Source organism: Saccopteryx bilineata, chromosome 3 (assembly GCF_036850765.1).
Source record: "Saccopteryx bilineata isolate mSacBil1 chromosome 3, mSacBil1_pri_phased_curated, whole genome shotgun sequence".
Taxonomy (NCBI): Eukaryota; Metazoa; Chordata; class Mammalia; order Chiroptera; family Emballonuridae; genus Saccopteryx; species Saccopteryx bilineata.
The window spans coordinates 164,357,977-164,891,106 of NC_089492.1; the positions used below are offsets into that span (position 1 = coordinate 164,357,977).

At 42.2% G+C, this 533,130-nt stretch overlaps 3 protein-coding genes and 2 pseudogenes across 23 annotated transcripts; 4 read left to right on the top strand and 1 right to left on the bottom strand.

Annotated features, from left to right (window-relative positions):
• Positions 1–6,027: 6,027 nt before the first annotated feature.
• PDE4DIP (phosphodiesterase 4D interacting protein) lies at positions 6,028–207,253 on the top strand. Of its 15 annotated transcripts, none has more exons than XM_066268147.1 (48): positions 6,028–6,325; positions 25,414–25,469; positions 27,446–27,597; positions 47,560–47,670; positions 88,816–88,892; positions 92,483–92,606; positions 92,784–92,959; positions 97,885–98,002; positions 121,236–121,367; positions 123,148–123,267; positions 123,506–123,616; positions 123,722–123,934; positions 133,293–133,451; positions 134,853–134,966; positions 135,151–135,288; positions 135,959–136,138; positions 137,352–137,546; positions 140,884–141,051; positions 141,164–141,245; positions 143,540–143,631; positions 147,894–148,010; positions 148,298–148,435; positions 150,375–150,487; positions 151,587–151,714; positions 161,948–162,036; positions 168,154–168,386; positions 172,688–173,123; positions 173,933–174,125; positions 174,984–175,100; positions 175,724–176,252; positions 177,730–177,965; positions 179,920–179,971; positions 181,818–182,041; positions 182,647–182,799; positions 184,709–184,894; positions 188,555–188,809; positions 190,012–190,143; positions 190,782–190,907; positions 192,496–192,685; positions 193,177–193,301; positions 196,279–196,518; positions 199,905–200,018; positions 200,584–200,813; positions 202,202–202,345; positions 203,687–203,825; positions 204,060–204,106; positions 205,405–205,456; positions 206,288–207,253. In XM_066268147.1, the coding sequence occupies exons 1-48, from the start codon at positions 6,306–6,308 to the stop codon at positions 206,482–206,484; spliced, it is 7,473 nt and encodes a 2,490-aa protein (XP_066124244.1). In that variant the 5' UTR covers positions 6,028–6,305; the 3' UTR covers positions 206,485–207,253. The 15 variants fall into 15 exon arrangements, 14 of the variants coding, with proteins under 14 accessions (XP_066124244.1, XP_066124245.1, XP_066124246.1 ...); XM_066268148.1 differs by having other exon boundaries at positions 123,506–123,598; XM_066268149.1 differs by lacking the exon at positions 184,709–184,894 and having other exon boundaries at positions 123,506–123,598.
• Positions 207,254–209,071: 1,818 nt separating this feature from the next.
• On the bottom strand, positions 209,072–241,838 carry WDR3 (WD repeat domain 3). Of its 6 annotated transcripts, none has more exons than XM_066268159.1 (27): positions 241,787–241,838; positions 237,304–237,591; positions 236,176–236,385; positions 232,278–232,396; positions 230,534–230,612; positions 229,880–229,975; positions 228,911–229,024; positions 228,632–228,733; positions 228,108–228,205; positions 226,975–227,082; positions 226,201–226,431; positions 225,141–225,234; positions 222,976–223,077; positions 220,293–220,378; positions 220,021–220,156; positions 218,716–218,772; positions 217,218–217,318; positions 216,894–217,005; positions 216,621–216,755; positions 216,126–216,173; positions 215,632–215,697; positions 215,091–215,183; positions 214,568–214,615; positions 213,535–213,578; positions 212,554–212,682; positions 210,449–210,542; positions 209,072–210,166 (listed from the first exon to the last, which is right to left on the bottom strand). In XM_066268159.1, exons 2-27 carry the CDS (start codon positions 237,472–237,474, stop codon positions 210,011–210,013), a joined length of 2,829 nt encoding a protein of 942 aa, XP_066124256.1. In that variant the 5' UTR covers positions 237,475–237,591; positions 241,787–241,838; the 3' UTR covers positions 209,072–210,010. The 6 variants fall into 6 exon arrangements, with proteins under 6 accessions (XP_066124256.1, XP_066124255.1, XP_066124253.1 ...); XM_066268158.1 differs by lacking the exon at positions 220,293–220,378 and adding an exon at positions 240,500–240,612 and having other exon boundaries at positions 220,021–220,245; positions 237,304–237,505; positions 241,787–241,811; XM_066268156.1 differs by lacking the exon at positions 220,293–220,378 and adding an exon at positions 240,500–240,612 and having other exon boundaries at positions 220,021–220,245; positions 241,787–241,803.
• Positions 241,839–241,938: 100 nt separating this feature from the next.
• GDAP2 (ganglioside induced differentiation associated protein 2) lies at positions 241,939–332,890 on the top strand. 2 transcript variants are annotated; one of them, XR_010730381.1, is made up of 14 exons: positions 241,939–242,106; positions 254,290–254,523; positions 256,099–256,238; positions 267,033–267,186; positions 267,583–267,671; positions 270,303–270,379; positions 279,783–279,942; positions 281,986–282,139; positions 308,702–308,778; positions 309,491–309,567; positions 312,274–312,413; positions 313,517–313,571; positions 324,584–324,690; positions 332,426–332,531. XR_010730381.1 is itself a non-coding variant. In XM_066268161.1 (14 exons), the coding sequence occupies exons 2-14, from the start codon at positions 254,357–254,359 to the stop codon at positions 332,471–332,473; spliced, it is 1,482 nt and encodes a 493-aa protein (XP_066124258.1). In that variant the 5' UTR covers positions 241,939–242,106; positions 254,290–254,356; the 3' UTR covers positions 332,474–332,890. The 2 variants fall into 2 exon arrangements, 1 of the variants encoding a protein (XP_066124258.1); XM_066268161.1 differs by having other exon boundaries at positions 324,547–324,690; positions 332,426–332,890.
• LOC136330794 (glyceraldehyde-3-phosphate dehydrogenase-like) lies at positions 251,562–252,706 on the top strand (annotated as a pseudogene).
• A 155,921-nt stretch (positions 332,891–488,811) lies between the features above and the next one.
• Positions 488,812–489,189, top strand: LOC136329925 (guanine nucleotide-binding protein G(I)/G(S)/G(O) subunit gamma-5 pseudogene; annotated as a pseudogene).
• The last annotated feature ends 43,941 nt before the right edge of the window (positions 489,190–533,130 follow it).

Below are 533,130 nucleotides of genomic sequence, written 5' to 3' on the forward strand. Positions count from 1 at the left end.
TGTTTCTCACAGAGGTGGGGGAGGGGGAATCTAAGTCTCCCCAGCACAAAATCTCTTTACAACACAATGTTCTTGTCTATCCTGAGTTGGTGCAAATCACACACAAGTATAAAATCATATTCACAAAATCTCTCTGTATGCTTAGCCCAAATTATAAAATGGCCTTTAAGCTTCCTGGTAAAAAGGGTTTCCTACACAGTATGTCTCTGCAAGCCAAAAAACTCCCACATTCCTTTACTTTCACTCCCTACAGAAAGAAAAGGACAAGAAACCTGACTTTAAAACATCAATATTAATTTTTCAATTCTTTGGTACCTTACCACAGTTTGGGGGATCAGTAATTCTAGCATGACTCAGCAGAGCAAATTCACTCCATATAGCCACAGCTGGGGTTGCTTGATTATGTCCCGCTGTTGGCTGAACTGATCTGGAAAGTCCAAGACTGCTTCACTCATGCACCTGGCACCTTGATGGGAACTGCTAGGCGGTGCTCAGTTAGGCCCCTTCCTCTCTCCTTGTAGTCTCAGGACCTCTCCACATGGATTCTCTAGCAGAGGGGTTATTATCTGGCAGCAGGGCTTCAAAAGCGAGTCTCACAAGAGTCTTGCATGGAAGTTACAAGCCTTCATTTTGTATTGGCTTTGGCAGTCCCAGAGAGAATGTCTCTTACACTGCATTCTACAGTCAAGTGAGTCCCTAAAACCAACCCAGATTAAAGGGAAGAGAATTAGATTTTGTCCTTCCATAGGAGAAGAGGAAAGAATTTGTGGTCATCTTTAACCTATCACAGAAACTATCTTTGATTGCAGAATGATTCCTCTCTGCCTGGAGAGGACATGTTTTTTGAGGTTTTGGGTGTTTATTTTGTATTTTTCTGGAGTGAAAATCAGGGAGGCAGAGAGACAGACTCCTGCATGTGCCGACCAGGATGCACCCGGCATGCTCACCGAGGGGGATGATTTGCCCATCTGGGGCGCTACTCCATTGCAACTGGAGCCATTCTAGCGCCTGAGGTGGAGGCCATAAAGCCATCCTCAGTGCCTGAGCCAACTTAGCTCCAATAGAGCCTTGGCTGCGGGGAGGGAAGAGAAATAGCGAGAAAGGAGAGGGGGAAGGGTGGAGAAGCAGATGGGTGCTTCTTCTGTGTGCCCTGGCCAGTAATAGAATCCAGGACTTCCATATGCCGGGCTGACGCTCTACTACTGAGCAAATCGGCCAGGGCCTGGAGAGGACATATTTTAAACCCAAGGTTAGAGAGAATGACATGGAGCTTTGAAAGACAAAGGAGACATCTGCTGACTAACCAAGTTAGCTGAACCAACATCTGCTGACTAACCAAGTTAGCTGAACCAATTGCAGAATTGCAGTGATCAGTGAAGGGACAGATGTTGCAGAGATAGTTTCCCCTCTGTAAGTCTCAGTGAATGTAAGGGGTCAAAATCAGAAAAGCAGTATACAGTGCATAGTGAGTGGTTAGGCATGATGTTCTGGAGCTGAAGTGATTTCAGATCTCAGCTTTGTGAATGTAGGCAATATAATTTACCTCCTGCCTGTGCTCTACATGAGTCATTTACAGAACAGAGATAACTAGAGTCCATGTCATTACATTATTTTGAGGATGGAAGGAATCAGTACATACAACACTTTTAAATCTTTTTTTAAATTAATTAATTAATTTATTTATTATTCACTCATTCATTTTTAGGGAGAGATGAAAAAGAGGGAATGAGAAAGGGAGAGAGAGAAGTGGGGGAGGAGCAGTAAGCATCAACTCCCATACGTGTCTTGACCAGGCAAGCCCAGGGTTTCAAACCAGTGACCTCAGCATTCCAGGTTGATGCTTTATCCACTGCACCACCACAGGTCAGGCAGGTGTGATTATTTTTGTTATTGCTTTATAACAAAAGTTCACAGAGTAATCCACATCCAGATCAATAGTCCTTTCTATCCAGAATCAAGCGGGGGAGGAGAAAGGAAAAAAAGGAATAGAAAATCTTAATGGATGGTTAAAGTACAATTGGAATATTTGCAGCCAACTCTAAGATAGATGCCTTCTTATTTTTTGTCCTTTGTCATTAATTCAAACATTTCCTGAAGCACAATCAGTTGACAGGTTCAAGAGTAGTATATTCAGGAAAGATTAACGTAACTGGTTTAATTTATCAACATTAACTACCCAGATTCTGTGAATTCTAATCCAGAAAACTGTGACAGAACATATTTGACCTTCTACATAATGAGCACTGGGACCTACAGTCTCTCTCTGCCTTAGTCTCGAAATGAATTAAAAAATAAAATAATACGTCGAGATAGCCAGGTTATGCTTCAGCAATAAAGAATTCCCTGATTTCAGTGACTTAACAAAACAAAAATGTATTTCTTACATATTGCTTATGCTCAATTGGGTCAGTAGGAATGCTGGTCATTAGAGTCATCCAGAGACCCAGGTTGATTAAACTTTCATCTTGACACATACTGATCTTCAAGGATCAATACAACAGTGGAAATTGACAGTTGCCTATTGTATACTGGCTCTTAAAATTTTCTACATTCTACCTAGAAATGGCTAGATGGTGACTTTCTCTCATTTCAATGGCCAAAAGAAGTTATATTTCATTGGCCAAAAGCCACACCTAATTTTAAATGGTGTAGGGAAGGAAAAATTACCATGTATCCGCAAGGAGAAAAGCTTAACAAAAAGAAGGAAATAGAGTAACTGGTAGATTGTATTATTGTTCCACAAATACTCACCTCTCCTGCACTCCTGTGTTCTACTTTGAGAACAATATTTCTCAGGTAGCTGCTACTGCTTCTTCAGTGTGGATCCTGGAATGAGAGATACATGGAGTAGATTTGACCCATGCATGACCAATTCAATCCTGAAACACAGATATTTGAGTGGAAATGGATATTTGTTGTACAATACTGAGATTTGGGAGTTCTTTGTTAAGCAGCATTGTTTCAGCAAAAAGGTGACTAATATGGTCTAATACAATGGTAGTCAACCTGGTCCCTACTGCCCACTAGTAGGCATTCCAACTTTCATGGTGGGCGGTAGTGGAGCAACCAAAGTATAAATAAAAAGATAGATTTAACTATAGTAAGTTGTTTTATAAAAATTTATTCTGCCAAACTTAGCAAAAATCCAACATAAAGTACTTGGTGAGTAATTATTATTATATGCTTTAACTTGCTGTAACTCTGCTTTATAAATTTTGTAAAGTGAAGTGACTCCCCTACTTTATAAATCACCATTACTGTGGAGCCAGTGAGCGGTTAGAAAATTTTACTACTAACAGAGATACAAAAGTGGGCAGAAGGTATAAAAAGGTTGACTACCCCTGCTCTAATATATATAATATACAGTGATTCAACACAACAGAATTCATGATGATTGGCTACTACAGATAATAGTTTGTATATCAGTATATGGAAAAGAACTTATTAGTTAGTATTCTGAGAAATAGAAAGTAAAATGCAGTGATGTTAAATATATATATATATCTAAAATATCCATGCCCTGGCTGGAGAGCTTGGTTGGTTAGAGCTTTGTCCTGAAGCACAGAGTTTGTCAATTTGATTCCCAGTTAGGGCACATACAGAAACAAATCAATGATTCTGTCTGTCTGTCTCTCCCTCCTTACTATCTCCCTAAAATCAATAAATAAAAATAAAATATCCTAACTATCAAATTATTTCTTATCTACTAAGTAACAAGAAAAAATAAAATGATGAATCCTAGTGCTGTTGAGGCTATGTAAGATGATAAAATTAGTCCTTTTACCATAAAATTCTTATACCTTCAAAACACTAAAATAATGAATGCATGAAACTTCATTAACATATTGTTTATAAGTCTAATACTAGAAATAGAATAAGTGTGCAGTAATAGAACATTATTAAATAAACTATGGTTATGTTGATATTATATAATATACAATCATTAGAATATGAATATGAACACTCACTAATAACATGGTCAAATATTTAACAAGTGAAAAAAGGAGGTTATAAATTTATGTCTAAGTTGTAGTTGTAACTCTATGAATGGATATGTAATATATATGGATAATGACTAGAGGAATATGGAAAAATTTCAACAGTTGTGCTGGAGGGTGAATGGGTTGTTTTCAAAATATAACAAAAAGTTTCTTTTTTGATAATAAATGTAATATCTAAAACAACACATTTCTCAATATACGTGTGTGTGTGTGTTTGTGTAAGAGTCATTGGTTTAGAAAATACATTTTTAAAAGATTGGAAATAAATTAAATGAATTTTAATATTGATTATCTCTGGGGAGTGCGGGTAATTTACTTTCTACATACTTTTCTGTGTTTTTCAAATATTTTACATTGACTATATGATGAACTTTGTAAAAAAGTAATTTTAAGAACAAATGAGCATATTTTCTAGCCTCACTTCTGAGATCTCACACTTTATATAGTTAATATATCATTTCTTGAATGTAGTGCATGTCTGGCTATAGACAAGAGTTCCTCTCCAAACTCACTAGCCCATAATTTGATTTGACACAAAACTAAATATAGTGACAACTTTGAGATGGAGGGCAGAAACCTGATTTTCCCTGCCCTCTCCCTTTTAATTCCTTCAGAGGCAGCAGTAGAATCTTTTCAAGACCGGTGGCCTGTGAGCCTTGTCTCATTAAATGTTTTAAAATGTTTGCTGAAAATATTCTAAGTTCTGCAGCACTATGGCCTTAGGTAGAAGTTAAGTGTTAAGGTTTGGGGGTCTTTTAGACAGTTCCTCTAAACTCTCAAAAGTTTTAGTGTTATCGTACCTGCCCAGCTTCTATTCTATACTGATAAGTATGAGAACTAATCCAAGAGATGGGAAGCAGGGTGACAGTTTGCCCCAGGATACAAGTTCCCAAAATCTCAGTCATGGGAGGGTCCTTCCTGAGTTTAACTGCTAGGATACCACTTTATTCTAGAGAAGCCTTGTTGATCTGATCTTCAGAGAGCATGTCTCTAGGGCCATACTTTGTAGAAAACATCCTTAACAGAGACTTTCAGCCTTTTAGGGCCTCAAATTTATCCTCCGAGAAATAACTATAAATCAGTACTGCCACATGTGGGCACTATAAAATTTTCTACAAATTAAAAAGTCAGTGGTAATGCTAATAATAACAATGATTATGTCACTCAATAAAAAGGTTTTATTTTAGAGCTAAAAAGGAACTTCAGGGCTCTAACCACTTTAATTATAGCATGTCTGACTTGTTTAAATCTTGTTACATAAATAGATAGCCCAGGGTCTCAGGCAGTGCTATTTCCAAAGGGCCTTTTCCATGATTTTAGAACTGTTGTAAGGGAGAGATTCTAGGTCCTGATGGCCAGTGTCTTGAAGCTTTTCTAGTGTTCTGGGAAGTTCCAGAGCCCTTTGTCCTCTTGCAGCTAGTGGTAGATCCCAGTTGCTTCTGTGCTTGGGGAACTGAAACCCAGAAAGATAGAATACCATAAAACCAGAGATATCTGAAATGGAGATAGCTGAGAAGGCTGCAGGGTTTTGTTAGGATACTTCCCTTCCTGAGAAAGGTTCCTGCCTCCAAATTAATGATAAGACTGACATGTCAGATCTCTAGGAAAGTAACAACACGTTTATGACCATTTATGTAGTATGTGCATTTATCTGCATTCAGCCAGGAGTGCGTCTAAAACCTTTCTCCACTCCAGCTCTGCCTCGGGATTCCCTGTGGGTGGGGCGGTGCAGGCACACAGAGGACCTCCTCTCTAAATTCTCCCAACAGTTGGTTGTTTTTTTCCAAAGCCCCTCGGTGGAGTAGGCGAGGTGACAGAGGTTTGGTGCGAAGTAAGCCCTCTATCCTTCTGCCATCATCCTCAAGGCAGGGAAAGCTGGAGGGTGTGGACCAGCGGCAAGTAACCTGGGCCGGCTCAGCCCCTGCGCTGGGGCCGTTGGAGCCCCGCCTCCCCTCGCGGTTGACAGCTCAGCTGGTGCCGAGCCACTCGTGCCAGCCAGTCGTGTCTCAGCCTGCGCTGTCTGCCCAGCTCCCAAAACAGCTCCGGGCGTCCGGCTTCCTCCTGAGAACAGTCCCTCCCTTGTGCCCGTCGCACCGTTAGCTGGAGGTTCGGCCACGTCAAATCGGGTTTTCTAAAAACAACCAGGAGCAGAGCTCTCTCTTGGCGGACTCAGAAGGAGCGAGCTGGGGAGGAAAAGGCTGCTGCTCTTTGAACTGGAGACTCGTGGGCGAGCCTTCTCTTTTTCCCAGGCTGCTTCCCCTCCCGGCTGACGAGCGCCCCGAGAGTGAGGACAGCGCCTGGAAAATGGAGCAGACGTGGACAAGGTGGGTGATGGCTACTTCCTCGCCACTCCCGGATTTTGTTTTCCTCCCTTCAGCCCCCAGCCCCAGCCCCAGCCCCGCGCCTTTACCGAGAGGTCGCCGCTCGCCACTAGGGGCCTTGGACAGCTTCTCCTTATGTCGCCTCGCCCTCCCTGGCTCCCAGCCCTTTGCTCTCGGTCCTCCTGCACACGTTCGATTCTCGGACGGGTCCTTGCCCCACGAATCTCCCCTCCACCGAGTCTTGATATTAAAAATACCCGTGAGGCTGCCTGGGAGTTTTTGTAAAAATGTTTCTCTGTCTTTTCCTTGTTCCATAGATGAGCGATTCCCGCAGATCTTTCTTTAGAAATACCTTTGATTTCAGATACCTTGAAAAATAGAAAAATATCACACTTCCTCCTCTCCCTGCCACGTTTTCCTTTCCTAACGTCGCCCTCCACGAGTCATACAAAGGCAGAGGGCTGAGTGAGCAGAGCCCAGCCATGCTCATCTCTGAAGCCTCCAGTTGGAGCTGACTGTGGGAGAGGAAAGGAGAAAGAGAGACCCGGGTCCCCTTCATTGCTCAGGCAGGCATTGTGGAAGCCAGGGCTACAGCCAGCTTTTAGGTCATGGTTTGGAGCTGCCTGGTGGAATTCTGTTTTATCTGTCTCCCACTCCTTCCCCCAAATATACTTTACCATGGAGCTCACTCAAATATAAGAGATGATGTGTTGAGACCGAAACTTCGTTTTTGTTTTCAGTGGGAAGGCAGGTGGAGAGACTATTCAGAGGCATTTCCGTAAGCGAGATTCCTCCATCTCCAAGACTTGGCTTTAGAGAATTGGAGTGGGTTCAAAGGGTGTTCCGAGTCCTAAGGGAGCTCCCAGGCTGGACAAACACAGACAGTAAATGTGGACTTAACCATACTTGTGAAAAAGACCTGAGGAGTTCTAGCCAACTGCTCGACAGGAGAGAACTGTATAATGTGAATGTTAAAGAAAGGGCAAATTGAAGCTTAGGGTGTGCTGGTAAGAAGTACACCATCTAGATTTACAAGTGATGATTCCACTCTTCACTCTTTTCTGGTCTTCTCAGGCCTTTCCTAGGGGACTGTGCTCTGTTCTGGGCATCACGAGGTAAAAGGAAGGCAATCGAGAGATAAGAGGGACTAAAAACTGTACCGTGAGGGGTGTATGCAGGACCTGGAGCTCTTTAGTCTGGAGAAGTGAAGACTTGTGGAGCAGGTTATATGGTAGCTCCTTGCAACTATTTGAAGAGCAGCTGGTGGTAGAGGGAATAGGTCTGTTTGGAATCTGTTAGGACAGAACACCTGACGGGAGCAAGTTGTGGGGAGGCAAGTTACGGCTGAGAGTAAGTGGAAGGCTTTCTGGCATGTGACTTACAGGGGCAGTAAATAGATTCCTGACCCTGGAGGTACTCAACAAAGGCTTGATGACCACTTGATGGTAATGAGAGGGAGTGTCTCAGGGATTCTTGCTCTGCATGTGTTTTTCACATTTAAAAAAATAGTATTATTAACTTTTGAACTTTATTTTTAGACAAAACAATTTTGAATTCTGAAATAATTTAGAAAAATTACAAAATATATGTTTATAGTCCAGCTAATTTCAAAAACTGAGTATACCCATGTAATGGGTACTCAGACCAAGAAAGAGAACATTGCCCACACCCCTGAAGCCCTCGTGACCTTAAGGATAACCATTATTCTCATTTTTAACACCAAAATTAGTTTTGCCTGGTTTTGAACTTTATGTAACTGAAGCTATCCACTGTGTACTCTTTGTGTCTGGCTCCAGTCACTCCATTGTGTGCTTGCGGGATTCTTTGACATTGTTGCGCATAGTTGTAGTTCATTCAGTTTTGCTTCTATGTGGGATTGTATTGTGTGTAAATATGTCAAATTTATTTATCCATTCTATTGTTAATGAGCATTTGGGTAATTTCTAGTTTGGGGCTATTATGAGTGGTGTCACTCAGAATATTTCTGTACATGTTTTTGGGGGAACATATTTCTGTTGTGTAAAGACATAGAAATAGAATTTCTGGGTAATAGGAAATGCATGTTTAACTCTAGCAGATACTGCCAAATAGTTTTTTAAAGCACTTATAAAGAGGATTTCAAGAGGACAGTGACACAGTGAGATGCTCCACATCACTAATAATCAGGGAAATGTGAATGAGAACCACAGTGCTGTATCATATATACCTATCAGACTGTCTGAAATGAAAAAAGACAGAAAATACCAAATGTTGGTGAGCTGAATCAGTCAGAATGCTCACACTTTTTTTTAACCCCTAGCCACAATAAGAAATGTGTTAACATTGCCACCAAGTACACTCCCATATGCAACTGAAACAAGTTTTATGTAACAATACTTAACCTTACTATGTGTTTTGTACTCTGATCTTTTCTACCGTATTGCTTTTCTTTAAAAAATAAATGCTGGTGTGACTTGCTAAATTTATTTCACCACCTAATGGGTCACACATGGAAAAATCCTTTAATCATATATTGTAACTGATGTCTCAGATACTTTCTAACTCACAGCTAAGATCAGTTCATTATTTAAAATATGAGAGCCCAGTACAGATCAGGCACTGTGCTAAATGCTAAGGTAAAACTGAGACTGGTTTCTGCCTTGGAGGGTTGACTTTCTCAGGCTCTGTAATTGTGCTAGAGAGAGGCTAAGGCAGATGTGGGTGTTGGCGGCTCTGGGAGCGCAGGGAAGCAGCACAGCCTGGAGCATTCAAAGAATAAAAAATTAACTACAAAGCTATCATTTATTAAGCTTGCATTCATTAGCTTGTGTGTTGTTAATTCCTTTTCATAATTTATTTTACCTAAGCCTCACAATCCTATGAGGTATAAGGTAAATGTTATTATACTCCTCTTAAGGATAAGAAAATTGAACTTAAGAGATATTAAATAATATTTTCAGGTAATGTGCACAGATGAGGGAGACATACAGCCTGTAACTATCTGATTCCAAAGGCTGTGTTCTTTTTTTTTTTTTTTTTTTTTTTTTACAGAGGCAGATATAGACAGGGACAGACAGACAGGAACGGAGAGAGATGAGAAGCATCAATCATCAGTTTCTCGTTGCGCGTTGCGACTTCTTAGTTGTTCATTGATTGCTTTCTCACATGTGCCTTGACCGTGGGCCTTCAGCAGACCGAGTAACCCCCTGCTGGAGCCAGCGACCTTGGGTCTAAGCTGGTGAGCTCTTTGCCAGATGAGCCCACACTCAAGCTGGTGACCTCGGGGTCTCGAACCTGGGTCCTTCCGCATCCCAGTCCGACGCTCTATCCACTGCGCCACCACCTGGTCAGGCCAAAGGCTGTGTTCTTAATAGCTTTATTTAAATGGAAACTCATGGGTGACTCAGTTTCTGAAATGGTTCTGAAGCTGGCTACTTAACTTGACTACTCTTAAGCTTATGAGTAAGTTTAAGACTGAGTCTGTTTCCAAGTTTTATTCTTGGCAGCTCTGGTTCTTCCAATGAGCCCACATACTCTTTATCTTGTTTAGTCTTCCAAAAAAGGATGAGTATTTGAGTTCTCAAAGTTAAATATCCCCTACTCCCAGCTATACACATCTTCCCTGCTATACAGATTAGTGGGAGTATTTGTTCACAGGAGTCTTGCCTGACTATTGCCAGACTCTTTGATTACCGTATTTTCCCATGTATAAGTCGCTCCCATGTATATATAAGTCTCGCTTTAATTATGGGGCCCGAAATTTGAAAAAAGATGTATTACATAAAGTTATTGAACTCAAGTTTTTGTTTGTTTGTTTTTGTTTTGTTTGTTTTTTTTACAGAGACAGAGAGGGAGTCAGAGAGAGGGATAGATAGGAACAGACAGACAGGAACAGAGAGAGATGAGAAGCATCAATCATCAGTTTTTCATTGTGACATTTTAGCTGTTCATTGATTGCTTTCTCATATGTGCCTTGACCGCAGGCCTTCAGCAAACCGAGTAACCCCTTGCTCGAGCCAGCGACCTTGGGTCCAAGCTGGTGAGCTTTTGCTCAAACCAGATGAGCCTGTGCTCAAGCTGGTGACCTCAGGGTCTTGAACCTGGATCTTCCACATCCTAGTCCGACGCTCTATCCACTGTGCCATCTGTGTCTGATGGCAAATCACTGTCTTCAACAATGAGTGCAAAAACAAGCGCAAAAAAGTGGGAAAAAGCAAGTAAAATAATTACAACCACTGTATAAGATGCCCCCAGTTTTTAGACCCCAAAATTTTCAAAAAAGGGTGCATCTTATATGTGGGAAAATACGGTAAACATTTGGAGAGAGAATGAATGACAAATTTTACATGAATACATAAGCCTGATATTTTTATTTTATCTTTTATTTATTTTAATATATATTGTTTTTAAAATTATTATTATTATTTTTAAGTGAGAGGAGTGGAGATAAGAGAGACAGACTCCTGCGTGCACCCCACTGGGATCCAGCTGGCACCCCTGTCTAGGGACGATGCTCTGCTCATCTCACAACCAAGCTACTCTTAGTGCCCAAGGGGAAGGATCCACAGAGCCATCCTCAGCACCCACCCAGGCTAGGGCTGATGTACTTGAATCAATTAAGCCAGGCTGCGGGAGGGGAAGAGAGAGAGCGAGAGAAGGGGGAAGGGGGAATAAGCAGCTGGTTGCTTCTCCTGTGTGCCCTGACTGAAAATCGAACCTGGCATTTCCACATGCCAGGTTGATGCTCTACCACTGAGCCAACTGGCCAGAGCCCATAAGCCTTATAAAAAGCTGGTTTGATCACTAATCAAACTGATATCCATTAATAGGGTAGGGGATGTCAAAGGAATAAGCTGAAGGAGATGACGGGGAACCTGGTGATGAGGACAGTTTTGCTGACCTTGTAAATCCAATTAGACAAATAGCTTCTGCTGCTCTTAATTTTTAGAGTTCATCTATCTGAACTAACAATTTCCTAGAACCGTGTGGATGTTTCAGAGTCCGTTTGTAGTAGTTTCTTTTGATGCTGTCAGAATGACCATGAGCTTCATGACTTAAACACATGAACTTATTATTTGCAGTTCTGAAGGTCAGAAGTCTGAAAATTGGTCTTCTAGGCTAAAATTAAGGTGTCAGCAGGACGGTGTTCCATCCCTTGCCTTTTCCAGCTTCTGGAGGCTTCCCACACTCCCTGGTTCATGGTCCCTTTCCAGAAATAGCATCACTCTAACCTCTGTTCATCTCATCTCCTCTTATTCTTACTCTCCTGTTTATCTCTTACAAGGTCCCTTGTGGTCTTGTGGGGCCTAACTGAATAATTCAGGATAATTTCTCTATCTCAAAACTTGTAATCCCATCAGAAAGTTTCTTTTGCTGCATAAAGCAGCATATTCACAGATACTAGAAACGTCGACTTCTTCGTAGGGCCGCTGTTCAGCCTACCACACTGCTGAATGCTGGAAAAGTAATTACTAATTCTCTTCCCTTTTTAGGTGGAAATGTTCTGGTTCCTAGCATATGGAAAAGCTGAATAAAAGTCAGCTGAATTATATGTGAACCTTATAGGATTTCCCTGAACAAGTAACTCAAGAAAAAGTGAACTTGAAATGTTTAAGGGCTACCTATAAGACTGAAGTGTAGAAAAGGAAAACAAATTAATTAACCTGTTCTGTTTTGTTTTATATTAACCCATAATTTGATTTGATAAAATGCAAGCATTAATTGTATTTGCCTGCTGTGGCTGTGAAAATCTGAGGAAGGGAAGAAACATCCAAGAAAAATAGTGGCTTGGTCTCACAACTGAAGAATTTTTTCTTCTTTCCCACATAGCTAAAGTGTACCATTCGAGTAAGAGAAGATGCAGTTGAATTGCACTTAAATAATTCCCATTGATATAGATTATTTGCTTTTTTCCTGCTCAATCAATACTCTTAAGCTAGAGGAAGCTGGGACCTTTATTTCTCTTTGAATTCATAGTAAATTAGCAGAGTCCCATTTACTAATGCATAGCGGCAACCAGAGATGTAGTTTCCCCTATTTATAGATGTGGCAGCTGAACTAGGAAGGTTAAGTAAACGTTGCAGCATGAAGATCTGGTTGATTTTGATACCTTTGCTTACCTTGGTGCTGCTGCCTTGCATGTTAGGGAAAAGCTCCTTTTCATAATTCTATTTTCTAGACATCTTTGGATGTTGGATTTCCTGTTTAACATTCAGCACTTCTAGCAATTAATTTTCTGCATTTGGTGAAGGAATCTCTCTGCTTTCACAGCTCGGATAAACTCTGATCTGATTTAAGTGAGCCCATACCTGGATCTTGGCTTGAGAACTTTATTTTAGTTTCTGCTTTCCCCACTACGTATTTCCCACACACTAGATCAGACAAGGTCCTGCCACATTCTCTCCACTTACATGAATTTAAAGAACCAGAAGGCCAAAGATAAGTTGTGTTTGTCTCAGAAAGGATAAGTTGGTTGACTCCTCTCCATCACAGTGCCTTCTCCATTCTGTGGGACTCAGGGGTCATTTATTCATGGCTGTGTGGAGCACCCATTCATTCAGTGGGTGCCCTGTAACACTTACTACTCCTATTAAAATTTACCGTATTATATAAATAAAATTCCAAAGTTGGCTCAGAACATTCCACAAGTTGTCTCTGGCAAAATTCAAATAGCATTTAAAGTTGGAAGAAAGTCCAGAATAAAAGAGATGTCATGATGACCCAAAGTGGTTCTATCTGATTCTAGTTTTAAATATTTAAATGAACTGAAGACTTGTTTTTCTCTGTCTCAGAACACCTGAGTTCTGTGGTCAGCAAGATGAGAATGACCTGAATTTTATTTTTTTTCCCTCATGGCTGAAGCACTTCATTAGTCATAGCCTATTTATTATAATAACAATAATAATAATAACTTATGTTTTCATAGCCCTGTAATCGTTTCTAATATATTTCCCCTTAATCTGTCTCTGTTTCCAGTCCTTTTCTACTTGTTGCTTTTGCAGAAACTTCTTTCTTGCTTGGCTTTTGCAAGGCCAGTTAGGGAAGAGGTGTCCTCTCATCATGGCCAAAGTGGAAGGTGTGTAAAGAAACAGTAACTTCTGAGATATAGAAAACATTGATTGGCTAAGAGAATTGAAAAGATTCTAGAATTTCATAAAATTGAAGAATATATTTACCATTCTATAATGTGGAATATTACTATTCTAAATGTAGAATAACAAGTCAGATGGAATAATACTTGACTCAGTCATGCCTCTATCCTAAGCCCTTGAGGTTTCCAATTCTTAACTGTTGTATGCACTTGATAAACATCTAGGTGCATAAAGCATCTTCTTTCCTAGGATTGTTTTTGCATGATAAATGTCTAGAAGGGGAATAACTATGTCAAACACTTCTAATTCTTGAAAATACATTGCAGTCTGCTTAGGGTTTAGAATCATATAACTCATAATAACATAGAGGGTATTGCATTCAACTTAAATATCATTTTCAAGACCTGACTCCCTATATGGCAGAGGGGAAATGGAGGCGCACACACTGCCATAAAGGGGCATCTGTTAGGATAGCCTAGGGGAATCAGGAGCAATATTCCCAGCTTTCACTTCTCTCTGGGTTAAAGTGCCTCACTGTTGCTATTATCTCTGTTACCATCTTGAAGTGTTTCCTGAAATAAACAGAAAATTTTAATATAAGAAATAACAATGGATATAATTTACCTAAAAATGCGTACATATTAAGATGTCTATTGCAAGGAGAGAAAAAAATGAATGCTGTATTTGGTTATAGGATTATGGACACCACCTTTTGTATGCTGCTTTGAAACTAGGTCAGTCTATGTCTTTAAATCAGGTTACATTTATGTTAACCGAGTGACAACATGAACAGTTTGGAACTGAGATGGTTTTGGAAAGCTTCTTCTGTGATTTCCTTTACTTTGCAATTTCCAGATGATTGGCACCACAAGAGCAGCATTATTGCAGGCAGAAATAGGCAGCTAGCTATGGAGTATTATTTTATTCACCCTGAGCTAAAATGATTATGAGTGGGCTTCAATATACCAGTTGTCCCACCTACACACCTAGCCTTGGCTTTGCTAGGATAACTTTGTTTATCCTTCAGAGGTTAGTTACAGCATTACCTCCTTTTGGAATTACTTTTGGAACCTAGTTCTGGATGGTTTCTGCAGCGAAGCACGCTCTGCCTTCTTTGTTGTAGCATGCAGCTAGTTATTTTCCTTGGTATTTTCCATACTCTAAGGTTATTGGAAGAAAGGATTGTCTTTTGTTTTTAAATCTTCAGTATCTTACATTGCTTATAGCACTCATCAGATCTTCAATTTAGAAGTTTCTGGAGAATATTCCCTACAAGGCTCATGTGACTATCTGTTTGGTAGATATCTCATGATGGAACGGGTATACCAGGTTATCAGAGCTTGGTGCCATTATACATTCAAATTGTCTTTATTTGTTTAAGAAATATGCATCAGGCCCTGGCTGGTGGTGCAGTGGATAGAGCATTGGCCTAGCCTATGGAAGTCCTGGGTTCAATTTCTGGTCAGGATACACAGGAGAAATGACTATCTGCTTCTCCTCGCCTTCCTGTCCCCCTTCTCTCCCTCTTCCCCTCCTACAACGAGTGACTTGATTGGTTCAAGCATGGTCTTGGGCACTGAAGATAGCTCCATCTGAGCACATCAGCCTCAGGTGCTAAAAATAGCTTGGTACTTGAGAATTAGTCCCAGATGGAGTTGCTGGGTGGATCCCGGTTGGGGTGCATGTGGGAGTCTGCCTCATTATCTTCCCTTCTCTCACCTAAAAAGAGTAAAGAAAAAAGAAAAAAAATGTGCATCAAATTCCTGTTAAGATCTAGACTTCTTAGCCCTGGCCGGTTGGCTCAGCGGTAGAGCGTCGGCCTAGCGTGCGGAGGACCCGGGTTCGATTCCCGGCCAGGGCACATAGGAGAAGCGCCCATTTGCTTCTCCACCCCTCCGCCGCGCTTTCCTCACTGTCTCTCTCTTCCCCTCCCGCAGCCAAGGCTCCATTGGAGCAAAGATGGCCCGGGCGCTGGGCATGGCTCTGTGGCCTCTGCCTCAGGCGCTAGAGTGGCTCTGGTCGCAATATGGCGACGCCCAGGATGGGCAGAGCATCGCCCCCTGGGGGGCAGAGCACCGCCCCTGGGGGGCGTGCCGGGTGGATCCCGGTCGGGCGCATGCGGGAGTCTGTCTGACTGTCTCTCCCTGTTTCCAGCTTCAGAAAAAAAAAAAAAAAAAAAAAAAAAAAAAAAAAAAAAAAGATCTAGACTTCTTAAATGGTAGGTAGATAATAGTGAATGATATAAAAATCCTGCCTTCAAGGTGCTGTCATTTGAGAGGCATCACCGGGCATGAATATATAATCCTATTGCAGCCTGACCTCACAGTCCCTCAATTCTAATTCACTTCAGTACACTGTAAGCATAGCCACCCTTTCCAGCTCATCTTCACTCCAAACTCCTCATCCCTATGATCCTTAACTCTAAAATTATATTCCCTGACCACAAGGTCAAGTCCTCATGTCTTCATTCTTTCTGAATATTCCATCTGCCTATCACTTATTCCAGTTGCTCCACTTCTCAGTATCTCCCAGGCCTTCTGCTCTCCATTCATTTCCTCACTGAGCACTGGCCTCAGAGTCAGCTGTTTAAGTGGTTCCCAGCACTTGCCACTTCAAAAGTCTCCACTTTTGGTAACCCTCAGTCAATTTATTATCCTCTAGCATGCTGCAAGCTCTGGTTTAGTATATTATAAAACCATACTGAGAAGGGAGATTCTAGACTCATTCTTTCTAATCTCTGTCAGGTCTGTAATGTTAATACTTCCTCCTCCTTCATTCACCTGACTCCTCCGGAAAACACATTCATCAAAACCTTTGATTTCTGTAATAAAAGATCAAGAAACACAATGGTTTGTTCACTGTTATTTTTATTTTGTAGAATTCACACAGGCATGTGAACTGAAGAGGAACTGGAAGTAAATACATAAGCTCTGGCTGGGTAGCTCTGTTGGTTAGAATGTCAACCCAATAACGCCAAAGTTGTGGGTTCGATCTCTGGTTAGGGCAATACAAGAATCAACCAATGAATACATGAATAAGCGGAACAACAGATCAGTTTCTCTCTCACTCTCCCTTCTTCTCTCTCTAAACCCATCAATCAATTAAAACGTTTTTAAGTAAATACATGAAAACCTTTATCAATATTGCCTTTAGATAGTGGTCTTTTTAAAATTATTTTTATATTTTTCTATACACTTTTCTCCTGTCCAAAATTTTCAGAAGAAGCACATAATCTTTTCAAATTGTTAGAAGTAGACATTCCTAAGAAAGGAAACAGTAAAAGATAATGGGAATAAAAAATTAAAAGTGGGGGGGGGGGGTGAATCACCTATCTCTTGATGCTTGGTCTTGGGCTCTGAGAAGACTGAGCCAATTGCCCTGGCATACCCCAGTGCTTCCTGAATAGTGGTTGTTAATGGAAACTGAGGAGTACAGAATGCATTGCCAGGACCAAAAAGGATTAAGCCAAGAAAAAAAAAACAACTTGTAGACACAGACAATAGTGTGGGGATCGCAGGAGGGAAACAGGGTGGGGGGTGATTGAAGAGGGAAGAGAGAGGACGGATGGTGATGGAAGGAGACTTATTTTGGGGTGGTGAACACAAAATGCAATATATACACGATGTATTATAGAATTGTGCACCAGAAATCTGTATAGTTTTATTACCAATGTCACTCCAATAAATTCAATAAAGGATGTTTTAGAAGTGGGTAGAGAGCCCTTGTGTCATTCCTGGGTGATGTGGCTGAATTCCAAGCAAATTAGTTTCACGTCTTTTATAAAAGAGTGATATCAGTGTCCTGGCTGATTTAAGGGACAGAGAAGACAGTCTATTACATATTTAGATGTCTGATAACCTCATAGGTCAAAGTGAGGAGTATAATTTCTGAACTGCCTTTATCTTTTTATAGTAGTATATGATTTTTCTGAACCTTGATGGGTAGCAAGAAGAAAAAGAATGTTACTTTCCTTTAGGATGAAGACTTAATGCTGGAGCAAAATAAGTCATGAAATTTGAAGTTGATGCAGTTGCTTAACGGTGCTTGTAGCTCCCTGTAGTCATTGAGGACTTAGCACTCCAGAAAAACTGTCTCCCAGTGTTTGATTGGCTGTGGTCAGTCTCAGTGAATAGATTCTGTTGAGTGCAGGGTGTAAATTGCAGCATGTGTTGGAGAAAACTGGATGTTACTGTAGCGTGCCAAGTCAGCCCACACTTAGCTAGTGTCAGAGGGAGCCCCTCACGAGTGATACTCTGTCTTGTCATAGGGGCTTTGCCAGTTAAGCATACTAGCTTGCAGTTTTATAATGATAGGTCTCATGGTAAGAAAAAATTATATATAATAGTCTTGTTCTCCGTATCTGTGACTTCTACCCTATTTGCATTTGAATGTATGTTGTTGTAATTATGGTGCCAAATGGGGGGTGGTAGCTGGCAATATTTGGAACATAGAAGATATATACTCAGTGTCTCTCTTGGCAAAAGGAGAAAAGATCTGAGAAGTCTCACAGCTTACTCACTAATGGCTTCTCCAATTTTGATTGTATCTATTTGCATCACCACTCTCTCTCCTGCCTTTCAGTCCCTTTGTCTGTTAGGGACAATGCCAAGTATTACCACAGAAGGGTTCAGGGAAGGCATGAATATTTGAAGAAATTTGGATAGAGATAGGGAAGTACAAAATAATGGATGACTCACTTTTTAGGATAGGTCCTCTATAAAAAGTCATACTTGCCACTTCCCTTTTAGGATTTTAATCATTTGTCACATGGCATCAGTTTTTACCGGTACTCACACACTCAAGGGTGAGCTGCGCCCATTGGAAATGAGTCGATGTCCTAAGAAACAAATTTGTGTCAGGATCTGAATCTAAATCCTATCTTGCCTGACCTGTAGTGACATAATGAATAACCTGGAATGCCGAGGTCAGCAGTTCAAGACCCCGGCCTTGCCAGGTCAAGGCACACATGAGAAACAACTACTGTGAGTTGATGCTTCCAGTTTCTCCTCCAAAACCCCATCTCCAAATCAATAAATAAAATCTTTAGAAAAAAGTCTGATCTTCCTCCCACAGCACCACTGCCCACCCTTCCTCTCACCTGACTTTCTAGGCATCATCTCCCCGGAGTCAAGGCAGGTACAAAGGAGGTTTATCTACCCAGTAAATAAATACATGGGTGCCAATAGTGTGGCTAGAGCAGAGTAAAGGTTTGGAGTCAGAATTAGTTTTTGAACGAACTAGCCAAATAGCTCTTTGATCTTGGGCAAGTTACTTTATCCTTCTAGGCCCCTTGTTTCCCCATGTATAAAACTAGGGTAACAGTGCCTGTTTTACAGGATTTTGTGAGGATTGAATGAGATAATGTCTAGAAAATATTGGGCACTCAAATTATGGTGGTAGCATTTGTGGTGGGTGGTGGTGGTTGTCTCAATAATAATGATGGTCATTTAATTCAAGATTAGTGCTGAAGAAAATTCCAGCATAAGAAAATATGTTGAACTGTAAAGTTGTGTGCAGGCAGTCCAGGGATTGTTGGGTCTTTGTTTTTAAGTTGGCACTATTTGTGAAACCCTACCATTTATAAATTCTCAGAGCCAAAGCATCACATATTAAAGAAAGTAGGCCACAGCTCTCCTTCTCTTTCAGGCCCATTTATATCTGCAAGGGTTGAGTGTGGATATAAAAAAAAATATGAACGATAGGTCTTTGAACATTAGAAAGATATCATTTGAACCTAATCTAGAAGCTCGTGCCAAGTGAGGTGTAAGAATATGGGAATTAAGAGAGAATGTGTTTGGTTCAGTGCCTAATACTGGAGGGCTCCAACACAGCCAACTTTGCAATCTTCCCATCATATCACATGTGCCTCCTGTTTGAGAAGGCCACACTGAGCCTTATCCCTTCCATATTTCATCTTTTATCAAGGGCACTCATTAGAAAAGCAATGTAAATTAAATCAAAAGATGGTTCCTCATTTTTAAAAAAATAAGAATTATACCAACCTAACCCCCCCCACCACCACCTTTTCACTTCTCGGGAGTTTCTGCTAGTCTGTACCTGCAGGCATTTTTACCAGAGGGCCGATCAGCCCTGATACTTTCTTGGAGACATTATATGAAATCATCTTTGGGGGTTCTAAGAAGTTAGATAAAGCTATAGTGTCTGAGGAGGGATGTGAAAATGAAGAAATGGCTTCCCCCGACTCCCGTCAATGCTCCTACCTGACAGTTAGCGTCTGGCTGAATAAGGTTTGAGGAGGGGAAGGTAAACAGGAAGTCAGAAGTGGTCTTTAGGGGTAGCCCATGCTTACTCAGGGGCAGGAACAAAATGAAATCCCTGAACACACCCTTCGTTCTCCTATTTTGGGGCATTGTCATGTTTTCTTATGTATCCGTACCTATCCTTCGAGGCCTGAATTTAATGTTCTCTCTTATCTGTAGATTTCCTAGCCCGCCTCGTACCCAGTTAGGATAAAATTAATTGTTATTTCATGTATATTCTGAAATCTATTTTAAATCTCATTATTCTAATAATCACCTTTTTGAATCGTGTCTTCCTCCCCCAATAGACTCTGAACACCTTGATGCCAAGGTATATTTCTTTTTCACTTTTATATCACCAGTGCTCACCATACAAGCAACTTCTCAATCATTGTTTATGAAATGGAATGCAAATCCTAAAAGTAGCAACCAGAGCCTGTTTTGGTTTTTCTTGCTCTAGGTACTGCTGTAGTGGGTTTTTTTCTCCTTCTGAATTTATATTTATAATAAGAAAATCATATAAAAAGAAGTTTAAAGACAAAAAATGTCTCTGAGAGATGACCTTTGTCCCAGGCTTAGAGATGTGAAGTAGGGTGGTGGTGGGTGATGAACAAGGGGACCAGACAACCTCAGTGAGTGTGATTGGCCTGGGAGTTTGGACATTCATATGGGAAGCAATAGCCTTATATTAATGATCTTAATAGGTAAGACTAAGAAGGAAAAGGTAATGAGACCTAGACAGACAACAGCTCTTAGAAATATATAGTTCAGGGTGAGTTTGGTCTGGAGATACTAATATTTCATACCTTTCAAAGACTTGTTGGATGACCTGCTTTGTGAGGGTGAAGTAGTACAATTGCCATCTTGCCATTGCTCATGAATGATATGGTCCATTGTCACAATCCTCTTCTCAGCCCATAAATTAAACAAGCCAAAGCAAGGCAATTACATCAAATGCAATTTGCAAAGGACAGTCTATGACTGCATTAGAGAAAATATCTCCACGCAAACTCCATTGTGGTGTCACGCTTTGCTAACATAGAAAAACTGAAGTGTTTTGAGAGGCTAGACCAGTGTTATGAGAGGCTAGACCAGTGGGACTAAAGTTGCTCAAATTTTGGAAAGGAGCTATATTAGTGGCCATTTTTAGTATATGTACTGCCAAACCAAGCACAGCAGTGGCCATTTTTAAGAAAAGCAAAACGGAGTGCCATGGATATTCCCGACATAAGTGAAACTACCATACCTAGAAAGTTGTTGGAAGAAATGATCAGAGCACAGTTTGACAGTATCAGAGTATCAGAGTGGAGCAGATGGCTTTGAGAGGGGCAATTGTTTTTTGATCATTCTCAACCTAGTCATCTTGGAAAACTGTAGAAAAAGCTAGTAATATGGGATAGTGAATGTTGCTGTATCATTTGAACCCAATGTCTTCATAACTACTTAAGAGCAAATCATGAAAATGTGGGTAATATACCATGCAGAAATTAAGTAGGTGAACAGTTGGTGGATGAGTTGCACTTGGAAAATGCTTGGCTCATCAAATTAAGCAGAAGACTGTCTTGGTAAAAATTAATGAGTGAAATTTTAGATTAATTGGTGTCAGTATTGACAAATGGATGCAGTAGGGAGAAAAGGAAAATGCTCATTGAAGGAAAGTATAGTTCATTTATACAGGAAAAGCACCATTTAAGGTAACAGCATCTTGAGGGAAAGATAGATATGTACATCTATGCAGGAGAGCTCTCAATTCCCTGGTGATCCACATAGAAGCTGAGCATGAGTCATTCATGCACTTGTGTTTAAAAAAGAAATCTAGAAAACACTTGAATTTGAGGAACTAGGACAAAGGATTTTCAAGTTTTTTTCCAGACTTGGGTAATGCAGAATAATTTACCGTCATATATTACTGTTTTGTATGTGTTGTTTTGTGTGCAGAGGGGGGGGGCAAGCTTGGAGTCTGTCACTAGCATACTCTAATTCTCTTTGCACTTTGGTTTATCAGATGTCACAAATTGCAGTCCCCTAGACATCTACCCTGTGTTTCTTCACTATGAGCCTTTTCCCTGGAGGAGCATCAGATTTCTTACCAACCTTTCAGAGCAGCTGACTGAGCCCTCCTCTCTGGCAATAAGAGGGAACTTGAGCTGTTAATAGAGTTAAAGTGATTTTTGAAAAATTTCCTGAGATCGCAATAAGCCCATTCAAGTGACCTCTCTATCCTTTCAGTTATTGATTCATCCTGGACAGCAGCTAGCTCAGAGTGGGTGTGGGCGGACTAGGGAAGGTGAGGGACCTCATGGGGCCCATATGCATGGCCTTGCTGTAACCTGCTCCTGATCCAGAATGTGGAATCTTCAGAGCAAGGAAGATTGAATGAGATCATGTCTGGAAAGTTCCCCAGATCCTTGGAAAGTATTAAAATGGGTTTTATGCTTAAGCATCTAATATAATACAATTGCATTATTACTGCAAGGAACCCTGTAAATTCATGCACTCTTTTTTACAAATATTTGAGGAAACTGAAGCCTGCAAGAGGTAAGTGACTTAAAAGCCAGTTAGTAGCTTATAATCACAAATTAATGAATCGCGCACTAAAGTCAATAGATTACTCGAAACTGTTTTACAGCACAAATGAAATTCTGTTTGTAGTTCATCTGTATTGAGATAACAGTCTCTAAGACCTGTAAGGAGCCTGACAAGTATCACAAATGAGTTCACAAGTTATGACTACAAAGACAGGGAGAGAGAGGGACTATGACAAACTGGAGAACACGTCTGTTCTTTTTAAAGGCCACAGCTTATCCCATTGTGGCCCGTTCATTTTCCTAGAGAAGTTAGAAATGAGTCAACTTTGTGTTAACCAAATAAGACACATTGGGTGGGCTGATTGTGGGATTTGCGTTGAGGAATGACCCTTCTCCTGATGTCTACCTCAGTCTGTGGGCTGAGCATAAGGGAATTCATCTAATACATGGATAGAAGCAGCTCAGTATAAGTTTTATTCCCTACAAATTTTTCAAGATATTGTTCTAGCTCAGTGGTAGTCAACCTGGTCCCTACTGCCCACTAGTGGGCATTCCAGCTTTCATGGTGGGCGGTAGCGAAGCAACCAAAGTATAAATAAAAAGATAGATTTAACTATAGTAAGTTGTTTTATAAAGATTTATTCTGCCAAACTTAGCAAAAATCCAACATAAAGTACTTGGTAAGTAATTATTATTATATGCTTTAACTTGCTGTAACTCTGCTTTATAAATTTTATAAAGTAAAGTGACTCCCCTACTTTATAAATCACCATTACTGTGGAACCAGTGGGCGATTAGAAAATTTTACTACTAACAGAGATACAAAAGTGGGTGGTAGGTATAAAAAGGTTGACTACCCCTGCTCTAGATGATAGTTTCAACATCCAAGTAGTACATTCATCTCTTTCATTGTTCACTTTTCAAGGAAAGTTTTTATGAGAAGTGGAAAGGGAAAGAGACGGAGACCTGGGAGGAGCCACCGACTGGTGATCTGCTTTTGAATTGTCGAGAATCAGGAGGTTGTGTGTGTAGACCACTGTGTCCTTCCTGGTTCTTTCATTTCCATCTGGAACTTTTTTTTCCTTTTTTTTTTTAGAGAGAGAGTGCAACTCATAGTTGCTTCACTTTAGTTGTTCATTGACAACTTCTCATATGTACTTTGACCAGGGCACTCAAGCAGAACCAGTGACCACTTGATCAAGCCAGTGACCTTTGGGATCCTGCCAGCAAGCTTGGTATCATATCAATGATCCCGTGCTCAAGCCAGTGACCCCACATTCAAGCTGTCAAGCCCACACTCAAGCCAGAGAACTTGGGGTTTTGAACTGGGGACCTCAGCGTTCCAGATTGACACTCTGTCCATTGCACCACTACTGGTCAGGTTCCATCTGAAACTTAAAAAGTGAAAATTTGTGCCAAAATCCAGACCTGAGGCAGAGAAGGATGAACATCAGCAATTTCTAGACAAATGCCAGGCTCTCTTCTGCCTCCCCGTGAATGTCTTCTGGCTTTAGTTATTATTTATTTTTAAAGATTTTATTTATAGATTTTAAACAGAGAGAGAGTAAGGTGGGGAAGAGGGGGAGACAACAACTCATAGCAGTTGCTTCCCATATGAGCCTTGACCAGGCAGGCCCAGGGTTTTGAACTAATGACCTCAGTGTTTCAGGTTGCTGTCTTATTATCCACTATACCACCATAGGCTAGGCTGTCTTCTGGCTTTTAAAAAGGGAAGCCCTCTAAATCTCTGTCTACAGAATTATTTTTGGAGCAACCAACTGGGAGTTCTCAAGGTTTAAGGAATAAGCTAAATGTTGAAAGCATCTCATTGTATTGCAATCCCCTGTTTCTGCCTTCCCCACTCAGCCGGTCTATTGTCAAAACAGTAGCCAGCCCTTTTAGAACATTCATCACTCAATTCACCTCTCTTTTTGACTCACAAGTTTCCAGTGGCTAAATACTTCTCAGTGTTCCAAAAGGCTTTATATAATCTGCTCCCGCTCAGCCTCCCCATTACTCCCCTGACCTCACCTCCTACTACTCACCTTGTACTCACTTTGCCCAGCCACACTGGACTCCTTACTGTTTGTTCCAAAATTGCTCTGGTGTGCTCCCTCCTAAGAGCCTTAGCGTTTGATTTTCTCTGCTTAGAAGACTCCTTCCCCAAATACCCCATGGCTACCCGTAGTGCTTTTCAGAGAAACCTTACTGAAAATTGCCATTTCCCTACCCCATTACTTCTGGCACTCCAGATCTTCATTCCTACTTTAATTTTTAAAGTACTTGTCCCAGTTGCTAACTATACATTTTCCTTTTTTGTTCCCCACTCCTCTAAGTTCCATGAGTGCAGGCATTGTGTCTGTTTTATTCACTGCTACATTTGTAAAGCTTAGAACAGTGCCTAAAAACATAGCAGGTACTTGACAAGCATTGTTCATATATTTTGAGATGTTTTTTCCCCTTCTGTACTAGGGATGGTGGTCTTCACTGTGCCGGGTAGATACTCCTCTTGCTACTGAATTTTGGGTTGTTTGTTTGTTTGTTTTACAGGGATAAAGACTCAGAGAGAGGGACAGATAGAGAAAGACAGACAGGGAGAGAAGATGAGAAGCATCAATTCTTTGTTGCAGCTCCTTAGTTGTTCATTGATTGCTTTTTCATATGTGCCTTGACTGGGGGGCTACAGCAGAGCAAGTGACCCCTTTCTCAAGCCAGTGACCTTGGGCTCAATCCAGCAATCTTGGGCTTCAAGCCAGGAGCCATGGGGTCATGTCTCTGATCCCATGCTCAAGCCAGTGAGTCCATGCTCAAGCCAGAGGCCTTGAGGTTTCAAACCTGGGCCCTCCGGGTCCCAGTCCAATGATATATCTACTGTGTCACCGCCCAGTCAGGCTTTATCTCAGTTTTAATGTCCTTTTTTCTGAGTTTGTCTGAGTTTCTCTACTAGTTAACTTGCTCTGCATTTTCCTTCATTACATTTGCCACATGATAATTCAGCATTTATGGGATTGTTTATTCAATGGCTGCCACTAGGTGTACTTATTTAGGTTGAGAATCCTCATATTGGGTTTATCTTTGTATCTCTGGCATTGAACACTGTCCTGACACATAGTAAGAGTTTACAGAATACATGTGGAGAAGTAAATGAAAACAGAACATAGGTGTCTGGCCACCCCAGGGAGTTGGGACTGTGTGGAGAGGTTACCTCATTAACTATTTGCTTTTCTCTACAGAGATTATTTTGCAGAGGATGATGGGGAGCTTGTACCCAGAACAAGTCATACAACAGGTAAGGAAAGTATGGGCCTCAGACTTTTTCTGAATTTCCAAACATAGCACTGCAGCATATAATTCCTGACCTTCCCAGAACAGTGCAGTGAATCATAACCAAAATACTTATGTGAACTCTTTGGACTTTTAATGATTCTGTACTGCAAGATTAAAGTCATTTGTAAAATTATTATATTTTAATCTGTCCCTCTCTCTGAGTCTTTATCTCTGTAAAACAAACAAACAAAAAACCCAAAATTCAGTAGCAAGAGGAGTATCTATCCGGCACAGTGAAGACCACCATCCCTAGTAGAGAAGGGAAAAAACATCTCAAAATATATGAACAATGCTTGTCAAGTACCTGCTATGTTTTTAGGCACTGTTCTAAGCTTGTACTCACTTTGCCCAGCCACACTAGACTCCTTACTGTGGCAGAATTTATTTAATTCTGCCACTAAGATGAAATCTTTGCTGTAATATACCATTTAAATGAGTATTAGTATTATATATCATAGATAACAGTGTCAACCTCGTAAATGAGATTAAGTGGGAAGAGCTCTTTGTACAGAACTCATGAAGGAATAAGCACCCAGTCAATACAATTATTAAAGTATTCATAATAATATCACCTCATTACTGCCCTAACATTATCCAGAGAGCTACCTAAATTACAAAACCAATGTGAAGATAGCTCATTTTTGGGACAGTTTTTCACAAAAACTTAATTGTCTAAGGGTTTTACTTTGCTGAGTGTTTTGCCTATTTTATACCAGCCCTGAAACACAGATGATTCAGATGCACAGTGTGGAAAATGCTTTGTAATTTAAATGTGTTAAGGACTTCAGAGTCACTTAAAATTAGCATTTGTAACCTGACTCGTGGTGACACACTGGATAGAGTGTCAATGTGGGACGCTGAGGTTTCAGGTTTGAAACCCGGAGGTCACCATCTTGAGCATGGGCTTACCAGCTTGAGTGCAGGGTTGCTGGCTTGAGTGTGGAATTATAGTCATGATCCCATGGTGGCTGGCTTGAGCGCAAAGATCACTGGCTTGAGCAGGGGGTCACTGACTCAGGTGGAGTCCCCCAGCCAAGGCACGTATGAGAAGGCAATCAGTGAACAATTAAGGTGCTGCTACAACAAGTTGATGTTTCTCATCTCTCTCCCTTCTTGTCTCCCTCTCTCTTTCTCTCTCTGGCAAAAAAAAAAAAAAGTTTTATAGCAACATCATTCATTTACACATTATCTGTGCCTGTTTTGAGTGACAGAGGCAGAGCTCATGGTTGTGACAGAGAAGGTATGGCCCATGGGCCTAAAATATTTACTATCTGGCCTTTTAAGAAATGTTTGCCAGTCCAGGGCTTAAAACAATGATTTATTCTTTCTCATAGTCCTGTATCTTGGCAAACTGGGCATTTCTTCTGCTGGCCTCATTTGGGGTCACTCAGATACTGCAATCTCCTTGACAGCTTGGCTGGGGCCGAAGGTCCAAGATGGCTTTACTCAAGTGTCTGGCAGCTGGTGCCCAGCTGTCAGTTAGGACATCTGCATTGCCCCTGTACTTGGCCTCTCCCTCTCCAGGAAGGGGGACGGGTCTACTTCATAGCTTAGTGGTCCTGGGGTCCTAAAAAGGACCTCAGAAATGCAAGGTTTCTCTAGGCTTTGTCTCTGGAATTCACACAGTGGTATTCTTTTCATATTCTATGGTTCAAAGCAAATTAGTTGGCTAATTCAGATTCAAGAGGTTGAGAAATAAGCAACACTTTTTGATGGAGAAGCAGGATCATCAAGTTACTAAGGGGCATGGACATAACTAGTGTGTTTTACTGCGTGGGGACCCTTATGAGTATGATCTACCACAGGATACTTTTTGTGAATTCTTCTCATGTGCCTCAGAATTGGTTTGTATTTTGCAAGAACCAAATTCTGTAGGATTATGCAGGTTGAAATGATCACGCCACCATTATATAACATGTTTTTCCATTTCACTGGCAGCTTTTCTTAGTGACAGTAAAGATCGAGGCCCCCCAGTGCAGTCACAGACCCGGAGAAGTTGTGAGAAGGTCCCCTTCGGGCAGACACATTACCTGAGGGCATTTGAAAAAGCCCCTCCGGTCCAGCCTCAGGCTCTTCGAGACTTTGAGAAGGTAAGTCACATGGGTGGGTGTCGGTTATCCCAGCAGAAGGAGTACCAGGGGGCAGTGATGTCTTATAAAAATATGGTCCATGGTTTACTCTGGATGGTGGGCCTTCTTACCATAATAGTGTCTCTTTTAAGAGCATATGTCCCATGGAAAGAGACTTTGCTTGGGGCGATGGGCACACAATGCAGTATGCGGATGTTGTTTTGTTGAGTTGTACACTTGAAACCTGCATGGTTCTGTGAACCAATGTCACCCCCAATAAATTCAATTAAAAATAAAAGAGCATATGTTCCAATGAGCATCCGCAGCATTAGCTATGTGCTGAATGCTGTGGTTCGTGGGCAGTTCTCTCTATTGGTGATTCTCAAGCTTACCATTTTTATCCCTGATTTATTCTCAGATCAATTCAGGAAATTTAAATGGCATGTGAGCCCAGGGCACCCAGTCCAGTGGCTGGCATTGTATTCTCTGTAGCTGTCTTGGACAACTCTGCATATCTGGATACTGTCTGTAGTCTGAGGTGGCTCAGCCACGCCATTTGTTTTTCAACAAGAATCTGTCATTGTGGCTCAAAACTGATGAAACTCTTGAAGTGCTTTGCAGCTTGATATGTTTATCCTTAGATTTGGCCAAGCCAAATTACTGATAATGTAATACAGGTCCCCAGCTCCCTGGACCCTGGATTGATCCCAGGAAGGCTGTACAATGGAACCCATCTACCGGTATTTATATAGCTTGTAAAAAGCACCCAGGATTTCTTACACCCTGTGTGCTAAAAATAGAAACAGCTCTTTGGTGCCCCCTGGAGGTTACCCAGGCATCTGGCCACAAAGGAGTACTGTATAAAATATACCTTGAGATACAGTGTGTTTCTTTTGTTCTTGAATTGACAGCTTTTGACATAAAATAATAAAATCCATTTTCAAAACAAGGTTAATAAAGCAGTGTTGACTTTGGTTTGCTCCGTCTTCCCTCGATTTGTAACTAGAAATGTTTCCCAAGGACCTAATGTACATCACACCAGACATTCCTGTGGACAAAGAAGATGCTCCAGGTCACATGTGTCTGAGAATTAATCAGCCTATTTTTGGTTTGGTTTTGTTTTCACCCGAGGTTGTCATGGATACTGTCCGTTTTTTTTTTTTGTTTTTTTTTAAAGAAGAGTTTGTAGGAATATTACGTGGCTTTTGAAGACTAAACCTCTGAGCAGCTGTGGTGCTGGTGGTGGGCGTAGGGCGGGTAACACCCTAGTCCCTTCCTCGTTTTTCACCTTTTGATTCTGTTTCAACACAAAGGGGTGAGCAGGCTGCAGTGCCCCCACAGCTGGGTGGGGCGCCCTCTGAGAGCCGGTCTGCCTGCATGCTCCTTTTGGTTCCGAGGTGACTTGGAACATTAAAGTGAGGATTATCACCTCCATGAGAGAATGAATGGCTGGATGCTGAGTTGGGTGACAAACAGAAATCATCTGGCTTTCAGGTGTGGGGTTATAAATCCTCTCCTCTTACCATCCAGCTGTAATATCCCTGATTAGTCCTTCTCAATGCCACGAACCACTGACAGAAACCAAGCTAGGACACAGAGAAAGGTCCAAGAGGAGATATTTTAAATCTCTCTCCTATGTGTCAAGTAATAAATAAATAACAACAAGGCTATGACACACTTTTTTTTTTCGTCAGAAAGGTCATTGCTAGGACTCAGAAAGGGTAATAGAATTTTTATATCGTGATCATAAATTTTGCCAGGTCAGAGAGATTATTACATAAAACTGTTGAGAAAAGCTCCTTCTTACACACTGATTACAGTACCCACACCACCACAGCATGTCTGGGATGAGTGAGACGAGAGCAGCACATACATAATACTAGCTACCTATATCTTGATCACTTTCTATGTGATGAGTACTGTTTTAAGTATGTGCAGTATGATCTCATTTAACACTCATGACAACCCTATAAAGAAAGCAGCCCCTCCCCTTTTCTCTCTCTCTCAGATCAATAAATAAAATCTTTAAAAAAATAAAATAAATGAGAAATAAAGGCACAAAAAAGAACTTACCTAATGTCTCATAATGTGAGACTGAAAATACTCATCATTTTTGTGACCTAAAATGGTGAGTGCTTCCTAGGTTAGGGAGCTCAGCCAATGAAAATTTGGTGGTAATGAGACTGGAACCATTAGCTCCTCCTGTTTAGATAGGTACAGAGTGCAATTCTGTGTTTTCTAGGTAAACTGGAAGTCTGCCTTTATGTCCTAATATTCTCTATCACATGCTTTTTATTGCATTAATTCTGAACTGCTTGCAATTCCAAGCTGTGTGACATTTCCCAGTTTCTGTTCTGCCTGGAATACATTTTCCCTCCTAGTCTCTAGTTAAAACCTACTCATTCTTCAAGATTCAGCTCAGGTGCCATTTTCTGTGTTTTTAGGATGCCTTCCTGGACTTTCCAATCTCAGAATATATACCCTGACTCTATGGTTTTCAAGGGTAGAAAACACATCCTGCTCATCCTTTTCTAGTCTCTAGAACCTAACATAATGCCAGTGTATATAGTACGTGCTCAGTAAATGCACACCAAGTAAACTAAACTTGTTAGATTTGCATTTCCTGTGGCCTCTACTCAGGACTCACAGAATGTATTCACAGCAAGTTGGATGGTTCTAAGGAGGATATTGGTGTATTAATTGAATAATTAGGATAGGAAACTAACAAGTCAAGAAAAGTACACTTGTTTTTACAATGAGTTTAAAGGAAGACCATTTCCCACCTAAACTGAGATGATAAAATTACATACCAAGTAAGTGAAAGAAGCAAGGACCTTTTGAAATATTTGACAGGACTTAATAAGATCATTAATAGTAACTAATCATTATTAAATAACCAAATATTAAATAATATTTATTGAATTTTTATTATATGCTAGGTACTTTTCTAGATACTTAATGTATTTTATTTCAACCATTTTTAGTTAATTTGCCTACTTATCAGATAGGTACTGTTACATCCATTAAACCAGTGAAGAGACCAAGACTCAAATCACTTACCTAGAACTATACAGGTTTAAAGTGACAGAACAAGATAACCCCAGTGATGTCCAAGGTTCCTAGGGAAATGAGAGGACCATTCAGAGATAGAGTTATGTTGGTGAAATGAGTGTAGTGTGGTTTTATATAGAGAATCAAATGGCAAATGCTATAGAAAAGCTATGGAGAGGTGGGGGTCTGTAGCTGTAAGGTTTAAAGGGGGCCTCCACTGCCCTCCGCTGCTTACACGTTTTTAATGATGTTGTCTTTAATATGAAGATGCCAGCGAAACCAGCTGCAGTGTTTGCCTAATTATAGTCCGAAGCCAGCTTTCCCTGGTAATTGGAATCCAACCACAGAGTCAGCCTGGTGAGGCTCCACCCATCCTGGAAAATTTTTTTCCTTGACTCTTGAAATCTGGGGTGGGGGGTGGCGAAGACAGGGCCTGAAAGGGGCTTTTCTGTCTTTCTGGGGATATGAATTCTCACAGTCTGGGTTTCCTGTTCTGCTTTCAGTGAATCTGGACCACGTCACTGTTGTTCGTAGGTACAGCTGATTCCGTGTTTCTTGGGTGTTTCTCTCTAATTACAGCCTTGGGAAATGAATGCTACCAGTGAAGTGTGTTTTTATTTTTTTTTAAAACCCCCAGCATTTATGCTCCCAAAACATACTGATTTTGTTTTCACTTGTGTTTGAACCATTCATAGTTGTTAGATGAGAAGGCAAGGAGAGAAATCCTAAACTCCCAGCAATCATAAATACCACATTTTCTTCTTTTCAACATAACTCTTCAGAGGGATTCCACAGTCATTCCAAGGAACTTCAGAAATGTTTTCATTTCTAAGCAACATTGTTAGATATGTATGAACACAACCATTTTTTCTTAAGAACTATGAATAAAAGAAATGATTCTGAGCATTGTAGAGGATACAGAGATGCATACTGTTACATTCTCAAAAAACCTGATTTGGTATATGAAATTTAAGTTATATAAGATTTATTTAAATAATAGCTTAGGCAACTGTGAAAGACATAACACAAGTTTAGAGTGTTTGCCAAATAAATTTCTGTCTTTAAAACTTAAATATGAAAAAACATTTTAAATTTTGTATTCATATATACATATATAAATGTCTCTTCTTTACTGTATGAAGAAAGCTCTATCTTTTTTCCTATGGACCTTGAGGAATTTTCATTTCAGTAATAATTTGCACTCCAAAAATGTTTTTTAAAATAGCAACTAAAATAAGATACCAATTAATATTTATTGAGTGCTTACAGTGTGCAAAGCTCTATGAATGCACTTGGCTTGCATTATCTTAGTCAGTTTTAATGACTGTTTACTGGTTGGTACAACCATTATCTTGGATTGTACAGAGAGGGACAGTGAAGCCAGAAGAAGTCTAGTGATTGCTAGAAAGGACTAGAGCTGGGTTTGAAGAGAAATGTACTTATTTCAAAACTTGATATTGATTTTAGAGAGAGAGACAGAAACATCAGTTTGTTGTTCCACTTATTTATGCACTTATTGGTTGATTCTTGTATGTGCCTAGACCAGGGGTCAAACTCACAACCTTAATGTTAAGAGTTCAAGCTTTGAAACAAGTACATTTCTCTTCAAACCTTAACCACACTTTTATTATGTGTCTCTATGGATAGCTGGTGCCCTTACTTATTGCACTATTTGTCCCCTTGTCCCCTCAGTGGACGGGTGTGTTCTGTGTGCCAGGCCCAGTTCTAGCTATTAAATGCAGAGTGATCAAATATGAATGTATTTTTTAAAATGTGTGTTCAAGAAGGAGTGTTTGTTTCCATATTTTTATACTAATAAAATATTAGAAATACTGTCATTATCAAAGTGAGGGTTGAGTATTTCAGGCATGGTATATACATAAATAGAACATCATAGAGCAATGTACTGTACTGGCCAGGCAGATACTAACAAATTTAAGATTAAACAATAAAACAGCAACAATTTGTCTTAATATTACATAAAATAATATCTCAATTTTGAGGGAGAAAAATTAGAAATATCTGGAAGGATATAAATCAAAATATTAATAGTAATTATATCTGGGCAATAGGATTAGTTATGATTTTTTTCTTCTTTATAACTTTCTATATTATCTGAATTTTTAATAACATGTATTTTATTTATCTATTCATTAAACAAATATTTCTAATGTTCCTACAATGTAAATATCTTAAGTACAGCAAATACAATAATGAATATGCAAACATGGTCCCTGCTTTCATAGAGCTTCCATATTAGCTAATTACAATAGAGTATAATCAGAATGTTGGAGGTAAAGAATGTTATACGATCTATAGCTGAAGCTCCTAACTTCGTCCAAAGGGAAAATTTCCTAGAGGAAGCTACATCTTACTGGGGACCTAAAAAAAGAAGAAGTATTAGCTGATATGATGGACTGGGAGTGGGACAATGAAGAATGTTTCTTGCAAAGGAAACAGCATGATCCAGGTGAGAAAAAGAATTTAGTAAGTTAATTTATCGTAGATTATGCACGCTAGAAATGTTAAGAGTTGACTGGAGAAAAAAAGGGCAAGAGAAGCCAGTATACAGGGCCTTGCAAGTTATGTAAAGGGTTTTAAATATTATTGGAGCTTTATGGGGAACCATTGAAAGCTTTTAAACAGAGAGGTGACATGATCAGATTTTCCTTTAGAAATGTCCCTTTAGCTTCTGTGGTGGCTCTGGATTGGAAGAGCCGATCTAAGGCAGAGGGAGTAGCTAGCTAGGAGGCTGCAGCACTACAAAGGTTGGAGTGATGACAGTATAGAAGTGAGAGAAATGGACAGATGAGAGAGAGAGAAGCAGAAGTGACAAGACTAAGTGATTGATTGGATGTATGACCAGTGATGGAGAAGCCCAAGCATGACCTACCACTAACTCATCTCTCCATTCCCATTGCAGGCTAGCTTGTCACCTTTTGTAAACTACCAGAGTGCCTTGCACTTTTCCTTTAATAACATGATTTATTTCTTCAAAGTCTCTCTTTTCTGTTAGGATCTGAGCTCCATGAGAGCAGAGACAGAGTCTGTCTCATTCATTCCTAGCTATAGTGATTAACATAATGCCCAGTTATAGTAGGCATGCCTTTTCTTTCTGGTGTGTTTTGGATGAATGAATGATATCAAGCTTTCTTGCTAGGGCAACTTTGAGGTGATGCCATCCTCTGAGAAAGGGAACAGCTGGAACAGGCACATGTAGTTCTTTTATATCATTAAAACAAAAGCAACCAGTAGAAGGATTCTCAATTTTGGAGCAAAATTGAGGAGATCCTTCTGTTCTTAAGGAACTCTAAATCTAATCGACAAGAAAAATAGATAATCCGAAATAGCAATGGTAGAAAGCACTCAGGAGGGACCCTAACATGAGCTTTAGGGTCAGACAGGTTTCCTTTAATAGGTGGCTGTCTACGTCAACTCCTTAAGGATGAATTGGAGATAGTTTGGTCAGAGCTGAGTGGGTAGTGAAGAATGGTTTCCAGGCCAACACTGATACCCATGACAAGTCCTGGAGACAGCAGAGTGCATAGTGAATTCAGAAATAGAAGACTTTCTGTCATAGCTGGACTACTGGGGTGTTGACTGAGGTTCAAGTTGGCAGTGTCTCCCCCTCCCCACCCTCTACTCTTGGCCTTATTGTTGCAGCCATGATCATTGATGGTATACTGTGGATTCTTAGCTCTATGTCTAGAGAAAGTCCTAGTTGTGTTGAAAATCTAGAAAAACAGGTGAGGCAGTAAGTTGATATGTTTCCCCTTGAAGACTAGAAGCTCAGCAAATAATCTTACTGGAAAAAAAAAAAAGAAAAACAAATCTTCCTGGGTTGAACCAGTTGTGCACAACAACACCATGTCCTGCTGCTGTTGATGGAGCCACACTGATGGGGAATCTAGTTTGGAGCCTAAGACTGTGCAGCTCACAGGCGCTTCTGCCATGGAGCCCCTTCAACTGCCTCTGACAGCATTGTTTCTGGCCAGGCGGTGTATTTTTGGTAGTCAGGGAAGTGACTTGTTTTGTTTTGGTTTTATATAGTTCACAGTGCTCTAATGTGATGATGACAACAGCACCTTGTTATTCCAGGATTGGGGGTGGTGCGGGTATGTAGCTATGGTGGGGGAAGACAGCAGGAACATCATCTGACCCCCTATCCTTCATCCACATGATGCTGCTGCCTGCGACAGGATTATTTATCGACCTGATGTCATAGCTGTTGTTAGCTCTCCTGTCACCAGGCCAGTTTTTTCAAGAAAAGGCTGTGTACAGGATGGGTATCAGTTTGCTTCTGAGTTTTAGGGGAGAAAATGGAATGATATGATTAATAATGTAGCATTTAAAAGACACTGGAACTAGAGGAATTATGTTGACATTTTAGAAACAATTTTAGAAGAAAGATTTGTTTATTATGCAACCTAAAAGAAATAAAGGTCTTTGTAGAGTTTGTAGACTGCTCTCTGAAGCAGATGCCAACAGTTGGCTTATGGAATACAGGGGGCAGGAGTCCTGAGTGGAAGTGGAATTATTGATGAGTGGAAGATCAAGTTCACTGACTTCAGTTGACACTTTTCCTTGTTGAAATGGTCTGCAAAAGTTATGCATATTCTTCAGGGCAGCCTAATGAGTACGCTTTTCCTGTGTCATAACAGAGTGAATCACGTGTTTTCTTTCTGAGGACTGTAACAAAACCTTAACTTGATAAAACATAGTAACCCATGAGGTTTCCATATTGAGGACTAATTTCAGGGTATTTCATCTAGCTTCTATGTTAGGGCCCCTTCATCTAAGCAGGGCCAATATACAGAACATTTTGAAATGATCAGTTCTAAACCACTTTGGTTTTAGCTAAATTGAATGGAATTTAACCTTAACTGAAATCTAACCATTAAAAAAAAAAATCTTTTGTAAAGGGCAAAGGACTGGGCGAGTTTCTTCTCTCTGCTTAGGTTTCTTTCTTTTTAAAAAAATAACAACTATATTGAAATATAATTTACATACCATAAAATTCTTCAAGCATACAAGTCTATGGTTTTAGTATATTCACTTAGTTGTGCAACAATTACCACTATCTAGTTACAGAATGTTTTTCCTCTCCAAAAAAACCTCACACCCATTGGCAGTCATTTTCTATTCCCCCTCTACCCAGCCCTTGACAACCACCCACCTAGTTTTCCTCTCTATGAATTTGCTTTTTCTGAACATTTTGTATAAATGGAATGATTCAATGTGTGACTTTTTGTGCCTGGCTTTTTTCACATTAGTGGCAGTACTTTGTCAGTCACAAGGTAGTTCTGGGTTCACAGGGCTCATCTAGTGTCATGATTAAGGCCCTGATTAATATGTAATATGTTAGAGTAGACTGTTGGATTGTCTGTACCCCTATACTTTTTAGAGAAGCAAGTCAGCTAACTTCTTGATGTCTCACTTTCTTTGACAGTGTGGGCATAATAAAACCTAATCTGTTTACTTCACAAGATAAAATGAAATAACATACATGGAAGTGCTTTATACATTGTCAGATTCTATGTTATTGTGAGAAAATGTAATTATATCCATTTAATTTTGTAAGACAAGTCCAAGTCATTCGAAACAGCCAGGAATTAAAATTTTGCATTGCTGCAACTTAGATTTGATCAGAAAAGCATAGGGACTCCCAGACACATAGATGTATTATAAATAAAATATCTGTATTTCAGACATACTATCCTCCTTCTCCCTGCCTCATTTCTTCCTGTCTACCCCTGTCTTCCAATTCAAAACAAGTTGGGCTCCTGGAGTTGATTCCACTGGATGCTAAGGAGCAAGAAATACTCTCCATTTGTGTACTTTTTCTTTTTCTTTTCTTTTTCCTTCTTTTTCAAGTGAAAAGAGAGGAGACAGACAAAAGCGCACATGTGCCCAGACCGAGATCCACCTGGAAACCCCTGTCTAGGGCAAATGCTTTGCCCATCAGGGGCCATGCTCACAAATGAACTGTTTTTAGCACCTGAGGCAGAGGCTCCATGGAGCCATCCTCAGTGCCAGGACTGATGCTCTGGAACCAATGGAGCCATGGCTGTGGGGGGAGGAGGGAATGAAGAAAGAAAGAGAGAGAGAGCAAAAAAGTGGGGGAGGGTTGGAGAAACAGATGGTCACTTCTATTGTGTGCCCTGACTGGAAATCACACCCAGGACATCCACACATCAGGCCGAAGTTCTACCACTGAGCCAGTCGGCCAGGGCCAAGAGTATTTTTATTTTCATGAAATGTAAACATATAAATGGTCGAAGACAGTGGTAGTCAACCTGGTCCCTACCACTCACTAGTGGGTGTTCCAGCTTTCATTGTGGGTGGTAGTGGAGCAACCAAAGTATAAATAAATAAAAAGATGGATTTAACTATAGTAAGTTTTATAAAGATTTATTCTGCCAAACTTAGCAAAAATCTGACATAAAGTACTTGGTAAGTAATTATTATTATATGCTTTAACTTGCTATAACTCTGCTTTATAAATTTTATGAAGTAAAGTTACTTCTCTACCTTATAAATCACCATTACTGTGAAACCAGTGGGCGGTTAGAAAATTTTACTACTAACAGAGATACAAAAGTGGGCGGTAGGTATAAAAAGGTTGACTACTCCTGGTCGAAGATATCAAATTAGTAGAGTTTAAGTTGCAGAAGTATTATTATATTTGAAAAGAATGTGTCAATTAAGACAGTTAATCATTTTTAGTGTAGTGGAACTTTAAATTTTAGGAGAGAATGATAAGAGATTAATATGTTTTCAAGCGTTTCCATTTATAAGAGCTATTCTGGGGGGTCTGAATATGATTAGGCAAATGTGAAACTGAGTCTTTTTTAAAGACTGGCTTGACAGATGTTTGTGTTAATGGGGCATGACATGTGACAGCTGGGTTGTAATCCTCTTACTATTGTTGACATTGATTGAGTGTTAGTAAAGTCTTATTTCCAGTTTGAGCTAATGCATTAAGAAGCAGTGAGAAGAAGAACTTAAGGGAAGAGTAGAGGAGAGCCATTAATGTTTGGAAAAAATATTTTGAGGGAAGGGCAAAGATTTTTGATGTACTGTGTGAAAAAAGGAAGAACAAAGACAGATGCACTAAACCTTGTTCAAGAACCTGCATTGGCCCTGGCTGGTTGGCTCAGCGGTAGAGCGTCGGCCTAGCGTGCGGAGAACCCGGGTTCGATTCCCGGCCAGGGCACACAGGAGAAGCGCCCATTTGCTTCTCCACCCCTCCGCCGCGCCTTCCTCTCTGTCTCTCTCTTCCCCTCCCGCAGCCGAGGCTCCATTGGAGCAAAGATGGCCCGGGCGCTGGGGATGGCTCTGTGGCCTCTGCCTCAGGCGCTAGAGTGGCTCTGGTCGCAACATGGCGACGCCCAGGATGGGCAGAGCATCGCCCCCTGGTGGGCAGAGCGTCGCCCCTGGTGGGCGTGCCGGGTGGATCCCGGTCGGGCGCATGCGGGAGTCTGTCTGACTGTCTCTCCGTTTCCAGCTTCAGAAAAAAAAAAAAAAAAAAAAAAAAAAAAGAACCTGCATTGTTTCTTTCCTCAGTAATTCAGAGCTCACCAAAACATAGAGGCCTGGGACCTGCCCACCAGAGGCCCTGATTTAGTATGTCTTGTGTGCATCTCAGATAGGTGCATATTCGTTTGTTAAGCTACAAAAAAATCAAACAAAACAATCTTCCTAGTAATCAGTTCCTGGCCCTCCCCCACTGCCTTTCTCTTCAGCTGTGTCCTAATTGAGAGCCAGGATGTGCCTGGAGGACAGGCTCAGACTCCTGCTTCTGACTCTCATGATCTCCTGAAAATGGTTCTTCACTTCCCATGCTGTTTCCCCATCACAGCACAGTATGTGCCATTTGTTTCAGTCCAGTCAGCTCTCTGTACCTTTGCTGAAGTTCTACCTGCCTAGATTGCCTTGTGTTCTAACCCCAAGAGGAGCCAAACTTGACTCATCCTTTAAGTAGAGCTGAGGTGCTCATTCTCTGGGGAGCCTCTGACAGCTTTCTTTCCTAAGTTTTACAGTTTTTACTATTTGTACAGTTCATATGTCTTTAAACAATTAAATTATGCCCCATTTGCTCAGATATCATACAAAGTTCAGATTCTGCATTGTGTATTAAAATTACTCTGTTAGAATAGTTTATTTTGCCCTGGCTGGTTAGTTCAGTTGGTTAGAGCTTCATCCTAAAATGCAGAGGTTGCTGGTTTAATCCCCCATCAAGGCACATACAGGAATAGATTGATGTTCCTGTCTCTCTCTTTCTCCCTTCCCCTCTAAATCAATTTAATAAAAACAACAACAAAAAATCTTATCTTAAAAAAGAGAATAGTTTATTTTACTTATAAGATAGCCTTTTTATAAAGAAGAATACCTTAGATATGCTCTTCATCCTAAAGCATCTTTATAATATTGTATACAGATTGAGTTCTCCTAGGATTAAATCTGGTGAAGTCAGTCAATAGGTTAACTCTTCATTCATTCTTTAAAAAATTTTTTTCATTGATTTGGAGAGACAGAGAGACATAGAAGGAGAGAGAGAGAAGGTGGGGAAGGGAGAGAGAGAAAGAGAGAGAGAGAAACAGCAACTTGTTCCACTTAGTTGTTCCATTTAGTTGTGTGTTCATATACACTCTGACTGGGGATGGAATCTGCGACCAGGTGTGCTGAAATGATGCTTTATCCACTGAGCTACCCGGCCAGGCCTTCTTCTTCCATTCTTTTATCTAACACTCTTGGTACTGGTGAGATAGCAGTGAACAAAACAGGCAAAAATCTTGGAGTTTACATGCTAGTGGAAAGAGACAAACAAGAAACAAAATAAATAAGTAACTATATTCTAGATCGGTGTTTCCCAACTTGGGGCCCATGCCCCACAGGGGGGCAATTCGATAGTTAAGGGGGGCAATTTGAAAATGAACTCGACACGACTTTAACTCTTTCGCCCCAGGCCATTTAAATACAATGCTAGATATCGGTGCCAAATTTAACAAAAAATGCAATTCTTAAATAATTGCGGTAAATAATTATTAAGTATAATTTCGTTTGACGAGACCAAAATATCAACTGGGTGATTGGCGTCGTCAAGTAAACTTCGTCCTGGGTTCACCGCGGAGCGTGCCGCCTGCCGCGGGGAACCCCGGACGTTTTAAAAACTCGCTAAACAACGCAGTTATTCTCACCTAATTGGCCCATCGCAACTTCTGTAGTGTTTCACATCATTCAGTTGGTGTTAATTTGAAATAAGTGTCAGTCAAAACTGTTGTAAAAGCTTGTTGATTTAATAAATATACATATAGATATAATTGGTAAGTATTTGATTTTATTTTTATCAATATTAAACTCTTTATTAAGTACTTCTTGCATTGGGGCTAGAAAGCACTAATATTTTATAAATATTATTGGGGCTATAATAGTGCATGCATGACAATTTTAATTTTAGAAACATAACTTTCCAGAAAATTTTGTCAAGTGGAAAAAATATAGATACCTTTTGATTTGCGGTGATAGTGTAGTAAATGTGTTATATACATTTAAATAAATATGAATTTTTAGTATACGTTTACTCTATGTCACATTGAATATATTTTAACACATTTTAATATTAGTTTTTAATTGATCTTATTTTTATTATAGCCCATATCAAAATAAGTGGTGCAAGCAAGAAAAAAACTCGTCAATATTTGGAGGAATATTTAAAATTTGGGTTCATACCTGCTGTTCACGATGAGCGGATTCCTTTTTGTCTTTTATGCTAGCAATGCTTGACCAACGAATCAATGAAACGAGGTCGTCTTGAGGCACATTTGAAGGCGAAACATAGTGCTCATATTAATTCAGATTTGAGTTACTTTAAAACTTTAAAGAAAAATTTTGAAAAAAGAACAACATTAAAGTCTCTATTTACTGCTCATACTTCAACTAATAATCGTGTTCTTGAGGCTAGTTATCAAATTTCTTTATTCATCACTAAAACTGGAGAAAATCACACTATAGGAGAGAATTTAATGAAACCATCAATATCAGCATTTCTTAAAACGGTTCTTGAAAAAGATGACAAAGATGTAAAAGCTATGCCATTCAGTAACAATTCTGTTAGCAGAAGAATAGACAAAATGAGTGAGGATATTGAAAAACAACTTATTGAAAAGCTGAAAACAAGAAAATTCTCCTTGCAAATGGATGAATCAACTTTGAGAGACAGTGAGGCAGTATTGATAACTTACGTAAGATATATTGATAAAGGACATTTTGCTGAAGAAATGTTCTGTAAAAGATTAGAAAGCACCACTACCTCCAAAGATATATATAATAAGCTAAAAAACTACTTAGATGTCAATGATATACCAATGCAAAATATAACATCTTGTGCTGCAGATGGTGCTCCCAAAATGATGGGTAAGAAAAATGGCTGCTTAAAATTGATGAAAGATGCGAATCCAGAAATGATTCTTGTGCATTGTGTTATTCATAGGGAAAACTTGGTAGCTAAAAACATCTCGCCTGTTCTGAATGAAGTATTACATACAGTAATAAAGTGTGTTAATGCTATTAAAGCTAGTGCCAAATGTGAGTGTCTTTTCAAGCTATTTTGTGAAGAACAAAATGATGACCATGTGAGACTTTTACTTCATACTGAAGTAAGATGGCTATCTAAAGGAAACTGTTTGAAAAGATTTATGGAACTGTTTGATACTCTTAGTGATTTTTTAAGCGACAAACCTGAAATGAAGTATCTGTTAACAATAGATGGTAAAGCATTTGTGAGTTATTTAGCCGATATCTTTGAAAAACTAAATATATTAAATAAGCAACTTCAAGGAACAAATAAAACTCTTGTCGATGCAAAAGCAAAGATCTTTGGTTTCATTACCAATATTGAGTTATGTCAGAAACATATTAACAACAAAAATTTAAACAGTTTCATTGGCTCCAAAAATGTGAAGTAACTGATACCGCTTTACTTGTTATTGTCAATCATTTGAATATTCTATAGGCTGATTTAAAAGAAAGATTTCTGATTTAAAACAAATTGATTTCCCAACATGGATGATGCAGCCAATGTTAGTGGATTTGTCTGATATATCAAATATGCAGTATCAAAAAGAACTCGCAGAATTGCAAAATGATGAGTCAGTTAAAGCTTTATTTAATATCAAAGGAGCGATGGCATGGCTTTGTGAGGAAACAGAAATGAAATACCCAAATTCAACCAAATGTGCAAGAAAACTATTGCTACCGTTTCCATCTTCATTTTTAGCTGAATGTGGATTTAGTGCTGTAAATGATTTACTGGTAAAAAAAAGAAATCGGCTGGCTATAACACAACGTGGAGACTTGAGACTAAAGCTAACCAAATTGGAACCTAATATAAAATCTCTTTGCAGCAAGCATCAAGCGCAAGGATCACACTAAATTAAAATAATAAATTAATATAGAAAAATCTGTATTAAAATTATTTGGAATGTAAATTTCTGTTTTTCATTATATGTTTTGAAATTTTACTTACTGTGTTTTGTTGACAATTTCATAGTGATTTCTTCCTAGAACCTATCATTTATGTTTATTAAGTGAACAAATTAATTTTTTAATGTTAAAAATTATGTATGTAGGCCCTGGCCGGTTGGCTCAGCGGTAGAGCATCGGCCTGGTGTGCGGGGGACCCGGGTTCAATTCCTGGCCAGGGCACATAGGAGAAGCGCCCATTTGCTTCTCCACCCCCCCCCTTCCTCTCTGTCTCTCTCTTCCCCTCCCGCAGCCAAGGCTCCATTGGAGCAAAGATGGCCTGAGCGCTGGGGATGGCTTCTTGGTCTCTGCCCCAGGCGCTAGAGTGGCTCTGGTCGTGGCAGAGCGAAGTCCCGGAGGGGCAGAGCATCGCCCCCTGGTGGGCACAGCATCGCCCCTGGTGGGCGTGCCGAGTGGACCCCGGTCGGGCGCATGCGGGAGTCTGTCTGACTGTCTCTCCCCGTTTCCAGCTTAAGAAAAATACAAAAAAAAAAAATTATGTATATTACATGGGGGGGACATAAAAATTTTAGAAAGGTTAAGGTGGGGTATGGCACAAAAAAGGTTGGGAAACACTGTTCTAGATGATGATTATGCTGGGGCAGGAAGTAAACAAGGAGAGATGGAGTGCTGGGGTAGAGCATAGGTGAGGTACAGTTTTAAATATCTAGAGAAAGAGTGTACCATATGGAGGACCTAGAAGCTCAAACGGTCTGAGGATGGAGGGTGTCTGCTGTTTCTGATAAACAGCACAGCAGGTGTAGGGAGAGAGGAGTAGGAAGAGAGGAGAAGAGCAGAGAGAGAGGCTCCTGATTCCATAGCGCCCTGGAGCCTCGTGGGCTAATGAAGCGATTCAACGTTTCACTCTAAGTTACGTGGGACGCCAGCGGGCTTTTCCAGCAGAGGGGTAATCTGATATATTTTAAAAGGGTCACTGTGACTGCTATGCTAGGAATAGATTATAGGGGTGCAAGGGTAGCAGCAGGGAGACCAGGAAGGGGGCTGTTCAAATAATTTAGGGGAGAAACCCTAGTGTCTTGGGCCAGAGTCGTAGAGGGGCCTGTAAGCACAGGTAGATAGAGACACATTGAGAGCCATAGAGGGGCCCATAATCACAGGTAGATAGAGATGGAGTGAGAGTCAGAAGAATGAGATTTACAGACAGCTGAGATGGTGTGTGTGACAAAGAAGAGACAAGAACTCAAAGGTTTTGTCCCAAACAACTGCAGGTATTGAGTTGTTACAAACTGAAGTGAGGGCCCAGTGAGGAAGGAGTGTGTGCCCTGGGGAAGAGCAGAAGTGCAGAGTTAGATACCACAGACATGAGATGTCTGCATTCAAGCGGAAGTTTCTACTCGGAAGTTATATGTGGACTGGGGATAAGGAAAAAGGTCAAGATGGGCATAAACTTAGAAATTTAAGAGAACAAAACATCATTTTTCAACAGTAATTATTCTAGCAAAGGTAGTTTCTTTGGAACTCTTGGAATAAACCTTTCTATATTATTGCAAAGTTGTGAGACCAATATAAAACGAGATAGCCTGTATTTAACAAATATAATTAGCAAAATTTGAAATATATTGAACACTTATCTATTCATCAATTCAACAAATACTTAGGGAGTGCTTCCTAAATACTATGCAGTGAGAATACGAAGGCACAAAAATGTCCTTAAAACACCCTGGCCTGGTTGAGGTGATTGTTAAGAGACTGTACAGTGGCACGCATGGTACTGGACAGGCCTTCTCGGTTGTGGTGGGAGTGAAATGAATGCAGAAAGACATGTAAGTTCTTGACCCTTTCCCTGGGCAGTTTACAGACTAGTTGGAGAAACAGAAACACACAAGGTAAATAGCTCTAGAAAGTGTAAATAACCATTCAAGACAATAGAACAGCAATATCATGAAGCAGCATGTGAACACTTACCAAAAGCAAATTTTGGTTTGCCTTAGGAGCTCAACAGAGGACAAAATCTTCCCAGGTTGGGGTAGCAGGAAACACTTTGGGTGGGATGTGAATTAGGAATGTGAAAAAAGAGGCAGCATATCTTGAGGGAATGTGATTGGGTTTTTCTTTAATTCTAAGAGGGATGAGATGCCTGCTAAAAGCTTTAAGTAAGAAAGATGGCAGGTAAGAGCTGAGTTTTGAAGGCTTTGCTTTAGCTATAAGATGGAGAGCCGATGACTGGATTCTGGCACACATGGTTGGAGACTTGCAGATGTTTTTGCTATGAGGTTTGTTGTGAGAAGGAGACATTCAACTTGAGCTGTCTAGCAAAGAATGTGTTATGGAAGGCTACATCTTGAACAAGAGAGAGGACTTGGCTGGAGATTTGGGTGTTGTTTGGGAGGCAAAAGTGATAGTCTTAGATTAGAAGTGGATAAAATCTCAAAGGGAGAAAGTATGAAGAGAAAAAAAGCAGGAGACTAAGGACTAACCATTATCTAAGTACTCACCACTTTAAGGAGCAGCAAAAACCATAAAAGGGGCCAGAGAGATAGAAGAACAGGGGTTACAGGGCATAAAATGAAATAGACATTAATATGCAGAAAGAAGTATCTAGGTTCGATAAGAATACCCTACATTCACGCAATTTTACTTTTCATAAAACTTTTGTTAGATTATTTCACTGAATAAAAGAATCCAAATAGACATAAAAAACGTTTTCAAACACTAATCATAAATCTGGCACCTGGTTCCCCTGTCCAAAGTGGAGGTGATAATAACTAGGTTATTTCTCTAGGAGCTTAGACTAAGAAAATGCCTTAAAAATCACCTAGTTTTCAACCACTTTGCTTTATAAATGAGAACATGAGGCCTCTGGAGAAGTGCCCTTCTAAGGTCACACAACTATTCAGTGATAGAACTGGGACCAGAAAACGACCTTCTTGAGTTTTAATTTAGACTTTTCTTTTCCTCACTCTAAGTCTAAATGACATTCATTTATTCTAAGAGCACAGATTTGACAAAAATAGCTAAATCAATTTTAAATGTCTGCATTTTTTTAAAATGAGGAATATTTTGTCTTAAGTTGCCAACAGTCTATGGTAAGAAATATGTTGACTGCTTATAATTCAAATCTATTCTAGAGAATGCTCAGTTCTAATTAGGCCCTCCTGAGGCCACTTGAGTCATTCAAACTTTTTCTATCTTTCGAAGTGAAGGGTAAATGCAACTCTGAATGAGGTTTATGACATCATCCCAGTAAGAATCCCTTTGTCTTCCAGGTTGCCATAGATCCAGTTGTTGGTCAAATAAGTTTGTAAATATGATGTATATGTTTGCTCGCTTTGGGTGTGGGAGACCAGCTATAAGCTGGCAAAGTCATTATGGCCTAAGGCTTAGTTTTAAGACTAAGCCTTTCCCTCCCTTCTAATACTAAGATCTTCTCAAAACTAAGCTTTTCCCCACACCCTTGACTGTTGCACGATGTGGGGTGGTGCACTCTTCTGAGGAATCCCATTTATGCCTCAGATAAGTGGCTTTGTATCAGAGACTTCCTTATTGGTATATTGGCTTAAAAGCTTTAATTTTCAACACTATAAATGGGACAGACCAGGGGCTTTCTCTCTCGGTTCCTGCCATCAGCATTGCAGAGACCTCCCTGATCCCTTGCCCTCTATGGGAAGGAAAAGTGGGTTTTCTGCTTTTCCCCTGGCTTTTCTTGTGGCTTGCCTGTCTTGGTGAGACACCTATAAACAGAATGGCCCACCATCCTCCGACTCTGCCATTTCTTTACTGTCTGCCCGAATTCAATGAGAACCTGCATGTGAATGGCCATGATGGCGACCCCTGGCCATACACCAGTGTTTTTCAAACTTTAGGTGGAAATGTCAGTGTGTCATGACATCAATTCAGTGGGTCACTCCAGAAAGAGAAAGAGAATAAATAACATCAGCGTGCATCACACGTTGTGAGGGCAACATTACTTTATGAAACTTTCACATCATGTATGTGTGTGTGCTGGATTGCAGTATAAAATGTAAAAAGTGTGACTAACACAGGTTTGGAGGATTACAGTGTAAAACACATAGCTCCTACTATACAACTTATCTTAGTATCCCTCATGCCCAACATACCACCTGGTGAGGACTCAGTGTTGCTTGGAGCTATTATGAAGAGTTAAGAAAGAACTAGAAGAATGAAGAGCAGGTAGGTTGGGGAGGACGTGAACACTTAAATTAAGTATACACTTTTTAGTCTCTTTTACTTTGAATGTTAATGTTAATTTTTTTCCAACCTAGTATTTACTGCAGCCAAGAGCCTGTGTTTGGTATGTGTGTCTCCCAGTCACCTTCAATGTCCTGTGTGATGTGGTATAAATAACACTTCCTGCTAATGTTGCAGCTGTCATTCAAGGATCTTAAATTGCTTTAGGAGCAGGATCTGGTGATGTGTGCCTGGCTCCACTTGGCAGGTGCCTGAGTTAAGAACCAGTGACTGGCTGAACTCTCTGGGCTCCAGGCTGACGCCTCCCTCCCTCCCCTCCCTTCCCATCCTCTCTTTCCCTCATCCCTCCTGGGGAGGAGCCTTTGACCCAGCCTTTCTATGAGCTTGTGTAACTGGTAAACAGTTTGCAAAGATAACAGTTAACTAGAAGGTTCGCTCTTTCTTTTTGGGCTGGCTCTGGTGTATATGCGGGGAGGCCCATGGTAATAAAGGCTATTGATTTAGGCACTTCTGGGATGGAAAAGTCAGGGGAGAAAACTGGGAAGGAACTGATAAGAGGTGAATGTCTGGATGGTCAAAGGAAATTAGGAACCCCTCTAGCAGTAGCTCTCTAAGATTTGCACCTGACAGAAAGGGGCTATTTGACATGTGATCACTGTTTTGTGTACACATGTTCTTTATTTCTTGCTGTGGCCGCACTCCGTTGGCTTTTATTATGCAAATCAGCCACCAGGAGGTTAAATACCACCCCTCCCCACCCACTCTTCATTTCTTCCTCTTTTCTGTAGCCCCACCATCATCCTGAATTACTCCCATTTCCCATTTCCTGGAAGCTTCTAGGGGTCACCCCCCCTCTCTTTTCTGAGAAGCTCTTAACTGGCCGCAGTTAGGCCTGGGAGAGTGACAGCTTGGAGTCCCGGCTTGGAGTCAGGTTACACCACTTGTGTCTGAGTTCACGCAGCATGTTCCTCTGTCAGGAATTCCGCAAATACCTCCCGGAGGTAAAAAAGGAAAGTGCTCTGCGCTGCAGCACCCAGAGCAGTGAGCCCCGTCCCGAGTCCCTGAGAGAGCGCCAGCCATCAGGGCCATGTCGCGGTCGCAGTAGCCCCAGCAGCGTCCCGGCCGCTCGTTTCATGCCGCAGTGCAGCCGCACCACGTTCCTGGGGTGAAGGGGTGACTGGGCATGCTCCTCCCCATGGGTTGCCCACCATGTCTAATGGATATCGCACTCTGTCCCAGCACCTCAATGACCTGAAGAAGGAGAACTTCAGCCTCAAGCTGCGCATCTACTTCCTGGAGGAGCGTATGCAACAGAAGTATGAGGCCAGCCGGGAGGACATCTACAGGCGGGTGAGTGCGGGGTTCGGGCAGGGTCAGCGGCGCAGCGATATTCCAGGCTCTTCCAAGGTAGTGCTGTGCAGGTGAGCGAGGGAGGTGGCTTTCAGGCCTGGGCTGCTCACCTCAACTCCGTGTGACCTTGGACAAGCCCATTTCGCCTCCTTTGTGCCTGTTTTCTACTTTCTTTCTCTGTAAAGAGAGGGAGCCGGATTAAATCATAGGCTCTAACACTCCGGGTGTGGAACTGTGCAGAACAGTCGCCCTGGGAGCTGGTTTAAAATGTTGCGGGATCAATCCCTGGTCCCGGTACATACAAGAGCCAACCAATGAATGCATAAATAAGTGGAACATCAAAGCAATGTTTCTCTCTCTCTTCCTTCCTTTCTCTCTAAAGTGAATTAAAAAAAATTTTTTTAAATGTATATTATGTACCTCACACCCAGGGATTCTAATTTAGTAACAGGGAGGCAGAGTTTGGAAATTTGCATTTTAAAACCATCCCCAGCAGTCACTGAAGCAGGTAGCTTCCCGTCCCATGCTCGCTCAGGTAGAGAAGGGCCCCTCTGGCTCTCCGTGGAGTCATGGAACGATGATTTGGAGAAAAGGGCAGCGACCAGGGCATTTCTGGCCCTTGAGAAATTTGTGTTTGTTTTTGCAGATTATTTGCAGATAAGCTTTTAAGACAGAATCTTGGCTATTTTCAGCCTTAGGAATAGATAACCTCAGAATGAAGAAAAAGGTGCTTCTGATGGAGTAGCAGTCTGTCTGAGGAGGGGCGGAGGGGATATGGTGGCTTCCCTGAGGGAGGGCCGTCTTGATTGACAGCTGCGCGATGGGGTGGAAAAGAAGGATGAAGGGGATTAGCCAAGCTGGGGGTGAGATGAGACAGCACCTTGGTAAGAGGACATCAGGCTATGGGTTACAAGGATTAAACATCCTCACTGGTTTCCACAATATTGGTTTCCACAGTCCTCTTAGTGTCTGGGCAAGCACTGAAGTGACCCCAGCTGGTCGCCTCTGATTTGATCAGAGGTTCTGAATCTCCAGCTGTTTACACCAGAGAGCTATACAAATGTGAGCACTGTGCTGTTCCAGGAACCATTACCGGCTGCTAGATAGTGTCTTGATCAGCACTGGTGTCTATGACGTCCAAATGATCATTTGGTAAATCAACTAATGTGGACATCTAAATTGGGGGATTTAGTCCTGCTTTCTGTCTTTTCTGGATTTCCATGTTTTAAACTGAATTTTCCTGAAACTGGTCTAGATTCACCTTTCATCTGTAATATGGCTAAATCGTCATGTGCCTCAGTGGAGCTGCCAGGGTCTGGATGATGGAGAAAGCGGAGGAAGGTGGCAGAATTTGCCTCAGGGTAGAAATAGTGAATGAATTCGTTCGCTTTGTAGAGGGAAGAACATTTTCCCATCAACTGTCCCCAAAACAAGGCAGAAGGAAGAAATTATATAATTTCTTAGGTAATTTGAGGGAAAGGGTTTTTTAAAGTTTGAATGAACTGACTGCTTGAATCATTTGGTCTCACCCTCTGCTCTGCACTGGCTGAAGAGCTGTCTCCAGTGAACATGGGCAGGGTGTGCACAGGCACCATCCCTGTCCTGGTGAAGCCTGAATAAGATTATAGAAGTTGTTGAGGGGTGGAGGTGGGGAGGGAGGGGTCACAGGACATTATCAAATGCACAGATGACAACCATTTTGTTAGACCAGTAATGCCACTAGTCCCATTTAGGAAGAAGATATGGTCCTGTCTCTGTTACTCTGTACTCTGTTAATTACAGTGTAGCCAGGCAGCTACTGGCACCATATGATTTGAGGAATCTGTGTTCCCTTATTTCCCTTCTCACCAAACTTTGTTCATTCCACCTGTCACATTACTCATCCCATTTGTGACTTGTGAAACACTAAAGGCTTAAGTTAAAATGCTTTTATTTGAGAAACAGAACACATAAAACCATTATTAATCATAACATCATAATTGAAATTAGTTTCTCGCACTACATAGTGATGACAGATTAATAGGAACCAGGGCAGTTTTGTATTGATGGAAGGACAAAGGATTAGAAAACCACCACATTAGGGGCCCTGGACAACCAGGGGACCTAGTCAAGGAGTTGAACCTCCCTGGGCTTGTTCCAGCCCCTGTAGAACTGGCATTAAGAACAATGCAGAGCACTGTAGGCACTGAAAGTTTTTTGTTGAGGGTATGTATGAATTAATAGCAACCATAAAGATTAGAAAAGAAGACATAGCAAACCACTTTGTTAAACTTCAAAGGAGTACCAGTTATATTTGTACTAGTAGTGATAGTTATTTTGATATTTAAAAACAAGCAAAGGTTTGGTCCTTTTAATCTCACCCTCATATTCCCATGAACATGTTGTTCAGGAAGGGGAGACCCCCACTCCACTTCTTTAGCTCTTATGACTGGTCTAATAATAAAATAATAAAATTGATACAAAACTATATTAACAGGAAAAAAACCAATTTAATACATGTATATCAGAGATTCACTAGATAATGCTCAGATCATAAAATGAAGCTCAAAGAAATGATCAAGCCAGGAACCTGTTCATACTATTTAAACAAAGAAACCACTGTGAGGAAATTATAGGTCAAAGGAAGTTGGTGCTCATTACAAAGCAATCTAAACAAGGTTTGGGTATTCATTACTGAGGAAATGAAGCAAAGAAGTATATACATTAGAAAAGAGGCAACAAGATTTCTTACAAAGGGATTCTTACTGGGATGATGTCATAAACCTCATTCAGAGTTGCATTTACCCTTCACTTCGAAAGATAGAAAAAGTTTGAATGACTCAAGTGGCCTCAGGAGGGCCTAATTAGAACTGAGCATTCTCTAGAATAGATTTGATTTCAGCTGAGTTGTTTAACTCTCATGATAGAGAGGTGTCTTCCAGTCCCTGGAGGACACCTGTCACATGGGAGATTTATTTTCTGCATTCAGAGAGACAAGGGTGCCCTTCTGGTACCAGCTGTTTGTCAGGTAACTTTAATTCAAAGTAATCAACATGTCATTGTGAAGTGACCTGTCTTGGGCCCTAATAGTATCTTATGTTCATCCTTGTTAATTATATCATGATACTGTAAGATTAGGTTGATTAAGTAACAGCCATGTTGGTGAAGAGACATCAAGAATGACATGCATGGCATCACATGGTAACTCAGGTGACTCAGGTGGGAATTTAGAGCCTTGTTTTGTGACCAAACTTCGCTTGATTTTTTTTTTTTTTTTTTTGCTGTTGGAAGGTCACTTCTTTAAATCATACCCAACTGAGTTAGAATCTGCAATAATTTGGATGCTGTATGCATGATTCTCTTAAATAAAACCAGTGTTTGTGGAACATGTAATGTGAGTCTGTTGTGAATAGTAATTATCTGATCACTTTACATATTTCTGTTACTTCAGATTTTGTTGAGATATTTATATTTAGGAGTGAAAAATTACTGTGTTATGAAGAGACAAGCTTTTTACCATGATGACAGCAAGGAAGGGAAATAAATACAGGAAATGTTAGGAGAAGAGGACTGGAGAGAGGGTTCTGTCCTTCTAAGTAGCAAATTGTCCTTTATGTAGTTGATTAAGGGAGATATTAAAATAGATATAATTCATAAGGATTTTAATTAATTGTAAGAGAAGTGGTAGGAGTTAGAGTTATATAAAAACTTAGAAGTATCAAGTTCAAAGCAAGTAAATAAAAAAGGAGTTGAGTTAAAGGTCTTTCTCCTTCAAGTTGTTCAGAGAATTCAAAAATAACCTTAACACTCATGCTAATCATAGATAATAATAAAATAGTATTAAATTATGCATAAAAATTGGTTCTGTAAGACTGGCTACTTTTCTGCTGAGTGTTTAAACTATGCTTTAAGCTTAATTTTTAAAAACAATTAAATATACAGGGCCCTGGTCAGATGGCCTTGTATTGGTCCTGATTCACAAGGTTGTGGGTTCTGTCCCCGGTCAGGGCACAAACATAGGAATGGATTGATGTTTCTCTCTTTCTAAAATCAATCAATCAATAAAAAAAAAACAGAAAGAAGCTGCTTATTCTCAGCACAGAAAAACTGAGGCATACTACCCCCTCTTGGTAGCAGATAGTAATTGTAGGTTCAGTTTTTTTGGGGAAGACAATTTAGAATGAATACAGCAAGGAAAGGAGAAACTATTGCAGTATAGTTAGCTCCTGATTCTGGAGCAAAGTAAAGTGAGAACATGCTGTGATGATCCACAGCTGAGTATGGCCCACTCCTATAGAGAGTGGCTTGTTGGCATTGCTGGACTGCAGCTGCTCTGGTAAACAATTCCTAGGTGGCAACTTGGTTGATTTCTTCATTGTTGTTGATTATCTAATCTGGCATCTTCCCATTATAGCTGAGTGTATCGCCACTAGAAATATGTTCAGCCTCGGAATTTATGAAATCCACCGCCGTGTGGTAAACTCTAAATCCCCAAACAGCACACAAAAACATCATCCACTATGTTTTGCCTTAAGATGACTACTTGCATGCTAAACTTCTGTGAATTTATTATTAAAGTACTTTAAAAAAGATTTAAGAATAGAATTTAAAATCTGATGGGGCCAGATCCAATAACAAAAATATCAGGAGAAACTGAAGGTTGTCATCCTGGACCAGATAGAGTCAGTGTTTAAATATAACATAGTTGTCCCTGGCCAAGTGGCTCAGTGGATAAACCATTGTCCCAGTGCACCCAGGTCATGAGTTTGGTCAGGGCATGTAGGAGAAGCAATCAATAAGTGTACAACTAAGTGGAAAAAAGAGTCGATGCTCCTTTCTCTCTTTCTTTCTCTCTTTCTCTTTATTCTCCCTCTCCCTTTTCCTCTTTCTCTCAAATGAATGGAAAAATTAAAAAACAAACAAACCATAATTGACTTCAGAAGGTTAAAGTGGATCTGGCCTTCAGATGGGAGTTGTAAGAGTTGTGTTCTATTATTCTTTGGCCCTTCAACTGCCCAACTTCTCTGAGTTATGGTTTCTCATCTTTGAAATCGAATGATATTTTTCCTGAGCTAACTTTGAAGTTTATATATAGCATATTAATGCAGCTAGGTTTTTAAAATTGTGATAAACAGACTACTGGCTTTACTTGCCTATCAGATTTTCAACATTTCTGATCCAGCTATCATTGGGCTTAATAGTTAAGAATTTTGAACCAGATGGACCTGAGATGGCATCTTGGTTTTACCCTTTGCTACCATTAACTTGGATGAATACTATCATTTCTCTGAGCTGAAGTGGATGTTGTAATAGCATCTACCTTATAGGATTTGGACAAGGGTTAAATGAACCAATTAGTTGGAATCAATATAACATCTCTCATATAGTAAGTCCCCCCCCCCAAATATTTGCCTTTATTGTGACAAATTAAGAGATAACAAAATTATCCAGATAAGTCCAATGACTGGACACATTCACTCTGAACCATTTTTTATTCCAAATTAGTTTCTTTTTCCTCAGTAGTGGATTTGAGACCATTTGTCCTATTTGTCATAATCTCCATTTTAGTTTGCCCATGTATCAATAACATAATAGAATGTAAATCCCCTTATTGTAGCAAATTTACTGTTACTCTCAAATACAAATTGTTCCTTCAAAGAGAATAAGTAAGAAAGGCTGTAAATGAGTAAAAAAATATTTTATTAATAATGATACAAAGTCCTTTGCTTTTATTAAAATTATTATGGCTGTGATTGGTTATAATTCAAAATGATTTATCATCATGGTTTAATACTTTCTGATGTTATTTGCTCTGGTTCTAAATTCAGCTTAAAAATTTTTTTTGGCATCTCTTTTTAAAATTGAGATAGATTGGCCTGACCAGGCGGTGGCGCAGTGGATAGAGCGTCGGACTGGGATGCAGAGGACCCGGGTTCGAGACCCCGAGGTCGCCAGCTTGAGTGCAGGCTCATCTGGTTTGAGGAAAGCCCACCAGCTTGAACCCAAGGTCGCTGGCTCCAGCAAGGGGTTACTCGGTCTGCTGAAGGCCCGCGGTCAAGGCACATATGAGAAAGCAATCAATGAACAACTAAGGTGTTGCAACGCACAACAAAAAACTAATGATTGATGCTTCTCATCTCTCTCCGTTCCTGTCTGTCTGTCCCTGTCTATCCCTCTCTCTGACTCACTCTCTGTCTCTGTAAAAAATAAAAAATAAAAAAAATAAAAAATTGAGATAGATTGACATATAACATTATATTAGTTTCCGGTATACAACATAATGATTCAATATATGTGTATATCGTGAAATGATGACCACAATAAATCTAGTTAATATCTATCACACACAGTCACAAAAGTTGTTTTTCTTGTGATGAAAACTTTTAAGATATACTCTGTTAAATTTCTTTTTGGCTCATTGACTGATTTCCTTTAGTCCTAACATGATTTTCTGTAGCCTTTGACCAATATGATGAGTGACAGCATGATGCAGCCGTACTGTGCTCAGTATCCAGAGGTCCAAAAAGTGCCAAACCACTCCATCATGCTCTGTGACTTGGGAACCCTGACTTGAACATGGAAGGCTATTACAGAAAGATAGTATCTTTGAGGGATATCAAAATGTAGGGACACAAGTTTTGCACTCAATCAGAAAACCTGCATTCCGAATCCACCTTTTCCTAGCTACATGCCCTTGGCCTTGTCCATCACTTCTTTGAGACTTAGCTTCCTAAAACAGAGGCATACATTCCTGCCCTGCCCTCCTCCCTGTATGTGCATGTGCTTCAGTTAGATGCTAAATAAATATAAAGGATATTAAGTGTCCTGCATACCTGGAGAGTTTGCTCTTCTCAGATTATTCTCTCAAGTGCTATTGCAGAGTGAAAAGTGTTCTTATACTTAACAGAGTTGACTCTTTTCCTTTTTCTGTTGCATTTTGAATTATAACCAATCATGGTCATAATAATTTTTATAAAAGCCAAGAACTTTGTTTAATTAGCTGCTAATTAAACAAAGGTTTTTCTCCCTTGTTTTATTTACATGCACTTTAAGAATTGTGTGTATTAGGGAGGGGGAAATATAACTAAAGAGAGAAAAATAAGAACTACTTTGGCCAAACTGTTTTTAAACAGCTCTCTGGAAGCCTGGTAAGGACATAGTCTGGGTGCCAGTGTCTGTGCACCTGTGCATGCTGATGCCTTCTTCTCAGCTTTCTGAGGTCATCGCAGGCGTGCTTGTCCCTGTCCTCTTCTTGGGAGTGGAAGTAGGAAGAAAGTAGGGAGACTCGCCCTGGCCAGTGGCACAGGGGATAGAGTGTCCTCCCAGGGCATGTGAGGTTGCCTGTTAGAGCCCCGGTCAGGGCACATATGAGAAGCAATCAATGGGTGCCCAACTAAGTGGAACAAATTGTTGCTGCTTCTCTCTCTCTCTCTCTTTCTCTCACTCATTCTTTCTCTCTCTCCCTCCCTCCTTCCTCCTTCTTTCCCCTCCCTTCCTCTATTCTCAAAAGAAAAAAAAAAGAAAGGGAGAGAGAGAAAAGAGGGAGGGAGGGGAGAAAGGAAGAAGGGAGACTCAATTGTTGTAACTAATATTTGTGTTCTTTGTTAAAAAAGTTTAAACTTCACACATACTACAATGGCTCTTATAAAAACAAAACAAGCCGTGGCCGGTTGGCTCAGTGGTAGAGCGTCGGCCTGGTGTGCAGGAGTCCCAGGTTTGATTCCCGGCCAGGGCACACAGGAGAAGCGCCCATCTGCTTCTCCACCCCTCCCCCTCTCCTTTCTCTCTGTCTCTCTCTTCCCCTCCTGCAGCCAAGGCTCCATTGGAGCAAAGATGGCCCGGGTGCTGGGGTGGCTCCATGGCCTCTGCCTCAGGCGCTAGAAGGGCCCTGGTTGCAACAGAGCAACACCCCAGATGGGCAGATTATCACCCTCTGGTGGGCATGCCAGTTGGATCCCGGTCGGGCACATGTGGGAGTCTGTCTGACTGCCTCCCCGTTTCCAACTTCAGAAAAATACAAAAAAAACCCCCCACAAAAAACAAATATACAAACAAACAAAAATAGTATGTGTCGGCCAGGATGTAGAGAAATAGTAAACCTTGTGCATAACTGGTTGGGAATGTAAAATGGTATAGCCACTATGAAAATGGCATGGTGATTCCCAAAAAATTAAACATAAAATTAGCATATGACCCAATAATTCTTCTTAGTTTATACCCAACATAATTGAAAGCAGGAACCAAACAGATATTTGTGCACCCATGTTCATAGCAGCATTGTTCACAATAGCCAAAAGGTAGAAGCAGTCTAGGGGTACATTAACAAAGGAATCAATAAAATATGGTAGGCACTGATAACAGAATATTGTTCAACCTTAAAAAAGGAGGAAATTCTGACATATATTGCAACATAGATGGACTTTGAGGACATTATGCAAAGTAAAATAAACCAGCCACAAACAGACAAATATTGTATGGGTCCAATTATATGAGATACCCAGAACAGTCAAATTCGTAGAGACAAAGATTAGAGTGGTTGTTGCCAGGGCTGTGGAGTGGCGATGGTTGGGGCTGGGGGTGGAAGTGGGAAGTTATTTAATGGATATAGTCAGTTGGAGAAAAACTTCTGGAGATGAATAGTTGCACAGTTATTTGAATGTAATGCCACTGAACTGTATACTTAAGAATGGTTAAAATGGTAAACTTTATGTTACATATATTTCACCACTATAAAAGAACTTTAAAGCAACTGTCAGTTATTTAACAAAATGTAGAAACCTTGACCAAAACCCTTTGTTCTCTGTTTTTTACTTAATATAACTTTTCTCATTTTAAAGATCTTTTAATTAGAAGTCCTAACACTTGCCTTTTGGAAGAAGTACTTTTTTCCTTTGACTACTTGAGACCTTTTTTCCTAATCGCTAGGAAACAAATCTAAAACTAACATCTGGAGGCTGACTTAATTCTAGTTCACTTTCAGTTATCCTCTTAACTACCGTATTTACTCATGTATAAAATGCACTGCTTTTCGAAAAATTTGGAGTCTAAAAACTGGATGCGTCTTATACAGTGGTTGTGGCATTTCAAATGCCATAGATGGAACTGAGGATGAGACAATATATGAAGACAGTGATTCGTCATCAGACACAGATGAAGACAAGCTAATGGATGGGAGTTTTGACAGTGATGAGGAGTTGTATGAATTTTATGATGAGTAGAACTTGAGTCCAATAAATTTATGTAATACTTTTTTTTCCTCCAAAATTTGGGCCCAAAAATTAAGGTGCGTCTTATACATGGGAGCATCTTATATATGGGGAAATACGGTATGTCTGCCTAATTTATGCTCTCACATGAGCTTACCACCAAACCACTCCTTCCTCTTAGTTTGCACATCCAGGTTTACGCACTCCTGGAAGTAGCCTGATATAGTTGAAAGGGGGCATTCTAAAATCCTGTCTCCGATGTTTCCCTTGTTGGCATTATCACCTTGACCATTTGTTAGCTCAGGTTTGCACACATGCATGCATTCATCCAAACAGCTATTGATTATCCACCACATGCCAGCTACTGTGCTCGATGGGGAAAGACATTACAAATAAATAATAATGATTTAATAAGGGCTTCCATAGAGGTATGTACAGATTGATCTCTAGTACTAAAGAGAACAATAAAATCCACCAGGAAAGGCTTTGCCAAGTGTGTGAAATTTGGATTGAATCTTGAAAGGTCATTAACACAAAGAATGGGGAAAAGTGTTTCAGACAGAGGAAGGAGCAGGAGCATATATGATGACGTAGAGATATGGAAAAGCTTGGTGTGCTGGGCACACTTCCTGTCATGCAGCATGGCTAGAACGTGTGGTAAGGCTTGTGGAGGTGAGATGAAGACACTGGAAAGGGAAGCAGGGGACAGATCATGGAGAGTTGAATTTATCCACTCATTCCTTAATAAACCCTAATTGGGTACCTATATTCCAAGTACTATGGTAGAATTGGGGGTTCAAAGATTAGTAAAACACAAGTAAGCAAGAGTGGTAGAAAGCTGCGATCAACATGGTGCAAAGTTAGTCCATGGTTGGTGGGGTGGAAAGAAAGGGCTTTTGGCAGAAACAAAGGCCTGGAGGCAAGAAACCACAGGGTTCATGTGAAGAACGAAAGTGATTCTGTGTTGATAAATTTAAGTAGTAGACATAATATAAGGCTTTAGCAGGGGTAGTCAACCTTTTTATACCTACCACCCACTTTTGTATCTCTGTTACTAGTAAAATTTTCTAACTGCCCACCGGTTTCACAGTAATGGTGATTTATAAAGTAGGGAAGTAACTTTATAAAATTTATAAAGCAGTTACAGCAAGTTAAAGCATATAATAATAATTACTTACTAAGTACTTTATGTCAGATTTTCGCTAAGTTTGGCAGAATAAATCTTTATAAAACAACTTACTATAGTTAAATCTATTTTTTTATTTATACTTTGGTTGCTCCACTACTGCCCACTATGAAAGCTGGAACGCCCACTAGTGGGCAGTAGGGACCAGGTTCACTACCACTGCTTTAAAGCCTGCAGGATGTAATCCTTTGTGCCATTTTAAAGAATGTAGACTTTATCCTGAGGATGATAAAGAGCCATGATGAGCTTTAAACATCAGGGAATGCCTAGATTCTGCTGTTGGGTAGGAAAGAGTAATTCGAGGAAGAAAGGCAGGAAAGCAGAAGACAGACAAGCCAAACAAACTATGGAGACAGTAAAAAGATCTGTAGTTGCCAGGAGATTGGGGTGGAAGGGTAGGGATGAACAGGCAGAGCATAGAAGACTTTTAGGTTAATAAAACTATTTTGTAAAAAATTATAGTGGTGGCCTGACCAGGCGGTGGTGCTGTGGATAGAGCGTGGAACTGGGATGCGGAGGACCCAGGTTCGAGACTCCGAGGTCACCAGCTTGAGCGCGGGCTCATCTGGTTTGAGCAAAGCTCACCAGCTTGGACCCAAGGTCGTTGGCTTGAGCAGGGGAATACTCAGTCTGCTGAAGGCCCGCGGACAAGGCACATATGAGAAAGCAATCAATGAACAACTAAGGTGTCGCAATGAAAAAACTGATGATTGATGCTTCTCATCTCTCTCTGTTCTTGTCTGTCTGTCCCTATCTATCCCTCTCTCTGACTTTGTCTCTGTAAATAAATAAATAAATAAATAAATCCATAAATAAATAAATAAAAAGTTAACAAGCACCAATTTAAATCATTAAGCAGGGGTCCCCAAAGTTAAAAAAAAAATTATAGTGGTGAATACATGTCATTATACATTTGTCCCAACCTGTAGAACATAAAACACCAAGGGTGAGCGCTAATGCACACTATGAATGCTGGGTGATAATTGTGTGTCAATGTAGGTTGTTTGCCACTCTGTGCCACTGTGGTGGGGGATGTTGGTATGGGTGAGGCTGTGTAGGTGAGAACTTTACATGCTGCCCAATTTTCTCTGAACCTAAAACTGCTCTAGAAAAATAAAGACTTTTTAAAAGTGAAAAAGAAAAAGAAAAAATTTTAAAAGAGATTTATGTAGGCTTAAACTAGGGCTCATGGTGATAGAAACAGAAGGGAAGGAACTGATCTGTGAAATATTTAGGAGGTAAAATATCTGGGATGGGAGGAGTGAGGGAAAAGAATCAAGAAGACTGTCAGGTTCCAGGCTAAGATGAGTCGCTCTTTCTCAGCCTCCGGTTGTTCATGTATAGAATGAGTGGGCTGGACCCCAATCACACCAGTGTTCCTCCCAGTTCAGTTCTGTGATGCTGAACAGGCTCTTTTGGATACTCTCACCCTGCCTTTAGGTAGTTACCTCCCTTCTCCCAGCCTCTCGGCTCATCTGATGCCCTCTCAGATGGGAGGTGCCAGTGGAGCTGAAATGGCTTTAAAACTGCCAGCCAATGTCAGGAAAATCTGGTACTGTTACCGGGTAGCAGGAGTTATAATTAGCCCAGTTGCTAGGGGAAAACTGAGATTCTGAAGGCATGTGCTGCCAGAAACAGCTTTCCCTACTTGATGAATTGACTTGTTTGTAGGAACAAAGTGGATATGGATGGAATATTTTTAATGTGGTTTTAGGGAATTCTGTTTTTACCTAGGGTCTAGGGTATGCTAAAAGCAGAAAATGGCTTTGTGCTAGGGCTAATCAAGATCTTTTGTGTGGTAGAAGGAGTGGGCAGAATTCTGCTTTAATATACATTTGGATAGCTGGAAAGAGACTTGCTTTCACCTGAAGGGAGAGAAATAAGAACTTAGCATCAGAGTTCAGAGCTAGAGAGGATCTTGGAAATAATCTATATATAACCCTTTCACTTTTGCAAGAAAGCCTTTTATTTAAAAATAATTTTAGACTTACAGAAAAGTTGCAAAAATAATATAGTTTTTATATATCATTCATTCAGCTTTCCCCAATGAATAAACCCCTTATTTTAAAGATAAGGAAATTGAGGCCCAAAATACACTGCTCACAAAAATTAGGGGATATCCTATAGCTTCATATTCATTTTGAAATATCCCCTAATTTTTGTGAGCAGTATAGTAAAATAACTTGCCTAAGGGCACACAGCAAATTAATGGTCAGGTTGGGACTAGAATCCAGGAGGCACTTGCAATGACTTCCTTGGTCTTTAGCCAAGTCTCAAGGTTGTCATGATTGTCAAAGATTTAAACTTTCTTCCCTTTTTTACTAGTAGGGTTAAAATAGAAATATATATAGCAGAAGCTAGAATAATTGATAGGTGAATGGCTCTTGACTCCTGTGCCTGCTGCCAGGGCAAGCAATTATTTAGTTCTTTGGCCTACATACGCCTTCCCTTGGAGTTTCATTTATGTTTCCAAAAGCCACTGTGAACAATTTTTTTTATCTCTGCTTCCTGCTTTGCCATCCCATCTAAGCAAGTTCGAATTCACAAACTTCACAGCAAAAGAAGGCTTTGCTATACAGGGAGAGGCCCAGAGTGGGAACTGGTGCAAGCTGGGAAGCAGTCCACCCTATCATGTTAAAGAACAGCAAAGCCACCCACACACCAAAGGATTTGGTACATGCTGTTTTGTGTGGAGCAGAGTAGCAGTCCAGGTGGCTTCTTGCCAAGCAATTTCAGAACAGACTTTGGGCCACACTGGGCAGTTACCAGCTTCACTAGAAAGGGTTGGGAGTAAATGAAAGGCACTGGGTGCCCTGTAATGCCAGCTCTTCATTCTCTCAGCCTCACACAAGGCCCCGCTGTCATGAAGGGCACACAGCGCCCTACAAAGCCAAATGGAGGCGTGCAGAAGAAGCCTACTTTGAGGCTGGTGGGTAAGTGAAAGGAGGCTGCTAGCATGAAGGTCATGACCTGGAGCTGCAAAAGCAGAGTCTCAGCCAGAAGTAAGCAAGTCCTTCTAGGCCACTTGCTCTTGGTAGGTGTCCAAGCTTCCTTGGAGGCTACATAGGTGGCTGCCCTCTCAGAGATACTCCATCAGACCTCCCTATCCTCATCCTGTCTAGTCAAACCAAGTCTGTGCTCAATACTAAACAGAAACCTGGTCCTGTCCACCTGGCACAGCTCAGTTGAGGCCCAATGTGTGTTGTCATCACTCTGCTCAAAGTCAGGAGCTCCCAAGTACAGACCTGGATTCCAGGTCTTCCTGGCACAGAAGTCACATGACGGTAGTGGAGCTCTGGGGCCCGGGTGAGCAGGTCACTTACAGATGGGGAGCACTCTCTGTTCTAAGTCGTCTTTCTCTCTGACCCTTTCTAGGCTTTAGATTGTGGAGGAGCCCAGCTTTCTTCCAGACCGTCTGGTGGAGCCTCAGAGGAATCCAAGTCAGAATAGTAGCGACTGGCCCCTGGAAGCCTCTACAAAGTTAGGAGTAACAGCAAAGGGGCTCCTTCAGCTGTGGGAAGCTTGGTTGTATAGGAGCCACATAAGGGGGCTTGCCTGGATGGCGACAGGTGGAGGGAGGTGCTGTCCGTTAGAACTGGAACTCTACCTTGGGCTTTCTCTACCCTTAGCCCACGACTGCCAGCTTGCAAATTCCTCTTTCTCTTTTCCCCGTTTCCCCTGCTTCTTCAGGGTGTGTCAGGGTATGGCACCAGTGTTGCAAGTGAAAGCAAGTCTTCAGATATGATGGAAGAAAAAATGCTCAGGAGAAAAACTCATATCTTTTCTAGGCTACTTCTCCCCAGAAATTTCTAGAGCCAGGTCTTGTCTCACCTCCTGGTATTAGTGTTCTGGCCACTTTTAGACTCTTTCTGTCCTTCTTTGTCTCATATCCTTTCTCCTTCCCCAATTTCACACGTAAGTGCTAAATGTTTCCTACTTAAACCTAAACCCTCTGGAAAAGGAAATCCACTGAGTGTCACTGTGGGCCAGGCTCTGTGCTTTGCTTTTACACATATTTAATCTCAACCACAAACTAACCCTGTGAAGTTGGTGTCCTCATTCTCACAGGGCCAGATCTGCCACCAGTGGCCCCAAGGAGTATACATAGTATCCTAGAGGCTACATGGCCTGATTCTTCAGTTAATAATCATTCTTTAGAATTAAAAGTTAATCTTGCTTTTAAATGTAAATTATGTTTTTGGTGACTAATTCAACATTGTACTGTATTAAAGCCTGACTAAAGAGAGAAGAAAGAGTTCTAGTAAACTGATATCTCTTTTCATAGGCTTTCACCAAGACTATGACAGGAAGGGGTGGCGTTATCTCTGCTGTATCTGCAGTAAAAGGTAGCATTGATCTCATTTTTACTTACGGAACAGGTGCAGATTGCCATGTGGAATGTAACAGAACCCACACTATTTTTATCCCCCGGTACACTGCTCTGAGTCTGTCATGGAACTCCAGGAATATAAAGAAAACTAGGGAATATTCAAACCAAAGTAAAAATCAGAAAATGAGAAAAGGGCAGTGGAATTAGGATTTGTAATTTGGGGAAGAACAAACTTAGAGGTGACCAAATAGTAGCTTTTAGGTACCTGAAGTCTCAGTATGTGACAGATGGTGATTAGTTATGCTCTGTCTCAAATAAGAGTGAGTTGATCCTAATTTACACAGAAAAATTAGGCATTGTTCATTTAAAAAATATATTTGAACACCTACTATATCCCAGGTTCTATTGGAAGTGTTTGGAATATATCAATGAACAAAACACATAAGCATTGCCACCTTATAGAATTTATATTTTAGTTCAAGAAGACAGACAATGAACAATAAATATATAGAATACTGGAAAATGGTAAGTCCTCTTGGGAATAAAAAGAAATACATAAAGCAGGGTAAGGAGGTAAAAAAGTTTAAGAACAGAGGGCAGGCCTGACCTGTGGTGGTGCAGTGGGTAAAGCATCGATCTAGAACGCTGAGGTCACCAGTTCAAAACCTTGGGCTTGCTTCATCAAGGCACATACGAGAAGGAACTACTATGAGTTGATGCTTCCTGCTTCCCTTTCTCTCACTCTCTCCCCTATCTCTCAATCAATCATAATTTAAGTAAATCAATCAATCAATCAATTTTTTAAGTAAAATCTTAAAAAAAATAAAAAGGACTAGAAAGCAGGTTGCAGTGTTAATGAGTAGTCAGGGGATGCCACATTTAGAAAATAATTTTATTTTTTATTTATTTTTAATTATTATTTTTTTAAGTGAGAGGCGAGGAGGCAGAGAGATGGACATTTTCATGTCCAAACCATTCAAGCTGTGGCTGTGGGAGAAGAGAGAGATAGAGAGAAGGGAGAGGGGGAGGGGTGGAGAAGCAGATGGTCGCTTCTCCTGTGTGTCCTGACTGGGAAATGAACCTGGGACTTCCACACACCAGGCCAACGTCTACCACTGAGCCAACTGGCCAGGGCCTAGAAAGTAATTTTAAAAACATACATACATATTTATTATTTTGTACTGTATGTGAGCTAGCACCCCAGGCACAGTTTAGCTGAGTTCCCCGCTTAGGATTTCCCTAGGCTACAGTAAAGGTATTGGTGGGCTGAGTCCTCATCTGGAGACATGATTGGGGGAGAATCTGCTTCTGAGCTCACTGGGGTTGTAGGCAAAATTTATTTCCCAAATTTCCACATGGCAACTTATTTCATCAAATCAGCAAGGAGAAGCTCTACAGCAAGACGCTAGCAAGACAGTCTTAAAACTTAACATAGTCATAAGGAGTGACATTCCCCACCTTTGTTATATTTATGGGTAGAAGCAAGTTACTGTATTCCCCATGTATAAGACGCACCTTTTCCTGAAAAATTTAGGGTCTAAAAACTGGGTGCATCTTATACAGTAATTATGGCATTTCAAATGCCATAGAGGGAACTGAGGACAAGGCAATATACGAAGACAGTGATTCGTCATCAGACACAGATGAGGACAAGATAATATCAATAGATGGGAGTTTTGACCGTGATGAGGAGTTGTATGAATTTTATGATGAATAAAACTTGAGTTCAGTAACTTTATGTAATACTTTTTTTTCCTTCAAATTTTGGGCCCTAAAATTAAGGTGTGTCTTATACATGGGAGTGTCTTATACATAGGGAACATGGTACACATGCTGCCCATAGTCAAGGGGAGGGAATTATACAAAACACATGAACACCAGAAGGCAGATATCATGGGAGTCCACCATGCAATTGTCCCACCTTTTTTTTTTCAGAGATGGGATGGAAAGAGAAGTAGACACTGGAGTGACAAGTAGAGGAAGATATTTCCCTCAGTATTACCTTCACAGCATTTATAGCCATCAGACATTCCGTACTGGTGGTCTCCATGCCAAACGCCCTACTCACCTTTTGTGCTTGGCTATTTACATTGACCCTTCCTTTAGCATGTCTTCCTTCTCATATTTTTGTTTAAACCAACTTTAAGTGTACAGTTTGGTGAATTTGAACAAATATACACATCTATGTAACAACCGCCACACATTTGAGATGTGAAATATTTCTGCGACCCAAAAAAGTTACTGTATGTCCCATTGGTACCAATTCTTTCACATCACTGACTGCAAGAAACCATTGCTCTGATTTCTGTTTATAGCTTATTTTTTTAAATCTATTCTAGAATTTCATATAAACAGAATCATATAGTAAAGATTCTGGTGTTTGGCTGCTTTTATTTAGCATAATGATTTTGAGGGTCATTCATGATATTTGTGTCAGTAGTTCATTCCTTTTCATTGCTGAGTAACATTCTGTCATATGAATAAGACACAATTTGTTTATCCATTCACCTGTGGGTAAACATATGGGTTGTGTCCAGTGATTGGCTATTATGAATGAAACTGCTCTAAATATTCATATATAAGTCTTTGTTTTATTTCTTGTGGGTAGATACAGTAGTGGAATTGTTAGGTCATATAATAAGCATAGTTTTAATTTATAAGATAATGGGTAAACTATTTTCCAAAGAGGCTATGCCAAAGCAAATGTTTTTAAGCAACACCTTGAAGGAAGTGAGGAAGCTAGCCAAATATAATGGGGAGTAGGACAATTTGGGAAAGCCACGGAGTCTGAAGCAGAAAGTGCAAGGATGCTGAGAGATGAGGCCCTAGAGCTAATGGAGCTGATATCCATCAGATAGGCCCTTGTAGATCATTTTAGACTTTGGCTTTTATTTTTATTGACAAGGGAGGCCATTGAAAAGTTTTGGATAGAGCAGTGACCTAACAAATGACAGTCCTATCTGACTTTTGAAAAGATCACTGAGGACTGATGGTTGACAGTGGGGGGAGAAAAGATGGGGGGCTGGGTGAAAAAGGTGAAAGGTAAGAAGTACGTATTGGTATTTATAGAATAGTCACAGAGATGTAAATGACAGCATAGGGAATATAGTCCATAATATCAAATAAGTATGTATGGTTCTAGGTGGGTACTTGAATTATCTGGGGGAGCACTCTATAAAGTACATGATTGTCTATCCACTATGCTGTATGTACATCTGAAACTAACACAGAATAATATTGAGTATAAACAGTAACTGAAAAATTTTTTTAATTTAAAGAAGATCACTGTGGTTATGGTATTGAGAATTTCTGGAGAAGGGCAAGGGTAGTAGCTGGAAGGGCTGTTAGGAAGCTATTACAGGAATCCACAGAGGAGGTGCTGATGATCAGACTAAGGATGTGGGAGAAGTGGTGGAGATGGCACCAACAGGATTCACTGAAGGATGGATGTAGAATGTGAGAGAAAGAAAGGAATCAAGGAAGACTCCAGGGTCAAAACCTAAGCAACTGGGAGGATGGAGTTGCCATGGTTAAAACTGGGAAGGCTATATGTAGAGCAGGTTTAAGGACGGAGAATGGGATTTCAGTTTTGAACATTTTGTGTTTGAGAGATTTGTTGGACATTCTCAGTGGCAATATCAAATGAGCAGTTGAATACATAAGTTTGGAGTTCTGGATAATGGGGTGAGCTAGAGATATAAATTTGGGACTTCTCAGCCTATAAATGGTATTTAAAACCATGAGACAGTATCGGCTCATCAGGGAGTTAGAACTACCAAGGGGAAAGAGAGAAAGACCAAAGACATAACTGTGGGTCACCCAAACATAAATGGTTTGAGGAAAGGAGGAAGAACCAACAAATTAGGTAGAAAAGATGCAACTGGTGAAGTGGGAAGAAAACCAAGAGTCTGGAATCTTGGGAACCAAGTAAGGAAAGGATGTAATAGAAGGGGGTGGGGTCAGCCTTTTACAATGCTGCTAATAGCTCAAGTAGCATGATAACTGAGAATTGACCTTTGGATTGAACAACAGCAAGGTCCTTAGTGATTTTTTGTTTTAATGCGTGCTAGAGAGAGAGAGAGAGAGAGAGAGAGAGAGAAAGAGAAGAATAGATAGGGACAGACAGCCTGGAAGGAAGAGAGATGAGAAGTATCAATTCTTTGTTGCGACATCTTAGTTGTTCTTTGATTACTTTCTCATATGTGTCTTGACTGGGGGGCTCCAACAGAGCACGTGACCCCTTGCTCAAGCCAGTGACCTTGTGCTTCAAGCCAGCAAACTTTGGGCTCAAGCCAGAGACTATGGGCTCATGTCTATGATCCCACGCTCAAGCCAGCAACCCTGCACTCAAACTGGTAAGGCCGTGCTCAAGCCGGTTGAGCCTGTGCTCAAGCCCGAGATCTTGGGGCTCAAACCTGGGTCCTCTGCATCTCAGTTCGACGCTCTATTCACTGCACCACCTAGTGATCTTGATTAGAGTAGTTTTGGTGGACTGGTGGAGGCAAAGCCTGGTATTGCAGTAGGTTTCACAGAAAATGAGAGGAAAAGAATTGAAGTCAATGAGTATGACAGATTATGTTGATTTTTGTGGCCAAGGAGAGCAAAGAAGTTGGACAGTAACTAGTAAGGATTTTGTAGAAGTCTTTTTAAAAAGATAAATGAATAATAGCATGTTTGTATACCAACAAAATTTTCCAGTAGAAAGTGAAATATTGGTGAAAGAGAGAAAGGGAGACTTTCTGGATGTTACTTTTGAGAGGTAGAGAAAATGTGATCTAATGCATAAATGGAATGTTTGGCTTTAGATGGGAGCGTGGGTAGTTGATCTATGGTCACGAGTAGAGAGACAGAGTGTGAGTGAGCTCAGATGCTGGTGGATGAATAGATATGGTGGTAGAAGAATGTCAGTTTTCTTCTAGCTGTTTTCAATATTCTGAATGAGGTAAAAAAGTAAGCTTAATCTCCCACTATGTATTTTCAAACATGTTCCTAGAATGAATCAGTCTCCCTCATGTGTGCTAATTCCTGCTGGTATATCCTTGTTCACACCTGAAATTCCTGTATCCTTTTTCTCCACTTGTCCAAACTTTTCTTAAGTTGCAGAGTCCAACGCATATTCTACCTGCTCAATAGGCCTTCCTGGCAATTACAGTTTAGATACATTATTTGGCAAATGTTATTTAATTCCTGGATGGCAACTGTCTTTCCGTGTATACACTTATTGTCCCTCCTTTTAGATTATGAACACTTTGTGGGGTGGATGGATTTTAAACTTCCTCTTGTAACCTTCAACATCAATTCAACATTGTTGAGCCTGTAATAAGAAACTCAGAAAGTTTGTGTTGACTGATTGTGAATATCATAGGAGTTGCAAGTGAGGCTTATCTGTACGGACAAGGAGGAAGAGGAGAACATCTTTTCATCCTTTGCCTCTCTTCTGCCTGAGAGGCCCAGAAGTGTTCATCTGAGCACTCCAGGTGAAGCCCAGCTCTTTCCAGAACTGAGCAGTCTCTCCAAGAGAAGGGCTGGCAATGGTAGAAGATAAACAAAATGAGAAAAGAAACAGGTAAGAGGAAGAAACTCTTGACAGTGAGAATTTGTTGCAGTAATATAATGTTGTAGTAATTAAATATATAGAAATATAGAAAAATATGGAAGATATAGAAATAATTAGGATATAATATTAAAAGAAATTAAGGAAATTAATAAAGTTATGGTGTCTGGATAAGAATTAATATAGTGTGTACATATATGATAAACAGACTGCCTTTCACACAGGTCTCAGTTAATGTGTGTTTGAAGTTATATATAGATAAAAAGTGGGTTGATGTCATAGTTCTGTGGGTTGACGTAGACAGGAGGCTTCCCTAGGTACATCTTAAAAGTGGCTTGATGTAACACTTCAGTAGATTAATATAAAAAAGGCTCCCTGTGCCTGACCAGGTGGTGGCGCAGTGGATAGAGTGTCAGACTGGAATGCGGAAGACCCAGGTTTGAGACCCCGAGGTTGCCAGCTTGAGTGTGGGTTCATCTGGTTTGAGCAAGAGCTCACCAGCTTGGACCCAAGTTCGCTGACTTGAGCAAGGGGTACTCAGTCTGCTGAAGGCCCATGGTCAAGGCACATATGAGAAAGCAATCAATGGACAACTAAGGTGTTGCAATGAAAAACTGATGATTGATGCTTCTCATCTCTCTCCATTCCCGTCTGTCTGTCCCTATCTATCGCTCTCTTTGACTCTCTCTCTCTCTCTCTCTATTTTTTTTTAAAAGGCTCCCTGTGAGGAACTCCCAAAAAGGTGGTTTAAGGTGATAATCCTATAGATTGACACCTGTTAGAAGGCATTGGCCAGAAAAGGTACTAAAGCTGAGGGGCATCCCCTGCTGCGGTAGTCACCCAGACTCCAACGTGAACGTGGACTGTCTCCACGCTGCTCCACGCTGCTCTGACCAAAGACAGCCAAGAGGAGCACACTGCTGGGGTCCCTTTAAGCTGTACTCAGGCACACCATAGGATTTGTGAGTAATAAACTGCCTGTGTGATTGTTGCAGCTAACTTGTGTGTCGGTCCTGTCTTTCCTCCCGTGGTGGTTGATCTCTCCACTGATAAGTAGCGTCCTCATAGCCACCTCAAGAGTAGTCTCGAAGAGGCTGCCAGCCCTGCTGATAAGCAGGAGTGTCCACTGTGTGGGGAAGTCGAATCATGAATCAGGGATGCCTGATCGACATAGAGCTTGGGCTCTACTGGGACAGAATTGTTTAAGAGTGGGCTGTGTTTTGTTTTGAACACCAGTCATATGATAAACAATGGGGATAAAAAAGTGGTGAGAATAAAAAAGAAAAATAAAATAAATAGAAAAAAAATGCTGGTAAAATATAGGGGGTCCCTGTCCTCTTGACACTCACAGTTTAGTGTCAGAACACAGTTTGAGCTGGCTTTTGTTCAGTGTCATGCTTGTTATCACTCCTCTCATTTTGCTTCACTTATAATGAGCTGGAGTTATGTCCGTATTTTGTTTGATGAATTCCATAACCCCATAAAACGGGTCAGAAACCTATGGCTCGTGAGCCAGATGTGGCTCTTTTGATGGCTGCATCTGGCTCGCAGACAAATCTTTAATAATAAAAATAATAATCTTAAAAATATAAAACATTCTCACATATTACAATTCATTCATTTCCTACCACTCATGTTCATGGTTGCAGGTGGCTGGAGCCAATCACAGCTGTCCTCCGGGACAACACCAAATTTTTATTGGATAATGCATAGTGTACATGGGTTGTTGTGAAGTCAGGAAGTAAACTTCCCTCCTTTTAATCAAGTAGTCAGCTAGCTAATTGCAGAAACTCTTTTGAAGAAGAAGATGGCTAAAAGAAAAAAAGATGAGGAGTATTGTACTTTTCAGCAGAAACGGACAGAGGAATTCACCTTTGAGTAGAGAGCAGGTTCTGCAGTGTCTAGTGGCAATGATAAAATTGCATTGATGAAACGGTCAAATATAAAGCAGCACTTTGACACACACCATACTACATTTGCATAAAAATATCCAGCTGGGGACAGCAGGAAGAAAGCATGTCAAGAGCTATTGTGCAGAGTGCAAGCTAGTCAGCAGCAACTCCATGGTTGGACCCAACAAGGTGACTGGAATTTGGCTAGCTTTGCTGGTGCTTTAGCAATTGTGAGAAACAAAAAGCCATTCACAGATGGGGAGTATTCCAAAACATTCATGCTTGATGTTGCCAATGAACTTTTTGATGACTTTTTGGATAAAAACAAGATAATCAAACAAATAAAAGACATGCCTCTGTCAGCAAGAACTGTTCACGATTGTACCATCATGATGGCAAATCAAATTGATGCAACACAAATGAAGGACATAAATGCAGCACCATTCTTTTCTCTCGCTTTGGATGAGTCAACAGATGTAAACCATTTATCCCAGTTCAGCGTGATTGCAAGGTATGCTGTCGGTGACACGCTACATGAGGAAAGTCTTGCTGTTTTGACTACGAAAGAGACAACAAGAGGGGAGGATTTATTCAAGTCTTTCACTGAGTTCGCTAAAGAAAAAATCTACTGATGGATAAACTTACTTCGTGTACTGATGGTGCTCCGTGCATGGTGGGGAGAAACAGGATTCGTAGCACTTCTTCGTGAACATGAAAAGAGACCCATCCTAAGTTTTCACTGCATCCTACATCAAGAGGTGCTTTGTGCTCAGATGTGTGGTGAGCAGCTTGGTGAGGTAATGTCACTGGTCATTCAGGTGGTCAACTTTATTGTTGACCAAGCTTTAAATGATTGCCAGTTTAAAACACTGCTGGATGAAGTTGGGAATAATTATCCTGGTCTGCTTCTGCACAGCAATGTGTGTTGGTTGTCAAGAGGGAAGGTGCTCAGCCGTCTCACGGCTTGTCTGAGCAAAATCCAGACTTTTCTTGAAAAGAAAAGCGTCGAGCATCCTGAGTTAGCTAATACTGAGTGGCTCCTGAAGTTCTACTGTCTCATGGACATAATTGAACATCTGAACCAGCTCAATGTGAAAATGCAAGGTGTTGGAAATACAGTCTTATCCCTTCAACAAGCAGTGTTTGCATTTGAAAACAAGCTGGAACTCTTCATCGCCGACATTGAAACAGGTCGTTTACTACACTTTGAAAAACTGAGAGAGTTTAAAGATGCATGCACAGCAAGTGACCCTGCTCAACATCTTGATCTCCAGCAGCTGGTGGGCTTCACATCTAATCTCCTGCAGTCATTGAAAGCGCGCTTTGGAGAATTTCGGGAGCACACTCGTCTTTTTAAGTTTATCACCCATCCACACAAGTGTGCAGTGTACAGCACTGACCTGAGTTACATCCCTGGTGTTTCCATCAGAGATTTTGAGCTACAAGCTGCTGACCTTAAGGCCTCAGACATGTGGGTGAATAAGTTCAAGTCACTGAATGAAGTTTTGGAAAGACTTGCACGACAGCAAGCAGAATTGGCGAGCAAACACAAGTGGGGAGAAATGAAAAAACTTCAACCCGCGGACCAGCTGATTGTCAAAACTTGGAACGTGCTTCCCGTCACATACCACACACTGCAGCGTGTGAGTATTGCTGTACTGACAATGTTTGGCTCTACATATGCATGTGAGCAGTCTTTCTCACATCTAAAGAACGTTAAGACCAACCTACAATCACATTTAACTGTTGGAAGTCTCAATGCCTGCATGAAGCTTAACCTCACCACGCATCAACCAGACTACAAAGCCATCAGCAAAACCATGCAGCACCAGAAGTCACATTAATGGTAAGAAGTACTTTATTCATCATTGTTAGCAACAGCATAACAACTTTATTAAAAAGAATTCAGAGACTTATTGTACTTTAAAAGTGTTGGTCTTACATAAAATGCACACATTTACTTGTATTTAGTGTTAAACATATTGTATGGCTCTCATGGAGTTACATTTTAAAATATGTGGTGTTCATAGCTCTCTCAGCCAAAAAGGTTCCCGACCCCTGGCATAAAACATGCGCAGATTCTCCTGTACCACAGGATTAAGTGTGATGCAGGTCAGAGCCTGTTTCTGTGTGACGTACTTAAAGCTGGTATGTCTTTCTCTTAACATCGTATGGAGCCATGCTGTCAAACAGAAATATAATGAGAGCCACAGGGGAAATTCAAAAACTTCTAGCCACATTGAAAGAAAAGTAAAAAGAAATATGTGAAATTATGTTAATAATATACTTGAAATGAATATTTAAAAATTGAGATTTTATATCCTTTTTTTCTTTTTTTTTTTTTTTTTTTGTATTTTTCTGAAGCTGGAAACAGGGAGAGACAGTCAGACAGACTCCCGCATGCGCCCGACCGGGATCCACCCGGCACGCCCACCAGGGGGGATGCTCTGCCCATCCTGGGTGTCGCCATGTTGCGACCAGAGCCACTCTAGCGCCTGAGGCAGAGGCCACAGAGCCATCCCCAGCGCCCGGGCCATCTTTGCTCCAATGGAGCCTTGGCTGCGGGAGGGGAAGAGAGAGACAGAGAGGAAGGCGCGGCGGAGGGGTGGAGAAGCAAATGGGCGCTTCTCCTGTGTGCCCTGGCCGGAATCGAACCCTGGTCCTCCGCACGCTAGGCCAACGCTCTACCGCTGAGCCAATCGGCCAGGGCCTCCTTTTTTTCTTTTTTTATGGTTAGCTTTTGTAATCTCAGTTTGGACTAGTCACATCTCAAGGGTTCCATAGTGACATGTGGCTTGTGGCTGCCATCCTTGATGGTGGAGCTGTAGAGTGTATAGTTTAAGTTCTCTGGTCCCAAACAGAAGTACAACCTCAGAAGAGTTGCCTGATCCTAAGGCCTGGCTTCAGGACACAGCTAGGCTTTCAAGGGAGGAGTGACTTAGATTCCAGTTTGGAGCATAAGCTTCAGTGTTAGAAAAACTGTCCTGGACTTTGCAGGACACCAATCAGTGGCTTTATCCTTTTTGAAAAATAAAAGCAAGTGAACAGCCTGACCTGTGGTGGCACAGTGGATAGAGCATCAACCTGGAATGCTGAGGTCCCATGGTTGAAAACCCAAGGTTGACGGCTTGAGCACAGGCTTGTTGGCTTGAGAATGAGATCAGAGATCATTGACATGATCCTAGGGTTGCTGGCTTAAGCCCAAGGTCACTGGCTTGAGCAAGGGTCACCGGCTCAGCTGGAGCCCCCCAGTCAAGGCACATATGAGAAATAATCAATGAACTAAAGTGAAACAACTGAGTTGATAGTTCTCATTGCTCTCCTCCCCTCTCTTCCTTCTTGTCTTTCTCTCTCTCTCTCTCTCTCTCTCTCGAAAATAAAAAAACAAAACAAAACAAGTGAGCTGAATTTGGGGATATGTGTCAAATCATGTTAGACGACACAGATAATTTAAAAATAGTAGGCCATCCATTTCCTGTGCACCAATTTATCTATAGAAAAATCAATATAGTTTTTATACTTTTTAACTCCATAGTGAAATTTTACTTTGTTCCCAGTTCTATACCTGCTGCCCAAAGAGAAGCCAGGAAAAGCACAGGCTGCTTCTCTGAGTTCCTCTTCCTGAGTAGTGAGAGAAACAGGTCACTCTGAGCATCACTGTCAGCCCCTTGAGTGGGGCTGGGCTCCTGTCTCTGGACAAGGTGTCCTGGGAATTGCAGGGGCTCCGGCGTTACTGCAACTTTTACAGGAGGACTGCACGTTGCTAAATTAAGCCCAGCCAGGCCTATTTGTGGACCCAGAGGCTCCAGCCAAGTGAGAGAGATTCATCCAGCTAAGGAATGTTCTGGGAGGGGAGAGCAGCACTGAAGTCATTGGTATTTATGTGTATGGCTTCTCACTTGCCAGACCACGTGGGCTAGATCAACAGAGGTTTCTGGGCCTTCTGAGTTCATTGTCTAACTACAACAAGCCCAAGACACCCCATATTCCCCTCTATATTTTGTAGTGGACTTTATTTTTAGAGCAGTTTTAGGTCCACAGCAAATGAGCTCAAGGTACAGAGATCTCCCCTATACCTCCTGCTCCCCACACATGCATGGCTTCCCCACCATCCAAATCCAAAGACATCTCATTTTAATCTGTTTTTTTTGAGGGGGTTCTTAAATTTATTCTTGACCAGAAATAGCTCTCTTTTCTTCTTAAGACCCCTGCATTTGGAAAACTAATTTATTGAACACCTACTCTATGTCAGATATTTTCACTGTATCTTTTCATTTAATTATTACAATATTCCTTGGTTAAGTGATTTACCACCAGAATACAGAGGTTAACTATATGGAACCATGTGAACCATGTGTAACTGTGAAAAATGATTGAGTATCTATACTTTTTCCTATTATTCAACCTAATAGAATATTAGAGCTAATCTTTTAGTTCTAAAGTCCACACTTTTTGCATTGTACCCTACACTGACTTAAGTATTGGATTCTGTTTTCCCTTGGCAGTGTTGTAGATGCAGATTTATACCCTCTCTAAAGGCTAGAACTAGGGAGCAGAGAGGAAGGGCAGCCCAAGGTATGACATAGCACGAGTTGTGTCTAGAAGTGTTTCTCTGGAGGCTGAAGTTGGAATTATATGATAGACCTGTATTGATTTGTGTATCTGCTATTTACAGTCGCCACCGGTGTGCTTGTCCATACACTATTTGATTCTGGGTACCTTCTATTTATCATACTGTACTGTAACCATCTGTGTAATTGCCCCTGGAGGCTGTATATTCCCCGAAGACTCAGATTATGTGTCTGCCTTGCCATTTGTAGTACCTCTTAGAGTATCTTGCACATCCAGATTACATGCTTCATAAATATTTGATCAAAAAGAAACAAATGCTACATCTCACAAGTCACCCTGTCTTCTGCCCATTGAGCTCTCTCTTTCTCTCTTCTGTGTTTTTCCATACTCCTGACCTCCTTACCTCTTTACACATTCACAGCCTCAGTGCTTACTCAGATGTGACTGTCTGTGTTTGTCTGCTCAGGCCAGGGAAGAGAATGGTATTGTTGTCAGGCCCCTACTAAGGACTGACATGGGTTGGGCTTGTAGGAGTGACCTGAATAGGGGAGCTATGCCATTTGGATGTGGATCCTTGTATTATGTATTGTATAAACAGAAATTTTCCACTTGGTTTTTTTCCATCTCTTTGAAGACTGGACATAAAAGCAGGCTCTGACAGGAAAGTGCCCTGGCCTTGTAGAGTCTTCTGGTTACAGAAGCTGTGGACACTTCCCTGCTGTTCTTTCCCTGGCAATGAAGGACACTTGTCACATGTTAGGGCAACTTATGTGTCTAATTTGCTGCTTACCTTCCTTAGTAGAGGACAGTGAACCTGGAATCTGAAGAAAGGCAGAAATTACACCTCTGACTAAAGTCTTTCCTTTATCTTATGGTCTATGGACTGTTAAAAACCAAAATTCAACTGAACAAATTTGAAGATCTCATTTGCTTTATTAAGCAATTCATGAATCAGGCAGCATCCTGAAAGATGATCCCAGAGGTTATACAAAACGGAAGGTTTTTACAGGAAGAAGGCTGAGGAAAGGGAGCTAATAACAAAAGGAAAGGATTGTTTTTAGATGCCTGGCATCTTCTTTTGGGGGGAGGGAAGCAGCATTGTTTTTATCATGCGGATTGCCTCTTCTTTCTGTGGGGGATGGAGAGGGCCTATGTGACAGATCACCTCATTGGTGTTAACCAGAAAATTCCAGACTGGTTGGTTAAGACCATGTTTCTGGGAGAGTTTGAATCAGCAATTGGGTCAGATATTAAATCTAGGTTGGGTATCATGGGCTTTAGCACAAAGTGATGCCATTTTGGGCCTGTGGTTTTCTCTTTAAAAGGACTTAATGTTTTGCATTTGAACACCTTCTGGCTTCAGTGTCTCACTCACGTCTACCCAGAAGATGAGCAGTGAGGATGGTATAATAATTCTTAGCTCTGATTCAATTTAATTGTATAAAAACATAAAGCTTTGGAGGGGCACATAGTTCGTTAATGACAGAGCCAAATATTTAGACCTACTTGGTTCTATTTTTGTTTTAAAACTGGGTGAATGGTAAGAAATTGTATTTACAAAAGAACTCTCTTAGAAGCTACTACAATGTACTTTTAGGAACTGTGCAGGACCCAGCTCCTTGTCCTTTGGTCAGGACAAATAGAATTCTTATGAAAATACTCAGTGTAAGGTTGGTAGATAATGGGGAAAGCTCAGGGCTGGGAACTTTGGCTAGGACTGCCCACAACCAAGCACACCAAAAGAAACTTCCCAGGAACCCTTTGGAAAACAGCGGCCATCTGCCAGCCAGTGAGATTTCACCACATCATATTAGCTCGACCACCCTAGGGACCCTTTAAATATCTCCCACATGGGTCACCACTTGCAACTTCCTTGGCCTCCATCTTTCCTCAGGGCTAGGGAACCTCGTCGGGCGGGATGCATGCTGTACTCAATAAAGCCTTTTGTTATTCTACACTTCGTGGCTCTGACCCCTTCCTTCCTTCTGGGCGGGGAAAAATACCTTACATTTTGGTGTCCAAACCCGGGAGGAATTGAAGTCCACAAGGACCACTTCTATTCCCTTTCCTTCCGAGAAAGAACCAGGATCTCCGACCTTCCACCCACTTCGGCACACGGTGCGGTAAGTCCCCTGCTTCCAGCCTCCCTTGAGTTCTTTCTTCCAAGACTCCCTGTCCAGAAACCGTAGCTACGTCAGGGAAGTCTTTCTGTTCCAAGTGTGTGTGCTTGTGGAGATGTCCTGAGCTCATCCACTTTACCTTACCCGTCTGTGGCCAGAGCTTGAGTTTTGGGATGCTGGTGCTCAAATCTAACCACTCTGAGGACTGAGTGCGGCCGTGGGGGCACAGGAATCTCCCTCCCTAAAGAAGAAGAAACAGTTCTTCTTCTCCACTGTGGCCAGGCCACAGAACCCACTGAATTAGCCTCCTGGAGGGACTTTCGGTTTTAACACCACCAATTTAACTATCGCCAAAAAAAGCTGGGAGCTGATTGGAGATCTCTTACAATCACGGCTTCTAGTTATTTGCACACCCATCCTTAATCTCTGTGCCGCCTGATCCACCATGCAGGCTCGTTTTCTGGCCAGAGAAACCTCACCTAAAACCTCCGATCCTGATCTTTCCTTCTCTGCGGACTCCCAACTCTCTTTCTCTCCTGCCTGACCCCCGGGGGCGCCCCTCTCTTAGGACTTCTCTCTGGTCCCTCTGTGGACCTCTTTTGCTCAGGTCTCTTCCCTCCAAAAGCCCCCTCCCTTTGCAAAATCCTGTTTCTTATTCACCACTAACATTCTGTATTTCTTCTCCCCTGCTGGCAAGGGGCCCCTCCCTTCTCCACTGTGTTCTTAAGTCCCTCCTCCGTCAGGCTATTCTCTACTTACTTTTGGCTCTTACACCAGTTTACAGGACCCCAAGGCCCAACCCCAGTTTTCTTGCAGGAAGTTCTGGCCCAGTCCTGCCTTTGGCTCCAGCGTTTCCTGCTGGATCTGGGTGCTGGGCTCCCCAAGAGCCCCAATCCTCTTATTCTCAACCCCCAAGCCCCTATCCGGAACCTGTGAACATGGCATTTAAAGTTTTTAATGGTCCCAACTAGTAGAAACAGGCCAAGGCTGTTTGCCAGGCCTGCATGCAGCAGAAGGTAACACTCCAAACCCAGGCTCTTGTGGCAACCCTGAGGCCTGCAGAGCAACAGAGGCAAGACACAGGAGATGCCCCAACTCAAGTCCAAGCCACAAAGATAAATCCCAACAGCAGCTTGCTTTAAGTGTGGCAAGCAGGGTCACTGGTCCCGACAGGGCCCCTGCCTGTGGCTGCCCACTGAGCCCTGCCCTGACTGCAAACAGCCCAGTCACTGGTGGAGTGATTGCCCCTTTGGACAACAAGCTTTTCCTCAGCGCCTCTACATGGAGGACAAGCCATCCGAATGGTAGGCCAATCCAGCCAGGTGGGCGCATCGCTCAAACTCCTAGGACACAGCCTGGACTTGGAGAACCCAGGGTATGCTGCAACTAGTGAGTAAGTCCATCTCATTTCTTGTGGACACGGGGGCTACCTTCTCTTTTTGTCATCACACTCTGGACCTCTAATTCCCTCACAGGTCTTGGTTATAGGAATGGATGGGACACCCCTTCCTTTCCCCTTTTTATGCCACTCCTGACATGCAGTTTTGCCTCAAGCTTGCCTCCTTATAGGACCACTGGCAGTCAGAACCACTGGACTCCATCTATTTCTGGCTCACTAAAAGGCTGGACCCTACAAATCCCTCATTACTCCTCTTTTTTTTTTCATCTTTATAGGACTGCATCCGTGAAGTTTCTCAACTCACAGCAAAACAGATGTTCCTCCTGACACTCCTCAAAACTACCACCTTCTGATCTCCCCCTCCCCACGATGCCCCAAATCAGAAGGAAGTAGCCAGATGAATAAACGGTGCCCCTATTCTATTTAACACAAAAGGTCAGAATGTAAGGTCAGTGGATAATGTGGAAAGCTCAGGCCCAGGAATTTTGGCTAGGACCGCCCACAACCAAGTGCGCCAAAAGAAACTTCCCAGGAACCCTTTGGAAAACAGCGGCCGTCTGCCTGCCAGTGAGATTTCACCACGTCATATTAGCTTGACCACCCTAGGGACCCATTAAATATCTCCCACATGGGTCACCACTTGCTACTTCCCTGGCCTCCATCTTTCCTTGGGGCCAGGGAACCTCACTGGGTGGGATGCACGCTGTACTCAATAAAGCCTTTTACTATTCCACACTTTGTGGCTCCGGCCCCTTCCTTCCTTCTCGGTGGGGGAAAAATACCTTACATCAGTACTTTACCCTGTTTTGTAGAGCTATGGCTTTGCTTCACTGGTATCAGAGAGGTCCTGAGAAGATATTCATTCTGCATACAAAAAATATTTATGAAGTATACTTTTCCTAAAAGAGATAAAACTCTAAATAGAAAAGATTTTAAAGTAAAACCAACTACTGTAAGGTATTTTCCCCGCTGAGGAAGAAAGAAGGGCATAGTGTGGAACAGCAAAAGCTTTATTTAGTAGAGTGCTTCTGGAAGGAGGTTCTCTGGTCCACAAGACGGGGGCCAGAGAAGTCGCACCACCTCCCCTATTTGGGGGTAATTTATAATGTTGTTAGGGTGGTCAGGTTGATATGATGTGGCAAAATTTCATTGGCTGACAGACAGTTGTTCTTTTTTCAAAGGGCTCTGGGCGTTTCTTTTTGGCGGGCATGGGTGTAGGCGGTTCCAGCCAAAGTTCCCAGGCCTGGTTCCTCACATGACCTTCCCCCATTGCCAACCAACCTCACAACTACAAAGATTTACTTTTCACTTTGGGTGAATCATCAGAAATTACACAAATTCTGCTCGCAAGATTTTGAGTCTCTTCTTCCTCCTACACTATGTCTTTTTTAATTCCTTCAGTTTATAGAACTGATTTAGGGTGGGATTTGGCCCTATTTCTTTTAGTCCCAAATAAAGACCCTTTTAGAGACCGTGTGTTCCTCTCTGGTGTGTTTCCTATGGTCTTAGGAGAGGCAATGTTCATTTCCTTCCATCGCTCACCCCAGTCCACCTCTTATTACACTGAGAGCGTCTTTGAGGTCCAGGACTCTGATGCTAAGGAAAACACTTTGGTTTTGGGAACCTTTAGTCTCCAATACATACTTGCTAATTTTATCAATGAATGTGTGCTGATATGCTATCAAGTTGTTTTTCTCTTTCTCCCTTTCTTCTCTTCCTATTTCTCTCCTTCCTTCCTTCCCTCCCTCCCTTCCTTCCTTCCATTCTTTTCTTTCTTTTCTCCCTCCTTTCTTTCTTTCTTTCTTTCTTTCTTTCTTTCTTTCTTTCTTTCTTTCTTTCTCTCTCTCTCTTTCTTTCTTTCTTTCTTTATTTCTCTTTCTCTCTTTCTTTCTTTCTTTCTTTCTTTCTTTCTTTCTTTCTTTCTTTCTTTCTTTCTTTCTTTCTTTCTTTCTTCTCGAGGGCCTACTCATCCCAGCAGCAAACTATGAAGGCTAGTAAGTAACATAAGACACATTTCTTGTTCTCAAGGTGCTTGAAGATTAGTTGAAATAAAACATATAAACAAAAATGTGAACTTAAATACTAAAACAAAAATGTCAGTTAGCAATTCAAAACAGTTGGTAAAGCATTTATTCCATAAACATACCCAGAGAGCTGTGGAAGGAAAAGTACTTTTGCAGACATTAAAACCTAGAGGGAGGAGTCAGACATTAAAAGAAAAAAATTAAGGCAGAATGAGGTGAGTGCTGTATGGAACATCAGCATCGATGACCATGAGCTCTGGTTTACTCAGAACGGTCCCGATTTTTGCCTGTTGTCCTGGTAAAAGAGTCTCAGAAGAGTCTCAGGATGGATGTTAACTTACAGTCCTCTTAGGTATAATCAAAGAGCAAAAGTGCAGTGGGAGCGAAGAGAAAGGAATTAGTTTTGACTAGGGGGTGGGAAAGTTTCCCGGAGGAGGGGATGCCTGAGCTGAGCTGTAATGAACAGGCTTAGAAAGAGGAGAGAAAGCATCAGAGCTGACAGCAGCTCAGACAAAGGCTGGAGGCATCCAAGGGCACTTACGTGATTGATTTCTCAATTAGTAGAAGCCCTGGGTTGAGAGGAGTAAAGAGTGACTCCAAAGGCTGGAGGAGTCATGGAAACTATGTTGCCACAAACTACCATCACTCAGAACTCTGGTTATCAGAAACAATGGCCACTGGATCGTGGTCCTGTGTCAGATCAGAAGGGTACCTACTGTCCAGGTTGTGTAGGGTCGGAAGGGGGCAGAGGAAGAGAGTGAGGCAGTGTGAGAGTTGGAAAGGCTGGGAGATGGTAAGAGAGAGAGTGAAACAACTGTGCCTTTACTAGTTCTGTCTACACAGTAAAGACTCTTCTCAAACAGAAACTTGTTTGGAATTTATTCCTGCCTTCCTTCTTTCTTCCCTTTGACTCAGACACAGTGGTATTCTGAGATCCCCAAGTTTAAGAGGTTCTTAGAGGCACATTTATGTTTTTAATCCCTCAGTATTGGGAAATGGACTGAGCAGACTGTTTTGTGGCAGTCTGGTGGGTAAAGAAGCTATCCTAGGAGCTGTACATTTGCTGCTGGCTGACCTAATGTCAGTCATTCCGAATGTGAGCGTGAAGAATAAAAACGAATGTGGACACTTACCTTGTGATGAAAAAGTCCCTTTAAACCAGTGGTTCTCAACCTTTCTAATACCGTGACCCCGCAATACAGTTCCTCATGTTGCGGTGACCCCAAACCAAAAAATAATTTTGGTGGCTACTTCATAACTGTAATTTTGCTACAGTTATGATTCGGAATGTAAATACCTGATATGCATTATGTATTCTCATTGCTACAAATCAAACATAATTTAAACATAGTGATTAATCACAAAAACAATATTTAATTATATATTGAGAAATATTTATTACTAATGGACCTCCTTACCTAGTGTATTGGGGCTACCATTCCGTAAATAGCTGCTTAACTAATGGATCTGTTTTTTCCAGATTAGTGGCAAGTTTTCTATATATTAATAGAACAGTGTGAACTACGTCATAGGATACACTGCAGTTTCTGCACAGGATGGTATCTTTCAGGGCTCTTTCACACTATAAAGCAGCGGTTTCTGTGGTGGAATCCACATTTCATTTACCTCAATGAGAGACCCGTGGATTCCGCTGAAGAGAGATCCCCTGTACGGCAGAAATGCAGTTCTGACACATTCTTCCTCTCCTATTCAAGTCAATGGGAGGCCGCAGCAGATTCCTCTCAAATATAGAGCATGTTGCTTAATTTTTTCCACGCTAGAACTTTTCCTAGAGCAGAAAAATTCCAAAGGAGGAATCCGCCACCCCCAATAGACTTCTATAGGAGGCAGATCTTTTACACTGCAGAATCTGCACAGCAGATTCCTCAGTGTGAGGCCTCTTTCAGTCTATTGGGAATCCGCCACCCCCAATAGACTTCTATAGGAAGCAGATCTTTTACAATGCAGAATCCGCACAGCAGATTCCTCAGTGTGAGGCCTCTTTCAGTCTATTGGGGGTGGCGGATTCCACCTTTGGAGTTTTTCTGCTCTAGGAAAAGTTCTAGCGTGGAAAAAGTTAAGCAACATGCTCTATATTTGAGCGGAATCTGCTGCGGCCTCCCATTGACTTGAATAGGAGAGGAAGAAATGTGTCGGAAACTATCATTTCTCTGCCTCTTATTGAAATCAACAGGAGGCTGCGGTGGATTGTGTGGTAACCCGAGATTCTCGGGAGCTCTCTTCCACAAAATCCGCCGCACTCCCAATGAAATCAATAGGAGGCGGATTCAATGCCAGAAACCGCTTATTTCAGCAGTTTCCTCATTCAGAATATGGGAAAATAGTGGGAGATATGGGAGATAATTATACATTGGGGAACAGTGTGAACTACATCTTATAGTGGTCTCTTATAGTATAAGACCGATGTAGTTCACACTGTGTAAATGTATGGTGCTTTGTGTAAGTGTAAGCTGCTTTGTGTACTGTGTAATGATTACACACAAGCACCTTACACTTACACAGTATTGTGTGTATGGTGTGTGTACTGTTTTTACATTATTAACCTTTTTTACACCAGCAGGCTCTCTTGGCTCTCTGCCTCTTGCCTCTCTGCCTCCTAAGCTTCTATCCTCCAGCGCTTGCTGCACCCGCCCACTGATGTCAGCAAGCGCTGGACACACGTAATGCGCTGCTATGGATAGCTTGTGGGGCGTGCCCCCCCCCCGCTTCCCCCGCCCCTTAGGCCCCCAACGGATGCCATCACATCTGCGCATGATCGCAGGCATTCAGTTTGGAACACTTGTCCATAACGGCGTGTGTTCAAGCTGAATAGCGCTGCTGCAGACGGTAGCGGGGCTTCTCAGCGGCTAAAGCCATCGGGAAATATGTATTTTCCGATGGCTTTAGGCGACCCCTGTGTTTTGGTCGTTCGACCCCCGCCGGAGTCACGACCCACAAGTTGAGAACCGCTGCTTTAAACTTTACATTATGAAAATTTTTCAAATATACACGGGAGAAAGGAAATAGTATCTCCCATGTAACTGTGCTATGGATTGGTGACCCTTGTCCCTGTCACCCAACTTTAATAGTTAGCAACATTGTGCTGTCTCTGCCTTCCCCTTCTTCTTAGATCATAGAGCTGTGTCTGGGAAGACATCAGAATGTACCTCTAACACATAAAGAGCTTTTTGAAACATAAGCATGTACTGCTATTTTACCCAAAAGGCTTTAAAATACTTCCTTAATACCAGCCACTACTTGGTCCATTTTCCCTCTAAAATGTCCACTTTAAGGTCTGGAGATCTGAATTAGTATCTCGATGTAGGCCCAGGAGTGGAATGTTGGACTGTTTGGCAGGGAGCAGGAGAGGCAGAGGGGGCTGGAATCCTAAGTTATATTCAGAATTCTAGTGACTTGGCAACTCTTTCTTTTTTATATACCTCAGTTTTCACAGCCTTGTATCTCAATGGGTTAATAATATACTTCCTAGAGAATATTCTGTTTAAACCAGAGAAAGTCTTAAAAGCTCCCGATGGAGAGTTTTTTGCACAATCACAGCATTTCCTATCCCTTTTTACTCAGTAAACATTGTCATTCCACTTCTGCCTCCTCCTGTTCATCTGTTCCGGATGCAAAGCACTGCGAGGCCTCAGGTTAGTCACAGCTGCTAGCTATTTGAATGAGTTACTATGCTGGGTACTTTACATGGGTTATTCCATTTACTCCTCACTACAATCCTCAAGTAATTTTTATAACCCCTTTTTATAGATGAGAAAATTAGGTTCTAAGAATTTAAGTAATGTACCCAGAAAAGATCACCCAGCTAGTAAATAAATGGCAGGAAGGCATTTTTTGCCTCTCTGGGTCTACCTGTCCTGAAACCCCTGTCCCAGCATCCCAAAGTTGAAAGGCAAAGCGAAGACTAGCACATCTGGATAGTGCCACCTTTTCTCTGTCCCTCAGGAGCCTATATTTTTTAAAAGGGTAAATAAGAATTGTGTAGAAATACAAAGAGTTATGTGGTGTGTCGTAGGTGTGTTTCTATGGATGCACAAGAGAAATGATACTATGAAAAATCAGAGGCGTAAGGAATGACTTTTTGTTCAGTGGACAGAGCGTCTGCCTGGCTTACGGAGGTCCCAGGTTAATTCCCGTCAGGGTACACATGAGAAGCAACCATCTGCTTCTCTTCCCCTCCCTCTCCCCCTTCTCTACCTTTTCTTCCCATAGCCAGTGGCTTGATTAATCCAAATATCGGCTCCAGGCACTGAGGACAGCCTAGTTGATTCAGCATTGGCCCCAGACAGGAGTTGCTGGGTGGATCCCAGTTGGGATGCATGCAGGGGTCTATCTCCCTTCCTCTCACTTAAAAAAAAAAAGGAAAGGCCCTGGCCGATTGGCTCAGCGGTAGAGCATCGGCCTGGCGTGCAGGGGACCCGGGTTCGATTCCTGGCCAGGGCACATAGGAGAAGCACCCATTTGCTTCTCCACCCCCCCCTCCTTCCTCTCTGTCTCTCTCTTCCCCTCCCGCAGCCAAGGCTCCATTGGAGCAAAGATGGCCCGGGAGCTGGGGATGGCTCCTTGGCCTCTGCCCCAGGCGCTAGAGTGGCTCTGGTCTCGGCAGAGCAACGCCCCGGAGGGGCAGAGCATCGCCCTCTGGTGGGCAGAGCGTGGCCCCTGGTGGGTGTGCCGGGTGGATCCCGGTCGGCGCATGCGAGAGTCTGTCTGACTGTCTCTCCCCATTTCCAGCTTCAAAAAAATATAAAAAAAAAAAAAAAAAAAAAAAAAGGAAAAAAGAAATGATTTTTAATGGGGGAAGGAGACATAAAGAAAGGCTTCATTAGGGACATGCATTTAATGATGAAACTGCAGGGAACAGGGACGTGGCCCTGAGGAAGCACCAGATGTATGTTGGAAAGTGTCAGGCTGGTGGAGTGTGATGAGAGATAAAGCGGGATATAGGGTGAGGTTAAATTTAAAGAAATTGTTATTACCAGATTGCTGTGCAGTTAAAAACCATTACAGTTTTTTGACTAAAGGGAGTAAACTGATCAGAGCTAAGTGGTGAAAAAACTGTGGTTGGGGAGGCTGATTAAGAGACTGTTTGTTCCAACCATAGTGAGAAGGAAGGAGTATTTAACAAAGTCCTGAACACAGAGGCTGCCGAGGAGGGCAGGATTGGAAAGAGATTTTGAAATATCCAGTGCTAATCTCTGTTAGAGAAGCTTGAATTATCACTGAATTTTAACTATTTTAACTTTCTAGGGCTTTTGGAAACACTTCTTTTTTTTTTTTTTTGGACAGAGAGAGCGTCAGAGAGAGGGACAGATAGGAACAGACAGAGAGGAAAGAACAGACAGACAGGAAGAAACAGAAAGACAGGAAGGGAGGAAGATGAGAAGCATCAATTCTTCATTGCAGCTCCTTAGTTGTTCATTGATTGATTTCTCATATGTGCCTTGATCAGGAGGCTACAGCAGGGCGAGTGACCCCTTGCTCAAGCCAGTGATCTTGGACTCAAGCTGGTGAGCCGGTGCTCAGGCCATCGACCTTCTCTCTCCATATGCTCAGGCCGGCGACCTCCTCCATATCCCAGTCTGATGCTCTATTCACTGCATTACTGCCTGGTCAGAACTGAAAACATTTTTTATAACAATTTGAGATAAAATTCACATACCGTTATTATTCACCCTTTGAGAGTATACAATTCAATGTATATGTCAATGTGTTTTGTATATTCAGAGTTGTGCAAATATCCCAGTTTTTATCATTCTAAAAGGAAACCCCAATTTATTCAGCATCACTTCTAATTCCCTTATCCCTCTTCATCCTTTAGTCAACTACCAGTCTACTTTTTCTTTCTTTTTTTTTTTTTTTTTTTGAGAACCCAGATGTATTTTACTGTGACAGACATTACAGAAGTTGCCAAAATTACCACTTTATTTCTCTGTGGATTTACCTATTCTGGATATTTCATATCAATAGAATCATATACTCTGTGGTGGTTTATGACTGACTTCATTCATTTAGCATAATCTGTTCAAGATTCACCTATGTATATATCATTTCTTTATTTTTATTTTTTAAAAATTTTCATTGATTTGAGAGAGAGGATAAGGGAAGGGGGAGGAGGTAGGTGGGAGTGAGAAAGAAAGAAGCATCAACTTGTTTCACTCAGTTGCTTGACCCAGCTGTGTATTCAATGATTGCTTCTTGTGCTGCCAACACAAGGACAGTCTGATTAAACACTGTGTAACTAGGCAGTGGGTTTTCTGCAGAAAGAGGTTATAGACTTTAAATTGGTATGTACTTGCATTTCCATGTGGTAAGATTTTGTAGCACCTATGAAATTACTTTGATCCACTGGACTTACTGATCAGATTTCAGATCTAATCTTGTGGAGATGAAGCCATTTTAGCAGTTCTATGTGAGGCTCACAAAATCATTGTCTATTTGATTGAATAGACATACTACTAAAGCCTAGAGGAATAATTCCATTTTTTATCTTTTCTTATTTTTAAAAAATGTTATGCTTTTCCTCCTTTTCATTTCTCTTCTCTGCTTATCTCAGAAGGATAAAACTTATGTGAAGATGTTCCAATTGGATGTGTATTTGTGTATAGGGTCCTGGTATAGCCCACTGTCAGTGTAATAAATTTATTTTTCTTTCTATGACATAATACTAGTTGAATATGTGGTTATGACTGAGAACTTTAACTGTCCTAGTTAGACAGGGTAAATTGTTGTTTTATAGTTAATAATAGTTACTAGTTTTTGAATGCTTACTGCATGCCAGGCACCGTGCAATGTAATTTTTGTGCGTTATTTCATTTGGTCTGTTAACACCCTTAAAAGAGAGGTGCCATTATGATCCCCCTCGACAGGGGAGGAGGTTATGCTCTTGACCACTGCTCCGCATCTTTCGAGAGTACACTTCATGTAGCATATTTTATAGCTTACCACATTCCACTAAATCAGGCAGAAATTGGCAGTGTTTCTTGACTGGTCTGTGGCTGAAATGGTCAGGTGGAATGCTGGACTCCATTACTGCTTGTATTCTAGGAGCCCTTCTGGGTTTCAATTTCCTTATTTTTAAAATGAGGGACCCAGAACAGATAAATGCTAAGATTTTTTAAAATGTTAATCTTTCATCAAATTAATTCAAGTATTCACTTCAAGAATGGAGAGAGATGAGAGGCATCAATTCTTTGTTGAAGCTCCTTAGTTCATTGATTGCTTTCTCATATGCGCCTTGACTGGGGGGGGGCGCTACAGCAGAGCAAGTGACCCCTTGTTTAAGTCAGTGACCTTAGGCTCAAGCCAGCGACCTCAGGGTTTCAAACCTGGGTCCTCTACATCTCAGTCTGACCCTCTATCCATTGCACCACCGCTTGATCAAGCTCCCTTCATTTTCTTATCTAGGATTTAGAACAGATAGAGCCCACATAATTGCATCCTCCATTTTCCACCCTTTAGATTTAAATATTTTTCTTGGGAGGAGCTGAGGTGGCACTAGTTGGCCTGGGAATGAAGGTTGTTGAGCAGCCATGTGCAAGGCAGTGTTCTAGGAGTCAGGTGTATTATGTGCATTATCTCATTTAATCCACACAAAGTCCCCTGTGGGATACGCATTATTGTCTTTATTGAAAAAGAGAGCAACCACACTACCCCTGTGAGAAAACTGAGGCTCTTGTGATCAAGCCCATGACATAGTATTAATAAAATTCTTCCTGTTTAATTTGCGTTATGGATTCCATCAGGGGAGGAACTGACTCATCTCTGTGCACTTGGCTCAGAGCCTGAATCAGGTAAATCCCCCACCTAATATACATAGACTCCTCCTTACCTTCCCCCACAAACCTGCTCTTCCTTTTCTCTTCCCTAGTTTAGTTAAAAATATGCATTACCACCCACTTGCTAGAAACCTCAGCCTTGGCTTTAGGCTCCTCCCTGTGGTCTAACTGGAACCTCTCACAAATCAGCGAGCCCTGTGGATTCTGCCTCTGAAAGTCGTGTGTCTTCCTCCCTGTGCTTCGTTGGCCCCAGACAGTCCCCATCCTATTCTGGCCTCTTGACTCATCCATCTTCTTCACATCTGCCCTATATTCCTTCCTCAGTGTGACCCAGTCGTGACAGTATTTTGCCTGCAGCTCCCTAGTAAGTTCTTGTTCTCTACTGATTACTCCTCAGTCTTCTCAGCATGACTTTCACAAACTGGTTGTGCACTGTTCTCTGTACCGATTTCCCACTCCTCACCACACACCAGGCAATGTCACCGGCCCTGGACACTCATGTCCACCCTCTCACCAAATCTTTGTTCATACTTGTCTTCACTTGGGATGTTTTTATTTATTTTTTCTCTTTGTCAATCTGACTTGTTGCTACTTCAGCTCAATAAAAATTAATTGTTGCCATCAGACTCTTGTCTCAACTGAACAAGCGCAATTTATGAAAGTTTAATTTTATGATAAAAGCAGTATATTATTTTCAAAAATGTTTACAACATAACTTCTTTAAATAATTCAACCCCTAGGTATATTTAAAATATCCTATATATAGCACTTTGGTTTTCAGGAACAGACCTATGTTGGCAAGAAAAAAATATTTTAGTGTATACTCTGTCCTCCAGTGCTTTAGAGAGTGGACAGGCTGGGCAGCATTCATCACCAGGGCTGTGATGAACCAATTAGGAGAATGGGTCAGTAGCTCCTAGGAAATCCTATAGCTGCAGCTCAGTCATCACTGGCTGGGTCACTATGTCAAGGGCCCTAATGAGGGCTGAGTTGAGATGACAAGCTGTGAGCCCAAGGCAACGTCAAGTTGGAGCCTGGTTCCAGGGTAGAGATCTGTGGCAGTTAATGACAATGCCTGTGTGCTTTTCAGAACATCGAGCTGAAGGTCGAAGTGGAGAGCCTGAAACAAGAACTCCAAGACAAGACACAGCATTTGGATAAAACTTGGTGAGTTGTAGTCACCCTATTTGAGCTCTGGTCACTTCCAGAGTCTGGATCACTAATCTGAGAATAGTCGATGTGGAACCAACTTCCTTAACCTGAATATGGCATTTGGATGTCATGTCTAGTTCAGGAATTGAAATCACGTGCTTTCTTTCCCTTGGGCTCTGTGTCTGTTACTAAGTCTGACAGACATTGTCTTAGATTACTAAACTCACCAGACCTAAGCTTATAAATTCCCTATTCAATAATCTAACACCAAGGGCTTGCATAGAGTTTGGGGGAAATGGACACTCTCATGATGCTGTTGAGAGTGTAAATTGTGGTAGTATTTTTGGTATGTGGCACTCCCTATCAAAGAAAAAAAGCATTTCCTTTGATTAAATAATCCTTTCCTTATAAATGAAAACATGAGTATGAAAGGATAAATGTATAAGGATGATTACTGAATCATTATTTGTAATGGCAAAAACCTAGAATCAACTATGCCTCAGTATAGCTGTCATTAAAGGCATTTTGATATAACCATATTGTGGAATATTATGCAGTCATTAAAAAGAATGAGTTAGCTCTATGTTATTATCCTGGTGGGAAGTCCCTGACAGACTAAATAATGGGGAAAAGTGCTAAGTGTTGTTTATACTATCAGCCCCTTTGAGTAAAGACAAGCAGTCCTCTCTTGTATGTACATGTGTTTGCTTAATAATGCCTAGAAAAAAACTGGAGGGTTATGTATCAAATCCTTTACATTGCTTCTAGCAAGGGAGTGAGAATGGAGTTTGTGATGGGGAGAAGACTTGATTTTTTCTTACATACTTTCCTGTTGTTAAAATGGTTACTTTTGTAATTTATAGTTTTTATAATTAAAAAGCTAAGTTTTAGCCCTGGCCGGTTGGCTCAGTGGTAGAGCGTCGGCCTGGTCCCGGGTTGGATTCCCGGCCGGGGCACACAGGAGAAGCGCCCATCTGCTTCTCCACCCCTCCCCCTCTCCTTCCTCTCTGTCTCTCTCTTCCCCTCCCTCAGAGAGGCTCCAATGGAGCAAAAGATGGCCTGGGCGCTGGGGATGGCTCCTTGGCCTCTGCCCTGGGCGCTAGAGTGGCTCTGGTCGCAACAGAGCGACGCCCCGGAGGGGCAGAGCATCGCCCCCTGGTGGGCAGAGTGTTGCCCCTTGGTGGGCGTGCCGGGTGGATCCCGGTCGGGCACATGCGGGAGTCTGTCTGACTGTCTCTTCCCGTTTCCAGCTTCAGAAAAATACAAAAAAACAACAACAACTAAGTTTTAAGTGATAAGTATTATTAAAATTATTAAAAATAATTTTCAGATTATATCCTGAGTTCAGAATACATTCAATCTGTAGTGGTATTCTTACTATCGCTATAGCATCTCTTGGTACTTAGGATGACAAGTCCAGCAAGATCAGAATACCCAAAACCAGACTCAATAATACACAATGTACTAGTATTATTATACACTAAAGCAGGAAGTGAGCTGATAGATTTTAGGAAAACATGTAAAATAACAACTGATTAATAGATTTTGAGATTTGTGTAATGCTTTAAAATTTTTTTATGTCATTTCAGTTCTAAAATAGGTAGCATCATTCTATTTTTACAAATGAGAAATTTAAGGTGCAGAGTGCTAAGACTTCTCAAATGAGTGGCAGAATCCACATCTTCTGGCATCAGTTCAAGGCACTGCTGACTTTAGAACAGCTGAAGCCTGTTAACTCAGGGTTCCCGACTAACTGAGCTGCTCAGAAAATGTTTAACTTCCATTCTCAAGATACTATAGTTAGCTTTCATTTAGTGCATTTATCAAGGAATACGGAGTCAAAGTAAAAGTTGATTCTTTTTTTTTTATTTTTATTTTTTTTAACATAGAGAGAGAGTCAGAGAGAGGGATTGATAGGGACAGACAGACAGGAACGGAGAGAGATGAGAAGCATTAATCATTAGTTTTTCGTTGCGACACCTTAGTTGTTCATTGATTGCCTTCTCATATGTGCCTTGACCTTGGGGCTACAGCAGACCGAGTAACCCCTTGCTCAAGCCAGGGACCTTGGGTCCAAGCTGGTGAGCTTTGCTCAAACCAGATGAGCCCGCGCTCAAGCTGGCAACCTCCGGGTCTCGAACCTGGGTCCTCTGCATCCCAGTCTGATGCTCTATCCACTGCGCCACCGCCTGGTCAGGCTAAAAGTTGATTCTTGAGGTCTGACTATTTAAGGCTTTCTATTTAGGGTTATTCTTTTTTATTTTAAAAGAAGTATTAATATTATATTTTAAAATTGACTCTGAACACTTGAGTTTCTATTACCTAATGAAACCTCATAATTTCTTATAAGGCTATTCTTTTGACTTGTGTTCCTCAATACCATCAAGAGCCTTTTATCCCCGAAAGGCTGTATAATGACATGGGAGCTCAGGTTAAATGTAGCCTGTGGGATGGTACTGAGTAGTGTCCACCAGTAACAAAGCAATTCTCTGATCTTTAGGGAAGCTCCATTTGATCTCCATGGACACAACCCTCTAGGTCAAATATTAAAGAGCCACTGAGCTTGGGTAGAGTGACTTTGATTTATCACAAGTCTGTGGAGGTACAGTATTGTTCTCTGCCTGAACACAAGAAGGTGGTCTGTGGTTCTCAATAACTGGCTTAAAATAAGAACCGGAATTAAGATCATTCAGCACCTGATACAGCTCCCAAATTTCTAATCCTCAGACATCCAAGGGCAGCTGTTGTTAGCTAAAAATAAGCCTGTGACACCTTACTCACTTTGAGCTAGTGCCTGGACATTCATTTCTAAGGACTTCAGAGGAGCAAAGCTAGTCCTAAACCCTGGGCTTCCATAGTTTCAGTGTCCGCTTTCTGCATGGGACCATGGGAAAACTGGGTCAAACTCTGGACAGGTAGCTCAGATTCAGGATGAATATTTATGGGTTACGGGCTATAAAGGAGGAATGCATTTCTGTGGCTGTCCAAACGGATATTCTGTCCCAGCAACCTATATGGAAGGAACACTTTAAATTCCAATAATAAGGCCCTGGCAGGATGGCTTGGTTGGTTAGAGCATCATCCAGAATCTCAAAGGTTGCTGGTTTGATGCCCATTCAGGGCACACACAGGAATAGATAGATGTTCCTGTCTCTCTCCTGCTCTCCCCTTTTCTCTCTCTATCATCAATAAAATAAACATTTAAAAAAAAGAAAAGAAAGATAAATTTCAATAGCAGGAAAGGCAGGGAACTAGCAAAGCACTCTGGGAGGACAGTCTGAATGGAAGACTCCAGGGATAGATGACAGTGAATGTGGATACTGAGTTCTGAACCATTTGGTGACTACCCACCTTCCCAATGAAAGATTCCCCTCATTAAGCTGAAGCAATAATGAGGCCTCTAGGGAGTGGTGTATTCTGATTGACAAGCAATAAAAATGTAGAGTTCCCAAAGACTGCCTGTAAAAGGTGGAAAGAGCATCCCACAAGTAATTGCAGAGGAGAAAAGGCTGCATTTTTCTCCTCATGAGTATGAAACAGCCTTACTGGGTTCACGGGCTAAATTCCATGACTGGCTCTGACTGGCTCGTGCTCCGTGGTTTCAGTGCCGATGTAGAGAATCTCAACAGCCACAATGAAGCTGAGCTCCGGCGCCAGTTTGAGGAGAGACAGCAGGAGACAGAGCATGTCTATGAGCTCCTGGAGAATAAAATCCAGCTTCTGCAGGAGGTGAGCAGCCTTCCAGAGGTCCGGGCTCCTCTTTCCCCTCCTTCCCCATGGCTCTGCCCCCTGCGTGTGCCTTCCCCTCCCTACTTGGCTTCCCAAACTCATCCAGTGCCCCTGTGTTCCAGGGCTACTCACCTGCGTGGGGACTTTGCAGCCTCTCAGGTGTTGTTGTTCTTGCAGGAATCCAGGCTAGCCAAGGATGAAGCCGCGCGAATGGCAGCTCTGATGGAAGCAGAGAAAGAGTGTAACCTGGAGCTCTCGGAGAAGCTGAAGGGGGTCACCAAGGACAGGGAAGATGTGCCAGGAGACTGGGTCAAGCCAGACCGATACACTGAGGCCCTGGCCCAGAGGGACAAGTAGGTGCCTTTCATTGGTGCTGTATTTGTCACTTGTCTTTTGCCTGTTCTCAAGCCTATGAGCATATAGAGTAACTGCCCTGTTCCCTTTTAAGGACTGACAGTGTCCATTTATAAGGCTCCGAGGCTCCCAGAACCAGAGACTTTCTTTTTAGGGTTGTCTTCAATGGTATTCATTAATGAAACTCATTTGTTGGCAATTGGGAGCCTTGGGCAGATGTAAATAGAAGAGCAGTCAAAGGGTAGCAAGCAGGAGACGTGCATTCATTTATTCTACAGACATTTTTTGAGCACTTGCTACTTTGCAGACACTGGGTCAGGCACTGAAGTTACAGAGATGAAAGGCCCACTTCTCTCATCAAGAAACATGTTGCTATAAATGATCCGATGTCATCATTTCTTATGGCTGAGTAGTATTCCATAGTATATATGTACCAAAGCTTTTTAATCCACTCGTCCACTGACGGACACTTGGGCTGTTTTATATATTTACAACAACATGGATGGCCCTTGATAACATTATACTGAGTGAAATAAGTAAATCAGAAAAAACTAAGAACTATATGATTTCATACATAGGTGGGACATAAAAATGAGACTCAGAGACATGGACAAGAGGGTGGTAGTTCCGGGGGTTAGGGGGGAGGGAGGGGAGGGGAAAAAAGAAAACCAGATAGAAGGTGACGGAAGACAATTTGACTTTGGGTAATGGGTATGCAACATAATCAAATGTCAAGATAACCTGGAGATGTTTTCTCTGAACATATGTACCCTGATTTATCAATGTCACCCCATTAAAATTAAAAAAAAGAAACATGTTGCGCAGTCCTAGTAAGTTCTCTGATAGAGGGACATGGGATGCTCTGGAGACATGTAGGGTTGCCATCTATTCTAGACTAAAAGTTTCTTAGAGCAGCTGAAATCTGAGAGTTGAAGAATGCATAGAAGTTAGAAGAAAGCATAGGTAGTGGGTGAGGAAGAGAAACATTCTGTGCAGAAGGAGACACTGTGGAGGGGACACAGGGAAGGGCATGTTTCAAGACGTGCTGCTAGTCCCGTGTAACTAGAGCAAAGGGTCTGGGCAGAGTAAGAGAGGTAAACTGTACTGACCACAGGGGTATGATTGTGCCAGCTCTGTGTGCCATAGTGAGGAACTTGAATTTGTTCCTAAAAATAATCGGGCAGTTGGTAAGGCCACCACTGTCTGAGTTATGGCAGCAACTTCTAACTATTCTCTTCACTTCCATGCCAGCCCCTCTACAGTCCATTCCATCCAACAGTTCAGAGCAGTTTTGAAGTGGAGACTTCAACATTATCAAATTGACAAATAATTGAGCCTCTTAGATGCCAGATAGGATAGTGGCATAAAAAAACCCTTAAGTGGGCCTTTAAGTGCAGTGGACCTTAAATGCAGTGGATAGAGCATCAGACTGGGACATGGAGGACCCAGGTTTGAGACCCCGAGGTCGCCAGCTTGAGCACAGGCTCATCTGGTTTGAGCAAAGCTCACCAGCTTGGATCCAAGGTCGCTGGCTCGAGCAAGGGGTCACTCGGTCTGCTGAAGGCCTGCGGTCAAGGCACATATGAGAAAGCAGTCAATGAACAACTAAGGTGCCACAATGAAGAATTGATGCTTCTCATCTCTATCCCCTCCTGTCTGTCTGTCCCTATCTGTCCGTCTCTCTCTGTCTCTGACACACACACACACACACACACACAAAACCTTAGGTAGTTTTTAACTGAATACATAAAAATGTACATGGCCAGTGTGATCTTTTTAGGAAATAAATCTGATCTCATTTAAAAAGCTCTCCAATGCCTTCAGGAGATAAGATCCATTTTCCTTAGTGTGACCATCAAAGCCTTTTATGATCCAACTCCTGATTTCTCCCAGAATCATTCCCCACTCTGACCCCTCACACTTCACTGATGCCAGACTAGTAATAATGATGATAAGACTTGTTGCGCTGAGTACTTTACATCCTTGTTTAATTCTCCTCACAATGACAGAGATAAGGAGCATTATGCTTTATAAACGAAGAAGCTGACAACGCAGCCTGGTTTCAGGCAGAGCTGGAATCCATACCCGGAAGCCACACTGCCTCCATGTAAAGCAGTAACACTATGTCAGGGCTCCAGAATGTTGCTCATGCTCTTTCTTCATCTATCTTTTTACCACCAGGCGAACTCCTATTCATTCTTTAAATATATATATAATTTATTGGGGTGACATTAATTAATAAAATTATGTAGGTTTCAGGTGTACCATTCTATAATACATCATCTGTATATTGTATTGTTAATTTTTGTTTTTTTTTGTATTTTTTGGAAGCTGGAAATGGGGAGAGACAATCAGACAGACTCCCGCATGCGCCCGACCGGGATCCACCCGGCACGCCCCCCAGGGAGTGATGCTCTGCCCACCAGGGGGCGATGCTCTGCCCTCCGGGGTGCCGCTCTGTTGCGACCAGAGCCACTCTAGCGCCCGGGGCAGAGGCCAAGGAGCCATCCCCAGCGCCCAGGCCATCTTTTGCTCCATTGGAGCCTCTCTGAGGGAGGGGAAGAGAGAGACAGAGAGGAAGGAGAGGGGGAGGGGTGGAGAAGCAGATGGGCGCTTCTCCTGTGTTCCCTGGCCAGGAATCGAACCTGGGACTTCTGCACGCCAGGCCGATGCTCTACCACTGAGCCAAACAGTCAGGGCCCTGTATATTGTATTGTATATTCACCATCCCAGTCAAGTCTTCTTCCATCACCATTTATTTATCTCCCTTGATTCTCTTCTACCCCCTCTGGCCCCTGTCCCTTTTGTAATCCCCATACTGTTGTCTGTGTGAGATTTTTTTCCTTTGCTTAATCCCTTCACCTCTTTCATCCAGTCCTCTAACTGCCATCTCCTCTGACAAGTGTCAGTCTGTTCTCTGTATCTGTGAGTCTATTTCCTATTCATCCTTAAAAACTAAGACTTCTGTTACTTCTGTGAAGGTTTTTGTAAGGGCAGTATTAAGTTTGTATAGTTGCTTTTTTATATATACACATCTTTCACTGTACAATTCTCAGTGTGGTCTTGTATTCTTTCAGATCTTCCCTGCTAGACTCCGAGACTTGTTAAACTAAAATAAACACTTGTTAAATTAAAATAAAAAAGAAAGAAAGAAAGAAAACATATTTACACCTGACAGATGACTTGAGGGAGTTCAATCAGATGGTCTTGACCAGCTTTGTAAAGTGGGAGAAATAGATCATCTGTAGGAACGGAAGGTCAGAGCAATGTGTGAACTGGGAGACAAGGAAAGTAGAGATGTCCCAGCACTGATACTGTGCGTACTTTGATACGGAGTCCATATTCAGCATCAGAATGATCGTTACAGTGTGCATTTGTATAGTGCTCCTAAGTTCTTAGCCCCAATCTTAGCTGGTCATCATACCCTAAATGAATTTGTAATTCGTCTCTGAGATTCCTATTTGACTTTCTGGTACCCCCTCACTTTTTTGCCAAACGATTCTCCTCTCAAGGTGCTATCACTGTCTTACACTTACACAGGTGTAATCCAAACAATTGGAAACATTTCATCTAATACAGCACATTTCCAAGGAAAGATGTGTCTAGTACTCAAAGATTTACAAACAGGGAAACTGCAAGATATGCCCTGCATGCTGTAGATGAAGAATAACTGTTGATTTGAACCTGTGGTTTGTACATTTCAGTACATCATGTAGTCATTCCACTTAATCCTCATCTGAGAGTCCAGCCTCTTCTCCAACTATTGTCTCTTTCCCCCCCAGCCTTTGCTCCTTTCCTCTACAGTGACTCTTGCCCAAATACACCTTGTATCTTCATGCCTCCGTTCCTCTGTTCATGCTCTTCCCTCTTAGTCTGGAACATAACCCAATCTTCAAAATCTTTTCTCCTGAGCTTCCCCCTGACTCTTTCCTGTCAAACGAATCACTTTTTTTTAGCTGTCTTCTTATGGCTCCGTGGCAGCACCCAGTCTACCACATGGTCTACACCTCCAGTGTGATAGCGCTTCATTGCGCTCTGTTACTGTTATTTGTTTCTACTGCTGTGTCTCCCCACGCCCCGCACCTTTGGCGCACATATTGAAAGAATGTGAGGTTCTACAGAGCAGAGATTGTGTCTTTTCCAACTTTGTATTCCCAGGACTTGGTAGAGTGTGTTGAGTATACATAAAGGTTATCTAAGAATGGTTTCTTGAGTGAAACAACAGTAATTACCACCTCCAAACCACAACATCTGGGCACTTATTTCAAGATTTACATACCTATGGTCTATAGATTCATAGGGTGACTTCAGGAAGTCCAAAAACCTGGTGACAGTGTAAGCAAAAAGTCACTTGGGGCCCTGGCCGGTTGGCTCAGTGGTAGAGCCTCGGCCTGGCGTGCAGGAGTCCCGGGTTCGATTCCCGGCCAGGGCACACAGGAGTGCCCATCTGCTTCTCCACCCCTCCCCCTCTCCTTCCTCTCTGTCTCTCTCTTCCCCTCCCGCAGCCAAGGCTCCACTGAAGAAAAGTTTCCCTGGGCACTGAGGATGGCTCTATGGCCTCTGCCTCAGGCGCTAGAGTGGCTCTGATTGCAGCAGAGCGATGCCCCAAGATGGGCAGAGCATCGCCCCCTGGTGGGCATGCCGAGTGGATCCCGGTAGGGCGCATGCAGGAGTCTGTCTGACTGCCTCCCTGTTTCCAGCTTCGGAAAAATACAAAAAACCCCACAAAAAAACAAAAAAAAAGTCACTTGGGTGAATATTTAGGGGCTGGAGCAGAACACATGGCTTTCAGAAGGAAAGAAATAGTTTAGTGGCCGTAAAAGACAAAAAACCCTACTGTTTTGAACCATGCTCTTTTGGGAGTGGACTGAAAGTAATAATAGTATATCATGACCTAATTGTTGTTACTTTTTCTTTGGTCCAGACAAATTGAAGAACTGAATCAGAGCCTGGCTGCCCAGGAGAAGCTTGTAGAACAGCTCTCTCAAGAGAAACAACAGCTGCTACATCTGCTGGAGGAGCCAACCGGCATGGAACTGCAGGTGAGGCCTAGGCTGTGCTTCCCGAGGCATGCGCTTCATGCTCTCAGGGGCCCTGCTTTTTTTTTTTTTTTGTATTTTTTCTGAAGCTGGAAATGGGGATAGACAGTCAGACAGACTCCTGCATGCGCCCGACCGGGATCCACCCAGCACGCCCACCAGGGGGCGATGCTCTGCCCCTCTGGGGCGTTGCTCTGTCGCAACCAGAGCCACTCTAGCACCTGGGGCAGAGGCCAAGGAGCCATCCCCAGCACCCGGGCCATCTTTGCTCCAATGGAGCCTCCGCTGCAGGAGGGGAAGAGAGAGACAGAGAGGAAGGAGAGGGGGAGGGATGAAGAAGCAGATGGGTGCTTCTCCTGTGTGCCCTGGCCGGGAATCGAACCCGGGACTTCTGCACGCCAGGCCGACGCTCTACCACTGAGCCAACCGGCCAGGGCCTGCTTTTTAATATCTAAATGTATTAGCTATCTGTTGCTGTGTAACAAATTACTACATATTTAGTGGTTTAAAACCATATACATTTAAGGCCTGGCAGGGAAGCAAAGTTGGATAGAGTATCATCCTGATACACTAGGTTGTGAGTTTGACCCCTGGTCTAGGCACATACAAGAATCAACCAATAAGTGCATAAATAAGTGGAACAACAAACTGATGTTTCTTTCTGTCTCTCTCTCTCTCTCTAAAATAAATTTTAAAAAATAGTCATTTGTTATCCCACATTTTCAGTAGGTCAGAAGTCCAGGAATGGTTTAGTTGGTTCTTCTGCTCAGGGTCTCACAAGTATGAAATCAAGGCTTCAGGGAGCTGCTTTCTCTTCTGCAGGCTCACTTAAGAAAGAACTTACTACTAAGCTTCATCAGCTTATTGGAGGAATTTATTTCTGTGTGGCTGCAGAAGTCATGGCAGCTTGCTTCTTCATAGCCAGCAGTGGAGGGAGGGAAAGAGAGAGAAAGAGAAGGGTGGAAGGAGAAAGAGAGAGACTTGCTTTCTCACTTCTAAACACTCTTTAAGGGGCTCACCTGATTAATCAGGCCCGCCAGAATGCCATCCTTTTTGGTTCACTTAAAGTCAACTGAGTAGAGACCTTAATTACATCTGTAGCATCCCATTACCTTTGCCATATAACATAATATAACTTTGTAGTAATAATCCATTACCTTTGCCTTATTCTGTTGGTTGGAAGCAAGTTATATTTATTGTAGGTCCTGCCCACACTCAATGGATGGGGATTATACAAAGGTGTGGAGAGCTGGGAATGAGAATAATGGGGACTGTTAAAATTTTGTCTGCCTCACTGAGTGATATAGAATATGTAATGTGGTTTTAATATTGAAGATAGAACCCTGACTGGGGTGAAAATAACTGCATTGATCTAGATTGTTGTTCTCGGAAGTTATCTCAGAGGAACTCCTGTCCTCCATTGGACTTTAACTTACTAAAAACATACTTTCTAAAGGAACCCTAGAATATAAATGTGTCCAGACCATATAAGCAATTACCAGGTACTGTATTCTTAGAGATCTTAGACCAATAATAAAGCAAAATATATGTAGTTTAATTTATTGGTTCACAGATATAGAGGTTGGAACCAGGATAAAAAAAGAAGTGATATAAATTTGTTTAAAGTAGTTTCCCTCCCTTTCCAGTGTTGTGGCACAGGTGACAAATGATCCTATCTGTAAGGTGTAGTGGTAAATGGATGGAGCTTCTCAAATGGAGGTGTCCAGCTTAGGTGCTTAGGCCACAATGAGGGCAGACGAAATCACTCTCTTTGCCACGCTTGTAAACCTCTCAGACTGTGGCTTCATTTCGGTTAGAAAGTTCTGGTTACACTTAGAAAATGATGTGTGTGCATATAATTTGACATGATGAGTAAAATTCAAGCTCATAGACTTTTTGCAAGATACATATTGAAATATGTGTAAATCTGATGGGACTCCTGAAAAGATTTCATAACACTTATTTAATTAGAAAGAACCTGACTGGTAATTTGGAGAATTTGATTTCTATACTAATTCTTTCTCTATTAACTGTATGATCATGGGTACATTCCTTTCTTAGCTTCTATATGTGTAAAATGGGAAAATTAGCCCAAATTATCTCCAAAGTCTTCTATAATTCTGACATTTTATCATAATGAATTCAGTATCATCAGAAATGTATCATCCTCAAAGTATACACTTTGAAAAACTTAATACTCATGTGAATTCTGAAATAAAATCACTCTCACTGCTTTAGTTTTATACTTACAGACAACATAAATATGGTTGTATTTGTGTACACGTGCTTATTTTCATCAGTATCTTTGGTAAGCACCAAAATGGGGATATGTACCTTGTTATTTGCAGTTACTGGGAGGACTTTATTTGGTACCAGTTTTCAGAATAAACTTGAAGAACAGAAAGATGGAAAAGACAGGACTGTGGTGGGCCGCTCAGAGGCACACTGGCCGGAACACCCAGGCTGGGAAGCTCTGCTACTGCAGCCTCTGACAATAGGACCTCTCAGCAGGGACAGAAAGTCTCCCACAGCTCATGTTCCATGTTTTCCCTTTGGGTTTGTGCCTTGTGGGAATAACGAAGCACCAAGTACTGGCCAATCTATATAGAATTATTTGGTCATCATTATTCCATATTAACAGCCCAAAGTGGCCTAGCCAGAGAACGCAGCCTTCTGGTGAGTGTCTAACAGTCCTCTGAAAGCTTCCTTCTCCCAGTGTATTCAGATGCCAAAGACAAGGAAACAGTAAAATGGCAGGAAAGCATGAGCTCAGGTTTTGGAATTTGGATCCGAGTAGCAACACTTTATGGTTGGCCTTGGGCAAGTTACATAACCCTTCTAAGTAGTTTCCTTCTCTGTATAATAAGCATAAAACCACCTAATGTTCAGCTATTTGTAAGGATTAGAAATAACATATATGAGCCCTGGGCAGGTAGCTTGGTTGGTTAAAGCACTGACCTGAAGAGCAAAGGTTGCCAGGTTTAATTCCTGGTTAGGGTGCATACAGGAATGGGTCAGTGTTCCTGTCTCTGTCTCTGTCACTTCCTCTATCACTAAAATCAATTAAAAAATTTTAAACCACAAATATAAAAAAAGAAATAATATATATGAGGTGTCTAACATATTACTTAAAACATGGTAACTACTAGCATCATTATGTATATTAACAACCTAAAAGAGAGTAAAGGTGTTCTTAAAACGAGTAGCAGCTATAAAGAAAATGAGTCAGATATTGCAAGCCTCACTCATATTGCAACTATCTTTGTTTTACAACAAAGACAAAATTAAATGTCAGTTATTAGTGAGATCAATGGTTGTATTTCTCCCTCTGGACTTGTTAGCCTTGAACAAAGAAAAACTATTATATAGGGAAAAACTGAACTCGTAGTTGTTAATGAGAGTTATTGCTCCTCAGGAGGACCATAACAGAATATGCATGGTTCAGGGTAAATTGGTCACAATGATAATTATATCTCACTTAAATCTCCTAGACAAAAAGAAATACTGAAGCACTTTCTGTAACATCTTGGGAACATTTAGTCACACTCAAATGATTCAGGTTACTATATAAAACCTAAAAGTGAATTTATAGGATTTCTTAAATACATATTCCAAGTGTAATTTAAAACATTTATCAGTGAATATTCAACAACTTTTCTGTAATAATGAAATCAGCACATATTGTAGCATTTTTTATGTGCCAGGTGCTGTTCTTATATATAAAGTCAAATTAGCTCTGGGTAGCTCAGTTAGTTAGAGCATCATATTGAGGTTCAGAGATTGCTGATTAGAACCCCAGTCAGGGCACATACAGGAATAGATCTATGTTCCTGTCTCTTTCTCCTTCTCCCTTCCTCTCTTGGTGAAATAAATAAATTAAAAAAAAATTTTAATAAAAAAATAAACTCAAATTAATTTAAGTCTTAAAACAACCCTGTGAAGTATTTATTTATGTATGAGACATAAAAAGAGAGTAATTTATAATAAAATAATGTTTATTTTAATATGTAAATTCTTGAGCACAACTATATTAAAAAACATAAAGAAATAGGTGCTTATACCTGTAATAAAAATTACTGTGACTATCACAGCTTCAAATGTGTTCTGATGTTATAAATGGAATTATAACATGCAGATAGCTTACACTGGAACTTCAGAAATGGAAAATGGCAATGCTGTTGTAATGAGCTAGTGGTCATGCCAGGTGATAATGAGCTAGTGGTGATGCCAAAGTGAGAAACTCTTGGTCAGTTTCCAGATGAAACAAAAACAGCCCTCTTTTAACTTACATAGCAGTTCAATTCGTGGAAAATTTAGTGTTTAGTAACGTGTTCATATATACAGTAGAATTAAGTCCTAGGTTCAGATGACTATAAAAACAGTTTTATTACCCCCACCAGTGCCCTATGGGATATTTGGAAGTCATTCAAATGCCATGCTTTGTCCATTGCAAATTATGTAGCACCCTTTGCCCCACTCATCATTGTGACAATAAAAACGAGAAGCACCCCATGCATTTGCAGAATGTACTACAGGAGATTGTATAATTGCTTAGCAGAACCTTCAAAGGGTTTATAGTCCAATAAAAGGTTGGCATGTAAAGAACTAAAATACAGGATGATAAATAGAGACATAGAAATATATGTGTGGTGCTTAAGGGCCCCACAGATAACAGGGAGCAAGGAAGTCAAAGAAGGCCTCCCCTGGAAGTCACCTTTGACCTGGGCCTTAAAGACTGAGTGCACCAGGCAGAAAACAGGAGAAGTGCATTCTAGGCAGGGGAACAGTATATGCAGTGGTGCGGAACATAGTTAAGGCAATGGGAGGATTGGTATTACCAAGTATACAGTAAGAGCTGGAGAAAGAACTGCATAGCTGGCAAGGCCTGTAAACATCAAGCTAAGGACTTCATGTTGTAAGCAACAGAGAATTAAAAACAAATTAAACAAGGGGAATAAAAGCATATGGTTGCTTTTTAGAGAGACAATAATCCTGGTGGTTATTTAGACTAGTGTTTTTCAACTGTCAGTCCACTGACTGGTGCTGGTCCACCAGAAGTTTTCTGCCGGTCCACGAAAGAGTTAACCACCTTGATATTGTATGAAGATCATAGACTTGGTTGAAAAACACTGGTTTAGAGAGAGGATTGAGCAGATAATTGATGCCGCCCCTTGAGGTAGTAACCATGGTGTGACATTGCTGTTAACTGCTTCATCTAATCCATTCTGTGAATTAGACAGGGGCAGAGAGAATGTAAAGCCCATTTAAAAGCACTTTGTCTCCCCCTCTGTACACAAGAATGTGTGGCACCTCCTGCTGTTTGGGACACCTGAAGCCTTTGCTCTGGGTGTTATCCTTACTGCTAATATACAGTATCTGTTTTAGTTCCTTCAAACAAGACACACAGTTTTGATACAGATTATTTGACTTAATTGATTTTATTATCCCTCTGTTTTTCTTTTCCAGTCTAGCAAAACATTATACAGCATCCATTTTAGCTGGAGTATACTTGCACAATACTTCTGAGCTTCTGTTGTATAATTAACTTCATACAACAACAAAATGCCATAAGCTTGACATGCCACCAATGGACAGCACTCTGTGTTGTGACCCGTCTGTATATCCATTCAGATTGATAGCATGTTGTGATCAGAGTGCTCAGGAGCTGTTTGATGTGGCTGTCATCTTTTTCACTAGGGACTCAAAAAGCTGAATAAAGCAAAATTCTCAGAGCATTTCTCTCTTCCTTCATGAATGCATCCTCAGCATTTCCGGGGGAAGCCAGCAGTTGAGGGGGATCCAGTTATTGATATTATTCCCTTTAGCAGAATGTCGGAAGCTTCATCTCAAAGAGACGTTCAAATGAAACCAGTTCTGGGGGAGTGCAGGCAGGGGAAATGATGTGCTTGCAAAAGAAAGTCTAGAGGAATTGTCCTTCTGTTTCTTTCCCTTTTTCTCTCTCCATTTTTCCCAATTATAAGATAAACAGTATTTTTTAACATGTAATTTCACAAGAAGACAACAGAATTAGGAAGAGGCACACATTAAACAATAAGGCACACACACAAAGCAGCAGATACTCAAGCCATTGCATTTATGGCTTGTTTGGAACCTAATGCAAATAGCACTGGGTTTAGTGAGGCATATTTCCTAAAATGGCAAACATTCCAGCATTACCATGGAGATATCTGAAGTGGAGGTTAAGGCAGTACTGTACTCTAAGTGCTCAAGGCATAGATTGAGAAACTTGCATGGATTAGTAGCTTGGGCGGCCACAGCCAATTTCATATTAAATTTTTTAGAGCAGCTTTTCTGCATCCCCTTCTTAAGCAAATGAATGTTGAAGCTGGAGACTCACTGACAAATCTTCATCCAACATCACTGGCTTCCAGACATAACTCTCATTGGTAACATATATCAGAAACAGGTCTTATCAGCTAAGACAGTCATAGTTCCGACCCTTTAGAGCAGCAAAGGAGGTGGAAAATAAGAGACTACTTTGCAGCTTCACTGAAAATATTTACTGAGATTTACAGTGCACATACCATATATTCCCATGTATAAGATGCTCCTTTTTTAAAAAAAAATTGGGGGTCGGGTCTAAAACTGGATGTGTCTTATACAGTGGTTTTAGATATTTTGCATTTCCCAGTTTTTCACGCTTGTTTTTGCACTCATTGTTGAAGACTGTGACTCATCATCAGACACAGATGAGGACAAGCTAATGAACGGGAATTTTGACAGTGATGAGGAGTTGTATGAATTTTATGATGAATAAAACTTCAGTTCAATAACTTTATGTAATTTTTTTTTTCAAATTTTGGGCCCCAAAATTAAGGTGTGTCTTATACATTAGAGCATCTTTTACATGGGGAAATATGGTAGTTCTGTTACGTGAAGGAAGAGGAACACAGAGATGTGTAAGTCTTCATCTCTGACTTCTAGAAATTTTAATCTAATTGGAAGGTAAAAAGGTCACTGATAGAGACAAAACAAGGCAGTAGAGAAAATAATCATCCTGGATGGGGTGAGCAGCGAAGACTCCAGTGTGTGAAATATGAGTAGGAGTTTAATAAGAGATGAAAAGGAAAAGCATCCATTCATTCATTTATTGATTCATTCAATGATTATATACTTAGATCAAGGAACATACTGTTCTAAGTACCTCAGAAGATAACAAGATGAGTAGGGTGTATGGTTCTTCTTCTTAAGGAGCTTACCAGCTAATGGGGAAAAGGCAATATGGAGAAATGACACACATATTACTACAGGTAAAAAATATTTTAGAAATTCAAAGATGGGAAAGATGTCTTTTGAAGGGATTAAGAGAAGCAGCTTAAAAGGAATATTAGAACGTTAAATAGGATTTTGACAGGTGGAGGTGGTAGTGATTGGAAAGAACATACCAAGCAGATGAGATGGGGAGGTAGGGAAGTTCTGGTACTGAAGCAGCAGTCGGAATAGAGTATATGCAGGGAGGCAGTGAGTGTAGGCTAGAGAAACGGGGAAGCTAGTGTCAGGGGGCCTTAAATAGAAGGTTAAGGAGTTTATGATCAACTGAGAAGTTATTAGGTCTCCAGGTTACTATGCAGGAAAGTGATATATCTGAGCTCTGTTTTAGAAAGATTAATCCAGAAAGAGGAGAAATAGAAGGGGAAAAAGTTTAGGGGACTAATTATTATATAACTCTATTACTTAAGATATGATGTCACCAGAGGGTAGCCAAGAATAGAAGCTTCTGACAAGGCAAGAGAGTGAAACATTTTAAGAAATAAAGAACAACTTGTTTGTTCATTCATTTCATTCCTTCATTCATTCATTCACTCATTCATTCATATATAACAGTCAGTGACTATTTATTGAGTATCTACCATGGCCAAACTCTGGTGCTGCTAGGTGTTGGCGAAAGAGTAAGAATAAGAAAGGCAGATCTCTTCCCCTTAAGGAGATTACATTCCAATAAAGGAGGGAGATAAATTACCAGGTAATCAAACAAATAAATAATTGCAAATTGTGGTAAGTACACAAAGAAAACAAAGAGCAGGGACTAGCAAACTTTTTCTGTAAAAGGCTAGAGAGTAGATAATTTAAATTTAGACTTTAGCCACATACAATACATAAAGAAATTGGCATGGCTGGGTTCCAATAAAACTTAATTTACACAAACAGGTGGGGGTTGGACTTAGCCCACAGTCCGTAGTTTGCTGACCCCTAATAGAGAATTAGGAGGAAGGGGGGCATTATATGTAAGGGGAAAATAGCAATCAAGTCTTTCCTGTGGTAATTTTGAAATGTCGCTGACACATCATGCAGACACAAATAGGTAGTTATTTGAGAATTGAACTCAGAGGAGAATTCTGGGATAAAGATATAAAAGGGAAGTTACTGGTATAAAGGTGGGAAAGGATGGGATGATATGGAAAGAGAATAAAAAAAGAGAGGTTTCAGGTGCCCAAACAGCAGGAGGTGCCACACATTCTTGTGTACAGAGGGGGAGACAAAGTGCTTTTAAATGGGCTTTACATTTTCTCTGCCCCTGTCTAATTCACAAAATGGATTAGATGAAGCAGTTAACAGCAGTGTCACACCATGGTTACTACCTCAGAACTCACTGAACACCTACAAAAGGTTCATTGTGGGTATGACTCTTAGTTTACAAATTCATTTATGCAGGAAATATCACATTGTTTCTTTAAACCAATTTAATGTCATCCTGAGTCCCTATCCTAATCAGGCTGGTAGGGAACTCAGGTTTATCCATTTGATACTTCCTCCTCCCCACTCTCAGTTATGTGAAGGTGAAGGTTCCTAGGAGATTACTCTGATCATTGGCCCACCACTGAAGCAGCCCTGCCCCAGCAAGCACAGTTCTGCCAACCCTAACAGCTTGCTGTATTAGAATCTTTGATGGAGCCAGAACCCACGGACCTGGAGTCCAGCCTCTCCAAGTCACCCACTGCCTTCTCCCCTCAGGCCCTGCTGCTTCCCCAGGGCATTGAAATGGAATGGAGGTGGGTCCTTATTACTCTTTGACACCCCCTACAAACTTCCCCCATGGATGAAATTTCACCTTCTCCTCACTTGTTGATCTCAAAGGCATTTCTCTCTCTTTTTCTCCATTGGGACACTTGGTTTAATCTTCTAGGTAGGTTTAGAGTTTTATAAAATTCAGGGAACTGCCTGAGCAGTTGTGGTGCAGTGGATAAAGCGTCGACCCAGAACACTGAAGTTACCAGGTCAAAACCTGAGATTGCTGACTCTGAGCACAGGCTCATCAGCACAGGGTCACTGGCTTGAGCTGGGGAATGTCCATATTATCCCAAAGCTCACCAACTTTAGCCCAAAGGTTGCTGGCATGAAAAGCCCAAGGTCGCTGGCTTGAGTAAGGGGATACTGACTTGCCCCTGTCAAGACACATACAAGAAGTAATCAACGTACAACAAAAGTGAAAGCAAATGTGAGTTGGTGCTTCTTGCTCTCCTCCCTTGAAACAATCAATGCACAATGAGAGTGAAAGTGACTACAAATTGATGCTTCTCTCTCTCTCCCTTCCTGACTCTCTCTCATACTCTCTCTCAAAAAAAAAATTACATATAATTTCTTTTTAAAGTCGGGGAATGTATGTATTTGATTTCAGCCTCTGCTTTTCACTCTTTAAAAACTCCTGAGTCAAGATGATGCTGTGGGCATTATCTGACTATCAGATTAGAAAAGAGGGAGGCAGGGGCATACAGGTAACAAAACATGTTTATATCCAAAACTTCACCTTGTCACCATTTGGTTAAGGAAGAAGTATGAGATGAAACCAAAAAGTAGATTAGGATCTCTTTGTAGAGCTATTGAAATGCCAGGCTAAGGCTTTTGGACTTCTTCCTGTAGGTAGTAGACAATGATGGATCTTTACTAGAAATGTTCTGGAAATAGTACGCAGAATGCTTAGAGGAATAAGCTTCTAAGGCTGTGTGATGGTTCAGGTTTTAGGTTTCAAGAACCTGAAATAGAAAGTTTAGTGAAAATGTGAAGCAACATTTCTGAACAAACTAGAGATGCTCAGGAAAAGGATCGAAAATAATTTAGTGTTTGGTATAATAGGGAAGGATTGGGAGCAGTTCAAGGTAACAACTCTGAAGTTTACAAGTGACACAAAATGATGAGACTAACCTTATCTCTCCTGCTGATCTCTCTAGCTTTTAATAATGTTTGCCATTGCTCTCATTCATGAAACCGTCTCCCTCTCACCTGTGCTTTGATTGCAGAAGAGTTTTCTCAAGTCACCTAAACTCAACAAGGCCCTGAATCAAATTTCTCATCTTTTTGCAAATGGACTCCTCAACTTCACATTCCTGTTTATTCAGGCCATTTTTATCTAACACTCTTCCAGACTAAAAACTTTACCTCCATTTTTAATTTGTTCTTTTCCTTCATCCATTCTGCATATATGTTATCAAGTCCTGCTGTTCATTCCTTCATACCACTTTCTTTCTATTTCCACACCAGACCTTTATTATCCCACATATGAATAACTGCAATAGCTTTTTAGTGGGTCTTCCTGTGACCATCCCAAAATCTTTCTCCAAAACTCCAATCTCTGACCTCTGACTGAGATTTTGACTGTTGTCTGGCTAATCTTTCTAAAATAAAATTTTCATTATGCCATTCTCTGCTCAAGTTTATAACATTAAGTCCCAATTCTAGTTGCCAAGGCCTTCTGGAGTACCACAGTATAGTGTCTGGCTTATAGTTGGCCCTTCATACATGTTCTTTAAATGAACAATCATAGAAGATAAGATATATAGAGTAGGATGAACCTGGCTATTCAAATGTTCCACAAAGTCTCTAATATCTCCCTTTACCTACAGGCTAGCACTATATTTAACCCAAGTTCCAAGACTTCTGATGCTATTTTCTTTTTCTTCAGGTACTTCCTTTATTTCCTCCATTCTAAACCCATCTCAAATGCCACTCTTGTCTCCCACAACTACATTAACCCATGCAAATCTCAACTTTTTCTGCACTCACATTGAATTTAAGTCAGTACCATTTAGTTTACCAATCAGTTGTTCTAATTGTAGCATCCACTTTTTTTCTGCTTTACCTATACTGAAAGCTCCCTGAAGGCACAGAGAGAAGAAACTGAGGCTGCATAAATTCTTGCTCAGTGAATGATTGATTTAACAGTACTTTAAAATCCAATTAAATAGCCATGGGTATTTATCTAATTTGAAAGACTGATGTTTACTATTTTAATGGATTCTGCTGATACACCTATTACTACAATCTGTAGTTGAACTGGAAATCTCCTGGTTTTAAAACAAGTATTGTGGGTCTTGGCTGGGTGGTTCAGTGCATAAAGTATCGACCTGGCACACCAAGAGCACGAGTTAGATCCCCAGTCAGGGCACGTACAAGAGGCAATCAATGAGTGCACAACTAAACAGAACTAAGTGGAACAGCAAGTTGATGCCTCTCTCTCTCTCTCCCCCCCTCCCCCTTCCCCTCTTTTATTCTCCCCCCTCCAATCAATGGAAATTTTTTAAAAAAAACCCAATTGTTTTTGAAATGCTGTATTAATAATTCATGCAGAACACGATTGTGTCTTACGTTTTAAAGATTTCTAGGCAGCACAGTAAAATCATGCTTGTGGTATTACCATAAAGGCTAACTGGCTTGATTCGGATATTCTTGCATTTCCTCATCTGCCAGAATCACTTTTTTTGGCATAGTTTTTAGTAATTAGAACAGCTATTTCCAATGTCATAACTAGGGCAAGGAAACCTAATACAACTGGTTTGAGACATGGGGATTTTTCACATCTGATTATCTTGGAAACTCTCTCCAAACCCAGAATTAGATTACCAAATAATCATGTTAGAACAGTTTCTAGTACTTTAGTTTACTGTCCACTTTGAAATACAGATTTTAAATATTTTCTTGAGGAGTGAACAGAGTGCCATCTTCAGATTTTCTTTGATTGTTGAATAATTTATGCCCATCTGTTGATGGAAGCTTAGGTATGTATAGTCTCTTTCAGTATATTGATCTTTACTTATAGCAAACATATTCTTCAATGGTAATTTTTCTTTTCTCCATTTATACTGACTTGCACTTCTCCACGGGGCCATCTAATATAATCATTAAAGTTTAGAGACTATCAGTCAGATGCAAAATCTTATTAAGGAATAGAGAATAATACAAAGTATTAGTTTCCTCCTGAAAAGTACTTTATTAATTACTTTTTCATTGGTATTTTCCCCAATAGAAAGATGTGGCTTGCATTGACAGTCAAAGAAGAGGCTTGATTAATGTCTTATTTTGCACTTTTATGTACCTTTGAATCCTTGTTGTTCTTTGGGACAATACTTAAAACTGGGTAGTGCCCTGGCAGGCAGTCTGTCAGTAGAGTGAATCCAGAAACTACTTGCCTCTTTATAGAGCATTATAAATACCAAAGATCATTTAATTTCTTCTGACTTTGAAGGTCATAAGTAGAGGCAGGGAGAAATGCAGCTGTAATGCATTTTACCTGAAACTATTTTACATTCTTGGTTTTAGGGCCAGACCAATCACATATGCAAAGTTCTGTAGCCTGTGAGGTCCCCAGCTCTAAGAACTGTCCTCTCTCCCTATGGAGCTACTAAGATTTTGCTTTGATGATTAAATAAGAGAACAATATCATCATATATGTGCACAACTCCATAAAGTTTAAAAATTACTTTAAAACATTCCCTTTTATTATACATGTATTAAAATAACAACATTAGCCATCATTTAATGAGCTAAGCACTGTTAAAGTACTTGCCCCCAAATCATCTCATTTCATCTTCCATAAGAAGTCTGGGGGCTTATGAGCTTTCACTGAAGGCATGTCTCCCAAGTTTGGGAGTAGGGGCTTAGATATACTGAAAACTGTTGCTGGCCTTGACCTCTCACAAGGTCAAGTCAGTGAAACTCAGAATTTTCACTGGCAAATGTCCTGAGGGGGGTGGGGGTGGAAGGGACTGGACTCCAGGTAACTTCCTGGGCTGTTTTCCTTCCTGCTTTGTGTTTGTATGCCTCTCATGCCAAGAAAATTCTTTATTATGAATGATTTGACACTTGAATTCCTCCAAGTCAGAGCTGCAGCTTCCCTCCAGTCTCTGTGCTTCTCAAGTTCTCTACCAAAAGGTGGGGTGACTTACAACTGTAGTGTTTTAAGTAAGACAGGGTACTTACTGAAGTCTGAGAAATCCCAGCCCGATTTCTGCTGAAAGCAGCACTCCTGACACTCGGGACTCTTGCTCACTGAAGCTAGCTAGGTCTTTTGTTCTAGTGTTTGTCTACTCTCCCCACGCCCAAAGGACTTCCGTCTACCTGAACCTGAAAGAGAATTCGGTGATAGTGATCTACTCTCAGGTGTCAACATTGTTGAAAAAGCCCACTTTCTCTTCTATTATCTTTAAAATCTTGGTTAACCAGCTGCATTCACGTGGTATTTGCTAGACTCTCAGGTGACTGTTTTGTGCCTCTCTTGATTTCTATTCTAAAACAAAACAAAACAAAACGGCAAATCATCCGGGAGTTCTAAACCTCCCACCTTCTACCACATCGAGGGAAGAAACACTTGTCCCCTTTTTCCAGTACTCCCAAAAGCCGAGGGCGAAGCTGATCTGAGCCTCTGAAATGCGCCCTACCCGCCCCCTCTGGTTTAGCCACCCGTTCTCTACATCCGCCTTTGCAGCCCCAGGGCCTTTGAATCCAGGCCCCGGGTAAGGGGTAAGGAGTGGGGTGGGGCTGCAGGCGGGAGGGAGGCAGCACGCATCGGTCCCTAGTGGCGCTGTCTGGCTGCTCCATTCTGGATACGTGGCGCTACCCGTGGAGAGAGGGGGAGGGGACTCGGCCTTCCCCTCCTGGCGCAGAGCCTCGGGACACGCCGCAGGGGCCTCGGGACACGCTTCAGGGGCGGGAGAGAGGACCCCTGCGGGGACAGTGAACTTTTTTGGTGAAATCTTAGCAGATGAAAGTGGCCTGATAGGGGTAAAAATCCGTCTTGCTTCCCACTGGGAACGCACTGTGAGCTAGATCTATGTTGCACCGAGAGGGGAGATGACCCGATTTGGGGGAAGGGACACACTCGCCACGTCGCATGCGCAAAGCCGGCGCGGCCCCTCCGGACTACAGTTCCCAGAGGCACGTGCCGGGGGCGCGGGCGCTTAGCGGCTGACGCCATCTTGAAATCTGACCCTCAGTCTCTGAGCCTTTGCGTCAGCTACCGGCGGCGGCTGGTGCGCGGCGATCCTAGAAGCTAGAAGGGAGGACGCGGAGGCTAGCGGGAGAGACGGCCCGGGGAGACGGGGAGGTTCCGAGCGCGGTCTAGGCTGCTGTCACTCAGCACCGTCCCGAGGCGTTTCCTCCCTCGCGCCCTCCCGCGGGGCGGGGCTGACACTCCGGTACCCAGAGCTCGCGAGCGCGCGGAGCAGAGGTGATCCCGCGCACCGTGGGGACCCCGCCGGACTGTGCCATGCCGGCCCGCGGCCACCGAGGCGGGAGGCGGAGCGCAGCCCGGCGCGGGTGAGCGATCCCCGAGCAGCCGCCGCCGCCGCGGGGAAAGAGAGAGGGAAGATGAAGGAGATTTGCAGGATCTGTGCCCGGGAATTGTGCGGGAACCAGCGGCGCTGGATCTTCCACACGGCGTCCAAGCTCAACCTCCAGATTCTGCTCTCGCATGTCCTGGGGAAGGATGTCTCCCGCGATGGCAAAGCCGAGTTTGCTTGCAGCAAGTGTGCTTTCATGCTGGATCGGATCTATAGATTCGACACCGTTATTGCCCGCATCGAAGCCCTTTCCATCGAGCGCTTGCAGAAGCTGCTGTTGGAGAAGGACCGTCTCAAGTTCTGCATCGCCAGCATGTATCGCAAGAATAACGAGGACTCCGGCGTGGAGACCAAGGCAGGGAACGGGACGGTTGATATTTCCGGCTTACCTGATGTAAGATACTCTGCGCTGCTCCAGGAAGACTTTGCCTATTCAGGGTTTGAGTGTTGGGTGGAAAATGAGGACCAGATTCAGGAGCTACACAGCTGCCATGCTTCGGAAGGCCCTGGAAACCGACCCAGGAGGTGCCGTGGTTGTGCAGCTTTGCGGGTGGCTGATTCTGACTATGAAGCCATTTGTAAAGTGCCTCGAAAGGTGGCCAGAAGTATCTCGTGTGGCCCTTCATCCAGGTGGTCCACCAGCATTTGCACTGAAGAACCAGCATTGTCTGAGGTTGGGCCTCCGGACTTACCAAGCACAAAGGTAGCCCCAGATGGGGAAAGCATGGAGGAAGGGACACCCGGATCCTCTGTGGAATCTTTGGATGCAAGTGTCCAGGCTAGTCCTTCACAACAAAAGGATGAGGAAACCGATAGAGGTGCAAAGGAACTTGTAAAGTGTGACTGCTGTTCAGATGATCTGGCTCCACAGCATGTGTGTATGCACAAGCTGGAGCTAGCACTTAACATGATGAAAGGTCTTGATTATAAACCCATCCAGAGCCCCCGAGGGAGCAGGCTTCCTATTCCGGTGAAATCCAACCCGCCTGGAGTCAGGCCTGGCGATATCCTGACGGATGGAGTTAGTTCCTGTTTCCTTAGCAGGTCTTTGAAACCCTTTTACAAGACACCTGTCAGTTACTCCTTGGAGATTTCGAACCTGCAGGAGCTGTGGGATGATCTCTGTGAAGAATATTTACCACTCCGCTTCCAGGTATACAGAATGGCTACATAGCGCCTTCTTGATTATAATAATTATCCAGCCTTAACCTTCACGTGGTTTTTTGTCTGGATAAAGATTAATAAAATTCTCAACTTGAGACAATCATTGAGCCCATTTTTGCTACACCTCATGCTTGTGTCCCATTTAGTACATGTAATTCATAATCAAATAATTTGCTTTTCACAATCCTCTTTCTAGCAACATCTTTTAGCCTTTCTATTAATTACCAAAATTGCAGACCTTTTAAGACAAAAAAAGTAAAGATTCCTAATTCACTTTGACCCCATGAAAACATATATCTTATTTCTCTTTCTTTTTTTTTTTTTTGTATTTTTCTGAAGCTGGAAACGGGGAGAGACAGTCAGACAGACTCCCGCAAGCGCCCGACCGGGATCCACCCGGCACGCCCCCCAGGGGGTGACACTCTGCCCACCAGGGGGCGATGCTCTGCCCCTTCGGGGAGTCGCTCTGCCTCGACCAGAGCCACTCTAGCGCCTGGGGCAGAGGCCAAGGAGCCATCCCCAGCACCCGGGCCATCTTTGCTCCAATGGAGCCTTGGCTGCGGGAGGGGAAGAGAGAGACAGAGAGGAAGGAGGGGGGGAGTGGCCCCCCGCACGCCAGGCCGACGCTCTACCGCTGAGCCAACCGGCCAGGGCCAACATGTATCTTATTTCTGGCACTAGAACTCTTCCCTCCTCCCCTCTTCTTTTTTTGTTTTGTTTTTATTTTTGATTTGTAGGTGTTTTCTTTCATTCAGTAAGGGTGTTTGTTCTCTCTGGAGTTTTATCCAAGGTATGCCTCAAACTTATTAGAGCAGAGGATAAAGGTTTGGGGAAACCTATTAATTCACCGAAATACTGTAACATCCAGGCAATAGTTATACTAAATTAATAGGTCATTTGAGGACTAATGGTGACTTGCTCATAAAAGAGATTTGGGAATTCAAGTGTTGTCATTTAAAATCTTAAGACAACTTTTCACAGCCAGTTTGTCTATTGAGCTCCTTTAGAAGATGTTTGATGCTAAGAAAGGAATCATCCATTATCAAGTGAATTTCTAAATGACTAGAAGATGGCAGTTGATTTTTTTTTTTTTTTTTTTAACAGAGACAGAGAGAGAGTCAGAGAGAGGGATAGACAGAGACAGACAGACAGGAACAGAGAGATGAGAAACATCAATCATCAGTTTTTCATTGTGACACCTTAGTTGTTCATTGATTGCTTTCTCATATGTGCCTTGACTGTGGGCCTTCAGCAGACCGAGTAACCCCTTGCTGGAACCAGCGACCTTGGGTCCAAGCTGGTAAGCTTTTACTCAAACCAGATGAGCCCGCGCTCAAGCTGGCAACCTCGGGGTCTCCAACCTGAGTCCTCGGCATCCCAGTCCGACGCTCTATCCACTGCGCCACCGCCTGGTCAGGCACAGTTGATCTTAATTTAAGTTGTTTATGTCTGGCCAGTTGATTTTCATGACAGCTTTTAAATTCAGCTTCCTACAAGGACCTGACAGATGCTACTATATTTTGTTTCTGCAGCAACAGTGAATGCTAGGTTATTTACTTTGTGGAACATGTGGCAGGTTCTACTTGATACAGATTCTTTACTGATACTATTGTGAAGGTGGATATTCTAGAAGGTGTTTTTGGAAAGCCTGCCATAGCCAACATCATCCTACAAACTTACAGCTAGATAACAAAGGAAACTATAGATTGTCACTTGAAATTTTTTGAAAAGTCATGTTATTATATAGGAAATTTGCATCACAGTGACAAAATTGGTAGAAACAGTATGTATGTTTCAACAGTTATGAAAAGGTTTTAAATGTTTTCGTTTGTGTAAAGTATCGAGTATTAGTTAGTATGCCTAATGCTTGGGCTGCTTTTCTGTTGCTTCCTTTGTTTAGAGTGCAGCCTCACAGCTAAATTTGGACATTCCAGGATTTGTGTGACCAGACATAGATGTCACAAATTAAACATGGTGTTTTCATGTTAGGATTTTTAAAAGTAGTCTAGGCAGGGTGGGTAGAAAAAAACTGTTTTTACCCCCTCATAGATGGTCTATATTATAGAAAAGTAGAGACTTAGAAAATTGCAGAACACAAGAGTAATTTTTAAATACACATTTAATTGAAAATACTGTCCTTTGGTGCCTGCACTCATTAAATTTTGGTGTTGGAAAGGATGTTAAAGATCATCTCATGCAGGTCCTCAGTTTAGAGATATGGGAAGCTTATGTTTTAAATAACAGCCCAGGCAGAGCCAAAGATCCCTAACCATTCTCAGCCAAGACCTTTTTTCATTTCTGTATATTACATTGCCTGCTATACATTGAATTAAATTTTAAACAAAGCCCTTTTCTATTGTATAACCTGAGGGTTCCAGGAGGATTCTTGAGGGATTCTGTGAAGAAAATTGAGCACACTTAAGTAATGTTGACTGTATCTTTAGGTCAAGTCCCTTTACTTCACTAAATCTGGACATTAAAAAAATAATCGTTTAAAACAATAGTTTATGACCTTTCTGCTGTCACCTGGCTTACATTCTTTGCTGTTGAATGATAAAACATCTAGAAGAGGGAGAACATAATATTCAGCTCGAATTAAGGCATTTAATTATTATGCCATTTTCTCCATGTGGGGAAAAATACAAAGATAAACGGCTCAACGTGTAAATAAAATGTATATTTTGGACCCCTGGTCTGTTCTTTAGATGGAGTTGACTTTTAATTTTAAGCTCCCTATGTCTGTTGTGCTTTATGGCAAAGCCAGAGCAAAGTGGAACAAAAGGCAAACTGGGTTTTTTCTATTTCTCTGAGAAAATGGGGAAAGAATAGAAATAAATGTAAATTATTTTTCATAGTTGTCTTTTTAGTTTGTAGAAAGAAAAAAAACCATGAAAGAAAAAAGATTTCCTTTAGTTATATTCTACTATAAATATGAAGAAAACCTTTTATCCTGAGAGCAAGATTGTTCTGTAAGGTCATTTTGAGTCCTTTGTTTAATCCTCTGCTTATCCCATTGTGTGCACTATTAAAATGTCACCATCACAATGCCTCCTGATTGCTCTTCTTCTCTCTCTTTTTTTTTCTTCTTTATATTAAAGACACAGCAACAGTGTCATTCTCCTGCTTACACGTTTTCCAGTATTATATAAGTTGACTTACTTGCCTTCTAAAAAATTTATGCCTTCTACAGAATTATACCCAAGGTTGCTTAAATATCTAAAGAAAGGTTTGAAGCCTTATTCTAGCTCAGCGGTAGTCAACCTGGTCCCTACCGCCCACTAGTGGGCGTTCCAGCTTTCATGGTGGGCGGTAGCGGAGCAACCAAAGTATAAATAAAAAGATAGATTTAACTATAGTAAGTTGTTTTATAAAGATTTATTCTGCCAAATTTAGCGAAAATCCGACATAAAGTACTTGGTAAGTAATTATTATCAATATTATATGCTTTAACTTGCTGTAACTCTGCTTTATAAATTTTATAAAGTAAAGTTACTTCCCTACTTTAAAAATCACCATTACTGTGGAACTGGTGGGCGGTTAGAAAATTTTATTACTAACAGAGTAAACAGATACAAAAGTGGGCGGTAGGTATAAAAAATTGATTGCCCCTGTTCTAGCTGGTAATTATTCCTTCTTTATTGTCTGGCCCAGCACTAGGAAAGCTATGATAGGAAGAGTGTGGTTCCTTAGTAAACACCAACTCAAGTCTGGCCCATGTGCAATTTCCTTTTCTGTCTACATTCAAAGAGCACACATCTTTGTTTCAAGCTTTGCAATGCTAGGGTCTGCTCCTGTCTGACCGTAAGTCAATTATTACCCTCAGAGTTTAGGTACGTAACATAAATCAGGCCCTTTGGAGTGCAGGTCCTTTGGAAGGTGTGTTAGATGCTGGTCAAAGATTAGACCTTTATATTTATGCTAGCTGATGCTTCTTATGTATCTCCTCCTATTGAAAACAGGATAGAAAATTACAGCAGCTTGAGAACTATGACTTGCTATTGTGATGACTAGAAAAGTGCCAAGAGAAATGCTATTAACCCAGAAGATCTAAATGACTGCCTTTCAGCCTAAAGGACTTACAATATGCGTTAGCCCTGGAAGCAATTCTTTTTTTTTTTCTTCTGTTACTGGATTAGTCCTAACTGAATCAAAAGCAGCTTAATTAAAATTATTACCACATGATTTTACTAACTGATAGTCTAGAGACTAACACTGACCAGCCAAATTAAATAGCACTGCTTTCAAGCTCTAAAATTTTCATAGGTGCAATTGGTTTATGTACTTGAGAATTCACAAGAATTCACTATGAGCTGTTGATCAAGAGAGACAGTGCTTTTCTGGCATTCTGTGATCTGAAAGGACATTTTCTGAGATGTAAAATAATAGAGTATTATGAATAAACAAGAACCAAACATCTTCCAGCTTTTAGGTCAGTACATGATTGAATTGGGAGTTTCTTATAACAGTTTATGCCAAGGTGGGTTCAGATGAGATCCTGATTCATATGTACTTATCTATGATATTCTTTGGCTTTCATGCTGCTTTTGGAATATCTGCATTCAATATCTATCTATCTATCTATCTATCCATCCGTCCATCCATCTATCTATATCTATCTATCTGGTCTTATTTCTAAGAGAGCCACTGAAGGATTAGAACATTTGCCTGAGAATTAGGAGACAGGCCTATTTTTTGTTTGCTTTTTATTGTTTTTTATTTACTAAACAAAATCTTTTGGTCTCTATAATATTTCAGGTATTACAGTAGGGAGTGGGTGGTTTTATAGAGGTGAAGGTACAGTACCAAGTTTCAGTTTAATTGGAACCTTTTCCTGATTTCCTGTGTAGCTTTGGACAACTTACGTCTCTTAAGTCACAATTTCTTCAAATGTAAGATGGGATTGGACCAGATGATTGGTGTTAAAAGTTTTCTTCACAGCGCTAAGATTCTTGAAAGTGGCATAGATATGACCACCTTTCCTGCTTTATTAAACTTGAGACTGTTTTCTCTAATTCTGTTTGTTATAGTTTAAATTTGAAAAATATCTTATAATAGACATTATTGATAAGTTGTTTTACTGGAGGAAGTAAGCCAAGTTTTGTAGACAGTGTTTTACCATTAAACTAAATGATAAAATTATTTGTCTTTTCAAATTGTTGTACCTAGCTATTAAGTAGTTTACCTCTCCCATGTGTGACATAATCCACATTGCTTCAGGGCAAGGCTCCCTGTTCTATCATAACAAATATCTCAATTTTTTTAGGAGTCATTTTCCTTGCTTCTTTTCTCTTTTTCTCTCTTCCACCATCCAGTCCTGTTGACTGTCCTTTCAGACTGTATTTACCCATTTCCCTTCCCATCTGTTACTACCACTATAATCCAGGTTGTCTTTCACTATATTACTGCAACTGCATCCCACCTAGTCTCTCTGTTTCTACTACTGTCCCCCACAATCCACTCATCACAGAGCAGCTTGAGCAACCTCCTAAAAAATCAAATGTGATTGGATTACTTTTCTGTTAAAACACTGCCATGAGAGTGAAATTCAATCTCATTGACCCTGGTGTAGAAAAGTTTTGTATGACTTAACCCCTGCCGCCTTATCCACCTCACCGTATATGACTATCCCCTTTGCCCATTATGCTCTGTCCCTGTGCTGTCCAGCAAGGTAGCCATGAGCCTATTGTGGCTATTGAGCACTTGAAATATGGCTAATCTGAATCAAGATGTACTGAGTGTAAAAAGTATACCCCTAATTTCTAAGACTTAGTATGAAAAAAATGTAAAGTATCTTGTTAATAATTTTTATATTGAATGCATGTGTATGATAGTATTTTGGATATGATGTATTGAGTTAAATAAGATATTTTATAAAAATTGCATTCACCTATTTATTCTTACTTTAGCCAGTGAAGATACTAGAAAATTAAAAATTACATGTATGGCTCATTATATTTCTATTGGAAAGCAAAATTCTAGTCACTTAGGCCTTTCTCTTTCCCAGGCTCATATCATTTCCATTAGCTGTTCTATTTACCTAGCTTGTCCTATAGACAGATCTTTGCAAGATGGGCGCCATGTCATTTACATGTCCACTTAAATGTTGCCATATAGAGACTTTCTACTGATCACCCAATTTGTAGTAAATTAGTCACTTAACCATGCTTTCTATTTTACTGCATAAGGCTTGTTACTATCTGATATTTTATGCATTTCCTTGTTCCTTTATTTACATAGCTCCTCATTCTGACTTCCACAGTGCTTTATGTACTGTGGCATCTACCAGATGTGATAGATAGTATAGGGCGGGAGTGCACTGAGCCGAGGAGATAGTAATACATGGTGAAGTAGAAGAATTGATAGAGCCCTGGAGGAGTAGAAAAGATTTTTCCTCTGAAATCTTTATGTTCCCAGTCAGTTTCTGGCAGAGAGGGATTCAAGGTAAGCTGTAGTTCCACTGCCTGCAAGGTGGTAGTCAGAGCTTGAAAGAGTGAAGGAAAGAAAACATGCATAGCAGTTGCCTTTTTTCTCCTCATGGTTATATTTTTTCTAATTGGAGTAGGGGTGGGGCGGGGAGGGAGGAGATGAAAGTAATGCCCAAGAGTTCCTAAAGCTTTATTTTAGTAAGTACTAGTAGCTCATAATGAATATGTTCATCTTAGTCTGATTAATCATCCCATGTATAAATAATATAATTTGTTTTTTTTTCGAATGAATTGTTTTGGTAAGTTGCTATAAGATATACCTCCTTCTCAGACCACTATGGATTGTAAAGTTAATTTCTAAATATTTTTACTTTTTATTTTGAAATAATTAAAATTTAGAGAAGTCATAAGGGAGATACAGAGGACGTCCATATTCACCAGTTGCCTAATGTCTTATTACATTGGCTCCCACTGTCTATATAGACACATTTTTATTTTTTCAATTTCTGAACCATTTGGGATTTAGATGCAGATATTATGCATCTTTACACTAAATACTTCAGCATTTAAAGACAAAGATGACTCTTATAAAATGACAGTTATTTAGCATTGATAAAATGCTATTATTTAATGTATAGTCCATATTCAAAATTTGCCAGTGTTTCCAATCATGGGGATAGGCACGTCATAGAAAGATAGTTGGAATAAAACTTTTCCTCTCTGAGGGATGGCATAAGTTGGATCAGTGTGCCTTTTGAATTTCCTGATTGAAAACAGGATAAAGTGAATATTCAATATCATAAGCATTTTCTGCTTTGAATTCTCCCCTCTCTTTAAACTCTGAATTAATTGCTTTAACTGAGTAGTAGTGTTTGAGTTTGTAGGGAGATTAGGAAGGGAAGCTAGGGGGTATAGTAAGAATGGAATTGAATCAGTACTGTCTTCAGGAATTCATACTCATAATTTATGCAACAACTCCAGTTTTCTCATTCTCAGGCAAAAGATGCTATAAACATTGGAAGATAAAATTTATTGTTGGCTACCTTTAACTCAACTTCTCTTGCTGCTTCTTCCTAGCCCATGACTGAAGAGTTACTCAAACAACAAAAGGTGAATTCAGATGAGACCATTATAATTCAACAGCCTGTATCTGATTCCCACTTTGCAGAACTTCAGGAAAAAATCCAGCAAACAGAGGCCACCAACAAGGTATGATCACCACCAGGCCCTCAGAGATCACAGTCTTTCCTGAGAATGTGACTGGCTCTAGCTGAGTCTGTTAAATTCTCTGACTAGGACTTGGAAGATGGATACTGTGTATTTCTGGTAATATTTGACTTAAAAGTATAGTTTTCGGCCCTGGCCGGTTGGCTCAGTGGTAGAGCGTCGGCCTGGCGTGCGGGGGACCCGGGTTCGATTCCCGGCCAGGGCACATAGGAGAAGCGCCCATTTGCTTCACCACCCCCCACCCCCTCCTTCCTCTCTGTCTCTCTCTTCCCCTCCCACAGCCAAGGCTCCATTGGAGCAAAAATGGCCCGGGCGCTGGGGATGGCTCCTTGGCCTCTGCCCCAGGCGCTAGAGTGGCTCTGGTCACGGCAGAGCGATGCCCCGGAGGGGCAGAGCGTCGCCCCTGGTGGGGGTGCGGGGTGAATCCTGGTCGGGCGCATGCGGGAGTCTGTCTGACTGTCTCTCCCCGTTCCCAGCTTCAGAAAAATACAAAAAAAAAAAGTATAGTTTTCTATTTCTCATCAGGATTTTAACCTGGTGCCTTCTAGGTCTGTGATTAAAACTTGAACATAGCCTGACCAGGCGGTGGCACAGTAGATAGAACGTTGGACTGGGATGCAGAGGACCCAGGTTCGAGACCCCGAGGTCACCAGCTTGAGTGCGGGCTCATCTGGCTTGAGCAAAAAGCTCACCAGCTTGGACCCAAGGTCACTGGTTACTCGGTCTGCTGAAGGCCCGCGGTCAAGGCACATATAAGAAAGCAATCAATGAACAACTAAGGTGTCAAAACGAAAAACTGATGATTGATACTTCTCATCTCTCTCCGTTCCTGTCTGTCTGTTCTTCTCTCTGACTCTCTCTCTGTCCCTGTAAAAACAACAACAACAACAAAAAAAAACCTTGAACATAATTTTTAACTGTATTCGGTGTCAACGCAGTAGGTTTGTGCTTTTGAATTTAGCTTAACTTTTGACCTCTACTGATGTTAAAAGCCTGTGGATTTTAACATCTGCTTAGAAAAAGAGTCCCATAATTTGGGATGCTGAGCTTCTGGCCTGTTGTAGTCCTGCCCTAGATTAGATAGCAGAAGCTCCTTGGTTTTTGTGTGAGGGAACCACAGTGGATCACGTGGACCAGTGCCCGGTATGGCTGCCATCATGGAGAAAGCACAGTGCGTGAGAATTGAAGCAATTAGATCAGGGGTAGTCAACCTTTTTATACCTACTGCCCACTTTTGTGTCTCTGTTATTAGTAAAATTTTCTAACCACCCACTGGTTCCACAGTAATGGTGATTTATAAAGTAGGGAAGTAACTTTACTTTATAAAATTTATAAAGCAGAATCACAGCAAGTTAAAGCATATAATAATAATTACTTACCAAGTACTTTATGTTGGATTTTTGCTAAGTTTGGCAGAATAAATCTTTATAAAACAACTTACTATAGTTAAATCTATCTTTTTATTTATACTTTGGTTGCTCTGCTACTGCCCACCATGAAAGCTGGAACGCCTACTAGTGGGCGGTAGGGACCAGGTTGACTACGACTAAATCAGAGTGTGGAAGGAAGTATGTCATGTTTCCTTCTACTTTCTTCTGCTGATTGGCTTAGGATGTTAATGGTCACTGTATGTGGGGAAATTAACAAGAAATATTCCCCCAAGAAATCCTTTAAACCTAAATGTGAGGGACGATTTTATGGCTGCATTTGAGGTTAAAAGAAATCACTGACCTGACAAACCACTGTACTTTTCTGAATTCAGATTCTTCAAGAGAAACTGAATGAAATAAGCTGTGAACTTAAATCTGCTCAAGAGTCATCTCAGAAGCAAGATGGTATCATTCAGAACCTGAGAGAAACTCTGAAAAGCAGGGAAAGTGAGGTAAAGTATTTGTCAATCAAGGACCTGCGAGGAAGTGATTTGTCACATCCAAATCACCATATATTCTATATTTTTGTACAAATGGATATTGGCAGACTAACATCTTACCCCAGGGAAATTGTAGCTTAACCTAAATTGTTGTTTCAGAATAGTCCTATTACCAAAATTAGTACAGGCAAGAAAATGGAATTCATATTTAGTGTACTAACATGGTTTGTATTCCCACTCTCCTTTTCAGATTGAGGAGTTGTACCAGGTGATTGAAGGTCAAAACGACACAATGGCCAAGCTTCGAGAAATGCTGCACCAGAGCCAGCTTGGACAGCTTCATGTATGTGGGTTCACACAGGCAAGACTCCCGTGGAGGGTGTGCCATTCTCTGTCAGTCTTATTTTGTTGGTCTCAGCCACCCAGTGCCCACTACCCTTGTGATCATGATTCTTACTCTTTGCAGAGTGCAGAGGGAACTGCTCCCGCTCAGCAGCAGGTGGCTCTACTTGACCTTCAGAGCACTTTATTCTGCAGCCAGCTGGAAATCCAGAAGCTCCAGAGGGCCGTGCGGCACAGAGAACGCCAGCTGGCTGAGGCCAAGCGCAGTATGCAGTTTGTAGAGGCTGCAGCCCACGAGCAGGAACAGCAGAAGGAGGCTTCTCAGAAACATAACCAGGTAAGCCATTAATCATTCTGTGGCCCTGCCTGCCGACTTTGCTCTGATGATAAAATTTTATCAGGACAGTCAATGTTGAAACCTTTAGTCACTTGCTTAATCTGAGTAATTCAGTTCAACATTTGTTGCCCTCATACTGTGTGCTGAATATTGGGCTGTGTTCCAGAAAATCAAGAGTGAATATCACAGGCAATTTTCTCATAAGTTACTTGTAATTTTTTAAAAAAATACTTTATTTATTGATTTTTAGAGAGAGGGGGGAGAGAGAAAGAGAGAAGGGGGAGGAGCAGGAAGCATCAACTCCCATATGTGCCTTGACCAGGTAAGCCCAGGGTTTCGAACCGGCGATCTCAGTGTTCCAGGTCGACGCTTTATCCCACTGCGCCACCACAGGTCAGGCCTACTTGTAATTTAGTATAATACAGTCACGTAGAATTTCAGTGTGGTAAGTGCTGTAGGCAGGATGAGTCTGGGGCCCTCTACAAAATAGAGGAGGCAGAGGAAGGGAGTCTCGGAAAGCTTTATGAAGGAGACAATATATGAAGTTATTCTTTTTTTGTGTGTGTAACAGACAGAGACAGACAGGAAGAGAGAGAGAAGCACCAATTCTTCATTGCGGCACTTTAGTCATTCATCGATTACTTTCTTATTTGTGCCTTGACTGGGGGTTAGAGCAGAGCGAATGACCCCTTGCTCAAGCCAGTGACCTTGGGCTTCAAGCTAGTGACCTTTGGGCTCAAATTGGTGAGCCCGCGCTTAAGCCAGCAACTCAGGGTTTCGAACCTGTGTCCTCTGCCTCCCCATCCAACACTCTATTCGCTGAGCCACCGCCTGGTCAGACTGCAGTTATTCTTAAAGGATGGGTATAAGTCATTGAGAAAGAAATGGGGGAAGAACAACCAAGGTCAAAGGAATGGCATGCACCATTAACTGTGTATATTTTTAAATAAAACACATAATTTTTAATGGTTTCTTCATCTTGTTAGATTAGAGCATATACTATCATTTTTTTTTTTTAGATTTAAAAGGATGGTAGAAATATCCTATCCTTGAGCTTATTATAAAGGATCCAGGTTAACTCTGAGGCAGTTGCGGTGCTGTCTCTGCAGTCTCAATTAGTCCTGTCTGCTCCAACCCAACAGGTACTCAGCTTGTTGGTGGAGAGTCTTAGAAAATGAGAATAATAAAGATAAGTGGACTTTGAGATTCCAAGATGGCAGCGGAGTAGGCAGACAAACAGACTACCACCTCCCATGACCAAACAAATTAATTTAAGAACAACCATCGTTTAAAACCAACTTTGGATTAAAAGATCAGGACTCGAAAACCAAGGAGCACAGAAGAATCCACAGCAGTCCTGGTAGGGAGTGCGGGGACATGGTGGGGGCTCTCTCATTCCCAGGAGCAAGGCGAGGCTGAGGCTGAGGGTCCAGAAGGGCTCTCGTTGCAAGGAGAGGTGGGGGTCCTCAGTCTCAGGACCAGAGCCTCAGGCTAGAAACACAGGAACTGGAGGAGACAGCCTGACAGCATTGAGTGGGGAGAAGAGCGAGAGTTCTGTCTGTGGGAAGTGGCTGGCAAAAGAAAGTGCACAGAAAATATGCTCACAGCCACTTGCTTGGGACTCCGGGGGCATGGAGGGCTGAGAGGACTGGTCTTGCATGAGGAGAGTGGGGAGAGTGAGACACGGGGAACAAACAGTGATGGGGAGAAGAAAATTTGAGCTGAGCTAACTCATTCTCCAGTGCCCAGGCAGCCATAGCTGGGAAAGGGGTTGCTCCCTCCACCCTGTACAAGTCTAGTGTGGAACCAGTTGACCCACCTCCAAAAAGCTTTCCAGCTCCAATAAGCAGGAAAGGTTGTTCAGAAAGGAGGAAGTAAAGGGGAGGGGCAGTGACTCAGTTTTCCAGGGAGATCTGAGCTACACCTCCCCCTTCATACTAAGAACACACACCACCCCCAGAGAGGCACTGGTCAGAACACACTTTCAGTTTTTTAGAGGCCACACCCACCACATTCCTGGACATAGTTTCAGCTGGGGCTAAAAGCAAAAACAACAACAACAACAAAAAACCCCAAGATATGCCCACTTCTCCCCTCCTAAACAGAGAAGCCCCCTGCTGGGATCAGCAAACATAGATGCTTCCTGCTGGACTTGGCAAACAGCAGGGAAATTAAGACTTTTAAGCGGCTCTACTAGTTAAGGAGAATTAAAATCCAAGCAACCAGCAGAGACTGAGGAATAAAGTCCTGGAGAAGAAACCACATTCCATAAACCAACCTCAGACCCACAACTCTTAACAAGCTTGCAAACCACACACAGAAAGAATGGGAAGACAGAGGAATGTAAACTATATGAATCAAGAAAAAAAACCAGAAAAATAACTGAATGAGATGGAAGTAATCAAATTACCAGATGCAGAGTTTAAAATAATGATTGTTAGGATGTTTAAGGATCCTAAGCTAGAATGGATGGACCTAATGAGCAACTAAATAAAGAAATTGCAAGCATCAAAAAGGACACTGAAATCAAAAAAGAATCAATCAGAAATAACAATTACAATATCAGAAATAAAAACTACACTAGAAGGAATCAACAGTAGGCTGGATGAAGCAGAGGATCGAATCAATGAATTAGAGGACAAGATAAACAAAAACACAGAAACAGCAGCAAAAAGAAAAGAGGTTCAAAAAGGCTGAGGAAACTATAAGACAACTCTGTGACAATATGAAGAGAAATAGCATCCGCATCATAGGGGTTCGTGAAGGAGAAGAGAAAGAACAAGGGATAGAGAAACGTTTGAAGAAATCATAGCTGAAAACTTTCCTAAATTGATGAAGGAAAAAAGTCACACAAGTTCAAGAAGCACAGAGAGTCCCAATAAAAAGAAACCCAGTGAGGCCTACATCAAGACACATCATAATTAAAATACTAAAGTTAAGAGATAAAGAAAAAATACTATTAGCAGCAAGAGAAATGAAGTCAATTACCTATAGAGGAGCCCCCATAACGATGACATCCGACTTTTTAACAGAAACACTTGAGGCCAGAAGGGAATGGCAACAAATATTTAAAATAATGCAGAACAAGGTCATACAACCAAGACTTCTTTATCCAGCAAGATTATTGTTTAAAATTGAAAGAGAAATAAAAAGCTTCTCAGACAAAATAAAAACTCAAGGAATTCATTACAACCAAACCAGTACTGCAGAAAATGTTAAGGGGCCTGCTGTAGAAAGAGCAAAGGAAAAAAAATCGAGAAAAAGGATTATAGATCTAAAGAATAAAATGACAACAAACAACTACATATCAATAATAACCTTAAATGTAAATAGATTAAATGCTACAATCAAAAGACATAGGGTAGCTGCATGGATAAGAAAACAGGACCAGTACATATGCTGTCTAAAAGAGACACACCTCAAAACAAAAGCTAAACATAGACTGAGTAAAGGGATGGAAATAAATATTTCATGCAAACGGAAAGGAAATAAAAGCTGGGGTAGCAATACTTATATCTGACAAAATAAACTTAAAAAAAAAGGATATAGTAAGAGAAAAAAAGGTCACTACATAATGATAAAAGGAGCATTACAACAGGAAGATATAACTATTATGAATATATATGCCCCTAATATAGGAGCACCTAAATATAAAACAGATTTTGATGGACAAAAAAGGCAAGATTAACAGCAATACTATAATAGTAGGGGATTTTAATACCCCACTAATATCATTGGATAGAATCTCCAGACAGAAAATTAACAAAGAAACAGTTGCCTTAAATGACACACTAGATCAACTGGATTTAATAGATATCTTCAGAACCTTTAACCCCAAAGCAGCAGAATATATATTCCTTTCAAATGCTCATAGTACATTCTCTAGGACAGACCACACGTTAGGACACAAAACAAGTCTTAATAAATTTAAGAAGATTGAAATCGTATCAAGCACCTTCTCTGACCACAACGGCATGAAACTAGAAATCAACTACAATAGAAAAACTGAAAAACATTCAAACACTTGGAGACTGAATAGCATGCTATTAAATAATGAATGGGTTAACAATGAGATCAAGGAAGAAATAAAAAAATTTCTTGAAACAAATGAAAATGAACATACAACAACTCAAAATTTGTGGGACACAGTAAAAGCAGCCCTGAGAGGGAAGTTCATAGCATTACAGGCATAGCTTAAGAAGCAAGCAAAAGCTCAAATTAACAACTTCATCTTGCACCTAAAAAAACTAGAAAAAAACCCAGCAAGTAAAGTTAAGAGGATGTAGAAGGAAAGAAATAAAGATCAGAGTGGAAATAAATGACATAGAGGCAAAAAAAATCCCAACAAACCAAAACAAAACACCAATACAGATCAATGAAACCAAGAGCTGGTTCTTTGAAAAGGTAAACAAAATTGATGAACCTTTATCCAGATTTTCCAAGAAAAAAAGAGGGCTCAAATAAATAAAATTAGAAATGAGTGAGACGTAACAACTGACACAGCAGAAATTCAAAGGATTGTAAGACAATACTGTGAAGAACTGTATGCCCCAAAATGGGACAACCTTGATGAAATGGATAAATTCCTTGAAAAATATAAGCATTCAAAAATCAGTATGGAAGAATCAGAAAACCTAAACAGACAGATTACACCAAAAGAGATTGAAACAGTTATCAAAAAACTCCCAACAGGGGCCTGACCTGTGGTGGTGCAGTGGATAAAGCGTCGACCTGGAAATGCTGAGGTTGCCAGTTCGAAACCCTGGGCTTGCCTGGTCAAGGCACATATGGGAGTTGATGCTTCCAGCTCCCCACTCCCCCGTCTCTCTCTCCCTCTCCCTCTCTCTCCTCTCTAAAATGAATAAATAAAATAAAAATTTATTTAAAAAAACCCAAAAACTCCCAACAAACAAAAGCCCTGGGCCTGATGGCTTCACAGGCGAATTTTACCAAATATTCAAAGAAGAACTAACTCCTATCGTTCTCAAGCTATTTCAGAAAATTCAAGAGGAGGGAAAACTTCCAAACTCCTTTTATGAAGCGAACATAATCCTTATTCCAAAACTAGGTAAAGACACTACAAAGAAAGAAAACTATAGGCCAATATCCCTGATGAACTTAGATGCTAAAATTCTCAACAAAATATTAGCAAATTAGATCCAGGAATACATGAAAAATAATCATACATCATGATCAAGTGGGATTTCTTCTAGGGAGGCAAGGCTGGTACAATATTCACAAATCAATGTGATTCATCACATAAACAAAAGAATGGATAAAAACCACATGATAATAACAATAGATGCAGGAAAAGCATTTGATAATAATCCAGCACCCATTTATGATCAAAACTCTCAGCAAAGTGGGAATACAGGGAACATACCTCAACATGATAAAGGCCATTTATGACAAACCCACAGCCAACATCATACTCCATAGGCAAAAATGAAAAGCAATCCCCTTAAGATCAGGAACAAGGCAGGGGTACCCCCTTTCACCACTCTTATTCAACATAGTCCTGGAAGTCCTAGTCACAGCAATCAGACAAGAAGAAGAAATAAAAGGCATCCAAATTGGAAAAGAAGTAAAACTATCATTATTTGCTTATGACTTGATACTGTACATAGAAAACCCCTAAAATCTCAGTCAGAAAACTACTGGAACTGATAATGAATTCAGCAAGGTGGCAGGTTATAAAGTCAATATTCAGAAATCAGTGACATTTATATACACCAACAATGAAATGTCAGAAAGAAATATTAAGGAAACAATCCCCTTCACTATTACACCAAAAAAAAATAAAGTAACTAGGAGTAAATTTAACCAAGGAGGTTAAAGACCTGTTCTCGGAAAATTATAAAACATTGATAAAAGAAATCAAGGAAGATACAAATAAGTGAAAGCACATACTGTGTTCATGATTAGGAAGAATAAATAATCATTAAAATGTCTATACTGGCCTGACCTGCGGTGGTGCAGTGGATAAAGCGTCGACCCGAAACAATGAAGTTGCCAGTTCAAAACCCCGAGCTTGCCCAGTCAAGGCACATATGGGAGTTGATGCTTGCTACTCCTTCCCCCTTCTCTCTCTGTCTCTGTCTCTCTCTCTCTGTCTCCTCTAAAATGAATAAATAAATTAAAAAAAATAATTTAAAAAATGTCTATACTACCCAAAGCAATATACAAATTCAATGTAATTCCTATTAAATTACCAATGTCATACTTCAAAGATATAGAACAAATATTCCAAAAATTTATATGGAACCAAAAAAAGAACACGAATAGCCTCAGCAATATTGAAAAGGAAGAATAAAGTGGGAGGTATCACACTTCCTGATAATCAAGTTATACTACAGGCCATTGTACTTAAAACAGCCTGGTACTGGCATAAGAAGAGGCATATAGATCAATGAAACAGAACAGAGAACCCAGAAATAAACTCACATTTTTATTGTCAACTGATATTTGACAAAGGAAGTAAAAGCATACAGTGGAGTAAAGACAGTCTCTTGGCCTGACCTGTGGTGGCGCAGTGGATAAAGTGTCAACCTGGAATTGCTGAGGTCACTGGTTCGAAGCCCTGGGCTCACCCGGTCTAGGAACATATGGGAGTTGATGCTTCCTGCTCCTCCTCCCTTCTCTCTCTCTCTCTCTCTCTCTCTCTCTCTCTTCTTCCTCTCAAATGAATAAATAAAATCTTAAAAAAAAAAAGACAGTCTCTTTAACATGGTGCTGGAAAAATTGGACAAATACATGCAAAAAAATGAAACTAGGGCCCTGACCAGTTGGCTCAGTGGTAGAGCGTCGGCCTGGCGTGCAGAAGTCCCGGGTTTGATTCCCGGCCAGGGCACACAGGAGAAGCGCCCATCTGCTTCTCCACCCCTCCCCCTCTCCTTCCTCTCTGTCTCTCTCTTCCCCTCCCGCAGCCAAGGCTCCATTGGAGCAAAGGTGCCCCAGGCGCTAGAGTGGCTCTGGTCACGACAGAGCAACGCCCCGGAGGGGCAGAGCATCGCCCCCTGGTGGGCGTGCCGGGTGGATCCCAGTCGGGCGCATGCGGGAGTCTGTCTGACTGTCTCTCCCCGTTTCCAGCTTCAGAAAAATGCAAAAAAAAAAAAAAAAATGAAACTAGATCACAGTTTACACCATTCACAAAAATAAACTCAAAATGGATAAAAGACTTGAATGTAAGTTGTGAAACCATGATCATCTTGGAAGAAAACATAGGCAGTAAGCTATCCAACATATCTCGCAGCAATATATTTGCTGATTTAACTCCACAGGCAAGTGAAATAAAGGGCAGGATGAACAAATGGGACTATATCAAACTAAAAAGCTTTTGCACAGCTAAAGACAATATGAATAGAATAAAAAGACAACCCACACAATGGAAAAACGTATTCACCAACACATCCGATAAGGGGTTAATAACCAAAATCTATAAGAACTTGTAAAACTCAATACCAGGAAAGTAAAGAATCCAAAAATTGAGCAAAAGAACTGAAAAGACACTTCTCTAAAGAGGACATACAGAAGTCCAATGGGCATATGAAAAAATGTTCATCACTAATCATTAAAGAAATGCAAATTAAAAACACAATGAGATACCACCTCACAGCAGTCAGAATGGTGCTCATTAACAAAGTAACACATAACAAGTGCTGGTGAGGATGTGGAGAAAAGGGAACCCTCCTGCACTGCTGGTGGCAATGCAGACTGTTGCAGCCACTGTGGAAAACAATATGGAGATTCCTCAAAAAACTAAAAATAGAACTGCCTTTTGACCTAGCTATCCCACTTCTAGGAATATATTCTAAGAATGACAAATCACTGATTCAAAAGAAGAAATGCACCCCCATGTTTATTGGAGCATTGTTTACAATAGTCAAGATCTGGGAACAGCCAAGTGGCTGTCAGTGGACGGGTGGATTAAAAAGCAATGGTACATATACACCAATGGAATACTACATGGCCACGAAAAAGAAGGAAATCTTACACTTTGTGGCAACATGGATGGACCTGGAGTCTATTATGCTAAATGAAATAAGCCAGGCAGAGAAAGAAAAATATCATATGACCTCACTCAAATGAGGAATCTAATGAACAATGAGAACTGAGGAACAGAATAGAGGCAGAGAAAGCGTTAAAGAGTCCAGAGGGAAAGGGGAAGAGAGGAGGGGATCAAATAAAGGAAAGACATTAGTGAAAGTATATAAACATAGCACAGAGAGCTAGAGAGCAGGATAGTAAATCATGGAGAAAAGGGTGGAAAGTGGTAGGGGAGGGGGGCAAAAAGGGGTATCAAGGAGAACAAGGGGGGAGTGAGATATATTTGGGCGTACACATGTAACTATGTAAACACAATAAATTAAAACCAATAATAATAAAATAAAACAAAAAAAGGATCCACGTTTACAGTGGAATGGAGTCCTCCTTAGTAGTTTTAGAGGTCTATCATTTTTAAGCCAGAAAATCAGTATTGAACTATATATAATACCAAATCTTAATCCCATCCACACTTCCCACAATGTTCTACAATTTTCTATAATTTCCACAATTTCCAACAATTTCCCATATTCTATTTGATTCATGTACAATATTTCTGAATAATTTTAAGAATGGCACTTTTAGTGTGACCTGTGGTGGCACAGAGAATAAAGTGTTGACCAGGAACACTGAGGTCGCTGGTTTGAAACCCTGGGCTTGCCTGGTCAAGGCACATATGGGAGTTGATGCTTCCTGCTCCTTTCCCCTTCTCTCTCTCTCTGTCTCTCCTCTCTAAAATGAATAAATTTTAAAAAAAAAGGCACATTTAGCCCTGTCAAGGTGCTCAGTGGATAAAGTGTTGCCCAGCACACCAAGGCTATGGGTTCGATCTCCAGTCAGGGCATGTATGAGAAGGAATCAGTGAGTGCACAACTTAAAGAAAGAAAGAAAGAACAACTAAGTGGAACAAGGAGCACTTTCTGTTACTTTATATTTCATTTTACATGTCTGGAATTTTTCTTTTTTCTTTTCTTTTTTTTTGAGAGAGAGGGGACAGGGTATGGAAAGAGAGAGAGAAAGCATTAACTCTTAGTTCCACTTAGTTGTGCCTTGATTGCTTCTCATATGTGCCCTGACTGGGGCTCAGTCCTGTGACCCCAGGGATAGAAGATGCTGTATCCACTGCACTGCTGGCCAGGGCTGTCTGTAAAGTTTTAAGGCCTCCGTAGCTAATGATCATGTGAAAACTTTAGATTGTGTAAAAAAAGAACTTGAGGGTGCATTTGATACCTTGCTTATGTCGTCAGCTTGGCACAAATAAACTTAAAAAATTCAGATAATAATATAACTAACAAAGGGAATCTGTTTAATTCAGGAATTGCAGAAAGCCTTGCAGCAGCTACAGGGAGAACTGCAGAATAAGAGCCAACAGCTTCGTTCCTCAAAGGCTGAAAAGTATAGTGAGATTCGAACCCAGGAGCAACACATTCAGCACCTGAACCAGAGTCTGAGTCACAGAGAGCAGCTGCTTGAGGTGAGTCACATAGTGATTACAGCTGAGACTGGGCACATAGAGCTCTGAAGTTCCTGTTCACATCATCTCAAGATAGCGGTCCACCTGTGCACTAGTGGGAGTAGAGTCGGGTGGGTTTAAAATAATAGAAGGTATAATCTGTGAACCAAGATGCTGACAGGAAGTGTAGGAAAAAAGAAATATAAGCTATAGGCAATAAATAGTCAGCAAATAGCTATTAAGCACCTCTGTGAGACAGAAAGTATGCTAAGTGCTAGGAAGACGAGACATGGCCACTGCTTTCAGTCTAGTAGAAGACATCTGTATAGAAGTTTCCCCAGATGGTAAAAGGAAAGTTTTAGGGGGAAATGAAACAGTAAAAAAAAAAGCAGTGCTCATTTCTACCAGCTACTGTAAGCTGCAGTCATGTTGAATCCCTTACATTTCTCTGTGCATACAGTAGTTTTATAGTATGCATATATTGTGCGTATATTTTTACTCTGTTAGAAGTACCTTCGCCGCCTCTTTACTTGAGCAACTGCTAGTCATTTCAAGATGGAGCAAAAGTAATCTTTTGTGAGATCTTTAGTGACACCTTTAGGCAGAGTTAGACAATACATCCTGTGTTCCCCTAGTACAGGGGTCAGGAACCTTTTTGGCTGAGAGAGCCATGAATGCCACATATTTTAAAATGTAATTCCGTGATAGCCATACAGCGACCTGTGTACTTTACGCACTATCCAATAAAAATTTGGTGATGTCCCGGAGGACAGCTGTGATTGGCTGCAGCCACCTGCAACCATGAACATGAGCAGTAGGAAATGAATGGATTGTAATAAGTGAGAATGTTTTATATTTTTAATGTTATTTTTTTATTAAAGATTTGTCTGCGAGCTAGATGCAGCCATCAAAAGAGCCACATCTGGCTTGTAGGCCATAGGTTCCTGACCCCTGCCCTAGTAGCTAGCTAGCTGTGTGTGTGTGTGTGTGTGTATGTATACTATGTGTTATATTGTGGCTTTGTCATTAATATTATATATCTGTCTGTGTATGGCCACAATCAGACCACTTTTTTATTTTATTAATATTTACCATTGGCTATTTTTGAATATTTCTTTTCGAGCATATATATTTAACTGTCTGCCACGTCTTAAAGAAGTTCTTTACTTCCTGAATACTATAGCCTAATTCCTCCAAAATACTTCATTTATTATGTATCTATACACATACATATATGTGATGCAAAATAGTTAAAAATTTATGTTTTGTATCTCTGCCAAACTGTGGGAAATCACTTTCCCCCTGGAAAGTGATCACATTTTGTTCTTTATCCTGAATAACTAATAAATTGCTTGGCAGAGGATGGGAATTCAGTTAATATTGGATAAGTGAATAAAGGAAAATATTTTGTGGTCTCACTAGGAATTTCGGGAGCTCCTGCAATATCGAGATAATTCAGAGAAATCCCTTGAAGCAAATGAAATGTTGCTTGAGAAACTGCGGCAGCGAATACAAGATAGAGATGTTGCTCTAGAGGTATGTCCCATAATTTTGCTCATGGTGCTATGTATTTGCCCACATAAGTCCTATAGAAATCTGTGTCTACTGATTTGATGCTTTCAGAGTCAATTCTCCATTCCTTTCTATTTGGATTCTTATGAAAAAGGGTGATCAGAATAGTAGCTATTAAGGAGCCTTAGGATTCTTGCTTTCCTTGCAGCGGGCTATAGATGAAAAGTTCTCCACTCTAGAAGAAAAAGAGAAAGAGCTGCGGCAACTTCATCTAGCCATGAGAGAGCGCGATCACGACTTAGAGAGACTGCGTGGAATCCTCTCCTCCAATGAAGCTACCATGCAGGTAAAAGGCACAATCTGCTGTGACTTGGCATCCCTCTCCTTAGATTCCTGAAGCATCATTGTTCTGAAAACCAGCGTATTTGCTTTATAAGAAAAACAATACAAAACCAAAAATTAACAGTTATTAGTTTCATCTTTATAATAAGAAGTGAGAAGTTTTAGCACTTTCATGAAATTTGTAGGGGGAGGCAGTGGATATTCCATACGTGGTCCCAATTAATTTCTAATACTTGTCAATATCTGTATACTTTTACATAACCATCACTAGGGTGCAACTATTGTAGCTTTGTTAATAATGTCACATACATGTCCATGTATAGCCACAACCAGAGAACACTTATTGACTTTATTAATACTTACTGTGGGCTATTTTTGAATATTTTAGAGCTTATGTATCTGACCATTTGCCACTTTAAAGTTCTTCACTTCCTGTATAGTATAGCTTACTTCCTTGAAAATACTTTATTATGTATTTCTCTACAAGCTAGATGAGAGTTTCTAAAAACAAGAAATAGATTACCATGGCATTTTTAGATGAGATACTAAATTTTCTCCTTTTGTAAAATAGTTCATAATATAGGAGATAGTTTAAAAGTAGATTGTGTTTCTAGTATAACCTGACATGTGTGGGGTGGGCCTTTGAGTTATGGTTGCTTTCTTTGTGATTGTAGAGTATGGAAAATCTCCTGAGGGCCAAAGGCCTGGAAGTGGAACAGTTATCTGCTACCTGTCAAAACCTCCAGTGGCTGAAGGAAGAAATGGAAACCAAATTTAGCCATTGGCAGAAGGAACAAGAAAGTATCATTCAGCAGTTACAGACATCTCTGCATGATAGGAACAAAGAAGTGGAGGCAAGACTTTAGTTAACTTGAAGGCAGTTGGTTTAGTGCTTATGTAATTTCAGTCTTAGCTTAGGACTCATGAGGTCTGGGAAGCAGTGATTCAAGTCTTTCATTCCATTCTGTGCCTGGGCAAGTCACTGGCTTTCCTGGGACTTTCATCCCTTCTGTAAACTCAAGGAAACAATTATCTTTCTCAAAGAAATTGTGTGAGGATTAGTGAGATCTAAAAATATACCTACAGAAGGGATTAAGAAGTACTAATTGGTAGTTACAAAATAGTCTCATGGTTGTACAGTACAATACAGGGAATATAGTCAGCAACATTCTAATAACTCTATATGGTCCAGGTAGGTGCTGGAAATATCGAGGGTCACTGTATACAGTACCATATATGACTGTCTGACCACTATAATGTACACCTGAAACTAATACAAAATAGTGTTGAATGTGAACTGGAATTGAAAAATAAAATAAGAATTTGAAATGCACCTACAATATAATGACTAACCTTTATTAGTCATGGTGCTCATGCTATGTCATGTGCCATTTTAAGAGCTTAATAGATATTAACTAGTGAATCCGCACAAGTCTTAATAGATATTAACTAGTGAATCCTCACAAGTCTATGAGGTGCATCCCTCTTTTACAGGTAGAGAAACAGACTTCTGAAGTGAAGTAGCTTGTCCCCACCCATTAACATAGCCCATGAGGAGAGAGCCAGTATGCGGCCCAGGCGGGTGGCTCCACAGCTTCCGCCACCATGACTGCCTCTCAGTGCAGAAGCAGGGACTGCATCTCCCAGCTAATGGATGTAGTGCTCACTGTTCTTTTTCAGCTTATTGTTTTGTGTTCCCCCTATAAAGTTACATTGGGGAGAAAACAAATGAAATAAGTGAACTGCTTGTGTATTTATCCTCAGCTAATATGAATTATTATGTGCCCTTTTGGGAAAAGCAAATTGGGAAAGGTCTTACTTCTGAAAACAGTATGTCAGTTGCCATTACAAGTACTTTCCTGTATTGTTCGTGTTCTTTCACTGAGCGCATGTTTACGGCCTTCTCTGCCAGGCTGTTCTGGATTGGGGAGACAGAAGCAAACGGAACATAGTTACTTGTTCTTCAGAATCTCACAGCTCTTTCTTCTATGATAGACTCCTGTAAGTCCTTTGATATGAGGTAGAGGGCATTCTTTCCTCCAAAACTTAGAGTTTCTTCTGTCTTAGGATGTTAGTGCAAAGCTGCTCTGCAAACTGGGACCAGGGCAGAGTGAGGTGGCCGAGGAGCTGTGCCAGCGTCTGCAGCAGAAGGAAAGGATGCTGCAGGACCTCCTGAGTGACCGCAACACGCTGGTGCTGGAACATGAACTGGAGATTCAGGGCCTGCTCCAGTCTCTGAGTACCCGGGAGCAGCAGAGCCGTGTAAGCACTGCCGCCCAGACCAGGGAGGTGGCACTCAGTGCACTTACTTTCTGTGAAAAGAAAGCGTTTGAACCTTGTAATGTATGTATTTATGTCATTTTACAGTTCACTCTGTTAGGGTTTTTTCCCCTTTAGCCTATTAACTAGATAACAGTTTTACATCAATCATCAAAGTATAAAATATTTTTAGAACACTTTGCATTTGGAAAGGTGCCTAAACAATGCATGTCTCACCCTGGTCCGGGAGCTCAAGTGGATAGAGACAAACTTACATATAGTTCATCTTAATTCTTGTAAGATCTGAGTTAAGAGGAAAAGAAATATTTGCATTTTTTTAAAGCCATGATGAGAATAAATAATCTCATAATAGGGGATAAATTAATCTCAAAATAAGGGTACACAAGTATTTCAAAAGTAAATTTGTAATTTATCCTTGTTTCCATGTACCTTTCTCCTCAAGGCACATTTGACTTGTGCCTGGATTTTAGGGACCAGCTGCTCAGACTCTCCCTAGTCAGTTTTCTGAGGGAACTAGAGTCTTAACCATCTGCTGTGTTGTTTGACGACAGGGTTCTCTGACACTTCTTGTGCTTTGGGAGTAGTGATCCTCCACTCTCGAACTCGCAGGCCCACTGACATCAGTCTATTTTGTTAGAAGCCTGCTGCCATGTGCTTCAGAGTTGCTTCTAGAGTAGAGCCTAGCACAATCATTTTGAATTATTTAAGTCTTTGGAAACAGGCTAATAAGTCTTTATTTGAGTTTTCTTTTTAACTCATTTATAATTTGAAAGAATTAGTCTTTTTTTTTTCAATTATTATTTATTTATTTATTTATTTTTAGATTTTTTTAAATTTATTTATTCATGTTAGAGAGAGGAGACAGAGAGCGAGAGAAGGGAGGGAGGAGCAGAAAGCATCAACTCCCATATGTGCCTTGACCAGGGAAGCCTGGGGTTTCGAACCGGTGACCTCAGTGTTCCAGGTCAATGCCTTTACCCACTGCGCCACCGCAGGTCAGGCAGAATTAGTCTTCTTATACCTCAGAAAGAAATATTATACATTGCGGTGGTAAAATAATGGGACCAGGTCCTGGCCGGTTGGCTCAGCGGTAGAGCGTCGGCCTGGCGTGCGGGGAACCCGGGTTCGATTCCCGGCCAGGGCACATAGGAGAAGTGCCCATTTGCTTCTCCATCCCCCCCTCCTTCCTCTCTGTCTCTCTCTTCCCCTCCCGCAGCCAAGGCTCCATTGGAGCAAAGATGGCCCGGTTGCTGGGGATGGCTCCTTGGCCTCTGCCCCAGGTGCTAGAGTGGCTCTGGTCGCGGCAGAGCGACGCCCCAGAGGGGCAGAGCATCGCCCCCTGGTGGGCAGAGCGTGGCCCCTGGTGGGCGTGCCGGGTGGATCCCGGTCGGGCACATGTGGGAGTCTGTCTGTCTCTCCCCGTTTCCAGCTTCAAAAAAATACAAAAAAAAATAATAATAATGGGACCTAGGAGATGACTGAAATTACAAAAGTTTTTCAACTCAAGAAGAGTAATGATTTTATTCTTTTAGTTCTGCTTCTCAGACTTTACATGCATAACAATTTCCTCAATAACTTTTAAAAACAGAGATTCTCAAGCTCACCCCCAGAGTTAGAAATTAGGAGGTATGGGAGGGGATCAAGAATTTGCATTTTTTCCCCATCATAAAATCTCTTCACAGAGATTTTTAATAAGGCAAGTTAATAATGTATTGATGTCTCTGTGATGGTTATCATCCGAGTCCAAATCTTACTTACTAAAAATTGAAGGTTATTCTTTTATTTCCCTTAGAAATGATGACAGGAGCTCATGTTCTCATGTAAAACTGACCAGATAGCTCAGTTGGTTGGATTATTGTCCCAATATGCCAAGGTTGTGAGTTCGATCCCTGGCTGGAGCACATACAAGAATCAACCAATGAGGCCCCGGCCAGGGCACACAGGAGAAGCCCCCATCTGCTTCTCCACCCCTCCCCCTCTCCTTCCTCTCTGTCTCTCTCTTCCCCTCCCGCAGCCAAGGCTCCATTGGAGCAAAGTTGGCCCCGGGCGCTGAGGATGGCTCTGTGGCCTCTGCCTCAGGCGCTAGAATGGCTCTGGATGCAACAGAGTGACACCCCAGAGGCACAGAGCATTGCCCCCTGGTGGGCATGCTGGGTGGATCCCGGTCGGGTGCATGCGGGAGTCTGACTGCCTCCCCATTTCCAACTTAAGAAAAATACAAAAAATAAAAGAATCAACCAATGAGTGCGCAAATAAGTGGAGCAACAAATCAGTTTTTCTCTCTCCCTTCCTTCCTCTCTCTAAAAAAAAAAATAATCAAATTAAAAATTATAAAAAAAGAAATGGTGATAATTTTCCCCATGGATAGCTTGTGCTATGATATAGATAATGGTTTTAATTCATCATCTTTTACCCCTCCAGTAATTTTAGTCTTAGTTTATTATTTCCAGATGTTCTGATGAAATGCAGACTTTCTGTGTGAGAATGGTCACAAATCATGTTCTAGATCTCTTCCTTGCAATGCCATCAGCTGTTTTAGAAAACAGATTTGTAGTGAATCAGCTGAGTTTGATAGTTTTGAAATTCAGATTCTCCTGCTCATGTAGTGTGATACAAATGTTTCTGTGTAATTGATTCATTCAGTAAATATGTATTGAGTGCCTGCTATGTGCTAAACCCTACCATGGCCATTTGGGATTCAGCACTGAACAAAACATTATAGTACCTTCCCTTAGGAAACTTACATCCACTTGGGGGGTGGGGGGAGAGAGAGAGAGACAGAGAGACAGAGAGACAGTAAGCAGATATATCAGATAATGGTAAGCGCATAATTTTTAAAAATGTAGCATGAGGAAGGGAATTGGGAATAGAAAGAAGATTGCTGTTTTTGATAAACTATGCTGCAAAGGCCAATCTGATAAGGTAGCATTTGGCAAAGACCTAAAGGGAGCAAGTCAAATTAATGTTTTGGTGAAGAACATCTAGGTCAAAAGCACAGTACCCCAGAGTAAAGAAAGACTCTGTTATCCCAACTTAAACCAGAATTGTAACACCTTAGTCTCATAGAGATCTAGCAAAACCAATTTCAGATCATTTTCTCTTTAATAACATTTGTTATATTCAGTTTTTTCCCCAGTATTCTACCCACAGGAGACTCTCCACTCATCAGCTGTTTTTCCCTATAAATTGAAAGCAAGGAAACGATTTTCTAGAGTCGCACTAGCTTCATAAATGGTTGGATTTTAACAAATAACATCAAAATACAAATTTTGTTTTCATTTGACTATTTTTTTAATGTTATGTGTGATTTCCTTACTAGGCTGCCTCAGAGAAGATGGTGCAAGCCCTAATGGAAAGGAATTCAGAATTACAGGCCCTGTGCCAATATTTAGGAGGAAAAGACTTCATGTTGTCCCAAAAAGTCTTCTCTAGCCAGCCAGCAGAAGTGACCTCCGTCAGCCCCCATCTTGGAGAGCAGACAGATCAAGTAAGAACTATAGGCTTGCCTAGATATTCTGAGGCCTAAGTTTGATAATTACCTGAACTGTGTGAGAACATTCCTGCACCTTCCTAAATCCTCTAACTCTTCTGATTTTAAGGGTGCAATGCATACGCCCTCCAGAGGTGAAAGCACTTCGTTGACTACCACAGAGGATACCAGCATACCCAGGTATTCATTAGGTAAGTATCATATCTCATTTCCTTAAGGAAACTCTGTTTTTCCTTTTTATAATTCTCTGTTAATAGGCTTGGCCAAGACTCTTTCCTGTCCTACCTTAATGGAAAAACTAAATTTGGATTCTCCTGAAAGGATAAAGACATGTCTATTCTAGGAAAGACTGCCTTTTCCTTAAGTTGAATTGAGGTGATTGCTCTGGGTACACAATTTAGCCCACGGAAATTGCATCCTCCTTTTCAGATAGCTTTGCTGGGATTCAGAAATGCAGGAGGTAGTGTTTCCAAAGCTGCACAGCAAGACTGTGGGCTGATACCTTCTGGGTATCTTTCAAGAAGACTGAGGACACTCACTGTAACTTAACATCATCTACATTATAGTTTTGGGAGGGCCAGGTGTACATTGAGTCACTTTCCAGGCTTACCTCCGTCCAAGGGATGGTTGTAGGCTTTGAACTCCCTAAAAACAATCTGATTTTGTGGATGGTAGCAGCAAAGTTCAAATGGATCCCTGGGATTAGAGTCTCTGACTTTCTCAGAGCAAAAGGTTGGGCTAACTCCATTCCCTAGTGAGTCCCAGAAGTAAGGACTCACCATGATTACTGAAGTGGTGATTATAGTCCTATGATAAGAAAGGTTTACAACTTTTAATGATATTAAGAATGTAAAAATTTAGTATGTATGTTACAGTGTAGGACAGTGGTTCTCAAAGTGTGCGCCCTAGAAGATTTCCAGGTGTGTCCTATGGTATTCCAGAGAAATATGTGCCTGTTGGGGACCCAAAAACCAACAGGGTTTTTGGAGTTTAGATTTTGGGGGGACAGAGAGGTGTGGGGAATCGGCTGTAAGCTGACAGTCTGCCCAACCTCCCACCTCGCTTGCCTGATTAGTTTGCAAAAGGCTGTTAAGCTGTGGTGCTGGATTGTTTACATTACCTCCCATGTTCCCCAGAAAAACTGTAGGCAAGTTTCTTCTATCCTTTGTTTGGTGTAAAGTTAAGATGATATGTTTGGTGGGGGTTTTGGATTGATAATTAAACATAAGGAATTGTCTCTTAAAGCCTTTTGGATTTCTATAAAAAGAAGAATATGTGGCAATATCTAAAAGAACTTTGAACATTTTACTATAATTTTCAACATCCTATTTATGTGAATTAGGATTTTCTACCCTCAACACAATTAAGAGTAAAAAGAGAGGAATTCTTCAATGTATTGATGAGTAAATGAGAGTTTGCCTTTCAAATATATGCCCAAACATTGAAGAAATCACTAGGACACCTCAGGCTCATGTTTCTCATAAACACAAGAATGAAAACACTTAACACATTTGCGCAGGGACCTGCCGAATTTACTAAATCTTACTAAGAATTTATCTATATATAAAAAGATGACTTTTTTATTTTTTAACCCCTCTTTTTTATAAATTCTAAAAAGCATAACTCAAAAAATGTAACATAAAAATGTTTTTTTTTAATGTCAGAATAAATTTAATTTTGTTGTATTTATTTCATTTAATTACCATAAAAGCACACTTGGACTTTATATTTTTTTCTTTAATATTTGACTTAATTATTACAACATATTTCTTAGAAATTTGTATATAGTGCGCCCACAATTATTTGTAGGATTTTAAATGTGCCCTGACTTCAAAAAGTTTGAGAACCACTGGTGTAGGGCATTATGGAATTCCATAGATAAGTCATACAAGTAGTCATTTTTTAGTAGGAAAACTTTATACTAGTTAAAAAGTAAAGAATGGTGGATTTGTTTAATTTACTCTTTATATACCTTTTCTTTAAAAGTGCCTTTCCCCAACTTAATATTTTGCAAATTTCAAACCTACAGAAAGTAGCAAAAGTAGTATATTGAATACCCCTATACATTTTTATTAAAACTCACCAATTAACATTTTGCCACATTTGCATTATTTCTTTGCATGTACACACACATAGATATGTTTTTTCCGAGCTATTTGAAAATTACTTGTAGACATTATGACACTTCATTTCTAAATACTTCATTATGTATTTCCAAAGAACAAGGGTAGTTATCTATATAACCATAATTACCCAAAACTATAATATAATTGTGTGGATAAACTATAGTTTATTTAATCTTCTTTTTATAGGCATGTAGGTTGTTTGTAGTGTTCTGCTTTTATAAATAACGCTGCAAAGAAAACCTGTGCATATATGTTGTTTTTATTGTTGGAGTGTGTCTTCAAAGTAAATCCCTGAGAAATAAGGCAGCAGAGATCACATGTTAACAGTGATTAAAACTAACACTATTTTTCAATTTAAGGAGACTTGGACATAGTTGTGGTGCTGGAAAAAGAACTGAGTAATGCCAAAGAGGAACTTGAGCTCATGGCTAAAAAAGAAAGAGAAAGTCGGGTGAGTTTTCTAGTGAAGCCTAATTTCTAAATTCTGGTTTTTCTTTCAAAGTAGTTTATATTTAAAAGAATATAGTTCTCAGGTATAATATCTGGGTCCAAATACAATGTATGCCTTTTTTTTCTTTATGGAGAAAAATATCTATTATTTCATATACACCTGACCTCTCCAAGGTGCTTTTGTTTTTATAAATTGGGACTGTTAAAACTTTTTAAGTGCCAAAATAACACAGTTTTCTCTGCCCATTGCTAATTGGAATAAAATACTCGTAAAGTACCTTGGAATAAATGACATTCTGCTCTAAACCTTTAGAGTTATTACTTTAGATCCATGAAATTATGGAAACATGAAACGAGAAATTGAGAATGATCAGTAATGTTTGCCGATTACTTGTTATGTGCAATGCGCTGTATTGAGTACTTAAATTAGCACTAATGCTTACAATTGTATGCAACATAAGTGTTATCAACCCTAGTTTATAGACGAAGAAAGCTGAAACATGGATTTTTTTAAAATATGGAGCTGGGGAATAGTCCTATAATTACAAAATGCCAAAACTAAGATTTAAACTCAGTCTTTTGTGACTTAAAATGCTTTTAAAGTAGTCAGTTCCTGGAACAAATGGTTTTTCCCACCCTTATGCTCTATTTCTAGTTTTAAAGTATTCATCAATTTTCTTAGAAGAGACCTCTCAGCCTTACAGAATTTTTTCCCCTTCTGCCTCCCTATGTAGTTAGTTGTATGTCCAGCTGTGATGCAGAAAAAATATTGGGGTCACACTAGAGTTCCAGACTAAAATTAAAACACCTTATGTTACCATGGCAACTGTGTTAGCCATCGGTCAATGTCATGGTTTCTAAGTGAAGTGCAGCTGGCTAATCTGCATCACTGCTCATTTTTGTTCCAAGTCTTTGGGTTAGTTAGAGCTATCATATAAAGCCTGTGTTGATTTTTGTGATGAAGTTATCGTATTATACCTCATATTTTATCTTTTTACACCATTTATATCCTTATAAACATACTCACATTATATGACTAAAGTTTTGAGGATATGAAATATTGTGGCATTTTTAAAATACCGGTTTTAAAAATCGCGTAGTTTCCCCACCCCCCTTTTTGACTCTACCTTAGCGGTTATAAGCTTATTCATGTCAGATACTTAGTTTCCATATGCTGTTCCTGTTTTTCTCATATATATTCGGTTCAGAGCAGGGCTGCTTTTTGGTTTGGTTCTGTTTTCAGGATTATAAAATTATGACTAAATGGATATTTTGAGTGAATGCTGTTTAACTACATTACTTACCATCCTAGGTCCTTAATCAGCTTCTAACTTCTCAGTTCAATGCCTTGTATTCATTATCGCTTTCCCTCTAATACTAGGTGTCTTCTAAAAGCCATGTAGGTTTTCTCAAATTTCTAAGCATTCTGTCTGCTATCTCGGAATAATAGCAGTACTGGTAACAGTAGTTCTCACTCACTGAGTGCCTGCTCTGCGCCAGGCACTGTGGGTACATCTCCTCTGTCCTCACACAGCCCTGAAAAGTAGTCATTACCCCATTTACAGTCGGGGAAACTGAAGCTTGGTTTAAATGCCTTGTCAGGGGGTTATGCCATGATTTATATAAAACTAACCTGTGTCTGACCACAGGCCTTTGTTATAATACAATCGCGTTTCTTCCTCATTTTTTCATTTTTCTTCTGTGGAGCAGATATCTGGATACTTAATGATAGAGATCTCTGAAGAGGGCCTCATGAATAGCACCCCTTTTTTATAACCCAAACCCAAATAAGCTGAGAAATAAAACAGCAATGGCAGGTAGTGTGACACTTTATCAGCTGTATTAGTGATAAAGGCTAGGTCGAGAGCTTACTGTAAGAGCCCAGTGGACCTGCTAGCTGGTCCTTAGAATTAAGTGGACTCTCTACCCAGTCACAGGCAGCTCTGGGCTCCGGCAGACCTCCAGTCTGCATGGTAGGGAAGAGCCAGCCCTTGGAGAAGCTGTGGCCAAACAGGCTCTGCAGGCAGCTCCCCCAAGGTCGGGACAGGCGGGACTGTCAAGCACACTGGCTCATTCTTCCCTGTGTGCCGTGAAACCGAGTCCTTCTGCCTCCTGGGGCTGAGTGAGGGAAGGGGTGCAGAGGGGTCAGGGGCTGTACTACCTGGACCCCTTCGGCGTGCAAAGAAATGTGAGGAGGACCATTTTTTTCTGATGGGCCACGGAAGCCCAGAGCCATCAGATAAGTTTGTGTAGTTATAGGTCATCAGGAGCCTGCACAGTGATACTGTATGCATTGATGGAGTTAGAGGATAGGCAAGTAAAATTTTTATTGCTTATAATTTACATTTTAAATATTTAAAGAAAAAGGCTTTGCTTCTTTTAGGAAGCGTGGTTACACCTTAAACTAGCTGTGTGCTATCCGTCTTTACTTATGACTTATTTTTTTTAATTATCTCAAAATATTTCCTTAAAATGTTTACTTAAATTTACCTTAAAGAGTATGGTGGTGCGGTATCTACAGAGAGGGCGTTCTAGCTTAGTGATTCTGAGTCTGCTTTCTTGAGTTCATGTTCTGCATCTGTCACTCACTGGCTATGTGATTTTTGAACCAGTTCCTAAATGTCTTTTAGCCTCAGTCATCTCATCCAGAAACTGAGGAGTATAAGAGTAGTTACCCTACAGGGTTGTTGAGGATTTCCTCATTCATTCATCAACTATGGGCACCTTCTGGAAGCCAGAGCTAGTACTGGGAATGAAGTTGTGAACAAAGTCGACAAAGTCCCTGACCCAATGTAATTAATTTCTCCTGGAGAGATGTAGACAGTGTACAAATAAACAATATAGTTACAGATTATAATAAGTAATCTGAGGAAAATAACAGAAAGTAACATGGATGGGGACTAATTTAAAGTGGCCAAAGACAACTCCTCTGAGTAGATGACATGTGATCTGGGGCCCGAGGACAAGAAGGTGGCAACTCTACAGAAGATATTTCAGGCAGAAGGAAGAGTAGGTGCAAAGCCCTGAGTTAGGAGAAAGTCTGATATTCCTAGCACAGAAAGAGTCCAGTGTGCCTAAGAAATCATAAATGAGGATTAAAATGGCAGGTATTGAAGTTGAAGAAGTAGGTAAGAGCCAGGTCACTAAGTTTGTTAAAGGGATTAAATATATCCAAAGCTTTTTTTTTTTTTTTTTTTTTTGCATTTCTCTGAAGCTGGAAACAGGGAGAGACAGTCAGACAGACTCCCGCATGCGCCCGACCGGGATCCACCCGGCACGCCCACCATGGGGCGAAGCTCTGCCCACCAGGGGGCGATGCTCTGCCCATCCTGGGCGTCGCCATGTTGCGACCAGAGCCACTCTAGCACCTGAGGCAGAGGCCACAGAGCCATCCCCAGCGCCCGGGCCATCTTTGCTCCAATGGAGCCTTGGCTGTGGGAGGGGAAGAGAGAGACAGAGAGGAAGGCACGATGGAGGGGTGGAGAAGCAAATGGGTGCTTCTCCTGTGTGCCCTGGCCGGGAATCGAACCCGGGTCCTCCGCACGCTAGGCCGACGCTCTACCGCTGAGCCAACCAGCCAGGGCCTATCCAAAGCTTTTATAGTGCCTGGGACATAGTAAGCACTTAGTAAATATGAATGCTATTGGTTATCATCATGCTTACTAGTGAACTTTGTTGTAACAGATACTGCCATTTTCTGGTTGATACAAGCCTGAAAGTATAGAGCGTCCAGTGCTGACTTTTGGTAGGATTTCAGAGCTGGGGGCATGATCTTCCATCAGGAGGCATGTAAGGTTTGGTGATTTCTTGTGATGTTAGCAGCTATTGATGATAGATGCCTGTATCCATTTGCTCATTAAGGGTTGCAAAATACAGATACTCTATCATTGTTTCTTTCATTAGTTGAAATACGTACTTATTTAAAGAAAAACATCTATTTTTGCATCTGCTAATGATACAGTGGCGACCAACTTTTTAAGTATCATAAAAAATCACTAATTCAAAAAATTTGGTGTGTTATAGTGTTAAATAAATCAGAGGACATCATTAAAATCACTGTTACAGCTTCCCATAGTGTCCTTTGGGCCCCACCATGTGGTTTATCAGTCTGATCCAGAAGAAGGTCGTTCATGTTCTAGTTTCTGCTTGACTTACTGGTTTCTAGGGATGTGATAGGAAAAACATTTGCCTCAGTGTTGAAATATCAATGTGATCAATACCATTTTCTCAGCCCACTGACTTGAAGATTTCTTCTCTGCGCAGATGGAGCTTTCCGCTCTGCAGTCCGTGATGGCCACACAGGAGGAAGAGCTGCAGGTGCAGGCGGCTGACATGGAGTCCCTGACCAGGAACATACAGATTAAGGAAGACCTCATTAAGGTCTCTCAAAGCTTTTAAAAGGCCATTGGAAGTCATTACAGCTCAGTACCTGTAGGGCATCTGCAAACAGCATTTGGGTGTATTGAGTCCTGTGGCCAGTGCTGCTTTCTTTGATACTGCTGTATTCTCTTTGACTTATCATAGTTGTTAAGACTTCATAAGGAATATATTATTACCATCATATGGCTTATCAGCAGCCCACTTAAAAGTATAGCCGACTATTTTAGGAGAACTTGCTCCTTGGCTGAATAGTATTTTTATTACTATTGTTGTTTTTTGACTTCTAGGACCTGCAAATGCAACTGGTTGATCCTGAAGATATACCAGCTATGGATCGCCTGACCCAAGAAGTCTTACTTCTTCGGGAGAAAGCTGCTTTGGTAGAATCACAGGGTCAAGAAGCTTCAGGAAACCGAAGACAACAAGTCAGTAATTACAATACAAACCGTACTTTTTACTGTGAAATAAACACTGGAAAGGCTGTCAATCTCAGTTAGTTATGGAGGGATCCACTGGTGGAACTTCATAGAGAATCTGCTCTGAAGTTTCCTGCCTTGGTCAGTGGCACCAAGGACCCTACTTTCTTGGATTTGTCATTCTGAAAGGAGAAGCAGTTCTTTTCGGTCACATGCTGTCCCATAACTTTCACTGTGATCCGTAAGTCACCTCTCTAGCCGAATCCTTCTCACCTTCCTGCATTTAACCATTTTTTTAACTTATTCATTATAGAGATTGGGGGGGGGGAGAGAGAGAGAGAGAGAGAGGGAGAGAGAGAGAGAAAGAAAAGGGGGGAGGAGCAGGAAGCATCAACTCCCCATATTTGCCTTGACCAGGAAAGCCCAGGGTTTTGAACTGGCAACCTCAGCGTTTCCAGGTCGATGCTTTATCCACTGCACCACCACAGGTCAGTCCATTTAACCACTTTTTAAAAGTGGTTAAATCTTGCCTGACCAGGCAGTGGCAGTGTGGATGGAGTGTCGGCCTGGGACACTGAGGACCTAGGTTTGAAACCCCGAGGTTGCCAGCTTGAGTGTGGGCTCATCCGGCTTAAGCACAGGCTCACCAGCTTGAGCCAGGGGGTCAGCAACTTGAGTGTGGGATCATAGACATGACCCCATGGTCACTGGCTTGAAGCCTAAAGGTCACTGGCTTGAAGCCCAAGGTCACTGGCTTGAGCAAGGGGTCACTGGCTCAGCTGGAGCCCCCCAGTCAGGGCACATATGAGAAAGTAATCAATCAACAGCTAAGGTGCTGCAACTATGAGTTGATGCTTCTCATCTCTTTCCCTTCCTGTCTGTCCTGTCCTTCTCTCTCTATTTATCTATCTCAAAAAAATAAAAAAATAAGTGATTAAATGTTAAAATTTTTAAAGTTTTTTAAAAAAAACAAAAAGAAAAAGAACTGTGCTTCTGTCCCAGATTCTTTTGTAACTGCTACCCCATGCCTAACCTTTTTTGAACCGAGAGAGAGACAACATAGAGAGGGACAGATAGGGACAGATACACAGGAAGAGAGAGAGATGAGAAGCATCAATTCTTCATTGTAGCTCCTTAGTTGTTCATTATTGCTTTCTCATATGTGCCTTGACCAGGGGGTTACAGCACAGTGAGCAACCCCTTGCTCAAGCTAGCAACCTGGGCTTCACACCAGCATCCTTGGGCTTCAATCCAGGACCTTAAGTCTCAAGCCAGCGACCTCAGGGTTTTGAACCTGGGTCCTCTGTATCCTAGGCCGACGCTCTATCCACTGTGCCACCACTTGGTCAGGCCCTAACCATTTTTCAATGGTGAAGTTTTCAAAATACCATACTGTGCTCCCTGTCTCCACTATCATCTCTTTTACTACTGATCTCACTCCAATTTGGCTCTTAGCTCTACGTGTTCACTTAAACAGGTCTTTGCTGGTTGTACACGATCATAGCTTGCAGTGACAAATGTGATTGATGAGTGTCTCCCCCTTCCCCGACTAGATAGTAAGCTTATCCCTAAATAGAGCCTGGCGCATGAGAAGGGCCTCAATAGATATTTATTGAATGAATAGGGAATACTAGTAGTCCTCTGTTTCTCTTGCCCTTCTCCTTTTTCTTTCCCTTCTTTCTCTCAGCTTCTTCCCAGTCTTCAGGCTCCTCTCTTCCTTCTACTTGCTTCCATGTTTAAATTCTGCCTTACTGTGTGTTAAAGATTAAAAAAGGTAACACATGTGACATTGATTTGAAAACTAAAATACTCTGGAAAGCGTAAGTAATAATAGAGTGAGCTTTTTTCAGTCATAGTACATGCTAATGCATTCTCTTGGTCTCTTTCTCTGGATTAACTGGCTTCATGTCTCATGTCTCCATTTGTGTATTCTCTTCTTTTTCCTCAGTTGCTGCTCATGCTGGAAGGACTGGTGGATGAGCGGAGTCGGCTCAATGAGGCCTTGCAAACAGAGAGAGAGCTCTACAACAGCCTGGTGAAGTTCCATGCGCATCCCGACAGGTAAGAGGGACTGCATGCACCTCCCTTTCTGTTATTCTTGTTAAGTGCAGGTGCTTATGGCATTGAAGAAGGAAGGGAAGAAAGCAGAGATAGCTACCAGGACTACCCAATTTGCCATATGTTGTGTGAATTGTTCTGAGCCCAAGTGTCTGAATCTTAAGTCAGTCATGTAGCTACTGTAGATTTCAAGTGAGAAGGCTTAGCAGGTGTCTGAAATAATGCCTTGCGTTTAGTCAGCACTCACTGTATAGCTCTTTTTTTTCTCTGCTCCATGCCCTGTGAAAGGCTGTTATAAGAGTAAGGCTGTAAGGGCACTGACAGCCACTGGTTATCACCAAGAAAAATTATTTTTTGTGATGGCAAATGTCAACCCAGGATCACCAGTAGCCGTCATGTTTGGGTCATTATATGTATTATATTGTTCTGGCTCACTTTGTGCCCCCTTCTCTTTCCATTTTGTCTTCCCTTCTAGCCCCCTTTTCTCTTTTCTGATTTTTATTCTTTTACTGTTCAGTTTTTCTAGTTTATTGTTGGGTTTAAATTTTTTTTCTTTCTACTTCAAGCAAATGAATGAAGAGGAAAGGTAGAATAGAACCCCTTGATTGTGTTACTTTTTTACAGAACATCTGGATCTTTAGTCTCTGAACTGGGTTCCTTTCAGAGCACTGTCAGGTTTGGTTAACAAACCAGAGAACAAACATCTTCATTAACAGTCCTACTTGGCTCAGTATTGCTTCAGTGTGCGTTAGATTTTCCCTGGGTTTTGGTTTTTCAGAAATTAACACGCTTAGTCAAATAATGAAATTTCTCTTACGTGTGCTGTAGGGGTGTGAGATAAATCTCAGGAACTAGATGTTTATGTGAGGCCGGCCCAGAACCTAGGTATCCTATATAGGAACAAGCTTTAAAGAGAGGAGCAGGCCTTGTTAGCCTCCCAGCACTGCACACAGACGCATGGCACAGACGCCTTCGTGTGCCGTGTCCTGGACGACAGTTACTTTAGAAGGTCTCATGGCACTGGTGGCTCTTTGGAAGCACAGGGGGATTCATTATCATTGATGGTTAATCCGTTTTCCTTCCATGTGGCATGTTTAATCAGCTCTGAGAGAGACCGAACTCTGCAGGTGGAACTGGAAGGGGCCCAGGCATTACGCAGTCGGCTCGAAGAAGTCCTTGGAAGAAGCCTGGAGTGCTTAAGCAGGCTGGAGACGCTGGCCGCCAATGGAGGTGGGGAACTGGAGAGTGTGCGAGCTCGTCACAAGCATGCCTTCTGAGCCTGGTGGGTCAGGCTGCACCAGGACGGAAACCTATCTGTACTAACCAGAGAGCCGTGTCTGACTTGGGCAGAATTCAGTGGTGACTTGCTAATGATAAAACTGGTACGAGTAGCATCAACTACAAAGTGAAACTCACTTTAATCTATCTGCCTTTCACAGTACATACCCCACCTCGAAGTTGAATGGTAGAGGTTACAAAGGATATTTGCACATTTTAAATCATTCCATTTTAGTTTTTCCACCCGTACTCGTTCTTTCCTCCAGTCCTTTCTTCTGATTCCCTCATCCCTTTTGTGGGCCAATAAAGTTTATTCCTCCCCCACTTTCACAGTCCATTTGATGTTCCCTGCCGTGTCGTGAATGCATGTGTGTGTATTGTTTTTGCCATTCAGTCAACTCCTGTTCCTTAAGGGAGAGCAGTTCTTAAATCAGAAGTTTCAAGATGAGAGAGATGGAAAGTCTAAGAATGACTTTGCAAAGACGATTTAATTCTTATCAGATGATAACTGAAAGCAAATCTTGCTGAGTGGACGATGTTATTGGGAAGGCCAAGTCCAAGAGCAGAGGCAAAAACTATTTAAGTATTTACAGTAAACCTTTACTGCTAATATTGTGTCAGAGTCGATTATTGAAGGACAGTGGAATTAGATTAGGAGCAGGTTAAATTCTATTAATTTATTGTTCTCTAAATGAAGGGTATGTTATTTAGTCAGAACCTAAGAAAATGCCCAGGGCTTACAAAGTCAGAATCCTTCATGTAAAAAGATAATTTCAAATGAACGTCCCCCTTTAAGCCCTTTCAGTGGTGAGTTTTTTTCATGCTTGCTGGATGGTCAGGAGGCACGAGGATGTACAAGAATGTTTGTATTACTCAAAGGGTTAAATTTAGCATTTCCCTAAATAAGTCATTATAGCCTGAAGACTATTGCTTGTGTATTTCCAGTTGGTAGTGGCCCCGGATGGAATCCTGTATTTTTTACTTTTAGTGCTTCTGCTTTCCCCATATTAAAATAAGTAATATGCTTCAGGCTTTGAGGTGTTTGAATAGTTTAGAAAGAAATGTCACAGATCTGAGTTCATAGGTTCTGGTCATTGTCTCAGTGCTTTCTTTGGGCAGTGTGACAGGTATGAGGAAAGGGGCACTGGAGATTGTGTTTGTGGGGTCGTCAGTGTCGAGAGTATAAAAAGTAACCAGGATAATTTTAGAGCTTTGTGAGTTCAACACTATGAAATTTCTTATTCTGTCGGATAGAAGTTTCTTAGATTAGAACTGAGATATTCTAGAACTTTAAACAATAAACAGTGGCTCTGCCACCAGGAACAAAGGGCCTATGAGATTTTAGTATTTAAACATGAAATTAGATGAACAGCACCTTGAGTGAGACTGCATACTCTATCATTCAGGTGGAGCACAATGTTTTCTGTTTGCCCTCCATATTTTTTTTTCACATTCATGTGTTGACCTGGCTTGCCTGACATTCTAAATTCCATCCAAGAGAAGCACTCTTGTATTGTCTTATTAAGTATTTTGCAAAGATTGATAGCCAAAAGCCTTTCTCTTAATGGGAATGTGTGCCAGGTTCAATGGCTTTTGGAGAAAAAGGAGTCATTTAAGGAAGGAGGTAGGTAGCATAAGCAAAACCATCTACTTTTCTTAGTCTTCTAATCTAAAGAGAGCCTGTCCTGCAGAGATTTCTGTGACTTTCTAGAAGTAAGGATGGGGGTAATCAAAATTTAAAACAGTAAACTAACCAAATCATTTAGGAAATGGCTTTCCTTAATTTTATTAATAGACCAGAGAAGCTTTCTAAGTTTCCTAAGAATGAATCATCCTTGGGTGATTCTTGGGTTCTAATGATTTACAGTGATTACAGAAACTCATGTTAATTACCACTGCTGCTGCCGTCAACCTCCAATAAGAGGAGGTATCTTGAACTGTTGTTTAAGTATTAGAAATATTAGAAAGAAGAAGGAAGGGAGGGAGGAAAGGAAGGGAGGAAGAAAAGGGAAAGGAAAGGAGGGAGGGAAGAAGGAAGGAAGGAAGAATGGAAGAATGGAAGGAAGGAAGGAGCGAGCGTAGTGGTCTGGGACACAGAGGACCCAGATTCAAAACCCTAAGGTCACTGGTCACTGACTTGATTGTGGGTGGAATCATAGATATGACCCCATGGTTGCTGGCTTGAGCCTAAAGGTTGCTGGCTTGAGTAAGGGGTTACTTACTCTGCTGTAGCCCCCTGGTCAAGGCACATATGAGAAAGCAATCAATGAACAACTTAAGGTGCCGCAATGAAGAATTGATGCTTCTCATCTCTCTCCCTGTCTGTCCCTATCTGTCCCTCTCTCTCTCTGTCTCTGTCTCTCTCACTTAAAAAAAAAAAAGAGAGAAATAAGGTAGTTGGATGAATAATGAGAAATCCAACTTCTATTGAAGTTATCAAAATAGATTAGCAAAAAAATGTAAGTGAATTTCTGGTTGGTCCTGATTTGGATTCTGAAAAAACAAGCTTGTTACTTGCCTTTGATACTAGTCTTTGGAAAACATTTTAGAAAATTAAGTGCTTTAGCCACAAAGGATAAATGAAGAGTTTGATCTTGATACCATAGGTGTGACTAAAATCCAGTACTAACTTTCTGGTCATGACAGCTGGAATGAGGCTCGCAAACACTGCCACCTGGAGAGAGCTTGTTGGACTAACTTTTGTGTGATTGCTTGACATCTTGTTAGGCAACACAATTCTGATGAAGTTTGTTCTGTAACCCATGTATAAGTGATGCTGTGATTGACCACATATATAATCATATTCAGTATTCCATTCTGTCTTTGGAAGCACAGACCCTTTTTCTTACTGGATTATTCCGTGTGAGGCATTTTTCAACATTACCATAATTTTAGATAAAATATTTTATGTTTTGCTTATAGAACTTTGTGACTGAATTAAAAAATCTCAGAAGAAAATAAATGAATTAAATTCTCCTTCAGGTCATGCTAAATCAGAAGTGTGGAACTTAAATTGAGAAAAGTCCATATTGATAGATTTGGTTTTTCTCATGTTTCCTTTTTGAATAATGGCAAATGTGCAAAGTAATGGTTGTAAGAGGTCAGAATAGATTCAGTCTCTAGTTCTTAGAAATAAGAGTTGAAAAGGGCCTCCAAGAGGGTTTTTTAATGAGTGAACTGGGAGACAGAATTTCCCCTAACTCTTCTCTATTGAAGGTTTAAATTATGTTATTGAAATCTGATGATTGTTGTGCCTAGTATTGATCAACATTTTCCTGGTGTTCTCTTTTTTTAGCTATTTAGCCAAGTTATAGCTGTTGAAAGGACATGATTGGGCTATTCTAATTCTATATTGCCAGTTTTAGTTTGATAGGGTGTACTCTTATCCTTACCCCCCCCCACCACCACCACCACTGCTCTTCATTCAGTTGTGGATGGCAGCAATATTTTTGGTACCTCTACTTCCTTATTTATGACTTTAAAAGGTTTGTCACTGCTGTTATATATAGTGAGAGCTCTATTAAAGATCAAGCAAACCTTGCCCTGTAGAGGATATTAGATTCTAGCTGCAGGACATTTTTTAAGAAGATTTTTTATGTTCCTAATTCCATATTTAGTCTTGAGAAGTTTGGCTTTTATCTTTAGAATGGTTCAAGAAATTGATTTCAGTTTTCTGTCTTCCAGATGGATGTAGAATACTGTGATTAGGGAAGGGGAGGGACAGATCGGATTATACCAAAAATTGTCTTTGAGGAATAAAGGTTGATTGACCTACTTAAAGTCACTTCTCTTTGGACTGGAAGCCTTGGAGGGAATAGTACTTGAATATGTTGGTTTTCCTTGAGCTAGTATTGGAAAACTCTAGTTCCTGTCATTAGGATAAAGTCATTTTCTGGTTTCCTGGTGCTTTTAAATGAAAAAGTCACAAAATCTTCACATTTGATGTCCCTAAAAAATTCAAGTTGCCTCATCAACTAGGACCTCTCTAATAATGATACAGGTCTGCAGCCAGTGCCCTGCAGGGAAAGGTGAGCTTGGGAAGAAGTATCAGCAATCCACAGACAGTCCATTTTTCATCTTGTCTGACAAAAGTTGTAGTAAGGGGAGACTACATGAAATTAGCTTTATTTTTCAGATACTAACATACTTGAGATGAAGCCTTAGAGCATTTTCTCTCATTTCTCTTTGGGTTCAGGCTCAGAGCTTTTCCTCTTCTTTGGTGATCTAGACCCATTGGTGCTGGTAATATGGAGCTCGTGAGACAACCAGTAATAAAAAGCAAGGAATGAGTCGACAGGATAGGTACATCAGAGTGATTTCTGTGGGTAATAATTTCTGGTTCTTAACGCATTTTGGAATATGATTTAAGCCACCCTCTCACTCGACATTTGGAGCAATAACTTTGTCAAGCTATTTTTATTATGATTACAAGACAAGCATGTTGCTGTTTAGTACTTTGAGTGTTGATAGAAGGTAAGTCCTCAACTTCTTCCTATATAATCACAGGAGCCAGGATGAGTTTCCCAAGTGAAAAATTAGCATTGTAATTAGCTCCCAACAAAGGCTGGGAAGTAGAAGGAAACAAAACTAGAGCTGAACAATACTAATTTTACCAGATTTCAAACAAGAATAATTAAACTTAGTGATGTACTAATTCTTTTTTCATTACTTTCCCTTTTGGTTGTTTAAAGTCAAATTGCAAAAATAAACATCTTTATCATACTGTTTTCCTCTTGCTGAAGCTGGAAGGAAAAAATAGAAAGTTCAGCAACACCAGAAACTGTTTGATCTAAAATAATCTGATGAGTCCGGTGTTAAGCACATGAACCAAATCAGCCTCCTTGTTCCCTTTAAGGAACTCATAAATGTCTAGCAGATGCATATAGGTTTGCTTTTAGTCTGTAACCTGAGTAAGCTGTGCTGCTTTTTTTTTTGTATTTTTCTGAAGCTGGAAACGGGGAGAGACAGTCAGACAGACTCCCGCATGCGCCCGACCGGGATCCACCCGGCACGCCCACCAGGGGGCGACGCTCTGCCCACCGGGGGGCGATGCTCTGCCCCTCTGGGGCATTGCTCTGCTGAGACTGGAGCCACTCTAGCGCCTGGGGCAGAGGCCAAGGAGCCATCCCCAGCGCCCGGGCCATCTTTGCTCCAATGGAGCCTTGGCTGTGGGAGGGGAAGAGAGAGACAGAGAGAAAGGAGGGGGAAAGGGGTGGAGAAGCAAATGGGCGCTTCTCCTATGTGCCCTGGCCGGGAATTGAACCCGGGTCCCCCGCACGCCAGGCCGTCGCTCTACTGCTGAGCCAACTGGCCAGGGCCAGCTGTGCTGCTTTTTGCAGTTAGCAAGGTCATTGCTCTAAAACACCAACCTCTCTCAAGCTGCACCTGTATGTACAAGTATGTTTTATAAGTCATGAATTTGTTTCCATGAAGTAGTAGAAGTTTGATAATAAAAACAGCTTTACTTTTACCACTTAAAAGTTTGCTCTTAGGCTGTTGAGAAAAATTAAAATGATTCATACAATTTAAATGAAGGAGGAAGTGACTTGTTCGATCCAGTATCTTATTCGTTACTGCATTAGATTATTTTCAGGACTATTTCCCCATCACAATAAGCTGTGTATCTTCCTCTGGAAGTTCATTTCTTCTTGGCACTGTGCTGTGCTAAACTGTTAACATTTGTGCTGAGTATATAAGTGTTAGAATTTCAGCTACTTTAGTTGAGACACACAAAAAATTGTTACTGATCAATCAATAAACTAAACAGTAACTAAACAGTAACTATCGGTTTCATCATTAAAAAATTAATGAGAAAAAAATAATAAAAGGAGAGAAAGCTCCTAACTTTTTCCCCCCTTATAGGAGAATCAGTCTGTTGATCATTGTACTAAAATTCCAAGTCAAAGTAAGACTGTGGAATGAGTGAGTGCCTTTGTATCCATTTAAAGGAAAGAAGAGGAAGAAACCTGCATTTTTCTGCTTGCGAAGAAGTGAGACTAAAGAAACAGCCTTATATTTCCTGCAGAAAATTACCTAAAACCCTTTCCTTGCTCTTCTTGTAAAGTAGAAAGCCAGGTGGGGATGGGAGGAGCCAGTTGTTATGGTGGGTGGTGCTATCCCCTTAAATGTTCCTGGAAAGGCTTTGTCCTGAGTCTCTTGAGGGGATAAAGACCATGAGCAGGAAGAATTTCTTCACATAGAATTTCAATCACTGAAAACAGTTGCTTTCTGAGTAAAGCTGGAAGGCTACTTAAGAGATGTTGCAATTTAAAGACAAAGCTGCACTGTGAAAGGGCTTGTCCACAGACAACAGTTTTCTGGCTACTTCTCTAAAATCAAAATCTGTCTAGTTAAAGAATTTTATTTCTTGCCAGAAGTTTGTGAAGACTATATTAAATCTTAACATTTTCTATGGTCCAGAAGGGAGTTGATGCAGGTGAAATTGCAGAGTTTGATTGGAGAACGTGTTTCTTTGATTCTCTCATATTGCATCATAATATCTGAGCCAGCAATAGCTGGTCCATGATGTGGGCATGGGAGAGTTCTCGTAAGGAGCCCATGGCAGACTGCCTGGAAGTGCAAGTGGGATGGGCACCGAGGACCTGGCAGGTGAGCCAGGCACCTGGGGGAGGAACAGCTGGGAACTTGGCACAGTGAACTTGTTCATGCTGTAAAGTTTTTAGCTCTTTGAATCTTCTTTCAAAATAGATGCAACTCCTAATATAGTCTGAGTAACTATATGGGAGAATATTATTCCTTTTCTCTTGGTCACATAACAATGTCTTAAAGGGGAAACAGTAATGATGTAGATAGTGTGGGGAAAATTGTCTTGTCACAACCCAGTTTGGGCTCCTTACTGAAGAATTGAAGTAACACCTCATGGCTTTCCCTCTAAGGCTTATTCATGCCTGATAGAGTTTTAAGGCAGTTATAATTTAATGATGATGAGCCCTGTGTGTGAAGCACCTATTATTCAAAAGAGTTCATTCTACTTACTTTCAACTATGTTTTTTCAATGATCCTGTGAAACGGGAGAGCAAAGTATTATTTCCAGCCTCCTACTGGGGAGAAACACTCAGGAGTGAAGTGCAGATAGACTCAATCAAGGTCATCCAGTTAATAACACTGGGTACAAAGTTTCCCTCTGCTGGTCATTTTTAGGTCCCACAACCTGCTTTTTCAACCCTCAACTTTTCCGCCTTGTCAGTTTACCAACAATACTAATAGAACAATAATATTATTTAAGGGCAATATTTATTGTCACATGCTTTATGCCAAGCACTGTTCTGAGCACTTCAAAAGCAGCAAACCCTTGGCCTGACCTGTGGTGGCACAGGGGATAAAGCATCAACCTGGAACACTGAGGTTGCCGGTTCGAAACCCTGCACTTGCCTGGTCAAGGCACATATAGGAGTTGATGCTTCCTGCTCCTCCCCCCTTTCTCTCTCTCTCTCTCTCTCTCTCCTCTCTAAAGTGAATAAATAAATTAAAAAATTTTAAAAAAGCAGCAAACCCTTTAAAGTTCACAACTGAAAGGGGTGGATATTACTATTCACCCTAATTAACAACTGAGGGAATTGAGTTAGGAAAAGGTTGTGACTTGCCTTGAGTCACGTAACTGATGACAGAAGCAGAAATCTAACCTAGACATTCTGGCTCCAGAACCCATGTTCTTAATAATTACAGCCATCCTCAACTTACAAAGCTTCACAAACGTGTGAATTTTTGCCCTAATGAATATATTTGCATAGTGTTTCCATTTTCACCCAAGGATTTTACAGTATTTTGGAGGTTTGTTTTATTTCTGTGTACTTTATAATCAGATAGCTGGTAGAACAGAACTTTCTAAATCTGAAAAAGGAAGGTCTGGTGCCCCCTATTCTGTGTGGTTCAGAACCCGGAGACCGGCAATAACCACAACTTGAGAACTACCATTGAATCATCAAATAAAAGTTTTTAATGAAATTTCTATAACATAAAACTGAACCCTGGGGATAAAACCTGGAGAAACAAATTAAATTTGAATGGACAGATTCTTAGCTTTCAGAGATGCTAAAGGTGACCATTTTATTTCACATTTATGAAAAATAAGTAGGAGGTTCATTAATACAAAATATAGCACCTTTAAATTAGAAATTTAAAATATTCCAAGTCAGATTTGAAGATAGTGTTTTGTAGCCTTGTAAAAGCTTAGAAAGGGGTATTTTGCACACACAAAAAAAGGTTTTTATTATTGTCATTTATTTTAAAAGTGAGAGCAGGAGGGATATCTAATGTAAAACATATAAGACCTTGTGTGTGATAATACTCATTCTAATATTTTCTGTAAATTAAAAAAAAAATTTATTCCACCGTACTCAAACACAAAAAAGCTTTTCGCTTTCTAATTCAAGTTGGTAAAAGGCTGAGCAGCCCTTAAGCTGTTCCAAAGGAAGTATAGCAGACTATAAACTAACTAAAAAAGTAACTAAGTAAAGTAAAACCCATGTGCAGGGGAGTGTTGGGTAAAATGGGCATTCTTGCCTGGTCTCCATTTAACTCTTGATGACTCATCAAAACCATGGTACCCTGACCCTGAGAAAATTAGAGACAGCATTGCCTAGAAACACAGGTGTGGCACGAGAAAGGTGGCGGAGGTGAGTGGAGTGCAGAAAGTTAGACAAAAGCCCTCAGGACCAGAGACAAATCAGCCATTCTATCCCCCACTAACCCTGCTCCTGGAACCTAGTGCAGGAATCACCTTGGGATGTGGGCCCAGCATGGTTACACAACCCACCTCACCAAGAATGGTGTGGGATGAGGATCCTGATCTCAGCTGTGCGCTCTTCAGCGCAGCATCATTCCTCAACCAGTGGTTTCAACCTTTTTCATCTCATGGCACACATCAGCTAATTACTAAAATTCTGCAGCACGCACACAGACACACATACATACACACACAAAATGCATTTTTTTACAATCTGACCAAAAACAAGTATAATTTTGATTGATTCACACCAGACAGCTATTGTGTTGGCTGTTGGCATTTTTTTATTTGACAGTCTAAGGGAAAAGAGGTCAGTGTCCCTGACTAAATGACTGAATGTTTTAAAAATTCTTGCAGCACACCAGTTGAAAAAGGCAGTGCTTTTGGGGGGGTGTGGCAGGAAAAATTATGATTTTGGAAGTAAGCATAGTAGACAGATGTGGAGAGGAAGACATATCCTAGTTTGTGTTGTCCAATGTGGTAGCCACTAGTCACATGTGGCTGTTTGAATTTTAATTTAAATTAAATAAAAATTTTAGTTCCTCAGGTACACTAGCCATATTCCAAGTGCTCAGTGGCCATGTGTGATTACTGCCTATAGTATTGGGGAGCAGACACAGAATTGCAGAAAGTCCATTAGTTAGCACAGTTCTCGACTTTGCCCAGCCCACTAGGGGCAGTTTCTTGTCCCCTAATGCAGGGTATAGATGTTTGTACGCTAGAGTGACTGTATCCATCTTTGGGGGATAAAAGAATGGATTAAATCCCATTTGGAAAAAGCAGTACAAGAACCCTTCAGGCCATGGGTGTTGGCATTGAACAAGAGTCAGAGAGCTGGGGAGGGAGGAGGTTAAGGAAGGAATTAAGAAACTCCTTTGCTTTGACTCTTAACTATACCTGAGCTTCTGTAGGACACAGGACCCCTAGAGGAGGGTTCCCTGGAGAGATTGTCACCCATGCACAACTGGCCCTAACAATGGAAAAGTATGAGAGGAGCAGGGCTGCCCTAATCCCCCCAAAATCAGGAACCCCCTCAGCACTCAGTGGTAGAAAAAGGTTAGTCATGCTGGGCCCGCATTCTAGAAGAGAAGGTTGTTACACAGCCAGTTAGTGGCAGGAGGGAGAATAATTCAGGCTTTCTGGAAATAGGTGAGGGGTAACCACTGGCAGTTGGCTCCTTAGGTACAGGTCTGTGCAATCCAAGTCAGTTTATATTTTGAAGCTTAAACTTGAAGGTTAGAAAATATTTCATACAGCAAGAAGGCTCTTCTACAGATTTGGCACACTGGTTTTGCCTTCCCTGTCGGCCCTGCTGGCTAGGGGGCCATGCATATGGGGAAGGGAAGGAATTAGAGGCGGATGGCAAGGGTGTAATTTTAGCTGCTGACTGGAAGCCATCTGTGAAGGGAGTCACCTTTCTGTTCTGGACTTATTTCCAGGTGCAGCTGCAGGGGATGACACCGAAGATGCCAGCACTGAGTTCACCGACAGCATCGAGGAGGAGGCTGCACACAACAGCCACCTGCAAGTAAGTCTGAGGCAGGTTCTGGGTCCCAGGATGGGAGGCTCATAGCCCTTTGGGGTCTAGCGGTCTCCTGTAGCCCTTGCAGACCTAGAGTGAGAAGCTATCTTTTTTATATAAACCACTTCCCGGTCTTCTTCCTGCCCTTCCTGAGCTTCCCAGCAACCTTGCCAGCCTCTATCCTTATTCCATTTTTCTCTCCAATCCCCCTTTTAGTTTTTACTCCTTCTCTTGCTCCTGCTTTCTACCCCTCATGCACCTGTGCCCCTATGTCTGTATATAGCTGTAGCTCCAGAATTTTTATTTACAGCGAGACACAGACACTACCCCTCTTGGGCTTTTGTAACTGAAATACACCATAGGGACAGTCGTTGAAGGGCTATTTGGGGAGGTGGCGGGACCTAGGACTTGCCCCAGAGGAATGTTCTCTGAGAAACTCTGAAGAGGCTAGGAATCATTCCCAGTGAAATCATATACAAAAGAGAACTTTGTTGGGCAACCTGACAAACCACCCAAGTCATGACACATCAGTGATCAGGAGAAGACACTTCAAGAGTCAGCCCCTGTCAAACCTCAGAACTTGGAACCCAAGGCTGAAACACTGTTCTCACCATGCTGAAGGTATAACCAGCATGTTCTCAAGAATTGGATGGCCTGGACCTCAGAGATGAAGTCAGCATTAGTGATCCCAAAGAACTCACTTGTACTCCTGTGTGTTTCCCCCTTGCCCAGTGACATTTAGTAATCTCATCTAGATGGACGTCTGTCACTCTGAGTTATTAAAAAGAGAGCAGATTATTGGAACCTGCCATTCTGCAAGGGCTGTTAGGAAAACTGTAGGGAAATGAGGCTTTCTGCACAAGAAAAAGAGGAGACAGCTAATAAACCAACCAGAAGAGCACAAATGAGCAGTCCCTAAATCTCACAGGATTTGGCACAGTCTTTGGCTCTTGAAGACTAATTCTTGACCTTCTATCAAGATCCTTTCTTTATTGCTATAGACATACCTGACCCTTTCTTTTCCCTTAGTTTTTGCATGAGCTCTATTTATTCTTTTGCTTGAACAGCTTCTTCTGAGTCCTCCTTCCTGATGCTTGTAACTTTGATTATGTACACGCAGCCCCTCTGGACAGGTCTCTGCCTCCCACTTCCTGATTTCATAGAGGATTCTGGGTGAGTGAGAGGAATCTTCAGGATACTAAATGCCCCTCATAAGACAGAGCTAGATTGGGATGTCAGCAGGTCTCTGATGCTTATTGCTGCTGTGGGTCAGGATTAACTTTGACATAAATAGACTGGAGACACAGATATGAAGAGAGCCAGATTCTGATTGACACATCCTCCACTCTAATTCTCAGTTGGAGGCAAACTGGTTAGTAAAGTGACTTCTTCCTTAATCTTCTTTCCAATAGCCTCATGCAGAGAAAATCACCAGAGCACATTTTGAGGTCAGTTCAATCCTGAAGCCAACCTTTCCATTGGGGCATTTGTATTTCCCTTGCAGTGTCTTCCCTATTAGTAGGCATGGGAGATAATAAATTATGGGTTAGAAAAATCTTTGGATTGGGGCTTGACTCATGATAGACAAGGTATATACCTATTGGATGAAGAATATCTTGGGTAAACACCATTTTGCTTTTCATCACCTTGTCTTGAAACTCTGATCTTCCATTTTGGGTAAGAGGCGTGTGTAACCATTTTAAATTTACTTCAGCTTTTCTGGAGCTTGAGGGTGTGACTCTTCTGCTACCAGTTAAATAAAGCTTGTTTTGCCATAACTTGTTTTGTGTCCAGATTCTCAACAATGTGTTGCTTGCTTCCAGGGAAATGGCCCCTTAAGATTAGTCTCTGAGCTTCTTCTAGTTGTGTCTTTAGAAGGTTGACTTTATTCTTGACACAAAGCTCCCTTCCTACCTCAAACATACACACAACTGCCCTAACAAACACATCCCACTTTTGGCCAAGAACCACCTTTTGGCCAAAGCAAGTTGCTTTATCCTTATATTTGAACTCACCTGCCTCAGGAAGTCTCAGGTTTGACCATGATGGTGATTTCCATTCTCAATCAAATGTAAGCTCTGTAATAAATACCTAGACCTAGGAAATTCCTGTGAAAGAAACCAGAGTAATCAATTATTGTGGGGGTTTTTTTTACTTGTACTTTTGCAATGGAGAAAAGTTAATCAAGAATCAAGATTCAAATCAAAGGAGAGAAACATCAGTAGACTGGTGTGATGAACTTGAGAAGAGAGTATTGTTTATGCCCTCAGGGCTGTCTGAGAACTGATTTACAGTGTGAGAGATGTGAAGCAACAGGGTAAAAACAAAACAAGAGATCTAGTCATACAAGAGATCAGAGCTACATGTAAACCTCTATGGGGCAAGTGGAAACCCAGCACACAGAACAGCTGAATTATACCATGGAAGCTGTAGAACAGATGAATTAGGGAATGTGAAAAAAAGGGAAAAAAAACTATACCATATATAATTAACAACAAATCTAAAGGATTTATACTACATACTAGCACACATACTTGAGGTTATATTTGAAAGGGAAAAAGAAATACTAGCTTTCATGCATTTGCATTTTTTTTCAAGTGAGAGGAGGGGAGATAGTAAGATAGACTCCTGCAAGTGCCCCTACTGGGATCCACCTGGCAAACCCTGTCTGGGGCCAATGCTCAAACCAACTGAGCTATTTTTAGCACCTGAGGCTGATGTGCTCAGACTAACCAAGCTATTCTAAGTGCTCAGGGCCTATGCTCAAATCTATCAAGCCACTGGCTGTGGGAGGGAAAGAGGGAAAGAAGGGAGAGAGAGAGGGGAAAAGAAGCAGATGGTTGCTGGTCACTTCTCTTGTGTGCCTTGACCAGGAATCAAACCCAGGATGTCCATATGCCAGGCTGATGCTCTTTCCACTGTGCAAACCAGCCACGGCCCTCATGCATTTGTATTTAAAATGTAAAGACAAGTTAGGAAAATTAAGTTCTCTTTGCCATGGAAATATAAAAACCAAATTAGCCTGGGGACAAATCAGTTCAGTTTTTTCATATTTTAAAATAGGAAATTAGACCACATTGACCTTATGGTCCCTTTTTAGTGTTAACATTCCATGGGTCTTAATTTTTTATTTAAAGAAAGTAGATATATTTAAATCAATAGAAAAAGGTATGCATACAAAAGACACATTAAAAATATGTGGGGCCTGACCAGGCAATGGGGCAGTGGATAGAGCATTGAACTGGGATGCGGAGAACCCAGGTTTGAAACCCATAGGTTGCTGGCTTGAGCACAGGCTCATCCTGCTTGAGTGTGGGCTCACCAGCTTGAGTGCAGGGTCGCTGGCTTGAGCGTAGGATTGTAGACGTGATCCCACGGTCGCTGGCTTGATTGAGCCCAAAGGTTGCTGGCTTGAGCCCAAGGTTGCTGGCTTGAGCAAGGGGTCACTCTCTCTGCTGTAGCCCCCGGTCAAGGCACATATGATAAAGCAATCAACGAACAACTAAGGAGACTAAGGAGCCACAATGAAGAATTGATGTTTCTCATCTCTCTTCCTTCCTGTATGTATGTATGTATGTATGTATTTATCTATCTCTTTGTCTCTCTCTCTGTCTCTGTCACACACACACAAAAAAAAATAAAGAAATAAAAATAGGTGGGTATTGTTAGATATTTTTAAGCAGAAGGAACCCTTAAGGTTTAGAAAAGAACAAATGTTGTGCCCATATTCAAAGCTAATGGCAATGTTAGTTGCAAAGAGATTACATAGAAAGATATCATATAGTTTAAATGAGGACTGAGGTCATAAACTTTCAAAAGTGGTTATATCCAGTCCCTCTTCCTTTATTTTGTCTCAGATGCTTTGTGGCAGATGCAAGGGTGGCCACCAGTCTAAGCCAGCTTGATCGCCGAGGCATGGAGACAGATCTCAGGTTCACAGTCCCAGGTGGGGTTGGATACCTAGGAAATTCAGTTGTGTTCACTCATCTCTTTCATCTTTGACATGAATAAGCATCTCTTTACAACCCCAACTTCTATGTTACTAACTGCCATTGCACATGTATGCCATGATCATCAGCACTACTACATACATGCCTGTAGCCTAAATCTTACATGCTCTGTTAAAAAGTCACAAAGATCAATAGCTTTGTGCCAAGCCAAGCAGCTCTATCAATAATTGACCCATTTACCTTCCTCTGGTCACTGTTCTATTCAACATATTGTGACTTTAATAAAGGAATAAAGCACTTAATTATTTCTACAACATGTACCTAATCAAGTGGCCACTACGTGACTTACGGAGATGCACATAAATAGCTTGATGACTTTGATAATTGGGAAATGATTTTGTATAATCAGAATGAATGTATAAGTGACAAGTACAAGACATAGTACACTGTTTATGAAAATTAGGGGATATTTCAAAATGAATATGAAGCGATAAAAAACATTTGAAAAAAACATTACAGGGAACAAAATAAAAAAAATCATTTGATTTTTAAAAAATTAACATCAGAAAAGCAAATGACAAGTCAAAGAAAGTTGTTCAATTATGCAAATGAGATGCAAAACCAACTTTGATTTCATTGGTGAAAATGCACTATACAAAAGGCTGGAAGTATTGGAGTGTCTGCACATTCCCCGATCCCCTAATTTTTGTAAGCAGTATATTTCTAGAGATAAAAGATGACAAACAGCGTGACCCAGAAATAGCTGTGGGGAGAGGTGGGGAAGTGGGAGGTCAAGGTTGACCTGATGTTAGGTAAAACCCCTCAAAATGTTGCTACTGAGAGGAAAAAAGTCATATGACATTGACATAAAGATTAATATTGGACAGATGGGCAAATTCTTTTGCTAAAATAATTAGTCATGCACTAAGTTGATTATATAACTTGGGTTTGGGTTTCTACACTTTTTAAAGCTTGGGAAAAACTGGAGAGGAGCGCAAGGTACATAAGAAAGTCTAAAAGTGAAGAATTCTCATTTGAGGGAAACACCATACGATCTGCTTTAGTTGAAACACTGATCAGTAACATCAAGAATATCCTTGCCTGACCAGCGGTGACGCAGTGGATAGAGCATTGGACTGGGACGCAGAGAACCCAGGATCAAAACCCTGAGGTCGCCAGCTTGAGTGTGAGCTCATCTGGTCTGAGCAAGGCTCACCAGCTTGAGCCCATCGTTGGCTTGAGCAAAGGGTCACTTGATCTGCTGTAGCCCCCTCCCCCTCCGGTAAAGGCACATATGAGAAATCAATCAATGAACAACTAAGGTACGGCAATGAAGAATTGACGCTTCTCATCTCTCTCTCTCTCTCCCTTCCTGTCTGTCTGTCCCTATCTGTTCCTTTCTCTCTGTCTCTGGCAAAAAAAAAAAAAAAAAAGAGTATCCTTGTTGGGAAGTTCTTTCTGCCTTGTTCTATTCTCACACTTAGATGTATAGAGGAAGTTTGGCTGGCAGATTATCCAGCAAGTGAAGTTGTCCACGGGCAAGTGGCCCCACTTGAGCATCTCAGCAATTGTGGGGTGTGATTCTCCTGCTGCCTGCTGGGAGATAGAGCTTGCTTGTCTTAATTGGGGCTTCGCCTGCATTCTGATTCTGAGATGTGACCCTGACTGCTGAGTGCCCTGAGTCCTCCCTCTTCACCATCCTTTTTTGAGTGTGAGTGAAAGATGCAGCCTTAGGGTTTGAACTCTGGCATCTGCAGCCCTGATTTTTGCAGTCAAAGGACTCAGGTGCCAGGGCTGACAGAGCTTCCTGACTTGTGAGAAGACTCAGGGACGTCTGTCCCCATGGGAAGAGAAGAATCCCAGCCCCCACACGCTCCAGTCCTGTTTAAACCTCATCTGTTTGCATTTGTTTTAAATTCATTATATGCTTGTGACTTTTGCTCACCCACCTCTGGAATCTCCTCTTCCTGCCCATGGCCACAGTTCTCCCTGTTCCCAGGGTGTGTCCTCCCCACCCAAACCAGCCTCCAGGGCCCTGGGTCCAGGAAGCCTGACGGGAGCTTGTTTTAGGTCTGCCTGTTTTTGTTCCCATTTAAGGCTGCCTTCACAATCTGATGTTTCTCTTGGATCCTCTGTAACGACCTGACTTCTTTAAACCATGATTTTCTTTCAGTGCATCAAGGTGGCCTGGGAGAAAAGTCTGGCAGCTATGGAGACCCCAAAGATGTCTCTTCCCCCTCCATCCCCAACAGCAGGGGAAAGTGACAGGGGTATTCAGGAGGAAATGCTCCACCTGAGAGCTGAGATCCACCAGTATTTAGAGGAGAAGAGGAGAGCTGAGGGGGAACTAAAAGAGCTAAAGGCTCAAATTGAGGAAGCAGGATTCTCCTCTGTGGCCAGCATCAGGTAGGACATCCCCCTGGAGACAGGGAGTCTGCTAATTACAGGCTACCATCACGGAAGGACTGCGATGGACTGCAATGGGCAGCCGCGGGGCTTCTTAATGCACGTGCCCACTCCATGCATCTATGGTCTACAAATTCTTTAGAGGAAAGTGAATAATAGTGGATAATGGTGATTATCAACACTTACCATTCAAATAAATCTGATCATAATTCAAAATGATAATGCTTATTATTAGCCAACCATATGACAGTTGTGAGTGGAAATCTAGTTTTGAATCGACTGTAACATATAAAGAACCAGAACAGTCCATGAAGAGAATACACAGAGGAACTCTCATCTCCACTCAGCTCTCTCTTAGAAGTGTGAGTCCTTGAATTATGGAACAGCAATTTTATTAACTAAGCAGTTAAGCAATTTTATTTATTAAATTAATTAATTCAATAATTTAATTAAGAATTGTTAATTATAAATATTTAATTATTAATAACTAATTAATAATTTATTTATTTAATCAATTGATTTTTTTTTTTGTATTTTTCTGAAGTTGGAAACAGGGAGGCAGTCAGACAGACTCCTGCATGCTCCCGACCGGGATCCACCCAACATGCCCACCAGGGGGCGATGCTCTGCCCATCTGGGGCGTTGCTCTGTTGCAACCAGAGCTATTCTAGTGCCTGAGGCAGAGGCCATGGAGCCATCCTCAGCACCCGGGCCAACTTTGCTCCAATGGAGCCTTGGCTGCAGGAGGGGAAGAGAGAGACAGAGAGGAAGGAAGGGTGAGGGGTGGAGAAGCAGATGGGCACCTCTCCTGTGTGCCCTGGCCAGGAATCGAACCCGGGACTCCTGCACGCCAGGCCGATGCTCTACCACTGAGCCAACCGGCCAGGGTCCAATTGATTTATTAATTAAGCAATTTTATCTTACTAACTTTACAAAAGTGGCAAAGAGCTGATTAATTAGTAGATTGGCCACTCTGTCTTTAATGACTTTTTTTTTTTTCCAAAAGATGCTTGGGGAACATGTTGATAATAGGGTTAATTCATGTATTCATTCATCCCTGATTACCCATAATCATTGTCTAGAGCTGTCCAGTTGTACAACTTCTCATTCCTGCTCTATTATTTCCCAGCTGATTATATGCCACTTAAACATCTCTGCATCACAGAATAATATTAGCACCAAACACGACCCTGGCCTCTAGCCTAATGTTCTTGTTTCATAGTCAAGGAAAATTAGGCCTAAAAAGTTTTAGTAACTTGCTTAAGGTTGCCTGAAGTCTATGGCTAGACCCCCTAGCTCCCAACATTTGAAATCTATGCCTTTTCTTCTATACTATACTTTGTTATACAATTTTCGAAATATTCTTATGATCATAGTTCTTTTTTGCTTGTTCTTTTACTCTGAATTATCATATTTCTTTCTGTAAATTCTCCTTAAGTTGAAGTATACATTTTACTTAAACTGTTATTCGTACACTTAGTTGAGCTGCTATAGGTTAGAACAGGGTATCTCTTTTTTTTTTTTTTTTTTTTTACAGTGACAGAGAGAGACAGACAGGAACAGAGAGAGATGAGAAGCATCAATCATCAGTTTCTTGTTGCAACACCTTAGTTGTTCATTGATTGCTCTCTCATATGTGCCTTGACTGTGGGCCTTCAGCAGACCGAGTAACCCCTTGCTTGAGGTGAGCCTTGCTCAAACCAGATGAGCCCGCGCTCAAGCTGGCGACCTCGGGTCTCGAACCTGGGTCCACTGCATCCCATTCCGACACTCTATCCACTGCACCACCACCTGGTCAGGCAGGGGTATCTCTTTTGATCCTACAGTTGAACCTACAATCAAACCATATGTACATATTTTCGAGGATATTATCTTTTTTTCCCCAGAGTTACTGACCTGGAACTGATTTGTTTAACTCTCCATCCAACCCTAAGATTCACTGAAATTATAGAAAATAGAATTTATGCAATGCATAGCCTGTCTCTTGAGAAGATTTTGTTGAGCTTTGCTTTCATTAGTTTGTATTGTGAACATAATAGGGATTTTCCCAAAACATAAAGTTTTATTATTAGATATTCTCTTCTGTACTACACATGTGCCTCTTTCTCTCCTTCTGACATCGCAGTTTTGGTAAAATACCAGCCCCCTTTTTCTCTATTGAAAAAACTGTTTCGGCCCTAGCCAGTTGGCTCAGTGGTAGAGCGTCGGCCTGGCGTACAGAAGTCCCGGGTTCTATTCCTGGCCAGGGCACACAGGAGAAGCGCCCATCTGCTTCTCCACCCCTCCCCCTCTTCTTCCTCTCTGTCTCTCTCTTTCCCTCCCGCAGCTGAGGCTCCATTGGAGCAAAGATAGCCCGGGCGCTGGGGATGGCTCCTTGGCCTCTGCCCCAGGCGCTAGAGTGGCTCTGGTCGCAACAGAGTGGCGCCCCGGAGGGGCAGAGCATCGCCCCCTGGTGGGCGTGCCGGGTGGATCCCAGTCAGGCGCATGCGGGAGTCTGTCTGTCTCTCCCTGTTTCCAGCTTCAAAAAAATACAAAAAAAAAAAAAAAAAAAGAAACTGTTTCATAGATGGTCCAAAGTAGTTTCTTCCTTAATTCATATTAGACAAGCTCTGCTCTTGATTCCAAGACTTCAAGATTCTGAGAAATTCAATGTGGGTGCACTGCCAGCTGCCAATGCTTCAAGTTGTGAAGTACTCACTTCCTTTGACTGTTCTAGTCAGCAGTTCTCATGCTTAAGCCCGACCATGGTGGCACAGTGGACAGAGCATCAGCCTAGGATGCTGTGCTTGCTCCCAGGTTTGAAACCCTGAGGTCTCCAGCTTGAGTGCAGGCTCACCAGCTTGAGCGCAGAGTTGCCAACTTGAGTATGGGATCATCAACATGATCCCATGGTTGGCTTGAAGCCCAAGGTCGCAGGCTTGAGCAAGGGGTCACTGGCTCAGCTGGAGCCCCCAGTCAAGGCACATATGAGAAAGCAATCAATGAATAACTAAAGTGCCACTACTACAATGCCTCTCATCATTCTCCCTTTCTGTCTCTGTCTCTCTTACCTTAAAAAACAACAGCAACAAAAAACAGCACCTGTGGAACTTAAGTAACAATGTAGATTCACAGGCCTTATAGATTCTGAAGTTAGAGTTCCTCAGGTCTGCAGCTCGTACAGTAAAAGTCAGTGGCTTCTCCATTGCTGACCTGAGCTAACCACACACATGTGATTTCATTTAAGCATCCAATAACTCCACTAGGTAAACATTGTAATCTTTATTTCGTGTAAAAGGGGACTGAGACTCAGAGAGGTTAGGTGAGTTGCCAATTTAAGTGAATTGCCTTGTTAAAGGCATGATTTCTTTTTATTACTTCCACCAGTCCCACTAAAGGGTTTGGTGGGAGGAAAAGGGGGGTCTAGATGTCTTGGTGAAAATTATTTGTTGAGTCCATTTTATTTTTTCAACAAATATGAATGTTTAATGTGGAAGCCCTGGGGGTATGGGCTGAGCAGAACGGACAGTCCTTACTCTTAGGAAAGTGATCTCTTATTATAGGAGGACATAAAGCAAATACTTATATAAGTTTGCTTTTTTTTTTTTTTTTTTAATGTTTCCATTGATTGAGAGAAACAGGAAGGGAAAGAGAGAAAGAGAGAAAGAAAGAAGCATCAACTCATTGTTCTATTTAGTTCCATTTAGTTGTGCACTCATTAGTGGCTTCTTGTATGTGCTCTGACTGGGGAGATAAACCACAACCTTGGTACACCAGGATTGATGCTTGATCCACTGAGCATTCTGGCCAGGGCGTACGTAAGTATGTTTGATTGAAATTCTGATTGTATTATTTATTTCTTCTGTGTTCCTAGGTGCCAATTTCTTATCCAATAGTTGAAAACTGACTGATGATAATTAATAGAACTGTGGAATCCATGATAGTCAGTTTGTCATGGATAATAAGGCAGGTCTTAATTTTTTTCTCAACAGTGTAAGTATCCTTGTTTATTACAGGGGCCACTGAAAGTTAGAGCATGAAGCTATGTGGCCCAAGTAAAGACAACAAAACCGGTGCCTTAAGTCCAAGATTTGTAGTGATGGTGCTGCCACCAAATATCTGTGGGAGTGTGGGCAAGTTTCTTACTCTCCTTGGGCCCTAGTTTTCTTGTCTATAAGACAAGAGCATAATTGCAGGTCTCTGAGGTTGCTTCCTGCTCTGGGGTGTCTCTGAGTCTGTGATGGACCTGACATGTAGGAAAGGGGGTTTAGGAACTGAGGCCAAGGCCAGACCTGGCCCCTGATGATGTATGTTTCCTGCAGGAACACCATGCTGAGCCTTTACCTTGAGAATGCAGAGCTGAAAGAGCAGATGGGAGAAGCCATGTCTGATGGATGGGAGATGGAGGAGGACAAGGAGAAGGGCGAGGCAATGGGGGAAACTGTGGTGGCCAAAGGGGATCTGAGTGAGAAGAGCCTTCAGGCTGAGTTCAGAAAGCTCCAGGGAAAACTGAAGAATGCCCACAACATCATCAACCTCCTCAAAGAGCAGCTGGTGCTGAGCAGCAAGGAAGGGAATAGTAAGCTTAGTCCAGAGCTCCCTGTGCACCTGGCCAGGGAGATCGACAGGATGAACACAGAGCTGGACCGTTCTCCTGGGGAGCACCACGGCCAAGAAGAAGAGCTAGTGAGCATTAGGCCTCACCCCAGACCCCAGAGCCTTGACCTTGGGGCTGCCCTCACAGTGGATGCACACCGAGTAAGTGTGGGAATGAAAGTTCTTTCGACAAGGGTGGAGAGGTCAGTTTCTACTTTGAGCAGTCTGCCTTGTGGGTCAGGAGGTACTGAGGGGAGGACTCCTTGGCACCACAAACAGTGGTCACACTATTCCTCACATATTCAGCCTTTAGAATGGCTTTTACTACATTTCAGAAATAGTTCTCAAGCAGTTCATGTTCTGTAAATACATCTTGAGTGCTTACTTTTCTAGTAACACACTAGGTAGGCAACAAGAAGACCCAGCCTGTGTCCTCAGGCAGCCAGTGTAGAGGGAGTTGGCACCATGCCAGGTCACTTCAGCAGCATGCCCTGTAGGGACGCGGGGGTTCTCAGGCAGCCAACAGTGGTGTGTAATGATATCTGTTCCTTATCACTGCCATTGTCATCAAGCTCATCACAGGCGCCTGTTCCTGGGTCTCAGAGGGGTTATCAGGGTCCTTTTTAAGGGGAGGGTTAGAGAGGACAGTGGGGCAGGGATGTGGAGAGAGATGAGTGGAGATTCCTATCCCTTCTCTTCCCAAACGTTGAGCAAACATTCCCTGAGAGCCCTCCGCAGACTCGATTGGCACTGTGCTGTGTGCCATCGATACAGAGATGAATGAAACACCATCCAGCGCTCCAGGTGCTATACCTGGAAAGCAAGTCACTGCCAAATGACATGAGCAGTGCTGTGACAGACACGTGCGTCAAGTCCACAGGGCTTAGAAGGGGAAGTGGCCGTCACTGCCTGGGGGATGGCCTCAGACTGTCTTGGTCCCTTCACTTCCCTGTGCCGGCCCCCTTCCACAGCTGGACAGCCAACCCCAGGCCTGCAGCCCTGGGATTCAGTCAGAATTCAGCCTCCCGGGACCCATCAAGCAGCTGCGCTCCCAGCTGGCACAATGCAAGCAGCGCTATCAAGATCTCCAGGAGAAGCTGCTGATCTCAGAAGCCACTGTGTTTTCCCAGGCCAACCAGCTGGAGAAGTACAGAGTCATGTTCAGTAAGTCTGTCTCCTCCCTGGGAAGCTACATGCTTTGCAGAAAAGCTTCACTTTTCTTCCTGGCCTCAAAATGCACTTGATCCTGGATCCAGCATGGTGCTGGATGGGGGAAAGGGATATTTCTCTTTGACTTGTGAACAACAGAGAGGAACGGAGGGATGAAGGAGTGTGCAGTGAGTGTATGGGGGGGAAGTGGCTTATGCCTGGGGTTTGTAATGTCTGCTGTCTTCAGTAAATTGCCTTACCTCACTCACCACGTATTAATTGTCTCTTTCTTGCTCCTGTTTGCACCACATCAGATTCTGCAAAACTATGTCAATCATTGTTGGTCTAGAATCGGTGCTTCCCAATAGAACTAACTCTCTGAGGTGATGGAAGTGTTCTGTCTCTATCACATGGGGTTATTGAAGTGTGGCTAGTTTAAATCGGGAATTTTAAGTTTTATTTAACTGTAATTAATTTAATATAAAATCGTCACAAGTGGTTAGGAGCTACCTTATTGGACAGTGCAGATCTGGATGACTTGGGATTCTAAATTACGTAGTTGAGCTCCATGATACGGGACTTGCTAGCTTCACTGGAGCTTCTAGAGATGAGGGGAGGCAATGCATGACTAAAGAAGCCTGGTCCCAACTAAGTTTAGGTTATCTGTAGGTGAGATCATCAGCGGCAAACACAGGCTCACCCTGGCAGAGGAAGTCCTGCTGCCTGGAGAGGGCGGGCACTCTACCACATGAGTCCAAAGAAGCATCTTTGTCCCACCCTGGATCTGACATCCTGTCCCCAAGGGCCAGTGGATGTGCCAGAGTCTATGAGAAGCTCAGACACTCTACAGCACCCTCTGTCTCTCCCGAGCAGGTGAACCCCTGGTGAAGCAGGACAGCAAGCAGGTCCAGGTGGGCCTCCAGGACCTGGGCTACGAGACCTGTGGTCGCAGTGAGAATGAGGCTGAGCGGGAGGAGAACACCAGCCCTGGTATGATTACACGTGCAGGCTGTCTTCCCTCCCCACATTCAGCTTTAACGTCTGGGTGCTACTCGCCCATCCCACACCTAATGAGGCGGAGGGGTGAAGGACTGTTGTAGACTGAAGGGGACACAGGACCAGAGAGGGACAGGAAATTCAGAGGAAAACTTGCCCAAGATGAGGATGAGTGTGAGTTTGAATTTCTATAGCATTCTGTTATTAAAGCAAACACTATTCTATCCAACTGATTTTTATAGAAAAAAAATTACCAAGGCTTACTTATTAATTAAAAGAGCAAATAAGCTTTTGGGAATATACAAACCATAAGTTAACAAATTGTTTCTTTATTATAAAAGAACTTTGACTGTAAGGATGCCCACCAAATTGAAATTAAGAAGAGGGTAAAAATGCTCAGTGACACAGAGGGTGGCCACACCTGATTTGCAGGGCAGTTATGAGGATAAGGAAGCCTGTATTTGAGCGCTATTCCAGTGCCAGGGCTGAAGAAAGTCTTGCTTTAAGTGTTTCTCTTGTAATTACTGTCCTTATTACCAAACCTGCCTCTGCTGGAAGGCAGAGGCTATGGCAGCATGCCCAGCTTTATTTAGGAAGATGTCTTTGTCTTTTCTCAGAGTGCGAGGAGCACAGCAGCCCCAGGGGGACAGTTTTCATGGAGGGGTTGTGCTCTCAGCAGGAGTGCCTGGACTCGACAGGCGCTAGCCCCCCTGGGAAGAAGCCCTTGGAAAGCCAGCTGGGGAAGCAGGAGGTGTTCCAGGCATATGGAAAATCAGAAGACATCTCTGTCCTCCATAAGAACATCAAAGACCTAAAGGCCCAGCTGCAGACTGCCAACAAGATCATTCAAAACCTCAAGAGCCGGGTCCGGTCTCTCTCGGTCACAAGTGATTACTCGTCTAGTTTGGAGAGGCCCCGCAAGCTAAAGGCTGTTAACACCCTCGAGGGGTCATCACCTCATAGTGTCACTGACGAGGATGAGGGGTGGCTGTCTGATGGCACTGGAGCTTTCTATCCCCCAGGGCTTCAGGCTAAAAAGGATCTGGAAAGTCTGATCCAAAGAGTGTCCCAGCTGGAGGCCCAGCTCCCAAAAACTGGACTGGAAGGGAAGCTGACTGAAGAGCTGAGGTCCGCCTCATGGCCTGGGTAAGACGTGCATTCTTTGGACCCTTAATAGACTGATGGTGTTTGAGTTTGTGCTTGAAGCAGGGTAGCAAGGCAGCTGAAAGTGAAAACCCATTGGGGCATTTATTTCGGTGGTCGACCTAGGTTTGCAGAAAGGGCAGGGGGCAGCCAGCAGGGCATTGGATGGGTGGCCCCATCTGGGAGAGGCAGGTCTCTGGGATTGCCTCCTAGAAATATAGTAGGAAAGTAACAGTAGCCACAGTAGTTAGACTGTCTGGGTTTGAGTCCTGGCTCTGGCACTCAAAAGCTGCATAACTTATTTAGTCTTTCTGAGCCTATTTTTTACATATTAAGTGAGGGTAATAAAAGAACTTATCTCAAAGAGTGGCTATTAGGTTTAAATGAGTTAATACAAGTACTTATAATAATGCCTAGCACACATTAAGCTCTCAATACCCTTTGCCATTGTCATCATTGTTCTTTATATTTTATGTTTAGAAACACTGGGTAGACATCCATCTCAGTGTCCATCCCAGTTATCTGTGCTGAGTAACAAATCACCCCGAACATAAACAGTGATTTGTGTGGTCTGACTGGGCTCAGCTGGCTCTCGCGTGTGGGGGTGTCTCTCACGTGGCTGGAGTCATCTAGAAGGTCTGGCTGGCTGGACACAGCGTCCTCATTGATGTGCCTGGTGACTGTGCTCCTTCGCTTCTCTTTTTCTCCATGTGGCTTTTTTTCCAGGGCCTCTCCTGGCTTGGGCTTCTCATAGGATCATGGTCTCAGGGTGGTTTCATTCCTGTGTGGCAGCTGACTTCCAAGAGACAGAAAGTGGGATTTGCCAGGCCAGTTAAGGGCTTCTCTGCACTTGGCACAGTGTCACTTCCGCTCTATTATTTTGGTCAAAGTGGTCACAGAGCCCAGTCAGATTCAAGGGGATGGAGAGTAGCCTCTACCTGCTGATGGAAGATCAGCCAGGCCTCACTGCACAAGAGCAAAGGAACGGGAGCTTGTGTGATGGCCACCTTTGCAATGCAGTGGACATTATATGGATGGTCTTAGAAACAGAAGATATGAAAGGTCCTGTGCAGACTTAGGATTAAGTGATTCTACTCAATTTGTTTTTAGTATTTATTCAGTATATACTCTATAAATACATAGTAAATATATACCTAGTATTTATTATCACTGTGAGTCTATTATCCTGGTGCTGTAAGGGGTGTAAAATATTATGGCTGTCTTTCGCCCACAGAAATTAGGATTCATATTTGGACACGTGGGTAACATATGTGAAGTGATGGAAGAACGGGCATAAGTTGTTTGATGCAGTCATTTCTCAGAGCAGGATTTACTGCTAAATACCTCCTGTGGTTTATGTGCCAGAATTCCACTTGGGGGAGATCCTAGAGATGTTCTTACAGAAATCTCCATGGAAGCCCCAATAACTTATCATTCACTCTTTTCCATTCTCACTCTTTCCTCTTCTTCCCTGATCTAGGAAATATGACTCCCTGATCCAGGATCAGGCCCGAGAACTATCCTACTTACGCCAGACAATACGAGAAGGGAGAGGTATCTGTTATCTTCTCACCCAGCACGCAAAAGATACAGTAAAATTTTTTGAGGACCTCCTAAGGAGCAATGACATAGACTACTACCTGGGGCAGAGCTTCCGGGAGCAGCTTGCCCAGGGAAGCCAGCTGACAGACAGGCTCATCAGCAAACTCAGTACCAGTAAGTTGGCCACAGGGCTTTGGAATAGGCTCAGTTGCTCTCACACACTCTCAGGCCCAGATGGTTGGCACATCTTCATAGCAGCCTTTTAACCCAGCATCTGGCTTCCACTTCATTCCTGGGGCCATTGCAGAGTCAGGCCTGTAAGAGTAAGTAGCGGGTTAAGTACCCAAGAGGAACACACAGGGTTAGAGTGGCCCCATGATTAGCATGGTAGAAGCATCATCATTCATGTGACCTGTAGGGAAGGAGGCTCATCCATCCAGTGCTAAGGAGAGGGAGGGAGGTGAGATCAGAGGACCTTGCTGTAGTAAAAAGAGCTCTGAACTTAGAACTGCAAGACCCATGCTCTAGCCTGGATGTTGCTATGAACTTGCTCTGGGCAAATGACTTACCTTTTTTTAAAAAAAAATTTTATTTATTTATTTCAGAGACAGAGCGAGAGTCAGAGAGAGGGATGGACAGGGACAGGCAGACAGGAATGGAAAGAGATGAGAAGCATCAATCATTAGTTTTTCGTTGTGACACCTTAGTTGTTCATTGATTGCTTTCTCATATGTGCCTTGACTGTGGGCCTTCAGCAGACCGAGTAACCCCTTGCTCGAGTCAGCGACCTTGGGTCCAAGCTGGTGAACTTTGCTCAAACCAGATGAGCCCACGCTCAAGCTGGCGACCTCGGGGGTCTCGAACCTGGGTCCTTCCTCATCCCAGTCCGAAGCTCTATCCACTGCACCACTGCCTGGTCAGGCCAAATGACTTACCTTTTTGGTGTCTGTTTTGTCATTGATTGCATGGAATCATACATGAATGTAATTAAAATATAGTAAAGCATCATGCTCTTTTGGACATATTTGAGGCATGGTTTATCATAGTATCAGCCTAGCAATGTTGGTTATTATTTTATAAATGTTTATTTATTGATTTTAGAGAGAGAAGAAGGGAGGTAGGGAGGAAGGGAGGGAAGAGGGACCGAGAAAGAGAAACATTGATTTGTTGTTCCACTTATTTATGCATTGACTGGTTGATTCTTGTATGTGCCCTAACTGGTGATTGAACCTGCAACCTTAGTATATCAGGATGATGCTCTAAAGCCAACTGAGCTAGCCAGCCTGGGCAGGAATGTTGGTTATTAGTGGAGCTCTTTGCTTAGAGAGAATTTCCTGAGTGCTGCAGGATCAGTCTTTGAGCCGACCACGCCACATCTGGTCGCAGGTGCCGAGGTGGGACAGGGTCTAGCCATCTCAGAGCAAGTCTAGGTTCTGCATGAAAGCCATGAAGGGACACACAGCTGTACACTGGGAGTCAGTGTATGGCATGCTCGGAGGCTGAATTATTCTAGAGGGAAGCTGGGCAAGTGCCCTTTAAACGTTTCCACTTTGATTTAGGGCAGAGGAAGTCATAGTGATCACCAGGCCAACCTGTGGGTCTCTTCTCTAAAGACACAATCTGAGGCCTCCTAGAATAGCTCTTCCATATAGCCTGGGCACACATAAAGTAATCATTATTCTGCATGCAAATAGGCTCCTGTGTTTACAATGTGTGAAGTAGGACCTGTTTAATTTTTTTGTTTGGTTTTTTTTTTGCATTTTTCTGAAGCTGGAAACAGGGAGAGACAGTCAGACAGACTCCCGCATGCGCCCGACCGGGATCCACCCGGCACGCCCACCATGGGGCGAAGCTCTGCCCACCAGGGGGCGATGCTCTGCCTATCCTGGGCGTCGCCATGTTTCGACCAGAGCCACTCTAGCGCCTGGGGCAGAGGCCACAGAGCCATCCCCAGCGCCCGGGCCATCTTTGCTCCAATGGAGCCCTGGCTGTGGGAGGGGAAGAGAGAGACAGAGAGGCGGAGCGGAGGGGTGGAGAAGCAAATGGGCGCTTCTCCTATGTGCCCTGGCCGGGAATCGAACCTGGGTCCTCTGTAATTTTTTGACTGTTTCTTTTCTTTGGCTTGCAGAGGATCATAAAATTGAGAAAGATCAAGCTGAACTCGAGCCCCTGGCCCTCAGGTAATTCAAGTAGGATCTGGTGGAGGGGTCAGGAGCCAGGCCCAAGGGATTAAGCATGGCTGTGGCTTCATGAATGGGGGAATGGGGTGCAAATTGCTGATTTTAATCAATTTATTCATGGAACAATTTACTGTTGTTGCATTTATTTATTTATTTATTTATTTATTTATTTACAGGGACAGAGAGAGAGTCAGAGAGAGGGATAGACAGGGACAGACAGGCAGGAATGGAGAGAGATGAGAAGCATCAATCATCAGTTTTTCATTGCGACACTTTAGTTGTTCATTGATTGCTTTCTCACATGTGCCTTGACCTCAGGCCTTCAGCAGACCAACTAACCCCTTGCTTGAGCCAGCGACCTTGGGTCCAAGCTGGTGAGCTTTTTTGCTCAAGACAGATGAGCCCACACTCAAGCTGGCAACCTCAGGGTCTCAAACCTGGGTCTTCCACATCCCAGTCCGATGCTCTATCCACTGCACCACCGCCTGGTCTGGCTTTACTGTTGTTTTTAACCTAATTCTTTACTCTCTTTTGATATAATTCTGTTGATTTCTATTTGCATATTTATTCTCCAAGCTTGGTAACATGGAGTCAGTCTGTTTAAAAGTGAACTAAGCAAGGGTCCTCTCTGCTTCCCTTCTGTGTGTTTCTCTTTTTAAAATTGAATTTATTGGGGTGACATTGGTTCACAAAATCATACAAGTTTCAAGTGTGCAACTCAATAGAACATCACCTGCACACCGTATCATGTTGGCAACATCTCTTTCCCCTGTGTGTTTAAAGACCAGGGTATACTTTTTGCCCAGTTGGCTTACATCGGTTGAGTTGGCAGTTAGTTTATAGCCACCCAATTCCTTTGGGGAAAAAAATGAATTAAGTTACAGTTCCTGGTGAAAATGACCTGACATTGCAGTCCCCTAAGAAACTACAGTGACTTAGAAACCAGTTTTTGAAGAGTCACTGCATGTAGCCTTATAGTGTACAATAGAATATTGTTGTAGCCACTAGTTCGAGCTACTTTGTGTCACAAGTGTGCTTTAGACCAGTGGTCCCTAACCCCAGGCCACGGACCAGTACCAGTCCGTGGGCCATTTGGTACCGGTCTATAGAGAAAGAATAAATAACTTACATTATTTCCGTTTTATTTATACTTAAGTCTGAACGATGTTTTATTTTTTAAAAAAATGACCAGATTCCTTCTGTTACATCCATCTAAGACTCACTCTTGATGCTTGTCTCAGTCACGTGATACATTTATCTGTCCCACCCTAAAGGCCGGTCTGTGAAAATATTTTCTGACATTAAACCAGTCCATGGCCCAAAAAAGATTGGGGACCACTGCTTTAGAGCACATAGTGATTCTCAAAATATCCGTGGTGAAAGACATAATGTTTTCATTTTTGCTTTTGTTTTCATTTCTGATCCATCGCAGACAGGCATGGCCCATACCTCAGTCATCCAAGTGATCTTCCTTACTGTGCTCTTGGATGTTGATGCAATGTTGCATTGCTCTGTGTTTCCCAAAGCTTATCTTCCACTTCCATACTGACCTGTTGGGAGATGGGTTACCGGAAGTTTCAGGCTGCAGCTGTCGTGGGGACCTTACTTTAGACAGCAGTGCCTTGGAGGGCTCTTAGAGTCCCTGCTGGTCCCCAGCATATCATGTGCCCAGGCGCTGGGCAGCTATTGCTTCCCTCCCTCTGCACCACACCTGCTCCCACCCCTAATCAGAGATGGGTTATTTTGATTACTCTCTGCAGGAAGGGCCCCCTTGACTTCTGTGTATTGCTCAAGTGCCTCAGCCAGGGACCTTGATTTCACCTGTTGTCCCCCCGCACCCCTCTAGGCTCAGCAGGGAGCTGCAGGAGAAGGAGAAAGTGATCGAAGTCCTGCAGGCCAAGCTGGATGCCCGGTCCCTCACGCCGTCCAGTAGCCACGCCTTGTCTGACTCCCAGCGCTCCCCCAGCAGCTCCTCCTTCCTGTCTGATGAGCTGGAAGCCTGCTCCGACATGGACATGGCCAGCGAGTACACACCCTATGAAGAGAAGAAGGCTTCGCCTTGCCACCCAGGTAATCTCCCCTTTCCGAGTGGTACTAGCTTTATCTAGGCTGAGAGGAGACCTCCATCACCAGGACTTCTAGACCTACCCTGGTGTGGATGACACTGAACATGGCTCTGGGACCAAGTGCCAAGCATAGGCCCCAGCAGGTCAAGGTCTTTGCTCTGCTTCTGACTCTTCCAGTTACCCTGTCCCCAGGTCTCCACCAGCATCATGTACATGCTGTTAGACCCAAGGGGAGAATGGGAAGATAATGTGGACTTTCGTCCCCACTGCCTCATGACCATAGAATCTATCTGCTGACCTCCTTTGTGATAGGTCATCTGATGCTCTGGTTAGCTGCACCCCCGAGCATGGCATCCCACTGGTGCTGCCAGTTGTGCCAGATATGACCGGAGGTGCCATATTCATGGTCTCAGGGTGCTGGGCCCAGTGTCACCTCTAAGGTGGCTTGCCTTACTGTATGAAAGAAAAGGATCCCTCCTTGCCCACAGTGCTTGTGCTTGGTGCTGTCTTGAAAGCAGGGCTTTGCCCTGGTGCCCTGTTTAAATGGAAGGCCAGGTCCCAATTCTCTGTGGAACATCAAACATTTTCTATTATTCATGGGTTTTGTAGACTCCATCCATCACCCCTGTCATCCTGCTGTACTGTCTTCTAAACCATCATCCACCACTGCACCTCAGGCGGTTAAGGCCGAACCCAGCAGCAGCCCTGCCAGCTCGCCTGCCTCCCGGCACCTCCCCCAGGAGGCTGGCCAGGCCCATCCAGGTATGCGACCATCAGCGGACAGGAGCCTTATCGCTCTTCCCCAGCTGCCTGTTTGACTTTTCTTCAGGGACAGATGTTTTCACTGTTAGGAGCTTATTTGCATCAAACCTGAGACAAAAAGAAGAAACCATTCCTAATTCATTAATTGTGTTGTCTCTTCTTTGTTTTAAATATTTTAGAAAAATAAGTAATCCACAACAGACTTGGAGCTGCATACAAATTTTGACAAGTAGTTGGCCTAATCATTTTTAAATAAACATTTTCATTTCTTTCTCTCATTTCACCCTGGGGAGCAAAGTGGCAAAATCCTTTCCCAGGATCAAAGTAGTCAAAGAACAACAACAAAAAATTCACAACTGCTCCCCAGTACACATCACCCATTCATTATATTTGCTCCGCAGCCTCTGCAGCAGGTGGGGCTACTTGCATTCCGGCTGAGGTGGCCCCAGGACCATCAGACAAGGTTCCCTTCCTATTGCGCTATTGTTCAGGATTTATGAATGGGTGGGCAGTCCTTGATCCATACATGTGTGTATCCTGGGGCCAGCCAGAGGGGTACATTTCACTTACCTGCTTCAGGGTAGTCGCCAAGGGTGCACTGTTTAATCACAAGTCTGCACCAGCCGTGACAGGAAGAGGGCAAAGCTTGTCTTGGCTCCCTAACCCCCAACTTTCCCTGGCCACTGTCTTCAGTGTGGTCTGTGAGGAGGTCAGATTGTGTAGAGTTGCCCCCAGAAAGCACAGCACTTCCTTCTGTTGCTTCCTGATGACCAGTCAGCTAAGATCTTAAGGAGAAAAATGTGGTCAAGTTACTGAGCCTCACACAGTGAGCAGCAGCTGCACCAGGAACTCATGGAGAGCTGCTCATCTGCGTAAGTGCTCTGGGCTCAAGCAGAGTAGAAGGCCAAGGGTTTTACAATCAGAATGCTTCCCTGAAGGGTGCCTGGGCCTGGCAAAGTGTACTCATTTAAATACTATCTTCTTGCCTTGGCCAGATAGCTCAGTTGGTTAGAGCATCTCCCAATAGGCAAAGGTGGCCAGTTCGATCCCTGGTCAGGGCACATACAGAAACAGATCAGTGTTCTCTCTCTTTCTTTCTCTCTCGCCTTCCCTCTTTTTCTACCTCGCTCTCCCTCTCTCCCTTCCTCTCTCTCTCAAATGAATAAATAAGGTGTTTTTCTGTTTGTTTGTTTTGTTTTAATGAAGGCATTCTTAAAAAAAAAAAGAAAAATAATTTTTCCCACGTGATACAAATACCCAGACATGTTTGTAAACTATACTGTCCAAGTCACTTTGAGGACACCTCTGTTTTTCATCTGGTGAATGAACGTTTTGATTTCAGATTCTAAAATCTGTTTACATCAGTCTTGAATTACATGTATTAATAACACAAGTTTTCCCATAGCCTTAGTGTACTCTTGCCCTCCTCAGGGTGAGCCCTAATGCTTTCAGGGAAAGGGGTTCTCAGTGTAGGAACAGTCTTGTCAATAAGAAGAACTGGCACATGCTAGGAGCAGCACCCAGGGGCTCCAGGAAGCATTCAGACACAGCTCTCCTGACCTGCCCGTGGCCAGGATGGCTGGGACAGGCTGCAGCAGCCTGGCTATGGTAATGCCATTTGCCTTCTGTAGCCACTTGTTTTCAAGCTGAGCACGGACTGTGTGCAGGATGGCCCTGGCAGGGGATGGGGGAAGGGGGTGGCCAGGCCAGCCTCTTGGGGGTAGTGCTCCCCCTAGGCCATGGCAGTGATCACTCCTAGCCATCCCAGGCAGCGCCACTTTGAATGATGGCCACTCCCCAAGGAGACAGGTGGTTGAGGAATAGTTTTATCTCCTCTGTCTTACCCATTCCTTTTTCTTCCTTTCTCTCTAATGATGTGTCTACTTTCTCCCTAACTTTCTGTTTCTAGGCCTTCACTTTTCCTCTGTACCCACGCTGGTTAGCCTCCCCCAGGCACCATTGCCCTCAGCTCCACCCAGCTTCCTGCCTTTTGGCTCCACTGGCCCTTCCCTCCTTGGCTGCTGCGAGGCCCCAGTGGTCTCCTTGGCCGAGGCTCAGCAGGAGCTGCAGATGCTGCAGAAGCAGTTAGGAGAAAGTGAGCACTTCCGCTGCATTTGTGTGCTTGCTAGCAATCCCCCAGCCCCCACTCCCTGTGTTGTTCTGCATGGCTGTGGCTTGATGGCAGAGTTTGGGGGGAACAATAGGGATACACGTCACCTGTAGATGGATGATGGCAGGACAGCTCTGCTTGCTTTTCTTTTTTTTTTAAATGTATCGACTGTTAACTTTCTGGTGTGTGTCTCATTGGTTACAGGCATATGCATTCACCAGGTGCTGTCCAACAGCTGACAGTGTGTAATACACCCGGTGTGCCGAAAGCCTGACAGCCTGGTGACATGCTGGAGGGCAGGGCGTGGGAGGGAGCTTTGGGTGAAGTGGCCATGGCAAAGATGGCCGTGTTCAGTGGGATTCTTCCCATGTCTATTTCCTGCTATGAAATGCTTTTAATCAAGGTCAGATCCTAACCTCCTCAGGTGAGGGCCATAAAGGGTGGTGACATAGGGATTCAGAAGGGGGTGACAGCCCTTCTTCCTATTGCACAGGTTCATTTCTGCCCCGGACAGGTGGCAGATGGGCAGTTAGAAACAGATACATAGGCTGTGATGTCTGCTCATGAGTTCTATCCTTGAACTCACAGAGGAAGTTGATGTGATGTAGTCACAGAATTCACGGACTGTTTACTGTCATCTTTTAGAAAAGAGTTTGATGTCTATATGGGTTACATGCCTCATTATAAATTTTTTTTTCGTGGGTGATCACTTATAGCTCAGAAAACAATAAGAAAAGAACCTTACATGATAAATTTGCTTTTTAGTAGTGCTTTAAAAACCAGCTGGAAAGCAGTTTGCCATCACTTAGAGCCATACTTTGTGCCTGCAGAGGGGCTCAGGTGAGCCAGATTGGTGGTGAGGACCACCACACAAGGGGCGTCCAGTGACCTAAGACTACAGAAAGGAATTTGTACACCTGAAGCCTCATATGTCATTTAGACCAGTTTGTTTTCTTTGTCAACCCCGAAAATGGATTCACTGCCCCATTTTTTATTTGATTTCCAGAACCAGGTAGACTAAGACTATTTTTTAGGAGAGTTTGTGCATCTTCCTTTCCACCAGTAGTGAAGTCTGAGAGGCTACCTGCTCATCGCTCACACAGATACAGCAATCTAGGCTCACTTGGCAACATGGACCTGTTCTCTCCTGAGCCTCATGCACCTTGCGTGACAGGGGAGCCAGAGAGCGGAGCTAAGGCTCAGGGAAGGAGAGGTACCTGTTCAAAGGCACTAGGAAGAGGGAGAGGTGGGCCCTCTGCCCCCAGTTCCGTGTTTCCAGTATACCTTCTCAGCTTAGGATGGCTTTGTTACCATCCTGCTCAGATCGTGAGCTAAGCTCAGCTGAATGAATTCTGAGGCCTTTGCAATAGTCCTCTCTCTCTCTCCCTGCAGAGACCAGTGGAGAGTGCTGGTGTGTCTGACCTGGAACTTGCTGCTCTAGCAGCTCTGGAGCCAGCAGCTGACGGGTGACAAATATGTCCCATGCCAACGTAGCAAGAATGTTTTCTAACTTACTTTCCCCCCTTTACGTTTCCATAGTTGTCAGTTTACCTCTGTCCAAGGGGACATAAAAGGAGAGCCCTGCATAGAAAGGGGTCTGGTGGTATGGACTGGAGTCGTATCTAGTCTGCGGCATTGACTAGAGTTGGGGTGGTCCCCGCATTGGTGAGGAAGACTGCAGCCCTTTCTTTGCCCTCCTGATGTGTGGTCCTCTCCAAGGGACCATTGCTTACCAGTGTTTCTTTTTTCTTTGAACCAAGCTTCCTTGTGGTGCATGGTGGCTTCTTAGGTTGCTTTGGGGCTAAAATCTGGTGCAAGTCTGTGGTGTCTTTGCATGGTTAAGGGCATGTTTTCTGTCTTGTGTGGCCAGGGAGGCTGGAGAATGAGTATACTGATCACAGTGCTGACAGACTTGGAACCTCCTATGACCTTGGTTAAAAAGTAAGCTGTCAACAACCATGATTTCCCCCTTTGCCTTGTGAGGGGGTGCATTGAAGAGGGTAGGGAACAACATCTTTGTTGAAGCTTAAATAAAATTTAGAGGCTTATGTTGTTCATCTTCTTCTTTAACTCCCAGTGATCCTAATGAATGTCTATATTTTGCAAATTGGGGAAGGAAAGACCCATCACAGTATTTCTCAAACTTTACTGCCTATTAGAATTACCTGGGATGATTTAGAAACATCCAGGGCTGTTGCGGTCCAGCCACGACAAGTATATACCGGGGTCCCGAACGGGAAAAGGTATGGAATTGAAATAAATGATAGGGACTTAAAGATATATATACATACAGATGGGTTCAGGAGAACGCCACAGCAAACAGTCTCTACTGTTCCTTAGCTGTAACGTCCGTGCTCCCAGAAACACATCCACTTTTATTCATAGAAAAAATGTGGTCCATCAGCAATTCAATTAAGTTTCCAAGGCAACTCGAAGACAACCCTCCATCATACCATCCAAATCTACTTTACACTAATAAGAAACTAGCTTCCAGCCTCCTCCGGAGAACATGGGTGAGACAAATGAGAATCAGGTGTAGCTCTTTGTTAACTAGGCAGGTGAGGGGGGGTTTGGGCCCAGCACCTCTGTCCAGATTGCAAAAATACCCTGTTTATTTATTCAGTCCCCAACACAGGGCCCAAGCTGTACCCCATACCAATTAGGCAACATCTCTGGGGGGCCTGGTAAAAACATGTATTTTTTACATTGTCCCAAGTGTTTCCAGTATGTAGCCAAATTTGAGAACTAGTTACAAAGAGCGTTAAAAATTGGCAAGTGCCAATTGCATTAACTTAACTACTCAGAGGAATCTGGCTTTGCAGGAGGAAATGTGACCTCACTTCTGTTTATTTAGGTGAACATGCCTGTTTACCCTGCTACTCATGTGCATGCTACCTGAAAGAAAGCAGCCACGAGTATCAATATCCTAAACTATAGTCCTGCCCACCTCTCTCCCCCTCGCCCCAAGCTGGGCTCTTGTTACATAGACGCAGACATGAGGGAGCTCAAGGGAAGGCCCATGACGTCATGAGATCAGTGAGAGCATCAGCCTATGAAATGAAAGGGCCTCCCTGCCTCTGCACAAGTCTTCAGTGATTCTTTAGACAGCAGTGGTGGATCAGTGTTGGGTGAGGTTTGCCTTCCGTAGAGCCTCCCCTAGCCTCAGCAAAGAGTTCCTCAGTCTGGAGGAATGGGAACAGCAATCTCTAGCTGCATTTCAGGTCCCCTTTCTCCTCTGACAGCCCCAAAGGAAAAGCTCCCTGGTTACCTGCTGGGGAAGGCAAGTAGTGCTGGCCAACCAAATAGTCCCGTTCACAGGTGTGCTCAATGCTACATCCCATCACATCTTTGACCCCTGACTTTGGGAGTGAGTTCTACTCCTGGAACTCCCCTGGACTCTGTCGCAAGGAATTCTAGCAGGAGCCAGGGGGAGTACTGGACTTCCCCTTTGTGTACACCGGTGACTTTCATATACTTTATCTGTCCCCTACCTTGTTGTGTCTCATGAAAGCAAATACATGGCTTCTAGGTTATGTCTTGATCTAATTGATATTTGGCAGTGGGCTGGGATCCTGACATCCCATGTTGCCTTCGCGGACACTTCACCTCTGACGCTGTTTCCCACTCGTGTTTCTTCCCGCCCAGGTGTCAGCACCGCCTCCACTGCCTCCCCAGGCACACTGCAGAGCAGCCACTTGGAAGCTGGCCTTGCCCACTATCTCAACCCTGCCCAGCTCCATTCTTCTCCCAGGGGCACCCTAGAACTGGGTGGAATTCTGAAGCCTACTAGGTACCTGGGAAGCGGTGGCCAGTGGGATATGATGAGACCTCAGAAAGGGAGCGTGTCTGGAGACCTGTCCTCGGGCTCCTCCGTGTGCCAGTTTAACTCCAAACCCACAGGTAAAGCAAAATGAAATCCTACTTAGAGCCCACACTTGTCCTCCCCGGGCAGGGCCTTTCCTTTCTCTCTGGCCCCTGGTGCATAGAGCAGGGGTGAAATGAAGGAGCCATATAGTGCTTCAAGCATCCTGAATCCTCCCTGCCCACGGCCTCGGTGCTGTGCGGGGCGTGGGACAGCCAGGGATCCCCCGCTGTGCACATAGTCACGTCCCCTCTCCCTGCACCCTGAGCCCGGACAGCCCATGCTAGGACCTTTCCGGAATGCCAGGCCCCAGCACTCACAGGACATTCTTCCATCAGTCAGGAATTGTAACAGAAAGGATGCTGTCTCCACACAGCTCCCTGCCCCACAGATAGATTCTGTGAACAAAACCCAGTTCAAACTTTTCCTCTCCGAGCTCTCCTGGTCAGGGCTGTGAGACATCGCACACATGGACAAGTTAGCTGTATAGTGAACATGGGGTGTGGCTCAGTTCCAACAGTGAGATGGTTGCCCTTTTCAGAAACAGACTGAGGCACAACGGTGTAGGTGACGTAGTCTGTTATTAGCACCCCTCCCACTTCTCTGTTCTGCATCTTTCATCCCCTTGTGGGGCTACTTCTTTCTCCTGTCTCACCAGCCCCCAGATCAGAGCCAGCTCCCCTTCCTTCCTCCATATGAGAGGGGTGAGAGGGCAGCATTGCAGACCATTAACCCCACGGGATGAGTTTATATTCATAAAATCTGACCCAAGGCCTTCTGTCGGAGGGCAGAGAAAAAGCTTTGTCTTGTGCCAAAGACTATTTAATCGAGTAGCAGTAAGAAGAGGTATTAGGGTGTGTGAGGCCTTCTCTGCCACAGCCAAAGTGACACTCAGGAGGTGGCCACACCGTTCCAGATGCCCTGTCCACAGCCCACAGCCTTCAGCTAGTTTTCTAAACTGTGTGGCACTGCCTTACCCTCACTAGTTACACCAGTAACTGCACACTTACACTAATAGTTCCCTTGCACTTAGCCCTTTATGGGAGGAGGTCCATGGGGCTTGCCTCGCACTGAGCTGTCCTGTATTTCTGGTGCCCATATGAAAGGATGCAGTTGGCAGAAGGATGGTGATGTTTAGGGGTCATGCTGAGAGGCCAGTGGCCAAATCCCTGCCCCACGTGGACCCCACCTGTGACCAGGATTCTCCATCTCCACCTCTTTCCTGTCTGGCGCGCTGCAGGAGCCGACCTGCTGGAGGAACACCTGGGTGAAATCCACAACCTGCGCCAGCACCTGGAGGAGTCCATCTGCGTTAACGACCACCTGCGGGAGCAGCTGGAGCACCGGCTCAGCTCCACTGCCCCTGGGAGGGGTAGGCCGGCCCAGGGGGCCTCCTTGGGTCACACTTAGGGAGCTTCGGGAGGGAGGCCCTCTGTGCGGTACTCAGGCGCAGTGGTCTGCTTCACTGCAGTGGCTCCCTGCACACAGTCCAGCAAGGTAGCTGGGTCAGTACTGTCACCTTTACTTGGTAGATGTCGGGGAGCTCAGAGGGTAACTTCCCTCACTGCAGAACCAACAAGGTCTGTCCCTAGAGCCGTGTGACTTCTCATTCCATCATTAATCTGCTCAAGGGTGCTGTCTCCTCTGCACCCTTGTATGTGGCTGGCAGGTGATCCAGCCAGGTCTTGGGCCTCCCCCAGCCACTTATCCCCCTCCCCCATTTTCCCCCAGGCTGCTGTCACTGGGAGGCCATCCTTTCCACACACCTTGTTCTGCCCACAGCGCAGCAGCCACAGCAATTTAGGGAATGAGCCCCCCCAACCGGTAGCAGCAAGGACACGTGATAATGCAGCGAGGACCCTGAGAGGAGGCACAGGGAGCCGAGCCTCCAGCCCACCAGGCTTTCGGCCAGGATTGAGTCCTCAGGGTTTTCTGCTGGACTGGGACAGTATCTTTGGGGACATAGGAGGGACAAATGTGTAACTTGCCTGCTTGCACTTTTCGGAACAGAATCCACCTCTAACTTCTACAGTCAGGGCCTGGAGTCCACGCCTCAGCTGTACAACGACAACGAGTACAGGTTCCTTAGGGAAGAAAACCGAAGCCTGCAGGCTCAGCTGAGTCATGTTTCCAGAGGTGGGTGATCAAAAACCACAGACTGTGGTCTCTCTCAATCCCTTTCTTCCCTGGCCATACCAGTCACCAACTGGAGAAGCAGAGAGAGGAGGTAAAATACCAGCTCCCCAGGTCTACCAACCCCAAATTCCCATAGCTGTTCTCAGTCTGGGAAAGGGTGCTCCAGAGAGGGGCCAACTGTGGACCTCTGACCCATAGGTTCCAGGGACAAATAACTCCCGGAAATCTACCGCTCTGAGCCAACAGCCTGCAGATATGCAGAATCATCAGCTAGCAAAGTGGATACCTCTTGGGTATCTGTTCTACCTCCCCTCAACTCACAGTTGGTTGGGAACCAGAAAAGGAAGGAATGTGAGTGCCTATAAACCCTCTCAAGTTTCTCCAGACTTGACTGCCGCTCTGTGTGTCTGAGCTGCCATCCCTGTGTGTCCTCCCCACGTCCCCTCACTCATCGGTAAGGCTTCTCTCTGGTCAGTAATCCTCAAGACTGTGTCTAGAGGTGCTAGCAAAATGTCTATCATTGCCCAGATTCCCATCTCTGTGCAATGGGCATTCATGGATGGGCATCATTTCCTGTGTGGCCTGGGGCACAGCTGACCATAGTGTTAATTGACTTACTCAAATCACTGTATTATCAACAACTGATTTTTATTTACAAATATTTATTGAATAGCCATAAAAGACTGGGAATAGTTCTAAAAGACTGGGAAGATATGAGAGGATAGCTCACTGCTTGGGGAAGTTAATAGAACTTAATAGATAACAGAGAAGGCACAACTACTAAACTATCATTGCATGTCTGGAAAGACTAGAACAGACTTTACAGGTGAGAAGATTGTACTTAAATGAGTACAATTTGCCAGGCCAGCTAAATTCCTGCCCAGAGGACTGACAGTACCTACAGTCTTATTCTTAGAGTTACTGTCAAGAATCTTTAAGAAATCACGAAGATCAGAAAGATGACACAAGCCCAGAACAGATGTCCCTATCAAAATGATGACAATGCCTGACCTGTGGTGGCGCAGGGATAAAGCGTTGACCTGGAAATGCTGAGGTCGCCGGTTCAAAACCCTGGGCTTGCCTGGTCAAGGCACATATGGGAGTTGATGCTTCCAGTTCCTCCCTCCTTCTCTCTCTCTGTCTCTCTCTCCTCTCTCTCCCTTTCTGTCTCTCTCTCTCTCTCCTCTCTAAAAATGAATAAATAAAATAAAAATAAAATTTAAAAAATGATGACAATAACATATACTAAAAATGGTAGACAGGAAATCTTGATGTTGATCTTTGGCAAAATTCAAGAATGGATTATTGTGCAGAAGGTGGTGGGTACTTAGAAATAGTGAACGTTAGAAACCAGAATGTTTTTTCTAATAGCAAGGTAGGGCTTATTAAGTCAGAGGATCAAGTGCATTGCAAAGTCAGTTCCCCAGAGTGTGTGGGTATGGTGAGCGAACACTTTGTCTCCTGGCTGACTGCAGCAGAAGCTGGCCTTCCTTTTACCTTAGTTCTGTCTGTCAGGATGGATGTGCTTGGGCTCATCTCCTTGCTGACCTTGGCCCACAATCTAAATGCTCCTGTTTCTGCCCTCCAGAGTACTCCCAGGAAACAGAGTGCCTGAGGGAGGCCCTGCTGACCTCGAGATCCCGACTTCAAGAGCTGGAAGTGGATCTGGAGCACCAAAAGGTGGGCCGGCAGCAACTTTTGGAAGACTTGAAGGAGAAGCAGCAGGAGATCTTGCATTTCCAGGAGGAACGACTGTCCCTGCAGGAGAAAGACTCCAGGTCAGGGGGAGCCCACTGATAAGGAAGGTGGCCCCAATTTCACATTTAGAAGAAGGAATATTGGCAAGACAGTTAATAGTCCCTTTTGGAAGCCTCAGTTTCCCCTTTGCTATTCCTGATTTATGGGTACTGAGCAGAAGGAAGGACTTCTCTGGGATGCCTGTTTTCCTCCAGAGCTGAGCAAGTAATCCTCTGAAGCCAGCTGTGATGCTCGTCCCCAGCATAAAGTCTATAACTGCTTGGCAGTGTGCAAAGAGCACTTCCAGGCAGTAAGAATATTGTGCCAGTGTGTCCTAGCTATTGTGGCTAATGATGGGACTCTAAGTAAAGTTATTGCACCTCTCTGGGCCTCTGTATTCGTGAACATGGTCTTCACGAATCCTGAGTTAACAGCTAGAGCTGAAACTCTGTGCTGCAGAGGTTGGCACATGTTGCCCAAGCGTGACTGAGGGCCCCCAGCTCAGCGGTCTGTCTCCCCGTCTCCCCTGCAGGCTGCAGCATAAGCTAGCCCTCCTGCAGCAGCAGTGTGAGGAGAAACAGCAGCTTTTCCAGACCCTGCAGTCAGAGCTGCAGATCTACGAGGCCCTTTATGGTGATTCCAAGACGGGGCTGAAAGGTACAAGTTCCCCTCCTCCTCCACCCCACCAGTTTCCTACCCTTGCTAGAATCCCAGTGGGATCTTCTTTACCTTGGGAGTTTGCAGATTTGGAGAAGCCACAGAGATTTTGGGAAGTCTCAGAAAAGCCACCTGCCAGGCCTGTGGCTCCCAGACCTTATACACAAAGCCCAGAGGTTGGTCACAGGAGCGAGATCAAGCCCAGCTAGACATCTTTAAAAATAGGCCACATGGGCCTGACCAGGCGGTGGCGCAGGAGAGTCAGACTGGGATGCGGAGGACGAGACCCGGAGGTCGCCAGCTTGAGTGTGGGCTCATCTGCTTTGAGCAAAGCTCACCAGCTTGAACCCAAGGTCGCTGGCTTGAGCAAGGGGTTATTCGGTCTGCTGAAGGCCCACGGTCAGGGCACATATGAGAAAGCAATCAATGAACAACTAAGGTGTCACAACGAAAAATTGATGATTGATGCTTCTCATCTCTCTCCATTCCTGTCTATCTGTCCCTATCTATCCCTCTCTCTGACTCTATAAAAAATAAAAATATATAAATAAATAAAAATAGGCCACCTGGGTCAAACTTCACCCACCATCTAGGCCAGAAACAAGTTTATTAAAGTCCAGATATGCAGTGATATTGTTTAAATACAAAGAATTGTCCTGGTAGTGTCATCATTTGAAAAAGGTTTTGAATATTATAAATAATACATACTGACTACCTGTGCAGCCCATTTAGCAGGCAGCCTGATCCCATTCTGACTCCTTCTCCAGTGAAAAAATTAACAGATACAATTTTTTTAATGGGAATATCACTAATAAGACCTAAATGTCAAGGCTCGATTTAAATTTTACTCTTATTGAAGATGTTTGCCACCTGTTGAAATAACTTAAAAAAGTCCTGAGCTTGATTAAAAATATCAGTGGTAGGCCCTGCCAGTTAGCTCAGTGAGAGCGTTGTCCTGAAGCTACCAAAATAATAATAATAAAATTTAAAAACAAAACCAAAACAAACAATAAACAAAAGAAAATACCAAGGTTGCGGGTTCCATCGCTAGTCAGGGCACATATGGGAAGTGACCAATGAATACACAACTAAGTGGAACAACAGATGAAGCTTCTCCCTCTTCTCCTCTTCTCCTCCTTCCTCTCTTGTCTCTCTAAAACCAATCAATAAATTGAAACAAACAAACAAACAAACAAACAAACCAGTGGTAGAAATACAGGATGAGGCAGCTTGGGTCTGCAGCTATTCCTGGGTTTGAGGATGGGGGAGTTAGGTAGGAACACATTTCCACAAGGAGGTGTAGGTCAGGGTTGCTAGAAGAGCCAACTCAGCCTGAGACCACAGCAGTGTGAGCAAGGTGTCCCTATGGTGAGACTACATCAGAAATATTGTTAGATGGTGGGCACCATCTTGTAAAAGGGACATTGACAAACTAAGGAACATAATGAAGACACAGACCACAAGGTCAAGAGACCAGAAATCTCCAACTGGTTGAAGAAACTTAAGTATTTTTAGGCTTGAAAAAGATCCTAAGAGGATGAGAACTGGCTTTGAATATCTGAAGAATAGTCAGGTGACCAAGAGCTAATGTGCCTGCAGAGGGCTGAGCAAAGGGCAGAGGGTGAGGGGTGATGGAGTTTGGATTTACATAAGTCATGTTTTCCTTAGCGCTAGAGCCTTCTGGTGATGCAACAGCTGGTTTGTGAGGAATGAGCAACTGTCCCAGCCCTGTCTAAACAGAAAGCGGTGCTTTGTCAAGGACGACATAGAGGCAGTTCTTGCTTTGGATGGAAGGTTGACTCCCTGAGTCTTTCAACTCTAGTTTTTTTTATTATATATTTAGAAATTCCATAAGCAATATGGTTTATTATATTAAGAATTTTCACTATTCAGCCCAATTTGAATTGTCATAAAACCTTCTTGAGTGTCCTAATTTTGCTGATGAGATGAACATGAGCTTGAAGAAACATTAGAGGGCACCGCAGGCTGAGAGCGGCTCATGTACAAAGTCACGGGACCTCTGCGGGGAGGCCAACCCGCCTGTGGAGAGCTTTGTATCCGTTGGTGTGAGGGTCGTGCTGGTCGGAAGGAGAGTTGCCAGTATATGGAAGACCTCTCTCTGAAATCAATAAAGGGCAAAATTTAACATTCTGTGAAGTCGGCAATGGAAAATGAGTTTGATTTTTCTGAGCAAAATAGGTACGTGATGAAAATGGAATTTTAAGATGATAAGACTGATGGGACATATTGGAGTTGGCAGTCCTCTGAATGGGTATAGTGATATTCTGTATATTAAGTGATGAGAGTATAATCTAACGTGCTAGTGGGAAGAAAAAGGGGAATGGATAAATGAAAAACATTTTTTAATAAGCAAAATGTGAGAATTTGGATTTAGAGAAAGAAAGAGAGGGAGGAGCATCATGGAACTTTGCAGTTAGTATCCTGAATCACCTCACCTTCTCTGCCTTTATCCATTTCCACAGGTATCTTAGGATTCATTTCAAAGCTACTCCTACTAAAGCCCAATAATCACTTATCCTTGATTCTATTATTCAGTATAAGCTCTGAATTGAAATCTTTTTCATATACTCATTTGATGACAAAACCTAACTGAACCAGCTTGAAAACTGAACCTACTGAAAACACCAGTGTTTTCATAATCTTCATTTATCCCACTTAGTGAGAATATTCATGTAACTCATTGCAGAAATAGTGAGCGTGCAAGTCCTGTGGCCCAGACGCAGTAAGTGGTGTATGTGGCACATGCATCCTGTCAAGTCCCTTCCCCCAGCCCCTGCCCTCGTTAGAGCGTGCTGACCTCCTGTCTTGGAAGACACTGCTCACTAGCCAGGAGGACTAAAGTTAATACAGACATGAAATAACAGACTTGACCCCATCTGTCAATCAATTTCTGTTCTGACAAATGCTTAGAAATACTTGGATCAGTGCTACCAACCCCTTCTCCCTCTTCTTTCAGCTTACACCTGGGATGCCTGTCACCCGGTACCTTTGAGCAGTGACTTGAGCCACCTGGTGGCAGAGATCCAAGCATTGAGAGGGCAGCTGGAGCAGAGCATTCAGGTGAACAACAATCTGCGACTGCAGCTGGAGCAGCAGTTGCACGATGGGGCCGGCAAAGCCAGCCTGGGACCCTCCTCCGCCAGCCCAGACTTGGCAGCCCACATTGACCCTGGAAGCAAGCAGCCGCCCTTCCAAGGTAGGAAGGAAAGGGAGTCGGGAAGCCGTCAGCCAGCAGGGAGGCCACCAGGATGCCTGTGGTGGAGGGGACAGTCTTACCTCCTCTTAGCTCCTTAAAGTCAGGGTGAAGCTGGATATGCTCCAGTGTATGTGTGGGAAGGCATGGATTCAGGGTCAGACCCACCTCCAGTTCTGAGTCTGAGTCTGAGTCTACCACTTGCTGGTGTTTGCCTTGAGTCAGGGGTTTGACCTCCTCAGGGGTTTAAGCCTTAGTTTCCTCATTTTTTAGATGTAGATAATAGCCCTGGCCAAAGAAAAAGCTCAGTTGGTTAGAGCATTGTCCTGAAGCACAGAGGTTGCCAGTTCAATCCCTGGTCAGGGTACAGACAGGAATGGATTGATGTTCCTGTCTCTCTCTCTTGTCTTTTCTCTCTCTCTGAAATCAATAAAATAAATAAACAAAAAAGATGCAGATAATAATAATATCTAGTTTGTGTGGTTATTTGGAACATTAAGTGAAACAATTTACAAGTGTTTGATAAAATAAGAATTGCTCAGTAATTTGATAGCTCTGTAGCTTAACGATTCCTTGTATTTATGGAGTGTTAAAATTTACCACAAAATTTCAAGCAATATTTCAAACAACTTCACCTGAGGTAGGGCAGGTTTTATTCTGTTCACATGGGAAAACTCGGGCACTGAAACAGTCTAGGGCTGACAGGAGCTGAGAGACTGACCCCAGATTCGAACCATAGGTTTTGGTTTCCAGTCTGTGTTCCTTCCGCCTCATCTGCTCTGTCTCCGTATTGCTGGCCTTTCCAGACTTGCAGGCCTGGCTTCCCTTTGCCTAACATGTGGGGAACTCAGCCATGTGGGAAACATTTCTGTCCCCAAGGAAATCTGGCTGTTGGAAAGTGGTGGAAAGCAACTATATTTATTCCAGGTGGCTGTCAACCAGTTCTGTCCTCACACCTTGCCACCTTTGTCCACCTTTGCAGATGGAAATGTGTAACTGCTTTCTCCCTCTCATCTCAATATCCTTCATCACTCTCACTTCCCCTAGTTTTAACATGAATGTTAATACTGTCCCCACACTGCAGTCTCTTGACACATTTATTTCTACTTCCTCTTTCCTTTCCTGTTGGTCCACCATTAATTCATATCCCCTCACCTCCATGGCTGTATCCTCAATTTTATTATAGTCAAAAACTAATTCTGCTCAGGATCACCTAGAGCTCAGCTTTCAAACTTTCTTGCCTGCTTTTCCTGAGCATGTTAATCTTTTAATTTTCATTTTTCTGGTTCTGCTAGATTTTCACTTATCAGACAATGACCTCATCTGTCAAATGAAGGTGATACTCCCCTGATCATGTTGTTGTGGCTGTTATTTATTTATTTATTTACTTTGTTTTTTTTTTTTTTCTGAAGCTGGAAATGGGGAGAGACAGTCAGACAGACTCCTGCATGTGCCTTACCAGGATCAACCTGGCACGCCCACCAGGGGTGACGCTCTGCCCACCAGGGGGCGATGCTCTGCCCCTCCAGGGCATCGCTCTGTCGTGACCAGAGCCACTCCAGTGCCTGGGGCAGAGGCCAAGGAGCCATCCCCAGCGCCTGGGCCATCTTTGCTCCAATGGAGCCTCGCTGCGGGAGGGGAAGAGAGAGACAGAGAGGAAGGAGAGGGGGAGGGGTGGAGAAGCAGATGGGCGCTTCTCCTGTGTGCCCTGGCCGGGAATCGAACCCGGGACTTCTGCATGCCAGGCTGACGCTCTACCACTGAGCCAACCGGCCAGGGCTGTGGCTGTTAAATGAGAAAGCGGGCCCTGGCTGGATGTTCAGTGATTAGATCATCATCCCAAAACACCAAGGTTGTCAGTTTGATCCCTGGTAAGGGCACATATGGGAAGCAACCGATGAATGCAAAACTAAGTGGAACAACAAATAAATGCTTCTCTCTCTCTCTTTCTCTCTCCCTCCCTTCCTTTCTCTGTCTCTCTAAAATCAATCAAAATAAAAGAGAAAGAGAAGAAAGCATATATGGACTGGCACACAGAAACTGCTCAGCCTACACTAGTGGATGCCTTGCCCTATTCAGGCCAACATGATGGTTGTAGTGTTCAGTTGCGTCTCGACCACTCTCTAACCAGGCTTTCCCCCACAGTCTCCAGCAACAGCCAGGACTCAGGCCCCCGGCTCAGTCACTGCTGCTCCTGTCCCACCAGAGGCCGAGCTGGGAAGCAGCTCTCAGCCACGGATGCTGAGCAAGATTGTTTCTGTCTTTGTAATATTTTCCAAGCCCTCCGCTCTAGGCTAGCCTCCTGGTCTCCCACACACGTCTCTGACCCACTGAGGCTTCTGTCTCCTGTTCTCATACTACTACATTTTTTTCCAATACTAACTCCTTATCAGAATGGTGATTAAAATGCTGATTTTAGGCCTTGGCTGGTTGGCTCAGCGGTAGAGCATCGGCCTGGTGTGTGGAAGTCCTGGATTTGATTCCCGGTCAGGGCACACAGGAGAAACAACTGCTTCTATACCCCTCTCTCTTCTCTCTCTCTCTCTCCCCTTTCCCGCAGCCATGGCTTGGAGTGAGTTGGCCTTGGGTACTAAGGATGGCTCTGGGGCCTCCATCTCAGGTGCTAAAAAAATTGACTTGGTTGCTGAGCAACAGAGCAACGCTCCAGATGGGCAGAACATCCCTCCTAGTGTGCTTGCTGGGTGGATCCCGGTCAGGACGCATGCGGAGTCTGTCTCTCTGCCTCCCCTCTTCATAACAAAAATTGGAAAAAAAAGAAAAAAATGTTTAGTCACTTATACATCTGTTCATTCCTTGATTCCATATTTTTAACATTTGTACTTAGTTACAAAGCATAGTATTGGGCACTACATACAACATTACATTCAAAACCAGGGTTAGAAAATTATAACTAATAATTTTTAAACTACAATTCACTTTTGCCTGACCTGTGGTGGTGCAGTGGATAAAAGCATTGACCAGGAATGCTAGGGTTGCCAGTTTGAAACCCTGGGTTTGCCTGGTCAAGGCAAATATGAGAGTTGATGCTTCCTGCTCCCCCCCCCTAAAAATGAATAAATAAAAATCGTAAAAAAAAATAAACCTATAAAAAAATAAACTACAACTCACTTTCTCATGGAATATCCTTCAATTAAAAGAACATCTTGTTCCAAACTAGTGATTGGGTAGAGGGTGTTATTTGGAGTGAGACACTTGAAACCATGTCAACACAATCAATTAAAAAACAAAAACAGGAACTTGCGATTGGTTCGCTCTTGTTTTCCCTTGTGATGATGGATGTGTAAGAGGTGAGTCGTGCCGCCTGAGCTCTCATAGAGACCAGGGGCCCTGCGTGTGTGTGATGAGCTCACTCTTGTCTCCACCCCTAGGTTCAGCTGCCTCCCCTCCAGTTCGGGATGTTGGCATGGACCCAGTGCCCAGCTTCTCCAGCTCTCCCTCCGCGGCTCCTGGTGCGGACAAAGCTGTCTTCATTAGGACAGATGGTAAATATGGCAGCTACAGGGCTCAGGAACTGATGATGGAAAATTATTAATGCAAGTAACTTTTGCTTTTCTATAACTGCATTATCTGAACTTAGAAAGTTCTCTCTGCGTGTCCTGAGGCCTCTAGCCCTACTCACTGTGACCTCGGTGGCCGTCTTTCCTGCCGTGCATGTCCGCCTGCAGTTGTCCTATTGCTCTGTCATTGCCTCGTTGCAATGACATTGCTACCTGCGCCCTGCATCACCAGCTTCTCTCCTGGCCTGTGTCTTCTCCTCAGAAAGTTTAAATTTTTAATTTATAGTATTTGTTCTGAATTTTTCACTTGTAACAAGCACAGCATTTGACTCGTGGCAGTTTTGTCATTATGAGATGATGTAAGAAAGATGATAAAAACCCAGAGCCCAGGATATCTGTGGACGTCACGCCCACTCATGCTTTTCCGTGACTGCCTCCCATTCCTGCATCTCCACTATTTGATGTGCCTTTTGGATTGAAGTGAACTGAAGACACGATGATAAATAACAGTGGGCTTCTTTGCTGTGTGTGTGTTGTTGTTTTTTTCCAGAGCAGCAGGGCTGTGATTCTTCTCCAGTAATGAAGAACCCTCCCAAGCTGGAGGGTGATGTGGCTGATGGCTCCTTTGCCAATAAGCATGGCCACCACATCATTGGCCACATTGATGACTACAGTGCCCTGAGACAGCAGATCGGAGAGGGCACACTGCTGGTCAGGAGGATAGCGTCCCTCGCGCGGTCCGCCTGCAGCTGCCCGGGCCGTGAAACTCGGGACGCCGAGGTAACCCATCACAGCTGCAAGTGCCCTTCTCCGGCCCTTTCCTTCTGATTTTACCTCCTCCTACTGTTGTTTTCACACTCTGCATCACCCAACAGCTGAGGATCCATCTTACCCAGCCAGGCCATTCTTCTCCGTCTTCTGTTTTCACTGTGAGCTCTGCTCTGTCCAGATGGAGCTGATTTGGTGTTTCCCCTCAGGACCCCAGAAAAGCCTGTGCAGCACCCCCGTGTTCATCAGCAGAGTGTCTGTTAGTGTGACATCCACGTGGTGCTGTGCCGAGCTCCCTTGGGTCGCTTAGTGTCTGTTACAGTTCTGTTGGCACATGGCCATCCGTGGCGAGAATAGTCACTTAATCAGATGGCTGGAAATTGCATATTCACATCCACACGGGCCACACGTGTGGATGGGTGGGAAGCCTGGTGGCCATGGGTTTCCCCGCTCCCACCGAGCAGGGGAGGGAAGCTGGCAGCAAGGCCCCTCAGAGCGCTCCCCCACAGAGAGACAGGCACCAGTGATTGTGCTGTCTGAGCCACTGGAGACATACAGACACATGGGGACCCCGTCTCAGGAATGCCCACCTCAGAGAGAAAGCCACACATCCAAGTAAATGAGCACAAGGGGCTCCAGGCACAGTGGACACAGAGTGGCCATTAGCCCAGGCGAGCACAGTGATAGCGCAGGGGGACATGTGGGCTCTCTGGGTGGAGCGGGCATTCCAGACAGAGAGGGCGCCACCTCTGTCCCCGTCCTCATCTCCATCCCCATCCCCATCCCCGAGCTACAGGTGGGTCAGCCTGGTTCAGCCTGGCCTAAGGTGTGGTTCAGGGCAGGGCAAGGCGTGCCAGTGCAGACATCAGGGCATGGGCAGGAGCTCCCCCTTCCTCCCCTCTAGGTTCTCTGGCTAGCCTAGCCTAATAGTTACCTTGACATAAACCAGTTGCTCCCAGTTTAATGGGAGCAACACAAATTTAATTTCACATGGGAGCCCCAAATACATGAGTCTTGAAGAAGTGATCAAAGCAGGCAGCTTTTATACTTTCTTACACCAGCTCTTCCTTAAGTAACTTGAATTCAAATGAGTTCATATGTGAAAATGGTATGGTTTGCTCCCCTTCAGGACTTTAGACTCAAGACTATGGAGCAGGACTAAAAGCTCAGAGGCTGGGCAAAGCTCGAGTCACATGAATTCTTGCAAGTGGATGGTCACTGCTGAGGTCAGAGTCTGGGCTTCTAGGTTAGGGCTTCACAGGAGCAAGCAGGCCCGTGTCTGTGCCTCATTCACAAAGGAAGCTTAATATCATTGAGAACTTATAGGACCCACTGTGCCTGGGGGGGAGGGAGTGACTTCCCAGTCCCACGATGCCCCTGGTGTCCTCCCCCTTTCCCAGGCACTGGGCAGTGGAGGTGCCCATGAGCTTCGGAGCCACGCCAGTGCCTTGCACCACGTGTTGGAGGAGTCGGCCTCCCTCCTCACCATGTTCTGGCGAGCGGCCTTGCCAAGCCCCCACGGCCCTACGCTGCCTGGCCAAGTGGTAAGATGCCAGTGTTCTTGACTGGTACTACCCCCAGTTACCATGTTGCTCACTCAGTCCCTCAGATCCTGAAGGAGGAGCCCAACGGTGAACTGACACAGAGGGGACCTTAGAGGAGTGTTCCTAGGGGAGACCCCTCATCTGTGATGGCTGCTTCCAGTGTAGTTCTGACCACATCTCTTCTGCTCCCAGCCCCCACTTCCCAGGATGAGAAATCAAAGAGGGAAGGAAAGGATACGGAGAAGGCAGAGACAGGAGAATCCCGGTAACCTAAGCTGTAAATGTGCAATGTCTTGAACTCTGAGGTTGGGCAAAGCTGCAGTTCAGGGACAGGTTAAAGCGTCAATACTCTTATCCACCCACCTTCCACAGAGCAGGATCGCAGAATGTCACCGCGAGATGGCCAGACTCTTGTAACCACCCTCGGGAATCCCAACACATACTTAAAGTCTGCATTTCTGGGTCTGGCCCTGGGGGGAGCCAGCCACCCCCAGGTGCCTGCTCTCTGGTTGGCTAGGCAGGTTTCAGAATCCTCTCCGAGGGCTTCTAATCCAGATTAATACCACTGACACCTTACAGGACTCAACTATGCTAATTCTAAGGGAGGAGACTTTTGCCATTTTGAAGTTGGCACAGATATCTACAAAACTAGACTGTCTTAAGCCAGCCCAATCTCCCCAGGCTTAATGTTCCTAACTGCCAAGGCTCACCTGTGCTGCCGAGTGAGGTCAGTGATGACGCAAGAACTTGCGCTCTGGTTCCCAGCTGGGAATCTCACTACCAGCCTGGAGTAGGGCTCTCAGCTGCAGGAGTGCAGCTGCTTCCCGCATGGGGGCCCCAGGTTCTCAGGCTCCTCCTCCTGAGCTGCCTGCAACTGCAGGGTTTGAGACACTGTCATGGAGTTTAGTCTAGAAATAGGAATATTGTAGATTTTTTTTTTTCTTACAGAGACAGAGAGTCAGAGAGAGGGATAGATAGGGACAGATAGGAATAGAGAAAGATGAGAAGCATCAATCATCAGTTTTTCGTTGTGACACCTTAGTTGTTCATTGATTGCTTTCTCATATGTGCCTTGACCACAGGCCTTCAGCAGACCGAGTATCCCCTTGCTCAAGCCAGCGACCTTGGGTCCAAGCTGGTGAGCTTTGCTCAAACCAGATGAGCCTGCGCTCAAGCTGGCTACCTCAGGGTCTTGAACCTGGGTCCTCCACATCCCAGTCCGACACTCTATCCACTGTACCACTGCCTGGTCAGGTTGGAATCTTATTTTGGATTGTAAAGAGCCACACAGGGTGCTTTAGGCCTCTGACCATTGACAGACGGCCTGTCTCTCTTCCCCAGGGAGAGTCCATGAAAAGGGAACTTCTGGAACTGAGAACCAAACTGTCCAAACAGGAGAGCCTTTTTCAGAGCACCGCTGAGCGCCTGCGGATGGCCAGCCAGCAGAAGGAGAGCATGGAACAGTTCATTTTCAGCCACTGTGGGTGCCCCAGGCCAGGGAGCGGGAGAGGAAATGGGCTGGGGGTGGGGAGGCACTGATGTGACGTCCTGAACATCCGGTGCCCTGGGTCATCATCATGCAGAGGGACAGTGGAACGGGCTCAACAGGATCCCCCAACCTGAGTGGCCAGAGAGACACACTTGAGAACACACACCGAAGGCAAGCCTGGGCCCAGCTGCTAACTTGTCTTGTTGGGCTCTTCTGTTGTTTCAGTAACCAGGACACATGATGTTTTGAAGAAGGCAAGGACTAATTTGGAGGTAAGAAACCCACTGCCCCAGTCAAAGCCCGAGAGCTTGCCCCAAGACCTCCCCTGTGTCTCGTCAGTCTGCAGGAGACTCTCGACCTCCTCTGACCACGTAGGTTGATTGGTCCGCGTGTAGGAGCTCAGGTAGTCAACAGGCATCCTCTAGTTCCTGCTCCTCCAGCCTTTCATTGGGGCTCTCTCCCTGAGGGCCTGATGCTGCAGTTTGCTCTCACACGGCCATCATCTTCTCTCTGCTCCGGTTATCCTTTTGTGCCATGCCAGGACCCCGGAGAAGGCCATATAGCTGATACTGGAGATCAGGAACTGGCCTCTGATTTATTTTCAGTAAAGGGCTTCTGAGGTCAGTTCAGTGTTGGCGTTTTCTATGCAACTTGTGAAAAAAGTAAAAAATAAAAGCAAGATGTATCCTAACAAACTGATTTCACTGCACACTATTGGGCTGAAAACAGCAGTTTGACTTCAATACATCCTTTTCTTTTCTTTTTTTCCCTGAAGTTGGAAACGGGGAGGCAGTCAGACAGACTCCCGCATGCGCCCGACTGGGATCCACCTGGCATGCCCACCAGGGGGCGATGCTCTGCCCATTTGGGGTGTTGCTCTTTTGCAACCAGAGCCACTCTAGCGCCTGGGGCAGAGGCCACGGAGCCATCCTCAGCGCACGGGCCATCTTTGCTCCAATGGAGCCTTGGCTGCAGGAGGGGAAGAGAGAGACAGAGAGGAAGGAGAGGGGGAGGGGTGGAGAAGCAGATGGGTGCTTCTCCTGTGTGCCCTGGCTGGGAATCGAACCCGGGACTCTTGCACGTCAGGCTGATGCTCTACCACTGAGCCAACTGGCCAGGGCCCATCTTTTTCTTTTTTAATTTAAACAGTATCACAAAAGAAAACTGTTGGGTCTTATTGACCTAAAAGAGAGTTTGGTAATAAATAACGGCTGAAACTTAAAGGGAAAGATCTGGTGTATAAGTAGACCATCTCCAGTTACTTAAAACACTAACACATTCCTTGGCAGGTGCTCCAAAGAAAAACTTGAGAAGTTTATAAAAACAAAACAAAACAAAACAAAAAAACAAAAACTTGAGATGTTAGAAATGGCTGAAAAACCAGAAACCAAGTCTTAACTTAGACTGTAATTTACCATAAGCAACAAGCGCCTCCCTAACTGGTCCCTGAAGGAATGCTGCCCCCCACAGTGTGCAATGGGTTGGGCCTGGATTGAATTCTGCCCCCCCTTTTGTTTTCCTAATTCCCTTCTGTTTTTCTCTGATTCCTTTCTTTCCTGAGCCTTTTTAGAAGAACACTTCCAAGATTGCCTCTGTAAAGCCTTATTCCTGTCACAGCAAAGGTAACCCAATGGCTTCAGTACCACCAGCTTCCTCAGACTGAGAAGTTTCCTCTTTACTTCCGCTAGACCAGTGGTTGGCAAACTCATTAGTCAACAGAGCCAAATATCAACAGTGCAATGATTGAAATTTCTTTTGAGAGCCAAATTTTTTAAACTTAAACTATATAGGTGGTACATTCCTTATCGAGGTAGCGCCCGCATGTGGTGTTTTGTGGAAGAGCCACACTCAAGGGGCCAAAGAGTTGCATGTGGCTCGCGAGCTGCAGTTTGCCGACGGGGCGCTAGGCCATTGCACAGGGCCTGAGGCCTGGGTTCTAACCTGGGCTTGTCACAACTAACTGGTTGTGTGGCTTTGGCCGGCCCCTTAGTCTCCGAGCCTGCTGCCACTCCTCTGTAAGAGGTGGCACTAGACCTAAATGACCTCTTGAGGTCCCTGCTGACTAGGCCCCTTTCTCTCCTAGTTAAATAAATGGGACATAATGGGACACTTGGTGCAGCCCTTTCTTTCCTCTGAGCTGTCTGTGTGTGTGCATGTGTCATACTAAGCACTTCTTTTCCTGGGAGGTCACAGAAGCCATCATTTGGCTCCAAAGTGAATTGGACAGTGAGCTGGCCTCTGAAGAGGGGGTGCTAGGATCCGGCCACCCTGAGTGCAGTGGCTTTGAGCAGGATGTCACCATACAAGGAGATGGGGAGCTTTCCTCTAACCTGGTGGCACAGAGCATCTCCTCAGCTCATCCTCTTAACAGGGTCTCTGTGCTCGCACTTCTGTCCAGCCTCAGCGCCCCGCAGGGCCTAGTAACAGACTCACTTTATTCTGTTTGTCTCCAGGTGAAATCCCTAAGGGCTCTGCCGTGTGCTCCAGTCTCGTGACCCCTGCCTTCAGGAAGGATAGATCTGCCCCCCTCTGGTGCAGCTCCCTGTCTGCGGGAGAGATGTTGGCCCTACTCCTCCACTCCTGCTGGGGGTCTAGAAGGAACCAGTCGTGGCGTGGGGCAGGGCGGAAGGCGGAGCCCTCCCTGCACTGACTGCCTACACCGGCCCCCCGCTGCTCAGCACTAAGCAAACACGTAGTTTGTAGAGGACTGTGTGGCTTTGCTTCTGAATGCCCGGCTCAATGGGAACCAGCAACAGCACAGTCTCGCCTCAGCAACTATCCTCAGATGGTCAACTCAGGGGAAACAGGGCACTGCTGCCCACGGATGGAGCACGTGGTCCCAACACTGGAGCTCCTCGGCAGCTCTGAAAGCACCCGTCGGAGCAGGGTGCCCTGCGGGACTGTGGGGCTCACCGGCACCACTCACAGACCCATATACCTGCCGGGGCAGCTCAGCTGGGCACCCAATACAGCAGCACCATGTTCCTGAATCCACCTGGTGGAAGGGGGGACTCCAGGATACCATCTCATGCTCAGCCCAGCACCTCTTATTTCTATTTATGATCTCCAAAGTGTACTGACCTCACTCTAGATATGCTGTCCTATTTTATCACCCTACCTTCTCCAGGGTATTGGGGACTGATGGCCAGACCAAACCACTGAGTCTTGTCTAAAGCAAACCAGTGACCATATTTAGGTGGCATGTGAGACCCCAGTTGTGCTAAAGCCTAGTTTGTCTCCACAGTTCTCTGGAATGTGTGTGTGTATAAATGTATGATATATATTTATATATGTTGCTATAGCGATATGTTGAAGGCCGACATAACTGGTGGACAGGGTCTGGAGAGGAAGTGAAACCTTATTTTCCTGGTGGCTATTAGAGCAAAATGTGCATAAAGAAATAAAAAGGTTTTCTTCGCCTGCACTGTGTGCAGTGTCTGCTCTGTCTCAGCTGAGAGTGTAGAAACAGGAAGGACACCCTGCCCTGGAGAAGCGGTCTTATGCTTGAAGTCTAAGTTTAGAAGACAGAGGTTTTCTTTTTGTCATTTTGTAAGAATCTTGTCTAAAATATATATACAAGCAGTCCTCCTCAACTCTGGTGTCTCAGGATCAGCCGTGGGGACTAGAGAAGCTACTTGCTGGGCCCCAGCCTGACAGCTTCAGCTGGCATGAGCCCTGGGATCTGCATATGCACAAAAGCTCCCCAGAGGCCTGTTGCAGGTGGGCTACAGACCACGTTTGAGAGATACTTTCATAACACTGACTCAAAGCCAGAACTAATCTTAGCTTAATTCATAACCTCAAATCACAAAGTATATTTTATCCCATAAATGTTGACATAGATCTTAAAAATATTCCTTGGGGAATGTCCTTTGTTCTGCCACTTGCTTTCCAGAACTGTGGCTTTCCATGCCAGTTATTTCTTAGAAACAGTTAGAAATGTAAACAACAGACTCCAGCTGAACTCCAGCCATACCTTCCTTTCAGTCGCTGGTGTGACCGCCAGGTGTTCACACACAGCTGTTTCAGGATGTCCATGAGTGTCTTCAGCGCTCAGTACAGAGTAACTTGCTGGAAGATTCAGCAAAATGGGTGAAAAGTTGGCAAAACTATTCATGAGTCTTTTCTTTATGGCATTACAGGTTTCTACTGGTAACATTACATTATTTCCAAGAAATATTTCTCATTAAATGGCTTCTGTACTAAGGGTGACACATAGCCAATGACTGCCACTAAACGCTGACTTAATGACTAGAAATCTACTTGGCTTACAATTTACGTTGTAACCCAGTGGTCAGCGTCAAACCTTTAGGGTTAAGGAGGGTCAAGGCCTTTAAGCAGCAGTCACAGCTGAGGGGCTTACTGTGCACACCACTCCATCAGCAGGGGCACACCAGACAGAAACCCCCTGATGCCCCCTGGGAGCACCAACCCGAAACGGTACAAAGCTGGGGGGGAGGTGGCACTTTGAAACATATATGTACAGAGTGCCCTCCTGGTGCTTACTGTGGTTTTGGAAACCATCAAAAACGTTAATGAAAAATGCTGCAATTTCTTTATGATCTGATGGACAATCCCAAGAAGCAGAAACACAACGTGGATTCAGCCTCTGTTCATTTAAGAGTGAACTCCTCTGCCTGGAGCAGGAACAGCTGTCTAAAGCTTTCAGACAGAAAGCTTCCAGACGCCACCACGCCCCGTCGTCTTGTCTGCTCACCGTTCAGCTTTAGGAACTCGATGCCAACTTCTCTTTACCCTTATTCTGTCTCACAAATAAACCACTGCATCTCTCACCTCGCTGCGGTGGCTGCTGCGCTTAGGAGCCTCATAGACTTGTGGTTTGGGACAGAATGCAAGCAACAAGGACGCAACTCTGAGACTGGCCAGAAAATGGTAGCATTTTTTTCACCAGCGGCTTGGGTGCAATGGACAGATTCACAGAGAGACACAAACTACTGACACTGACTCAAGAAGATGCAGAAAACCCAAACAGAACTGTAACAAGGAGGTTCAAGGAGGAATTTTAAAACTTCCCATAAAGAAAGGCCCAGGCCCAAAGTATTGTATAAGTCCATTTCTTTTCCTAAAACATTCCCAACTCCCCATGGCCCTCCCATGTACACACTCTATGTATACAGTGCATCAGTCACCCAGACGCCCAGCAGGGAGTCTCAGCTCAACTTCACTTTATTTAGAAACAACTTTTCTATTGAGAGAAGTATAAACAGCAGGGAGTCTCAGCTCAACTTCACTTTATTTAGAAACAACTTTTCTATTGAGAGAAGTAGAAACAATCAGCAAGTAGGATATTTTTATATATAAATATAAAAACTTGCAAGAGGTTAGGTATAAGGAGGCTGCTCTAGATAATTCTATGGTCCTGGTCAGCTCTCCAAGTCCACGACTGCATTTATGGAAGGAGGACATTCTACAGTGTGTCTGAGTTCTCAGGAGGAGAGCACAGACCAACAAATCAACCAGCAAATCAGCCACAGAAAAATCAGATCAACTTTTGAAATATTCCTTTCAAGTCTAGTGAAATGAAGACCTAGTTAAAAAAAAAATCTTCGCTCCCTGCTACAATATAACAGGAATAATTCCTAAAAGGCTCAGCCTTCCAGGGCACAGAAAAGATTTTAAACTAATTCTGGGTCAAATCCAAGAAATGGAGCCCACAGGCCCATGTTGGAACTGCCTCAGGCAAAGCTGGGACCACATCCTGAGATGTTTGGCAGCACAGGAAATTGTTATTTGGTTACTTTTAAGTTGATATGGGCTCTACTGCTGCTTAGTTTAGAAGTCCCTTAAAAGAAAAAGTAGAGGCCTGACCAGGCGGTGGTGCAGTGGATAGAGCGTCGGACTGGAATGCGGAAGACCCAGGTTCGAGACCCCAAGGTCGCCAGCTTGAACGCGGGCTCATCTGGTTTGAGCAAAAGCTCACCAGCTTGGACCCAAGGTCACTGGCTTGAGCAAGGGGTCACTCGGTCTGCTGTAGACCCTCGGTCAAGTCACATATGAGAAAGCAATCAATGAACAACTAAGGTGTTGCAACAAAAAATGATGATTGATGCTTTTCATGTCTGTCCCTGTCTATCCGTCTCTCTGACTCTCTCTCTCTGTAAAAAAAAAAAAAAAAAAAAAAAAGAAAAAGTAGAAAAAGGCACCACATTTCAGTTCTAAGTCAGTGTTAAAATCAACTTCTCTCTCTTTCTCCTCTTCCTTTTCTTCTCTTCCAGATGGCTGGTAGCATCAGCAAAAAACATAACTTCACTCTTTGCCTCACATTCCCTCTTGAGAAACTCAAGACCTGCCATATTGAAGCCAATAACATCCTGGGAGGAATATAAGAAAGAAAGATTAAACAAACTTGCTCTCACCTCTGATATCGCAGCATCTGTGAGTCAGGACCATCACTGCAGGTGCTGTTACTCACCCCCCACCCCAGCCTCAGGTCTTGTTTCCCTATTCCTACCAGCTCCAAGGACAACCTGATCTCAAATGCAGATGACGTCTAGTCCACGCCACCCAAGAAGGCACAGCACACTATGCCACTTCTAAGTCACACACACACTAGGATTTTCCCCTCGCTGTTCTATCTATACAAACATACTCACCCGGACTTGTCTGACTTTTGAAATGGTTGTTTCCTTTAATTTTTCAATCAATGGCACAAGCATTTGGTTGCTAGTGATCTGCCCAAAGTGAATCCTAATAGAAAAACAAAACACCCACGTTATGAAGAGGGGTAGGGGTTGGTTCTATAAATAGCAAATAGACAGTATCAAAGCAAAAAAAAATTTATGATATCATGGGAGTATGGACATGCTTCTAACAAAAAAAGCTAAAGAAATTTCTTCCCTGCTATTCAATTTTATCTGATTATAACTTAAAAAATATCCTAGACCTTATCAACATGTTCAAACTCTGACACAGAGCAGCAAGATGCCCTTGACGGCCTCAGGCTCCTTTACTTCTATGCCCACCATCTCTCAACTGTGCCCTGCCCTACCTGCCCGTGAGGTAGAGCCATCCACGCCCTCTGATAGGCCAGAAGGATTCATGGTGTTTCTGTTAGAAGTAACCCTGATTCAACAGCATATTTGCCATACCAGTAAAAATTAATAGTACTACTGTTGAATAGGAATTTATGTTCTCACAACTTGCCCCAAATTCTAAATATGGCAATAGAATAATATATTGTTCTTCTTCTAATATCCAGGTAGACTAAAAGAAGTGGAGGGTTAAGAATCATTAAAACAGTTCAATTCACCAACTTCACTAAACATACTTGTTTGTTTTAACTAATTGGTATAAAATAACTGACTAGTTTTTATTTTGTCCTCATAACAGCATTTTAAGTAATGTTCAATTTGTCCCTATTTCTGTTTTCTGTTATAACAGCTTCTAACTGAGGGGCAGAGAGTGGGAGGCAAGAATCTATTCTTAAGCCTTGGTCAATACTGCTCACAAAACTAGGGGATATTTTACAGCTTCAAATTCATTTTGAAATATCTCCAAAATTTTGTGGGCAGTATATATTCTCAATTACATATGAACATGAATTTTCTTTTTTTTTTTTTTTTTTTTCAGACTATTGCACAATCCGTCTTTTTTTTTTTAAATTTTTTTTTTTTTTTACTTTATTTATTCATTTTTAGAGAGGAGAGAGAGACAGAGAGGGAGAGAGAGAAGGGGAGAGGAGCTGGAAGCATCAACTCCCATATGTGCCTTGACCAGGCAAGCCCAGGGTTTCGAACCGGCGACCTCAGCATTTCCAAGTCGACGCTTTATCCACTGCGCCACCACAGGCCAGGCTGAACATGAATTTTCATGCCTAAAAATAGAATCTAATGAACATTCCAATCTAGTTCTTTCTGTCTGTCCTTTTGTATTCATACCTATAGAAAACTGGAAAAGAAATCCACTGTTCTTGAAAAAGCTGGTAGGGGGACAAAACAAAAACATTAACTTAAACTAAACCATTAAGAAGGAAAAAACAGGCCCTAGCCGGTTGGCTTAGTGGTAGAGCGTCAGCCAGCGTGTAGATGCACTGGGCTCAATTCCTGACCAGGGCACACAGGAGAAGCACCCATCTGCTTCTCCACCCCTCCCCCTCTCCTTCCTCTCTGTCTCTCTCTTCCTCTCCCGCAGCTGAGGCTCCATTGGAGCAAAAGATGGCCCGGGCCCTGGGGATGGCTCCATGGCCTCTGCCTCAGGTGCTAGAATGGCTCTGATTACAGCAGAGCAATGCCCCAAATGGGCAGAGCATTGCCCCCTGGTGGGCATGCCGGGTGGATTCCGATTGGGTGCATGCGGGAGTCTGTCTGTCTCCCTGCTTCTCATTTCAGAAAAATAAAAAAATAAAGGAAAAAAAACAAAGGAGGCAAAGTGGCCACTCAGTACTGGAGCTTTTGGCAAACTGACTAGAACCAGAGCTCCCCTGCCCAACCACAGCCAGAGACCTGTGCTTGCTAAAGCCTGGTGCCTCGGGCAACACGTGGCTGCTTATTAAAGGGCTGGGCCAGCGCTACTCTTGCTTTAAGGGCAAGGCCAATTCCGAAGGATAAGCTATAATTTATGTCAGGCTGCAGTGAAACTCTTTTAACAGTCCCTGAAACCAAAACATCAGATTTTTCTCCCAAAGTCCTGACAGCTTCAGTGAAGGTTCTAAGCAGCAGTCCTGCTGAGCAGACACGGCTGCTGGGGAAAAGGACGTTACCTGAGGAGAAAGAAGAGGCCCCTACACAGCAGTTCAACATCCGAGCCCAGCTGGATGAACTCCTCCAGGAGGCTGAGGACGTCTGGCACAAAGGAGAATGGCAGCACGAGCAGAGACTCCTCCAGCTCGCTGAAGAGGAAACACGGACACGCAGACGTCACACCTGAACCGTCAGCATGGGACCCTTCCTCTGCTGTTCCCTCCTACTGCTTTTCCTCTTCAACAGATCTTCAGAGTTAAAGTCAATAGTCATCCCTTTTCAGATGGTTCTCGCCTGTCAACGCTTTGTTTTTGTATTGAACATTTTAATCTATTGCATGCACTGGCGCATGACATGGTAGAAGAATCTAACTTTGTTTTCCTGATAATTTCTCCAAAGCCTTTTGTTGAACATTCCATCTTTATATGATGCTTCTCTTACCATTTATTGAACCCTTGTACAGTATATGATAGAGTCAGTTTCAGGGCTGCTGTGTCTGTGTAGATGATCAACTGATTCTGACAACAAACCTGTACAGTACTATATATTTTAATTTTGCTAATGTATAGGGGGTTTGTTTGTTTAAATATAGAATAGCTGCTCTGGTTTTGGCTTGTTTTACTTTCCTTGAACTAGCTCTATTATCATTTCATCAACTCCAAGAAGATTTAATTGGGATCACAAACCTGTAAATTAGTTTAAGAAAAACTAAATCCTTAAAACACACAATCTTCCCATCTAGGAACGCACTGCACCTCTGTGAATCTAAATGTCATTTTACACTTCTCTAGTGAAGTCTCATCATTATTCAGATAGGTCCTGTTTATTACGTGTAGCTCTACTTCAAAAAGAACATTATAATGAATTATTTTCCATAAAAATTTTGACCTAGTTAAACCTATAGGGATGATAACCATCACTTATAATTTCTATTTATCGCATGTTTAGATATGTACTCAATAAATGTTAGCTGACAAATGGTAATAACTACTGAGACTAACCTTGACTTGATCCCTTTAAAAATCTCGAACACATAAGCGGAAGGCTATAGAGGAAGGACACAGTGTTACTGACTGTCCTGACGGGTCTCTCCTGAACTCCCTAATCCCATCTCCTAAACACCAGACCCCCCCCTCATGACAGTGTTCTAACAGAAAACAGCAGGATATGCATGAACCTGGCGTCACTCAGCTCTGGGCTCACACTCCAGCTCAGCCCCTGACCAGCTACGTCACCCTCTACCTGTAAGGGAGGCCTGCTTCCTGTCTGTCAGATGAAGACAGCTGACTCACGTGGTTACTGTGACAAGGGAGACATGCAAGCAAAGCACTAAGGAACTGGAGACTGCTGACGGCACCCACTGCCCACTGCCCTCTCTCGTTCCTTGATCTGACTGATTCCTCTCAACTCTCAACTCTTCCCCCCAAACCTTCAACTTTCATCTAGAGCAGGGGTAGTCAACCTTTTTACACCTACTGCCCACTTTTGTTTGTCAGTAGTAAAATTTTCTAACCACCCACCGGTTCCACAGTAATGGTGATTTATAAAGTAGGGGAGTCACTTTACTTTATAAAGTTTATAAAGCAGAGTTACAGCAAGTTAAAGCATATAATAATAATTACTTACCAAGTACTTTATGTCGGATTTTCGCTAAGTTTGGCGGGATAAATCTTTATAAAACAACTTACTATAGTTAAATCTATCTTTTTATTTATACTTTGGTTGCTCTGCTACCGCCCACCATGAAAGCTGGAGCGCCCCCTAGTGGGCGGTAGGGACCAGGTTGACTAAGACTGATTTAGATGAACAGAATCTTCAGAGGGATCGGGACACTAATCAGGGATAAGCACCAGGAAGAAAGCCAGTCCAGTGCAAGAAAACGATGACTTGGAAGTTACACTAAAATGGTCCTTTTCAAATTCAAAGTACTCGAGGATGCCACCCTTCACGAAGGACTTTAAACGACAAAGTACTACCTCCTCTCTCAGCCCTGAGGTAACCTGACTGACCAAGGGGAAACTGTGGTCTACTCACAGAGATATTGCCGTAAGCCATCAGGATGGGGTTGGTGGGAAGAGGAACCTATGAAGAAATGATTAAATCCAGTCAATAAGAAATGAGACTGATAGTGTTTGTCACAGGGAGGGTGATGATAGTATTTACATTTTTGAAAGAGGAAACTGACCCCAAACCAAAAGAATGTAAATAGCAATCAGGCCTTTAGTTTCAATAGTACTTCCGAGTAAGCCTGAGCAGCAGGTTCCCTCTAGAAATCTGACCTGGCTCCCTGGCCTCCCGAACCCCAGTGGGGGCACAAGAATCTGCTCAGGACAGTAACCACCTCCATCTACACTGTCCTTCCTCCGTTTTCATTGGACCAAGCTTCCTTCTCCCACACTTCCTCCATTCCTTCTTCCTAATGACTGAATGAGAAAGTTCTGCCACATTGCTCTCATTTCCTGATCTGAGCCAGTTATGTCTTGAAATGCTGGTTTTCTCCTCTGGGACCATCTCTATTTGACCCTGTCTCCCAGAGCATAACTTAGTGGCTGTCAACCTCTTTCCCTGCAGCTTTACAAATGGCTTTGTGTTCTTTCATTCTTGCAGTTTCTTCTCGGTATAGCTCCACAGCCTCCATGATCCTCTCAGCCTGCAGAGATGACGAAGGACAGAGGTCATCACAACACACTCCTTCATCCCTGATCACCGTACCTGGAAGGTGATGGGAAATCACCAAACAGCTTCACCCAGTTTAATAAAGATACACCAACAGTGCCGAAGTGCATTACAACACCTTGGGTTTTCCATCTTTCTTCCCTACTATGCAGGGAGGAGAGGCAGTGTTCCGCAGTGAGGGGACAGTGAGTGAGACCCCTGAGAGAGCAGCAGCTCCGGGAATGTCTGAGAGGTGCTCCTTCCAGGAGAGGGAGCTTTCCTTTCTAGAAACCACAGCCGAACCAAACAGGTTCCGCACCACCCTGTCCTTGCTTAGAAAGAAGGGAAACAGCTTTTGATCTCCATCTATAAATTCAATCAGCATTTTGCCACAAAAGGACTCCCGGATTGATAAAGGTCCTATGAAAAAGAAATCAACTTACCGCCTTGACTGTTTCAATAGTTTTCTTTCCAGTAAAGTAATTTTCACTTTGAGTCTCCCCTGGAACCTGCCAGAAACAAGGGATCCTTGGATAATGTTGTTGACAAGCATTAAAGAGCTAATACACTTTTATATTCATAGAAGGACAGGCATTATCCTTCTATCATTAACTGAGAACTTAGTAAGGGTCAGACATTATGTTAAGTATTTTACATCTATTATCGTAAACATATCCTCCTTTAAAAATGTTTAAAAATCATGCCCAATTTCTCATTTTTTCCTGATTTTTATTTTAGTTCTGCAGTAATTCCCTGAAGTCGCCTTAAAAAGAAAAAAAGCCAGAGTACAGTAGAATACAAAGGACTACTCAGATTCTTCCCTCTATCAGCTGCTGATGACTTTGGCATCGAGCCCAATTCTAATTCCATCAGAAATTCTTAAAATTAGTAAATTCCAGTAAAATAATTACAGGGGAACCCCAAGCACTTTACTTACTGCTGGCTGGCCTTTGGCCACACTCTCCTCATATTCTGCTTCCCGTTGCTGCCAAAAGACAGAAATGGATTTGAAAGAAAAAACAGTCTCTATGTGAAGCGAAGTGAGAATGAGACAGAGAGAAGTGGCTTCTTTCAAAATACAATCCCCTGTGGCATCTGTCTCTGCCTGGCTGCTGAGAGTGACAGCAGGCTTGGAAACATCGCACGCAGGTCCTTGACTTGCACCAACTAGGTGTGACTGCAGCATACAGAAAACTTTGGGTGGGACAGCGTGCTAGGCACGCACTGTGTACTTGTAAAGATGTGTTACTTTATTTTATTTTTTTAAGAGAGAGGAGAGAGAGTCAGTTTGTAGTATGCAGTTACTTCTCATGTGTCTTGACAAGACAAGGGCTGGGTTTCAAACCAGCGACCTCAGCGTTCCAGGTTGACACTCTATCTACTACACCACCACAGGTCAGGCAGTATTTGTTACCAGACCTAGAGTCCTTACCATCTCCCTCTCCTCCTCGAGAATAAGAGGCTCCCTTGTTCTCTCCCAAAGTCTCAGAGATTTGTCATGGGATGATGACACGACATAGTCTCCACTGGGGCTTACTGCCAAGCACCAGATTTCCTGGTGGTGCCCCTGGAGAGAGAGGAAAGAAACCCAAACCCTGAGTAAGAGTGTTACTCATACACTGCCCCTGCTTACATGAGAGGATACCAACACTTAATCTTTGAAGTAGTTCTCCAGCACGGAGCACACAAAGTGGGCAGAAGTTACCTCCAGCGTCTGTACGTGCTCAAACCTGTCTGCGTCCCACTGCTTAATCTTACAGTCCTTCCCAGAAGTGAAGAAGAGGTGAGTCTTGGGGACAAACTGCAGGTACATCACACTGAAAAGCGAGAAAAGTACTCAAACATCATCCTATTCTACATTATGTAAAAGTCTTATACACAGAAGTAGCTTTTGACTAGCTGGTTCTAGAATGCCCTATTTGTATTTTAGAATTTTAAACATATGGCCAAGAACACTAAATGACGGTCACATCTCCGGGGAGACAGCACAGGTGACTGAAAGGGAAGTCTTTGAAAAGACTGCACCCACCTGTCATCATGTGCAAAGAGAGACTTGTGGCAGTCCCCAAAGTCCAGACCCCAGATCTTCACGTTCCTGTCGGCAGAGCCAGTTGCTATCAGGGCTCCATCCTATGAGGAACAGGTAACACGTCACTTTCCTGGATTATACAAAACCCTAAAATTAGACAAAGAAAAGCTAACCAGGACATTTAACCCATTTCTGTTCAAAACATTAAAATCAGTGCCCAAAAAGTAAATGCGTTTCTCTACCAAGAGCACCTACTTCTTTGCTTTTATCTACAGATCTACTTGAAAGCTTATTAAGTGAAACCAAGACGTGTAGGGCTGCAATGTTTCTGCACAGATCCAGGCCAGGGCTATGCCCTGATGGAAGTTATTTACTTTGTTAATTAGGAAAAGAATCTCCAATCTGTCATAGGATTTGGAGGGAGAGGAGAGGAAGAGGGAAAAAGGGCAGAGCGAGGCTGGGAAAGAATCTACCAGAATGTTGGCTCTAGCCTCTTATCTGATGTTCCCTATCACTACTTCTCTTCTCATCCCTGTTTCAATGTCTAGTTCAAGTGCTTGTGAATACAAGAAAATTGGAAATACTTTTAACAACTTGTTCTGTGAATGCACTGACCACACACAGACAGAACACAGGGCCAGTGTCTTTTGTACACACTAGACGTCGTTTCTGAGTATATACTGCCCTCATCATAACCAGACACGGCAGAGATGTGATTCTGGTTAAGACACTAAAAGATACATTGTGCAAAATAGAGTAGATATCCAAATACAAAGCTTAGGTCCACCTTCCTCACCCCCCATCAAAGCAAAAGAGGGTTACCTTTTTAAAGTTGTTTATGTTTTAGGGTGCTCTATTTTATAGCATTTTAGACAAAATACTGTTTGAGGAATCTATAACAGGAAGCTAGTTATGAGGATTTATTCAGATATTTTGAAAATATTCTGAAAGCATTAAAGCAACATATACATGAAAAGTAGGATGGTAATGTATTATTTTGATTTTGAGGGAGAAAGATGTACAATAGAATTAAAAAATACTCTAAAATGAAGACACAAAGTCAAGAACTAAAAAAAAAATGCTTCTATGTGGAATCTAATGACCAAAATGAACTAACAAGCAAAACAGAGACAGACTCACAGACAGAGCAGGCTGACAGCTGTTGGGGGGAGGGGTGAAAGAGATGGAGGGGTTGAGCAAAAAAAGAATAATCTTGTGGACATGGACAGTAGTGTGGTGACTGCCAGGGGAGAGGTGTTGGGAAAAGGAGGAGGGCATGGGGGATAAATGGGGCGATGTGACGTGGGGGGATGGTGGACACACAATACAGTGTACTAGCACATCAGTACACAGAAGATGTGTTGTGGAACTGTGCACCTGAAACCTCTATAATTCTCTTAACCAGTCATACCAATAATTTAATAAAAAGGAAAACAAAAAAATGAAAATCCTTTAGAAAAATAACTTGTTACTGAGTTACTATTTAAATTTTACTTACGTAAGAGATGTCCATGCATATAACAGGCAGTTTGTGTCCATACAGTGAGAGAAAAAACTATACATTAAACAAAAGAATATAAATAACCCGTGTTTGTCTATAAAATGCAGGCACAATTTATCACATATGAATCTAAACCCTAAGTTAAAGGACAATGCTGACACTGTTCTGTGTGGGTTTGTCTTTATTTTCAAAGACGACAAAGCACTGAGGACAGCGGTGTTCACGCCCGGCACACAGACCCTGCCCGCCCTGGCCAAGGACCCGGCAGCAGAGCAGAGTTAGGGACACTGCAGGGCCCATGCCTTGGCCCCGACACAGCAGAGACGGTCTCTGATCTCGCAGCTGAAAGGCCCCCAACCACTGACTTTCCACTACTCTCAGGTCCAATCCAGTCCCATCAACCCTTTGGGGGGTGTGGCCTAGTAATCTATATTTTTAAAGCAACCCAATGTCCCTGGTGTATAGCCAAATGTGGAATCGTGACACCTAGCGATGCTCTTAAAACTACTGGCTACAACAGACTTTTCCATCTACAGGTTCTCTGAACATATGATATATAACTTGCTCTAATCAAAAGTTATAAACAAGGCGGCCCTGGCCGGTTGGCTCAGTGGTAGAGCGTCGGCCTGGCGTGTAGAGGTCTCAGGTTCGATTCCCGGCCAGGGCACACAGGAGAAGTGCCCATCTGCTTCTCCAACCCTCCCCCTCTCCTTCCTCTCGGTCTCTCTCTTCCCCTCCCACAGCCAAGGCTCCACTGGAGCAAAGATGGCCCAGGCGCTGGGGATGGCTCCTTGGCCTCTGCCCCAGGCGCTAGAGTAGCTCTGGTCGTGGCAGAGCGATGCCCCTGAGGGGCAGAGCATTGCCCCCTGGTGGGCGTGCCGGGTGGATCCCGGTTGGGCGCATGCGGGAGTCTGTCTGTCTCTCCCCGTTTCTAGCTTCAGAAAAATACAAAAAAAACCCCAAACTTATAAACAAGGCTGACCTGTGGTGGCACAGTGGACAGAGTGCTGACCTGGAATGCTGAGGTTGCTGGTTCCAAACCCCGGGCTTGCCTGGTCAAGGCATACTCAAGCAACAAATTGATTCTTCCCTCTCCCCACCCCTCTCCTCTTTCTGAAATTAATAAAATCTTAAAAAAAGTTATAAATCTGAGGATTCTGCTAAAACTCCAGCTTTCCTAGAGCACCTACAAAGTTTTGATTCACATACAACTTTTTAGAAATGCACTCCTGCCAGGCAGGCAGGGCCCAGCCCAGGGTCAGTCGGAAAGGAAGAAAAGTTTCCCAGGCACAACCATCATACCTTTAAGGTGTCGACATAGAAAATTTTCACTGTGCAGTCCAGCAAAGACACAGCCACCAGCTTCTGATCGGGAGAGTACCTGACACAAAGAACGTCCTCCTCCAGCTGCAGGGCTCGGGTCTGCGTCACGGACAGTCTGCACCACAGAGCACCCAGGACATGTGAGTGTCTGCAGGGCCGACAGACCCCAGACACTCTGAAGCTCAGCAGTCTGCACAGGGGCTCCTGTTTTCACCCCAGGAAACAGACACAAATAAAAAACATCTACTCGCCTCTTCTGGGGACTATTTTCATCTTTCACCAACTCAAAATCCCAGAACTTGACAGCTTTATCTGCACCGCCAGTCACAAAACCACGCTGAAAACCAAACGGCATTTCACTTAAAAGTACTTATTACAGAAACTTGGTTAAGACACACAAAGATAGTATAAAAGACCATTTGCATTTCCTGGCAGGGGGTAAAATGAAAGAAGACATGGACTCTCTGACCCTCTCATTCTCTCTTGGGGCCACTGCTCAGACCCCATTTGAGAACTCCTAGGGGACACTGATGCAGACAGATGACAAGTGGGAAGTTTTACTCACACTTTTGTTCAGCGTCAGGAAGAAAGACTCAGTGAACACAGGGGCGGGGGAGGTTTGCTCCACCTAAGAAGGCAGCAGTCTAACAATTTGCTAAGTAGTAAAGTAGTCTGACAAATACAGAGACTGGATAATCTAAGTTTGTTCAACTATTTACCTCAGAAGAGTATAAACTTTTCCCTACTTAAAATATGTTCAAAACTGTTTTCTAACATCAAGAAAATTAGTCTCGCCTGACCAGGTGGTGGCGCAGTGGATAGAGGGTCAGACTGGGATGCAGAGGACCCAGGTTCGAGACCCTGAGGTTGCCAGCTTGAGCGCGGGCTCATCTGGTTTGAGCAAAAGCCCACCAGCTTGAACCCAAGGTCTCTGGCTCCAACAAGGGGTTACTTGGTCTGCTAAAGGCCCGTGGTCAAGGCACATATGGGAAAGCAATCAATGAACAACTAAGGTGTCACAACGCACAACAAAAAACTAATGATTGATGCTTCTCATCTCTCTCCGTTCCTGTCTGTCTGTCCCTGTCTATCCCTCTCTCTGACTCACTGGCTCTGTAAAAAATAAATAAATAAAATTTAACAAAAAAAAAAGAAAATTAGTCTCATCACATTGTGGTGTTAGTGTAAAGCAGGGGTCTCAAACTCAACTCAGCATGTGGGCCGCAGAGCAAGATCACAGGCGTTTGGCGGGCCGCACTAGGTCTACAAAAGGCAACTGTTACGTAATACTTTTCTCACTGCAGTTGAAAACAAAAAAAAAATCAGTACAACAAGCACAATCGTACATGCAGTTTACTCAGTGTCACAAAACGACCAGAAACTGTAGTTCGCATCACAACTGCTGTTAACTAAGCTAATATCTAGCTAGGATGCTAGAGAAATGAAAAATACAAGTAGGCCCCAGGTTTACTTAATTTTATCCAAAATATTTTGAACTTCGTGGATTAGTCTGCGGGCTGCACAAAATTGTTCAGCGGGCCGCGAGTTTGAGACCCCTGGTGTAAAGTGTCTAGAAGAGCGATTTTCAACCGATGTGCTGTGGAATTTTAGTCATCAGTTTGTGTGCCGTGAGATGAAAGAGGCTGAAGCCACTGAGCTAGAACACAGGGGCGGAAACTAAACCTCAGGCGCCTGGTCTGCCATTCGGAGATTTGTTTATACACAGGAAACAACTGGACACTGATCCTCACTGCGGCTGTAGGGATAAAGACTACCTGGTTTACAAAGTCACTGCAAAAGGAACAATAAGGCCTTGGCTGGTGGCTCAGGGGATAGAGCATCTCTCTGACGTGCAGAAGTCCCAGGTTCTGTTCCATTTCTGGTCAAGGCACAGAGGAAAAGTGACCATCAGTTTTTCCTCCTCCCTTCTCTCTCTCTTTTTCTCTCTCCCTATTCCACAGTCATGGCTCAACTGATTCAAGTGCACTGGCCCTGGCACTGAGGGTGGCTCTGTTGAGCCTCAGCCTCAGCCTCAGGTGCAAAAAACAGGTTGGTTCGAGCACAGGCCCCAGATGGGCAGAGCATCGGCCCTAGACAGGGGTCACTGGGTGGATTCTGGTCAGGGTACATGCAGGAGTCTGTCTCTCTACCTCCCCTCCTCTCACTTAAAAACAAACAAAAATAACCCCCACAAACAAAAAACAATAAAAGATGTAATGGATGTGAAAATCTTATAAAAGAGAGACCACTGTACAAATGGTAAGATGATATTACTATTTAAATTTTAAATGCTGTTCTGTTCTGACCCCAATGGCATTACCCACTCTAAATTCCAGAGCTCATTTTTCCCCCCAAATCACGTCCACTTCAATGAATGAAGGTTTGTCACCATTGACAATATTCAAATGTACAGATCACAATCTCAAGGGATTTTCACATAAAAATCTCAAAATGTCCTGAGCCACTGCACTGTCACTGGAGGGAGTGGACAGTCTCCAGTGACTCGTCTGAAGGGCAGCACACTGTGAATGACACATTCTCTAAAATCACTAGACATACAGAGTCACAGGTGAGTGGACTAAAGGGGAGCCAAGAGTCCAATCTGTCCTCGGCACTGTGCGGCCCAAGGACATAGTTCCTTTTAAGGAGTGTCACCAACCACTGGCAGAAATCAGGAAGGTAAGGAGTCGGTCATGTAGCTGACAATCAGAAGCAGCTGAACAAGGACTCATCTCACAATGAGAGCTGGTCACATTATGTAGCACGTGATACAATCTCATATAAAAAATCTGAAGATTAGACAAAATGCAGCTTTCTGTAAAGAGGCCGATCTGAGATAAAACTGTGAGGCAGCAGTAACACCGACAGAAGACATGGGAGATGCAGCCAGAGCCCAGAGTCCTGGAGTCTATACCTAAAATCTGGCTTAGTTACCTGATCTGGAGAGAGGGACACGGACCACACAGCTCCGTCGTGAGCATCCACCATCTCCAGCAGCGTTCCCGAGGCCAAGTCACACAGCTGCAGCTTCCCCGTCTGCGGAGACACAGAGTGAGCATGGCCCCAGGGGCCCCCCGTGCCCCCTGGTCGTGTCCACACACCTGAGAAATTCACAACCAGCAGCAGCCATGCGGCCAACTGCTCAGGAAACAGATTCCACAGTCCATGCTCTGAACTGCACATCTGAATGAACGCTGAGAACCCCCTCCTGATAAGCCAAGTGGACCCCGCCAAAGCTGCTATGCTGTCAACTATGGAATCGTACAGCCCTGGAGTACTGGACTCCGGGCATTTTCACTGGTTCCCCAACGTCAAAAGGGAATAGCATGCCCCCAGGAAAACAGGACAAACATAACAGCAAATGGCAAACCTAGAAAGCTCCCAAGGTCAATCGGTCCTTTAAGGGTACTCTCCTCCACGGTAATGAGCTTAACCAATCACTCTCCATCTAGATCTGGTTTCCTCCTCTACCATCACTGACCATGAGAAAGGGCAACTTGCCTCAGTGCTAGGGAGGGCCACGCAGCAGCTTAGAAAGCAATCGGCCACAATGCTGTTCAGAACTCAGTGCAGGCCACGGTCACGGTGCCGGCACAGAGCACACAGCGGATGGCCTACCTGTAAAAACCAACCTTTCTACAGCGTTGTGGGGATTAAACGAGATGGTGTATGTACATTAACTACACGGCTCAGAGGCTAGGCTAGGGATTGTATTTCGGTCTTCAACGCAATTTGCAAAATAGTCTCCCAACAGCAAATAGGAGATTAACAATTGTTGGGGAAGAATGAATAAAAAATGAGGAAAAAAAAAAAAAAGAGGAAAACGGCCCTGGCCAATTGGCTCAGTGGTAGAGCGTCGGCCTGGCGTGCAGGAGTCCCGGGTTTGATTCCTGGCCAGGGCACACAGGAGAAGCGCTCATCTGCTTCTCCACCCTTCTCCCTCTCCTTCCTCTCTGTCTCTCTCTTCCCCTCCCGCAGCCAAGGCTCCATTGGAGCAAAGTTGGCCCGGGCGCTGAAGATGGCTCTGTGGCCTCTGCCTCAGGCACTAGAATGGCCCTGGTTGCAAAAGAGCAAAGCCCCAGATGGGCAGATTATCACCCTCTGGTGGGCGTGCTGGGTGGATCCCGGTCGGGCACATGCGGGAGTCTGTCTGACTGCCTCCCTGTTCCCAACTTCAGAAAAATACAAAAAAAAAAAAAAAAAAAAAAGGAAAACTTTTAATTGAAATTTAATGCTCTTTTCCTGACAATAATACTAGGGCCTCTCTAGCTTATTTTACACTTGGTGTTGGGAAAAAGATAGCTAATGTAATATAGAGGTTTTCTAATAAAATAATTGTGCACATATAGGCATTGGTTTGCGGAGATAAAAATGACAAATACTTGTAAAGCACTTTTCAAAACATCCAACAGACCTTGCTCCATTTTAGTCTCCCTCCTATGCATCGCTGCTACTCTACCAGCTCTCATTAGCAACTTGCTATTAGCCAGTCTCTGTGCCAAGTGCTCTGTGTGCTGGAAGGTAGATTACTTGTATCATTTCACATGAGAAAACGAGGCTTACTGGGTTAGGTAACTTGCCCCAGGTTCACACAGCCAGTGAGTGGAAGAGCTAGGATTCAATCGTAGGCACAGTGGGTGTGAAAGCATGTCAAAAGCAAGTGTCACTGTCCCATTATACAGATTAGGAGACACACTAAGAGAAGTTATGTGACTTGCACCAAATGACCCATTTTGTGAGGAAGATTCTGCCTCCAAATCCATGCCTGCTCATTCCCACATGGTTAACTCCCTGACGGGCAACTGTGTGGGGATGGTTCAGCTCAGCTAACAAGTGCTTCTGTCTGCCTAGCGCTAAGTGGGGTCTCACTGTATTTCATCACTAGTCTTCTCAGAGCACAGCTACACATGTGCTCAGAGATGCACAAAAGGCTGATCACCAACATGCTGATGACAGGGATCTCAGGGTCATGACTTTATCTTCCTCATAATTGGACATAAGGTTTGATTTCTTAAAAACAAATAAAACAAACCCGATTTCTCAAACATCTTTAAGAATACTGAGTAGAAAAGATGCCAAAATCCAAGAAGTCTGTTTACCTTCGTTCCTATGACCACCTGCCTGTCACCAGGCACGAAGAACGAGCATAGCGCATAGTCACAGGACACGGTGCGGATACACTGCAGTGTAGACCTGGGGCAGAGGGAGTGACACAGACATGCTGAGAGAAGCTGCCTTAGAGGTCAATGTGTTTGGTTCACACCCAGCCACATACTGTGATCAGAAGGAGAGAGGACAAAGCCTGACTCTCTCCTGGCTGAGACCCAATTACAGTCAAGGGAGAAGATGCTGAATGACATCAAGCCTCGCTTTGCCTGCGGGGCTCCTGCTCCTGAGGAACAGGGATCACACAGCACAAGCAGGAGAGCACCCACTGGGTTCCTAAGACCCAACCTGCTGCCGCACGGACGGACATGAGGGGGCCCACAGGACTGCAGGTCAGTTAGCTTCTTAGTGCGTATCCCTGGAAGTTCATCCCATTGGACCATAAACATCCAGCCGCCCAACAAATATGTATCAAATGCCTACTTCATTCATCAAACATTTACTGAGCACCGAATCTCGAATCTCGTACAGCCCAACACTCTTTAGGAACGAGGCAAATAAATTAGAGCTCAGCTTACAGCAGGAGCTCTGGAGAAACAAGGCTGGGGGGGGGGGGGGGGGCAGTGCGATCATGGGGGAGGGAGCAGAAGGGCCACCTGACAAGAAGCTGGAGAAGACTGCAGTTGACTGAGGGAGTACAAAGCCAGGTCCCAGGCACACTCCTGTTGTGTTTGGGAATAATAAAAAGGCCAGTGTGGCTCTCGTGGAGCTGAAGGGGACAGCATAAGGGAGAAGGTCTGGAAGGACTTTGGCTTTTAGTTGGAGTGAGATGAAGCTATTGGAAGTGACATAACTTTCACCCTAAAGACTGCTGGCTACTGTGTTAAGAAGAGATACTACAGAAGACAGGACAGAAGCATGGGGCCGGTCAGGAAGCTATCACAACAATCCAGACGAGAGACAACATTCTGGGAGTCAGGTGCTGGCAGTGCAGGTGATGAGACGTGGCTGACTACCGCTGCACAAAGCTGTAGAAAGTGTCATCTCACAAACCTGTTCCAAATCTTAATGGAATCAGCTGCTGCAGAAAGAATAGCGATGTTGTCCGAGCTGAAGGACAGGGTCCGCACGTCGCTGCGATGACCCGCGAGGGTGACCCTGCTTGTCCTCACAGGCTGAGGAGCTGGTGTTGATGGACTCAATGAATACAGTTCCACCAGGTTGTTCTGCAGCAGGAAGACGGCCTTTAACTCACCTTGAGGCAAGTGAATCAGGTCAAAGGATCTGCATGAGAAAATATTCAAAGATCTTTCAGCTGCCAACTGAGTCCACAAAGTGAACTTTTTCTAGGACAAAGGCTTTGCAATGTCCTCAATGTGTATGAAGTTTGAACAAGTACAAAGAATGTTACACGTAAGAGTACTCTAAATATTGGAGAGTAGTCAAGTATAGGCTTTTAAAAGAAATCTGGGCTTAGATACTGTATGACAGGTTTGTTTTTGTGTTATCTTTTGTAAGTTCCTTTAAACCCTTTCAGAATAGATGTACATTTTTCTTTTCAATTGGCAGCAGGACAGAACAGTAAACCAACAGGTAAAAGACTATTATAAAATAAAACAAATATGAGATGATGAGTAGTGAGCCCACAGTGAGGGCAGTAGGAGCTGAGTATGACACAGGCATCTCATGATCGCTGTCTCCAAATATATAATTCGCAAAGACTGCTTACAAATAGCATGACAAAGCCAATATAACTTTGTAGCTTACTATTTCTATACTATTCCAGAAACTTCTCTCAGGCACTTCACATGCTACATTTTTACTCACTTGATTTTGGCAGAAGTCTTGATATTGATCACCCGTTGGATTTCATCCTGCAGAGTCATTTCAACCTTGACTTCAAGGTCTTCATCCTCCCCTTTGCCAGAATTTAATCTAGAGGGAAAAAAAGACTGCCATGCTATCACTTTTCTAGAAGCATTGCTATTATTTGAGTCAAGTTTTGGCTCTGAGACCAAGAACCTGTGTGATCTTGGGAGAGTTAACTTAACCAGACAGGATTACCACAAGAATTAAAAATGCAATGTATGTAGAAATGCTTTGTGAACCACAGTGTCAGAAATAAAGAGTGGGACAAAAGCAGGTTTCCCATTGTGACTACATGAAACAAAATTTATTCTTATATTATTATTTGTTAATTACTGTATTATTTTTCACACTCACAACAGTAAACCTATTTCTGCCCCATCCTGAATAAAGTGTCACTCCATTTAGGGGTACTCTCAAAAAGTGGATTCTGAATGCAACAGCCCATACCATTTTCTGGGACAAGTCCTTGTCATTTGAACTATTCTATTGAAATGTATCTATCTGGTAAATTTTTCTAACTTCAAGAATTTTCAGAAAACCCATGAATTTGCCCTTATTAATCCAATCATGTCAAATGAATGAGAGATCTCAAAAGAGTTGCCTAGGCAGATAACTTCTTATTTCTTTGAAACTTGATGAGTTTCAACCATTGAGAAGCCAATTTCTCTGGTTATAATGATCTATTTCAGGACTATGTCGTCTCCCAACATCAATCACATAATTGTCCAACCAGGCTTTCTTCTCACAGTTGCCAAAATTAGTTAGCATCATGCAACCCAGGTTCCTTCTGTGTGGGCTGCTGTCACTGACACACAGCTAGCCTCTGAGAAGTAAATCATTTAGAAACTCGTTTTAAAAATCTGCTTTCTTTCTAGTTCTGTGTGGCTCTGAGTTCAAGATTCAGGAATGCACTAGTTACAAAGCTGTACTGCACAGGAGAAATGTAAAATTCGCACTACTGCAAAATCTCCTCTAGCCTTTACTAGTAATTGGTAACAGTAAATGTTTCTTTAAGAACTCCTGTTTTTCTATAAGTACTATGTGGGCCCACCCAAGATACTTTCTTAGTAGTAAATATCACAGAAATACACCTGGCTTTCTTTCTAGCTTTCTTCATCTTCTTCTCCATTTTCTTCTGCATCTCCTCTTTGGAAAGAATACAGAACAGTTCCAGCACAGAATCATTTCCCTAGAAAGACAAGAGGCGGGGAGTCCAGGACAATGTGTAACTTAGCTTTTCTCAGAAAGAACTAAACCATGTTTCTTTTTCTTCCCTCAGTAGTTATATCTCCTTGGACAACTTAATCTCTCTGGGTTGACTGTCTCATCTTGTAAAGTGGGGGTGCCACCTCCCACTCACAGCCTTGCTCTGAAGACTAAGAGTTAGTGCTCTTAAACTGCACAGAAAAGCAAGCATTTAATAAATGGTTGCTAATAAGAATAATAGCAATTATTACTGTTGTGCTGATAGAAGCTAGGGGGTATATGTCCACCTAATACCATCACGATCTTTTAACACAACCCAAGAAAGTCTCATTTCTATACTGAATATGAAAGAACAGTCTCGGAAAGGAGTGGCATAGTCCTTGTTCCTTTCTGTAAGGGCAGAACTCACATGGCACGCCAGAATCCTGCCCGTCTTGTCAGCTGCGAGGTTCACGACCCTGTCCCTTCCTTCCCGCATGAGGGAGCCAACTTTTGTGCACGTGAGGATGCGCTACAGAGAAGCAAGAGAAGGTGAAGGTTAATGAGAATCTCTGAAGAGATGAGATTCCCAGAAATGCAGATGACAAAGACACTCCCCACAAGGATGACAAGAATTGAGAATTGAGTTGCAGTTTTCAGCTTTCCCACCCCTCAGCTCAATTAAAAATAAGAAACAGAAATGAATCACATCCTCGGGAGCTTCATCCCCCTTGAGGCTGCCACCCTCAGCTTCACGCGTGTCCTGCTTCCCAGTGGAGGACCCCTTGATCTTCTTGGGCTCTGGTTCTTCGAGGTCGTCAATCTGTTTTATCAAAATAAGAAACCTGAAATAATGTATGCCAGGAAGTGACGCTTCACCCTGAGGATGGAGAAGCCTGTCCTGACGGCACAAATGACTTCTGCTTAATGATCTCTCTGATCAGACCTCTTCAGTGGTGGGCTGTTTGTCAAAATGTATTAGAACCTGACTAAAACAGGTGCAAACAAAACACTGTTCACCACACTACCTCCAGTAACTTTCCCAAGTATAAAGACTACTTTTTAGTAACAAGGTGACAAAGTGACGATCGACTCTTCATTAACTTTAAAACCTTCTTAGGTGAAGGTCTACTGTATTCTAGAATTGAAGATTCAAGCTGGCATTAAGAATTGCAAAGGCATTGAAAGAAAGGTTCACTTTCTCCTTAAATTAAGGAAAGATAAGCCCTAGCTGACTAATGTAGAACCTATCCAAATAGCTACTGGACACACCACACTCCTACCTCCGCTAAATTGAAGGTCTATAACCTTTTCCCTCACAAAGTCTCTGAGGATCTGAAAAAAAGTTATAGACCAGAATATACATATTTATTATCACAAATTTTTTGTAGAATTTTGTTGAGGGGAAAGGGTCACAGATATTCTGAAGTCCAACCATGATCACACATCAACATCACTGGAAGCCATACGTCTAAAGCTATCCTTCTGAGCCCAAATCAGTGAGGGCAGTGAGGCACAGAAGGGGCTGGCTATCGGTGTGATAGCATTCCTTTAGTACCACAGGAAGCCAAGTGCAGGACTGAATACCTGCATCTGACTCCAAATCTGATGAGCCTCTACAATGGCTTCAACATGACAGGTATTGGGCCCGTGGCACATGATCAGAAAAGGTAATCACCTCTTGCAGGTAGGCTATGTCCCACGCCCTCAGCTCACTGTCAGATGCCCCTGTGATGAGTCGCTTTTCCTCTGACACCAGAACCAAGCCCCACACCTGCAGAGTATAAAAAGATTCAAATAATACAACTTTTAAGACTCCAGGCTGTTTGTATGAAGTGTATGTATGTATGTATGTTTGTATGAAGTGACATTCCAAGTTTCAGTATACTGTACTGAAATCTTTTTGGCATTTGCTAAGTCTAACAGGAAGGCAACCCTTTCAACATATACTAAGAAATCCCACTGTTAGAAGAAATGGCCTGTGGTAGAACTGTTGTCTATGTGATAACAAACATTTCTCTGCAATTTTCTAGCCTGAATTTTAGAGAATGACTGTTCAGCATAAATTTTAACTAGAATCCACTCAAATGAAGATTTTAAGTGATACTTCTTGCCTCGCACATAAAAGGAGCTCTGTTCATGTCTAGTGCATGACATTCAGCCTCAAATATCCAAGAACTAAACAATAACAACAGCAGTACTGTTACAAATCAATAGTCAGTCAGTCTGTCAACTGCCAGCTGTGGACGCGAAGAGCCATGGAAGGACCAGGGGGACACCATTTTTGCTTCTGTCTCTCCCTTCTTTCCCTGGCCCGAGAGCCCACACGTACCTCAGTTCGGTGGCCAACCATGGTTTTGAAACAGTGCTGAGTATCAAGGTCCCACCATTTCACCACGGCATCTTTCCCACTAAAAGAAATAGAAGGAAATCTTATTAGAAAAAGTCACTAAACTAACAGGGTAATAATCTAGGTCTCTTTTGTAGCCTTAAAATGGTAACATACAGCAATACTATCTGTGTTAGTATTCTACCCGAACTTTCTTTTAAAATGTACAGGCTCTGAACTCTTATGTGGATATTTTTAGGTAGAAAATAACATGTTTCACCTGTAAGCACAGAAACATTCTCTCGCACTAACCCAGAAACTTCTTAGGCCTCTCCTGCTCCTTTGTCTCCCACGATGCTAGTCCCCAAGTCCTGAAAATGCCGCCTCTGTGACCTCATTGGGGCTTGAGCCCTTCCAGTCCCTTTCTGTACATGACTGAATTCAAGTCCTACTGCCTGAGTTATTTTAACAGCTGGCCTCTCTGCCCACTCCTGTCCCCTCGTCACATCCAGTACACTTGTCAGATCATCTCAGTCCTCTAGGGCCGTGGTCGGCACACTCCTTAGTCAGCAGAGCCAAATGTCAACAGGACAACAATTGACATTTCTCCTGAGAGCCAAATTTTTTAACTTGAACTATAAAGGTAGGTACATTGTTATTAACTTAATTAGGGTACTCCTCAGCTGGCCTTTGCTAAACACTCAAGGGGCCAAAGAGCTGCATGTGGCTCGCGAGCTGCTTTGCTGACCAAGGCTCTAAGGTTACAGTAGCTCGTTTCTTTAGACTCAAAATCGGGCTCTTCAGCACCATTCTGAACCTGCCATTAATTGGCTCTTAATTTCGCTACTAATGGACTCTGCCCCTCCCTGCTTCTTCACCAACACAAATCTAATAAAATCCTCCTTCATGACCAGAGTGGAAAAAACCCAAAACAATACAACCTGATTTACAAAGTATTTCCTACATAATCCCACCTCTTAATGTTATTTCCTTCCCTTTATGGTCGCCAAACTACAACGCCTACATTCCAGTTGAGTGCAGTCATGCATCCTCGCACAGAAGCTGTCGTTTGAACAGGACACTGGGTCCCGCGTCCCCCCAAGACCAGCCCCCACTGGCACAGCACTCGGTCCTCTTGCACTTGCGTCCTCACTGTGGCCTTTCTCATTCCTGCCTGGCCCACCTCAGGATCCCACACTGTCCTGGGGGCCATTCCTAAGGAGTGGTAATTATTATATTAGGTTGAAGTCTATGAAATCGCTGATATCTGACCTACCATTTTTGACCGGCAGAAATGGAAATTTCAAAGGGTTTGACCTAACATGTCGGAGGTCTAACCATGGAGCACGTCTCTTCTCAAAAGACAGGCCAGGTCAAGGGGTATTCACGTCCACCCCTGCTCACACTGGGCTTTCCCGACAGCTCATTCTACAGAGTGGACAGCTCATTCTACAGAGTGGACAGCTCGGTCTATAGAAGGGGTGTTGAGAGGTTAAGGAACATGAAAAGCTTGAGTAGAGGGAAATAAGGACAAGGCAGAAAACAAATTTAAAAATGCTGTAAGTAACTCTGGAGAGCTTCTCTGATACTAACTGGGGGGGCGTGGGCAGACAGAGGGCAGAGGGACCAGCACAGGGGCCTGACTGGAGTGCGAGATGAGTGAGGAATGAAGCAAACTCCCTCTCTAGAACCCTCTCCGATGAGTTTACCTAGAAAAGAACTGGAAAAAAACCCGTTACTCCCTTACCTACTAACTAGCAGATTCTTTTCTCGTAGAAACAAGGCTTGTGTGATGGCGTCCTTGTGTCCCTTTAGACGGTAGAGGCCGCTTTCATTGATCACGTCCCACACAATGATATCTGTGTCCTAAAGGGATCAAATCATACAGAAGATTTTCTTTACCATATACGGCCTAACAACGGAATGTAATATTTTTATTATGAAAGAGATATATATAGCCCTTGCAGAATATCTGGAAAGCATACAGCAAAGCACAGAGGAAATAAATACCAGTTAAACCTGCCACCGAGATACAATCACCACAGATGCTTTGTTTTATATTGTTCCAGTCCTTATGTATACATAGACCCAGGTGATATTTTCCTATTAGAATACTGATACCATGCTGCTCATATCATTTAAAACCCTCATCCTTTCTTTCATTTAATGTATTTCTATTTTTCCATGTCCTTCCAGACTGCTCTCAATTTTTTTTTTTTTTTTTATTATTACCGGGATCCACCCGGCATGCCCACCAGGGAGCGATGCTCTGCCCATCTGGGGGCGTTGCTGTGTTGTGACCAGAGCCATTCTAGCGCCTGAAGCAGAGGCCATAGAGCCATCCTCAGCACCCGGGCCAACTTTGCTCCAGTGGAGCCTTGGCTGTGGGAGGGGAAGAGAAAGACAGAGAGGAAGAAGAGAGGGAGGGGTGGAGAAGCAGATGGGCGCCTCTCCTGTGTGCCCCGGCCGGGAATTGAACCCGGGACTCCTGCATGCCAGGTTGACGCTCTACCACTGAGCCAACTGGCCAGGGCCTGCTCTCAATTCTTAATAGTCACATAATAATCTAAAAAATATACCATAATTTTACTTAAATTTTTTTCTATTTTAGCCATTTAGGCAGTTTCCAATATTCTATGATTATATACATGTGGAAATGAACATTAACATTCTTGTACATAAATCTTTATATATATCTCTGGTCAGAATAAACACTATAAAGGGAAATTCTTGGGTGAAAAGGTATTTCTATTTTTCAGATTTGCAATTCACACCATCAAGGTACTCTCCAGAGGTGAACCAATTCATAAGCCCCCCAGGGATCTGTGTGACATGGCGTGCTTTCCCATCACCTCGGCTCTGGGCATTATCAGTTTCTCAAAAACCACTGCCAATTTCACAAGTTAAAAGTGGTGCCTCAGTATTTGACTTGCATTTCCAAATATCAATAAGAAATTCTGTACACTATCTATGGTGATTACTGGCCATCTGTACCTCTTTAGAACTCCTATGTCATGTCTTTTTGTTTACCTTTGTATCTTATTTTTACTTGATTGTAAATTATTACTAATGATATTAGCCCCGGCCGGTTGGCTCAGTGGTAGAGCATAGGTCCAGCGTGTGGAAGTCCCAAGTTCGATTTTCAGTCAGGGCACACAGGAGAAGCGCCCATCTGCTTCTCCACCCTTCCCCCTCTCCTTCCTCTCCAGGTGCTAGTATGGTTCCCACTGCAAAAGAGCAACACCCCAGATGAGCAGAGCATCGCCCCCTGGTGGGCATGCTCGGTGGATCCTGGTCAGGGGCATGCGGGAGTCTGCCTGCCTGCCTCCTGGCTTCTACCTTCAGAAAAATACAAAAAAAAAAAAAAATACAAAAAAAAAAAAAAGAATGATATTAATCCTTCCTTTTGATATTGAAAATATTATATACTTTTCCTTTTTCACTGTCCTTTAACTTTCCCTCCCCCAGTTTTATTGAGAATTGATATATGTCACTGTGTAAGTTTTAGGTGTATAGCAAGATAGTTTGATGTAAACATATTGTGAAATGATTACCACAGTAGGTACAACTGACTTCTACTTTCTCGGATAGATACAATAAGAAAAAAAAAAGAAAAAGCCTGACCTGTGGTGGCGCAGTGGATAAAGCCTCGACCTGGAAATGCTGAGGTCGCCAGTTCGAAACCCTGGGCTTGCCTGGTCAAGGCACATATGGGAGTTGATGCTTCCAGCTCCTCCCCCCATCTCTCTCTCCTCTCTCTCTCTCCCCCTTTCTCTCCTCTCTAAAATGAATAAAAAAAAATAAAAAAAATAAAATAAAAAAAAAAAAAAGAAAAAAAGAAAAAACCAAAAACTATTTTCTCTCTTAGGATTTACTCTTAACAATTTTCCTATATATTTTTAAGTGTACAGATGTTTTAAAGTTAAGTATTCAAATCTATCACTCTTTTTCCTTTATGGTTTACCTCTTTGCTGATATGCTTGAAGTCCTTTTCCATCTTGGTATCAGGTAAATACTTACCTATGTATCTTCTAATACTTAAAATATCTATCACTCTTTAATATTTGTCTTTAATCTGTGGCTCATTTGAGTACACGGCAGTAGGTAAAGCTTTAACTTCAATTTCTTCCCACCAGGTTAGCCAATTGTCTAAGTACCATCTTATGTAAGTGATCTATCACTTCTCTACTTACCAGAAATATCATCTCTAAAGTATACTATTCAGCAAGAATAAAGTAGGTTAGTTTCAGGGACTCTTATTAGGTTGCAATAACTTATTTTATATTGATACAGGATTAATGGTTTTTAGATTATGATTTCACAATGCATTGTAATATCTGAAACCTCCCATAACAATCTAACCCTGAAAAAAGACTAAATCTGAAACCCTCTATTAGTCTTCTTTCTCAGAATTTTGGTGTCTTTGATTCATTTTCCAATATATGCTTTTAAATCATTTGAGCATGTTCTAAAAACGACAATAATAATAACACTCATTGGGATATTTATTTAAATTGCTTTTACTATACACACTAGTTAGAAAGCACTAGCATCTTTCAGTGCCTTGTCTTCCCACTCAAGTGCATGCAGTATGTCTCTACTCATGTCTTGCTTCATTCTTCAGCAATGTCATGGTATTTTTCTGAATGTTACTTAATATACTATACTGCTCACAAAAATTAGGGGATATTTCAAAATGCACTTTCAAAATCAGGAAATATGCAGATACTCCAGTACTTCCACTCTTTTGTATAGTGCTATTTCACCAATGAAAGAAAAGTTGGTTTTGCATCTCATTTGCATAACCGAACGTTTTTTGACTTGCTTTTCTGTTCTTGTTTAATAAAAAAAATCAAATGCTTCTTTTTTTTATCGCTTCATATTCATTTTGAAATATACCTTAATTTTTGTGAGCAGTATATATGTTTTTTTGTGTGTGACAGAGACAAAAAGAGTCAGAGAGAGACAGACAGGAACAGACAGACAGGAAGGGAGAGAGATGAGAAGCATTAATTCTTTGTTGTGGCACCTTAGTTGTTAGTTGACTGCTTTCTCATATGTGCCTTGACCGGGGGCTACAGCAGATTGAGCAACCTCTTGCTCGAGTCTGTGACCTTGGACTCAAGGTGGCAAGCCTTGCTCAAACCAGATGAACTCGTGCACAAGCTGGCGACCCTGGGTCCTCAGCGTTACAGTCTGATGCTCTATCCACTGTGCCACCGCCTGGTCAGGCTGTGAGCAGTATATTTTAAGTGGAATCTTTTACATTATATTTACTAACTTTAAGATACAGGAAATGTATCAATTTTACCAAACTCAATGGTAAAGAATTATCATTTTGTCTCTCCTTTTCCAATCTGGTTTTTCCCCTGGGTACTGTTTTGGGTGGCTCTTCCACAATGATGTTATATCCAGTGACCACAGGCATCCTTACCTTGTTCTTGTAGTTAGTAGGCTCTAAATAGCGACTATGACAGGAAACAAATGAACCTCCCAATTCGGACCCATCCCTCTCACTGTTTCTACCGTTTTGTACACCATATGCCCACTGTTTCACCCAACAATTTTTGTGAAAATCCAGATTAAGCATAGACCTTATACCTCTGTACTAGACCAAAGCATGGGTACTTGATTCAAGTTCTCACCTTGGACCCAGATGCTAGCCTGCCTCCTAGTTGATCATACTTCAGGGAAGTGATGGCTGCTCTGTGTCCATTGAAAGTCACATTCCCTTCCCCACTCAGGAGACTGAAGATCCGAACAGACCCGTCCTCATAACCAACAGCTAGGTGCAGGCCATCTGGGGAGGGGCACAAGCACGTGACTTCTTCTTTAAGGCCCCGAAGAATGAGAATCTGAAATCACAAGAATTAAAAAAAGTAGAGGGGTTAATATGCATGGTATCAAGGGACAAACATGGGGAGAATCAGGTATTGTCAAAATAAAAGCACCAGCAATTCCGAATTAGTCTTACAAATATGAAACTGCAATCCATCTCAAGTTCTTTAGAAATTATTATTTGTACTGAGCAATGAAACAGTCAAGAAAAGGTAAAATTATTTTTTTTCCAAAGTCCTACATTAGCATAGTATGTGCAAAATTTTTTCAGGCAATGGAATAAATTACTAAGTCCTTATCGTATTTCAATACAAAATGATTTACTCCTTGCGCTGAGCTCCACCTTGTAAGAACCCAACCTATATGGCATCAGAGTGCTATGTGGTTTATGTTGTGGTTGATACAGCAACAAGTATCAATGTATTAACCTCCTGGGAATCACACAGTGAGTGGACAAGATCAAAATGCCTGTATTTGCTTTGTCAGAAGAGGTAGGCTTCTGGAATTTAGAATTACAAATTTATCAAAGCCTAGTTAAAACAACCCTGGACCTCATCTGTCTAAGAAAAAGACTCAGTCAACATAGCAGAGTACTATTCTTTTACAATGCCTGAATTTTAAAACTAGTTGTGAAAGCAAGTAGAAGAACCTGAAATATATAGAAGTAGTCAAGTAGAGAAAACAAAATGTGGGGAATAATGATTACTAATAAGTGTAAATATCACCCCAAATAGATTCCTAAGAGGTAAGTTCCTCTCTGATTGTGGCTTTCAGAATTTCACGTAAAAGAACACAGTAGAACCTAAAACCTGGCTATCTTGCCCAAAGGAAAAAGACTTCCCCTCTAGGAGCACACACATAAAAAAAGCTCACTCTCTTCTGCCTCTCCCTCAAATACCCACACATCAACATCGACCCAGCTGATTTTGGCTTACCTTCTCTCCTTTTCTTAAGTCCCATATGAAAACATGTTCACAGGCCGGTACTGCCACATAGCGTCCTTTTTCACCACGCAGTGTCACAAAGACAATATTGCCTTTTTGGCTGCCAATAAGGCCAAAGACTGCACTGGCAACATAGCGTAAGTACTGCTTGGTGAGCCCCATGGTAGAAGGTCTGAAACCACAGGGGTGGCAGCTGTGTAGGCAAATGAAGAAAACTCAGTTCTGCAGGTACTTTGGTTCTACTGGGCTAGCGAACACCCCGTTTATCATGTGGTTAACCTATATAATAAATCATGGCATAAGATACTTGGACATCTTAATTTTTTATTCATTGGTGGTTCAACATGTAATTCCTCATTCATCAAGCTGCAATCTGGTCACACTGTGACATCCCCCCACAAATATCTGACATGAGGCCACACTGTCGCTAAACAATTAGCTTCTGCCCATTCTATCACCATCTAAATTTTTATAGAGATTGAAAGCCTGAGACTGAAAATATTTATCAACGAACATTTATTGTAAACTTACTAATTAATTAGACAAGAGCTGTTGTAGATGCTAGAGAAACAGGAAAGCAAATGCCCTGACCCCAGGGCACTCACCTTCCGGCACAGTGATTCTCAGACCCTAGCAAGAGCCCAGAGCATCCGGGGGCTTACAGAAAAAGATTTCAGGGTACCACCGCCACCTCCCCCTCCCCAGTGCCCATTTCTGATTCAGAAGGTCTGCAGTGGAGCCCAGGACTTTCCATTTCTAACACGTTCCCAAGTGCTGCTGCTGTGATACCTCGCTTTGAGATCTACTGTTCTAGAACAGCCCTTGATTTCCAAGCCAGGGCAGCCATGCCCCATAGCACAGAAAATGGAATGGTAACCTGGCACACTATCTTTGAAGGATGTCATAGTTCCTCCACTAAACCACATTCACTGAAAACACTGGTTATGGATAAAAGAGACAAGGCATGAAGGAGATAACAAGCCAAGCCCATGTGCTCTTGATATGGAAAAGTGAAAGTATGCCCCCAAACACCCATACAACTTAAAAAACATGATAATCACTTACTGGCCTCTTTTTTCTTACCATAGGAACTAACATAAGTCAGTTAAAAATCAAGGAAAGATACCATTAACATGGCGGCAATGCTCTTAGCCTATGCCATTTGATCAATATTTTCCAGTTCATCTTGTTCCTAAACTGTCATTGTTCCTTATGGTAATCTTTGACCATCTGCTCACTCTTTCCACAGTATTTCTCTTAGAGACTGCCTTGGCCCAGGTACTACCACATCTCTATTTCCAGTCTTGTCCACATCTGTGAATACTAATTAGACATCCCATTTGAATAACTTGCAGCATAATGTTTAACATGTCTAAAAACAAACCTACTTTGATTCCTTAACCCTTCTTATTTTTTTCTGATTCTATGATATACAAACCTCCTAGTCATTCAGGCTCAAAACCTTATAGTAACCTTTGGTTGATCAATAAAAAATATTGTTGTCTGATCAGTGGGGATGTAGTAGATAGTCGACCTGGGATGCTGAGGTCACAAGTTCAAAACCCTGAGGTCACCAGCCTGAGCGTGGGGTCCTTGGTTAGAGTGTGGAATCATCAACATGATCCCATGGTTATTGGCTTGAGCCCAAAGGTCACTGGCTTGAGCAAGGGGTCAATGGGTGGGCTAAAGTACTCCCCCCTGCCCCGTCAAGGCATGCAAATAATCAATGAATAACTAACGTGATGCAACTACAAGTTTATGCTTTATGCTTCTCATCTCTCTCTTCCTGTCTCTCTCACTAAAAATAAAGTTAGATAAAACAAACAAATGAATAAAAAATATTGTTATAGCAGCCAAGACTTAAAGAGTGTTTATTCATGACTCATGATGGGGGAACATCTGGATAAACCCATTATAAGTTGAAAATATTGTGTCGAAAAATGCATTTAATGCATCCAACCTATGGAACATCACAACTCAGCCTAGTCTCCCTAAAATTTGCTCTGAACGTTTGCATTAGTCTATAGTTGGGCCCAATCATTTAAGATAGCCAATCCACTGTAGTGTATCAGTTGTTTACCCTCATGATTGTGTGGCTGACTGGAAGCTACAGCTCACTGCCACTGCCTTGCTCATGAGTATCATGCAGCACAGAGTTAGCCCGGGAAAAGATCAGAGTTCTAAATTTGAAGTAAGGTTTGTAGAGAATGCATATCACTTTCCCATCATGGTAAAGTAGAAAAATCCTAAGTTGGGACTGTCTCACTGTCTGTATATGTTACCTAAAACATGCACAAAACTGAGTAAACATATACCGTTGTTTAGTTACTACATATAGCAATTGAGTTAATTAAATGCATTCATATACATAAAGCATTTAGAAGGGCATCTAGCATTGTGTAAATATAAGTATGAAAAATTCTAGCCTGAACTATGGTGGCACAGTGGATAAAGTGTTGACCTGAAATGCTGAAGTCGCAGGTTTGAAGCCACAGGCTTGCCTGGTCAAGGCATATCTGGGAGTTGAGGCTTCCTGCTCAACTGGGGGGAACATCCCCATTATAAGTTGAAAATATCCTCCTTCTTTCTCTCTTTCTTCTCTCCCTCTAAAAATGAATAAATAAAAAAATCTAAAAAAACCTCACCATAATCTTACAAGGCAGGTACTGCCCTTATCCCCATTTCACAGACCAGTAAACTAGGCAGAGATGTGAAACTGCAAGCCCAATAACATTTAGTGAGTTTTAAGTGCCAAAACCAGATTCCAATCCCGTCTAACTCCAACATTTCTTCTTTTAACCACTAGGCTACACTGCTTCTCTTTGCCTGTTTTCTTTAGTCAGAAACATCCATTGAGCTGATTGTTTCTCCTTTCTCTCTTCCATTTTCTGTTCCAGTTCTTTTTTTTTTTTTTTTTTTTACAGAGACAGAGAGTGAGTCAAAGACAGAGATAGACAGGGACAGACAGACAGGAATGGAGAGAGATGAGAAGCATCAATCATTAGTTTTTCATTGCGTGTTGCAACAGCTTAGTTGTTCATTGATTGCTTTATATGTGCCTTGACCGCGGGCCTTCAGCAGACGGAGTAGCCCCTTGTTGGAGCCAGCGATCTTGGGTTCAAGCTGGTGGGCTTTTACTCAAACCAGATGAGCCCGTGCTCAAGCTGGCAACCTCGAGGTCTCGAACCTGGGTCCTCTGCATCCCAGTCCGACGCTCTATCCACTGCGCCACCGCCTGGTCAGGCTGTTCCAGTTTCTTTATCAGAGCTCCTGCACTGGTTTTCCATGTAGCTTCTCCACCTGCATGGTTTACCAGGGGTAGTCAACCTTTTTATACCTACCGTCCACTTTTGTATCTCTGTTAGTAGTAAAAATTTTCTAACCGCCCACCGGTTCCACAGTAATGGTGATTTATAAAGTAGGGAAGTAACTTTATAAAATTTATAAAGCAGTTACAGCAAGTTAAAGCATATAATAATTACTTACCAAGTACTTTATGTCGGGTTTTCGCTAAGTTTGGCAGAATAAATCTTTAGAAAACTTACTATAGTTAAATCTATCTTTTTATTTATACTTTGGTTGCTCCGCTACCGCCCACCATGATAGCTGGAACACCCACTAGTGGGCGGTAGGGACCAGGTTGACTACCACTGGTTTATACTATTTTCATTTAAAAGCCATAACGCTACCACGTTAACCTTTTCAGACGCACTGTCTCTACCCCAAAGCCCTTGAGAAAGCTAAAGTGTTTGCATTTTCTAAGAGCTCAATTCTATCTATCCGTGTTTATTTCTTGCACAATCTCTTGTCAGGCCAGCTGGTTTCCATCCTTGGCCTGCAACCTACCCTTCTGAGTGTTCCTGCCACCACAACAAACATTCTCTCCTCTACTTATTTTAATCAGCATTGTCCTCTGAGGCCCAATCCTTCAGGGCTAGTACAATCCTTGCAGCCTCTTCCATTGCCTCAACACTTAACTTGTCTTCCATACAATCTGGCATCGACCAGTTGTCTCACGGGCACAGACAGAGAGAGATCACGGCCTCTCTTCGGCTCCCCTACCATCTCTGTTTTCTAACCCAGTCCTCAAATATGTTGCTTCGAGGGTGGATGCACTGAAGGGCTGCGACGTGGTAATAGACCTATCAGACGTCCCAAAACCGAGTTTTCAGTCAGGCGAGGGTCAGAGGGACTCCGCACGCCGACCACACTGCCGGAGAATCCTCGGGTGAACCCGTGCACCTGCGGGTCAGGCGGCACTAAGCGGCACACACCAACCCCGGACGTACGCGGGCGATCTCCTGGTACTCGGAGGGGCGCGTGATCGCCCCAGTTTCCCTCCACCCCAGCGACTATCCCCATGTACCCCTCGCCTGGTCTGCTGCTGGCACCACGAAGGCATCAGCCAGGACCAGCCAAACCCGAGTCGAGGGGAAAAGCCTTCGGCTACCTAGAATTTAAGGCTCTCACTCACCTCGGCCTCCACGAGGTTTCTGGCCGCTGGAACCCGCCCACCAGACCCACCCCTTCCGGGTCGGCTCCAGGATCCTTTTCCTTCCGACGTTCCCAGAGCCTCCGAGGCGGAAATGACGTAAACCAGGCTCTGATTGGTGAACGCCGGCCGCGAACGGAAGTCGATGTTTCGCAGCTCAGAGCTCTTGCAGCTGATCGCACCGGCTTCCTGGGACTTTGACTTGCTTTATCCCGGGGGCTGTCGGAGGATGCCGCTTCGCCGCTTTCTACGAGGAGCTTAACCGGGCCCGCCTACCGCGCGGATGGGACCGCAGGAGCGCTGTGAGAGACTGGCCGAAGGCCAGGAGGGATGGAGGCGGAGCGGACCGGGGGCGCGGCGGGAGGCGCCCGGGACTCGGTCCCGGCGGGGTGTGCGGGCCGAGGGTCGGTTCTGTCGGGTCTCTGCGAGAATGAGTCTGCCGCGTCTTCCCCAGCTGGCGGTCGGGTTCCTGTCGCCCGAGACGCTGTCGGGGACGGCATATTCTGGGGAAGAGACAGAGAGGGTGGGCAGACCCGGCACAGCGGCCGTGGTGCTGGGGGTTGGGGGAACGGGCCTTGGGGTGCAGGTGAACTAGGGCGGCGAGAGCCCTGCCGGTTGTAGTCCCAGAGCGGAGTCTGTTGCCGCGGGATGGATCGGGCGTCCCACGAACCGAGAGCAGTTCGAGTCGGGTGGGTCGGCGCTGAGCCCAGGATGCCGAGTTGTGTGGATCCCCGTGGTCCCTGGAGTGACACTGGTCTGGCTCTGTGTTTCCGCCGCCTGGCCGCTTGAGTGGCAAGTGACCAGAGCTGACTCCTCCTTGCTCGGTAATTGACGCGGTGGTCTGTCACCAGGTGGAGATGAGCTTTTCTCTCTTGCAGTTCTGTCCGCTTTTATTCTTGGGCTGCACAAAAGTGTTCAGAAATGAGCCCTGGTGTCTGTAACTGTGGAAAATTAAAGCTAATTTATAAGCTATACAAAAGAAATAAGCCTCAGCTTTTTGTTACTGAACAAGATACCTGTGGTCAGTCTAGAAATTAGACTTTTACCTTATCTGATTTTCTTCAGACGTTTCTTGAATTTTTAATACATGTTCAGCTAGTCTTTTATGTTCAAGAAAATTACAATAGTAGAGAATGAATATGCAGCAGCATAAATGTTTTAAAACGATTACTGTGGGTTGAATGAATGTGAAGAAAGGAAATTGTGGCAACAGACTATTTCAAAAATTTGGGGGGGAGGGGCGGGCTGACCAGGCGGTGGCGCAGTGGATAGAACTTTGGACTGGGACGCAGCCGGACCCAGGTTCAAAACACCGAGGTTGCTGGTTGAGCACGGGCTCATCTGGCTTGAGCCCAAAGGTCGCTGGCTTGAGCCCAAGGCCGCTGACTTGAGCAAGGGGTCATTTGCTCTGCTGTAGTTCCTTGATCCAGGCACGTATGAGAAAGCCATCAATGAACAACTAAATTGCTGCAACAAAGACATGATGCTTTTCATCTCTCTCCCTTCCTGTCTGTCCCTATCTGTTCCTCTCTCTGTCTCTGTCGCAAAAGTTTGGGGGAAGGGGAAGGGAGCATTTCGGTGTGAGTAGTTAATATCTCTTATAAGGTGATTATATAAGGTGAGGTGATTATATTATTGTAATGAGAAAATGTCTGCCTGAGTAGAAAACCTAATAGTCTAGATCAGGGGTCCCCAAACTACGGCTTCCATGCGGCCCCTGAAGCCATTTATCCGGCTCCCGCCGCACTTCCGGAAGGGGCACCTTTTTCATTGGTGGGGAGTGAGAGGAGCATAGTTCCCATTGAAATACTAGTCAGTTTGTTGATTTAAATTTACTTGTTCTTTATTTTAAATATTGTATTTGTTCCCATTTTGTTTTTTTACTTTAAAATAAGATATGTGCAATGTGCATAGGGATTTGTTCAGTTTTTTTTATAGTACTGCTCTCCAACGGTCTGAGGGACAGTGAACTGGCTCTCTGTGTAAAAAGTTTGGGGACCCCTGGTCTAGATACTATCCAGAATGACACCCCTTGGATTATCTGATTCTAAGAGCTATTTTACAAGTGTAAATAACTAATAAAAAGCTGTTAACTAATGTCAGTTAGAATCTGACTCTAATTGCACTGAGTCAATTAGAGGCTCAGTGGGAGTTTTACCACCTTGTGGTAACAATTCATATTGTTATTCTTGATCTATTAAATGCACTCAATTTTGGGATTCCCTTTATCTCCCATCTGTCTGGTTCTTTTGTGAGTTAAATAAAATAAACACATTCATTTTTATGTTGGAATGAGTCATCATTTTACCTTTAAAAAAATTCTCTTAACCTATTAGTACAATATTATGGGACAGGACAACCCCAGGTGGAAAAAAGAATTTAATAAAAGTTGGTGTGAAGACAACTGTGATTGAATGCTAAGATTAGGCATTTTATAAAACTCCCAATACATACACTTTACAAGAATGTCACCCTAATTTCTTATTTAAGTTTCAAATTGCTCACTGTATTAATACCTAGAATTGAAAATAGTAAAGTTCTTTTATTATGAATGTGGTAGTACTAACTCGCAGTTACAGCATATTCTTTGGAGGCTCTTGAATTATGGTGTTAAATTTGACCTGGGTGATTGACATGGCTTAGAAATGTTTTCGTTATTCTGTATTTCTTGTTGACATATTTGACCACTTGTCTTTCCAGATAAGTAACTTTAAAAAAAGTAATTCTTTGTTTGCATAGAATGTCTTAAATATATTTGATGTTGGGAGACGTGAATTGTGCACAAATATTTAATGTACCTTGAACTTTTAAATATTGAAATACAAAGACATAAAGAATAGTAAACCCGTAGTTTGTGCAAAGACCGAGAAATTCATCTGGTCACAAATGGAGGTCACAAGCAAGGACCAGCTTTCTTTGTAGTTTTTTGCAGGCCTGTCTAATCAATGTAAACATTTTGAAAAACAGATTTAAAGTTCTTGTTTTCCAGGAAAATGATACCATTTTCTTTTTATCCAGACCACAATCAGGTTGTTTTGAGACTGTGCTCCAAGGTGTTCTGCCTGATTCTGTTCAGTCTTGCCCAATACAAATCTAATCTCTCTAGCCAGTCTAGTTATTCTTATAAAGCACTATTTAGAAGGACTCCTTGAATTAAAAGACAACAAGATTTTTTTAAAATGAGTACTTAAACAAAAAGATGGCAAGATTGAGATAAAAGACAACCAACAGTGTAATTAGAACTGTTCATATTCATTGTGAATTTGAATTATGAAGTATATAGAGTGGATTCTCTTTCGTCTTTAGGTTCTCATCCACAGACATACTGAAGATAACCTTTAAGATAGTTTGGCTAAGGGAATAGATACGAGTCATTCTGGAATCGTCTGTTTGTTCCATGTAGTCTTTTTGATCCTGGGACTAAAATGTCTTGGTTCTGGAGCTTTTTTTTAAACTAAGTTTTAGTGTTTGCTTATGAACTAATTTAAGGTACAGAACTGGCTTGACCTCTGGTGGCGCAGTGGATAAAGTGTCGACCTGGGAACACTGAGGTTGCCGGTTCAAAACCCTGTACTTGTCTGGTCAAGGCATATATGGGAGTTGATGCTTCCAGCTCCTCCCCCCTTTCTCTCCCTCCCTCCCTCCCTCCCTCCCTCCCTCCCTCCCTCCCTCCCTCCCTCCCTCCCTCCTCTCTAAAATGAATAAATTAAAAAAAAATACAGAACTGGTCAGTTGATTTTCAGTGGAAAGTCTTGCTCCTTTTTAATGTTCTTCAAAATTCTGGCTATAGCTCTAGCTTATTTTAGTCTTCCCCTCCTCTATCCTACCCCCTTACCTGAGTCCTCTGTTTGCATTCTTTCCATCACTGGGATTCTTAGTCTGAGTCTGGGAACACTCTCACATTTATTTGTAAACCTGTGCTTGTATGAGCTCATAGACTCACATTTTGGGTGGTGAAAGGGTATTTATTGCTCATGTGATTTTCAGAGGGGTCTATGACTCTAAGAATATTAAACATTACTGTTCTTTAAGGATTATGAATCAGATTTTTCTGCCTAGTTTGGCTTTGGTTCTCCATTTGCTTTATTGCTGAGGTGTGCGTATTGGGGGGTGAAAGATTTAAATTTCTTTTTGATGAGAAAAATAAATTTCTGTTTAAAGATAGAGTTGAAAAAGAATTCACCTTTTGTTAAATGCCGTGGCACTGCCCATATAATGCCATTAAACTCTGCCCCACGATAAGTGCTCTGACCATTACTTATTACTCGTTTAACACCCAGTGTCATGTAAGGTCACAACAATTTTTAAGATCTAGGGAGAAGATCCTACAAACTATAGTGACAAGATGAGATTGGAGATAAAGGAGAACTCCTAATATGTACTGTCAAAGATGATAATAGTTACAGAAAGGGATGAATCAACAGTAAATGCAGATAAAACTTGGTTAGTTCTTGGATGGGACATTTAGGGAGTTGCTGACTTTGCAAGGGCAGTTTTAGCATTGCTGTAGAGGTGGAAGCAAAACTGTGGTAGGTTGAATAAATGAAAGAAAAGAAAGTAGAGCTGCAAAACAGATTGCTCTTAAGAAGTTACATTTCTGAAGAAGAAGTGTAGGAAAAAGTTTTGATAATAGGCCAACTCAAGGGAAGGAGAGATTAGATGTTGTGAATGAGAATTGACCAGACTGCATTCTCTTAGAGAACTAGTAAAGTGAACAGTGAGTATAGTCTTCTATTGTTCTCTGTTCAGCTTGTGTAGTTCAAACCTAGATATATTTAGTGTGTGTGTGTGTGTGTGTGTGTGTGTGACGGAGACAGAGATAGGGACAGATACGTACAGACAGACAAGAACGGAGAAAGATGAGAAGCATCAATTTTTTGTTGTGGCACCTTAGTTGTTCATTGATTGCTTTCTCATATGTACCTTGACTGGGGGGCTATAGCAGACCAAGTGACCTCTTGCTCAAGCCAGCGACCTTGGGCTCAAGCTGGTGAACCTTGCTCAAACCAGATGAGCCTGCGCTCAAGCTGGTGACCTCGGGGTTTTGAACCTGGGTCCTCCGTGTCCCAGTTTGACGCTCTAACCACTGTTACACCACTTGGTTAGGCCAAGTCTGGATATTTGTGAATAAGTCAACAGAACTTGTGGTGCCTCCAGTTTCAAAGACTGATTGGATATACTAAATATCAACTTCTGGATAAGTTTCTCTATTTCAAAATAATTTCAAAGGAGTTCTTAGTATCAAATAAAGATAATCTTCTCATGCAATTTTATCATGGTATTGATAGAGTAGGCAGCTAGATATGAGCAAAGCAGGTATGGAATGTCACCAAGGGCAAAAAGTCCTAGTGGACAAGACTAGAGAAGACAACTATTATAAGCTAGGACTTTCCTCCCAGGGTGTCCTTTCTTCCCTGTGCATATAGTTGGTTATATAGTTTAGACACTCCTAAGAGGAGAAACAAGGGGCCCAGAGAATAAATAGCCTTATAGGACTCCCATACAAGCCCTTGTAAGACCACTCAGTTAAGCACCAGGGCCTCAGGACAATGAGGTCCTGATCAGTATCAATAATCTTAGGAACAAAGCCTCAGATCTGTTGAGCACAGAGACAGAGTTTTAGTCAAACTAGAGATAACATGTAGGCCTCAGTTGTATTTCAGCTCCAGGCTGATCAATCAGTAGAGACCATGACCCTTAAAGGACACACCTGGAAAGCTGATGAATATTCTGTTGAGCTCTGGCAGTGTAGCTCTCATGAAGCACAAACGCTGGTTCAGTCCCCAGGCTGGGCATGTATAGGAACAGATTGGTGTTCCTGTCTTTCTCTCTCTTCCTCTCTCTAAAATCAATAAAATAACCATTTAAAAAAATTAAAAAATGTATTGTGTTGAGATCCTTCCCCTACCCTAAAATTCCTGCCTTTATAAAACATAAAAATCCTCAAGGCAAAAGAGACTCTCAATGTGCTCCCCCTCCCCTCCCCTCTCCTCCCCCCATCCCCATCCTCCTCCCCCTCTTCTCCCCTCCCCTCCCCTCCCCTCTTGTTCTTTTCTTACTCATGTATGTTTTGCTTTCTCCTAAGCTTCAAGGGCCCTTTTTCTTTTTCCTCTATTAACTTATTTTCTGAGTCCTTGCAGCCAAGCTAGCTCCCTCCTGTTGCCTCTGTGAATTTCTGTCTTAAAACGGCTAGATAAACCTCTTCCCCTAGAATTCTTGGTTCTGAATTCTTTCTTAGCTGAATTCAAGGACCGAGGTCCAACTCTGCTGTTAACAATATAATCTATAAGGTCTTTCTGAAATGGTTATATAAATTACCACATTTCCTACTACACAGAGCTCATATAGGAATTAGCATATGTGTCAGATATGGTTTATTCCATTTGGTGTGCCATGTCATGAGCAAGAAACACCAAGGCATTAGGCACAGAAAGGCGGTTTTTTTTTTTTCAGAGACAGTCAGAGAGAGGGATAGACAGGAACAGACAGACAGGAACAGAGAGATGAGAAGCATCAATCATTAGTTTTTCGTTTCGTGTTGCAACACCTTAGTTCATTGATTGCTTTCCCATATGTGCCTTGACTGTGGGCCTTCAGCAGACCAAGTAACCCCTTGCTCGAGCCAGCGACCTGGAGTCCAAGCTGGTGAGTTTTTTGCTCTAACCAGATGAGCCTGCTCTCAAGCTGGCGACCTCGGGGGTCTTGAACCTGGGTCCTCCGCATCCCAGTCCAATGCTCTATTCACTGCGCCACCGTCTGTCAGACCATTTTTCTTGACTTAACAACAAACATTAGAATCGTACAGAAAAATTTCTCAAGAAGTTCACATGCTAACTTTTATTCCCTGATCATCTTTGTATATTCAGTGTTCTGAGCAACCTCCAATTTACAAAACCCACTAATAAGTTCTTAGATCTATTACTCAACCTTTCAATAGCATTTAACCCTAGCCAATCCTTCCTGTCATTTCTGGAATTACTTTCTTCATTTGGCTTTTAGGCTCCCATACTTTCCTGGTGTCTCTTCCATTCTCACCTGTTCTTCTATATCTCATTTTTTGACTTGTCCTCTTTCCAACCTATAAATTCTGCCTTAGGACTCAATTGTTGGTTCTCTTATCTCTGTTTGCATTTTCTCTCGGTGATCTTACCCAGTTCCCATAGCTTTAAATACTATCTATATCAGGGGTCCCCAAACTTTTTACACAGGGGGCCAGTTCACTGTCCCTCAGACCGTTGGAGGGCCAGACTATAAAAAAACTATGAACAAATCCCTATGCACACTGCACATATCTTATTTTAAAGTAAAAAAACCAAAATAGTACAAAGACAATATTTAAAATAAAGAACAAGTAAATTTAAATCAACAAACTGACCAGTATTTCAGTGGGAACTATGCTCCTCTCACTGCCCACCAATGAAAGAGGTGCCCCTTCTGGAACTGTGGCGGGGGCCGGATAAATGGCCTCAGGGGGCCGCATGCGACCCGCGGGCCGTAGTTTGGGGACCCCTGATCTATATGCTGAGAGTCCCAAATTTATCTTTAGCTGGACTTCTTTGAGCTCTTGCCTCATATAATCAGTTGCATGTTTGACATAAATACTTGACCATATAATAGTCATCTCTTAACACTTAACACATGCAAAAAACATACAGGAGTATCTCTTTTCCCCATAACCTTCTGCAGTCTTCCCCTTATCTGTAAATATCATCATCTACTTAGTTGCTCATGCAAGAAATCTAGGAGTTATATTTGATTCTGTTCATTTCCCTCACGTTTCATATTCATTTAGCAAATCTTGTTGAGTCTATCCTTAGAATCTATTCCAAATCATACTATTTCTCACCACCTACCTCACCATCTCACCTAGATTACTGCAATTGTTTTCTACTAGTTTCTGATTTCAATCTTGGGCCCCACTCAATTTCACAGAGGCTAGGTACTCTTTCAGTGTAATTTATAAAGTCATTCTCTGTATTGGCATGCAATTGGTATCTGGCCTTTCGCTCTTTCACCAATCTTCTCACCTACTCATGTAGCTCATTCTCCTCTAGCCAAACAAAGCTCTTTGCTTAATAGATCAAGCTCCTTCCTGCCCTTTTAGCCCTTGCACTTGCTGTTTCCTCTTCCTGAAACACCCTCCAGAGCTTCACATGGTTTGCTGTCTTGTTTAATTTAGGTCTCTACTCAGATTATCACTTTTTCTCTCCTGATACTCATTTTCTCCAGTCATTCTGTGAGATACCTGCTTGCTTGTTTACTGTTTGTCATCTCTTCTCCAGGAAGTATAAGCTCTGTAAGGACAGGTATGTACCTGCTCTGCCTACTCACTAGTGCAGTGGTTCTCAAACTTTCTGAAGTCGGGGCACATTTAAAATCCTACAAATAATTGTAGGCGCACTATATACAAATTTCTGAGAAATATGTTATAATAATTAAGTCAAATATTAAAGAAAAAATATAAGGTCCAAGCGTGCTTTTATGGTAATTAAATGAAATAAATACAACAAAATTAAATTTATTCTGACATTAAAAAACATTTTTATGTTATATTTTTTGAGTTATGCTTTTTAGAATTTGTAAAAAAGAGGGGTTAAGGCTCTCTGCTCCTCCAGTTTGGTAGATAGCCGCGTCTTCCTGCGCAGTGCCAGCCACAATTCTAAGACACGATGGTGAAGGTCGGAGTGAACGGATTTGGCCGTATTGGGCGCCTGGTCACCAGGGCTGCTTTTTTTTTTTTTTAATAATTTTATTTTTTTTAATGGGGTGACATCAATAAATCAGGATACATATATTCAAAGATAACAAGTCCAGGTTATCTTGTCGTTCAATTATGTTGCATACCCACCACCCAAAGTCAGATTGTCCTCTGTCACCTTCTATCTTGTTTTCTTTGTGCCTCTCCCATTCCCCCCTCCCCCCTGTAACCACCACACTCTTATCAATGTCTCTTAGTTTCACTATTATGTCCCACCTACGTATGGAATAATACAGTTCCTGTTTTTTTTCTGATTTACTTATTTCGCTTCGTATCAAGATCCCACCATTTTGCTGTAAATGTTCCGATGTCATCATTTCTTATGGCTGAGTAGTATTCCATAGTGTATATGTGCCACATCTTCTTTATCCAGTCATCTATTGATGGGCTTTTTGGTTGTTTCCATGTCCTGGCCACTGTGAACAATGCTGCAATAAACATGGGGCTGCATGTGTCTTTACGTATCAATGTTTCTGAGTTTTGGGGATATATACCCAGTAGAGGGATTGCTGGGTCATAAGGTAAGTTCTATTTTCAGTTTTTTGAGGAACCACCATACTTTCTTCCATAATGGTTGTACTACTTTACATTCCCACCAACAGTGTATGAGGGTTCCTTTTTCTCCACAGCCTCTCCAACATTTGCTATTACCTGTCTTGTTAATAATAGCTAATCGAACAGGTGTGAGGTGGTATCTCATTGCCGTTTTGATTTGCATTTCTCTAATAGCTTAAGAAGATGAGCATCTTTTCATATATCTGTTGGCCATTTGTATTTCTTCCTGGGAGAAGTGTCTATTCGTATCCTCTTCCCATTTTTTTATTGGATTGTTTGTTTGTTTGTTGTTGAGTTTTATGAGTTCTTTGTATATTTTGGATATTAGGCCCTTATCTGAGCTGTTGTTTGAAAAAATCATTTCCCATTTAGTTGGCTTTCTGTTTATTTTGTTATCAGTTTCTCTTGCTGAGCAAAAACTTCTTAGTCTGATGTAGTCAGGGCTGCTTTTAACTCTGGCAAAGTGGATATTGTTGCCATCAATGACCCCTTCATTGACCTCAACTACATGGTCTACATGTTCCAGTATGATTCTACTCATAGCAAGTTCAAAGGTATAGTCAAGGCTGAGAACGGGAAGCTTGTCATCAACGGAAAGTCCATCTCCATCTTCCAGGAGTGAGATCCTGCCAACATCAAATGGGGTGATGCTGGTGCTGAATATGTTGTGGAGTCCACTGGTGTCTTCACTCCCTTGGAGAAGGCTGGGGCTCACTTGAAGGGTGGAGCCAAGAGGGTCATCATCTCTGCTCCCTCTGCGGATGCCCCCATGTTTGTGATGGGTGTGAACCAAGACAAGTATGACAATTCCCTCAAGATTGTCAGCAACGCCTCCTGCACCACTAACTGCTTGGCCCCCCTGGCCAAGGTCATCCATGACAACTTTGGCATTGTGGAGGGACTCATGACCACATCCACGCCATCACTGCCACCCAGAAGACTGTGGATGGCCCCTCTGGGAAGCTGTGGCGTGATGGCCGAGGGGCTGCCCAGATCATCATCCCTGCTTCTACTGGCGCTGCCAAGGCTGTGGGCAAGGTCATCCCTGAGCTGAATGGGAAACTCACTGGCATGGCCTTCCGTGTCCCCACCCCCAATGTGTCAGTTGTGGATCTGACCTGCCGCCTGGAGAAGGCTGCCAAGTATGATGACATCAAGAAGGTAGTGAAGCAGGCATCAGAGGGCCCTCTTAAGGGTATCTTGGGCTACACTGAGGACCACGTCGTCTCTTGCGACTTTAACAGTGACACCCACTTCTCCACCTTTGATGCTGGGGCTGGCATTGCCCTCAATGACCACTTTGTCAAGCTCATCTCCTGGTATGACAATGAATTTGGCTACAGCAACAGGGTGGTGGACCTTATGGTCCACATGGCCTCCAAGGAGTAAGAGCCTCCTGGACCACCAGCCCCAGCAAGAGGAAGAAAGAGAAGCCCTCAGCTGCTGGGAAGTCCTTGCCCCAGATCCATCCCCCAACATACTGAGAACCTGACCTGCACAGTTTCCATCCCAGACCCCCTGAAGAGGGGAGGGGCTTAGAAAGCCCTGCTTTGTCGTGTAACATCAATAAAGTTCACTATACCCAACCAGTTCTTTGCTTTATCTTATTGCAGGGTTTAGGGTGAAGGGGAGAGAAGCTGGGCTGGTGCTAGGATGAAACCACTCTCACACCAACCAGACATGCTTCAGTGATGGATTTAGAGCTGGCATAACTGAACACATCCCTTACAGCAGTGATCCCCAACCTTTTTTGGGCCACGGACCGGTTTAATGTCGAATCAGGGATGCCTGATTGACGAGGAGCTTGGGCTCTACTGGGACACATTGAAGAATTCCTCTCTTTTTACTCTTAATTTTATTGAGGGTAGAAAATCCTAATTCACATAAATAGGATGTTGAAAATTGTAGTAAAATGTTTAAAGTTTTTTTAGATATTGCCACATATTCTTCCATTATAGAAATCCAAAAGGCTTCAAGAGACAATTCCTTATGTTTAATCATCAATCCAAAACCCCCATCATGCATATCATCTTAACTTTACACCAAACAAAGGATAGAAAAAACTTGCCTCCAGTCTTTCTGGGGAATATGAGGGGTAGTGTAAACAATTCAGCACCACAGCTTAACAGCCTTTTGCAACCTAATCAGGCAAGTGAGGTAGGGGGTTGGGCAGACTGTCAGCTTACATCCAATTCCCCACACCTCTGTCCCCCAAAAATCTAAACTCCAAAAACCCTGTTGGTTTTTTGTTCCCCAACAGGCACATATTTCTCTGGAATACCAAAGGGTGCACCTGCAAATCTTCTAGGGCTCACCAGTGCGCCCTGGCACACACTTTGAGAACCACTGCACTAGTGTATCCCCAGTGCCTAGAACAATACCTGACACATAAAAGATGCTTATTTACAAAGATTTATTGAATGAATTTATCTGCCATTTTACTGAAACAGTTCTCTGACTTATTGGCAAATTAAGTATCCTTTTCTCGTGTTAAATTTCCCATGACCTCTCTGTAGTGTTGACACTGTGTGTCTTCCTATCACTAGTCTCTTCTGATTTCTATGTTTCTGTACAATTAACCCACTACCACATCAGTGTCTTATATACCATATCCTATAAATTGTCAAATCCTGTTCATTCTTTCTTTGTATATTGCCTCTTGGATCCATGCTGTCTCCATCCTCTCTACTTAGTTCAAAGCTTTATTATCTCTTGCTACTTGATTGAAGTAACCTCTTTGCTTCTCATTTTGTCTTAGTATATCCTCCATGTTATCATTAGACTGAACTCCTTAAGTTGTACATATTGTTTATCTTTATATCTCTTGCAGAACCTAGCACTTTCCCCCTTAATAGCACACACTCAGTGAGTGTTGAGTGACTAGTCCTATGTTTCTGGAAAGGAGAACTGGTGGCCCTTGTGATTATTTTAATGTCTGCAATTCTCTGAAAAGAATTTGTGCTTAAATAATCCCTCTTTCTTCCTCTTTTAGAAAAGCTGGAAAAAATTAGAAAGGAAAATTTAGTAATTCTTTGTTGTATATTGATTTTTTTGGATTATTTAAGTAACAATGTACTTTTAGAGCACTTAACAGAGTTTTGTTGTTTGCTGTAATAGAAGTAGAGTAGTATCAGTGCTTCTCAGTTAAAACAGTTGTTTCTTTTCTCTTCAGCTAACGTCTTCAGTGAATATTGAATTGCTGAGGGATTTGGGAAAAGACAAGCGGAAGTTTCTGTCACATGGATCCCTTGGGTGCACCTTCCCAGTTTGTGGACGTGGATACACTGCCAAGCTGGAGCGACTCCTGTGAAGATGAATTAAATGCTTCTGATTCTGCAGCTGAAACAGACACCATTAGATCACCTTTTCTTTATAACAAGAAGATCAATGGAAAAGTGATTCTTTGGTAATTCTTTGATTAAATCATATTATTATATGATAGTACATTCTCAGAACTTCTTCCTAATTTCTTTTTCTCAGAATTTCTTCTAAACTTTTTTTTGTAAGCCCTAACATTGTTGAATATTGCTTTGCATAGACATTTGTGGCTCTATTGAGTTATAACTGACGTACAATAAACTGTACATATTTAAAGTATACAATTTGGTAAATTGTGACATGTGTATATACCCATGAACTCATCATCTCAGTCAAGATAGTGAATATATTTATCACCACCAAAATATTTTTGTGTTTCACCTGACCAGGCGGTGGCGCAATGGATAGAGCGTTGGACTGGGATGTGTTGGACCCAGGTTCGAGACCCTGAGGTCACCAGCCTGAGCGCGGGCTCATTTGGTTTGAGCAAAGCTCACCAGCTTGCGCCCAAGGTCACTGGTTCGAGCAAGGGGTCACTCGGTCTGCTGTAGCCCCCTCCCCCTCCAGTCAAGGCACATATGAGAAAGCAATCGATGAACAACTAAGGAGCCACAACAAAGAATTGATGTTTCTCATCTCCCTTCCTTCCTGTCTGTCTATCTGTCCCTCTCTCTGACTCTCTCTGTCTCTGCCACAAAAAAAAAAAAAAAAAAAAATGTGTGTGTGTGTGTCACCCTTGGTAATTCCTCCCTCCTATCCTTCCCTGCCTCTATATCCTCAAACAACCATTGATTCTTCAGTCACTATAGATTAGTTTGCATTTTCTAGAGTTTAAATAAAAGAGAATCATGAACTCTTTTTTCAGTCTGACCCCAGCTTAATTATTTGAAAGTTCAACTTTGTTGTTGAATGTATTAGTATTAATACTTTAGTTTTTATAAAAAGCTTTATTGGGATACAATTCACCAATTATATTGTATAAATTAGTATATCACAAAGTTGTGTAGCCATCACCACAGTCGTTTTTAGAGCATAGTCATCAACTCAAAGTTCTGTACACATTAGCAGTCACTACCCATCTCCCTCACCCCCTTGTACATGCATAATCTCTCAACTCTAGCCAACCACTAAGCTGCTTTCTTGCTATGCAGATTTATCTGTTCTGGACATTTAATATAAATTTAATCCATCATGACTTAGTGTAATGTTTTTAAGATTCATCCATATTGTAATATGAATCAGTACTTCATTCCTCTTCATGGCCAAATAATATTCCATTGTATGGATATACCACATTTAGTTTGTCAGTTCTTTAGTTGATGGACATTTGCGTTGTGTACACTTTTTGGCTATCATGAGTAATGCTGTTGTGTCTAAACTCTTCAGACCAACCACTGCTGGCATTATGAGCATATGAAGGAAGCAAAAGAGTAACATGGTTTTGTTAGTTTCAGGGTCATAGTAATTGTATTAAAGATCTATCTGGGATGCCAGATTAATCTTTCTGAGTTAGGAACTACTTTTCTGCTATTGCTTAAGCTTGTCAGCTAGCAAAACCAATATCATAAAGGGATTGAGGGTAGAATGTTTTGAAAGAAGGAGAAACTAGCTTTCTTATCTCTCTGGTCTTCCCACACTTGTTCTCTATTTATCATTTCCTTAGGAAGGGCGATGTGGCGTTATTGAACTGCACAGCCATTGTGAATACCAGCAATGAAAATCTCACAGACAAGAACCCTGTGTCAGAAAGTATCTTCATGCTTGCAGGGCCAGATTTGAAGGAGGAACTCCAAAAACTTAAAGGTGAATTGCCGGGGTCCAGCCCCGGGGGGGATCCAGGGGTCCCACAGGAGGAGACGACGTTGGAGAAAATCGAGTGAGAGAGCCGAATTCTTTTCTTTCTCTTTATTCTCTAGTTCGCATTTACTGCCAGGCATCTCTACCAAATGCTAGTACAGCTCCTTTTTTATACACACACACCAAGTTACAATTACATGGTATTAATCATTGCTTCTGTTTCACTATGTTCACATGTTTCCAGATAACAGTTAATTTATATCTATAAACTACAAATCAGGTGGCAAATCATTCAAAGTACAATTAAAAAATAACTTGAATAGCGATAACATCGGTGAAAGCTTTTAAAGGATTAGTACTAACTAATAACTCAACTTTACTGTTGTGAGTCAAGGGGCAGAGAGAGATTAACAGACAAAATCATTAGGGAGTAGCAAAGGACCACCGCTTGCTCAGGCAAATGGCCTTGAGTTTATGCCGTGTCCTGACTTTTCTCACAAGATAACAAAAGGCTTGCCCATTAAGAAATTGACATATCATTAAGAGTAACTTTTACTTAAAGATATATAGAATGCACTCGCAAGATAGCTTAGTAGCAACATAATTTCAGAAGACATTAATTGCTATTGCTTCTATGGAAGCCCCCTCATACCTCTCATTAACTGAAGAAAGAATTTTTGGGAAAATATATAAATTTCATGAGAGTGTCTCACTGAGAAAGCCCAGCAACTGCCTTTAGTCATAAAACAAGTCTCTTAACAAAACATTCTTACTAGCCAGCTGCACTCCTATCCAAGGCCACGCAACAGGCCACTCCACTACACTTTACCTAAGATTCTAATGTCTAGTTAAACTTTATTTATTTACTATATTCATATACTAGCTAAGTTTTAACTATATTCTTTCTAACATGATTAATAAGAAGAAATTCTCCTACAAACTTAACCCTTTATGAGGGATATCATAGCCAGCCTCTTATGTTTATGAGCCCAGATCAAGGGGCTTACAGGCTTTTCTGTGGAACTTACACCTTCTGTCTCATTTCCAAAGAAATTACTACAAATCTACAGGGAAAGCACGGTACTATTATCCCTGTGCCACAAATAATAGCACACACCCAGAAAAAGGGGGGATATAAGGCCAGATTAATTCAAAAGATTAAAAGGGGAGGTATCGTTGTGCCTTTCCTTGCGGTGACTTTGTCAACCCACAGCTGTTGGTCTTTACTGCGGTGACTCTATCTTCTTTTGCTGTGACTTTGTCAACCAGCAGTTGTGGATCTTCTTCTGCTGTGACCTAGTTAGCCAGCATTAGTGGATCGGCTCCCGACAGTGAATGAATTTTCTTAGGTGTTTATTGCTCAGGAAACATTTGTTTTGATAGTTGAAGAACTTATTTTTCATTTTATGTGAGAAAATTATGTAGATGTTTTGCTGCTATTGTTAAAACTAAATAAAAACAACTTTTTTTTTTTAAAACAGCTTTTGAAAGCTCCACAGTGTGTTAGAAGCTGAACATTGAGACTTTACTCTCAGTAAAACTTCTCTGCCATGTTCTTGAATTTTGAATTTTTAAAAATGATTTTAGAGAGAGGAAGGGAGGGGGAATGGAGGGAGAGAGAGAGAGAGAGAGAGAGAGAGAAGCATCAATTTGTTGTTCCACTTACAAATGCATTCATTGATTGATTCTTGTTATGTGCCCAACTGGGGATTGACCCTGAAACCTGGATATATCAGGATGATGTGCTAAACAAGTGAGCTCTCTGGCGAGGGCATGAAGATAGATTGTTAATGATGCACTGATGGGCTGGATTGTTCATCCTGTCCCTTTTTTCATCTTTAATACCAATTTTATATATGATTACAAAGTATGATTTACCAAACTTGTAGATGATAGAAAGTTCAGAGGAATAACAGGAAACATTGAGTGGTAGACTAAAAGTTTTTAAATCCCGAATCGTTTGAAAGTATGAGCCAAAAAATGATAAAATTGACAGGGATGAATAAAAAAACCTTCATTAAGTTTAAAACATTACCCAAATCAGGATAGAGCAGTCCAGTTTGCCAGCCTTTCTTATATAAGAAAGTATTTGCTATCTCAGTAAAATGGCTTCCACTCCCTCTTTCATCCAAACAACCTTTGGGTTAACACTGCTCTCTCCTTACTCCCTCATAAAGTCTGTCGTCAGGCTCTAAATATGTCTGAGTCTCTGCACTACCACTTCCTCCAGCCTCGCTTGTGCTGCCATTGTCCCCTGCCTGGACCACAGCCATCGCCTCCCTCCCTGCTGGTCTCCCTGTGTCCATTCTTCTTTTCTTATCTGTTTTCCACACAAGTAAGCATTTGCCTTTTAAATCATAAATCCTTTTTTATTGCTCCCCTGTTTTAATCATGTAGTGGCTCCATTACATTTAAAATAAAATCCAAACTTCTTAGACTGGTCTCCAAGGACTTGTAAGATCTCATTCCCTTTCCTCCAGGCTCATCCCATGTCTCTGTGTCCCCTCTCACCATACTTGAACCAGACTGATCTCTCGTTGCCTTGTCATCCAAGCTACTTATCCGTTTTTCCTGTGCTATTTCCCTTTCTGTCAGTTTTCAACTCTTAAGTCTTTGCTTTCATCTCTTCCTCACAGCATTGCTTCCTTCTTTCTAGACTTGATCAGTCTCCCAGTGGGATGTGCTCCCACCTGTATTGCTTTACTTTTGTCCTCTCATTACAATTGTAATGGTAAATTCTTTACGTAATGACTATGTCTCTATTAAAAGTTGAACTCCATGAGGGCAGGCATGTTTAAGTAGCTGAGGAATAAATGGAAATTCCCTAGACTTTTAACTGAGTATACTCAGAGGTGATAGTACTTTAGTTCTACTGGAAATGCTAATAATGTGAGACTACATTGTTAGAAATACAGTATCAAAATTGAAGGGAACTTGTTATCTTAAAATACACTGTTATATTTATAAGATGTTGTATATGAGCTTTATGGTAACCACAAAGAAATAAAACCGATAGTAGATACACAAAAGATAAAAAGACAGGAATTAAAGCATTAATTAGCTTTTAAAAAATTGCAAAGTAAGACAGCAAGAGAGAAACAAAGGAACTAATAAAAAACCACTCAGAAAACAATGAACAAAATTGCAACAGAAGTCCTTACTTATCAGTAATTACTTTAAATGTAAAAAGATTAAACAAAAAGCAGAGTAGCTAAAAGATAAAAAAATAAGATCCAACAATGTATAACTCACTTTAGCTTTACTGCCACATAGACTGAAAGTGAAGGGATGGAAAAAGATATCCTATGCAAATGAAACCAAAAGAGAGCAGGAGTGGCTGTGCTTATAGCAGATAAAATAGACTTTAGTCAAAATTGGTCACAAGGCACAGAGAAGGTCACTCTGTGGTGAAAAGGGTTTCAATTCATCAGCAGGATTTAACAACTGTAAATATGTTTGCACTCAACATGGAAGCACCTGAATATTTAAGGCAGATACTAAAAGAACCGAATGGAGAAATAGACAGACTACAATAATATTCTGATACCTCATTTTCAATATTGGCTAGATCATCCAGTCAGAAAATTAATAAGGAAACAACAGGCCTGAATAACCCTATAGACCAGTGGTCCCCAACCTTTTTTGGGCCACAGACTGGTTTAATGTCAGAAAATATTTTCATGGACTGGCCTTTATGGTGGGACGGATAAATGTATCACATGATCGAGACAAGCATCAAGAGTGAGTCTTAGGCCCTGGCCGGTTGGCTCAGTGGTAGAGCGTCGGCCTGGTGTGCAGAAGTCCCGGGTTCGATTCCCTGCCAGGGCACACAGGAGAAGCGCCCATCTGCTTCTCCACCCTTCCCCCTCTCCTTCCTCTCTGTCTCTCTCTTCCCCTCCTGCAGCGAGGCTCCATTGGAGCAAAGATGGCCCGGGCGCTGGGGATGGCTCCTTGGCCTCTGCCCCAGGCGCTAGAGTGGCTCTGGTCGCGACAAAGCGACGCCCCGGAGGGGCAGAGCATCGCCCCCTGGTGGGCAGAGCGTCACCCCCTGGTGGGCGTGCCAGGTGGATCCCGGTTGGGCGCATGCAGGAGTCTGTCTGACTGTCTCTCCCCGTTTCCAGCTTCAGAAAAAATACAAAAAAAAAAAAAAAAAAAAAAGAGTGAGTCTTAGATGGATGCAACAGAGAGAATCTGGTCATTTTTAAAAAATAAAATAACATTCAGACTTAAATATAAATAAAATGGAAATAATGTAAGTTATTTATTCTTTCTCTGCAAACTGGTACCAAATGGCCCACAGACCGGTACCAGTCCGCGGCCCGGGGTTTGGGGACCACTGCTATAGACCACATAGACATCCAATAGCACCAGAATACACATTCTTTTCAAGTACACATGGAACATTCTTCAGGATAGATCACATATTGGGCCACAAACTAAGCCTTATTAAATTTATGTCTTTTTAGACCACAGTGGTGTGAAGATAGAAATCAATGACAGGAGGAAAATGAAAAAAATTTACAAATACATGGTAATTAGGCAACATACTTCTAAACAATCAGTGGGTCAAAGAAGAAAGCAAAAGGAAAATCAGAAAGGCTTGAGACAATTGCAAATGAAAATACAATGCACCAAAACTGGGATGCAACAAAAGCCATGCTAGGAGAGAAAGAGCAGTAAGTGCCTACATTGAAAGAAAAGAACAATCTCAAACAGCCTAACTTTAAACCTCTAGGAATTAGAAAAAGAACAGTCTGTGCCCAAACTTAGCAGAGGGGAGAAAATAATAAAGAATAATTAATAATAATTACTTCAGAATAGATTTAACCAAGGAAGTGTAAGATCTGAACACTGAAAACTATGAAACATGGATGAAAGAAATTGATGAAGACATAAATAAGTGGGAAGACATCCTATTTTTATTAATTGGAAGAATTGATATTGTTATAATGTCCATATTACCCAAAATCATCGGTAGATTCAGTCAATTGCAATCAAAATTTCAGTGGCACTTTTCACAAAAATAGAAAAAAAAAAATCACAAAATTTGTATGGAGTCACAGAAGACCCTGAGTGGCCAAAGCAGTCTTCAGAAAGAATAGTGAAGCTGGAGACATCACACTTTCTTGTTTCAAACTATTCTGCAAAGCCATAGTAATTCAAACAGTACAATACTGACATAAAACAGACGCATAGACCAATAGAATAGAATCAAGAGCCCAGAAATAAACCCCTGCATATGCAGTCAACTAATTTTTGACAAGGGAGCCAAGAATAATCAACAGGAAAGAATAGTCTTTTCCATAAATGGTGTTGGGAAAACTGGATAACAACATGTATGTGTGTAAGCACGTATGTGTATACCCATTATATATTGTAAAATACACATGCAATATTATTCAGCCATAAAAATAGGAAAATCAGCCCTGGCCGGTTGGCTCAGTGGTAGAGCGTTGGCCTAGCGTGCGGAGGACCCGGGTTCGATTCCCGGCCAGGGCACACAGGAGAAGCGCCCATTTGCTTCTCCACCCCTCCGCCGCGCTTTCCTCTCTGTCTCTCTCTTCCCCTCCCGCAGCCAAGGCTCCATTGGAGCAAAGATGGCCCGGGCGCTGGGGATGGCTCTGTGGCCTCTGCCTCAGGCGCTAGAGTGGCTCTGGTCGCAACATGGCGACGCCCAGGATGGGCAGATTATCACCCCCTGGTGGGCAGAGCGTCATCCCATGGTGGGCGTGCCGGGTGGATCCTGGTCGGGCGCATGCGGGAGTCTGTCTGACTGTCTCCCCGTTTCCAGCTTCAGAAAAATGGAAAAAAAATAAATAAAAAAAAAATAGGAAAATCCTGCCATTTGCAACAACATGTCTGGACCTTGATGGTATTATGCTAAGTGAAATAAGTCTGACAGAGAAAGACAAATATATTATGATCTCATGTATATGGGGAATATATAAACTGAATTCATAGAAACAGTAAAATGGTGGTTGTTGGGAGATGGGGGTGGAAAATGAGATGTTGCTCAAGTGAACAAACGTCCAGCTATAACATGACTAAGTTCTGAGTATGTAACGTACAGTATGGTGACTATAATTAACAGTTATAAATGTTATATACTTGGAAGCTACTAGGAAAGTAGATCTTAAATGTTCTTACTATTAAGTAAAAATAGTTACTTGAGGTGATAGATATGTTAAATAATCTTACTGCAATTATTTCACATTGTGTGCATATATCAAATCATCATATTGTAGACCTTAAACTTAGGCAATGTTTATATGTCAATTATCCTTAATAAGGCTGGGAGGGAAAAAGAAGTACAGCATCACAGTCAAGAGAGGCTGTTTTATTCTGTCCTGGTAGGACCTTATGGTGTGACTATTCATCTTATTTTATTAGCACTTTTTAAGAGTGATAAACTGAGGTACACCTGAAAGAAAATGCTTCACATGGTAGACATTGTGCAAAACATATTATTTGAAGAAATAGTTTAAAGAGCTAGAGTTAGCATAGAGAAGAGAAGATTTGAGAGCAATATGATAGTTTTTCTCAAATAGTTGGGAAAGTTTTATATTGAGAAAAAAAGGAGGTAATTTTGTTGTGATTCTAGAATTCTTGGTAGGGATATACATGACAATTCAGTCAGAGAAACTTTTCTAAGAAATACACTGCTCACAAAAATTACGGGGTATTTTAAACTTGAATATGAAGTGATAAAAAAGGCTTTTTTTATTAAACAACATCAGAAAAGCAAATGACAAATCAAAGAAAGTTGTTTGATTATGCAAATGAGATCCAAAACCAGCTTTTATTGCATTGGTGAAAATGCACTATACAAAAGGCTGAAAGTACTGAAGTATCTGCATGTTTCCTGATCTTGAAAGTGCACATCCTACAATTTCCCAGCCCTTGCAATGCCCTTGCAACACGATTTGCTTGAAAGCGAAGACTGGAGAGCCATGGGATGTCTTGAAGCTGGCCAAGCACAGAGGACAGTGACAACAGCACCTGGAACATCCCAAAGCGTGATTAGCAGACTGTGGAATCACTTTCAAGAGACTAGCACAGTACGAAGAAGATGAGGGCAGAGTGGGGACAGTTTCTTGCTGCCACTAGACGACGGATATGCACCCAGACCATATGAAATCAGTTCCATCATGTTGGACTGCATGCCTGGCAATCAGTGGTATGCATTTCATTAATCAGTTGAACACCATAGAACCCATAGAGGGTGAGCTGATGAGCATTGTCATTGGACCAGTGATGAATGTTCAACTGTCTTCTCTGATGAGTCACGGTTCAGTCTGCAGTCTGACAATCACCAAGTCTTGTTCTGGTATGAATGAGGAACACGGGAGAATCCACATTTCATGCGAGAAAGGGACTCCTTTGGTGGTGGTGGAATCATGGTGCGGGCTGCCATCAGCGTTGGTGGTTGTACCAACTTCCATGTCATCAGAAACGGATCTCTGACTACTGTCAGATATTGAGATGAGGTCCTGCACCCTATAGTGGAACCCTAGGCTGGAGCAGTTGGAAACAACTTCCTTTTCATGGACAATAATGCAAGTCCCCACCGTGTGCATCTCATTAACAACATGCTTCAGAGGCAGTAATCAAACGCATGAACTGGTCTTCACGTTCTCCTACCTGAATCCCATTGAACATGCTTGGGATGCACTGGGAAGACGTCTGGCAAACCATCCAATGCCTCCCACCACACTTCTCGAGCTGGAGGTTGCCATGGAGCAAGAGTGGCAGTGGATCCCACAAGAATTGCTGGACAGTCTGATCCTGTCCTGCCCCATCACTGTCAGTGTGTTTTGGCAGTCTTGGGTGACCATACATCCCACTGAACAGTCAATGTGTGGCACTCTTGTCCAGTTTGACATGCTTCTGTTCATCCCCACCAGTGTCACTAGCTTACTCAATCATGATAATTGAGTTTGCATCTCTTTGCATAATAGAACAACTTTCTTGGACTTGTTTGCTTTTCTGATATTCTTGTTTAATAAAAAAGTCAAATCCTTTTTTTTAATCACTTCATAGTCATTTTGAAATATCTTCTAATTTTTTGTGAACAGTATAGATCTGTCTAAAAACTGAATGGACAGATTTGTTTATTGTATACAAAGTTTTTTTTGTGTCTGTGACAGAGACAGGGACAGATAGGGAGAGACAGACAAGAAGGGAGAGAGATGAGAAGTATCAGTTCTTCGTTGCAGCACCTTAGTTGTTCATTGATTGATTTCTCATATGTGCCTTGGCTGGGAGGTTACAGCAGACTGAGTGACCCCTTGCTCAAGCCAGTGACCTTGGGCTCAAGTTGGTGAGCCTTGCTCAAACCAGATGAGCCAGTGCTCAAGCCTGCGACCTTGTGGTTTCGAAGGTGGGTCCTCTGTGTTCCAGTCCAACGTTCTATCCACTGCGCCACTGCCTGGTCAGGCCACAAAGGTTTTTTTTTGAGAAAATCAATCTCACATTTGCTCTTTGAATTTAGGAATTTTGTGAAACTGGAGCTCTGTGGGGTTTGTTATTTTGGTAAATAAACAAGGCATAGTAAGAGACAGCTAGATTGACATAATGGTCGGCTTGAAAAAAATCCAGCATTCTCCTTTTTATGACACTGACTTGTTGAATGAACTAAGCCAAGGTGTTTTCTAAGATGTCCCATTTTCTGGATTTCTCTGATTCACCAGGAGTGCCATTTAGTTTTGCTGCTCTATCTCTGCTGTATTTCCTATGAACTGAAAGTTATATATAATGGAATCAAGTGTGGATAAATATTTCATAGGTGACCTTGTGCTGTCTACTTTCTATTGTATCATATTAGAAGATAATGTAAAATCTGAGTGACCCACTAATGGACCATTGCTGACCCTAAGTTGTCTCTGCAGTAGAGTGAAGAGAGTTTGACCTTTTCCTTTGTGCAGTTGTGTTTTATCTTTTGTGACTGAAAAGTAATCGATAGGGTGTTATTTAGGCTCAATGTATGTCCATTTCCTCATCAGATAGTCACACAGTGTTTTTAGCAGCAATTTATAGTCTTTGTCTGAATCAGTAATTTCACTAGATTATGAAGTTATGTTTTCTGAAATCTGTCCTTTGCCCATGCTTACTAGCTGGAGTTCTGCAAAATAAGGCCTTTCCTCAGAAAGGGACACATTATGTGGCTTCCTCTGAATTAAGTTCTGTTAAGGGGCAGAAGAAATGCTTGATGATTTTAATGTATTTTTTTCCAAATAAAGAATTGGTTTATTAGCCTCAAATGGTCCCTTTCTCTTTTTGAGTGTCATTTTATGCTTGTAGCTTTGCATTGAGTAATGTGTGTAATTTACAAGTCAAAGAATTTTGTATCCAAATGTCTGATGGAAAGCAATAGTCCTTACCTTTCCTTCCCAGCTTTCATTCCTGTTCTCCAGGAGTGAATACTTTCAGATCTTTAGGCTCCTTACCTTACTTACCTTCTATTTCCAAATAATATGCTAAGACTAATAGTGGGATTTTTTTCATGTTTTTCAATATCTGTTGACTTATTGTAGAAATTAAAGATTAAATTCGCTTTCATTCTTTCCCCTTTTATATATATATATATACACCTCTCACACATTTTCTTCTCCCTTCACCACCTCCCCAAATTGGTTTATCAACTTTTTATGAAATGAATATTCAGTATTTAACATTGTGACTATTTAAATGTCACTCATGGCTGATTAGAACACAGATTGTTACCAGAACAAGCCAGGATTCCTGTTGCCCATCATCTTTTTTTAGCCAATTTCATGACAGATTGAGTAGGGATAAGAGCATCTTTAAGTCAAACTGCTGCAACTTGCGAAGACAGTGGACTCAGGTCTGGAAAACTGTCTTTAACAGTCTCAGCTGACTGGCCAATTTATCTTTTTTGGAAAATTAGTAGTTCATTACTGAGCATGCAGTCAGTTAATTAACAGGCTGAAGGAGGTGGGGGAATTGGGAGTGCAAGGATGTCCTCCAGGGGGTGCAGGGTGTTTGATTGACTTCAGCTATGGCATAGAGGTCTTCAAGGTGCTGCATCCTTTGTTCCTGGGAACTCATCTGGAAAGTAATTCCTTGCATTCCTGAGAGGAACATAAAACAGAGATCACACACATTGTTCATTAGTCAAGCTATTTGCTTTTTCTTAAGATAACTTACTGAATGTAAAACAGATTTTCTTTGTATAACTACAGGTATACATAGACTAGTCTAGCGACTTTTACATAATCTATTGATTAAAACTAAAAGCTACTATTACTGAAGTCAAATTTCTAACTTTTGGGCTCCCCTATCAAGATTAGTATTTGTTTTGCAGTTATTTTTCCTGTAGATTATTGGTTGACTTATTTAATTATGTTGGCTCTTGAAGTAGCAGGAGCCTTTTTTTTTGTGGAGGGAGAGGGGACCTCGTGGTTCTCAGCATCTGTAGTTCCTTTGGTTTGGGCCTCTTTGTTTTCTGAAAGGACTCTCCCAGGGGTATAAGCCTGAGTGTATATATTTTGGAAGCCAGTTTGGAGCAGAGTATTCTCTGTGTTGCTGAATCAGTTACTTTTAGTTTTCTGACTTTGTGCCTCTTGTGGTTTTGATGATGCTTATCTGCTTCATGTTCTCTTCCATTCTTTTTGTCTCTTTTTTCATACCTAATGTATTGGTTTCACTGTCATCTTGGGAGCAGATGTTTGTGTTCAACCCATATTTTTAACTGAAATTTTTCAATGTTCTTAAAATTTCCTCTGTTCTGTTGTGTTTTTCTAACACCACCATGACTTACATATCCTCCGTTGTTCCCAGGTTGCCGGACAGGTGAAGCCAAATTGACAAAAGGATTCCATCTAGCTGCTCGGTTCATCATTCACACTGTGGGCCCTAAGTACAAGAGCCGCTATCGCACAGCCGCTGAGAGCTCCCTGCACAGCTGCTACAGGAACGTCCTTCAGCTGGCAAAGTATGCGTCCTCCTGGGACACCATGCCAGGCATGGTTAAAACCCTGCCGTTAAACTGACACCTAGCTATGGAAGTCACATTTTGAGGGATTTAGACAGTTTTAGAAGATCTTGAAGATAGAGTTGTTTCCTCAAACTTAGCTGAGTAAAAGCAATGGCTGTGGGTGACTTGAGAATTTAACTTGTTTCCATTTTACTGTGGCCTTTATTTGGAATATATTTCCCTCAAATGATGCAATTAAATTATATATCAATGTCATTAAATACTGTCGTTGAGGTAACTATTATAGTAAATTTGTCGAAGGGACAGGGAAAGAGATGTTAAGCTGCATTTTTAAATTAGTTGTGTGTTACGAGTGTTTTCTGTATAATTTTTGTGTTTTCCGTTTGATCATAGAGAGCTGTCAATGTCTTCTGTTGGCTTCTGTGTCATCAATTCTGCAAAACGAGGTTATCCTTTAGAGGACGCAACACACATTGCGCTTCGTAAGTGGTAACTGGAGTTACTGTGCAGAAACTGGTGTAGTGCTTCGTACATGGCCTTAGGGGTGCTGTGCATAAATTGAGTCTTAAAAAATGTTTTATTACTAGGGAAATAGTTACAACCAAGGAAGATTTGCTGCCGGATCATGGCACCTGGAGGGAAGCTAGTCCTGACAAAGTGCAGAGATCTGAATTTGCTTTCTTGTGTTGACATTTTTACCCATTTGAATAAAGGCTGGGAATATATGCCTATTAAATTTGAAAATGGTACCAAGCTATGAAATATAACCAATGCATTGGGTATTTGAATCCTAATTCAGAATAACCATAACAGCTGCAACAGTGAAATCAAACCGGATTGTATAATATCAGATTCACACAGCGCTTTGCTGTTTCAAACACGGCAGCATTTGCATGTGCTTTTTTAATGTATAAAACCCTGTAGTTAGCTTTCAAAAAAATTGGCTCAGTCATTGTGAGCTATTAATATAACATACATTCATGTATTTTATGTATAATGCAAAGTAGCCTTCAAAAAACTCATAGTCTAGCTATAAAATGCTGTGAGAAGTTTGCCAGTGGAGGCCTTCTCAGAATGCAGAGGAGGAGCAGAAGGTGGAGTTCTACACAAAGGAGATGGCTTTGACTGGGTCTAGAAAACTGAGTAGGTATTCATTCACAGCGTCATGGTGGTGAATAGTATTCTAGTGAAAGGTAACCATGCATGCACAAGTAGGGTGGCATAAAAGTGACATGTTCTGAGTACAGCAGAATGATTTGGCTGAAGCATAGGTATGTGGGGGGAAATAGGACTAAAGGGCAGGGGTAGAGGGGTGATTAATTGAGGTCTCAGTGTGAAGAGCCATGCTAGCAACTTTGGCTCTAACCTATAAGCAGTCAGAGCCATCACAGTGTTTAGTAATAAGAACAGCATCAGATGATAACTCAGGCAAGAGGGGTTACCGTATTTCCCCATGTATAAGACACACACTTTTCCAAAAAATTTGGGGTCTAAAAACTGGGTGCATCTTTATACAGTGGTTGTAGATTTTTTTTTTTACTTGCATTTCCTGCTTTTTCATGCTTGTTGTCTTTGTGCTCGTTGTTTAATGATGAATAAAACTTGAGTTCAATAACTTTATGTAATACAATTTTTTTCAAATTTTGGGCCCCAAAATTAAGATGCATCTTATACATGGGAGCGTCTTATACATGGGCAATACGATAAGTAGACTTGGAAAAGAGAGAAACAAGCGAACAGTTAGAGCTTATTGCCCAAGTCTTTGTGAGCACTGAGAGCCTGAGAGCAGCCGGAAGAGAAGAGTGAATGTCAGCAGTGCCAGCAATGGGATTTAAAGGACATGAAGCCCATTGAAAATGCCAGGTGAAGGAAGGGGCAAAGGAAGTGCCAAAAACGTCAGGCTTCTACCTTGGGTGAGGGGTGAATGTTGGTGTGTAACTGGAGCTGGAATACAGATGAAGGAGCAGGTTTGGGGGTGGGGAAAATGGAGATCAGGTTTGGACATGTCGAGTTTGAGGTCTTTTAGTAATGTGGGCAGATATGCCCAGTAGGTGGGAGGGAATTCAGGTTTTCTGCTCAGAAAACAGACTATAAAGATTTGAGAGCTATCAGCATTTGTGGTAGTACCTAACCAACAAATTAGCTAAAGGAAATATATATGTCAAGAAAATAAAAAATGTGAGGATAGAACCTTGGAGGACAACATTTTTAAGGTGGCGCGTGTGCATTTAGAAACCAAGCTAGAGAAATCTCTAGTAAGTTAAGAATTAAGAGAAGGCCATCAGATCTCATTGTTAGGAAGTTGAAAGAGAAGAATCTGGATAACAGAAGTTAAGAAAAATGTAATTCAGCTTTGGACAGGTGGGATTTTGACCGGGATGAAGGGCTGAGTAGGACATCTAATAATTCAGATTTTCAAATGTTGTGTTACAAGAATTTTTAAAACACGCAATGCTTATTTAGTCAGAGGCACTGACCTCTTTTCTTTTAGGTTGTCCAAAGAAATGACAACAGCCAACATAATAATAGCCATCTGGTGCGAATGAATCAATATTATACCTATTTTTTTTTTTGTCAGATCAGGAAAAAGTATATAGTTTTTAGTATGCTACAGAATTTTAGTAATTAGTTTATGTGTGCCATTAGATGTAAAAGGTTGAAAATCACTGATAGAACTGAATGAATGGAAAGACGGTTGTGCTAGATCATTCTGGTCAGGGAGAACTGCTGCAGACTAGACTAGGGAGACTGGCTCAGAGTTAGCAGCTCCTGTGGCCGGTGCTGGTCCAGGCATGGGCAATGAGGCTGTAGAGAAAAGGAAGAGAGCTCTACTTGCGGGGAGCTCTCATTCTAGTGGATGGCAGGGGGCAGTGAGGATCAACATTAAACAGGAAACTCCACAAAAGGTCTATGGCAGTTGCTCTGAAGAAAAAGAAATCAGGAAAGGCTTTTTAAATAGGAAAGTCTGGCTTGGCTTCGCTGGTAAGGTGTCATTGAGCAGAGTCCTGAATGAAATGAGGAGTCATCCATTATAAAAATAAAACTTAGAAGAATTAGATTTTTCTCATCTATCAGTAACGTTTTTTTAATTGAATAATCTAATCTTTTTTTAGGCACTGTAAGGAGATTCCTAGAGATTCATGGGGAGCCCATTGAAAAAGTAGTATTTGCTGTCTCTGAACTTGAAGAGGTATTTAGCTTCATTATATATGGCATTGTTTAAATTTTATAGATAAGTATTTGTTATGAATAGAGGTGCAAAAGTCTTTAACAGAGTATTAGTAAACTGAATCTAGCAACATACAAAAGGGTTATATACCATCACCAACTGGGATTTGTCTCAGGAATGTAAGGTTGGTTCAATGTACAAAAATCAGTCAAGGTAATGCAGTAGTAGAATAATAATAAAATAAGAATAATAATATAATAAAATATAAAACAATATGATCGTCTCAGTAGATGCAGAAAAATAATTGGATAAAATTTATCACTCTTTCATGATAAAAACACTCAGTAAACTAGGAGTAGAAGGGAACTTTCTTAACCTGATAAACGGCATCAGTGAAAGACCCTAGCTACCATTATACTTAATAGTGAAGTAACAAAAGTTCTCTGCTAAGATCAGGAGCAAGACAAGGATGTCCACTGTCAGCAATTCTGTTCAGTACTGTACTGCTTCCAGTCAGGGTATTTAGACAATGAGAGGAAATACCAGCACCTGGATTGGAAAGAAAAAAAATAGAACTATCTTGATTTGCATATGATATGATCTTATATATAAAAATTCTAATTAAGCCTACAAAAATACTGTTAGAACTAACAGAGTTCAGCAGGGTTACAGGACATGAGGAATATAAAAAATAAATTGTATTTTCTGTACAACCAATGAATAATCTGAAAATAAAATAGTTCCATTTATAATAACATCAAAAAATAAAATATTTAACAAAATATGTAAGACATGTACAATGAAGCTATAAAATACCTTTGAAAGAAAACACCTAAATAAATAGATACCCCTATTCATGAATTTAAAGACTTAATGTTGTTAAGAAGGCAGCATTCCCCAAATTTTTCTACAGAGTCAGCAGAATCCCTATCACAATCTCAACTGTCTTTTTGGTAGAAATTAATATATTGATCCTAAATTTATTATGGATATGCAAGGGATCCAGAAGAGTAAAAACAAAAAAACAGAAAAAACATACCTTTGGAAAAAAAGAACAAAGTTAAAGGACTTACACATAACCTATTTTGAAATGTACTTAAAGTACTGTAATGAGGACTGTGTGGCTCTGGTGTGTAAATAAACGTGGATTGATGGGATGGAATGTTTGACAAAGCTGCCAAGACAGTTACCCAGAAACAATCTTCTTATCAACAAATGGTATTGGAGCAGTTGGATTTCCACATGTAAAACAAAGAAGTTAGACCAGTACCTCACATCACATACAAAAATTAAAAATGGGGCCCTGGCCGGTTGGCTCAGCAGTAGAGTGTCAGCCCAGCGTGTGGAAGTCCCAGGTTTGATTTCTGGCCAGTGCTCACAGGAGAAGCGCCCATCTGCTTCTCCACCCCTCCCCCTCTCCTTCCTCTCTGTCTTTTCCCTCCCGCAGCCAAGGCTCCATTGGAGCAAAGTTGGCCTGGGCGCTGAGGATGGCTCCATGGCCTCTGCCTCAGGCACTAGAATGGCTCTGATTGTGGCAGAGCAACACCCTAGAGGGGCCGAGCATCGCCCCCTGGTGGGTGTGCTGGGTGGGTCCTGGTCAGATGCATACGAGAGTCTGTCTATCTACCTCCCCTCTGCATCACACTTCAGAAAAATACCCCCCCCCCAAAAAAAATGGATATAGGACCTAAGTGTAAAGCTAAAATGTTAAAACTGCTTGAAGAAAACAGAGGTATATATATCTTTATGACCTTGGATTAGGCCATGGTTTCTTTAATATGATATCAAAAGCACAAGCAGCCAAAATAAATATAGATCAGTTGGTCACTTATAATTCAATAATAAAAAGATAACCCAATTTAAAAATGAGCAAAAATTAGTACTTACCCAAAGGAGTTGAAAATTTATGTCCTCACAAAAACTTGCAGAAGATGTTTATAGCAGCTGTACTCTATTTGCCAAAGTTTGGAAGAAAGCAAGATTTTCTTCAGTGAGTGAATAAATAAACTGGTATTTCCAAATAGTGGAATTTAGTTCAGTGCTAAGAAAAAATGAGCTATTAAGCCATAAAAAGAAATGGAGGTAACTAAATATATATTACTGAGGCTCTGGCTGGTTGGCTCAGTGGTAGAATGTTGGTCCAGTATATGGATGTCCTGGATTCGATTTCCAGTCGGGACACACAGGAATAGCCACCATCTACTTATCCACGCCTCCTCATCTCCCTTCTTTTTCTGTATCTCTCACTTCCCCTCCCTTTTTCTGTATCTCTCACTTCCCCTCTCACAACCGAGCCATGGCTCGGTTGGCCCCAGGTACTGAGGATGGCTCCATGGCCTTGCCTCAAGCGCTAAAATAGCTTGGTTGCTGAGCAATGGAGCAACAGCCCCAGATGCGGTAGAGCATGGCCCGATAGGATGCTTGCCGGGTGGATCCCAGTCAGGGTGCATGTGGGAGCCTGTCTCTCTGCCTTCCCGTTCTCACTTAAGAAAAAAAATGTGTATTTCAGTGGTACCTTGAGATATGAGCAGACCAACATATGAATTTTTTAAGATACGAGCTGCGACTCAGTTCGTATTTTTGTTTGAGATCTGAGCAAAATTCTGAGATATGAGTTGTCATTCGGGAAGCTCCTGTTAATTGGTGCGTTGGCACACGGGTCCAGTATCAGCAGCACACCACCAGCGTCTTGTTTTTTCTCACGTGTTACAGAATCAAGTCGAATCTCATGCACTGTACTCGTTCTTGCATCATTTTTGCATTTTTTACTAACTGTTTTTGTGTGCTTCATGGGGCTGAAGTGGTGAGAAGAAGAAGAGAATGATGTCGATAGAAGTAAAGCAAGAAATAATAGAAAAACATGAGCGTGGTGTACGAGTGATTGAACTGGCAAGGCTGTACGACCGCAATACATCTACAATTTGTACCATCCCTTTTTTTTTTTTTTTATAAATTTTTTATTTTAATGGGGTGACATCAATAAATCAGGGTACATATATTCAAAGAAAACATTTCCAGGTTATCTTGTCATTTAGTTCTGTTGCATACCCATCACCCAAAGAGAGATCGTCCTCCGCCACCCTCCATCCAGTTTTCTTTGTACCCCTCCCCCTCCCCTTCCCCCTTTCCCCCCTTCCCTCCCCCCACCCCCCCCCATAATCACCACACTCCTGTCCATGTCTCTTAGTCTCGCCTTTATGTCCCACCAATGTATGGACTCCTGCACTTCTTGTTTTTTTCTGATTCGCTTATTTCATTTCGCATAATGTTATCAAGTTTCCACCATTCTGCTGTAAGTGATCCGATGTCATCATTTCTTCTAGCTGAATACTATACCATGGTGTATATGTGCCCCATCTTCTTTATCCAGTCTTCTATTTTTTTTACAGTGATTAAAAACCTTTAAGCAAACTCTTGGCCAATACAGCAAGAATACATAAAAGAGTAGTGTCCTTAACATGTTCACCAAGTCCAAGTTGGCCCCATCACCATGCCAAATCCCTGAAAAATGCAACCCAACCACAGTTCAGTCTGTTAGGAGCTGTCACAGGGAGCAGGAGTCCAGGAAAAGTCCACATCCAGGAAAAGTCCGCATGGCACTGGAATTGTTGTCACCATTCTATACTTTGCAGCTCATGTCCAAGTTCCAATGACCGCTGCTTCTAGCTGGTAATGATTCAGGTAGACTGGAAAAGCCATTTGCAGCATGCGTGGATATGGAGCTTCTGTTCTTCTCTGCCTGGAGAGATGAGACCAGGTTGCTTTTCCCTGGAGCTCTGCGATTGTGGCATGGTAAAGAGAACCTTGGGATACACTAAGTTTCCGCCACGCGAGTCTCCCTGCTGCCGTTCGCTCTGAGGAGCTGGGCAGCCCTCTCCCTGTTTCCGCTTTTCCTACCAGTCTCTGTGTGGCTTCTTCAGCGTTCCTTGGTTGAAGAGTCCTCTTAGTTTAGTCCAAAGTTGGTTTTTCCAGATGATAGCTCATAAAATTAGTTTGTAATCCACTTTGGTTCTGGGAGGTAGATGTTGGTACGTCCGCCTACTCCAGCGCCATCTTGTCTCTCCCCCAATGTACCATCCTTAAACAAAAGGATGCCATCAAAAGTGCAAATCCAGCGAAAGGAACTACAATTCTGTCCCAGTTAAGGACAAAGGATCCATGAAGAAATGGAGAAGCTTCTGCTGGTGTGGGTGAAAGAGAAAAGAGCTGGCAGGAGACACAGTGATGGAAAATGTAATATGCAAAAGGGCACGTATTATTTACGGTGACTTGAAGAGGAAAGAACCATCAACCTCAAAAGAGGCAGCAGAAGATATGTTTAAGGCAAGTCATGGCTGGTTTAAAAATTTCAAGAAGAGATCTGGCATCCACTCGGTGGTGAGGCATGGTGAAGCTGCGAGTGCTGACGTTAAGGCAGCTGAGGAGTACATTGCATGTTTTGCTGCGCTTATTTCAAAGGAAGGCTGCATCCCCCAACATGTGTTCAACTGTGAGGAAACAGGATTGTTTTGGAAAAAAAATGCCCCAGAAGACTTTTATCACCACAGAGGAGAAGAAGCTGCCGGTCCATAAACCCATGAAGGACCATCTGACCCTTGCGTTGTGTGCAAATGCTAGCGGTGACTATAAAGTAAAGCCACTGCTAGTGTATCATTCCGAAAATCCTTGAGCTTTTAAGACTCACAGATTCTTAAAGAAAAACTGCAGGTTTTGTGGCGTGCCAATGCTAGGGCATGGGTTACGTGGCAGGTTTTTATTTATTTTAATTTAATTTTTTTTTTTTTTACAGAGTCAGAGTGAGGGATAGACAGGGACAGAATGACAGGAACAGAGAGATGAGAAGCATCAATCATTAGTTTTTCGTTGCTCATTGCGACACCTTAGTTGTTCATTGATTGCCTTCTCATATGTGCCTTGATCGCGGGCCTTCAGCAGACCGAGTAACCCCTTGCTTGAGCAAGTGACCTTGGGTCTAAGCTGGTGAGCTTTTGCTCAAATCAGATGAGTCCACGCTCAAGCTGGTGACCTCGGGGTCTCGAACCTGGGTCGGGTCCTCCGCATCCCAGTCTGATGCTCTATCCACTGCGCCATCGCCTGGTCAGGCACGTGGCAATTTTTTATTGAATGGGTAAATATCATCTTTGGACCTGCAGTGAAGAAATATCTTCAAGAAAATAAACTCCCGATGATAGCATTGCTAATCCTTGAAAATGCTCTAGCCCACCCACCTGGTCTTGAAGATGACATTCTTGATGAGCTTAAATTTGTGAAAGTCCTCTACCTTCCACCTAACATGACTTCAGTCTTGCAACCTATGAATCAACAGGTCATTTCCAACTTTAAAAAGCTTTACACAAAGCATTTGTTCCACCACTGCTTTGAGGTGACTGAGAATACAAATCTAATAACCCTTTGAGAGTTTGGAAAGATCACTACAACATTGTGATATGTTTATGCATTATTGACTTGGCATGGCAAGAGCTTACAAGAAGAACCTTGAACTCAGCATGGAAGAAGTTATGGCCTGTTGCTGTTGCAGATAGGGACTTCGAAGGATTCGAACCTGAGTCCGAGGTAGAAGCGTTGGAGGAGATTGTGTCCCTCGGAAAGTCTGGAGATAGATGAGGGTGACATAAATGAGCTTGTTGAGGAACATGAAGAGAAACTCTCAACTGAGGAGTTGGAGCTACAGATGTTGCAACATACGGACCAAGAGATTAGTAGTGAGGAGGAGGTAGAGTCAGAGGAAGTGATTTCTACAAGTGAAATTAAAGACATGATGGCAATGTGGAAGAAGCTTTCAAGTTTCATTGAAAAGAAACACCCAGAAAAAGTTTCAACTGGCCCTTTCAGCACTTTTTAATGACATTAGTTTTCACATTTCCATAACACTTTTAAAGGCAGGCAAAAGCAAACCTCTTTGGATAGATTTTTTTTTTTTAATTTTATTTTTCCGAAGCTGGAAACGGGGAGAGACAGTCAGACAGACTCCCGCGTGTGCCCGACCGGGATCCACCCGGCACGCCCACCAGGGGCAATGCTCTGCCCACCAGGGGGCGATGCTCTGCCCCTCCAGGGCATCGCCCTGCCGCAACCAGAGCCACTCTAGTGCCTGGGGCAGAGGCCAAGGAGCCATCCCCAGCGCCCGGGCCATCTTTGCTGCAATGGAGCCTTGGCTGCGGGAGGGGAAGAGAGAGACAGAGAGGAAGGAGGGGGGGGGGGTGGAGAAGCAAATGGGCGCTTCTCCCATGGGCCCTGACCGGGAATCAAACCCAGGTCCCCCGCATGCCAGGCTGACGCTCTACCGCTGAGCCAACTGGCCAGGGCCGTGGATAGATTTTTATTCAAAAGTCCTGCAAGTGAAAGTGCTGAAAGTGCAGCCAAAAAGGCAAGACCAGGTGATGATTAAATGGAAAATACATAATGTTAAGCTTAGGTTAAGTTTAAAGTTAAGAAAGTGCATTTTTTTACAATTATGTTTTTGTGGTTTCATTTTAAGTAAAAGTACAGTTTTAGTTTTGTTAAAGTAAAGAAAATGCAGTTTTAGTTTACGACGTGTCTACAGTGCCTGCATCCCTTCTTCCCTCCCTTGTCCTCTGCCATTCACGTCTGTTAGCCGCACTTGTCTGCCTCCAAGGTAAGAATACAGTACTAAATAATACTTTTTTTAAATTTCATATATTTTGTTAAGCATTGGTAAACTATATATGTGTGTTTCTTTTTCTTACAGAGACAGAGTCAGAGAGAGGGATAGATAGGGACAGACAGACAGGAACGGAGAGAGATGAGAAGCATCATCAGTTTTTAGTTGTGACACCTTAGTTGTTCATTGATTGCTTTCTCTTATGTGCCTTGACCATGGGCCTTCAGCAGACCGAGTAACCCCTTGCTCGAGACAGCAACCGTGGGTCCAAGCTGGTGAGCTTGGGTCTTCCGCATCCCAGTCTGACGCTCTATCCACTGTGCCACCGCCTGGTCAGGCACGTGTGTTTCTTAATTAAAAATATGACTTTTTTTAATAATTTAGGATGGTTTGGGGATGTTTCACAGGGCTGGAACGGATTAAATCTATTTCAGTTATTTTAAATGTGAGAAATTTGATATACAAGTTGACTGACTTATGAGCTCAGTTACAGAACGAATTAAACTTGTATCTCAAGGTACCACTGTTCTGAGTGAAAGAAGCCAATCTGAAAGACTACATACTATGATTCCAACTATATGACAGACAGTAAAAAGACCCGGGGTTGAGGGTAAGAGAGAAATGACTGGGCAGAGCACAGGATTTTGGGGACAGTGAAACTATATGGTACTAGAACGGTGGTTACGTGTCATACATTTTTGCAAACCTGTAGAATGCAGCACCAAGACTGAACCCTAATTTAGTGAGAAAGAGAAATACAGGAAGGGAGAGAGATTAGAAGCATCAACTTGTTGCAGTATTCTAGTTGTTCATTTATTTCTTCTGATACATGCCTTGACCAGGGTGGGGATTCCAGCTGAACCCCTTGCTCAGGCCGGCAACCTGGTGTCATGTCTATGATCTCATGCTCAAGCTGGTAACCTCGAGGTTTCGAACCTGGGACCTCAGCATCCCAGGTCATTCTCTATTCATTGCGCCACCACTGGTCAGGGAAGACTGAGGTCCAATTTAAACTGAGTGATTAAATGTGACGTTGTAAATTCATCAATTGTGACAGATATACCACTCCAGTGGCTGTGCATGTGTTGGGACAGGGAGATGGGAAATCTGTACCTTCTCAGTTATTTTAAAATACTGAACTGCTCTATAAAAAGTCTTTTTTAAAAAATGGGCAGAAGTTTAAAATAGACATTACTCTAAAAAGATATACAGATGACCAAGAAGCACATGCAGCGATGCTTCACAACATTAATATTAGGAAAATACAAATGAAAAACATTCCACATCTGTAATTCCATAGATAATATGTAGTTACGTATATATAAATGTGTGTGTATGTAAATATGTATGGCTATAATTACATAGCTAATAGCAAGTGTTGGTGAAGATGTGGAGAAATCAGAAACTTCACATGTGTCCAGTGAGAATATAAAATTGTGCAGCTTCTTTGAAAACAGTCTGGCAGTTCCTCAAAAGGTTGTACGGCAATTCCACTCTTAGGTACATATAGCAGAGAATCCAAAACACATGTCCACACAGACTCTTGTACACGAGATATTTATGTCAGCATTATTTGTAATAACCAAAAGTCAATGAAATATTACTGAGCTATTAGAGCGAATGACATACTTCTACATCCCAAAACATGGGTAAACCTTGAAATCATTGTGCTACATGAAAGAAGCCAGACACAAAAGCCCACAACCTATATTCCATTCATATGAACTGTCCAGAATACCAAATCTATGTAGACAGAGAGTAGATTAGTGGTTGCCAGTGTTGAGGAAAGTCAAATGGGGAATGACCTAATAAATTTAGATTTTCTTTTTGGGATGATGAAAATGTTCTGGAATTAGATTATAGTGATGATGCCACAACTTTATGAATATTCTAAAACCCACTGAATTATAATACTTTAAAAGGGTGAATTTTATGGTATGTGAATTCTATCAGTTTTTTTAAAAAGGCTTTAAAGATGATGTCTTCAGTCTTATATATTCATCTTATGTATTTCTACATGAAATGTAGAATGTTACAGGTGACACAGTAACTGACAGATCATGATTTCTTGAATAATTTCTTTGTTTTTCTAAGCAATTCCATCATTCTTTGGTTTCTTACTTTAGTCTTTTTTAGTATAGTTGGGAATAATTGATGGCTAAATATTAAAGTAATTCCTAGGATGAAGAAAGATACAGGAAAAATAAGAGCACTAAATGCTTATAATGTGTCATGGATTTATAAATGAGTCCTGTGAGGCAACCCATGGAAATTATAAGATAGAATGAGTTTCATTCTAATTTGTTTTTGAAAAAGAAAAATTTACCTTTGTTCTTCAGGAAACCTCTAAAGAAGAATAAAAGGCTTGAAATAGCAGTTCTTCACAGAGTTAGAAGCATTAAAAAAAAAAAAAAATCTCAAAAACTAAACCTGTCAGTAGACCCTGATGGCACATGGAGGATTGAGGAGATGGCATCCGAGCCGAATCCTAAAAGACAAATGTTGTTAGGAAGGTGAAGGAGAGGGAAGGGACAGGAGTGGTGGGACTCGGTCCAGGCTCGGTCACCTGAACTGCTGGTACAGGAATCATGTTTAACTAGCAGTGATGTCCTGACTTTAACACAGACCTGACTGTGGGCCCCAGACAGCATCTAGTCTGAGCTTAGAGGAGGTAAGGTCTTGATGGAGGTAGTCTTCACAATGTTTGAACCACTGGGCACTGCAGGTGCCAGCTTCATTACTTCATGAATTGTCGCAGAACATCTTGCTTTTTTGACACAGGCTACTTACCAAAAGCTGCTACCTCTGTACTTCCCAAGATCATTAAAGGAGGAAAGTCGATCGTTGCTGTATCTACCTGCAGATATTGGAAATGCAGAGGGGGAGCCTGTGGTACCTGAACGGCAGATTCGAATAAGTGAGAAACCTGGTGCCCCAGATGGTGAGTTCGACCTTTGAGAAGCTATTAGTGTACCACTAAGATCAAGGCCAACTTAGATGTTTTTAGAGTCTTACTCTTGTTAAGATTTACTTTATAAATGAAAAAAAAATGCACCCACACATATAAATGTCAAGTCTGTGTTAGGCAATAGAAATTGAGAGGTAAATATAACAACATTCTTACCCTTACGAAGTTTATAGTTTCAACAGGACACTGTTGAGACAGTAGTCATGTACATTACCATCTAAAAACATTTTTTTTCATTTTAGCAAGAGAGAGACAGAGAGAGATTGAGAGAGATAGAGAGGAAGAGAGAGGTGAGAAGCATCAATTCGTAGTTGCTTCACTTTAGTTGTTCATTGATTGCTTCTCATATGTGCCTTGAGGGGGGTGGTCCAGCTAGGCCAGCAACCATGTGTTTATGTGGATAATCCCACATTCAAGCCAGCAACCCCGCCGTTCTCAAGCCAGTAACCTCAGGGTTCCAAGTCAATGCTCTGTTTACTGCGCCACTACTGGTCAGGCACCATCTAAAATTTTCAACAATGTCCTCTAAAGCCATACCTAAAATTAAATTCTAAGGCAAGAATACTAGAACTGTTCATTTTGTTTTTTTAGGTTCCATACTCATATAGATTGAAACATTGTAGAGCACAGTAGGATGAGAGGTCCCCGAATCTGTTCTGTATGACAACCAGTACTGACCTTCATGAGTATATGCTTAAGGTTGTAAGTCACTTCTACAGAGGCAGCTTCAGTGCTGGAGATTGCAGCTTAGGAATTACTGTGCGATTCTTGCTGCAAACAATTTTAAATCAGCATCAACTTAAAATCTCTGGGAGACTGCTCTTCTCTTTTTACTCACCAGCACACAGACGTAAATCAGGTAGAGGGAACTGTAAATGATCAAGAAATATCTCTGGACCAAGCTTTGCTGGAGGAATACCCATGTAATCTCAAGAGCCCCCAATAGAACACATGCTTGGACTATGCCCAGAGTCGTGTGGAAGTTCTCATAATTGTGATCACCATTATAGAATATATTTTTTCTAAATGCATAAAGTGTATTTTATATAACAAGGAGTAATGAATAGCATAATCAAGGTTAGATGGTATTGCTGGGCAGTTGGTGAGACTAACTCATCAGCCAAAAGTCCCCATCTACCCACTATTCTCAGAGAGTATTTGCATCTGTATCTCCGGGAATACTGTTACTTCATAGATGTATGCCCTGCTGTTCATAAATATTTTCAATTAGAATGTTAAATCTGCTAAAAGAAATGTAAAATCAGCTTTTCTTGAGGGATTAAAAAATGATTCCTGAATATTTTTTTAAATAGAAGCAGACCTTCTGAGCTGTGGGCCTGTTGCAGCCTGGAGCAGTGACATAGATATAAAGAAGGCCCGAGTCCCAGCGGGGTGAACCGCCAGGCTGAGCTTCAGGTGGCAGCATTGCCTTCGCAAGCCCCCCATAGTCCAGGGGATTTTGTTTTCATTAAAAATATTTTTTTTGCAGATCTGGTAAGGCAGTAGGGAACACACTGGGGACATCCTCCAGTCCCCAGTGATGTGCTTCTACTAGCCAAACATAAAATGATAATTTGGATAAATCAGAAAGTGAACTTAGTAATTTGTAGTGAGAACTGTAACTCTTATGGACCAGAATGTAGGCAGGATCCGTGTAGAAGACCAGGATGCTAAATTAGAATCGAACACACCATAGCGTATGTGGGTTACACCCTGCGGTCCGGCTCCATCCATCTTCCTTCGTTGGTTACCTGACCCGAGGACTGAAATTCATGTGCCCACCAATCAGGTTCTCCCTTCTTAAACAGTTCTGGATAAATGACCCCCCAAACATTTGCTGGTTTTCTTAATTACTTCAGTTCTTCAAATGCTTAAATTTGATTTCACTTTTATTCTCTAAACAGCCTTAATCTCATTTTTAAAATTAGCTCAGTCATCCCTATTGTGTGTTCACAATCTGTAGCATTTACTGTCAAGTTTGTTCCAAGCTCTCTGTTGACAATATTTTTGTTACAGACGATCAAGAAGAGGATGAAGGCTTGGGAGTTGATCTCTCTTTCATTGGCTCCCATGCTTTTGCTCGAATGGAAGGAGATATTGATAAGCAGAGAAGACTGATCCTTCAGGGACAGTTATCTGAGGCAGCCCTGCAGAAGCAGCATCAGAGAAAGTAAGGAAACGTCTCTGGCCTGTGGAACGCTTAAGGACCTGAGAAAGAAGAAAGGGCCTTCCATCTGCTAAATGCTCTACATAGAATGTGTTCTCATTTATTCCTCATGACATCCAGCGAGGATGGTATTGTCCTCGTTATGCAGATGCAGAAATTTAGAGCTAATTTATCAGTAGGCACAGTTAATGTGTGGAAGTCAGTGTTCAGGTCATGTCTGTTTCAGAGCTGCTCTTTTGCTGTAATTGTGGTGCCTCTGGGTGAGGTTCTATTGTAAAAGCAGAAGCTAGGGAAAGGCAGACTTAGAGTTTTTAACTACTTTTACTGTTTATAACTAAACCATAATCTACAGTTTTATTAAATTTAGAAGGCATTTTATTCTTCTCATTTTATCTTTAGGCCCTTACAAAGCCGTTCCATTTTTTCAGGTGCTTTCTAAAGCAATTCTGAATAAATCCCTTTGAAACATAAAGAAAAGCAGCTTTTGTACTTCTGGGTAAGCTCTTCCGAGGGTCAACAGTTCTTAGAAGGCTAGCTGCTTTTCAGTTTAAAGGAAAGAAAAAATTATAAGCTAAAAATGGTTAATATCATCCATTACCTTCTAGGGTTGGTTGAGGGGATGACATCTCATTCAATTCTGAATGTTAAATAAAATAATGTCAAGAGCTTAGTTAGCACAGCTTTTAAAATTGGTCACTGCTGTTTTCTTCAGTATTGAGCAAATCATGGTCTGTTTTATCTTTGAGCTTTGCTACTCAGCATCCCTTTGGACTAGAATACTCTGGTCCTTCAATTCCTGTCCATTCTCCAGGTTTCAGCTTAGAAGGGATGGCTTCTGGAAACTTACCTGTCAGAGATAAATCGGAATAGAGAACTAGAGGTCTGGAGTAGATGCCTCCTCCTATGTGATTTTTCAACTGTATTTGAAGCATAGCACAGCATTCATCCACTATATTTAATGAGGTGTAGTTGTCAGTCTCTATCTCTAAAGTGAGAATTGGACTAGGTGACCTCCAGAGTCCCTTAGAGTTAGAATTCCATGGCTCCTAGTTTCTGGTCTTCACTTTATTCTGATTTAATTTTTATAAACAAAAGCAAAGTGGCCACTAGGGGGCACCAGTAAATAGCTTTTCCAGAGGCAGTTATACACTCAAATGATAGTTTCAGTGATTTTTTTTTTTAATTGATTTTGGGAGAGGGGGGAGATAGGGAGGGAGGAGAGAGTGAGAAACATCAGCTCATAGTTGCTTCAGTTTAGTTACTTATTGATTGCTTCTCATGTGTACCTTGACTGGGGTCTCTAGCCAAGCCAGTGACCCCTTGCTCAAGCCAGAGACCTTGGAATCATGTTGATGATCCTGTGCTCAAGCTGTCAAGCCTGCACTCAATCTGGCCACCTCAAGGTTTCAAACCTGAGACCTCAGTATTACAGGTTGCTATTCTATTCACTGCGCCACCACCAGTCAGGCTAGTTGCAGTGATTTCTAAACTTGACCCTGTGTAAGAATTATCTGGCAAACATTTTCTTTAAATGCAGTGACTGGCTGTCCCTCCTGTGACTGGTACTATGACAGCTATATATATATTTTAAAGCTTTTTCACCATGATTCATGGTCTGCCTGGTTTGGGTACCTCTTTTGGTCTAGGGCAGTAGTTTTCAAATTGTTTGGTCTCAGGTCCCCTTTGTATTCTTAAAAATTGCTAAGGACTCTAGAGAGTTTTTGTTTACCTAAGTTATACCTACCAATACTTATCATATGAGAAATTATTCACTGAGAGGTGGCAAGATGGCAGTGGAGTAGGCGGGCGTACCAACTTCCACCTCCCAGAACCAAAGTGGATTACAACTTAATTTTAAGAACAATCATCTGGAAAAACCAACTTTGGACTAAATTAAGAGGACTCTTTAACCAAGGAACACTGAGGAAGGCACACTGAGGCTGGTAGGAAAAGTGGGAATGCAGAGAGGGCTGCCCAGCTCCCCAGAGCAAACGGCAGCCGGGAGAGACTCGCGTGGCGGGAAGTGAGTTTAGCAGAGAGGGGAGGGTCCTGAGTCCCAGGAACAAAGCCCCAGCCTGCAGCCCCAGAGCCTAGAAGAGGCGTATGGACAGTATTTAGCTGCAAAACAAGCCAGGATACTGTTTGCGAGAAAGAGACAGATTTCTCAGACCCAGGATTCATCTTAAAGGGTCCACACAGAAAACCTCTTTCACAATCACTCACCTGCAGCTCCAGGGATGGGGAGAGAGGAGAGGACTGGAGTAGCAGGGATAGAGTGTAATCTGGGAGGCACAGGAAGAAACACTTTGAGGGACAGCCATCCTAACCCCTGGGCTGAGTCACTCTCCAAATCTAAAGTGAATATTTTTTCTGGAACCAGCAATACCAGCAAAGAGAAGCAGGACACCAGACAAACAGAAGCTATCCTGCTGCAGTCAGAGCAAAGAATAGCTTAGAAGCAGAGAGCCATCAGAGATACAGTATTGAGTGCTAAGGTCTGAGCTGCATTGCCCCCCCCCCAACAATGCTGAGGGCTCGCCAGAGTGGGGTGGTGGTGAGATGCTGGAGCACGGTCCCATGGACAAGGGCAGAAGCTGGGGGCTGGTTGTGGCTGTGGCCTGGGCATGAGTGCAGTCCTGCTCACAGAGGCAGAAGCTGAGCCTGCCGAGACTGAGGCCTGGTGCTAGCACAGTCCTGCCTGGTGGGGTGGTGGAAGAAGGGGCGCATGAAAGTGGTCCGAAACGTGGCTGTGGGCTAGGCACGCGGGAGCAGTCATGCCTTTAGTCCCGCCTGCAGGGGCAAGGCGAAAGCCAGTTCCCAGCTGAGACTTGCCGCTGGGCGCAGGAGTACAGCCCGGCCCTCGGGGCCGAGGCTTGCAGTCCCAGCATGCAAGCGCTGTCCCGCCCACAGGGCAAAGGCTGGGGCTGGCAAAGGCTTGCAGCCCAGAAGCAGGAGCACCGTCCCACCTGTGGGGGCGGGTGAAGGCTGGGGGGCGGCCAGGGCTTGCAGCCCAGGCACACAAATACAATCTGGCCCAAGGAGGCGAGGTGGAAGCCACAACGACCGCTGTTGTGGGCCTGCACTGCCAACGCCTGTTCCTGAATACCCGAGGTGGCAGCAGAGGGGGTAGTGGGCCTGCAGACAGACTACAGCTAGGGAACACAGAGGTCACACCCATCAGACTCCTGTTGTCACACCCTTCTTATACACAGATGAAATGGGAAGGCAGAGAAATGCAGCCTAAATGAATCAACAAGAGAAATCCCCCAAAAAAGATTTGAATGAGACGGATATAACCAAATTACCGGATGCAGAGTTTAAAATAATGATTGTTAGGTATCTTAGAGCAACAATGGATGGATATAACGAGCACCTAAATAAAGAGATAGCAGGTATAAAAAAGAACATTGAAATAATAAAAAATAATTAGTCAAAAATAACATATACAATATCAGAAATGAAGACCATACTGGAAGGAATTAAAAGCAGGATGGAAGCTGAGGATTGAATCAGCAAGTTAGAAGACAAGATAAACAAAAGCATGGAAGCAGAGCAGCAAAAAGAAAGAGGCTCAAAAAGTCTGAGGAAACTCTAAGAGAGCTCTGTGACAACATGAAGAAAAATAACATCTGCATCATATGGGTTCCTGAAGGAGAAGAAAAAGAACAAGGGATAGAGAATCTGATTGAAGAAATCGTAGCTTAAAACTTCCCTAAACTGATGAAGTAAAAAGTCACACAAGGTTAGAAAGCAGAGAGTTCCATTAAGGATGAACCCAAGAAGGCCAACACCAAGACACATCATAATTAAAATACAAAAATTAAGGGATAAAGAATATTAAAAGCTGTAAGAGAAAAGCAGTCTATTACTACAGAGGAGCCCCCATAAGGATGACGTCTGACTTCTCAACAGAAACATTAGAGGTGAGAAGGGAATGGCAAGAAATATTCAAAGTAATGCTAAACAAGAGCCTACAATCAAGACTTCGCTATTCGGCAAGGCTATCATTTAAAAATTGAAGGAGAAATATAAAGTTTCCCAGACAAAAAAAAAAAACAACACAAAAAAACCCCCAAGGAATTCATTACAACCAAACCAATGCTACAAGAAATGTCAAGGGGCCTGCTGTAAACAAAACAAAGGGGGGAATATAAATCTAGTAAAAGAGGAATGTAGATTTAAAGAATAAAATGACAATAAACAACTACATATCAATAATAACCTTAAATGAAATTGATTAAATGCTCCAATCAAAAGACATAGAGTAGCTGCGTGGATAAGAAGACAGGACCCATACATATGTTGTCTACAAGAGACACACCTCAAAACAAAAGATACATATAGATTGAAAATAAAGAGATGGAAAAAATATTTCATGTAGATAGAAATGAAAGAAAAGCTGGGGTAGCAGTACTTATGTCAGACAAAATAGACTTTAAAACAAAGGGATAAAGAAGGTCACTACATAATTATAAAGGGAGTAATCCAACAGGAAGATATAACCATTATAAATATCTATGCACCAAATATAGAAGGACCTAAATATATAAAGCAGACTTTAATGGACATAAAGGGCAAGATCAACAGCAATACTATAATAGTAGGAGATTTTAATACCCCACTAACATCACTAGATAGATCCTCAAGAAAGAAAACAAACAACAGACTAAAGGACACACTAGATCAACTGAATTTAATAGATATCTTCAGAACCTTTCATCGTAAAGCAACAGAATATACATTCTTTTCAAGTGCTTATGGTATATTCTCTAGGATAGACACAAAATGAGTCTCAATAAATTTACGAAGATTGAAATCATATCAAGCATCTTCTCAGATCACAATGACATGAAACTAGAAATCAACTACAATAGAAAACCTGAAAAACACTCAAACATTTGGAAACTAAATAGTATGTTATTAAATAACAAATGGGTTAACAATGAGATCAAGGAAGAAATGAAAACTTTTCTTGAAACAAATGAAAATGAACATACAACTCAAAATTTATGGGACACAGCAAAAGCAGTCCTGAGAGGGAAGTTCATAGCACTACAGGCATACCTTAAGAAGCTAGGAAAAGCTCAAATAAACAATTTAACCCTGCATCTAAAAGAACTAGAAAAAGAACAGCAAGTAAAGCCCAGATGAAGTAGAAGGAAGGAAATAATAAAGATCAGAGTGGAAATAAATGACATAGAGGCTAAAAAAACAATACAGAGGATCAATGAAACCAAGAGCTTGTTCTTTAAAAAGGTAAACAAGATAGATGAACCTTTAACCAGACTCATGATGAAAAAGAGAGAGGACTCAAATAAAATTCGAAATGAGAGGAGAAATAACAATTGACACAGCAGATACACAAAGGATTATAAGAAAATACTAATGAAGAACTGTATGCCTTAAAATTAGACAACCTAGGCAAAATAGACAAATTCTTAGAAACATATAATCTTTCAAAAATCAATATAGCCTGACTGGGCGGTGGCGCAGTGGATTGAGTGTTGGACTGGGATGCCGAGGACTGAGGTTTGAGACCCCGAGGTCACCAGCTTCAGTGTGGGCTCATCTGGTTTGAGCAATAAGCTCACCAGCTTGGACCCAGGGTCGCTGGCTCAAGCAAGGGGTTACTTGGTCTGCTGAAGGCCCATGCTCAAGGCACATATGAGAAAGCAATCAATGAACAACTAAGGTGTCGCAATACGCAACGAAAAACTAATGATTGATGCTTCTCATCTCTCCATTCCTGTATGTCTGTCCCTCTCTCTGACTCTCTGTCTCTGTCAAAAAAAAAATCAGTATAGAAGAATCAGAAAACCTTAACAGACCAATTTCATCAAATGAGATTGAAACAGTTATCAAAAGCTCCCAAAAAACAAAAGTCCTGGACCAGAAGTCTTTACAGGCAAATTCTACCAAATATTTAAAGAAGAACTATGTTTCTCAAGCTATTTCAAAAAATTCAGGAGGACGGAGACTTCCAAACTCCTTTTTGAGGAGGAGATAATACTGATTTCAAAACCAGGTAAAGACACTACAAAGAAAGAAAACTATAGACCAATATCCCTGATGAACTTAGATGCTAAAATTCTAACACAATATTAATAAACTGGATCCAGCAATACATGAAAAAAAATCATACATCATAATCAGGTGGGATTTATCCTAGGGAGACAAGGCTGGTACAATATCTGCAAATCAATCAATGTGATTCAACACATAAACAAAAGAAAGGATAAAAATCACATGATAATATCAATAGATACAGAAAAAGCATTTGATGAAACCCAGCATTCATTTATGATCAAAACTCTCAGCAAAGTGGGGATACAGGGATCATACCTCAACATGATAAAGGCCATCTATGACAAACCCAAAGCCAACATCATAGTCAATGGGCAAAAATTAAAAGAAATCCCCTTAAAATCAGGAACAACGCAGGGGTGCCCCCTTTCACCACTCTTATTCAACATAGTTCTGGAAGTCCTAGCCACAGCAATCAGACAAGAAGAAATAAAATGCAAACAAATTGGAAAAGAAATAAAACTCATTATTTGCTGATGACATGATACTGTACACAGAAAATCCTTAAGTCTCAGTCAAAAAACTACTGGACCGCATAAATGAATTCAGCAAGGTGGCAGGATATAAAATCAATATTCAGAAATCAGAGGCATTTTTATACACCAACAAAGAACTGTCTGAAAGGGAAATTAAGAAAAAGATTCCCTTCGCTATTGCTACAAAAAAAATGAAGTACTTAGGAGTAAATTTAACCAAGGAGGTTAAAGACTTTTACTCGGAAAATTATAAAACATTGATACAGGAAACCAAGGGAGATACAAACAAGTAGAAGCTTATACCGTATTCATGAATAGGAACAATAAACATCATTAAAATGTCTATATTACCCAAAGCAATCTATAAATTCAATGCAGTTTCTGTTAAAATACCAATGACACACTTCAAAGATATAGAACACATATTCCAAAAATTTATATGGAATCAAAAAAGAACATGAATAGCCTCAGCAATTCTGAAAAAGAAGAATAAAGCGGGGGGTACCACACTTCCTGATATCAAGTTATACTACAAGGCCATTGTACTCAAAACAGCTTGGTACTGGCATAAGAACAGGCTTATAGATCAATGCAACAGAACAGAGAACCCAGAAATAAACCCACACCTTTCTGGATAATTGATACATGACAAAGAAGGTAAGAGCATACAATGGGGTAAAGACAGTCTCTTTAACAACTGGTGTTTGGAAAATTTGACAGGTACTTGCAAAAAGTTGAAACCAGATCAACAACCTACAACATTTCACAAAAGTAAACTCAAAATGGATAAAAGACTTAAATGTAAGTCGTGAAACCATAAACATCTTAGAAGAAAACATAGGCAGTAAACTCTTCGATATCTCTCGTAGCAATATTTTTGCTGATTTATCTCCACGGGCAAGTGAAATAAAGGACAGGATGAACAAATGCTACTATATCAAACTAAAAAGCTTTCGCACAGCAAAATACACCATTAACAAAATAAAACGACAGAGTGACCTCACGGAAATGGCGCCGTGAGCAGCGCGTCCGACAGATCTCCCCAAAATCACAACAAATTTATCAACTAGAAACAGAAAAATTTATCCTCGGAGCATTCCGGAGTTCCACACAAACTGAAAGCGAAAGGACTGTTATCACTTGAATATGAGAGACGAGGGTGTGGAGGAAGCTAACTACCGCAGGGACGTTCATTCAAGCCGCGAAGGGAGTGCACCTGTGTGCTATCAACAAGACCACCCTCAGATGCCAATAAGAAAGAGGAAATCAAATATTATGGATACAAAAGAAAGAGAGGTAACACAAATAGATGTGGAAAATCTATGGAGAAAAGACTTAACATATTGGAAGCCTTGGAGCTAAATGACAGAGAATTTAAAATAGAAATCTTAAAAATACTCAGAGATATACAAGAAAACACAGAAAGGCAATTTAGGGAGATCAGAAAACAACTCAATGAACACAAAGAATATATTACCAAGGAAATTGAAACTATAAAAACAAATCAAACAGAAATGAAAAACTCAATTCACGAGCTGAAAAACGAGGTAACAAGCTTAGCTAACAGAACAGCCCAGACAGAAGATAGGATTAGTAAAATAGAAGACAAACAACTTGAGGCACAACAGAGAGAAGAAGAAAGAGACTCAAAAATAATAAAAAACGAGAAAGCCCTACAGGAATTGTCTGACTCCATCAGAAAGAATAACATAAGAATAATAGGTATATCAGAGGGAGAAGAGAAAGAAAATGGAATGGACAACATACTCAAACAAATAATAGACGAGAACTTCCCAAGCCTGTGGAAAGAACTAAAGCCTCAAATTCAAGAAGCAAACAGAACACCGAGTTTTCTTAACCCCAACAAACCCACTCTAAGGCACATCATAATAAAGATAACACAAACCAATGACAAAGAAAAAATTCTCAAGGCAGCCAGGGAAAAGAAGAGTACAACATATAAAGGAAGGCCTATTAGATTATCATCAGATTTCTCAGCAGAAACTCTACAAGCTAGAAGAGAGTGGACCCCAATATTTAAAGCCCTGAAAGAGAGTAACTTTCAGCCACGAATACTATACCCATCAAAGCTATCCTTCAAGTACGAAGGAGATATAAAAACATTCACAAATACAGAAAAGATGAGACAATTTATCAGCAGAAAGCCCCCACTCCAGGAAATACTAAAGGGGGTTTTCCAACCAGATTCAAAGAACAAAAGAAAACAACACCACAAGTAACAGCTCCACCAAGAACACAATAAAACCAAACTTAAACTGTGACAACAAAGGAAAAAAAGGAGGGAGAGGATGGAGATTAACAGTAGCAAAGGACGATGAAGTGCAGAAATACTCATAAGATAGGGTACTACAATGAATATGGTAGGTACCCTTTTCATTACTTAATGGTAACCACCCTTGAAAAAACCACCACAAAAACACTTGACTTAAAAAAGGTAGCAACAGAGGAAAGAAGTATGGAACACAAACAAACAAAAACAAATGATAGAAAAACAGAAGAATCAAACAAGATACAAAACTAACAGAAAGCAATGTATAAAATGGCAGTAGGGAACCCACAAGTGTCAATAATTACACTAAATGTAAATGGATTAAACTTACCAATAAAAAGACAGAGTAGCAGAATGGATTAAAAAAGAAAATCCAACTATATGCTGCCTACAAGAAACACATCTAAGCAAAAAGGATAAAAACAAATTCAAAGTGAAAGGCTGGAAAACAATACTCCAAGCAAACAACACCCAAAAAAAAGCAGGCGTAGCAATACTCATATCTAATAATGCTGACTACAAGACAGAAAAAGTACTCAGAGACAAAAATGGTCATTTCATAATGATTAAGGGGAAGTTGAATCAAGAAGACATAACAATCCTTAATATATATGCACCAAACCAAGGAGCACCAAAATATATAAGACAGCTACTTATTGACCTTAAGACAAAAACTAACAAAAATACAATCATACTTGGAGACCTCAATACACCGCTGACGGCTCTAGATCGGTCATCCAAACAGAGAATCAATAAAGATATAGTGGCCTTAAACGAAATACTAGAACACCTGAATATGATAGACATCTACAGGACACTTCATCCCAAAGCGACAGAGTATACATTTTTCTCTAGTGTACATGGAACATTCTCAAGAATTGACCATATGTTGGGCCACAAAGACAATATCAGCAAATTTAGAAAAATTGAAATTGTACCCAGCATATTTTCTGATCATAAATCCTTGAAACTAGAATTCAACTGCAAAAAAAGAGGGGGAAAACCCACAAAAATGTGGAAACTAAACAACATACTTCTAAAAAATGAATGGGTCAAAGAAGAAATAAGCGCAGAGATCAAAAGATATATACAGACAAATGAAAATGAAAATACGACATATCAGAATCTCTGGGATGAAGCAAAAGCAGTAATAAGAGGAAAGTTCATATCACTTCAGGCCTATATGAACAAACAAGAGAGAGCCGAAGTAAACCACTTAACTTCACACCTTAAGGAACTAGAAAAAGAAGAACAAAGACAACCCAAAACCAGCCGAAGAAAGGAGATAATAAAAATCAGAGCAGAAATAAATGAAATAGAGAACAGAAAAACTATAGAAAAAATCAATAAAACAAGGAGCTGGTTCTTTGAAAAGATCAACAAAATTGACAAACCCTTGGCAATACTCACCAAGGAAAAAAGACACAGGACTCAAATAAATAAAATCCAAAATGAAAGAGGAGAGATCACCACAGACATCATAGATATACAAAGAATTATTGTAGAATACTATGAAAAATTATATGCCACCAAATACAACAATCTAGAAGAAATGGATAAATTCCTAGAACAATACAACCTTCCTAGACTGAGTCATGAAGAAGCAGAAAGGCTAAACAGACCAATCAGCAGGGAGGAAATAGAAAAAACTATTAAAAACCTCCCAAAAATAAAAGTCCAGGCCCAGACGGTTATCCTAGTGAATTCTATCAAACATTCAAAGAAGACTTGGTTCCTATTCTACTCAAAGTCTTCCAAAAAATTGAAGAAGAAGCAATACTTCCAAACACATTTTATGAGGCCAACATAACCCTCATACCAAAACCTGGCAAGGATGGCACAAAGAAAGAAAACTACAGACCAATATCTCTAATGAATACAGATGCTAAAATACTAAACAAAATACTGCAAACCGAATACAGCAACATATTAAAAAAATAATACATCATGATCAAGTGGGATTCATCCCAGAATCTCAAGGATGGTTCAAAATACGTAAAACGGTTAACGTAATACACTATATCAACAAAACAAAGAACAAAAACCACATGATCTTATCAATAGATGCAGAAAAGGCTTTTGATAAAAAACACAATTTTATGTTTAAGACTCTCAACAAAATGGGTATAGAAGGAAAATATCTCAACATGATAAAGGCCATATATGATAAACCATCAGCCAACATCATATTAAACGGCATAAAACTGAGGACTTTCTACCTTAAATCAGGAACAAGACAGGGTTGTCCACTCTCTCCACTCTTATTTAACGTGGTGCTAGAAGTTCTGGCCAGAGCAATTAGACAAGACAAAGAAATAAAAGGCATCCATATCGGAAAAGAAGAAGTAAAGGTATCACTTTTTGCTGATGATATAATCCTATACATCGAAAACCCAAAGGACTCCACAAAAAGATTATTAGAAACAATAAACCAATACAGTAAGGTCGCAGGATACAAAATTAACATACAAAAGTCCATAGCCTTTCTATATGCCAACAATGAAATATTAGAAAACGAACTCATAAAAATAATCCCCTTCACGATTGCAACAAAAAAAATAAAATACCTAGGAATAAACATAACAAAGAATGTAAAGGACCTATATAACGAAAACTACAAGGCATTATTAAGAGAAATAGAAAAAGACACAATGAGATGGAAAAATATTCCTTGTTCTTGGATAGGAAGAATAAATATAATTAAAATGGCCATATTACCCAAAGCAATATACAAATTTAATGCAATTCCCATCAAAATTCCTATGAGATTTTTTAAAGAAATGGAACAAAAAATCATCAGATTTATATGGAACTATAAAAACCCTGAATAGCCAAAACTATCCTAAGGAAAAAGAATGAAGCTGGGAGCATTACAATACCTGACTTTAAACTATATTATAGGGCCACGATAATCAAAACAGCATGGTATTGGCAGAAAAATAGACACTCAGACCTATGGAACAGAATAGAAAGCCCAGAAATAAAACCACATATATATGGTCAAATAATTGATAAAGGGGCCAACAACACACAATGGAGAAAAGAAAGCCTCTTCAACAAATGGTGTTGGGAAAACTGGAAAGCCACATGCAAAAGAATGAAACTCGACTACAGCCTGTCCCCGTGTACTAAAATTAATTCAAAATGGATCAAAGACCTAAATATAAGACCTGAAACAATAAAGTACATAGAAGAAGACATAGGTACTAAAATCATGGACCTGGGTTTTAAAGAACATTTTATGAACTTGACTCCAATGGCAAGAGAAGTGAAGGCAAAGATAAATGAATGGGACTACATCAGAATAAAAAGTTTTTGCTCAGCAAGAGAAACTGATATAAAAATAAACAGACAGCCAGCTAAATGGGAACTGATATTTTCAAACAACAGCTCAGATAAGGGCCTAATATCCAAAATTTACAAAGAACTCATAAAACTCAACAACAAACAAACAAACAATCCCATAAAAAAATGGGAAGAGGACATGAACAGACACTTCTCCCAGGAAGAGATACAAATGGCCAACAGATATATGAAAAGATGCTCATCTTCATTAGTTATTAGAGAAATGCAAATCAAAACTACAATGAGATACCACCTCACCCTTGTTAGATTAGCTATTATCAACAAGACGGATAATAGCAAATGTTGGAGAGGCTGCGGAGAAAAGGGAACTCTCATCCACTGTTGGTGGGACTGTAAAGTAGTACAACCATTATGGAGGAAAGTATGGTGGTTCCTCAAAAAACTGAAAATAGAACTACCTTATGACCCAGCAATCCCTCTACTGGGTATATACCCCCAAAACTCAGAAACATTGATACGTAAAGACGCATGTAGCCCCATGTTCATTGCAGCACTGTTCACAGTGGCCAAGACATGGAAACAACCAAAAAGCCCTTCTATAGAAGACTGGATAAAGAAGATGTGGCACATATACTCTATGGAATACTACTCAGCCATAAGAAATGATGACATCAGATCATTTACAGCAAAATTGTGGGATCTTGATAACATTATACAGAGTGAAATAAGTAAATTAGAAAAAAACAAGAACTACATGATTCCATACATTGGTGGAACATAAAAATGAGACTAAGAGACATGGACAAGAGTGTGGTGGTTACCGGGGGTGGGGGGAGGGAGGACATGGGAGGGAGGGAGGGAGAGAGTTAGGGGGAGGGGGAGGGGCACAGAGAACTAGATAGAGGGTGGCGGAGGACAATCTGACTTTGGGCGAGGGGTATGCAACATAATTTAATGACAAAATAACCTAGACATGTTTTCTTTGAATATATGTACCCTGATTTATTAATGTCATCCCATTACCATTAATAAAAATTTATTAAAAAAAAAACAAACAAAAAACAGGAGAACCCGCACAATGGGAGAACATATTCGCCAATACGTCTGATAAGGAGTTAATAACCTAAATTTATAAAGAATTTGTAAAACTCAACACCAGGAAGATAAACAATCCAATAAAAAAATGGGCAAACTATCATGCTAAGTGAAATAAGCCAGGCAGAGAAAGAAAAATACCATATGACCTCACTCATTTGAGGAATCCATTGAACAATGTGAACTGAGCAAAGGAGCAGAGGAGAGGCGGAATCAAAGGGACTAGAGGGAAAGAAGAGAAGATGGGATCAGAGGAGGGAAAGAGATTAGTGAAATTATATATCCATAACAGCGTTATAGAGAACAGAAGTGCAAATCCTGGAGGGAAGGGGCGAAGGCATTTGTTGGAGGGGGAAAGGGGCGGGCCCGAGGGTAATAAGAGGGTGGGGAGATATATTCAGTGGGATACTTGAATCTATGTAAACATAATTTAAAATCATAAGAAAAGAAAGTGTTCACTGAAAATAATTTTATGAAAAATTACTTTTTTAAAATTAGAGGAGTGGCACAGTTTTACATTTTTGCAAATCTTGTAATTTTTGTCTTAGTAAAGGACAGCTGGATTCTCATATCAATATTCAAACTACAAGTTGTTTTGGATGAAGTATATGAAGAAAATTAGACCTTAGATATAAAATTGGAAAAGGGAGGAGTATTTCAATAGCCTTTTCTAATAATTGGGGATATTCTTGATATTACATCATAGCTCAATAAATAGTAGTTTAAGTCTTAAAGTTTAGTTGTAATGTATAATCGCAAACTATATTCATGAATTTTTGTATTCTGTTATATTAGAACTTAGAATTTTTTTAGTTCTAAGCAAGAGAGAGGGGGACAGAAAGGCACAGACATACAGGAAAGGGGAGAGATGAGAAGCATCAGTCCTTCGTTGTAGCTCCTTAGTTGTTCATTGATTGCTTTCCCATATGTGCCTTGACCGGGGGTGGGGTGGAGGGATGGCTACAGTAGAGCGAGTGACCCCTTGCTAAAGCCAGAGACCTTTGGCTCAAGTCAGTGACCATGGGCTTCAAGCCATGACCTTTGGGCTCAGGCTAGTGACCATGGGATCATTCTATAATCCCACACTCAAGCCAGTGACCCCACGCTCAAGCTGGATGCACCTGCATTCAAGCCAAGGACCTCAGGGTTTCGAACCTGGTCCTCATTATCCCAGATTGGTGCTCTATCCACTGTGCACTGCCTGGTCAGGCTGAATGGATTTTATAATAGGAATTTAGAGCATGAATATGTAGCATGATGCATTGGTCTTTTGAAAACTATGCACTGAATTATTCAGATCTTTCACATTGACATTTTTTTGCTACACAATATCAAAGATTATATTTGTTAATTTCATCACTGATATAATCAGAAAAGTCTAAGTATTAGGCAGTGTAAAATTCTAGTGGTGGAGAAAAATTTTCCAAAATTTAGCCTGACCAGGCGATGGCGCAGTGGATAGAATGTCAGACTGGGATGCGGAGGACCCAGGTTCGAGACCCCCAAGGTCGCCAGCTTGAGCGCAGGCTCATCTGGTTTGAACAAAGCTCACAAGCTTGAGCCCAAGGTCTCTGGCTTGAGCAAGGGGTCATCAGTGTGCTGTAGCCCCCAGGTCAAGGCACATATGAGAAAGCAGTCAATGAACAACTAAGGTGCTACAGCGAAGAATTGATGCTTCTCATCTCTCTCCCTTCCTGTCTGTCTGTCCCTCTCTCTAACTCTCTCTGTCTCTGTCAAAATAAAAAAGAATATTATTATTGAAATTTTTTCCCCAAAATTTACATATATTTTTAGAGATCACGTTTTATCATTGGCAGTCAATACTGTTGGTTGTTTCATTTGAAGTATCAGGGTCACTTTATTCTTTTTTTTTATAGAGACAGAGAGAGAGAGAGGGATAGATAGGGACAGACAGACAGGAACGGAGAGATGAGAAGCATCAATCATTAGCTTTTCGTTGCGTATTGCGACACCTTAGTTGTTCATTGATTGCTTTCTCATATGTGCCTTGACCATGGGCCTTCAGCAGACCAAGTAACCCCTTGCTCGAGCCAGCGACCTTGGGTCCAAGCTGGTGAGCTCTTGCTCAAACCAGGTGAGCTCATGGTCAAGCTGGCGACCTCAGGGTCTCGAACTGAGTTGTCAGCATCCCATTCGGACACTATCCACTGTGCCACCGCCTGGTCAGGCTACTTTATTCATTTTTAAAAAATGATCTGCTGTCTACTAATGAGAATAGCCATGCTTTGCCTGTCAGTCATTATTTGAAGAAAAACAGTGATCCATGGAAAAACACAGCTTGCAAGTCAAACACATAGCGCTTGTCTTCCCAACAGTGTCATGCTGCAGTGTGCAGGCTGCTTGCTGTGTTTCCCCACTTGTGACACAGTGATATTAAGCAGATGTGTTCCCAAGGGTTGATTTAATACAATTATTAATTTTTACCTTCTCATCAAAGACATTCTTGAATGAAACTGGCTTTTATTTTCCTGTGAGTGTTTTGGCAAAGAAGACAATGCCTGCTTGCCCAGTCAGTGCCTCTGTGTTGAGCTCTGTGCCTGGAGTTCTGCGGAGGCCCCAGCACTTTTACATAGCTGTTGCTTTTACACCATCAGTGCAAATGTTAGCACAGTGGGCAAGGCAAATGATCTTTCAATATTATTATGAAAATAGTTTTCGCTTTGCAAAGCCCCAGAGAAAAAATCTCAGAACTGCGGGCCCACTTTTGGTACCACTGGTGTGTGGTCTGTCCCCAGTACTTTAGAGCTGAAAGGGATTTTGGTAATCATTTGATACAGGTCTCCACAGTGGAGCACACTATCTGTGAGCATTAGGGTCATCAGGGTGCTTGCTAAAAATTTGTAGGTCCCGCACCAAACTTCCTAAATCAGAACCTCTGGCCAAGTGGCTTGGAATCGATCTTGTAAAGTTTCTTAGATGACTCTTATGCCCTAAATCACTCATCTACCCTGAGTTTTTTACTTAACTGGGTAAAGTGAACCCCAAGAGTTGGGGACCAATTGATCCCTAGAGTTAGAGCCCACTGAAGAAGAACCTTCACAGTGGTCACTGCATTGTATGTCACTTCTGTCCCTCATCCTTGGCTCACTGCCATAGACCGCTGTGGAGTTGTGGGGAAAGGGCTAGAGATAACTGAATTATCTCCTTTCTGAAATCAGTCTCTTCTCCCCCTCCCCTCTCCCCTCTCCCCTCTCTCCTCTTCCCTCTCCCCTCTCCCTTTCTCCTCTCCCTTCTCCCCTCTCCCCTCTCCCCTCTCCTCTCCCCTTTCCCCTCTCTCCTCTTCCCTCTCCCCTCTCCCTTCTCCCCTCTCCCCTCTCTCCATCCCCTCTCTCCCTCTCCTCTCCCCTCTCCTCTCTCTCCTCTCCTCTCCCCTCTCCTCTCTCCCTCTCCTCTCCCCTCTCCCCTCTCCCCTCCCCTCTTTCCTCTCCCCTCTTTCTTCCCCCTTTCCCCTCTCCCCTCTCCCCTCTCTCCTCTCCCCTCTCTTCCCCCTTTCCCCTCTCCCCTCTCCCCTCTCTCCTCTCCCCTCTCCCTTCTCCCTTTCCCCTCTCCTCTCTCTCCTCTTCCCTCTCCCCTCTCCATTTCCCCTCTCCCTTCTCCCCTCTCCCCTCTCTCCCTCTCCTCTCCCCTCTCCTCTCTCCCCTCTCCCTTCTCTCCTCTTCCCTCTCCCCTCTCCCCTCTCCCCTCTCCCCTCTCCCTTTCCCCTCTCCCCTCTCCCCTCTCCCCTCTCTCTTCCCTCTCCCCTCTCCCCTCTCCCCTCTCTCCTCTTCCCTCTCCCTTCTCCCCTCTCCCCTCTCTCTCTCTCCTCTCCCCTCTCCCCTCTCCCCTCCCCTCTCCCCTCTCCCCTCTCCCCTCTCTCTTACCCCTTTCTGCTCTCCCCTCTCTCCCTCTCCTCCTCTCCCCTTTCCCCTCTCTCCTCTTCCCTCTCCCCTCTCCCTTTCCCCTCTCCCTTCTCCCTTTCCCCTCTCCCTTCTCCCCTCTCCCCTCTCCCCTCTCCTCTCCCCTCTCCTCTCTCCCCTCTCTCCCTCTCCTCTCCCCTCTCCCCTCTCTCCTTTCCCCTCTCTCTTCCCCCTTTCCCCTCTCCCCTTTCCCCTCTCCCCTCTCTCCTCTCCTCTCCCCTCCCCTCTCCCTTTCCCCTCTCCCTTCTCCCTTCTCTCCCCTCTCCCTTTCCCTTCTCCCTTCTCCTCTCTCCCCTCTCTCCCTCTCCTCTCCCCTCTCCCCTCTCTCCTCTCCCCTCTCTCTTCCCCCTTTCCCCTCTCCCCTCTCCCCTCACCCCTCTCCTCTCTCCCCTCTCTCCTCTTCCCTCTCCCTTTCCCCTCTCCCTTCTCCCCTCTCCCCTCTCTCCCTCTCCTCTCTCTCCCTCTCCTCTCTCCTCTCCCCTCTCCCCTCTCCCCTCTCTCCTCTTCCCTCTCCCCTCTCCCTTTCCCCTCTCCCTTCTCCCCTCTCTCCCTTTCCTCTCCCCTCTTCCCTCCCCTCTCCCCTCTCTCCTCTCCCCTCTCTCCTCTTCCCTCTCCCCTCTTCCTTTCCCCCCTCCCCTCCCCTCTCCCCTCTCTCCTCTCCCCTCTCCCCTCCCCTCTCCCCTCTCCCCTCTCCCTTTCCCCTCTCCCGTCTCCATTTCCCCTCTCCCCTCTCCCCTCTCTTTCCCCTTTCCCCTCTCCTCTCCCCTCTCCCCTCCCCTCTCCCCTCTCTCTTTTTCCTCTCCCCTCTCTTTCCCCTTTCCCCTTTCCCTTCTCCCCTCTCTTTCCCCTTTCCCCTTTCCCCTCTCCTGTCTCTCCTCTCCCCTCTCCCCTCCCCTCTCTCCTCTCCCCTCTCCCCTCTCTCCTCTTCTCTCTCCCCTCTCCCCTCCCTTCTCCCCCTCTCCCCTCCCCTCTCCCTTCTCTCCTCTCCCCTCTCTCCTCTCCCCTCCTCTCCCCTCTCCCCTCTCCCCTCTTCATTCTCCCTCTCTCCTCTCCCCTCTCTCTTTCTCCTTTCCCTCTTCACTCTCCCCTCTCCCCTCTCCCTTCTCCCCTCTCCCCTCTCCCTTCTCCCCTCTCCCCTCTCCCTTCTCCCCTCTCCCCTCTCCCCTTTCCCCTCTCTCCTCTCCCCTCTCCCTTCTCCTCTCCCCCTTCTCATAAACACACACGTATACACACCCCACATAACTTTATTTCTCCATGAGTCGTACAGGACTTGTATTTGGACTGGATACTTTTCTGTCTGTGTCTCTGTTTATAATGAAGAGATTTATTTCACTTAATAATTACAAGTTCAAGCCAGTATTAAAATGAATCTGTATTCATTGAGTATGTGGTTTCTGGACAGGAGTCCTCAGCAAAGGAGTCAGTTCTAGGAAGGAACATAAAGGTAGCATCTACAGTGTTCTCCTTGGTAGAGAGACTTGATCTTGAGATTCAAGTGGGTCACAGTTGACAGCTTCCATTCATTTCAGGATGGAATGCAGACTTACTTTGTATAAGGTAATATTCTAGATACTGAACTGTACAGAGATAAAGTAGTCCCTCTCTTCTGGAAATTCATGACTCCACCATACCATCTTCAGATGTCAGGCATGTTCTGACAGTGCTCAGGTGGCTGTGTGCCTCTAGGCACATGTATTTGTAGACTTGAAGGAGGGCATGGCCCATGGCTCCGCCCCCCGAAAAAGCCTGAACCAAGAAAAAAGGCTTGGTGCCCCTGCCACGCAGGTCACTTGAGTGACAAGTGACTTCTGAATGGAAAGATTTTCAAATATCCCATTATGTGCCCAGTGCCTATGATGATTGAAGTCTTATATCTATGTCACAGACTACTTCAGAGTAATAACAGCAGCACAGAAATGTGATCCAAGGGAATCTGAGACCCTCTCAGGAAGCCTGTGAAACCAAAACTATTTTTTTGATCAAAGTTACTAAGATTTATTTGCCCTTTTAATTCTCATTCTCACAGTGTTTAATGAGTTTTCCGGAGGCTGCCTAGCATGTGCTATTGCAGTAGATTGAATACAGAAGCAGGTGTGAGAATCCAGTGGAAATTAAAGAGATTTGCAAAAGTGTAAAAGAGTAACTCTTCTCCCTAAATATAGTTTTTTTAAAATAAAAACTTATATTTATATAATTAGTTTTTATTTTAAAATTAATCATTTTTTAAATTTCTATTTAATTCCTAATATGGTAAAATATTGGTGGATATAGCTGACATAAACATAAAAGGGTCCAGAGACCAAAAAGGTTTAGACCAGCGGTTCTCAACCTGTGGGTCTCGACCCTGGCAGGGGTTGAATGACCAAAACACAGGGGTCGCCTAAAGCCATCGGAAAATACATATTTCCGATGGCTTTAGCCGCTGAGAAGCCATGCTACCTCCTGCAGCAGCGCTATTCATCTTGAACACACGCCATTATGGACGTGTGTTCCAAATTGAATGCCTGCGGTCATTGCATCATCCGTCCGGGGCCTAAGGGGCGGGGGAAGCGGGGGAATGCTCCACAGTCCATAGCAGCGCATTATGTGTGTCCGGCGCTTGCTGACGTCATCAGTGGGCGGGTGCAGCAAGCGCCGGAGGATAGAAGCCTAGGAGGTGGAGAGGCAAGAGGCAGAGAGCCAAGAGAGCCTGCTGGTGTAAAAAAGGTTAATAATGTAAAAACAGTACACACACCATACACACAATACTGTGTAAGTGTAAGGTGCTTTGTGTGTAATCATTACACAGTACACAAAGCAGCTTACACTTACACAAAGCACCATACATTTACACAGTGTGAACTACATCGGTCTTATACTATAAGAGACCACTATAAGATGTAGTTCACACTGTTCCCCAATGTATAATTATCTCCCATATCTCCCACTATTTTCCCATATACTGAATGAGGAAACTGCTGAAATAAGCGGTTTCCGGCATTGAATCCGCCTCCTATTGATTTCATTGGGAGTGCAGCGGATTTTGTGGAAGAGAGCTCCCGAGAATCTCGGGTTACCACACAATCCGCCGCAGCCTCCTTTTGATTTCAATAAGAGGCGGAGAAATGACAGTTTCCGACACATTTCTTCCTCCTATTCACAAGGCTGGGACTGTATCTGTCTTGCATGTTACCTTATAACATTTCTGGCACAACTGGCACATTAGTAAGAGCTCAATAAATATTTAATAATAAATGAGATGAAGTTTTTACTGTGAGAAATGACGTAAGAGTTGCAGGCAACTGGACCTTAAGCCAACCAAGGACACTTGAAAAAGAAAAAAGGTACTGTAAAATAGAGTTTTAAGAGCTGCATCTTTAGACTTTATATAGGACTTTAGACTTCTATAGGAGGCAGATCTTTTACACTGCAGAATCCGCACAGCAGATTCCTCAGTGTGAGGCCTCTTTCAGTCTATTGGGGGTGGCGGATTCCACCTTTGGAATTTTTCTGCTCTTGGAAAAGTTCTAGCGTGGAAAAAATTAAGCAACATGCTCTATATTTGAGCGGAATCTGCTGCGGCCTCCCATTGACTTGAATAGGAGGAAGAAATGTGTCGGAACTGCATTTCTGCCGTACAGGGGATCTCTCTTCTGCGGAATCCATGGGTCTCCCATTGAAGTAAGTGAGATGTGGATTCCACCACAGAAACCGCTGCTTTATAGTGTGAAAGAGCCCTGAAAGATACCATGCCGTGCAGAAACTGCAGTGTATCCTATGACGTAGTTCACACTGTTCTATATAGAAAACTTGCCACTAATCTGGAAAAAACATCCATTAGTTAAGCAGCTATTTATGGAATGGTAGCCCCAATACACTAGGTAAAGAGATCCATTAGTAATAAATATTTCTCAATATATAATTAAATATTGTTTTTGTGATTAATCACTATGTTTAAATTATGTTTGATTTGTAGTAATGAGAATACATAATGCATATCAGGTATTTACTTTCCAAATCATAACTGTAGCAAGATTACAGTTATGAAGTAGCCACCAAAATTATTTTTTGGTTTGGGTTCACTGCAACATGAGGAACTGTATTGCGGGATCACGGCATTAGAAAGGTTGAGAACCACTGGTTTAGACTAACAGTTTAGGAGTTTATGATGTAACTGAGCTGTAACCCATCTGTGTTCATACTCTGCCATGTGCTGCATGTTTAAGATCACAGATTGTAGTGTTTAAATTTTATTTTCTCTTACTCTTTTTCAATCAGGCTATTATTTACAGAAAACAGTCTGATTTCTGTTGGTCATGTTAGTTGATCAGGTTGAGCTACTGATGAATTTTTCTGAGGAAGTAAGTAGGTCTTCAGTCAGCGATATCTTTTTGGAAGCCTTTCCTTCTTCCATGAATAATAGAACGAAAGTTCACATGGATTGGCTAAGTTTGATCATTCCTTACATAGCATTGTTTTGCAACATCAGTATCTCTGTGAAATAATTCTCTTTAACATATGAAAAAAACCACCACGTATTATTTAATTCTTGATTAATATTTCCAAGTCTTCAGTAGAGACACTAATTTGGATGTATCATAGGATGGAAGTTGGCTTACTTACAAAAATTAGGAAGCAATCTATTTTTTCAAAAAGATGCAGCTCTTAAAACTCTATTTTATAGTACCTTTTTTCTTTTTCAAGTGTCCTTGGTTGGCTTAAGGTCCAGTTGCCTGCAACTCTTACGTCATTTCTCACAGTAAAAACTTCATCTCATTTATTATTAAATATTTATTGAGCTCTTACTAATGTGCCAGTTGTGCCAGAAATGTTATAAGGTAACATGCAAGACAGATACAGTCCCAGCCTTGTGCGGCCTAGGGTCTTGCAGAGGGAGAATTGTTAGACTGATTCTTATGTGATTTATTTAGATTATAGGGCATAATAAGAGTGTATAACAAGGGTCTTAACCAGGTCCAGTGTGAGGAGGTTGTATGAGATCAGGAAAAGCTGATTAATTCCAAAATTTTCCTTGGCTGTTGGTTGTACACAGATGGGTTAGGTATTGCTCTTTTAAGAGTAGTTTAGCTTAAGTGTTCTTTATCAATCATCTGTTGGTTGTGCAGTTAGGTGGTAACTGATTAACTGGAGTAAATTGCCTTTTATTAGCTTTGTAAGGACAGCATCCAACATTAGTTGATTAAAGCTTACTGAGACACTACTCAGTATTTATGCCTTTAGAGTACTTGTAGTGGCGACTTTTGCTGCTTCATATTTTGTGCGACTGTTTACCCATGATTAAGGTATTTTACTGTCAAGTAATAGAATTTACTTGGAGTAAGCTATAGGAAAACAAACAACTTTGAATTGATATTTTCCTTTTTTAGCTTTAGTTTTGATTGTTGAATTGGAATCAAAGATTGAATGTTTTTACTGAAATAAACTACAGGAAATGTGAGGTACAGTTCATGAGAGATAAAATGGAAACTTGTAAATATTTTTGAGTAGATCAAGAAAACACGGAAAACATTACTTTTTTATTAGATAAGGAGGCAAAACTAATATTTTTTTGCTTTTGTTTCCTCTTCCCAAATACTAATTTAAAAATAAGATAATCAAGTCAAAGTTACACAATCTATATTGGGAATGGAGGACATTAAATTAGGATAAAGAAGAGAGCAGGTGAGATTCCTTTCATGTGTTATTGAGTTGGAATTCATCTCATGGTCCTTAGAAACTGAAGCAGCAGCACCGTCCCAACAGTGATTGAGAACTTTTTTGAATCTTAAAGCCTTTAAGATTCTGATATAAACCTTTTCCCCATAAACATGTTCATGTGGATTTTACCAACCAGAAACTATTCTGGATTCAGCCTCAAATTGTTAATTACAAATCAAGATTAAAAACATTTTAGAGTTTATATTATTTCAGAGTTCACATGGACTGAAATCCGTTTTAGATGGATTAAAAAAATTAAAACCCATTGAAGAAATTACAGGTTAGTATCTTTCATATTTTAGAGGAAATAGTTTTCTTAAGCTATAAAAAGCACTGACTAAAAAGAAAAAAATAGTTTTGACTATATTCACTTTAGAAAGTGGAGCAATGGAGATTAAAGAAAGTGAAAAGCAAGTTACAGACTGGGAGTAATTCACAACATACAAAACTGGGAAATGATTAGTGTCATGCATATAAAAAGAACACTTACGAGTAAGTGAGAAAAGAACAAACAACCTAATGCAAAAATGGACAAATGACGCGAACAGATCTCGCAGAAGAGGAAAGCAGTCAGCAAGCATGACAGGATCTCCGCATCGTTAGTGACTAAAAGGCGATAGACCATTGCAGACTTAATTGACTGACCAACATCTGCTAACACTAAGTGTTGAAGAGGACACAGACTCACAGGATCTTCTACTCATTGTTTGTAGAAGTGTAAATTGGTAGTACACTTTGGGAAGAGATTTGGCCTTACCTCCTAAAAGTAAACAAACCATATAACCTCGCATTTCCACTACTACCTTGACTACCCAAGAGAAGTCATGCATGTGCATGCCAGGAGACACGTGAAAGTAGCAGAAACCTGGGTACACCCCAAGTGCCCTTCAGTAGGAGAGTGGATGAAAAAAAGCTGTGGTTTCCAGATAGTATAAATACAATACATTATATATAGTAGTCAAAACGAATGAACAATATTGACACCCAACAAAATACGTGAATCTTAGTAATATGCTAAGTCAAAAAATAAGACCCAAAGATTACATAAAGTATGATCAGCCTTTTTTCTTTTTTGAAATAACCAAAAAACTTTTTGGGAATACATATAGATGAATTAAAACTATAAAAAATAAAGCAAGAAACTGATGAGGTTATTGCAAGGGTACTAACTTTTGTTTTGGGTACTAGGTTTTGGAGTGCTTATTCATTAAAAGTAATTAATGATATAACCAGTTTTCTTTAAAGGGAACTATGCATGTACTAGTGATAGAATGTTTTGAACCAATGGTGATTAACTCTATTTTATGCACCTAAATTCCAGTTTACAAACAATTGTTTTCAGAGTTTATTGAACACATGGTTACCAAGTGTCAGGAACTGCCCTAGAGATTTGCTGGAGAGAGAGACAAGGCACATTCTTTATCTTGTGGTCTAACACAGCAGAAGCAGACAGTGCAATAAAGGGTTAAAGCCTTATGCTAATCTTTGTGATACAAGATGGGAGCAGTCCTACTAACATGTGTGGACCTTGCCCCCCTCCCCCCTCCTGACTCAACTCCCCCACCTCTCCTCCTGCCTGTTCCCCTTTCAGCAGATATACTTTATAGAGTATTTAGGTGTCTGGTGGATTGCTTGTCTCATTCTCTCTTATTACAACATTAAATTGTCTATGTAATATGTTTATCCTATATATTCAACCTGAAACTCTTCGAAGCTAGGGGTCTTATTATTCTCAGGCCTCCAAAATACCTTGAATAATTCTCATGCCTATTATTTTATTCCACAAAGATTTGAGTTTCTGCTATGATTTAGGCGTTGCATTTATACAGTAAATCTTTGAAAAATGAGCTAATGAATACATAGAGTGTAAAAATTAATAGGTATTTACCAAATTCCTGTTACATGTTCTGTGCTAGGACTTGTGGTGCTTATAAGACATTTATGAAATATTATTGTGTTTAGTATTGTGAGGTTATCTAATTATAAACAATTAAAAAACAGTATAATTGAGGATTCAGTAGAAATAACCATATGGAAATGTAGAGTAGTACTTATGCATAGGAAGAGCCACAGTGCACATGTTCTTTTCTTGACTTGCACGTTATAGCTTAAACCAAAATTAAAAGCTATTGTCTTTGACTTTTCAGTTCACATAGGTGAACAAGCTTCTGCATTTAAAAAGGCAATCTAGAACTATGCCATACCAGGTGTGTTTTTCACAAGCAGTCACAATCTCTGTGAAATTTGTTGATTACAATCTGTGTGTAATAGACTTCCTATTACATAGTCTTAGTTGTGTGATTGTACTGTCTGTTCTACATAAACACCATTTTGCAGGTAACTGAAGTCCACAGAGATGAAATGATTTCAGAAAATGATAGGATTAGAACCCAAGTCTCCTCTCTCCTGGTTTAGTTCTTTTATGTTAGCAGATGTCACCATATGTGACCTAGATGCTTCAAGGTTGCTTTTCACACATTTAGGTGCTTTTTTTTTTTTTTTTTTTTTTAATATTTCTGAAGTTGGAAAAGGGGAGGCAGTCAGACAGACTCCCGCATGTGCCCAACCGGGATCCACAAGGCATGCCCACCAGGGGGCGATGCTCTGCCCATCTGGGGCGTTGCTCTGTTGCAACCAGAGCCATTCCAGTGCCTGAGGCAGAGGCCATGGAGCCACCCCTAGCACCCGGGCCATCTTTGCTCCAGTGGAGCCTTGGCTGTGGGAGGGGAAGAGAGAGACAGAGAGGAAGGAGAGGGGGAGCGGTGGAGAAGCAGATGGGCGCTTCTCCTGTGTGCCCTGGCTGGGAATTGAACCTGGGACTCCTGCACTCCAAGCCGACGCTCTACCACTGAGCCAACTGGCCAGCGCCTAGGTGCTTTTTATAGTCAAATAAATGGCACTTTGAACTTTAAGAAAGCAGCATGAAATAGAAATAGTGATAAACTTTCCAGAAATCTGGAGACCTGAATGCTACTTCAAATTCAGCTTTCCCTTTGACTGGTTGGTAACTGTAAGATTAACTGGGCCTTTTCCAAGTCACTTCCCCTGTTTGAGATCTTTAAAGTCCTTTTTCCAGCTTTAATATGCTTTCAGCCAAAGCCAGACTGCAGTCCCCATGGTCTGGTATGGGTGGTATAAGTGCAACTAACTAGTTTGACTAATCAGAAAAGAAGCCGGACTTCACATAAAATTACCTGGTTCCTTTGGTCCCACATGATGTATATGACACTTACCTGTTTTTCTTCTGAAAAGTAAACTCTTTGAAGGGCACTGACCATGTCTTTTACTATGGTATTCTCAATACCTATCGTATAGTAAATAAATCATTGTTGAATGAGTGAACAGCAATTTTGTAAAACTGTTGCTTTAGGCCTTCTCTGTGCATTCTTTTAGCAAAGGAAAGTAATAGTATTTAAAGAGTGTTAATTTGATAACTTGGTATCTGAGCCATTCGCATGAGTAGTCTTCATTGGATCATGAAGGGTTTCTTAAATATGTATGAACACCTTCCTTTCTCAGTAAGTGGGTCTGTTTTATTTTATCAATAATACATAGTAGAGATTCTGCATAGTATAGCAGCCTCCTTGCCTCTTTCCTCGTTATGATAAAACATTCTTTAGGAACAGGAGAAGATTAAAAACAGGTCCCGTAAAATTTAATTTACAAAGACTTATAATAATTAAATCTTTTGTTTCTCTAGTTATAATCGCTGGTTATGTCAAGCAAGATCTGAGGATCTATCTGATATTGCTTCTCTAAAAGCCTTATACCAAACAGGTGAGCTTGAGGATATGGTAACTTAATTCTTTTATTAATTAAGGACCCTACCTGTCAGGCCTTTAGAGACTTCATTTTTCTTTGATTTTGTCCATTTTATCTATGAATAAAGTGTTTTTGTACTAATAAAGATAGAACCTATAAAAATTTCAACTAGTATTTCTACATTGGTCAACTTGATTTCTTCATAATATCTGTTTTTTACCTTTAAATTTTTTTCCTGCTTTTAGAAGTACCATATACTTGCTATATGAAATTCAAACCTTATATAAATATATAATGGAGACAATGAAAGTTCCCAGGCTTCCATACTTTCTACATGGTATTTTCAGACAATACTTTATTAATTTTCATATCTGAGTTCAATTTAGTTTTTCCGGATCACTAATGTTATTAAAAGTTATAATAAATTCAAACAAAAAGCTATTTATAGAAAGATCTTTGTCCTGTAACCTTACCTTTGAATGTACCTGATTTAAAACTCAAAAGAGGACTTCTCTTAAAAGTAAGGGCAGTTGTCGAAACCTCATAAACTAAAAAAGTGGTGTTTTCTACATAGTAAAAGAGATCTGAAGATGAAATGTGAAAAACATACGTCCCTGGTTCCCAGTATTTTACATTTATGTAAAATATTTTTAAAAGGTTAGTGCCCAGGAAAAATAATACTTTTGGAATAAAGTTTCTGGGTACTGATTACATTTCCTGTTTATAGGTGTTGATAACTGTGGTCGCACAGTGATGGTGGTAGTTGGAAGAAACATTCCTGTCACATTAATAGATATGGACAAGGTAAGCCACAACAAGGCTTTGTTTTACAAATAATGTTGATTGAAAATTAAGTAGGATATGAATTTGGAATTGGTGCTGAGGATGTGAGATGATTGTATATTTGTGGTGGAGGAGGAGCCCTCCGTGGGGGACTACAGGTCTGCATGTGTCATTTTAGTTAAGTTGGGGCTTTGGCTTTGCTCTGTGGGAGAAACAGAATTACTGGAATGCCATAATGTAATCTTCAGAAACACATCAGCTTTGCTCTGGATATCATGTAACTGGCAAATTTTCGGTTGGAATCATTCTGTATTGTCATTATCAGTGTACTAACAACCAAAGTCTGCCTTTCTTCAACAAAAAAAAAGAAAAAAAAAAAGGAAAGAAAAAAATTTGAGTATCTATCTGAAGAAACCAGAGATGTAGTTTAACCCAAGATGTCATAATTCCATAATCCCTTCAGTTGGAGGCACAGCAGGAAAAAAAGACGATTCTTAGAAGAAGAAATGATACTGCTGGTAAATGAAAAGTTAAAGTTTCATCCCGCTGTATAATCCAAAAAAAAAGCTGAATTAAAATGAGGTATCTTTTTTCACCCTCAAAATTAGCCAGAACTTTTAAATTACTGTAATCAAAGATAAATTGATTTTAGAGAGAAGAGAGGCAAAGGAGGTGGTAAGAGCGGGAAGCATCAGCCTGCAGTAGTTGCTTCTTGTATGTGCGTTGACCGGGCAAGCCTGGGGTTTCAAACCAGCCACCTCAGCATTCCAGGCCAACACTTTATCCACTGCACCACCACAGGTCAGGCTCAGAGATAAAGTGAAATTAAAAGTGATCACAGTAATTGACCCAGTAATTCTATTCCCAAAACCTTGTACTAAGGAAATAATCCAATGTATGAAAGTAGCCATAAGCCCTGAAACTACCCAAGTTGGAATATGCAGGCAAAAGACAGTTGAATTCACAGGATAATGTAAAAATTGCACAAAATTTTAAGATAAAACATAATTGTGCAAAAGCAGATAATTACTTCTGGCTAAGCCCATAGAATCCTGGTCACTAGTGTTGGGTTAACAAAGAAGATTGTGAAAGGAATGGATCTGGCATGTTACCCACAGGCTCATGGTAGCACAACATTGTAACTTAAATTCCTAACAGGAAAGCCACACATGGAATGTTCTGTGACCCTTAAAAATTATGGTTATAGAGGTAATTACTGTAGAGAAATATTTACATTGTAATATCAACAGGAGAAAAAGTGATACATTAAATTGTATCTACACTGACTTTTTAAGGCATTAAGATAAAAACGAAGAAATTATCTGAAAGTGGATTTCATGGTTTGGGGGAAATTTCTTTTCTACATTTTTCTGTTACTTGGCTGTATTTATTTATAATGAAAATATTGAAGTTAAAGATGGGGGATTTGTAGCTAAAAATAGGTATGTTAATTGCCCTGGGACAGGGTGGAGAGTAGATAGAAAGGACCAGAGCAATCTTGTCAGAACAGAAATGATAAAATTATATAGTAATAAAAATACATACACACAAAGGAAAAACTCACCTGAGTTTTATAACATATACACACACACACACACATATACATATATGTGTGTGATGCACATACATAATGCAAATTATATCAGTAAGTTTCTGCTTGTGGTTATTTATTTTGTGTTACTAATAATCAGTATAACGGTCATTCTTATTGATAATGTGATTGGTTACAATAAAAACATATCCCCCCTTCATGTGATGTCATTGTGCACTTCCGTGGTGTTCCCACTATTTGTGATGTATCATTTCACATAAAATAATGAGATACATTGTGAGGTCAAACCATGTGACAGCCATGTTTTCTTGGTGTCCTCAGTTCTGGTAGCAGCTGCATCCTGATCCATGCTAACCCAGTGAGTTGGGAAACAGCCTGTTTGATAATAATCATTTAGTTGTTACCTCTTAGCTTCCTCCTTACTGTAGTTTATAGCTATACTACTGCATCATGCTGGCCCTGTCCATAAGTCTGTCTGCTTTAGGTTTGTTTCTCTTAATGTTATCTTCTCTTGAATTAGTATCTTTCTCTCACCAATCTGAGTCACACTAAGTTGAGTCTCTCGGACCTCTAGAAATGCTGCCCTGCCCATTGCCTTCTCCTGGCTCAACCTGTTCTCACTTTCATCATTCAGCTCAACAGTAAAGGTGCTAAGAAAATTAGCCCTCAGAATGAGCCATCTGAGGTGTCATTATAAAATTTATGGTAATTTTTAGCTACAAGAGAGCCATGAGCCTCTGTCTCAGTAGAGACTGCAAAGATTTTCATTGACTTCAAGCAAAAACATCAAGTATGATTAAAAGTCTAGAAATTCTACTTCTAATGATTTTGATATCATTATCCTAGAGCAGGGAAACCTAGTAGTTGACCAGAGAACTCTTCGAGTATTTGAAGAGTTATTTGAGAGGGTAGGGACTGATTATTCTCTGTCATCACTTAGAATAGGACAAAAAGGGATCATACCGTAGTATTCATGAGAATTATTAAGCAGTGGCATGCTTCACTCGCTGAAGATCTTTTTAAAGAGAACTGGCACTCATCAGAGTGCAATTTCCATTCATCTGCAATGCCTGGGGCATAGATCAGGTTAATCTTTGGGATTTTTCCCCTCTTGGCCTCTGGGAAATAGACTTGTGTGCAAAATGACCTTTACCTTTATTCCTCTTGTCTTCCAGGCTCTCTTATATTTTATCCACGTGATGGATCACATTGCTGTGAAGGAATATGTATTAGTATATTTCCACACACTGACCAGCGAATACAATCACCTGGACTCGGACTTCCTGAAGAAACTCTACGATGTTGTTGATGTCAAGTTAGTTATTTTTGCAAATTATGAAGGGGAAAGTAGCTTTTTTCTTGTCTAACTGAAGCAGTACCGAACATTGCTATGTATTCTGTGAAAGCATATTTCATGTAACAAAGATTTTTATCATTCATAGTTTAGATTTTTAAAATAATATTGGGCTCTCCTTAATTTCAGCTTTGAAAAACCTATATTACAATTAGTGTACAAAGAAGGCAAATTACCATAATTTTTAACTCTCTTACTTAAATCTCCCCTTAAATCTCATCTTAATTAGCCACAGGAAAAGTTTCCATTTCTTCATAGATACCTTTTTAGCTTGCTCTGAATGTGGGTTTCATCAGGAAACTTCACTTCACTGTAATTTTCTCTGTACCACTAACTGTTCTTTAACTTTGAACAGGCCTCACCTATGAAATGAAGAGTTTGTACTATTTCTCTGACATCCTCTCCAGTTCACCTTACGTGAACCAATTGTGATCATAAGCCATTGAAATGATTCTAGGCACACCTGGAGAGGCTAGATAGAGTAGGGATGAGATTACGATGCTGGAACCATTCAGCCAGGATTCAGTTTCTGGCTCTACTAGTTGACGGCTGGGTGACTTTTGAAAGGTTAAAATTGAGACAGTGTTAGTACTCAGTTCATAGAATTGTTATGAGAATTAGGTATAAAATCTTTGTACAACTTCTGAGACATAGTAAACTCCCTATATTTATTGTTGTAATATGATCATTTAAATGTTTAGTTTCTAATGTTTTAATATTAAGTGGCTTTATTGTTGTTTAATTTATAACTTGATCCCAGAGATTTTAGGTTCATATAAAAAAATGACATATAATAAATGTTCATTAAATATAAATTTTCTTTGTCCTACCTATAGAAGGCTCTTTTACAGCCAAGAAAAGCAGTATTTTTGATAAAACGCACTTAAATAATGACATGTTCTCTGAACTGTTTTTGTTATTTCACCTAAAATGCAATATGTAAAATAGAGCTATTAAAATTTTTTTTCTCCGTGAATATATATACTCAAGCAGAGTGAATTGTCCATAATGGTAACTGATTTTAGGCATGACTTATACTGACCCTTTTTTAAATTTTAAATCAGGTACAAGAGGAATTTGAAGGCTGTTTATTTTGTTCATCCAACATTTCGTTCAAAGGTACAGTATTTTTGTTTTTAGCTAAATCCTGAATTTAAGAGCACTGCATGCCTGCATATTAAGGTATATTTCAGCATCTTAATTCTTGCTGTCACCAGTGTAACTGCTAATTTCTTTCTTTATTCTTCCTTGTTAAGTGGGCTTGAGCTGTGGTCCTAATGTCAGTATCATGGGATTCTGTATCCTTGTAGACAAGCTGCACAAGCTGTTGGCTTCTCAGTCTTTGCTCTCCCTGCTCTTTGTTCATCCGGGCTTTGCTTATGTTGGTGCAGAATTTACTTTCCTTCCTCTGCTCATGGCTGATTTACTGGTCCTCCAGATCTCAGCTCAACAGTTCCTTTCCATAGAAAACCTTCCCTGAAAATCCTGCAGCTAGTAGGGGCTCCTGATTTTACCTCCATAAGATTTGATCGTGTTCCATCATCGTTCTTGTTTGAATTCAAATGACTTGTTTAGCTTTCTGTATTATATGTAAGCCTACAAGATCTGGGAGAGCTAGAATATAGCCATCTGGCTCACAGCTCCATCCCTAATATCCAATCCTACATCTTTACTACATCAAGACATGTAGTCCTATGGTCCTTTACTTTTGCTGAAAATGTCATCTCTTTTTTGTCCTGATTTTTTCCCCTCTTCAGCCTAAAACCCATGTTCCATCACCTCAGCCACTCTTGTAAATTACTAAAGAGCCTGGGACTTCTCACCCTTTGGTCATACTAGCCCAGAGGTCTTAATCTTGAGATACCCCATCGTTCTGCTTTCTTTATTCCTGTATCTGGGCTCTTGAGCACTGGTGGAGAAATCCTAGAGCCACGGGATTTGGGACTGATGGGCAGACTCATGGGGCTTGCACTGCTACGGGCCTTTGATACTTGATGGTCAGTGCCCAGTGTGGCTCTCTGCTCTTGTAAGCCCTGACCTACCAGCTGCTGCTCTCTCCCAGCAGATGGCTGGCCTTGGGCTTAACAAGAGCATAGGAAACCTCAGTAAGGAGCTTCCTCTTGTCTCCCTCCCACCCCATACTTACCAGCTACCTCTTCTTATCATTACCTTCTTTTGCTCTGTCACAAAAATATTTCTCCTTAATAAAGGGAAGTCCCCTCCCCATGCTCTGTATCCCATAGTAATAACAACAGTTAATGTTTTCTAAGCACCTGCTATACTCCAGTTCTTCCCATGAATCATTTTGTTGGAGCATTATAACATGTCTGTAAAGTAGATAGTTATCCATTTCCACTTTACAGACAAGGAAATGGATGCTTAGAGAGACTAAATCAGCCCTGTCGGTTGGCTCAGTGGTAGAGCGTCGGCCTGGTGTGTTGAAGTCCTGGGTTCAATTCCCGGTTAGAGCACACAGGAAAAGCGCCCAACTGCTTCTCCGCCCTTCCCCCTCTCCTTTCTCTCTGTCTCTCTCTTCCCCTCCCACAGCCAAGGCTCCTTTGGAGCAAAGTTGGCTGGGACACCGAGGAAGGCTCCTTGGCCTCCGCCTCAGGCGCTAGAATGTCTCTGGTTGCAAAGCCATTCAGAGCAAAGCCCCAGATGGGCAGAGCATCGGCCTCTGGTGGGCACATGCGGGAGTCTTGTCTCTCTGCCTCCCCGCTTCTCACTTCAGGAACACACACACACACACACACACAGACACACACACACACACAAAGAGAGACTAAATCACTTGTCCACGGTAAGCAACTATTAAATAGCAAAAGCAGGATTTTAATCTGGGCATTTTAATTAGAAAGCCGACACTCATAACTACACAAGTACATTTCTGTTTCCTCAGGAACCTCTTCTCCTTGCTATCTTACACTGGCTGGAAAGTTCAGTCCAATACTGAATGGAAGTGGGGAGAACAGACATTATTGCAAAGACATACTACAGATCAAGCTAACCCTTCTGTTCGTCTTATACAGAGAAAAAATTCTTAGATGCTAAATGAACAAAAATATAAATGAATGATGAGATTTTGGGAAATAGTCAAGCATTACTTCCTCAAGTATTACATAAAAAAATAACCATCTGCTGCACATAACAAAATTGTGGGAAAGTTAATAATATACGTTAGCTGATAAGACCAGGCAATCAAAACATAACTGAAGAGAAAGAAAAGTCCTTCATTTAACTGACTTCACAAACTGTACTTGTTCCCCCCTTTTATTGGCCTGGCCAAGCAATGCTCCCATAAGCATTTAGTTAGAACTTATTGTGCTGTTCTAACACTGACGGACCAAAAGGAGATTTGCAATTTTAAAAATAATCACTTAAACGCTTTATGCAAATTTTAAAGATGATATTTGAGTGAGAAACTCAACAACAATTCTGTAAACCATGAGAAATCCCAAAGTGGAAAACATTCTCTCACCGAAGTCTTAACTCATCTCTTCATCATGACATATAAGACTTGTCACCATTTATCTTACTTAATTTCTCCACAGTGCTCTAAAATAATGACTGTCTCTCCTGTCTTTGATGCTTTTCCCATCTGCCGGCTCCATAGCATTAGTCAAATCTGGGTTTTCCTCTTGGTTTTTAGATGACTTAACTTCCCAGTCTCCTTCCTTTGTGCCAAGGCTCTGTCTTCACTTGTCCTCTTTACTGAGTCTCTGATTTTATTCATTAGCACACATTTAAAGAGCTGAAGCTCAGTTTACTTGATATTTTCAATCTGTGATTCCTACATCTGATGCCACCTGGGAGTCATGGATGACCCAGTCCTTTCTCTCACTCCCAGTCATCCAGTAAACCACTAAATCCTGGGTTTTTATGTTCAAATGAGTTATTTTTTTTCTTTAAACCCCACTGATGTACTTAGGTTCTTTTTTTTTATTTTTATTTTTTGCCTGAGACCATATTTTGGCAAACTTTTGCAAAGGACCCTATAGTAAATACTTCTGGACAACAGTAACTTTATTAAAAAATTTCATTAGTCAGGTCTGAAGACAGAAGTGATGGAGTCTGCTGAGAGGTGAGGTAGGGTAAGTTCTGAAGGCGGCCTCCCTGATCTTTGGTTTAGCCCTTGACTAGAGAGTGGTCCCATTTACTTAGATAGGGAATATAAAAAGTAGATTGGGACTTAGGGAGGGGTTAGGAAGGACATGCTGAACTTCAGGGGCCTGTAGCACATCTAAGTGAAGATATCTAGTTAGTATTTCAACATGCAGCTCTAAGTATAGGAATGATGTTGACAGCCAACAATTACTGAGTGTTCAGTCTGTGTAAGCCAATGTTTTTAGCATTTTAATGTATTAATTCTATTCTTTCAACAACCCTAACAGGGTAGGTACTATTATCATTCCCATTTTATAGATGGAATTAAAGCATATTGAGGGGTTGGTTATATAACTTACCTGAGATGAGAAGCTGGTAATCAGTAGAATTGGGATTAGAACCTACATTATCTTAATCTCAGATGCAGAATGGTGGCATATCTCAAGATTAAGCTTTTAAACATTAGACTTGCTAGCTCCCCAGACATATATTTGTGGGTTGCATGTATTCTGAAGGGTTGCTGAAGCCACAGGAAAAAAAAAAAGTACAGAATGAAAAAACAGGGTAGAGGACTTGGGAAGAGCAGAGAAAGAGGTAACAGCAAAGGGGATAGAAGGAGCAGCTAGAAGCAGGAGATAAGCTGGGCAAGTGAGGTTTCAAAGAAGAATGGACAGAGTGTGTGGAGGGAAAGGTGATCATGGTGTTTGAGGTCAGAGGGAAAAAGGGTAGACAGACAGAACAGCGTCCACAGGGCTTAGTAACAGAAACTACCAGTGATTTGGCTGTGAGCAGCTTCAGCTGCCATAGTAGGATTCGAACCAAACTGGAATAATTTAAGGGGTCTGAAAAATGGAGATGGTGAGCAAAGAACATAGATGACACTCAAATATTTTGGTTGTAAAGGCAAAGAGCGGTAAGTGGAGACTTTAGCATGTTTAAGAGTTGATGAGTTAGATCCAGAAAAGAACACTAGAGGCCAGCACTGCCTGCTTTCAAAGCTCATTCTAAAGTTACAGTATCCAAACATTGAGGTCTTGCATAAAGATAGACAGACCAGTGGAGCCATGGTAGAGAATCCAGAAATATTTTTTGACAAAAGTGCAAAGTTAGATCAGTGGACAAAAGATAGTCTATTCAGCAAACACTAGTGGAACAATTGAATATCCATATGCAAAAAAAAGAACTATGTTTTACATCTTGCATCATATATAACAATGAAATGAAAATAAATTAAAGACCGAAGTGTAAAATTTACAACTGTTAACCTTTTAGAAGAAAATATAGGCAAGAAAGCTTTGTGACCTTGAGTGAAGCAAAGATATCCTAGATACAATACCAAAGTTCTCCAGATTAAAAAGTATAATCCATAAAAGATATTAGACTTTATCAAAATTAAAAACATTGTCCTTTTATTTTAAAATTTTTTTATTTATTGATTTTAGAGAGAGAGAAAGAGAAACATCAATTTATTCTACTTATTTACACATTCATTGATTGATTCATGTATGTGCCATGACCAGGGATCAAACCTATAACCTTGCCATATAGGGATGACACTCTCACTAGTTGAGCTACCCACCCAGGGAATAATGTCCCTTTAAAGATAGTCATGAGAATGAAAAGAAAAACCACAGCCTGACAGAAAAATCTTTTTTTTTTTTCCTTTTTTTTAGGTGAGAGAAGGGGAGATAGGCAGACTCCCGCATGTTCCCCAACTGGGATCTACCCGGTAGCCCCATCAGAGCGATGCCCGAGTACCAAGCTATTGGTGACTGAGGCTTATGTGCTCCAATGGAGTTATCCTTAGCGCCTGGGGCCACTCTCAAACCAATCAAGCCACTGGATGTGGGAGGGGTGGAGAAGCAGATGGTTGCTTCTCCTGTGTGCCCTGACTGGGAATTGAACCCAGGGTGTCCATACCCCGGGTCGATATGCTCTGTGCACTGAGCCACTGGCCAGGGCCAAGAGAAGAATCTGAAAGCATTTATTTGATAAGAGACTTACCTTTAGAATATGTAAAGAAATCTCAAACGTTTAAAAATGGGCAATAGATTTGCATAGACACTTTAATAAAATACACAGATGGCAAGTAAGCACATGAAAAAAATGTTCAAGAGAATTAGTCATTAGGAAAGTACAACTTAAACCAAACTGAGATATTCTCTTCCTATTAGAGTGGCTAAACTTTAAAAGACTGTACCAAATGTGGCTGAGAGTGTGGAAGAGTTGAATACAGTGCTGATCAGAATATAAAACATTAGAGAAACTTTGGAACACAATTTAGAGTTAACCATATATCTACTATGTGATCCAGCCATTCTACTCCTAGATATTTACCCAAGACTAATGAAACATGTCTGCACAAATGCTTATAGCAGCTTTAGTTGTGATAGCTAAAAATCAGAAACAACCTATATGCCAGTCACTGGGAGAACTGGTAATAAAATTGTGGTATAACCACATAATGGAATACTACTCAGCAATGAAAAAGAACAAATGATACATTCAGCAACATGAGTGAATCTCAATTATGCTGAGTAGAAGAAGCAAGAAAAAAATTGTATATACTTTATTGTACCATTTGTATACAATTCTAGGGAATATAAAGTAATGTATAATTACAGAAAGCAGAGCAGTGGTTACCTATGGATAGAGAGTAGGGGCAGGAGTTACAAAGGACCTGAGAACCTCTAGGGAGGGATGGGCATGTTCAGTTTCTTGATTATGATGATGGTTTCATGGGTATATACATATGTCAGAACTTAACAGATTGTATACTTCCAGTATGTGCAGTTTATTATATGTCAGTTATATCTTAACTGTTTGAAAAATATACTGCAGTAAGATACCACTAGATTGGCTAAAATTTAAAAGACCAACAACACCAAAATTGGCAATGATATGGAACAACTGGAATTCTACAACTGGAAATGTGAAATTGTGTAACTATTTTGAAAAAAGTTTTGACAGTTTCTCATAAACTAAATATATACCTAAGTGTGTGATCTAGCAGTTTCATTGTTGGGTATTTATTCAAGTGAAATGAAAATATATTACCTAAAAAGACCTCTGTAATAATATTCACAGTAGTTTTAGTTCCATCAGCCCAGGTGTCCATAAGGTTATAAATAATTAAACTCTTGTATATTCTTGTAATGGAATATTTCTTGGCAGTAAAAGAGAACATACTGCTGATACACACAACAGCATGAAATAATCCTAAACATTATGCTGAGTGAAAGAAGCCTTACATAAAAAAGTCACACAGTGTGATTCCATTTATGAGATTCTAGAACAGGCAAAACTAATCCATGGTAGAAAAAAATTACAACCGTGTTTGCTTGGGGACAGGGGCACAAGGGAACTTTCTGGGATGATGGAAATATTTGTATCTTCATAGGAGTTTTGCTTTTACAGTGTGTGCATTTGTCTAAAGAGCAAAAGTACACTTAAAATCTGCATTTCATTGAATAAATTTTATGGCAAAGAAATGGAACAAATACTGAACTGTAGTTAAAAATATGAATGCTGTATTTGGGAAAAGTTTGCTGATACCTGCAGTTTTACTTTGAAATGCAGCAAAAAGATGGGGTGGTGAATTAACTTAGAGGAATGGATAGATACATTTTAAAGAAAAAGTTAACGGTTGTCTGGCTATCCTGGTGTCCACTGTAAAATTCTTTAGTGAATGAACACTTTCATAATGTGTTTAATGGAAAGAAAAAAACTTACTCAAGTCACAATTCAGAAGAATGTTCCTTTATATCAAACTTATGAAAATATGTAGCCACTGTTGGCTAAGATCTTACTTTAACCCCTCTGCCCCATACTAGAGTCATTAACTGTCTATCCTTCACATGACATTAATTGATAGATGCTACCAGAAATTTCAGTGTTAAGAGTCCCTGGCCTTGGTTGTTAGGCTGTTGGAGTTGCCTCAGATAGGAGTGAATGAATGCCGGTCGGGCAGAGGCTAAAGACCACGTCTGTAAACTGAAAGCCATCCTGTTACCTCTCCATAATATTTTGGGATTGGGAAAAGGAGGGAGGATTGAGAGAATAAAACCCCTGTGTAATGAAGTCCACTATCATTTTATGTTAAGTCAAAAACTATAAATGGAGTGTTTCTAATTATAATATAATGAGATGAAAGCAAGGGATACTAAAACATTCCAGTCACACTGTCCAGTCACACTGTTCTGATTTCCATACTCCTCAGATCTTTTCCAGGCCACTCCACCCAAAGCAATAATTGACTGCTCTATAAATCACTACTCTCGCTCTTCTTTGAAACTTACTAACAGGGTGCAAATAGGATTTAAACCCATTGTTGACGCTGATTTTAGTGGATTACTGAGTTCACCATTACTTGTGCGAACCATCTTTTCCTAGTTTATGTTGTTTGTGACCTTGTGTTCTTGGCTTAATGACTGTAAATAACTGGATGAAAGAATCTCTAGCATTTACAGACTGTCACAGCAATTCTTTTCAAGTTAATTTTCTTCAGTCTTTTTAAATGGTAGATACCAAGGAATGCAATTTACCTAACTAAATATATATTTATAACATAAATAATGGTGAATTAAAAGCCAGGTTATATAGAACTAAAGTGGAAAAAGTGAAGAGAGTGTTCTTGGGTCTCCCTGAACAGAATACAGCTAAATGGATTTCTGAATCTGTCTACTTTGGGTAGTTTTCTCTTGGTAATACCTGAAGGATGTGAAGGAGGTAATGGGAGAAAATGGCACAGAAATGGGAGAAAATCTCTTTCAAAGATTGTATGCCTGAGATCACTGCCTACTCTTCCCAGACCCTTTTGTCTTTGAAATTTGTACCCTTCCATGTCTGCATGATACAACATATTCAAGAGTCCTTCCATAGATTTGCAGAATTAAGAATCACTGAAAATCATTTAAATCTAACTTGCTCATTTTATGAAGAAACTGAATCTCAGAGTGAAGTACAATTATTGTAGAATGAAAGAATATTAGACCATTTCTAAACAGTAAGTCCAGAAACTCTTATTCTTTTATTTATTAACACAATAACAAATTCCTTTTTATGTTGGACATAATTAGTCCTTATGAATGTGTTATGGAATCAGACCATCACACATCAGGGAGTTTACAGTCTATTTAGAGAATCAGATAATATAGTACAGAATGTTAATTATGCAGTAGTATGAGTAAACACAGTACTGTTGGAACACTTCGAGGAAGTTCCTTTTCCTTCTTTGGGTTGAGGATGGCCAGGAGAGCTTCTTCACTGAGGTGACCTGATCTGAGCTCTGAAGGACAGCTACCTAGACAAAGAATTGAGGAGGAGGAGTCAGAGCTGAGAGAGCAGCCTGTGAAAGGCCTGAGGTAAGTAAGAGACTGTGGCACAGAAATTCCCTGCGTAGTCTCTTCTAGCTCTGTAACCTTACACTTTTTCCCAGATACACAGTTCATAGTCATGTTTTTCTTTGGGCCATTCACTGCATTTAGTACATTTTGCCTTAGGTGGTTATTCTTACGTTATAATCTAGGTCCTCTACTAGGTCAAACCCCTCTTAGAGAAATGGCCTCATTGCTACTACTCATGAACTCTACAGCCATGCCCAGTGCTTAGAACACAGTGGATAACCTGTGGGTGTTAACTCCTTGCTCACATGTACCTCCACACAGCCGTAATGTTCTCACTCTACAGTCTTATTTTTAAAGGTTTTTCTAGAATCTCTAAAATTTCCATAGCTTATTCGTAGCTCTTACTGGTTTATCAGCTGTCTCTGTGGCTGGTTGGAGAGCTCCTAACATGGATTTTTCACAAATCTGGTTTACAAAAGTTTGTTTCAATTGGTATATAACAGCATGTATTTTTTTAAAAAAACTTATGTTAAGCCTGACCTGTGGTGGCGCAGTGGATAAAGCGTTGACCTGGAATGCTGAGGTCGCTGGTTCAGGGCTCTGGACTTGCCCAGTCAAGGCACATAAGGGAGTTAATGCTTCTTGCTCCTCCCCCCTTTTTCTCTCTCTAAAATGAATAAAGTCTTTAAAAAAACAAAACTGATGTTAAAAACTGATTTTGGTTGTAATTAAGGGACTTTAATCTGATTTGAATTAACTCACCTGGTTATAGGAAGGCCAAGGCCTCCCCTGGTCTCCTGCCTCCCTCCAAATAAACTTGGTAAGAAGGGAGGGAGAGGGTAATGTCAATATTTCAGGCCTTATACCAGTCATTGTATGTAGTGTAACCAAAATAGAATAGTGACCCAAGCCATAAAAATCATTATAAAATAGGCCTTATCTTTATTCTTTCTTTATCATATACTTGAGAGTGCATGGTTCTGTCTGTACTTTATAAAACTTGATTGTTCTTTGATTGTCTACTAGGAAAGTTACAGAAATGAATGTAAGTAACTGAAACACCAGGGAGTAGGAGTAAGTGCCATGAATGCGATGTAAACTCAGGCTGTACGAAGTCATAGAGGGAGTAGATGTGTTTGGAAATGGGAAGGGAAACAATGGTGTGATGAGTCTCTACCAAATTTGGCAGTTTGGATAGGATTCTGATAGAGATGAGTTGGTTCCGTGTTGTCTCTGTTGAGTCTATGTATTTTCTCATAAGTAGGCATGAAAAAAAGTGTGTTATATTAGAAGGGTTTGAAATATGTGAAAGGTTTGGAACAACCACTAAAGAATGTGATAGAGTGTCAGAGAAATTAAAAATGGTAGGTATCAGTGGTAGTGCCTAAAGTGGCATGGATTCATTATGTAAGCAGTTATACATTTGGAGTATACTATACCAGTCCACTGAGAATATATATACATGTTACCTTAATTATAGAAATATATACCATGCACTAGATTACCTTCTTCTGTATTCCACATGTTGATAAAAATAAAATAGGGTCCTGAGTATCGTCACAAAGCACAAAGGTTGCTGGCTCGATCCCTGTTCAGGGCACATATGGGATCAGATCGATGTTCCTGTGTGTGTGTCTCTATCTCCCTTCCTTTCTTGCTAAAATCAATAAATTTAAAATAAAATAGGGATAGCAACAATATCATACCCACCTCATAGAGCTGTTGTGTAGGCTGTTGGTAAACATAATCCAGTTATGATCACCAGTTTAGATAGATGAATAATAATGTTAGTTCTAGCTATTACCTAGTTTATGTCAGTACTGTTTGCTATTGAGAGTTCTTATTTTGGAACCAGCAAAGGTTGCGACTAGCTTTTACAGAGGGGTCACGTGTGATAATGTCAAGGGAACCAAGGTGGCACCACGTCCACAGAAGATGCACTGGAGAAAGACTAAATGTCTGAAATGTTTGCAGAAATTTCTTTTTAAGTTTCATTTGAAAAGAAAGTGAGGCCCTGGCCGGGTTGCTCAGTGGATAAAGCATCATCCTGGCATGCCTAGGTCACAGGTCGATCCCTGATCAGGGCATGTATAAGAAGCAGTCAATGAGTACACAACTAAATATATGGAACAGTGGTCCATGTTAGTGGAACAATGAGTCGGTGCCTCTCTGTCTCTATCCCTCTCGCCATCTCGGTCTCTCCCTCACTCAGATCATTGGGGAAAAACGAGAAGAGTTTGTGAGACATGGAGATTTGACCATTTTCAGAGTACCTGTGGACCAGTTAGTTATTCCACCAGCTGTGCTGCGGATTGACAGTACTCACAGACAGTGTGTTGTGTCAGAGTGCACGACATGCAGGGGCACAGGGACACAATGGAAACACGGGTTCAGGAAACAAAGCTCCTCTGTACATTCCCTAGTGATTGTCACTCCAGTGCGTTTCTTTCTTTTTTTTTAATGCACATCATAACTAAATTGCACAATGTACTGATGGCCAACACCCTGCACTTTGAAAAACTGTGCTTATTATAAGATGTTTCTAACATCAATTTCAGTTTTGAAATACAGTTTATATGTATTATAAATTCTCAAACTCTGTATTTTTAACTGACCACTGTCTTAAATTCTTTTCTATTAATCAGGTATCAACATGGTTTTTTACCACCTTTTCTGTCTCAGGACTGAAGAACAAAATCCACCATGTGGACAGCCTCCACCAGCTGTTTTCTGCCATCTCCCCAGAACAGATTGACTTTCCTCCTTTTGTCCTTGAATATGATGCCAGGGTGAGTACCAGGAGTTCTACCTGCCCTGGTGTCGTGTCTGTCTGCAGAGCAGTGCTTATTAGTACAACATCCTTTCATTGTAAGATAACATTAATGCAATTAGTGCATTTTCGTATACTTGATTGTATTATTCAACATTCTTTTTCTATAATAACATTAGGAAAATGCTTTATCCTAAAAGAGGTCCTTTTCACCAGGAAACTTTTCAATGACAAAGTTTTGTGCTATAATTTTTGAAGCTAGTCCTTGGTTGTATTGTAAATTTTCTTTTTTTTAAATGTTTGTTTTATTGATTTTCATCTACATAAATAGAACCAGAGAATCTACTAGTGTCCATTTTAGTACTAATGGTAAACCAGATAGCCTGTCTTAGTAGTCTTTACTAAAAGTTTCATTTTGCTGAAAGTTTATATAATGTTATTACGAATATCAACCAATACTATTAGTATTATTACTTATAGGTGCTTTTCTGACTCTGTTTTTTAAACTAGTGAAGGGTCACTCCTGAATTCCATCATAGCTCTATTCCATTGTATTTATTCACACTATCGCTTTAATTGTTAAAACAAAACAAAACAAAGGTGAGTAATATGCTCCATTCAAAGATCGTCAGCCTCCTTATTCAGTTGTTGCTGATTAAGGTATCTTTATGCAGGTCAGGGAATATAAATATTTGACAGTTGTACTAAGTTTGAAATGAATTCTTCTTCCCTAATTATTGTACAACCTATGTACTATAAAATAAATATCCTACAACACATTTTCTCTCTAACTTCTCTGACTTCAGCTAGGATTCTGTGCTCTTATATGTGAAGAGCAGAGTATTTCATGTGTTGTGATGGCTAATAAGATCTCACATTTGGCTTTTGTACATGAGGACTTGTAACTAGAGCACCTGGGTCATAGATACAAGGACTGTTGAGTCTGTGGGAGGGAAGGACATCAGTTTGTATTTATTGCAGACTGCTGGAGCAGAAAGTGGCCTTACTGTTATTCTTTTCAACTATATACATTACTCTTAATACTATTTCAAAAAATGGATAGGAGGAAATGTGAAAGGCTCTAAAAGACATATGATACCAAAATTTGACATGATAATTCAGAGCTAGTATCTGGATTTATAATTTCTTTTCTGGGGTAAAAATGTACAAGTTGGATTGTATTAGTTAGAAAACCCAAAGGACTGTTTTTTAAGCCAACACATTTTCTATATACTTGCCATCTTAGAAAACAGGATTTCATTAAATATTAACATCACACTCAAGCTTGGATTTTTTTGTTTGTTCGTTTGTGTGTTTGTTTTAGAATTTTGTTACATTTTGTGTCAAATACAGGCCTAATTAATATGACTAATCAAAATTAAATAAACTATAACCTATCACTTGGGCCGTTGGACCACCTCTCCACACCTGTACTACCGTTTTCTAAAATTGAGATGCTAGAGACCCTCTCTGTGTAAAAGCCAAAGAAAGGACTAAAAGGTGGGAAGAAACTATAAAAGGAGTCAGAGATGATGGGGGAGGCAGGAACAGGTAGGGCACTAGGTGTTAGAACCTTACTTATTTTGCTGCGGTATAGTTGGCCCTTGAACAATGTGGAGGTTAGGGGCACCAGCGCCCTGAGCTGCTGAGAATCACGTGCAACTTTAGACTCCCCCAAAACTTAACTACTAAGAGCCTACTGTTTACTGAAAGCCATACTGTTAACATAAACCGTCAGTAAACACATATTTTGTATGTTTTATGTACTACAGTGTGTCCGTAAAGTCATGGTGCACTTTTGACCAATCAAAGGAAAGCAACAAAAGACGATAGAAATGTGAAATCTGCACCAAATAAAAGGAAAACCCTCCCAGTTTCTGTAGGATGATGTGGCAGCATGTGCGCATGCGCAGATGATGACGTAACACCGTGTATACAGTGGAGCAGCCCACGGCCATGCCAGTCGAGATGTGGATGGTACTGAGGAAAGTTCAGTGTGTTCTGTGGCTCGCTAAATTCGAATCCGTGACCAAAGTGCAATGTGAATATCGGCGCGTTTATAACGAAGCGTCACCACATAGGAATAACATTACTCGGTGGGATAAGCAGTTGAAGGAAACAGGCAGTTTGGTGGAGAAACCCCGTTCTGGTAGGCCATCAGTCAGTGACGAGTCTGTAGAGGCTATACGGGATAGCTACCTAAGGAGCCCCAAAATATCTGTGCATGAGCCCACATCGAACTGCACTGAATAGGTATGAAACTGGGAGAGTTTTCCTTTTATTTGGTGCAGATTTCACATTTCTATCGTCTTTTGTTGCTTTCCTGTGACCAGTCAAAAGTGCACCATGACTTTACGGACACACTGTATATACTGTATTCTTATAATAAAGTAGGCTAAAGAATAGCAGATGTTATTAAGATCATCATAAGAAAGAGAAAATACACTTATAGTACAGTACAGTAACATTTTACATTTTCTGTTTACAAGGTAAATCATCTGTCAGCACCTACACCAATATTGTCTTAAAGGGTATAAAACACTGTAGATGTTACAGGTATTACTAGCACTAGACATCAAAAATGAAAAGCTAATGTGAAAAACCCACATTTCTTTACAGGTATAACAATTTGTGCACTGATGACGAAGCAGCAGCACAATGATTGCTTTCTGGTAGCTTAGTGTAAATTGATACTTTCTTTACAGCAGCCTCGCCTGTACACTAATAAATGAATCATAAACTTTTCATGACATTCATGATTATTTCACTCATACTTACAGTGCATATTGGAAACATTACATTTTTTTAAAATCTATGCTGTAGGCTGATACAGTGTTTCCAATTAAGAGAGAGTGTGGGCCTGACCTGTGGTGGCGCAGTGGATAATGCGTCGACCTGGAAATGCTGAGGTCGCCGGTTCGAAACCCTGGGCTTGCCTGGTCAAGGCACATATGGGAGTTGATGCTTCCAGCTCCTCCCCCCTTCTCTCTCTCTGTCTCTCTCTCTCTCTCTCCCTCTCTCTCTCCTCTCTAAAAAAAAATGAATAAAGAAAAAAAAAAAGAGTGTGGCATACTGTATAATTCCTTAGAAGTTATAAAACAGTAAGAAAACTAACAATTAATGCCTATGTAAGGATAGACTATCCACTTCCATACAAATCATGCACATAATGTTCTACATGATGAATATTTAGGTGATGGTGATGATGATGCTAAAGACACAAAAACATCTCATACAGTTCTCACCATACAATTAATAGATTTTTGCATGAAGAGACCCATACACAACAGATGAGTTTATTAACTGTACAGCATGATGATTATTTACTATTCATTAAGCGGAACTGGATCGCGATACAGGTCTTCTTTCTCATCTTCATGCTGAGTGGGCTGAGGAGGAGGGAGGAGGGTTGGTCTGGTTGTCTGTCTGTGGTGGCAGAGGCGTAACAGCAGGGGGGGGGAAGGGAGGCAGGAGAAGCAGGCACACTCTGTGACTTTACGGAAAGACATCATACTTTCTGCTTGACTTTTTTGCTTTTCATTTCTCTAAAAATGGTTCTATGTGGTACCAGTACTTCTGCTGTTTGCTGTAGTTTCAGTGCCTGTATCCTAGAATTTTCCATGTTGTGAGAGATCAAAAACAGCTTGACTAATCAGAATCCTTCTTCCAGATGGGCTAATGTCAGTTTCTTGTCTGACATTGCTTCCTCTACATCTTCTTCCTCATCATCTGTCTCTGGTCCCGAAGCACCCATCTCCATCACATTGTTTTCTGTAATTTCCTGTGGTATGATGTCTGTTAACTCTTGAATTTCTCAAAGATCCATATCATGAAGCCTTTACATGTCCCCTGACCCCCCAAACACCTTGATTAGCTGTGTCAGAAATCCTGTGAAGTCACGCACAGTGTCTGGACACCGTTTTCTCTAGCAGAAATTTATTATTTTGGGCTTGATGGCTTTCCCGGCTTTTTCTATAACAATGATGGCATCTTTGATGGCTTAATCCTTTCATATTTTCATGATGTTCTCTCTGCTGGGGTTTTTTTTCAGACTGTTGACAACTCCTTCCATAGAGTACTATGTGTAATGACCTTTAAAGATCCTTATGACCCTCTGATCTAGAGCCTGAATTAGAGACATGGTGATTAGAAGTAAGTAGACCACTTTGATGCCTTCAGTGTTGAACTCATGGGGTTCTGGGTCACTGAGGCATTGTCCAATATCAAAAGAACTTTAAAAACCAGTTCCTTACTAGGGAGGTACTTTCTGACTTCAGGGACAAAGCAGCAGTGGAACCAGTCCAGAAAGGGGTCTCGTAGTCCAGGCTTTGTCTTGTACAGCCCAGACTGGCAGCGGCTGTCTTTCTTTTCCATTCAGGGCTTGAGGCTTAGCAGACTTATAGATAGGGCCAGTCCTGATCATAAACCCGACTGCTTTGGCATATGACAGTAGAGTTGCCTATCCTCCCTCCTTGTATCCTGGTGCTCAATTTTCTTCCCCACTAATAAATGTTCTTTGTGGCATTTCTTTTTCTCCAGAATAGGGCACTTGTGTCTGCATTAAAAACCTGTTCAGGCGGATATCCTTTCTCTTCAGTGATTGTCTTAACGGTGTCTGGGAACCTCTCTGTTGCTTCTTGAGCTGCAGAAACTGCTTCTCCTGTTATTTTGACATTTTTTAAGCCCAGTCTTTTCCTAAAATTATCAAATCATCCTTTGCTTGCATTAAATTCCCCAGCTATATAGGTCCCTCATCTTCCTTGTGCTTTAAGGTGTCATCTGATGACTTCACTTTTTCTCTAATTATGTTCGAGTCTTTAGGTATATGCCTTTCTTGGGGCAATCCTGCACTCACACAAAAGCCGCCTTTTCAATATGAGATAAAAATGTGTATTTCACAAAAAAAGCAAGTTTTTTGCATCTGCTGGTTTAGCTGCAATGACAGCTTCACGAATTTTCTTTCTTTTTTATAATAGTCTTTATGCTGGATTCATTTATCTTGACATGGTGGGCACCACTGCTGCAGGCTACGTATCAAGCACACTAACTTTTTCTTGTAATGTCATGACTTTTTTCTGTTTTTTGGGAGCACCTGCAGCATCATAAGTGGCACTTTGTATGTGTCCCATGTGTTCTTCAAGTTAAGCAGTATTGTACTGAACATGAAAAATACACAAGAACCATGCTTGAGAGATTTACTACAGTACACTGTGCAATTTCCTGGAGCAATGAACTGCTCACACGGAAATGATTACAGATGATGGAGAGTATGTGACATTTTAAGCAAATGTTCGCAACACTTGAACTCACCACAATAGCTACAGGAGGTGGCTATGAAATTATTACAGTAGTACAGTATATACCACATATAATTTTATGTGGTTATGATTTAATACTGCATTTTCACATTTGTTTACATTTCTTTTGAATGGGGACATGTACTGTCATTGTGTGCATACTGTTGATGAATTTTAACTTTATAATAGATTTGTGTTTATTTTATGGTAATAAATGATAAAAATAGACTAGTATCTATATATATTTTTTATGCATTTCTGATACACCTCGCTTTTTAAATTTTGTCAATATTTCTAAGCTACACAGTTTGTCTGCAGTTTTTTTCAAATTGTTGCAAATCCCCCCCCCCAATTTTTTTAATCCGCATATAAGTGGATGCACACAGTTCAAACCCATGTTGTTGAAAGAACTTCGACTCTGTAGTCTGTGGGGAACGTTCTGCAAGGGAGAGCTGCCATTGTAGTCCTGTTTAGGAAGACGGCTAAAGAAACAGCACAGAATGATGATGTGTTCAGGGGGTCTGAGGTGCCCATGCAGCACTGAGATGCAGGTTCAGGACGTGGTTGGAGTTACCTTACAAGGAAATTTTCCTTTGCTAGGAAGAAGTAAAAATGTGATTAGAAAAAAAGAAATGAGTATAGAGTTGATTAATTTTATTATGTTCAGTTATGCCTGGCACATAGTGTATTCTTTATTTGGTGAGAGCATGGTGCAGTGTCTGCTGATGGCATCACTGGGCTTCTCTTTTTCTGGGTCTTATGTGACTTAGAATAGCTACGTAAGTTTTATGGGATTAAAAGGAACTTTTGAAGGTAATTAGAAGATAAGTTTTATCTATCTGCATCAAAATGGTACTGAAACCATTTCAGAAAGGAAATGTTAGTCAACGTTCTTATGACTATATATAAAGAAGAGAGTATATAAATTTATCTGGTAACATTCTTTAAATTTCTATTATTGTTTCCAGAAATAGAGAAAATACAGTGTGTCCGTAAAGTCATGGTGCACTTTTGACTGGTCACAGGAAAGCAACAAAAGATGATAGAAATGTGAAATCTGCACCAAATAAAAGGAAAACTCTCCCAGTTTCATACCTATTCAGTGCAGTTCGATGTGGGCTCATGCACAGATTTTTTAGGGCTCCTTAGGTAGCTATCCCGTATAGCCTCTACAGACTCGTCACTGACTGATGGCCTACCAGAACGGCGTTTTCCACCAAACTGCCTGTTTCCTTCAACTGCTTATCCCACCGAGTAATGTTATTCTTATGTGGTGGCGCTTCGTTATAAACGCGCCGATATTCACGTTGCACTTTGGTCACGGATTCGAATTTAGCGAACCACAGAACACACTGAACTTTCCTCTGTACCATCCACATCTCGACTGGCATGGCCGTGGGCTTCTCCGCTGTATACACGGTGTTACATCATCATCTGCGTATGTGCACATGCTGCCACATCATCCTATAGAAACTGGGAGGGTTTTCCTTTTGTTTGGTGAGATTTCATATTTCTATCATCTTTTGTTGCTTTCCTTTGATTGGTCAAAAGTGCACCATGACATTACGGACACACTGTATATTAAGATTCAGCACGGCCCTGGCCTGTTGGCTCAGCGGTAGAGCGTCGGCCTGGCGTGCGGGGGACCCGGGTTCGATTCCCGGCCAGGGCACATAGGAGAAGCGCCCATTTGCTTCTCCACCCCCCCCTTCCTCTCTGTCTCTCTCTTCCCCTCCCGCAGCCAAGGCTCCATTGGAGCAAAGATGGCCTAGGCGCTGGGGATGGCTCCTTGGCCTCTGCCCCAGGCGCTAGAGTGGCTCTGGTCACAACAGAGCGACGCCCCGGAGGGGCAAAGCATCGCCCCCTGGTGGGCAGAGCGTCGCCCCCGGTGGGCGTGCCGGGTGGATCCCGGTCGGGAGCATGCGGGAGTCTGACTGTCTCTCCCCGTTTCCAGCTTCAGAAAAATACAAAAAAAAAAAAAAGAAAAAAGATTCAGCACACAGTATGATAACTCAGTCTAACAAAAAAGAACCGGGCATTGTATTCAAATAGCTGTGGCTTTAAATTCAGGCTCTTCTGCTCACTAAGTAAGTGAGCTGAGGTGAGTTACACAATCTGTGTGAGCCTTAGTTTCCCCTTCTGTAAAGTGAGGATGCTGCCTGCTTCACAGCATTGTGTGAGGATATAAACGGGTAAGGAAAGAAAAATGCTGACAATGTTTCTGGCATACAGAATAGTCAGTGGTAATGTTATTAAGAAATAATCATCATCCTGATTACCTCTACCTATTGTACAGCAACTGACTGATTCCATGGAAACTTCTGTGATGGTTGAGGGCCTGCTCAGGACCAGCACGCGCTAGACATTTTATATAGACTGACTATAACTCCCTGTTTGCATATTCCTGGTGAAATTGATCTTATGACTTAGTGTTCTTGTCTTTTTTTCTTTCTACAGGAAAATGGGCCTTACTATACATCTTACCCACTATCACCAGATTTGTGACCCACCACTTTTTAGTGCTGCAGGTTTCCAAGGACGCCACTTTCTCCACGAATCACTACCTATTAAAGTGATCCTCATTTTTGCTGGACAGATCCAGAGAGCCTTTTGTCCCCACCTCTCTGGTATTTTTTTATTGACTGTATATTTTCTGGCACATAGCAATCTGAAAATGGTAGGCCATTCTAAATTGCACACTTATTTTAAATTTGTATATTTGTATCAAATGAAAATGTTCATTTTTAAAGGGTTGTTTAATAGCCACTGTGGAGCAACTTTTGAGCATCTTCAGTTTCCTGAAAGGATGCTGGATTCTCCATTAGACAAGCTACCAATACTGTTCATATTGTCTCTTTAACACTGCATGCTTTCTTTATGTACATAAATGTTTCTCAAAATATATAGAACCAGTTTATGTGACCGGGTGCATTATTGCTTTAGCTCCTGACATCACATGTCATACAGATAATGTGATGATGATAAAAAAGAGTTGTCTGGGGCCAAGGATGTGGAACTGTACTTGATCAAAAACATAAAAATCGTTAGCAGAACATAGGTCTTAGAATTTTACTTTATTGGTTAAGACAAAGATTTAAGCACTAAAGTTCCTTGGATTATATGATTTGTTAAGTTTGTCTGGTCTCAATAGTGGGGGAAACTGTAAGACAGCCTTTTCCCTGTAATCATGGGTGATCTGGTGTCCTTATTCAAAGGGCTGTGCATGTTAGGATCTGGACGTGAAGGGCTTCACCTAAGACTATTGGTGAGCCTTTAGAGAGGGGGCTGTCTTCCAAAGTCATGAATGATCTTGTCTGGCTCTTAGAACGACCCCCTCTAAGGACGTTTCCTAGCTGCCTACATCAGTATGGAGGGAGTGTGTTGCTTGGAACAAAACTCTGGCCCTGGCCGGTTGGCTCAGCAGTAGAGTGTCGGCCTGGCGTGCGGGGGACCTGGGTTCGATTCCCGGCCAGGGCACATAGGAGAAGCGCCCATTTGCTTCTCCACCCCCCCTCCTTCCTCTCTGTCTCTCTCTTCCCCTCCCGCAGCCAAGGCTCCATTGGAGCAAAGATGGCCCGGGCGCTGGGGATGGCTCCTTGGCCTCTGCCCCAGACGCTAGAGTGGCTCTGGTCGCAGCAGAGTGATGCCCCGGAGGGGCAGAGCGTCGCCCCCTGGTGGGCGTGCCGGGTGGATCCCGGTCGGGCGCATGCGGGAGTCTGTCTGACTGTCTCTCCCCGTTTCCAGCTTCAGAAATAAAATAAAAAATAAAAATAAAAAAAAAACCCAAAAAAACTCTGCACCATTTTTGTCACTCAGGCTCTGTGCCTTAGCTTGCTTGTGAATAAAAATGTGAATCATGCTCCCTACCTCACAGAGGTATCATGAGGATAGCATTTAGAAAGGGCTTGTGATGGCTTTGGATGAAAAATGTCAGGGGAGTTTGTGTGGTGGCGTTGTCTTCAATTAGCTCTTTCAGTGATAATAAATAAACTTGAGTAAGTGCTACAAACCATTCCTCTTGTCCTTAGCACTTTTGGAATGATTTTTCTTTTGGGGGGACAAGAGCTATTAGAGCAGAATCCCAACTCTGAGACCTCCTTCATGCTCTGTCCAAAATTCTTCTGGCCTCCTCCTCCCCCAATGCTACACTTTAAAAAGAGGCATTTGTTAGCCATTGTAAGCACTTCTTCTTGAATTAAGGTCAAACTACTATCATTTCCATCTGGGTGTCTTCGTGTTCCTTTTGATTCCTATGCCCACCCTTCTTCACCCCAGCACGTACACTGGCATTTTGGAGGAGAAAAGGTAGACGTCTTCTGTTCTAAAGTACTCAGGATTGGTGCTTCCAAGGGTCTTGTTCCCCTGTGCTCACACTAATGCTTCAATGGAAGGAGAAGCAACAACTTCTCTTTATTTTTGATAGAGAAATCTCCCTGTAGTTGTGTTAACTGCATCCTGTATTTTCCCATATACACAGAAAGAGGCTTTACATTTCTTAGATAAGCTCTCTCCTATTTTGCATGAAATGGATTCATTTACTTTCTTTGGGAAATTCAAACCACTTGTTACTTAAATATGCTCATTTGTTAAGGACTTCCTGATGGCTTAGTTCATCAGGTCCAGTGAGCCAGTCAGATGTCTGGTATTAAGCTTCCTCTCAAATAGTAATCCTTTAACCCCTTGAGCCTTGAGTCTTAAAAATCTGAAAAATTAGCTTCATCTTCTCCAGGTAATTGTTAGGTCATGTTTGAGGTATCTTTCCACTAGGAGCAGTTGTAAAAATACACCAGCTTTTCTTTGCTAAAGCTAGACTTGGCCACATCAAAATGGTCCGAGTCATTTTCTATATAGAGGCTGCAAGCTACTTTGCCATTTTGAAAGGAAGCAAATTTATATGTACAATTTCTTAAATAGGCAATAATTTTTAAAGGAGTCCCTTCGCTGTATGCGTACTAGTATATTAATGCTCAGTGACACAAGCAGGTTTCTACTACATATACTGAGATTGTAGGTCATTTGATGTTCTAGGACTAGTATAGGGCTACGTACATATCAACTGCATTTCATAATTTAATGAAGATCAAAGATAATGGCTACTCTTCTCATTGAAACTAAATTTGGTATGGGTCTAAGTTCATGCTTTTATAGCTGTCTAAAGTGTTTTATAATAAAGCTGTTTCTCGATGTACTAAAACCCTAGGAGTGGAACATAGTGACTTTGGCATTGAAGTGATTAGGTAATGTTCAGTATATATCTGCCTCTGTCAAACGGTTGGATAGCCTGGGTAACATGCCCTTTTCAAGGTCACATTTGAAGATGAAAGGGTGACTGGGTGGGGATGACCACTAGCATCTGATGTTAATTCAGAGCACCACTCCAAGTCCCTAATTCAGTTCAACTTTGGTCATGCCAAATGCTAGTTAAATTGAGGAAGAAACAACTCACAGAATATTAAATTTATTAATTTATATAAGACATAATATGAATTTTTAAAAAACATTTCTTCCTCCAGCATGTAAAGTATTTGGATTCTTCTTAACTGGCCTTTATCCTGAGTTTCTTGATAGCAAAATTAACCTTGTGAAAAAAACTGACTTTATTAGACTCTTAAGGTTTAGATACCAAAGTGGTTTATATATTTTTTTCCCATTGATATGTGGTGTGTGTGTGTGTGTGTGTGTGTGTGTGTGAGAGAGAGAGAGAGAGAGAGAAAGGGAGAAAGGGAGAAAGGAGGGGAAGGTAGAGAGAGAACCATCAACTCAATTCCACTTAACCGTCCCATTTAGTTGTGTACTCATTGGTTGTTTCTCGTACTAACCAGGGATCGAACCTACAACCTCAGAAAATTGGGATGATGCTCTATCCATTTAGCCATCCAGCCATGGCCCAAAGTGGTTCATATTTTAAAGATTTTCTTTAATATATATCTTATTTTATTGGCTGGTGCTCTAATTTTTAAAGGAATCCATCTCCAGTAGTTTGAGACTAATCAAGAGAGAATATTCAGAGTATTTTTGGTAAGAAAAATGAATGTAGGTTTTTTATTAAATATCCAAAATCTGAAAGGATTAAAATATTTCCTATTTGAAGAGATAGATGAGTATAATCACTTTAGAATAAAAATAATAGTCTATTTCTACTTGTTTTCTATTTGATGAGATATTGTTTAATGAATTCAAATGGTAGGTAATGGTTTAAACTTTTCTTTGCAACAGTTAATAAGAAAGTGATCTTCATTACAGGCTGGAAACACTTTTTATGTTTCTCTTGATGCATTGTCTGTATATATAGAGAGAATTTAAATTGATTAATATATGGATAGACATTATTAAAATTTGAAGTATTAGAGAAGAATTATATGGTTTTAGGAGCAGTGGAGTGGTTGATTATATTTAGGACCAAAAGGACTACAGTTATATAAACTTCTAAAATTGGAGTTCTCTTAAGTTAGAGTCATTATAATTAACACGGACAAGAGCTTTTTAGCTATACTGGAAGTTTTAGTATGTACCTCATGCTATGTGATGGAATATTGGTCTGCAATTGCCTGAGACCATGAAGGATAAGGGAGAGTTCTACCTGTAATCTAGGTCATATCTAAAAATAAAAAACTCAGAAATTATAAGGATTTCCCAGTAGGCCTAAGCCCCCATCCCCCATAAATATGTATATGTACACACAATAATCTGCTTTGCTTTCTTTGAATGTGATTACTATGGCCCATATGGAGAGAAATAGAGCAGTAAATTTTTGATTCTACCAAAATAGCCCTTTGTAGATGGTATCAAGGACATTTTAGATATTAGTGGCTCTATTAGATATTAGTTAACTTTGTTTTCTGTTGTTTCCAAGAACAGTGTTTTTGAATCTTTTTAAGTACAGCATGCGTTAAACCTTAGGATTGCTGAGTTCAAGAAGAAAGCATAGATATTCTGTAGGGGAATTACACTAACAATCGGAACTGGTGGATGCGATCTAATATTTTTATCAGTTAAAACTGATATGTTTTATATACACAATCACACTTTTTAAAATGTGTTTCATTAGTGTAAGCACGCAATCATCATAAACTGATCCAGGACTTTGTCATTTGTCAGACCAGGTCACGTGGACCAAAATATTTAAATTAGAGCTTGATATACATAAGTGGTTGTGATTGTTATTGGGCATAGGAAACTGAAAAGTGTTCCAATGGACATGACTATAAAAGTTATTCATTCAATATTCAGAAAACTTTTATGAATTTTTTTTTTTTTTTTTGTATTTTTCTGAAGCTAGAAATGGGGAGAGACAGTCAGACAGACTCCCGCATGCACCCGACCCGGAGCTACCCGGCACGCCCACCAGGGGGCGATGCTCTGCCCACCAGGGGGCAATGCTCTGCCCCAGAGCCACTCTAGCGCCTGGGGCAGAGGCCAAGGAGCCATCCCCAGCGCCCGGGCCATCTTTGCTCCAATGGAGCCTCTGCTACGGGAGGGGAAGAGAGAGACAGAGAGGAAGGAGAGGGGGAGGGGTGGAGAAGCAGATGGGCGCTTCTCCTGTGTGCCCTGGCCGGGAATCAAATCCGGGACTTCTGCACGCCAAGCTGACGCTCTACCACTGAGCCAACCGGCCAGGGCTTATGGATATTTTTTATTTAAAAATATACATCAGTCTTTCTGATTTGAAAGTTAGATCTCTTTTCGAAAGATTCCCACTCTGCACATACAGCCTGTGAAGAACCAGTAGTAAAGTGGTCATGTTTATATGGAATTCCAGGGGAGGACAGGCTGTTTTGGCTATTGATGCCCGGCATTTCTCTAATCACCAAAGTTAACCAACAGAGGAGACGATGTGCAGTGAATTTTCCCATCAACCCCTTTGGAGGTCTAGAGCAGTGCCTCTCATGCTCTGACGGGCATCTGTTATGCCAGCTGGCGATAGGTTACAATGCAGATTCTGACACAGTAGGTCTTGGAGCTGAGCCTGGCTTCTGTTTCTAACACGCTCCTGGTCCAGGACAACACTTAGAAGTGCTTAGACTATACCCCGCTGCCTTATTTTTCCTGTTTCCCAGCAGAGACAGACCATCATCTAACCCTCCAGATCCTGTGAGGTCGGTGGTGACAGAGAGGCTGAGTGACCTGAAGCCCACACAGGCAGTGCAGTATAAAGCAGTGTTTTTCAAACCTAAATAACACACATCTGCTTTTAATGAGGAAAAATTCTCTTAGCACCTCAGTTTTTGCTTTATTTATTATAATGTTATCTAAGTCTATATAAGAATAAAGCTACAACTAAATGCCTGTAGCCCTTGCACAAGTATAAAACCAAAAGAAGTTTACAGATCAGACACAAGTAGAACTATAAAACTAATAAAATTTAAAATAGCATTAATTAAATGTGGTGGATGATGATGTTTTGCCTCAAAGGAAACTGCCACTGGTAATGTGATTATGGTGCTCAGTGCTGAAGTGGTTCCTTGAGTTCAGCATGCAGATGCTGACTGTGCTGGCTGGTGACTCAGTTCCCCCACTGTTTTTCTCTGTTCAGATTGTTACTTTGACTTGTCAGGCACATCGTGATGTCATTTGGCGTTCAGCTAGCCGGACTGCATTGCTGCAAGGCAGCTGTGTTCTGTGTAAGTCTTCCACAGCTGAAGCGGAACCCTGCTCTGGCATGCCACAGAGTGCAGGTGCAAGCCTGGGCACTGATGTGCTCTCTCCATGCTGCTTGGTTTTAGGGCATTTATCCAGAATATTCAGAACATGAAGATTATTTTAAAACGTTTTTATCAACATAAAAAATGTCCAATTCTCATAGCAAACTCTTGGATTCCCCTACCCTAATACACACACACACACACACACACACACACACACTTTTCTCCCTCCCTCCCTCCTGTCTCGCCACAAGAATTTTTAAATTTTTTAATATTCAATTTATTGGGATGACATTGGTAAATACAATTATGTTAGTTTCAAGTGTACAATATATAGTACATTATCTGTATATTGTACTGTGTGCTTACCATCCAAAGTTCAAATCTCCTTTCATCACTGTTATATTTGACCCCTTTACCTTTTATTCCTCCTTCCTTTTGTGTGTGTGTGTGTGTGTGTGTGTGTGTGTTTCTGAAGTTGGAAACAGGGAGGCAGTCAGACAGACTCCCGCATGCACCCGACCGGGATCCACCCGGCCTGCCCACCAGGGGACGATGCTCTGTTGCAACCAGGGCCATTTTAGCGCCTGAGGCAGAGGCCATGGAGCCATCCTCAGCGCCTGGGCCAACTTTGCTCCAATGGAGCCTTGGCTGTGGGAGGGTAAGAGAGAGACAGAGAGGAAGGAGAGGGGGAGGGGTGGAGAAGCAGATGGGCGCTTCTCCTGTGTTCCCTGGCCGGGAATCAAACCTGGGACTTCTACACGCCAGGCCGACGCTCTACCACTGAGCCAACCAGCTAGGGCCTATTGCCCCTTCCTTCACTTAACTGCCATACTGTTATCTGTGTCTGAGTCTTTGTTTTTCTTTGTTGTTCATTTGTTGCTTTCAGTTTTATATCTCATGTTTGAGTAAAATCATACATTTCTTGAATTTTTCTGTCTGACTTAATTTCACTTAGCATGATACTCTCAAGATGCATTCATGTTGCTGCAAATGGCCGTATTTCATCTTTTGTTATGGCTGAATATTATTCCATTGTAAATATGTATCACATCTTTTTTTATCCAGTTGTCTGTTGAAAGACATATCGATTGTTTCTGTCTTGGCCTCATTAAATAATGCTGCAGTGAACACAGGGGTACATATATCTTTATGAATAAATGTTTTCAGAATTTTCAGGTAGATACCCAGAAGGTCCCCACAAGAATTTTTAATAGTGGCTCGTAGCATTGGTGCTTTGGCTCCTCACATATCTGGGTTCAGACTTGGGCACATTCTCAACCTTTTCTGAACCTCAGTGTTTTCATATTTTAAATAGGGATAATAGTACTTATTGAATAATTAATTAAGAGAAATAAATGCAATAATGTTCATGAAGCATGCATAGTAAGTGTTTAAGTGATGGCTATCATTGCTTTGATTAGAAATACTAATTAACATTTTGCTAAGTTCTTTATATTATTTTATATATTGAGTGGTAGAATCAGGATTTAAACCCAAGTCTGACTCCAAAGCCCATGCTTTTATGAAAAACAATTTAATGTAAACCATCAATATCAGTTGCTTATATGTTTTTTAATATTAAATTATATTTTCTCAATACAGTATTTGTTATAAAATTAATGTTTCTGTGGAGGGGAAATGGCTAAGGTTTTTTAAAATAATTGTGTGAATATGCTAATAATCAAATTGAAACAAAATAAATACGAATTTTATTTACAGGTTGTCATACTAGGTTGTGGTCCAGTAAAGGAATATTGAGGCCATTAGTCCCAACTTGTACCTTATGTTACACATTTGTGGTTTGTAACTAATGATAACATGAGACTACCCCTAAATCTTGATAAAGTTTTTGCAGAAAAAGAGTTCTCCCCTGACAAGTATTATCCTGATGTTCCTTGATAGTTCTGAGAAATAGTATGCAAATATTTTAAATTTCACCTGTGAAACGTATTTGAAAAATTGCTTTAACTGTTCTTTAAAATAATTTTTAGTAAGTCTTCTATTTTTTTCCTAATTGCTAAAATAAATTCTAGAGTTCTGAAAAATGAACAAACATACATGGCAGGCTGGATTTTTTGTTTGTTTGTTTTATTTGGCTTTTTTCTCTCATTGGGTGATGGGAGAAAATACCAAGAGAGGGTTTTAAGAGGAACTAAATTATTTTTTAACAAGGATAGTATGTATCAAATTCAAGTTCTTTTTCTACTTTAGTGTACCACATTTGTGTAGGTTATTAAAGTAGTGGAAACACCTAAATGAGGCTGACACTGAATTTCATTCAAGTCTGTTTTAAAAATATTTTCCTCTCTGCCATTTTATACAGAAGTATGGTACTCATCCATGTTGCAGAAATTATTCTTTTTGGCAGTCCATCGGCAGGGTCCTGGAGTTGAATGAGCGCATGCCTCCTCATCTGTACAGGCGGGTTGCCAAGATAGAAAACACGTGGTACCTGGCAGCCCCACCCCATAGGACAGCATGAGGCATAGCCTGTTCACAGCCACAGCAAAGGCCCAGCCTCCCTGGCGTGCTGTTTCATCAGCCTCCTGTTTGCTGTGGGTTGTGAGCTCTGCTTCAGTTCAAGTTATTTCCCTCTTTAATAACACAAGTAAGATTGGCTTATTATCACAGTTCCTTTACTACTTGGTTGAAATGGCCTCAAGTATTTTGCTTCTTTCAAATTCAAATTTATTCTTTGTAAGTAGGTATATAAAGCATTTGACTGTTTCATTATGTCTTCTAGGTTAGATGTATCTGACGTTTTCACTTTGAAATGCTTATAACATTGATTTTTTTTAAGCATTGTTTTTAGGTGGGCTATGTTATTTATGAGTTTTATTTCTAATAGTAAAGTAGGTATTAAAACTTATTATGACAAGGGGTATTAGTTCTCAAACAGTTAAGAACCACTCAACCCTCTCATTTTACACATGGAGAAATGGATGTCCGGCAGGTTAAGATGGTTGGGCTCCTAGCCAGAGGACATGGGTTCCAGGCACTTAAGGGTGGCTTTGCCAGCTAGACCCTGAGCTCTTTGCTTTAACTGTGTTTGCTCAGCTGCTTGACTTTGGCATTCCCTCTTATGTTCTCCAAGGGGTTGGTTATTTATTAATTATTTATCACTTTCTATTTACTGTATTTCCCCATGTATAAGATGCACTTTAATTTGGGACCCAAAATTTGAAAAAAAAATGTATTATACAAAGTTATTGAACTCAAGTTTTATTCATCATAAAATTCATACAACTCTTAATCACTGTCAAAACTTCCATCCATTATTAGCTTGTCTTCATCTGTGTCTGATGATGAATCACTGCCTTCAATAATGAGTGCAAAAACAAACACGAATAAGCTGGAGATCCAAGTAAAAAATCTACAACCACTGTATAAGATACACCCAGTTTTTAGACCCCATATTTGTCGAAAAAAAGGTGTGTCTTATACATGGGGAAATACGGTAAGTTTCACTTGCTCAGCCAAGTTTCAAGGGAGGACCAGAGCCAGTAGTCGGTAGCAGAGGTCATTCAGGGACTAAAAACAATTGGGAGTATGAGGTAAATGTTCATCTAAAGCAGTGGTAGTCAACCTGGTCCCTACCGCCCACTAGTGGGCGTTCCAGCTTTCATGGTGGACGGTAGTGGAGCAACCAAAGTATAAATAAAAAGATAGATTTAACTATAATAAGTTGTTTTATAAAGATTTATTCTGCCAAACTTAGTGAAAATCAGACATAAAGTACTTGGTAAGTAATTATTATTATATGCTTTAACTTGCTGTAACTCTGCTTTATAAACTTTATAGAGTAAAGTTACTTCTCTACTTTATAAATCACCATTACTGTGGTCTGACCTGTGGTGGCGCAGTGGATAAAGCGTCGACCTGGAAATGCTGAGGTCGCCAGTTTGAAAGCCTGGGCTTGCCTGGTCAAGGCACATATGGGAGTTGATGCTTCCAGCTCCTCCCCCCCCCTTCTCTCTCTCTGTCTCTCCTCTCTCTCTCTCTCTCTCTCTCTCTCTCTCTGTCTCTGTCTCTCCCTCTCCTCTCTAAAATGAATAAATTTTTTTTAAAAATCACCATTACTGTGGAACCAGTGGGCAGTTAGAAAATTTTACTACTAACAGAGATATAAAAGTGGGCGGTAGGTATAAAAGGTTGACTACCTCTGATCTAAAGTTAAAAGTTTGGAATTTAGTTATATACCCAGCTGTCAGGAGGTCTCCCATCCAGTTGCTGAGCAGGGCCAACCCTGCTTAGCTCCGGAGATCAGACCAGATCAGGTGCACTCAGTGTGGTTTTTTGGTTTTGATTATACCCAGCTATCCACTCACTATCCCACTTCTTAAGTAAAGATTTTTTCTAGCAAAGTTGAACCAGAAGGCAACCATCTTTTTGGAAACCAAGTAACGTTGAGAATATGCTTATCAGAGAATGATGAAATCACACCACCTGGAAAACTGCACAGACTTGGCAGGGCCACGCTGGCGCACGTGCCAAGGGGTTGACGGTGCACCAGGAGAGGCTGCACAGAAATCACGGGGGCTCGTGCAGAACAAACAGTTCTTATCCAGGAGCCCCTATTCCCACCCTTTTACAGCACACACATTCTTGTTGCCTTGTTCCTGGTTGGTGGGCAAGGTCACAGAGTAGAGAAGCTGTACTTCTTCTGCTCCTTCAGTGAGTGACTAGGGATCTGTGTGATAAATAGAGTGATGTTGGGTGCTGCGACACCCTGAACACGTCCAATGGCTTAAACACAATAAAAATGTATTTCTCACTTGAAGTCCAAACAGGTGTTACTGATGAGAAGGAGCTCTTCTCTAGGTCCTGATTCAGAGACCTACACTCCTTCCATTTTGTGGCTGTGCTCTCTTTATGTGGCTTTCGAAGCTTCCGTCTTCCCCCTTCACACGGGCAGACAGGGAGGGAACATGGAGGGCTTCACTGCTGCAGGTGCTCACCAGTTCCACTCATATTCCATGAGCAAGGACTCAGCCATCCCACAGGAGGCCAAGGAATGTGGGCTCACTGTGGGCCCAGGAGGGGAAGGATAGGAACTTGGTGTCCAACTTTCTGCAGGAATCCAGTCTACTAGGAGCTGGATACAAAAAATGATAAAAGATTTATTCCAGCCACGTAGAAATGACTGGAATGAAAGACACCCTCCAGCAGAGATGGAGCAAATGTCAGAGAGGTGTTGGCACATGATCACAGCTGTGCCTGGGACAAAATCCCCTGGTGGAGCTCCGGACATGCCTGAAAACTGAAGCCACTGGTACCCAGAGCCTCTCTCCCCTAAAGTGCATGTCCTCTAAAGCAGACGGCATGGAGGAGCACCTAGATACCCTTCCCTCAGTCTTGTGATACTTCACTACACAGAGTCAAGTCTGCATCAGGGGCAGTGACCTGTTCGGAATGCGGCTTGGGCCTCACCCCAGAACCACAGCCAGACTGCATTTTGTCAAGGTCCCTGCTCATTGGTACGCGCATTAAGGTTTGAGAGTCACTGTTGTCATCCTGGCTCTGGCATTTACTGGAAGCGTGATGTTAGCTAGATTGCTTAACCTTTCTGTGCCTCCACCTCTTCATCTGTGAAGGGGGGGGAGGGTATTGGATATATCCCTCCAGAGATAATGTACACAAATGTTAACACCTGACACTTAGTAAGCATTGGCGGTTGCCACATGCTTAGATTCACTTTTAAAAATATAAGGAAATACAGCTTTTGAACTGTAACTGTTTGAACTCACCCTCTTTCAATCTTATTTGTCACACTAAGGGCTTTTAGCTCTTTGAAAAGGTCTTGAGATGATTTTCTTATTCAGAAGGTTTAAGTCTTTGTTCCTTAGAAATGAGTGAGCACAGAAAAAGTCAGCAAATGGTGTTTGTCCTAGTAAACCCTGATATAGACAACAGCCATAAATTTAATGTATAACCAAGTTCTGTGAACTTAAAAGTATACACAGAAACAGTCTAATTTGTTGAACCTGGAGAGGCAACCTGTGTAATGGGCTATAGTTATAACGTAACTAACCCTAGATTAATTGAAATAGCCCAAACAGGATCATTTAGATCAAATAATTTTGTTCAACCAGAAAATAACCTGGTTTTTCAAAGTTAATTTTGGCTTTACGTCCTGATTTACATAAATCCCATGGTATCTCAGGCTCATCCTTTTCACACTCTCTTAATTCTTTGTGCACAGTAGAGAAAGTTTTCAGAGGCAGGGCTGACTCTACTGCCCAAAGAATGCCATCTCGGCCTTTAGAACATTTTTTTAAGCGAGAGAGACAGAAACAGGGACAGATAGAGACAGGAAGGAGAGAGATGAGAAACATCAGTTTTTTGTTGCCACACTTAATTGTTCGTTGATTGCTTTCTCATATGTGCCTTGACTCAGGAACTCCACCTGAGGCAATAACCCCTTGCTCAAGCCAGCGACCTTGGGCTTAAGCCAGCAACCATGGGGTTATGTCTATGACCCCATGCTCAAGCCAGTGACCCAGCGCTCAAACCAGATGAACCCACACTCAAGCCAGCGACCTTGGGTTTTTGAGCCTGGGTCCTCTGCGTCCCAGTCCACCGCTCTATCCACTACGCCACTGCCTGGTCAGGCTATAGCATCTTTGAGTCAGTTCCCAGTATTTGTATTCTTGACTTTTGCCTCTTAAACTCTTAATTTTTAAATTTCCAGTGTAATTACTGTATATTTACTGATGTTATGGGTGGTTTACTTTAGGCTCATCAAGTTCTTTAAAACTGGGAAAGAAATGGCAGCCTTAATTTTTGTGGCCTTTACTCAAGGCAATCTAGCACCATTCATATGTGAGTTCACATAAGAACAAGGCCTCAAATTTAACCTGAATTGTTAGATTATACCATTTGCTGGTTAGGATCATGAATCGGTGGTAACTTCTGTTTCCAGCTGAGTCAGAGTTAGCACACAGGCCGAGGCGTTCAGACCCTGTCTCTCCCCAGTCCCTAGCGAAACCCACTTACATCTATCTGACCGGTGCGCCTGACATGCCGCACGCTGGTCTCCTTGCATAGAGTTTAGGCCAAAGCGGAACTAAGTGGTGCGGACGTTTCCTTGTTGGAGCCATCTTGGTGTGGACAATGGTGTCCTAACCAATAGTTGTTGTTTGTTTGTTTGGGGTTTTTTTGGTATTTTTCTGAAGCTGGAAACGGGGAGAGACAGACAAGACTCCTGCATGCGCCTGACCGGGATCCACCCGGCACGCCCACCAGGGGGCTACGCGATGCTCTTGCCCCTCTGGGGCGGCGCTCTGCCACGACCAGAGCCACTCTAGCGCCTGGGGCAGAGGCCAAGGAGCCATCCCCAGCGCCCGGGCCATCTTTGCTCCAATGGAGCCTCACTGTGGGAGGGGAAGAGAGACAGAGAGGAAGGAGAGGGGGAGGGGTGGAGAAGCAGATGGGCACTTCCTGTGTGCCCTGGCCGGGAATCGAACCCGGGACTTCTGCACACCAGGCCGACGCTCTACCGCTGAGCCAACCGGCCAGGGCCCTAACCAATAGTTTTGAGCCTCCCATTACTCCCATGAGAGTTACACAGAAACGGAGAAAGGCACGAAGCTCATGTTTAGGTCACAGCAGTGGAATGGCACCGTAAGATCACGTGCATCTTGGGGCTTTGGTTTGTTTTTATGTTTATAAAAATTTATTGTGATATGTACCAGAATTAAATTATAATACCTTACATTATATTCTTTTTCAATATAGACTCCTATGACATATGCCTATTACTCTTAGCCTTACAGAGTATATCCTTTTTTGGTTTGTTTATTTTGGTTTTCTCATTCTTTTTTTAGCGGCTTGTTGGAGATATATAATTTGGTGTTATAAAATTTATTTAAAATGTATCGACAAGTGTTTTTCGTGTCCTCTCAGGCTTGCACAGCCATCACTACTGTCCACGTGGAGAACATCTCAGTGCCCAGAAAGGAAGCCTCATACTTATGAACAGTTGTCTCCTTTCCCACCCTCCACCCTCCCTCCTCTGTCTGGCTTGCACTCCTCCGTGTCACACTCACTGCTGGACAGTGTGTCAATGTTGATGAATTAACGCCCATGAAGCCACAAGCCGCGGGTGCAGCTGACGAGTGACGGAGCGGGCAGTGGGTTGGGTGTCAGAACACTGGATTTGGATTCTCACTAGCTGTGTTGCTTGGGTTCATAATCACTCAGTCCTTCTATGCCTCGGCTTCCACATCCATAAAATGTAGACAGCAGTCTACTGCACGGTGTGGTCCTGAGAATCACGTGAGAAAATATGGCCACAGCACTTGGCATAGTGCCTGGCCCACACTGGGAGGGTAAGACTGGTTCGCTGATGAAAGAGAAACCCCTACGTTGGTGACCAGGGGAACTATGTAGCATATAGTCACCCTGGTCACCAACCTAGGGGTTCAGAGAGGCATAGCACTTTCCTGTGCCTTAATCACCCTGATCCCCTTCCTCAGAAAAGAGAATTCTAGAATTCAACTTAGAACTATGTCCTTTGCCTTACCTTGCAACCTTGCAGCTGCTGCCTCTCCTGCGTGGTGCTGGCTCTCACAGCAGGGCCCACACTCTTTAGAAGCAGGCGCTGCTCAGCTGGCCACGCAGCATTGCCCCCCTAGGTGAATTGCCAGCCCCTCAGCCCGACCTCAGTGTCATTGCTCCTGTCCCTCATGGGCATGGAACCCGCTCCAAGATAGGCTGCCTCCCTTAGTCCCTGGCAGTCTAGGTCTGATCGCCGTGTCTTACAGAAACTAGGGGACAGAATTAACCATCTTTCTCTCCTACTGTTCCCACCTCTCCTGACCCAGAGTTGTCTTTGCAGATTTTCTATGCATGCATCTTACAGAAGCAGCTTCTACCCAATAGTGATGAAACAATAGCTACCCTTTATGGAAAGCCAGGCATTGTAAATGTATTATCTCTAAGCCTTACATTGACTTTGCAAACTAGGTATTTTCCCCATTTTACAGAAGAAGAAGAAAAGATCTTAAAGAAGTAAAGAAATGATAATATCAGGGAATATGTTTTGGAAAGGAGAGATGATACCTATACAAAGCTTCTTAAAATAGTAAGATTGAGCTATCCATTTCGTGGTGTTGGGCTCGCACCTAAGAAGCACAGGCTTTGATTCAAATCACAGCTCAGCAGTTTACCAGCTTTGTGACTTTGGGCACATTCCTGACCTTGGATTTTCAGTTCTCTCATAGGTGAAGAATATTTACCTCTTACAGTTGTAAGGATCAAACGACTTAATACTTATAAACTCTGGCTCTTATTTAAATATTCTAATTGTTATGACCAAAGTCTCATTTTGTGGATTTATCAGAAACATTTAGGTCTTTACTTTTACCAATTCAGAAGATGGATAATTGTGTTTGATATGTCCTTCCTTCAAGAGAAAATGAAAGTTTAGGGGAGGGGTTGGCAAGATTTTTGGGAGCTGGTCAGATAGTAAATACAGTGTGTCTGTAAAGTCATGGTGCACTTTTGACTGATCACAGGATAGCAACAAAAGACAATAGAAATGTGAAATCTGCACCATATTAAAGGAAAACCCAGTTTCTGTAGGATGATGTGGCAACATGTGCACATGCGCAGATGATGATGTAACACCGTGTATACAGCGGAGCAGCCCACGGCCATGCCAGTCGAGATGTGGACGGTACAGAGGAAAGTTCAGTGTGTTCTGTCTCACTAAATTCAAATCCGTGACCAAAGTGCAACGTGACTATCGGCGCGTTTATAACGAAGTGCCACCACATAGGAATAACATTACTCGGTGGGATAAGCAGTTGAAGGAAACCGGCAGTTTGGTGGAGAAACCCCGTTCTGGTAGGCCATCAGTCAGTGATGAGTCTGTAGAGGCTATACGGGATAGCTACCTAAGGAGCCCTGAAAAATCTGTGCGTGAGCCCACATCGAACTGCACTGAATAGGTATGAAACTGGGAGAGTTTTCCTTTTATTTGGTGCAGATTTCACATTTCTATCGTCTTTTGTTGCTTTCCTGTGACTGGTCAAAAGTGCACCATGACTTTACGGACACACTGTATTTTAGGCTTTTCAGACCGTGTCTCTTGTCACAACTAGTCAATTGCGTTGGGGTAACACAAAAGCAGCCATGGGCATGTCTTTATTTAAGGAGACTTGAATTTAAATTTCAAGTAATTTTCAAGAATAACAATCTTGAATGACTGGTGGTGGTGCAGTGTATAGGCGTCAACCTGTAATGCTGAGGTCCCCGTTTTGGAACCTCGAGGTCACCGGCCTGAACGCAGGATCGCCAGCTTGAGTACAGAATCATCGACATGATCTCAAAGGTTGCTAGCTTGAAGCCCAAGGTCACTGGCTTGAACAAGGGGTCACTGGCTTGGCTTGAGCACTCTGGTCAAGGCATGTATGAGAAGTAATCAGTGAACAACTAAAGTGATGCAACTACAAGTTGATGCTTCTCATCTCCTCCATTCCTGTCTCAAAAAAAAAAAAAAAAAGAATGACAAAATACTATCTCTGTTTTTGGCTGTCTGAAAATGTAAAAAACACCAAACTCAAGGACCATATAAAAACAGCCAGTGGGCTGTAGTTTGGCAACTCTCATTTTAAGTAATTCAATGGTATTTTAAGGCTGATAGATCCAGCAGAGCCCTAATTTAGGAAAAATAATGAGGGGGAAACTCAAGCCTGCCACTGTCAGCTAGCCAGCCCACATCACAGCTTTCTTAACATGCCTGGCCTAACAATTCACTCAACCACTTTGAGCTAACCTTTTTATCTATAAAAATTAAATAGTGATATCACTCTGATCTATACCGACTTCCTCCTGGTGAAGGGACCACTTTACTGAAGTAATAGAGAATCAGGAAGGAAAATGACCCACTCGAAGTTACAATGCCAATATCTAAGCCCAGGTGTCTGACTTATACTTCTTTCTGCAAACCCTCCAAACCTCTCAATAGAATATAAACTCTGTGAGCATACGGACCTCATTGGACTCATCCTGTGTTATATCCCCAGTGCTAGGCTGGTAGCTGGTGTATAACAGGCATTGAATAGATGCTTGTTGGATAAACGAATGAGAGAAACTTTGAGTTATGCTGTAGTTCTTCATCTTCTCATGTCAGGGATGCCTTTGAGGAACAGTTTAAATTCTGGGCCATCTCTCCAGATTTACCCAATCTCAGACTGAGAACCCTCACTTTGAGTATTTGGCCAACTATTGAAAGAAGATGCTGTTCACATACTCTGAATAGTATCATTTTATATTATTTTTATAAGCATAGTAACAGGATTCGTCTTATATAAAATGAGAGGTGTCTTTTTGTTGAAATCAGGATGGAGAGGGCGTTAAAGCACTGCTCATTGCTCCTGGGCATTTGTTTAAAACTCTTGATTCCCTTGAAAGTGAGCTTCTCAAAATTTACTATTTGAAAATGACCTTTATCAGATTCAATTGCTTCAACATGAGAAGTAACAGCCACAGCCCATTAAGATTAACACGCAGTTTTTGTGTTCAGACAGACAACTGTGAGGGAAGTAGCCACTCTTCACTGCCCAGGGCCAGCCCAGTCTGTTACAGGGGGCCTGCTGCCGTGTCTGTTCTTGTCATTTTCTCACAACTTTCCTTCTCCCTACTCACCTTCTGTTAAGTCAGTGAGAGGGGGTTATTAATATTCAGACCTGATGAAATTCAGATGTTACCAATTTTTAATCTTTTCTCCTATAAGGCATCTCCTGTTTATGTTCCCTTTTCATTTATACCAGAACTGTGCGATCATGGCTCACGCAGGTAAATATACTGCTCACAAAAATTAGGGGATATTTTATAATGAATATGAAGCAATAAAAAAAGCATTTGATTTTTTTTAACCAAACAACAGCAGAAAAGCTGTTGATAAGTCAAAGAAAGTTTGATTATGCAAATGAGATGCAAAAACAACTTTTATTTCATTGGTGAAAATGCACTATTCAAAAGGCTGAAAAGTACTCGAGTATCTGCACTTTCCCTGATCCCCTAAATTTTGTGAGCAGTGTGGTAAGATTAAGGATATTTTGTTTTCACAGAATGCCATAAAAACAAAATCTGCTGTTTATGGAGACTTAAGAAAATATTAAGGTACTGCCTTTGCCTGCTACTCCCTTCACACTTTTTCACTGCATCTCCCCCAAACCCCCCAAAAAAGTTCCATTGTAAAACAAGAGTATTTTTTTTTCAGTTTCTGGGATAAATCACTCTATTCACATTTTGGTCATGTCATATTTAATTTCTCTTTATGGCACTATTACTAGAGCTCATATTCAGCCACATCAATTGTTAAAAGTACTTAAGCACTTCCCTCTGAGTAGGTGAATAGCTGCTGTGGTGAACCCTCCAAATGCCTTTGCTACCCCACCCCTCCCACAGTCCAGCACCTAAAGGGTTAATGCTTCCTGCCCTTCCAGGACCCCACTCTAAGACTATGGCCAACATCTCTTCTGATTGGTCAGTACCGGTGCCATACCAGTTAAAAAAATCCACCTATTTATTACCATAAAATTGTATTAATACATATATGTGGTATATATAAGTGACTAAGGGCATAGACTTCTGTTTTGCTCATTGTGGTGTTCCCAATGTCTCCTTGAACAGTCCCTGACATGTAGTAGACTTTTAAATAATTGCTACAAGGAAAACTACAGTATGTTTATGCTTGCAGTATCAAAGAATTAAGAGCTACAAGCAGGAGAACCACTTTGGGGAACTACTTGGTGAGTCCTAGGAGCAGGAAAGACAGGAGTTAAGTGACTCCCTATCATCCTTTTTGTAAACAAGCCAAATGATCTGTCCTTCAATTAATAGCCTTGCTTCACAACGTTAACTCATTAATTTGCTTTTTTCCAGGAAGGTGGATATAAGCAAAGATTGGGTTTCAGGTCCCAATTGTCTCATTAATGACCAAAGACTAGACCTGGAGGTAGAAGCTAGTGGTCTTATCCTAAGCCAAAAAGGCGCAGGTGCCCTGGGAGGGCTCTGAGGGGAGGAAGCATTGTTGCTGACGGGGTCTGTGCAGTCTCCTGTGGTGGTGGAGATGGAGTCACCAAAAATAAATGATGTGAGCTGTAAAGCCTAAGTGGCCAGCCTGACCTGTGGTGGCGCAGTGGATAAAGCGTCGACCTGGAAATGCTGAGGTCGCCGGTTCAAAACCCTGGGCTTGCCTGGTCAAGGCACATATGGGAGTTGATGCTTCCTGCTCCTCCCCCTTCTCTCTCTCTGTCTCTCTCTTCTCTCCCTCTCTCTCTCCTTTCTAAAATGAATAAATAAAATAAATAAATAAATAAATAAAATTAAAAAAAAAAAAAAAAAAGCTGACAGCTGGTCTCCGCACATACAGGAGAGACAGCACTTGTAGTGGCTTCATACCTACCACTGGAGCGTCCTGCAGCTAAAGCTCACCTACACACACCTGGGCATCAGTGTGTCTCCCTTGCTGGGAAAGGAAACAGAATAAATATATAATTAGTGGAATCCAAAATTCAGTGTGGCGCATATTAAGAGTTCTCTAGCACTTCCTTTCCTTAATCGCCACCTGTGAATGCTCCTGCACTTTTTTTGAATCTGTTTCCAGCCTGTGCCATCTCTTATTCTCTAATTTTACTCTGTGACATTTAATCTTGTATTTGTTCTAAATTTGCTTTTTTTTTTTTAAGATTCAAGGAGTACCTGCAAGCATAGCATTTTATAATTCGGTGGTCATTTAGTTCCACACCTCACTACCCCAGTGTCTCTTCCTTGTGTAATTATCTGCAGAAGCATATAGCTCTTAACCCGGTCCCATGTTCTTGGGGGACTGTTACCTGGCTAGTAACCATAAACTGTGTTTTTGGATCCATTACTGTTCTTTATTTTATTATTTTTTAAGCTGGGGGGAAGAGAGAGACAGGGAAATATTGATTTGTTGTTCCACTTATTTATGCATTCATTGGTTGTTGATTCTTTTTTTTTTTAATTTCCATTTTTATTTATTTATTTATTTTTTATTTTATTATTTTTTTTTAATTCATTTTAGAAAGGAGAGAGAGAGGGAGAGAGAGAGAGAGAGAAGGGGGGAGGAGCAGGGAGCATCAACTCCCATATGTGCCTTGACCAGGCAAGCCCAAGGTTTCGAACCGGCAACCTCAGCATTTCCAGGTCGACACTTTATCCACTGCGCCACCACAGGTCAGGCGGTTGTTGATTCTTATATGTGCTCTGACCAGGGATTGAACTCACAACCTTGGCATATCAGGATGATGCTCTAACCAACTGAGTTACCCCGCCAGGGCAGCTCCATGACCATTCTTAATCACACCAAAGAGATGTGTGTTTTCTTCCTCTGGACAGCAAAATAATGGAGGAGAAACAGGTCACAATCTGCCTTCTCAGCTTTAGTACTGTAAACAGTTTCCTTTTTTGGTCTATTTAGTTGTGCATTTTGCATTTTTGCTCTTTGTTGATTTCACTGTTTTTTTTTTTTTGTTTTTTTTTTTACCAGAGTAACAGGCTTTATTGAAAGGAAGAAAGGAACCCTGCCGGGCACTTCTCCTGGGGGAGAAGAGCGCCCAGTTACAGGCTAGGGGCGAGTTATATAGTGTTTGGGAGAGCCTGAGGGGATACTGAGGCAAAAGTCCTGGTATGTCCGGAGCCCCTCCTTGGGGCGGCTTCTCAGCTTTTTGGAATTCCTCTGTCTCAGGGGCAATAGTCCAGTAAGGGTGAGGTCTGACAGATAAGTGGAACATCAAGAGGGCAGTTTGGAATTTACATATCTATCATTTCTCAACTCTGTGGTTACATATAAAAGAAAGGCAGTTATTAATTTTATAATATACGGTAAGGGGTGATGAGGAGAAAGGGGAGAAAAAATTGGAAAATTATTGCTTTTTCTGGAGAGAACTCAAGAAGAGAACCTTGCCAAGTCAAGTCCCTCATCCAGTTAAGGAGGTCATCAATTTCCATGCTGTAAGGTCTGAACCAGGCGATGTCCCCAAAAACCTGAGTGAAGAAGTAAAAAAATTTTGCAAGGAAATAATTGTGAATTCCTTGCTGTGAGTGCCAAGTGGACAGTGACATGGTGATACATGGTCTCCTGGATGAGCCTCATGAGACATGCTGGTCTGGTTTTTCTCAAATGGGAGAACATGTGGAGATTTTTAGAGACAGGGAACCTGTTGGTGTAAGTTTTTAGAAGGACTGAATATTAAAAGGAAGGGGGTTTGGAAAACACTCAGGAGGGAACTTCTAGGGCTGAGGGGTGGCTTCTTCCTGCTGTCATCCCTACCTATTTGATATTTCCCTTGTGAAGTTCTCCTTGGGGTGTTGGGGATAGGAGTGTAGGAGCATTTGATTGTAGGTAATCCTAGAGATCTCTCTCCTCCAGGCCTGTAGGAACTTGATAAAGAAGGGGGCAGGCCTGGCCAGGTGGTGGCGCAGTGGATAGAGCGTCGGACTGGGATGCGGAAGGACCCAGGTTCGAGACCCCGAGGTCGCCAGCTTGAGCGCGGGCTCATCTGGTTTGAGCAATGAGCTCACCAGCTTAGACCCAAGGTCGCTAGCTCCAGCAGGGGGTTACTCGGTCTGCTGAAGGCCCGCGGTCAAGGCACATGTGAGAAAGCAATCAATGAACAACTAAGAAGATGCAACGCGCAACGAGAAACTGATGATTGATGCTTCTCATCTCTCTCCGTTCCTGTCTGTCTGTCCCTGTCTATCTCTGCCTCTGTAAAAAAAAAAAAAAAAAAAAAAAAAAAAAAAAAAAAAAAAAAAAAAAAAGAAGGGGGCAAATATTTGGAGATTAGGAATGCAGAGATAAGGAGGGTTGTATAGTGGGGGGGGGGGGAGGTGAAAGTTTTTCCATGGTAAAGAGAGATATTTTTCCTGGCAGCCCTGGAGAGAGTGGTTAGCTTGAGCTAAAAGAAGTGTTTCATGTCCATTTGTAGGCTTCTTCAGCCAAGAAGACCCAGCGATCTTGTCCTCTTACTATGTGAAGGGTAAAAAGACTGAGAAGCGTTGAGGTAAATGCTATTTATTCTCCTAGTTCTTCAGGGACACGGCAGAGCTTTAGGGTTAGGGGACCTGTAGGGGTTGAAAGATAGGATTTAGGAGGTTTGCTGATATAGGGTTTCAGATTTTTCTGTTTTGCGGGGGCAGGTTTCAGGGTTGGTGTGTAGGGTTAGGTAGATTTTTTCTATTTTCTGATTGGCGAAGGTCTGCATGCGGTTCTATAAGAAAGTACCGACCAAACATAAGAGGCAGGGTCCAAAAGTTAGAAAAATAAATAGGAGAGTGAGTGGACTAATGAAAGGCAATAGTCAAGACACCCAGTTTGTGTGAAACCACTGATTCCATATTTACAAATTCACTGGGCTTCAGAGAGAGAGAGAGAGAGAGAGCAAATAGGAATAAGACAGGGAAGTAGCAAGTCCCCCTGCCCCTAGATCTACTTTTGTAGAAATTCTTAAAGCAACAAGAAGAAAAATTACCTGTATAGCTCATTTGGTCCTTAGATTGATGGGTCGTGTATTAGGAATTTAAAGAGGCCCATGGGGTGGGATTAGGTTGATTTTTGGGGTGAGATAGATTAGGGTACAGGTTTCTGTTCAATTAGTAGGGAGATACGTATAGGTGTTGGTCCCATATGAGTAGAAAGCCCCTTATTGGGTGAGGTAGGCTGAGAGGTGAATAGAGAATAGAAGGACAAGGGGTCAGTTTTGTTTCTCTGTTTCTAAGCTCCAGATGGTCAGAGTGGAGGAAAGAGTCACCCTTAGCAGCAGTGGGAGTTGTCAGGATCATGGTGTGTGGACCTGTCTATGTGAAAGTCAGTCCTTGGGTGATGTACTGCTGGAAGCACCTCTTGGACAGTCTTTGAACAGTTTGCTAGTAACCTGTAAATCCTGCAAGTACTTAGGGAAAGGGTGGTTACATTTCTACACTTTGTAGTTAGAGTTTAAGTCCTAGTGACCACTGCTTCTAGCTGGAATTAGCAGGAGGTCCCAGCCTATAATAGGCATGGGACATTGAGATAAGAGGAACAAAGGAGATATTATACATTAAATAAAGTAACAAACTCAGACTGTCAATACCCACAGTAGAGATCTTTGAGGGATAAATAAAACTTAATATTCAAGCAAGGCATAGTAGATGGCCCTTGTGTTTATAAGAAATGAGATTAGCTTATCTGCTACTTGGAAGAAATACCTTGGGCTCCTGAACGATGTTCTTGGGCTTTCAGTGGCAATTCCCAGCATGCTGGGCAAGGTCAAGTTACAGGTAGCTAGAGCAGGGCTAGAAGAGACTGAACCCTCCCTCCATGGAGCAAGGGGGCAACTTACCTTCTCGTGTCCCTCTTTCCACAGCACAGATGTGTCCCTTGATGGGGCCGGGAAGCCTGGCAGGCTCAGTTTAATGGCCTTTCTTTCCACTCTGGAGCAGGGCCCTGATGGAATCCTATGAAGTCTCTTAGGGTGCTGGAGCCAAAAGCTGGTATTTCCTGACTTTTTCTTTTTTTAAAAATTAATTAATTAATTCATTCATTTTAGAAAGGGGGGGGAGAGAGAGGAGAGAGAGAAGGAGGACAGGAGCAGGAAGCATCAACTCCCATATGTGCCTTGACCAGGCAAGCCCAGGGTTTCAAACCTGCGACCTCAGCATTTCCAGGTCGATGCTTTATCCACTGCGCCACCACAGTCAGGCTCCTGACTTCTTTTGGACCTTATTTGCCTTTTCTGTTACTTCCTTGGTCATTATAGACCTTAAAAACCATGCTCAGAAGATCTCACTGAGGGGCTTGACTAAGAGAGCAAAATTGGAAATCCAGTGTTTATTTATTTATTTATTTATTTATATTTTTATTTATTTTAAAAAAATTTTATTTATTCATTTTAGAGAAGAGAGAGAGAGAGAGAAAGAAAGGGGGGGAGGAGCAGGAAGCATCAACGCCCATATATGCCTTGACCGGGCAGGCCCAGGGTTTTGAACCGGCAACCTCAGCATTCCAGGTTGACGCTTTATCCACTACGCCACCACAGGTCAGGCAGAAATCCAGTGTTTAAAGAGGCCTGTTAGGCGATGCCTAGATAGACTATGGACTGAAAATAAAGTTAACCCTTAGCAGAGAGGACACGATATCACTTCATAGTGAGGAAGTTAAGAAGGGTGGAGGTGTGTCTCCTTGAGGCAGGCAGGGAGGGGCTGCCGAGGAGTAGGTCATCTACATATTGTAAGAGAGTACTAGTTTTGAGATTGCCTGCCGAAACAGGTGTGGGCTGTTTTTGATCCCCTGGGGTAAGACAATCCAGGTAAATTGCTGGGCTGCATTAGTGTCTGGGTAAAGGCAAACAGAAAGTAAGAGTCAGGGTGTAAGAATGGTAAAGAAGGCATCCTTGAGGTCTAGGATCATGAAGTGAGTGGTGTTTGAAGGAATGTGTGACAGTAACCTGTAGAGATTAGGGACTACTGGATGGAGGGGAATTACTGCCTCATTGATTAGGTGTAAGGCTTGTACAATCAATAAGCCCCTGAAGGTTTTCAAACAGGAAGGATGGGGGTATTGCAGGGAGAGTCCGTGGGGATGAGTAAACTTGGTTTAAGAGGTGGGTAATTATTGGTTTAAGGCCCTAGAAACAGACACAGTTACACATTAAACAAAGACTTTACATAAAAGTTATGAATTAAGGAATTTATTTATTTTTTTAAAATAATTTTATTTTTTTAATGAGGCAACATCAATAAATCAGGATACATATATTCAAAGATAACAAGTCCAGGTTATCTTGTCGTTCAATTATGTTGCATACCCATCACCCAAAGTCAGATTGTCCTCTGTCACCTTCTATCTAGTTTTCTTTGTGCCCCTCCCCCTCCCCCTTTCCCTCTCCCTTTCCCCCCTCCCCCTGTAACCACCAAACTCTTATCAATGTCTCTTAGTTTCACTTTTATGTCCCACCTACTTATGGAATAATGCAGTTCCTGGTTTTTTCTGATTTACTTATTTCGTTTCGTATCATGTTATCAAGATCCCACCATTTTGCTGTAAATGATCCGATGTCATCATTTCTTATGGCTGAGTAGTATTCCATAGTGTATATGTGCCACATCTTCTTTATCCAGTCATCTATTGACGGGCTTTTTGGTTGTTTCCATGTCCTGGCCACTGTGAACAATGCTGCAATAAACATGGGGCTGCATGTGTCTTTACGTATCAATGTTTCTGAGTTTTTGGGGTATATACCCAGTAGAGGGATTGCTGGGTCATAAGGTAGTTCTATTTTCAGTTTTTGGAGGAAACACCATACTTTCTTCCATAATTGTTGTACTACTTTACATTCCCACCAACAGTGTATGAGGGTTCCTTTTTCTCCACAGCTTCTCCAACATTTGCTATTACCTGTCTTGCTAATAATAGCTAATCGAACAGGTGTGAGGTGGTATCTCATTGCAGTTTTGATTTGCATTTCTCTAATAGCTAAAGAAGATGAGCATCTTTTCATATATCTGTTGGCCATTTGTATTTCTTCCTGGGAGAAGTGTCTGTTCATATCCTCTTCCCATTTTTTTTTATTGGATTGTTTGTTTGTTTGTTGTTGAGTTTTATGAGTTCTTTGTATATTTTGGATATTAGGCCCTTATCTGAGCTGTTGTTTGAAAATATCATTTCCCATTTAGTTGGCTTTCTGTTTATTTTGTTATCAGTTTCTCTTGCTGAGCAAAAACTTCTTAGTCTGATGTAGTCCCATTCATTAATTTTTGCCTTCACTTCTCTTGCCTGTGGAGTCAAATTCATAAAATGCTCTTTAAAACCCAGGTCCATGAGTTGAGTACCTATGTTTTCTTCTATGTATTTAATTGTTTCAGGTCTTATGTTTAGATCTTTGATCCATTTTGAGTTAATTTTTGTACAGGGGGAGAGACTGTAGTCTAGTTTCATTCTTTTGCATGTGGCTTTCCAGTTTTCCCAGCACCATTTATTGAAGAGGTTTTCTTTTCTCCATTGTGTGTTGTTGGCCCCTTTATCAAAAATTATTCGACTATATATATGTGGTTTTATTTCTGGACTTTCTATTCTGTTCCATTGGTCTGAGTGTCTATTTTTCTGCCAATACCATGCTGTTTTGATTGTCGTGGCCCTATAATATAGTTTGAAGTCAGGTATTGTAATGCCCCCAGCTTCATTCTTTTTCTTTAGGATTGCTTTGGCTATTCGGGGTTTTTTATAGTTCCATATAAATCTGATGATTTTTTGCTCTATTTCTTTAAAAAATGTCCTTGGAATTTTGATGGGAATTGCATTAAATTTGTATATTGCTTTGGGTAATATAGCCATCTTGATTATATTTATTCTTCCTAACCAAGAACAAGGTATATTCTTCCATCTCATTATATATTTTTCAATTTCCCTTAACAATGGTTTATAGTTTTCATTAAATAAGTCCTTTACATTCTTTGTTATGTTTACTCCTAGGTATTTTATTTTTTTTGTTGCAATCGTGAAGGGGATTATTCTTTTGAGTTCGTTCTCAATTGTTTCATTGTTGGCATATAGAAAAACTATGGACTTTTGTATGTTAATTTTGTATCCTGCGACCTTACTGTATTGGCTTATTGTTTCTAGTAGTCTTTTTGTGGATTCTTTGGGGTTTTCGGTGTATAGGATCATATCATCTGCAAAAAGTGATACCTTTACTTCTTCTTTTCTGATATGGATGCCTTTTATTTCTTTGTCTTGTCTGATTGCTCTGGCTAGAACCTCTAGTTCTGATTGCTCTGGCTAGAACCACATTAAATAAGAGTGGAGAGAGTGGACAACCCTGTCTTGTTCCTGATTTAAGGGGGAAAGCCTTCAGTTTAGTGCCATTTAATATGATGTTAGCTGGTGGTTTATCATATATGGCCTTTATCATGTTGAGATATTTTCCTTCTGTACCCATTTTGTTGAGAGTCTTAAACATAAAATTGTGTTGTATTTTATCAAAAGCCTTTTCTGCGTCTATTGATAAGATCATGTGGTTTTTGTTCTTTGTTTTGTTGATATGGTGTATTATTATGTTAACCGTTTTACGTATGTTGAACCATCCTTGAGATTCTGGGATGAATCCCACTTGATCATGATGTATTATTTTTTTAATATGTTGTTGTATTCGATGTGCTAGCATTTTGTTTAGTATTTTAGCATCTGTATTCATTAGAGATATTGGTCTGTAGTTTTCTTTTTTTGTGCCATCCTTGCCAGTTTTCGGTATGAGGTTTATGTTGGCCTCATAAAATGTGTTTGGAAGTATTGCTTCTTCTTCAATTTTTTGGAAGACTTTGAGTAGAATAGGAACCAAGTCTTCTTTGAATGTTTGATAAAATTCGCTGGTATAGCCGTCAGGGCCTGGACTTTTATTTTTGGGGAGGTTTTTTATGGTTTTTTCTATTTCTTCTCTACTAATAGGTCTGTTTAGGCTTTCTGCTTCTTCATGACTCAGTCTAGGAAGGTTGTATTGTTCTAGGAATTTATCCATTTCTTCTAGGTTGTTGAATTTAGTGGCATAAAGTTTTTCATAGTATTCTACAATAATTCTTTGTATATCTACGGTGTCCGTGGTGATTTCTCCTCTTTCATTTTGGATTTTGTTTATATGAGTTCTTTCTCTTTTTTCCTTGGTGAGTCTTGCCAAGGGTTTGTCAATTTTGTTGAACTTTTCAAAGAACCAGCTCCTTGTTATATTCATTTTTTCTATAGTTTTTCTGTTCTCTAATTCATTTATTTCTGCTCTGATTTTTATTATCTCCTTTCTTCAGCTGGTTTTGGGTTTTCTTTGTTCTTCTTTTTATAGTTCCTTAAGGTGTGAAGTTAAATGGTTTACTTGGGCTCTCTTGTTTGTTCATATAGGCCTGAAGTGATATGAACTTCCCTCTTATCACCGCTTTTGCTGCATCCCATAGATTCTGATATGTCGTATTGTCATTTTCATTAGTCTGTATATATCTTTTGATCTCTGCACTTATTTCTTTTTTGACCCATTCATTTTTTAAAAGTATGTTGTTTAGTTTCCACATTTTTGTGGGACTTTTTTCCTCTTTTTTGCAGTTGAATTCTAGTTTCAAGGCTTTATGATCAGAAAATATGCTTGGTACAACTTCGATTTTTCTGAATTTGCTAATGTTGTTTTTGTGGCCCAATATATGGTCAATTCTTGAGAATGATCCATGTACACTGGAGAAAAATGTATACTCAGTCACTTTGGGATGAAATGTCCTGTAGATGTCTATGATATCCAGGTGCTCTAGTGTTTTGTTTAAGGCCACTATGTCTTTGTTGATTCTCTGTTTGGATGACCTATCTAGAGCCATCAGCGGTGTATTGAGGTCTCCAAGTATGATTGTATTTTTGTTAGTTTTTGCTTTAAGGTCAATAAGTAGCTGTCATATGTTTCGGTGCTCCTTGGTTTGGTGCATATATATTAAGAATTGTTATGTCTTCTTGATTCAGTGTCCCCTTAGCCATTATGAAATAGCCATTTTTGTCTCTGAGTACTTTTGCTGTCTTATAGTCAGCATTATCAGATATGAGTATTGCTACGCCTGCTTTTTTTTGGATGTTATTTGCTTGGAGTATTGTTTTCCAGCCTTTCACTTTGAATTTGTTTTTATCCATGTTACTTAGATGAGTTTCCTGTAGGCAGCATACAGTTGGATTTTCTTTTTTAATCCATTCTGCTACTCTGTGCCTTTTTATTGGTGAGTTTAATCCGTTTACATTTAGTGTAATTATTGACACTTGTGAGTTCCCTATTGCCATTTTATATCTTGCTTTCTGTTAGTTTTGTGTCTTGTTTGATCCTTCTCTTTCATTTTTCTATCTTTTGTTTTTATTTGGTTGTATTCCATACATCTTTCCTCTGTTGCTATTTTTTTTATCTCATGTGCTTCTGTGGTGGTTTTTTCAGTGGTGGTTACCTTTAAGTAATGAAAAGGGTTCCTACCCTGTTCATTGTAGCGAACTATTTTGTGAGTACTTTTGCACTCCATCGTCCTTTGCTACTGTTAATCTCCATCTTCTCCCCCCCCCCCCTTTCTTTTTGTTGTTGTCACAGTTTAAATTTGGTTTTATTGTGTTCTTCTTGGAACTTTTACTTGTGGCTCTGTTTTTTTTTTGTTCTTTGTATCTGATTGGAGAACCCCCTTTAGTAATTCCTGGAGTGGGGGTTTTCTGATGATAAATTCCCTCATCTTTTCTGTATCTGTGAATGTTTTTATTTCTCCTTCATATTTGAAGGATAGCTTTGATGGGTATAGTATTCGTGGCTGAAAGTTCCTCTCTTTCAGGACTTTAAATATTGGGGTCCATTCTCTTCTAGCTTGTAGAGTTTCTGCTGAGAAATCTGATGATAATCTAATGGGCCTTCCTTTATATGTTGTATTCTTCTTTTCCCTGGCTGCCTTGAGAATTTTTTCTTCGCTGTTGGTTTGTGCCAATTTCATTATGATATGCCTTGGAGTAGGTTTGTTGGGGTTAAGAAAACTCAGAATTCTGTTTGCTTCTTGAATTTGAGGGTTTAGTTCCTTCCACAGGCTTGGGAAGTTCTCATCTATTATTTGTTTGAGTATGTTCTCCATTCCATTTTCTCTCTCTTCTCCCTCTGATATACCTATTATTCTTATGTTATTCTTTTTGATGGAGTCAGATAATTCTTGTAGAACTATCTCATTTTTTAAATTTTTTTGTCTCTTTCTTCTTCTCTCTGTTGTGCCTCGAGTAGTTTGTCTTCTATTTCACTAATCCTCTCTTCTATCTGACCTGTTCTATTAGCTAAGCTTGTTACTTCATTTTTCAGCTCGTGAATTGAGTTTTTCATCTTTGTTTGATTTGTTTTTATAGTTTCAATTTCCTTGGACATATATTCTTTGTGTTCATTGAGTTGTTTTCTGAGCTCCTTAAATTGCCTTTCTGTGTTTTCTTGTATATCTCTGAGGATTTTTAGGATTTCTATCTTGAATTCTCTGTCATTTAGCTCCAAGGTTTCCAATATATTAAATTTTTTCTCCATAGATTTTTCCTCATCTAGCTCTGTTACCTCTCTTTCTTTTGTATCCATAATATTTGATTTTCTTTTCCTTAATGGCATCTGAGGGTGGTTTTGTTCATAGTATTAATGAGATTTAATAAAGAATAAAAAGTTAAAAAAATAAAAAATAAAAAAGAGTTGGTTTTTAAAAAAATTTAATAATGAAATAAAGAAAAATAAAATAAAATAATAATTTAAAAATTAAAAAAAGGAAATTATTCCCCCCTTCCTTTTTTTCTCTCCTCTCCTCTCCCCTCTTTCTTGAGAAAATCTTGTGGTGAACTGTGAATTATAACAAACAATGCCTGTAATGGAGGGCCTGAATTGGGGAAAAGTAATAAAGGGGCAAAAAAAAAAGAAAGAAAAAAGAAGGGGGTATGGACCCACAAAAAGCAAATAAGGAAAAATTTTGGGTCAAGAATAAAATTATTTGCTTTTAGGTGTTGGTTGACTAAGAGTTATGATGAGAGGAATAAGAGGGAAACAGAAAAATGGTGGGACAAATTAAAAAATTACTATTGTATTTAGTGGAACAAGAACTAGATAAAATGGAGATCCAGGGATGGGAGCACTGCTAGTGAGTTAAAAAGGTGAAGTAAAACCCCCCCAAAATGCCACAAACATAAGTTTGAGTCCCAAATAAGATAATTTGTTTGTTATTGAGGTTTGAATGAGAGGAAATGTAAAGGAGAAAGGAAGAAACTAATATAGAGGGAGAAAAGAAAGAGAGAGAGAGAAAAAAAGAGGGAACCAATAAAAGAAGAAAAAAGAAAAAAAGAGGAGAGATAGAGAGAGTTAAGGGTTTTGGAGTGCAACTGTCATAGAGAGAAAGGAAGAGGAAAGAAAAGATAATGGGAGATGTAACACTTATGGGTAGTGTAGTTCAAGGAGAGGAGAGAGTAAGACCGGCAGAGAGTTAATCAGCCAAATTGAAGGAGGAAAAAAATATCAAGAATGAAGATAAGAGAAACAAATGAACAAATATAATAAAATGGGATAGGTTATAAAGTCTGCATATTATTCTTGATTTTGAGAGGTTATCTTCTTGCTTTTTCTTTTTTCTCCCTTTTCCTGGTCGGTGACTCTGTACCCCGGGTTTTGCCCCTTTGGCACACTCAGGTAGAGGTTTGCAGTTGATAAGTCTCTATGGCGATGTCATGTATTGTGCTTTAGTCTCGTTGGCAGTCGAGGCTCATTAGCATTTATAGGCTCTGACAGTGAGAGAGTCCGTGTTCCTGGAGCCTTTCTCCTAGTCTTTCCTTCCTCAATTAGTAGCCTGATAATCCAGCTTTGGGGTTGCTGCTGCCTCTGCCTGGATAGTAAGAGGCTCAAAGAGCTGGCAACTCCCCACTCTATTTCCACTCAGCACAGGGCTCTGGGTAAGGCTCAGTCAGTCAGAGCTGCTAGCATAATCAGGTAGGGTTTCCGCCCACTCAAAGACCTCTGGCCACTCTGTCCAGTAACACAGGCGGGCGCCCACTCCCGGGGCGCTTGGAGGAAACTCTTGCTCACTATCTGTGCGCGCAGACCAGGATATCCGGCCGGCAGTCTCATGCTCTGAGTGAAATCCCCAACCGCATGGAAAAGTTCCAGCGTTGGAATTGGCTCTCGCTCCGTCCCCGTGCGCGGCTTTTGCAAGGCACTGGGGTGGCCCTAGATTCCGCTTTGGCCCACACAAAGGCCCCTGACTCTGCCCCTCTGTGTGATAACACGGGCGCGCACTGCTGAGGCACTCGGAGGAATCTCTCGCTATCTGCGCGCGCAGACCAGGATATCAGGCTGGCCGCGTTTCCCTCTGAGTGAAACCCCTACCAGCATGGAAAAGTTCCATTGTTGGAATTAGTTCTCGCTCCCTCCCGTGCGCGGCTTTCCCAGGGCGCTGGGGCTGCCCAGAGATTCCACTTTCGGCCCACACAAAGGCCTCTGACTCTGCCTCTCTGTGGGGTAACACAGGCACCCACTTCCGGGGCTTTGTTTGTTTGTTTTATTTTATTTTTTATTCATTTTTAGAAAGGAGAGAGAGAGAGAGGAGAGAGAGAGAGAGAGAGAAGGAGGGAGGAGCAGGAAGCATCAACTCCCATATGTGCCTTGACCAGGCAAGCCCAGGGTTTCGAACCGGCCACCTCAGCATTTCCAGGTCGATGCTTTATCCACTGCACCACCACAGGTCAGGCACTTCCGGGGCTTTGGAAGAAATCTCTCGCCCACTATCTGCGTGTGCTGACCAGGAGATCGGGTAAAATGGCTGCCCCGCTTGTCTTTCTTTGTCTGGGTTTGGCGCTAGTGTTAGCTTGTATTGCCCGGGTTGCCACAGGAACAGTTTTTCCTCGGCTTGGATCTCCGTGCCACAGCCTGGTTCGGCCGTTTGTGCCACGGCCTGGATCTATTCACCCACTTTGCCCGCCTCAGTTTCTATATTCACAGTTCCCAGAGAAAGCCGTCCTGTTTAGGTTAGTGAGGAAGGCGGAGCATTTCTTACTCCCTATTTCCTTCGGGGTTTGGTTATATATTTAGCCAATTTTTCGCTCGACCATACCTTCAGGTGTATTGCGAAACATCTGGAGGCTCCAAGGATAGGTTTTTCTGTTTCTGGTTGAAGATCTTGTTGAGTTTTGGGGGAGATTTATCGGTATCGCTTCCTACCCTGCCATTACTCTGACGTCATCTCAAATTAAGGAATTTAAATGAGCATGCTTTACTTGTTTCAATTCAAATTATACTAGAGATATTTTCTGACAAACAGAGACAAGACGGATTACTTACTCACAAAGCTTAATAGACAATTTTGTTTTTTTAAGTTTTTCGAGATGGCAGGGAGTTGCCAGCAAAAGAGGGGAGGAAGAGAGAAAGCAGATGGATGGACAGTGTGAGCAGCTGAATGAAAAAAAAGGAGGGTCAGAATCTGCAGGAGGAGGAGAAAGAGGTTAAAGTATTGGTGTGGCACCACATGGTCAGAGGAGTCAAAAGGATTTAGAGCTCTGAGGAGAGAGGAGAGGGCAAGGAGGAAAGAGGCACAGTCATAGTTTGAAAGGAAGGAGGAGGGGTTTAAGAACACTGTGGAGAAGGGAGGGACCCCTGGCCAGCAGGAGAGGAGAAAGAGAGAGTGTGGTATTGCAGGTGAATGAGGTGAGGTTTCTTTGGTCAAAACAGTCTGCGTATAGAACAGAAGGCACAGAAATTAAGGAAAGGAGAGAAGGGAGAAGAAAGCCTGCACGTAAGGAATTTCTGATGCCTTCCCCGTCTGGTGGCCGAAATTTTCAAGATCTCTTAGGATATTGTAATCGAATGTCCCATTTTCAGGCCAATGGGAGTCATTGTCTAGTCTGTACTGAGGCCATGCCGTGTTACAGAAGAAGATTAATTTCTTCGGTTTGAGGTCTGAGAGACTGATTTTGGTGAGGTTTTTTATGAGACATCCTAGAGGGGTCTGGTTGGAAGGCTTAGACTCTGAAGAACCCATAGTGGAGACAGGTGAGCAATAGGGGGCGTCCCCGCCTTTTGCCACTGTCCCAAGTGGAGAGAATCTCCGTGTGGGGGAGTCGTCCCTGATAGAGGTCATCACCACCTGTCAGGGAGCTCCGAGGACAAGAAGTCCGAGAGAGCAGAAAGTTTTGGCTAGGCACCTAGTCTTCCATGCAGTCCACTGAGACTGAAAGTCAAACCCCTCAAAATGTGAGGTGTGTCAGAGAAAACTGTCGGACCAGGAAGGGGTGTTTTTAGAGAGAAATTTGGAGGCCAACCGGGGAAGGAGAAGGGAGAAACTCCTTACCTTTCTGGTCCAGCAGGGGTTCAGGACAGGGTTAGACTGCTGGCCAATTGACCTACAATTACATGTCCAAACAGAATCAGGGAGTAAGCCCGGGATGAGCTGCCGCTGCCCATTGCTTCCCTGGTTTTAAGTTTGGACGGCAAAGAGGTGAGGAGCCACTGAGCTATTTCACCCGCAGGTGTTGTAAAGTACCAAAGGCTACAGAATTAATATTAATATTTTAGGAGGCTTGGAGAACATTTTACTAATTTGGATTAAGGTGTGCAGAGAAATTGTGAGAATAGTCTCTGTACTGTGTGATTGGCATAACCAGGATGGCCCTTGGCATTGTATTGTAAATGCAAGGGGAGGAAAACATGGATTCCCAGGCATTCCACCACACCTGTGGGGAAAGGGGCGAATGGCTAGCCAGGTGCAGGAAGAGAAAAGCCAAAATAAACCTTTTCTTATAGCAATGAGCCATTTGCGGGCATTTGTTCCCACCGAAACTACCTCTCCTATGTAAATGCGTGTGTGACTCTGGACAGAGAGATAGCAGATAAACACTAGATAATATAGGAATGCCTTTAATATGTAAAGAGACATCTTTCTACCATTGTGTTGGCTTGTAAATTTTGTTTTCTCCAAAATGATGTATGGTTTGCAAATTGAATGTGGTCCTATCATGTTAAAGGACATATGGCTATAACCAATAGTGGTAAGGGGCTCCTAATTGCAATTTTTGCTTCTGTACTTCCCACTTACAAAATTATAGAAACTAAGTAAAACAAAGGGCCGGCGCGCTCTCCGTCAGATTTCTGTCGGAGTTCCCGCCGCTTGGCCAAGCTAGACAATAAAGCTTTGATGTGTAAACGACGGACCTTGCTCCTGTCTTCCATATTTCGGGTCCCTCCGAATTTGGATTAATAGAGGGATCGTCCAAGCAGTTAGTACCCTGTCCCAGGTTTCGGCACCAAATGTTGGAATCCATGGGAGTCCGAAAGACCAGAGTAACAGGCTTTATTGAAAGCAAGAAACGAACCCTGCCAGGCACTTCTCCTGGGGGAGAAGAGCCGATTTCACTGTTTAAAGTGGCTCCCAGTGTAGTACTGAAGTCAACCATAAGTTATGCTGCTGTTGACTATGACCTCAGTGTTAAAGAACCAACAATATATATTACATATGGAATCTTTAAACAGCGACACACATAGAACAAGGTTATGGTTTGAGCAGATGAAAATGTGACCTGAAGCTTAAAGGAACCTCATCTAGTAGTTCTAGGAGAAATGTTTCTGTTAATCCAAATTCGGAGGGACCCAAAACAAGAAAGACAGAAATAAGGTCCATAGTTTACACACCAAAGCTTTATTGTTTAGCTTGGCCAAGTGGCGGCAGCTCCGACAGAAATCTGAGGGAGAGCGCGCCGGCCCTTTGTTCTACTTAGTTTTTATAGTTTTGTAAGTGGGAAGTACAGAAGCAAAAATTGCAATTAGGAGCCCCTTACCACTATTGGTTATAGTCATATGTCCTTTAACATGATAGGACCACATTCAATTTGCAAGCTATACATCATTTTGGGGAAAACAAAGTTTACAAGCCAACACAATGGTAGAAAGATGTCTCTTTACATATTAAAGGCATTCCTATATTATCTAGTGTTTATCTGCTATCTCTCTGTCCAGAGTCACACACACATTTACATAGGAGAGGTAGTTTCGATGGGAACAAATGCCCGCAAATGACTCATTGCTATAAGAAAAGGTTTATTTTGGCTTTTCTCTTCCTGCACCTGGCTAGCCATTCGCCCCTTTCCCCACAGGTGTGGTGGAATGCCTGGGAATCCATGTTTTCCTCCCCTTGCATTTACAATACAATGCCAAGGGCCATCCTGGTTATGCCAATCACACAGTACAGAGACTATTCTCACAATTTCTCTGCACACCTTAATCCAAATTAATAAAATGTTCTCCAAGCCTCCTAAAATATTAATATTAATTCTGTAGCCTTTGGTACTTTACAACACCTGCGGGTAAAATGGCTCAGTGGCTCCTCAGTTTCAGTACTCACTAATTTAGTGTTTGCAGCAACTTTATAGAACATAACTATTGCAAATAATAAGAATTGGTTGCAGTTGTGAACAACTGAACCCACTCTACTGTGTTGGTCCTGCTAAAGAGTTAATAGACTCAAGTTTGCTACCTGCTCAAACACTACTTGTTAAGCAGCTACTATGCACTGGGCTCTACAGATACAGGATTTTTTAAAAATTCATTTTTTTAAAGATTTACTGAGTTTTTACAGAGAGGAGAGAGAAAGAGAAGAGTAGCAAGCATTTACTCATAGTAGTTGCTTTTCTTATGTGCCTTGACCTGGTAAGCCCAGGGTTTTGAACCAGCGACCTCAGTGTTCCAGGTCAATGCTCTATCCACTGCACCACCACAGGCCAGGTGTACAGATACAGTCTGCACAAAAAAGCTGTGAGCTGTTGCCCTTCTCCCATCAGCACTAAAATGACCTCAGCTGCCTGCAAGCTCCCTTCACTCAGCTCTGCATCCAATGCAAGTCTCAGTAACAGGTCTGTTCCCACTCATCAGAGATGTCTGGAAAAGGCCCAGTCCAAGTGTTACGGAAAGGTTGTGTTTTGGATGCTAACTGACCACAGCTGCTTACATCACAGTAATGAGAGTGGCCACGACCTCCTGGGCTGAGCAGGAAAAGTGCTGGCATCTCATAGTGACAGCTGGTGGCCATGTGTTTGCCTAAGTCTCCATGGCTACTGTATGTATGTCTACACACATATATGGTGACATATGAGGAGCCCTGAGGAGCCACTGCACCACCTCACCCGCAGGTGTTGTAAAGTACCAAAAGTTACAGAATTGATATTAATATTTTAAAAGGCTTAAAGAACATTTTATTAATTTGGGTTAAGGTGTGCAGAGAAATTTTGTGAATAATCTCTGTACTGTGTGATTGGCATAAAACCAGGATGGCCCTTGGCATTGTATTGTAAATGCAAAGGGAAGGAAAACATGGATTCCATGACCTTGCACCACACCTGTGGGGAAAGGGGTGAATGGCTAGCCAGGTGCAGGAAGAGAAAAGCCAAAATAAACCTTTTCTTATACTAATGAGCCATTTGCAGGCATTTGTCCCCAGGGAAACTACCTCTCCCATATGAATGCATATAGTTAATGTGTGTGTCTCTGGACAAAGAGATGGCAGATAAACATTAGAAAATATAGGGATGTCTCTTAATATGTAAAGAGACATCTTTCTATCATTGTGTTGACTTAAAAATTTTGTTTTCTCCAAAATGATGTATGGCTTGCAAATTGAACATGGTCCTATCATGTTAAAGGGCATATGACTATAACCAATAGTGGTAAAGGGCACCTAATTGCAATTTTTAAAAAAATTTTTTTTAATTTTATTTATTCATTTTTAGAGAGGAGAGAGAGACAGAGAGGGAGAGAGAGGAGAGAGAGACAGAGAGAGAGAAGGGGGGAGGAGCTGGAAGCATCAACTCCCATATGTGCCTTGACCAGGCAAGCCCAGGGTTTCGAACCGGGGACCTCAGCATTTCCAGGTCGATGCTTTATCCACTGCGCCACCACAGGTCAGGCCTAATTGCAGTTTTTGCTTCTATACTTCCTGCTTGCAAAACTATAAAAACTAAGTAGAACAAAGGGCTGGCGTGCTCTTCCTCAGATTTCTGTCGGAGTTGCTGCCACTTGGCCAAGCTAGACAATAAAGCTTTGGTGTGTAATCGACGGATTTTGTTCGTGTCTTCAGTGTTTCGAGTCCCTCTGGATTAGGTTTAACACACACACACACACACACACACACACACACACACACACATATATATACACATACACACTTATGGAGAAAATAAATTGGCAAGCTTCATTCTGGTGTAAGTTATGATATATTAACTGTGAGCTCAGTATTAATGAGCCAACAATATATATTGTATACATATATATTTAGATATAGATATACTTATCTTTTTAAATTAAAAAAATTATTTTAACTTACTGATTTCAGTGAGAGAGGAAGGTGAGAGAGAGACAGGAACATCTCCTGTATTTGCCCTGACCGGGAATCAAAATCAAACCGGCAACCTCTGTGCTTCTGGACAATGCTCTAACCAACTGAACTATCTGGCCCGGATATATATACACACACATATACATACATATATATATAATATATATATATAATATATATATTATATATATATATGGTGAAATTATACATATGCTTTCTACTTAGTCAGCGCCAGGCTGGGATTCTGGATTCTCTTGCTGTGCATTTTACTACTTTCCATATGATTCTGAGAATCTTCCTAGTCTGGAGCTTCCTGAGTTGCATTCGGCAGTCTTTCTTTAAATTCTAACATCTGCCCTTTGACCTTGTTTTGGGACCACACACCTATTCTCACCAGAGGAGCTGACAACACCCCACTTGTATTTATGATGGTTCCGTCCTTGTTGACCCCGCCCGTCAGAATATCATCATCAGGAGGCTAATCCATGATTTTATGGAAGCTTATTTTCCTCTAGGTCCTTTCTCATCACATTGGCCTGTCTCCATCTGCTGTGTGATCCAGCCTAGTGTGGGAACCCTGTGGTCTGCTGGACTGGTGACCTTCCTGCAGCTAATTCCAGAACGTAATTTGTCACTGAGAACAGTTGCTCCAAGTTCAAGCTTCAAAGTGTAGAATCCTTAGCAGATGAATTCCTGTGGCTGCAGCCATTTCTCTACCCTTTTGTACTTGGAAAGTAGTGGTAATGCGATTTGTCAATCTTCATCAATTCTGCATATAGGCTTTGGGTGCCACCTGCTACAAAATAGTATCTTCTCAATTGCTGCAGTTACAAAAGGAGTTTTATTGACCTTCCTTGTGGGATTTGGTAAGAGACAACATCCCACCTAGACTGTGCACTTCAGTGGGGCAGACTATGTGGTCCTTGTGGTGCTGAGCACAACAGCTGCCTAAATATGTCTGTTTTTCACTGACTGATTGGACTGAGTGTCACCTTAGACCAGTGGTTCTCAAAGTGTGCTCCAGGGCACACTGGAGCGCCCTAGAAAATTTCCAGGTGCACCCTATGGTATTCCAGAGAAATATGTGCCTGTTGGGGACCCAAAAACCAATAGGGTTTTTGGAGTTTAGATTTTTGGGGGACAGAGGTGTGGGGAATTGGCTGTAAGCTGACAGTCTGCCCAACCCCCCACTTCATTTGCCTGATTAGGCTGCAAAAGGCTGTTAAGCTGTGGTGCTGGATTGTTTACACTACCCCCCATGTTTCCTGGAAAGACTGGAGGCAAGTTTCTTCTATCCTTTGTTTGGTGTAAAGTTAAGATTTGCTAATGGCCTCACTTTGCCCTATAAACAAAGCAAGATGCGATTTTTGGCTGCGCTTTGTTTTTGCCAGCAGCAATTACAGGGCCCTCCCGACCCTGTATTTTCTTAATTCCGCACCGTTCCCACTTGAGACCTGGCATTACTAGCATGCCCTGGTTCATGGCACGTGCCCAGATATAAAAATAAATATAGTTACTCTATTATACTATTTCATTTTACAGAATACTGCTCTTTTTATTAACACATCATTATTATATTTCTTATTAACACATCATTATATTATTTTTAGATAAATACACCCAAATAAAATGGATAGATTTCTCAAAAAGAAGCATGATATTGAAGAATCCGATTCTGGAAGTGAACAAAAGTTAAGTATAAATAAAATAGGACTTGAAGGCTGACGGGCAGAATTTAATTTATAGCAATGGTTCCCCAACCCCCAGGCCACGGACCAGTACTGGTCCATGGGCCATTTGGTACCAGTCCACAGAGAAAGAATAAATAACTTACATTATTTCCGTTTTATTTATATTTAAGTCTGAATGATGTTTTATTTTTAAAAAAATGACCAGACTCCCTCTGTTACATCTGTCTAAGACTCACTCTTGAAGCTTATCTCGGTCACATGATTCATTTATTTGTCCCACCCTAAAGGCAGGTCCATGAAAATATTTTCTGACATTAAACCGGTCCGTGGCCCAAAAAAGGTTGAGGACCACTGATTTATAGCATTTTCCACCACCTAACACTGAAAAATATGATTAGAGAAACCCATTCATGGAAGCTTCAAGTGATTTTGGTTTAACATTAACAGAAGAAGAAGAACTGGCAGCTATATCCACTGATCGTGGATTGATGATTAAACATAAGGAATTGTCTCCTGAAGCCTTTTGGATTTCTATAAAAGAAGAATATGTGGCAATATCTAAAAAAGCTTTGAACATTTTACTACAATTTTCAACATTCTATTTATGTGAATTAGGCTTTTCTACCCTCAACACAATTAAGAGTAAAAAGAGAGGAAGTCTTTAATATATTGACGAGGAAATGAGAGTTTGCCTTTCAAATATATACCCAAACATTGAAAAAATCGCTAGGACACATCAAGCTCATGTTTCTCATAAACACAGGAATGAAAAAACTTAACACATTTGCTCTGGGACCTGCCAAATTTACTGAATCTTACTAAGAATGTATCTATATATATAAAAAGATAACTTTTTTGTCGTTTTTTAATTTTTTAACCCTTCTTTTTTATGAATTCTAAAAGGCATAACAAAAAATATAACATAAAAATGTTTTTTAATGTCAGAATAAATTTAATTTTATTTATTTCATTTAATTACCATAAAAGCACATTTGGACTTTATAATTTTTCTTTAATATTTGACTTAATTATTACAACATATTTCTCGGAAATTTGTATATAGTGCACCTACAATTATTTGTAGGATTTTAAATGTACCCCAACTTCAAAATGTGGTTTGAGAACCACTGCTTTAGACACTTACATTAATTGGAAGACCTGTCCTTTATAGTTACTTCTGGACATGACATTATAAATATGTACTCCTTGACTATAGTTCATAATTAACCTAAAATAGCCTCCTTATTATTGGAGGTATAGGCAGTATTGGACTGCTTCATACCCATTTTTTAAATGTTTTCTTAACTTTAGATTATAATATACCATGAAAAACAATTAGGCATGTATTTACAAAGCCATATGTTACAATTGGGGGTAGAGAGGTAGGATAAAGAGGTGGAGAAATCAATATACAGTGTGTCTGTAAAGTCATGGTGCACTTTTGAATGGTCACAGGAAAGCAACAAAACACAATAGAAATGTGAAATCTGCACCAAATAAAAGGAAAACCCTCCCAGTTTCTGTAGGATAATGTGGCAGCATGTGCACATGCGCAGATGATGACGTAACACCGTGTATACAGCGGAGCAGCCCACGGTCATGCCAGTCGAGATGTGGATGGTACAGAGGAAAGTTCAGTGTGTTCTGTGGCTCGCTAAATTCGAATCCGTGACCAAAGTGCGACGTGAATATCAGCGTGTTTATAACAAAACACCACCACATAAGAATAACATTACTCGGTGGGATAAGCAGTTGAAGGAAACTGGCAATTTGGTGGAGAAACCCCGTTCTGGTAGGCCATCAGTCAGTGATGAGTCTGTAGAGGCTATACGGGATAGCTACCTAAGGAACCCTAAAAAATCTGTGCGTGCGTGTGCTCGACAATTACATATAAGCAAGACTACAGTTTATATAAGGTGTTAAAGAAACGTCTCTGTTTTACGGGGTACAAATTACGGCAACAAATGGAGCCCACATTGAACTGCACTGAATAGGCATGAAACTGGGAGAGTTTTCCTTTTATTTGGTGCAGATTTCACATTTTTATCATCTTTTGTTGATTTCCTGTGACCGGTCAAAAGTGCACCATGACTTTATGGACACACTGTATTTCCTTGGTTTAAATAAGTATCTAAGTGATATTTGGTGTTGAGTTATTTATAAAAAAGAGATAAAGGGTGGATTTTTTACCAAGAAGGCATTCTTTGGCAAGTGAAAGAGTGCCTGTCCCAGTTCAGTAAGAAATGCTGAATAGTTAAGGGTTGTTTTCTTCTTGTCTTCCTTATTTGAAGTGCTTAACTTGGTAGAGTTCATGGAAAGAACATGAGCTCTGAGGTTAGAAGACCTGGTTTGGACCCCAGCCTCTCAGTTTTCTTACCTATCTGGCCTGTAGTTCTAGCCTCGCTCTCTCTGATAATTGTACTTCATTACCTCCCAATGGACTTGAAGGTTAACTGTAAACTGTAAAGCATAAAACCTAACATGGAAAGTGCCGTCATCATCACACCCTTTAGAAGTCAAGACAACCAATCCCTGCACCCTGATATTGCATGGATTTACCAGAATTATATCTTTTAGGATGGGCCCCTGCCCGCCCAAGTCTAGCATGATAAATGCAAGGACTTAGCCAAGGCAAATTCCTAAAAAGAACACAATGCAACAGAAGCAGTTCACAAAGTCCTGTGGGTTTTGGTCAGTGATTACATCCTGTGCAGTGTTAACAGTGGCTGGCAACCAACCTGAAGATAGAGAAAAGAAGTGATGAAAATGTCAAGATTCCTCAAACAGATATGTCATGGGATAAGCTGGAGTAGACCAGGACATTGTGTTCAGCAATAAAGGCCAGGAGATTTGGCCATCTCTGTACCAAATCTCAGTTTGCCGTGATGTGTTGCAAACAAGCACATTCCAGCAGAAAATCATTAGTCCTGCCCTTTCTTCCGGGTGACTTATAGACAGGAATACTATACTGTACTTTCTTGTCTTAACTTTTTTTTTCCCCTCAAATATTTGGGGAATGTAGTGTGACAATTGCAACTGAGCATTTAAGGAGACTAGAACTTTAATTGAATGGGAGGCTATTCCAGAGAGACTGTATGATGGTCATTCTACACATGATGCCCTTATCTGGTCATGGTTCTAGTGAGGTGTGACCTTGTTAGATTTTCCACAGAGGATAGGATTTGGAAGTATGGTGAACTCAACTGAATTTTTTTACATGTCCGCTAGCATTCCTATGAGTGCTCCTGAGTTGGATTTTTGAAAACTTTCTGAGCTCCAGGTGTGATGAAGGCACACAGGAATAGAAAACACACATTCTTTTTGTTTTCTACAAGAAGTTTTGTTGACAAAAGTCTCCTAAGTCCAGTCCACTACATGGTTCCCAAAGCACTCCCTGCCAGTGGGCAAACCATGAGGCTCCATGCTTTTTTCTCCACCTCCCCCGGGATAACTGATAATAGGACCCAAGTTATCAGGCTTTGACCTCTGGCACATTCTCCCTGACATCGCTATATATCTGAAAATGAGCTCTGTAGGGAGAAGAAAAACCAGTATCAACAAACCAACCAGAGAAAAAAGGGAAAGGAACTAACGAGAAATTGAAGAAGGCCGATGGAAATGGATTATGTGGATGAAGAACTTGCTGTATCAGGTGGCTATGACCACATCAAAGGAAAACGCTGACAACTTCTCTGTCTTCCCAGGGTTCTCTGATCATAGGATACATGCCAGTGAGTCTGGGGGAAGACCAGGGGCACGAGTCACATTTCTGAGCACCCTAAATTCTGCTTCATGATCTTTTGAGCTTGCTGAAACTGTGTCGGTGCCTTTTGCATGTAAAGTCACTAGGCAGCAGTGAGAGCTCAGGGAGAGGCTGGCAGAGTGTGGTAAGCTGAATGATCAATCACACAGCTGCCATTTGTAATCCCTGACCACGTGCCAGGCATCATCCCAAATATATGAACACATTGGATTCTCCCAACAGTCATGTGAGGCTCGAAATTTTATTCTCCCCGCTCTACAGATGAGGAAGTTGATCACAAAGAGAATTAAGGCCCAGAGTCACATTAGTGACAGGGCCAGGATTTGAACCTGGTATTTGAAGTCTCCAGTGATATCAATTTCCCAAGTGATAGTGAGGGGCTGTTACTTCCTAAGGATGCCCAGTGAGTCAGTGGGCATTCAGACTCTTGGGCTCCCCTGAAGTGCGTAATGTTGAACTTTATACAAAGAATATGCTAGCGACTAAATGGGAATATATACTTGACCACAGAACCATTTTGTACTGTGGTTTAACATTTGCCCTTGCTATGACAAGACTTGTCATGGCCCCCACCCACAACAACTGCCTGTCCCAGGATGAAACAAGAAATGACACTCTCCTGTGGCAACTTGGAAAAGAAGGTTCTTGATCTACAGAGATGAGGTCCTGGAGTTCAGTATGTAGTTACAGTCAGAAAGAAGTATTTCGTGCAGTAATTTTTTGGGTTACTTTCAAGCCTCTTTTGATAATTTCTGGATGTAGTTTGACCACATTAATCACAAATATGATTTTCTCTTTATTTCAGCCCTGTTTGCTCTCTTAGAGGCAGAACCTTTGCTCCAGTTTTATGTATGTAGGTGAGTAGGACCCAAGCTGAATTACAACACACTGTTTCCATCATCTTTCTTTTCCCCAGTGTTCATTTGCACACTCCATGTGAAAAAGCTTTTCCCCAAACCTCAAGATGGCATTATGGCCCAGCCTGTTTTTGCAGCTGTGTCTCCTTCGCATGACATCCCCTCCACTTCCCTCCAAGGGAATTGGGCTGAACCGCTCCCAGAGCTTCTCCGTTTCTTGGAATCTGTACTGTTCCTGAGTGTCCTCTAAGTGCTGTCATGCACCCTGACCTCTGTGAAACCATCCTCCATTCTCCTCACCTCATTGATGTCCCTTCTCTGAACATGATCCCTGTTTTAAGGCTCTTAACCTTAACCTTCCTTGTAGAAGAGTTGTGTTCCCGTCTCCGGCCCCTACATTCCCGCGGATGGGGAAGTGTGTCTTACCCACTCCTGTGGTACCAAGTCTGACACCTCCCTTCTATCCCTGCTTGGTCAGGGGTATGCATTGTGAGGTGATGGGCATAGATGTCAAATAGTAACTAGGGAGGGGACCTTAGAGGTGAACTAGTATCACCTTTTATTCTATAGATGAGGAAACTGAGAGGTGCAGATCCCACCCCCCCACCCCCAGGTCATTGATGAAATGGTGGCAGAACCAGGTCACCTGACACCCTGCAAATGACCACCTTCTAAACTGTGGAGGAGAACATGCTGTCGAGAGAGAACCCTTTTGGCTTACGAAGTTTTACGGACTGTTTATACCCTGATGGGAATAACAGAGCAGAGAGGGGAACTTGATGAGATGATAATTGCAGGAGGGAAGGCGTCCAGGATGTATGTGCACGGGTGGAATCCAGTGCACAAATAGAAAACTTAGAACACAGCCCAGACAGCTTACCCACGGGGACAGTAGGGACACTGAATATGCTACAGATATGGCTAGGTATCTAGAGCATGTGGAAGTTGTTTCCTGAACCTTTCTGTTTTGTTGTTGTTGTTCTGTTGAATAAGAAATATGATTTTCAACTGAAAGTGAGGAGGAGGGAAGAAGTATTGTCTATGGGAGTGGGAGGAGGAACTGATAAGGAGTCATAAGTGGGCTGGGAACAGGGCTGACCACTGGAGGTCAGGGATGAAGCAGTACTTCTCAGTGGAGGCCCAGCTGGCCTTTGAGGCCGGCATGTGGCTGGGCATGTAGCATCCCTGGCCCTGGGTAGTACCCCTTCACAATTGTGCTCCCTGCTGCGTTTCCAACTCACCCGAAGGAGCTGGCTTTCCTGATGGAGCAGCACTGCTGGCAGGAAGTAGGATTGATGAGTGTTCAAGTTTGACAGACAAGAACACTGCCAGGAGAGAGGGGTAGGGGAGTTGAGGGTGTATGTGACGGAGTGATTGTGGCAGTTAGATTTTCTGAACAACAACATACCTCTGCTGGCTGTAGGGGCTCAGGGACACCCCAGTGCTGGAGCTGCCCTGCCTACTACCATTTCTGCACATTTGGCATGTGTACAGTTTATGGCTATTAGGAATAAAGTGCTATGAAACATTCTTATACACATTTTTGTTTGGACATATGCATTCATTTCTCTTGGGAATGCACTCAGAGTGGACTTGACGGGTCATGGGGAATAGGTGTATTTAACTCTCTTAAAAACTGCTGCTCATTTCTTTAGAAGTTGCAAGTACACTTACCTATGAATAGCCATTCCATTCCAAGTATTTAACTAAAATAAAACAAGGCATATGTCCACACAAAGACTTGTACTTTAATGTTCATAGCAGCTTTATTGGCAATAAGAAAGAACTGGAAACAACCAAAATGTTCCCCAGTAGGTGAATGGATCACCGACTTTCCAGTGCAGCGTGCAATGGATACTACTCAGCATAGTGACAGATACAACAAGATAGATGAACTTCAGACTCATCATTTGAGTAAAAAAAACCAACTAACAACAAAATACATGCAATATGATTTCATCAATATAAAATTCTAGAAAGGGCAAATTGATGAGTCTCAAGGGGAAGAATTAATTACACAGGTGATGGAAGGAGTCAAAAAGTCAAGCAAGTGAAATTAATGGTAGTAGGAAACAACTATGACCCCTACGCTGGAGGGAATAAAGGGAGAAGGAAGAGTGTTCCTGGAGTCACAAGGTGGAAGCTGGAATCCTGTCGGTAACCAGCAGGACCTCGAGCTACAGAAAAGAGGTAACCAGTGTGGGAGACTCCACGAGGGGCAGAGTGGGAGAGGACAGAACCCTGGCTCCCCCCCCTCCAGCCTGCTGTGTACCTCTCAGTAGCTCCCGTTGCCTGAATCTACCAGAAGCAGCTGACATGGGAGCCTGGGAGGCCAGAGTCTGCCTCCCAAGGATAATTGGTGCCTAGAGAAGGGCATGGAGTGGGCCCCCCACCTAAGCCCAGAGCATTTTTGTCAGATTAATAATCAGTTTTTCTTCTAATTCTTGGGTCAATTTGATTATTTATATTTTCAAAAAATAATCATATTTTTCATTAAAATTTTAAAATTATTAGTTATATGACATTGTGTTATATTTTACCATTTAAAGTAATTTCTATCAATATATGTATAGTTAATTCCCCTTTCTTATTCCTAATTTTGTGTTTTCTTTAGGTTATTTTTGTGCATTTGTAACTATTGCCTGGGGACAAAAAATGTATCATTTAACATGTTCCTCTGACCCCTGTATGTTATTTGGTAAGTAGGTCTAGAACCTGATCCAGGTCAGAATCAGCTATTTTGTTGACCTGAATCCTTCACAGGCAACGAATTATACCTCCATCAGGGACTTGTAAATATCAGTGTCCTTCTCAGTGTTAACAGCCATTGACCTTCTGCAATAGGGGTTGCAAATGCTGATGAAATGTATCATTTCTTTTGTTTGTTTATCAGCTGGGAGACTTCTATAAAGAGAAACCCTTGTTATATTCAGTGGGACATTTGAATCTATGTAAACACAATAAATTAAAATTAATAAAAAAAAAAGAGAGAGAAGCTTTTCCTCATCATTATTTGATCACATTTGGCTATCTGTTGACTTTTTACCCCTTTAACCCTTTCAGATATCTGATTTCCTTCACTGGAAGGGTCATCTTTAACGGTATAGACCTCAGTATTTTTGCAGAGATGCTCGTATAACTCTTAATTCATTTTTTTGGTATGTGACACAAAATTCAAAAGGTGCAAGAAGGCATAGAGTTAAAAGAAAGACTTTTCCCCCTGCCTCTTGTCACTCAGTTCCCATCCTGGAGGCAGCCATATTTACAGCTGTCTTACGATCAGAGGCGGATTTAACCATGGTTGCACTGGGGGCGCGCCCTTGGCCTCAACTTCTGAAGGGCGCGCAAAACTCCAGCTTTACACTTTTTTCTAATGACACCAAGTTTGGTTTCATATGTGCAATTTTAGCATTAATAGTACATAATATTTTTTATTTACTTAAAAATATGGTTAACATGTATTTTTATTTTCCCTGTCTCACTCTTTTTCTAAGGGGCCCAATATTTTCTTCTGCACAGGGGCCTCAACGGACCTTAATCCACCTCTGCTTATGATAGCTTTGAGAAACATTAAAACTGTGTATCTATTCAGGTGACAAAGCAAGCAGAGTAAAATGCTGACAGCTGGTGAATCTGGTGAAAGGTTGTATAGGTGTTCTTCCACTATTTTTATTTTTACATTTGTAAGTTTTCAAGTATTTCTAAGTAAAAAGAAATGTGCATATTATATAAGATTCTGTTTAACTCAGATGGTCCCCAATACACTTCTTGCCCCTTTCTTTTTTCATTAAACAATGTATCTTGAAGATTTGTGCATGTTAGGACATAGAGAGGAGACTTTCTTTTTAAAGATTGCTACTGTTGCTTTGTATGGGAATATAGTATAACATAATTTACTTAAATAACAATATACCTGCCCCAGCTGGCTAGCTCAGCTTGTTAAAGCGCCATCCCGATACACCAGTGGTAGTCAAGCTGGTCCCTACCACCCACTAGGGGGTGCTCCAGCTTTCATGGTGGGCAAGAGCGGAGCAACCAAAGTATAAATAAAAAAATAGATTTAACTATAGTAAGTTGTTTTATAAAGATTTATTCTGCCAAACTTAGCGAAAATCAGACATAAAGTACTTGGTAAGTAATTATTATTATATGCTTTAACTTGCTGTAACTCTGCTTTATAATTTTTATAAAGTAAAGTTACTTCCCTACTTTATCAATCACCATTACTGTGGAACCGGTGGGTGGTTAGAAAATTTTACTACTAACAGAGATACAGAAGTGGGCGGTAGGAATAAAAAGGTTGACTATCCCTGTGATACACCATGTTTGCACGTTGGATCCCCAATCAGGGAACATATAAGAATCAACCAGTGAATGGATAAATAAGTGGAACAACAAATTGATGTTTCTTTCTCTCTCTCTAAAATCAATTAAAAAAATGAAAAAAAATATATAGATGGACATTTAGGTTCTATATCCATTGATGCTGCAGTGAACACCCTTTATACAGGTAGTTTCTCATGTGTGTAAGTGTATCTGTAGGATAAATACCTAGGAGTGAAACTGCCACATCAAAAGATATGTGGACACACCTGGAGAGCTGATGAATACTCTATTGGGATCCTCCCCTGCAACCTCCTCTAAATTCTCCACCTTGCCCCTGGCCGGTTGGCTCAGTGGTAGAGCGTTGGCCTGGCGTGTGGAAGTCCTGGGTTCGATTCCTGGCCAGGGCACACAGGAGAAGCACCCATCTGCTTCTTCACCACTCCCCCCCCCTTCCTCTCTGTCTCTCTCTTCCCCTCCCGCAGCTGAGGCTCCATTGGAGCAAAGATGGCCCGGGCACTGAGGATGGCTCTGTGGCCTCTGCCTCAGGCGCTAGAATGGCTCTGGTTGCAACAGAGCAATGCCCCGGATGGGCAGAGCATCGCCCCCTGGTGGGCGTGCCGGGTGGATACTGGCCGGGTGCATGCGGGAGTCTGTCTGACTGCCTCCCCGTTTCCAGCTTCAGAAAAATACAAAAAAAAAAAAAATCTCCACCTTTACAAGTCCTTAAGCCCTTAGGACTGAAGATCCAGTGTGCTCTCCCTCCCAGGAACACACCCTTGCCCTTCCTGTTCTTCTCCCTCTCCCCTTTGCTCCATTTTCTGCCCCCTCACAGGAGTAGTTGTTTCTCCTAAGCTTCCCTTCTTTAGCCTCTATAGCTGTGACTTTCTAAATAAACTTTATCTTATTTAAAAATAAAAAGATATGTGGACTTTTAGGGGTTTTTAATTTTTTATTTATTTCTTTTTTATTAATTTTTTTTAGGTAAGAGGAGGGGAGATAGTGAGGTAGACTCCCACATGCCCCCAACCAGGATCTACGTGGCAACCCTATCATGGGCCAATGCTCGAGTACTGAGCTATTTTTAGTGCCTGAGACTGAAGCTCCAACAGAGCTATCCTCAGCGCCCAGGGCCATACTTGAACCAATTGAACCTCTGGCTGAAGGGTGGAAGAGGGAGAGAAGGGGGAGAAGGTGGTAGAGAGAAGCAGATGGTCACCTCTCTTCTGTGCCTGACCAGGAATTGAACCTGGGACCTCCATATGTCAGGTCAGTGCTCTGTCCACTGAGCCACAGGCCAGGGTTGGCAAACTCATTAGTCAACAGAGCCAAATATCAACAGTACAACAATTGAAATTTCTTCTGAGAGCCAGATTTTTTAAACTTAAACTATATAGGTAGGTACATTCTTTATCAAGGTAGCGCCCGCACATGGTATTTTGTGGAAGAGCCACACTCAAGGGGCCAAAGAGCCGCATGTGGCTCATGAGCCGCAGTTTGCTGACCACTAGCTAGACTTTTAGTTTTAATAAGAATTGCCAAATTTTCCTTTCTAGAGGATATTCCAACATACACTTGTACTCTGTTTTGAGAGTGCTGGCTTCCTCACTCTCCTAGCAACATAATGTGTTATGGAACTCTAGTTAATTTCAATCTGATTGTTGAAAGCATTAAATTTCTTTGTAGTTTCAACTTGCATTGCCTTCTTTGTTTAAAAGTCCCTGTATTTTTTTTCCTGTTACAGCCTGCTTCTATCCTTCACCGTCTCCACTGGGTTATGGGCTTTGTTTAGTTGATCTATAGAGGGTCATTGTATATGAAGAAAGTTAGCCTCTTGTCTGTGCTATCATAACATTTTTGAGCTGGAAATAGTAACCTCACAATAATCTAGTTTAGCACTATCATGCTACCAATTTAAAAACTGACTGAAGGATGTTAAATATCTTGCAAATCTGCAGCTCAGGATTTTTTACTTCTACTTTAGTAATTTCTATATTGCACTATGCTACCCCTAAAACAGGAAGAACCAATACTCATCCTCTCAAAATGTTTGAGCATTGGGATTTCAGGACTTTGCCTGTCACCATGGCCCCATTATTTCTCACTAATCCATTTAAGGACACATCTCCCTTCCCAACATAATTTGCATTTTCTGTATTCACCAGACTTGTTTTCCTCACATCTCTTAATCTCTATAAGCAAAATGACCTCTTAACTTTCCCCACAAATTCTCATCTTTGAGTCAGCCCTTCAACCTAGCCTTATCAAGTTCTTGTTAAATAAAGATCTCTGCACTGGGCAAATCAGAGGATAAAAAAGAAATAGGAAATGTAACCCCTGCCTTGTGAACAGTCCATTTGAGGGGACAAAGCAAACACAGAGCTTATTTGAAAAGCTACCGCTAATGCTCAAGGCGTACAAATTAAGTGAGTGATTCAGTGGGATTGTGTCAATCAGAAAAGGATTCCTACAAGTTAGCTTTTTAGTTCAGATCTAAAAAGAAGTGACACATATAGATTAGAGCCATGTACAGTGCTTTCTAGCTCTCAGCATCGCAGACGTCATCTCTTCTCATCTGAGTGGTGGATCTGTTTTCTTCATTTTACACATGAATAAGCCCCAGAATGATAGTGAGACCAAATGACTTATTCAGGCAGCCGGGAAAGGACCCAGGCTTCTCTCTCCAGGACCTATGATCTGCATGACACCATACTGCTTCAGTTTGGCAGAGGACAAGAGAAGAGTGGGGAGATGTTCAGACAGAATGAGGCCCTGTGGTATAGCGAGAAGACTGGAATTTTGGAGTCAGACTAGGATCGAATCTGTCTTGCTATTTACAAATTGTGACAAGTTGTGCTATTTACAAATTGGCAAGCTGCCTGTCTTCCAAGCCTCCATTATCTCAACTGCAAAGTGGTGTTAATACCATATTTACCCATGTATAAAATGCACCCTTTTTTGAAAAGTTTGGGGTCTAAAAACTGGGTGCATCATATATACAGTGATTGTAGATTTGTTTTTTACTTGCATTTCTGCTTTTCATGCTTGTTTTTTGTGCTCGTTGTAGATTTTTTATTTGCGTTTTCTACTTTTTTGTGTTTGTTTTCTTTACACTCATTGTTTTGCACTTATTACCGGTATTTTATGGTAGGTTACATTTTGCCATATTTTGCCCAGAAATGGCTCAGAAAAGATTTTTGTACAGTGCTAAATTCAAGTTAAAAGTGATCCAGTTGGCAAAAGTGAATGGAATTTGTGCTGCTGAACGTAAGTTTGGTCCTCTTCCAACTGAGAAATCAATTCAAAACTGGCTATGGGATGAAGAAACCCTACTGAAAACGCCACAGCAGAAGGCGGCCATGAGAAGCCAGTCAGCAAAATGGCCTGATTTAGAGAGAGAATTGAAGATATAGATTGAAGAGTAAAGGACAATTGGAATTCCTGTGTCCACAAAGATGGTTCAGCATGAGGCAAGAAGAATTGCTGATGAAAAAGAAGTTACTGTTTTCAAAGGAGGACACAAATGGTGCTTCAGGTTCATGAAATGGAATGGACTAAGCATGTGTTTACACACCAGACTTGTCCAAAAGATGCCTGAAAGCTATGAGCAGAAGGTCCTTGAATTTCATGATTTTGTTATTCAATGTCGGAAGACACATCAGTTTGAGTTGGGACAGATTTCAAATATGGACGAAGTCCCCCTTCAATCTGATGTCCCAAGTAACAGAACTGTTGATGAGAAGGGGGTGAAAACTAACTGTGAAGACAAGTGGACATGAAAAGAGCCATTATACAGTTGTTCTAGCTTGTTGTGTAGATGGAACCAAGCTGCCTCCTATGCTGATTTTCAAATGCAAAAGAATGCCAGAAGAAGACATTCCTTGAGGAGTGATTGTCCACATTCATGACAAGGGTTGGATGGGTCAGGATGGAATGAAGATCTGTTTTGATAAAGTTTGGAGAAGGAGACCAGATGGGCTCTTATGCAAACCTGCCCTATTGGTGCTTGATCAGTTTAGGGCACACATAACAAAAAACAAAAGAAGATTGCTGCAGAGCAATCTGGGATAATATCAAGATTGAGATCACTGTCAAGTCATTTAAGAAGAGTGGCATTTCAAATGCCATAGATGGAACTGAGGACGAGGTGATAAATGAATACAGTGATTTGTCATCAGACACAGATGAGGACAAGCTAATGGATAGGAGTTTTGACAGTGATGAGGAGTTGTATAAATTTTATGATGAATAAAGCTTGAGTTCAGAGTGACGTCAGAGAAATGGCACCATGAGGAGTGCTACCAATACCTCTCCCCCAAATTTCAACAAGTTCTTCAACCAGTGACTGAAAAATCTATCCTTGGAGCATCTGGAAGTCCCACACACTGAATATGAAGTGCTATCAACAAAGCCACCCTCAGATGCCATTAAGGAAAAGGAAATCAAATATCATAAATACAAAAGACAGAGATGTAGCACAGATAGATAAGGAAAAATCTATGGAGAAAAAATTTAATATATTGGAAATCTTGGAGCTAAATGACAGAGAATTTAAAATAGAAATCCTAAAAATACTCAGAGATATACAAGAAAACAAAGAAAGGCAATTTAGGGAGCTCAAAAAACAACTCAAAGAACACAAAGAATATATTACCAAGGAAATTGAAACTATAAAAACAAATCAAACAGAGATGAAAAACTCAATTCATGAACTGAAAAACAAGGTAACAAGCTTAGCTAATAGAACAGGCCAGATAGAAGGTAGGATTAGTGACATAGAAGACAAGCAACTTGAGGCACAACAGAGAGAAGAGAGAGACTCAAAAATTTTAAAAAATTGAGAAAGCCCTACAGGAATTGTCTGACTCCATCAAAAAGACTAACATAAGAATAATAGGTATATCAGAAGGAGAAGAGAGAGAAAATGGAATGCAGAACATATTCAAACAAATAATAGATGAGAACTTCCCAAGCCTGTGAAAAGAACTAAAGCCACAAATTCAAGAAGCAAACAGAACACCAAATTTTATTAACCCCAACAAACCTACTCCAAGGCACATCATAATGAAATTGGCACAAACCGGCACATCATAATGAAATTGGCACAAACCAACGACAAAGAAAAAATTCTCAAGGCAGCCAGGGAAAAGAAGAATACAACATATAAGGAAAGGCCCATTAGATTATCATCGGATTTCTCAGCAGAAACTCTACAAGCTAGAAGAGAGTGGACCCCAATATTTAAAGTTCTGAAAGAGAGGAACTTTCAGCCAAGACTACTATACCCATCAAAGCTATCCTTCAAATATGAAGGAGAAATAAAAACATTCACAGATACAGAAAAGATGAGGGAATTTATCATCAGAAAACCTCCACTCCAGGAAATACTAAGGGGGTTTTCCAACCAGATCCAAAGAACAAAACAAAACAAAACCACAAGTAAAAGCTCCACCAAGAACACAATAAAACCAAATTTAAACTGTGACAACAAAAACAAAAAAAGGGGGGGAGGAGAGGATGGAGACTAACAATAGCAAAGGATGATGGAGTGCAGAAGCATTTATAAGATAGTGTACTACAATGAACATGGTAGGTAGGTACCCTTTTCATTACTTAATGGTAACCACCCATGAGAAAACCACCACAGAAGCACATGACTTATAAAAGGTAGTAACAGAGGAAAGAAGTATGGAATACAACCAAACAAAAACGAATGATAGAAAAACAAAAGAGAAGAATCAAACAAGATACAAAACTAACAGAAAGCAATTTATAAAATGGCAATAGGGAACCCACAAGTGTCAATATTTACACTAAATGTAAATGGATTAAACTCACCAATAAAAAGACACAGAGTAGCAGAATGGATTAAAAAAGAAAATCCAACTGTATGCTGCCTACAAGAAACACATCTAAGCAACAAGGATAAAAACAAATTCAAAGTGAAAGGCTGGAAAACAATACTCCAAGCAAATAACATCCAAAAAAAAAGCAGGTGTAGCAATACTCATATCTAATAATGCTGACTACAAGACAGCAAAAGTAATCAGAGACAAAAATGGTCATTTCATAATGATTAAGGGGACACTGAACCAAGAAGACATAACACACACACACACACACACACAAAGAAGACATAACAATTCTTAATATATATGTACCAAACCAAGGAGCACCAAAATATATAAGACAGCTACTTATTGACCTAAAAACAAAAACTGACAAAAATACAATTATACTTTAAGACCTCAGTACACCACTGACGGCTCTAGATCGTTCATCCAAACAGAAAATCAATAAAGATATATAGGCCTTAAACGAAACACTACAGCAATTGGATATGATAGACATCTATAGGACATTTCATCCCAAAGCGACAAAGTATACATTTTTCTCTAGTGTACATGGAACAGTCTCAAGAATTGACCATATGTTGGGCTACAAAAATAACATCAGCAAATTCAGAAAAATTGAAATTGTACCAAGCATATTTTCTGATCATAAAGACTTGAAACTAGAATTCAACTGTAAAAAAGAGGGAAAAAAATACCACAAAAATGTGGGAACTAAACAACATACTTTTAAAAAATAAATAGGTCAAAGAAGAAATAAGCGCAGAGATAAAAATATATACAGACAAATGAAAATGACAATATGATATATCAGAATCTCTGCGATGCAGCAAAAGCAGTAATAAGAGGAAAGTTCATATCACTTCAGGCCTATATGAACAAACAAGAGAGAGCCCAAGTAAACCACTTAACTTCACACCTTAAGGAACTAGAAAAAGAAAAACAAAGACAACCCAAAACCAGCTGAAGAAAGGAGATAATAAAAACCAGAGCAGAAATAAATGAAATAGAGAACAGAAAAACTATAGAAAAAATTAATAAAACAAGGAGCTGGTTCTTTGAAAAGATCAACAAAATTGACAAACCCTTGGTAAGACTCACCAAGGAAAAAAGAGAAAGGACTCATATAAACAAAATCCAAAATGAAAGAGGAGAAATCACCACAGACATCATAGATATACAAAGAATTATTGTAGAATACTATGAAAAACTTTATGCCAACAAATTCAACAATCTAGAAGAAATGGAAAAATTTCTAGAACAATACAACCTTCCTAGACTGAGTCATGAAGAAGCAGAAAGCCTAAACAGACCAATCAGCAGGGAGGAAATAGAAAAAACTATTAAAAACCTCCCCAAAAATAAAAGTCCAAGCCCAAACGGCTATACTAGTGAATTCTATCAAACATTCAAAGAAGACTTGGTTCCTATTCTACTCAAAGTCTTCCAAAAAATTGAAGAAGAAGCAATACTTCCAAACACATTTTATGAGGCCAACATAACCCTCATACCGAAAACTGGCAAGGATGGCACAAAAAAAGAAAACTACAGACCAATATCTCTAATGAATACAGATGATAAAATACTAAACAAACTACTAGCAAATCGAATACAACAACATATTAAAAAAATAATACATCATGATCAAGTGGGATTCATCCCAGAATCTCAAGGACGGTTCAACATATGTAAAACAGGTAACATAATACACCATATCAACAAAACAAAGAACAAAAACCACATGATCTTATCAATAGATGCAGAAAAGGCATTCGATAAAGTACAACACAACTTTATGTTTAAGACACTCAACAAAATGGGTACAGAAGGAAAATATCTCAACATGATAAAGGCCATATATGATAAATCATCAGCTAACATCATATTAAATGGTATAAAACTGAGGACTTTCCCCCTTACATCAGGAACAAGACAGAGTTGTCCACTCTCTCCACTCTTATTTACCGTGGTGCTAGAAGTTCTAGCTTGAGCAATCAGACAAGATAAAGAAATAAAAGGCATCCATATCAGAAAAGAAGAAGTAAAGGTATCACTTTTGGCAGATGATATGATCCTATACATAGAAAACTCCAAAGACTCCACAAAATGATTACTAGAAACAATAAACCAATACAGTAACATCACAGGATACAAAATTAATATATAGCCCTGGCTGGTTGGCTCAGCAGTAGAGCGTCGGCCTGGCGTGCAGGAGTCCTGGGTTCGATTCCGGGCCAGAGCACACAGGAGAAGCACCCATCTGCTTCTCCACCGCTCCCCCTCTCCTTCTTCTCTGTCTCTCTCTTCCCCTCCTGCAGCCAAGGCTCTATTGGAGCAAAGTTGGCCCAGGTGCTGAGGATGGCTCTATGGCCTCTGCCTCAGGCGGTAGAATGGCTCTGGTTGCAACAGAGCAATGCCCGAGATGGGCAGAGCATCGTCCCCTGGTGGGCATGCCGGGTGGATCCTGGTCAGGCACATGTGGGAGTCTGTCTGACTGCCTCCCCGTTTCCAACTTCAGAAAAGTACAAAACAAAACAAAAAACAAAATTAATATACAAAAATCCATAGCCGTTCTATATGCCAACAATGAAACATTAGAAAACTAACTCAAAAAAATAATCCCCTTCACGATTGTAACAAAAAAAATACCTAGGAATAAACATAACAATGAATGTAAAGGACCTATATAATGAAAACTACAAAGCATTGTTAAGGGAAATCGAAAAAGATACAATGAGATGGAAAAATATTCCTTGTTTTTGGATAGGAAGAATAAATATAATCAAGATGGCCATATTTCCCAAAGCAATATACAAATTTAATGCAATTCCCATCAAAATTCCAATGACAATTTTTAAAGAAATGGAATAAAAAATCATCAGATTTATATGGAACTATAAAAAACCCCGAATAGCCAAAGCAATCCTAAGGAAAAAGAATGAAGCTGGGAGCATTACAATACCTGACTTCAAACAATATTATAGAGCCACGACAATCAAAACAGCATGGTATTGGCAGAAAAATAGACACTCAGACCAATGGAACAGAATAGAAAGTCCAGAAATAAAACCACATATATATGGTCAAATAATTTTTGATAAAAGGGCCAACAACGCACAATGGAAAAAAGAAAGCCTCTTCAGCAAATGGTGCTGGGAACTGGAAAGCCACATGCAAAAGAATGAAACTCGACTACAGTTTGTCCCCTTGTACTAAAATTAATTCAAAATGGATCAAAGACCTAAATATAAGACCTGAAACAATAAAGTACATAGAAGAAAACATAGGTACTAAACTCATGGACCTTGGTTTTAAAGAGCATTTTATGAATTTGACTCCAAAGGCAAGAGAAGTGAAGGCAAAGATAAATGAATGGGACTACATCTAAGAAGTTTTTGCTCACCAAGAGAAACTGACAACAAAATAAACAGACAGCCAACTAAATGAGAAATGATATTTTCAAACAACAGCTCAGATAAGGGCCTAATATCCAAAATATACAAAGAACTCATAAAACTCAACAACAAACAAACAAACAATCCAATAAAAAAATGGGAAGAGGGCATGAACAGACACTTCTCCCAGGAAGAAACACAAATGGCCAACAGATATATGAAAAGATGCTCATCTTCATTAGTTATTAGAGAAATGCAAATTAAAACTGCAGTGAGATACCACCTCACACCTGTTAGATGAGCTATTATCAACAAGACAGGTAATAGCAAATGTTGGAGAGGCTGTGGAGAAAAAGGAACCCTTATTCACTGTTGGTGGGAATGTAAAGTAGTACAACCATTATAGAAGAAAGTATGGTGTTTCCTCAAAAAACTGAAAATAGAACTACCTTATGACCCAGCAATCCCTCTACTGGGTATATACCCCCAAAACTCGGAGACATTGATACGTAAAGACACATGTAGCCCCATGTTCATTGCAGCATTGTTCACAGTGGCCAAGACATGGAAACAACCAAAAAGTCCTTCAATAGATGACTGGATGAAGAAGATGTGTCACATATACACTATGGAATACTAGTCAGCCATAGAAATGATGACATTGGATCATTTACAAGAAGATGGTTGGATCTTGATAACAGTTTACGGAGTGAAATAAGTAAATCAGAAAAAAACTAAGAACTGCATGATTTCATACATAGGTGGGACATAAAAACGAGACTAAGAGACATGGACAAGAGTGTGGTGGTTACCAGGGGTGGGGGGAGGGAGGACGCAGGAGGGAGGGAGGGAGAGAGTTAGGGGGAGGGGGAGTGGCACAAAGAAAACCAGATAGAAGGTGACGGAGGACAATCTGACTTTGGGTGATGGGTATGCAACAATTGAATGACAAGATAACCTGGAGATGTTTTCTTTGAACATATGTACCCTGATTTATTGATGTCACTTCATTAAAATTAATAAAAATTTAGAAAAAAAAAAGCTTGAGTTCAATAACTTTATGTAATACATTTTTTTTCAAATTTCGGGCCCCAAAATTGAGGTTTATCTTATACATGGGAGCATCTTATACATGGGGAGATACTGTAATATCTACTCTTTAAGTTGACTGACATGCAGAAAGCATCTGATAAATGGCAGCTCCTTTAGCTAGTAGTGGGCTAGAGGGAGCATGGCTTGGTTCTTCTCTTGCATGTGTTGTTCATTGACTTGGTTGAAGCATAGAGGGTGTGGGGCAAAAGACATGAGAAACAGTAGGGCATTGAGTTCCAGGGAAAAGCACTACAGTTGTTCCTCAGACTCTTCTTCTTTTCCACTGTCCAAGGAGGAACGATTTTGTAAATGTAGAGAAGAACTTCCAGAGAGAAGGGTTGATTCTCAATTCTCTCGACGCAGTCCAACTTGGCATAGAGATGACATTGACACAAAGTGCAGTGAACATTGTTAAAGGCAGCTCTAGACTTGATGGAAGTGTGGGCTTGACTTTGCCTTTGCCACTTTCCAGGTCTGTGTTCTTTAGTGAATCAGTTGACTTCTTCACTCCAGGAACATCTGGTAGGTTTGGTTGTACTCCCTACATCACAGGATTCTCAAGGAGCAAATGAAATAATTCAGCTAAAAAAAAAAGCACCTATAAAATACCTACTGTGATGTTTTTTTAATGTGTAAACTTGGGGTTAGGGTGTTTTTAGATGAGATGAACTAAATAGGTGAACTCTGAGTAAGCAGATTGCCTATGAGTGGGCCTCATTGTATCAGTTGAGGCCTGAATAGAACAAAAGGATCAGCCTCCCCAAGCAGGAGGGATCCTCCAGCAGGCTGCCTTCAGACTTCAATGCGCCATCGCCTCTCTTGGTCCCCAGCCTGCTGGCCTACATGCAGATTTTGGAGTAGTCAGTCTCCCTACTCACATGAGCCAATCATTTATAATCTCTCTCTTTCTCCTATCCTACCGGTTTGTTACTCTGGAGAACCCTGACTAATATACCTACTATGAGCTGGGCACTATCTTAGGCCATGGGGACATAGTGTTGAAGGAGACAGACGAGGTCTCTCAAGGAATAAATATTCTTGTGTGGTGGGCATCAGGCAGTAAATAGGCAAACAAGGAAATATCCGATAGTGGTGTGAATAAAATATAAAACAGGATGCTGTAGCAACTGGATAGGGCTCCTTTAGACTGGGCAGACCTGGGTGAGGCATGCTGGATGGAGGGGATGTTTTTGTGGTACAGAATTCACATTCTAGCCTGAATGCTGCGGGAAACCATGAAGGGTTCTGTGCCAGCATATGACACACTCTGGTTTAGACACACAGCGATACACACACAATTTTTTAAAACTGAGGTGAAATGCACATAACAAGAATTAACCGTTCTAAAGTGAATGTTTCAGTGGCTTTTACTTACATTCACATGGTTGTGTGCTTGCCACCAATTTGTATTTTAAAAGATCATTCTGGCCTGACCTGTGGTGGTGCAGTGGGTAAAGAATTGAGGCCCTGGCTGGTTGGCTCAGCGGTAGAGCGTCGGCCTGGCGTGCGGGGGACCCAGGTTCGATTCCCGGCCAGGGCACATAGGAGAAGTGCCCATTTGCTTCTCCACCCCCCCTTCCTCTCTGTCTCTCTTCTTCCTCTCCTGCAGCTAAGGCTCCATTGGAGCAAAGATGGCCCAGGCGCTGGGGATGGCTCCTTGGCCTCTGCCCCAGGCACTAGAATGGCTCTGGTCTCAGCAGAGCGACGCCCCAGAGGGGCAGAGCATCGCCCCCTGGTGGGCAGAGCATGCCCCTGGTGGGCGTGCCGGGTGGATCCCGGTTGGGCGCATGCGGGAGTCTGTCTGACTGTCTCTCCCCGTTTCCAGATTCAGAAAAATACAAAAAAAAAAAAAAAAAAGAATTGACCTGGAATGCTGAGGTTGCTAGTTTAAAACCCTGGGCTTGCCTGGTCAAGGCACACATGGGAAGCAATGACTACGAGTGGATGCTTCCCACTGCTTCCCCACCACCTCTCTTTTTCTCTCTCCTCTTTCTAAAAATCAATAAATAAAATCTTTAAAAAAAAAAAAAAGGTCATTCTGGTGGCCCCGTGGAAAAGGGATGGTGGGGTAAGAGTGCAAAAGCAGGAGCATGCCTGGAGGCGTATGCCAACGAGGCCGTGGCGTCTGGGCACTGGCAGAGAGGATGGCGGACAGACCTGTGGGTGTGTTTTTGAGGAAGAGTCAGCAGAACTTTCTAACAGAGTCAATGCTGCATGTGAGGAGCAGACGTAATATATATGGAAGCCCTTTGTCAACTTTGCCAACTAGACAACATTTTCATTGTTACTGGGGATATGAGTTTAAGTGTATTTAGGAGAAGGCACCGGCCTGCGTGATCCCTCCATCCTGAGACCCTCTGATGCTTTAAAGATGGGTAAACTGCCTTTGAGGAAAATGGGAAGATTTATGTGCAGATTTCCCACTCCCACACAGTGCCTAAGTGCTTCCAAAGGACAGTTCCAGGGCCTTGTCCACCCAAACACTCGGTGAGGACAGGCGAGGCCAGCAGGCTACGTCATGGCCTGGAGGCGTGCATGGGAACTGGCAGGCCCAGGTTCAGCATCCCAGACGCTGCACTCTGGGGAAGGAAGTGCCCTGATGCCTGAGCCCTCAGACCTCCACGACGGCCAATACAAGCAGACTGGGTGGCGAGGCCTCCGGTCAGCAGAGGAGAGCACTCCAGCAGCGCGGGCCCATGTGGCTGAGTCCCGCTGGCGCCCAGTGGAAGGTTGTAGCACTTTCCCCAGGATCCCGGGGGGCCTGAGGCTCAGCGCCTGGCCCGTCAGCATCCCGGATCATATTCAGGTGGCCAGAATCTTCTAGAAGGACTCTCTCCAAAAGACTTCTTCCCTCTTGGCACATCTGTTTGGTTTCTGATCTTTGCAGTCTCCTGTGGAAAAAAGTGACCTCTTCTCCACATAAGATTTAGCTTTTGGTAGTTCGGCCTGGGCTGGGAATGTTCTTCCTTATCAGGGAGCTTCTCACTGAGCAAATAAAAAAGTTGAATTAACTCTTTAAAGGCATCTAACAATGCCACTATGTTTGTGAATGGTTCTTCTGTCTGAGAGAACAGCCTCTATATACCACAGAGCTGTGGCTCTCCAAGCACGAACTTCACACCTATACCGTGAGCGTCTGCATCACCTCGAACTTGGTAGAAATGACTTCATGAGTGAGAAATTCTGGGAGTAGGGTTCAGCCATCAGCATTTTCATGTCTTTCCAGAAGTTTTGGTGAATGCTTAAGTCTGAGAATCACTGCTCTAGAGGCTCTAGAGAAAAATGTAGAACCCTAGCAATGCTGAGCAGAGAAATCGGTGGCCACCTGGTCATATGACGGATGAAGGGAATGAGGGGGACGTGTCCTGGGAGAGATAGAGGACAGATTACCTCTGGGCTCTTCCTCTCCCACAGGGAAACTCAGATATTTTCTTTTTGAATTACTGTCCTTTCCCAGAAGTTCTAGCTGCTCGCTGGTCCTCACATGATCAGGTGACTTTTTTTTTTTTTTTCATTTTTTTTTTTTTTTTTTCAGAGACAGAGAGAGAGTCAGAGAGAGGGATAGACAGACAGGAATGGAGAGATGAGAAGCATCAATCATTAGTTTTTCGTTGGGTGTTGCAACACTTTAATTGTTCATTGATTGCTTTCTCATATGTGTCTTGACTGTGGGCCTTCAGCAGACCAAGTAACCCCTTGCTTGAGCCAGCAACCTTGGGCTCAAGCTGGTGAGCTTTTGCTCAAACCAGTTGAGTCCGCGCTCAAGCTGGCGACCTCAGGGTCTCGAACCTGGGTCTTCCACATCCCAGTCTGACGCTCCATCCACTGTGCCACCGCCCAGTCAGGCTGATCAGGTGACTTTTAACAACTCACTCTGTGTGCTTATGTACATCTAGTCTTAGTGTGCAGTAATGGATAGGTGAGCCTAAGTGTATACAGTGCTCAAGAGACCTCAGAGAGAGAGTGGCTGAGATGGAGTTCCCTGGAAGCGATCTGGTGACAGAGAATGGTGTGCAGTTTTCTTGAGTAAGCTTCCATAACAACACCTATAAAGACTGGAAGAAATGGGAGGAACAGCCCCCGAATACGAGACCTTAGATAATCCTACAGGGTGCTCCGGAGCTGGGACGAGCTTTCAGAATTGTCTGCAATGGAAGCAAGGGGGCCTGACCTTTATATCACTGTGTCAGCCAGCCACTGGCTGTGAGCCAGCCCCCCCCCCCCAGGGGGGGACTTATTCTTGGGCCGGGCAGCTCTCTGCCAAGGGCATTGCCTAGGAAAGGACACAGCTGTGAGCCATTGGGAGCTGGCCACACCAGCCCTGAAAACGGGATGCAGAGAGGATATAAAAGCATTCTTGGGGGAAGACATTCCAGATTTGGGGGGTGGATGGCAGGGTCAGAAGAATTCACCTGCTGGAAATAAAACTGAAACACCCAAGACTCAGCATTATAAGAAACATCTTAAAAGGTGTGTTGCTGATGAGGTTAAAGTACTTACCATTTCTACTAAATACTCCCAAATCTAGTGAAGCAAGTCATGCCTGGTAGGTGCTAGAACTTTCCAACAGGTGTGCTAAGGCCTACTGATGAGCCACAACGAGTCACAGTTGTAGGGGAGGGTTTTTACTCCCTTGGAGACTTGGGGTGGCAGAACGGACTTGTGGTGATGGAGACCCTCTGCCAGGTCACCCCAGTATACCAAGCAGACATTGCTATAGTGTTGGGTGCACCGTGTACAAAACATTGGGAAGCACTAGCTTGTAGAGAAAGTTCTTACCTACTCAGTTTGTACCCTATTATGTCTGAAGCAATGCTGGCCTCAGGGATGGAGGTGGTCTGTGTAAATCTTCACAGAACTGCTTGGTGTTTCTCAGGCACTGTGTCGGAGTGGGAGCCCTCCAATTCTGAGGCCCAGCGCTGTTTGTCCAGAAACATCTCCCAAGTGCAGAAGGGCAGCTCATTCAGGTACTCTAGAATGAGCTGTCCCTTAAGAACAAGAATCCTTGTGAAGCTTTGCTCTGCTTTTGTCCAACTTGTGGACAGCTGCTTTGTGTTCTAGTGTCAGCTCTCCTCGTTGACAAGGCAACCCTCACTGTCATTTGAGATCTTTTGTAGAGACTCAGTTCTCCATCGCCTGCTAGCCTGTTAGGAGTTGAAGGGATGAAGTGCCCAAACTGGCAGAGCTGAGGGCCAACCTCTGGATTGTGGCGACCCAGTGTGGTGACCTGGGCCACTCCTGGTCCCAGCAGCTTCATTTAATGAGTAAGAAAGTATCTCCCACAGAAGGCACTGGCCACTGGAGAAGCAATATTTTGTCCCAGGGCATGTAAGAACTATGGGGCTGTGCTCTGTGCTGAGAGCTGGGAAGGCTGAGAACGAGTTTGAGAAGCCTTGACGACAGACATCTGACCAGTGACCCCAGCTGACTCCCTGGGGCATAGCCGAGTCCTGCAGGACATTCAGCTCTCTGCTCCATAATTGCTGGTCACAGGGGCATATTAAGGGAGGCACTAGCATCTGCTCCTTTTCCCACTGCATCGCTCACCTTTCTGTAGGAGAAGACATTCGGCGTTTCCCTGTGTGGTGTGAGCCTGATCCAAAACCTCGGCTGACCTGGCCCCAGAGCAGACCCAGGGTGAGGTCACAGGTGGACTTCAAACTGTTTCTGCGCCCCCCACCAGGGCCATGGGAAGGAGAGTCCCCTGGATTTCCTTTCTGAGGAGAGGGCAGAGGTAGTCATGGCCTGAAAACCTTGTCCCTCTGCCCATGGATTCCTGCTCATTGGCAGGAAACTCCCCACCGCCCCCAACACACACACACAACAGGTTTGCTCTCTAACACCAGAGCAAGGGGCACCAGCTTCCTCTGGGCAACAGCACGGAGGGTAGTCCACCCGAGCAGGTCTGGACAGGGCTGGCCAGTGTTTCACCTGACTGTTGGTTTGGGAACCAGTGAGCTGAGGGCTAAGCAGGAAGGGGAGCGAGCCCAGCCTGACCCTGGGGCCCAGCCCAAGTCCCTCTATCCAAGGAAGGGTTGCTGCTGTTCTCTGGGGCTGTGCCAACAAACTCTGGGGGGAGAGGTGTCATCTGTGTTTCTCAGAGCCCACTCCTAGTGCTTTGGAGCAGCCAACCGGACTCTGGCATCTCCTTCTCATTGTGCTTGAACGCGATGCCAATAGGCTTCACCTTTGTCCTGCTGGGAGAGGGACAGCCGCTGCCAAGCCTTCTTCTTCTGGACTGCAGCCCCAGGGCGTCTGGGGGCCTCTGGCTCACCAGGTCCCACCAAACCCCCTGGCCCCTGCACACTGCCAGAGGGTCATCGCATCACGAATGGAGGTGGTCTGCGTGAACTTACACATAACCACTGGGTGCTTCCCATGCACTGTGCCAGAGTGCCCTCCAATTCTGACAGCCAGTACTGTTTCTCCAGAGATGTCTCGACTCTGACCCTGCCTCAGTCACAGGCTGCTGCTCACATCTCTCTCCCCGTGTCCTCCTTTTTAAGGATGGGAAGAATGACTTCTTTATTTCTCCCAGCCCCATGTCACCTAACACAGAAAGTTGGTAACAAAAGAAGACACAACTGCTGTCTTGCACCCACAGAACAGCACAGTCACCCCAACAGTGAAAGGATATTCTTGCTCTAGGAGAGAGCTGGGGGAGGAGGTCTTACCTCAGGTTGGAACAGGGCAACAATTCCCCATGACAAAGTTCTTCAATTTTCTCACCATTCCTCTCAGTTAGAGTCTCTTGGTGCCACAGGGACAGAAACAAAAGTGTTATCCATTCACACAAATCTGTGACTTTTGTCTAAAGTAAGGCATCTTGACTGGTAATACCAGATTTCCACAACCCTTTGATGACTAAGTCTAGTCCAGTGTTCCTGACTCCTACTGGCTCCCTGCTCCTGTCACCACACAGTGAAGACACCTCAGGCACGAGTGGTCAGCCCCTCCCCCCACCACTGGCCACTTAGTGTTAGGGTAATTTTCATTTTGACCTTGCTAATATTGCTGATGTAAGAAACATCCAAACCTGCAGAGAATTTTTATGAGTTTATTTGAACCGAACTGATGACAATTGCCAGGAAGCAAAATCTCAGCAGATTAAGAAAACACTCCTGCCAGCGGCAATTTTATAGCTTATTTGATACATTAGAATCAAAGGAGGAGACAGAAGGCGGGGATTACAGGACATCCATTGGTGGTAAATTAGGGAGGTGGGAGAACACTAAGTGGGGAATCCCTGAGACTGGATAAAGAGTGAGATGGAAAGACAGACTTCTTTTACATCGGTGGGTACAGGATGGTTAACAGTGAAACTTCCAGCACACAGAGGTGGGATTTGGGGGATCAGATAACAAGGAGGGGTCCTGTGGTCCTGTGCCCTGGTGCAATGGGTCCTGAACAAGGGAATTAAGGGATCTGGAATAAGAGAATTTACTCTGACGTTCCAAGGATGTATTATCTTAGGTGCAGAAAGAGAGTAAGTAGACAGGCCCACTTAAGGTAAAGATGGAACTTTGTCAAGGAAGCTACAGGCCTAGGACCTGACTATCTGTCATGACCCACTTTTAACTTAGGAATTTGTATGTTCAGACCATCATCTTATATGCTTACTTTTGGTCTTTTTTTTCTTCATTTATTAGAGAGAGAGAACCATCAATTTGTTGTTTTACTTATTTACACATTCATTCATTATGCTTATATGTGTCCTGACCAGGGACTGAACCCGCAACATTGGCATATTGGGATGGTGCTATAATCAACTGAGCTACTTGGCCAGAGTCTACATGTGGTCTTTGAGTTTGTTGGACCTGCCATGCTGGCCTCTCTTGAGCTTGTCAGGGTTAGTACGTAGCCCCTTCTACATCCACAATACTACAAATAATATAATGACTACTGTCCTCTCACTGATGGGGCTGACTCTGCCAGGAATGACATGCTTTATCTCATGCATGGCAACCTGGCTGACTCAAGTCATGCCAGATCCCACCCATGGCTTTGTCACAGCAAGGCCTCGCCCTGCCCCTCACTGATTATCCCCATGGTTGTTTGGACTCTGCCCTGTATCCAACAAGAGAATCCAGATCAACTGGGCTCCTACTGGTCCTGCTCGGGGGGCTTCTCTGAGGCTGTAGTGCTCAGCCCAGTGCTGCTTAGGAGCCGCCCAGTAACTTACAGTAGGGCTTCATTGTCATTGCTCGGGCAGCTGTCTTGGAACTGCTACAGCACTCTGCATAGTCAACTCTAAGAGCATGATGGTCACCAAGATGTTCCTGGGGCTCCACTCTCTTTACTGTCCTTGACTTTGTCGGGAACTATGGATCTCAGGGTACTTGGGGAAAGTCTCACTGCCCCCTTCTGATGATGTACTATCTTGAGAACGACTCTGCTATGACTGCTGCTCCCTAGACTCCCGGGATGCTATTTATTTGTTTATTCAAAGAACAGTGATGAGCACATTCTACATGGACAGAGTGAGTAGGACACGGTCCCGATGTCAGAAGAGGCTGCAGGCCGGGCGGGGGAGAGACAAAAACACATGGCAGTCATAGAGCACTGGGAACTTGGACTTGAAATGATTGTGCAGGAAGACTTCCCACAGGGGTGACATCAAGATACATTTTAAAGGAGTAGGGAAGGGGTCCAGGTGAAGGGATCTAGGATCAGGACTGAGTCATAGGCAGGAGGAGCAACTTATATATTGACTGAAGCAGATCGGTTTCCCTCTGTTCTCCGTGACTTAGGCAGATGCACCCCTGGTGCTCGGCTATCGACCGGACCAGAAGCCTAGCTTTACAGGTGACAGTTTCCCCTGTGGAGCTCAAACCAGCCCCCTCCTGGGAAAGTGGACTCTTGGTGTGTATCATGCAGCGCTGTTCTTTCTGCCTCCTAATGTCCCTGACAAGGATGGTGGGCCCACCTAACCCTGGCATCGGAGGCCCTTCTATTAACTGAGCTATATTTTTCTATACTGCTCTGATGAATTTCATTACCTGAATGTAAGGAAACTTGTTTCAAAATGCCTTTTTGTCATCCTTTTAGAAGCTCCATAGCATCTAGACCACTACCCACTATATCAAACTAAAATAAGCCAGACCTCTGTCCCTACCAACCCTCCACCCAGGAGCATGTATGGAAACTTTGGTACTGTTCACTGGACTCTCTGGGCCTTATACTGTTCTTACACAGCTTGTTGAAAATGATAACTTTTCCTGTCATCACGTAGCCTTAACTTGAGACAGGCATGAAGAAGGCTGAGACCCCTGTCCCAATTCTCAGAGAGAGAAAACATCAAAAACAGCTAATCTGGGGTTTGTGCTTGGCTTTATGGTTTCCATGAGGTTTGTTCAATTGATGCCAGCAACATCTGGAACTGGGAGTGTGTCTTGTCACATTGCAGTAAAAGGAGGTTCCCTTGGCTGGCTTCCCTTCAGGAAGGGGTCCAGGAGGTGGAGCAGCAGAGCGGGTGCAAGGGTGTCAGAGGGCGGGGCCGGTTTTTCCTAAGGAGGGAGCGGCAGTCTCCTCGGCTAAGGCAGGACCCAGCCAGCAGAGACTCGCCACCCATAGCCAGTCCTCTGCCCCGTCCTGCCTTTCACCAGCCTGTTCCTCCATGTCTTCAGCCTCCCACTCTTTTACTCCTGGCTGCTAGCGCTCTTCTGCTCTGTGCCATGCTGCTGACTCAACTCTAAATCATTCCCAACCTTCTCCCATCAAAAGATTTCTGACTACTACTCCTATATTTAAAAAAAAAAAAAAAGCCTCAGTGTGCAGAGGGACAAATGCACAAAATATCTAACTGTAGTCAGTTTTTTAAGACAATAGGGCAAGGGTGACTTCCTGCCATAAAAATTCCTTTATGATTATTATTATTATCATATTTTGTTAGTAAAAGTAATATTTTTTTATTTCTTTCTCTTTCCTTCCAGAATTTTGAGTTTACTATATTGCCAATCTTTGATAAATTAGGTTAGGGTTACATGCTAATTGCTTAAAGCTTGCTACTCCCAAAAGCAACTGGACTTGTAAGATGGATTCTTGGAGTCAACTGATCACCAAACAGCATTTCTCTAATATCATCTCAGTAGCATAGTTGAGATTTTGGGCGAGGGATAGGTATAGAGTCCCTGGACCTTAACAGCTGGCACAGATGTTGCCAGTAGTGGAATTCTCAGAACACCCAGGACTGCTGAAGCACTTCCAGTTATGGGAACTCACTTCTGTTGATGGCAATTTAACCTGTGGATATTTTTGTTAGTGAGGTCCATTTTTAAATTTTATTTTTTATTGATTTTAATTATGTGTTTACATAGTTTCAAGTGTCCCACCGAATGCAAGATTTATTTTGTTTTGCTGAAAAAAAATATACCTTTGCGAAAATTCTTTTTACCAAAGCAAGTTAGATCTTCTGGAACTGAAATAATTCTAATCCCTCTCCCCCGTGATAGTAGGTTAAATATTTAAAAGTAGCCATCACACCCCAAGCTTTTTTCTTTCTAAGCAAAAAATAAAGCAAAATAAAATAAAACAAAACAAAAGACCAAATCAAACCAAACAAAAACAACAGCAAAAGAATTCACAAGACCCTAAAATCCCTTCAACCCTTTCACCCTTTTCTGGTGTAACTCACACACAAACCTGCCCTCCAGAAGCCTCTCTAGTTGGGCAATGTCCCTTTTCAAATATTGTGCCCCAAATTGTGCCTGAACTCTGGCACATTCTAACCATTTGCAAAATAGAGTGTGAGTCTTACAGCTCTTGTAGCAGCCCTGGGGCCATTCCCTCACGTTAAACTTGTAGTAAATATTCATTCCTTTCTCCTGTCTCTGCCTCTCCCCTACCCTTTTTCAGATAAACTGCTGTTATTCAGCTCTTTCTAAAAACCACGTTGTTCCTAGGACATTTTCAGCCTCAGCTGAGAGCTTTGTTTTCCATCTATGTGCATGCAGTTGGCCTTGTTTAAGCTCGCAGTTTGGTGCTGGCATCCAGTGGACTAGCTGTCCCTCCATGTTTCAGGTCTGTATACAAAGACCAGAGGCCAGGGACAGACTCATTCATACCTTCACTCAGGTTCACACTGAGCAGTATCCTCTGGCTTGCTCAGTCAACAACAAACACATGCCATTCTATTTTGATTCCATAGCTCTCTATCTTGTCTGCAAGAACAAATGAGTCTTTTTATCCAAAGCCTTGCTAAGCCCATGTCATACCATTTTCATGCCGTCCATAATCATGTTACAAGTCCAACTGCCCAGTAACAAAAGGAAATCACATTTGTCAGTAACTCATGGAGCTCCTAGCAGGCACATGAATCTTTTCTAAATGCCAATGATGTCATCTATTAGCAGTTTGTGACAGGAATCAACATTAAGTTGATTGACATTATTTTTTAAAGTCCAACTTCTAAAAAATCAGGCCATTTAATTATTTTCAATTTGCTTTCATATCTCTAACTGATATCCTAAAAATTTTTAACAGCCACATCTGCAAATTCTTTTAACATTCTAGGGAAGAATTCATTTGGCCTGGGAATTTAGCTCATCTATGTTGGTGAGACACTGTCTCCTTAGTTCCTGGCCTATTGTTCCCCTCTATTGTTTTAAATGTAATACTTGGTACAGTCAATAGTATTTATCACAAATATATAAAATATAAACATATTATATATACATACATAATAGTGCATTATAACATAATGAGCACCTGGAAACCCACAAATCAGTATAAAATCTAGAATTTAACCAGTAACCTGTAGCTTTCTGCTTGTTCTTCTCATGTCGTCTGCTTCCTCCTTTTCCTCCCCATTTAGATAAAAGACTGCTCTCAATTTCATATCTCTTTTTAAAAATAAAAATTTTGTCATTAATATAAATATATGCCTAAACAATATATTATTTTATTTTATTTTTTTAAGTGAGAGGAGGAGAGATAGACTCCCACAAGTGCCAACTGGGATCCACCCGGCAACCACTCCGTCTGGGGCGGATGCTCAAATCAACCGAGCTACTGGCTGTGAGTGGGAAGAGAGAGAGGGAAGAGAAGAGGTGGCGCCTGTATGCCCTGACCAGGAATTGAACCCAGGGCATATGCACATTGGGCTCTATCCACTGAGCAAACTGGTCAGGGCCTGTATTATTTTTATTTGACCTAGAGAGTTCTGAAAATATTATTACATTTAACATAATCTTCTGGGATTGTTTTCCTTCCACTCAAATTATATTTAAAGAACTCATCCATATGGCCGGCAGCCACAGTTCATTTACATTCACTGTTATATATAATATTCAGTTGTTAGAATAATTTACTTATCTACATACTCTTCTGCTAAGGGACAAGTGGTGGGGTTTTTTTGTTTTTGTTTTTTTTGTATTTTTTCTGAAGCTGAAAACGGGGAGAGACAGTCAGACAGACTCCCACATGCGCCCGACCGGGATCCACCCGGCACGCCCACCAAGGGGCGATGCTCTGCCCACCAGGGGGTGATGCTCTGCCCCTCCGGGGTGTCACTCTGCTGCAACCAGAGTCACTCCAGCGCCTGGGGCAGAGGCCAAGGAGCCATCCCCAGCACCCGGGCCATCTTTGCTCCAATGGAGCCTCGCTGCGGGAGGGGAAGAGAGAGACAGAGAGGAAGGAGAGGGGGAAGGGTGGAGAAGCAGATGGGCGCTTCTCCTGTGTGCCCTGGCCGGGAATCGAACCCGGGACTTCTGCATGCCAGGCCGACGCTCTACCACTGAGCCAACCGGCCAGGGCACAAGTGGTGGTTTTTAAAACATGCTTGCAAATTCTCTGACACTCCTCTTACCAAAAGGTAATTGACTTTCCCTTGCAGAGGGGCTAACATTGGTAACTTGCCTTTGATGAATATATTATATTTGGTGAATGCAGGAAAAAGTGATGCTGTATGATTTCTGATGATAGGCCAAAGTTGTTTATTATAGTACACAATTTTCTCTCAGCCTCCATTTCTTCCTCCCTTCTTTTCTCTCTATCACTCTCCCTCCTTCTCTCCCCCTCTACTTGGGACCCAGCCACTACTCTCTGAGGAAGCCAGGCTGTCGCTGGAAAAGTCTCATAGGGGCAGTGGAGCAGCACTAAAGGAGGTCCCAGCTAACAGGCAGCACAACCACCAGCCGAGTGATGAGTGATGGCACTTCAGATGACTCCAGTCCCTGCTGCTCCAGCACCACACTGACTCTGGGTAAAGCAAGGCTAGCTGTCCCCTCTAAGTCCTGCTACAGTTGCAGGCTCATGTTGTCATTTTAAGCCGCTGACTTTGAGGTTATTTTTACACAGCCAAGGATGACTAGAAAAGGACACTTAGATGATTGTCAGCTTTTGCTCTTACAATCAGTGCCACTATGAATGTTCATATACTTGCCTCCTCATACACAAAAGCAAGATTGGAGCCACAAAGTCACAGGACAAATAAATATTCAGCTAATAAGAGTCAAATTATTTTTCAAAGTAGTTGTATCATTCTTTACCCCCACAGTGTGGTTTGTGTTTCTACTTTCTTTTACTGTCTTGTGATCAAGAGAAAATTTTAATTTTAATCTTTTCTTTTATAGTTAGTATATATTATCTTGCTTAAGATATTCTTTCTTAAGGGGAAGGGATTAAGAAGCACAAACTGGTAGTTATGGAATAATCACAAGGATGTAAAGTACAGCATAGGGAATATAGTCAATAATATTGTGATAACTATGTATTGTGTTAGTTTTATCAGGATGATCACGTCATAAGTTATATAAATGTCTAATTACCATATTTATACCTGAAATTAACATAATTTGTATATCAACTCTAATTGAAAAATAAAATATTATTAAAAAGAAGACAGTCTTTCTTGCCCCAAGGTCAGAAAAGCATTCTCTGTATTTTAGTATGCATTTTTTAAATTTCTCCTTTCACATTTCATTTTCTTATGCATCTAGTACTGATTTTATGTAAGGAGAAGGTTGGGGATCTAATTTAACTTTTTTTCTGTATGAATAATCAACTTACCCAGTGCCATTTGTTGAATAGTCCTTCCTTTCTACAATGATTTGTGATGCCACATATACTTATAATGGATCAATGTTCCATGGATGTGTAAACTTACTTCTATTTTTATCTACTAATCAATTTATCTATTTCTCTTACTTTATAATAGGTCTTCATACCTGGTAAGGCAGGATCCCAACCTATTCTTCTTTCTCATCCTTTTGCTCATATATATATATATATTTTTTTTTTTTTTTCTCAAAAAAAAAAATTTTTAAATAGGTTTGTTGAGTTCCAAACAAGTTGAAAGTGTGATGAAAACTATAGAATCCATCAACTTGGAGGTACTTGACATATTTATGGTATTGAACTCTTCTATTCACGGACAAAGAAAATCTCTCTATTTATTAAAGTCTCCCTTTTCCAATAAATTAAAAAAATTTCTACATATAAGTCTTGGACATTTTTTCTTATTTTTTAGTAGCTCTTTTTATTGCTTTTACAAATGGTTTCCTTTTACAAATTATATTTCTTGCTGCATAAAAATACAAATTTATCTCTTATCTTGTTCTTTTAGCCAATCACTTTGCTAAATTCTACTATTTTTAATTCTATTGCTTGGGATTTTCAGTGTAAACATAGTGTTTGGAAATATATATGTTGTTTCTTTTTCTCCTATCTTATGTTCCTTGTTGTTTTTGTTGTCTTACTATGCTGGATGGAATTTGCAGTACAATGTTGACTAGAAATCTAAATGGTGGACATCTTTGTCTTCTTTCTAATTTTAAAGGTAATGCTTCTAACATTTCTAATTAAGAATGATTTGATGTAAATTTTGGGTAGTCTTTATCAGAGTAAGGATGTTTCCTTTTATTCATGTAATTTACTAAGATTTTGTATCATGAAATAGGTGTGGAATTCTACATGATCTTTTTTAAAAAAGACTTATAGAGATATAATTTAGATACACTAAAATTCACCTTTTAGAGTGTATAGTTTAATTAATTTTAACAAATATATGCATCAGTCTGACCTGTGGTGGCAAAGGTGATTGACCTGGAATGCTGAGGTCTCTCGTTCAAGACCCTGGGCTGCTGGGTCAAGGCACATATGAGAAGCAACTACTACAAGTTGATGCTCCCTGCTCCTCTCTCTCTCTCTCTCTCTCTCTCTCCTCTAAAATCAATAAATAAAATCTTTAAAAATAGATAAATGCAGTCATATAACTGCTACTATAATCAACATGTAGATTATTGCTATCACCCTAAAAATTTTCTCACAACCCTCTGAACTTAGTCCTTTTGTATTCTCTTTTTAAAAAAGCAGATGGATTTAGTTTTCTAACATTTTATTTAAGATTTTTGTATGTAAATTCATGAGTGCTTTTGTCTTGTTATTTTACTTTTTTTACTATCTTCCTCTGGTTTTGGCAATGAGATCATTCTGACCTCATAGGACTTATTGGGGGAATGTTCCTTTTTTTTCTGTTTTGTAGAAGAGTTTCTATAAGATTAGAATGATCTGTTCCTTAAAAATTTAGTTGAATTCACTAGTACAATTGTGGCTCTGCTATTTTATTTATTGAAAAAATATTTAAATACTGCTTCAAGTTATAATGATAGTAATATTAAGGCTTTCTGTTACTTCCAGAGTCAGCTTTAAGTTCTAGGATTTTTCATTTTGTCTACATTTCAAATTTATTGGCATAAAGTTGTTCACAACCTTTTCTTTTTAATTACTGCCATATGTAATATTGCTTAATTGTACATTTCTTTTTTCTTCCTTATCAATCTTGATAAAGGTTTAGCAATTTTATTAGCCTTTTTAAAGCTTTTAACTTTTGGCTTTCTTGATGCTTTCTAATATTTCTTTGTTCCCTATTTCATTGTTTTCTACTTTTATCTTTATTATCTCTTTCTTTACTTTGTGTTTATTTTCTTTCTTTTTTTCTAATTTCTTTTTCATTTTTTTTTTTTTTTGTACACCAGCCAGTGACATTTTCTCCCCTTCAATTCACAAACATTATCATATGGTCTTAATCATATAACCATCCAATGTTCACCTGCTCAGTTATCTCCTTCACCCCCTCACATGTAGAGAAATAAATGGCTTCTCATTAAAAAATATTTTTAATTTATTAATTTCAGCTATAAAGGAAGGGTAAGAGAGAGAGGGAATATGTGCCCTGATGGGGGATTGAACCGACAATCTCTGCACTTCAGGGCAATGCTCTAACCAACTGAGCTATCTGACCATGATGGCTTCTCATTTTTATTAGACTCTGGGTCTTGTTATTCCTTCTTGGTTTCCTTAACCCTGTCTACCCCTCTGAAACTGGCCCATTTTTTAACACTCTTTCATTTGAACATCTGAGTGAAATTCTCTCTTCTGCTAGGACTCCATCTAGCACAACAGTTACAGATCTTGGATAAGTTGTTCAAATACCCTGAACACCAGACTTTCAAAATATATATAAAAAAATATTTTGGGTTTCTTGTGAAGGTTAAGTAAATTGAGACAAGATTATAGCTCAAGCCTGACCAGGTGGTGGCGCAGTGGATAGAGCGTCGGACTTGGATGCGGAAGGACCCAGGTTCGAGACCCCGAGGTCGCCAGCTTGAGTGCGGGCTCATCTGGCTTGAGCAAAGAGCTCACCAGCTTGGACCCAAGGTCGCTGGTTCCAGCAGGGGGTTACTCGGTCTGCTGAAGGCCCACGGTCAAGGCACATGTGAGAAAGCAATCAATGAACAACTAAGAAGTCGCAACGCGCAATGAGAAACTGATGATTGATGCTTCTCATCTCTCTCCGTTCCTGTCTGTCTGTCCCTGTCTATCTCTGCCTCTGTAAAAAAATAAATAAATAAATAAATAAAAGATTATAGCTCAATAAATTCTAGTGGTGATTTTTATGTCTTATAATCTATAGTCTTCTTCTTCCACTGAAATTGCATTTATAAAAGTCACTATTCAGCAAATTCTTTGACATGCCTAGTTTGGTGGAGGAGTGATTTAGAAGTTACTGAAAAAATATAGAAAAGAAAAAAGGAGTACCTGAATTCATGAAATCATTGGAAGCAGATTCAAGAACAGAAAGATATTAACAATACATATAACAGAATATCAGTGTGAAATATCTCACAGAGTTAACATCGTTATTCCACTCACCCCACCCAGTATAGGTGCCCCTCCTGGGTCTGTGTTGCAGCCTTCTCTGACCACGTAGACACAATGGGCTCATACCTGCTGACACATCTGGAGTTACTGTTTTTTCTTCTTTGTAAAGACAGGTTTATTGAGGTATGATTCATATAAAATGAACAGCACCTATAAAAAATAGCTTTTTAAAAATTTAATTGTGGTAAAATACATATAAAATTTACTGTTTTAACCATTTTCAGTGTTCAGTAGTGTTGTGTGTATTTACATTGTTGTGCAACCAATCTCTAGAACTCTTTTCATCTTGCAAAACTGAAACTCTAAATCCATTAAACAACTCCCACATCTTAGTCCATTCAAGCTACTACAACAAAAATACCACAGTCTGGGAGGGATGGATAAAAAAATAAACAATTTCTCACAGTTCTGAAGGCTAGAAAGTCCAAGCTCAAGGCACCAGCAGTTCAATCTCTGGTGAGAGCCCACTTCCTGGTTTATAGAGGGCTGTCTTACCACTGTGTCTTCATGTGGAGCTCTCTGAAATCCCTTATATAAGGGCTCTAATCCCATTCATCAGGGCTTCACTCTCATGACCTAATCACCTCCCAAAAGTCCCATTTCCTAATACTATCACATTAGGGGCTAGGATTCCAACATATGAATTTTGGAGAGACACATTCAATTTATGACACTCCATTTTCCTCTCTCCACAACCCCTGTTAACTACCATTTTATTTTCTGTTTATGAATCGAACTGCTCTAGATACCTCATACAAGTGCATACAGTATTTGTCTTTTTGTGACTGGCTTGTTTCACTTACCACAATGTGCTCAAGGTTCATCTATATTGTAGCATGTATCAGAATTTCCTTCATCTTTTTTTTTTTTTTTAAGGTGAGAGGAGGAGAGATAATGAGGCAGACTCCTGCATGAGCACCGACTGGGATACACCCAGCAACCACATCTAGGACTATTGCTTGAGTACTGAGCCATTTTTAATGCCTGAGGCTGATGCACTCCAATGGAGCTATCTTCAGTGCCCAGGGCCATGATCAAACCAATTGAGCCACTAGGTGCCATAAGGGAAGAGGGAGAGAAGGGGAGAGAGGGAGGGTGGGAGAAGCAAATGGGAGCTTCTCCTGTGTGTCCTGACCAGGAATTGAACCCAGGACATCTATATATTAGACCAACGCTCTATCCACTGAGCCACTAGCCAGAACCAATTTCCTTCCTTTTTAAAGTTGAACAACATTCCATAGTATATATATATACCACTTTTTGTTTACCCATCCGTCAAAGAAGACTTGAGTTGCTTCTACCTTCTAGAGAATGTTCGAGTTAGCACATATTTGCCTGAGTCCTTAATCTAGCTTGACCTTTGTCAACAAAACATAGCACATATCATCCAACAGACCCTTGATAAGAATTTACTAAAATATTGTGTTAATCCCTTACTGCTTATTTACTGTGTTCATTTGCTAAATCTGGGTGTGTCAATCTTCAGTAATCTTGACTCCTCTTGTCAGGATGAGTGTCACTGTCTTCAGAATGGTGGTGCTGGCCTCAGGAAAACTCTCTGAGAACATTCTCACCTTAACTCTTGCTATTCACCAATTCTTTGAAGAACTTGTAGACATTTTTATGATCAGGACTTTCTGGGTCAAATTAATCCTTCTTTCCATTGTGAGTTGGCAGGCTCTGTTATATTTCAGATTTGAAATGCTATTTCTTCCTCACCAAGGTGATATATGTTTCAGTATATTTCCTTTTAATTAATAATAACTTGGGATATTTTTATTTCTCTGGATGAATTCTTCTCATAAAGAGTCATTATGATTCACTTGGGAAAGCAAACTGAAAATTTATGTTGCTCATAAATATTTGAAAAGAGGCCACTTCATATTCCAGGATAGGAAATCATAGGCTTGCCATGTGGATGGTCTATTTGAGGGCTCTTGGTTTTGAAATAAACCAAGGCTCTTGGTTTGGCATCTGTGGGAGCAGTATTTGTATGTATGCCACTAGGTAAGGCCATGTGTGAGCTCATCCTTGCAGAGCCCTGCTGACCACTCCTCGCTGGACTGGTGGCATGAATAAAAGTCATGTGATCACCTCAGACAGGCCAAGTTGGTTTGGATTTTAGTTCTTGACTTCTTGGGGACTTAGGCCATTCTCCAAGAATGTAAATTCTAAATTCTATGATAACAGAAACTTATATAATGCCAAATAGGAGAGAACATTTCATATTTCACTGGTCTAATTTAATTGGACTACCTAGTAATTTTGAATTGCATAACTAAACCAGTTGTCCTGCTGTGAACCTGCCCCTTACAGCCTTTTGTGTGGGTGGAGGGCAAGAGTTTCCTCCTCTGAGCAGGAGGTGATGCAGATGTCCTGGAGGAAGCAAGGTCTTTTTACAAATAGAGGGAAACAAAAGGAAGGATTGTACAAGTCTCCTCTAAATGACTCCGCTGAACAGGAAGGTTGGGAAATGCCTGAAGCTACCATCTCCGAGAGGCAAGAGCAAGAAGAATAAAATTTTTCTGCAAGTATCTGAAGGACTTGATTTAGAAACCATTGAAAAGGTCAGAACTGATTTAACTGGGGCCAAGACTTCAACCCAAGAGGGGGGATGGGTCTGGCATATCAAGAACGTGGTGAGGCTACTCTGCCCACCACTGAAGCTGGCTGGGGTGGTGCTGGCAAAGCCGTCTCCTTCCTAATCTTGAAAGTCTCTTACACATATACCATCTTTGCAATGTTTCTTGACATGCATAGAGCACGTCCTGCTCTTCCCTGTTGCTTAACCATTTCTTTTCCCTCTCTCCTTAGAAGAGGGGTATTCTCTTTTCCTCTTAGAAAGATCCGTTGATAGACTGGGTCCACTCTTGTTTGCTTCAATCTTGAGCTAATGTGTCTCCATCTCTCATTTCCTGATTTGACAAATCCCCCCTCCCCCCAAAAAAGAACAAACAAATCCAAAACTCTATCTGGATGAGCCGATTGGTACAAGAGAACAAAGTAGAGTGCCCCCACTCCAGGACCTATGAACTGATCAAATTTAAATCTTATTATAATTAATTTTACTATAAACTTCTTATTGCCTCCAGAATACATGGATGTAATAAATACTTGCAATAAAGAGGTCACCAGTCTAGTTTTTTACCAACTAGTGAGAATGTATTTATGATAATTGTCCAAGGCATTGTTCTGCTAGAAAGAGGTCCTGGAAATACAGATAAAAGTCTATGCCTGGGAGGCCGGGGCCTTTTGTCTGCTCTGAATTGCTAGGGTCATTGCCTTGGCCCACTAACACTTCTTGTATAGGTTACTTGCTTAAATTATTAAATGAAATAATCAGGACACATTTTACCACTAGCACAACTCAAAATTTGTATCAGCTGGTGGGCTGTGATCCTTGCTAATTAGCTTAACTCCACAGGTTTGACTGCAACTCTATAAAACAAAGGCATGATCTATTATCCTTTTTAAAAATGGGTACTCTTCTGTAGATCATTAGCTTCTCTAATATTTCAAACAAGTTTCATGCGAGTTTACTCTAACAAATTATAGGTCTTGGTTTACCAATCTGATACTTTACAAGGGGAGCAGAATCTGTTAAAAATAATATAAGACTGTTTTCAGTCCACCATCAACCGCTGCCTTGAACACCTTAATGATGCCAGTCTCTGCATAGCAACTGGGGTTGATTTTTCTGAAACTCATGGCTGATTATGTCATTACTCTTCTTAAAGTCATTCAGTATTTCCCACTGCCCTCAGATAAAGTCCAAACTCCTGAATACTGGGTTGCAGAAGAACAATTGGACAAGTTTAGCCAAATATCCCTGGGCCTAATAGCAAGTTTCAAATGAACTAAACATTCTTTAGGCCACATACTCTAAAAAAGGAGGTGACTTATTTATGGATTGGGTGATATTAATCCAAGAGCAGGAAGTGGCACACTCCTTGTTACCCCTGTCCCCTCCCCCAAAGTGCCGGGCAGAACGTGTTCAAGGTTGGAGCGTTCTTTAAGTAGATGTTGTGCTAGTGGCTGCTCCCAGGCCATGGACCAGCTGCGGCTCCTCCAGTGTCCACCCTATGAGGATGAGGAAGTGGAGCTGAGACAGGACATAATCCGAATAGGATGTGTTATACCAATAAGCAGGAGCCAGGCCCAGACTTCATCATGTCCCCCCTTCCCTGTTTGACCAGCAGGCTTAGGTCTTTTCTGGGGCTCCTTCTCTCAGGCTAACCCCTCACAAGTGGGCTTTAACTCTCACTAGTTTATTTCCTGACAAAGCATCACATTTCATCTGTGAATGGGCAGCCACTGAACGGGGACCAGTTGATGCCTGGTGGAATATGAGTTTAGCTTTACCTGCTTGTTCTTGTTTTCTTTTTTAAAATTAACTTATTGATTGTTAGATAGAGAGGAAGGGAGAGGGAGAGACAGAAACACAAGCATCCATCTGTTCCTGTATGTGCCCTGACCAGGAATTGAACCCACTGCCTTTGCATATTGGGACTACTGATGCTCTAATCGACAGAGCTATCCAGCCAGGGCTCTTGGTTTTTTATTTTAAGAGAAACTAGAACTCTAACGTTTTGTATGTGTTATTTTAGCATGCTTAATTTTTTAAAATCATTGAGAGGGTCAAGGAGAACATATCTCTGGACCACTTTTGGCCCACAGACCACACATGGACGAGCTCTGCATCCACCCTGGAGGTGAGGTGAGGGTTCGAGGTGGCTGGTCATGCTGGACATGTAAGGGCAGAGTGAGCTGTTCTGTCTGCCAGGTGTTGTGGCTGAGTCGGGCAGGGCATGCTATCTCACAACTCTGCTTGCTTCTTGTCACTCCTCCCTCCCTTGCAGGCTCTTCTCCATGCCTGTAGTCCTCCGGCCCCTCTTTCTCTCCTCTCTTGTGTTTTCTCAGACCCAGACCACAGAAACACTTCCTGGCTTAGGTTACCTGGTTCTCCTTTATCTAAATGCTGATCCCTCCCTCCTCAGGAGGAAGAATTCTTTTGAAAGGTGCAAGAGACGGACACTTGGGCTGTTTCCAGATCTTCGCTATAGAGGACGAGTGGATTAAACAGCTTTGGTACATATATACTATGGAATACTACTCAGCCATAAGAAATGATAACATTGGATCATTTACAATAACATGGATGGACCTTGATAACATTATATGGAGTGAAATAGGTAAATCAGAAAAAAACTAAGAACTGCATGATTTCATACATAGGTGGGACATAAAAACGAGACTCAGAGACATGAACAAGAATGTGATGGCAACAGAGGTGGGGGGTGGGGGGGAGGGGGGATGGGGTGAAGAAGGAGAGAGGGGTTGGGGGAGGGGAGGGGCACAAAGAAAACCAGATAGAAGGTGACAGAAGACAATTTGACTTTGGGGGAGGGGTATACAGCACAATCAAATGTCAAAATAATCTAGAGATGTTTTCTCTCAACATATGTACCCTGATTTATCAATGTCACTGCATTAAATTTAATAAAGAAAGAAAGAAAGAAAGAAAAAAGAAAGGTGCAAGAGAGTAATGTCAGTATTGTTACTTCTTAGAAATCCTTTTGATTCTGATCTCTTTTAATGCAAAATAAGTAGCCTCCCTAAATTACCAGTACAGGTACTTGAAATTTGCAGTTCCTGATAATGAGGCTTCTTAATGCAAGGCGCACCTGAAGAGTAAGACCAGGAAACTGGACGCAGCCATCTTCCCCAGAAGAGCCGTGGTGATATGTTGAATCACATAGCTGGCCAATTGGAAACACGAAAGTTAGAGATGTATCGCTATGGCATAACATAACATTATTTTCCCAAAATAAACAGAGGCTATTTGTTCCAGCTGGGTCTTATTAGTGGTTTTCTTGTTTCACTCTTGGTCAGCCCCCTCCAGGCCACCCTCACAGGCTGAGCTTCTTATAGGGCCAAGAAATGGTTTTTCACACATAGACGCTCCACACACACATGTGTGCACATGCAAGTGCACCCCTTCCCACACACAGTCTACAAGTCCAGGTGGCTTTCCTACTGCATTCGACCAGGTAATTAAGGCAAAAATAATATCAATTCCCTGTAAAATCTTCCAGAAAATACAAGAAGGGAACATGTTTACCAACTCATGCTATAAAGTCAGTATTACTGATACAAAACTAGCGAAGGACATTTTAATAATACATACCAATATTCCACATCAACGCAGATGCAAAATTCTGAACAAAAGTTTAGCAACGGTATGTGAAAATGACAATATAACATAAATATTGGGGTTTATCCCAGGATTGCAAGATTAATTTAACATTTGAAAGTCATTCAATATAATTCACCATATTAACAAAAACAAACCCATGTTTTTATTTCAGTACATATAAAGGATGCATTTGAAAAAAAAAATAGCATCCATCTAGGATTAAAACTTTCAGCAAACTAGAAATAGAAGGGAATGTTCTCAACCTGATAAGGGGCTCTACAAAAATTATAGCAAAACATTGTACTTAATGGTGAGACTGAATGTTTCTCTCAAAGTTGGGGTAAAGGAAAGAATGTCTACTCTCACTTTTTCTCTTCAACATTATAGATTTTAGCCAGTGTAATAAGAGAGGAAAAATAAATTAAAAGACATAAAGTTGGAAAGACAGTATAAAACCACCTTTACTCACTAAGTAAATGATCAATCATATTAAAAAAATCTTAAAGAATTTACACAAAAGCTACTGAAACAAAAAATTGAGTTTAGCAAGTTTGTAAGATACAAGGTTAATGTAAATAATTCAATTTTATTTTCTAAATACTATAAATAAAACTCAAATGGAAATTAAATTACCATTTGTAATAGCATCAAAATATAAAATACAGGACTTAGAAATAAATCTGACAAAAGATGTATAGAGCTGTATGTTGAAAACTACAAAAGATTGCTGAGAAAAATGAAGAACTAAATAAATGAAGAGCTATGCCATGTTCACGGATAAGGAGTCTCAATATTATGAAAATGTCCATTTTCACCAAATTGATTTGTAAGAATCAATACCATTGCAAACAAAATCCTGGCACAATCTGTTGTAGAAATTGAAAGACTGATTAAAAAATTGTGAAATACATGTATCAAATATGTTTTATATATCTTAAACTTCTAGAATGTTATATGTCAATTATATTGCAATAAAAATAATTTCAAAAATTGATATGCAAAATTTTTCTCCTCTCCATTGTCTCCCCAAACCTGGACCACAAGTTGTGTTTGTTTTTCTTTTTTCCTTTTCTTTTTATTTTCACTTCTATGGGAGTTCCACTGCATCCAACTCTTTTTTCTAAGGCAGCATTATGGCCCCTCCTTTCCCTAGAACTGTAAAGCTGCAAAAAAACATGATCATCTTATGATTAGAAATAAAAAAGAGGGGGGGAAATGGCGACGGAGTAGGTGGATGTTACAACTCCCACCTCCCAGAACCAAAGTGGATTACAACTTAATTTAGTAACAGTCATCTTGAAAAACCAATTTTAGCCTAAACTAAGAGAAATCTATAATCAAGCATAACTGAAGGAACCACACTGAGCTGGTAGGAAAGGCAGAGACGCGGAAGGGGCTGCCTCTATCCCTGGAGTGAGCAGCAGCCTGGAGGGTCTCTCATGGCTGGGTGGGTTTCCGGAAGAGTTGTGGACCCTCAGCCCTAAGACCAGAGCCCCAGCCTGGAGCTTCAGAGACTATAGGAGGCATATGGACAGTATTTAGCTGAAAGAAGATCTGGGTTACTGTTTGTGAGAGGGAGACAGAATTCTCAGACCCAGGCTCCATCTTAAAGGGACTGCACAGAAAACTTCGTTCACAGCCACTTACTTGGGGGCACCAAGAGGACTGGAGTTGCAAGAGGAGAGTGTAGTCTTGGGGGCACAGGGAGAGACTGTGGGGGACAGCCACCCTGACCCCTTTGCTGGGTCACTCCCCAAACCTAAAGTGCCCATTCTTCCTGGGAGAAGCAATTACCCCACCTACCAGAGGCTCTCCTGCTCCAGTCAGTGCAGAAAGACACTTAGAAGCAGGGGGAGCATCAGGGACACAGGATTTGAGTGCTGAGGTCTGGGCTACATGCCCCCCTCAACCTGCTGAGTACCCTCCGAAGGGTGGGAGGGCCTGGTTGCCATGATGCCCGCGTTGCTTGGCCCAGGTGGCAGTTGGGGGAGGAGCCCGGAGAGGCCTTCCGTGTGCCCACAAGGGCAGACCCCAAAGGGGTGAGGCCTCCCGCATGCCAGTGGGGGAGATGGAGCCAGGTGGCCTGCGTGGAGATGGCAAGGGGAGGAGCTCCAGAGGCTTCCTGAGCACCTGTGGTGGTGGTGGGGGAGAACCTGTTGGGGACTGAATAAATAAACAGGGTATTTTTGCAATCTGGACAGAGGTGCTGGGCCCAAACCCCACCTCACCTGCCTAGTTAACAAAGAGCTACACCTGATTCTCATTTATCTCACCCATGTTCTCCGGAGGAGGCTGGAAGCTAGTTTCTTATTAGTGTAAAGTAGATTTGGATGATATGGTGGGGGTTGTCTTTGAGTTGCCTTGGAAACTTAATTGAAATTCTATGAATAAAAGTGGATGTGTTTCTGGGAGCACAGACGTTATGGTTAAGGAACAGTAGAGACTATTTGCCATGGCATCCTTTTGAGCCCATCTGTGTGTGTGTATATATATATGATTAAGTCCCTATCATTTATTTCAATTCCATACCTTTTCCCGTTCGGGACCCCGGTATATACTTGTTGTGGCTGGACTGCAACAATTGGCGCCTGTACGTGTGGTCATCAAAAAAGGGAAAGAGGAGAGGTAATGGAACTCCCCAGAAGTGTGCATACAAAGTAAGCATAAAGCTTTTAAAGAGTTAAGCTTTTAAGTAGAGTTTGGTGAGAAATTATAATAAATAATTCAAGAGAAAAATAAATATGGGAGTGCTAGGATAAAAAATAAGGGACCTCCTCGTAGAAATGTTTCCATATGAGAAAGAGTATCAGGTGAGCTAGAAGCAGAGAGATGTGAACGTGGGAACAACTTGGAGTCTAAGCATGACTCAGGCAATAAAAATTTCGCAGCCTATGGCTGCCTTAACCGTGAGACCTCCGCCGCCCTCGGCTCCTTCCTACATTCAACCCTCTGCTCCACCGTTCCCTTATCGGGCTAATTCCACAGTCTATAGCTCAAAATCTGGAAAATCTCCACTCCAACAATCTATAGAACAAGCTCAAAATATAGGGGAAACAATAAATGGCTTTACCTGTTTTCCTGTTGTAGAAAGACAGAACTATAAGGAGAAACTAGAGCGAGAACATGAACCTGTACCTTTTAGAACTCTGAAAGAACTTAAACTTGCTTGTGCTCAGTATGGGCCTACTGCCCCTTTTACACTTGGTTTATTAGATACTATTAGTGCAAACGCTCTACTGCCAATGACTGGTAGGTGATTGCTCGTGTTTGTCTCTCAGGGCATAATTATTTCTGTGGAAGTCAGACTTTTATGAAAAAGCCATGGAGCAGGATGAGAAAAATCAGCAAGAGGAGGTTGTTTTTACTATAGATATGTTAACTGGAGAAGGACAATATGCCCATACAACAAATCAATTAGAGTATCAACTATTTATAATATAATTAATCAGATAGCCACAAAGGCATGGAAATGCCTGCCTACTTCAGGGGCCAAAATGGAAAAATTAGGAAAAATTAGGCAAGGTCCTGATGAGCAATATCAAGAATTTATTTCACGGCTAATTCAAGCAGTCAAAAGAATAGTAGAGGATAAAAATGTGGGAAAGATTTTAATAAAACAATTAGCCTATGAAAACGCTAATCCTGCTTGTCAGGCTGCACTTTGGCCTCACCACAAGAAGGGAGATATAGAGGACTATATCAGAATATGCACCGATGTTGGGCCTTCATACACACAAAGTCTTGCTTTTGCCACAGACTTTAGGGAGAGATTTCCAGGACGATATTTTGATAAAAGGCAGAACAAGTAAATGAAGGAAAGTCGGGGAAGTACTTCTGCCTGTGGATACTGTTTCCAATGTGGGGGTGTAGGACATTTTGCTAGAAACTGCCCTGCTCCCCCTGGATATCAGTCTTGGCCTCTCCCTCAAGGACGGCCAGCCCTTAAGGCTCCGGACCTCTGCCCACATTGTAGGAGAGGGAAACACTGGGAAAACGAGTGTAAGTCTAGATATAATGCTGAAGGGCAAAGGATTCAGAGGAGCCGCGGAGGCTCCTGCCGCCTTGTGCCTGAGCGGCCGCCATGCAGGCCCACCATAGTCCCCTCTTAGGAGCGCAAGCCACCGCAGGACCTGACACCAGGTGGTGATGGGCGGGGCAGACCCAGAGGGCAGTGGAGAAGCATTCCCCTCTCAGTGTAAATCTAAATATACTACCAAAGGCCAGGGAAATGGACAATGGGGCCCTCCCCGGCCCCGTCAAACAATAGGGGTAATGTGGATGTTTCCTCAGCAAATTCTGATTCCAGCAGGCCAAACATTGCCCAACTATCCCGGGCAACAACAGGCAGTGCAGGACTGAACCTCAGTCCCACCTCCCAATTCGTATTAACTCCAGAGATGTGACCTCAACCTATACCCACTGGAATTTTTGGGCCACTTCCCAGTAACACAGTAGGACTCCTATTAGGCAGAAGTAATTTAACTATGAGAGAATTTTTTGTTCTCCCTGGAGTAATAGACTCAGATTATACAGGGGAAATTAAAGTAATGGCTCACACTTTGAGGAATATAGTCACTATCTCCCCTGACATGAAAATTGCTCAATTAATCCTTTTACCTTCTTTAAGACAAGGCCAAACCCTGCTAAAGGGACCCCGAGAGAATTGAGGATTAGGTTCCACTGATGCTGCCTATTGGGTTCAAAAAATAGGCCATAAACACCCTGAAATGGAACTAACAATACAAGGGCGTAAATTTAACAGACTTTTAGATACTGGAGCCGATGTACCAGTTATTGCTAAGCTACATTGGCCTCCTTCCTGGCCCACTCATGCAGCAGCCACAGAATTACAAGGTATAGGGCAAAGCAAATCCCCTCAACAAAGTTCTAGTTTTTTACAATGAGAAAATAAGAAGGTCATTCTGGATTTTTTTCAGTCTTATGTGCTCCCTGGATTGCCAGTTAATTTGTGCGGTAGAGATGTTTTGCAAAATATGGGAGTGTTGCTCGTCAGTCCTAATGGTTTAGTCAGTGCTCAAATGCTTGATCAGGGATTTTTGCCCACTAAGGGACTAGGGAAAGAACAGCGGGAAATTCTCACCCCCATAGAAGTGGCACCCAATACCAGAAGGAGTGGATTAGGATATCAAAATTTAACATAGGGGCCTTGGTAGCTCCTGCTACCCCAATAATGCATTGTGCACACCTTTTTACTTGGAAATCAGATAATCCTGTATGGGTAGACCAATACAGGAGAAACTTAAGGCAGTTGCTCAATTGGTACAAGAGCAGCTACAGCTTGGGCACATTGAACCATCTAATAGCCCATGGAATACGCCTATATTAGTTATAAAAAAAATCAGGAAACTGGAGGCTATTACAAGATTTGAGAGCAATAAATAAGATTATGGAAATTATGGGTCCTTGCCAGCCAGGACTCCCTTCTCCTACTGCCATTCCATGGAATTTTCACCTTGTAGTTGTTGACTTGAAGGATTGCTTTTTTAGTATTCCTTTAAGCCCTCATGATTGCAAGCATTTTGCATTCAGTGTTCCTTCACTTAATTTCCAGGCTCCAATGGAGCGATACCAGTGGAGAGTTTTGCCTCAAGGTATGGCTAATAGTCCTACCTTGTGCCAAAAATATGTTGCTCAAGCTGTCTCTCCAGTATGAAGGCAGCACCCTAAGGCCTACATAATCCATTATATGGATGATATTCTTTTTTTTTTTTTTTAATAAATTTTTATTAATGGTAATGGGATGACATTAATAAATCAGGGTACATATATTCAAAGAAAACATGTCTAGGTTATTTTGTCATCAAATTATGTTGCAAACCCCTCGCCCAAAGTCAGATTGTCCTCCGTCACCCTCCATCTAGTTCTCTGTGCCCCTCCCCCTCCCCCTAACTCTCTCCCTCCCTCCCTCTCATGTCCTCCCCCCCCCCCCCTTGGTAACCACCACACTCTTGTCCATGTCTCTTAGTCTCATTTTTATGTTCCACCAATGTATGGAATCATGTAGTTCTTGTTTTTTTGATTTACTTATTTCACTCCTTATAATGTTATCAAGATCCCACCATTTTGCTGTAAATGATCTGATGTCATCATTTCTTATGGCTGAGTAGTATTCCATAGTGTATATGTGCCACATCTTCTTTATCCAGTCTTCTATTGAAGGGCTTTTTGGTTGTTTCCATGTCTTGGCCACTGTGAACAGTGCTGCAATGAACATGGGGCTACATGTGTCTTCACATATCAATGTTTCTGAGGTTTTGGGGTATATACCCAGTAGAGGGATTGCTGGGTCATAAGGTAGTTCTATTTGCAGTTTTTTGAGGAACCACCATACTTTCCTCCATAATGGTTGTACTACTTTACAGTCCCACCAACAGTGAATGAGGGTTCCTTTTTCTCCACAGCCTCTCCAACATTTACTATTACCCGTCTTGTTGATAATAGCTAATCTAACAGGAGTGAGGTGGTATCTCATTGTAGTTTTGATTTGCATTTCTCTAATAACTAATGAAGCTGAGCATCTTTTCATATATCTGTTGGCCATTTGTATCTCTTCCTGGGAGAAGTGTCTGTTCATGTCCTCTTCCCATTTTTTTATTGGATTGCTTGTTTGTTTGTTGTTGAGTTTTATGAGTTCTTTGTAAATTTTGGATATTAGGCCCTTATCTGAGCTGTCGTTTGAAAATATCAGTTCCCATATAGTTGGCTGTCTGTTTATTTTGATATCAGTTTCTCTTGCTGAGCAAAAACTTTTAATTCTGATGTAGTCCCATTCATTTATCTTTGCCTTCACTTCTCTTGCCATTGGAGTCAAGTTCATAAAATGTTCTTTAAAACCCAGGTCCATGATTTTAGTACCTATGTCTTCTTCTATGTACTTTATTGTTTCAGGTCTTATATTTAGGTCTTTGATCCATTTTGAATTAATTTTAGTACACGGGGACAGGCTGTAGTCGAGTTTCATTCTTTTGCATGTGGCTTTCCAGTTTTCCCAACACCATTTGTTGAAGAGGCTTTCTTTTCTCCATTGTGTGTTGTTGGCCCCTTTATCAAAGATTATTTGACCATATATATGTGGTTTTATTTCTGGGCTTTCTATTCTGTTCCATTGGTCTGAGTGTCTATTTTTTTGCCAATACCATGCTGTTTTGATTATCGTGGCCCTATAATATAGTTTAAAGTCAGGTATTGTAATGCCCCCAGCTTCATTCTTTTTCCTTAGGATTGTTTTGGCTATTCGGGGTTTTTTATAGTTCCATATAAATCTGATGATTTTTTGTTCCATTTCTTTAAAAAATCTCATAGGGATTTTGATGGGAATTGCATTACATTTGTATATTGCTTTGGGTAATATGGCCATTTTGATTATATTTATTCTTCCTATCCAAGAACAAGGAATATTTTTCCATCTCATTGTATCTTTTTCGATTTCCCTTAACAATGCTTTGTAATTTTCATTATATAGGTCCTTTACGTTCTTTGTTATGTTTATTCCTAGGTATTTTATTTTTTTTGTTGCAATCGTGAAGGGGATTATTTTTTTGAGTTTGTTTTCTAATATTTCATTGTTGGCATATAGAAAGGCTATGGACTTTTGTATGTTAATTTTGTATCCTGCGACCTTACTGTATTGGTTTATTGTTTCTAATAATCTTTTTGTGGAGTCCTTCGGGTTTTCGATGTATAGGATCATATCATCAGCAAAAAGTGATAGCTTTACTTCTTCTTTTCCGATATGGATGCCTTTTATTTCTTTGTCTTGTCTGATTGCTCTGGCCAGAACTTCTAGCACCACGTTGAATAAGAGTGGAGAGAGTGGACAACCCTGTCTTGTTCCTGATTTAAGGTAGAAAGTCCTCAGTTTTATGCCGTTTAATAGGATGTTGGCTGATGGTTTATCATATATGGCCTTTATCATGTTGAGATATTTTCTTTCTATACCCATTTTGTTGAGAGTCTTAAACATAAAATTGTGTTGTATTTTATCAAAAGCCTTTTCTGCATCTATTGATAAGATCATGTGGTTTTTGTTCTTTGTTTTGTTGATATGGTGTATTACGTTAACCGTTTTGCATATGTTGAACCATCCTTGAGATTCTGGGATGAATCCCACTTGATCATGATGTATTATTTTTTTAATATGTTGTTGTATTCGGTTTGCCAGTATTTTGTTTAGTATTTTAGCATCTGTATTCATTAGAGATATTGGTCTGTAGTTTTCTTTCTTTGTGCCATCCTTGCCAGGTTTTGGTATGAGGGTTATGTTGGCCTCATAAAATGTGTTTGGAAGTATTGCTTCTTCTTCAATTTTTTGGAAGACTTTGAGTAGAATAGGAACCAAGTCTTCTTTGAATGTTTGATAGAATTCACTAGGATAACCGTCTGGGCCTGGACTTTTATTTTTGGGGAGATTTTTAATAGTTTTTTCTATTTCCTCCCTGCTGATTGGTCTGTTTAGGCTTTCTGCTTCTTCATGACTCAGTCTAGGAAGGTTGTATTGTTCTAGGAATTTATCCATTTCTTCTAGATTGTTGTATTTGGTGGCATATAATTTTTCATAGTATTCTACAATAATTCTTTGTATATCTATGATGTCTGTGGTGATCTCTCCTCTTTCATTTTGGATTTTATTTATTTGAGTCCTGTGTCTTTTTTCCTTGGTGAGTCTTGCCAAGGGTTTGTCAATTTTGTTGATCTTTTCAAAGAACCAGCTCCTTGTTTTATTGATTTTTTCTATAGTTTTTCTGTTCTCTATTTCATTTATTTCTGCTCTGATTTTTATTATCTCCTTTCTTCGGCTGGTTTTGGGTTGTCTTTGTTCTTCTTTTTCTAGTTCCTTAAGGTGTGAAGTTAAGTGGTTTACTTCGGCTCTCTCTTGTTTGTTCATATAGGCCTGAAGTGATATGAACTTTCCTCTTATTACTGCTTTTGCTGCATCCCAGAGATTCTGATATGTCGTATTTTCATTTTCATTTGTCTGTATATATCTTTTGATTTCTGCGCTTATTTCTACTTTGACCCATTCATTTTTTAGAAGTATGTTGTTTAGTTTCCACATTTTTGTGGGTTTTTCCCCCTCTTTTTTGCAGTTGAATTCTAGTTTCAAGGCTTTATGATCAGAAAATATGCTTGGTACAATTTCAATTTTTCTAAATTTGCTGATATTGTCTTTGTGGCCCAACATATGGTCAATTCTTGAGAATGTTCCATGTACACTAGAGAAAAATGTATACTCTGTCGCTTTGGGATGAAGTGTCCTGTAGATGTCTATCATATCCAGGTGTTCTAGTATTTCGTTTAAGGCCACTATATCTTTATTGATTCTCTGTTTGGATGACTATGGATGATATTCTTATTGCTCATCCAGATAAAGACATTGTGTTGACTATTTTGCAACAACTAGAATATTCTCTGAAAGAATCAAGACTTTATATAGCTCCTGAAAAGGTACAGCAATCTTTACCTTTTTCTTATTTAGGACAAATTATTGAGGGACAACAAATTCTCTCACAGAAAACAGAAATCAGGACAGATCATTTGCGAACTTTAAATGATTTCCAGAAACTGTTAGGATACATTAATTGGCTTAGACCTTCCTTGAAATTAACTACTGGAGAACTGAAGCCACTTTTTTTATATTCTTAGAGGATCGGCTGAACCAGCTTCTCCTCGGCTACTTATAGCTGCGGGACAACAAGCTTTAAAGCTTGTAGAAAAAGCCTTGCAACAAGCACAACTAAAATGCATAAATCCTGAAGAATCAACTGCCTTACTAATTTGTCCCTCAAGTTACACTCCAACGGGACTATTGTGGCAAGCTTCAGGTCCTATTGAATGGATTCATTTAGCTGTTACTCCTAAGAAAGTTTTACCTCCGTATTTTGATCTTGTTGCCTCCTTGATTATCAAGGGGCATAGGCAACTCTTATAGCTTATAGGTTTGAGCCTCAAATTATTGTTGTTCCTTTTTCAAAGGATCAACAACAATGGCTCTGGGAAATTTCCACAAAATGGCAAATTGCTTTTGCAAATTTTACATGCCAAATTGATTCTCACTACCCAGCTAATAAAATAGTTCAATTTTCATTAGTTACTACATTTGTCTTTCTTAAGACAATTGTTAATGAGCCCATTCCTGAAGCACCTACAGTCTTTACTGATGGATCCAGCTCAGGAATAGCAGGTTTAATAATCGATGGACAAGTTTATACTAAAACAGTCGCTTTAAAATCAGCTCAAAGAATAGAATTACATGCCATTATCATGGCTTTTCAGCATTTGCCATGTTCCTCCTTTATACAGACAGCAGATAATTACTTATGGTTGTTTCCACTATAGAGACTGCTGTCTTAGGGACAACTGCTGATGAGGAACTATTTCAGCAGTTCCTCCTTCTTCAAAGACTTGTACTTCAACATACAGCTCCATGTTTTATAGAACATATACGAGCTCACTCCATTCTCCCTGGAGCCTTAGCACAAGGGAATGCCCTTGTTGATCAAGCTACCCAAAAGAAAATTATTGGAGCAACCATGACAGATCAAGCAATCCAGTCTCATACTATTCATCACCAGAATGCTGCAGCCCTGCGTAAAGAGTTTCAACTTACTTGGGAAGCAGCATGGTGGATTGTTAAATCCTGTCCAAGGTGTCCTATACTACAATCTGTCCCTTCATTTGGAATTAACCTTCAAGGACTCCTACCACGACAACTTTGGCAAATAGATGTTACTCATATACCTTCATTTGGCAAACGGTCCTTTGTCCACGTTACAGTGGATACTTACTCTGGATTTATGGTAGCCTCTGCCAGAACAGGAGAGGCTGCATGTTATAGCTCATTGCTTGTATGCATTTTCTATTATTGGACTTCCTAAAATAGTTAAAACTGACAATGCTCCTGCATATGTAGGAAAAGCATTTACTACATTTTGTCAGACTTTTGGATTTGACCTAAAGATGAGAATTCCTTACAATCCTCAGGGTCAAGGCATTGTAGAGCATGCACATCAAACACTTAAAAATCAATTAGAAAAAATAAAAAAAGCAGGAATTATACCCTCGAACTCCTGCAAATTTTCTTTCTCATGCTCTTTTTACTTTAAATTTTTTGAATACTGATGTACAAGGTATTTCAGCAGCTGAAAGACTCTGGAACCCTACAAGGAAAACCTTCCCTGAAGTGCAATGGAGGGACCCACTCACAGGAATCTGGCAAGGGCCAGACCCTGTTCTCTTATGGGGCCGAGGGTATGTGTATGGTTTTCCTAGGTCTGCTGAAGCTCCTTGGTGGATTCCTGAACAACTGGCGAGACACCATGATTCTGGATGAGAGACTCACTTTAAAAGAACAATTGTATAAGACTTATTTTACTATGCTTTCATTCCTTTTTTTCTGTTAAGAGTAATTAGAAGATTGGGATACTTCTTAAAGTTGTATTATTATCTAATTTTCTTTAATGTTCTAGATCATTTTATTTCTTTCCTGTTCTATGCCTGGAAAGAGGAAGAAAGGGGAGCCTGTTTGGATGTGCCTAAACAAAAACCTCACACGGCCAACTTGAGATTTTTTAAGAGAGATTTCTGTTTAGTATTTATCTTTACTACTTTCCTATTAAAATAGCCTTATGTAAGATCAAGCAGGTCATATTCTAATCCCGGGTTTCACTCTTGATTTGTGTGATTGTATGTGAAGTCTTTGTTTAATGTCTAAATGGGTCTGTCTTCAAGGCCTGAATTAAGTTTATGCATGCAAAAAATTGAAAATGCCGGCTCTAATATTGTAAAAATAAAATATCATCCCTACAAATTAAAAAAATTTAAATGGAACAAGTAAAGTGCGCTCATTGACATTTGGATAAAATGAAATGTAGATCTTAAAGACTTCCTAATTTGGCCAAACTGCTCCAAGCTAAAGTTACTGCAGCTGCAAAGCTTAAAGCAGGGTGGATTTGCTTAACAAAGGTGTAAATTTTTTTTTTACTCTTTGAATTGCCTATTGATTAATTAGGTAGAAGTGTTTTGATGGGTGTGGGAATGTTGCTTGAAAGTGCATTTGCTGTATTTTGTTGGAGGTGGCATTGAGATGGATGTTTCTTGCAGCTTTTGAGGTCAAGGTATTGTGAAATGTACTCAACAAATGCTTAAGGGTCAATTGTAAAAAAAAAGGGGGGGGGAGAGTCATGTCCTGTAACTCCTGCAAATCTATTTACTTTGAAGAATTTCTTTTGAATGCTGATGTACAGGAGATGCCAGGCCTCTTTCTTTTGCAAACTTCTACCCTCTTTTATTTGATCCAGCTAGTAACACTGTTTGTCTTTTTCTAAATAGTTCCTGTAAGGCCAGGAGCCGTCATCGTGACCATTCACATGCAGGTTCCCATTGGATTCGGGCAGGCGATAAAGAAATGGCGGAGTCAGAGGATGGGGGGCCATCCTATTTATTGGTGTCTCACCAAGACAGGCAAACCACAAAAGAAGACAAGGGAAAAGCAGAAAACCAGCTCTTCCCATGAAGGGCAAGGGATCAGGGGAGCCCCTGCAATTGTGATAGCAGGAACTGTGTGTCTGAGCTCCTGGTCTGTCCCACTTTATAGTGTAGAAAACCAAAATCCCTTAATCCAATATACAAACAAGGAAGTCTCCAATACAAAGTCACTTATCCAAGGCATAATTGGATTTCTCATGAGAGTGCACCACCCAGATCATACAATCAGTCAAGGGTGTGGGGAAAAGCTTAGTCCCAAAACCAAACCTCAGGCTACAACAACCTGGCCTGCCCATAGCCTGTCCCCCACACCCACCATAAGTCACAAGCGAGCAAACATATATATCATGTTCACAAACTTATTTGACCAACAGTTCCAGATATACAGAAAAAGTTTATATAGGCAGATGTGGACCCTCAAAACCCTCAGCGAGATCTTCTGAGCATGGATTTTAAGGTCTGTAATGACCAAGAGGAAAAGAAAAGGCAGACAAAGCCCAAAAGAGATCAGGAAAAATAACAGCTCTTGGCATACACCCTTAAAGGCTCCAATCCCCAAAGGAGCCTCATAAGACTCATTAGGGCCCTGCTTCAAGAGTGAAAAGGAAGGTCATTGAGCTAAAGCCTGCCAGGCTTCTATGCCCCCACCAGGGCCATACCTTTGCTGTGGGGAAAAGGTGCCGGGGTCCAGCCCCGGCGGTGATCCAGGGGTCCCACAGGAGGAGACGGCGTCGGCGAAAATGGAGTGAGAGAGCCGAATTCTTTTCTTTCTCTTTATTCTCTGGTTAGCATTTACTGCCAGGCATCTCTACCAAATGCTAGTATAGCTTTCTTTTTATACACGCACACCGGAGTTACAATCACATGGTGTTAATTATTACTTTTGTTTCACTATGTTTTCATGTTTCCGGATAACAGTTAATTTACATCTATGAGTCACAAATCAGGTAGCAAATTATTCAAAATACAAAATAACTTGAATAGCATAACAACATCAGTAAAAACTTTTAGAGTATTAGTTCTAAAAGGCTTGCCTTTAAAGAAATTAACATAACATCAAGAATAGCTTTCACCCAAAGATATGCAGAGTGCACTTGCAAGATAGCCCAGCAGCAACACAAGACATTCCATGGATTTCCCTACATTTTTGAATCTCAAGAGAACATCTCATTGAGAAAGCCTAGCAATTGCCTTTAGTCAAAAGACAATTCTCTTAGTAAAACATTCTTTTCTTGCTGACTATGCTCTCATTCTAGGCCACACAATGGGCCATTCTACTATACCTTACCTAAGATACTAATGTCTAGTCAAATATTACTTATTTATTATATTTAAACACTAGTTAAGTTCTGACTCTATTCTTCTCAGAATATACCACTATTTGCAAATCAAAGAAGAAAGGAATGTTTCTCTACTTATCACATGAAAAGGCTAGGGAGGAAAATGTTAAGTGAAGGCCTAAGGGTGCTCTGTCCACAGCCACTGCCTCCTAACCATTCACAAGTCACAATTTATTCTTTTTATCATGATTAAGAAGGAATTCTCCTACAAACTTAACCCTTTACGAGGGATATCATAGCCAGCCTCTTATGTCTATGAGCCCAGTTCAAGGGGCTTACAGGCTTTTCTGTGGAACTCACACCCTCTGTCTGATTTCCAAAGAAATCACTACGAATCTACAGGGAAAGCACGGTACTATTATCCCTGTGCCACAAATAATAGCACACACCCAGAAAAGGGGGGATATAAGGCCGGATTAATTCAAAAAGTCAAAGGGGGGAGTATCGTTGTGCCTATTCTTTGTGGTGACTTTGTCACCCCACAGCCATTGGTCTTCACTGCAGTGACTTTGTCACCCCGCAGCCATTGGTCTTCTCTGCTGTGACTTTGTCAATCAGCAGTTTTTGATCTTCTTCTGCTGTGACCTTGTCAGCCAGCAGTTGTGGGTCTTCTTCTGCTGTGACCTTGTCAGCCAGCAGTTGTGGATCGGCTCCCGACAAAAAGGGACACTGAAGGTAAGCTGCCCCCTCACTCCTCTAAGGGAGAGTTCAGTCTCTTCCAGCCCTGCTCCAGCCACCTGTGACCTGACCTTGCCCAGCCTGATGGGACTTGCCACTGAAGGTTAAATAGTATCCAGGGCCATCAGCCTCATGTCAGCGTGGATGAGCCTGGGTATTTCTTCCAAGTAGCAGGTAAACTGCTCTCGTTTCTTGTGGACATGAGGGCCACTTACTATGCCTTGCCTAAATATTTGGATTTTTATTCATCCCTCAAAGATCTCTGTGGGTGTTGATAGTCTTTATTTTCTGCTGCTTTGTTTAATATATAGTGTTTCCTTTATTCCTCCTGCCTTAATGCCCCATGCCTATTTTAGGCTAGGACCTATGCCTAATTTAGATGAATTTACCTCTGCCACCCAGGATAGTGTATCCCAAGGTTCTCCTCACCACGCCATGGCTGCAGAGCTCCAGGGAAAGGTACTCTGGGTTCATCTCTCCAGGTTAAAGAAAGTGGAATCTCCATCTCCATATGTGCTGCAGACGGCTTTTCCAGTCTACTTGAATTGTTACCAGCTAGAAGCAGTGGTCATTGGGACTTAGACTCTAGCTGCAAAGTGTGGAAATGTGACCACAACTTGTGCCTTGTGGACTTTTCCTGAATGTGTGTGACTCCTGCTTCTTGGGACAGTTCTCAGACTGAAGTGGGGTTGGGTTACATTTACAAATAATATGAGGTGATGATGGTGTCAACATGGACTTGGTAAAATTACATTAACATGTTAAAGACATTTAAGACTGTAAGAATTTTATTTTACATCCTGTTGTATTAGTTAAGACTTTGCCTGATAATCTAATCACTTAATTGTATTAGGACACTTGTTATAGTATCTGTTAGCATTAGCTATTTCAATTTTGTTATTTATTTTATATTTTTTCCAGTCTGCCTCCAAATAGAAACATGGGAATTCAGATGAGTATGAATTATAGCACACAAATTGAAGTTTTAAAAAATAAAAATAAAAAGGGTGAAATGTTGGGATGGAATAAATAAACAGGGTATTTTTGCAATCTGGACAGAGGTGCTGGGCCCAAACCCCACCTCACCTGCCTAGTTAACAAAGAGCTACACCTGATTCTCATTTGTCTCACCTATGTTCTCCGGAGGAGGCTGGAAGCTAGTTTCTTATTAGTGTAAAGTAGATTTGGATGATATGGTGGGGGTTGTCTTTGAGTTACCTTGGAAACTTAATTGAATTGCTTGATGAACCACATTTTTTTTTATGAATAAAAGTGGGTGTGCTTCTGGGAGCATGGGCATTACAGCTAAGGAACAGTAGAGACTTTTGCCATGGCATCCTTCCTAACCCATATATATATATATATATATATATATATATATATATATATATATATCCCTGTTTATCATTTATTTCAATTCCATACCTTTTCCCATTTGGGACCCTGGTATATACTTGTTGTGGCTGACTGCCACAGGAACTCGGAGAGGTAAGGAGTCTGAACTGTGGCCTGCAAGCCTGAGCTGGTGCCCGAGTGCCTGAGGAGGTGGAGGCAGAGGGGGGGGGTCTGCAGAAAGACCTTACATTAAGAATAAAGAGGCCACAAACACTGGCCAAGAGTAGATAAATCCCAGCCTATGAGTGCAGCTGATAGTTACAATGGCATCAGGGTCCAGCAGAGGCAGCCACAAATTCTGGATTGCTTGTAGCTCCAAGAAGGTTGCTAAGGGCCAGTCAAAAGCAGTTACCCCCACTGGTCTGCCCCAGGTTCTGGCCAGGGAGGTCCATCCAGAGGCCAGATATAGAGAGCATCAGCTCAGGACCTAACAACCATAGTTAGAATGGTATTTAGTCTATACAGAGACAAAATGGGAAGACAGAGAAATGCAATTCAAATGAATCAACAAGAGAAATCCCCAGGAAAAGAACTGAGTAAAATGGAAATAAACAAGATACTGGATGCAGAGTTTAGAATAATGATTGTTAGGATGCTCAAGGATCTTAGAGCAACAATAGATGGACAAAATAAGCACCTAAATAAAGAGATAGCTGGCATAAAAAAGGATATTGAAATAATAAAAAAGAATCAGACAAAAATGATAAACACAATATCAGAAACAAAGACTGTAAGGTATTTTTCTCCACTGAGAAGGATGGAAGGGGCCAGAGCCACAAAGTGTGGAATAGTAAAAGGCTTTATTGAGTAGAGAGTATGCATCCCAACCGGCAAGGTTTCCTGGCCCTGAGGAATGATGAAGGCCAGGGAAATCGCAAGTGGTGACCCATGTGGGAGATATTTAAAGGGTCCCTAGGGTGGTCAAGCTAATATGACATGGTGAAATCTCACTGGCTGGCACATGGTTGCTGTTTTCCAAAGGGCTCTAGGGAAGTTTCTTTTGGCATGCTTGTTTGTGGGCGGTCCTAGCCAAAGTTTGCGGGTCTGACCTTTCCCACTATCCACCGACCTTACAAAGACTACCCTAGAAGGAATTAAAAGCAGGCTGGATGAAGTAGAGGATTGAATCAGTGATTTAGAGGACAAGATAAGTGAAAGCACAGAAGCAGAACAGCAAAAAGAAAAGAGACTAAAAAAGTCTGAAGAAACTCTAAGAGAGCTCTGTGACAACATGAAGAGAAACAACATCCGCATAGTAGGGGTTCCTGAAAGAGAAGAGAAAGAACAAGGAATAGAGAACCTAATTGAAGAAATCATAGCAGAAAACTTCCCTAAATTGATGTAGGAAAAAGTCACACAAGTTCAAGAAGCACAGAAAATACCCTTAAAATGAAACCCAGAGACCTACACCAAGACACATTATAATTAAAATACCAAAGCTAAGAGATAAAGAAAAAATACTAAAAGCTGCAGGAGAAAAGCAGTCAATCACCTTCAAAGGAGCCCCTATAAGGATGACATCCAACTTCTCAACAGAAACACTTGAGGCCAGAAGAGAATGACAAGAAATAGTAAAAGTAATGCAGACAAGAACCTACAACCAAGATTTCTTTATCTAGCAAGGCTATCATTTAAAATTGAAGAAGAAATAAAAAGCTTTCCAGACCAAAAAAACAAACAAACAAAAAAAAAAACAACAAAACTTCTCAAGGAGTTTATTACAACAAAACCAATGCTGCAAGAAATGTTAAGGGGACTGTTGTAAACAGAACAAAAAGGGAAAAGAATATAGTAAAAGAGGAATAAAGCTTTAAAGAATAAAATGGCAATAAACAACCACATATCAATAATAACCTTAAGTGTAAATGGATTAAATGCTCCAATCAAAAGACATCGGGTAGCTGCATGGATAAGAAAACAGGACCCATACATGTGCTCTATACAAGAAACCCACCTCAAAACAAAAGACATACATAGACTGAAAGTAAAGGAATGAAAAAAAATATTTCATGCAAATGGAAATAAAAAAAAGCTAGGGTAGCAATACTTACATCTGACAAAATAGACTTTAAAGCAAAGGCTATAGTAAGGGATAAAGAAGTTCACTAAATAATGATAAAAGGAGAAATCTAACAGGAAGATATAACCATTATAAATATCTATGCACCTTATATAGGAGCACCTAAATATATAAAGCAGATTTTGATGGACATAAAGGGTGAGATCAACAGCAATACTACAGTGTGTCCGTAAAGTCATGGTGCACTTTTGACCGGTCACAGGAAAGCAACAAAAGATGATAGAAATGTGAAATCTGCACCAAATAAAAGGAAAACCCTTCCAGTTTCTATAGGATGATGTGGCAGCATGTGCACATGTGCAGATGATGATGTAACACTGTGTATACAGCAGAGAAGCTCATGGCCATGCCAGTTGAGATGTGGACGGTACAGAGGAAAGTTCAGTGTGTTCTGTGGCTCGCTAAATTCGAATCCATGACCAAAGTGCAACGTGAATATCGGCGCATTTATAACGAAGCGTCACCACATAGGAATAACATTACTCGGTGGGATAAGCAGTTGAAGGAAACCGGCAGTTTGGTAGAGAAACCCTGTTCTGGTAGGCCATCAGTCAGTGACAAGTCTGTAGAGGCTATATGGGATAGCTACCTAAGGAGCCCTAAAAAAATCTGTGCGTGAACCCACATAAAACTGCACTGAATAGGTATGAAACTAGGAGAGTTTTCCTTTTATTTGGTGCAGATTTCACATTTCTATCATCTTTTGTTGTTTTCCTGTGACCGATCAAAAGTGCACCATGACTTTACGAACACACTGTATAATAGGAGGGGATTTCAATACCTCACTAACAGCACTGGATAGATCCTCAAGAAAGAAAATTAACAAAGAAACAGCAGACTTAAAGGACACACTAGATCAACTGGATTTAATAGATATCTTCAGAACCTTTCACCCTAAAGCAGTAGAAGACAGTATACATTCTTTTCAAGTGTTCATGGTACATTCTCTAGGATAGACCACATATTAGGATACAAAATGAGTCTCAATAAATTTAGGAAGATTGAAATCATATCAAGCATCTTCTCTGATCACAATTATAGGAAACTAGAAATCAACTATAATAGAAAAACTCAAACACTTGGAAACTAAATGGCACGTTATTAAATAATGAATGGGTTAACAATGAGATCAAGGAAGAAATAAAAAATTTCCTTGAACCAAATGAAAATGAACATACAACAACTCAAAATTTATGGGACACAGCAAAAGCAGTTCTGAGAGGGAAGTTCATAGCATTACAGGCATACCTCAAGAAGCTAGAAAAAGCTCAAATAAACAACTTGACCCTACATCTAAAAGAACTAGAAAAAGAATAGCAAGTAAAGCCCAAAGGAAGTAGAAGGAAGGAAATAATAAAGATCAGAGGGGAAACAAATAACATAGAAGTAGAAAAACAATACAGAGGATCAATGAAACCAAGAGCTTGTTCTTTGAAAAGGTAAACAAGATTGATGAAGCTTTAATAACCAGACTCACCAAAAGAGAGAGAGAGAGAGAGAGAGAGAGAGAGAGGAGACTCAGATATATAAAATTAGAAATGAGAGTGGAGACGTAACAACTGACATAGCAGAAATACAAAAGATTGTAAGAAAATACTATGAAGAACTGTATGCCAAGAGATTAGACAACCTACGTGAAATCACAAATTCCTTGAAACATATAATCCTTCAAAAATCAATCTGGAAGAATCAGAAAACCTAAACAGCCGATTACACCAAACAAGATTGCAACAGTTATCATAAATTTCCAACAAACCAAAGTCCTGGACCAGATGTCTTCACAGGTGAATTTTACCAAATATTCAAAGAAGAACTAACTCCTATCCTCAAGCTACTTCAAAAAATTCAAGAGGAAGGAAGACTTCCAAGCTTCTTTTATGAGGCAAGCATAATTCTGATTCCAAAACCAGGCAAAGACAATACAAAAAAACCCTCAAAACTATAGGCCAATATCCCTGATGAATTTAGATGCTAAAATTCTCAACAAAATATTAGCAAACTGGATCCAGCAATACATGAAAAAAATCATACATCATGATCAAGTGGGATTTATTCTGGGGAGGCAAGGCTGGTACAATATCTGCAAATCAATTATCATGGTTCATCACATAAACAAAAAGAGGATAAAAACCACATGATAATATCAATAGATGCAGAAAAAGCATTTGATAAAATTCAGCACCCATTTATGATTAAAACTCTCAGCAAAGTGGGAATATAGGAAACTTACCTGAACACAATAAAGGCCATCTATGACAAATCCACAGCCAACATCATACTCAATGGGCAAAAATTAAAAGCAATCCCCTTAAGATCAAGAACAAGGCAGAGATGCCCCCTTTCACCACTCTTATTCAACATAGTCCTGAAAATCCTAGCTAAAGCAATCAGACAAGAAGAAGAAATAAAAGGCATCCAAATTGGAAAAGAAGAAATAAAACTATCATTATTTGCTGATGATATGATACTGTACATAGAAAATCCTAAAGTGTCAGTCAAAAACTACTGGACCTCATAAATGAATTCAGCAAGGTGGCAGGATATAAAATTAATATTCAGAAATCAGAGGCATTTTTATATACCAACAATGAACTATCTGAAAGAGAAATTAAGAAAACAATCCCCTTCACTATTGCAACAAAAAAATGAAGTACCTAGGAGTAAATTTAACCAAGGAGGTTAAAGACGTGTACTCAGAAAATTATAAAACATTGATAAAAGAAATCAAGGAAGATACAAACAAGTGGAAGTATATACTGTGTTCATGGGTAGGAAGAATAAACATCATTAAAATGTCTATATTACCCAAAGCAATTTATAAATTCAATGCAATTTCTATTAAAATACCAATGACATACTTCAAAGATATAGAACAAATATTCCAAAATTTTTTATGGAACCAAAAAAGAACACGAATAGCCTCAGCAATCCTGAAAAAGAAGAATAAAATGGCAGGTACCACACTTCCTGCTATCAAGTTATACTACAAGGCCATCATACTCAAAACAGCTTGGTACTGGCATAAGAACAGGCATATAGATCAATGCAACAGAACAGAGAACCCAGAAATAAACCCACACCATTATGGACAACTGATATTTGACAAAGGAAGTAAGAGCATACAATGGAGTAAAAACAGTCTCTTTAACAAATTGTATTGGGAAAATTGGACAGCTACCTGCAAAAAACTAAACCACCAACTTATACCATTCACAAAAATAAACTCAAACTGGCTAAAAGACTTGAATGTAAGTCGGGAAACCATAAGCATCTTAGAAGAAAACATAGGCAGTAAGCTCTCTGACATCTCTCGCAGCAATATATTTGCTGATTTACCTCCACGGGCAAGGGAAATAAAAGACAGGATAAACAAATGAGACTATATCAAACTAAAAAGCTTTTGCACAGCTAAAGACAATGTGAACAAAATAAAAAGACGAACCACACAATGGGAGAACATATTTGACAATACGTCTGATAAGAGGTTAATAACCAAAATTTATGAAGAACTTGTAAAACTCAACACCAGGAAGATATTCATTACAATAAAAAAATGGGCAAAAGAAATGAATAGACACTTCTCCAAAGAGGATATACAGATGGTCAATAGGCATATGAAAAAGTGTTTAACATCACTAATCATTAGAGAAATGCAAATTAAAACCACAATGAGATATCACCTCACATCAGTCAGAATGGCGCTCATTAACAAAACAACACATAATAAGTGCTGGCAAGGATGTGGAGAAAAGGGAACCCTCCTGCACTGCTGGTGGGAATGCAGACTGGTGCAGCCACTGTGGAAAACAGTATGGAGATTCCTCAAAAATTAAAAATGGAACTGCCTTTTGACCCAGCCATCCCACTCATGAATATATCCCAAGAACAACACCACATCACTGATTCAAAAGAAGAAATGCACCCTCATGTTTATGGCAGCATTGTTTATAATAGCGAAGATCTGGAAACAGCCCAAGTGTCTGTCAGTGGATGAGTGAGTTAAAAAGCAGTGGTACATATACACAATGGAATACTACGGGGCCATGAAAAAGAAGGAAATCTTACCTTTTGCGACAACATGGATGGACCTGGAAGCTATTATGTTAAGTGAACTAAGGCAGGCAGAGAGAGAAAAATATCATATGACCTCACTCATTTGAGGAATCCAATGAACTGAGGAATGAAATAGAGACAGAGGCGGGATCAAAGGGACCAGAGGGAAAGCAGACAGAGGGAAAGGGGATGATAGGAAGGGTTAAGAGAAGGGAAAAGGATTGGTGAAATTATATACACATAACACAGCATTATAGAAAGCAGAAAAGCAAATCCTGGAGGGAAGAGGAAGGGTGTTGATGGGAGGGGGGCAAGAGGAATGTTGTAGGGAACACGGGGAAGGGGTGATGCATTCAGGGGGACACTAGAATTTATGTAAACACAATAAATTAAAATCAATAAAGAAATAAAAAATATATCAATTATGAATTTCAAAATATTTTCCCATGGAAAAGAATGTTTAAAAGTGTAAGACAGGCTGCCTTGCACGAGACTGAACTGTCAGTTCCTAAAACCATTGAAGAGAAACTGAACAATCTTCATTCAACACTCACTCAGAACACCTACCAAGAACCAGATAGAGGAATACAAGTGGTAAATAAGGCAGACGTGGTCTTCTACCCGCATGGGTCTTAAAATTTAGATGCATGTCTGGGATTACATCAAGTAGAGATTTAAACTGGGTGACTACAGAGTTCTTTTCTAGAAGTCTATAAATGTATGTTTCTGGGCAACCTTTGTCTTCTAATAAGGCAGGTGCTTCTCTTGTGTCCTCTCTGTCCAGGGCTTGATGGTGTTAGACTGAGTGCAAAGGAATAGAGAATCCCAACACTTATGAAAACAACCCTCCAGCCTAAAACAAAACAATCTGCTGACACCCTCATTAATCAAATCCATTTGTACATGAGAGTGCTTGGCCTCTGCCAGAAGGAAATGTCAAACACATGGTCTCAGGCCATTCTTACCCCTGGGAAAGCTTGGAAGGGACTTGTCAGAAAATGCAAACCCATTTCCAGGAAAGTCTACCTTCTGGCATTGCCCCTTTCCTTGGCTCCAGGGACTCTGTTTCAGGAGAGTGAGGCAGCCGTGAGCCTCACTAAGCCAAAGTTAGCAGATGGCCTGGCATTCTGGGAACATTCTAGGCATATTCCTCCAAGAACTCCGCAGAACGAGGGGCAGTTCCAGGAAAACAAGAATTTGTAACTAGACTCATGGCTTAGGCACACTAGACCAGCAAAGTTTCCCAGAGCAGACTTGTTGGAGTTGGGCTGGAGGAGGCAGTTGGCTCTTGCAAATCAGTTTGATTCCCCGGCTTGTTGGACATGATCACAGCTCCCTCCCAAAGATACCCCTTGGATCTACGGGCTGATGGCCAGCGGCAGCTCTACTCTCTGGGAGCAGGCTCGCAGTGTTGAAGGAAGTGAAGGGACATTGAAGCCTCACCCTATTACCAGTTTTGCCCAAAGTGATCTTCTGCAGCCTTCGTATCTTTCTCCATGCTTTGTCTTCTTCCTGGGAACTTCTCTGCCTTCAGTCCTGGTTAAGCCCCACATTTCTTCCCAGGGTTATTTTATTTTATTTTTTCTTAGGGTTATTTTAAGTGCTACTCTTTCATAAATCTTTTCTGAATTCCTTCAGTTCTAAATAACCTCTCTTCTCATAGCATTCTATATTGTCTTATAGCAAATATTATACCTTATATTACAGAATTTTGTAAAAATTTAATTTTTAATTAACAGTTAAATTCCAAGTAACTTAAAGATGGAGACCATATCTAATTCTTCTTTTAAGTCTCACCCTGTCCTTAAAGGAGGATGCATCCTGCCCGAACCCCTTGTATTTGCAGGTGGTAGGATTAGGAAAAACTGGGGGAATAGGGTTGAGGAAACAATCTTTACAGCAGTCACTGAGAATAATCATGAGCCTCCCATTCCTGTGAAGGCCAAGAGCAGGTCTCTCCAACTATCTCTAGGAGGTCAATCATGGCCCTTTCTGTCCCAATAATCTAAAAAATTAGAAAACTATATTTATACTCAGTGATGCTTAATTCATCCTGAATTGTTGGGAAATAAGCAGTTCCACCTACGTGAATTTTCCAGATCACTGGAACTTACTTATTAGAATGCAAAACTTTTAAAGTGATTTTAAAAAACATACTTTTCTAAAGTAATTTAAAATATCTCTGGAGAAGTCCAGAAGAGATTGGTTACAGTGGTTGTATCCATGGAGAATAACTTGGAAATTAAGGAAGAGAAGTAGGAGGAAACCTGCTTTACACTATGTACCCATTTGTACCTTTTGAATTTTTTTTCTTCTTTTTCCAAGTGAGGGGAGGAGAGATAGAGAGACAGACTCCTGCATGTGCCCTGGTTGGGATCCACCCTGCGATCCGCATCTGGGGCCTGATGCTCTGCCTATCTGAGGCCATGCTTGCAACGAAGCTATTTTTAGTGCCTGAGGCAGAGGCTCCATGGAGCCATCCTCAATGCCTAGGACTGATGCGCTTAAACCAATAGAGCCATGACTGTGGGAAGGGAAAGAGAGAGAGATAGAGAGAAGGGTTAGGGGGCAGGGTGGAGAAGCAGATGGACGCTTCTCCTGTGTACCCTGGCTGGGAATCAAACCCAGGACATCCACACTCTGGGCTGATGCTCTACCACTGAACCAATTGGCCAAGGCTCCTTTTGAATTTTGAATGCCGTACATTTATCACCTGTTAGTTTGAAACTAATGGCACACTTTCTTAATTCCTTATATATAGTTGCCAAACCTAATTTAACTTTTCTTTCTGAATCAAGGTCATCATTATTCTTTTATTGTCTTGTTTCTAAATAGCATCATTTCAACAGGGGATATTAAGTTATAGAGTTATTTGCCCCTTACTAAATGGTTCTAAGCCTTCAGAGATTTGGGCTTTGGTTTACTTTCTAGATTTTCTCTATCTTCCCGGGAAGCTAGCAGTTTTTGTTCTTCTTAGAGTGACTTCTTACAGCAATCACTGTCCTTCCTTCTGATTTGCTCATTTGTTCTGATCTGACTTGGAACGCAAATGATTTTAGATGATAGGATTCATTAAATGGAGATGGAAAAAGAGAATTCCAGGACTTAAAAAACAATGCTTTCAGCTGTGTGGACTATGGTTTTAATAAAGTGGATTGGGTTGAATAGTGTTCTCACCCTACACCAGATTTTCTTTTCTCTCACTCAACACTGTACAGTGCTGAGCCCTCAGGTAGCAGGACCTTGTGTGAGGCAGGCCTAAGACACCAACGTATTTTAAAGGCAATGCTTAGGAGAACGAAGATAAAACCTAAGAACTCAGAAAATGATAAAGATTGGTGTCATTCAATATAAAGACTTCATGACATCTTTCTTTATTCTTTCTGTGGCTTTTCTGCTTATTTCTGATTTTTTGTTTTATTTGTTTTTGTTTTTTTCCTATTTTAGATAGGTGAGTAACTAGCTAAGTGGTTTCTAGATAAGTAAAGTTACAATTTATGTCATTATTAAAATTTTTCTTTTCTCTTTTGATCTGAATGAGGTTCAGAAAATCCTGGATAATTAACTGGCAACATAGATTTAAGCAACACTAGTTCCAAATACAGACTAAGCCACACCTCTGTTAATGCTCAAATCTGTCACCAGCAATGGTGCCCCAAGCATCACCATCCTAGGTTAAAGCACAAAAAGTTTGAAAAATTATTGGGAATCTGAAAAGAGAGTTGAAAATTAAAGGCAGAGACTGCGGAGAGACCATAAATATAGTGTTAATGTTCAAAAAAGAAAGCTAATTGTGGAAATTAATGGTCAGTAAATTGGATAGTCATAGTAATAAAACAGATGTTAACAGTGAAAATCCATCAACATCTGGAAAGAATAAAGTCACAAAAAATTTATGAAAAGGAGCTTCAGCCGAAGAGAAAAGCAGGGTGAGGCCAGGTCTTTAGTACAGGATCTGGAACTGGGTGAAGGACTTTGCTCAGCCTGCCACACCATTGCTGCTCAAAGCCCAGTTTGGACAGCTTTGGATGAGAACGTGGTCACATGAACTCGACAACTGGCTGGGCGATCATAAATGAAGGAAAATGATAAAAATACCCAGAAACAGCTCCAGTGAGGGGAGTGGGGCTAAGGGCACTTCCCTAGAGAGCAGGATCTGGTCTGCTTTTAGTTAATGTCTTTGCTAATATTTAAGCAAAAACAAACCAATGTAAGCAAGTGTAAAAGGCATATCCACTGTAAATAAGGTGCACATACCTGCCAGTAAGGGTTTACCCAACAGGCCTGAGAACAGTTACCAAAGGGAGTGAACATCAACTAGGTCCGAGCCACCTGGAAAGTAATCCAAAACCAAATACCAGTCACTCTTTGGGGCTGAATGGGCAAGAGGAGGAGGGGAGTTGGAGGGATGGGAAGGAAGGGTGACCAAATGCAATTGCAGGGGACCCATAACATTTTATAACATAACATGGAAATGAGGAATCCCAACAGAACAGAGGTCCTGCTTTGAGGGTTGTAAATGTATGACTGTGGTTCAACAAATGGGAAATTGAAACTGACACATTTATTCGGGGTTGCAGGAGAGAAAGATGGTAGGTGTGTGCAGACTGGGCTTTCGACATTTATCCAGAATGTTCAAGTCCTCAGGGTGCATATCTCTGCACTCCTGGGTCACACCCCTAGAATGTTTGAGGTCCCATGACCTAGCACAGAACCTGGCACATAGTAGATTCTCAGTGACTAGGAGGCTAAGGAAGGAAGCTCTGTAAAAGTCTTAGTATATCTGAGAGCTTTGAGTGAAATAGGATGAGGGTTGCCACTAAAGACCCTTCCAGCTTTGAGATTTAGGGACTCTGTGTATGGAAAAAAAAGAGCAGACAGGTGCTTAAGCAAAAGTGAGTGAAGGCTGTCCCACCTTCTGCTCTGAGAACCTGGCTGCCCCTTTCCTGCCTATAGGATGAAATTGTGGTACATCTACTGCTCTTTCTGGTTCTAGTACTCCTGCTCTTGACCTTGACTAAGAGTCTCGTCACCTGTGAGCAAGCTTTACTTCATTGTGTCCTTGCCCCCTGTCTTCTGTCCAGGAAGGACTCAGCTGAGATTCATTGTTTTCTCTAACTGTTTAACTCCATGTTAGCAGCTCAGAAGAAAGACTCAAGCCCCTGGTCTTGACATACATTCCCCATACCACAAAATCCATTGTTAGCTGCTTCTAGACAATCTAGACCAGGGCTTCTCACACCTTCATGTGCATTAAAGTCCCTGGGACGGAAGACTATGCCTTTCTAACAAGCTCCCAGTCCACAATGTTGGTCCACAGTCTATACCGTTGAAAAACAAGGCTCCAGAGCAGCAGTGTCCAATAGAACTTTCTGCAATGATGGGAATGCTTTTTATCTGCACTGTCCAGTATGGGGGCCACATGTGGCTGGCGATGAATACTAACGTGACTCATGAACTGACTTTTCAATTTTACTTAATTTTAATTTAAATGCAAATAGCAATATGCAGCTGGTGTCTCCTCTAGGGGACAGCACAGCTCTAAAGCAATTCCGGCTCACATTATATTTTGAGAAGCACTGGTCTGGAGAACGTCAGGTTATGCATGTCTCTTCTCCACTGGCACCTGGGCTATGCAATACTGCACATTCAGCTGGACATAACCTGCCTGACTGCACATATGTGTTTAGTTTATATTATGGTTACTTCTGTTATAAAATTGTAGTCTACTTACAAAAATTTAATAAAGAGATGATAAGACATTTAAGTGAAGAAATTAAAAGACTGACTACATTTGAGTTTTGCTAAATAGTTTTATGGACTTACAGTTGACATATAATAAGCTGTATATGTTGAAAGTGTAAAACGTGACAATTTTGGCATATTCCACAACTACAATCAAGGTCATGAACACGTCCATTACTCCTAACAGTCTTCTTACACCCTTCGCAACCCCTTCACTCGACATTCTCTTCTTCTTGTTCACCTCCAGGCGCCCACTGCGCTGCCTTCTGTCACTAGACCTCCATTTGCATTCCCTAGAATTTTATATAAATGAAACCACACAGTGTGCACGATTTTATTTTCCTGGCTTCTTTTATCAGCATCATTAAGATTCTGTATTGTTGTGTGCACCAATGGCCCATACCTTTTTATTGCTCAGTCGTCTGCCAACATTTGTTTATCCATTCACTTGTTAGTGGGCATTTTGTTTGTCTTCAGTTTTTGGCTATTACAGAAATGCTGCTATGAACATTGTAAACAGGTATGAATGGACACGTGCCCTGATGCTGGAGCTTCCTGGCATCACAGTACATCTGTTGTACCCAGCTGGTTTCAATTGCTTCCCAACTGGCCTTCCCACTTCTACTCATTTCTTAGCCCTCCCAACCCACTTCCACATAGCTGCCAAAGTCATATGAAAAGATTATGTCCTTCCTTTACTTAAAATTCCTCAATGGCTTCCCATTGCATTTAGAAGAAAATAATCCCAACTTCAATTGCTTAGAATGCTATTTGAGGTAGTCCCTTATAATTTCATCGTCATACAGATTTGAATGCAGAGATCTCTCTTCAGTTTCTCAAATATGCATAAGGCCCTTACTTAGGGCCTGTATCCATGGCACTTCCCTTTCTAGAGTGTTCTCATCCCATGTGGCAGACATTGGAGTTCAGCGTCCTTTGTCTTCTTTCCCCACTGAGTAGCAGCCCTCTGTGTAAATGAAGCTCTACTTGGTTTCAGCCATCAAGATCAACTCATTCTTTTTTTTTTTAATTATTTATTTTTTAAGTGAGAAGAGGGAAGATAGAGAGACAGACTCCCACATGTGGCTCGACTGGGATCCACCTGGCAACCCCTGTCTGGGGCTGATGCTTAGATCAACAGAGCTATCCTCAGAACCTGGGGCTGATGCTCAGACCAATTGAGCCACTGGCTTTGAGACGGGGAGAGAGAGAAACAGGAGAGGGAGGGGAAGAGAAGCAGATGGTCGTTTCTCCTTTGTGCCCTGACCAGGAATTGAACCCAGGATGTCCATATGCCAGGCCAATGCTCTATCCACTGAGCAAACTGATCAAGGCCTATTCTTCTTGATATAAGTAGGCTCAAACAATTATCATGATATTCCTTTGGCTACAGAAGTTAGTTCAGAAATGGCCCAATTAGTGCAAAACTCAGGACTTTCTTTTTCGTGTGTGACAGATACAGATAGAGACAGAAAGAGGGACATAGGGACAGACAAACAGGAAAGGAGAGAGATGAGAAGCATCAATTCTTCATTGCAGCTCCTTAGTTGTTCACTGATTGCTTTCTCATATGTGCCTTGATGGGGGAGGGGGGAACTTCAGCAGACTGAGTAGCCCCTTGCTCAAGCCAGTGACCTTGGGTTCAAGCTGGTGAGCTTTGTCAAACCAGATGAGCCTGCGCTCAAGCCAGCGACCTCGGGGTTTTGAACCTGGGTCCTCTGAGTCCCAGTCTGACTCTCTGTCCATTGTACCACTGCCTGGTCAGGTGAAACTCAAGACTTTCATTACGTGTTTACAGGGGTGCTTTCTCTCAGCCCCTGATGTGAATGAAGAAGCACGTGGCTGGCCCACTTACTGCTATGGAACAAACTGCACCAGCCTGCAAGCAATGCCGATAGTGGAGGAAGGCAAAGCAGAGACAGTTAGAGAAACGGAGCTAGACCTGAGCAAACTGATCCTGGTCATAATGCTTTGGAGATTTTCAGCTATGGGAACAAAAACAATTTCCCTTTATTGTTTAAGCCAGTTTGGGTTAATTTAATGTGACTAATGATGTTGTTTTACAAAAATGCAATTGTCACTAGCAACATAAATATGTTAATTACTGCTGTGGTGCCAGCTTCTTTGTATTGAGCGTGACTTTAGTACTATTGTATTCCTTCTGCTATGTTTCTCCATTCTCTATTCTTACAGTGGGCATTTGGCTTTCCATGGTGACAGGGCTGCATTCATACATCAAGTCTACTTCTCTTTATTTCCTTGTTAGCCATTCAAGGTGGCCTCCATGGTGTCTCTGATTTGTGTGGAAACACAGACACAGATGTGGGCATCAAACTCCTCTGTGTAAATTTGGCCATGAGAAGTCCCATGGTGACTCAGAATATGTCTATATTCATTTGTTAAATTATCAGCACAATAGACACAGCATTTGAAAATCTTCAAAGAGAACTATGTATCTGCAGGAGGACTGTAGGAGCTGTGGCCTCATACTGAACACCATCAATGTGGTGGGAAGCTCGCAGGACCAAGTGCCAGAGACCTAGGTGTCCTGGCTCCTGGCTTCCTGTTCTGTGACCCTGGACCAAGACTGACCTTCTTTTGAGCCTCAATTTCCTCGCCTCTAACAGGGAGATTACTCACCTGGAAAACTTGTTTTTTCATAATTAAAAAAAATTGTCTTTAATGTCTATTTTATTGATTTTTAGAGAGAGGACGGGACAGAGCAGGAGAGAGACAGGAACACCTGTTCCTGTATGTGCACTGACTGAGGATTGAACCAGAAACCTCTGCACTTTGGGATGATCCTCTAACCAACCAGGCTATTTGGACAGGGCTCACTTGGAACACTTTTATGAGGTGTCTGCTGTGGACCAGGACTGTACAGCCTTCCTCTCACTTCAGAGTTGTTTTGAGGCTCAAATGAGATTAAGTAGAAAGAAGAGTTATGCAAAACCAAACCTGCAACAATTGCTAGTTATTTTGTTCTCTTGTCTCTTCCTTCTGAGCCAGATAAGCAACTCTGTGCCTTTCAGATGTGTCTTGGAGGTTGTCCTCACATCTCCCCTCCATGTTCTCATGGCAGCCTCTCCATAAACCTAACAGCTCCTCTCTTTACCTGTCCATCTCTCCATCCTGGCTAAAAGATGGGCCAGGTCAGGGCTGGTGCCTGGTATGCAGGGAGTAAATTAAGTGCGTGATTGCCAGCAGACAGCCCTGAAGGCTGTAGATGAGGAAGATGAGGCCCAAGAAGACGGGGCAAGGAAGTCAGGCCCCCTTCCCTGCTTGAGGGTTCTATCTGATCCTGGCTCTGTTGGCACCTCCCATCCCTGGCCTCCCCCACAACCCTCGGGTCAGTCCACTTAAGATCACAGTAAGGACATCAGCAGCAAGGTATGAGTTTGTTCTGTAAACCACAACTGATTCAGAGCTTTACTTCCCCCTCCAAGAACTCCCCTGGGAGTGATTGAAAAGTTAAGGCTGCTTTCATCTTTAGGGACACCAGTCCCTGTCCTGAGGTCCAGTATAGTGACAGTGGTGACTCACTGGTCGTTTTAAGGACTGCTGAAAGAGGGCGCACCTGGGCTGGCGTTGCCTACTGAGAGGTGGAGGGCTGGAGGGCTGGGCTAGCAGCAGCCATTCCAAGAAAGGAGGAAGGGTAGGAGGTGGGGAAAGGGCTAGGTTTTCTGAATTTCACTGGCCTGGTCCCTGAGCTGGGGGTTGGGGAGAGGGTGGACAGAGAGAGAGCAGCCACTCCACGCTTTGCTGAGCCCAGATGGTGGGTTTGTGAGAACCACTTAATTGCCCACAGAAAGAGGACATTGCACATTGGCAGAAGACATAAGCTAATCAGAAGCAGCCCCCACCTCTCTTCTTTCTTCCTTCCCACCCCGTGTGAGTTCAGTTTGATAAGTACAAGTTCCAGGACTCTGATGCCTGATCATGGTACCCAGCCTCAAGTGTGGGACATGCAGAAACAACTCAGGAGTTTTTTTCATTGGGAGTGGGTAGGCGAGTTCCTCTGTGAGCCTGCCTTGACCAGGGCTCTCCCTCGAGCTCCTAGCAAACCCAGCTCTTCCTACTCTCAGCCGGAAAACTTTCTGTGTGTGTGCCTGAGTCTTCACTGGGGGTGGGGATTGGGTGATGCTTGGAAAAAAAGTAAGAGGAAATTTGTAAGTATACCAGTGAAGTAATTTGGGGCTCTACCATTTTATCCCCTACCATATAACTACATGACCTCAGAAAGTCCAGTAACCCCTGGAGCCTTAGTTCAGCAAAATGAAGATGAAGAGACCTACCTGAGAGCACATTATGCAGAAATGTGTGAAATGCCTGCCACTCTTTCAGGGCTCCATGGGGGCAATTCTTTTCTCTCTCAGGCTGATGAGATGCTCAGGTGAAAGCTTGGGCTCAGACCTAGTCCTCTGTCAAAAATTGTTGTTTACTATGCAGACTTTTTTCTCTCACCTCCTTTGCTATCTAGTTCCTATTTTCTTTTGACTGTGTCAATCATGTCAGTCTTAGGGTTCTTATGATTTTTATTGCAAAGTCTTAAAACTCCATTCTACATTAGAGCTGGGTATAAAACAATCATGTGTATGTATTTTTGTATTTTATATATATATACATATACGTGTGCATATATTTACAAAACATAAAATATGTGCAAGTGCAATGCAGTGTGCCCACATGCACACATGGCTTTGTCACAGTACAGGTTGAAACCACAGTAAGTTTTGTAATCTCAGGTGGGCTTCTGAAACAAGTTACATGTAAATGTCATCTTGAACAGTGACTCCTATTTGAATACCCTTTTTTGGACATTCAGCAGATGGCAGGTGTTTTCAGAGACCTCTGTCCCTGTCCCTTGGCTATTCCCTATTGCTCATGGCCCTGAGGCTCCCCACCCCCATCCACTTCTGAAAAAGGATGGGGCTGGAGAGTCCTTGCCCCTCCCTTTGAAGTGTCCAGTCTCTCTGTGTGCCTCCAGAACATCACCAGCCACATTTTCTCATTGCTAAGAGACCTGAGTGAAGGCTGGCTGAGTGGGGTCGGGTGGGGAGAGTATATCCTCTTCTGTTCTGACCTACCACTATTCCCACACAAACTTTCCCCGCCTGGCCAAAGCCTAGGAGGAGGGTTTTAGGCACACACCAAGGCATTTGCTGCCTCAGTCTTACTCGACCTTTAGCAGAAGCCTGCAGAGCCAGATCACACCGACCTGGCCCTAGAGTTGCCAAAAGCTGGTTCTGTTCCAGTCCCAGCTGTCACGAAGTATGTACTCCCAGAGTAGTCACTTGTCACGGTTACATGTCCACTGCTTCTTCAACTCTAAAATCAGTGGGAAGACTAAGATGACTCCTAGTCTGCCTCCAGATTCCAGACCCCTCAGGGAAACGTGGGCTTTGCGTATGGCCACTAGGTGGCAGTCCTCGGAAGGATACTGAGCTGGAGACCCTGTGGGAGTGCAGGACTCGGAAGTACCTAGGGCTTCTGAGATGCCCAGGTACAGCCTGATGAAAGAGCTGTCAAAGATCACTTGCTCAGTTCAGCTGGTCCCCACTATTACAGCGCACAAGCGTGCAGTCATCTGCTCCCGCCCTTTGCCACCCCCCTCTCCGTCGCAGAAACAGCTGCACCCTCTCCGGGAAACCCCCTCGGACTCTCCCTCACAGATAGATCCTCACTCCCCTCCTCCTTACACGTTTATTCTTGCCACCTCTGTCTCTCCACCGCCTTTAACCCACACCTTGATCATGACACCACCCCAGAGAGTGATCATTGTCCTGTCTCTTTCCATTACTGGATTACGAAGTCCTTGAGGACAGAGACCAAGTTTTTTTCATTTCTGTTTCCCTGATGCCCAACGTGGGGCTGGGACAATGCCTGCTACTGTGTATTTGTGTTTTGGATGAATGAATTGATAAATAGAGTTTGGAAAGACCGAACTAATCTTTTTATTGCATACTTTTGATCTATCTTAATTCTTAGTATTCAGTTATGTTCTTTTTAATTCTGATCCAGAAGCATTACTTCAGTGGGGTTTTTTTTTTTGTTTTTTTTTTATATTTCTGAAGCTGGAAACAGGGAGAGACAGTCAGACAGACTCCCGCATGCGCCCGACCGGGATCCACCCGGCACGCCCACCATGGGGCGACGCTCTGCCCACCAGGGGGCGATGCTCTGCCCATCCTGGGCGTCGCCATGTTGCGACCAGAGCTACTCTAGCGCCTGGGGCGGAGGCCACAGAGCCATCCCCAGCGCCCGGGCCATCTTTGCTCCAATGGAGCCTTGGCTGCGGGAGGGGAAGAGAGAGACAGAGAGGAAGGCGCGGCGGAGGGGTGGAGAAGCAAATGGGCGCTTCTCCTGTGTGCCCTGGCCGGGAATCGAACCCGGGTCCTCCGCACGCTAGGCCGACGCTCTACCGCTGAGCCAACCGGCCAGGGCCTCAGTGGGGTTTTAATCTTCATTAGCAATGGAACTCTTGGTTCAAGCAATAACCTATGACCACCAAACATGTAAAACAAATGACGAAGAAGCTACTTGAGCCAAAGCTGGGACAGAAAGGCCTGGAACCTAACCTCTGGCTCCCACCCATCCCCAGATCAGGGGACACTTCCTTAAAATCTGAGGGCTCTGTAAAAATAGTTTGATAAACACTCCCCTGATTTTTATGATAATTTGTCTTCTATTTATCCCCAGTTCATAGAAAAGATGAATGACTTGGGAAGAACTGCATTTCTTAGGGCAGGAAGCCTGTTCCTATCATCATACAACTTTGGCAAACAGTACACACACAGTGGATGTTTGATTGATAGACTAGAGTCAAGTTAAATTAAAATGACAAACTTTGAAGCCAAGTTATTGCTTTAGAAATTGGAGAGGAGTGGCTTTGCCTGGCTCTTACCCAAGGTAGACGTGAGAAGGTGGTTATGGATACGGCTGTCCTGTTAATGACCTCTATCCTGAATTAATTCATTGTGATCTCTGAATCAGAGGGGGCTCACAGCCCCACTGTGAAACTGGATGATCGAATCCATAATGTAATTTCAGTCTCTCTGAGTGTCCCACCTGAGTCAGTGTGTGGCATTACAGATACAAAAATATCAATAAATGATTGTCACATTAAAGGATCTAAGTTAGAAGGTACTACTGGTTTGACTGGGCTCATCAAAGGAAGAGCCTTTCCACTAGCATTGCTGACGGTGGGTCTGCTCCCATAGCGACAGGGAGCTCACTTCTTTGAAGGGCAGTGTGGCCATTGCCAGACAGGGGTCCCTTACACTGGTCTCTATCTTCAACCTCTTTCTTTCTGATGGCTCCTCCCCCCTTTGTATAAATGTCTCAGGTCTCTCATTGTTTCCTTATTCAATCAAAAATTTTTGCCCTGGCTGGTTGGCTCAGCGGTAGAGCGTCGGCCTAGCGTGCGGAGGACCCGGGTTCGATTCCCGGCCAGGGCACACAGGAGAAGCGCCCATTTGCTTCTCCACCCCTCCGCCGCGCCTTCCTCTCTGTCTCTCTCTTCCCCTCCCGCAGCCAAGGCTCCATTGGAGCAAAGATGGCCCGAGCGCTGGGGATGGCTCTGTGGCCTCTGCCCCAGGCGCTAGAGTGGCTCTGGTCGCAACATGGCGACGCCCAGGAGGGTCGCAACATGGCGACGCCCAGGATGGGCAGAGCATCGCCCCCTGGTGGGCAGAGCATCGCCCCCTGGTGGGCGTGCCGGGTGGATCCCGGTCAGGCGCATGCGGGAGTCTGTCTGACTGTCTCTCCCTGTTTCCAGCTTCAGAAAAATGCAAAAAAACAAAACAAAAAAATTTTTTTATTCTTTTAAAATATTCTCTCTTTACCCAGTACCTCTTTAAATCTGTTCTTTCTTTCATAGCCATGTCTCTTTAGAGCAGCTATGTTCTGCTTCTACTTCCTCATGCCCCCCTCATCCCTAGGCCCATAGGATCTGAGGATCCCTACCATCCACTGACACTACTCTTGACTAGATAAAAAATTGTCTTTTTGGACATTTAGCAGCTGTCAGGGGTTTTCAGAGGCCTCTAGCTTTGTCCCCAGACTACTCTCCATTGCCTGTGGCCCAGGGCTCCCCACCCTTATCCATTTCTCAAAAAAGATATAGCTGGGGAGCCCTCTCCCCCCTCCTTTGAAGTATCCAGTCTTTATCCATCCCCAGAACATCACTACGCCCAGTACTTATTCACTGTTGGCTTTCTACTTGAAACTCTTTCTTGATCATTCGTGATCACTCATGGCCTCTCTCCTGGTTTGCTTCTTCTCTGGATGCTTCTCCTCTACTCTCTTCTTGGTTTGCTCTCAGCTCATTAACAAGGCTGTTCTCATTCAAGGCCCACCACGAACTGGACCCCTCTCTACCTCTCCAGCCCCTACCCACCTCCTTTTTTTCTGTAACCAAATTCACTGTTAGAGAAATGCTACATTGTTCCCAGGTTTCATTACAATCTCTTACATTCTATTTTTTCAGAATGAAAAAAGAACCTCCTCTTCTTAGTTGTACTTCTTACCTAAACTTCTGTACAGTACATCCATCAAAGCCTGGCTCAGCTGTTACCTCCACCGAGGAGCTTTCTCAGGCCCTCCCAGGCTGGGAGGGGCTTCCTACAGGTTTCCCAGAGCAGCCAGTCCACACTTCCACCTTAGCAATCCTGAAACTATATTGGAACTGTGTACTTGATGCCATAAACTATATACACTCTGTGAACTGTGGGCTTCTTTGGGACAATGGTTTTTAAAAACATTTCTGTCTCCCATTATGTTACTATGGTAGCAGAGTACCTGAAGGTGCTCAATAATACCTAGAATAAATTAATACCAACACAACAACATTTATACTAATTTCTTTATGAGTCTAATTTGTGGTTGTAGAATTCCTTTTTGAAAGTCAGCACTATTTGGAATACTGGCTGGTGTGCACAACATTCCTGTCCCTCCTGGTTATGATTTTGGAGTTGACCTGGCCATCTTCTCCCGAAGCCACTCCCACTTTACAGCACCAATCCATTCATTCCACTTTGATAATGAAGGTGAAGTCCAGTGTATTGCCTCCTTCACTAACACATTCACACTCTACACAATAAACATGCCAGTGGAGTATATTAAAACTTACCAGATGAATGAAATTTCCAGCAAAAGGTTTAGAGCATGTACCTCCCAATTAGGTCTAATATCAGCTCTGACTGACTCTCAAACATAGACTAGGAAAATACCACTGATGTCGCTCTTCTGGCTGGGCATTATGTAGTATAAGGCCAGCATATCTTCCCTGTTTCTCTCTCCATTTATTATCAAACAAATGCTGCATCCCTGTGTACACAGCCTTCTAATACATGGCTACTTTCCAGAGGGCTGTCCTGGAAAGTGACATTTCTGCACCCTCAAAGCCCTGCCTTCCCTTCTTTCTGATTTTTATATGTTAAGTGGAGAACTGGTAACTAACAAAAGACAGAAATCATTTGCCTAGTAGAAGTAATACCACAGCTTATATTTATTATGTGTTTCCTGTGCTAAGCTCTTAGATCTTATTTTATTCTCATAACTGTCCTATGGGGAAAGTATTGTTAGTAAACCTAGTTTACAGATGAGCAAACTGAGGCTTAGGGAGATGACTTACCATGTCCAAGCCACACAGCTAGTGAGAAGCAAGGTGGTGTTTCCAACTGAGGCAGTTTAATTGAGGACCCATTTCTTTTAACTACAAACTCTGCTGCCTGATACTGTAAGAGTGCTCATTTCCTGCAAAACAAGACTACATTGTGATACCACCTCGCATGTGCTAGATTAGCTATTTATCAACAAGACAGGTAACAACAAGTGTGGAGAAAAAGGAACCTTCATCTACTGTTGGTGGGAATGTAAAGTAGTGCAACCATTATGGAAGAAAATATAGTGGTTCCTCAAAAAATTAAGACTAGAATTACCATATGACCTAGGAATCCCTCTACTGGATATATACCCCCAAAACTCAAAAACATTAGTATGTGAAGACACATACCCGCCATGTTCATCACAGCATTATTCAAGATGGCCAAGACATGGAACAACCAAAGTGTCCCTTGATAAAAGATTGGATAAAGAAGATGTGGCACATATACACTATGGAATACTACTCAGCCATAAGAAACGATAACATCGGATCATTTACAACAAGATAGATGGACCTTGATAACGTTATACTGAGTGAAATAAGTAAATCAGAAAAAGCTAAGAACTGTATGATTTCACACATAGGTGGGATCTAAAACTGAGACTGATGGACATAGATAAAGTGGTTTGGGGGGTACTAGGGGAAGAGAGTAAAGAGGGGCAAGTATACTATGACAGAAAGTGGTTTGACTTTGGGTGATGGGCACACAACACAATCAACAGTTTAAATGCTGTAGAGATGTTCACCTGAAACCTATGTATTCTTATTGGTCAATGTCACCCCATTAAATTTAATTTTCTAAGTAAAATTGTAAAAAAAAAGTGTGCTTGTTTAACATATAGTGTTTCCTTTATTCCTCCTACCTCAATGCCCCACTCATATTTCAGGCTGGGACCTACTCCTAATTTAAAGCTCTCTTTCCCCCTTTTGCCAACTTCTATTATGAATCTACCTTTGTCACCCAGCTTAGTGTATCCTAAGGTTCTCTTTACCAAGCCACAGTCACAGAGCTCCAGGGAAAAGCAACCTGGTCTCATCTCTCCAGGCAGAACAGAAGCTCCATATCCACACATGCTGCAGATGGCTTTTCCAGTCTACCTGAATCATTACCAGCTAGAAGCAGCGGTCATTGGGACTTGGACATGAGCTGCAAAGTATAGAATTGTGACAACAATTCCAGTGCCATGCAGACTTTTCCTGGATGTGGACTTTTCCTGGACTCCTGCTCCTTGTGACAGCTCCTAACAGACTGAACTGGGTTTGGGTTGCATTTTTCAGGGATTTGGCATGGTGTTGGGGCCAACTTGGACTTGGTGAACATGTTAAGGACACTACTCTTTTATAGATTCTTGCTGTATTTGCCAAGAGTTTGCTTAAAGGCTTTAATCACTGTAAAAAAAAAAAAAAGAAAACTAGATAAAGAAGATGTAGCACATATACACCTTGGTATACTATTCAGCTATAAGAAATGATGACATTGGATCACTTACAACAAAATGGTGGGATCTTGATAACATTATACGGAGTGAAATAAGTAAATCAGAAAAAACAAGAACTGCAGGATTCCATACATTGGTGGGACATAAAAACGAGACTATGAGACATGGACAAGAGTGTGGTGGTTATGGGGGACGGGGGGAGGGAAGGGGGGAGAGAGGGAGGGGGGAGAGGGAGGGGCACAAAGAAAACTAGATAGAAGGTGATGGAGGAAAATCTCTCTTTGGGTGATGGGTATGCAACAGAATTGAATGAAAAGATAACCTGGACATGTTTTCTTTGAATATATGTACCCTGATTTATTGATGTCACCCTATTAAAATGAAAATTTATTTTTAAAAAAGTGTGCTCATTTCCCCATTGTTTAAAATATTTTATATTATTTTTTTATTTTTAATTGCAGTTTACACCCAATATTATTCTGTATTAGTTTCAGTGTACAGCACAGTGGTTAGACAATCATATACTTCACAAAGTGTCTCCCCTGATATTTCCAGTACCCACCTGGCACCCTACACAGTTATTACAATATTATTGATTATACTCCCTATGCTGTCCTTCACATCTCATATTTTATTTTAATTCTGATTGCTCTTCACTTGGCAATAGCTAACTGCTGGCCAAACAGTTAAGGGGCTTAATGGTTCATAAACTCTTCAGTGTATATCAACCATTTATTAAAAATTTTTTTTAGTTGATTTATTTTAGAAAGAGAGGAAGGAGGAGAGAGGGAAGCATTCATTTGTTGTTCCAGTTAGTTGTGCACTCACTGGTCACGTCCCATATGTGCCCTGACCCGAGATCAAACCCACAATCTTGATGTTTCAGGACGATGCTCTGACTAAGCTAGCTGATCAGAGCCAACCACCTATTTTTAATTCTTTTTCTTTTCTTTTCTTCTTCTTCTTCTTTTTTTTTTTTTTTTTTTTTTTTTTTTTTTTTTTTTTTTTTAGTGAGGGAGAGAGGAAGAAAGAGAGAGAAAGAGGAAACGACAGACAGGAAGGGAGAGAGATGAGGAGCATCAATTTGTTGTTGCAGCACTTTAGTTGTTCATTGATTGCTTTCTCCTATGTGCCTTGACCCAGGAGCTCCAGCTGAACCAGTGACCCCTTGCTCAAGCCAGTGATCTTGGGTCATGTCTATGATCCCAGGCTCAAGCCAGTGTGATCCTGTGCTCAAGCTGGTGAGCCCACACTCAAGGCAGATGGGCCCACACTCAGCCGGTGATCTCAGGGTTTTGAACTGGGTCCTTAGCGTCCCAGGTCAGTGCTCTAATCCACTGCACCACTGCCTGGTCAGGCAATAGAACAACTTTTTTTTTTAAAAAGATTTTATTTGTTGATTTTTAGAGAGAGAGCGAGAGAGGCAGGGGAGAGGAGCAGGAAGCAACTCTCAGTTGCTTCTCACATGTGCCTTGACTGGGGGCAAGCCTGGGGTTTCGAACAGGTGACCTCAGCATTCCAGGTTAATGCTTTATCCACTGTGCCACCATAGATCAGGCACAACCACCTATCTTAAATGTTAAGATTTTTATGTAATTCAAATTATCTGTACTGTGAGCATGGATTTTCCTATATTGACATTCTTAGAACCAGACACACCTGTCTTAGAAATGAGCAGTCCAGAAGATAGGAAGCACTATTTGTAATTAAGTGGAAAATTCCCCCATGGCTGTGAAGTTAAATTAAGAAGGAACAGATTAAGCAAAGTTAAGAGAGTACTATTAGTCCTTCTAGTGAAAACTCTTTGTTTGCCAAGCTAAAGAGTTGCCATTTCTGAATAGAAGTCAAACACTTGCTGCTTCAGAAAGGAAAATTTCAGACCTGGTTTTTCAGTGCTATTGCTGATAAGGCTGACCATGAAAAGCTTCCAAAAGTTGACATCTGGGCCCCAAAGTTTATCTTCCCCTCTGCTTATTTTCTTTATCTGTATGTGTGCCTTAGCTGGAAACATAAATTATGATGCCAGTCCGAGACTTGCTCCCCTCTTTATTTCCGGAAGGAGCATGGGTTTGGGTGTGGTCTCTCTAGATAAACAATGGACCCTCACGTCAGCCCCCACCCTGGCCTGGTCAGCGTTGGCTTCTAGGGAGAGGCGGGATGGCATGGCTCCTGTGGTTCCTCTCTCTTCTGCTCTGGTCCAGAGACAGACTACTTGTCTAAGCCAGTGAATGTCCAGCCTTGGACCAGGTGCTGCAGCTGGGCTGAATCTGTCCTCTCAAAGGGCCAGCTGGACCTTGCTCTCAAGTCATCTAGGGTGGGGGTCTTGGGTACATATTACTGTCTTGAGAGCAGACCATCTAACATAGTAATCTGATCACTTGTTTGTCTACAGATAGCACCCCATCACCTGTAGCTCCCCCAATCCCAATAGACTTTTGATCTATCTGATTTTAAACAACCTTCATAGGTAGAGTGGCCAAACATCTTGGGACTGAGGGATTTCCCAGGAAGTGGGATGTTCAGTGCTGAAATTGGGGAAGTCCTGGGAAAATTGGGATGAGTGGTCAGCTTATTTCAGGGTGATTATGGTTTATAGCAGGAGTTGGCACTCAGTGCCTACAGGCCAGTCCAGACGACCACCTGTTTTTGTAAATAAAGTTTTCCTGCACTACAGCCAAGCTTGTTTACTTACACATTGTTTAGGGCTGCTTTTATGCTACAGCCGCAGAGTGGAACAGTTAGTTGTGACCAAGACTATATGAATCACAAAGTGGTTTGTGTAATGTTTGTCCCTTTACAGAAAACATTTATGGATATTTGATTTGTAAGAGAAAATCCCCAAACTCAAGCCCTCCATCATGAGCTGACTGCCTTCCTCTCCAGTCTCATTTTGACTCTTTTCTCACTCACTCTGATGACTCTCATCCGACTACCTAATTATAGCCCCAGAAAAGTGCCAAGTGCCTTCTTGTTCACTTACTTCTTTTTTCCACATGCTGCTTTCTCTACCATGAATGCCTTTCTCCTCACTCTGCTTGGCTAATTGCTTTTGGTCTGACAGAATAGAGCTCCTTCTCCAGGAAGTCCTCCCTGACTATCTTCCATCCACTCCTGAGTTCATGTGCAGGTTGAGCCTCCTGTGTACATCTCACCATTGCTGGTTTGCTTGTTGGTGTCTCCTGCCGGGTTTCATCAAGACCTTACAGGTACCTGTTCACATTTATACCCCCATACCTTAGTTTGACTGCTACATGGAAGAAACCCAGTAAATCTTTATGGAATTATGAATCTGTAAAATGGCAATAAGAATTTCCTAAGAAATTTACCTCTATGTGTGTCTTAGCCAGAAACTTTGATGTGGCACCAGCCCAGGACTTAATCCTCTCCATATCTGGAAGACACATTGGTCTGGGTGTGGTTGCCCTAGACAAATAGTGAGATCCCCATGGTCCAATGAGCCCTGGTTTGGGGAGGGAGGGGGCACGTGGGTAATATGGTATTCTTTCCAGTGTGGACATGGATAGGAGCTATTGAACAGGAGAGAGAGCTTTTGTGAGTATAGTTTTCTGAGTGACAATAAAAGCTGGGTCACAATAAAATCTGAGGTTTTTTTTTTCTTTCTGAGAATAACTTGTTTTCTTGGAAAACTCAAGGAAAAATATGGGAATCCCCTTCCTCCCCTGTATTTTGTGTATTTTTCCCCAGGCCTGCCTGTTTCCAACTATACTAGATGCGATAAATTTTTAGAAATAACTGAGTTCTATGTTTTATGTCTCTACGTTAATAAAAGGGTTTTAGATCTGCAATGGCATCAAAAAAGTACTTGAAGGTATGGTCATTTTCCCAAAACTTTGTTTTTTCTTTTAAGAGGATTTTTTGGATCTGTTGCTTTTATATTCCCAGAAACTCCTCCAGATAAATTATTGTAGTCCCAGGAAGGGACTGAGGAAGGAATCCTGAGCGCAGGCGTGACTCTCCGGGGGGCACTGAGAAGCCTGCCTGAGGATCTGCATGGTTGGTGGGCGGAGAGAAGCCTGGGAAACGGCAGAGGGGCACCAGGGGCGGAGCGGCCCCCAAGCCAGACCGCTTTGTCCACAGATCAGCCGCTAGCACCGAAGGGCCTGTTCAGCAGGAGATGGGTTTGCAGACCTTGGCATCACTCCCCTCTGAAAAGGGGGTTTGGCCAGAGTTCACGGTCAGTTAACGTTCAGGCTGCTGACTCTGCCCTCTGGACCTTTCGTTCCCACAGCACCTGCGTGCCAGACCCGCTCTCCTCTCCATGTGGCGCAAACATGGGATGAAAAGGCAGCCTAGAGCAGGGGTGATCGTGGTGCCGCAATCCTGGCCTGAGCATGCCCAGCATGTGGGATCCAAGACAACTGCTTTGCCTTCTCTACCCCTGATCTTTCTTCTGTAAAATAGTTTATACCTCCAAAGGTTAAAATTTAAGCGAGATCACACGTGGGAAAGTTTTAAAAGCTCCTGGCACATGGCCGATGGCTTTAGGCAGTCCTGGTGGAGGGTGCCGGAGCCTGAGCAGAGACAGAGGCTCAGAGCAAGGGGCAAGGGGCAAGCTCCGCCTTGCTCTCTAGACGGCGCCAATCTGCCAGAGACCAAGAAGGCGGGGCTCAGCCTCTCCCTGCCTTCTTCCCAGAGACTTCCCCCAAACCTAGCACCAAACTTCTGGGCCAGTGCCTCTTGTGGCCCAGATGGAAGCCAGGAATGAAGCAGATCCTGGGGAAACTGGACAGCTCTGAACCTAGGCCCACCTCAAGGGCTGTTCCTCAGGGGCCTCTCCTCAGTCATCAGATCTGTCCTACATTTCATATTCCCTGGAGGACTCAAAACTTCCCTCTCCCTACTATTCAAGGCCTTCCAGATCAGATCTCCAATGTGTCCTCCCTTTGAAGCTAGAGACAGACTTCATATTTGCTGGAAAGCTCCACGGCACACGGGCACATGGGTACCCTAAACTCACATTCAATATTGAACTCATGTTCTTCCTCCCTTACACTGACTCCTCTTCATATGTTCCCAATATGAGCTAATGGTATCATCCGCCATCCTCTCGGCAAAGCCAGAAAGTGTGGAGCTCTCCTAAGCCTCCTCCTTTTCTGTCTGTCAACCACAGAGTCCGTTCTGCAGACATTCATTCAACAAATGTTGAGCGCTTGCTGAGGGTTAAACGCTGTGCTGCGAGTTGGATAAAAAGTAATGAACAAATAAACATGGTTTTTGTAAACTAGACGGAGACAGACATTAAACAAACAAATATACAAATTAATGCATACTTCTAAATTCCGATAACTGTTGGGAAGGAAAAGCATAGGGTGTTTTAAGGAGTACATCAGGAGAACCAAATTTAGATTGGGAATCAAAAAATGTATTGTAGGAGCTCTTCAATTTCAAATAACAGGAACCCAATCTGAAGTAGTTTAGCCAAAAGAAGGAACTGATTGAAAAGCTATTGCGGTAACTCACAGAAGCAAGGAAGAACTGACCATCCAGGGTTGGAGATGGCTTGAAGCTTGGATGATGTGTCCAGAGACTGGCTCCCAGTCTGAACTGTCTCTCTTCTTCTCCATGTTTCTGGGTCAGCCTCATTCTCTCCTACTCCAAACAAGCTCTCTCTACACATCAGAGAACGTGATTTACAGCCAGGGAGCTCTCTAACCCAAGGACAAGATAACCTTCCTTACCACTTCCCGATGAGAAACCCCGAGAAGAGGACTTAAACTGGCCAGGGAAATGAGATACTATAATGTTGGTCCCAGCGTTCACCCATAGCTGGGCAGTGAGGGGAGCTGCCTGACAAAGAAAAGGTGAGGTGATGGTGGTCATCAGAAGGCTTTTGGAGGAGGTAAGATTTAAAGTGGCATGAGACCTAAATGAATATGATTTAACCAGCTAAAAAGTGAGGAAAACACTTGTTAGATAAAAGAAACATCAGACATTTATTAATTTATATAGCAAATATTTATTAACTATTTACACATCTCTGGATTATGATAGTAAATATTAAAATAGAAATTACAATATGACTGAGAAAAAGAAAAATAATGTTCCTGTCCTTTGAGAGTTTATAAGAGAAAAGAGCTGAGGCAGGGAAACAACCTCTCAGAGAGCTACAAGAAGGTTCACATGCCTACAAGGCAGTGAATGAAGAGAGGAGCAGCACAAGGTAGTGCTGGAGAGGGAAGAGGAAGTCATAGCATTCGGACCCTTGTAGGCCATACCAAGGCTTTGGATTGTGCCCATAGTGCAATTAGAGGTCACTGAAGGGACACTAAAAAGGAATATGATCTTGTTTATATTTCTAAAGATCACTTTGTCAAAGGATTGTAAAGGAACAAAAGTTTAAGGACACCAGTTAGAAGACTATTGCTTTAGGTCATGCAAGAAAGGAGGGTAGCTTAGACTAAAAATATGAGAAGGAGGAAGGAAACAGGAGATACAGAGTCCCCCCTTGTCCATGGGGATATGCTCCAAGATCCCCAGTGGATGCTTGAGACCAGAGAAAGCACTGATTCCTCTATATATCATGTTTTTTCCTATACATACATACCTGTGATAAAGTTTAATTTATAAACTAAGTACAGTAAGATATTAACAACAATAACAAATAATAAAGTAGAACAATTATAACAGTACACTATAATCAAAGTTATGTGCATGTGGTCTGTTTCTTCCTCTCAAAATATCTTACTGTATACTGTACTCGCCTTTTTACTTAAAGGAAGCATTTTGTGGCCTCTCTTTGGAATTGTCAGCATCACTACTTTTGTACTTTGGGGCCATTATTAAGTAAAAAAAAATGACTTAAACACAACACTGCAATACTATGACAGTTGATCTGAGAACTGAGAGGGCTACTAAGTGTCCGACAGGTGGGTAGTGTACGCGGCACAAGGACGCTGGATAAAGGGATGCATCGCATCCCAGACAGGATGGAAGAAAATGACATGAGATGTCATCATGCTGCTGAGAATGGCATGCAATTTAAAACTCAGGAATTGCTTGCTTATGAAATTTTCCATTTAATATTTTTGGACCACAGTTCACCATGGGTAACTAACTGAAACCATGAGAACCAAAACTGCGGATGAGGAGGGACTACCGTATATTTAGGAGTTAGAAGAAGTAATGCCTGGTTATAGATTGATGTGGGAGGTGAAGGAGATGGAGACTGGATGACTCCCAGATTTCTGTTCTGAGTTACTGAGTGGTTGAAGGTGCCATTTACAGAGATGAGAACACTACTAGGGAACTGCCTTAGAGGAGAAAAGATGAAGAGTTTAGTTATGCACATGTTCAGTTTGAAGTGCCTAAGTGACAGCTAAGCAAAATATCATGTTGTCAGGTGTGTGTGTGTGTGTGTGTGTGTGTGTGTGTGTGTGTTTGCACGCGCACGCACGTGTGCACCTGTGTGTGTGATCATTCGGATGGCATATAGAAACAAGGAATAGATGACTTCAGTTTAGAAGAGTGTAGAGTGAAAGAAGAGATCCAGGCATAAAGCCCTGGGAGTTTAACATTTAGAGGATGGATAGATGTTAAGGAAAAAAATATCTGAGCAGAAGCAGTCAAATTCTATAGAAGGAGAATTCCATCTTGAGAAGCCAAAAGAACACAATGTTTCAGGAATAGAGGTCAAGGATGCCAGTAAAACTAAAGCCAATCATTTAAAAATGTCTTTTGAATTTAGTAATATAGAGGTAGGTCATTGTAGCCTCAGCAAAAACAGCTTCAGGGGAGGGAGGTGTAGGCCTGTGAATGGACCCTTTACATTTGGAAATAAAGGTGCCTACTCATTCTGTACCAATTTGCTATTGTGCTGGTGGTCACAATAAGTGAAACAATATAAAACAAATAAAAAGAAGGTATGTAATTTTTTTTTCTTTTCCCAATGAGAGGAGAGGAGATAGAGAAACAGACTCCTGTATGCGCCCCAACTGGGATCTACCCAGCAACCCCTGTCTGGGACTGATGCTCTACCCATCTGGGACCATGCTCACAATAGAGCTATTTTTAGTGCCTGAGGCAAAAGCTCCATGGAGCCATCCTTAGCACCTGTGGCCGATGTGCTCAAACCAATTGAGCCATGCCTGTGAAAGAAGAAAAAGAAGGAGAATGAGGAGGAGGAGGAGGAGAAGGGGAAGAAAAGAAAGAGGAGGAGGGGAGGAGAAGGAGGAATAATAATAATAATAATAATGAGAGAGAGAGAGAGAGAGAGAGAGAGAGAGAGAGAAGCTGGGGTAGGGGGAGAAGCAGATGTTTATTTTTCCTGTGTGCCCTGACCAGGAATCAAACCCAGGACATCCACATGCCAGGCTGATACTCTACCACTGAGCCAACTGGCCAGGGCCAGGTATGTGAATTTTAAAGGAAGAAACAAATTGCTTATTATTTGCAGATGACATGATTGTCTATTTGGAAAACTGAAAATAATTCATTAATTATTAGAACAAAGAAAACTTAGCAAGGTGACTTGATATGAGATTAATATACAAAAGCCTATTGCATTTTTCTTTTTTTTTTTTTTTTTTTTTTTTTTTTTACAGAGGCAGAGATAGACAGGGACAGACAGACAGGAACAGAGAGAGATGAGAAGCATCAATCATCAGTTTCTCGTTGCGCATTGCGACTTCTTAGTTTGTTCATTGATTGCTTTCTCACATGTGCCTTGACCGTGGGCCTTCAGCAGACCAAGTAACCCCTTGCTGGAGCCAGCGACCTTGGGTCCAAGCTGGCGAGCTCTTTGCTCAAGCCAGATGAGCCCGCGCGCGACCTCGGAGTCTCGAACCTGGGTCCTTCCGCATCCCAGTCCGACGCTCTATCCACTGCGCCACCGCCTGGTCAGGCAATATTGCATTTTTCTACCCAGCCTAAATAGAAATATTTTTTTAAAGTTAATATCTAATGGCAACAACAACAACCACTCAGAACGGAAGGTATCCAAACGTGTAGAATCTTTATGAAAACAATACATAAAATTTTACTAAAAGACAATAAGATCCAAATTAGTGGATCTTGTTAGTAATAAAAAAAATATTAGAAAAATGTCAGTTTTCCTAAGGGATACTTAGTCTACCTTAAAAGGAGATTTTAAAATAAAGTAAAATGGACACAGATGCAGGTATACATGTAGATCTGGTGGTAGGCAATAGATATTCCTTTAAACTCCATATGACCCCAGACATCTTCATTTTTGCAGTCTGCTTAAAATCTCCTTCTACCTTATGTATCTGACAAACTTCTACTCATCCGTCAAAACCCTGAGCAGACCTGATTGCCTCTGTTTTCCTGACCTTCACACACAGAATCATTTATTCTCTCTTCTGAGCTGTTTCTGAATCTATGCTTACTTCTATTATTGCTTGGGACACAGAGCATTCTAATTATGGGTTTTTATGTTACTTCAAGAGAGACTTTCAGCAGCAGGATTTATGTCTTGGGAAATAATCAGAAAGGAAGGTCAGCTAAGGAGTTTTCTAAAGGTGTGAGTTCTTAATAAAGATCTATTGAGTAATAGAGTACTCAGAATTAGCCCAAGCCCATAGGAGAGGATCCTGAGCAGATCATTTATTCTGTTCTTCCTCCACCATCCTAATCAGGGTCCTGGGAGACCTGAAATAGCCTGAGAGTCTGAGGGCCTGGATGGTGGGAGCCCAGGCATAGAAGTGCCCCCCGGGGTGGACGGCCCAGATGTCGGCTCCAAAGCCAGGTGCCTCTGTTCCTCTTTTAAACCGAGCAGACTGTGCGGAAAATGCCATCTTCTTCCTCAAAGGCCCTTTGGCCTTCACAAAGGATTCCTTTCTTAAAGGAGTGACCGGGCCATTGTTCACAGATTGTTAACTACATAAAGGAGAGGTTGTGGCTGGCAAAGGACTCAAAGCTAGGATCCCAGAAACTGTCGTCAAGTTAGCATAAATCAGAAATGCAGGGAAGACATCTCTGAGATAGCAGCATTAAGCAATGAGGAAACACGATTTATTTGACAAAACATTTTTTATTTCCTACTAACTTTTCAGCAAAACCATGAATTTATCAAGGGAGAGGCACCTGGATACTCGGTGAAGTTTTTACAGTAAAAATTCTTTATCTACGTCATGACCTTGCCTTCCATCATTTGAAGGCAGTTTGTAATCTCCTGGAGGACAGGAACATGGCTTACTAAATTCTGTGTTTATACAGAGCTTTGCATGTAGTAGGACACACTAAGGGCAAAGTGAATGTTGATGAGCTAAGCAGAAGACACCCATGAGGTTAAAACCTTATGTTTAAGTAGAGGGGAGAGGGTCCTCCTGGGCATTTTCAATAGCATTTTATGGTATGGTATCATTTTTTTAAATATATAATGGAAATCAAAATGTATACTGGGTGTTTTGCCTTAAAATGATCCTAGAGAGGATCTTGCTGCATACATTTCCAAGGTCTGGGACACAGTTGATTGAGAGGTTGAGCAAAACTACCCTCCAGAGGGATAATAAGATGTGTATTTATAAAGCAAATATTCCTTGAGCATCCACATGTGCCAGGTTATTGTTCAAGTCATTGGAGGTGAGCCAGAGAGGTGTCCTTAGGGGACCTACAATCTGATTGTGGAGATAAACATGCACAGCTATAAAAACCACTCAGGGATGGGAGAGGAACCTGGAAATGCTCAGTGAGAGCCGAGCTCGTAACCCCCTTTTTCGGTGTTCCAAAACAGCCCCTGGAAATGTTGGAAATTCTAAAGGAGGGTCTAACTGTGGGGAAAAGAACAGAGCAGATGGTGAGGCCACCACTTCATTGGGGGTTTTTTGCTAAATTTCTATCAAATACGTGGATGTGGCTAAAACAGGAAGGAGAGATTCATAATGAGATGAAAGCAACATGCTTCCACCTCTGTTGGCACGTCCGAGGGATAACCACTTTTAATCTCTCCAGCTGTTTATTCTGGCTATATAATTCACTTCTATTACTATCTTTTGATTTATAAATTCAGAATAGTATCCACTGATGTTCCACTTTCCTAGATGAGGAGTTCAGTCTCCAGGCCCACCTTTCCCTATCTAGAGGCTCTAATATAGTTGTCAGTATTTGAAGTTACTCAAATGTTAAGCTCCTTAAATAAATATGCATGCCTTTATTTCTTTTCCACTAAATATGGCAACCTCAAATGAGACCAATGACAGTGTAATGCAGTGATTATTTACATGAAGGCTCCAGGATACCCCAAGGCCAGCAGCAGGACGGCTTTTGCTACCCTTAATGTCTGGAGGGACAAGAAGAGAGAGGGGTGATCTCTGGGTTCATGGGAGCTGAAGCCAAAGACATGGGGTGCCAAGCAGGAGTGTGGCTGTGGAGGAACATGGCATTACCAGAATCGCAGCAGGCCAGGAGGGAATGGTGCCATTAAATGCTCTGCCCTCTCCTTCTACTCTCCCGTCGGCCATGGGGCTGCCCTTCCTCCATCCCAACTGTGCCCAAGTGGAAAGTCAGGGCCAAGAAACCAGGCTTCACAGTTGGCTGAGCTCAGCCTCCTGGACACAGAGTGGGGCAGCAGAGGGTGAGGAAGGATCTGTAGAGGGGAGGCAAGTGGAAAGTAACCCACATAATTCTCACATCAACTCTGTGAAGGGACGGCATCATCCTCCCCATTTTCCAGATGAGAAAAACTGAAGCTCAAGAAGTTCATAGGAACCCACAATGAGACATGATGAAGCCAAATCACTACCAGGTCTCTGTCTCCCAAATCTAGTGCTCTTTGTTTTCTGTCGTCCAGGCACTGAACATGCCACCAGCACGCCACCAACCCAAGTCATCACACCAGAGCCCACTGCTGTCCTCATTGTGTTGGTCATTCAACGTACCCTTACTGAACACTCACCAGGACGAAGCTCAGGGGTAAAAACCAGACTGAGTGTTGTATCTTACTGCTTAGAACTGTTTTGTGCCCACTTTCTGCCCTTGTGATATTTACTCAGCTTCTCCCCTGCCCTCCCTCATCCCCACTTTTAGCTGATGACCTCACTTCATGTTTTATTGAACAGTTGGAAGTCTTGAGAATCAAACTTTGTTCCTTCTCCACCACCCAAGTTTTCCATATTCTTGGATCGACACCCTCCTCGTCCATTAGAACTTAAATGGTGTCTCTTCTGCCAGAGACCGGTCTCTCCACTTGGGCCTTGAGTCCCATTCCCTCTCATCTTGGACCCTTAGTTGTCCCTTTTCTCTTTCTTCTCCATCATTCATCTGATTAGATCGTTCTTATTAGCATAACATACACTTCATCTCTTTCACCTTAAAATTCTTTCTTGGTCCCACAGTTTTCTCTAGCACCTACTCCAATCCCTGCCCCCTTTATACCATACTTTTTTTTAAATTTAATTTTTAGGGAGAGAAGAAGTGAAAGAGAGAGAGAGAGAAAGCAAGAGAAACATTGATTTGTTGTTCTACTCATTCATGCCATCATTGGTTGAGTCTTGTATGTTCCCTGATCCAGGATCAAACCCACAGCCTCAGCATGTTGTGAGGATGCTCTAACCAACTGAACTACCCATCCAGGGCCCCTATGTTATTTCCTGTTGTTGATTTGACCCCAGGATCACTGGATGGAGTTGATCCTATCTTCATTTCAGGTCACCCTATAAATTGTGGTCCTGAGGAAGGTGCTTCTCTGTCCCTGGACCACAAGGCTGCCTTGCTGTTTGTATTCTGATGATGATGACCGAGAGTGTTACTGGTTTTTATTAAGTTATCTTGTATCTGACAGCTTGATGAAGTCTCTTGGCAGTTTTTGTTAAAAAAAAAAGATTGATATTTAGGGAGAAAGGTGGGAAGGAGGAGCAGGAAACATCAACTCTCATATGTGCTTTGACCAGGCCAGCTCAGAGTGACCTCAGCATTCTAGGTCCAAGCTCTATCCACTGCGCCACCACAGGTCAGTCTAATCCTCTTAGCAGTTTTAATATTTCATATTCTGTTGCTTTTTCTCTGTAAGAAATCATGTTGGAGTGGTAGTTTCATTTCTCCCCATTGAATCTATATCTTAAAGGGTTGATAAGGGTCTCCAATTCTCTGTCAAACATGATGATAGTGAGCCTTTGGTCTTATTCCTGATCTTAAAGAAAATGTTGCTAAAGTTATTTAATTAAATATGTATTAACATTTTATACTAATATACTATATAGTATATATTTTGTATATATAATATTAAGTTTTGGGTACACAAAACTTTACCAAGTTAAAGAAATTCTTTTCTCTTCCTACTTTATAAGTTTTAAACAAACGGTGATGAGTTTTACCAAATGCTTTTTCTGCATCATACAATTAAATAATTTTTCTCCTTTAGAGTTCTATAATATTGAGCTGTTCTTGCAGCCTTAAGATAAATCATATTTGTGTATTTTCTAATATTTGTTTTACTACTATTTTATTTAGTATTTACACATATATGCTCAAGGTGAAATGCCTATATTTTTATCTTCCTGAAATAGTCTTATCCAGTTTTGAAAACAAGATTACATATGTATATATTAGTCTCATGGGAGAACAGTTTTCATTCTTTTCCTATTGTCAGGAACTCATTTAAGACAGGAATTATCTGATAAAGTTCATATGAAAAACCACCTGGACTTGTGCATTTTTAGGAGAGATCTTTGATTACTATTTCATTTTATTTAATACTATTGATCTATTTAACTTTCAAATTATCTCTTTTTTGTGTGGCAGAGACAGAGAGAGTCAAAGAGAGGGACAGTTAGGCAGGAAGGGAGAGAGATGAGAAACATTAGTTCTTTGTTGTGGCATGTTAGTTGTTCATTGATTTATTTCTCATGTGTTTTGACCGGGGGCTACAGCAGACTGAGTAACCCCTTGCTCAAGCCAGCGACCTTGGGTTCAAGCTGGTGAGCCTTGCTCAAAACAAGATGAGCCCACGCTTAAGCTGGCAACCTCGGGGTCTCGAACCTGGGTCCTCCACATCCCAGTCTGATGCTCTATCCACTGTGCCACCCCTGGTCAGGCTCAAATTATCTTTTTTAAAATCAACTTTTGTGTTCTATAATTTTCTAGAAATGTTTTTATTTTACCTAGATTTTAAAATGTATTAGTATAGAGTTTTCATAGTGTACTTGTCTTAGTTGATGTGGGCTGCTATGACAAAATACCCTAGACCGGGTGGCTTAACAGACATTGTCTCAGTGCTGGAGGCTGGGGAGTCTGAGATCAAGGTGTCAGCAGATTTGGTTCTCCATGAGAACTCTTGTTCTGGCTTGGAGACAGCACCTTTTCATTGTGTGCTCACTTTCCTCCGTGTATTCATAGAGAGAGTGAGGGAGGGGGGGGGAACATGCTCAGGCCTCTGGGGTGTCTAACTCTTCTTACAAGGGCCCTAATCCGATTCTAGGGGCTCCATTGTCATGATTTTAACCCTAATCATATCTCTAAGGATTCACCTTGGGGGTGGTATTTGGTGGTGGTGGGGGATCACTCACTTAGTCCATAACTGTACTTAAAAATTTCTGTTATATCTATATTTATTTGTCTGTGTTGTGTTTATTTGTATCTTTTTTTCTTGATCTGTCTTAACAGAGACCTATCTTATTAATCTTTGGAAAGGACCTGGTTTTATGTAGTTTTACTAATGTTCTTTTTTGATGTTATAGTTCTCACTCTCTAGCTCACTGATTTTGGCTCTGGTTTTTACTATTTCCTACTATCTTACTTCTTTGAAGTTGGCTCAGTTGCTGCTTTTCTAAATGTTTGAGTTGGTTTTTGATCTCTCTTGCATCCTGATGAATGTGTTTTATACTACATGTTTACCTTTAGGTCTCACAGTGTTTTCATTGGCATTTAGTTCCAGTTATTTTATAATTTCTCTCTTTTTTTTTAACCCAAGAGATGCTCTTTAGTTTCATACAGATATAGGTGCTTAAAACAAAATCTTTTTGTTATTCGTTTCTAATTTTGTTTCACATGTTAGAGAACATAGATGGAATGATGATTCTTTTGGCTTCTTTAATGACTTACTATTTGGGCAGGTCTGTAAGTGTTCCGTGTGTACTCAGACTGAGATGGTGCTGTCATGTGCTACACATAGTGGGTTGCAAAGGCTGGATGTGAGTGGATCTTACCTCTCCTTATCCCCACCAGCAGGGAAAGCAGGTTTATTGAAAGATGTGGAGCTGGGTCAGTTGGCATCTGGCATCCTTTCCGCCATTATGGTTCTCCAGCCTTCCCTCTGGGTGGGGTTCATGTCTTCCATGGATGTTAAGGATCAGAGTAGAGTGCAGGAATGCAGAAGCCCCAGGCTTGAATTCTGAGCTTCTGGCTGTTCTCAAGAAGGTCCCTCACCACTTATAACCTCTGGCAAGTTCCTTTATCTCTCTCTAAGCCTGTATTCTGAACTATAAAACAGGGATAATTGTATCTGTCCAACCGAAATTCCAGGGCTGCTGTGGGTTGAAGGAAGGGACTGTGTGTGAAAGAACCAGAGCTGCAGCGGAGTCTCAGTAGTGTCCATTCCAGGCCTCAGTTTAAGAGGTGCTGCACCGATTTTAGACACCCTTTGGTGAAGATAGAAACTTCGTTATGGAGTTCTGGGGATTTTTACGGATTTGAGTACATCTGCTCACTTTCTACTTATTGTGGGTCTGGGTCTGCTTAACTATGCTGAGTATGGGCCTCTTTGAATGATTATCATGTTTGAAGGATGTTTTATTTAATGAAATGTAAGCTACTGGGATTTAGCTGTTAATGTTTCCTGTGGTTTTTTTGTGTTTTTTACTGTAAGAATTTTATAAGCAGTTTTATAGTTATAATAATATTTCCTGTCTACATCTATAAGAGCAGCCAAATATCTGATTTCCAGTCTTCTGTTCATCTAAGTCTCGGCTGGGGGATTGGGGGGGGGAGAGGAAGAGAGAGAGAATATGAATATGAATGAGTCTTTGTGGAACTCCTGTGAGTAAATGAAATTTCATTCGTATCAAGTTGAGTCCAAACAAATTCTTAGATTCTGAAGAAGAAAAGGGAAACACAAAATAGCTGTTTGTGCTGTTTTCTGAGCAAATGCACTTATAAGTTAGTTTGCTTCAGTGTTTGGGAGTGTTTTTAAGATTATTATTAATACAAGCATTCCCTGTGGCATAAACAATTTATAAGCAACTCTTACTTAAGAATGACCACCACACATCAAGCTGTACTCCCATTGCTCCAGACACTTCTGAACAGTTCCAGTTCCATGGGTAGGTCACTTATCCATTCAACAAACACATTAAGAGCCTAGTGTAGCTCCAGAGGCAGCATGGGGCTGTGTCTGAGAATGTGGTTTCTTGAGTCAAATGGTTGGGTTTTATATTCTGGCTGAGAAACTGTGAGCAGCTCTTCAAAGACCAACGAAACAATTTCTTTTTATCTTAGTTCCACAAATAGCTTTGCTTCTCCACTTGAACTCCATGCCCTATAGACACTACGAATCTTGCAAATGGTTGTGGTTTTCCTCTTGTTGTTGATTACAAAAAGTCAGAGCTAACTACGCATGCACTCTCTCTGGTAACTAGGACTCCATGACGAGCATTTTGTTAGCAATTTTGTACATACTGTCCTCTACTTCCTCTTTTCCTTGCCTTGCTGAGTTTTCTTGCTGGTCTTTAATTTTTGGCTTGCACCTGACCCATTTCCCTGCCTTGCTGCAGTGAATCTTCCCAAGCCTAGCTGGATGGTAGGTGGTTAAGGGCAAACTCAGAGTAACTTGTCAAGGTGACATCATTACCATGTCACCTCGGCCAGTTACTCTGTTTCCTCATTTAAAAGAGCTACTGTGAGGATCAAAAGCTTTCAAGCAAATATATCAAGTTCTTAGATTAGTGCCTGGTATATGGTAAGTGTTCACTAATGCTTTTACTAGTATAATATCACGATACAACAACAGTGTGTGTGTTCTAGAACATTCTTTTTTAAATGTAAGGTTGTGCTGGGGCACACATCTGAGGAAAAAACAGAGGGCTGAAATTCAGCCTGTGCTCCATTCTCCAAAATTAGGGAGAACTGTACCCACTTCCAAAAAGGGATGTCTTTTAAAAATAGGCCCCAACTTCTTTATGAGTTGAACATTTGTGAAAAATAACAATTGACAAAATTGAGGAAGATTTTCCTTTTGGAAGAGGTTTAATCTGGTGTCAAAAAAGGTTTAATCTGGTGTCCACTTGTATCCAAATGGACAGTTCCTTCCAAATATGTATGTCCCAAAAGCCTTTATCTTACTAACCCTTGACGACACAGTGAGGTTCCCTTTTTTTTTTAGTAACCAAACTATAATAACTGCACCTGCCATAATGGAGAAGTTCGGTTACTTACCCCAAAACTGTGTGTGTGCACGCACACACCCACCTGTGACCCTAAGCCCAACCCAATCCTTCTCTTTGCTCACCTGCTGTCCCCTACTGTAAGAGAAGGGACTCAGACCTCACGGAAGTATCTTCCCTCAGGACCACCCAGTCTCCATCTTAGCTGCCTCCAACCTGCAGGTGCCTTGAGAGTGTGCCAAGGCGTGGCCAATGTGCAGGGGTATGGGCTGACCGAGTCACCACTCCTGCTGTCCCAGAGCCCAGCTTGCTGCTTCCATAACTGCCTGCGTAGGTTGGGTCAGTTCATCCAGCCTGGTGCTGCTCCAGGAAGAGGAGGAGGTAGCCACATGAGGATGCCCAACAGAAAAACTGCTTGGGCCCTTAGGGAACAATTCTTAGTGGCACAGCTCTTTTAGTTCACACACATAGCCTTTATCTCTACTCTCCAAGACCCCCCAGTTGGGCCAGAGTCAAAATGGCATCCCATATCGGCTGCACGCTGTGTCTGGAGTTAGCACTGCCTTTCATTAGCCCCGTTTCTTCCCACCTCCTTCCTTTGTGGAGTGTTTCCTCGTGAGGTTTTCCCTTTCTCCACCGCCTTTCCTACTACCTGGCCTCAGCTAAGCCTATCTAGTTTATCACACGAGACTTAATTATTTGGAAAGTTCAGGAAAAGAGGTTGCAATGCCAATGCCCTTTTCCCATTTGACAGTAGCCAAAACCCCACTGTCAAAATATCTGTTACAACACAGGGATGTCTCACCCTTCATCTCCAGCATCTCAGCAGCAGGCTGCGATCCAGTCAAGCTCCCCCCCGCCCCTCGCCATCTTTCCCTGGGAGGGTCACTCACTGAACCCAACCACAGTCATCTTCTCTGTATCTACAAAGTGCTTGTATGGCCAGCAGTCACGGCCGTCACAGCCATGCACATGCAGGTTCCCATTGGATTCGGGCAGATGGTAGAGAAACAATAGAGCCAAAAAATGGTGGGCCATTCCTTTATTCAAGTCTCATACCAGCCGAGGAGCAAACACACAGGGAAAAGCACTTCCTTTTCACTTAGGGCTCCCAAAGCCACTGACACATTCTCTGGTTCCACAACCAGGAGAATCTTTTCTGTTTTTTTCTAGAATCAAAAATCCCACCAGTCTCAGTGGAGCTCACAAAAGCCCTCACCTCTGTTTCCCATCTCCTCTCTGCTCTCACTCTGCAAAAATGGCTTCCTCTCCTCTTCTCCTTTTCCTTCTCCTTTTAAAACTTTTCTGGAGTGAAAACCTCTTCTCCAGCAACATTAGCATAACAATGGCTGTTCCCAAGCAGGAAGGTAATTAGCAATTTCACAGATCACATACCTGGCATTGCCCAGCACCATTTTTAATAATAAAAGTGAGCAAACTCAAATAATACAAATTTTACAAACTCATTTGCCCAATAGTGCGCACGTCAACACCTTGCACGATTCCCAGGTTTGATTGCCTCCTAATTCCACAGTCAGCTCTCTTATTTGCTCATTAGGTATAGCCCTCAGAGCACATTCCTTCTGGAGCCCACCTGACATTACCTAGGAATCTGCTGACTCATGCAACAGGGGACAGCAGCAAAAGACTGGACCCAGAAATCTCAGCAGGTAGTTAAGGACATCAACCTGTCCCACTCAGTAAGTAAAAAATGGACTCAGGAACTGGCTTCCAATGTGGGCTTATCAGATTTAACAAATAAAAATGCAGGCTGCCCAGTTAAACTTGAATTTCAGATAAACTACAAATACTTTCTAGTATAAGAGTGACCCATACAATGTTGAGCATCTGTGGTTTTTCTGGTCATCCTATTCCAAGGTCCTTTGAGCGACTCTCAAGCCCACTTAGCAGTCCCGCAAGCCACAGAACCACAGCACTGCCTGGCCTGCTCAGGGTTTACTTCCCAGCCTGGGTGTCTGAGAGGTGGTCCTGGGTCACACACAGCCTTCGTAACCACCCAGCCAGGGAGGTAAACTAGGGTGAACAGCTCCGGGATGCAGGAGGGAAAGAGGGTTTCCAGAAAGGGATTAGAGCAGAGGACGCCTGCTTCAGCTTTTACGAGAAGGACCCCGCCCAGTGTGCTAGTTCTTGGCATCCAGCTTTCCCACGTGTTTTCCTTGGAGAAATGCAGTGGGATGCTCTGCTCGATAGCATGTGTGCTCTCTGAGGAATGGGAAGCTTCTCTCCCTCAGAGGAGCATTTTATAGAGTGCTTTCATTCCTCTAAACTCCGCACTTGCGGCCCCTGGAGAGGAAGAGGAGGCGCAGGCTGGGGAGGAGACAGCCAGCCCAGGAGTCCAGGAGGCTGCTGTCCAAGGGCCTGGGCTATGGCCGCCTGGAGGGCAGACCACTGACCTGAGCAGCCTCCCCAGTCCTGGAGAGTGTCCTGCGGGGATTTCCAGTACTTCCAGACCCGAATGATCCAGAAAGGAATAACAATAAAAATTCCTTACACTTCAAAGCTTACAAAGTGTTTTTATAGCCATTCTCATTGGGCCCTTCCAGCAGGTGTGAGACAGGGCGGCCTGAGAAGGAGATTCCCAGAATTAAAAGTCTGGTGAGGAATGGAGCCAGGACTCAAACACAGGTGCCTGGCCTCCTGCCAGAGGCCTTTGCAAGGCGGTTCTATGTCTCCTCCTTCCTTCCGGGTAGCTTGGATGGCCATGGGCAAGTCCAGAGCATGGTGACCAGTTGTCCAGTTTGCTCAGGGACCAAGGATTTCCCAGCATGTGGGACTTTTAGACCTGGGTCAACCGGGATGGCTGGTCACCCTATTGTGAGCCAGCCGGGGCTCTCTCCTCCTGATGGGGTCACCTAGCAGGGCCTTTGCCTGGGATGCGGGGGAGTGAGAAAAAAGGTGGGAGGAGGGGTAGAGAAGCAGAGGGGTGGGGTGGATGTTGAAGGCCATGCAGTCTCAGTCTGTCTTCGCCCAAGGTTACTCTCCCACCTGGAGCCAGCTGTTGCCTGTTCTCTGCTGTCCCTCATTCACTTCACCCCTTTAGTTTTCTGGACAGGACGAGGGCACCACCTCCTATAGGAGCAGCCCAACTGCCCTAGGACTGTGGTAGGTACCTTATGCACACACCCAATGTATGACACCTTCATCACAGAATTTTCCGTTCAATTTGCTTTTTCATTTGCCTATCTCCTCCCTCAAATGCAACTCTGTGAGGGTGGGGGCTGTCTCTTCATGCATTAATTAATTCAACAAATACTGATGGACTGTCCACTATGTGTCAAATACTAGGGGATTCAGTGTATCCTGGGGATACAGTGACATTGAAGACAAGTCCAGTCTTGTCTTCATGGAGCTTGTGGTCTCTTGGGTGAGAAAGATGTGAATTAAATGCCCATGTAAGTGCAGACAGCCCCAGGGCTCAGCTGTTTCCCGCAATCAGAGAAATCAGTCTGCTTGTGGTGGGTTCAGCTTGGGCGGGCTCTTTTTTTTTCTTACAGGGACAGTGCCCTCAGGTCCAGAGGGGCTGTTGCAAAATGAAAATGCAGGCCACTTGTTCAAAAATTATTAAGAATTTCAAGATGGTAACAGCAGGGCATTAAACCAATGTCCATGGTTTTCCCAATGGTTCACTTTTGGCATTGTATATTCTATGGGTTTGGGTAAATGTATAATGATGTGAAGCCATCTTTAGAGGATTGTGCAGAGTATTTTCACTGCCCTACAAATTCTCTGTGGTCTGCTTATTTATCTCATCACCTCCCACACCTGAAACCACCAATTTCTATTGTCCACATAGTTTTGCCTTTTTCAGAATGCCTCGGAGTTGAAATCATACAGTATGTAATCTTTTCAGATTGTCTTTTTCACTTAGTAATAAGCATTTAAAGTTTTTCCCTTTTTTTTTAATTGAGAAAGAGAGAGAGAGAGGCAGGTAGAGGGAGAGAGAGGCACATTGAGCTGCTCCTGTATGTGCCCTGACCAAGGGATCAAACTGGCAACCTCCACACTCCGGGACAATGCTCCAACAAACTGAGCGATCCAGCCCTGGCTTAATTTTTATTGATTTTTAGAGAGACAAAGAGAGGAAGGGAGATAAAGAGGGGAGGGGAAAGGAAAACATTTGCTGTTCCACTTAGTCATGCATTCTTTGGTTGCTTCCTGTGTGAGCCCTGACTGGGGATTGAACCCACAACCTTGTTGTTTTGGGACAATGCTCTTAACTGGCTGAGCTAACTGGCCAGGGCTTTCCATGTTTTCCTATGGCTTGACAGCTCATTTCCTTTTAGTGCTGAATAATATTTCATTATCTGAATTACCACAGTTTATTTATCCATTCACTTGCTGAAGGACATCATTGGATGCTTCCAAGTTTGGGAAATTTTGAATAAAGCTGTTGTGCATATTTATATGCAGGTTTTTTTTATGTGGACATAAGTTTTCAACTCTTTTGGGTAAATACCAAGAGTGTGATTGCTGGATTGTATGTCTAGTTTTGTAGAGACCGATAAACTGTCTTCCAAAGTGGCTGCGCCATTTTGTATTCCCACCAGCAATTCGTGTTGCTCTTGCATTTGCTGTTGCCAGTGTTCTGGGTTTTGGCCATTCTCATAGGTGGGTAGTGGTATCTCATTGTCTTGATTTGCACTTCTCTGATGATATATGATGTGGAGTATCTTTTCATGTGTTTACCATCTTATATATCTTCTTTAGTGAGGTGTCTATCCAAGTCCATTTTTTTTTTGTATTTTTCTGAAGTTGGAAACGGGGAGGCAGTCAGACAGACTCCCGCATGCACCCGACCGGGATCCACCCGGCACGCCCACCAGGGGGCAATGCTCTGCCCATCTGGGGCATTGCTCTGTTGCAACCAGAGCCATTCTAGTGCCTGAGGCAGAGGCCATGGAGCCATCCTCAGCACCTGGGCCAACTTTGCTCCAGTGGAGCCTTGGCTGTGGGAAGGGAAGAGAGAGACAGAGAGGAAGGAGAGGGGGAGGGGTGGAGAAGCAGATGGATGCTTCTCCTGTGTGCCCTGGCCGAGAATCAAACCTGGGACTCCTGCACGCCAGGCCGACGCTCTACCACTGAGCCAACCGGCCAGGGCCTCAAGTCCATTTTTTTTTTTAAATCTGGAATATGCATTTTCTTTCTTTCTTTTTTTTATTAATAAATTTAATGTAGTGACATTGATAAATCAGGGTACATATGTTGAGAGAAAACATCTCCAGATTATTTTGACATTTGATTGTGCTGTATACCCCTCACCCAAAGTCAAATTGTCTTCTGTCACCTTCTATCTGGTTTTCTTTGTGCCCCTCCCCTCCCCCACCCCTTCTCTCCTTCCTCGCCCCATCCCCCTTCCCCCCCACCCCCCCACCCCCGTTGCCATTACATTCTTGTTCATGTCTCTGAGTCTCATTTTTATGTCCCATCTATGTATGGATTTATATAGTTCTTAATTTTTTCTGATTTACTTATTTCACTCCGTATAATGTTATCAAGTCCATTTTTTAAGTTAGGTTTTCTTACTGTTGAATTTTAAGAATTTTTTGTATATTTTGGATAACAGTCCTTCATTAGATGTGTTCTTTGCAAGTATTTTCTCACTATCTGTGGCTTATCTACTGATTCTCTTGATACTGTCTTTTACAGAGCAGAAGTTTTTAATTTAATAAATTCCATCTCATCAGTGATTCCTTTCCGAGATGGTGACTTTGACATTGTGTCCAAAAAGGCATCATCATCCCCAGGTCATCTAGATTTTTCTCCTATGCTCTGTTCTAAGAGTGTTATAGCTTTGCATTTTACATTTAGGTCTATGATACATTTTTTTTCTATGATACATTTTGAGTTAAGTTTTGTGAAGGGTACAAGATTTGTGTTTCTCTTTCCCCCTTTTTTTTGGTTTTGTTTTTAATTTTTTTTGTCTTTTTTTGGGTTATTATTTTGGCTATAGATGTGTAGTTGTTCCAGCAACATTTGCTGAAGGGACTGTCTTTACTTCATGATGTTGCCTTTGTTTGTTCGTTCTGACTTACATTTTAAAAGTTTGTTCTGGCTACCATGAGTGGAAGGAGAGAAACTGGTTAGGAGACGCATGCGTAAGTCAGTGGCAAGTTTCCTGTCACATGAGAGATGCACGCTGGGACTTCTGGAAGAGGGATGGTGTACAGGGATTAAGGTCTTGGCTCCAGGTCTCCTGGGCCGAGTCAGTTGTACCGAGAGAGTTACTGCATGAATATTAAGTTCCATATAAGGACAGAGAGGCAGAGTTGAGAGTATAAAATAATGATTGTTGGATGAGAAATGAGGCCCAGGAAAAAACCAACAACAATTGCTTTTCACCTACAGTGCCCACCCTTCTCTAACCCACATGGGAGTTGACAGCTGTGGGTCCCCACTATGCAAAGATGAGGCCCCAGGTCTGATCTGACCATAGCTTAAATGCAGGAGTCAAGACACAGGACAATGGCAGACGTGTGAGAGGGGACACAAGTCAGCAGCGCAGGCTCAGTGTCAATGTGTGTGCTGTGGTGGACCAGGGGCCAATCAGACAAGGTCAAAGCTATGGGAGAGCAGACCGCTAGACAGAGATGCAAGGGGCTCATATTTGATTGATGGGGCCTAGCAAGAAGACAAGCTGCTTTACAAGGATGTTTGTTGAATAAGTGACCTGAACCTGAACAGGACAATGGTAGCCCCCAGAGAATCTGTTGAAGAACAAGACATGAAGTATATGGACTTGGTGTCATGGAGCCTCAAGAGAACATTCCTTGCATCAGAAGTGACACCTGGTTTATTTTTTAGCGATGAATTTTTAAAAATACAGATACAAACTATTTTCATTCATTTTCCTAATTCAAATCTTTTAGTGATAAAGCAACAGTCAAAAAGGTACACCTACTTGCTTTGTGGCAGCAAAGTGTAATGTAAAACCATTCACCAGAATGAGAAATTGATCAGATTTCTCAGGAATGGAGAATATTTGGCTCTTGAAGCCCAAAGGTCTTCATTTACTACATGTTTGAACATGATGGGTTAAACAACTGCCTTTTACTCTGATTTTGCTTGACTGTCAGAGTCTTACCCTTCCCAGGCACCTATAAGTGTCCTGTGAAACAAGGTGGTGGAAGATAGGAGAGGGAGGGCAAAGGAAGGAAGGCAGACATAAGAATCGCTGAGTTCTGTTCTCATTTCTGCCTGGAGAAGCAGGCTGAATGGAGGCTGAGAAGCCTGTATATGCACGTATAGATAGCCCGTTCACTGATTGCTGAGATTCCTAAGATTTCTCGAGGTATCCAAGGTATCTTCAAACTTTGGGTAAGTTTACAGATTAAGAAGTTATGCAACAGTTTGAAAGAAAAAGAATCAACCAGAGTCATCGAAAAAGGCTTTGATCACATTGTACCTGGTCTTCTAGCCACAACATCTCCCAGGGGAAGCAGAAAGTCTGGTCTTCAAAAAGAGGCTCATTAATCCTTGTTCTCCACCATCACTTTCATCTTCAGAGAAATGCAGTCTGCTGCAACCATGCCCCTTTTCCTTCTCTAACTGTAAGCTATGCCTCAGAAAAGGGAGATCTTTTTAGTTCATTGTAAACCTTCTCATTTACTGTGTTAATAGGAAAAAAGCTGGTCAGACTATCTCTAAGTAGTTTTCTTCCCTTCCAGCTTCTAGAGGAAAACAAACATCCTAGTTATCTTGAGTTCCTCTCTCTCCCTTGCCTCCCACTCCCAGTGGGCTGCCAAGTGCCACCAGTCCTGCTTCATAACATCCTTTACATCCTCCTGCCCCTTGCTCCTGTGACTGCTTCCCAAGCTAGCCACCTAGCTGGCCTCCTGGTTTCCTGTCTGTCCTCCTCCTTGGTGTCGTTGTCCTCCACATTACAGCACATTCAGTGCCTGGGGTCCCGAAGTGGCTTAGTAATGGTCACCGACTTTGAATATCTGATTTTTCCACCATCTTATTCAGAACTCTGGACCTTACACATGAAGTTGGAACTCTGTGGCCTGTCCCTTGAGGCCCTTCCTAATCTGGCCCTGTCCACCTGTCATTGACTAGACTCAGGGAACTTCCATTCCAGCCACCCTGATAAACTGCTCATGGTGCTCCCTGCTTCTTGTCTTGATTCATGCTCCTCTCTCTCTAGTGCAATGCTCTGTCCTCCAAAGGCTACCTGTTCTGCAAGACCAAGCCCAGAGCCACCTCCTTTTAAACGCTGTTCCTGATCCTATGCAGATATACCCTTTCCTTCCTCTCCACTTCCTAAACACTTATTTTGCTCTTTCTTGTGTGGAACTTATTGTCATTTAAGTACATGCCATCTCAGGTTGTGCACATTTTGAGAGTTACATCTGGGTCCTTATAGCATATGTAAGGTATATATCAGGATGACTGGCATTCACAGGTATGCAGTGAAAGTTAGTCTCCTCCTTTTCATCAACTTTTTCTAAGATGAACCACTAAAATCTCTGCAGTACAACTGCTTTTATTGAGAAACCCAGGGATTTCACAGTTGTGTCACACTGCTTATTTTAGGGATGATGACATGACATAGCAGAGCACAGCTGGCCCTGGGCCTGTCATCTAGTACCTCAGTGATTTTAGAACATTTGCTTACCTTCATTTTTTTCCTAAATAGACTCAAATACAATAGGAGTTTATTGTCCTTTCACATAATGACCCATTGGTGATTGGAGACTGTTCTCCAAGGCTAGCCAGAGACCTGGGTTCTTTTTTCCTCATCGCTCTAGTGTAACAAAAGCTTACACACCAGCTCCACATCTATTTCTAGTTTCCATGAAGGTGGAGGAGGGAGAAAATACCTTCCTTAGTAAGGGCTTTATCTCAAAGTTGTACATATCATTTTAGTTCCAATCCTAGAATTAGGCACATGGCCACACCTAGCTGCAAGGGAGGCTTGGAAGTGTTTACCAATCCTGAGTATCTGATTCTACCATCACCCTATTAAGAAATAGTTAGGAAGAATAAATATGGAGGGACAAGTACAAATCTTTGCCACATCTACTTCACAAAGTTGTTGCAAAGATTGGGAAAGCACTCAACATTATGTGTAGCCAAATCAACATTTGTTTCTTCCTATTTTGTCTTGGTAGTTCCCATTTGTTTAGCAGGCTTTGACATAGCAAGCTTTCACTATATTTTTGGTGATTGAATGCCTGAATGAATGAGCTCATTTAGAAGGCTCACCATTTCTAACTATATAAAACCATTGTAATTTGCTTATTTATTGCTGTTGTATGGAAGTTTGTTGCTAAAGTAGTTTACTGATTAATGGGTAAAGAGCTCTCGGTCTACATTAACAGTTTACCAAACTAATGAAATTATCCTGAGTAATCTAAGTAATCTATCCTCTAATCCTTAAAAATTCCCAAATGAAGACAACTAACATTATTGAGGATCTGTGGCTTACTGTGTGATTGCTAAATTCCATTTTATGTGGATCTCTGCTGTTTCTCCAGAGAGCTGATAGCACAAGAAGTGATCTACACCAGCTCCTCACATTCTTTGTTTTGAGCACTTAGGCTTGGACTGTCTCCAGAGACACAGGGTAGAGATGTGGATGGGGAAGAGGTAGGGGTCTGCTCTCTTGGATGTCCCAGGAGAAGCTGAGCAGAAATGTGGACTGCTCCAGGCAAAGACTCGTTGGGAAAAAGTACATGGACAAAAGTCTGCACCAGACTGGAAGTAGGCAGCCCACCTGGTGGAAATACCGGTGTTCTCTCCCCCATCCTAGGCAGCCTCAAAACCAGCTGCTGTCAGTTTCAGCCTGTTACTAGAGCCTTTTGTGTTGCAGCCTGATGCCTGAGTCAGTGAAGTCGCAGACTCCTTTGAAGAAAAGTTCTTAAGCAGTGACTCAGCAAATGACTTGAATTAAAATGTCTAGGAGTTGTCATTAAAAGCAATCCCCAGAGCTCTGGAAAACTGAGCAGACTGACCTAAATAGAAAAGCAACTTTTGGATGTCTAGAGGGAAGCAACTACTGTTTCACTAGACACCTGGTTCAGAGGAAGCACTGGAAACCTGCAGACCCAGCCTGAAAAAAATCCTGTGAGGACCCAAGGCACCCTCCCAGAGGGGCCAGAGTCGGGGGGGGGGGGGGCAGATGTGATCATGGCCAGCCAATCAGCACCGAGGCTCTAAGAGACCTGATTCCCAGGGCTCCTCTGAGTCCTTCAAAATTGCTGTTAATTTCTTCTCCTTAAACCTCAGAATTTGTATACTAAAATATTTCCTGAAATTGGATTCTGTATAGTCATATGTATGTGTGCACAAATATGTATATTTTTAGAGATTTCCCTAAATATTCATTTATTCAATGTTTTGGGGTGCTCACTATGTGAAGGCATTGTTCCAGATAATAAGACCCAGCAGTAAATAAAATGCACTATGTACCTATCTTGATGAACAAAAAGATATTACATAGTGTGTAGTGTCTTTACATATATTATGTGTATAGACACACACACGCACAGACACACACCACAGTGACCGCCATATAATTAGTACCCAATAATTAGGAGCCCCCCAAAAGTGAGAGATAATATTTATTGAGTACTTATTATGTGCCAAGTGCTCTTTTAATTCCTAATAACCCTAAAAGGTAAGAACTATTATCTTCATTTACAGACAGAAAACTAAGGCACACAGAGAAAACACAGATAAGAATTAGTAACGTGAGGGGTTGAGGAATTGAGCAAACAAGAAAAATAGATAAAAAAACTCATGGACATGGACAACAGTGTGGTGATTGCCAGAGACAGGAAGGCTAGAGAGAGGTGGTGGAAGAGGGCATGGGCAGATAAGTGATGACGGACAGGTACTTGGCTTGGGGTGGTGAATACATGATACAGTGTAGAAACGTGTTGTAGAATTGTAAGTTTTTCAACCATTGTCACCCCAATAAATTCAATACAAAGGAAAAAAAATGAAGGTCATTTGTCTCAAAAGAAAAAAAAAGAATTAGTACCATGAGATTCAAGCCCCGATTCTGTCTCCAGTCCCGAGTCCCTATTCTTCCTCTTGGAAATGGGCTGCCTTTATTAAAGGGCAGACTGTAAACTACTCTAAATCTGTCTGTGCTATTCTAAGAAGAGCATGTTTCAGAGAACGGTCTGGGGAAGGAGAACAGAGCTGGGTTGGGGCAGACCTGTGAGACTGTTGTTGGCCTGAAGTGGGAGTGGGATTCTTCTCCTCCAGTGTTGCTTTTTTTATAGAGTGTGCTGCTTCTGAGTGTGCTGGAACAGCCCAGGTAAGGGGCGGCAAACCCAGCCCCAGAAGTCTTCCCTAGAGGCCCAATAGTGAGGCTAGGTCTTACTATGATCCTACTAGCTATTGGTCTGAAGTCACTAAAAACCAAGCTCATAAACTGATATTTCAGGCTATGGAATCATACCCCCATTTGCATTTATGAACTCACTAGGTTTTGTACAGTCAGGGAGAAGTGGAATCCTAGCAATGGAAATAGTGATATATAGGAGGAACGAGATGAATTGGTGAACCTGAACCTTCAAAGCCCCTCTGTAACATTCCTCACTGCACCCACTCCCACCAACTGGAGGAAACTAACCATCCACCCTACGGGGCTCCACTGCCTGATCTGCCCACTCTATGCAAGCATTTGAACTCAATGTGCTCTTGGGTGGGGGGTATGAAGAATTAACGGAGAGAAGAAGTTATAAAGGAATACTGTTAAGATGAGATAAACTGTGTTGCTATAGACTTGGGTATGCTATTAGTAGTATCATTTGCTAAGTAATCCATATTCTGATGAATATCAGATGGGATCTCAATATAACTGGAGAAGGAACAGAGACCACTTGGCTATCTAGACTCAGTGAACATGGCTCTGTTGCATCACCTGGGATACAGTAGCTGATGTAACTTTGAATTTGCATTTGTGGTTGTATGTGGCATGTCAGATCATGTTGGGCAAAAGTATGTTGGATATATGGATTGAAGTATACTCTGTGTATGTGTGTGTTTTATGCTAAGCAACTAAGTAGAATGTAATAAACACCACATGCAGCATTTGCCTGGGTCACAGCAATGCCCCCTTCTCGAGGATCTCCCCTAAGACTCTGGGTGGACCCATGAAGCCTTTGTCTATACACACACACCTCCCAACCACCCCCGCCTTCCACCCACACCACCACCATGGTTGGATGCAGTGCGGTGCCAAAAGCTGGGCAAAGGAAGAAACATCCCCGAAAGCAGGCAATAAGGAAGTCTGTACAAATTTAAAAGCAATAATATAACCAACTAGAAGACAATCTGCTTTTTATTACCGCCATGTGATGGCAATTCAAAACAATGTCTTGATAAGAAGTAAAAGAAAAACAAAACCCTTCCTGAAATAATCTTTTTTTGATCTAAGTTCTAAACAATTGCTGCATTATTGTTGTCTTTTAATAATATGTATGTAAGCTTCAAATTACCATGTCCTTATTACCTTTATAACTTGCATTCTACATGGAACTTAATCAGAAAACTCCCAGATTTTCAGTCACACTCCCATACAGACTCAACCACACAGCATGTTTCAAGTAAATTTTTAACAGTTTGGAATCATTCAAGCCCACTTTGTGTGCCCAACCCTGTAGTGCTACAAACTCCTTTATCTAAACAGCAGATTCAAAATAAGCAAAACTAGCAGTGATTACAAACATGAAGAAACAGAACTGGAATTACTTTAGTTGTGTCATGTTGTGAATTCCAGGAAAAAAGATGCTGGTCTTAGATGACAGCAGAAATCAAAAGGGCAGTGTTTGAGTGTCCTGATCATTATCACCAAGAACTGGGCACTTGATATAAAGCAATGGGTCAAATAATGCTTGGGTTAAATCAGATATTTACTCTGATTTCTGTAAAATAAAACTTTGGGAGATTTAACTAAAAATGATTAAAATGTTTGAGGAAATTGCTGTTGTACTACAAAAAATTCAACAATGTCAAATTTGAAAGCTCTGAGAATTAATACCTAAGACATATTCATGAATGAGATCGTAAGTCCTTGAATTCACTGTCAAATGAGATTTTTGGAAGTCTTTGCTAAGTTTATTCTTATGTTTAAAACTTTTTCTACTTATTTATTTATGTTACTCTATGTGAAAAAAAGTTATTTATTTATTTACTTATTTATTTAATTTTTAGATTTTATTTATTGATTTTAGAGAGAAGAAAGAGAGAAGGGAGGAGGAGCAGGAGCATCAACTCAGTGGCTGCTTCTCATATGAGCCTTGACCAGGCAAGCCCAGGGTTTCAAACTGGCGACCCCAGCATTCCAGGTTGATGCCTTGTCCACTGCACCACCACTGGTCAGGCAAAAGAAATTTTTAAATGAAAATTAATAAAAAGTGTTATTTGGTCAACTATGAGCAAAGATAGATGGGCCCATCTTATACTACATATTGAACATGAACATGCAAACATTAATTTTTGACAAAATTACTTACAAGTTTACAAAAGTTACAACTTAAAAACAAATATTGAAATGTTATTTATTCATTACTGGTGACAGACCAATATGCAAGTACAACTTTATTTTCCTTTCCCCCCCAAAATACAGTAATGTAATAAAGAGTACTATTTTTTTTTTTTTTTTTTTTTTTGGTATTTTCCTGAAGTGAAAGACGTGGAGACAGTCAGACAGACTCTTGCATGTGCCCGACTGGGATCCATCCAGTATGTCCACTAAGAGGGCGATGCTCTGCCCATCTGGGGTGGTGCTCCATTGCAACTGGAGGCATTCTAGTGCTTGAGGCAGAGGCCATGGAGCCATCCTCAGCACCTGGGCCAACTTTGCTCCCATGGAGCCTTGGCTGCGGGAGGGGAAGAGAGAGACAGAGAGGAAGGAGAGGGGAAGGGGTGGAGAAGCAGATGGGCGCTTCTTCTGTGTGCCCTGGCCGGGAATCAAATCCAGGACTTGCACATGCTGTGGTGACGCTCTACCACTGAGCCAACTGGCCAGGGCAAGAGAGTACTATTTTGTTACTTTTTCTTTCATTACACAATAGATGTTTTATTTTGTATCTTTTTAATTTACATTTTATTGATATGACCAAAAAGTTTAATAATAAACTTGTTTCATTGTGCTTCTTTTATGCCATTATTATTATTATTAGTTTTATTTCATGATTATTACTTAAAATAACTCTATTGAGAAGGATGTTAAAAAATGATCCATTTTGACTGGTCATCTAAGGCACATAACTAACACAATTGGGACCAATGAGTTCTGGGAATGTGACCTGTGGCTGTGAGGGACACTAGGGCTGTTGTGCTGAGTTGGGTCATGGCCAGCACTGAAGGAACTGCTCTGGGGATTACCAGCTGCCCAGCTCTGCCCTCTGCACAGCATCCCTGGACCAGTGAGAGACCCCAGGACCATTCCAGTCAGCTTCCCCTGTCTCCTTAGAACCAGCATCAGTGCCTGCAGCTGAGGGACTGTCTTCATTCCCAACCCTTCCAGGGTGGCGACACAAACCCCATCATTCAGCACCGTGCCTTAGCACCAGTAGAACAAGACTGAGTTCCACAAAGCAGAGCAGACACTATGCTCTGGCCCAGGAATGGATAAGGGTGAGCTCATGCTTTAAAACAGGGGTAGTCAACCTTTTTATACCTACCGCCCACTTTTGTATCTCTGTTAGTAGTAAAATTTTCTAACCGCTCACCGGTTCCACAGTAATGGTGATTGATAAAATAGGGAAGTAACTATACTTTATAAAATTTATGAAGCAGCCTGACCTGTGGTGGCACAGTGGATAAAGCGTCGACCTGGAAATGCTGAGGTCGCCGGTTTGAAACCCTGGGCTTGCCTGGTCAAGGCACATATGGGAGTTGATGCTTCCAGCTCCTCCCTCCTTCTCTCTCTGTCTCTCTCTCACCCTTTCTCTCTCCTCTCTAAAAAAAAAAAAAAAAAATTTATAAAGCAGAGTTACAGCAAGTTAAAGCATATAATAATAATTACTTACCAAGTACTTTATGTCTGATTTTCGCTAAGTTTGGCAGAATAAATCTTTATAAAACAACTTACTATAGTTAAATCTATCTTTTCATTTATACTTTGGTTGCTCCGTTACTGCCCACCATGAAAGCTGTAAAGCCCACTAGTGGGCAGTAGGCACCAGGTTGACTACCACTGCTTTAAAGGCACATTTTCCCACATTGAATTATTTTAGGCTAACGTAGCTACTCTTTAGTTGCACTCAGCCCGTTTTGCACACAGCCCTCTTTTTTGCACAAGATGCCCCATCACCAGCTTGGTTTTTGCCGCTAGGCACTTTGACCTTTGTGCCCCACTCTCTTCCTTTCGCAGCGGAGCATTCTTTTCCATTCCTGGAAGCAAGCATCACTCCTGACCTAGCTTGGGTCTTGAGGAAAGATTGGATCTTTTGGATGATAGCTTGGTGACATTTTTACACAAGGCAGGGCTAAAGGGAGAGGAGGAAAGGGAAGATGGGAAAGCCACCGCCAGCGAGAATGTCTGAAACATAAACACCCACCCGGCTTCCTTGATCTCTCTGCTTTCAGTTCTGGTCTCATCCTTAGAGTGGGGTCCAACCGACAGGCCCGGCTTCTCTGGGGGTCGCACAGACCTCCCTGCCACTCTCTGCTGGCTTTCTGCTCTCTGTTCCTCTGCCCCCCCCCCCCCCCAAGGCTTACCAGTTAGGAGAGCAGCCCTTCAGCTTTGCCCGGGGTCCGGAGCGGGAAGAAGGGAACTGAATTTCCCAATAATACGATGCACAGGCATTTTTGTGCAGGAGGTGTCAGGGCATCCTGACAACAACCTCGTCAGGAGGGAGGGCTCGCCTCAGTTTACATGGCAATGCGACCCACTTCTCTGTCTGCAAGATGCACCCCGCCTCTGCAGCCCTCTGTCCCTCCCGGCCTGGCCCGCCCCTCTCCATGGCCTTGTTTCCTACACCAGAAGCAGCGCAGATAGGAAATCAGCTACTGTTGGTCTCTGAATACACGATGCCAGAGAAAGGCTCTATTTTCATCCAAACCTGGTTTCCTGGTGGGCACGCAAATTGTTGCCTGCTGAAATAGCAACTCTGGCAAAAACGTCTCCACTCTGCTTGGAGATGCATCAAATGAGTAGCTAGCCTTGCAGCTAAACCAACTGTTTCCAATGAGCTGGAAACAAAACTCCCCTGAAAGCTACCAGCCTTTGGCCCAGAATCATCATCACAACTAGAAACGTGGGCAGGAAAGCAAAGCTTCCTCCTACCTCTGGCTCATGTCAGCCTTGTCAGTAAGAGTCTTGCTTACTCTTCCCAGGCCCTGTGGTCTAGGGCTAGTGCTTTCACACATGCACATGCACTCTCATGAGTAGTAATAGCATTGGTCAAGCCCAGTCCTGGAGCACATGGTCTCTGCCTTCAGGGAGCCCTCCCTCAAGATGAGGAGATAGACCCCTCAGACTTCTTCCTCTGTACTCTCCAAGCTCTCTATCCACCACGCCCCCACCCCCTTGCCTTTTCCTAATCAGGACCAGAGTAACAGGACCAGTTTTCACAGCCTCTAGGAACATAAGTGAGTAATAACATCACAAACTCAAATACCTCAGGGGACCAGGTAGGTAGTAATAAAAATAGCTGACACTTTCTCAAACATGATAGGTTGCCTCCAAGCCTTTGTGCCAGCTGTTCCACCTGCTTGCACACTCTTCCCTCAAGCTCCATGTGGCTCACTCTTCACCTCTCTGGAGACTCTTCTGTAGGGCTCTCTTTTCAGTGGGGTCTCCCTGACTGCCCTTTTCAAATTGTACCACCAGCATTCTCCAGCATCTTTCCTGATTTAGCTTCCTTTATAGCATTTGTCACAATGTTTACTATATAATCTACTTTCTTGTTTATTTTCTCTTCCCTGCTATGCCTTATATAGGTGCCATAAGGGTGAGCATTCATCTGTTTCATCCTTGATGGAACCGCAGTCCATACTATCTCCTTGCCCATAGTGTGTGCCCAATAAATATTTATTATATCAATATAACCAAAGGCCAGGCACGGTACTAAGCACTCGAATGTATTAATTCATTAATCCTCACAACACACCTATGAGATTTGCTGTTATTATCATTTCCATTTTTCAGATGAAGAAGTTGGGGTACAATGAGGTTGTTGGGGTGAGTCCAGGACTCAGACCAGGTGATGTGACTGTTTCTCCAGCTGCCACCTTGCTTCTATCAATAGCACACCCTGCACAGTGTGGAACAAGACAGGAGCTGGTGGGAACGGTGACAACTGGAAAAGGCTGACCCTGCCTGCACGCATTCCATTAAAAAAGAGAAATCTTGTTCTGGACCCAAACAAAATAGTCTGTTGACTTTACTTAGCCCTTAGCCCGCCAGTTAGATGAGGATCACCTAACGTAGAATTGCAGACAAAAATAGGCTTTTATTGGGTGGGGAGGGAGTAGAGAGTTAAAGAAATTACCCAACCAATCTATGGTGTTGAAGAACCCACAGGTATGTTTTCCTTGGCTGTTTGCCCTCTGGCAAGAGGGTCTGCGCTAAGGGACATTCAGGGGAATGGTTTGAACAGTCATCTTCTTGTGGCCCTTCCTGGAGAACTAATCTCAAGGGCCACCCAAAAGACAAGCGGGTGTTTGACTGTCACAGGTGGTCTCCGGAAACAGCAGCAGCTTCACAGAGGAAGGACAGAGCCACAGACATGTTCCTTGTCTTGGCATCTTCTGTGGCTATTAAGGCACACTTCCGGGGATGCCCCAGATCACCAGTTTCTTTGGCAGTGGGGCAGTATGGCTGAGACACCCAGCTTGCTTCAGAACCCAGCCATCTCACACTTGGGCATCCAGTACAGGTGGAGCAGGGATTGAAATGCCAAAGCCAGTCCTGTTGTCTGGCCCCGCGAACCCATGACTAAACAACCCAACCCACTACCAACAAATCTGCCCGGCTCTCACATGCACCAGGTCTGGTTCCTCTGGCATCACCACTATGAAGAAAGTGGTCACCAGCTCTGGCTGGAGGCCAGGCTCAAGTGCAGGAAGGTTTCCCAGGGAGCTGCAGATATGAAAGTATTCAATCTGCATGATGCTCGACATGGCTATCTGCTGACTAGAGTATCTTTAAGTATGAGTCCCTTCAGACCCCAGAAAGTCTGTTTCTTTTTGTAGTGAAATGACTCTTTGAAGGTGTTGTAAACCATTTTTCAAAAAGGATAAATATATTAATTTTCATGAACCAGTGAATATTCAGAGCAAAGTTTGATGGCTGTACAAAAAGCTTATTGCTGCCACACACGCCGTACTACACAAACTTCTGCCTCTGTCAGTCCTGAATGTTGACCTCTCTAAATTTTCATGAATTTCTGTTTCATGAGGGTAATTCTTTGATATGGCAGTGGCATACACATAAAATACTAAATATAAAAAAATAAAATAAAACAAAATGCCAAAGTCTTCAGAAATGCCTTCAAACAATAATATTCAGAAGTCACAAATACTGTTGGATACCAGGGATTCACTGACGTCATGACCCAGACTGTAGGAAAAATATAAAAAATATTTCCTTTGGTGGGGCAGCTATGGCCAGATAATAATCAGCCCAATCTCTCCATGCAACTAAAAAGGGATAGAAGGTGTCAGTTCCTCTAACACTCAGTCACCATGAACTGAGCACCTAGTGGTGCAGTCACATGCAGTAGGATGGTCGACAGGCATGAGACAGGTGCATCCCAAACAGTGAGCGCAGCCACGTCTCACATGTGTGGCTGACAGCTGTCAGAATGCAGAGGCACCAGGCACCACCTGGGATACATTGTTTACTAGGGGGACAAAGAAGCAAAGAGCTGAGGTCAGTGGGGCTCTGCTGGAGGAAAGTGTTCTCTAAGGGGAATGTCAGGTCGGCAGGTTGGACAAGAGTGTTCTTCAGAGACAAGAAGGACTGTGGAAATGTCACAGGGTCCAGCTCTGGGTGGCTTGCCCCATGGCACAGCGAAAGCCCATGAGCCCCAAAGCAGCAGAACAGGGCCCACGTGGGCTGAGGTAGAAGGGGCAAACTCCAAGTCCCCTCTGCCTCGGATGCCACCTCATTCCATGGGACAGAACTCACCCTTGGCACTCTCTTCGCATCTCACTGAGCCTCTACATCTGTGAGTGGGTGCCACTAGCTTCTCTGTGCCCAAGATCTTGCTTAGGCCTTGAAGTCAAACATACCTGGGTTCAGATTCTTGTTCTGCCACTTACTGGCTGTGTGGACCTCACACAATTTAGTGACTCTTCCAGAGTCTCTGTTTCCTTGTCATCAAAATGGCACAGTGTCTAACTTGGAGGATTACTGAAGAATTAAATGAGAATAGGCAACTATAGAACTACACGTATTGTGTTAGCACAGGGCACATAATAGAATTATCTCTTAGGAAAAGTGCTTTGCAAACTATAGAGGCCAATGCAAATTAGTTGTAATGATTTTTGCTAAATGTAACCTCCATGAGAGTGGGGGGTTTTGTCTGTTTTGTCTACAGTTATGCCTCCAGAGTCTCAGACAGTGCCTGGCACACAATAGACATCAGTTATACTTGTGGCATAGATAAATGACTGCAAGCCCAAAGGAGGTATACAAACTGAGAGGTCAGCAGGTGGCAGTGGGCCAGGACTAGAAGCTGCAACTCCACATGGGCAGCCCCCACTCTGCTGCAGGTGTGCCAGCTCATGGTGTGTGTGGTGCAACCCTGGCTGCCTTCCTGGAGCTCAGTTGCAACCCCCAGACCTGACCCTTCCGGGACCTTCTCTAGCTGCAGGCTGGGTAGCATATGCCTGTCCCTCTGTGCTCCATCCAAGCTGGTTTCAGTAACCACCTCCAGGCAGGGGGCTATTTTGGATCTGCCTGGAGATAAGAGTACAAAAGAACCAGTCTTGGAAGTTGTGGTTGAGACATGGGCTGAGAATACTGGGTTCTCGCCCCACATCTACACTAGAGCCTGAAATAGCCATGAAGCTAAAGAAAATCTCGGAATAGCTTTTGGCTTCACCACAATTCCAGGCTGCAGCACAGCACATACCCAAGAAGGGTGTGGGAAAGTTCTTTGGGGGTGAAAAATGAAAATCACAATATAAAACCCAGGCTTGTCCCAGTTTGGGGAAGAGTGACAGCATCTTCAGTGACTCTAATGGTACAGCCAATAGATGGTAACCAGTGAGGCGAGGTCATGGAGCCAGCAGTGTGGCCCTAGCTGAGGGTGTTGAGCGCTGGAGAGCCCTAGGTGAGAGCTTCCGAGTATCCAGAAGAATTTCAAAAGTATTCCACTCACCAACATGCGATCTTCCCAGGCAGGGGCTGTGGAGGGACCAAGGGCCTTAAGTCCAGAGCCAAAGGTGCCAGGCCCTGGACCGTGCATCTCAAAGATGTTCTCCTACTGAGTTCTCATCCCACGTCTGAGCAAAAGGCACTGTGATTCTCACTGCACAGCTGAGAGCACTGAGGCTCACAGGTATTAAGGAATTAGGCTCAGTTAGTGATAGAACTAGGATTTGAATGTTGGTCTATGGCAGGGGTCGGGAAGCTATGGCTCGCAAGCCAGATGTGGCCCTTTTGATGGCTACATCTGGCTCCCAGACAAATCTTTTTTTTTAATTTTTATTAATTTTAATGGGGTGACATCAATAAATCAGGGTACATATATTCAAAGAAAACATGTCCAGGTTATCTTGTCATTCAATTATGTTGCACACCCATCACCGAAAGTCAGATTGTCCTCCGTCACCTTCTATCTAGTTTTCTTTGTGCCACTCCCCCCCTCCCCCTCTCCCTCCTCCTCCCCCCCCCCCCCCCCCCCCCCCCCGTAACCACCATACTCTTGTCCATATCTCTTAGTCTCGTTTTTTTTTTTCTTTTTCTGAAGCTGGAAACGGGGAGAGACAGTCAGACAGACTCCCGCATGCGTCTGACCGGGATCCACCTGGCACGCCCACCAGGGGCGATGCTCTGCCCACCAGGGGGTGATGCTCTGCCCCTCAGGGCATCACTCTGCCGCAACCAGAGCCACTCTAGCGCCTGGGGCAGAGGCCAAGGAGCCATTCCCAGTGCCCGGGTCATCTTTGCTCCAATGGAGCCTTGGCTGTGGGAGGGGAAGAGAGAGACAGAGAGGAAGGGGGGGGGGTGAAGAAGCAAATGGGCACTTCTCCTATGTGCCCTGGCCAGGAATCAAACCCGGGTCCCCCGCATGCCAGGCCAACGCTCTACCGCTGAGCCAACTGGCCAGGGCCTTAGTCTCGTTTTTATGTCCCATCAATGTATGGAGTCCTGCAGTTCTTGTTTATTTCTGATTTACTTATTTCACTCCAAATAATGTTATCAAGATCCCATCATTTTGTTGTAAATGATCCGATGTCATCATTTCTTATGGCTGAAGAGTATACCATGGTGTATATGTGCCACATCTTCTTTTTTTTTTTTTTATTATAATTTTATTTTTTTAATGGGGTGACATCAGTAAATCAGGATACATATATTCAAAGATAACAAATCCAGATTATCTTGTCTTTCAATTATGTTGCATACCCACCACCCAAAGTCAGATTGTCCTCTGTCACCTTCTATCTTGTTTTCTTTGTGCCCCTCCCCACCCCCTATCCCTCTTCCATTCCCCCCTCCCCCCCGTAACCACCACACTCTTATCAATGTCTCTTAGTTTCACTATTATGTCCCACCTACGTATGGAATAATACAGTTCCTGTTTTTTTCTGATTTACTTATTTCGCTTCGTATCATGTTATCAAGATCCCACCATTTTGCTGTAAATGATCCGATGTCATCATTTCTTATGGCTGAGTAGTATTCCATAGTGTATATGTGCCACATCTTCTTTATCCAGTCATCTATTGATGGGCTTTTTGGTTGTTTCCATGTCCTGGCGACTGTGAACAATGCTGCAATAAACATGGGGCTGCATGTGTCTTTACGTATCAATGTTTCTGAGTTTTGGGGATATATACCCAGTAGAGGGATTGCTGGGTCATAAGGTAGTTCTATTTTCAGTTTTTGGAGGAACCACCATACTTTCTTCCATAATGGTTGTACTACTATACATTCCCACCAACAGTGTATGAGGGTTCCTTTTTCTCCACAGCCTCTCCAACATTTGCTATTAACAGCTAATCGAACAGGTGTGAGGTGGTATCTCATTGCCGTTTTGATTTGCATTTCTCTAATAGCTAAAGAAGATGAGCATCTTTTCATATATCTGTTGGCCATTTGTATTTCTTCCTGGGAGAAGTGTCTATTCATATCCTCTTCCCATTTTTTTATTGGATTGTTTGTTTGTTTGTTGTTGAGTTTTATGAGTTCTTTGTATATTTTGGATATTAGGCCCTTATCTGAGCTGTTGTTTGAAAATATCATTTCCCATTTAGTTGGCTTTCTGTTTATTTTGTTATCAGTTTCTCTTGCTGAGCAAAAACTTCTTAGTCTGATGTAGTCCCATTCATTAATTTTTGCCTTCACTTCTCTTGCCATTGGAGTCAAATTCATAAAATGCTCTTTAAAACCCAGGTCCATGAGTTGAGTACCTATGTCTTCTTCTATGTATTTAATTGTTTCAGGTCTTATGTTTAGATCTTAGATCCATTTTGAGTTAATTTTTGTACAGGGGGAGAGACTGTAGTCTAGTTTCATTCTTTTGCATGTGGCTTTCCAGTTTTCCCAGCACCATTTATTGAAGAGGCTTTCTTTTCTCCATTGTGTGTTGTTGGCCCCTTTATCAAAAATTATTTGACTATATATATGTGGTTTTATTTCTGGACTTTCTATTCTGTTCCATTGGTCTGAGTGTCTATTTTTCTGCCAATACCATGCTGTTTTGATTGTCGTGGCCCTATAATAGAGTTTGAAGTCAGGTATTGTTATGCCCCCAGCTTCATTCTTTTTCTTTAGGATTGCTTTGGCTATTCGGGGTTTTTTATAGTTCCATATAAATCTGATGATTTTTTGCTCTATTTCTTTAAAAAATGTCATTGGAAGTTTGATGGGAATTGCATTAAATTTGTATATTGCTTTGGGTAATATAGCCATCTTGATTATATTTATTCTTCCTAGCCAAGAACAAGGTATATTCTTCCATCTCATTATATCTTTTTCGATTTCCCTTAACAATGGTTTATAGTTTTCATTATATAAGTCCTTTACATTCTTTGTTATGTTTATTCCTAAGTATTTTATTTTTTTTGTTGCAATCGTGAAGGGGATTATTCTTTTGAGTTCCTTCTCAGTTGTTTCATTGTTGGCATATAGAAAGGCTATTGACTTCTGTATGTTAATTTTGTATCCTGCGACCTTACAGTATTGGCTTGTTGTTTCTAGTAGTCTTTTTGTGGATTCTTTGGGGTTTTCGATGTATAGGATCATATCATCTGCAAAAAGTGATACCTTTACTTCTTCTTTTCCGATATGGATGCCTTTTATTTCTTTGTCTTGTCTGATTGCTCTGGCTAGAACCTCTAGTACCACATTAAATAAGAGTGGAGAGAGTGGACAACCCTGTCTTGTTCCTGATTTAAGGGGGAAAGCCTTCAGTTTAGTGCCATTTAATATGATGTTAGCTGATGGTTTATCATATATGGCCTTTATCATGTTGAGATATTTTCCTTCTATACCCATTTTGTTGAGAGTCTTAAACATAAAATTGTGTTGTATTTTATCGAAAGCCTTTTCTGCGTCTATTGATAAGATCATGTGGTTTTTGTTCTTTGTTTTGTTGATATGGTGTATTACATTAACCGTTTTACGTATGTTGAACCATCCTTGAGATTCTGGGATGAATCCCACTTGATCATGATGTATTATTTTTTTAATATGTTGTTGTATTCGATTTGCTAGTATTTTGTTTAGTATTTTAGCATCTGTATTCATTAGAGATATTGGTCTGTAGTTTTCTTTTTTTGTGCCATCCTTGCCTGGTTTTGGTATGAGGGTTATGTTGGCCTCATAAAATGTGTTTGGAAGTATTGCTTCTTCTTCAATTTTTTGGAAGACTTTGAGTAGAATAGGAACCAAGTCTTCTTTGACTGTTTGATAAAATTTGCTGGTATAGCCGTCAGGGCCTGGACTTTTATTTTTGGTGAGGTTTTTAATGGTTTTTTCTATTTCTTCTCTACTGATAGGTCTGTTTAGGCTTTCTGCTTCTTCTTGACTCAGTCTAGGAAGGTTGTATTTTTCTAGGAATTTATCCATTTCTTCTAGGTTGTTGAATTTAGTGGCATAAAGTTTTTCATAGTATTCTACAATAATTCTTTGTATATCTACAGTGTCCATGGTGATTTCTCCTCTTTCATTTTGGATTTTGTTTATATGAGTTCTTTCTCTTTTTTCCTTGGTAAGTCTTGCCAAGGGTTTGTCAATTTTGTTGATCTTTTCAAAGAACCAGCTCCTTGTTCTATTAATTTTTTCTATAGTTTTTCTGTTCTCTAATTCATTTATTTCTGCTCTGATTTTTATTATCTCCTTTCTTTGGCTGCTTTTGGGTTGTCTTTGTTCTTCTTTTTTCTAGTTCCTTGAGGTGGGAAGTTAAGTGGTTCACTTGGGCTCTCTCTTGTTTGTTCATATATGCCTGAAGCGATATGAACTTCCCTCTTATCACTGCTTTTGCTGCATCCCATAGATTCTGATATGTCGTATTGTCATTTTCATTAGTCTGTATATATCTTTTGATCTCTGCACTTATTTCTTCTTTGACCCATTCATTTTTTAAAAGTATGTTGTTTAGTTTCCACATTTTTGTGGGATTTTTTTCCTCTTTTTTGCAGTTGAATTCTAGTTTCAAGGCTTTATGATCAGAAAATATGCTTGGTACAACTTCAATTTTTCTGAATTTGCTGATGTTGTTTTTGTGGCCCAACATATGGTCAATTCTTGAGAATGATCCATGTACACTGGAGAAAAATGTATACTCAGTCACTTTGGGATGAAATGTCCTGTAGATGCCTATCATATCCAGGTGCTCTAGTGTTTTGTTTAAGGCCACTATGTCTTTGTTGATTCTCTGTTTGGATGACCGATCTAGAGCCGTCAGCGGTGTATTGAGGTCTCCAAGTATGATTGTATTTTTGTCAGTTTTTGTTTTAAGATCAATAAGTAGCTGTCTTATATATTTTGGTGCTCCTTGGTTTGGTGCATATATATTAAGAATTGTTATGTCTTCTTGATTCAGTGTCCCCTTAGCCATTATGAAATGGCCATTTTTGTCTCTGAGTACTTTTGCTGTCTTGTAGTCAGCATTATCAGATATGAGTATTGCTACGCTTGCTTTTTTTTTGGATGTTATTTGCTTGGAGTATTGTTTTCCAGCCTTTCACTTTGAATTTGTTTTTATCCTTGTTACTTAGATGAGTTTCCTGTAGGCAGCATATAGTTGGATTTTCTTTTTTAATCCATTCTGCTACTCTGTGCCTTTTTATTGGTGAGTTTAATCGATTTACATTTAGTGTAATTATTGATACTTGTGAGTTCCCTATTGCCATTTTATATCTTGCTTTATGTTAGTTTTGTTTCTTCTTTGATCCTTCTCTTTCGTTTTTCTATCTTTTGTTTTTATTTGGTTGTATTCCATACATCTTTCCTCTGTTGCTATCTTTTTTATCTCATGTGCTTCTGTGGTGGTTTTTTCAATGGTGATTACCTTTGAGTAATGAAAAGGGTCCCTACCCTGTTCATTGTAGCGAACTATTTTGTGAGTACTTTTACACTCCATGGTCCTTTGCTACTGTTAATCTCCATCTTCTCCCCCTCTTTCTTTTTGTTGTTGTCACAGTTTAAATTTGGTTTTATTGTGTTCTTCTTGGAGCTTTTACTTGTGGCTCTGTTTTTTTTTGTTCTTTGTATCTGATTGGAGAACCCCCTTTAGTAATTCCTGGAGTGGGGGTTTTCTGATGATAAATTCCCTCATCTTTTCTGTATCTGTGAATGTTTTTATTTCTCCTTCGTATTTGAAGGATAGCTTTGATGGGTATAGTATTCGTGGCTGAAAGTTCCTCTCTTTCAGGACTTTAAATATTGGGGTCCATTCTCTTCTAGCTTGTAGAGTTTCTGCTGAGAAATCTGATGATAATCTAATGGGCCTTCCTTTATATGTTGTATTCTTCTTTTCCCTGGCTGCCTTGAGAATTTTTTCTTTGCTGTTGGTTTGTGTCAATTTCATTATGATATGCCTTAGAGTAGGTTTGTTGGGGTTAAGAAAACTTGGAGTTCTGTTTGCTTCTTGAACTTGAGGCTTTAGTTCTTTCCACAGGCTTGGGAAGTTCTCATCTATTATTTGTTTGAGTATGTTCTCCATTCCATTTTCTCTCTCTTCTCCCTCTGATATACCTATTATTCTTATGTTATTCTTTTTGATGGAGTCAGATAATTCTTGTAGGGCTATCTCATTTTTTTTAATTTTTGAGTCTCTTTCTTCTCTCTGTTGTGCCTCAAGTTGCTTGTCTTCTATTTCACTAATCCTCTCTTCTATCTGACCTGTTCTATTAGCTAAGCTTGTTATTTCGTTTTTCAGCTCGTGAATTGAGTTTTTCATCTCTGTTTGATTTGTTTTTATAGTTTCAATTTCCTTGGACATATATTCTTTGTGTTCATTGAGTTGTTTTCTGAGCTCCCTAAATTGCCTTTCTGTGTTTTCTTGTATATCTCGGAGGATTTTTAGGATTTCTATCTTGAATTCTCTGTCATTTAGCTCCAAGGTTTCCAATATATTAAATTTTTTCTCCATAGATTTTTCCTCATCTAGCTGTGTTACCTCTCTTTCTTTTGTATCCATGATATTCGATTTTCTCTTCCTTAATGGCATCTGAGAGTGGTTTGGTTGATAGTATTAATGAGATTTAATAAAGAATAAAAAGTTAAAAAAAATTAAAAAAATAAAAAATCAAAAAGAGTTATTTTTTTTAAAAAAATTAATAATGAAATAAAGAAAAATAAAATAAAATAAAAATTTTAAAAAAAAGGAAATTATTCCCTTCTCCTTTTTTTCTCTCCTTGCCTCTCCCGTCTTTTTTGAGAAAATCTTGTGGTGGACTGTGAATTATAACAAACAATGCCTGTGATGGAGGGCCTGAATTGGGGAAAAGTAATAAAGGGGCAAAAAAAAAAAAAAAAAAAGAAAAGAAAAAAGATAAAAAAAAGAGCGTATGGACCCACAAAAAGCAAATAAGGAAAAAATTTGGGTCAAGAATAAAATGATTTGCTTTTAGGTGTTGGTTGTCTAAGAGTTATGATGAGAGGAATAAGAGGAAAACGGAAAAATGGGGGAACAAATTAAAAAATTACTATTGTATTTAGTGGAACAAGAACTAGATAATATGGAAAAAGGTGAAGTAAAAAACCCCCAAAATGCCACAAACATAGGTTTGAGTCCCAGATAAGATAATTTGTTTGTTATTGAGGTTTGAATGAGAGGAGATGTAAAGGAGAAAGGAAGAAACTAATATAGAGGGAGAAAAGAAAGAGAGAGAGAGAAAAAAAGAGGGAACCACTAAAAGAAGAAAAAAGAAAGGAGAGAGAGAGAGAGAGAGAGTTAAGGGTTTTGGAGTGCAACCCTCAGAGAGAACAAGGAAGAGAAGAGAAAAGATAATGGGAGATGTAACACTTATGGGTAGTGTAGTTCAAGGAGAGGAGAGAGTAAGACCGGTAGAGAGTTAATCGGCCAAATTGGAGGAGGAAAAAAAAAGTATCAAGAATGAATATAAGAGAAACAAACGAACAAATATAATAAAATGGGATAGGTTATAAAGTCTGCAGATTATTCCTGATTTTGAGAGGTTATCTTCTTGCTTTTTCTTTTCTCTCCCTCTTCCTGGTCGGTGACTCTGTATCGGTGACATTGATAAAATTGTCTTCTGTCACCTTCTAACTGGTTTTCTTTGTGCCCCTCCCCTCCCCCAACACCCTCCCTCTTCCCCCCCCCTGTAACCCCAACACTGTTGTCCATGTCTCTGAGTCTTATTTTTATGTCCCACCTAGGTTTGGAATCATATAGTTCTTAGTTTTTTTTCTGATTTACTTATTTCGCTCAGTATAATGTTATCAAGGTCCATCCATGTTGTTGTAAAAGATCCGATGTCATCATTTCTTATGGCTGAGTAGTATTCCATAGTGTATATATACCAAAGCTTTTTAATCCACTCATCCTCTAACGGACACTTGGGCTGTTTCCAGATCTTTGCTATTGTGAACAATGCTGCCATAAACATGGGGGTGCATTTCTTCTTTTCAAACAGTGCTATGGTGTTCTTGGGGTATATTCTTAAAAGTGGGATAGCTGGGTAAAAAGGCAGTCCCATTTTTAATTTCTTGAGGAATCTCCATACTGTTTTCCACAGTGGCTGCACCAGTCTGCATTCCCACCAGCAGTGCAGGAGGGTTCCCTTTTCTCCACATCCTTGCCAGCACTTGTTCTGTGTTGTTCTGTAAATGAGCACCATTCTAACTGGTGTGAGGTGATATCTCATCTTGGTTTTAATTTGCATTTCTCTAATGATTAGTGATGTTGAGCATTTTTTCATATGCCTATTGGCCATCTGTATGTCCTCTTTGGAGAAGTGTCTATTCATTTCTTTTGCCCATTTTTGGATTGGATTGTTTATCTTCCTGGTATTAAGTTTTACAAGTTTTTTTTTTTATAAATTTTGGTTATTAACCCCTTATCAGATGCATTGTTAAATATATTCTCCTATTGTGTAGTTTGTCTTTTTATTCTGTTCTTATTGTCTTTAGCTGTGCAGAAGCTTTTTAGTTTGATAAAGTCCCATTTGTTTATCCTGTCTTTTATTTCACTTGCCCGTGGAGACAAATTGGCAAATATATTGTTGCAAGAGATGTCAGAGAGCTTACTGCCTATGTTTTCTTCTAAGATGCTTATGGTTTTACGGCTTACATTTAAGTCTTTTATCCAGTTTGAGTTTATTTTTGTGAATGGTGTAAGCTGGTGGTCTAGTTTCATTTTTTTACAGGTAGCTGTCTAATTTTCCCAACACCATTTGTTGAAGAGGCTGTCTTTACTCCAATGTATGCTTTTACCTCCTTTGTCAAATATCAGTTGTCCATAAAAGTGTGGGTTTATTTCTGGGTTCTCAGTTTTGTTTCATTGATCTATATGCCTGTTCTTATGCCAGTACAAGGCTGTTTTGAGTACAATGGCCTTTTAATATAACTTGATATCCGGAAGTGTGATACCTCCCACTTTATTCTTCCTTTTTAAGATTGCTGAGGCTATTTGTGTTCTTTTTTGGTTTCATATAAATTTTTGGAATATGTGTTCTATATCTTTGAAGTAAGTATTTGGTATTTTAATCGATATTGCATTGAATTTATAAATTGCTCTGGATAATATAGACATTTTAATGATATCTATTCTTCCTAACCATGAGCATGGTATATGCCTCCACTTGTTTGTATCTTCCCTGATTTGTTTTATCAATGTTTTAACATTTTCTGAGTATAAGTCTTTAATCTCCCTGGTTAAATTTATTCCTAGGTACTTTATTTTTTTGGTTGCAATGGTAAAGGGGATTGATTCCTTAATTTCTCTTTCTGACAGTTCATTGTTAGTGTATAAAAATGTCTCTGATTTCTGAGTATTGATTTTATATCCTGTCACCTTGCTGAATTCATTTATCAGGTCTTGTAATTTTTTGACTGCAACTTTATGGTTTTCTATATACAATATCATATCATCTGCAAATAACGATAGTTTTACTTCTTCTTTTCCAATTTGGATGCCTTTTATTTCTTTTTCTTGTCTTATTGCTGTGGCTAGGACTTCTAGAACTATGTTGAATAAGAGTGGTGAAAGGGAGCACCCCTGCCTTTTCCTAATCTTCTAGGGATTGCTTTTAATTTTTGCCCATTGAGTATGATGTTGGCTGTGGGTTTGTCATAGATGGACTTTATCATGTTGAGGTATGTTCCCTGTATTCCCACTTTGCTGAGAGTTTTTATCATGAATGGGTGCTGGATTTTTTCAAATGCTTTTTCTGCATCTATTGAAATTGTCATGTGGTTTTTCTCCTTCCTTTTGTTTATGTGATGAATCACATTGATTGATTTGCTAATATTGTACCAGCCTCGCCTCCCAAGAATAAATCCCACTTGATCATGGTGTATAATTTTTTTCATATATTACTGGATCCAGTTTGCTAATATTTTGTTGAGAATTTTTGCATCTAAATTGATCAGGGATATTGGCCTATAATTTTCTTTCTTTGTGTTGTCTTTGTCTGGTTTTGGAATCAGAATTATGCTCGCCTCATAAAAGAAGCTTGGAAGTCTTCCTTCCTCTTGAATTTTTTGAAATAGCTTGAGAAGGACAGGAGTTAGTTCTTCTTTGAATATTTGATAGAATTCACTTGTGAAGCCATCAGGCCCAGGATTTTTCTTTTTTGGAAGTTTTTTGATAACTGTTTCAATCTCATGTTGTAATTGGTCTGTTTAGGTTTTCTGATTCTTCCAGATTGATTTTTGGAAGATTATATGTTTCAAGGAATTTGTCTATTTCATCTAGGTTGTCTATTTTTATGGCGTATTCATAGTATTTTCTTACAATATTTTGTATTTCTGTTGTGTCAGTTGTTATTTCTCCACTCTCGTTTCTAATGTTATTTATTTGAGTCCTCTCTCTTTTTTTCTTGGTGAGTCTGGTTAAAGGTTCATCAATCTTGTTTACCTTTTCAAAGAACCAGCTCCTGGTATCATTGATCCTCTGTATTGTTTCTTTAGTCTCTATGTCATTTATTTTTGCTCTGATCTTTTTTTTTTTTTTTTTTTTATTTATTTATTCATTCATTTTTTTTTAGAGAGGAGAGAGAGAGAGAGATAGAGAGAGAGAGCAAGGAGAGAGAGAGAAGGGGGGGTAGGAACTGGAAGCATCAACTCCCATATGTGCCTTGACCAGGCAAGCCCAGGGTTTCGAACCGGCAACCTCAGCATTTCCAGGTCGACGCTTAATCCACTGCGCCACCACAGGTCAGGCTTTTGCTCTGATCTTTATTATTTTCTTCCTTCTACTAGCTCTGGGCTTTACTTGCTGTTTTTTGTCTAGTTCTTTTAGATGTAGGGTCAAGTTGTTTATTTGAGGTTTTTCTAGCTTCTTGAGGTATGCCTGTAATGCTATGAACTTCCCTCTCGGGACTGCTTTTGCTGTGTCCCATAAATTTTGAGTTGATGTATGCTCATTATCGTTTGTTTCTAGGAATTTTTAAATTTTTTCTTTGATCTCAGTGTTTACCCATTTGTTATTTAATAACATGCTATTTAGTTTCCAAGTGTTTGAGTATTTTTGAGTTTTTCTGTTGTGGTTGATTTCTAGTTTCATGGCATTGTGATCAGAGAAAGTGCTCGATATGATTTCAATCTTCTTAAATTTGTTGAGACCGCTTTTGTGTCCTAACATGTGGTCTATTCTAGAGAATGTACCATTAGCGCTTGAAAAGAATGTATATTCTGCTGTTTTAGGGTGAAAGGTTCTGAAGATATCTATTAAATCGAGTTGATCTAGTATGTCTTTTAAGTTTGCTGTTTCTTTGTTAATTTTTTTTCTTTAGAATCTATCTAGTGATGTTCATGGGGTATTGAAATCCCCTACTATTATAGTATTGCTGTTGATCTCACCCTTTAAATCCATCAAAGTCTGCTTTATATATTTAGGTGCTCCTACATTAGGTGCGTAGATATTCATAATGGTTATATCTTCCTGCTGGATTGCTCCCTTTATCATTATGTAGTGACCTTCTTTATTCCTAACTATAGTCTTTGTTTTAAAATCCATTTTGTCTGATATAAGTATTGCTACCCCAGCTTTTTTTTCATTTCCATTTGTGTGAAATATTTTTTCCATCCTTTTATCTTCAGTCTATGTGCATCTTTTGATTTAAGGTGTGTCTCTTGAAGACAGCATATGTATGAGTCCTGTTTTCTTATCCATGCAGCTACTCTATGTCTTTTAATTGGATCATTTAATCCATTTACATTTAAGGTTATTATTGATATGTAATTGTTTATTGCCATTTTATTCTTTAAAACTGTATTCCTCTTTTGCTATATTCTTTTTCTCCTTTGATCTGTTTACAACAGGTCCCTTAGCATTCCTTGCAGCCTTGGTTTGGTTGTAGTGAATTCCTTGAGGTTTTTTTTTTTGTCTGTAAAGCTTTTTATTTCTCCTTCAATTTTAAACAATAGCCTTGCTGGATAAAGTAGTCTTGGTTGTAGGCTCTTGTTCTGCATTACTTTGAATATTTCTTGCCATTCCCTTCTGGCCTCAAGTGTTTCTGTTGAGAAGTCAGAAGTCATCCTTATGGGGGCTCCTTTGTAGGTGATAGTCTTTTTTCTCTAGCAGCTTTTAATATTTTCTCTTTATCACTTAACTTTGGTATTTTAATTATGATGTGTCTTGGTGTTGATTTCTATGGGTTTCTCTTTAATGGAGTTCTCTGTGTTTCCTGAACATGTGAGATGTTTTCCTGCCTTAATTGAGGGAAGTTTTCAGCTATGATATGCTTGAACAAAGTCTCTATCCCTTGTTCTTTCTCTTCTTCTTCAGGAACCCTTATGATGCGGATGTTATTTCTCTTCATGTTGTCACAGAGCTCTCTTAGAGTTTCCTCAGACTTTTTGAGTCTTTTCTTTTTTTTGTTCTGCTTCCATGCCTTTATTTATTGTGTCCTCTAACTCACTGATTCAATTCTCAGCTTTATCCATCCTGCTTTTAATTCCTTCTATTGTGTTATTTCAGATATTGTATTTGTCATTTCTGACTGATTCTTTTTTATTATTTCAATGTCCTTTTTTATATTTGCTATCTCTTTATTTAGGTGTTCATAATGACTATCTATTGTTGTTCTAATATCTTTGAGCATCCTAACATCGTTATTTTAAACTCTGCATCTGGTAATTTGGTTATATCTGATTCATTCAAGTTCTTTTCTGGGGATTTCTCTTGGCTCATTTGTGTTGCATTTCTCTGCCTTCAAATTTTCTCTGTGTAAAGGAAGGTTTTGGCCACTCGAGTCCACTGGTTGTGGCCTCTGTTCCCTAGGTATGGTCTGTCTGCAGGCCCACCACCCCCTCTTCTGTTGCTGCCTAGGGCTTTTGGGTTTGGGCGTTGCCGGTGCCTGCCCACTGGGACTGTTGCTGTGGTTTCCACCTCTCCTTTACGGGAGTGGCTGTGATCACTGCTCAGGTGCACAAGCCTTGGTGGCTTTGGCCTTTGCCCCACCCCTGTTGGTGGCGTTATGCTCGGCCCTGAGGGCAGTGGCGAGCACCTTTGCTCAGCTATAGGTCTCTGCCTTTTTCTGGGCTTTTGCCCCACCCTTGCAGGAGGAGCTCCCTCATGGAACACTGCTAGCCTTGGCTCTACCGGCCGGGCAGGACTGCATGCCTACCCTCAGCTCAGTAGTGGAACTCCGCCTGTTCTGGGCTTTTTGCTCCCAAGTCAGGCCACAAGCCTCAGTTCCGTGGGTGGGGCAAGGCTGTACTCCTGTGCCCTTGCTCAAGGGCTGGTTTCCACCCCTTCCAGAGTTCCCGCCTTTCTCCGACAGGCTGGATTGCAGGTTGCCCGCAGCTGGGCTTGACCACTTTTGCACGCCCCCTCCTCCCCAGCTGGGCAAGACTGAGCTCACATCTGGGCCCAGTGGTGGCCAGCAGGCTTCTGCCCTTGCCAACAGAACCACGCTTCTGCATCCTGCCGCCACCCACCCTCAGGCGAGCCCTCAGCCATGTGGGTGCAGGCGCTGCAGCTCAGACCCTAACACTCACTACTGTAATGCCAAAAGCTCCCTCCTCTAAGTGACTCTGCTCTGATTGCCTCGAGAGAGCTTGTTTGGCTGGTGTCCTGCTTCCCTTTGCTGGTATTGCTGTTTCCAGGGGAAATATTCACTTCAGATTTGGGGAGTGACTTGTCCCAGGGGTTAGGGTGGCTGTCTCCCAAAATGTTTCTCCCTATGTCTCCTAGATTACTCTCTTTTCCTGCTACTCCAGTCCTCTCCTCTTTCCCCATTCCCCAGAGCACCAGGTAAGTGGTTGTGAGAGAGTTGTTCTGTGCGGTCCCTTTAAGAAGAATCCTGGGTCTGAGAAATCAGACTCTTTCTCACAAACAGTATCCTGACTTGTTTCCAGCTAAATACTGTCCTTACACCTCTTCTGGGCTTGGGGGCTGCAGGCTGAGGCTTTGTTCCTGGGACTCAGGACATTCCCCTCTCTACTAAACTCACTTCCCGCCACGCGAGTCTCTCCCGGCTGCCTTTCACTCCAGGGAGCTGGGCAGCCCTCTCCGCATTTCCGCTTTTCCTACCAGTCTCGGTGGGGCTTCTTCAGTGTTCCTTGGATTGAAGAGTCCTCTTAGTTTAGTTGGTTTTTCCAGATGATAGTTCTTAAAATTAGTTTGTAATCCACTTTGGTTCTGGGAGGTGGATGTTGGTACGTCTGCCTACTCCAGCACCATCTTGTCTTCCTCCAAACAAATCTTTAATAAAAAAAAAATAACGTTAAAAATATAAAACATTCTCATGTATTACAATCCATTCATTTCCTACCGCTCATGTTCATGGTTGCAGGTGGCTGAAGCCAATCACAACTGTCCTCCGGGACAACACCAAATTTTTATTGGATAATGTGTAACGTACATGGGTCATTGTATGGCTCTCATGGAATTACATTTTAAAATATGTAGCGTTCATGGCTCTCTCAGCCAAAAAGTTTCCTGACACATGAACAGACACTTCTCCCAGGAAGAGATACAAATGGCCAACAGATATATGAAAAGATGCTCAGCTTCATTAGTTATTAGAGAAATGCAAATCAAAACTACAATGAGATACCACCTCACCCCTGTTAGATTAGCTATTATCAACAAGACGGGTAATAGCAAATGTTGGAGAGGCTGTGGAGAAAAAGGAACCCTCATACACTGTTGGTGGGACTGTAAAGTAGTACAACCATTATGGAGGAAAGTATGGTGGTTCCTCAAAAAACTGCAAATAGAACTACCTTATGATCCAGCAATCCCTCTACTGGGTATATACCCCCAAAACTCGGAGACATTGATACGTAAAGACACATGTAGCCCCATGTTCATTGCAGCACTGTTCACAGTGGCCAAGACATGGAAACAACCAAAAAGCCCTTCAATAGAAGACTGGATAAAGAAGATGTGGCACATATACACTATGGAATACTACTCAGCCATAAGAAATGATGACATTAGATCATTTACAGCAAAATGGTGGGATCTTGATAACATTATAAGGAGTGAAATAAGTAAATCAGAAAAAAACAAGAACTACATGATTCCATACATTGGTGGAACATAAAAATGAGACTAAGAGACATGGACAAGAGTGTGGTGGTTACCAGGGGTGGGGGGAGGGAGGACATGGGAGGGAGGGAGGGAGAGAGTTAGGGGGAGGGGGAGGGGCACAGAGAACTAGATAGAGGGTGACGGAGGACAATCTGACTTTGGGCGAGGGGTACGCAACATAATTTAATGACAAAATAACCTAGACATGTTTTCTTTGAATATATGTACCCTGATTTATTAATGTCATCCCATTACCATTAATAAAAATTTATTAAAAAAAAAAAAAAGTTTCCCGACCCCTGGTCTATGGGATTCCAAAGTGCATTTTAACTGCGGCTGTACAAATGGGAAGGATTCTGACCTCTTGAGAGGGGCCAGGGTAGTGGAGAGGACACAATTCCAGCCCTCGCGTGTTTGAGAACTGTCTCCTGAAGCCCCCTGGGAACACTGGCCGTGCCACCATATCGTGCACCAGTGCTTTAACAGAGACAGAGATGGCGCTGGAGGATTAGAGCTCTCAGAGTGTCTTCCGGTCCAAACCCTGCTCCTAGGGCAGGCACCCTCCTCCAGCATTCTTGAGAAGAGGGAGGTACAGGAAGGTGGGATCCAGGAGACCAGGGAAACCAGAAAGCCCTCCAACCCTCACAAGGTTCAGGGTGCTTCTTCTGTCTTTGGAGGCCCTTCTATTCCATCCCAACCACTTACTCCAGGGGGTATCACAAATCCTTCCAGGGTCTGAGACTCTCTCTTAAGGCTAGACATTGCGCCACTTTTCAATGATAACCAGGGTGTCCTTAGAAGTGGCTTTGGGATGCAAGGGAGGATGGGTCAGGTGAGAGAGAGCAAGAGCTCAGACTTAACCACATTTGAGATTAACCCAGCCCCATTCCTAACCTGTTGCCCAAGACCATCAACCAGCCATCACGCCCACATCCACTGCTGTCCTCTGTTCCCTTACCCCTCTGAGGCAGAGACCTGCCTCTTTAGAATTATGTACCAAGGTGGACACTGGGGAAGCTGTGGTGGGAGACTACCACTAGGGGGAAGTGTGGAGCAAAACCCCCATTTGCGGTATCGCCAAGAGCGTTTATTTACTTCCTCAAAGTCCCAGGACCAAACAGCCACTCTTGAATGTATTCTCAAGGATCTTCCAGCTTTGCATGGAGAATCTTTACTTTCATTGTATTAATTTCCATGATAACTTAACTGAGTCACCTACAATACCTTATAACTGAAGACTGCACTTAAAGGCTGTCCTTGATAATTGGCAGTAAGTAACAATACTTTAATTGACATAAACAAAGGAGTAAAGAGCAGAGGCTCATGCAATATGAAAATAAAGTGCTTGTTCTGCGAGAAGGCCGGTGATACCATCATGCTGAAGCTCTGCAGTTCATCCAGTAGATCTCCTGGTGCACGAGCCAGGTGCAAAGCGTAGGGCGAGCCAGGTACAAAAGAACCTGGACCATGGCTGCTACTTGGTGAGAGGCAATCAACTCCCAGCCAAACCACCACCTCCATTTCAGTCCATTAGACACTTTGGACTTTATTTGTTGTGTTCCTTTGATGATATCTAACCTGTACATTTACTTTAGATTTAGGGTTGTATGATTTAGCAAGTTATATCTCTTTTTATGTGTGTACGTATTTAAGTAACATTATAAAATATAATTTAAGTCAATACTGGTAGACTGTGAACATTTTTTCTTCTAACTTACGTTATAAACATGATTCAGCTTGCGTCTGGATGAGGTACGCACAGAACTTGGGGTGGGGAAAATGGCCTAGGAAGGCTGGGGTGTGAACAGGCTGCGTCCTCCTTAGAAGAGGCGGAGGCCAGGGTGCCAGGGGGAGACTTTGGACTTGGAGCCAGAAGACAGGAGCTCCAGGCTGACCTGGCCACTTTGTAGTTGCCACCTCGCTTCTCTGGGCCATGTCTTCCTTGGCATAGAAACCTCTGTTTTGGAAGTTTGGGCTGCTCAGTGAGTTTCTTGTCCTCTAGCAGCACTCCCCCCTTAGCACTCTCCCAGCTGGAGGGCCAGGGGCTGCGGGGGTGGGGTGGGGTGGGGTGGTGAAATGGGTTTCCATGGGAAACAGCCTTGGGGCGCACAGACCTGCTCGCTGTGTCTGGCTGCTGCTGGCCCCACTGCTCTTCTCCAGTGAAGCTGCCAGTTACTCTCTAGTGGGCCCCTTAGCCAGGTTCAGGGACGGGTGGGCACTGGCCCATGGTGGGCCCTTATGGGAAAGGGGCCAGCTGGCTAACGCTTGCATGGGCCGCCCTTGCTCTTTGGCATACCCAGCACCCACAGACCCATCAGACCAGAGATGCTGCCGATCTGGGGTGGGGAACAGAGGAGCCAACTTCAAGGGCAGGAATAAGGTCAATGCCACCTGGCAGAGAAAATTTCTAAAACCCCTGTGGCATCCTCCAGGACAAGATTCCCTCAGCTGCTGGTTAGATGGGCTGGGCCCCTTTCTTCAGCCTCAGGTTCATCACCAGCATCAATATAAGCATTTTACAGTTTATGAAAGATGTTCATATATATTATTTCATTTGATCATCTGAATAAAGAACTCTGGGAGAAAGAACCCATATGGCACAGAAAATAATATGTGTCTGAAACCACAGTCATAAAGAAGACACTGAAGACTAAAATTCAGACATTTGGACCCAGAGCCCCTGCTTCCCCACCACACATGCTGTTTTCACACTCACGGAGAAGTTGGGGATGCTGGTGCTGTCTTCGGGACATGCAAATCTCAGATGTTTAGGTACTAACTTCCCAATTTAATCATAAGACACTAGGATGCATCTCAGAGTCCCCTAGAACACTCACATATAAATGCTTCTTGGTTTGGTTTTAACTTCAGAGGCTAAAGTTGGAGAGATCTGGCCATAGATTCTGTTCCTCCTCTTGCTTGTTACTGGTGACTGTCCTTGAAGAGAACAAATTCTTTTATTTCACCACACAGGTATTCAATCCTTTTCCAGAGGGAGGGGCTGAGGGTAGGAGCACTAAGCATGAGACAGTGGGACTAGAGAAGGGAGGAAGGAAGCAGGTGAGATATTAAACTTTATCTCCTTCACTGTTGCCTTGAGTATGTAAAATGCATACAACCTGAGGAACTGGGCATGCCAAGCTCGAACCATTTGTTTTAAAACAGAAACCTCTTTTTAAAGTGGAATCTTACTCAGAAATCCAATACTTCAGCAAAAACAAGCAGAGATTCTCTTATTAGCGAGGAAGGGTAGAGAGGCCTGGAATAGCACCCACAGCCTCCCACGCCGCCCCTCCCTTTGGGGCTCCTCACGGCACAGGTGGGCGCAGTTTGAGAATCAGCTGGCCAGAGAATTTGCCAGCTGGGTTCCAGGAAAACAGTGATGAATAGCAAGTGGTCAGATCACTCTGACACCAGGGCCATGGGCTGTGACAGAGCTGCCCGGTGCTTTGGCAGCAGAGGAGAGCAGCCTGCCCTGAGCATGGGAGGAGGGAGTGGCACAAGGGAAGCATCTCAGCAGCAATGGCACTGGCATACTTTTCAGAACATTTTTGCAAAACAAAAATGAAAAATGTTTGTGTAAAAACTCTTTTGATGTTCAAAGATAAAATTATATTCACATGGTTACTGTCAAAATGGTCCACATTCTGGAAGCAACCAGGACGCTTGAGGGTCAAGAAGCCATGTCATGTCATGTGTAGAGAGGCACTGGGGTGCTCGTTCTATGTTTGGCTGCCTTGCCAACTGGCCATGAATGTGTGTGTCTCTTTGGAGAGTCCTATCATCTCTGGCCTCCACAGAGACATGGCCCTTGGGAAACCCACTGCTGTGCCAAGTGTCCTTGGATGGAAGGGACATCAAAATACCTCCAAGCCACCCATGACCATGCCTACTTCTGCTCTGACCATCACCTCACCTCTCCTAGTGGGACTCGGCTCTCCCAGACATCAGATAATATTATTGGGAGGGAGCACCTCTCTCCTGCCTGAGGTCAGAAAAACACTGAGAAATAAAATGCAGCAGCTGCCCATGGAGTGCAGCCCTGGGGAGGCTGGTGCCCAAGCACAGCAGAGCCCCCTCCCCCAGCAAGTCTAGCTTATTGTACCCTGTTGTGGACCGTTAATGGCAGGAAGCCATTATAGATTCAAGGCTTAGCAAAAGGCTAAGTTCTCCCCCCTCCATCTCCATATTTGGCTTTGATGCTAAGTGTTTGCACCCACTCCACTTCCTTCCTTGGGTTGCAGGAAGCAATATATATACCCTTCCTCTGACTCTGTTTGTTTCAGATGTTTGTAAATTTCACTAATGTTTGTAAATTTCACTAATTTCACTAATGTTTTTGCCTTGGGAGAGTTCCTGTCTTAGCCTTTGATGTGCAACTTTGTATCAGGGTCCTTGATTTGCATAGGTCCATATAATAAAGCGAACTGGGGCTGTGAGGCACTCAGATACTGCCAGGCAGTTTGAAGAGTCCTCCCGGTCCCATCGGTTTTGTTCTGACAAAGTGTGTTTCCTTAATTCCGCACCGTTATTTGGAAGCTGCGCTGGTCCGCGGCAGTACTCACATCAAGTTACTCTTCCCCCAGGCAGATTCAGGCCACGGGGTGGAGGAGCCCAGGGCCATTGCCCTTCTCCAGCTCCCTCCTCAGGATGAAGCCCTGAAGCAGTTCTCAGCATTCTTGGTTAATCTGCACTGTGATCCCCTTACCTGCATGCAGATCAAAGCAGAGGCCCAATGCCTGGTCCAGCAAGCAGGTGCAAAGGCCTGTAGAACTCTATCTGTGAGGGGGTTGGGGCTCCCTTCTACCCCAGGCATTCGAGTTCAGTGCCTGGTTCTTACCTCTGGTCCATGGGCTCTTAGGGGCTCCATAGCTGGACTCAGAAGGGGGAGCCATGTGCACAGTTTTCTGGGAGGAGGATCCACAGTTTTCCTAGGATTCTGGAGTGGGGCCCAAAGCCTCCAAATTATTATTAAGAACCACATGCCCAAAGTTGAAGAAACTGGAGTGTTGTGTCTGGAGACTTGTCCTCATATATCTGAAAGGTTGTCATGTTAAAGGAAGCAAACACTGCGTGGCTTCTCAGAGAGAAGCTGGAACCAGCAGGAATGACTCAAGGAGGCCAGGTTCAGCTCACTGTAAGGCTCATCTGTTTGATTAGTGTGAAAATAGAATAGACTGCTGCTCCAAATAGACTGAGTTCCTCATCACTGAAGTATTTCATCAACGGTTGTCCATGGTGTTGGAAAGCCACACAGACTAGACGGGTGGCCGCGTGAGTCTGGTCCAGCTCCACACTGGACTGGCCGAAGGGAGGCTGTGGCATCTGAGGCGTCTCAGATGAAAAAGTGAGAAAAGAAAAAAAACGTTCTGCTGTGCCTTTGAAATGTAGGGGGGAAGGCTCGGTGTGGGGTGTGTGAGCTGACAGCTTGTTGGCCTGTTTCACGCCCATCAGTGGAAAAGGACAGCTTCAAGAGCCTGGAACTCAGAGCTCAAGTTTCCAGAGCTGGGTGGGGGCTGGACATTCCTGACTTCGTCCCACTGACGGGCAGCAACTGGATCTACACTCTGGTACCTGGGATCCACAGAATCTGCCCTGTTTGTACTTTTAAGGCGGACTTCCTCAGCTAGGTTCTGTGTGATATTATATGAAGTGTTTATGGAGTTGCTCCAAAAATTATTATTAATATTTATTTGATTTTTTTCTATTGATTTGTGAGGGGGTGGGGGGGAGAGAGAGAGAGAGAGAGAGAGAGAGAGAAGCATTAAGTCGTTTTTTCACTTTGTTGTTCCATTTAGTTGTGTACTCATACATTGCTTCTTATCTGTGCCCTGACCGGGGGGTGGAACCCATGATCTCAGCGCTCCAGGCTGATACTTTATCTACTGTGCCACCTGCCAAGGCCTTTCCAAAACTTATTTTTGAAACATGCAAGAAAATCATTAATTATGGTTTTTTGGGATTTTTGTACTTTTCTGAAGTGAGAAGCAGGGAGGCAGAGAGACAGACCAGGATCCACCGGGCATGCCTACCAGGTGGCAATGCTCTGCCCATCTGGGACATTGCTCCATTGCAACTAGAGCCATTCTAGTGCCTGAGGCAGAGGCCATGGAGCTGTCCTCAGCGCCCAGGCCAACTTTGCTCCAATAGAGCCTTGGCTGTGGGCAGGGAAGAGACAGAGAGAGAAAGGAGAGGGGGAAGGGTGGAGAAGCAGATGGGTGCTTCTCCTGTGTGCCCTGACTGGGAATCGAACCTGGGACTTCCACATGCTGGGCCGACACTCTACCACTGAGCCAACAGGCCAGGGCCATTAATTATGTTTATTCGGTTAATTATAGGTTAAATATTTTAAAGAAAGAACTACCACAGGGAAAACGCCATTCTTCTGGAAAAACTGATGCTAAAATTTCCAGAAATAATCATTATTGATCCAGCATTTACCACCTTGGGTAATGTTGAGAACTGGTGTAGTCAATGATTACCACCTTCTAATTTGAACATATCCATGTTTTCTTTTTAGTTAATATTCACTGAATACTTTTTTACTTCACAGACATTTGTTTCTTATGGATCTGTGGCTTATAGGAGGAAAATTTTACATGAAAAACAGAGTCATGTGGTTGGTTCTCAGCCTGTCTGAATCATATAAGCAAATAGACACAGTACTTCAAAGGGAAGGTAAGCGCCATGGCCTTTGATTTCTACAAAAATATTGGAGAACTATTGTGGACGAAACACTCTTTGGGAGCAGTCTAATCAGAATTATCAGAGAACTATCACAAACTTGTTTCAAGGGCCAAACACTGCCCTTATCCTGGTTTCCCTATTTGTGAAGTTGCCACACCCTCACTGGCTACCTGGAGGTAGCTGGCAATGTTCTAACCAGCAGAATCAGTCTTAAGGGGCCAGAGAGCCCAGCGGGCAGGACAGAGCACACTGCAGCAACTCACAGAGCAGCCAGGGCTAGCCTTCCCGCCAAGTGACTACCACTGAGCTGAGTCTTCCTGGTAGAGAACCCAAAACCAAAGACCTGGACCGTGGCCAGGGGAGCTGTGTTGGATGCCAAACCCAGCCAATAGGACTGCATTTCCTGGAGAAGGTGAAGCAGAGGTCCTGCCTGCAGACCAGGCTGGAAGAGTGGAGGGTATTGCCCAGCAGGAAGGCGCTGGGCTCCAGTGTGCAGGCTAGTCAGGGTCATGTGGGCCTGCAGAGAGAGCCCAGGGGGAGGTAAAGGCGGGGAGGAACTGTCAGCTTCCTTTTCTTATCTTAGCAGGATCTTACAGCCAGAAGCTCACAATACCTCTGTTCCCTTGGAGGACTGCAGTTGCTGAAGGGGAAACCTGACCAGCGTCCATCTGCCCCAGACGTCCTGATTAGACAGTGCTTCAACTTTCCTAGTTCTCTTATAACTCTTGGGTGAGGTAGTAGCTCATAAGAGGCACATTGACTTTGACATTGGATTTTCTAACTCGGAAGTCTGATCTCTTTTCAATATTCACTCCATCTTGCCTGCATACCCCAGAAAGATCTGCTATGCAACTTCCATTTCTAATGGAGGTCACTGTTTACAAACCCCTTTGTAAATCCTGGTGTCTTTTTTGTGAGATGTGTTGTCACTATATCTGTATGACAAATGAACTCATGAGGCTCAGAAAGGCTAAATGACTGGACCAGTGTCACATAACAGTCAGGGTTCCATTTAAATGTGCTCACCTGCTCTCAGGAATCCTGAAGAATGTTCTCAGAAGGCAAAGGGTTTAACGAGCTCTGCCTCTGTCTTGCTGTATACAACCCAGCTCTCTGTGTTGGGGAAAATGCGTCTGATTCTTGGAGGCAGAAGGAGAAGCAAAGTCAGTGTGACATCTGGAAGGCTGAGAAAGGACCTCACGTGGTAAGGATGACCCTGACAATTCACACGCATGGGCAGGTGTCTGTTCATGCACGGTCTTTAGACCATGGCTTGCTGTCGATGACAAGGATGGAAATGATTGTCCAGCTCAATGTAGGGCCAAAGGCAAAAATCTTAAAATATTTTCATTTTCTTAAAATATAGTATAAGTTTATTAGACTACTCAGTTTTATAAAGAAAGCGGGTAAGCAGTTACTTTTATTATTATTTTCTAAAGTGCAAACCACAAAATAATCTTAGTGAGGCACAAGTTATTCACTAAAGGAACACCAAAGGGAGGTGACTTGTAACATATCTGTGACTGTGGGAGTGACAGTGGTCCAAAGATGTGGGCTGTGTGGTCTTGGGCAGGTCAGCCAACTTCTCTGAGCTTCAGCGGCCTCCTCCGTAGACACTGCACTTTTCAGGGAGTGGTGGTGATGAGCATATGACACGCCATTCCAGAGGAAAGGGTAGTGAGTCCCATTACCAGCCACTGAAAACACTTTGTGCATGGCCTTATCAGAGTACCTTTCACATATGACATCACTTCCTGCTTGCTTGATCTCCCCGCATCAACTCCACCTGCCACATCGCGGTGCTCAATGAATGTCTTATGAAGGAATGAATGAAAGAATGAATCAACAAGTCTAAAAGGCACAAGGCAGACTTCTGCATTGTTTTTTTTGTTCTTTTGTGTTTGTTTCTTTGTTTTAACACAGATATATACATGAGTCACAATGCCAAGAAACTCATTTTCTAAGCTTCATAGCAAGAAACCTAAAATTATGGAATATTCGAGGGAGAGTCACAAGTGACATAAAGTATTTAAAACAGCCATCGGAAAATACATATTTATTATACAATACATTTTTTTTTGTATTTTTGTATTTTTCTGAAGCTGGAAACGGGGAGAGACAGTCAGACAGACTCCCGCATGCGCCCAACCGGGATCCACCCGGCACGCCCACCAGGGGGCACGCTCTGCCCACCAGGGGGCGATGCTCTGCCCCTCCGGGGCGTCGCTCTGCCGTGACCAGAGCCACTCTAGCGCCTGGGGCAGAGGCCAAGGAGCCATCCCCAGCGCCCGGGCCATCCTTGCTCCAATGGAGCCTTGGCTGCGGGAGGGGAAGAGAGAGACAGAGAGGAAGGAGGGGGAGGGGTGGAGAAGCAAATGGGTGCTTCTTCTATGTGCCCTGGCCGGGAATCGAACCCGGGTCCCCCGCACACCAGGCAGACGCTCTACCGCTGAGCCAACCGGCCAGGGCCTACAATACATTTTTAAATAAAATATGTATTTCCGATGGCTTTAGGCAACCCCTGTGTTTTGGTTGTTCGACCCCCGCCGGGGTCGCGACCCACAGGTTGAGAACCGCTGTTGTAGAGGTTGCTGTGAGACAGGAGGAGAGCAGGTCAGAGAAGGTAGGGGCCAAAATCGTAGTACAGCAGAAGTTTTCAGGCAGTGTGGGTTGATCCTTGAGGACCCCTCACCAATTGAGGTCTCATTTGAGTCTGGGGCTCCCCAATGTGTTTTTCTGCCTGGTGGAGCCTCACATGCATTCACAGAAACGGGAGGCATTCTAAAGAAACTGTAGCCTAGTCAGAACAGAAGGCAGGGTTCTGCAGATCCCAGAGCAGTATTTTCATCTCTTTCTTCTACATTTGTGTTTTCTCTGAAACTCTTTCCTATAGGTACATTTTATTTTTACCAAGTATTTTTGTTTCCATTGTCTTTGATACTTATATTTTAGCTTTTAACATTAAATGTTCATTCTTTAAAAATGTATTGTATAATAAATATGTATTTTCCGATGGCTTTAGGCGACCCCTGTGTTTTGGTCATTCGACCCCCGCCGGGGTCGCGACCCACAGGTTGAGAACCACTGATTTAAAAGCCTTGCATTCCTGCTCCTTTGGCACAATGAGTTTTGTCCCTGAGGTCTGCTTTATCCCAAGCATCTGCCCAATGCTCACTTCACCAAGTCCTCCCAGATGCTCCAGGCGTGTACTGGAGTGCCAGCAGCTGAGACCTCAGAGCTGGCTGGGCCTTACGATCCCTACCTCTCCATCTGTCTCACAGATAAGGAAACTGAGACCCAGGAAGGAGAGTGAGTTGTTCCAGGCCCTCTCGCAACCTGGTCACCAAGCCACGGTGATCGCTTAGAAGCCTGACAATGCACCCAGCACTGCCCCCCAGCCGCGTTCCCAGAGGGCCTGAGACAGTGCACAGAGGCTGGATCACCATGGAGCGAAGTTTGCCTCCAAAATGGGGTGATTATACAAATGATCCAGTAACATGCAGAATTAACACTAATTCAGTGAACATTTCCTGTGCATCTGTCATGTGTCAGGCACTGGGTTTTTAAAGTAAGATATGAGGGGTTCACAACAATTTCTTGTTTGGGGCAGGCCACTTTGGATTCGACATCCCAAACTCCAGGGACTGTATCCACTCTCCTCTTGGTGGGAGGGACGTGTGTGGCACTGACTTCAGCTTGCTGACTGTCGTGCCCTGTCCTCTCTCTGTTCCAAGGACTTCTGCTCTGCTCCAGACCTCACTCTTGAAGAACCCTCCTCCCTCCCTGAGACTACCCCTGCTGTCCTACCTCCCTTTGCTTTGTGACAGCAACATCAGGACCTTTCTTCTGTCACCCCAGGGACAATGGAGAAGGACAGCTATGAAGGAGAAGGTCACACCTTGTGACCCTGGGGCACAGCTAGCCTGTGCTCTTCCCTGCTGCCTGGCAGCTACCCAGGACTTTGACACCAAGGTTCCCGTTCGCCCCATTGTTCTGTGGCCCCCCGAGACCCTGGCCCAGAGCGGAGAGGCAGCCAGGCACCCCAAGCATTGGTGTGCTCCAGACAGACAGCTTCCAAGGGAAGATAGGAACCCTACCACAGACCAGCCCTGTGTCCAGAAGGGGAAGAAAACAGAAAGTGCCCGGGGAGGAACTGAATGTCGGGCAGGAGGACCCAGGGGGAAGTTCAGGAGATGGCTCTGCTCTGAGTACACGCAGGTGCAAGGCGGGAAGTATCCTCAGCTGGGCGAGGCCCCCAGTCATCCAGTCCACCCCCTTACATCATAGATGGAGAAACCAAAGCCCAGAATGGGGAGGCAACCACCCAAAGCTGCACAGCTCACTAGAGACAGGGCAGGACTGGGAAGCACTGAGCCTGTAGTATGTACTGGGACCTGCTGCTCAGGTGTCTGGGGACCCTGACCTTTCCCTCCTATGGTGGTCCCACTCTGCCATTGATATCACTGCAGTGTTTCATGGGCATTTTAGAAGTTTGAACCCAGTTGGTCCTGATAGAAAAATGTGTCCAACGATTAAAATTTCAGGGATCATTTCTATGGTTTGTTACCAAAAATGTGTCCAAACCCAGTGCGTGATTGCTGTCAGGAGATTTAAATGAGTAATTCTGCTTCAGGAGATTCTACTGAATCCTAACCATGAGCTTAGGACTGTTTGGCTTGGGAAGGACACAGGTGAGGATGCGAGCAGTCTCTGACTTCCCAGAAGCATGCTGTCCAGTGAAGGAGAGCCGTGTGCAAGCAGGACACGCTGAGGCCTTGCAGGGCGAGGCAGCCTGGAGCACGGCACTGAGGAAGGCTGCTTGTTACACCTGCATTTTCCTGCAAAGAGGGACCTTGCTCTGGATTCTGATTTAGAGCCCCATTTTGCTCCTAGGCTTTAATAGGAATGGAATAAAAACAAAGGAAAAGAAGTAAAAGTTTCCATCCCAGCAGTGGTGTTCTTGAGCTGTGTGACTGTTGGCCTGTCCCTTTACCTCTCTGGGCCTTCTTTTCCTCATGTGAAATGAAAGGATGGTCTGTGTGAGCTCTCAGATCCTTCCATCCCCAAGACCCTGACTCATACAAATTCAAGGAAGACCTGTTCACACCTGCCCAGCCTGGGACTTTCTCCTTGCGTGGCATCCTCTGTGGCGTGGCCCTCAGAGTTTATAACCCCGGGAACTGTCACCCCTAGTGTGGAGCTGAAGAATGACTCCACTTAACAGAACAGGAAAACCATGCTCTAAGGAGAAACTTCTTCCTTTTTTTTTTTTTTACTGCCACTTGTCACATGACTTAGGGAACACGCAGGTCTTGGTGATACCAAGCTAACCAAAATTAAACCAACTTTCTCTGTGGGGTGATAAATTAGTTTTTATTGCATACCAATGGCCCCAACAATGAAACCACTTGGTTTTTGATGCTGAGGAATTCTGTATCTAATTCTGCATATTTGGGCTGTCGTTCTTATCACTGAAACTCTTTTTGGTACCCAAGGTATTTGCTTACACTTTGACTTTGCAGACATGTTGCTGAGTTTAAAAGGAGAGGGGTATATGTTCACTGTTTATATACATGCTTCCCTGCACTTGTGTACCCCTCAAACTGTCCCTGGATGGCTCCCTATGGAGGGCACAGCCTGGAAGACTGCACATGACAGCCTGGTCCTCAGAGCAGCTCATCTTCTGCTTCCTCAAACAAAAGACTAATTTCCTTCGTGTTATGACTCTTCAGCCCTGACAACTGAGACAGGAACCTTTAGGAGCTGGATTCCTTATAGAGTCAAGTGGTTCACTCGGGATGGCGTCATCCTCTGCCTACCTAGATCTGACATAAGAGAGAATGGTCTTCACAAAGCACAGCACCACACCCATGCAACTCTTCCTGGAATGCCTGTGCCTATCTTGATCTGATTCCTCTTTCCCTACCTTCCCCCTGCCTCTGTCCTGGGTACCAGGCACGACTTAGCATTGGTTACAAAATTTATAGGCAACAACCAACCAGAAAACCTCAATGAATTTCTCAAGGACCCTAAGGCCTGGGCTCAGAAGTGACACATTGTCACTTCAGCTTTATGCTACAGCCAAGCACGCCACACAGGGCTGGGAAATGCTGTGCTTTTCAGAGAGGGACTCCAAAGTCACCTGGTAAAGGCTTAGAGAGAAGGAGGGATAGAGAATGGGAACACTGATGAAGTTAACCCACCACACCCTCAACTTTCCCATATTCTGTGCAGTCAGACCCTTCCTCCCGTATCTCAGGGGCTCCTCCTCTCCTTGATCAGACTCAACCCAAAATATGTTTAAGTTGTTCCCATCTTGTGAAAAAGTCTCATATATTCCTGTAAGCATTTCTCACCTTGTATTTCCCTCTATTTTTAGGGACTTTATCCTAAGAAAGAAAGGCTACAAAATATAGAAGTGTGTGTATAATATAAAAAGACTATAATGTACAGGTTAGTGTTGTTCATAACAGTGAAACCGAAGGTAATGCAAACTCTAAAAGAGGAGGAAGAATTTGGCAAACTGCTACACATAGTGGGTGAATGTTTATTATACAGTCATTATAAAAGAGGGAATGGAAACTATACAATAATATTTTAAAAGGCATGTGAGATCAAGTTAATTGAAAAAATAAAATATAGACCACATGTACAAGCCTATTATGATGTGTTAACAAAATAACCATCACACGTAAACTGATGAAATCTAAATAAGGTCTGTGGATTGTGCCAGTGTTAATTTCTAGTTTTGATATTACACTATATTAGTGTAATATCATAAGACATTACCATGGGGGTGGGAGACATTACCATGGGGGTGGGAGATGGTTGAAGGGAACATGAAACCTCTTTGTTTTTTTAAAAGCCCCAAATATTACACAGAAAGAAAAAGCCTGAAAAAAACAAATGGCTATATTATGTGATAGAAATAGGCATGCTTTTTTTCTTTCCCCCTAAATTATTTCATTTTTTAAAGTGAATATATTATAATGCAAGGCAAATACCCACTGTATTTTTAAGAGAGAAATCCTGGATTTCCTCACTGGGTCTGCATCCCCCTCCCAGTGTCTCTCATGCCATGTGGCTCTTTCTAGCACATTCTTCAGCCCTCTGCCTGCCGGACAGTACACTTCCTGAGGACGTCCCCTCTCCCTGTCTGTGCCCAGACCAAGGCTTCATACAAACTTACTCATGTATTAAAAAATATGTCTACTGGACTCTAGGGATCCAGGACTGGTTATGTCAAGGTGTGCGGAAGAGCACTTGCCTCCAAGGGCTCACAGCCTTCAGACACGTGTGCTTAATCTGACACAGCAAAGGTTCCTACAGGGATCGACAGAGTGTGGCGGGCAGGGGGGTGGGCAGCTGTACTTATGGTTGCGGGATGGCCTAACGAAGGAGCTGACACCCAGTCTGGGCCAAGGGCAAGGAGCATGTGGTCAGATAGCCCACTCAGAAGGGTATTTTCCAGAAAAAGAACTACCTTGGGCAAGAACATGGAGAAGCAGATGAGCAGAAAGGTGCACACAGCATTGCAAACCCACTGTTTTCATCCTGGGGATGTTTTAAATGTAAATTTTTAAATTAGAGTTATATAAACTTTAATAAGTTTTTGTCAAGAAAATTCTTTTTAGAGAATTAAATTTAATGAGGTGACATTGATCAATGAAAGCACACAAGTTTCAGGTAAACACCTCTATAGCATTTGAACTGTTGATTGCATTGTATGCCCATCTCTCAAAGTCGAATCACTTTCTGTTACCGCACACTTGTTACTCTTTACTCCCCTCCCTTCCCTCTCCCGCATGTCCCCCTCCCCCTGGTAACCACTTCATTTTTATCTATGTCCGTGAATCTCAGTTTTATACCTCACCTATGAGTAAAATCATATAGTTTGTAGCTTTTCCTGATTTACTTATTTCACTCAGTGTAATGTTCTTAAGGTCCATCCATGTTGTCGTAAATGTCACTAAATCATCATTTCTTCTGGCTGAATAGTATTCCACTGTGTATATGTACCACCTCTTCTTTATCCAATCCTCTATTGAAAGACACTTTGGTTGTTTCCATGTCTTGGAAGAAAATATTTTCCAGCATGAACTCTGTTAAGCCAATTCATTTTGTTCATCATTTTTTTCTATACACTGCAGTTAAATCACTTCTTATTTTTCCTTACGTTTGTGTTACCAGAATTATTTTTGCCATCTGTTCTTCCTTATATTTTATTTTGCAGCATACAGAAAGGTTTCATTCATTGACCTGTTTATTTAGTTCACATAAAATTGTACTAATTAAAGCTGGGCCATTATGAGGTGTATGCCTATATTCGACTTTCCTGGGTCAAATTTTATATAAATATAGCCAGCAACCTACGAACCCCTGACAAAGAACTGGCCTAGGGAGAGACAGTGTATCCTGTTAGCAGAATCTCCTAGTGGCTCCAAAGGAAGGTGATGAAGGCACAGACCAAGGTTCCACAGATGTGTGAGTTTTGTGGTTACATTAAGATCACAAAATGTAAGAGCTGAAAAAAGTCTTAAAAAGCATCCTCTCTACTCCCTCTCATTACATAGGAAGGCACTAGGACTCAAAGAGGGAAAATACATTTCCTAAGACCCCATAGACATTTCCAAGATGAACCAGGAGTGGAACCCACACCTCAAAACTGTCCTATATCATGTGGCCTCCCTATGCCTGCCTTGTGCTAAAACAAGGTCTCTGATATGACTAACCATGTGTGTTCTTACAGGGGGAAATCCCAACCATAGTTTCTAAGACAACACCAAAGTATTGTTTCTTCTTTCCTCTCTCACGTAGAGTGAGGAGGTTTCCAGGAAGCTGTCAGAGAGCAGCAAACAGTCATCACAAACCAGGCACTTAATGCCCACTTAGGTAACAGGCTTCTGAGACTTGATTGCTAGACATGTGTTTGAAACTGTTTCAATCTTGCCCAGAAGCAACGATGAGGCTGTGACTGTGGCTTTGATCCATGGTAGTTCCCAGTTAATATTATCCAGAGGGAAAAAAAAATACATCCCATGACCGCAGTTAGCACTTGTGAATGAGGTGGTTGGCCACACACAGCATCGAATGAAGGGTCACAGATTCTGAGAACGAACACAAGGCACCAACGGTGGTTCCCCCAAGACGGCCACAACCCTCACCCCAACCCATCCCTGCTGGCCTCAGCCACCAGGTGTATGCCTATATTCAACTTTCCTGGGTCAAATTTTCTGAGTACTTTCTGAGTACTTGATTCATCTGACAACAAAATGGGCTCCCTCCTGTAGAAGTAAGTCTCTTTCTAGTCCTCAGAGCTGCTCAAGCCTGGGGTCTGGGTGCCAAATGACTAGGGGGTTCGGTCCAATTGGGTCTTACAATCCTTCCCTGAGGGCTCATGCAGGCTGGGACTTGGTGTTGGTGCTCAGGGAAGGGTGCCAAGAGGACCAGAGTGACCTGGGTGGGGGTTGGCTATGACCTCTAAGGCTCCTCCCTACTCTATAATGGATGGAATTCTCTTATTGGTTACAAAGGGAAAGAGGTTCACCTTTACTAAGCAGCAGTTATGGGCCAGGGGGTGGAATTGGTTTTATGCACAGTCTCTTATTTAACCCTAACCACAGCCCTGTGAAGCAAGCATCTCATGTACCCGTTTTTGCTAACCAGGAGGCTCCAGAGTTAGGTATTAACAAAAGAGAAGGGAGAAAGCTGGCCAAATCTAACTGAGTCTGGAAGCTGTACAGCTGAATCCTCCAAACAGACACTAATTCCCAAGGCTGGAGAACCAGTAAAGGGGGAACTCCTCTGCTGAGCATGCACAGTAGCACCAAGACGAGACACAGAAGGGAGGAATCTGACCTGGAAAAATCTGAGGAAATGATCCAATAGGATAATGGAACCATGAAAGATCGAGGAAAGGGATTGGACAGGGAGTGGGCCTAGCACAAGGGGGAGGGCTTAGCACTCAAAGAATTAAGAAGAAGATTGGTTAGTTTGAAAGAAAACCTACTCTCCCCCAAACCCAAGGAAATATACGGAAAGCTTAACAAAGGCCTGAGGTTCATTGTCCATTCACCTGTGCTCTTCCCCTTCAGTAGCTGTGTGGGCTGGAGCACAGTGCAGGGTCATGGCCCCAGCGCCCCTGAGCCTTGGTAGCAGACATGCAGATGGAGAAATGAGACACAGATAAATTATGAATCTCTGGGTCATAGTTCCTCCTAGGCTTGATGAGGACAAATATGGGCCTGAGGCCTAAGAGGTCAGATGTCTTCCTTAGCCAGACAGAGAGAGCTGAGTCGCCTGGTCGCGGAAGAGACATTAGGTATCCTTGGACAGTCCTTTGTTTTTGCTCCAGTAAACCTTGCCACAATTGCTCACATCCTCCTGTGCATGGATTCCCAAAGTGCTTTTCTTGAGACTCAGTGGAAGAATCTTATTTCTACCAGCAACATAGAGACCAAGTCTAGGGCATGCAGCTCAAGTCTTGATCCCTGTGACTCCAAAGGCTGAGCTCTCTAGCTGCTACATCACGCTGTCTCCAGAAGTACGAGAAGGATGTGCCCCTGGGGGAGCTTTCAGATCCCTGTGAATTTATAATTGAGTGTATTCTTGGCCTGTACCTGGTGTACACATAATGAGAAGAAGTCCGGGAAAACAAAAATGTGTTAATGAGAAGTGGAAGCTACTTGCACATTTTCGGCCCACATGTTGTGGGATATTTAAATCTTTACAAACCAACCATGAAGGTCAGAACCCAGGATAGTAGGTGAGGATGTGTGCGCACGTGTGTGCGTATGTATGTTTGCTTTGGAATGGGCATGTGATCAACCTGTATGATGATGGTCTCTCCACACACATTAGCTTTGTATGTGTATGAACAGAACAGGCAAGCATGCTTTAACAGGTAAACAATCGACTTACTTCATTTCTCAAAGCACACAAAACAAAACAAAAAAATTTCTGCTTTTAGTTTCAAGATACGTAGTCTTCAAAGATCTATGTGACTGGTAATGTTAACTTTTTCTGGAGTTTCAAACCATGTATTTAAACACTCAGAAGTGCATGCAGTGGCAAACTTTAATTTTAAGAACCAAGCAAAGGAAACATACATCATGATGAAGCTAAATAAGTAGTAACTGGCTAGTCAGGTTCTCTGGAAATTCTTATCTCAGGATTGCACACATTAGGGCCAGGGACAAGCAGACTTGCCCAGTGGGTGTAGGGTGGGGCTGAGTGAGAGGAAGGCCGATTTCAAGCCAGGGGACCTTCTGCCTTCTTTATCTGTTCCTTCTGGAACTACCAGAACTTAGCAAAACCCAGGGGGAAAGCAACTTATTTTCAGAAAGTGCTTCAAGTTCTCCACCAGTGGCACTGGTGACAGGAAGAGCATACTGACCCATTGAAGCTTCCAGCATTGCCAGTGGGGACCAAAGGGCCTGAAGTTCAGTGGGGAGAAGGGCCAGCTATCAGGACTGGGGGCAAGAGTTCTGCAAGGACTGAGCAAGAAGGGCCCTGGCTGAGGATTTCCTCACTCAACCTCTCAGCCACCTGGAAGCATGCTTGTACCTGCAGCAGGACTTCCTGGCTCCCCCTCCCCCGCCCGAGCGGGGTAGCCCTGGGTGCCCCTCTGCCCTCAGCCCAGCGCACTCCCCACATCCTCAGGATCTGGCGCACTGCTCAGCCCCCGGCAAGAACCCAAGTCTCTACCCCCCTGCTTCCTGCTCAGTCCTACAGTAAGATTCCTGGAGTAACTCAAAAGGCCTTGTCTGTTTTGACTCTCTGAGCCACCAAAGGAAGTGTGGGTTCTACTGGACAATCAAGAGGAGAGAAGTTCTAGGTAGATTATATTTAACTCAACAAGCATTTATTGAGCATCCATAGCATGGTACATGGGGTCCAGGTGGCAGGGAAACACAACTGAGTTGTAAAGACTGTAAGTCTGTGGTGCACCCATGGCAGTCATTAATAATTGGTCATAGCCTCTTGCGTGCATAACCAGAGGTGGCCTGAGAACTTCTCAGCAAATCTGTCCAAGCAGTCACTACCAGGGACCAGACTGGCACTGAGGATGGAGCTTACTTGCTGCCCTGGTAGTGGTTGTGTGCCCAGGCCCAGCTTCTGTACTCAGCTCGGCAAGTAAGGCACACATGAAAATCTCCTGGACTCTGGAAACCTGCAGCTGGGGCACAAGCCAACACCTGGGAGGTGAGGGGTCCCTTCTTCCTGCCTTGTTGACCAGGGCCACATGCTGCATGGTGTGGAGAACAAGATACTCTTCAGCTCAGGAAACCCCAGTCTTTCCCACAGAACCACAAGAAATACTGAGGTTCTGATGCAGCAGCAGCACACACACACATGCCCCACAGTGAGATCTGACTCCTTCAAGGCAAGCCTCCCTCCCTCCTCCTTCCCTCAGGACCTCGAGTCCCTTCTCCTAGGTCCCTGTCATCTTGAAGCCCTTGCACCTCCAGCAGCCTCCCCCCCCCCCCCCCCCCCCCCCCGCATGCGGCATGCCTCCTCCATCCCCACTCCAGAATCAGCCTGGCTTCCACTACCTTCCTGAAAGCTGCTGGGTGTGAGATTGTTTGGAAACTCCACACTGAGCGGCCCCAGGGACTCATTTTCAGTCATTCTTCCTCTGCTAAAGCTCAGCTTCCACAGAGACAGTTCCATGCTGGAAACACAGCCCTCCGCAGTGCATCCAGTTCCTGGAGTCATCTGGCAGGGTCCTGGGCAGCCCGGGACACTCCAAGAGCATCCTTCAAGGGGTTCTTGCATTACCAAAAGGGAGCCCGGAGCCCAGAGGGCGGCAGGAAGGAGGTGGCTGGTGCATCGTCTTTGTTTATGCTGGGCTGTCACCACCATCCCAAACACTGTCTTTGTCGTCATCTCCACACACACAGTGAGGTCCCGCCTGGGCACATGGCTTGTGTTTTGCAGCAGGGGCCATTCTGTTGGGGAAAGGGGCTCTCCACATGAAGTAACAAGTACAGCCCACCAGCTTCTGCGCTCAGGGGTGAACCAACAGCACAGACACTCCCCAGGTGACCCCAGTTCCCGAAGCATATTAAAAAATGAAAATTAAATTAGAATCTGAATCAAATCTCAGTTTATTTACTTATAAAGTTGGTATTTGTTATACTTTCCTTGAAAGATAACTTGAGGTCAGATTTTCAATTTCGTTTTTAAAAAGGCAGTAAAAACTTTTTTTTTTTTAAATAAATTTTTATTAATGGTAATGGGATGACATTAATAAATCAGGGTACATATATTCAAAGAAAACATGTCTAGGTTATTTTGTCATTAAATTATGTTGCGTAACCCTCGCCCAAAGTCAGATTGTCCTCCGCCACCCTCTATCTAGTTCTCTGTGCCCCTCCCCCTCCCCCTAACTCACTCCCTCCCTCCCTCCCATGTCCTCCCTCCCCCCACCCCTGGTAACCACCACACTCTTGTCCATGTCTCTTAGTCTCATTTTTATGTTCCACCAATGTATGGAATCATGTAAAAAACTTTTATATTTTATATAAAGGTTACATGCCAAATGTCAAGTTTTCAAGCATCTGCCTTAACAATAACATTCCATCTGGCAGAGCCTGTGACCTGGGATTGGAAGTGACATGCTGGGCTCAGCAGAGGGCGAGGTGAAGGAGCACAGAGTGGGGGGTTTGGTCCACGTTGGCATCGACTCAGCCTCGACTCACCCACCAGTCACTCCCCTCCTCCTCCCAGTACCGACACTGGCCATTTGGGTCATGAGACAGGCTGGACAAACAGCCCGGTCCATCTGCAGGAAAATCAGATGTTCCTATTGTCTAAAAGAATCCTATCCCCTCAAAGTGTGGTTTCGCAGAGCACAGGCTCTGTACAAACGGCTCTGAAAGCCTGTCGTGGAGGCTCCCGTCCCTGTGCTGATTGTATCCTGCCTTGTGCCTGCCATCACTTGGATGATTCCCAGCCGTATTTGTGGTCTTAGCGTAAATGTCACTTCTGGGAAGTCTTCCAGAGCTCCCATCATTCATCGTATTGGGACCTCGGACTCAGCTGAGGGCTAGAACTTGTCCACTTGTCTCACCATAGCTCAGCATAGTGCCTACTACATGGTAAGGGTTCAAAACACATTTGATGAGTGAAATGAGTGAATGGATGAATGAATGAATGAATGAATGAATGAATGAATGAATGAATGAACGAATGAACGAACGAACATGCAAACAAATAGTCCTTGAGGACAAGGCACTCTCCCAACTATTTGGGCGTGAGGTTCTCAGTGGCCAGACATATAAGGGCTCTTCTCAAACACCGGCCTTCCCACACCAACACATTTTCTCTCCCATACAGAGCAAACACAGATGAAAATCTGCTCAAACAGGCAGTCCTAGCATCCTTCCAGCACAGAGATGGGCAAACAACAGCCCACAAAATACGTTCTATGGACCCACGCTCAGCCATGCACATATGTCTGGCTCTGTCCACACAATGTCAGAGTTAAGCAGTTGCAACAATCTGACCCCCAAAGCCTTAAATATTCACCATCTGGCCCTTTACAGAAAGGGTGTGAGCCCCACTTTAGAACTTCAGAGCACGTTAAGATCAGAGGATGACTCAGGGACAGATTGAGGTGGAGGAACAGGGACCCTCAGGCAGGAAAGGGGTTGGTGACATGGTGAAGGTGCAGCAGAGGAGTGGGGGTGGGAAGGTCAGAAGAGGTGGTCTGAGCCCAAGAGGAGCCTTTTGAAACTCTTGCAGGCCGGAAAGTGTGTGGGCTTTGGTGCAAGACAGACCTGGGCTGGGCCTTGCTACCATGGTTTCCTGCTGCACGATTTTAGGCAGCCCTAAGCTGGGAGTGACCTCCCAGCCCTAAATTTTGGTTTCTTCATCTTTTAAAGATAAACGGCGCACATCACAAGGCTCTTGTGAGGATTAGATGAAATAAGACAGGTAAAGGGGTTCTCAGAGATAACACAGTACTTGCAGATCCAGGTTCAAATCCAGACTCCGCATTTTACTAGTGCTCAGGCCCTGGAAGACAGCCTGTGAGCCCATGTCCTCACCTCTTACCAAGGGGGGACACTTCCTAGCAAGGCTCTGTTGTAAGCAGGTACGTGCCCAGCACAGGCCCTGGCACCAGGAGGTTCTCTGTGCTGCTGCTGTTAGACTGTGAGGAGCAGGCCACAATCTGTGGCAGGGACTAGTCACCAAGCTCCTTCCATCCTTCCTCCACACGTGGTCGGGACCTGACACTGGGAACTCCCGCGCCTGCCCTGCTAACACCCTGCTATGTGAGGCTGGCCAACGCAAGGGGCCTCCCAAAGGCACTAAAATTGGCTTTTAAAATGAAGGGCTTGGTCTCTTGGTGGGGTGTTTCCAAATTCTCCTGGTGATAAAAATCTCTATGGAACCACATGACACGCAGCCTTCCCAGCCTCTTCCTTCGAGATTCTGGCCCTGGAGGCCTGGAATGGGGCCCAGGTTGGAATCTGTCATTTAAGTGAGTATTTCAGGTCATCCTTGATATCAAGATGGGTTGGGCAATACTGGCCTCTTTGAGCACTAAGGTCACTTAGATTGTGGTGGTCCTGCACACTTCAGTCCCACAGCCCACGGCAAGTGGGGGGGCATGACTTCTGGCTTACAAAACTGTCAACTGGGCATTAAATTTCAAAAAGATATTAGGTTGTCAGCTTTCGAGAATTAGTCACCACACGACGATTCCAATGCGCAGGCAGCCAGCGTGTGGACGTGACCTGTTTGTCTCTGTCTGCTGACTCATATTTGCTTTCCACCTGGTGCTTCTGCCCCTTCTGAGGAGCGTGGGGGCCAGGGCCTGCAGCTGCGCTGTCTCACCAGCCAGTCTCCAAAGATGCTCTCTCATGAATTTCTAGAAAACTCACCCTTCTTCCAGCCTGTCTCAACATAGGCCAGGACTCCAGAGGGCCCAGTCTGGGGGAGGAGAGCTTGAGCAGGCTGAACTGGAGCCCCCAGAGGCAGAGGCAAGAGGCAGAGCTGATGGGGGTGGCAAAGAGAACGTGGCTTTGGCTTCAGAAGGCCTGAGTCTGAGTCCATACTTGTCTGTGACAATTGCATGCCTCGGAGCGCCTCGGAGCAAGTCACTTTACATGTTCAATCTCAGTTTCCTCATCTGTAAATACCTCTGGCACAGGGTTACTGTGAAGGTTAAATGAGACGGTGAATGAGCTCTTGTTAGTGACTAAACTGCCCCGCCCCGCCCCCACCGCCTGCCAGGTGCATCTCCACCTGTCACTGTTTCCCAGTTATCTTGAAAGTTGCACCTGCAGACATCCAAGTTTCTAGTGACTAGCTCTAGTTTTTCTTAGTCCCTTAGAAATGCAAAGATTTATACACCTGGAGAGTCATGTAAGCTATTCTGGTTTCCAAGCCCTGTTTTGACCTCAAAGAGAAGGCAGTAGGTCCCTAGGACCTGTCCCTGGGGCTCAGGCGGACGGGATGGATGCTGCAGGCTGTGGGTTGTGTGCTGGGAGATGTCTGCGTGCGTTTGTGTTTGTGACTGAGGCTCTGAGTCTGCACTTGGTGTGTGTGTTTGTGTGCTGGCGTGCACACTGTTTGTGTTCACGTGGCCCTGTAGAGCAGTGATTTTCAACCTTTTTCATCCAATGGCACATGTAAATTACTCAAATTCTGCGGCACACCCAAAAATATATTTTTTGCCAGTCTGACAAAAAAATAAAATAAGTAAACAGTAATTTTGATCATTCACACTGAGTGGCTATTGTTGTCTTGGCTGTTGTCTTTTTTATTTGACAGTCTAAGAGAAAAGAGGTCAGTGCCCTTGACTGAATAGTCAAGTGTTGCATGTTTTAGAAATTCTTGCAGCGCACCAGTTGAAAATCACTGCTATGAAGTGTTCATTCTCCAGAAGTAGACTGACTGCTGCTCCTACAATCGTGTCACATTTACTACCCATTGGACTGAAGCCCAGACACTGGAGCTGCAAGGCCGTGATTTTGACCCTGACTGTCCTTTCCCAGCTCCTACCCACAAGTCACAAGTCGGGGTGGGACCCGTGGGTGAGTGGCCTCCCTGTGTGTGCTCCCTTCTCCTGACCCCAGCTTCCTCCCAGCCCCCTCATAGCCCTGAGTCCTCCCAGATGTACTGTCCAGCGAATCTTTGCCGTGATCCTGAACAGACACCAGAGTTCGGGGGAAAGCTTGCCAGAACTGAAAGAGGTCGAGAGGCAAACAGACCGCCTTCCTTACTGCAGATGAGAAAACTCTGAAACCCAGAGAGGTCAACTGGCCAGTCCCAGGTCGCATAGCCAGTTGTTGATATTTATTTCTCACTTATTCGTGGACAAACATTCACTGAGTCTGTATTGCGACTGGAGTTAGATAACAAGGGAGGTGAGGTCAGGGGTCAGAGGAGACTTCAGGGAGTGACATTAAAGCTGAAAAAGGTGGACGAGGAGGAGACAGCTAGGTGACAGGCGGGTGGGTGGGCAGCGTGTGCCAAGCAGGAGAAGCTCCACGTAGACTGGCCCTGAGGTTTGCAGGAACTTCTCCTGTGTAGGGTGTGAGAGTCCTACTCAGTGAGGATGAGGAGGAAAGCAGAAGCCATCCCATGTGGGCTCGGAGCCTTGCTTCTCGTGTGGCAGAAACATTTCTGCTGGGGCGAGGAAGATTTTTCAAAGGTAATTTTTGGAGCATAAACTGGCGGGAGTAGAGGTTGTGAGCTAAGTTTGAGCTGCCTCTGGCCATGCTGTCACGGCACTGCCTCATTTAAACCTCATGACAACCTTAGGAGGTGGCTGCTGTCATCCCTGTACCCCTGGGACTGCGGTATCAACGGGTAAACAGGCTCAGGGAGCAGGAGCTGCCTGCAGGCTTCGCAGCTGGTGAGCTGTGGAGCCGGTGCTCCCAGGCCGCGCTGTTGCCTACTGAGCTGTACTGCCCTTTCTTTAAGAAAATTTCTCGCACTTGGTCTGCACTTCCCATTTACTCTGCGACTCTGGCCACAGGGCTTTGACCCCTCTGTTCCATGAGCCGGCCTCTTCAGTCAAACCAATGTGATATGTGCATTCACCAATTTTACCAACCTTGCATGCTGCCAACCACCCCCCTTGGCTCCTGGGACATCATCCTCCCCTGGCTCTCTGCCGTCCTGGCGGCTGCTCCTTCTCAGCCTTTCCTGGGGTGTTCCATCTGCTAGCTCTCTGTGGAGGATGCTCCTCAAGGAGTCTGTCCTGGGCAACTCTTCCCACGTGGGTGCTTTGAACGCACAGGAGGCTGCAGTTGCCACCTCCTCACTCTGATTCCCAGTGGTCCATTCCTACCCCTCATCCTGGTCTTGAGCTCTGAAATTATACTGGCAATTATTAACATCGTCTTCTGAAAATCATTGTAACTGAAGTCCCCGAACCTCCCACTGTTTCTTGTCTTGGTAAATGACACCACTGTCCACCCAATTTCCTGCCATAGAAATTTATTTTTTCTCCTCTGACACCATTACACCTACATCCATTAAGGCTTCCAATATGATTACCTTCTAAATCCTGTGTCGGGCTTTCTTTCCCATCCCCACAGCCACCACCCTGATTTGGGTCCTCTTCAACCTCCTCGGAAAGGTGTGCAGGGTTCTAGGGTAGAACTAGGTGAAAGGGTCTATGCCCTTCCTCATGAACCACGTAATAGCAAGTAGCAGCCTAGCTCCTAGGCATCGTGCCTGTTTCCTGAGATAGGACGTCATCATGGTGTAGGGGTGGCTGAGATAAGGCCAGCCCTCTGACCTGCAGGAGCTACGGTGTGTGCATGCAGGGCTCTCCTGAGGAGGGCTCCCTGCCCTCTCTCACCCGCTGTGGTGCTTCCTTCTGCAAAGGGCACCATCACTGCCTACTCATCGTCCACCACAAATACACTCACCTTATTGTTACTTAGTGTAGTGGACAGATCCTAAAATTCCAATGACCCCACTTCATGGTAATCATGTCCTTGTTCAACCCTTTTTCCTGAGTGTGGCCATGTAGGAAATATGATTGGCTTCTAACTAACAGAACACTGCAAAGGTGATATGATGTCATTTCTATGATGAGGTTCCATAAAACTGTAGCCTTGTTCTTGATAGAAGGCTCCTATTGCCTCTTTGACTTGCATGCTTCTGTGAAGCAAGTGGCAACTGTGGGCCTCCTCATCCAAGGAACTGAGGGTGGTCTTCAGCTGGCAGTGAGGCACTGAGACCCTCAGTCTAGCCACCTGCAAGGAGGTGAATTCTACCAGCAACCACGAATGTAAGCTTGGCAGCGGATTCCTCTCCAGTTGAGCCTCAGATAAGACCCCAGCCCTGGCCAAGTGCTTGACTGCAGCCTTATAAGAGACCCTGAAGCATGAGGCCTGTGTGTACACTATGCTCTGATTTCTGACCCTCCAGAAATTCTGAGACACTGTGTGTGTGTATTTTATTATTATTATCTACTGAGAGGAGGGGAGGCAGAGACAGACTTCCACATATGCCCCGACTGGGATCTACCTGGCATGCTCACTAGGGGATGATGCTCTGCCCATCTGGGGCCCTTGCTCCATTGCAAATGGAGCCATTTTTTAGCACCTGAGGCAGAGACCATGGAACCATCCTCAGCTCCTGGGGCCAACTCACTCTAATGAGCCATGGCTGCAGGAGGGGAGGAGAAGAGAGAGAAAGAGAAAGAGAGAGAGAAGGAGAGAGAAGCAAGAAAGGGAAGGGTGAAGAAGCAGATGGGTGCTTCTCCTGTGTGCCCTGACAGGGAATCCAACCTGGGACTTCCACACACTGGGCCTATGCTCTACTGCTGAGCCAACCAGCCAGGGCCACTGTGTGTTGTTTTAAGGTGCTAAATTGCCCTGGCTGTGTAGCTCAGTTGATTAGACCATCATCCAGCAGTGCAGAGGTTGCAGGTTGGATCCCCAGTCAGAGCACATGCAGGAACAGATTAATGTGTCTGCTCTCTCTCTTCCTCTCTCACTAAAATCAATTTTTAAAATGAGGTGCTAAATTTATGCTTATTTATTACAATGCAATAGGAAATGAATACTTTTACACCTTCTTCTCTTGTTTGGACCAATGGAGGCAATCACTTTCTGCTGTAGCA

What these genes read in the sequence shown, in the direction of transcription:
- GDAP2 (XM_066268161.1), top strand. Translation starts at nt 254,357, where the DNA reads ATGGATCCCTTGGGTGCACCTTCCCAGTTTGTGGACGTGGATACACTG. An exon ending in AATGGAAAAGTGATTCTTTG is followed by an intron (nt 254,524 to 256,098) that starts GTAATTCTTTGA and finishes TCATTTCCTTAG; the next exon opens with GAAGGGCGATGTGGCGTTAT. An exon ending in TACGATGTTGTTGATGTCAA is followed by an intron (nt 312,414 to 313,516) that starts GTTAGTTATTTT and finishes ATTTTAAATCAG; the next exon opens with GTACAAGAGGAATTTGAAGG.
- WDR3 (XM_066268154.1), bottom strand. Translation starts at nt 237,474, where the DNA reads ATGGGGCTCACCAAGCAGTACTTACGCTATGTTGCCAGTGCAGTCTTT. An exon ending in TGGTTGGCCACCGAACTGAG is followed by an intron (nt 229,976 to 230,533) that starts GTACGTGTGGGC and finishes TATACTCTGCAG; the next exon opens with GTGTGGGGCTTGGTTCTGGT. An exon ending in GCAGGATTCTGGCGTGCCAT is followed by an intron (nt 228,206 to 228,631) that starts GTGAGTTCTGCC and finishes TTGTCTTTCTAG; the next exon opens with GGAAATGATTCTGTGCTGGA.
- PDE4DIP (XM_066268139.1), top strand. Translation starts at nt 112,598, where the DNA reads ATGAAGGAGATTTGCAGGATCTGTGCCCGGGAATTGTGCGGGAACCAG. An exon ending in CAAGCAGCCGCCCTTCCAAG is followed by an intron (nt 196,519 to 199,904) that starts GTAGGAAGGAAA and finishes CTCCACCCCTAG; the next exon opens with GTTCAGCTGCCTCCCCTCCA. An exon ending in CTACGCTGCCTGGCCAAGTG is followed by an intron (nt 202,346 to 203,686) that starts GTAAGATGCCAG and finishes TCTCTTCCCCAG; the next exon opens with GGAGAGTCCATGAAAAGGGA.